Source organism: Erinaceus europaeus, chromosome X, assembly GCF_950295315.1.
Source record: "Erinaceus europaeus chromosome X, mEriEur2.1, whole genome shotgun sequence".
Lineage (NCBI taxonomy): Eukaryota > Metazoa > Chordata > Mammalia > Eulipotyphla > Erinaceidae > Erinaceus > Erinaceus europaeus.
The window spans coordinates 37,490,613-38,067,328 of NC_080185.1; the positions used below are offsets into that span (position 1 = coordinate 37,490,613).

The 576,716-nt window shown below is 38.7% G+C and overlaps 1 protein-coding gene, 1 non-coding gene and 1 pseudogene across 4 annotated transcripts; all 3 read right to left on the bottom strand.

Annotated features, from left to right (window-relative positions):
* Nucleotides 1-10,293: 10,293 nt before the first annotated feature.
* On the bottom strand, nt 10,294-471,167 carry GRIA3 (glutamate ionotropic receptor AMPA type subunit 3). Of its 3 annotated transcripts, none has more exons than XM_007524278.2 (16): nt 470,845-471,167; nt 469,547-469,705; nt 348,908-349,147; nt 232,195-232,382; nt 174,150-174,203; nt 126,924-127,085; nt 111,894-112,061; nt 103,064-103,168; nt 102,160-102,267; nt 100,209-100,415; nt 88,079-88,455; nt 75,997-76,195; nt 35,144-35,391; nt 19,669-19,783; nt 16,882-17,129; nt 10,294-12,494 (listed from the first exon to the last, which is right to left on the bottom strand). In XM_007524278.2, the coding sequence occupies exons 1-15, from the start codon at nt 470,951-470,953 to the stop codon at nt 16,884-16,886; spliced, it is 2,685 nt and encodes an 894-aa protein (XP_007524340.1). In that variant the 5' UTR covers nt 470,954-471,167; the 3' UTR covers nt 10,294-12,494; nt 16,882-16,883. The 3 variants fall into 3 exon arrangements, with proteins under 3 accessions (XP_007524340.1, XP_060038776.1, XP_007524341.1); XM_060182793.1 differs by having other exon boundaries at nt 16,871-17,129; XM_007524279.2 differs by lacking the exon at nt 19,669-19,783 and adding an exon at nt 34,455-34,569.
* Nucleotides 206,151-206,233, bottom strand: LOC132535969 (small nucleolar RNA U3; annotated as a pseudogene).
* LOC132536079 (small nucleolar RNA SNORA26) lies at nt 422,713-422,832 on the bottom strand. The gene has a single exon (XR_009547760.1). It is a non-coding gene; the product is annotated as a small nucleolar RNA SNORA26 (small nucleolar RNA).
* Nucleotides 471,168-576,716: the final 105,549 nt, after the last annotated feature.

Below are 576,716 nucleotides of genomic sequence, written 5' to 3' on the forward strand. Positions count from 1 at the left end.
AATGCCTACAATAGTTGATGATCTGGCTCAGGTTTTGAAAGTAATTCTCCAATTGATAATAGGTTTTGGTGATTGAAATGGTTTCTGACCCTTATGACTCTTTCTAGTCCCATAGTTAATGCATCCTTCTGCTTTACTGAATCTGGATTCTGAGAAAAAAATGATTTTACTTTTTGTTCTCAATTGCTTTTGCTCTGCCTCTATGCCCATCTCACAAGTCACAGCCAACCTTTTTCCTCCACCCAATGTGAAGAAGGTGATTTACAGCACCATTTTTGCATGATCTACCAATATTTCCTTAAATACATTTACCTTCCTATATGAAGACTATAGTACTAACAGAGCGAAATAAGATGTGAGTCTTAATTGGCAAATAAAAAACAGAATATAAGAGACAGTCTCCTTTTTCTGCATAGAGGAAGTGACATTTGAAAACTTAAGATATTTTGTAGAACTGGCTAGCAGGGCTGACCCTACACATAAGCAAGATATATATATATATATATATATATATATATATATATATATATATATATATATATATATATATATAATTTGAGGAAGACTTTCAAAAGGACCTTTTATGCCTCCCTTCTTTGAAAAAGAATAACACTAAACCCCACCTGAACCCTATACTCCACTGTCATTTGTCATAATAGATGAGACTTGTTCCTTCTTTAGGGTAAGGAATCAGAGTCTGTTAAAATAGAAATCTATTACCTAAAAAATACACAATAAAGTACTTAATCAAATAGTTTCTACTTAGACCTAGATACCCTCCTTACCTACTTCCTATTTCAGTTCCCTCAATCACTCTAAGTCTAATCCTATCAGATAAAATAAGGACTACAAAAGCTGGATAAGAGCAAGAGACCACATACTTTAATGATGCCCTTTTGGTCATTACCAGACCACCACATAATCTGGGGCTATAGTCAGGGAATCATAGATTCACACATATATAAGATGAGCCTAGACCTCTAACAGATCCCTATCTCCAACATAACTGGTCATCTGCACCAGGAATAACATCATAGACCCTCTTGTAGGCCCTCAGTGTAGAACAATAGTGGTAGAAATTACTCTGCCACATGGGGAAGACAGGTCCTGAAATAAGTAAAGCCTAGAATGTTCCTAGCTATGACTATGGAATGTGAGTTCAGACTGGTGGAGATTCAGAGGTTGCACAGGCTCCTGTGCTAAATATGAAAAGTCATGGGCCCTAGGTCAGATAGATGAGGTTTACAGTTAAGGGTATTTATATACTTTACCCATATTTGGGAACTTCTTTCTGCCCTGATCCACTTTTATAGGCCTATCGTCAACTCTGACACCATCTTCCCAGACAATACTCTTAGCCCTTTACCTATCAGTCTCAGGCAAAAGTTAGTAAAGCCACGGGGCCCTTGGAATATACCTAAAATAGACTTCCTAGCTCCTTCCAACATGAAGACCCCAAATCTCATCTGCTATACTCTTTCCTTTAGGTTTCTTATTATTAAACGAATTGTTCTGCTTTATATTGTAATGCTTTTCAGCCTCCAAGTAGCAGATGCTACCATGATGCCAACCTGACTTTCCTGGGCAGACAACCTCACCAATATGTTCTAGAACTCCACCTCCCCAGAGCCCTACCCCACTAGGGAAATATAGGAACAGGATGGGGGGGTGTGGATCAACCTGTAAATGCCCATGTGCATTGGAGAAGCAATTACAGAAGCCATCTTCTGCACCCCATAAAGAAATTTGGTCCATATTCCCAGAAGGGTAAAGAATAGGGAAGTTTCCAATGGAGGAAATGGGATATGGAACTCTGGTGATGGGAACTGTACCCTTATTATACCACAGTCTTGTCAATAATTATTAAATCACTAATAAAAAAGTAAAAATCTATTATTTGAAAGACCAGCTCCAGGGACACAAATTAACATTTGAATTGATTTCATTAACCACCAAGGGGACTTTTGCTCTAATATTGTCACTGAATCTATCCCCTAGTGAAACAATAGTCTTCTGGTGGGGCTGCTACAGGTGTCATAATCTAAAAGAAAATAAAAATAATCAAAGAGTTATAAAGGGCAGTTTGGCATTACAGAGTACATTTGTAATATACTGAAATCTACAGGTCAAATTACCCACAGTATGTTTATCTCATCCTATGCTTCAGAATCTTTTGAGAATTTTTCTTTCTTACTCCTCTTCCTTTCCTCTCTAAGGTTTTGTATTCCTTGATCCCAAACTCCCTAGCCTGAAATCTTTCCTTAATAATCTAACCTCGGGGATTCCGGAAGATGGTGGACTGAGAAGCTGCTAGTGGCTTGAGCTCCAACAACATCTACTGGAAATGGTAGGATTTTTTTGCCTTTAGCAGGACAGTCAATAAGAGGTCCTAGCGGTAACACCAAAGAGGTGACTATAACTCAGTTTGGGTTAGAAAATAGAGTAAAAAAAAAGGAAAAAAAAATTTTAGTTATTATTCTTGAAGTGCACCCCTGACCCCATCCCTCCCTATAACCAGTCCCTGGGGGCCAGAGATATGCTCCTAGCAGGCTCCCCTGCTGAGATTCTTTCTTTACCAAGATTCCTGTACCACCAGAGGGTGTCATTCCTAATTATAATTCTATTCCTTTCTGAAACCCTTGGCCTTCTTTCCTTCTAAGTGGCCAATTCAACTACAAATATTCCACCAAGCAGAGCCTTACTCAGACGGGGAAAGACTGCCAGAGGTTTTTTTTTCTTCTTCTTCTGTTTGCTTTATTTTCTCAACAATTAGCTGCCTCTGCCTAGGGGGTCTGGAGCCATCCAAGCTGAAGACAGGACAGGGTTATTTACTCTGTTCTATTTTATTATCAATACTAGATAAACACGTATCCCTTTCCCCCTCTCCTTCAGGTTGACCAGAATTAACTCTTAGTGTATTTTCTATTGCTAGGGGATCGATTGTCTTATCCACTGCTAAAGTAACTTGTTTCACTCTTCCTACCTCCCATACCGACCCTCCCCCTCACCACGCCCCGCCTAGCTAATTAAAAAACAATAAATAAATAAACTATTTCCTTTCATTGCTCTTTTATTACTGTTATTTTTCTTATCTTTTTTCTTCTCTCTCTCTCTTTTTTCTTTTCTTCTTTCTCTCATTCTTGTCAAACTTTCTTCCTTCCTCCTTTGGCTTTCTGAATTCACTGATATGATTACTTCATAACTGTCTATTCTTGCTATTCTTGTCTATTCCTGAGGTGTTTTTTTTCCTGTTTTTTTTTTTGGTTTGTTTTACTTTCTTAACAATAAGCTGCCTCTGCTCAGGAGGCTTGAGGTAATCTGGAACAGGTTTTTTACCCTGCTATATTTTATTATTAATATTATATAAAGGTGTATCTCTTTTCCCCCCTCCTTTAGGTTGACCGGAATTAACTCTTAGGGTATCTTCCATTGCTAGGGGACTGGGCGTCTTATCCATTGAGAGAGGAACTTGTTTCACTACTCCTACCTCCTCTACCCACTCTCCCATTCTCCCTTCTCCTAGCTAATTAAAAAAATAAAATAAAATAAAAAATATATTAATCAATTAAAAACTTTCCTTTTATTACAGCTCTTTTTTTAATCTTTTTTCTTTTCTCTCTCTTGTTTCTCTTTTTTATCTTGTCTTCCTTTCTTCCTTCCTTCTTCTTTGGCTTTCTGAATTCACTGATATTCATTTGTGAATTATTTTGGGGAAGAAATATGACTCAGAGTGGTCTTTCTATGTGTGTATCTCTGCTCTACTTCCCTTTCTCCTCTTGCTACCCCTAGAATATACAGTGGATAGTATTTGCATAATTGTCTATTCTTGCTATGCCTTCTTTCCTTTCTCTTTCTTATTCACTTGGACTTGGTGGCTATTTTGTCATGGACTGGAGACATTGTTTTGCTAACTGGTAGTGGTTAAACTGCTTCAATCCTTGCTTCAGGTGCTATTGTAATTTCTGAGGTTGGTGATTGCATTTGTCATAAAGGTATTTAATACAGTGTTGCTTGTACTCAAAACACAACAACTGAGGAACAACAGAACATAACAATAAGAAACACATTAATAAAAAAAGGGTAGATCAAGAGCAAATAAAACTTCTACTACAATGAATGAAGACAAGAGCCCAGAAGAAACTACAAATCAGCCAGAAGTAACCATAGATAAGAAAAGTATGCAAGCAATAATAAACTTATTAATCACAGAAATGAAAACAACATTGGAGGAAAGGAATAGCAGTATTAGGGAAACAACAGTTGAGACCCCCAAGGAAAATACTTATTATCTTGAGATAATTAGAGAACTGAAAGCTGAAATAGCTGAACTGAAGAAAGAAGCTGAGGGAAGGGAAAGCAGACTAACAGAAGCAGAAAACAGAATTAGTCAGACAGAGGATGAGTTAGAGAAAACTAAGAAAGAGGTGAAAGAGCTCAAAAAGAGATTGAGAGAAACTGAAAACAACCACAGAGACATATAGGATGATCTCAAAGAAGTAACATTCGTATAATTGGCCTGCCAGAGGAAGAAAGAGAGGAAGGGGAAGGAAACATTCTAGAGGAAATTATAGGAGAAAACTTCCCATACCTGAGTAACAGAAAGGACATCAAGATTCAAGAGGCCCAGAGAGTTCCAAACAGAATCAACCCAGACCTGAAGACACCAAGACACATCATAGTCACAGTGAGAAGAAGTAAGGATAAAGAAAGAATACTAAAGGCTGCAAGAGAAAAACAAAAAGTCCCATTCAGGGGAAAACCCATAGACTGTCATCAGACTTCTCCACTCAAACTCTAAAAGCCAGAAGAGAATGGGAAGATATCTATCAAGCCCTGAATGAAAAAGGGTTTCAACCAAGGATAATATATCCTGCTAGACTTTCGTTCAAACTAGATGGAGGGATCAAGACTTTCTCAGACAAACAACAGTTAAAGGAAGCAACCATCACCAAACCGGCCCTGAAAGAGGTTCTAAAAGACCTCTTATAAACAAGAACTTCACTATAATTCTTGCCATATATCAGAGCAAATAAAAATTCATTGAACAATGGCACTACATTAAATCCATAATATCAATAAATGTCAATGGCTTAAACTTGGGTGACATCAAAAGGCACAGAGTGGGAGGATGGATCAGAAAACATAACCCAACCGTATGCTGCTTGCAAGAATCCCATCTGACACAACAAGATAAACACAGACTTAAAGTGAAAGGATGGAAAACTATCATACAGGCTAATGGAGCACAAAAAAAGGCAGGAACAGGCATTCTCATCTCTGACACGATAGACTTTAAATTAAATAATGTAATAATAGATAGGCAAGGCAATTACATAATGATTATAGGATCAATCAACCAAGAAGATTTAACAATTATTAACATGGATGCACCCAATGAGGGCCCATAAAAATACATCAAACAACTACTGAAAGAACTACAAAAATATATCAATAGTAATACAATAATAGTGCGAGATTTTAACAACCCCACTCTCACACTTAGACAGATCAACAAAGCAGAGAATTAACAAAGAAACAAGAGAATTAAATGAAGAGATGGTCAGACTAGACCCCCTGGACATCTTCAGAGCCCTTAACCCCAAAAAACTGGAATACACGTTCTTCTCAAATCCGCACAACACATACTAAAGGATAGACCACATGTTAGGCCACAAAGACAGCATCAATAAATTCAAGAACATTGAAATTATCCCAAGTATCTTCTCTGACCACAGTTGAGTAAAACTAACACTTAATAACAAACAGAAAATTACTAAAAGACACAGAATTTGGAAACTAAACAACATACTCCTTAAAAACCACTAGGACAGAGAGTCACTCAAGCAAGAAAGAAATTCAAATGTTCCTGGAAACAAATGAAAATGAAGACACAATCTATCAAAATATTTGGGACACAGCTAAATATTAGACAAGAACTTGGCCAACCAGATACAGTACCATATCAAAAAAATGTTCATCACGACCAAGTGGGATTCATCCCAGCAATGCAAGGCTGGTTCAACATCTATAAGTCAATCAATGTCATTCACCATATCAATAAAAGGAAAGCCAAAAACCACATGATTATCTCAATAGATACAGAGAAAGCCTTTGACAAAATTCAACACCTATTCATGCTCAAAACACTACAAAAATGGGAATATATGGGAAATTCCTCAAGATAGTGGAATCCATATATAGCAAACCTACAGCCAACATAATACTCAATGAGCAGAAGCTGAAAGCATTCCCCCTCAGATCGGGGACTAGACAGGGCTGTCCAATGTCACCATTACTCTTCAACATAGTAATGGAGGTTCTTGCCATAGCAATCAGACAAGAGGAAGAAATCAAAGGAATACAGACTGGAAGGGAAGAAGTCAAACTCTCACTATTTGCAGATGATATGATAGGATACATAGAAAAACCTAAAGAATACAGCAGAAAACTACTAGAAATTATTAGGCAATATAGCAAGGTGTCAGGATACAAAATCAATGTACAAAAATCAGTGGCATTTCTTTATACTAACACTAAATCTGAAGAAGAAGACATCCAGAAATCACTGCCATTTCCTGTTTCAGCAAAATCAATCAAATGCCTAGGAATAAAGTTGAGCAAAGAAGTGAAAGATTTGTATACTGAAAACTATAAGTTGCTATTCAAGGAAATAGAAACTGATACCAAGAAATGGAAAGACATCCCATGCTCATGGATTGGAATAATAAATATCGTCAAAATGAATATTCTCCCCAGAGCCATATACAAATTTAATGCAATACCCATCAAAGTTCCACCAAGCTTCTTTAAGAGACTAGAACAAACACTACAATCATTTATCTGGAACCAGAAAACACCTAGAATTGCCAAAACCATCTTGAGGAAAAGAAACAGAAATGGAGGCATCACACTCCCAGACCTTAAACTATATTATAAAGCCATCATCATCCAAAACAGCATGGTACTGGTAAATAAATAGGCACACAGACCAGTGGAACAGAATTGAAATCCCAGAAATAAATCCCCACACCTATGACATCTAATCTTTGATAAGGGGGGTCATAGTATTAAATGGAAGAAGTAAACTCTTCAATAAATGGTGCTGGGAAAACTGCGTTGAAACATGCAGAAGAATGAAATTGATCCACTTTATCTAACCAGAAACAAAAATCAACTCCAAATGGATCAAGGCAATGGATGCTAGACTGGAAACTATCAAATACCTAGAGGAAAACATTGGTTAAACACTTTCCCACCTATACCTCAAGGACATCTTTGACGAAACAAACCCAATTGCAAGGAAGACTAAAGAAGAAACAAACCAATGGGACTCCATCAAATTGAAAAGCTTCTGCACAGCCAAAGAAACTATTAAACAAAGAGACCTCTCACAGAATGGGAGAAGATCTTCACATGCCATACATCAGACAAGAATCTAATATCCAAAATATACAAAGAGCTCAGCAAACTTAGCACCAAAAAAGTAAATGACCCCATCCAAAAATGGGCAGAGGATATGAACAAAACATTCACCTCAGAGGATATCCAAAAGGCTAACAAACATATGAAAAACTGCTCCAGGTCACTGATTGTCAGAAAAATGCAAACTAAGACAACATTGAGATACCACCTCACTCCTGTAATAATGGCATACATCAAAAAGGATAGCCAAAAAAAATGCTGGAGAAGCTGTGGGGACAGAAGAACCCTTTTGCATTGCTGGTGGGAATGTAAATTGGTCCAGCCTCTGTGTAGAACAGTCTGGAGAACTCTCACAAGGCTAGACATGGACCTTCCATATGATCTAGTAATTCCTCTCCTGGGGTTATACCCCAAGAACTCCATAACACCCAACCAAAAAGAGGTGTGTAGTCCTATGTTCATAGCAGCACAATTCATAATAGCTAAAACCTGGAAGCAACCCAGGTTCCCAACAACATATGAGTAGCTGAGGAAGCTGTGGTACATATACACAATGGAATACTATACAGCTATGAAGAACAATGAACCCACCTTCTCTGACCCATCTTGGACAGAGCTAGAAGGAATTATTTTAATTGAGCTAAGTCATAAAGATAAAGATGAGTATGGGATGATCCCACTCATCAACAGAAGTTGAGAAAGAAGATCAGAAAGGGAAACTAAAAGCAGGATCTGACTAAATTGAAAGTAGGGTACCAAAGTAAAAACCTTGTGGTGAGGGGGAAGGTAGACATGCAGCTTCCTAGGCTGACGGGGGTGGGTGGGATGGGATACAGTCTTTTGGTGGTGGGAATGGTGTTTATGTACACCCATAGCAAAGTGTAGTCATATAAATCACTAGTTTAGTAATATGAGAGGGGAAAATTAATTGTATGTCTCGAATTTTTTAAAACACAGACTGAGTCTGTTTAATATATAGGCTGAGTCTTTGATATGCGGACTGTCTCAAAAGCCTAGACCAAGTACATCAGAAGCAACAGGTGGCACAGCTATATACAAGATACTGGGTACTATACAGCAAACCCTTTTCAAAGTTAACCCAATTAACAAATAATGGGATGATAACAATAACAATAAAAATGTCTTTTGAACCCTAAGACAGCAGGAACCTCACATTTACACTATAGAGCCTATATTTCCCCCAGTCCTGGAACCTTAGGATAGGGCCCACTTTCCCGTATGCCTTTCCCAATCCATATCAAATAATATTGCATTTGCCGATCGCAACCTAATCAACGCAATGATTGCCACCTCAACATGCTTTAGCTCAGACTGTGTCCAGAGACTTCAGGTGTGGAATGACCACCCTTCAGCTTCATTACTTGGATGATACCTTTCCTTTCATAGCATTCTCTAATTCCATCCCAGGTGGTTCACTTTCTAACAAAGTCCCAAAACCTAGATATAGACCAGTTTCTGTGAGAGAGAGCATATGGTCACACCTATCCATAAACTAGTGCCAAATATACACCTGAAAGCAGAAGTACAGTAGAGTTTGCAGTGATCCCCCCCCCCCCAACACTTCTTCTCCACTATTCCAACCTTTGGGTCCATGATTGCTCAACAATTTGTTTGGCTTTGTCTGTTAACTCTTTTTTCAGCCACCAGGTTCCAGATGCTATCAGGATGCCGGCCAGGCTTCCCTGGACTAAAGACCCCACCAATAAGTCCTGGAGCTCCACTTCTCCAGAGCCCCACCCTACTAGGGAAAGAGAGAGGCAGACTGGGAGTATGGACCGACCAGTCAACATCCATGTTTAGCGGGGAATCAATTACAGAAGCCAGACCTTCCACCTTCTGCAATCCACAAGGACCATGGATCCATGCTCCCAGAGGGATAGAGAATGGGAAAGCTGTTAGGGGAGGGGATGGGATATGGAGATTTGGTGGTGGGAATTCTGTGGAGTTGTACCACTCCTACAGTATGGTTTTGTTAATTTATACTTTCTTAAATAAAAAATAAATTAAAAAATAATTATCTAACCTCTCAATTGTACTTTTTTTTTCTTTCCTGGCCTTTATAGATGATCTCCCTTTTAACTCTTATCATTAACCCCTGTTTTCATTGTTGATCATAATTTAAAGATTATTCCAAATTAATGAACACTTGTTTTATTAGATAAAATTGTATTCCATGTTCAGAGTCTTCAAATCTGACTAGATCATCAGCCTTTTGTTTCTCTCAAAATCATACGAAATCAATATAGTCTAAATCAATGACGGTTGGTGGAATAAAGATTTTTCAAGGAAATATTAACTTACTATCAGTAACTAAAGCACAAATATTATGCAATTAACTATGAATACTAGGACATATACCTTGTAGTGACATTGAAAACTAACTGAAAATGTTTTTGAAGTTCATCAGTTCTAAGTATGGGAACTTCTTTGGGAAGTAGGATATGGAGATGGGAGAACTGGGAATCAAATTCAGGGTAAAAACAGGTTTCTGAAGAGAGAGTCTCAAAATATGGGAGAAAGAATGGGAATATAAGGTTCTCAAACCAAACTCTTCCTCCTTTGTTTGTGAACCGAAGTCTAGTTTCATAATATTTGAAGATACCATTTCAATATTGGTGATCATACCAAACATAATCTGAGGTGTGATAGAATTCCATTTAGATTGAGGGGATCTGAGCTGGATTGTGGTTGCAGTTGGGGAGAGGAGAGGCATAATCTATAGTGAAAATCACTAGTAAGGTGACTGTTAGTGGTTAGACATAGCTTCTGTCAGGAAGTAAATCAGTGACTAACAATGTCTTGGCATTTGCATCTAGACAAATTTAAAGTAGTCAAAGCACAGAAACAGAATTCTTTCTTTACAATTTTATTTACAAAATGTATTAAAACTTTGTACAATACCTCATAGCAATGAGGCTCTGTAATTTATACCCACACATGCAATTTACACTTTTACAGCCATTAGTTTGCTTGGCAATTTTTCTGTTCACTGAAGTACAGATTTAACAACAAAAAGATAAAAGAATTGGAAAAAATCCTCAAGTGATTACCGCCAAACTCCCATAGCCTGAAGTTAGTAGCAGAAATTTGAAGCAATCAATGTTTTTTTAAACATGCAAGTTTTTAAAAAATAACACACTAATTTAACTGCCACTTCATCCCCAGTGAAGATTCCTCTTCAAAAAACTGATTTGAGTCAATAAACATACATTTATTTTTATACAGTGCCTATGAAAACATTTGTGTGTAGGTTGGTTGGCTTGCTTTATACAACTTCATATTCGTACAGAGTTTACTTCCCGCGCTGGGACGTTATAGCAATCAAGAATTGGAAATCACAGTTTCATGAAACAAAACAAAAACACAACAGTTTTCATTTTTTGTTGTTGTTCAATGCCATTTAAGATTTGACAGGTGAGTTAGTCGCTTATGACACAATTTTTGGAATGAAAGTTTATATTACACTTTTCTGGAAACATTTCATTGGAATGAGACTTCTTTCCCCCTCCCCCCTTTTTTTTTCTTTTCTGAAGTTGAGAGCAAATATGCAGCAAGTTCAACTAAGCATCTAAGGATCACACTTGGGAAATGAATTCGAGTGCCTAGGTGTCAGTCTGGAAACTTTCCGATCCACATCACTGATGAGAGCAAACTACTGAACTACAGAAAGCATATATCGTTATATAGGAGGTAATTAGTGAGTGGAGACTATTTCCTCTGACTATTCTGATGGTGCCAATGGCAGGTACGCAGTTAAGTTACTTGATAGCCCATGGAGCTGTGGCGTGATCTTCTAAAAGTCAGTAGAGAGACTGCTCCAAGCAAGGACCTGGGAATGATGCTGAGGCCCTCTGTTTAGCAGTAGGTTTGGGAATGCATTTTAGTCTTTGCGAACTAGAGAAGGACACATGCAGTCTGACGGAGAGCGACGGGCAGTAACAGGCAACAGCTGGTAAGACAGACCTAGCAAGAGTCAAGTCCAATTGAGAACTGTGGTCTGCATCTACTGGCCCGCCTGGCCTCCTGGTCCTGTCTCTGTGGTGTATACTTGAAAGGCATACTTAGCAGAGAAAGCAGAGCTAAACACAGTGTTGTTTCTGAGAAAGATATTCTAAACACATTTGGGAGTATAGACAGCATTCCCCTCACCTCAATGCTAAATACACAACTACATTGACTTAAAATACACACTAATGCAAGAAAAACAGATCTGTGAGCAAAATTCCAGGCTTCTTGGAAAGCCCTGGGATCCATTTTTAGGAAAGCACCGAGAGGTATGCCTGATAGTGCCTGTCCCTTGCTACACAGAGAAGTCAATTTCGAAAGCTCTGTTAATCCCTTCACCACGTGGGAAGTTATCAAAACATTTTCACAAAATCATTTCGAGAACACAGAGAAGTCACCATTTAGTCCCTCTTCCAAAGTGTTTGAATTTCCTTAAGTGTTGCACTTACATCCTAAAGATATACACATTTCAGCAACATTGAAAAGAAATAGGGTGCACAGAATATCACCACCAACAGGAAATACCAAAAACATCTGATCAGTAGATCCTAGAAGAAATGCCAGTCTGTCTTCCCTAATACAAAGAATCAGAGAATTTAAATTGGGAAGAATTATTTTATCTAAGATGGGCCTACTAACTGAATTAGAAATTTAAATTTGTGTGTGTGTGTGTGTTAAACATGGTGTTTGTATGCTGTGCAGTGGTATCAAAGAATGGCTTTTGTTTAATTGACTTTTTAAATAAGATTTTATTTTCACATACTGGAATCTTGCATGTCCATTTTTAGTTGTTGGTTTTATTTTGATTTTTTTCCAAGCAAAGCAAAAAGATTTTGATGATGGTTTGCATTGTCGCGAGTCTCAGAGTGTTCCATAAGGCACTGAAGGAAAAAAAAAAATCAGTTTTTCCTATTTAAAGGTCATTGCACCATCAGCAATAATCGTGTCATGCCCGACACCAAGGAGAGTGAAATCTGGCTCAGGATCCTTGAAGCAGCCACGTTTTCGGTGATTCCTCTTGTCACATGTCTCCAGTGGGAAGGGATCTGCAAAGGCAAGGGGGGAGGTTTACATTTGAATAGGCTTTGCATAGGGAATTTAGACACTTATGATGGCTCAGCTTATCTTGAACAAGAACAGTAACTGTTTTCTCAAACTGACATCTCTGGGGCTGCCTCCCAGTTTGACTGGCTTAAGATAACAGGTTTCTTTCACCTGATGCAAACAGTTTGCAGTGGGAAACATTTGGCTCATTCTCTCCTTATATTTATTATAAAGGCATAGACAGCCTAAGTAGGAAGCCTAATTCCAAACATTAATTATTTAGGGTGTAGGTATACTAGAAAGTCTTAGTAGCACAGAAATTTAGATGCTTGGCACAACTCTTCTGCACTGGGTATTCTGATTGCAGAACAAAGGAGTGTTTACCTAGGATCAAGGGTAAACAGTGCGCTATAGCTTATTGGGTTGAAATTCATATTAACTGAAAAGAAAATTTGCTGCTCATTGTCAGAATGGTGGTTCTTTGTTTCTCTCAATACCTACAACTGTAGTTATTAAAGTCTGTGAATAGCATGTGTACTTTAAAAAGATAGCATATTCCAGGAAGAGGCTAAAACAGAGATACACCAAAGGGGTTTAGGAACCACGAAGCTTTGGCCTGCTAGTATGGGCCTGGTTGAGAAGCCGAAGCTTTTCTCTTTTCAGAGGCATGAACTAGTGCTGTGGGCTCATTTGCCCTTGACTCTGAAAATTTAAAACCAATTTCTTGCCTCTTCCTCAACCCCACATTCCTGTTCTCCGTCATTTATTTATTTTTCTACAGAAATGGAATGATCATTATCTTCTACTGACCCTGAAATAAAAAAAAATGTTAGTAATAAAAATGTCAAAGATGCATCTGAAGGCTAGAAGTTTAAAAAATGACAAAATGGAGCTATCATGGAAGCAGGCAAATATCTTCCATGGTGTCATTGGAGCTCTGGGTCACATGTATCACAGAAGCTGGAGGGAATTTTATATGTGCTGCAGAAAGGTTAAAGTCTCTCTCTACCAGTTGGCCATAGGCTGTAACTATCTAGCTGCATAAATTTTGGAAAGCCACCTAATGTCTCAGGACCCTTGTTGCTGACTTTTAAAATGTGGATGTTGGTAAATTAGCACCAAGGTAAAATTCCTCTGGGGACAAAAAATAATACTATCATTTCAGTTATCTATAATGCATTTTATATTTAACATTAGGTGGGCTCTTTAAGGAGAAAAAAATTCCCAGCCAAACTGTTCATGTATAGACTGTAGAGGGGGAAGTCAATCATGTTTCAAATGGGATGCATGAGCAAGATCTCAGACACAGGAACTATGTGGAAACATCTGTAACAGAATACAAAGGAATTAAAAGTATTTCAAGAAAACCAGAGGAACCTTGGCTTCCCCTAAAATTATTTTCAAATAAAATGCAAAAGAAGTGCCTTAGAGAAGAATAGAAAGAACATAAGTAGCTATTGGAAGCTCAAGATCCATCCAGATATCCAAATACAAAAGGCTTCTCAAATATCATAATTTATAAAGGGAGAAAGAATAAAAATAGAGAAGGAGGGAAGTATTGGTGGGTACCATTGACAGAACTCTTCAAAGAGATATTATGACACTGTTTGAAAACAATCTTGATTAAAAGTCAAAATTTAAATTATCCAAAGCTTAAAATGAATGTGTTGAAAAATAAAATGCATATGACAAAGTGAACATTTTCAGAGAGTAAGATACCAATACTATATTGTATTTTGACTGCTCTAAAATGATTAAACAATGCTCTCTTGCAAAAAGGAAAAGAAAATGGACTGAATGAACAAAAGTGTTTCCTAGAAAGCTAAGACAGAATGATCTTAGAGGGAAAAAAGTAAACCTTTGTCATTAACTTCAGGTACACTGTGTTAATGAAGTAATGAGTATTTAAGAAATAATGTGGAGAAGGGAGTCGGGAAGTAGCGCAATGGGTTAAGCGCAGGTGGTGCAAAGAAATAATGTGGAAGAAACAAACCACACCACAACAAACCAAACAAAAAACAGTCAAAAGTAGTTCTGAACAGCAAAAAGTAAATTAGGGGTTGGGTAGTGGCTCACCTGATTAAGTGCATGTATTACCATGCACAAGGACATAGGTTTAAGCCCCTCTCCCCCACCTGTAGGGGGAGGGCTTCACAGGTGATGAAACAGTGCTGCATGTGTCTTTCTCTCCCTTCCTATCTCTCCTCCCTCTCAATTTCTCTCTGTTCTGTCAAAATAAAACAAAATAAATAAAGTTTAAAAAAGTAAATTGGGGGGCTGGGTGGTGGCATACCTGATTAAGCGCATGTATTACAATGCACAAGGACCTGGGTTCGAGCCCCTGTTCCCCACCTGCAGGGGGAAAGCTTTACAAATGGTGAAACAGGGCTGCAGGTGTTTCTCTCCCTCTCTATCACCCCCTTCCCTCTTGATTTCTGGCTGTCTATATCCAATAAATAAAGATAATAAAAAATAAAAAAAAAAGTAAATTGGAAGGTGACTTAAAACAATTACTGGAACTAACTTTTGGGATTACGGGGATCTGGAACTCTCAGTAGTTGGAAACCTGCCAAGGAATGCATGTTGGCTACACCTCCAGAAACACATCTTGTAAACAAGAGACTATTTGCTCTGTAGTGGGTGCTGAATATGGCACACGTTTTCCCACCATTAGCCTAAGAATTCTGACTTCACTCTCACCCACAGAAAACGAGATGACTGCTTGCTCTTTTAAGAATGTCCTTTCACAAACCAAGTTTTACCTTGACCATGTTTTTGCAAAAGATTTTCCCTTGAATCACTCTCTCTGAAGAATTACTGGTGCCATAAATTCCCTGGACTGACTCTGATAATTAGCATTAGAAGTAAAATCACAGGGTTCCTCTTGATCTCTCTGCCCATGAAGAGATCTTGACAGATCTGGGTCAACTCAGAGAATTGGAGACCTAACCACTAACAAATTAGAAGTTACTAGGAGACATTGTAGAACTTCTTGGGAAGTAAAAGATGAACAGAAGATTACTCTTCACATCACCAAACTGACTTAGGACTGCAGAGGAGTTTCTATTTTTGTCTCAGTCCGTTTTGTACCTCTTTCTGGAACCCTATAAGGTTTTTCCTTCTTGTTTGGAGATTTCATACATATTTAGAGGACAGATTTGTTTACAGAAGCTTTCTCCAGGTTTTATTTTCATTCCTGGGAAAGTCATTAAGATCCTAGCTAACTGTTCTAGAATCACACTGGCATCAGTGTTTATTAAGTTGGATATTGGTCTCAGTTACCTTGAGTTTTATTTCACAAAGTGCACCAACCAAGATGACAAAAGGGAAGTCATACACTTTGAGATAATTTTCTGTAGAGCTTCAGTATTCCTTGGACCAGCTGCATCAAGTTGACCTGAGAGCTTGTGAGAAATGTAGAATCTCACATACTACCCCAGACATGCTAAGTCAGAATATCCACTCTCAGAATTTTCTCAGGCTATTCACATGCATATCGACATTTGAGAAGTACTGTTCTGGGACTTTAACAGAGATTGAAGCTATGGTAGTTGGGAATTTGGGACACAGATGCTCAGATGTAATAGCTGAACCCTAATAATCTGGTTTCTAGAAGATTCTTTGTTTCTGGGAAATTTAAGAGTGATTTAATATACAAAGTAATATCAAGTGCAGAAGAACTGGGGCATTCTCCTCTTGATCCTTTATACTGTTATGCTGCTTCTGCTGACCTCAACTAACTCGACGCAAATGAGTGCCACTATGCCACATTATACTGCCACTGCCTTTTTTCTTTGGATTGTGTCCAGAAATGCCAAGCCTGAGATGTCACCTTCCAACTCCAATAATCTGCCACCAAGTTTAAGATTCTACTCTGATTCTATCCTGAACTCCCTGGGCAGACAACCTCACCAATGTGTCCTGGAACATCACCTCTCTAGAGCCCTACTCCACTAGGGAAAGATAGAAACAGGCTGAGGGTATGGCCAGCATAAAATACATAGAATTTCTATGATTTATAATGACATCTTGAAATAATATTTTGGATATATTTCATTAAATTTCATTTGTATTACCTCCTATAATGTGGCCACAAAACACTTAAAATTACATGTATGGTTCATGTATGTAGATTACAAGCATTTCTATCAAACAGTGTTGCTCTAGAGTATTTCTTTTCTTTTTGGGCCTGAGATCACAATTTAATTGCAACTATGCTATTAGAGAAACGCCACTACTCGACAAAAAAGCACAACCATTGTTTTCAGAGAATCAAATGGTTGCAAAAATAGACAAGACTTTAAACTATAAATCAAACTAAAACACAGAAAGGAAGATATTAACACAGAGAAATGTAAGGCTGATTAGTTTACTGGACCTTAACCGTACCCCTAGATCTTAACACTCTCTGTTCCATACACGTTGTAGCCTTCTCGGTATGTAGCATAATTTTGAGTGTTGGTGGCAGGAGCAGGCTTAAAATTTTGGCTGTTCTTTGTGAGTTTCATGCGTTTGGACTCTGCCCGTGACTTGTAACAGAATTCTATCAAAGCCACCATCATGGCCAGCCCCAGACCTCCGACAAGTATATAGAAAACACCTGCCACATTGCTCAGGCTCAAAGCGCTGGTCTTGTCCTAAGAGAAATGAATAATATGATTAGTTCTTGAGGGCAAGCAAAGGCAGTGGAATATTATAATACATTACAACAACACAGGATAGTTCTAAGTTATAAAATCACTAAACATTGAGGTAAGTGTTATGATTCAACTCTGGCAACTGGCTGTTATTTCACTATGGCCAGTAAGAGGATAGATTGTGCTTCTGTTGACAATTGTGTTCCTCACCTAAACATTCTTTTATTTAGATTCATCTAGTATCTTGATATGATATCCACAGCTAATAACATTTGGCTATGGGAGAAAAAGTGCAAACACAAGCACAATTTATTCCTCCACTAGCCTTGATAAACATCATTTGCCAGAGCTGAGCTGTGGCATAGCTCTGTAAGTGTATCATTCTTTTCATTGGGAACTTGAAGCACTCTTTCCCCCTCTCTACCCCGCAACACCTCTTTCTCCCTTGTTGTCCCTGCAACTAATTAGTTAACAACTAGTCTGTAAGATACTAAGTGTGTATGTTATAGGTTCCTACTATTCTTATCTGGGGACTTATTTCACAAAGATTTTTTTAAATGATTAATCTCCCCTTTCCCCCAATGGTTGAGAAATTGCTCCTTTGGGGACTGGTTGCTAAGTTCTCCTTCTCAGGGCATCAAGTCTTTGTGTTGTTGGAACAAGGACACAACAGAAAGAATTGACTTCTTTTCATCTTCCTTAGAGTTAAGGAAACTGTCAGGAGGACCCATTGGGTCCTGAATTAGCTCCATACAAATCAAGTGTTTCCAGGAGTCTGATGATTGAAAAAAGAAAAGTCCAGCTCGTTTTTTGGCATTTACTCTAGGAAATTCAGAGAATGATCATATACATATATATCCTCTTTTAATTTAAAATGAGGGAAAATTGAGGAAGCTGGTCAGTGACTTTCAGGTCAAACTTGAAAATCTAACTAAACTATCTGGTTATATGAAAAGGCTATATTCAGTGCTGAATAATGGAAAGAAAAATACTGGTGCCTTGAGCCCTACCTTGAGGTAGGACACACCAAGAGCCAGGAGCCTTTCTTGGTAATAAAATAAAATAAAATAGCATTTTGTAGTATTTTTAGAGGGAATGTAACCATTTTGCTGCGGAATATAGTTGAATGGAATACCCAAATTGTTATGTTGGTGAGTTGAATATATCGATTCAAATGCTTCTACAATGAGCAGATGATGGCTATTACCAACAATGCTTCATAGTTATGATATCATTTAAATAATTAAATGTGAAGGTGATATGGCCATGTCCTGATTCTATTTCCTTAAGAGCCAGTACTGTACTTATTTTAATAAAAGGCCAATTGTAATTGAATCTTATGGTTGTGGAGAGAAGGATGGGCTTGTTTCATGTGTACAGCAACCTTGAAAGTACTCATTTTTCTAGGATAAATGATAATTGTCTAGAAAAGTTATAAGAATTTCTGTGACCTAAACAGTAGACCATTTTCATAAGGAAGCCAGTGAAGTTATCTGTGATGTTCCATAGTCCATTAGGAAATGGACCAAATTCTGGTAACCCTCCCATAACCATTAGATTTTTCTATGTATGTGGTATTTGATTAGGGGAAAATGTCTTTTGACAAACCCACATAAACTAGAGCAACAATGGCTGTTGCAAATTCCATGTATTCAAACTTCATAGAATTCCCTGTTGGGGAATATAGAAAACCAGTAGCAAAATGGTTCACTGCACAGGGAAAATGAGTGGCATTTCATGAAATGAATTAACTGATACCACAATATTAGTTCAAAAAAAGGAAAGGCAAAAAATTGAAACTAAAAAGAACTTTCTCAGGGGAGCAAAGGGGGCCAGGAAGGAGGCGGGAAGAGTGTTTCATGCTTATCAATGTGGTGTTTTCCTGACAATGTATACCTTCAAGGAACATGCGACTAAGCTTTTTAAAGTATTACGTACAGAGATTCAAATGACACCTTTGGATGAGAAGTGTGACAGACTTAATGAGATTTCAGATCAAATAGAAGCTGAACTCAATCGACAGTAGCTGGGAAGATGCTAATTATGCTTACAGAAACCAGTCTTTGTTATTCAGTTCTTTGACTGTTTTCAGATGGGATAGACATAACATATTAATAGCCAAAGGTATTGATAACTATAAAGTCTCTGACACCGTGAAAGGTTAAGAAAAGTACTGTCACAACTGGATCTTTTTTCTTTCTCTCTCTCTCCCTCTCTCTTTTTGTTATTATATTTTCTCTTTGAGCTTTCGAAATGTGAAATACAGTAAAACCCCCTTATAACACAGCTCATTCTTTTACAGCTTTGGCAATGCAGTAAATCAGATTGAGTTCTCTAATCTTAGCTACAGCTCTGTAGAGTCAATGATTGAGGCCTCTAAAGCTGGTGTTTGCCTTGCTCCTTTAATGCTGGTGTTATAAAGGGGTCCCACTGTGTTAGGGAGTGTGTTTTGGGAAGGAAAGCCGTTTCAGGGTAGAAAATAAAACAGTGGTTCAAAATGTGATTGCTAATCAGTACAAAAAGACCTTCAGCGACTGACCTTACTCCCGGAGTCCTTGGCTCCACATTCCCCCTTATCGTACCACCATTTGTTTTTCAGCTTGTCTAAGATGCCTTGTTCACTGAGTTTCAATACTGCAAGGTTTACAGGCGTTCTTCACGTGGGAAATAACATAAATAACATTATATTATGTTATTTTATGTTATTCAAGCTTCAAACTACTTTAAAACTATAGAAAGCGATAAAGCAGGGGGCCCTGGCCACAGAGTAATTTTAGACACTGCAGGCAACCTGAGCATTACCTTATAAAAAGTTAACACTACAGCAACACTATATTTACCAGGGCCTGCCCATATCGCTTTGAGTAATCGGCACACACTGTTAAATAATGAGGATAGAAAAAAGGCACTCCTCAGATAGGTGGTGTGTGGTGAGGAGGGTCTCCCCCTCAAATGATAATCATTAGCGGCAGCTTGTTGTATGCTTTATAGCGGAGATGTGTTAGGTTTGATCTAACTGGGTGTCTTGTTGCACTTCCAGACAGAAAGCAAGTTTTGTGGAGGAGTGGGGATGGGGAAAGGGCCAAAAGGGCAAGTGTTTCCATACTGTGAAATGAGACATAAAGGATGAATCCAAATGGAGGAGAAAATAGGAGTATGTGAATTAAATTCCTTTGATTTTCTGTCCTTTATTACACAGATCTATTGCCAAGCTGAAAATGATCTCTTAGATCCATACTACTACATACACGTCTTCATCTCACACACACTGAATTCTTATGAATACACTGGTCTTAGTATTAAAACAGTAACATGAACCTCTGGGCTATAAGAGGAATACTTTCAACCATTGGAGAACTGCCCAATAGATTTTTTTTTCAAACTACCAACTAGTTGTTTTTCTTATGTGGATATATAGTCATCTCAGAGCACCAGAGGATAAACCATAGTATTTTAAAAAAGGGATTACTAGTTGACTCCAGTACTGTGTGGGTAGAACTGAAGAGAGATACTTTAGACAGACTGTTTTTGTAAAATAAGGCTTCTTCAATTGAGGGGATAATATATCCTCAGGAGGACAGGCTACAACTAGTCGTCTGCTTCTTAAAGCATGAGTGCAAAAACATGGGAAATCCTATTTACTCTAGGTTAAAGATTTTTACTCTCAGAAATTCCTTCAAATGTAGCATGGGAATAATGACCCTTACTTTGTTTTAGCTTTAGAACTAATGAATCTTAAATGAAACATATCTAACAGCTTTGGGTGAGAAATCTTTCTATAGAGGGTGTGGCGTAATTCCGTTATGAAGCAATCAACTACTTTGCTCATATTTATGTGAACAATATCACCAACACCTGTGCATATTACTTGGAATGCCACTGATTTACAAGGAAGAAAGCAGACATGTATATTTAAATAGGAACATGCCATACAACTTCTTAGATTTTGAATAGGTCGGACCTGTCCAAATATCCAGTTATTTGACAAGTCTTTTTATAGGCACAAAGATCTGACCTCGATCAGACCAAATTACTATTTAGGTATTCTGAGAAATAAGTCATCATTAAAAACTAATAATTGCAATTTCCAAACACTTGAGATCTGAAAAACCATAAACTTTTAGTGTCAGGGAGGTGACATTTTCATGGTAAGTGCCAGGTTTGGATGTCAGAATGTGTCTCACCAGGAAACTGAGGTCATTTTGTATTTTATTTTTTAAACTAAGTTCTTTTATTATTATTCTTTATTGTAAGAGCACTGAAAAGTTCTAGTTTATGGTGGTGCAGGGGACTGAACCTGAGACTTCATGGCCTGAGGCATATTCTCTCCCATGCCCTATTTTGTGTTTTATACAGGTTCCCTTGAACAATGTTCCCGGATCTTATGATTCTCAAATACTACCCAGAGCTGGTTGGAATGCAGTTTCAAAATACTGCTGTGAAGCTTTGAACCTCTTTAAGGTAGCCCTCATTGTGAAAGTTAAGTCTTAGATTTTTAAAGGACAAACAGATCACATAGGACCTTGAGACTATTATTGGAACTGCATGTTATCTATTCCCCAATATCTGGCCTACTTCTCTATAATGTTTTGCTTCTGCCCTGTCACCTCTCCCATGATGCTATGTATGCACTAAGCAAAGCACTGTCAGTTAACTCAGATTTCAGGGAAGATATATCCAATGGCATATGGGGAACTGGCTCTATCAGAACTACAGGAAAATATACAAAGCATTTCTTCCTTCTTTTCTGTATTTCCTCTTTTCTTACTGCAAAGGGTCCAGTGTCCTCACCTGCACTTTGGCTAAGCAGTTAACCAAGCCCTGTCCTGTCATTGGATTTCTTTAGGACAGCTACTCTTACTAGACAACAGGAACAGAGCAGTCTGATTAAAGGCAGTCACACTAATGTCCAACTAGAGAATGCTAGAGAATGTTCCCTTAGAGTCTGGCTTTTAAAGAAATAATATCAACCCTTAAGTGGGCTGGGTTGAGAAAAGTGTGACATATTAGTTTAGCGCAGTAGTTCCCATCTCTAAACCCTTTCTGTCAGAATCTTTGAGGGCATAACTCTTTTTACAATAAGATCAAGATGTTCCTTAACCTTCTTACTCTTCTTTTAAATTTTTTAATTATCTTTATTTATTGGATAGAGACAGCCAGAAATCGAGAGGGTAGTGGAGATAGAGAGGGAAAGAGGAAGAGAGATACCTGCAGCCCTGCTTCACCACTTGCAGAGCTTTCCTTCTGCAGGTGGGGACCGGAGGCTCACACACAGGCCCTTGAGCAGTGTAACATGTGCACTCAACCAGGTGCGCCACCACCCAGTCCCTAACTTTCTTAATCTTTTAAAAATATTTTATTTACTTTGATTTAATGAGAGAGATACAGAGAGAAAGGCCCAGACACACCAGACCACTGCTTAGCTCTGGCTTATGGTGGTGCTGGAGATTGAACCTAAAACCTCAGAGCCTCAGGCATAAAAGGCTTTTTCATAACCATTATGCTATGTCCCCAGGACCAACCTTCTTACTCTTATTACCACATGACATATAGCGAAATTTCCTGGATAATGTGTGATGTAGTATTACAATAGATTAAATAAAGAAGCAGTAATAAGAATCCTATTATCCTCTATTTAAGACAGGTATTAAAGAGATTTATAGAAACAGAGCAAAGTCATTCTCTACTCATTTTTTCTTTTCTTGCTTTGGGAAAGTTATTTTTCATAAAATTATGCTAATTATATTAACATATTTAGTTTATATTTTTAAAAATATATTTAATTTTTTAAATTATCTTTATTTACTTGATAGAGACAGCCAAAAATTGAGAAGAGGACAGATATAGAGAGACAGAGAGACACCTACAGCTCTGTTTCATGACAGTAAAGCTTTCCACTTACAGGTGGGGATCATGGGTTTGAACTTGAGTCTTTGCACATTGTAACATGTTCACTTAACCAGGTGTGCCACCACTTGGCCCTGGGTTTATGATTTTTAAAATGAATGTATTCTTTAAAAATTTCCATCTTAACTTCTGATATAGTAAATAGACACAACATGAACAAACACATTAATTTAGTGGCCCCATATAAATTTGAATTGTATTTGTAAATGGTTCCTGGAATAAGAAAGTTTGACAAGTGCCAATTTTTCCTGTTCCTGGGCTTATTATTGTCTGCCATCAGCCACACTTGCCAGAATCAGCAGTTTAGAATAACACTTCTGAATACATAGTATATTTCTGGCTTAGGCCTCCCAGTGACTTCTACAGAATGCTTAGTGCTGCTCTCTATTTGCATGGTTCCCATATTTACCAGGCTTTTTTACTTGGGAGTCATTTTGTCCTCCAAGGGACATTAGTCAGTGGCTACACTGATTTTTCATAGTCACAACTGAGTTGGAAGGGAATGCTACAGGCATCTAGTGAGTTAAGGCCAGGGATATTTCTGTATACCCTGCCATGCACAGGACAGACCCTATTCTCTCTGAATCCCAATATCAGTAGTGTGAAAGATGTTAAATTCTCTCTTAGAGCATCCAGACTTTATCTGAGATGCCTCAGGACTTCAGGGAAATGATATGCTCCTAGAAGTATAGTATTAGATTGGGAAAAAATATCACAAGGCCTATGAAATACGGCAGTGAACCAATGTGCATTTGAGTACTTCTAAATATAAAAAAAGAAGGAAAAAAGACAACATTTCAGGCAGCAACATAGCCAAGGAGCATAAAAGGTGTAATCAGAAGTCAAGGATAATACCACTTAACAAAGCTAGGATAGCTGCCAAGAAAAGAAAGTACTTTAAAGGTCAAGTCTCTGAGAATTGCGTGTTGCTGCAGGTTGGAATAAATTCCCAAGATGCATAAAAACTTTTATCCACATATTTTTCTGTCTGACTACTTTACTGGTTGTATTGCATAATCCAACTCAAATCAATCAAATTCATTGCTCTTTCCCTGAACTCAGAATGCGCGCACACACACAGAGACACACACACAGAGATACACACACACAGATACACACACACACACACACACACACACAAACACACACACACACAAACACACACACACACACACACACATACACACACACACACACACACACACACACACACACACTGGTATTTTAAAGGAAGTGAGATTAGGTGAGCCTTTGGTCATTTGAAGTGTTACTTTACCCATAATGCCTCTTTTGCTCCCCACTCTAATATTTTTCCCTCTTTTCCATCTTCTGTCTTGCCTTATTATTTATGTCCATATCTAGGCATTTCTTTTTTTTAGATTTTTTTGGTATTATCTTTATTTACTTATTTATTGAATAGAGACAGCCAGAAATCAAGAGGGGAGGGGGTGATGGAGAGGGAGAGAGACAGACACCTGCAACACTGCTTCACCACTTGCAAAACGTCCCCCCTGAAGGTGGAGACTGCAGGCTTGAACGTGGATCCTGGCACATTGTATGTAACATGTGCGCTCAATCAAGTGCACCACCACCCAGTCCCCATGTCTAGACATTTTCTTCTAGACAGTGTGCTTCGTGATGGTATGGACAAGCACTCAATGTATTTTTAGTCCAGTTTATGATAGTGGTCCCCATATACACTTGTTGGATAGAACTCTTTTAGTGTTTTGTTTTTCACTATAACACTTCACATAATTATTACTATTGGCCAAGTTTAACAATCATGCCAAGAAGATATATTAATGGGCTCTACTTAATAAGTAAAGAAATTAAAAATCAGAGAGATAGATTATATAATCTGCTTAGGCCCAAAGCAAAATTATGGGCCAAGCTAGAAGGCAAATTATGAACACTATATATACAACACTGTGTTATCCACACACAAAAGTGTAGTAGCCCTTCCTATTTGATTTTTCCAGTTTGGATGTTCATAATGACTTTTTTCTTTAGGGACCACTGTAGCCCAAGTAGCTATCAAGCTAGCAAAGGGCATGTCTTGCAGCTGGGGCCTTTTACTATGGTGGAGCAACACATCTCCAGGGGAACTTTTCAGACCAATTACTGCAGGCCCTTAACTGGTACCTGAGAGAGTTATAAGTCAGAAATATTTATTGTACTCACCTCAGTAGAGAACAGAAAGAATTAAACAAAGTAGGTCAAGCTTCTATTGTGGAAACTAGGCATCCTTCCCTCTGAAGTTCTGGCTATCAACTTTGAGAGTAGAGCCCTCTTACAAAAATAACTGGAGTAAGAAGTTGTGAGGGAGACTGGGAGAACTCTGTGATGATAATCTCTGGGGGTTCTGGGAAGGTCTCTTTTCTCCAAAATATTTCCCTCATGGTGCCTGTAATTCTTTCATGAAAATGTCATACTTAAGTCATATGGAGAGGGTATGAGCAAATGTGAACTTGAGAGTTATTTAATACTATGTGAAGGCTGTGCTGACATGTGGGAGGATGAAGGTTTTTATGTATGAGGAACAGTCATGGAGTGGCATCTTCTAAAAAAAAAAACTGCAGTAATGTAACTCATAATGCCTTGACAATGAATTCTATTTTTGAAGAAAACATTTCTGCTTATCTCTGCCATCTACACCTGGCAATAGTTCAGTTATAAAAGACTGCTCATCATGCCCAGGCATCTGGCCCCTGGTGGTGATTGCCTAGGTTCCCAGGTCATTCCTGGAAGGCACTAGACAGCCATTTCGGAGTTCAGTGTTATTTTAGCAGTGGTCAAAGTTACATATAGCAACAATTTTAGGTTAACAAAGTCATATTTTTCATATCAGAACTTTTAAATAGCAATGTGACTAAAATTTTTAATGCATTTCAATAGAACTCTCCAATATAATTTTTGAATTCAGAATATACCAAAAATTAGTGACTAGGGTCAATGTGGACTCTTTGTTATGAAGAGAGAATGATATAAAAATATTCAGTCTCCTCATAGTGGATAAGAAGAAAAAACGAGCTTTGTGAATTAATGACCAAGTTGATACCTTCAAGTAGTGATCTTGGAAGGTCTAAGAGAATTTGTACTATGGAAATGGCTCTGGGCCTGAAAATATAGGAACCCAGGGTATAATACGATTTATCTACCTAAGAGACTGTAGGATATATTCCACTCTACATAGCTTCACTGCTTCTTTCTGAGCAGGGACACCTAAAGAGCAAATGTCTGGTTAATTAATGATGCCAGAAAATCTCCAGTAGTGCCCTTAGGAAAGTTAGATGTATGTGTAAATACCTAGGTTATGGAGAAGGACAAGGAAATCACAGAGAAGTAAAAGAAATATATGAGCAAAGGTGGTATATTTGCATACTTCATTAGAAACCTGCTCTTACAACACAATATGTGGATGATGAAAATAGAAGCTTATCACAACCATTCCAGAAGCTCCCCTCTACCCCTTTTACTCCCAGTCCCTATTCAAACCTCAGTCCAAGTTATACTCTAAGTTACTAACATTTGACTCTTAGTACCTAGTGGATTTTTGAAACACCTTTTCTGAATTATCTTTGGTCTACTAGAGGGAAGACAGCCATCCTCTTGCTCAATTTTAAATATCATATTTTTTCCCATTGAAGGATTGTTGTTTTAGAAGACTGGTGTTGTCACAAAGCTAGAGTGTTACACCTTCACCAGATTTCTGGCTTCTTAACTGAAGACATTTCAGGTTTTCATGGTGACAAGTCATCTTTTAACATTCATCATTTACTTTCCTAGCCTTTCCTGTAAAACTTCTAGCATCACTTGAGAAGTGATGCCCAGGTGAATCTGGTTTTATTCTATTGAAGCTATTTGATGACCACACAAAATAAGTTTTTTTTCTGAATGAAAGGGCTTACTGTAAGGTCTTGTGTATATATATATTTCTGTATGTTACTTTGGAATATGTGTAGTGAAAGGAATTATTATCTATACAGTAGCCACTGGAGGCTGGGACATTCCAAAATATGCCTTGGCAACATTAGCATCTGAAGTCCTTAAAAATCTTTATCTATTTCTTATGAGAGGTTTCTAGAAGCAGAGATTTAGAAAAATGAGGGCTTAAGTTATTCTAATCCTTCTACGCTTATCAGTCTGAGATTTCTCCATAACCTGGGAGCATGCACATAGTACAGCTGGCATTACTGGACTCTGGCCATGTAAGCAGCCCTCATTGCACAGGGGTGGGTGTTCAGAGTTATGATTTGCAGAGTTATGTAGTGCTTAGCTGCTGGAAGCACCCTCTGAGAGAATATTTATATCTATATAGTTCACAAATGTAGCTCAAACCTATTTAACTCCTTGCTAATGAGATCATAATTTAATATAAGTGCAAAGAGCAAATTCAACAATGCATGCATATAACATTAGGAATTGCAACTCTGAGTCATTTTGTTAAGGGCCTAACAAAGCTAGTGACTGAAGTCTGCTGAGGAGTATCTGTGCTAAAGAAGCAAGCTTAGAAATCACCTATAGATATGTGGGGAAAGCCAATACTATTCCAAATGATAACCACTCAAGTTCATAGTGACAGACCCCTCTGTTCCATGGGTTGTGAATTTCATGGATGGGTTTCTGCCAAACTGGGCTTTTGCCCAACCTTCCTCTCTGGAGCGAGAATCCAAAACCATTATTGGTTGTGGATGGTCTCACATGATCCAATTTGTCTGGAAAAACTTGTCATTCAATTTGTCCTTGATAGAGAAAAGGGGCTAAGGGAAAATACTAAGTTCCCAAAGAAGTGCATTTTGGTTGGAATTTTGACCAAAAACTCTTTTCCAAATAAAAATTGAAACAATTAAATTTTAAGGTCTACTAAAAACTTATACTATCAAATTTGATTGGGCTACATTATGTGAAGTGTGTTTCCTTTAGCTTATCCCAATGGCACCAGAAAAGAGAGACAGACTGAGAAAACATACAGAAATGAAATGGATTTTTAGCAGAAATGCATATAACAAGCATTTATGAAAACATCTATTTCATTCCTCTGGTTCTAGACAACATATTAACTAAGAATTTAATCATATGGGTGATATAGTTCTCTATCCCCACCCCAATATATCTCCCTTGATCATTCCTATAGAAAAATAATTAGTATTAGCCTAAATCTCAACAGGTTGCAACAAATGGGGTCTATATATCAGATATGAGACCTGACTGCTAATTCTCATTCTGGAACACTTACTACTTTCTTCTAGCATACATTCTATCATTCGCCATATCCACATTTTCAGCACTGAAAACACAGCACACCAACAGAATCTCTCTTACACATATGAAGTATAATACTGTCCTAGGTCTATATTGTGAAGATATTTGCTTCAAGGCTAGGTGAAATTGTTTTCAGGTGAATCTAGCACTTGGACCACACTTTTGCTACCTGTGGCCAATGGAAATTTACCTCATGTGCCAAGGGCCAAATGCTATACCGCTCTCTTGAAAGTCAAAAGAGAATATATTTCAGTTTCTTTCTATGAAATGAATCTGCCTCCACCCTGCTCCACCAACCTCAACTCCCACCCTCAAAGAGTATTTTTCAGTTATTTCAAGTCTTTCATGGTCCTCTTCCATAGCTTTTCAGAGAGTTTGGTTTTATAGCCTTCTCTCCAAATGAAAGGAAACCAAATGATTTGGACTTAGAAGAGCAGAAAAAAACATACATCATTTCACTCTGTTACTGTAACGTTGTCTTTCCTCTTGCCAATTGTATAAATAGCATTCTTACCTTCAGGCTTTCACTCCTGTTGCTTTCAGTAGCTCTGGTGTTGGATATTTGGTCATTATTTGTCAATAAGGAACATATTCAAGTTATCAGGATAACACCAAAGGCAAATAATCATGTCCTAATCATAGAAAGCATGTTAAGGCCATGTAGTCAATTAAACATTTTTTAGGGTTAATTTAAAAAATGTTTTCTTTCTTTATCACATTTTTTTCGGTGGTAGATTTTACACTTCAATACCATTTGGCAAAATCAATGGTTTTGACAGTCACTGGACTGATTCGGTTGTTAAGGCAAATGTCCCTTGCTTGAAGCAGCCACTTGAGAGAAACTGAGGATTTGCTCTTGGGAGAAGACCTGAATAAGCTCAAGGAGCAAATTTAGTCACTACCAGGAAAGAAATCTTTCTGGTTCTTCATACTTCCAGGAGGCAGCACCAGCATAGAGACATGCAAATCAACGAAGAGCATAAAATACTCACCCTACTCTTGGATCCCAAACCAGTGTCCATGATTCACAGGAACTTCTTCTAAGACCCGGGAAGTGCCATCGATCTGTAATGATTCTTGCCTACACACATAACAGTGTCAATAAAGAGTCATTGGGATCCACTTTTAACCTTGGGTATCCAAAATGTCTACCTTTAGAGAGCTCCTGCAAATAAAAGGTCCGTCTTGTTGTAGGTAAAAGGCAGATGCAGATTCGTATCCATTACTCAAGGCCCAAGAAAGTCAAAGAGTTCTGGGTGTGGAAGAGAAGTGGTTAAGAGATGATGGCATAGAAGAGGAGAATTGTAGACATACATGGAAGAAGAAGAAATACACACAAAGCTGAGGATCTCATTTATGCATGTGGGAAACACAGTACCACCTCATTTATATATGTACCACCAAATAGGAAGCTGAGGACATTTGGAAATGAATTGTCCTAAAGTAACCTTCCATTATCTTTGTTTACTTGTTAAGCAAGTGTGTTGAATTAAAAAATAATTTCTAGTGGCAGGGAGGAAAAACATGTTTAAATTTCTTAAGAGAACAAATTCTTTTTATGTACTTTTAAAGCACTCTAATGAAAGGACCCATAGCTAGCTGCAAGCAATTTTTTGAATTTATTAAAATAAGTTCTCCAGTGCTAGCTATTTCCTAGCATCATATTGGCTAGTTTATTCTAGTTTATCTATATATTTGAAGATAATAAAATTGAAGTTTTCCCTCTTCCTACTCTACAAATTATAATGATAATATAGCCATGCACTTAATTGAACTAAATACAAGTTCTATAGTAATTTCTTCCCTGTTTGTCTTACAAGACAAGTTTCTACTGCATTCAGTGGGGTCAGGATAGTTTCACTTACATCTTCTTTTCCAATGTTACCCAAAGCACACAAGGTGTGCCAATTTTCAACTTGGAAAATAGGGACATTGGAACTCTAAATTCCTGGATAGAACTAAGCTGTGGCAACTCCAGGGTGAAGCAGGTAGGGTTTATAATATGTTTCCACATCTCAGTTACAAATAGTTTCACTGGTCAGATTTCTCTAGTAAGGTAAAGGGCACTCAATGAAGATATACTGATGCCTTTCACCCAAAATTAAGGGAATGAAGGGTGCCAGGGATGGCAGAAGGGATCAGAAACATTTTGAAAGTTGAGGTGGCAAGCAGCTGTGGAGGGAGACTGATGAGCATATGTGATAATTCAGCAGCTAAGTCCCCACCCTGCTGTAATTTATAACAATAGATTCTCACTGGCTTTGTCAAAACCTCTAGTCATCTGGGTTTACCTTTGAAACAACCTACTAGCTCTTAATTACGCCATTTGCACATACATTGTACTAAAAAAATCACTAATACATAAAGATGGGTTGCAGGTTAAAAACTCCCAAACTGCAGCTCTAATTTCCATGATTCTTGCCTGTATAATTGTAGCCCATCAAGGAAAGATATGTTTAGGTTCTATTAGTTCGTGTTTAGGAAATTAGTAAAATACAAGCAATCTTTTATTAAAAAGCTAGCCTGTAGGTCTGGTTCATTCAGGGGCCGACTCAGTGACTGACCTTGCCTTAATTCTTTGTATTCAGAACTTAAGAATAAATCTATATTTCATTAGTTTAAGCATGTGCACATTTTAAACAGCCTGAAAAGTTCCTGGTTCCTTCCATAGAAGAGAAGAACAGGTTTAGAATGTGTACGGTATTATTCCCAAGGGGGAAAAGTCAACAATTTAACACAATTGCTCATTTATCATTATTTAAAGGTCACAGAAAAGAGATAGATAAGTACTAGAGGTTTTTCTCCCTTTCCTGGTTTCAGAGATAATAGGTGTAGAAGTGTTTTTGAAAAAGTAAAAGCACTCCTAAATGTCAGGCTTTCTGATTATTGTCATTTTTGGTAATCAGTACTGAGGACTGGAATGACTTGAATATGCCACTTGGCTTGTAACTAAGGTAGTTGAGAATGAACCTGATTTTTATGGAAATATAGCACATGCAATCAGATTCACATTGCTCATTGGACGGGGAGATGCTCTAAATTGCTGTCTGCAATATTATCACAAGAGGTGACCCTGAAAGTCAGCAGAGATTTGTGACAGCATTAGCTGTATGACCTTCTCAAAGTCACCATCATCTCTGGGTTTCACTTTCTTTATGAAATGATTATATATGCAATAGTCAATTGTTATGCTGACTGGGAACAGGATACAGTAAGGAAGTATAATTCTCAGGCCATTTTACTAATACAGTTAAACCTCACTGATTTGGACTAACACAGGGGGAGGACTGTCTGAATTAGAGTCCTGAATTATAAAATAGGTTTGGAGAATGACAGTTTTATTACTTTAAGTCTATTTTGTAATTCAAACTCACTATAAAACATTGCCTTAGTGGAGGTCCTCATGAGAACTACTTTAGCAGATAGATTTGCAATGAATATGATCATATTTAATAAATGCTTCCAGGATTTGAAAAAGGTTTGTTCTCTTAAGGAAAATTTCAATTGACAATGTAATATAAACTCTTCATTTGCTTAACTAACCTCTCTTGGCTCTATCCCTGATAAAGTTAGACTATAGACTGCTTCCTGTCCAGTTTATCATAAATCATAAATTATAGGGCTTCAGATTAATGAGGTCTCACTGCCTTTTCTATTTTCTTCTTCATTGATTTGTTTTTGTCATTACCACTAAGTAGCGGTAAAACAGATTCAAGTTCATCTCTTGCCCCTTCTCTTGCTCACTCTCAGAAAACAGGAGATAGCAAGAAGGAAGAAAAATAAAGGCAAGCTTCTTGGTAGTCCAGAAACTGAATAAACTGTTGTTGGTTATACAGCACTGATCATACTACTATCCGTAGTTGAGAAAAGGTTTCAAAAGGTTGACTGTAAAAATGATTTTGATGCCTGGCAGGTTAGCATTCTAATCAAAGAAGCTGGGGAAACATGTAGGATCTACTGAAATATTTTTCTATTCCACATAAAAAATCAGATTATCTGGAAATCATGGTCTGTTAATAAAGTTACTTGGTAAATTTTCAGCAGTGTCAGCTGAGGGTTAAAAAGTTTGAGTAATGATTGTATGAACAAATAATGGGTCTAAAATTGTAAGGGGGTTATTTTTGATACCAAAATATCTGGGTGAAAGTAAAAAATGCAATTTAACATGTGCAAGCTTTTTTTTTTTTGCTTATATAAGATCAAATGTTGGATTATTTGAAAACTTCTGGGCACTTGACATCATGTGGGTGTTTTAAAGCCATCTTGATACAGTCCATGGCTTCTTTTTTAACCATGCTGAGTATAAAGGATGAATTTGTGAGAGTAATGTATCCAGTCCAGCTCAGTTTTTATTCTGCAACTGACTTGAGTGATATAATTAGGTTCTCTGTGGCCTGCTAATAGCATGAAAAAAAAAAAGACCAGGAAGAAGGTGCTAAATACTCTAGGCATAAGGTGAGTAATTGTAAAAGTCAAATGAGTCAAAAGCTTGACTAAACTGTCAATGTCTTAGTTTCACTGGTGGGAAAGGAAGTTATGCTTTTTGACACACGGTAAAATCTTGATTAATTGGAATCCATAAGGGATGAATGGTATTTTCAGTAAGAATGCTCATTTTGTTTCATTCTTCACTAACTTTTTTTTTTTTCCAAAATACTTGTATCCGCTTTCTTGCCTCGGGGAAGCAGCCGCTAATGTCTGAGGGTCAATCCAGGTGGAGAGAAGATATAGGAGACAGAGTTGAATGTCACCTAACCTCAGGTCATCTCTTGGCAAGTGATTAAAAAAAATCCTTGAAGTCTTCTTTTTTGAAACTATTGGTGCTTTCTCACCAATGTGGGAAACTGAGAGGGGGAAATTCAGTTAGTTGGGGGTACTTGTTAGGTGAGTTCTGGTTAATAAAGGTTTTTACAATAAAACATTTTCATGTGTCTGGTAAGATTATGTGCTGAAGAAAGTTGCTTTTAAATTTATTTCTTTGAAAAATTCTCTGTATCAGTGTTTCCAAACACATTGTTATACTGCAGACTGGCAAACTAAGTTTTCCATCAGGATCCTGAGAAATGGAGTGGGAAAGAGAGGAGCAGAAGTATAACCATTGTCTCTGAAGGAGAAAAGTTTTGACTTGCCTGTCTGTTTCATCTGTGAGTGGGTAATACTGTTCTTCACTTTATGATGCCAGTGGTCTCTTGGTTGTATAATAGCTGATCTTATATGCTTCAATATAATTTTGGGTCATGGATGGTTCTGTTTTCAGGCTTTGTCCTGTACTTACCCAGTATGTCTTTCCATTATTTGGTATTGTGTCTTCTGAGCTTGTCTTTATTTTTTGTCGCTTGGATGAAGGCTATTCATTCTTTGCCTCAAAAAGTATTAAAGAGGCAAAGAATTGCCAAGTTAAGATGGAATTTCTCATGGTGGTGGCCTGGATAACAATTAGACCTACCTGAACCAAGCACGCAGCTAAAAAGAAACCAAGTCAGGGATTCATATACATAGAATATCACAGGCGACGCAGTTGTTCAAATATACAAAATGTCTTTTACAAAGTCTGTATATGTGGTGGCCTATTTAAGAAAGACCCCATTTAACTTGAAACAGCTTGTTCTTTGGCTTTCAAGTTAAGTGGGGTCAGCTCAAATAGGCAATCACATATAGAGAACAACAGCTCATCACTCCTACACATAATTAAAGAAACCAACTCAAATCAACCAGTCATCTTCTGTGAGAAACCATCATGCCTAAGGAAATAAGAAAGTTTGCAACCTGACTTTTCATTAGATGGATTTGTGTTCTCATGCCACTCAACCAAGGCAGGCAGGAATTGTCTTAAAGAAAGTCTTGGACTCTTGTAAGCCTAAGGCTTTACAACCCACACCATGACCTTCATAAGGCAACCAGTCTGGTGTGTGAGAGGACAGGGAGGGGAGTATGAAGGGGAGCCTCTGTCTGGGAGTTTGAGAAGGGACCCAAGTTAGATCAAAAGTGCGGGCGGTGCCCTGAAGTATTTCTGGTTCCCAAAGCTGCCAGGCAAGAGAATAACCTGGTCATGCCACAAAGTGTGTGAGTCTTGTGCCCTCTCCTCAATAATAAGATAACAGTCTTGCCGATTACTCGTCACTAAGGGTACCCGGTTGTGGTGACATTGAGGCTGACCTTGGAGTCACCGCCCCCGCTGCCGCACTCTCCTTTGTCGTACCACCATTTGTTTTTCAATTTGTCCAAGAGGCCTTGCTCATTCAGTTTTAATACTGCCAGGTTAACAGCATTTCTTGAAACGATAAAACATAACTTGTAAGAAAATGCACAAATGCTTAGGAAATCGTTAACGTATAAAAAGGAGCACAAGAGGACAAATTGGCTAAATTTCACAGAACGTGGAGCTATAAAAAATGTCTGTACAGCAAATACAGGGTTAAATATTGGAAGGTGGCATGAAGGATAACATTTGCTCAAAACTGAAGTGTGCGGGATGGGGAAATTGTCTTTGAGAAAAAAAAGTAACAAGAACACCACATCCATGCAATTAACATTCGTTACATATGGCACCATAACTTGGCTTTTACCATTTAAATTGAAAAAGCCGTTGAACTGTAAAATTAAAACAGCAACAGTCAGAGAGGACAACAGAGAGAGAGAGAGAGAGAGAGAGAAAACATTAAAAAAATGGATGCATTAAATAGATGAAACCGTAATTTACCGTCTTATTTAACTCCATGGAATAGTGTAGATTTTAAACTTTTAAAAGTTACCTCAAAATCCACAAGAAAGAAAATGACAACAAAATGCATCAGGGTAGGTGGAATACTATAACAACACGGATATTGTTATATTATTCCACCCACCTTAATGCTGAGCCTTTAGGGGTTGCCACACCATAGCCTTTGGAATCCAGATTTCCACCAACTTTCATCGTATCGCACGGCTTTCTCTGCTCAATGTATTCATTCATGGTTGACTCCAGCAGGAAGGCAAACTTTCCCTTGGACTTCCGCACCCGGGCCACTCCGTCTGCTGTTGTTTTGGTAAACACAGATGGCTCTGCTGATTTCATGTAAGACCACATTTTCTCATAGACAGCAATTTTGGATCTCTGTTACAGAGAGAAGAATTCTAAGCACCACCAGATATTAAAACTGGTAGAAGCTTTATTTCAATGGCTTTCAAACATTTTTTTTATTGCAATTCACAGCATATTCTACCACAACCCAGCAGATGTGTTCATATGTGTGTAAAAATGGTTTGGAAATAGAATGCTTAGAATCATAGTTGCTGTTGCTTTGTATGATATTCTCTGATAGCTTTTATTCTGTTCTGATTCACTTTTTCAAAGACACTGTACAGGACCCACTAAATTGCAGTATTGTTTAAAATACATTTTTTTGGTTCAGTGTTCCTTTCAGTGTAGAACTCTCCCCTATAATATTCTACTGCAAGATATTTTTCAGCTGCCTGGAAAAGAAAAAGGGTGGTCACTGGAAGTGTATAGACATTTTAGTTAACCCACACTAGCACGGAGCATTGATTATTATTATAAGAAAGTACTTTTTACTTGGAGCTGAAAGTTCTTGATCACTCTCATTCTTTAGAACTGTCTGTAAGAGCTATATAAAGAAATTGTTTTGGGAGTCGGGCGGTAGGACAGCGAGTTAAGTGCACGTGGCACAAAGCGCAAGGACCCGCACAAGGATCCCGGTTTGAGCCCCGGCTCCCCACCTGCAGGGAAGTCGCTTCACAGGTGGTGAAGCAGGTCTGCAGGTGTCTGTCTTTCTCTCCCCCCTCTCTGTCTTCCCCTCCTCTCTCTATTTCTCTCTGTCCTATCCAACAATGACGACATCAATAACAACAACAATAATAACTACAACAATAAAACAAGCGCAACAAAATGGAATAAATAAATATAAAAAAATTTAAAAAATTGTTTCGCCTTCTACATGATGGTTCTTCAGATATTGCCTTCTGTCATTATGCCTTCTCTTCATCTCATCAGATGAATCTCTACCAATGCCTAATTGCCCAACCCTCACAACTTTGGTCTTTCTCACATAAGATTCTGGTTAACAGTGCTTATCTTAATTGGGAAGTTCTTTGTCAATGCCCATGTCCAGTGGAGAAGCAATTATAGAAACCAGACCTCCCATTTTCTGCGCCCCACAAAGATCTTTGGTCCATACTCCCAGAGAGATAAAGAATAGGGAAGCTTCCTGTGGAGGGGATGGGATACAGAACTCTGGTGGTGGGAATTGTATGGAATTGTACCCCTTAACCCACAATCTTGTCAATCATTATTAAATCACTAATAATAAAAAGAAAGTAAAAAAAGGGAAGGTCTAGAAATAACCATTGTTCATTAGATATATGACAAAGACAGAATGAAAACATAACTAGTTTGTTTCTTGTTACTGGAGTGATGCCTATAATTTATTAGTCCCTCTTCTAATCTTTCAACAAGTATCTGTTGAGCATATGCTATATAAAGACACTTTCCTGGGAGTTGGATGGAGATAATATAATAGAATGAATAGAGTCCTGCCCTCAAGTCAAGTTGAGGCCAAACGAACACTGTTGCTTAGTTCTACTAATCAAGCTTCCCTCACTTTTTAACTTTTTAAAAATTAGTGGTTTAATAGTAATTAACAAGATTATCAGATAACAGGGGTACAAGTCCCACCATCAGAACTCCGTGTCCCATCTCCTCCATTGGAAGTTTCCCTATTCTTTATCCCAATGGGAGTATGGACCAAAGTTCTTTTTAGGGTACAACTATTTAGCTTTTTTAAAATTTAATTCCATTACATTTCATCTAAATACAGGTGGTCCTTAGAACATGTACAAAATTCTCACAGCTTTATGTTAGATATTTGAAGAATATAAAGGAAGGATGTTCTCAGTGAACCAGAAATTTCCAGCTGAGATGGGAACTAGGTCATTAGGATTAAAGACTATGAAAACATAATCTGAAGCAATTTTTGATCAGAGTTTAGACAGCTGCTAGAAATTAAAAACACATGCCATGTTTCCAAGTGTGTTTTTACAGGTTTTCCTGCTTCTTTTCTCATTTTTCTGATTATTTATTTATTTAATTATTCTCTCGATTTTGACTAGCAACATTGCACCTGACATGTTTGGACCTGCTCAATAATCCCAGAGGGCTGAGACAGCTGCAGCTATCACCATAGGAAATAAATGCTGTGTTTATGGTACTCTGATTCTCACTGAGGGCCTCTTTGAGTTACTGAAACAGTTCATGGAAATAGGAAAATACTATTTTACATAAAAAGCAGCAAACATAAAAAAAAATCCAATATGGCTGAAGCCAGAACTGCACAGTTATCTGGAAAAAAAAAAAAAAAACAAACCACCCCCCCCAAAAAAAAAACCAGAAACAAACAAAAAAGCTCTCATGCCATATTTATTTCAACATAGAAAAGCCTGTAGACTCTGTCCTTCTGCCTTCTTTTGCCTTCTTACAATTCTCATTACCATAGATCAGACTCCCATCCTTCTTTTGGTCTGGGCTACATTACTGCCTACTTGGTTTCTCAGGTTAATTTCTCTCTACAACCTATGCTCCACTGATCCTTCAAAAAATATAAATCTTATCAAGTTATTTTACTCTTTGAAATCTTCTGGGCAGGGGTTGTGGCTCAGTGGTAGAGTGCCCACCTCATATGTGTGAGGCTTTGGGTTTGATCCTTGTTGGAATACAGCTCGGGATTTTGGAATGTAATTAGCATACCACTGACTTCAGCCTGACCATGAAGAATACCACAGATTTACACCAACTCACAAGGGATTTTGTTACGAGAGACTATATAAGCAAGGCCTGAAAGCAGCCCGCATCCTTTTTGGATCTTTTCCAACTCTGTGTTTTCCTGCTAGGAGCTGCTCTTGCTCTCAGTTCCTGTGGGTTCCTATAGGACCTGTCATGCTGCTCCCCTTTGGGACCTGAACATGTGAAGCCAAGCTCTGGTAAAATTAGCTTAAAAGATTCCTGGCTCTTCTGCCATCATGACTAGCTGATCTTTGCCCAATTGCTTATTTTGCTGTACCTAAAATAACTGTGATATAATGAACTTCCTATTTGTTAAATCACAGCCAAAGATGTGTGGAAGTGTTTTATTTTTAATTACTGTAGATCCCCAATACCACATGGGAACTATAGGAAAAACTCCACAGATGATGCAGTAGTGCTTTGCTTTTGTCTATTTTTCTCATTCTAAAAAAAAAGTAAGTCTTGGGAGGTAGTATCATTGACTCACTCTCTAACATATAATTAAGAAAAAAATTTCTTTTTTTAATTTAAAGATAAAATAATTTTCTGATAGCACTCTGTCACAGGACAAAACCCAAGCTCTGTGTATGATGTTCAAGAGCCTTTATGATTCTGACTACACTCTTCTATGAACCAGTCCCACAGGACTACTATCATTGTTAACCAAAATAGGCTACACACTTTAATCTTACGTCTCTGTGATTTTGCTTCTGCCTGAATTATCCCTTTTTCATCCTACAAGATCTAGAGCAAATACTATGGTCTCTGTGAAATTGTTCTGACTTTCTCCACTGCTCCTACAGGTTTTGTAAGAAAAAATTGTTTTGGAAATCCTTAATCTGAAAGTGTCTATAGAACCATCAAGGGGAGCTATCCATCAAGACTTGTTTGTTGTTTTCCCAAAGACAACTTCTCACACATTTTCTTTTTCTTTCTTTTTTAAAAATTATATTTATTTATTGGATAGAGACAGTCAGAAATCAACAGGGAAGAGGGAGAGAGATACCTGCAGCACTGCTTCACCACTTGCAAAGTTTTCCCCCTACAAGTGGGGGATGGGAGCTTGAACTTGGGTCCTTGCACACTGTAACACTGTAACATATGCGCTCAACCAGGTGCGCCACCATCCAGCCCCCCACATTTTCTATAATTTCCCGTTTTACTATGATGAGTTGTCTATGTGTCTATATTCTCCATGTTACTATGTCTTGAGGACAATGTTTCTGTTATGCTCATTTTAGTAGGCTTCTTGAGAGCCAGCAAGCTGTGTGGTACAAGGTAAGTACTCAAGATATATTTGGTTAATAACTGAAATTTAGTCCTCAATAAGAGTTACAACGAGCTTGTTGGTCAAAGATCTCAGAAGGTTGATGAAAAATGGCTACAAAAAAGAAAAAGAGAAATGGCTACAAGCTCCAGTTTTATAGTACTGTAGAATTTTAGAGCTGAAGTAATTCTAAAAAAAACCACTGGGTCTAGTTCCCAGCCAAACCATTCAGTATAAATATTTTGTTACATACTTTTCCCCCTACCAATCTTGCCTTCGATGTCCACAGCAATAGCTTCTTCCCTCTTATAATCAGGGTTTCTACAATTGAAATTTCTACCACAGAGGGGCCAGGAAGTAGCACACCTGATTGAGTGCACATGTTACTATGCACAAGGACTTGGGTTCAAGCCCTTAGTTGCTACCGGCATCAGAAAGTTTCAGAAACAGTGAAACAGGGGTGGTGGTGTGTCTTTATCTCTCCCTCTCTATCTCCCCCTCCTCTCTCAATTTTTCTCTGTTTTATTCAATAAATAAGTAAAACAAAATATGTATTAAAAATAAAATTCTCTCACAGACATTTATACCCATTCCATATTATATTATTCACATATGGTGCTTCATACAATTTCTAAGCATCATAATGCAATTCACTGCCAATGACTTTTATTTCAGTAGGAATATACTAGTCAGCTGCCTAAAGAATTAAAAAAATAGCAACCCACATGATTTATTTTATTTATCCCACAGAGCATCATTTTGTATCAAAAGGGAATAAATAATGGTTATTCAGAGAGGCCATATGATTTCTTGTGGCATTGCTAGATAATTAGAAAATGCAATTTAGAAGGAGAAATACATGAATGGAGGAGAATCAGGTTAATTCCAAACAGCACATTTAGCAGAGTTCAAGAATTCAGAGTCGGGGGTTGCTGGAAGATGGCGGACTGAGAAGCTGCTAGTGGCTTGAGCTCTGATCACATCTTCTGGAAACAGTAGGATTTTCTGCCTTTAGTAGGCCAGTCAATAAGGGGTCCTAGCGGTAACACCAAGGAGGTGACTATAACTTAAATTGGGTTAAGAATTAGAGTAGAAAAAAGGGAACATATTTTTTTTCCTTTTAATTATTAAGCACACTGCAGTCCCCCCTCCCCCACCGCTAAACAGCCCCTGGGGACCAGCTCCTAGCAGAATCCCCTGCTGAGCTTCTGTCTTTACCAAATTCCTGCCCCACAAGGGAGTATCATTCATTCTAAGTCTATACCCTTCTGAAACCTCTGGCTCTTTTTTTCTTTCTAAGTAGCCAGCCCCCCCACCTCACCCTGCATAGCTAATCAAATAATTAAAAATAAATAAATTAATTAAAAAACTCTTTCTTTTCACCGCTCTTTTATGACTGTTCTTTTTCTTTTTTCTCTCCCTCTTTCTTTTTTTATTCTTTTTCTCATTCTTGTCATCCGTTCTTCCTTAATCCTACAGCTCCCAAAGCCACAGGCCCCAGCCCCCACACCACCAAACAGTGTGCTTTTTTGAATTCACTGATACACATTTGGGAATTATTTTGGGGAAGAATTCTGACTCAGAGTGGACTCTCTATGTGTGTATCTCTGCTCTAGTTCCCTTTCCCCTCTTGTTACCCCTAGAATATACAGTGGATAGCAGACTTTCATAACTGTCTATTCTTGCTATCCCTTCTTCTTTTTCTCTTTCTTCTTCACTGGGATTTGGTTATTATTCTTTCACGGACTGGAGAAATTGTTTGGCTAACTGGTAGTGATTAAACTGCTTCAATACTTGCTTTAGTTGCTACTGAAATTCCTGAGGTTGGTGAGTGTAATTGTCATAAAGGTATTTAGTACAGTGTTGCTTGTACTCAAGACACAACAACTGAGGAACAACAGAGCATAAAAAACCCCACATAAATGAAAAAATGGGTAGATCAAAAACAAATAAAACAGCTACTCCAATGAATGAAGACAAGAGCCCAGAAGAAACTACAAATCAGCCAGAAGTAACCAGAGATAAGAAAAGTAGGCAAGCAATAATAAACTTATTAATCACAGAAATGAAAACAACATTGGAGGAAAGGAATGGCAGTATTAGGGAAACAACAGTTGAGACCTGCAAGGAAAATACTGATTATCTTGAGGCAATTAGAGAACTGAAAGCTGAAATAGCTGTAATGAAGAAAGAAGCTGAGGCAAGGAAAAGCAGACTAACAGAAGCAGAAAACAGAATTAGTCAGACAGAGGATGAGTTAGATAAAACTAAGAAAGAGGTGAAAGAGCTCAAAAAGAGATTGAGAGACACTGAAAACAACAACAGAGACATATGGGATGATCTCAAAAGAAGTAACATTCGTATAATTGGCCTGCCAGAGGAAGAAAGAGAGGAAGGGGAAGCAAACAATCTAGAGGAAATAATAGAAGAAAACTTCCAGACCTGAATAACAAAAAGTACATCAAGATTCAAGAGGCCCAGAGAGTACCAAACAGAATCAACCCAGACCTGAAGACACCAAGACACATCATAGTCACAATGAGAAGAAGTAAGGATAAGGAAAGGATCCTAAAGGCTGTAAGAGAGAAACAAAAAGGCACATACAGGGGAAAACCCATAAGATTATCTGCAGACTTCTCCACTCAAACTCTAAAAGCCAGAAGAGAATGGCAAGATACCTATTGAGCCGTGAATGAAAAAGGGTTTCAACCAAGGATAATATATCCTGCTAGACTTTCATTCAAACTAGATGTAGGGATCAAAACCTTCTTAGACAAACAACAGTTAAAGGAGGCAACCATAACCAAACCGTCCCTGAAAGAGGTTCTAAAAGACCTCTTATAAACAAGAACTTCACTACAATACTGGCAATATATCAGAGCAAACAAAAAAAAATTTTTTTGAACAATGGCACTACAATACATTAAATCCATAATATCAATAAATGTCAATGGCTTAAACTCACCAATCAAAAGGCACAGAGTAGGGGTATGGATCAGAAAACATAATCCAACCATATGCTGCTTGCAAGAATCCCATCTGTCACAACAAGATAAACACAGACTTAAAGTGAAAGGATGGAAAACTATCATACAGGCTAACAGACCGAAAAAGGGGCAGGAACAGCCATTCTCATCTCAGACACAATAGATTTTAAATTAAATAAAGTAATAAAAGATAGGCAAGGACAAAACATAATTATTAGAGGATCAATCAGCCAAGAAATAATCTAGAGGAAATAATAGAATCATTAACATCTATGCACCCAATGTGGGACCATCTAAATACGTCAAGCACTTACTGAAAGAATTTCAAAAATACATCAATAGTAATACAATAATAGTGGGAGACTTCAATACCCCACTCTCACACTTAGATCAACAATGCAGAGGACCAACAAAGATACAAGAGAATTGAATGAAGAGATTGACAGACTAGACCTCTTGGACATTTTCAGAGTCCTTCACCCCAAAAAACTGGAATACACCTTCTTTTCAAATCCACATAACACATACTCAAGGATAGGCCACATGTTAGGCCACAAAGACAGCATCAATAAATTCAAGAACATTGAAATCATCCCTAGTATCTTCTAAGACCACAGTGGAGTAAAACTAACATTTAACAACAGACAGACAATTATTAAAAGTGACAGAATTTGGAAACTAAACAACATACTCCTTAAGAACCACTGGGTTAGAGATTCACTCAAGCAGGAAATTCAAATGTTCCTGGAAACAAATGAAAATGAAGACACAACCTATCAAAATATTTGGGACACAGCTAAAGCAGTACTCAGAGGGAAACTTATAGCCCTACAATCACATATTAAACACCAAGAAGAAGCTCAAATGAACAACCTTACTGCACACATCAAGGACTTAGAGAAAGAGGAACTAAGGAACCCTAAAGCATCCAGAAGGACAGAAATCACTAAAGTTAGAGCAGAAATAAACAACATCGAAAATAAAAGAACCATACAAAAGATCAATGAAGCCAAATGTTGGTTCTTTGAAAGATTAAACAACATTGACAAAACCCTAGCCAGACTCACCAAACAAAAAAGAGAGAAGACTCAAATTAATAGAATTGTAAAAGGTGGAGAAGATATCACAACTGACACCACAGAAATCCAGAGAATCCTGCAAAACTTCTATAAAGAACTATAGGCCACCAAGCTAGACAATCTGGAAGAAATGGAAAAATTCCTAGAAGCATATGCCCTTCCAAAACTGAACCAAGAAGAACTACAAAATCTAAATGCACCAATCACAGACAAAGAAAGTGAAACCATTATTAAGAACCTCCCCAACAACAAAAATCCTGGACCAGATGGCTTCACAAACAAATTCTACAAAACTTTCAGGAAACAGTTAGTACCCATACATCTTAAGCTTTTCCATAAGATTGAAGAAACAGGAATACTCCCTTCCACCTTCTATGAAGCCAACATCACCCTGATACCAAAAGCTGATAGGGACAGACCAAAAAAGGAAAACTACAGACCAATATCTCTGATGAACATAGATGCCAAAATATTAAACAAGATCTTGGCCAACCGGATACAGCAACACATCAAAAAGATTGTTCATCACGACAAAGTGGTATTCATCCCAGGAATGCAAGGCTGGTTCAACATCCATAAGTCAGTCAATGTCATTCACCACATCAATAAAAGCAAAGCCAAAAACCACATGATTATTTCAATAGATGCAGAGAAAGCCTTTGACAAAATCCAACACCCATTCATGCTCAAAACTCTACAAAAAATGGGAATAGAAGGGAAATTCCTCAAGATAGTAGAGTCTATATATAGTAAACCTACAGCCAACATCATACTCAATGGACAGAAGCTGAAAGCATTCCCCCTCAGATCGGGGACTAGACAGGACTGTCCACTGTCACCATTACTCTTCAACATAGTATTGGAAGTTCTTGCCATAGCAATCAGGCAAGTGAAAGAAATCAAAGGAATACAGATTGGAATGGAAGAAGTCAAGCTCTCACTATTTGCAGATGATATGATAGTATACATAGAAAAACTTAAGGAATCCAGCAGAAAACTACTGGAAGTTATTAGGCAATATAGCAAGGTGTCAGGCTACAAAATCAATGTACAAAAATCAGTGGCATTTCTTTATGCAAACACTAAATCTAAAGAAGAAGACATCCAAAAATCACTCCCATTTCCTGTTTCAGAAAAGTCAATCAAATACCTAGTAATAAAGTTGACCAAAGAAGTGAAAGACTTGTATGCTGAAAACTATGAGTTGCTACTCACGGAAATAGAAACTGATACCAAGAAATGGAAAGATATCCCATGCTCATGGATTGGAAGAATAAATATCATCAAAAGGAATATTCTCCCCAGAGCCATATACAAATTTAATGCAATACCCATCAAAGTTCCACCAAGCTTCTTTAAGAGAATAGAACAAACACTACAACAATTTATCTGGAACATGAAAACACCTAGAATTGCCAAAACCATCTTAAGGAAAAGAAACAGAAATGGAGGCATCACACTCCCAGACCTTAAACTATATTATAAAGCCATCATCATCAAAACGGCATGGTAATGGAACAAAAATAGGCACACAGACCAGTGGAACAGAATTGAAAGCCCAGAAATAAATCCCCACACCTTCGGACATCTAATCTTTTATAAGGGGGCCCAAAGATTTAAATGGAAGAAGTAAACTCTCTTCAATAAATGGTGCTGGGCAAACTGGGTTGTAACATGCATAAGAATGAAACTGAACCACTTTATCTCACCAGAAACAAAAATCAACTCCAAATGGATCAAAGACCTAGATGTCCGACCAGAAACAATCAAATACTTAAGGAAAACATTGGTAAAACACTTTCCCACCTACACCTCAAGGACATCTTTGATGAATAAAACCCAATTTCAAGGAATACTAAAGAAGAAACAAACCAATGGGACTACATCAAATTGAAAAGCTTCTGCACATCCAAAGACTATTAAACAAACAAAGAGACCCCTCACAGAATGGGAGAAGATCTTCACATGCCAGACATCAGACAAGAAACTAATCACCAAAATATATAAAGAGCTCAGCAAACTTAGCAACAAAAAAGCAAGTGACCCCATCCAAAAATGGGCAGAGGATATGAACAAAACATTCACCTCAGAGGATATCCAAAAGGCTAACAAACATATGAAAAACTGCTCTAGGTCATTGATTGTCAGAGAAATGCAAATTAAGACAACACTAAGATACCACCTCACTCCTGTAAGAGTGGCATACATCAAAAAGGACAGCAGCAACAAATGCTGGAGAGGTTGTGGGGACAGAGGAACACTTTTACATTGCTGGTGGGAATGTAAATTGGTCCAGCCTCTGTGGAGAGCAGTCTGGAAACCTCTCAGAAGGCTAGACATGGACCTTTCATATGATCCAGTAATTCCTCTCCTGGGGTAATACCCCTAAGGACTCCATAACACCCAACCAAAAAGAGGTGTGTACTCATATGTTCATAGCAGTACAATTCATAATAGCTAAAACTTGGAAGCAACCCAGGTGCCCAACAACAGATAAGTGGCTGAGAAAGCTGTGGTATATATACACAATGGAATACTATGCAGCTATCAATTACAATGAACCCACCTTCTCTGACCCATCTTGGACGGAGCTAGAAGGTATTATGTTAAGTTAGCTAAGTCAGAAAGATAAAGATGAGTATGGGATGATTCCACTCATCAACAGAAGTTGAGGAAGAAGATCTAAAGGGAAACTAAAAGCAGGACCTGACCAAGTAAGTAGGGCACCAAAGTAATAACCCTGAGGTGAGGGGTAGACATGCAGCTTCCTGGGACAGTGGGGGGTGGGAGTGGGTGGGAGGGATGGGTCACAGTCTTTTGGTGGTGGGAATGGTCTTTATGTACACTCTTTGTAAAATGTAGTCATATACATCACTAGCTAATTAATACAAGAGGGGGAAAATTAATTGTATGTCTCGAAGTTTTTCAAAACACAAACTGAATCTTTTCTCAATATATGCAGTGTGATTGATATGCAGACTCTCTCAAAAGACTAGACCAAGTAGAATAGAAGCAACCAATAGCACAGCAAACCCTAACAAAAGGACTTTTCAAAGTTAACCCAATTACCAAATAATGTGATGATAACAATAACTATCCATTGTCTTTTTGAACCCTAAGACAGTAGGAACCTCACATCTCCACTATAGAGCCTCTACTTCCCCCAGTCCTGGAACCATTGGATAGGGCCCACTTTCCCGTATGCCTCTCCCAATCCATATCAAATAATATTGCATCTGCAGATCACAACCTAACCAACACAACGATTGCCACCTCAACGTGCTTCACTTCAGACTGTGTCCAGAGACTACATGTGTGGAATGACAACCCTTCAGCTTCATTACTCGGGCGAGACCTTTCCTTTCATAATATACTCTAATTCCATCTCAGGTGGTTCACTTTCTAACAAAGTCCCCAAATCTAGATATACACCAGTTTCTGTGAGAGAGAGAGAGCATATGTTCACACGTATCCATAAACTACTGCAAAATATATACCTGAAAGCAGAAGTACAGAGTTTGCAGTGAGTATCCCCCTAACACTTCCTCTCTACTATTCCAACCTTTGGGTCCATGATTGGTCAACAACTTGTTTGGCTTCGTATGTTAACTCTCTTTTCAGTCACCAGGTTCCAGATGTCATCAGGATGCTGGCCAGGCTTCCCTAGACTGAAGACCCCACCAATGTGTCCTGGAGCTCTGCTTCCCCAGAGACCCACCCTACTAGGGAAAGAGAGAGGCAGACTGGGAATATGGACCGACCAGTCAACGCCCATGTTCAGTGGGGAAGCAATTACAGAAGGCAGACCTTCTACCTTCTGCAACCCACAATGACCCTGGGTCCATGCTCCCAGAGGGACAGAGAATGGGAAAGCTATCAGGGAAGTGGGTGGGATATGGAGAATGGGTGTTGGGAATAGTGTGGAATTGTACCCCTCCTACCCTATGGTTTTGTTAATTAAAACTTTCTTAAATAAAAAAAAAAAGAATTCAAAGTCAACTGTCACTGTTCTAACTGCTAGAAACAGTCATGAGGACCATTGATAAGGAGAAAATATGCTTTTTTGTTGATGTGAAAATTGTAAGTTGAGGCCTGAATAAGGAAGCAAGTGACTAGACTGTGTCTACCATTCAGACCTTGTATCTCTGCGAAATGGCGTTGGTCACCTCTCACCTGCATCTAATGATACAGGTATTCCTTTGTAGATGCAGGTAAGTAAAAGGCAACTGTCCAGTGCATCATTGTGGAATCATACTGTTCATACATAAATTATCTAGCCCCTACATGTGTCAATTTTCTTATGTGCAAAATATTATTTTTAACGTGTTTGTTTTGAGGGTTTACTGGGAGCAACTAGATGAGTTAATACATGCATCTTAATTAGAATAGTGCCTGACACACAATCAGTGCTGAAAAATTACATATATTTATAGCACAGAAAACATAATTTGTTTCAGTGTCAGGATTTAATAGCATTATAAACTACTTCAGTTCCATATTTATAGAATTATTACTGCATTTGATGAAGGAAATCATATGCTTAAGCATTTGTCACATATTTAGTGTGATGTGGACATATCTGTGGCAAATGCTCACGATTTTCCATCAATAAAAATCATTACGATTTGATTTGGATTTAAATTTTTTTGGAGGAAAACAAGTGGGATTTAAACTGTTCCTTTTTAAATTTGTGTTTTGTAGTTTAGGTTAATATATTAAGATTCTTATTAATGAGAACAATGCTGTTTAGGAGACCCAGTGAAGGACATTTTCTGCTTTTCTCAGAGTTTAAATTAGGATATTCACTTGGTTAACAGAACATCCAGTTGTAACCAGTAGGACAGCTGGCTTTCAGAGATAGAGATGACCTTAAAATTCATCTGGTTCATTCCTCTTTTTTCTTATAGGTGAAACTTAAGAAACAAGGACAGAAAAGGAAAATACAAAGTAAAACTTGGACTGGTTTTGGTGTATTGCACCACAGCAACAGATTCTCAGGAAGGACAGAGGGGTGATTTGGGGTGGCTTTGGGGTTCTGGTGCATGATAGTGGAGAAGAACCCAGGTTGGGTGTGAGACTTTTCTGCACAAACTTGTTACAGTAAGATGAGAGATTGTATGTATGTGTCAACAACCGCACTATAAACCATTACCCCCAAAAAATGAAAATGAAAAATGATAAAAGGGAAAAAAATCCACCTAGATCAACTTCTCATCTCATGCAGCAATAGTTTCATTACTCAGATGCCTGAGGAAGCCTTTCTGCTCAGAAAAGGGTCAAGGAGGTAGGCTCCATCATGGAATAATTCAAGTTGATGAAACAGACCAATAAATTGGAAGTGCGGTTGTCAACAGAGGCATAACCTGGTAATTTGTTTATAGTACTAATTTACAATCGGTGTGCAGACAACATATTAGATAATTTGCGAAGAGAGTATTAGTGCTTGTGGTAGGGTAGCTCTGTGCCCCAAACATGTGCAATGTGTTCTGAATTGACAGTGTGAAAGGTTAGAATAAAAGACATTGGTTTTAGGTACTTTTAAAAAAATATTTATTTATTTACTTTTCCTTTTGTTGCCCTTTTTTTGTTGTTGTTGTAGTAGTTATTATTATTGTTGTTGTTGATGTCGTCATTGTTGGATAAGACAGAGAGAAATGGAGAGAGGAGGGGAAGACAGAGAGGGGAGAGAAAGGCACCTGCAGACCTGCTTCACGGCTTGTGAAGTGACTCCCCTGCAGGTGGGGAGCCAGGGCTCAAACCTGGATCCTTAACGCTGGTCCTTGCTTTGTGTCACGTGCCCTTAACCGCTCCGCTATCATCCAGCCCCTGGTTTTAGGTACAGCGACTTAACCTCTAGAACACAGCCATCAGCCATGCCAGGGGAAGGTTTCTAGTAATCTTAGCTTCTATCCATAATCATGAAAACCTGCAAGGACCCACTTCCTGCTTCCACTCACTTTGTACTTCAACTTTTCTCAAAAGGTAGAGGGACAGCTTTATATATCTATGTATTATTGGTCACTGTTGCCATTATGACTATATTGTTCGTTTCTATCACTGTATCTATAAAACTAGCCTCATGTAAATGTGCTAAAAATCTAGATTTCACTTAAGGTCTTTCCAGCCGCCCCCCACCCCCCCCATCCCATTTCATGGTTTTAGTCCTCTTTAGACTCATTTTCTACCCATCTGTCTTTGGTAGTTTTGGTCCTCATGGGGGGTGCTTTCTGATACCATAAGGGCTTATTTTATGCTTGAGCTAGGGATCATCTTTATTTATTTATTTTTGATCACCTTTATTTGAATAGGAGAATTATATCTCCCAAATGGAGAGTGGGCTTCTTTGGCATTGTAAAAGTCACCATCTAGGCCTGGAGAGAAAGCCATTCCTGTGAACATGACACTAAGAAAGGGGAAAATGACAAGTTCCAAACAAAAATGTCTTCTGTTTATTCACTTTATTTGGTGGAGTCGGAGTCTTATACATGTACAGGGAGAGATTTCACAGCACCAGTACATCTTCTGGTTATCTGATACCCCCTGTATGGTGTTGGTGCTAAAACCTTGACCTAACTCATGTGTCCCTGTTGAAGGGAAGGGGGGGTGGTTGTAGCAAAGGAGTTATCTTTCAATTGTCTCCATTCCCATTTTTTGTTTTTTGTTATTGTTGCTAGGAGTTTCGTTACTTTGGGCCAATTGATTCAGACACACACACACACACACACACACCACTGAAGTTTCCTCCAGTGCAGTAGGGGCAAGTATTTATTCACATAGGTCATGCATATGGCAAAGCAGGCACATTACCCAAGTGAGCGATTTCTTGGTCATTTATTTATATTTTCTGTGTATGTACTTGGAGTGTGGAAGAAACCTAAATATCCACTGATAGATGCCTGAATAAAGAATTTATGGGACATATACTCAGTGACGTACTACTCAGCAATTAAGAGATGATACTATGTCTTTTGGGTCAAAATAGATGGAAATAGAACTAATTATGATTAGTGAAGTAAGAATGGAAATAAAAGACAACTACCAGATGGTTTCACTCTTCTGTGGTATGTAGAGAATTGGAACACATGAACTTTTAAAAAAGTGTAGTCTTCTCTCTTTATTACTCAGAGACTTGGATTTATCATCATCAGAAGCAAAAGAAAGTTGGGTTTCTTTAAACCTTGTATTTGTAGAAGGCCTTCTGGTGCCATGATACATACACCTCTCTATTTTATTTTATTTTATTTTATTTTATTTTATTTTATTTTATTTTATTTTATTTCCTCCTCATTTAAACTCCATAGCATCACATGGGGTTGGAATAGCAGTTTTTTCTTTTCTTTTCTTTTCTTTTCTTTTCTTTTCTTTTCTTTTCTTTTCTTTTCTTTTCTTTTCTTTTCTTTTCTTTTCTTTTCAGTCAATGCTTAATCCCCAGCACCTGTAATACTGTCTGGCATACAGAGTGGTTCCATAAATACTTGTTAAATGAAGGAATTGATCTCCATTTTTAAAACAACCCCACCATTTTATTTGATAGGACAGAGAGATATTGAGAGTGGAAGAAGAGATAAGGGGGGGCGGTAGCATAGTGGGTTAAGCACACATGGTGTGAAGCGCAAGGATGGGCATAATGACCCCAGTTTGAGACCCCGGCTCTCCACTTGCTTCATGGGCTGTGAAGCAGGTCTGCAGGTGTCTTTCTCTTCCTCTCCTCTCTCAATTTCTCTCTGTCCTATCCAACAACAACATTAATAACAATAATAATAACCAACAACAATAGAAAAACAACAAGGGCAACAAAATGGGGAAAAAGCCTCTAGGAACAGTGGATTCATGGTGCAGGCACTCAGTACCAGAAATAACCCTGGAGGCCAAAAAAAAAAAAAAGAGATAAAGGGGGGAGAGAAAGAAAGACACCTGTGGACCTGCTTCATGGCATACCTTCTGTAGGTGGGGAGTGGGGACTCGAATGCAGGCATGTGTGCAGGTAACTTGTGCACTCAACTGGTAATACCACCACTTGACCCTGGATTTCCACTTTGTAGATGAAAAATAGAGGCTGAGTGTGGTTAGCTTCAGTGGCCATGCCTTAGTGGGTTTTAGCCTCCCTGCTAATTTCCTTCAACCCAACCCAGAGTCTCCATGAACAGTTTTGGGAAAAACTGTGTGCTTGTTAAGCAAATATAGCTTCCAGAACATTGTACTTGGGACCTCCTGTTTACGAGTTTGCAGATTGCTGCTGTGTCAACTTGCACGAAGCCCCATGATTAATGAGGAATAGGACCAATGCCCAAGGACAGGGTTTTTTCTCTGCTAGCACAGCCTTTTTAGCTTGGATTATCCTTTCTGATGAGAGTAATGCACCTTCAAAAACCTTTCTTTTCTTCTTAAATTTTTTTTTTTTTTTGCCACTAGGGTTATAAGTAGGACTCAGTGCACTGTTCCTGGTGGACAATGTTTTCCTTTTTTCTTTTATCTTTTTTCACTTTACTCCTTTTTTAATCTGATGGGACAGAGAGAAATTAAGAGGGGAGGGGGATATAGAGAGGCAGAGAAACAGACAGACAGCTGCATCATAGTTTCAACACTTAGGAAGCTTCTCCGGTCCTTGTGCATGGTAATGTATACACTCGATTTAGTGTGCCATGGCCTGCCCCCCAAAAATATTTCTTCAAGTTTTTTAAAAGAATTACAACTGGGGAAGGATGAGATGGACACAGTTTTTTGGTGGTGGGAATGGTGTCTATATATACTCCTATTAACTTGTAGTCGTATAAATCACCATTTAATTAAAAATTAAAATTGGAGAGAATTTTAATTAGTTCGGATACCTTCTCACAAGGTGCTGGAATAAGGGAATATTTTTGTCATCTGCTGGAACCCTGCCACAGGCCCCTAGTGGCCGCATGTCACTGTGAAGGGGTGAGAGCAATTTGGAGCAGAAAAGGAAGGGCACATCTGGTTTACCAAGTACTTCCCATATCAGTAGCTCTAATGAGGTACATTTGGACAAAAGGGGTTATTGAAGTTTACACATATTTTTCCTAACACAAAAGAACTGGTTTCTCTTTTGACTTGGCCAAGAAACACAGGAAATGATTTCATTTCTAAGGTATGACCAAAATGCCAGTTTCATTATGTTTCTTTCCTTCACTTGGATTCAAACATTGCTAAATGTTCAAACAAGTACAGCTTGTTAGTTTCCCTTTACTTCAGACAATCAGCCACTGCCATGTTGAGTGTGTACTGGTGAAAATGGAGTGGATGGGGGTATGGGAGAGAAATACTGGTTTCTATTCCTAGTTTTCCTGTTGGTGTGTGATGACCCTGCCTGAGTTATTATAGAGGCTAGGCTTTTGGAGAACTTCAGTGGAGTTGAAGGTCACCTTTTGCCTAGACATTGAATTTTGCTCTCAAATATCAAGCACTTACTAAAAATGCCTTTGCCTAACATTTTCATAATATGCTCTAAAATCCTGGGGCAGGTTTCCATACACCTCAAAGACTATTATTTCAGATATCTTCTTTCCAGAGTTTCAGATGACACCCCAGATATGTTTCTAGTGACCTTTGTAGACTCTCTCCCTGGCATGCAAAGCTAGATTATTATTCTGATTTGCCTTCTTCTCTTGCCAAGTCAGACTAAGGATCATCCTACAAATTAGAGTTGCACTAGGGTCGATATGTCTTTGCAAGTCAGAGTCAACAAGCTCTTTAAGAAAATTATTGTTGAGCTGGGGAGACAATGTGGTGGAAGTACAGTGAACTTGTATGCCTGAAGTCACAGGTTCAATCACCAACATTATCATAAGCCAGAGCTGAGCAGTGTTCTGGTCTTTTTCTTATGAAAAATAAATAAATACACTACCTGAAGAAGATGGGTCCCAAAATTAGTACAGCCTGAAATGTTCCTAGCTGTGACCACAGAATGTGAGCTCAGACCTACAGGGATGCAGAGGTTGCATAGGCTCTTGTGCTGAATACGGGCCCCAGATCAAACCAGTGGGGTTTACAGTTAATAATATTTATATACTTTCACCATATTTGGGAGCTACTCTCTTCTCTGATCCCACTTTCTAGTCCTTTTTCCAACTTTGATACCATCTCCCCAGACAATAACCTGGGTCCACTTGCATATTAAATGTCAGGCCCAGGCAAAAACTACTAAAGTCACGGGCCCTCTGGAATATACCTAAAACAGACTTAGTCGCTATTTTCAAAATGGAGACCCCAAATCTTCATCTGCAATATTCTTGCCTTTAGGTTCATGATTAGATAACAATTTTTTCTGCATTGTATCTTAACTCTTTTTCAGCCATCAGGTTCCAGATGATACCTTGATGCCAACCCGACTTCCTTGGGCAGAGGACCCCATCATGTGTCTTGGAGCCCCACTTCCCCAGTTCACTAGGGAAAGAGAAAGACAGGCTGGGAGTAAGGATCAACCTGCCAATGCCCATGTTCACTGGAGAAGTAATTACAGAAGCCAGACCTTTCACCTTCTGCACCCCACAGTTATCCTGGGTCCATACTTCCAGAGGGATAAAGAATAGGAAAGCTACCAAGGGAGGGGAGGGATAAAGGATAGGGTATCTATCAAGGAAGGGGACTGGATATGAAGCTCTGGGGGTGGGCAATGTGTGGAAATGTACCTCTCTTATTCTATAGTCTTGTCAATATTGCCATTTTATAAATAAAAAACTACAAAAAGAAAATATGTAAATCATATAAATTAAAAGTTAAAAAATATTGTTAAGTTCCTATTACTACAGTCTATGGAAGCAGAGGGATATAGTATCTTCTCTGGTGACTGTAAATCAGCAAAAATCCTACCTTCAAAGAGACGTTTGGTGTCATATGGAGGCATTGCTTTCATTGTTACAGCTTGGGGAGAGCAGCGTTCTGGTCTCTAGTAGATGGAAGGCAGAAATGCTGCTAAGTATCCTGTATAAAACACTCTCTCCACCACGGATTATATAGCTCCAAATGTCAGTAGTTCCCAGGTTGAAAAATCTTTTTCTATGAGCTTTGGTGAAGCCATAGTAAGCTGACAAAACAATAATAACTGACATTTAACTGTCTTGTATGCCCCCCTGACATTGTCCTAGGTATTTTACATGTGTTTACTCATGGGATACTTACAATAACTCTATTCAATAGGTTATATCATTGTTCTGTTTTTTAAAATGCAGAGATAGAGGTATGGAGAAGATACCTCCTCAAGGCCATAGAGGCAGTAAGTAGTGAAGCAAGGAACTCCCCCAGGCAAGCTACACAGAATCTGGACTCAAAAGCAGCACACTATTTATTCCCAGGTAGGCTAAGGGATGGCTATAAATCATATATTGTGGCTGGAATGAGTCTTCATATGTTCTGCCCAAAATGGTACCTATATTTTAGCACAACCTCAAGAGGCATGATACAGTGTGAGATCAAGATGCTATGCCCTTAATCTAGTTTTTAAACCAGAAGTAAAATGTTTAAATATTTTTTAGATTTATTGAATTAGTAACATGAGAAAAAGGAGAGAAAAAGGGAGAGAGAGAGAGAGAGGGAGAGAGATGATGATGATGATGATGATGATGCCAGGGGTTGAATTTGGGATTTTATACTTTGAGTCTAACACTTTATCTACTGTATTACCTCCTGGGCCATGTAATAGATTTTATTCTTTCTTTTGAGAACAAGAGTAGAGAAGTACAATCCACTGGAACAGTCAAGATTGGTTCTGATAGTGCTATCAGTCTCCCACCTTTGAGTACCATCTCTTCCCCAATTGCTTCACCAGATACAGGGACCTCTCCCACCCCCATACTGCTCACAGTAAAGATTGGAAACATTCCCACTGAAGCATAAATTATGGGAAACAGACTAAAGTGTGATCCATTGGCAGAAGAACTTGTATTTCAGCAGATATCAAACAATGGTTAAAACAATGATACCCTAATTGTTTCACACATCAAGGGAGAAGTGTTTGCATGCACTGAAAAATGGACTTTGCCAAGTACATCCTCTCACCTTTAGATAGTAGAGTCTAATTTCAGGAGAGGGAATTGCCTTCAAGAGAAGGTTGTATTGGGTATATCCTTTTACTACTTAGAAAAAAGCATTAAACCCATCCACCCCCCATTCCCCAGTCACAGGTCTTAGATTGTCCTTGGACCTGTCATAGCAATTGAACAGGGTCATTTCCTTAAGCTTGTAGGAGTTCTATTGTTCAATGAAATTTCATCTTCAGCAATCTATAGTCTATCCGCCTCGATCAACTGATTTTCATTTTCTATAACAAAGATATTTAAAGGAGTCTTTTGATATTCTTGAATTGATTAGTTGCAATGAAGAGAACAAACCTGACAATGGAGAACCTAGGAAATGAGAGAATGATCTATTCTTGGATTGCAATATTTTGAGTTTCCACAGTAACTGTATCTTCCAGGTTTTTAGAGCAAGAATTACCTTCATACCAAGAGGGGGAAATCAGAAAAAAAGGATCAATTTGCTCAAGGATATCAAGAGGTGTCTAAAATTTCCACTTAGTGTTTTTTGTTTCTTATGTTTTTAGAGTTTCCCAAAAGGAGGACTAGACCTACTCTGAAGGTAAGTTTTTTTGAAGTCGTCTCATCTGTTCTCTATCTGTAGGTGATATATATATATATATCTGGGCAGCTACTGAGTACTGCTCCTGTGATTCTGATATAATCAGTCTGAAGTGGGGCTAGTGTCTTTGAAAAAGATTCCCAGGTGATTGTAATGTTCAATCTGGATTTACAACAATAAGCAAAGTTTCTGCAACAACAACAAATTAGCTGCCAGTTGTTGCAATAAATATTGACAATGAGGGAAGTCATAATTTATTAAGTACTATGTGTGCCAGGAATATCTGAGACTAAAATCTCTTCTATAAACTTAATTAATTAATTAGTGAGAGAGATGAGAGAGAGAGAAAGAGAGAGAGATAGAACTGAACCCAGGGACTCATGCATGTAAGTCCTGAACCATACCTGCTGAGCCACCTCCTAGGCTTCCAAAGTCTAGTGAGGTAAAATTATAACTCAAATATTGTGTAAAAAAGCAAAGTGGCAGAGTTAGTTCTCAATTCTAGGTCTGAAGGTTTCCCAAGTTTATGTTTTTCTCCTACTCCACACTGCCTCCCAGTGGAGAAATTGCTAGTAACTACATTGACCAAAATGCCAGAGAAAAGATTGAGATTTACTTCTTTGACCTGTCATTCTGAAGTGATTTTATATAGCCTTAATATTCCTTGGTACAGCTTTGAAACATGTGCAATATGTTAGGAGGTAGGAGGCATCAATATAGTACTATACTTGCCCTCCACAAGGCTCTAAATTCTACCATTAGAGAGGGTTTGACTTGAATAAATTACTTAAATCCCCCTAAAACTATAACAATTATCTCTGAAAATTGTATAAAATTATAATCAAGGTAATTTCTATAAAACACCCAACACAGTGCTTGAGGCACAAGCTAGAAGCAAAATTAATTTTTGAGATGCTTAATAAATGACATGTAAAGTCACATAGGGCCATTAATACTTTCAATTTTAATATATTCACACTTTATCTTCTCCAGTGGCTCTCAATTTCGATCAGTTGGGTTTAGATGTAAATATTCCCTTCCTGTTGTGTTAAGAATGTTATTTCTAAAGGCAAACACCCAGCTGTGAAAGCTGCAGGAAAATTGATTTTCTGGTGTTAGCGTATCTTTGCATCATGGAAGCTCAAGTTACAGGACCTACTAGTAAGTGTAGGATATGGGTGTGATATTATAAAATGTTTGAGTTTTACTAGTCTTCACCATCAGGGGACCAAGACAATGATAAGCAAACTCAAAATGGCAATAAATCTAATTTTATGGGGCCAATAGATGGCTCACCCGCTAGAGTTCATATTTTCCCATACTCAAAGGCCTGGATTTGAACCCCCAGCTCACCACATGAGAGTGTCTGCAAGGGTAGGAGTACTTCATAAGCTGTAGATCAGTGCTGAGGTATCTCTCATTTTTTCTGAAAGAAAAAAATGGCTGCCAGGAATGGTAGAAACAAAAGGAACTAATAGTTGGAAGCATCGTCTAAGAGAACTTTCTGAAATGTTCTGTATTTGTATTTGTGCTGTCCTCCGGTACAATAACTTGCAGCCACACTTGTGCCTGTGCTGTCCATGGGACTAGTACCACAAAGCAATTGAATTTTACAGTTAATTTTAATTGAAATAGACAGATGGGCTAATGGGTAGCATACTGTAGAATGTAGAAGGAATTATGTTAAGTGAGCTAAGTCAGAAAGACAAAGATGAGTATGGGATGATCCCACTCATCAACAGAAGTTGAGAAAGAAGATCAGAAAGGGAAACTAAAAGCAGGATTTGACTAAATTGAAAGTAGGGCACCAAAGTAAAAACCCTGTGGTGAGGGGGAGGGTAGACATGCGGCTTCCTGGGCAGGTGGGGGTTAGGGGTTGGGGTGGGTGGGTGGGATGGGACACAGTCTTTTGGTGGTGGGAATGGTGTTTATGTACACTCCTATTAAACTGTAGTCATATAAATCACTAGTTAATTAATATGAAGGGGGAAAATTGATTGTATGTCTCGAAGTTTTCAAAACACAGACTGAGTCTTTTTAATATATAGGCTGAGTCTTTGATATGCGGACTCTCTCAAAAGCCTAGACCAAGTAGATCAGAAGCAAGCAGTGGCACAGCTATATACAAGATACTGGGTATTATACAGCAAACCCTAACAAAGGGACTTGTCAAAGTTAACCCAATTACCAAATAATGTGATGATAACAATAACTATCCATTGTCTTCTTGAACCCTAAGACAGAAGAAACCTCACATTTCCACTATAGAGCCTATATTTCCCCCAGTCCTGTAACCTTAGGGTAGGGCCCACTTTCCCGCATGCTTCTCCCAATTAAAATAAAATAATATTGCATCTGCCGATTGCAACCTATTCAATGCAACGATTGCCACCTCAACATGCTTCAGCTCAGACTGTGTTCAGAGACTTCAGGTGTGGAATGACAACCCTTCAGCTTCATTACTCGGGTGAGACCGTTCCTTTCATAGTATTCTGTAATTCCATCCCAGGTGGATCACTTTCTAAAAAAGTCCCAAAACCTTGATATAGACCAGGTTCTGTGAGAGAGAGCATATGTTCACACCTATCCATAAACTAGTGCAAAATATATACCTGAAAGCAGAAGTACACTAGAGTTTGCAGTGATTCCCCCCCCCCAACACTTCCTCTCCACTATTCCAACCTTTGGGTCCATGATTGCTCAACAATTTGTTTGGCTTTGTATGTTAACTCTCTTTTCAGCCACCAGGTTCCAGATGCTATCAGGATGCCGGCCAGGCTACCCTGGACTGAAGACCTCACCAATGTGTCCTGGAGCTCCACTTCCCCAGAGATCCACCCTACTAGGGAAAGAGAGAGGCAGACTGGGAGTATGGACTGACCAGTCAACGTCCATGTTCAGCGGGTGGAAGCAAGACCTTACACCTTCTGCAACCCACAAAGATCATGCTCCCAGAAGGATAGAGAATGTGAAAGCTATTGGGGAGGGGATGAGATATGGAGATTGGGTGGAGGGAATTATGTGGAGTTGTACCCCTCCTATCCTATGGTTTTGTTAATGTCTCCTTTCTTAAATATTAAATAAATAAATAAATAAATAAAAATAATGTAGTTCTATAGTTTAAATAAAAGAAAGGTCAGAGAGAATTGCTGGTAGGATGCAAAATGTCAAAAAGATCACTTTATCTGCTTCACAATATTTCTTCTTGTCTGGCCTGATGACAGAAGAAATAGTGACATAAAAGAAAAGCGGTTGAGTGTAGCCTAGGTTGAGGGGCAGGGTAGGAAGGGACTCTTGTTCTATTGAGGGCTAACCTGTAGCTCTGGAATATCATACCTTGACATGTCTATAGAGAGCTAGAGAAAGGTAAGGTACATTATTTGCATGGGAAAATATGGATATATGCACAAGCTATTTCCTTTTAATTTATCTTATTTGCTTAATATTGAAAACAAAGGAACTACTGAGTCTAGGTTTGCCATGTAAGGACATTTCTGTTATTTCTGATTGAGAGCTATACTTTCCTCTTCCCAACAGGAAACTGTTGTGCTGAAAAAAAATAAAGTATGAACTTTAATTTTGATCTAATTTCACTATATGACTGTGAGTTGCTACACTGTTATTTAGACCACCTCTGATTCTACTTTTCAAAGAATGAATTCCAACAGAGTTGAAGTACCAATTTCCCCCAAATTTAAAGAAAAAGTTATGCCCATTATGAGTGCTGATGGATGGGTTGAAGAACTGAGTTTAATCAACATTGAAAATGGTATTGTCTCTAGAGATGTTTCCCCTCTAAACATTCCAAATAACTTTGTCAAATACTCATTCTGAATGTTTTTGCCTGGCCTTTTCAAACTGTGTTAGTTACACTAAGGCCACAACTGCAAACTGGACTTTTCTTAGTCACCAAAGGGAGGACAAATTGACCACTTTATATGGGGATAAGATGGGGAATTAGACAGGTTGAATATTACTGTCATTCAGCTAGTGACTAGGGGCTTGAACCTCACTAAATCATAAACCCTACAACAAAACAAATGTTGTAAAATTGGAGATTTGCAGGTCAAATCCTATTAAACATTTTTTCAAATCAGAAAACACATCATGAACTGGACTAAAGCAATGTTTTTCTGGTAGAATTTTATAGAAAAATAGGTTCTTTTATATTCAGGTGAGTATTTACTATTACAATTAGAACATAAGCAAAACCAAAGTATTAAAACTCTCCAGAATAAACCTAGAGATTATTTCATTTGACTTAGTTCAACTTCGATAGAGATATGGTTATAACGCTTATTTAGTAAGGAAGTAATAGTAAAACTGCAGAAGGAGGTCATACTGAATCCTAAAGGATTTATAAGAGTAAAGGGGAACTGAAAGTCGAGATTGCATTTCTAAATTTTATGTATTTCTGGTACCTGTAAAAATTGTGGGAAATTTTTGAGTAGTCATGATCTGAAATGCATCTCCTCTTCATTTATGTCCCAACATCTTATTTAATAACATACAATAACTTAAAAAAAGACCTTTTGTATTTCAAAGAAAGACCATTATTATCTGTTGTTATCCTAAAAAAGTGGAGTAGGTCAATAATGCTTAAAACAAGTTATACATCTTTTCTATTACTCATCTTGTCCTTTTGTATGTCTTTCTTTTCTTTTTACTGCATACTTTCTATTCAAACTCTAATCAAACAATGGCACACTTTTGTCGGCTAGAATGTTTACTATCCACTATCTTCCAACTTCCACCCCCACCTGTGTGTCACAAACAATAATTAACTCAGCAAATTAAAAATGATATGCAGACCTATGTCCTCCAAAGCTCATTAGAATCAGCTATGGCTGAGTTATCTCTACCTTTTTTTCTTCTTCATAATTAAATGACTTAACCCAATTTTTAAAGGTCATTTGAAAAGCTTAGTTTCCGTTAGGATGACTCTCTTAATAGTCCTACATGTGAAGACAACAGAATATTTAGTTAACGGTCCTCCTAGGTAGACATCTTTCTTTGAAATTTGCTTTCTATACCTTCTGCCTTGAAATTGCTTGTTAGTGTGTTGGAGAAAGTGAATTTCCTCCCCCTTTCTCCACTTAATGACAATCTGCATCTCTACTGATTTCTATCCAGGTCATTCATTATCAGCTCACTAAAAAGTATGTTATTAATGAGAAGTAGGTAGGAGTCATGCTGTCCTCTCCAGGTTTAAACGAATCTTTAAGGTGGTACAATCAAACAGAAATGCAAAATAGGCCATTAGTGCAACATTAAGGTTACAAATTTAAATACAAAAATCAAGGAATGCAGAAATTTTAAAATTTCTTACTGTTTCAGTCCTGACAACATGGGGCATGCTGAATATATAGTATATTGCTGGAAAGATATGTGTGTCAAAGTATTGAATAAATGAAACTCCAAGATGAGCTACCAGGCATGAAGAATGACATGACCACACCTGCATAGATTATCTGAACCTCAGTACAAGAGTTTTCTAATACTTCTGAATTTCCCCCCTTGGTTTGCATTGTTTTTCCTGGAGAGAAATATGCCTTCCCAAACTGATTTTAAGGCTTTCAGAATGCTGGTGGTTATCTTTGGAAGGTGGCAATATGGAGACACAGAACTTTGGTGGTGGGTGTGCTGTGGAACTATATCCTGTAATTTTACAACCTTGTGATCACAGATAAAAAATGAAAAAAAAAACTTAAAAAAGGGAAAATATGCCTTTCATCATATAACAGATGAATTCCTTAAAAAAAAAAAACAAACAAACAGGGAGTCGGGCTGTAGCACAGCGGGTTAAGCGCAGGTGGCGCAAAGCACAAGGACTGGCATAAGGATCCCGGTTCGAACCCCGGCTTCCCACCTGCAGGGGAGTCGCTTCACAGGCGGTGAAGCAGGTCTGCAGGTGTCTATCTTTCTCTCCTCCCCTCTGTCTTCCCCTCCTCTCTCCATTTCTCTCTGTCCTATCCAACAACGACAACAACAATAATAACTACAACAATAAAACAACAAGGGCAACAAAAGGGAATAAAATAAATATTAAAAAAAACACAAAAACAAAAACAAAAAGAAACTGTGCTATGAATTTGATTCATTCTTGAAAAAAATCAAAATTTATTTCTCTACTAATGCATGAGCTCTTTTATGTTTATTTCTGGAAGCCGTCATCTGAGGTTTCTCTGACAAGCTGTTAATGATTTATAAACACTGAAATTCACTAGGAGGTTTCTGTTTTCTAAGAAGTTGTTTCTAATGAGAATAGTGATTATTTACTGTTTCCATCACTTGTGACTGCTCTATATGTGAATTGCTTAAGCAAGAGACCAGATGTTGTGGAGCCAGAAGTTTTAGAGGAAAAGAGAAGATTTAAAGAGAAACTGCTTTAACTAGTTCTTATTAACTACTGAACTTCCAGAAGGACAAGGCCAGTAATTACTGGGAAAGACACAAAAGCTAGTACAAGTTAGTCAATGTGGGATGCTCAGATACTAAGTGCCACTAACTACCAAAAGAGGTATCCATGGTAACTTCAAGGGTCCCAGTGAAACAGTAGAAAAAGATGGGTCCCTTATTCTTAAAAAAAAAAAAATTGTTGATTGCTCAACAATTTGTTTGGCTTTGTATGTTAACTCTCTTTACAATCACCAGGTCCCAGATGTCGTCAGGATGCCGGCCAGGCTTCCCTGGACTGAAGACCCCTCCAATGTGTCCTGGAGCTCCGCTTCCCCAGAGACCCACTCTACTAGGGAAAGAGAGAGGCAGACTGGGAGTATGGACCAACCAGTCAACGCCCATGTTCAGTGGGGAAGCAATTACAGAAGCCAGACCTTCCACCTTCTGCAACCCACAAGGACCCTGGGTCCTTGCTCCCAGAGGGATAGAGAATGGGAAAGCTATCAGGGGAGGAGGGGGTGGGATATGGAGATTGGGTGGTGGGAATTGTGTGGAGTTGTACCCCTCCTACCCTATGGTTTTGTTAATTTATCCTTTCTAAAATTAAAAAAAAAACACCAATTTGGTACCCATAAAAGAGAAATTACTTCTTTTTTTTCTTCTTTCAGTAAGAGGTATCTTCACTTCCAACTGTTGGGGGTAGTTGGTCAGTTTTCTAATCAATGTTATAGTTGAAGGCTGGGTAATCTGGTCTCTGAGTTAGAAAGCATGTATCTCCTATTTTGGAATCAGAACCCTCCTACTATCACTATAATAGCGCCTTTGTCTATCAGACCCACATAGTATGTTAAAATAGTGGTTTCAAATGTCCACTATAACAGTCTTTTCCAGAAGCATGAGCTCCCACTAACCTCCTTGGTACAGATATCAAATGGTAGGGGTGCAACTCAAATCGCCTTCAATAATCACATCCACCTTCTTCCAGTTGATATCACCCTGTCAAACTGGTATTTAGAGCTGTCTACACACCAAGATTCCTCTGTGGGGAAATTGAAATCCCTTAGTCTCTTTAATGGACTTGTAAGAAATGAATGTAATTGGGCTGATTTCCTAGTGAAAAGATTCTGGAGATTAGGAAAAGGGGTGGGGTAGAGTAGAGAGGGTAAGGAATAGGATAGAATACATTAGAGAAGTTCTTCCATGTCTATGGCCGTACCACCCTGAACATTCCTGATCTCATCTGAAAAGTGTTTCCATTGAAAGATAGGCATTTCTAGGCAACTGGTCTGACCTTTCCTTTTGTTCCAGCCTTAATCTGCATTCTTCTTCCTGATAGTACTTATGTCTTCTTAAATATGAGCTTTTGTTGTTGTTGTTGTTGACTGGGTTCTTATCCATCCAACTATGGTCCTCTACACTGGCAACTTTGAATCATGAAGTGTTTGGTAATCTCTGAAAAGTGATAACATAATAGAGCTACCTCATGATATAAGGACAGGAGATGAGGGGTCATGTGATAGTAGACTACAGCTTTGTACAATGGCCAAAAGTTCAAAGCAATTTCCTTTTTTGTTCCTTTTCACTTTTATTTATTTATTTACTTGTGATTTGTTAGTGCTTTAAAAAGGGTAATGGGGTATAATTCCACACTGTTCCCACCACCAGGGTTTTGTGTCCCTATTCCCCTTCCAGTGGTAACTTCAGTAGTTCTCCCAAGGTAACAGTTATTGCCCCCTTTTCATTTTTAAATTTTTTTATTATCTTTATTTATTTATTGGATAGAGACAGCCAGAAATTGAGAGGGAAGGGGAAGATAGAAAGGGAGAGAAGGAAAGATACCTGCAGCCCTGCTTCACCACTTGTGAAGCTTTCCCCCTGCAGGCGGGGACTGGGGCCTTTAACCCGGGTCCTGGCACATTGAAACACGTGCACTCAACCAGGTACATCACCATCCGGCCCTGCCCCTTTTCATTTTTAAGGATATTTCTTTTGCCCTAAATTTTCATTCATATTAAAAAAAATAATTTTGTTTTAATGAGGGGGAGAGACTGGAGCACTGTTTAAATTTGGCTTACATAGGTGTTGAGGACTAAACCTGGGAATTCTAACTGTTAAGCATGAAAGTCTGGTGTACAGCTTTTGTGTTATTTTCCTTGCCCCAGTCATATTTTAATATTTGAATGTGCTCATGTGAAAGCCAGCTATTACACTTATTTTTGCATTGTCCTTTTAGATTGTATATTTCTGAATCTTGTGTTTCCCTGAACCCTCTGTGAAAATTCCAATAGAAGAGTCCTGTAGATAATGGAAAAAGGGCAGGGGGGAGGTTTATAAGGCAGTTTTGGTTATGTTTGCAAGGAATTTCAAGTTCAACCTTTTCTTTTTTTCCCATTTTCCCTTCCCTTTATTAATTTTTTTGTACCCCTACTTCTTTCCACTTCTGCTTTTGATTTTTCATGCTGCCTAGCATATGGATGTTGAGATTAGGAATACTTGAGAGAGTTGAAATCCCTGGAATTCTCTGGGAGAGCACTGATATAGCAACCCTGTCCATCTATGACCAAACAGGTAAGGTAAAGCAAGAGAAAAGAAGAAAAGGGGCAGTTAAAGCAAAGAAGAGGGTTGGGGGAGATAGCATGTAGTTATACAAATAGACTTTCATGCTTGTCTGAGGCAAAAGGGCTCAAAGGTTCAATCCCCTGCCCAATCATAAATTGAAGATTAGTGGTACTCTTACAAAAAATTTAAATAAATAAATAACAAATTAATACAATCAAGGAAAGGAGAGAGATTTTCTCTAAAGGATAGGACTTTCCATCTACTGTTTATTTTTTACATCTGTTCATTTGTCCCTAGGAAATTCGTCTACCTAGGTCATACTCACTGAATATCTCCACTGTTGACCAGCTCTTGGATCTGGCCAACTGTAGCCCTCTGAAATAGTAAGTTTAAATCGTGGGACTGGCTGATTATTTCATAAAGATGTTAGTGCAAGTGTCTTGGTTATCCAAGAGCCACATAGTGAATGAACAATGAAATGGTAATGGTGTCACATGGATCATAAGAGGACAAACATATGTCAACATTCTAAACGGTTTAGAATTCTGGTTATTATTTCCCTCATAGTCTCATCCCCCCCTTGTTATAAGTTTTCAATACTGTTTGTTAGCTAGTCTCTGGCCAGATACCAATACCTGTGCTTGTCTCTGAAGAGTTGCACGTGGGTACTCTAAGGACTAAGCTCTAGCACAGCCTCAACTTGCAGCCTTGAAATGATGATCTCTATTTGGACCCTGCTGATCAGAAGTAAGTTTTCCTCTTCTCTCTCCCTGACAGAAACTGTCAGAGGAGGAGGATGTCACATGCCAGCCAGTCAGCAGTGCTTACTCTCAAGATAGTTATTCCTGTTCAATAAACCCTAGCAACTTCTACTCAGGTTTCTCTGTATAGTCCCAGTCTCCTATATCCTCTCTGCATCTTTCACAGGGCAATAATGGAAAATAAAGCAGGTCCAAGTCATCAGAGAAAAAAAAAAGTCTCATATTGTAAAGTCAAACATTCCTGAAAGTGTGGCTGTATGTCACTGTAGTTGGAATCACTTGAGGTGCTACTTTAAGAATGCAGAGGGATTCGGGTGGTAGTACAGCGGGTTAAGCGCAGGTGGCACTAAGCACAAGGACCAGTGTAAGGATCCCGGTTTGAGCCCCCGGCTCCCCACCTGCAGGGGAATTGCTTCACAAGCGGTGAAACTGGACTGCAGGTGTCTATCTTTCTCTCCCCTTCTTTGTCTTCCCCTCCTCTCTCCATTTCTCTCTGTCCTATCCAACAACAACGAGATCAACAACAACTACAACAATAAAACAACAAGGGCAACAAAAGGGAATAAATAAATATAAAAAAATAAATAAAAATAAAAATTTATTAAAAAAAGAATGCAGATTATTGTAATCGACACCTAAGATGTTGGGATCAACATCTCAAGGTGAGGGAGGCAAGAGAAACAATAAACTCTGTTTTAAAATAGTTCCCTGAATGATCTTATATGCTATCGGTATTAGAAAAGAGTGGTGGGGCCAGGCAGTGGCACACCTGGTTGAAGGCACACATTACAGTGTTCAAGGACCCGGGTTCAAGCTCCTGGTCCCTACTTGCAAGGGGAAAGCTTCATGAGTGGTGAAACAAGGCTGCAGGTGTCTCTCTGTTTCTTTCTATTTCTATTTACCTTCTCTCAATTTCTGTTTCTATTCAATAATAAATAAATAAAGATATTTTTAAAAAGAATAGAATAGAATATTTCATAAGGAACCAAACATACCCATCCAAAAAGATTTGTGTTTACCTATGTCCATAGCAGCACAATTTGTAGTAGCCAAAACCTGGAAGCAACCCAGGTGTCCAACAACAGAGGAGTGGCTGAGCAAGTAGTGGTCTCTATACATATTGGAATAGCACTCAGCTATTAAAAATAGTGATTTCACCTTTTTCAGCCCATCTTGGATGGAGCTTGAAGGAATCATGTGAGGTGAGATAAGTCAGAAACAGAAGGATGAATATGGGATGAGCTCACTCATAGGAAGGAGTTGAAAAGCAAAATCAGAAAATACTAAGCAGAATTTGGATTGGAGTTGGTGTATTGCACCAAAGTAAAAGACTCTGGGGTGGACGGTGGTGGGGGAAAGTTAGGGTCCTGGAACATGATGGCAGAGGAGGACCTAGGTGGGGTCGTATGTTATGCATATTCAAACTATTGTATTTACTGTCGAATGTACAAAATTAATCCCCTAATAAATAATAAAAAAGCAAGTACACTATGCAAGTGAGCTATCTTTCTGGTCCTAGTCAATCTTTCTGTGAGAAGATGGGGTCTCACACATGTGCAGTTTCACCACTCTAGCTAAAATTGTCACTTGATAGAGAAATACACAAACACATAGTGAGAGAGAGTGAGTGAGAGATTCAGAGAGAGAGATACCACAGCAGTGGAGGTTCCTCCAGTACCATAATATCTCCTATGTAGTGCTGGAGCTTGAACCTGGGTGGTGCCTATGATAAGGCATGTGCTCTATCTCCCCAGTGGGCTATCTCTCAATCTCTATAAAAAAAGAAAAGAAGAGAAAAGAAAAATGTGGCCTAGTGAAGTTATTCAGCAGACTACTGAGTCTCCCATGCAACATTCCTGACAAGTGACCATTAGTATATTCTTGAATCTCCTCAAAAAGAAACAGCTCACAATCGATAGAGACAGCCCATTATATTTTTGCATAACTCTATTAGTGTTTTTTTTTTGCAATGTGCTAAAATCTCTGTTTCTGTAATATCCACTCTTTGATTTTTGTTCTGTCCCTTAGAGCCCCCTAGGCCAAGTATACTTCATCTTTAAAATCTCTGTCCTTGAAATACTTGAAGACAATCTTAATGTATTTTACTGCTGTATATTTTCTCCAGGCTAAACAGCCTGAATTCTTGTGATATGAGAGACAAATTTGTAAAAAAGAAAAGAAAAAAAAGTATCCCAGTCCCGTTAGGCCGTATCTTTGGGAATTTCATATTCAAGTGTTTTAAGACAAGATCAACAATTGACTATGAGAAGCTACAGTTGTCCTCTTGTTTTGAGTCTCAAAATCTGAAGATGTCTTTCAAGCAACTTTCCCTTACTTTAAACAATGCTACCTGAATCTGATCTGAATTTCACAAATTTATTCAAGTCTACTTGAATTGATTTATATTTCTCTTCAGCTACTAACCATTCTGCTTATTTATACAATTGGTTGAAACAAAAATTGAACAAAAGTGTTAGGATAGGGCTGATGGTGCATTTGTTCCCTGCTTCTTTCATATAAAATCAATCCGAATTATTTTCAAATCATAATTACCCTAACTGTGCTTTTGGGTGAGAAACAGGAGAGAGACAGAGAGAGAGAGAGAGAGAGAGAGAGAGAGAGAGAGAGAATACTACGTACAGGAAAGGGGTTGTTTCCCACCCACCTTCTCACCTGCAAAATGGGGAGGAATGATGGACTCCACTAGGTTTGAGGATTCTAGAGCAGAAGTGATAAAGCCTTATTTGCTAGAGCATAATGTAAAATGATGATTCTAGGAGAATAGTCCACACGGGTAGCCTGGTGCTTGTGGGATAGACTAGTAGTGGTTATATGAGGTCTCTAGGAGAAAAGAGCTAAGAGAAATCTGAGTGTGTCCCCAGACTGATAAAAGGAGAGAAGCAGACATTTGCAACACTACATTGCAGAGAGATAGAGATAAAGATAGATAGAGATAAAGATAAATACAGATGATAGATAAAGAGATAGATAGAGAAGGAATGAGCCAACAAGTGAAAGGTTATGCCTACAGAGGTCCTGTGTAGAGATGTTTGCAGCAAATTTCATGGGAGATAGTTCCTTTGGATAGTTAATGACATAGGTGTGCATTGTAACAAATGTCATGGGAGATAGTCATTTGGATAGTTCATGATACTGGTGTGCAGAAGGACTATGTGTTACTTAGATAAGATAGTACTACTCTGTGGATATTTGAAATTGACCATGATGCTCTGGGGTTAGATGGCTGCTCTGGATATCTTCAAATCTCTGGAACTTGGATGCCATCCCAGAGTGGATGAAGTGAAAGATCCTGAAATGACTGGGAAATCACTGACTTTGCCTTTTCTGCCATGTTTTTGCAAAATGTAGACTAGTAGTACCTGTGAAAATATACTACTGCCATAAGCTATCTTCTAAGAAGATGGTGAAAAGACACAATAAAGGTGTGAATCACTAGGGGCTTCTGGATTTTTAAATTATTTTGAATTGAGCGTAGGAGATAACTTAGCCAGTTAGAATACCAAATTGTACGGCAGAGACCTAAGAAGAACTAGGTGTAGTCTTTGGCACCAGCACAAGTCAGAGATGAGAAGTGTTTTTATTTGTCTTTTCCCCCTTGTTACTACAGTTTTCAGGGGTCATATGTAAGATGTAGACACTGTAAATTTCCTTAGTGATCACTGAAAAGAAATGTTGGTCTGAAATTTGAGAGCAGTCCTTGGCTCTTTGCTTTTGCTCTTGAATGCTTTCCAGTCTATCGGAAAATTCTGTGACTCCACTTCCAAAACATTTTAAATCTGACCACTAATATGGGATTCTATTATTCAGCCACACTGATTTCCCTATATGCCATACTAAGGTTGCTCTTGTCTCTGGATGTTTGTACTTATCCTTCCTTCTTGGAATACCCTTTTATCAGATTTTCACATGGAGTTCTCCTGTTATCATTTAGTTCTCTAAAGAAACATCACTTCCTTCAAAGGTTTACTCTGAACTCACTCTTTCCTAAACTTCCTGTTAAAAGTTTTTACCAACCTTAAGTCATTCTAGTCCTTCACTATCATAATAATCCTACAGTGCTTATTGACACCAAAGTGTCCCTCCATGCCCTTCTTCCCATCATCATTATTTCTGAGGCTCAGTGCTTGCATGATTAATCCACCATCCCCAGTGGTCATTTTCTTTTTTATTTCTTCTTCTTTTTTGGATAGATATAGAGAAAAATTGATTGTGGAGAGGGAGGACAGAGATGCAGAGATAAAAAGAGACACCTGCAGCACTGCTTTACTGCTTGCACGTGAGATTTTTCTCCAGTATGCTGGAACTGGGAGCTTGAACCTGGGTAACTTGTGCACTCAACCACGTACACCACCTGGCCCCCATCTAAGTTATTTCACTATAACTCTTTCTTCACATATTTATTGTTTCTTTCCTTTATTGGAAGGTAGACTTCTTGAAAGTAGGGGTTTGTTATGTTTCTCCTACTGTATCTATGATATTAAACTTGGTATGGCAGACAGTCAATAATCATCTAATCACAGGTTAAAGATCTAGAAGATGGTGAAGAGTGAATCTGACCACAGGAATACCACCTAGCAGCCTTTTTGAAAAGAGAAAAATGTCAGGTCAAGATTTTGCTATATTAAATTTGTACTCCCTTCAAAATGGAATGCAATAAAAACTTCCAGTTAATTAAATATTGTAAGTAGTTGAGTTTCAATAAATTTAAATTTCACCTGATCTTTGTGGTTGGGATTTTAGACTTCAGCATAGTGGTGAAAGGGATTGTAAATGTCAATACCATGGCAGTATTGCCAGGTGAGTTCAGGAAAGTCTAATTGAGCATAAGTACTCAACTGCTCTAACTAGAAGGTTATTAGGTGATTTGATTTTTTTCAGATTGGTGGTGGTGGTGGGTAGGATGTATTGGGGGGATTCCTAAAATGAGGTCTTCTAAAAAAGCTAGAGTTCTCACAAAGATTTGTGAATTCTTCATGATGATAATTACCTTGGGGTTATCTGAGAGAGTTGGCAGACTCAAAAAGAAAGGCGACTTCACTCTCTTAGGCTTTCTGTGCTGTGCAATACTCTCATAAGCAAGTAGGTTACTCCAGAGGACTAATACAGGTAGGATAACGAAATTCATATGGCTGGTTACTTAGGGAAGATGGCCTCCAGGCCACCTTAGAAGCACATGAAGTGTCTAGGTGGTCTTCAAGAGCAGCTCTAAAGTGTGTGTGTTGCAGCTGTTGAACCTGCGGGCCACAAAGGAATGATTAAAGATGGACTCACTAAGAGAGTAGGTCAGTAGTAATATTTTTATAATAGGGATAGTAATAGTATTAGGAGGATGGGGGGGAGGAAGGATATAAGCTTTCTTTCCTCCTCAAGTCAGAAAAAAAAAGACACTCTTTGATTTTTGAAAATTACCTTTCATGCTTGTAACTACAGAATTTTATCTGGATAGTCCTGTGCTTTAAATGCTTGATTATTAGAAGTTTTCCCTAATGTCACTTGGGATTTATAGAACCTGTTGTACTTATACAGAGATTTTTTGCGCTATTACCCTTTAACTAAGTCCATAGTAGATTAGGGAATATGCCTCTCGACAGATAAAGAAACTGAATCCAAAGAAAAATTTACCCAAAGAAAAACAAGAAAGTCAGTGGATATAAAGCAAGAAATAATTTTCATCTTCTTTCTTGTTTTTCCACTTTTATCAACACCATAACACAAACCTTGGCCTATGAGAAGCTATAACAAGCTACCTTTTTTAATTGACCCATCAAGGGGAATACAAACAGAGACTAACTAGGAGATAATACTGATGTCTTAATATGTGCTGCACTAAAGTCTTGATAAAAACATAACATCCCGTGCTTCCGAGAATACACACATCAGAAAGGCAAAGAGGTGGCATGGAAAGGACTCAGTCTGGGCCCAGAATATCTTCATACTGATTTTAGTTCTTCTCCATTGTGATGAGTGATGTTTAGCAAGTCACAATGTCGTCTTGCCTCAGTTATATCCTCTATGATATAGGTGTACTTCTTTTCTGGTTGTATGGTGGGATTATTGCTTGAATTGAATAAGGTAATGTGTAAGAAAAAAATGTGTTGAAAATGGCCAGGCAGTGGACTGTGAGTTCTCAGAGGGTTGAGTTCATTTCTGCTATGTTAATTACCTAGCTGGCCTTCCAGCTGTGTTTATGGTGACTCATTAACTCTACTATTATTCAATATGAAGAATAATCATACATTGGCATATGCTGTGAAGCAGATCCACAGAAATAAACATTGTTAGTTGCCCTTGAGGGATGATCATCTAGTTCTCTGATATGCTTGTGTTTGATTTATTTTTCTATTTTTATTTGTGATTAATAGTAGGTTACAAAATTTTAAGATTACAGTGTATAGTTCTACACCATACCCTTTCTATATTTTAAATCAATTTATCCTCCACAAATAACTCCCTGGCTTGGAAAAAAAGCTTTCTAGGTATTTTCATGTGATTTAGTAAAAGATATATATATATATATTCCTTATTAATCCTAGATTAACCTGAAACTGGACACATCGAATGTTCTCCAACAAAGGATTATTCAAAGAGTGATGAGTAAATAATGGAATTTAGGGCATTATTATTAGCCTTGTTTGTAGTAACATTTTCTCCTTTCTTTTAGAGATAGATTAGGAGTGCTGTCAGTTGTGTGCATGGTTGTCAGCTACTACTTACTCCCTGGGAGAGTCCTTTCCACTGGGATTAAGTCTTGCCTGCAAGGAAGATTTGTGGAACCACAAACACCTGTCTGATGAGGGATGGGAAATCTTAACAGCTGTACAAATTTCCCTTTTCCAGAGGTCAATCTGGGTAGGTCTCAACATCCTCATCTTGTGTCCGTCTTTCCACCTCTAGTGCTGGCCTAAAATATAAGTAGGGAGCTATACATATGACACAGAAAATCAGGACTGTTGCCACAAGGGCATGATTCCTCAAGTTAGGTTTAATACATTTCACTCTCAACCAAACCAACTTCGGAATTGACTTTAATGAAGATATGGCCCAGTATCTGGGAAAGATACTACCATTATGACTGTCTTCCAATGTTTTGGGGGAGTCTGGTGGTAAAAATAATTTTGGAATTGCTTTTTCTTCTAGTGTTACTTTTTAACATGAATCTACATCAGGTTAAACTTGTAAAACCTAGAGGAGAAGGATAGTTTCAATGCAGTCTTCCAAATAATAGTGGCATTTCTTTGGGTTGTGACAATAAAGCTGCTGGTTTGTGTTTTAGCCTGGGTACCTCCACCTTAGCTTGGGACATTAGTTTTGGTGCTGCTGTCTAAGAAAATCAGTTTTCAAGTCAAGTGAATTTATGGTAATGTTTCATATGTCTCTTCCAGCCATATGCAGTTTGCTCAGTTCCTCCACGCTTTTACAGATGGAACAGGTCCCTCTGTGTTAGTGACTTTATGTGATTTTAAGATAACAGCTAAAGAGAGACTGGAAAATGAAACCAACAAAGGAATCATTTTAAAATACTGTCATTTTAATGGCATCTTTACCCAGGATGAGTAAAAATGTCTGCAGGGCAATTAGGAAGGATTTTATTTTATTTTTCACCCTCTTAGTGGAAGCACTGGAGGGCTAGCCCCAGGCAGTTTTATGATATTACTATTTGGTCTCTGTGGTTTTAATATTGAGTGAGAATGGCAATACATGAATTTATGTTCTGTTTGTAAATGTTGTATGTGATTATATTTCATCCTCTGAAGTTCAGAAGGCATGCCATCAGATGGTCCCAATGTTATCATGCACGGAGGAGTTACTGCTCTAAAATCATGTTGAATTCATTGAGGGTTGAAGAGCAAATGAGATGCTGTGTATTCAAGTCCTTGCATGAGAGGTGATGTGTTCTTGCTGCATTCCTTTTCTGATATGTGGGGTTCAAGAAGGATAAAATGTAGGCCTAAGTGTAGAAAAAGTCCCAGGTGATCAATTGGCTGGGCTCTTTTGTATTGTATGAATACCAAGCAAAGGGTATGCTTGGTATATTTACATAACATTTCAATGCAACCATGCTAAATGAGCTGACTTTTCTGTATTCCTCAATCCCTTTCATATATCATCCACCTTTGTGGGCTGCCTCCAAGAACTCCCCCACAGAGTTCTAATGCAATCAGTTGGGGAAAAAGAAAAAGTGGCAGGCAGAAATTAGAAAATGATTTGTACTTCCTTATATCTAGAAATAGCCAGCTCCTTCTCTAATCAGATTTTCAAAACAGCTCCATTTCCATACGAATTACTCATTGGCTATAAAGGTCACAAGGAATTGGTGAGCATTAGAATTGTAAACCAATTAGAATGTGGCAATATCTTTGTTCAGAATTGAACGTTGATTCAAATTGGCTCTAGTAATATGATGTTCTTTAATGAAGCCATCATTAAGTGGATTAGTAGATGCTTTCCTCGGTTATGAGAAAGATGCAAAATGACTGGGGGATGAGGTCTGGGTTTGGGGACAATAACCATTTGGTCACACATTTAAGTTTTTGTGCTGATCAGCCTTCCCAGAGACTCTCTTTTGCCTGCAATGTGGATAAATAACATTTGAAGGCTTAATGGGAATCAGTACCATCTCTATTGATTACCATTTAAAGCACTCCTTCTAATTTCTAATCCTTGTGGAAGAAATGCTTCCAGTGGAATAAATATTTCATGCTAGAGGGTCCAAGCCTGGTATTTTGATAGCCGATACAATCAGTGACTTCATATAGTAATTTAATGCTTATTGGGATTGTGAACAAAACCACTGAAGGTTGGTACCAGACCAGATTTCCAGGTAGCTGTTTATGTGTCTAAAAGTCAATAGATGGAAATTCTTGCACTATGTGTGAGTGATTTAATGTGGAGAGGAGATTATTCAGAAGCAAGCTTCTGGGATTACCACAGCAGTGAAAGTCTATACCCTGTTAGTTCTAGGAGGTTTTCGTATCATTTTGACACTTTCTATATCAGGTTCCTCTCCCTGGCTGGGGACTATGATCTGTTGCATAAGTAGTGGTACAGGTGACATAGGGATATCTTGAGCCTATATGAATTCGAAAGTATCCCAGAACTCTTTCTATTTTAGAGAATAAAAGCAATTTTAGCTAATTTCTATAATTTCAAGAAACACACTCTTCTTGATTTCTCATAAAAATCGCTAAACAAATGTAATGATGATACATGTAGAAACAGCTTTCTTACTATTTCCCAAGACAAACTGGCTCAGAATCAACATTTGTTTACTGGAGGTCTTTGAGCAAAAGCTGTTATATAATAGCTTGATTATTGATTGGAGAGAATTACTAAACCTTTCCTCTCTAACCACTGAAGAAGTGACTTCTGAGTAATTACCCTGGCCACTTATTGTGGTAAAAGAAGTAATATGTAGATTAAGTACATTTTCTTATTAAAGACACTATTTTTGCCAGCTTGGGCAACCCAAGGAATACTGAAAGTGCTTAAGTACTCCATTGCTAGCATTTCTTATTTCAAGTTCAGTTGCTGCAGAGCAATGATATTGATAATTTTTGTAAAAGTGGTTTGTCTATCATATTACCCTTTCATAATTTTCTGCTTCCCTCTCCTTTCATCTTTCTTCTTGACAGTGTTTATGTAGCTATACTAACTTTTGCTCATGAACAATTTGCTGTTTCCCCACTAAGATTTGGCTTACAGGAGATGGAAGGGGGAAGGAAGGAAGTCTATGCAAGAAATTAAAGCAATTATCAGTCTCTCTGAAAATTGAATTATCAGCGTGTACATGAATACTTGAAACAACTTTAATATATTTCAATAAGAAACCAAAGTTTAAAATAGAATATGTAATTTTCATCACTCATCATAATCTTAGAGTCAATTACCTAACTTCTGTGAACTGCTGAGACATAAAATCACTCCATTTATAAAAGCTAGAAAAAAAATGTTATTCACCGTAATCTAAGTAAAGGCTGGCAGAAATTAAATGACTTGTCCAAAGACAAACAATCACTCTGTGGTAGGGTTGGGATGTAAATCTAGGAGTTCAAATTTAGTGTTCTCAACATGGCACTTGTTATGTTTCTCACAAGTCCTAGTTCTAAAGGACAATGTATTAGGTCACCAATCAAATAGTGCTATATTAAGATGCTCTGCACATTCTTTCCCACCCCTCCTTTAACGGCACTGTGAATGTACCTTTATAAGATGAGAAAATAAAACCCAGCAGGTCCAATCAACTGCAAAGCACTTACTCTGAAAAATTCTTTTGTTGAGCCAGAGTCCAGGGTCCCATATGCAATTTCAGTCTGCTTAGCTAAGTCTTCAGCACTCTCTATGGGAGAAACCATCCTCTCCACAGTCAGGAAAGCAGCAAGATTGGCAGTATAGGAAGAAATTATAATCAGGGTGAAGAACCACCAAACCCCTCCAACGATGCGCCCGGAGAGTGATCTATGGAATAAAACAAAGACCAGTGCAGAACCAGAGGAGTCAGACTTCAGTTTAAGAAAGTCTTATCTTTATTTCTAGAGAGAGCAGTGGCCTCAGTATAACTGATGAAGGTGGTAAATAAATGATGGCAAGGAACTGAAATATCAAGTGAGTAACACATTAACAGCAAAATCCTTGTTATGATGGCATGTGAAGCTGGTGCATGAATAATGCTCCTCAGTCCTTGTGGGTTTCAAAGAAGTTTTTTTTTTTAACCACAGGAAGAATAGTTCTTTATTTTTACTTGTTCCTGCTTACATACAATAACTGTTATTATTTGATTCTTTTCTGGTGAGCTTTGCTGGGCACATCTGTGGAGAAGTGTTTTATTTTCTTTAAGGCCAGTGATTCTCAGTCTTGTCTGCCTATTAGAATCACCAGAAATTTTTGAAAACATTGTTGTCAGATCTACTTAAAATCAATAAAATTGGAACACAGAGGTGGGATATATATATATATATTTTCCCCAAATGATTACAATGTACAGCCCAGACTGAGAACCAATAAGGTAGAGTGGTATCATGGGATAAATATCGAGTGAAAAACCTTTGCACATTTAAAGAGAAATGGGTAGCTGCTGGGAAATGAGTGCTGTTTACTACAATACATCAAAGACTGCTGTTTTATAAAACTGACTCCCCATGAGGCAAAGGAGCCACATAATAACGTTTGTTATCCTCTCCACATAGATAGCCATTAGGGTTCAGGAGCCTAGCCACAAGTGTAGGGACTCTATCCTTTTACAGTCTATGACTTAACTACATGGGACAGGCTTCCAGTGAAGTAGGCAACTATCTGTATAACAGGATTTGAGAGACACTAAACACTGTCTTTCACTTTCTCCTCAATAATAACCCAAACAAACAAAACTGTCCTCACTGGTCCACCACAGACATTCTTCCTATTGGAGTGATCCTCTGTTTTCTTTTTTAAATATTTTATTTATTTTATTTTTGAGATTCAGAGAGAGAGAGAGAGAGATACAGAGAGAAAACACTATAGCACTGCTCAGCTCTGGCATATGGTGGTGGTGCAGGGGATTGAACCTGGGATTTAGGAGTCTCAGGTATCTCATCCACCCGATCCTCTGTCTTCTATACAGGAGGTTTTACCATAATGTAACACTTTGCTTCATCAGCACCCATGGTCACATTTTGCTGGATTAGTCTATTCCATTAGTGGAGAATAGGGATGAGGAGATTTTAATAAAGGGCCAAGTTTGGTCTTTAATGCAACTACACAGACATGACTTGGGGTAGTTGTTAAAATGCAGATTCAGAATATCTGAGTACTCAGGAATCTGTGCTTCTCAAATATCATAGGTGATCACAGTGGTCTTGGGACTACACTAAGAAGCATTGTTCTGCAATCCTTAATTGTTAAGCGATCTTTAACTCTGCTTGCATGTCATTATCATCTGGAGAGCTTGAGACAAGACAAAATGACAAAAAAAAAAGAGAAAATATGTATAGGCTTCACCACACTTTGGCATTTCAGCCTAATAACGGTATTTTATAAAGCTAAGATGGGCAGTCATGGTCCTACATCATGAGTGCTATTCAGGGAGAGGATCTGTGGGAAGATAGGGGGCAGTGTGAGGACACTGTGTGACAGTGATGGGTAATTGCTTGTACTGAGGAAACTTCCATCTCTTTCACAATGCTGCTGAAGGCTGGCTCTGTCTGCAGAAATGAAAATCTGCTTCCTAGGTTTAAGAAAACATTGCCACATTATCCCTAGGATAGTTCTGCTCTGTGGCAGAGCTTCATCCTGGTTAGGCTGTGTTCTCCCATGCCCAGAAAAACCCACAGGAAAATAACCCACTCTGTCAAGATTAGGCGTAGGAGCCTGGCATGACTCCAGGCTCTGTGGGAAGAGGGCAGTTCTCGGCTGAATGCTGGCAAATCAAGTTATTCTCTGTCTGTACTTGCATTTTAGCACTTTGAAGCAAATTTAAATCCTTATGTCCTAAGATAACCTTTCATTACCCTCTGGACAATTCAGTTATTTCGGTTTACAATCTGATCAAACAATTTTGTTCAACATTTCAATAGTGCTCTTTACTGATTAATTATATACAATAATTGATTTAAACATCTTATAGTTCCTTTAGTTCCTGGATGCTTATTTATGAACATCATTTTTAAAAATTTTTTTCTGAGATGAAATTTGTGTTACAACAGGTTTTTCTAAGAAAGGGTTAAATTCTGTCAGGATTCCCTTGGGAGCATTTCCTCTTTAGTTACTAGAGTTAAAAAACATCTGGAGGAGTCAGAAAGAATGTGTCACAGTTCTGAATGCTCAAAGTGTATAGTATATTTCTATTATAAATTTGAATTTTCATAGTTTTACTTCACTGTGCCTTTCAGATTTAATTTATTCCGGACTAACTCTGGAAGTACTTCTATTGCATAAAAGATTAATGCTCCAAAAAGCATTTGTAGTAAGAGGGTAATAAAATGATAACAATAGTTAACACTTATTGAGCACTTCCTGTGTCAGACTCTGTTCTAATTGCTTCACATGTATAGACTTTTTTTTATCTTCCATCTCTATAGTTAGCTCCTATATTAAAGCTAAGAAAACAGAGGTATTTTGTGGAAAGAGAAGCTGAGGCATAAAGTGGGGAAAGAGGAAACAAAACAACTATATATTTACACAATAGAAAAGAAATGGTCATATTTAGTTTCATAATTTTTTTCTTATTTTCTATAAGATCCAGAACAGTGTGAATATTATAGAAAGTGTAGTTGTTCTACCAACACTGAGAAATACAGTTGCAGCAAAACCACACATGCTGGTTAATTAGTGTTTATTATTTGCAGTTCTTTTGGAATGGAACAGTGAATGCCATTCTTATTGGGAATGATGGGCATTTGCTGAGTCTAAGGGTAATACTTATTTTATAGTACTTCTAGAGACATAGTTTGGTATGGACAGGGGTGTATATTCTGCTGCTTCAAATACTAATGGTGATTTATACACCGCCTATTTGAAATGTGGGGAAAACTATAGTAATTTATGGAAATTACTCTTGTGTCATTCTGTTGAGGCTAATGGACTATGGCTGTGTCTATATGATTTAAAATCAAGCTTGCACCTCACAATCTGGTTATTCTGGCCACTTTAATGGCTGACTCAGACAATCAAGTGGTTTATCTGAACAACTCAGCTGAAATTGCCTGTTGACATAACTAAAAATAAGCTTAAATGCAAAGTGGTTATTTTTGTGGCCTCTTGTCTACATGGTCATTGACTGTGGCAATTAGGGGTTAATTTTGTGATTAAGTTATGAGCATGGAGAATTTTGGTGAATACTCACATGGTAATTATGTGACAGTATTTATGAGCCTTAGCATAGATGGAAATAGGAATTTTCTTGAAATCAATGTTGAATACACAAGCTTACCTTTACTATTCTCCCAAGTAAACTGTAGCTTTGATGTGAGTCTTAATGGAATGTCTACCACTTTCTCCCTTTGAATGGTATGAGTGCCTAAGTTCTTTTTTATTTTATTCATAAAATGGTAACACTGACAAAACCATAGGATAAGAGAGAGGGGTACAACTACACACAATTCCCACCACCAGAACTCTGCATCTCATCCCCTTCCTTGATAGCTTTCCTATTCTTTAACCCTCTGGGAGTATGGACCCGAGGTCATTGTGAGATGCAGAAGGTGGAAGGTCTGGCTTCTGTAATCGCTTCCCCACTGAACATGGGCGTTGACAGGTTGATCCATCCTCCCAGTCTGCCTCTCTCTTTCCCTAGCTTAGATCAACAATGGTAGAGAATGTTCCATCCTCCGAAGGGAGGCTGGACAACATACTTTATGCTAAACCTGAGGAAGATGGGTCCTGAAATTGGGGCAGCTTGGAAAGTTTCTACTCATGACCACAGAATGTGAGCTCAGACCTGCAGGGATGCGGAGGTCACATAGGCTCCTAAGCTGAATATGGGCCCCAGAACAGATCAAATTGTTGGGGTTTACAGTTAACAATATTTATACACCTTTCCGATATTTGGGAGCTACTCTCTTCCCTGATCCAGTGTTCTGGTCCTTTTTCCAGCCATGACATCATCTGCCCAGATAATAACTTGGATCTGCCTGCATATCAGATGTGAGGGTCATGGAAAAACAAACAAAAACAAATAAACAACAACAACAAACAAAAATGAGTGCCTAAATTCTTTCACTGAGAGAAGGCACAGTGGAAAAAAAGCTTACTACAATTTTTAGATTTCCCTTTCCTCATTAGTGAAACTATAGCCATGTAAACTCATGTTTCACATGGATGCTATGCAAAAGTGACAGATGGGTCAGCCCTATCCCATTAAAAAATCTATTAAAACAAGATAAGACATTATAGTTGAGTTGAAACGACCTGTTATTTCCCAGTCTGTCCCTTCATTAAGGCAGTTTCAAAATGTTTAACATCCATTTCAAACAGTTTTGCTGCACAAGACAGGTTTTAAGGTGAACATAGTCAAATCTCTATAACACGCTGCACATTTTAGTATTTATAAGGATTTACAAGGACTGTATATGTGTTTTGAAGAAATGCAAGTGGGGGTGTAAAGTTAATGAAAGTGAATTGTCAATGAGAAAAATGGTTATTCAAATATTGCAAAAATAATATACAATGATATCATTATCTGTAATCATAAGAAACTAGAGTTTCTGAGTTAATGGGAAAATGTACTTTTATGACCTCTGAAATGACAATAAAAATGAGATATATGCTATAACCTTCATCCTGTAAGTAAATGTTGAAATCTGCACTTTACTAGCTTCATAAGATGATGAGCTGCAACTGAGAATCACTCTCCTCTACACAAACCCTTTATCAACCCATTTTCCCCCTCTTCTTTCTTCCAAAGTATTCATTACTTCTACATTCCATTCAATTCTGTGTCTATGATAGATTTTTTAAAAATGTGCAGAATCAATCTTTGGCTTGTATAGTCTTCTTTGATAGGAATAAAAAACCACCTCCCAAAGACTGAGAAGTATGACTCCCCGCCAGAAAAGACATGAAATAGTTATAGTAAAAACTTGTAACTATATCATTAATTTATTACCATATCACTACTGCTTTGAAATGAATTTGGAGAAGGATGAAGATACTGACCATATATCAGCAATAAAATTTTTTTTTGCTTAGAATGGAGCCAAAATTCTATTGTCTTTGTTTCCACTCATTTTATACCCTTCACGTTATTTTATTATTCTGCACATATTTTTCATTTTAAAAGAGGATTCATGTGTCAACTAACCTGGACAGATTGCTCATCCTTTCTTCCAAGTATTTGATGTCTTGAAAATTTTACAAGAGAATTATGCCCTTGGAATAATTTGTATATAGTAATCAAGTTCAAGTTGGTATAGTCTTCCATTTTCTCTGTTAAAATTCTTTCAACCCTCACATCTTCAACTTAGCTAGCCCTCAGATGTCCTTGCAACTTCAAAGAAAGTCAGCAGGGGGAGTGGTAGTCCAGAAGGATTTGTACTCTGGACTATTAAGTTGTTTATTGGAATTTTACAAAGGAAGTAAATTTCAGACAAAAAAATTGCAAGCTCTTGTTACTATCAGGAGACATTGTGGAGTAGTACCACAAAAATATTTGGAGGGCTGCATCATGGTTCTGCAAAAGACTTTTATGCCCGAGGCTCTGAGGTCCCAGGTTGAATCTATAGAACCACCGTAAGTCAGAACTCAACAGTTCTCTGGTCCCTTTCTCTGCACCTTTCATTCTTTCTGTGTATGTCTCTCTCATTAGAATAAAATAAAATAAAAAATGATCTGCATGCAGTATTCTTAAGGAAAACACTATGTAGTTTCAATAAAAATGTTGTTGGTAATTTTTCCTCAGCAATAAGGTATTTGACACCTACTAATATTTGTTTCCTGAAGAGTTAAAGGTACTAAAATGCAAATATAATATTAGTATTTGTGAAGTTATGGTGGTTGAGAGAAACTGACATAATCATTGTAATAATAACTGACATTTATTGAGAACTTATTATGTATTATACAGAATTGAGGCTTAGCAAGGTTTGATAGGTTATTCACTGTTAAGCATATTGTGACTGTAATGAGGCTATCTTTAGCACTCATCTACTCCCTTTGTTTTACTAAACCCTTTGCCTATCTGCCCATCCCTCTTCCAGGGAAAAGGAGGTTGAACGGAATCCTCTCATGCCATCTCTTGATTCCCCCCTACAAATCAGTTTGTACATGGTTATAATATCATCTCATTTCATAGATAACAATCTCCAAAGTTATCTGAGCCAACACTTAAATTGTTAACTTGGAATAATTGGGGTAGTTGGAAATATCAAACCTAATATTGACATAGACTCTCTAAGCTTTTGGAACACTGTTAGTTGCTTGATTCATAAAGATGGAAAATAAACGATTCTCTGTTTACCTCATAATGTCTCGTTGCTGATTCCCCAGTATTTTAATTTAAGTATACAGAGGCTCAGGAGACTTTTTAACGCTCACAGTCTATTTTCTTTAGCAACCAGGGCAAAAGAGTTTCATCAGAGGTTAGAGAACTGGAAACCAGTTCTTGTGCATGAACATGAGGGTCAGCAGTAGGAAGGAATGTGGTGGTGGAAATAGTTACACTTCTATGTCTAAAAACTCCTGTGTCCTTGGATCCCATCACATTATGGATCTCCTATAGTATGAGAAAAGCACCACAAACTGAAAAGAGCACCAGTTTGGATTTGGCATTAGATTTGAACACTGGTTCTGTCATTAGTTCTGTTGTTAGGAATATTACTTAACCTGCACATTACCCTTTTCAACTTAAAAAGAAATGTAATGTTCACTTTGTGGCAGTGTTTTGAGGATTAAAATCCATATTCAGGTAAAGTGCTCACACACAGCGAGATCTCAGTGATGGTTGTTGTCCTTCTGCCCTCACTAAATGGAAGCAGTTGGGGCAATCTGTCTCTGATATACTCTCCTGCTATATTATTTTATAATTCGACTTTAAATTGTAGCCTCTTATAATTCTTTGAATTGCTTCAATTCTGTAAGAAGTCAGAGAGCACAGTGCATGTTCTTTCTGGAGCTTTTGCATTCCAAGTATGACTATTAAACATAAATAAAATAAAATGTATGCTTGCATTTGCAGTCAAGTCAACCAGGAATCTTAGAGTGCAACTATGTTATTATCAGGAAGTTCTAAATCTGTTAATAGAGAAACACATTACATTGGGGCTTGCTGTTACACAATTGAATACAAATGTATAATCAACAAGCAGCACTCTCAAGACAAGGAGCAACATGTTTTCTCCTTATTTGTATATAATAAATATGCTAAAAGTCTAACATTTTATCAAGAGGCTTAAAGATGTAATTTCTCTTGAAGAACATGATGGGAAGTATTGGAGGAGGTAGTAGCCATATGATAGACAATGTAGTGCTCATAAAGGTAGTAATTTATCACTAACAAGCACAATAAGGGTAGTATTTGTTACTCTAGACCAGAGTTATTCCATTATCTTTGTATCCCATTCTGGATTGAGTTGAACAAGTAGTTAAAAATGAAAAATTATAGAAAATATCAGACTACATGGTGCACTGTAAGGGTTATGTCTGCTGAAGCTTTTGATGAAAAAAAAATGTAAGTCTTACATAGGGTCATGGTCCAAAAATTTGAAAACCATTGCTCTATATAACAGTATCTAGTTTGGTATAACACAATCTCTATTAAAACAAACAAACAAACACATATTTGATATATTTTAGTGCCTCAGAAGAGCCACAACCTTATATCTGTTACCAAAAAGAAAAAAAAGTCCATCTGATTAGTTATTTCTCATGTCACCATCTTTAAGTTGTTCCTCAATGAAGCAATACATATAAATGCTTCTAAAACAACTGGTACTTTTTTGAGCATGCCTTGTTTGAGTATGCAAAGTAGTATGCAGCACTCAGATGGAAATATCACAACTTTACTTTGAAGTCTGGGGTAGGTAATAGTTATGCAAAGAGACTCATGCCTGAGGCTCTCAAGCCCCAGGTTAATCCCCAGAACTACCATAAACCAGAGCTGATCAGTACTCTGGTGAAAAAAAAAAAAACTTTTGAAAATTCACTTACAGAAACCAATTAAATCTCTAACCTTAATGACTCTTCAACATTATCTCAACACAGATTGCCATCCATACTAAAAATTATTTAATTACATGATCATTCAGAAACCCTAGTGTCATGAATTGAAGTGTATAGTTAAAAAATAAAAGAAATTAGCAAAAAAAAAAAAAGGATTCTCAGATGCTATTACAAAATTTCACACACATTCAAAGTGCAAAAGAAATAGGGAGTGAGGGCCTGGGTGATGGCACACCTGGTTGAGTGCACATATTACAATGCACAAAGACCTAGGTTCGAGCCCCTGCTACCCATCTGTAGGGGCAAAGCTTTGCAAGCGGTGAAGCAGTGCTTCAGGTGTCTCTCTGTCTCTCTCCCTTTCTATCTTCCTCTTCTCTGTCAATTTCTGGCTATTTCTATCCAATAAATACATAAAGATAATAAAAATTTAAAAAAAGAAGTAGGGAGTGAAATAATTTGGAGAATCTGATCACATAGACAGTGCGTGGCAAAGAAAGATATAACTTGAGTAAGTGGGGCTTGCCTCTCACACATTATACTAAAAAGCTACTGAAAATGCTATCAATGAGTTACTCTGTAATGCTTTATTTTAAACATCTGTGCTTCAAATACATAATCTCAAAATCAAGAATGCAGTAAGAACATGCCAGGTAACCTGCAAGTCCTTATATTCTAAATGAAAATCCTTATTTATTTGTATAATTACACTAGTTAGTATTTGGGTTAATGTTCAACTTTCCCAATGGTACATATTTTTTATTGAAGAACAAGCAGCACTTTATTATGTAGATGATGGATTGATTTCAAACAGCTGATGGGTATAAATGTATCATCACTTTTCTTTGCAAGAGTTAGCATTTAAACTAGAAGGCTAGGCCCATGACATTCACATGTAATATTTTCAAAAGCTTTACTGAGATAACATTTGCATATCATAAATTCACTAATATAAGTGTAAAATTGATGAATTATGTAAATTTAGAGATGTGTAATCATCGCCACTATATAGGTTTGGAACATTTTCATCACCTCTAAAAATTCCTTCCTGTTCTTTTGCAGTTAATCCTGACAGGGCTGGGACTAGAATGAGGTAGGCAGTGCATGTGCAAAATTTAAGGTGATTCCAAATCTCATCAATTAAGATAAGTTGCATTTTAGTGAAAGCTGTTTTTCTCTTAACCTCTCAATAAAAAAATATTGATATGGCGTTGCTTTTATAAAATGTTTAGTGCAATATTTTAAAATAATAAATGCAAAATATCTATGATGACTAGAATACCAAAATTTTCAATAAAGTCCAAATATAAACCCTGTACTCACTCTAGGCAGTGAAGTTTTACTTGCTTCACTTGGTCCTTATTAGCACTTGTCTTCTCTCTTCAAGTCCTTGGATACTACTAATGTACTTACTGTCATTTTAGATTTGCGTGTTATGGACAAATATAATAATGCATTATGGAATATTCAGTAAATGGAACTATGTGCTCATTTGTATCTGGCTTCTTTCACTTAGCATGGTATTCTCATGCTCATTCATATTGTAGCATGGGCCAGTAGTTCTTTTTAAATCACTGAATAGCATTCCAATCTATGATTATGCCTCAGTTTGTTCATTCATTTATTGATGGACATTTCCATTACCTATGGATAAGTTCTTACTTTTACAAATGAAGATGGTATGTGGATATGATTTCTTCTTTTTAAAAAAATAACTAAGAGTGAAATTTCTGTGACACTTTTTAAAATACATAATTTTCTTTTTAAAACATTTATGTACGGATGGACTTTGAAGACATTATGCTAAATGTGATAAACCAAAACAAGAACAAATACAGGAGTATGGATTGACCTGTCAACACCCATGTTCAGGAGAAAAGCAATTACAGAAGCCAGACCTTCCACCTTCTGCATCCCATAATGACCCTAGGTCTATACTCCCAGAGGGATAAAGAATAGGAAAGCTATCAGGGAAGGGACGGGATACGGAGTTCTGTTGGTGGGAATTGTGTGGAATTGTACACCTCATCCTATGATCTTGTCAGTGTTTCCCTTTTATAAATACAAATAAAAAAACCAGGATGATATTGCTTATAGTTAGGACTCAATAAATAGGGACGGGGGTGAGAACACAAAGTGACACATGGACTGGGTATGGTGTACTGCATCAAAGCAAAAAACTCGGGAAGGAAAGGGAGGAAGGGGCTGAAAAGAACCTTGAGATCCCAGTGCATGATATAAAAGGACCCGGGTTGTGGGTTAGAGTATTCTGCAGAAAATTTCGTAGGGATATGAGAGATTGTACCCATGAGACTCTACTGTAAACCATCACCCTCCATAAAATGATTAAAATTTTATTTATTTTGCTAGGATAGAGAAAAATTGAGGCGGGGAGGGAGATAGAGATGGATAAAGAGAGACACCTGCAGCACTGCTTTATGACTCATGAAACTTCCACCCTGCAGGTAGGGTCTGGCGGCTTGAACATGGGTCCTTGTACATGTTAACTTGTATGCTCAACTAGGTACACCATGACACAACCCCTTGCTGTGACATATTTTAAGTGCATGTTTAACTCTTATAAAACCATTTTCCACATTGGTTGTAGCATTTTAAATTTACACTACCAATAAATGAGAGTTATTCCACATCTTATCACTACTTGATTATAGTCATTCTAGAGGCTAGAGATATTGTGTAATTTTCATTTACATATTCCTAATAACTAATGATTTTGAACATTTTATTATGTGCTTAGAAGCCATTTATCTTCTTTGGGGACATATTTTTGGGAACATATTTTGCCCCTTAAAATTGTATTGTCCTGTTTTTATTGACTTACAAGATATATTTATATAATTGGAATACCAGTTCTTTATCAGATTTTATGATTTTCTAACACACTCTCTCAGTCTATTTGTCTTTTAAATTTCTTTTTAAAAATTTATTTATTGGGGGATTAATTTTTATAGTCGACTGTAAATACAGTAGTTTGTATATGTATTTCCCAGTTTTCCACATAACAGTACGACCCCCAACTAGGTCCTCTGCCATCCTTTTCATTTTCTTAATTTTGTCTTTTGAATGTAAATCTTTCTAATCTTGATAAATTACAGTTTATATATTTTTTAAGTGGGCTGTGCCTTTTATGTTCTGAAAACTCTGTCCAGATCAAGGTCACATAGATTTCCTCTTATGCTTTCTCTTATAAATTTACTTATGAAATTTTGACAAAATAATACAGTGAACAGCTAATAGCAGTCTGACAGCAAATTTACAAAGGAAGGACACTGAAAAGGAAGGTAAGAAGGATTTAAAAGAGAGGTCTACTTTCACTCATTTTTTTTAGATCCAATATCTATACAAATTGGAAATATTTTAGCTCAATTAATGCCCCTTTGATCTGCTTAAGTCTTGGTATCATCTTTATCTGAATAAAAGAAATACTAACTGGCAATGTTGCCTTCACCAGGAGTTCAAATGCTTGCTGTAAAGTGTACAAACAACGATATTGTAGAAATGCATAAAGATATTCAAAGTGACACCAATAACACACTCACTTTATGGACACAAACACAATGGCTTGATAGTTTGTCATTGGATGGAATGTTAAATGAATAAAATCTGGAATTGAGATGGATGCATACCAAATGTACATGAATGGATCATGGTTATAAAATTCAAGGAGGCATTGGGTATGACATGGAAACAAACCTTGGAGAAATATCACATCCTTGCTGCATAAAGGCACCCAAGGAAAACCAAAGACTGTTAAATATTCCGAATTCATTTGGAGGATCAGGAGGGCTTTGAGGGTCACGAGGTTCTTCATTATTGTCTTCCAAGTGCCATTCATAAGGGCTGAATCTGCTGACTAGGAAAAGAACTACACTGACTCCAATGTAAGCGAAGACAATGCACATCCAGATTTCATAAGCCAAGGGATCCAGAAATGAGAAGACGCCTGGTTTTGATTTCTGTGGCTTCTTGATCATGATGGAGATGCCCAGGCTCATAAATGGCTTTGAGAAATCTATGACTTCTTCACGGACCAGTGTTATAGTTAGTGGAGCAACAGCTATATCAGCTCTCTGAAAAAAAAATTTTTTTTCTGTTAAATTTTAGAAACAGTATTTCCAACACTCATATGATACTTTATATATGTATCATTGATGAAAATATAAATTCTTAGTCACTACCATCGATCTATGTGTCAATACTTTAGTTAGAAAAGTAGTAGCATTCAAGGGGACAGGAGGTGGTGCACTTGGTTAAGCACATACATTACAGTGCACAAGGATCTGGGTTCAAGCCCCTGGTCCCCACCTGCAGGGGGAAAGCTTCATGAGTGGTAAAGCAGGACTGCAGGTGTCTCTCTGTCTCTTCCTCTCTATCTCCTCCCCCCCTTTCAATTTATGTCTGTATCTAATAAATAATTAAAATAATAATAAATAAATAATAACTTTAAATTGATAAATTAAGAAAAGAAGTCAGTGAGATATGTAGCAGTGGAGTATAAGTCTTGCATTTTCGAGATCCCTGGTTCAATCTCAGGTATTGCATATGCCGGAACTGAGTGGTAATAGATAAATGGTCTTGTCTTTTCTTGTCTTGTCTTTTTTCTTTTCTATCTATCTATCTGTTTGTCTGTCTATCTATCTATCTTCTTCTCCTTTTTAAAAATATTTTTAAATTATTATTTTTTATATTTATTTTCCCTTTTGTTGCCCTTGCTGTTTTTTATTATTATTTGTTGTAGTTATTGTTGTTGTAGTTATTACTGTCCTCATTGTTGGATAAGACAGAGAGAAATGGAGAGAGGAGGGGAAGACAGAGGTGGGAGAGAAAGATAGACATCTGCAGAACTGCTTCACTGCCTGTGAAGCAACTCCTCTGCAGGTGGGGGGCCTGAGGCTAGAATCGGGATCCTTACACTAGTCCTTGTGCTTTGCTCCATGTGTGCTTAACCCACTGAGCTACTGCCTGACTCTCTCTCTCTCTCTCTCTCTCTCAGAAATAAATAAGGGGCATTTGTTGGAGAAAATCTCTTTAGAATGAGTTTTGGGGACTTGGGCTTTTTGTGGGGATCATCTCTGGGGATTCACTGATCTGGGCTGACTTTTTCCAAATAGAAAGAGTGAGTGGAGGTGGGGGTAAATGCAACTGAGTGCATAAGTTACCATGCACAAGAACCCAGGTTCCCTCAATGAAGAACTGCATTAAATATGTGCTCAATTAAGTTCCTCCTTGATGTAGCCCTGACTCTGAATGAGAACTCCTTTGATGAACAGTGCTCTGGTGAAAAAAATATAAAAAGTCCATTTCCCATATTTGGGAGCTAGTCTCTGCTGTGATCTAGCTTTCTAGTCCTAATCCCAACTTTGACACCATCTTCCTAGACAATACTTTCAGCCTACCTGTATGTTAGCTATTGGGCTCAGGCATAAATTTGCAAAGTCCTGGGTCCCTTGGAGTATACCTAAAATAAACTTCCTAGCTTCTTTCAACATGAAGACCCCAAATCTCATCTGCTATATTCTTATCTTTAAATTCCTAATTATTAAACAAATTGACAATTTGTTCTGCTTTATATCTTAATGTTTTTCAACTATCAAATAGCAGATGCTACCATGACGCCAACCTGACTTCCCTGTGCAGACAACCTCACCAGTGTGTACAGGGACCCCACCTCCCCAGAACCCTACCCCACTAGGGAAAGATAGAAACAGGCTGGGTGTATGGATCAACCTGTCAATGTCCATGTGCATTGGAGAAGCAATTACATCCTGATTCAGGAATGAAGTGTCTTATGTATGCTGACCTGTACCAATCTGGTAGCCTTTTGTTCCCAGGCTTGTGATTGTATTAGTAGCAGTCATAGGCAGGCCATTTTCCAAAGACAGTGTTGGTAAGTAGTAGGTGTGAGGGTTCCCTTACTGATGGACAAAAATCAGCAAGTGGAAAGAGCCCAGGGTAAGAGTTTGATAGCACCTTTGGTTGCATCTTGACTACTTAAGGGATTTTAATCTAATGATTTAAGAGTGGCTGTGTGGGCTCAGTAAACACAAAAAATTATGTTTAATTTTTTGACTCATAGGTATCAAACTAGGAGCAACTGTATTATTGAGAGGATTTAGTTTCAGGGAATGTATAGCATTTTCCATAGATGTGTTGCCAAAGTTGTAAATGTCACAAAAACTTACAAACTGTCAAACTCATGAGTGTAGAGATGATGTGTTGCAAAACCTGGCAGGTTTAAGAGAGAAAGCACACTGAATTTAAGTGCCTTTAACTTTTTAAAAATTTTAGTCATTTATTTTTTATTTTTATCTATTTACTTATTTATTTTTGCCTCCAGGGTTATTACTGGGGCTTGGTGCCTGCACTATGAATTTACTGCTCCTGGAGGCCATTTTTCCTATTTTGTTGTCCTTGCTGTTGTTGGTGTTATTGTTGCCATTGCCGTTGTTGTACAGGACAGAGAGATATCGAGAGAGGAGGGGAAGACAGAGAGAAAGATAGACGCCCGCAGACCTGCTTCACCACCCGTGAAATGACACCTTGCAGGAGGGGAGCCTGGGGCTCCAACCAGGATCTTTTATGCCTGTTTGGTCCTGGTGCTTGGTGCCATGTGCGCTTAACTCACTGTACTACCACCTGGCCCCCTCCTTTGACTGTTTTTAAACTGAAAGACTGATGATAGATTTTTAAGTATTTTAACCTGATTACCTGCTATAAGACATGTGGCCCACATGGAGAATATAAACTAATAGGGGCTTGTCAGCCAGCATTTTAAGTGCTTTCTGAAAGTAAAGGGGAAGATCATGGGGGGGGGGAGTGATAAGACAGTGCACTGACATGTATGCATAATGTATTGTACATTACCTGAGAGAAGACATAGACATGATCTGACTCCCATCCCTGTATCAACCATCAGGCTCTAGTAGCCTGAGGCAGTCCTTTCCTTTGTAAATCTCTTTATGTGTTGGAGAAAGGAATGGGGGCAGAATCAAACTAGACAATGAGAATGTAATTGTTGCATGCCAGAGGACAGGACTTAAACTGCTTTATTGGCTATACTCTATAGCATATTTAGTGCCTGCAATTGTTAAGATCTGGAGGCAGGGATGAAGTCTATTTAAATCTATGCAACATCAAGCAGTGTCACAATGGGGATTTCCTCGTTCCTTTATACAGAACAGATGTCCCAGTCTGGATCTATTTTTTTACTAGGTCTCCTTGTCCCCCAAGATCTGAGAGAGTTAAAAATAAAATGAAGGCCCCTGGGACTGGGTAAAGACCTTGTGAGACTCAGTTTGGTTGGTAATATTTCTTTACTCTGTTCAGAATGGCAGGTTTCCATGCATCATTAAAGTTCCTTCCTGGAGTTCATATGCAACACTTGAAAAAGAGGGACTATTTTATCAAGCCATTAGTCCTTCTGCCAAAGCTCAGTGTATTCACCTGAGGAGTAGAAGAGAATATTTGGCATCTCTTACTATCAATAGAACCTTACTTCTCTGCCTTTTAGCTGGAAGGACAGATTGACTTTCTGTCGTTCTTAACGGAAAATGAGTTAGGATGTGACAACCTAAGAGATAATTTCTTCTACGTAGAGAATTGCCAGTGTGAATAGCATTTATAAAATTGCCACTTGTCCTGAGAGTGTGAAGGAGTCAGAGGATACCCAGAGGATGTGACCTGGAATCAACCATCCTCCAACTCCATCTCTGTCTCCATGCTCTCTGCTCTCCTCTGAGCCAGAGGTGATAACCTGGGCAATAGTTTTCCTAGCCTTCCCCAGAACAATCCCCCTCCTCCACTTTATCTTTAGCTCTAAGTACTCTCTACACTTCACATGAAATGTAGCAGCTGCCAAATGGAGTACCTTTTTCCAATTAGAACCTCAATTTACTTATAGTCCTTCTGATACTCTTTCCCCCCCAATTTTCCCATCAAATCATATTTCGTCTTAAAGGGCAGAGCTTCTCAGATTTCTATATTGAACTTTTAAATATTTCAAATCATATCAATAATTGTGTTGTCCCAGATGTCACAGATACACAGGATAGACATCTTGGATGGAAAACATTTATTATCCAGCAAGGTTGCAAGTTTCTGAAAGGCAGGTTTGGATGTTATATCTAATATAAAACCAATTTACCTATAATCCCACAAATTTAATAAACTGAGATGGTATAAACAAATGCTGGAAAGGTTGTGGGGACAAAGGAACTCTCATGCACTGCTGGTGGGAATGTAAGTTGGTTTAACCCCTATGGAGAGCAGTCTGGAGAACCCTCACAAGGCTAGTAATGGACCTTCCTTATGACCCTGCAATTCCGCTCCTAAGCATATATCCTGAGGAGTCAGACACAACCATCCAAAAAGATATGTGTATAAATGTTCATAACAGCACAATTCATAACCCAGGTGTCCAACAACAGATGACTGTCTGAGAAAGTTGTGGTATATATACACAATGGAATACTATTCAGCTATTAAGAATAAGGAATTAACCTTCTTTGACCTATTTTTATTTTAGATGGAGTTAGAAGAAAGTATGCTAAGTGAGATAAGCCAGAAAGAGAAAGAGGAGTATGGGATGATCCCACTCATAAACAGAAATTGAGAAAGAAGAACAGAAAGGGAAATGCAAAGCAGAATTTGACTGAGTTTGGAGTACTGCACCAAAGTAAAAAGCTCTGGAGGTGGGATTGGGGGTGAAGAAGGGTAGATTTTCAGCTCCACTCTAGGGGATGGGTATAGGGAAACAGACATTTGTTGTCAGGAAAGGTGTTAATATATACTGCTATTAATTTATAGTCTTATAAATCACTATTTGATCAATATGAGAAGAAAAATAGATTTAATGTCTCGAGCTTTTTAATGCATAGACTCCAGTTTGGAGTATATATTCGTTCAATCTAAGCACTGAAGGTTTCAAATTAGCAAGCTGATTGAATTTTAACATTGGGGTTAAAGTATTAATGCATTTCTAATTATAACTTTTATTTTGAAACATTAAATCACCTATAATCTTAGACTAGGGAAACCAGAAGCAACCAGTCTTGTCAGTATCTAAGATATAGTTACTTGTAAATAGCATTAAATGTCATAAATCAAGGTGAGGTATTGTATAGTACAGTAAAGCCTAACCATGGGATTTTCAAAGTAAACTAAGTTTCCAAATAACTTGGTTATAATAATAATCTATTGCCTTCTTAAAGTTTAAGAAAGTAAGGAACCTTCCTCATTGTATATAAACCTTTATTTTTCCCAGTCCTGGAGCCTCTAGGGTTTTGTTCATTTTCTTTCATGCTTCTCTTGATCCATACCATTTGATACTGCATCTGCCAATCTCAACCAAGTCAATGCTACCAGTTCCACCTCGACATGTTTCAATTTGGACTGTGTCCAGAAACCCAGGGCTGGGATGTCAACCCTCCAGCTCCAATACTCTGGTGAGACCTTTACTAGCTCATAGGAATCCTTAGTTCCATTTTGGGTGGCACACCTCCTAACAAAGCTACAGAACCTAGATATAGACCAGGGCCAATGAAACAGGGCACATGTGCATATGTACCCACAAGTTAGGGGGAAAATCTATACCTTAAAGTAAATGTGTGCAATAGTCTACAGTGACTCTATAAGTGCAACAAGCAAATAGAAAGACCAAAAAAGACACCATAAAGTACTTAATCAATAGTTTCTACTTAGACCTAGATACCCTCCATGTCTACTTCCTATTTCACTTCTCCCAATCACTCTAAGTCTAACCCTGTCAGTTAAAGTGAGGACTACAAAAGCTGGATAAGGGCAAGAGACTGGCACACAATTTTCTGAGACTGGCACAGTTTAATGATGGCCCTTTTGGTCACTACCAGGCCACCCCATTGTCTGGGGCCCTAGTCAGGGAATCATGGATTCCCACAAAGATATGATGGGCCTAGACCTCTAACAGATCCCTATCTCCACCATCATTGGTCATTTCCACTAGGAAAAATGTCACAAACCCTCTGTGGGCTTCTTCAGGGCATTGCCCTCAACGTAGAACAACAGTGTTAGAAATTGCCCCACTTTCTGAAGGTAGGCTGGGTCAACATACTCTGCCACATGAGTAAGATTGGTCCCTAAAAGAGTGCAGCCTAAAATGCTCTTAGATATGACCATGAAATGCGAGCTCAGACTGACAGGGATGCATAGGTTACACAGGCACCTGTGCTAAATATGAATAAACATGGACTCTAGGTCAGTTTGATAGGGTTTACAGTTAATAACGTTTATATACTTTTCCCATATTTGAGAGCTTCTCTCTACCCTGACCCACTTTTATAGTCCTATCCTCAACTCTGACATCATCTTCCCAGACAGTACTCTTAGCCCACCTGCATGTTAGCTGTTGTGCTCAGGCAAAAATTAGGAAAGTCGTGGGCCCCTTGGAATATACCTAAAATAGACTTCTTAGTTCTTCTAACATGAAGACCCCACATTTCATCAGCTATACTTTTACCTTTAGGTTACTGATTATTAAACACGTTATTCTGCTTTATATCTTAATGCTTTTCAGTCACCAAGGTTCAGATACTACCATGATGCCAACCTGACTTCCCTGGTCGGATGACCTCACTAATGTGTTCTGGAACCCCACTGCCCCAGAGCCTTACCACATTAAGGAAAGACAGAAACAGGTTGGGGGTATGGATCCACCTATCAACACCCATGTCCAGCAGAGAAGCAATTATAGAAGCCAAAATTTCCACCTTCTGCACCCCATAAATGTCTTTGGTTTGTACTCCCATAGGGTTAAAGAATAGGGAAACTTGCAATGGAGAGAAGGGGATAACAAACTCTGGTAGTGGGAATCCTATGTAATTTTACCCCTCCTATCCCACAATCTTGTCAATCATTATTAAATCACTAATAAAAAATTAAAAAGAAAACCGAGGTGGTGGTATAACTTAGTGAACAGAGTGCTGGCCCAGAAGTTATAAAACCCAAGTTATTGTTTAAACTCCATGAAACTGTTTGATTGTGTGACCCTGTTACAATTTCTGCTACACTTGCTGTCATTTCTGTTTTATACCAGGCCATGGTTTCCTGGGTTACCCTATGGGAAGTTCCACTGTTCAGTACTGGCTAGACTCCATTTCTTTCTGTAAAATGAATGAAAAAGTAGGGTAGAGGCTATCTAAGAGTCCTTCTAGCAGTAAAATATCACGTTTAGAAGTTCTCTTTAACACACTATTTGCGATTCATAAAACTTTTGGTCTGTAAGCCATTTGAGCTGGAGACAATGACCTCACAGTGATGCTATACACACCCAGCTAAAAGTCACAATTGCTAAAGGCAGGTGGATGGTTTCAAGTTCATAATGTTCTGAAGAGCTTATATAATGGGGCACATTGTATCCTACTGATGTTTGTTTCAAAAATAGCCTCCTTAGTGACACAACATGACCCAAACAGCAACCTCGATTTGATTTTCTTTAGAGGAAAAAAATTTAGGAATCATCTGGGGAAAAGGCTGATTGATTTTTTTATTTTTTAACAAATTTAATTCATTTTGATTCTTCCTTGAGACTATGTAGCAAGCAGATACTGAAATCTCCTTTGCAAAGCTTAATAATAATAATAATAATAATAATAATGATAATGATAATAATATTTTATTTCATGCCTCCAGGGTTATTGCCTAGACTTGGCGACAGCACTATGAATCCATTGCTCCGGGAGGCCATTTCACCCCCACTTTATTGGATAGGATAGAGAAAAATTGAGAGGGGAGGAGGAGTTAGAGAGGGAGAGAGAGAAAGATAGACACCTGTAGACATGCTTCACCACTTGTGAAGTGTCTCCCCTGCCAGTGGGGAGGCAGGGGCTCAAGTATGGATCCTTGTGCAGATCCTTGTGCTTAGTATTATGTGTGCTTAACTGCCTGCACCACCCCTGGCCCCCATCTTTCTTCAGTTTTCCTACTGTGATCTGTTTTATACATACTAAAAGCATAAGAGAAAATATATTTAAATATAAAACAGTGCCTGTGTAGTTTTCATGTTTATTAAAAAACACGTTCTCCATACTTTTACTTACTAAACACCTAGAGAAACCACCAGGGTATTTCTGTCCTTCATTTTTAGGAGCAATTTGCAAATCATAAGAGACCAGGCTGCCAGAAATGAGTGCCTGTATTTTCACTTCTCTCTATTTCTATCAATGACAGAGAAATTGAAAACTTCCCAATATTGTAGGATGAAAACTTCTAGATGAAGGTGAAAATACATTTAGCATATGAGATCATTCTCCCTAGTAGGGAGTCCTCATTCCAAGCATAGCAACATCCATTTTTGTTAGATACAGGTTTCCGAGAAAAGTGGAATCTGACAGTCCAATCAAATGTCTTGGTCTGCTGTCAGTTTCCCTGGAGTCATTTTGCATTCAAATTCCAGAAAGTGTTAGAAACTTGTTTTAGGCCAGGGGAGTGAGGGGGTCATTTCTGTAAAGCTTTTGCTGCTCATTTCTTCTGTCTTTAGCTGAAAGAAGTGGAAAGAAAAGGGGAGACTCCTCTAGGAGAATCTTTACCTCTTCAGCAATAGAGAGATGACTTCTAGATAATTAAAATAAGGGCTACTGTAATTCTCAAGCTTCCTCACTAATGCAAACTGGAAAGAGGAAAGAAATGTAGGAATTAAGCAAATGGAGTATAGAGGGTATGGCAGAGGAAAATTCAAAATCTTTCCCCTCCCCCAAAAAAACCTAAAAAAAAAAAAACATGCTCTGTGTGTCAACAGTATCAGAAATTTGCCCTGCTCTATATATCTGTGTCTAATGTCCTGCTCAATGCCAGGAGGGAAGTGAACTATTAATAGAGCTCCACAGGTTTTCTTCTGAGACATTAGAGCTCTGCCTATTGAGTCACGATGCTCAGTAGAGATCAAATCAGTTACTCTGACCCAGTAGAAATTGACACCCTAAATTCTTTGCCTTACTTCTGTGACCAAGCACCCTCCCCAACCACCCTTGAATGGCTATGGTACCAAGGCCCTTTATAGTACATCCAAGCTATCTTTTAGGATGAGATGGATCTGAAATAATACTTGCTGTTGGGCAGTGTATTGTAATAGTTAAAGACAGGGGACTTCACAAAGACTTGAGTTCAAATCATGGTGTCACTATAAATACTTTAGTATCAGCTTGGGGCTTCATTCTCTAATCCTCAAATTGTCATTTGGAAACTCTCTTGCTTGTATGTTATAAGGATTAAGTTACATGATGCCTGCAAAAGCTTTAGCATAGTATCTTCTAACCAGTAAGTACTCAACAAATAGGAACTAATTATAATGTTGCAAAAAATAGCTTCCCATCATGAAAAAATATAATGAATTTTAGTTATCAGTGTATTCTAATGCATCCTTTAAAGCAAAATATGATGATCTATTATGTCCCAGTTATTGTTAAGTGCAGTTATTGTGAGGGAGACCGGGCTGGTGAGAGTATAATGTTGAGGGGCAGCCAGGAAAATGACAACTTGGTTGCCAAATGGTAAAGAAGGCAGAGTGGGGTTAAGCTGGTTGTCATGGTCCTCAGAAAGTATGACAAGTGTTCTGCTCCATTTTCAGGCCTCTCTCCAAGATTAGAAATTCTCATTTTTCTCATGATTGGGCCCACTTGAATATCCATTACAACCCATCTCTGCCCTAGTTCTCAGTGGTAACCTTGACCAATCTTGACATGCACTACTTAATTCCAGTCCTAGAACTTAGGGCTAAGGTTCAAATTGCCATAATGTTTGTCTGACTGGAGTATGATATCCTAGTTTTGATACTTGAGACCCAGTCTCATTTTAAATCCAAGTTCCCTTTCTGAATCCTTATTTTTAGAGATGAGTTTCTGTCTTTGTACTTGTTCCTGAGGACTTGTTCCAGAAACTTGTTTAGTGACCCTAGTACCACCTACAACTGGATAGTTATACCTTATTCTTGTAGATTCTCATTTCAAGCACTAGTCTTTATCCTGAACCTGAAGTCCAGTTGGTAACTTCAATACTTGCCTCTTTCCAGTTTCTAGTATCTCTACCCCTTATATTCTTCTGTTTTCCCCTACTCAGCTATGTAGACATGTACCAGCCATTGCCAGTAATCATTGTTGCTAAATCAAACTATTGTATTTACTGTTGAATGTAAAACATTAATTCCCCAATAAAGAAATAAAAAAAAATTGTGCCACTACCACCACCTTCACTAGGATGAGTGTTCACCCATTGGAAAGGTATTATGCTAAGTTCTTATTTTCTCAAACCTCACTGGGCAACCCAAGGCCTGATATTCCCAAATATAGTCACACCAGTTAAATGTTTGGCAAATAAATGGTGAGAATCTGAATGAAGACAATCAGTAAGGTAGTGTATCTGAAATTTAGAGACAGATAAGTAGGATTAATAGGAAATGCTGACTGACTAGATATTAGGGGAGTAATGTAGAAAGGTGACCATGCTGCTTAGGCAGTTACTTAGGCAACTAGGTAGGTGGTGATTCTGCTGCCAACGCCAGGAAACAGAATTTCAGAGTTGCCAAAATAAAGTCACCCAAGTTTACTTTCCTTTTAGTGAAAAGCTCCTGTTTCCCAAAGGATACTTTGGACATTCTACCTTACACAATTCAGCTGTGGAAGAAAATGTTTTTTCTTACCATGTGAAAACTATATAATTGTGCATGTTTTACACTCAAAAATTAAATCTAATCTTTGTTAATTAGAAAGAATGAAAGTTTAACAGATCCTCTGTCAACATGATTTCATTCAACACTGTTTTATTATAACACTGCTGAGGTTGAAATGTTCATTTCTGGTTGGGCCAATATCTGTGTAAAGTTTGCTTGTCCTCCCCATGTCTGAGAGAGTTTTTAGTTGGGTGGCTCAAGTTTTCTCCCACAGATTAAAGAAGTGTAGGGGAAATTCACTGATGTGCTGCCACAATTATCCTAACCTGAGTGTGTGTGTGTGTGTGTGCATGCGTGTGTGTGTGCGTGTGTGTGTGTGTGCATGCGTGTGTGTGTGCGTGTGTGTATGTGAATATGTGCATGCTGCTATGGAAGGATTTCCAGTCCAGGTTTGGTTCCTTCCTTGTGCTTTGATCCAGGAGCATCTCAGGCACACCAACACCCTGAACTAGAATAAGAGAACTAGAAATACAAATGACTGTTTCATGTTGAAAAGTATTTTGGTGGTTTGGATCATATTTATTTAGTTATATTTTTATGAGAGGATCAAGATCAGAGCATCTTGATAAGCTTTTTAATTTATTTATTCCCTTTTGTTGCCCTTGTTGTTTTATTGTTGTAGTTATTATTGTTGTTGTCGTTATTGGATAGGACAGAGAGAAATGGGGAGAGGAGGGGAAGACAGAGAGGAGGAGAGAAAGATAGACACCTGCAGACCTGCTTCACTGCCTGTGAAGCGACTCCCCTGCAGGTGGGGAGCCGGGGTTCGAACCGGGATCCTTATGCCGGTCCTTGTGCTTTGCGCCACCTGCGCTTATCCCACTGCGCTACAGCCCGACTCCCCATCTTGATAAGTTTTAGCATATGCAGGGCCAGGGATTAAATCTGAGGTCTCTTACATACACATACTTTACCACTGACCTATCCCCCCAACCCTGTTTTGAGTCTTTATTTAGAATTTCATTGATGATTTTGTGACCAGAAATATGTAACAGGAACTTAATTCTTGTTTATATCAATTATTCTATAGTAAAATATATTGTTTTGCATAGAGTTGTATTTTGTAAGAGTCTACTGATGACATTAAGTACAGACTTATTGTGAATGTAAATAGAGTTGAAAACTTACCCCATAGACAAGTTCTCCAACCATGCCATTCCATATTTTAGTCTCTGGATCCCTTGCACCATATTTACCATCACCAACAATGGATAATTTGTATTTGATCCTTACATGTTTGGCAATTTCATAGGCTAAATCTACACAATAGCCTTCATATCGCTCATTTCCTTCTAGTTGCTCATGGTTCTTTTTATACATTACGTATGGTGATTCCTTTGGGACCAGAAAGATCAAAAGATTAGTCCTATACATTTTTAAGAGGTGGTAAATGTAATAGTGAACTTTGCCTTCTTTGTTTCTATTGAAATTTGCTGTGTGAGAAAAGCCTTCAAATTTTCTTTTCTCAATAAGTAAAAAAACCTCAATTGACTATTCACTAAGTTACCTGTTCCTTAGAGTCCTTAACTGATGATTTAAAGAAGAAGGATTTAAGTTCTTTTTGAGAGTTTAGCAAAAAGATCCATTTTCATCTGTACAGTCTTTGATATAGTCAAATTGAGCAGAAGTATTTCCCTTAGTTACATGATAAGCCTTTGATTTCTCTTGATTTTCAAAGTAGAAACCACAGTAAGTCAGACAAGCCCTGGGGAAACACTGTGATTTTTGTGAGAAGAGGGTCTGTGGCTTATTTGTCTTTACATCCTCAAGGTCTGGTAAAACATTCAAGACAAAATAAGTGTGTGTATTTAAATTCACAGTAATCTTCAGTTGAATCTCCATTTAATTAATTACAATTTCAGACCTAAAAGTTGTATTCAATTTTTTTAATTGAGGTAACACTGGTTTCTAAGACAATACATTTTAGTAGTACAATTTCATATCTTTTCAAAGTATTTGCTAACACATTACCCATGAGGGGCCATTACTCCTTCCCTGTAGTTCACTGGACACCCCCTTCCAACCCCTTCTCCTATCAACACCTCACTTTCGAACATTCCCCTTTGGTAACTTCAGTGCTATGTCATAATCTAGGTTTGAACTTCATTCACTAAAAACAAAACAATTACTTAAACAAGTTAAAACTAAATGAGAATACTATCATATATATATCTACATATTCTTTACTTCTCTCCCCCTCTCCCCTATTTGTTACCACCAGGGCTTCATTTCTCTGGGCCAACTTAAAAATTTTTAATATAGAGAGACAGTAAGAGAACATTGAAATGCCCTCAAATGCAGTGAGGACAGGGTTTGAACCTGTGTTATGCGCATGACAATGCAAGTGCACTATCCAAGCGAACTATTTTGTTGGATCACTATGTTACATTTCAATAATGCTTTTTAATTTTTCAGTAAAGCTTAACATAATGAATATTTCCTTGAAATAATATTATGACACAAGGAGGAGGTTATTAGTATATTCATTCCAGAAATTAAAAACACAGCACAACCTGATACTCAGGTTGTAACTTTTCATGGCTAAACACAAGTTAGTGGTAGACTTAATATTAGAACCCTAATATACTCTTCTTACATGCTATTTTATTGCCCTGGCAATGAAGAATTAGCTTTAAGGGCCAGGTGGTGGCACAACTAGTAAAGTGCACATGTTATCACACAAAAGGACCCAGATTTAAGTCCCTGGTCCCCACTTGCAGGGGAAAGATTCATGAGTAGTGGAACAGGTTGCAAGTGTCTCTCTTTCTCTTTCCCTCATCTCTCTATAGTTCTGTCTATATCATAATATAATAAATACATTTTAAAAATTAAAACATTATATTTAAAGTCCAGATGAAGCACCATTTAGTTCTGTTGGAAGTGAGGTTAAAGAGACTAAGTATACCTGAAACTGCTTAAATTTCTGTATTTTCCTATTTAAAATGACATTATGTTCATCATCATGACAAGATACTTTGATAGGGAACCAAGCTTATCTTTTGGAAACTTTTGCTGCTAGAACTTGAGGCTGAATGTTTTTTCAGAAAATGGAAATCTTTTACAGAAAGTCCAAGCTTACCAGAATGGTAGTCACCACTATGGTCCGGTTCTCTGCAGATGCACTGTCATTGCTGATTTGCTGATCTGAGTAAGGCACAAACCTTTCATACTCATTCCAGTAGCCAGCCTAGAAAGAGTAGACATGTGACCTAATTGTCCATAATCTACTCAAAAAGTAGAGGTAAAACTCAGGTATGGTTGTAGAAGAATACTTTGTATTAGTCATTTGACCTCTTGTCTCCTGTTTTGCCATCCTTAAATAGGACCTCAACACTAACAGACAGAGAAATACTTTTCCTTTGTCCTGGAATTTTCCTTCCCATTTCATTTTCACACACACACACACACACACACACACACACACACACACACACACACACACACACACACACACACTCATGTCTATTAATTTTATTAGTGACTTCGTACTGATTTACAAAATTATAAGAGAACAGGAGTGTAATTCTGCTCCTTTTCCACGACCAGAGTTCTGTATCCCCATTTCCTACATTGGAAACTATAGTAGTTCTCCCAAGGTTGCAGATATAGGTTGACTATTATTTCTATAACTGTCTATATTTATATATATATTTGCCGATTTTTTCTATGGTCCTGCCTTTTCTTCTTTTCAAAGTCACACCTACCCCTATTACTACTTCTGAAGGTCCTTCCTTTTTTCCTCTTCTCTCTCCAGGTCCTAATGGAATTAGAATTCAGAACCCCCTTGTCATCTTCCCCTATCATTTCTCCCCCTCTGGGAGTATGGAACAAAATTCCTTATAGGGTGCAGAATGTGGGAGTTCTATCTTCTATAATTGTTTCTCCAATGGACATGGGCATTAACAGGTTGATCTATACCCCCAACCTTAACTGATATTTTTTAAAATAAAGTTTTACTTTAGTTATCTGTTTGACCTACTTACTTTTCGAGAGCCACTGACTTTCATTTCATACACATCAATGGTATAATTTGTTCTTCGTCCATAAGTGTCAAATTGGATGTTTCCAGTCATTCCTTGCACTTGCACCTGGTAGAAGGGGAAAATGTAAAATTTAAAATGGAACAACAATATTGCCTTTCAGGTCTTTGATATGAGGTTTGCTGATAGGTCTTAAAATCCAGAAGAATTTTTATTTTGAGCCATAGACTACATAGATCTTCCTTTCTTCTCCAGGATTTTCCAGGAATGCATTTTACTTATGAAGCTTCAAGTGGGTTTTATAAGTAGTTATCTCCTATACATTATAGTGAAGACATTATAATTATTTTGGGAGGGTTTGAAATCTCTACTATTTCTGAAATTGCAAACAACAACAACTCCATATAACAAATATGTAAGTAAACACACAAAAGTAGCTAAACTGCCTTTAAGACTTTGAAAACTATGGGTTATTGATGGGAAAGTGAGGCACAGAACTTTGGTGATGGATGTTGTGTGGAGCTATGTACTGTAATACTATAATCTTGTAAACAACTATTAAATCACTAATAAAATGCAACAAAGAGAAATTATGAGAAACTAAAGCAATACTCATTTCTTGTATTGAACCTGGAACTGAATATGAGACCGTGTGCATTCAGACCTTGGATATACCACTGAGTATCTCCCTTCTATTAGTATCTCTTTAAAAATGTATATATTAACTTTTTTAGGAAGAGAGAGAAAGTGAGACAACCAGAACATCAATCTGGCAATTTGATGTTGGGAATCACATCAGGACCTAAACTTGAAAGTCCAATAATTTACCACTGGGTCACTATTAGTATTTGTTTTAGGGGAATAGCATGAGAAATAATCTCAACTAGAGTACCATATTCTTCTAAAATGTGAGTTCTTTAGATATAGAGTACACACACAATGCAATATTGACCAGCTGTGAAAAATATGAGATTCTTCCATTTGCAACATTGTATGTAACTATCATTTTAAGTGAAAAGCCAGATCAATGACAATACCATATGATTTCACCCATATGTAAAAACTGAAGAAAAAATGAATAAGCCAAAAAAAAAGTTTAGACTACAAAAAACAAATGTAGTAGGCACTCTAGACCTCAAATAGATTCCTCTCTCCATTGTTACTGGTCATCTCTATCAGGAACAACACAACAGACCCCTTTGTGGGCCCCCATAGGACCTTGCCCTCAATGTAGATCAACAATGGTAGAGAATGTTCCATCCTCTGAAGGGAGGCTGGACAACATACTCTATCTACTACTTGAGGAAGATGGGTCCTGAAATTGGGGCAGCTTGGGATGTTCCTACTCACAACCACAGAATGTGAGATCAGATCTTCTAGGGGTATGCAGAGGTCACATAGGCTCCTAAGCTGAATATGGGCCCCAGATCAGATCAAATCCATGGGGTCGACAGTCAACACTATTTATACACCTTTCCCATATTTGGTAGCTACTCTCTTCCCTGATCCAGCTTTCTGGCACTTTTTCCAGTCATAACATCTCCCCAGACAATAACTTGCATCCACCTGCATATCAGATGTCAGGCTCAGGGGAAAAAAAACAAAACAGTATAGTCATGGGCTCTTTGGAATATAACTAAAATAGGACTACTAACTATGTACAAAATGGCGACTCCCCCAACCCTTCATCTGAACTATTCCAGCCTTTAGGCTCATGATTAGTTAACAATTTGTTTGGCTTTATATGTTAACTCTTCTTTCAGCCACCAGGTTCCAGACGCTACCATGATGCCAACTGGACTTCCCTGGGTAGACAACCCCACCAATGTGTCCTGCTTTCCCAGAGCCCCGCCTCATTAGGGAAAGAGAGAGACAGACTGGGAGGATGGATCAACCTGCCAACGCTCATGTTCAGCAGGGAAGCAATTACAGAAACCAGACCTTCCACCTTCTGCAACCCAGGGAAGCAATTACAGAAGCCAGACCTTCCACCTTCTGCACCCCATAATGACCCTGAATCCATACTCCCAGAGGGATAAAGAATAGGAAAGCTATCAGGGAGGTGATGGGATACGGAGTTCTTGTGGTGGGGATTGTGTGGAGTTATACCCCTCTTATCCTATGATTTTTTCCCAGTGTTTCCTTTTTATAAATAAAAAAATAAAAATTAGTAGGCACTATAAGTGGTAAGGTGAAGGAGTGGATAAAGGAGACTAATTGGCGATGGATGGAACCTAGGTTTTTGGTGATGAACGTACTGTAGTATACACATAGATGTTGATTTATAAATCAGTATATCTAAAATATATACAATGATATAAGCCAAAGTTCCTTCAATAAAATAAATTAATGCTCAAATGCAAAAATCTGGATTTATTATATCTGACAATTATATCCAATATTTTGAGTGTAAAACACTGTTACATCATAGGAAATTGTATTATGGTCATAAGATATTTGTTATAAAATGTGATGATCTTAATATGTTTAAGTTCTCCATATTGCAGGATAGGGCTGACTTTTATTTAATCTAAGGGAAACTATCTGTTCTTTAGGCAAATAACTATTCTGTAATACATGCTCTGTAAAGTTTAAATATAAAGTAATAAAATAATTTTAAGTGGAAAAAAAACCCTGTGTGTTCCTTAGAGGCTATGAAACTCTCTTTTTATTGTCAATATCAGCAAAAAAAGCTGGTTTCAATAACATGAACTATTGACCTCTTGGATTCATATGCCAGCTTTATAATTTAGTAACTGTATGACCTTGGGCATGTTCATAATAGTTTTGTATCTTAGTGTCCTACTTTATAAGATGGAAAATCTTAGTAGCACTTACCCCTCAGATTTTCTGGGAAGATTATGCTATTCTACATAATGCTTAAAACAGTATCTGGCACACTACATGAATTGCAATACATGCTAGCTATCAATACGGAGGTCTGATGGTGGGAACTGAGCAAAGCTGTACCCCTCTTATCCTATGGTTTTTGTCAATGTTTCCTTTTTATAAATAAAAAATATAAAAGATGACATTATTGTTAGCCACTGAAATTAGTTGTTTCCTGACTAATATTTGTTATATTTACTTCTGATTTGAGGAAAATCTATATCATTGTCCTAAAATGAAAGGATGAAATACTTTTTCTTCATTTATACAAAGTGACAGGCTGATAAGTGAATTGGAAATTGTAACAGGCTTGTACTTCCAAAGGTGAAATTGATGGCAAATAGAGACATCAGAGTTGTTACTGTGGCTTGGCATCTTTATGGTAAATATTCTTCTCCTAGTGGCCATTTTTCCATTTGTTTATTTAATAGGACAGAGAATATTTGAAGGGTAGAGAGAGATAGAGAAGGAGAGAGACGTAGAGATACCTGCAGTACTTGATTCATCAATTGTGAAGCTTTCCCCACTGCAGATAGGGAATGGGGATTCAAACCTGGGTCTTTGCGCTTGGTAAAGTGTGTGCTCAACCAGATGTGCCATCAGAAGACTCCTTTTTTTTATTTATTTAAGTAACTGAATTATAGCATTATGTTTCAGGTGGACATGATTCACACTCCAAATGTGTATCTACTACCTTAAATTTAGTACCTTTTTATATTCTATTTTGAGGATTAAATTCAGGGAGAGAAGAGGAGAAAGGCAGGGTAGAGATATGGGATAGGAAATTATCAAGGGAATTTTTCATTACTAAAATTATCAAAGGCTTATTGCGCCAAAGTAAAGGACTCTGAGGTGGGGAAAGAAGGGCTTTTGTTTGCTCAACAAATTGTTTGGGTTCGTATGTTAACTCTCTTTTCAATCACCAGGTTCCAGATGCCACCAGGATGCTGGTCAGGCTTCCTTGGATTGAAGACCCCACCAATGTGTCCTGGAGCTCAGCTTCCCCAGAGACACACCTTACTAGGGAAAGAGAGAGGCAGACTGGGAGTATGGACCGATCAGTCAACACCCATATTCAGCGGGGAAGCAATTACAGAAGCCAGACCTTCTACCTTCTGCAACCCTCAACGACCCTGGGTCCATGCTCCCAGAGGGCTAGAGAATGGGAAAGCTATCATGGGAGGGGGTGGGTTATGGAGATTGGGTGGTGGGAATTGTGTGGAGTTTTACCCCTCCTACCTTATGTTTTTGTTCATTAATCCTTTCTTAAATAAAAAATTTTAAAAAAAGAAGGGCTTTTGTACCAACTGTATCTACTGTAAACTATTAATTCCCCAATAAAACTGTGAAAAAATAACTTTACATTTCTGATGATCTATTATATCTGGACACGAGGCAGAAAATTGGACAACAATCTAGGTACACCCAGCAGTATCCAAACCCCCAGTAAGAAATTTTGGTGAGGAGAAATAGAATTAAAAAGCTTCCATATATTTAAAGAAAACTCCATAAAGATAAACAGGAAACCCAGCAAATGGAAGAACATATTCACACATCATACTTCAAACAAGCGCTTGATATCAAACATCTATAAAGAACTCATTCAGCTCAAAAAAAGGAAAAAGAACAACCCAATAAAAAAGTGGGCAGAGAATATACATAGACAGTTCTCTGAAGAAGAGATACACACGGCCCACAGACATATATAGAAATGCTCTAGGTCACTCATCACTAGAAAATTCAAATTAAAACCACATTGAGATACCACCTACAAAATTATCATCTATAGACTGAGGAGAACGTTTACCCAGTCTGTGAATGACTTTGAAATTATTAGTTTGCATATTGACAACATAAACAGGAGGCTGGCAAGATAGCTCAACTAGGAAGGCACTGGCTTTGGCATATATGGGATCCATGTTTGAGCTTGCCACCTGCCACACTAAAGGAAGCTTGATGCTGAGGTATCTTTCCTCCCTCCCTCTTTTCCTCTGTCTCTCTTTCTATTTGCAAAGCTCAATCCAGGTGATGGCAAAGACTACTTTAATGGGCGTCTCCTTTACCTGGTTTAACCTTTGTACACTAACTTGGGGACTGATTAATTTTTTTATTTATAAAAGGGAAACACTGACAAAACCATAGGATAAGAGGGGTACAAATCTACACAGTTCTCACCACCAGAACTTAGTATCCCCTCCCCTCCCCTGATAGCTTTCCTATTCTTTAACCCTCTGGGAGTATGGACCCAAGGTCATTGTGGGGTGCAGAAGGTGGAATTGCTTCCCCACTGAACATGAGAATTGACAGGTCGGTCCATACTCCCAGCCTGCCTTTCTCTTTCCCTAGGGGGGCGGGGTTCTGGGGAATCAGAGATCTGGGACACATTGGTGGGGTTGTCTGTCCAGGGAAGTCTGGTTGGCATCATGCTAGCATCTGGAACCTGGTGGCTGAAAGAAGAGTTAACATATAAAGCCAAAAATTTGTTGACTAATCATGAACATAAAATTTGGAATAGTCATTTTAATTTTTTTTAGTTGCCACAAGGTTTATCACTGGGGCTCCATGCTTGTACAATGTATCCACTGCTGCAGGCAGCCATTTTTTCCTTTTATTTAAATTTGCTAGGACAGAGAGAAATTGAGCTGGGGGAGGGGGAAAGAAAGACACCTGCAGACCTGCTTCACCACTCACGAAGCTTTCTCCCTGCAGGTGGGGATTAGCGGCTTGAACCAAGGTACTTGTACATGTTAACATGTGTGTTCAACAGGGTGTACCATAGCCCAGCCCTTGGGCTGAGTTTATACTTATTTGTGCATAACAATTATTTATAGAATGAACACTGTGATTATTATTCATTAAAATGGATACCTTAAGAGACTGTACTAGGCAGTGATTTTGTTTGCCAGATTTCTTAGAAGGAAGAAAATGGTTTATTGAGCATCAGCTCTGTGCTAGTGACAATGAGGGTTATTTTTACATCTTATGTTCTTGCTTTTAATTAACTCAAATAAAGTAGGATTGTTTTCTAGAATAGTAAAACCTTTAGTGCTTCAGATCATCCTCCCTCTAAGTCTCTGTAAATAGTAGAGTCTTACTGATTATTTACCACACGGTAACATTTACTTTTAGAAAAGGTTAATATCCTTCAGTCTCACTGAAGCAATAGGAAGGACTGGTCTGTAGAAAGAGGTAAGACATTCTTTTGACTGTGTGCTTGATCATTAGGACCTGTGGGAGAAGGTTATTTACCTGACTTATAACTTGAACTTTCTCAGTGAGCTAGACATGAAGGAATTATTTGTAACTAGTATGATAAATCTAACTTTTTCTAGTCAAATTAATTTCTTGTCCTTCTCTCTGTTAGCCAGCTTTCTGTTTGGAGAAGATAGTTGTTTGTGCCATGAATGTGGAGTCAATTGGAGATGATAGCTCTTGTCCCTTGAGGTTTTATTGATGGATATGCCTTCTGAATCACTCTGAGGGAGTTTTATATTTCACTCATCATTATATTTCACCTGACAATACAAATCTTGTAACTGCGATGAAGGTCGAATTTAATTAACTGCTCTTCAAAATTGTGCAGTGCTACCTCCATAAAACTACACTTAGGGCATTTGTTAGGGAACTGACATAATGACATAAAAATCCGTATGATGGGAGAATGAGTCATATCTCTTTCTTGGAGAGAGACACAGGGTCTGCTAACCTGTTCTGATTGAATGCTGCCAACTTGGCAAATTTAAGGCAGCAGTAAGAGAGCCAACTATACAAAATGATGTATGTTATCAGGCTATTCCAAATTCTTTGTTGCTGGTTTGTACACAGAATTATCTACCATCTCTTTGCTTATTTGGATGTCTCAAACATCATGATAATTAAACATAAATAAATGAGTCTTGTACTCTGGAAGACTCATTTTAATGCATGCAAGCACATATAGCATAAAGCAAAATATCCAGAAAAGAGCTCTTGCTTGGAAAGCTGTAATTAACAGATGATGTTACTCCTAGTTTTAGTAATGGAATATGTTCAAAGGACACTGCTTGAAGTCTTAAACAAACTCCTACCCACAAATACTAAAACCAAGTGATCTATTTGGCTGTATGTCCTTTGATTCCTTGTAGTTTTCTCCAGACTTTTTCTTTGGGGGTATTAAGCAAAAGCCTCTTACGTAGGCTTAGAATATATCATGTTCCTGCATGGCATCCTGTAAGACAGCCCTTTTTGACAACAGAAATACTATACTGGCTTGGCACAACAGTACTTAAAAGCTAGTATTTTGTCTGAGTCAGATGATATGATTGTCTTTTATAATGTTTGCCTTGAACTTAGAAATGTCCTCTAGAGCATCTCAGTCAGAAGTATCATATTTCTGGAAAACTAAAAATTTTGAAAGAATGTGCTCTATCACTAAACTCCATTCTTTGTCCCTAGATCTATCACTATCTTTAAAAACATTTCATTGGGCCAAGTTGTGATGCACGTGGTTAAGTGCACACATTGCAGTGCACAAGGACCTAGGTTCAAGCCCCTGGTTCCCGCCTGCAGGGGGAAAACTTCACAAGAGGTGAATCAGAGCACAGGTGTCTCTCTGCCTCTTTCCTTCACTCTATCTTTACCACTCCTCTCAATTTCTCTCTGTATCTATCCAATAATAAATAAATAAAAATATTTTATTTATTATTTATTGGGTAGAGGCAGAGAAACAGAGAGCAGGAGGGAGGGGTAAGATAGGTAGATAGATAAGGAGAGAGAGAGACAGAGATAGAGATAGATAGAGATAGATAGATAGATAGATAGAGAGAGAGAGAGAGAGAGAGAGAGAGACTGGGAAAGGGAAGAGAGAACCCTGTGTGGACAGGAAGTTTGAACCTGAGTCCTCTTGCATTGTAGCATGTGTGCTCAACCAGGTATGCAACCATCTGGCCTCTGATTTATCACTTTACTTGTTTTAAAATATGTAGTTATATATTTATTTTTATGTGTAGAGACAGGGAAATTAAGAAGGAAGGGAAATAAAGAGAGAGGGAGAGAGATACACCTGCAGTACAGTTTCACTGTGAGTGAAGCTCCCCCTCAGCAGGTAAGTACCAGGGACTCGAGCTAGGGTTCTTGCACACTGTTATGTGTTTACTCAACCAAGTACACTACCACAAAACCTTAGCTTTATCACTTTCTAAGTTTCAAGGAAGAACCATCTAGTTTTAGATTTTAGATCTCGAGGAATAAAAATTCATGGTTATTCTTTCTATACCCTCTGAATTCTATAGATTCTGATACCACTTTTTAATACATGCTACTCCCCCTTCAAGACTGAGGTCTCATCTTTTTTTATTGGTGGAGAGTTAATAGTTTACATGTGTAAATATATCAGTTTTCTGCAAAACGCCTATACCCCCAGCTTATGGTCTTCTTCCACCAGGACCTGCAAGCCTCCCCGACACCCAAGTCCTTTCCTTTACTTTGATGCAATACATCTAACCCAATCCAAGTTCTGCTTTGTGTTTTGCCTTTCTGTTTTTTTTTTTTTTTTTTAGTCAAAGATTTTATTTATTTTTTATTGGGGGGATTAATGGTAAATACAGTTGTTGGTACACATGTAAAATTTCTCAGTTTTTTTTTTTTTAATTTCTCAGTTTTCTGCAAGAAACTCTCACCTCTAGCCTGGGTCCTTCTTTACCATCATGTACCAGGACTTGAAAATCCCCTCTTCCCCACCAGAGCTCATTACTTTGGTGTAATATACTAAACCCAGTCCTAGTTGTGCTTTGTGTTTCTCTTTCTGTTCTTATTTCTCAAGTTCTGTCTATGAGTGAAGTTATCATACATTCATACTTTTCTTTCTGGATTATCTCACTTAACATGATTTCTTCAAGCTCTGTCTGAGATGAGGTGATATCTTTTCATGCTTTTGCAGTTACTTATCCCCAATAGTTCACATTACCATTTTCAGAGCTCGTTCAATATCAATTCCTTGACTCCAGGGCACAGCAGGGTTTGCTAAGCAGTCTCCAGCACTTCCTCTCCGGGACACATCCACTCGTTGTCTCCTCAGATAGCGGAAAGCTTCTGCTATGACTAGTATTGCATCGTGCGTCAGTGCAGATGTGTACTGCAATAAATGCATGGGAAACAAGATATCACGACAAATGATGCCCTTAATGCATGCATTGCTTATTATGATTTTCATTCATCTCCATTTTTTGCCCTATAGAGTCATCTTATTAACTACTTGAATCAAGAGATCTCTTTGGGCAAGCCTGATTTTGATTCATTTCAAAATGATGCCACTTACCTCATGTATTCATATGTTAAGATTACTAACATCAAATAGCTCAAGGAAATGAATGTTATTTTTGCTCTCAAAACTGTGTTTCATACTGAGTGAATGACTATTCAATAGCCAGACCCTTTATAAAGATAAAAACATGGGTGGAGTTAAAGGGTGACATAGGTGGATTGGGAAGGAAGCAGCATATCCTAAAGCAAGAATCAGTTTCTGCTGATTATAGTAGAAAATTCAGATCTGGTGTTTACATAGGGAAAAATGGAAATAGATAACTTAGACAGTTTGAAATTAATTTGGAGGGAGACATTAATCATTTCTGTCTGGACCACATTTCTGGTGAACTAGGACCTCTAGCCAGTAATAAATCAGGTTTTGTTTCCTGAGGGGAGCAAAAACTAAAGCTGGTCCCGACTGTAGAAAATTACAACTGTTATTCAGTTTTAAATTGGGTAATGTTAACAGTTCACATACAACACTTCATGATGCTACCTCTTTCAGGCAAGAACATTTACTTTCTGCTCCTTGGATATATTCCTATGCTCTACTGAGATGAGGCTAGTCACTTACTATAAGGAATTGAATTATCTGCAATTTGACATGGTGGATACCTTTTCATTAATTAATTAATGAACAAAGTTTGATTAAAATAAGCTGTACCATGTTTTTCATGGGTGGCCAATACTGGTAGAATATAGAATTCTGATGATTTTTTAATGAAACAAAATGTTCTAAGAGGAGGGATTTCCTTTCTTGATGGGATGTCCAAATGCAACTGGAAATGACTACATTGCCATCTTCACTATTGACAGTGCACTTTTCTCATTTTAATTTCTTTTAGGAGTAAGCCACCAAGTACAATTATAACAGGAAGGCACATGTTCTATCATGAAAAAAAAGTCTTTGTATCCACCCATCACAGCACTACAGAAGATTGCATAAATTTTCAGCAATATTAACTGAGTTCTTTGCAAGCCATGCCAAAAGAGCTATTTAATTTTCTACTTTTCCAGCTCTTACCAAGTGTTAGCACATAAAAAAGCCTCAAAAGGAAATATATTCATAAAATATAGAATAAATTAAGCAATAGGGTTTTAATCTCTAGACAATTTTATTCCCTAATCAAAAATATTGTATATAATTTCCTAAGTAGGCTTTGTGTCTGATTGATGCAGAGGAAAGATCTCTAATCACAATTACTAAGCAAAAGTAATCTGGAAGTTGTAGCCATCTATTTAAATAGTCCACTTTCTTCAGCTATTGGAAGGATTTTGCTTATAAATTTGAAGAGTTCTTGAAGTTTTGAGAACTTGATATTATACATATCATGAATTATCAGTGGCACAGTTGAGTTAGTTTTTTCTCTTTTCTTTTTTATTTCCTTCTCTTTTGTACAACCTACAATTATCTGAGTAGATATAATCCACCCCATAGTGGTAACCTTTGCAGACATTCATTCTTATACCTATTTTTGTGGCTAACACAGTATGTAGAATATTGTAGTTATCCTCTACTACTGACAAACCTAAGGATTTCAAACCAGTGGAAAGACAATTTTATGAATATCAAATGTTTATAAAGTCAACTAAATGAAGTGAATAGATTTACTACATAAAAAAATGAAGCACTAGGGAATGAAAGTCAAAATCCAAAATCACAGTAAGATATCCTTTTACATTTGTTAGAATTTCTGACTGTCATCAAAAGATAAAAGATGACAAATTTTGGGCAAGACGTGAGAAGAAACTCCTTGAACACTGTTGGTGGGAATGTAAATTGGTGGAACCATGTGGAAAAAAAATTGTAAGTATTCCTCCAAAAATTAAAAAAAAAAATAACTACTTGGTAGTGACAAAAAGAGCCACCATTAAAGTATTCCAGTTTTTTGCCCTTATCCAGCTTTTGTAGTCCTTACTTTGTCTGAGAAGGTTATCCTTGTAGTGACTGAGGGAAGTGAAATAGGAAGTAGGTGTGGAGGTCTAAGTAGTTCGATTAAATACTTTATTGTACTTAATAAGAAGTGTCTTTTTTAGGTCTTTGTATTTGCTTTCTGTACTTACTGAGTCACTACAAACTCACTACCAGGTCACCCCATCATCCAGGGCCCTAATCAGGAAATCCTGGGATTCCCACATTGACAAGATGAGCCTAGATCTCTAACAGATCCCTCTCTCCAGTATCACTGGTCATCTCCATTAGGAACAATATAGTAGTCTCTCTTGTAGGCCTCTATAGGACCTTGACTTCAAAGGCTCTGGTGCTGAATATGGGCCCCAGATCAAAATGATGGGATTTAAAGTCAACAATATTTATATACTTTACACATATTTGGGAGCTATTCTTTCCTTGATCCAGCTTTCTAGTCCTATTTACAACTCTGACATCATCTTCCCAGACAACACCTTTAGCCCAAATGCATGTTAGCTGTCAGGCTCAGGCAAATATTAGTAGACATGGATCCCTTGGAATGTACGTTAAATAGACCTACTGGCTTTTTCCAAAATGGAGACCTCAAATTTCATCTGCTCTATTCTTGCTTTTAGGTTTATGATTAGTTAATTTGTTCTGCTTTATATTTTAATTTTTTTCAGCCACCAGGTTACAGTTGCTGCCATAATGCCAGCCTGGCCTCTCTGAACAGACGACCTCACCGATGTACCCTGGACCCCCAACTCTCCAGAGCCCTGACCCACTAGGGAAAGATAGAAACAGAATGGAAGTGTGGATCAACCTGCCAACACCCAAGTCCAGCAGAGAAGCAATTACAGAAGCCAGATTTTCCACCTTTTGCACCCCATAATGATCCCGGCTACATGCTCCCAGAGGGATAAAGAATAGGAAAGCTTCCTATAGAGAGGATGGAATATGGAATTCTGGTGATGGGAATTGTGTGGAATTGTACCCCTCTTATCCTACAATCTTTTTGATAGTTATTACATCAATAAAAAAGAAATACCTTATGATCCAGCAATTTTACTTCTATTTATCCTAAGGAAACAGAAAAACTACCTTGAAACTATATCTTCACCCTCATGCTTTATTGCAGCATTGTTTATAATAGCCCAAATGTAGAAATTGTCTAGATACCCATTGACAGATAAAGAAAATCATATATTTAAGACATAGAAAAGAAGAAAAGAGAAAAGGCTGGCATTTGTAATTTCATGGATGGATATTAGGGCATTATGCAAAGTGAATTAAGTCAGACAGAGAAAGAAAAATATTATATTATCTCATTTGTATGTGCAACTTAAATGATTCTCATATAAATCTATTGTCAATGTGTGGTGTGAAAATATCTTCATCAAAGTATTAGGTTGCCCTTTTAATTGAGAGTATTTATGGTTTATAGTAAATACAATTCTTGGTATATGTTTAAAATTTTTCAGTTTTCTGCAAAACACTCTCAACCCCCAGCCTGGGTTTTTGTCCACCATCATGCACCAGGACCTGAAAGTAGTCCCTTGCCCCCACCCTGAGTCTTTTACTTGGGAGCAATACACCAAACCCAGTCCAAGTTCTGCTTTGTGTTTCCCATTTTTTTCCATATTTCTCAACTTCTGTCTATGAGTGAGATCACCTCATATTCATCCTTCTCTTTCTGGCTTATCTCACTTAACATGATCCCTTCCTTTTTAGTCTTGTGGATGCCTCTTTTTTATGTGCAGAAGCTTTTAAAAAATGACATAGTTCTATTTGTTTATTTTCTCTTTAGTTTCCTTTGTCAGTGGGGTTGAGCCTCCAAACACATCTTTAATAATAAGGCGCTGAAGTGTTTCACCTATGTTTTCTTCTATGTGTTTTATAGCTTCAGGTCTAATATCCAAGTCTTTAACTCATTTAAATACCCTGAATTCATAAATACAGAGAACTGAGTGTTAATGCTAGTGGGGGAAACCAGTGGAAGGGTTTAAAGGAAAGAATGTCTAGTTAAAAGATAAAAATTCGGTGTTGATTATGCTAAGTGAAATACATAAAGAGGTATTGTGGAACATAGATGACTAAATCAAAAGAACTTGCTGAAAGAGGGAAGCCAAACTATTTCTTGGACTTGTCAGAATATAGTGGTTATCGGGGACTTACACCATATAAGGCTGCACATATACTCATGAAGTTTTAAATTATCTTTATTTATTGGACAGAGACAGCCATAAATTGAAAGGGGGAAGGTAGAGAACAAGAGAAACAGAGACACATGCAACCCTGCTCCATCACTTTTGAAGCTTTTTTCCCCTGCAGGTGGGGACCAGGGGCTTGAATCTGGGTCCTTCTGCACTGTAGTGTGTGCATTCAACCAAATGCCAATCTAAGACCCAAGTCTAAGATTCTGGAAAATAACTAAATCACAAAAAAGGAAAAAAAAAGTTCTGGGGATATAATGTGCAGTTTGGTGAATATAGTTAACAAGACTGTATTATATGTTTGAAAGTACTAAAATATATAAATCTTAAAAGTTGTTATCAGGCAGCGGAGCCAAGATGGCAACTTGGAAGCAGTGGCTGGCATGAGCTCCAACAAGCAGCAGCTTGTGACCTTGGATTATCTGGATAGGGCAGGAGACTGGGCCATCAGCAGGAGGGTGAATAAGGGGTCCTAAGGGTGACATTACACTTGGGTTAGAAAGCCGAGGCCAGGGAGAAAAAGAAAGGAAATCTTTTGATTATTTCTTAATCTCACCCTTCCCCCCACCCCAGAACCAGCTCCCAGGGGCTAGACAGCTGCTCCTAGCAGGCTCCCCGCTGAGCTATTTTCTTAATCAAGATTCCTGGCTCACTAGGGGTATCATTCCAAGCCTTATTCTTTTTGTTTTCCTTCTCTCTCTCTCTCTCTTTTTTTTTTAAGTGGCTGGAACTCTATTTGAGTGACAGAATACCTGACTACTCAGAGCCTCACCCCTACCTGGGAAAAACTATTTGGAGGTTGTTTTTTTTTTGATACTTCTTACAATTGGCTGTCTTTTTTCAGGCTGTCTACAGCCAATCCAGAGTGATCCAAGCTGCAGGCTGACTGTTAGGGTTTTTTTATTCTATTCTATTTTATTATCACTATTATTTTATGCATGTATCCCTTTTACTCCCTACTTTTTCAGGTTGACCAAAATTAATTGTTGTTTTTTCCATTGCTAGGTGACTGGGTATCCTATCCAGTGTGAGAGAAACTTGTTTCTCTCTACCTCTTCCCACCACTCTCCTTTTCCCCTCCTCCTAGCTAATTAAAAAAAAGAACTCTTTCATTGCTCTTTTTTTATTCTTATCCTTGTCTTCTTTTCTTCCTTCTTCCTTCTTTTGATTTCTGAATTCACTGATACTCATTTGTGAATTATTTTGTGGAGGAAATCTGACTCAGAGTGGACTTTGTGTGTGTCTCTCTCTTCTCTACTTCCCTTTCTCCTCTTGTTATCCCTAAAATTTACAGTGAACAGTAGATTTGCATAATTGTCTATTCTTGCTTTTCCTTTTATCCTTTCTCTTTCTTTTCCATTTGTATTTGGTTGCTATTTTTTCTTGGACTGGAGGTATTGTATGGCTAACAGGTATTGGTTGATCTGAATCAAACTATGCTTCAGTTGCTATTGTTGTAATTTCTGAGGTTGGTGACTGAATTTGTCATAAAGGTCTTTAGTATAACGTGGCTTTTACTCAAAACACAACTGAAGAATACAAAACAGAAAAATAAAAACCACATCAATAAAAAATGGTTAAATAAAAAGCAAATAAAACTGCTACTACAATGAATCAGAACAGGAGCCCAGAAAAAAAACTCCAAATCAGTCAGAAGTAACCATAGATAAGAAAATCATACAAGCAATAATAAATCTAATAATCACAGAAATGAAGACAACTATGGAGGAAAGGGCTATCAGAATTAGGGAAACAACAGATGAGACCCTAAAGGAAAACACAAGCTAACTCGAAGTAATTAGGAACTGAAAGCTGAAATAGCTGAACTAAAAAGTCAATTATCAGAACAAGCTAATACTACAACTGAACTGAAGAAAGAAGCTGAGGGAAGGGAAAGCAGGCTAACAGAAGCAGAAAACAGAATTAGCTAGACAGAGGATTAGCTAGAGAAAATGAAGAAAGGTAAAAGAGCTCAAGAAGAGATTGAGAAACACTGAAAACAACAACAGACACATATGGGATGATCTCAAAAGAAGTAACATCCGTATAATTGGCCTACCAGAGGAAGAAAGAGAGGAAGGGGAAGTAAACACTCTAGAGGAAATTATAGAAGAGAACTTCCAAGACATAAACAACAGAAAGGACATTAAAATTCAAGAGGCTCAGAGAGTCCCAAACAGAATCAACGCAGACCTGAGTACAACAAAACATATCATGGTTACAGTGAAAAGAAGTAAGGATAAAGAAAGGATCCAAAAATCTGCAAGAGAAAAACAAAAAGTCACAAACAGGGGAAAACCCATAAGACTATCAGCAGATGTCACCACTCAAACTCTAAAAGCCAGACAAGAATGGCAAGATGTTTATCAAGCCCTGAATGAAAAAGGGTTTCAACCAAGGATAATATATCCTGCTAGACTTTCATCCAAATTAGATGGAGGGATCAAACCTTCTTATACAGGCAACAGTTAAAGGAGGCGACCATCACGAAGCCTGCCCTGAAAGAGGTTCTAAAAGATCTCCTATAAACAAGAATATCACCATAATACTTGCCATATATCAGAGCAAATAAAAAACTTTTGAATAATGGCACTACAATACATTCAATCCATAATATCAATAAATGTCAGTGGCTTAAATTCACCCATTAAAAGGCATAGTGTGGGAGGATGGATCAGAAAACACAAGCCAACCATATTCTGATTGTAAGAATTCCATCTGACCCAACAAGACAAACACAGGCTTCAAGTGTAAGGATGGAAAACTATCCTACAGGCTAATGGACCACAAAAAAGGGCAAGAAGAGCCATTCTCATCTCTGACACCATAGAATTTAAATTAAAGAATGTAATAAAAGATAGGCAAGGCCATTACATAATGATTAGAGGATAAATCAAACAAGAAGATTTAACAATTATTAACATCTATGCACCCAATGAGGACCCATCTAAATACATCAAACACCGACTTAAAGAACTACAAAAATATGTCGATAGTAATACACTAATAGTGGGAGACTTTACACCCCACTGTCTCACTTAGATGAATAAAGCAGAGAATCAACAAAGAAATAAGAGAATTAAATGAAGGAAGGACAGACTAGACCTACTGGTCATTTTCAGAGTTTTTCACCCCCCAAAACTGGAATACACATTATTTTCAAATCCACACAGCACATCCTCAAGTATAGACCACATGTTAGTCCACAAAGACAGCATCAAAAAATTTAAGAGCATTGAAATCATCCCAAGTATCTTTTCAGACCACAGTGGAGTAAAGCTAACATTTAACAACAAACTGAAAATTACTAAAAGTCACAGAAATTGAAAAATCAACAACATGCTGCTTAAGAACCCCTGGGTGAGTCAAGCAAGAAATGCAAGTTCTCTGGAAACAAATGAAAATTAAGACACAAGCTATCAAAATATTTGGGACACAGCTAAAGCAGTACTGAGAGGGAAACTCATAGCCATACAATCACATACTAGAGAACAAGAGAAAGCTCAAATAAACGACCTTTCTCCAAACCTTAAGGACTTAGAGGAAGAGGAAGATAGGAACCTTAAAGCAACCAGAAGGACATAAATCAATAAAATTAGAGCATAAATAAACAACATAAAAAATAAGAGAACTGTACAAAGGTCAGTGAAGCCAAATGTTGGTCCTTTGAAAAATTAAACAAGATTGAGAAACCCCTTCCCAGACTCACTAAAAAAAGGGAGAAGACTCAGATAAATACAATTTTAAATGATAGAGGAAATATCACAACAGACACCACAGAAATCCAGAAAATCATGTGAAACTTCTATGAAGAACTATACGCTACCAAGCTAGAGAATCTGGAATAAATGGAAGAATTCCTAGAAATAGATGCCCTTCCAAAACTGAACCAAGAACTACAAACCCTAAATGCACCATTCAGAGACGAAGAAATCAAAACAGTTATTAAGAATCTTCCCAACAACAAAAGTCCTGGACCAGATGGTTTCACAAATGAATTCTACAAAAACTTCAGGAAACAGTTAATACCTATACTTCTAAAAGCTCTTCCACAACATCGAAGAAACAGGAACACTCCCTTCCACTTTCTATGAAAGCAACATCACCCTGACACCAAAAGCAGATAGGGACACAACAAAAAAGGAAAACTACAGGCCAATATCTCTGATGAACATAGAATATTAAACATGATCTTGGCCAAATGGATACAGCAGTATATCAAAAAGATTGTTAATCACGACAAAGTGGGATTTATCCCGGGAATGCAAGGCTGGTTCTACAAACGTAAGTCAATCAATGTCATTAACCACATCAATAAAAGCAAAATAAAAAACCACATGATTATCTGAATAGATGCAGAGAAAGCCTTTGACAAAATCCAACACCCATTAATGCTCAAAACACTACAAAAAATGGGAATAGAAGGGAAATGCCTCAAGATAGTAGATTTCATATATAGCAAACCTACAGCCAACATAATACTCTATGGGCAGAAGCTGAAAATATTCCCCCTCAGATTGGGGATGAGACAGGGCTGTCCATTATCACCATTACTCTTCAACATCATATTGGAAGTTCTTGCCATAGCAATCAGTCAAGAGAAAGAAATCAAAGTAATAAAGATTGGAATGGAAGAAGTCAAGCTCTCACTATTTGCACATGATATGATAGTGAACATAGAAAAACCTAAGGAATCCATCAGAAAACTACTGGAAATTATTAGGCAATATAGCAAGGTGTCAGGCTACATAATCAATGTACAAAAATCAGTGCCATTTCTCTTTTTTTTTGTTTCCTTTTGTTGTTGCTTTTTTTAAAAAAATTATTTATAAAAAGGAAACATTGACTAAACCATAGGATCAGAGGGGTACAACTTCACACACTTCCCACCACCAGAAGTATGTATCCCGTATGCAGTGAGTCAGTATAAAGTTCATAATGCAATAGTGTCTACTCTGGAGCTCTGCTACCACAGAGGCCTTTCCCACCAGGGAAAGAGGGCCACAGAATGGGAGTATAGATTGACCTGTTCATTGGAGAAGCAATTACAGAAGCCAGACCTTCAACCTTCTGCATCCCACAAGGACCTTGGGTCCATACTCCCAGAGTGTTAAAGAATAGGAAAGCTATCAGGGGAGAGTATGGGATACAGTGTTCTGGTGGTGGGAATTGTGCGAAGCTGTATCCCTCTTATCCTATGGTTTTGTCAATGTTTCCTTTTTATAAATAAAAAATTAAAAAAATGAAATAGTGTCTACTTAGACTTAGATACCCTCCTCACCTATTTCCTATTATACTTCCCTCACTCACTCCCAAGCTATCCTTATCAAAACAAGGACCACAAAAGCTGAATAAGAGCAAGAGACTCGCACACTTTAACAATGATTCTTTAGTCACTATCAGGCCACCCCATCAGCTGGGGCCCTAGTCGGGGAGTCCTGAGATTCCCAAACAGATATGATAAGCTTAGATCTCAAATAAATCCATCTCTTCATTGTTACAAGTCATTTCTATCAGGAACAATACAATAGACCTCTTTGTGGGCCCCCATAGGACCTTGCCCTCAACTTGGATCAACAATGGTAGAGAATGTTCCATCTTCAAACGGAGGCTAGTCAATATACTCTGTGCTATACCTGAGTAAGATGGGTCCTGATATTGGGACAGCATGGAACGTTCCTACTTATGACCACAGAATGTTAGCTCAGATGTATAGGGATGTAGATGTCACATAGGCTCCTAAGCTGAATATGGGCCCCAGATCACATCAAATCGATGGGGTTTATAGTCAACAATATTTATATACCTCTCCCATATTTGGGAGATACTCTCTTCCCTGATCCAGCTTTATAGTCCTTTCTCCAGCCATGACATCATCTCCCCAGACAATAATTAGCTTCCATTTGCATATCAGATTTCAGGCTCAGGCAAAAAAAAAACACAAAAAAACAGCAAACACAAGTATAGCTACAAGTGTTGGGAAATTGTGCAGATGTGGTTGAGTTAGGCAAGGCCCACGAACCACCCTATGTTAGAATGTCCAGTCCCTTTATCTACATACAATCTGCTTTATCTTATAAATGACTAAAGGTCTCCTACCCACCTTGTTATCCCCTCAGGGTATTGCTAATTCTGGCCAGCTAAAACCATAGGAATGGTAGCTAAGGAAATTCCCAGTGTGCCTTTTTCTTTTCTCCACCCTCTTTCCTAGCCACCTCCCCTGAATTGCTACTTCCGGTTTTATCCCGTAAAACCTACTTCTGTTCCTCGTTTTGCTCTCTTCCTTCCTTTTTTCTCCCACGTGCCGACGTGGAGAAGGGCTGGAATGCAAAGTGGGAGGTGGCCATTGTGGCTTGGTGTCACGTGGCTTAACCCACTGTGCTCACACTGGACTCTGGGGCACTCCCATGTGAATAAAGAATTGTATTACCACACCACAATGAGTTCCTGGATCCTCTCTTCCTCCAGCAACGCTAGCCAGACACACAGGCCCTTTGGAATAAAGCTAACATATGCCTACTAGCTATCTACAAAATAGAGACCCCCCCATTCTTCATCTGCACTATTCCAGCCTTTAGGTCCATGATTGCTCAACAATTTGTCTGGCTTTGTATGTTAACTCTCTTTTCAACCACCAGGTTCCAGATGCTAGCAGGATGCTAACCAGACTTCCCTGGACAGACAACCCCACCAATGTATCCTGGAGCTCCACTTCCCCAAAGCCCTTCCCCACTTGGGAAAAAGAAAGACAGGCTGGGAGGATGGATCGAGCTGCCAATGCCCATGTTCAGTGGGGAAGCAATTACAGAAGCCAGACCTTCCACCTTCTGCATCCCACAGTGACCTTGGGTCCATACTCCCAGAGGGTTAAAGAATAGGAAAGCTATCAGGGGAGGGGATGGGATACAGAGCTCTGGTGGTGGGAATTATGGGAAGTTGTACCCCTCTAATCCTATGGTTTAGTCAGTGTTTCCTTTTTATAAATAAAAAATAATAAAATAAAACAAAGCAATCAAAAAAGTTGTTCACAATAAAATACTTATATCTATGCATGTAGATAGGTGGTAACTGAATTTATTGTATTAATCATTTTTGTAACATCTATATCTCAAATTATTATTTTACATACCTAAAAGTAATATGACAGTTACATTTGTATAAAATAAACCAACGTATTTCCTAGCTTGCAGGACTCCTTAATTCTATTTTGGGTGTCATACTTCCTAACAAAGTTACAGAACCTAGATATAGATAAGGGCCCAAGAAATAAGGCACAGGTGTACATGTATTCATAAATTAGGGAGAATTTATACCTTAAAGTAAAAGTGTGCAATAGAATGCAGTGACTCACTAAATGCATCAAGAAAGTAGAAAGACCCAAAATAGACACCATAAAGTGCTTAATCAAATATTTTCTACTTAGACCTAGATATCCTCCTCACCCACTCCATCAATCACTCTAAGGCTAACCTTGTCAGATAAAGTAAGGACTACAAAAGCTGGATAAAGGCAAGAATCTGACACACTTTAATGATGGTCCTTTTGATCACTACCAGGCCACCTCATCATATGGTATTCTAGTCAGGAGATACTTGGATTCCTACATAGCTGTGATGGGTCTAAACCTCTAACAGATGCCTATTTGCACCATCATTGGTCATCTCCACCATGAACAACATTAGAAACCCTCTGTGGGTATCTATAGGACATTGCCATCAAAGTAGAACAACAATGGTCAAAACTGCCCCACACTTCAAAGGGAGGCTGGGTCAACATACTCTGCCACTCAAGGAAGACTGGTCCTAAAATGAGTGCAGCTTAGAATGTTCCTATTCATGACCATGGAATATGAACTCATATTGACAGGGTTGCAGGGGCTCCACAAGCTCCTTTGAAAAATATAAATAGACGTGGGCTTTAGGCCAGATTGATGGGGTTTACAGTTAATGGCATTTATATATTTTTCCCATATTTGGGAGCTAATCTCTGCCTGATGCAGCTTTATAGTCCTATCCTCAACTCTGACACCATCTTCCAAGACAATACTGTTAGCCCACCTGCATCTTAGCTGTTGGGCTTAGGCAAATATTAGTAAAGTCATGGACTCCGTGGACGATACCTAAAATATACTTCTTAGCTCCTTCCAACATTAAGATTCCAAATTTCATCTGCTATACTTTTACCTTTAGGTTCCTGATTATTAAACATTTTTTTTTTTTTTGCTTTTTATCTTAATTCTTTTCAGCCACCAAGTTGGAGATGCTACCGTAATGTCAACCTGACTTCCCTGGGCAGAGGACTTCAGTGATGTATCCTGGAACCCCACCTCCCTAGAGACCTACCCTACTAGAGAAAGATAGAAACAGGCTTGGGGTATCAACCGATCAACACCCATTTCCAGCAGAGAAGCAATTACAGAAGCCAGACTTTCCACCTTCTGTTCCCCATAGAGATCTCTGGTCCATATTCCCAGAGGGATAAAGAATAGGGAAGCTTCCAATGGACGGGATGGGGTAAGGAACTCTGGTGGTGGGAACTGTATGAAATTGTACTCCTTTCATCCCACAATCTTGTTGATCATTATTAAATCACCAATAAAAAAACAGAAAAGCCCCAAATTATTTTTTACTACAAGGATTTCATCATAGGGACTGTGAACTTATTTACTTAAACATATGAGGACACCTAATCTAAAGGTTTGACAGAAAGGTTTCAATTAGGACTGTCCTGGAAAATTTTCTCACACATAATATAATCACCAAGACTATATAGTCGTACCACTTAACTAGTCATTAGCTTAAATTAATGTAAAATTATGCTTAACTGATGACTTTTCTAGAAAATTCCCATTGAATTCCAAAAGTAAGGTCCTATTGGGATTATGTTTTTATGTGATCCATTTAGGGTGGATTTTCACAGATGATATAAAATATATTTCTTCTCTGGTATGTGTTTCTATTGTTCTTCCCTATTTTATTCTTGTCAGGGGGAAGAGTATAGGAATAGACATCTTGAAACCTTAAGAAAGGAACACTTCCTCCCACTTTAAAAAAAAAATTTCTTTACTGGGGGATTAATGGTTTACATTTGACAGTAAAATACAATAGTTTGTACATGCATAACATTTCCCAGTTTTCCACATAACAGTTCAACCCCCATTAGGTTCTCCTCTGCTATCATGTTCCAGGACCTATACCCTCACTCCCACCCCTGAGTTTTGTACTTTGGTGCAATACACCAACTTCAGTCCAAGCTCCCACTCCTTTTAAGGGAGGGCATTGACTCTACTTTGGTGCTTTATTTTGGTCACAGAGCTCTTTACTGCCATGGTATATAGTCATAATATCAATATATTAGAAAAGAAGAAAGTAAAGTAAATTTCATATGAGTCAAAGTACTAAAAGAATGGGTAACAAACAAATGTGAAGGTTCATTTGTATAATACAAATACTTTTCCTTAATACGTTTTTTAAAATTTTTTTTATATATTTATTTTATTTATTTATTCACTTTTGTTGCCCTTGTTGTTTTATTGTTTTATTGTATTGTTTTATTGTATTATTGTTGTTGTCGTTGTTGGATAGGACAGAGAGAAATGGAGAGAGGAGGGGAAGACAGAGAGGAGGAGAGAAAGATAGACACCTGCAGACCTGCTTCACCGCCTGTGAAGCGACTCCCCTGCAGGTGGGGAGCCGGGGTTCAAACCGCGATCCTTATGCCGGTCCTTGTGCTTTGCGCCACCTGCGCTTAGCCCGCTGACTACAGCCCGACTCCCTCCTTAATATGTTTTAACCCATAACTTTTAAATAGTAGAATTTCTATCAGAGAACCTAGGGGGGATTGAATTACTATGTGGAAAACTGAGCAATGTAATACATGTACTAACTACTATATTTTGTTACTCTATTTTATTGTTTACTATGAAATATTAATATCCTGATAAATAAATAAATATACACATATAATTTCTATATTTGGAGGAGCACATATGAAAAATGTGAACTTTAAACATTATGCTTTTGATACCTTAGCCTAAATTCATGAGAATGGAGCAATATAAATAATCTAATTATTTTTAAAGATACCTTTACAGAGAAGAAAACAGTTCCATTCAATATATATATATATATAGGCAACACATTCTGTAATAAAGCCCAATTCTCTAGAGTGTGCTGAGATTCATGAACATTATTAACACAAAGTAATCATATAAATAATGTAAAATCTAACTTTCCATTTCAGAGCATCAGTCTTCCTTACTTATTTCACTACCCCAATCCTTGCCTAACTCAAGTTCTTGTAATGTTGTAAATTGTTATAAGCATATTATAAACTAAATTCATTTGAAAATTAAATTAACATTTTTAAGTAACAGTTTTAAAAGACCTCAGCATCATTTTTTTTTTTAATTTGAAAGTTTGGTTTTCAAATGCAGCTACATCTTTAGCATCCTTGAAACACTTCTGAGGGAAGACCACTTGGTCACATGGTAATTGTAAAAATATAAAACTTTACTGAGATCCTTTGAAAAACTGATCAAAAGTTTCTGCATGCCATGGAACATTACCTTTAGTGGTGCATTCTTGGCTTCAGGGAATTCCCTTTCATCCAGCCTCACCCAGCGTTGTATGAACTGCTGGACCATAGGGTTTTCATTGTTGACAATTTGGAATCCTGTAATGTTGGCTCCCCCATGCATGACTCTTTCGAGCAAAATATCAGTGAAACCCTGTGAAGATATTGGAAGAGAATCATTGTGTGTGACTATGTGTTCTTATTCGTCATACTGGTTGGTTAGAATACTAAGGAGGAAATAAGAGTTCCTTCCTTCAGTATCACTCTAACAGTGAAGAGACATATGGATACAAAATGCCAGTTAAATCTCTATTAAAAATAATAACAACAAGCAATTTCCTCACCCCTCAGTTTAGGCTAATTCTTAGGGTACTGTGTGTCTGGAACTAAAGACGTGGTGGGAAAATGCATTCTTCTATCACAGTGCTTGTGTCTTTGGTGTATCTCCAAAACAGAAGATTCCGGGTACATCTGGGTGATAAGTCTAGCAGATGGAGACTTGTCTCAAGTGGCCTCCCCCAGGGCTCTGTTCTGGCTCCTGCGCTATTTAATATTTACATCAATGACCTCCCAGAAACTTCTTCAAGGAAGTTCATCTACGCCGATGACATCTGCTGTGCAACTCAGGCATCAAAGTTTGACATCCTCGAGGAAACACTCACGAAAGACATGTCTCTGATATCTGATTACTGTAAAAAATGGTGACTAATTCCTAGCACTAGTAAAACAGTATCATCTGTTTTCCATCTACACCATGCCTCGGCCTCACGTGAGCTTAATGTGCAGCTTGGCGATACGAGAATCCGGCATGAAGCCCAGCCAGTCTATCTTTCCGTTACTCTCGATCGCACTCTGTCATTTCACGAACATCTCATAAAAACTGCAGCAAAGGTGGGCGCGAGGAATAACATCATTGCAAGACTGGCCAGCTCCTCATGGGGCGCGAGCGCTTCCACACTACGATCATCATCTCTGGCATTATGCTATTCCACTGCAGAATACTGTGCCCCAGTATGGTTCCGTAGCCCCCATGTCCACTTGGTCGATTCCAAATTATATTCCTCCATGAGGATAATTTCTGGAACCATCCGTTCCACCCCGGTTCCATGGCTGCCAGTTCTTAGCAACATCGCCCCGCCAGATATTCGTCGGGATGTGGCATCATCTAAGTTCATTTCCCACGTCTACGCTCGACCGGACCTGCCAATATATGCTGATATCTTCACCCACCCTGTCCAACGCTTGACGTCTCATCACCCAATCTGGTCCCCTACGCCTACACTGAACTTTTCTGTTCCAGTCTCTTGGAAACAGAGTTGGCAGTCAGCTGAGGTAAAGAACAAACACCTCATCACAGACCCCTACAAGCGTCAACCCGGCTTTGACCTAGCACGTTATGATTGGGCCCTCCTCAATCGCTATCGAACAGGCCATGGCCGGTGCACCGCTATGTTCCATCGCTGGGGAGCCAGAGACGACCCGAACTGCCCCTGCGGCTCCAGACAGACTATGACCCACATAGTCAACGACTGCCACCTCTCCAGATTCAAAGGAGGTCTCAAAACTTTACATCAGGCTCAACCTGATGCTGTTGACTGGCTACGGAAGAAGGGCAAATGCTAGAAGAAGAAGAACTCTAACAGAGACATATGGATACAAAATGCCAGTTAAATCTCTATTAAAAATAATAACAACAAGCAATTTCCCCACCCCTCAGTATAGGCTAATTCTTAGGGTACTGTGTGTCTGGAACTAAAGACGTGGTGGGAAAATGCATTCTTCTATCACAGTGCTTGTGTCTTTGGTGTATCTGCTACAAGGATAAACAGATGTGCCAACTTTAAACAAATATATAAATACATTACTTTTTTGTATCATATTTATTTATTAGATAGAGAAATCAAGAAATTGAGAAGGTAGAGGTAATAGAGAGGGAGATAGAGAGACACCTGCAACACTCTTTCAAAGCATTGAAACACTTGCAAAGCATTCCCCTGCAAGTGGGAACTAGGGTCTTGAACTTGGGTCTTTGTACATTATAACATGTGTGTTCAACCAGGTGCCCCACCACACGATCCCCTAAACAAATATTTTTACTCATTTCCCTTATTCTTCTTTTTCTTCAGTTCTGTTCATTTTCTTCCCCTTTCTGTATTCCTTCCTTTTCTCCTCTGTTTCTTTTTTCCTCTTTTATTTTTTTTCTCTATTTCAGACCAATGTTGAGCTCTAGCTTATGTTGGTGCTGGGTATTGAACCTGTGACACTGAAGTCTCAGGTACAAATATATGTTGTTAAAATTTTCAGAAGGCTCTTGCCGGGCTGGCCTGCTTCACGGGCGGTTAACAGAGACGACCAGAGACATACGGCTGGGCAGGGAAGCTGTATTTCTTTATTCAGGAACAACGATTCACAAACTAAGACAAACTAATCACCAAACAGAACTCTGCTGTCTCTTTGCGGCGGCGCAAGCACTCTTTCTTTTACTCTGGAACTCAGGAACCCAGGAACTCTGTCTCTCTGGCACTCTCTCTTACTCTGTCACCCTGAAACTCTCGAACTTAGGAACTCTGGAACTCTGGCACTCTCCAACTCAGGAACCCTCTCCCGGGGTTCCTTGGGGCGGGGCCAAGCAGGCCCGAGAAATTAATAGGACTGATCCAATTCTCTTGGCCGGGGAGGGCTAGAACCAACCAATGTAAAGCATACGACAAATATAATTTTATGTAATCTTTATACTATCTCTCCAGTCCTCTGATTGATTTAATTTACCTGTTTTTTTTTTTTTACAAGTCTTTCTTCAGTGACTAAAAATGCAATGCTTCATTTATCTGGAAAGTGTTGAGGATGTTCAACCATAATCAGAAGTACAAAAAAAAATCTTTTCTTAATATGAGAAACACAGCAGGTTCTAATGATGAGTACTTTCAACAGTTTTGTCAGAAATTTCAAAGAGAAAAACTGACAACTTTGTTGTAGTAAGATAGTACTAACCCCAGGGTATGTCTCATGCATATCTAAGAACAAGTGTTGACATCTACTTCATAGTACCCACTATTTTCTTCTTCTCTTGTTCTGGTTATTGCCTGATGTTTCATTACCCAAGTCTTGTGAATAAATTTCTTCAGATTTTTATCAAAGCATTTCCATGCAGGCAGCATTACTGAGTACTGTTATCTGCAGGGACACTTATCTCAGTAATTGCAAAATTTCACTTGCTAATGAGCTGATGTCAACATTTATATTGATTGAGAAATGAGAATTTTCCACTCTTCCTTAGATTCTATTCGCCAACATTTAAATATAAACATTTTGAATATACAAAAATGTGGAAGACGTTGTATAGCATATAGTCACTACTCAGATATTATAATGAATATTTTTTGTCCATCAATCCATTTCATTTTGTGTGTATTTTAAAGTAAGTTGCACACTGTAGTAAATTTCAGATCAAAAGACTTGGAGTGGGAGTCGGGCTGTAGCGCAGCGGGTTAAGCGCAGGTGGCGCAAAGCACAAGGACCGGCATAAGGAACCCGGTTCGAACCCCGGCTCCCCACCTGCAGGGGAGTCACTTCACAGGTGGTGAAGCAGGTCTGCAGGTGTCTATCTTTCTCTCCTCCTCTCTGTCTTCCCCTCCTCTCTCCATTTCTCTCTGTCCTATCCAACAACGATGACAACAACAATAATAACTACAACAATAAAAAAAAAAAAGACTTGGAGTTATACAGGACCTTGCCCTCAATGTAGAACAACAGTGGTAGAAATTGCCCTACTTTATTAAGGGAAGCTGGGTTAACACACTCTGCTATTTGAGAAAGACTGGTCCTGAAATGAGTGCAGCCTAGAATGTTCCTAGTTATGCTCTTGGAATGCGAGCTCAGACTGACATGGCTGCAGAGATTACACACACTCGTGTGCCAATATAAATAGACATGGGCCTCAGGTCAGATCTATGGGGTTTACAGTTAAGGGGATTTATACGCTTTTCCCTTATTTGGGAGCATATCTCTGCCCTGATCCATCTTTCTAGTTCTATTCTCAATTCTGACATCATCTTCCCAGACAATACTCCTAGCCCACCTGCATGTTACTTGTGGAGCTCATGCAAAAATTAGTAGTCATGGGGCCCTTGGAATATACCTAAAATAGACTTCCTAGCTCCTTCCAACAAGAAGGTCCCAGATTTCATCTGCTATACTATTACTTTCAGGATCCTGATTATTAAGCAATTTGTTCTGCTTTATAGCTCAGTCTTTTTCAGCCAACAAGTTGCAGATGCTACCATGATGCCAACCTGACTTCCCTGGAGAAACGACCTCACCAGTGTGTCCTGGAACCCCATCTCCCTAGAGCCTCACTCCACTTGGGAAAAAATTTAAAAAATGGGGGTATGGACTGAACTGTCAACACCCATGTCCAGCAGATAAGCAATTATAGAAGCTATACTTTCCACCTTCTGCTCCCCATAAAGATTTTTGTTCCATACTCCCAGAGGGATAATGAATAGGGAACATTCCAAAGGAGGGGATGGGATATGGCACCCTGGTGATGGAATTGTATGGAATTTCGCTTCTTTTATACCACAATCTTGTCAATCATTATTATATCACTAATAAAAATAAATTAAAATAAATAAGAAATCAACAAAAAGACTTGGAATGCAGGTGATGATTAACTAGAGTCCAATGTTTATAGTTATTTTCCCTCCTTCTTGTTTGAGATAAAATTCACTCCTAATGAAATGCACGAAGAATACATTTACCATTTGACTTCTGATAAATACATAAACTTGTATTCCTGAAATTCCTCTTGTCCTTTTTTTCACTTTTTCTTTGTTTTTACTGAGTACAATAATTACACAGAGAAGTGCATATATCTTAATATAGCCTTTACAAGCTGAACACATAAATATAAACAATATCCTGAAGCCCCCCCCCCTCTTGTGTACGTCTCTAATCACCATTGATACCCAGGATATATTTAATTTTACATTTATTTAACATGGGCAATGAGGCAGCTTTTGAAAAATGTTTTAGTGAAGCAATTTTTTTCTGTTATTACTTACAAACTCCTTCCTTTCATAAGTGGGATATGAGTCAATGGAGACTGGACAAAGAGCCTAATAGTTTATATTACAGAAAGTCATTTCTACTTTCTGATATTCACAAAATGTTTTTCAAATTAATGTTAACATATTGGGGTAGTTTTTCTCCCAAAGGTCTCCATGAAAGAAACAAAGACTTGGTGCTTTCTCCATTTGCTCCTTGCTATAATCAACCGATACTTGTTTTTTTTTAATTTTTAATTTTTTTATTATCTTTATTTATTGGATACAGACAGACAGAAATGAAGAGGGAAGGGTGTGATAGAGAGATAAACACCTGCAGCACTGATTTTCCATTCGCAAAGCTTCCCCCCTGCAGTTTTCACTGGGGGGCTCAAACCCGGGTCCTTGCTCATTGCAATATATACACTCAACCAGATGTGCTACCACCTGGCCCCCCCCATACTTGTTTTTATACTAAGTTTAGCAGAGGGTGCTGAAGCCTAATTATTATCCACCCCTCCCCCAACATATATGCAAATAAAGGCATATAGACAAAACTTTAACAAATGGCTTCAATTCATGTACTGTGTTGAAGCATATTTGTCACTGAAAAGTATTAAGTAAAAGCATTGACCAACTGCCATTCTGCCTGCGGATGAGGGTGATAAAAGGGCTGTCTGATGCTTTCCTGGGTTTTAAACACTTTTATTGAATCAGTTGAGTTCATTTCCTTGAATGAAAGGAGAGAGATAATGTTTCTGTCACTATTCAAGGTCCCCAATAATCACAGTATTCACAGAAAGCCACTTGATAAACATTATGTTCTTGTTCTGTTAATATCCACAGAATTTTGAAATGGAAAAACAGAATTAGGAAAAGTGAGGGAAAGAAAAAATACTCCAGAAATTTGTCTTCTCAAGGCATAAGAGTCAACAATTTGGTCTGGTTATTCACCATACACCTATTTTTCCAGAAAAAAAGTTTCCTAGCCTTTCCTTCTTTCCTTCCTCTGTCCCTCCCTCCCTCCCTCCCTCCCTCCCTCCCTTCCTTCTTTCCTTCCTTCCTTTGCTAGGGTCTGGCACATGAACAACTTCATTATTCCTGGGATCACTTTTTCATTCCTTCTATTTAACTTAGAGAGAAAGAGAAACAGAGAGAGGAGAAACACTGTGGCATCAAGTTAACTCAGGTGTTGTGATATTGCCATGTGCTATGTGCTGGGACTCAAATCTGGGCCACATACATACCAAGGAATGCACCTTGCCAGATGGGCTATGTTCTGACTCTCAACCCAGGTTTTTTATTTTTTATTAGTGATTTAATAATGATCAACAAGATTGTGGGATAAGAGGGTTATACTTCCATACAATTCCCACCATCAGAGTGCCATATTCCATTCCCTCCCTTGAAAATTTTCCTATTCTTTATCCCTCTGAGAGTGTGGACCAAAGATCTTTATGGGGCACAGGAGTTGGGAGTTTTGGCTTCTGTCATTGCTTCTCCACTGAACATGGGTATTGACAGGTCGGTCCATACTCCAAGCCTGTTTCTATCTTTCCCTAGTGTGGTATAACTCTGGGGAGGTGGGATTCCAGGACACATTGATGAAGTCATCTGCTCAGGGAAGTCACTCAACCTAGGGTTTATGACAGCCATACCCGGGAATGAGTTCTGGTACACCTTATAATGGAAGTAGCCTGATTATTTTGTGAAATGAAATGAGTCCACAGAAACAGAGATCAAGTAAGGAGATGGTCACCTCAAACTGTTCTCCTGACTAGTAAAACCACCACAGCATTAGGTCCCACTGACTGTCCTGAAGGCTTACTAACCATAAGGCAGAAAGCACTAATATAATCCTCTGGAAAAAATTACAAGGGTAGAATTGTGGTAGAGAAGGAAAGGAGGAAACTAATACTTAGAATAATCAAAAGAGAAATCTTGAGTTAATTGGTTGCTGCTCATACTTTCCCCACTTTTCCACTTATGTATGTTTTGCTTGTTTGTAATTTATCATGTAATCTCTCAGCATATTGCCTTTATGCCAAGCAATTAGATGCAGCAACCCACAGTCCTCAAGGTTAAGAAAACCAAGGCTGAATTATCCTTAATTTCATTGATTTATACAGGACTGATGTAGAACACCTGACCAGTAAATGCCAAGGGAGTATCAAATACATGGGGAACCGAGAAACAAGTGAATAGTAGAAAGGGAGATGTAAGGAATTTGAGAAAATACCTTATTTACTCTTTATCATTCTACCTTTGATTAAAAAATTTCTTTTTGTGTGTACTATTAGTAAATTTCATTATTTAAGTGGCAATGAGAGTTTAAATGATCAAAAAAACTGAAGTCTGGTTCTCTATATACTCATCAGAGAGACTACTGCAACAGACTTAACAGCCAAGCAATAAGGGGGAAATGGCTACGTTGTTACAGAAAAGAGGGTAGAGGGAAGGCAGTGGAAATTTGGATAGTTTTTCTGCTTAAAGATAGGATTTGTTCAGTCTGGTCTACCTTTTCTCTCAGTCTCAACATTTTATTTCAATATGTATTTCCATAGTAATTGCTGGTAATTTTTAATGGCTACAACACCTATTACCCTAAGACAGGCTGAAAATCCTCCTCCTCCTCAAGCCATGTAAAACACTTACATAGATAAGTGACTAACTAGATAATATAATATTCAGAAGAAAAATGAAATAAATAAAGGATAGAGGTAAGTTTTAGGGAGATGGAAGTTAGGAGAGAATCACTGGCTGAGTTGCAGGAGCTGACTGACTCCTGCCCTCCTCCTACTATTTCATCATTTTAAAATATGTGACCTACTTATATCTCTGGTTATATTTCCTCCATAGGCTGATGAGCCAGTCTTCAAGGTGGTAAAACCAAAGCCCAACTTCTTATAACCTCTCAAAAACATTAACACAGTAAAGATGATCACCAAGCACATGAGTTATAGAAGGAAAAATAAAATAACTGATCAATAGTAGAAAGATGAAAATTACAAGATAATAGAATACTAAGAAGTGTGATTTTCACTCAACATGATGCCTGCAAGATCCATGATGTAACCAAGGCAATAAAACTGGCTGGTAAATCTACTGTAGGTAGATAGGAAATAAGGAGGGGAAGAGGAACAGAGAGTGTGAGAGATTTTGACTTTTGGTCCTCTTTCTCTACCTATATTTTATGGCCCTACTCTTTCTCATTATATGTTGCTAGATTTTAGTTATAAGATTGGACAGAGAAAACCCTTAGGATGTTGATGTCATGATCGTGTATCCTCTAGTGCAAAGACACTAAGATATAACAGAAAACACACAGTGTATGAAAGGGGGAATAAAGTGATGGTGGGAGGGAAGATCTGATAGAATAACATAAAGCTAGAAGTGTCCTTATTTAAGGGAGCAGTTAGCTGATTTCTGTTTAAGTTTCTACACCTGCCTGATTATTTTAAGACATCTCACTTGCTGTAGAAATGAAATCAGTAATCAAGAGTCTCCCCAAGAATAAGTTCAGGTCCAGATGGTTTCACTAATGAATTCTACGAGACCTTTAAAGAAGAACACTCATCCTATTCAAGCTCCTTCAAAAAAAAATTAAGTTGGGGGAACACTCCCAAATACATTCTATGAAGCAAATATCATTCTTACCCTTAAAGCAGGAAAGGAACAAAACAAAACAAAACAAAACAACAAAAAAAAAAAAAAGAAAAGAAAAAAATAGGCCAATATTTCTGATGAAAGCAGAAATATTGTAAAAATTGTAAAAAGATTATGTAAAAATATTTTTTAAAAAATTGGTAAATTGAACTCAACAAACACATTAAGAGAACAATCCACAAGTAGGATTCATATCAGAGATATAAGGATGGTTCAAGGTACATAAATCTATCAATATATGGGGGTCGGGTAGTGGCACACCTAGTTGAGTGCACATGTCACAATGCACAAGGACCCAGGTTCGAGTCTCCGAACCCCACTTGCAGGGGAAATAAATATTTCTCAACATAATAAAGCAGTATGTGTGAAACTCATGGCGAGCAACACACACAACGTTAAAAATCTGAATGCGTTTCCCCTAAGATTTGGAATAAGACAAGGATGTCTACACTCATCATTACTGTTCAACATAGTTTTTCAAGTTTAAACTACCAATCAGACATAAAAATGTAAAAAAAATCCAAGTTAGTAACAGTAAATCTGTTGAGACTTGCATATGACAGAATTAATATACAGAGAAAGCTCTAACAACTCTATCAAAAGCACTACAAATAATAAATTCAGTAAAGTGACAGTATACAAGATCCATAGACATAAATCAGTTGCATTTCTTATTTATTTGTTTATTTGATAAAGACAAAGAAATTGGTAGGGAAGGAGGAGGCAGAGAGGGTGACATAAAGGAAGATTTATCCATTACTGCTTCAGCACTCATGAAGCTCTCCTTCCCTGCAGGTGGGGACCAGGTACTGAACCTGGGTCCTTGTGCATGTAACATGTGCACTCTAGCAGGTGTACCATCACCTTGCCCCCAGTCAGTTGCATTTAAACAGTCAGAAGAAAGAAAACTCAAGGAAGCAATTCCATTTGTAGTCACAACCCAAAAGATCTGGAGTGAATTTAATTAAGGTAAAAATCCCATTGCAATGAAAACTACAGTACATTGTCAAAATAAACAAGTGAATATATAAAGGGAAGGATCACCCTTTACTCATAGATCACTGGAGTAAATATTGTTAAAAAAAACCATTGTGAACAAAGTAATTCATAGATACAGTGTACCCTATGAAAATCCTAATAGCATTATTTAAGGAAATAGATAAGTTTTTAGTCATCTCTAGGGATTAACCACTCTGGGAATCTTCAGATGGAAGCAGAGAAACAGAGACAGAGAAACATAAAGAGAAAGGGAAAGATACCATAATATCAACACTTCCTCCAGTGCAGTGGTGGTGATGAGGGGGCTGGAACCTGGGTTGCATACATGACAAAGCAGGTGTACTAGCTAATTGAGTTATTTTGCTGGCCATAGGACAAGCAATTTAAAATTGATATGGAACCACAAAAAAAGCAGTAATGGCCAAAGCAATTTTGAGAGGAAAGAGAGGGAGAAAGAGAGAGAGAGAGAGAGAAGAAGAAGAAGAAGAAGAAGAAGAAGAAGAAGAAGAAGAAGAAGAAGAAGAAAAGTATCATACTATGTGATTTCAAACTATATTATAAAGCAAGTACATAAAAATACATGATATTGGGACAAAACAGGTGTTCAGATCACAAACTGATATAACCTAAGGTCTTTGTGAGAAACCATAGTTTATGAGGATTGGAAACAAAGGTCTGATTTTTCATATGGACTCATCAAAGTCACTGTTTGGGGAAAGATTATCATGACACCTTTAACAAGTATGAGAAGATATGTCATAGAGGTGAAAACAAGAGAAAAAAGTGTCACATTTATCTATGTTCCAAATCTTTCTTTGTCATTTCTATTGTGTTGCTTATATAGGGTGATCAGTGGGTTTGGTTATTGTCACCTATTAGTTAGCAGGTGCCCAATTTTTGGAATAAAACCTACAAAGAGACTTTAAACAAATTTTGTCAGAAGGGGGAAGCATAATCATATGCCAAATAACTCTAACTCCACTTCATTTTTTTTACTTTTCATATTCCTAGTGTTGTTCTTATCATTTCCAGTTCATTCTTTTATGGATATGTGTTGGCTAATTCTGTTACATTACTTTATTTGCAAAGGCTCTCCAAAACTGAGATCTCTTTTATAACTTCAAGTTTATATTAACATACTGATAACTGAATAAAGTAATACTTATTTTAAAAGGTTTTAAACCACATGAGAATAGAAACAGGTGAATGCAAGCCAGTAAATTCCTACCCCATTAGTTGGTGAAATCCCAATTATTATTTTTCTTTCTTTCTTTCTTTCTTTCTTTCTTTCTTTCTTTCTTTCTTTCTTTCTTTCTTTCTCTCTCTCTCTCTCTCTCCCTTCCTTTCTTCCTTCCTTCCTTTCTTTCTTTCTTTCTTTCTTTCTTTCTTTCTCTGTATTTCTCTCTTTCTTTCTTTTTTTCTTTCTTTCTTTATTTTGCCCCATGGGTGGTTGTTACTCATCTCTATAGTATTATTAACACTTCAGATATTTAAGAGCATTTCTATATCAATATACTCACCTGAAAGTCTGAAGCTATAACATCATGCATAGAAGTTTAACAAGTGTGATAGACAAGTGAAAGTTCTTAAAATAATGACATAAGACAATATTAGTCCTGGGTCATTCAACTCCTATCCTTTATTCAAACCATGTTTTTCTCTCTTTTTTTTCCTTTGCCACCACCAAGGTTATTATTGAAATTCAGTGTCTGCAAGACAACTCCACCATTCCCAGTTACCATTTTTTCCCTTTTTCTTTAATAGAGTATGAGAGACATGGAGGGATAAGAGGGATAGATAGGGAGAGAGATAAACAGAAACACACCACAGCAACACTTCACCACTTGTTAAGCTTTTTTGCAGGTAGATATTGGGGGCTTGAATTGGAGCCCTCAAGCATTTAAAGTGTCTGCTCTATCACGTGCATTACTATCTGGCCACCGGGTTAAACAATTTCTCCTGACTTCCATCAGTTTACCACTCTGTTCCCCCTATCTTCACAATTATATTGTCTTCTTAGACTTTGGTTATAGGCTACTGTATGCATTATTGTTTTTAAATATCCAGGATATAAGAGAGTTAAACACAACAGAGCTGGGTTGGGGTTAGGAGTATTATTAGGAGTCCACTTTTTAAAAATAATTGTAGGTGTTATCTGTCTTCCAGTTTTTCTGCTTTCTTCTAATATTAAAATACTATTTTTTACTGTCACATAGTTCTAGTATGAAAAATACAGAATACTTTTCCCCACATTTCATTTCACTTTGTACTGGTAGGAAAGAAGAATGTTGGGAGAATAAATGCTCACTAAGGTGAGGTGACTGACTGCTAGTTCATCAGTTTCTCTTCTCACAAGCAAGCTACTATGGTCAGAATATGGCTACTTTCTGTGGGCAATATGCATGCATGAATACAGACCAAAGGTATACAAAAATCACTCAACTGTTTATTTAACTTAAGCAAAGTACCAATACTACAGAGTTTATTGACTAATACCCAGGTGTGGGACTATGTGAAAGCTTGGTAGAGCTTAGGGGAGCTCTCCCATCCTTGGATGGAGGTCTGGAAAGACACCCTGCTTGTTAGTCTCTCTTGTCATAGAGGTGAGCCAAGAGGGAAAAAGTCTTCCAGACTAAGCTTGCCTTGTTAGCCTTTCAAGCCCACAGAGATCTCACAGTGTCTCCTTGCTAGCGGCAGGCCACATGGCTGCCTGCTTTAAGGTTCATTTACTAAAAGTTCACCTCACCTTCTGATTACATAGGAGAACAGACCTTATCACACACTCCTAGCAATGCCTTTTGATGTCCTTAATTTGTATCAAACCTTGCTTATCTTCTCTCTATCTTGCCTTAACTGGTTCAACCCCTATTCTCCTCCCAAACACCTCTGGGTAATTAAATGCTTGCATCAGGAGACTAATTATCTTGACCTTTATGTATCTGCATCAATTCTTGTCATACTAGCCCCCTACCATAGGGGCAAACTGACCTTTAAGAAACCTGTAATTTCTGATGTATTTGAAAAATGTTCTTTGTTTAACTTTCTCTCTATATATCCAAGCCCACCCCTGAATAAACTGAGAGTTGAGAATGTTCCAATTCTCCCCGGTGTCTTTTGTCTCTATTTCATGTCGTCTCTTGAACGAGCGAGGGAGAACCGGTAAGCTTACCTTCCTTGCTGAGAGTCACCCCGCGTGAGCCCCGGCACCCAGGATTTAAGAGGCCATACAAAAGCCAGTAATGTGGTAGGAAATGGAATACTAAGAGACCTTTTTAAAATAAAAGGCTGGAGCTGGCTGGCTCTAGTCCTGCTTCTCTCTCTCTCTCTCTCTCTCTCTCTCTCTTTCCCTCCAGGGTTATTGCTGGGGCTCAGTGCCTACACTGTGAATCCACTGCTCTTGGAGTTTTTTTTCTCCTTTTGTTACCTTTATTGTGGTTATTGTTGTTGTTGTTATTAATGTTGTTGTTGGATAGGACAGAGAGAAATCGAGGAGAGGAAGACAAAGAAGGGGAGAGAAAGATAGACACATGCAGACCTGCTTCACTGCTTGTGAAGTGACCATCCCCCTGCAGTGGGGAGCCAGGGGCTGGAACCAGGATCCTTAAGCCGTTCTTTGTGTTTGCGCCATGTGAACTTAACCCGCTGCACTACTGCCCTACCCCTCTGCTTTTCTCCTATCATAATTTCAAGGTATTTTACTTGCTCATAAACTCTTCCTAGATTTTTCTTGATTGACTGCACAGATACAGATGAAAGTATTTTCTTGAGTCCCATTCAAATACATAAAATAATGCAACAGGAATGATTACCTCCAACCTGCAGGATAAACAGGAAAAATGAATGTGGGAAGATTACTTGTAGAAGAAAAATAGGAGAGAAGTGCTGACTAGCAGTTAGGAGTACTCACTTAACCTGTTTACATTCCAACAGGATTCAACTATTATCTTTTCCATAGTATATTCTAAGTTCTATAGTTGGTAGGAGTAAACACAATCTACTGTATATAGAAAACAGGTCAAGGTCTCCCAAGATGTTCAGCAAGGATACTAACATAGTAGCAGTGATCACTTTTCTCTTGAAACTAAGAGGGTGAGCAAAAAGGACCTCAGATATTTGTTCAAGGAAAATATTAGTAGACCACTTCTCCAGGAAGGGTGACAATTTTCTGGCTCCTTATTGTGCTTGCCTTTTATCACAACATTTTAAGACTTTTTATTTGTTTATAAACTTTCTTGATTTAACTTCTTGATTTGACTGCTTGTAAACTGTGGGTGAGAATATTAAGTCCAAGTCTCACTTAATACTTTATAAAGCTAGCAGTGCAGAAGAACTTCCACTGAACATCTCTGGTGGGTAGAAAACAAAGCTAAGGGAGTCAAAACAAAGAAGGGGCAGAAAGGGAATTAGAAGGAAAATCCTGACTAAGAGCAGCAGTTCACTGGATTGCAGTTGTTCTTCATTTATTATATCATTTCAAGGGCTTTTCCTTTGTTCATAACTTTTGTTTGACTTTCTTTCTGAACAGGTAACAACACATTGTCCTCAGTCCAAGTCCAAAACACATTGTCCTCAGTCCAAGTCCAAAAAACAAAACCCAAATCCTTTCCCAAACACAACACAACACAACACAACACAACAAACACCACATGGTCAGGAAATGAACTCTTGTACGAAAGCACAACTGTGCCAGCCATGGAGATCCCCTGGTGTCTTCCATGGTATTTATTCCCTTGCTGTACTTTGGTTCAAATCTAGACTTTCAAACATGGCAAAGAAAATGCTGTACTGGATAAGCTGTTTCTCACCCACCCCTTCAGGTCATTCTTACAATAGTATGTTCTGGAAAAACTGTTTCCTTCAAATATAAGTAATACAGAAGTTGAATACATAAAAGTCAGGCAAGATACTGTGCATTGAGCTGACTCCATGTAAAAAATATAGCAAGAATATCCACTATGTGAAGAAAATTAACTAGAAAAAAGTTGCCATAAAGTGGATAAAATATAATACATAATATCACAAAATGAATGTTAATATACAAGAAATGTGGCCAATAAAATAACCTTGGTAAAGGAATAGATAGGCAGATGTAAATTCAGAGTGAACCATTAGTAAACTGTCATCTATTTTAGCAGACTAAAGGACTCAAAAGGGCAAGGAGGGCAGGGGTAGAACAGGGACTGGGGGCCCAGTGCCCTGTGGTGGAGGAAGATGACAATTTGAAGGAGAGTGAGATGTTGATACCTATCTAGGGGAGAAATAAAACTGTATCCCCATAAGAAGAGTTCTATACTCCTTAGTTCTATTTCAGGTGGCACACTTCCTAACAAAGATACAGAACCTAGATATAGACCAGGGCTCATGAGATAGAGCACATGTGAACATGCATCTGTAAGTTGGGAGAAAACATATACCTTAAAATAAAAGTGCGTAATAGTCTACAGTGACTCAATGGGTGCAGCAAGCAGGTAGAAAGACCCAAAAAAGACACTATAAAGTACTTAACCAAATATTTTCTACTTACACCTAGATACCATCCTCACCTACTTCCTACTTCACTTCCCTCAATCACTTTAAGGCTAACCTAGTCAGATGAAGGACTACAAAAGCTGGATAAGGGCAAGAGACCGGCACATTTTAATGATAGACCTTTCTGCCACTACCAGGCCACCCAAACATGTGGGACCCTAGTCAGGGGATCCTAGGACTCCCACATAGATATGATGAGCCTAGACTTATAACATATCTCTCTCTCTACCATCACTGGTCATCTCCATCAGGAAAAACAACATAAACCATCTTGTGGGTCTCTAGGACATTGCCTTCAGTGTAGAACAAGAATGGTTGAAACTGCCTCACTCTCCAAAGAGAGGCTTGGTCAACATACTCTGCCACTCAAGGAAGACTGGCCCTGAAATGAATGCAACCTAGAATGTTTTTAGCTATGACCATGGACTATGAGCTTAGTCTGACAGGGATGAAGAGATTGCACAGGCTCCTGTGCAAAATATAAGTAGACATGGACCTTAGGTCAGATTAATGGAGTTTAAAGTTAGTGGTATTTATATACTTTTTCCATATTTGGGAGTGACTCTCTGCCTGATCCAGCTTTCTAGTCCTATCCTTAACTCTTGACACCATCTTCTCAGACAATATTGTTAACCCACCTGCATTTTAGCTGTTGGGTTTAGACAAATATTAGTAAAGTCATGGGCCCCTTGGAATATACCTAAAATAGACTTCCTAGCTTCCTTCAACATGAAGACACCAAATTTCATCTGCTATATTCTTATCTTTAGATTCTTAGTTATTAAACAATTTTTTCTGCTTTATATTTCAGTGCTTTTTAGACACCAAGTTGCAGATGCTACTATGATGCCAACCTGACCTCCTTGGGCAGAGGACTTCACCAATGTATAGTGAAAATTGTAAAGAATAAAAAAAGATGAGATGTGAGAGGGAGAGACAGAGTAAGAGGAGAGATACCATAGAACTGCCCCACCATCCATGGAGCTCCCCCAGTACTATCTATGATTCTCCCATTTGGTGCCAAGGCTGGAAGCCAGTGTTTCATTCACCGCAAGGTGCATATACTCTACTGGGTGGTCTATCTTCTGGTCCCTAAAACCACATTCTTCAAGAACCATTTAACTTAGTATTAAGAAACATGTATATCAGGGAGTTGGGCGGTAGCGCAGCGGGTTAAGCGCACGTGGCACAAAGCGCAAAGACTGGCGTAAGGATCCGGGTCTAGCCCCTGGCTCCCCACCTGCAGGGGGGTCGCTTCACAGGCGGTGAAGCAGGTCTGTAGGTGTCTCTTTCTCTCCCCCTCTCTGTCTTCCCCTCCTTTCTCCATTTCTCTCTGTCCTATCTAACAACTACGACATCAATAACAACAATAATAACTGCAGCAATGAAAAACAACAAGGACAACAGAAGGGAAAATTTAAAAAAAACTTAAAAAAAAGAAATATGTATATCAAAATTTCCACCATGTTCTCTACCAGGTAGTAGTAGGGCCAATTGCATAAACTCTTAAGGTTATCCTAGGACTTTTTGTCCTTCTTTAATTGCGTGCCTTTCCATTTTCTTCTGTGCAATAAGTATATGCGTATATTCCACAATATCATTACCGAGTGACTTTAGTATTATTCTATCTCTCTTGATTTAGACATACTGCAATTTAGTTTCCTTCCAATAGTGTGCACAATAAAGACTTGGAAATAAATATAGCCAAGGATTCCTTCTAGAGCATTTATTTTTAAGATGTTATGGGGAGATTTCCTTCATATAATAAATACTCTTCTCAGGGCACATTTTGTAAGGAAATGAAAACAGAGACAATATAAGTTGGGTCACTTTCATTGAGTTTATGATAGATTATGAGTGAGAAATGGGAAAGGTGGCTTGTCTATATGGAAGATAAAAGCAATTGACTGAGGGTTGGAAGGCTGCCAAGGACAAGAATCTATCTCACAATTTGGATGAAAGCTGCCTTCCCAGTTAGAGCTATTTGAATTGCTCATCTGGGTAATACTTTGATACAGAAATGCAGAGTGATTTTGGGCACTAAAATTATTAGATTGCTAATGAGACACAAGTCTTTCTAGAAGCAAGTCTACATTCCTAGGAGGGTTTAATGTATGAGCTGAAGATTACACCATTACAAGCACTAATTTAAAAATATGCAATTGATTATAGGTTTCTTGTATTGTTCACTCACTATTTTACTCTCTAATCCAACTGACAAATGTACTTTAATATATTTTAAGTGAATGTGTTGGTACAATGATAAGCTATATCAAAGTTGATTCCTGACTTCATGACATTTTAGTACAGTGGGATTTGTATGAAAATACAAATCATTACAAGTTACATGAACACTATTAGTGGGAAAATAACCATTGATCTCTTTTTTTTTTATTAACAATTATGTTGAGGTTTAATCTAAATGCCAAAAAGATAATCCATTTGATACTGATTTTCTAAAGCACAATTCAGGTTATGCCTTCCCCTGCTTGGAGTTCTTCCATGGCTTTCTGTTGCTGTTGAAAAAATATTGAGCCTCTTTAACCATGCCAACTAAAACCTTCACAATCTGAAATTTATCACTTTCTCTGCTCTAGCTAAAATGGTCTCTGACAGCTCAGAGAAGATATCAAGCTCTTTTCTGACTCAGGGTCTGGATCTTGGCTTATGCTATTCCCTGTGCAGTACCTTGACTTTCCACGATTCTTCATATATCTACATCCTTCTCACCAGTCACAATATTGCTTGAAATATGTTTTTTTCTGAAAAGCCTTCTCTATCATGCTATGCAATTTTGACATCCTACCTTCTCTTTACTCCCTGCCAGGAAGGTGTTCTGTCTCTATGTTAATTAGCATAAACTGTATAAGGTTGGCCAATCAATATAATTATGGTTCTTAAGGATATATTATGTTCTTTGTGCAGTGGAGATAAAAAAGAATTGGTTAAACAAATACTATATTAAAAAAAAAAAAGACCTCTTAAGACCTTTAGAGCAGTATTATACCAAGTGTGTGCAGACTGTGAGAAGTCTTCTATTTGTCACCAGTCTGGGATGGCAAAAGGAAAGAAATTGGTCTTCTGGGAGACATGGCTATAGACTAACAATGAACAGCAAAGACCCCCCCCAAAAAAAAAAAAAACAAAAAATATTGATGACTTTTGAATCCACATACCTCACTAAACTGCAGCTGGGACATACAAGACACTGAGGCCTCAGGCGGGTACTGGTATGTGTGGATGTTGTGAGAGGTAGTACAGGATTGAAGCCAAGCACCCAGAGATTGGGAGCTCTGGCAACAAATTTTTGCCTCTGAGTAACAGTAGTCTAGGCTGCACAAGGTGCTGACTGTGATAGGGAGTAATATCTGAGCTTTCACTTATGGTCTCAGGGTAAGAATCTGCTGAACTGGTGGCATGGTCATACCAGAGTAGTAGGGGATTTTCCTTACCCATCTGGTCTGCCCCCCACCCTCACCCCACAACTAAGGCAGACACACAGAGGACAGTTTGCAGCAATGGCAGCTAAAAGGCAATAGGTGGAAGTTTACAGCCAAATGGTAAACTGAACTCTACTTCTTCAAACATAACTGCCACCTAGTAGCAAACCCCCATGGCTTGAATTCAGACTGAAATTCTACAAGTAAGCCATATATACATACTTTATAGAGTACAAAACAGTTCAAGGGAATAACAAGTAACATAGCCCCAATACCCACCCCCAAAACCTAATATATAAGCAAAGGAAATCTAGTTATAATAATAATAATAACAACAACAACATCAACACCTATTGGCTCATCGGTAACCAACACAATAAATAGACAAACAACAGAGAAATATCACAAACTTCAGAACATGACAACTCAAAAAGACAGAAATGAAACTAAAGGACTCCAGGAAACTTTAGATATAGAGGGACTATCAGAGAAAGACTACAGAAAACTCATTATGAAGTCTCTCCAAGAGTCTAAGTACAGTATTTAAAAGTATAACCAAAAATTGAAAGAATATTTTATTAAGTACTTAGAGAACACAAAGGAAGAGCTGCAAAGTTCCTCAAGAAATTAGAAAACGTGAAAGAAGAACTTCAAACAGAATTCACTAAGCAGTAAGGAAGCATGAAAGAAAAACTTTTGCAGGGTGTGAAAGACACTTTTGAGTTCAATACAAACTCAACTATCAGGCTTTGGAAGTAGATTCACACAGCAGAGGAAAGAATATCTAAACAAGAAGATACAATCAGCCCACTAATTGAATTTAAAGATGATGGAGAGGAAAGGTTTAGAAAGAATGAAGCAACCTTCTGTGAAATAGCAGACTCATCAAAAGACCAAATGTAAGAATGACAGGAATTCCTGAGCAAGAGGAAAAGGTGAAGGTAACAGAGGCTATCTGCAGGGAACTTATACCTGAGAATTTTCCTCACTAGGCAATCCTCAGAAGATAAACTCCCTAAAAGTAGAGTGTACACCCAGGTACCTAAATACAAAATGACCAACATTAACACATATCATAGTGAATATTATAGGCTGCTAGGGAAAGGAAAGAAATTACATAGATAGGTTACCAGGTTCTTATCAGATTTCTCTTAATAAACTCTAGAGGCAGGGAGAGAGAGGAATGATATATATATATATATATATATATTAATATATATTATTTATAAAAAGGAAACACTGACAAGATCATAGGGTAAGCGGGGTACAACACACAATTCCCACCGCCATAACTCCATATCCCCTCCCCTCCCTTGATAGCTTCCCAATTATTTATCCCTCTGGGAGTATGGACCCAATATTATTGTGGGGTGCAGAAGGTGGAAGGTTTGGCTTCTGTAATTGCTTCCCTGCTGAACATGGGCATTGACAGGTTAATCCATACTCTCAGCCTGCCTCGCCCTTTCTCTAGTGGGGTGGGGTTCTGGGGAATCGGAGCTCCAGGACACATTGGTGGAGTTGTCTGTCCAGGTAATTCTGGCTGGCAACATGCTAGCATCTGGAACCTGGTGGCTGAAAAGAGAGTTAACATATAAAGCCAAACAAATTGTTGACTAATCATGAACCTACAGACTGGAATAGTGCAGATGAAGAGTTGGGGTTGAGTCTCTGTTCTATAGATAGCTAGTAGGCATATTTTAGTTATATTCCAAAGGGCCTGTGGCTATACTAGGTTTTTTTTTTCCCTGAGCCTGAAATCTGATATGCAGGTGGATCCAAGTTATTGTCTTGGGACATGATGTCATGGCTGGCAGAAGGACCAGAAAGCTGGATCAGGAAAGAGATTAGCTCCCAAATATGGGAAAGGTATAGCGAATACTGTTGATTGTAATCCTCATCGATTGGATGTTATCTGGGGCCCATACTTGGCTTAGGAGCCTATGTAACCTCTGCATCCCTATAGACCTGAGCTCACATTCCCTGGTCATCAGTAGGAAAATTCCAAGCTTCCCCAATATCAGGACCCATCTTCCTCAAGTGTAACATAGAGTATGTTGTCCATCCTCCCTTTGGAGGATGGAACATTCTCTACCATTGTTGATCCAGGTTGAGGGTAGGGTCTTATGGGGGCCCACAAAGGGGTCTGTTTTTTTATTCCTGAAATAGATGACTGGTAACAATGGAGAGAGGGATTTATTCGAAGTCTAGGCCCATCATATCTGTTTGGGAATCTCAGGACTCCCCGACTAAGGCCCCAGATGATGGGGTGGCTTGATAGTGACTAAAGAGTCATCATTAAGGTATGAGAGTCTCTTGCCCTTATTCAGCTTTTGCAGCCCTTGCTTTGATAAGGATAGCTTAGGAGTGAGTGAGGGAAGTATAATAGGAAATAGGTATGGAGGGTATCTAAGTCTAAGTAGACACCATTTCATTATGAACTTCAAACTGTAGACTATTGTGTACTTTCGTTTTCAGGTATATATTTTGCTCTAATTTATGGATGTGAACATATGCATTATCTCATGGGACCTGGTTTATATCTAGGTTTTGGGACTTTGTCAGGAAGTGAATAACCTGTAATGGAATTATAGAATACTATGAAAGGAAATGTCTCACTTGAGTAATGAGGCTGAAGGATTGGCATTCCATGCCTGATGTCTCTGGACACAGTCTGAAGTGAAGCAGGAATGACATATTTAAAATACTAAAAGATAAGAACAGATAGCCACACATACTCTATCCTGCAAGTTGCCCTTAAAATATGAGGGAAAAATAAAGGTCTTTTCAAATATTCAATAGCTAAAGGAATTTTCAATCATCAACCCAATTTTGCAGAAATTGATGACAGGAGTCCCATGGGAAAAGAAGAAACAAAGGAATATACATTCTAAGTGAGGTGAATAGCAATAGACTAGAACTAAGAGCACCACAGAAATATTTACAACAAAATAGGATAGGAGAGGAAATTAATGGTTAGAACAGTACTATCAAATACTAGTTAGTCCAAGACTTAAAAAATTCTTTTTAAGGTACAATATGTTAGTTATTACAGTTATGGTAACCACAATACAGATCAAGGAGCAGAGGGCAAGAGAAAGTATAAGCAAAATTAGTAAGGAAATCACCATAGAAACTCATCCACATAAAATTACAGAAGCCAGACCTTCCATCTTCTGCATCTCACAATGGCCTTGGGTCCATACTCCCAGAAGGATAAAGAATAGGAAAGCTATCAGGGGAGGGGATGGGATATGGAGAGCTGGTGGTGGGAATTGTGCGGAGTTGTACCCCTCTTCTCCTATGGTTTTGTTAATGTCTCCTTTTTATAAATAAATAATAATAATAAAGAATGACAAAAATGAAAGATAGAAACAAATGGGAAAATAATCAATTTCTTAAAACAATCTTGAAACATGAAACTAGAATGGATATGTCAACCACATATATTAATAATCACCCTAAATGTGAATGACCTAAATTGGCCTGTCAAAAGACTCAGAGTAGCTAAATGGATTAAAGAACACAATCCATTTGTGAGTCTCCAGGAAGCATACATACAAAGAAGAGATAAATAGAAACTTAATCTAAGAGGATGGAGCAAGATGTTCTAAGATAATAATGCAGAAAAAAGGACAGGAACAGCAATTATGTTCTCAGATAAAATATAATTTCAGGAAAAGAAAGTAAGTAGAGATATAGAGAGACAATATATGAAAAGATCAATCCAGCAAGAAGACATAACCATTATAAAAACATATGCTCCAAATTTAAGTGCACCCAAATATATAAAATAAGTACTCACTGAACTTAAGGGAAATATTAACAGTGATACAATAATAGTAGATCTTAACACACCACTCACAGCAAAAGACTGATTATACAGACAAAAATCAACAGAGAAATAGTGGTTCTAAATGAACCTAACAGATATATACAGAACTGTCCATCCAGAAAGAAATGAATATACGTTCTTTTTATATCCACACAGTTCATTCACATATTTTCATATATTCAAGAGTTCACCAGATGTTGGGTCACAAAGACAGCCTAAATAAATATACAAATATTAAAATAATAAAATTCATCTTCTCAGACCATGATGGTATGAAGTTAGAAATCAATCACAAAAATAAAAAGAAAGAAAAAAAAGAAAAGAAACTCCCCTAAACATTGAAGAGTAAACACCATACTTTTGAATAACATATAGGTTATTGAAGACATAAAAAAAAGAAATTAAGAATTTCCTGATATCAATGAAAATGAAGAAACCAGTTATCAGAACTTATAGGACATAGCAAAAGCAGTCTTAAGAGGGAATTTTATAGCAATAGAGGCCCACATTAATAGAGAAGTCACTAATAAACCATCTAACAACCCAAGTGAACCAACTAGAAACAGAGCAAGAAAGAGACTGAAAGGTCAGCAGGAGACAGGAAATAGTTAAAATCAGAGCAGAAATCAATGAAATAGAAAACAAGAAGACCATCAAGAAGATTAATGAAACCAAGATCTGGCTATTTGGAGGGATAAATAAAATAGATAAACTACTAGATACATTCATTAAGAAACGAGAGATCAATGATAAAGTCACCCAGAAACAAGAGAGGAAATATTCCAACAGATTGAGGCAGAGATTAAAAACATCATGCAACACTACTATGGAAATTTATGCAAAAATAAATTCAACAACTCAGAAGAAATGGACACATTCTTATGATAATCCCAACTGCCAACCTTGATACAAATAGAAGTAAATAAACTTAACAGATCAACCACTAGTGCAAAAATTGAAACAGTAATCAAAAGCCTCCCCATGAACAAAAGCCCTGGTCCAGATGGCTATACTAATGAATTTTATAAAACATTCAAAGAAGAATTAACTCCCATTCTTCTTAAACTCTTCCAGAAAATAAGAGGAAACACTCCCAAACACATTTTGTGAGGCTAATATTACATTTATTCCCAAAGCAGGAAAGCACTCCACCAAAAAAGAAAACTATAGACCTATATCACTGATGAACATTGATGCAAAGATCCTCAACAAAATGTTAGCTAATAGAATCCAATAATATATTAAGAGAATCAAGTGGCATGCATCCCTGAGAAACAGGGATAGGTCAACATTCACAAGTCAATATATGTAATTCACCTTATCAACAAAAAGAAAGATAGAAACAACATGATCCCCCACACCTATGGACATCTAATCTTTGATAAGGGGCCCATAGGATTAAATGGAAAAGGAGGCTCTCTTCAATAAATGGTGCTGGGAAAACTGGGTTGTAACATGCAGAAGAATGAAATTGAACCACTTTATCTCACCAGAAACAAAAATCAACTCCAAATGGATCAAAGACCTAGATGTCAGACCAGAAACAATCAAATACTTAGAGGAAAACATTGGTAAAACACTTTCCCACCTACACCTCAAGGAAATCTTTGATGAATCAAACCCAATTGCAAGGAAGACTAAAGCAGAAAAAAACCAATGGGACCACATCAAATTGAAAAGCTTCTGCACATCCAAGAAAACTATTAAAGAAAGAGACCCCTCACAGAATGGGAGATCTTCAAATGCCATACATCAGACAAGAAACTAATCACCAAAATATATAAAGAGCTCAGCAAACTTAGCACCAAAAAAGCAAATGACCCCATCCAAAAATGGACAGAGGATATGAACAAAACATTCACTACAGAGGAGATCCAAAAGGCTAACAAACATATGAAAAACTGCTCTAGGTCACTGATTGTCAAAGAAATGCAAATTAAGACAACACTAAGATACCACCTCACTCCTGTAAGAATGGCATACATCAAAAAGGACAGCAGCAAAAAATGCTGGAGAGGTTGTGAGGACAGAGGAACCCTTTTACAATGCTGGTGGGAATGTAAATTGGTACAGCCTCTGTGGAGAGCAGTCTGGAAAACTCTCACAAGGCTAGACATGGACCTTCCATATGACCCAGTAATTCCTCTCCTGGGGTTATACCCCAAGGACTCCACAACACCCAACCAAAAAGAGGTGTGTACTCCTATGTTCACAGCAGCACAATTCATAATAGCTAAAACCTGGAAGCAACCCAGGTGCCCAACAATAGATGAGTGGCTGAGAAAGCTGTGGTATATATACACAATGGAATACTATGCAGCTATCAAGAACAATGAACCCACCTTCTCTGACCCATCTTGGACAGAGCTAGAAGGAATTATGTTAAGTGAGCTAAGTCAGAAAGATAAAGATGAGTATGGGATGATCCCACTCATCAACAGAAGTTGACTTAGAAGATCTGAAAAGGAAACTAAAAGCAGGACCTGGCCAAACTGTAAGTAGGGCACCAGAGTAAAAACCCTGTGGTGAGGGGTAGACATGCAGCTTCCTGGGCCAGTGGGGAATGGGAGTGGGTGGGAGGGATGGGTCACAGTCTTTTGGTGGTGGGAATGGTGTTTATGTACACTCCTAGTAAAATGTAGACATATAAATCACTAGTTAATTAATATGAGAGGGGGAAAATTAATTGTATGTCTCGAAGTTTTTTAAAACCCAGACTGAGTCTTTTTAATATATAGGCTGTGTATTTGATATGTGGACTCTCTCAAAAGCCTAAACCAAGTAGATCAGAAGCAACCCATAGCACAGCTATATACAAGATACTGGGTACTGTACAGCAAACCCTAACAAAAGGACTTTTCAAAGTTAACCCAATTACCAAATAATGTGATGATAACATTAACTATCGATTGTTGTTTTCTCCGGGTTATGTTGTTTTCGCCGGGCTGGCTTCACGGGCGGGTAACAGACGACCAGGGACTCATGGTTGAGCTGTAGGCAGTATCTCTTTATTCATGCAGGACGCAGCACAATCTAAGACAAGCTAAGCTAAACTCAAGTACTGTAAAATTCACAATGCTGTCTTTATATATACTTGCCAAGTAGGGTGGAAACAGGATGTGACATAGAGAGGGTGGAGAGAAAAGTGACTGGTGACAATCAGAGTGTGACAAGGAGAGGATCAGGGTGTGACAAGGAGAGGGGGTGGAGCAAAAAACATCATGAAACAGTGGGGATTGAACCAATGCCCTGGAGGGAGGGTAGTGCTTGTTAACAGCGGTTATGTAAATAGAATGAAATAGAATAGTGTTAAGCAGGGGGGATTTAAACCAAATGAAACAGAAGGAGTCTCATGCATACCAACAATCGATTGTCTTTTTGAACCCTAAGAGAGCAGGAACCTCACATCTCCACTATAGAGCCTCTACTTCCCCTAGTCCTGGAACCCTTGGATAGGGCCCACTTTCCCGTATGCCTCTCCCAATCCATATCAAATAATACTGCATCCGCTGATCACAACCTAACCAACACAACGATTGCCACCTCAACATGCTTCACTTCAGACTGTGTCCAGAGACTTCAAGTGTGAAATGACAACCCTTCAGCTTCATTACTCGGGTGAAACCTTTCCTTTCATAGTATACTCTAATTTCATCTCAGGTGGTTCACTTTCTAACAAAGTCCCAAAATCTAGATATAGACCTGTTTCTGTGAGAGAGAGCATATGTTCACACGTATCCATAAACTACTGCAAAATATATACCTGAAAGCAGAAGTACACTAGAGTTTGCAGTGAGTATCCCCCTAACACCTCCTCTCCACTATTCCAAGCTTTGGGTCCATGGTTGCTCAACAGTTTGTTTGGCTTTGTATGTTAACTCCCTTTTCAGTCACCAGGTTCCAGATGTCATCTGGATGCTGGCCAGGCTTCCCTAGACTGAAGACCCCACCAATGTGTCCTGGAGCTCTGCTTCCCCAGAGACCCACCCTACTAGGGAAAGAGAGAGGCAGACTGGGAGTATGGACTGACCAGTCAATGCCCATGTTCAGCGGGGAAGCAATTACAGAAGCCAGACCTTCCACCTTCTATAACCCACAATGACCCTGGGTCCATGCTTCCAGAGGGATAGAGAGTGGGGAAGCTATCAGGGGAAGGGGTGGGATATGGAGATTGGGTGGTGGGAATTGTGTGGAGCTGTACCCCTCCTACCCTATGGTTTTGTTAATTTATCCTTTCTTAAATAAAAACAAACAAACAAACAAAAAACAAACAAGAAAAACATGATCTTATCAATTGATGCAGAAAAAGTATTTTATAAGGTCCAACATCCATTTATGATAAAGGCCTTCAAAAATTGGAAGTGAAAGGAAAAATCCTCAACATAATAAAGGTTATATATGACAAACCCATGGCTAAGATCATACTCAATGTGGAAAGTTGAATGCTTTTCCCCTAAAATCAGAAACTCTCTGCCTACTCTCATCACTTCTATTCAACGTTGTGCTAGAAGTTCTTGCCATCGTAATCAGATAATAAAGAGATATTAAAGGAATTCAGATTGGAAATAATGAATTTAATAATAATGAAGTTAAATTATCATAATTTTCAGATTATATGCAGTTATACTTAGAGGACCTTGGACACGCTTCCAAAAAAAAAACCGTATTGGAAATCATCAATAAATTTAGTAAAGTAGCAGGTTACAAAATTAATGTGCATTTCTTTATACAAAAGATGGGCCGCAGGAAAGGGAGCTCAGGGAAACAATCCCATTTACAATTGAATCAAAAAAGATAAAAATACATAGGAATAAGTCTAACAAAGGAGTTGAAGGACCTTTTCAATGAAAACTATAAGATGTTTTAAAAAGAAATAAAGTATGACACAAAGAATGGAAGAATATACCATGCTCATGGGTTGGGGGAGTAAATATAATTAAAATGGCAATCCTGCCAAATGCAGTCTATAGATACAATGCAAACCCTATTAAAATCCCAGTGGGATGTTTCAGGGAAATTGGACAACTTATCCAAAAATTTGTGTGGAACTGTAAAAAAAACATGAATAGTAAAGCTCTCTTGAGGAAAAAGAAGAAAAATAGAGGCACCACAAATCCTGGTTTCAATTTATATTACAAAGCAACAGTCATTAAAACTGTGGTACTGAAACAAAGATGGATATATGGACCAATAGAACAGGATGGAGAGCCTAGAATTAAACTCACACATGTATAAGCACCTTATATATGACAAAGGGGGCCAAAAAATGCCCAATGGGGTAAAAGAAAGTCTCTTTAACAAATGGTATTGGGTGAATTGGACTACAAAATGCAGAAAAATGACACTAGACTACCACCTAACACCAAGCATCGAAATTAACTCAAAATGGATCGAAGATATGGATATTAGACCTGGAACTATAAAATACATAGAAGAATACATTGGTAAAATATTTCAGGACATTAAATATGTATTTGGATACTTTACCCTATGGACAAGGAAACAAAACCAAAAATGAACAAATATGGACTATATCAAATTATAAAGCTTCTACACATCAAAAGAATATTCCATAGGACAAAACAGGAAATCCAGTAAATGGGAAAAGATATTGCACCCTAGACTTCAGCCAAGTAGTTGATATCACACATTGATCAAAAACACATACAACTCAACAAATAGAAAAAGAACATCCAAATAAAAATGAGCAGAAGATATGAATAGATGGTTCTCTAAAGAAGAGATACACATGGCTGACAGATATATGTAGAGATGCTCCAGTTCACTCATCATTAGAGAAATACAAATTAAAAACACAATGAGATTCCACCTCACACCTGTGAGGGTGGGCTCAATCAATAAAACAAGAGAAGATAAGTGTTGGAGAGGATGTGAAAGGAGAGAAACTCTACTACACTGGTGGGTGGTGGTAATGCAAATTAGTGCAGCCATTATAGAGAAAAGTATGGAGAGAATTTAAGCAAATACAAATGGAAATGCCTTATGATTCAGAAATTTCACCACTAGGCATACACCCAAAAGGTATAATAACACTAATACTAAGGTGTATATGTACTCCCATGTTCATAGTGGCTTTATTCACAATAGCAAAAACTTGAAAACAACCAAATGCCCTTCAACAGATGACTGGATAAAAATATTATGGGATACTAGGATTCCATCCTGACTCGCTGGGCAGATTACCTCACCAATGTTTCTCAAAGTCTCACATCTCCAGAGCCCTACCTGACTAGGGAAAGATAGAAACAGACTAGGGGTATGGATCGACCTGCCAATTACAGAAGCCAGACCTTCCACCTTATGTACCCCATAAAAATTATTGGTCCATACTTGTCTTTGTCTTTCTTACTTAGCTCACTTAATGTAATTCCTTTTAGCTCCATCCAAGATGGGTCAGAGAAGGTGGGTTCATTGTTCTTCATAGCTGTGTAGTATTCCATTGTGTATGTATACCACAGCTTTCTCAGCCACTCATCTGTTGTTGGGCAACTGGGTTGCTTCCAGGTTTTAGCTATTATGAATTGTGCTGCTATGAACATAGGTGCACACATATATTTTTGGTTGGGTGTTATGGAGTCAGTGGGGTATATCCCGAGGAGAGGAATTACTGGATCATATGGAAGGTCCATGTCTAGCCTTGTGAGAGTTCTCCAGACTGCTCTCCACAGAGGCTGGACCAATTTACATTGCCACCAGCAGTGCAGAAGGGTTTCTTTGTCCCCACAGCCTCTTCAGCATTTGTTGCTGCTGTACTTTTTGATGTATGTCATTCTCACAGGGGTGAGGTATTATCTCAATGTTGTCTTTATTTGCATTTCTCTGACAGTTAGTGACCTAGAGCAATCTTTCATGTGTTTGTTAGCCTTTTGGAGCTCTTCTGTAGTGAATGTTCTGTTCATATCCTCTGCCCATTTTTGGATGGGGTCATTTGCTTTTTTGTTGCTAAGTTTTCTGAGCTCTTTGTATATTTTGGTGATTAGTCTCTTATCTGATGTATGGCATGTGAAGATCTTCTCCCATTCTGTGAGGGGTCTCTTGGCTTGTGTGATGGTCTCTTTGGCTGTGCAGAAGCTTTTCAATTTGATGTATCTGATGTAGTCCCATTGATAGAATAGGAAAGCTATCAGGGGAGAGGATGGGATATGGAGTTCTGATGGTGGTAATTGTGTGGAGCTGTACCCTCTTATTCTATGGTTCTGTCAATGTTTCCTTTTTATAAATAAAAAAAATACTGGTCTATATTCCCAGAGGGATAAAGGATAGGGAAGTTCCCAATGGAGAGGATGGGACATGGAACTCTGGTGGTGGGAACTGTATGGATTTATGCCACTGTTATTTTATAATCTTGTTAATAATTATTAAATAAATATGTATATATGTGGATATACTTAATAGAATATTATTCAGCAATAAAAATGATAATAATGTGTTCTTTCAGATAAAATGCATGGAATTGGAGAAAATTATGGTTAGTGGAGCAAGTGAGGAGATAAAGGACAACTACAGAACAGTTTCACTCCTATGCCAAATATAGAGAATTAAACATACAAATGTGAAAAAGAAATGTTACCCCATACCTAAGACTGTGGGAGAACTATAGAGGTTATCTATGGGGTTGGGATGGGAGTGCTAGGAAAAAGAGACTGTACTGTAAATCATTATTCAGTAAAACTCTAAAGTTAAAAAAAGAGAAGATAATAAGATGGTTTACTACAATTAAGTGTAGAAGCACATGGACATATACATACATTCTAATCTAAATCAGAAAAGAATGTCAGATTTACTAAATTAGAGACAGTCATTTCTATTTCTGTTTTATTCAGCACTTGACATATTTTTTAGGCCTCACAAAAATGATCCTACTAGGAAGATGTTAGCATTAACTTTATTTTTATTTATTTATTTATTTATTTATTTATTTATTGCCACCAAGGTTATTGCTGGGGTATGGTACCTGACTGAGGATTCTACCACTCTTGAGGGCCACTTATTTTTTCTTTTTAACATAGGAAAAGAGAAGGTGGAGGGAAATAGAAAGATGTTGGCAGCACTGCTCCAGCACACTTAAAGCTTGCCCCCTGCTTATGGAGACTAAGGGTTAGAACTCAGGTCTTAAATGGTAATTTGTATGATCACTCCTCAGTCCCAGCATTAACTTTTAATAGCTAAGAAAGCTACATCTGGGAGTCCGGTGGTAGCGCAGTGGGTTAAGTGCAAGGGGCAAGAAGCCAAGGACCCGCATAAGGCTCCCGGTTCCAGCCCCCTGCTCTCTACCTGCAGGGGAGTCGCTTCACAGGCGGTGAAGCAGGTCTGCAGGTGTCTATCTTTCTCTCCTCCTCTTTGTCTTCCCGTCCTCTCTTCATTTCTAACAAAAATGACATCAATAACAACAACAGTAACTATAAAAACAATAGAAAACAAGGTCAACAAAAGTGAAAATAAATAAATATAAAAAAACAAAGAAAGCTACATCTTGAATGGGTTAAATAACTCACTTATATAGTGTGTTGCTTTGACATGTGCACAATCGAGGCTTGAGCACAGCTCCTACCACAAAAATAAGTAAACAAATAAATAAACAAACAAATAAATAAATGAAGGAGAAAGAAAAAACTGGTCTTAGAGTTGTCATTAACTTATTGAACTAGGCACTGACTTGATACCTAGATAATAAGTAGCACAATCAAGATTTCAAGCCATTTCACTCTGACTCTAAAATAATCACCTCTTTGTATAAATATTCACTTTGTATTCTGAAAGTATATTTTCTGGCTGCTAAACTATATAATACCTAATATAATTAATACTTTGTTATATGAATAAAAAGAAAGGAAATTGAAAGTAAACTATCCTATAGCTTTATAGTAATTTGACAACAATTATTTATTTATTTTTAAATTATTGGATAGAGATTGAGAAGGGAGGGAGAGATAAAGAGGGAGTTCTCCCTTAAATTTTCACAGATCAATTAAAGTGCAATAAAAATAGATTTCTAGGCAGCATGAAACAAAACATGATATATAAAGTGGAAACCCAATTAAGTTTCTGTTAGATTAAAAGTTGTCATATGGAGTCAGGCAGTGATACACTTGACTGGTTAAGCATTCACATTACAGTGTGCAAGGACCCAGGTTCAAGCACCTGGTCCCCACCTGCAGGGGGAAGCTTCATAAGTGGTAAAGCAGGGCTACAGGCGTCTCTCTGGCTTTCCCCCTGAAGCCCTGCTTCACCACTTAATCAGGTATGCCACTGCCTGACCCAGCATAACAACTTTTAATCTAACAGACATTTAATTGGGCTTCCACTTTATATATTATGTTTTGTTTCATGCTGCCTAGAAATCTATTTTTATTGCACTTCAATTGATCTGTGAAAATTTAAGGGGAAAAAAACTGGCCTTGCTTCACAGTTCGTTTGAGAAGCTCTGTTTTAGAGGACATGGTCAGGGGCCAGGGGAAGAAGACATTTCTTTAAATTCATTTTGCTAGAATACTGGGTAAGAACCGATAGTTCCTTGTTAAGTTCAGACAGCAGGGGAGGAAGATGTGAGAGGGGGATGGAAGGAGAGAAGAAGAGAGAGTGGACTGTAATGGAAACATTTTTGGACAGGCAGAACAAAGTCTTAAAGTTGGCTACTTTAAGCTGACAAGTGCCCATGGGTTTCTTAATGCACGATTGGAAGCTGGATTCAAGCCCAGTCACCACTCCTCATTTTCTTAGTGCTCTGCTCTATTCCTTCTCCATTTGGATGAATCCTGAGCTACCAGAGAAAGTATGTATCCCCAGGGGAATTGACTGAACTCCTGGCATTTTTGGACCAGTGGGAGTTTCTCCCTCTAAGCTTGCCTCTTTTGCTTGTGAGGCCAAGCTCTGGCCCACTGAGTTCTGTGTTTACATGCCATCTGCTGAGATGTCAGTGATCATAATGCATGGCTGTGAACACCTGAATTTTGTAGTTAGAACACTGAAAATGGAAGAGCAAAAGAAGGGAAAAGTAGAGAACAGAACATGAAGACCTGCAAGGAGAAGGGAGCAGAAGGAAACATTTGTCATTGGCAAGCAAGAAAGCATGACTCAATCTCATTCAAACTTGTTTTCTCAATAAACAAAGTAAGCCCTTTATTTCAGGTACAGCCCAAATCTAGGAAGCTGTAGAGTTCACTTCTCCAAGATTAGGTTTTACTTATGTCCTGGGTCAAGTGAATGAAGATAAATAGTTAATTTTGTCCACAGTTTTTTTTTTTTCAAGAATGGGAGCTACTCACTGTCCTAATCCAACTTAAAATTTTTTTATTTATAAAAAGGAAACACTGACAAAACCATAGGACAAGAGAGGTACAACTCTGCACAATTCCCACCACCAGAACTCTGCATCCCATCCCCTCCCCTGATAACTCTCCTATACCTTAACCCTCTGGGAGTATGGACCCAAGGTCATTGTGGGATGCAGCAGGTGGCAGGTCTGGCTTCTCTAATTGCTTCCCTGCTGAACATGGGGGCTGACAGGCCAACTTTCTATCCCTTTTCTCTACTCTGACACCATTTTCTCAGACAATATTATTATCCAACTTCAGGTTAGCTATCAAACTCAAGCCAAACTACCATAACTGTGTGCCCCCAGAACATGCCTAAAATGAACTTTCAAGTTTTCTTCTACCCTAAAATCCCTAATTTTATCTGCTCTATTCCTACTTTTTTGGTTCCTGTTTATTAACCATTTGTCTCAATTTATGTCTTGTCAACTTCCAGACACCAAGTTGCAGATGCTACCATGATTCTATCTACTTCTCTGGGCAGATGACCTCACCACTGTGTTTTAAAACCTTTCCTCTACAGAGCCCTACCCCAATATGAAAAGATAGAAAAAAAGCCAATGCCATGTCCAGTGAAGAAACAATTGCTGAAGCCAGAACTCCTAACTTCCAGACCCCAAACAACTTTGAGCCATACTCCCAGGGGGAGAGAATTTATAGGGGGAAATAGAATAATGAGGGCTCTGAACTCCAGCTCCATGAGCACCTGGAGAAAGAGGAGGGAAAGGAAGAGACATAAGGAGGCAGTAATGGTATCATGAGAGGCTTGGAGGGGAAGAGAAAATTGGATCAGGAAGAAAAAGGGGGCAATTATATATGTAGACATATAGCTGTAGAGGTGATCATTGGCTCATTTCTTTCTTTTTTGCCATTTTTTCCCATTTTATTTGAAAGTAAAGAGAGAAATTGAAGGAGGAGGAGCTAGAGAGGGAGAAATATAGACAACTGCAGACCTGCTTCACTGCTTGCAAAGCTCCCCCCACCCCACAGGTGGGGATTATTGGCTCATTTGTACAACTTTAGGGGAACTGCATTGGCTTGCAGTGGGGTGATTGAAGATTCACCTGGTGGTGGGAATGGAATGTATTTATACCCCTGTTGACATGTAATTTTGTAAATCAATATTAAATTACTAATAAAATAAAAAAGAATAAAAGCCCAGGCTCAGAAGGCTTTACTACCAAATTCTATAAGACTTTTAGGGAAGAACTAACACCAATTCTCCTCAAACACTTCCAGAAAATTGTAAACAGGAGAGCATTCCCAAACACTTTCTATGAGGCTAACAACATTTTGATCCCCCAAGCAGAAAAAGACTGTACAAAAATAAATTATAGATGGATCTCCCTGATGAATATTGAAACAAAGATCCTCAACAAAATTTTGGAAAATCAAATACAACATATAAAGAGAATAATTCATCAGGACCAGGTGGAATTCCTCCCTGGGAAGTGGGGATACTTCAGTATTCACAAGTCTGTCAATGTAATCCACCATATTAACAAAACAGAGGGATGCATTGGATCGACCTTCTCGTGGTGCATCCCGTGAGTACCCATTCATTGGGGAAACTGATGATCCTTCCTAGCTGACTGAATCCACATGGATCCTAGTCACTTTCAAAGCCAGCAACAAGCAGCTCCTGACAACTTTCAACCTGACCTGTTGACTGGCTACGGAAGAAGGGCAAACGCCAGAAGAAGAACAAAACGGAAAGATAAAAATCACATGGTCAATCAGTTGATGCTGAGAAAAGCATTTGACAAGGTCTAATATCCATTTATAATGAAAACCCTATAGAAATTGGTAACAGAAGAACAATTTTTCAACATAATAAAGTACATTTTGACATAGGTAATATCATTCTCAATAGAGAAAAGCTTATATTTTCTCCTTAAAATGGAACTAAGGAAAGATAGTTCAACTATTATTCAACATAATTCTAGTGTTCTTCCCCATTGCAACCAGACAAGAAAGATATATAGAAGGTGTACATATTGGAAAGGAAGAAATCAAAATATAATTCTTTGCTGATGACATGATAATAAGCCCAGAGAACCCCAATGACTCATCCAAACATTTTCAGGAAATAACCAATAAATTCAGCCAAGTAGCAGGATAAAAAATCAACACACATAAATCTGTAGCATTGCTGTATACAAATGAGGAACTAGAAGAAGGAGAAATAAAAGATTCAGCTCTATTTACAATTGAACCCAAAAAGGTAAAATATTTTGGGATGAATCTGATGAAGGAAGAAATGTAGCTTTACAATAAAAACTATAGAACACTGGTAAAAGAGAGGGCACAGGTAGGTGGAAGAACATTCCTTGTTCCTGGATTGGAAGAGTAAACATTATTTAAATTACCATTCTACCAAAAGAAATCTATAATTTTAATGCATCCCCTATGAAGATCCCAGTGGCATTTTCCATTTGAAAAATTTAACAACTGGTTCAAAAATTTGTATGGCACCCCCTCAAAACAAACAAACAAACAAACAACAACAAAACACGAATAGCCAAGACACCTCTGAGGAAAAAGGAGGTCTCATGTTCCCCAACTTCAGTTTATATTATAAAGCAATAGTAATCAAGAGAGCATGTTAGGGAATAAAAATGGACACATAGGTCAATGGAGCAGAATCAAAAACCCAGAAATAAGCCCACGCATATACAACCAACCACCTAATATATGACAATGGGGGCAAAACCAAGTCAGTGGGGTAAAGAAGGTCTTTTGAACAAATGGTGCTGAGAAAATTAGACACATGTAGAAAAGTGAAATTAGACCATCATCTAATAACATACACCAAAGTCAAATCAAAATGGATAAAATAAATCTGGATACTAGACCAGAAACTCTGAAGTTTACAGAAGAAAATGTCAGTGAAACTTTTCAGGACCTTCATATCAAAGATACATTTGGAGAATCAAATGCATGAGAAAAGAAAACAAGAGTAAACAAATGGAATTATATGACTCTAAAAGTTTGCATATCAAAAGCAAACTACAGAAGGATAACCAGGAAACCCATCAAATGGGAGAATATATTTGCACATCACATATCTGACAAGCAACTGGTGTCAAACATCTATATAAAATTAGTACAGATCTACAAAAGAAATAAAAAAATAACCATAAAAAGTAGACCAAATAACCACATACATATGGAGAAATAATTTATTTTATCATTGGAGAAATAAAAATTAAAACTACATGAGACTCTCTCACACCTGTGAGGATAGTTTACATCAACAGAATGAAGTTGGCACAGTGATACAGAAAAAGGAACTCATGCATTGTTGAAGAGAATCCACAGTGGTTCAGCCCCTTTTGAAGACTGTATGGGGAGTTCTTCAACAAATAAAAATGTAATTTTATTATTATTGATCAATACCACTCTTGGGAATTTATATAAAAGGCATGCAATGATGTATCGCACTAAATTAAAAAGACTGTGGTGGGAGGGAGGGTTCAGGTCCTAGATCATGAAGGCAGAGGAGGACCTAGTGAGGGTTGAACTGTTATGTGGAAAACTGGGAACTATTACACATGTACAAACTATTGTATTTTACTGTTGACTATAAACAATTAATCCCCAATAAAGAAATAAAAATATAAGTATAAGACATGCAAACATTAATTAGAAGAAACAGATGTACCCCGATGTTCATAGGTGCATTTTCATGATAGCCAGAGTTGAAGCAAACCAAATGTCACCAACAGATGACTGGCTAAGGAAATTATGGAATACTAAACTCATCTGCTCTATTCCTACTTTTTGGTTCCTATTTATTAATAATTTTGTCTCAATTTATGTCTTGCCACCTTCTAGATACCAAGTTGCAGATGCTACCATGATTCACCCTGACTTCTCTGGGAAGACAAACTCACCGGTATGTCCTGGAACCTTACCTCTACAGAGCCCTAGCCTACTAGAGGAAGATGGAAACAGGCTGGGGGTACGGATCAAACTGCCAGTGCCCATGTCCAGTGGAGAAGCAACTACAGAAGCCAGAACTCCTACCTTCGGTACTCTAAAAAACAACCTTGATCCATATTCCCAGTGGGGGAGAAGTGATAAGAGGAAGAAGATAAAAGAAGCCTCTGAACTCTAGCTCCATCAGAACCTGGAGAGAAAGGAGGAAAAGGAGAGGGACATATCTAGGTAGTAATGGTGTCATGAGTGGTTTGGAGGGAGAGGAAGGACCTGGTAAAGAAAGGGGGCAATCGTATACAAATGTACTGATAGTTGTAGAGGTGATCATTGGCCCATTTCTACAAACTTAGGGGAGCTGTAGTGGCTTGCAGTGGGGAGACTGATTTAGAACTCTGGTGATGGGGATGAAGTAGAATTATACCCCCATTTACATGTAATTTTTTAAATTAATATTAAATCACTTATACAATTAAAAGAAGAAATTATGGAATATATATTCCACGGAATACTAGTAAGCAATCAAAAAAGATAATATTGTTCCTTTGGGACAAAATGAGTAAAACTGGAGATTAGTTTTAACTAATATAATAGAAGAAAGACAGTTACAGGATGTTTTCGCTCATATATACAATCTAGAAAACTGACACACGTGAACTTGCAAAAAAAAACAAACATGTAAACTCTTTCAAAGACTTGTGAAAACAGTAGTGGTTAATTTTGTGAGGTGAGAGGATATGGACACAGAACTTTGGTGGTTGTTGTGGCGTGGAACTACAGACTGTAATCTAACAATCTCGTGCTCCATTATTAAAGAAATAAAAATGGAAAAGAAAAATTAAAACCACACTAAAATTCTATATCACATCTATGAGGATGGCCTACATCAACAAAACAGGAAATTACATATGTTAGAGAGGTTGTGTAGAAAAAAGAAACTTTCTGCAGTGATGGTGGGAATGCATACTGGTATAGTCCTTTTGGAAGACTGTATGGAGAGTCCTTCAACAAATTAAAATGGAATTATCTTATGATCCAGCAATACTACTCTTGGGACTTTATGTAAAGAACACTCAAACACTAATTTAAAGGGACATATGCACCCCTATGTTCATAGCTGTATTATTAATAATAATCAAAGACTAGAAGGAGCCTAAGTGCCCATCAAAGATGACTGGCTAAAGAAATTATGGGATATATACCTCATGAAATACTACTCAGAGGTAAAAAAATTGATATTGTGTTGTCTGGAACAAACTAGATGGTACTGGAGGAGATTATGCTTAGTGAAACAAGAGATGAAAGACAGATATAGTTGATTTAACTCATATGTGGAATCTAGAGAACTGTTACACATAAACTTGCAAAAACAAACAAACAACAACATCTTGGGCATTTTCAGAGTTCTTCACCCCCCAAAACTGGAATACACATTCTTTTTAGATCCACACAGCAAATACTCAAGGACAGACCACATGTTAGGCCACAAAAACTGTATAAACAAATTCAAGAGCATTGGAATCATCCTAAGTATCTTCTCAGACCACAGTAAAGCTAACATTTAACAACAAACAGAAAATTACTAAAAGTCTCAGAATTTGGAAAGTCAACAACATGATGCTTAAGAACCGCTGGATCAGAGAGACACTCAAGCAAGATATTCAAATGTTCCAGGAAACAAATAAAAATTAAGACACAAGCTATCAAAATTTTTGGGACACATCTAAAGCAGTATTAAGAGGGAAACTCATAGCCGTACAATCACATATTAGAGAACAAGAAAAAGCTCAAATAAATGACCATACTACAAGCCCTAAGGACTTAAAGAGGAAGAAAGGAACACTAAAACAACCAGAAGTACAGAAATCACTAAAATTAAAGCATAAATAAACAACATCAAAATAAGAGAACCATACAAAATCAATGAAGCCAAATGTTAGTTCTTTGAAAAATTAAACAAGATTGACTAACCCCTATCCAGACACACTAAAAAAAAGGGAAGAATCAAATAAATACAATTGTAAACAATAGATATAACACCACAGAAATCCAGAAAATTATGTGAAACTTCTATGAAGAACTATACTCTACCAAGCTAGAGAATCTGGAAGAAATGAAAGAATTCCTAGAAACATATGCCCTTTCAAAATTGAATCCAGAAGAACTACAAAACCTAAATGCACCCACAGACAAAAAAAAATCGAAACAGTTATTAAGAATCTTCCCAACAACAAAAGTCCTAGACCAGATGGCTTCACAAACAAATTCCACAAAGCCTTCAGGAAACAGGTAGTACCTATACTTCTAAAGCTTTTCCACAAGATCAAAGAAACAGGAACACTCCCTTCCACCTTAGATGAAGCTAACATCACGCAGATACCAAAAGCAGATAGGGACACAACAAAAAAGGAAAACTACAGGCCAATATCTCTGAGAAACATACATGCCAAAATATTAAACAACGTCCTGGCCAACCAGATACAGTAGTATATCAAAAAGATTGTTAAACATGACCAAGTGGGGTTTATCCCAGGAATGCAATGCTGGTTCAACATTTGTAAGTCAATCAATATCATTCACCACATCAATAAAAGCAAAACCAAAAACCACACGATTATCTCAATAGATGCAGAGAAAGCCTTTGACAAAATCCAATACCCATTCATGCTAAAAAAAAAAAACCCACATAAAGTAGGAACAGATGGTAAATTTCTCAAGATAGTGAAGTCCATATATAGCAACCTACAGCCAACATCGTACTCAGTGGACAGAAGCTGAAAGCATTCTCCCTCAGATCGAGGACTAGACAGGGCTGTCCATTATCACCATTACAATTCAACATAGTATTGGAGGTTCTTGCTATAGCAATCACTCAAGAGATAAAAATCAAAGAAATACAGAATGGAAAGAAAGAAGTCAAGCTATCATTATTTGCTGATTATATGATAGTATACATAGAAAAACCGAAAGAATCCAGCAGAAAACTACTGGAAGTTATTAGGCAATATAGCAATGTGTCTGGCTACAAAATCAGTGTAAAAAAATCAGTGGCATTTTTTTATGCAAACATTAAATCTGAAGAAGACATCCAGAAATCACTCCCGTTCACTGTTGCAGCAAAATCAATAAAATACCAAGAAATAAAGCTGACCAAAGAAGTGAAAGACTTGTATACTGAAAACTATGAGTCACTACTCAAGGAAATAGAAACTGATACCAAGAAATGGAAAGACATCCCATGCTCCTAAATTAGAAGAATAAATATCATCAAAATGAATATTCTCCCCAGAGCCATATACAAATTTAACGCAATACCCATCAAAGGTCCGCCAAGGTTCTTTTTAAAATTTTTTAAAAATGATTTTTCAGTTCAGTTCTGGCTTATGGTGGTGCGGCGATTGAACCTGGGACTTTGGAGCCTCAGGCATGAGAGTCACAGTCCTTTGGTGGTGGGAATGTTGTTTATGTACACTCCTAGCAAAATGTAGACATATAAATCAGTAGTTAATTAATATGAGAGGGGGAAATAAATTGTATGTCTCAAAGTTTCTCAAAAGACAAACTGAATCTTTTTAATATATAGGCTACGTATTTGATATGCGGACTCTCTCAAAAGCCTAGACCAAGTAGATTAGAAGCTTCCAATAGCACAGCTATATACAAGATACTGGGTACTGCACAGCAAACCATAACAAAGGGACTTTTCAAAGTTAACCCAATTAACAAATAATGTGACAATAATATTAACTATTGATTGTCTTTTTGAACCCTAAGACAGCAGGAACCTCACATCTTCACTGTAGAGCCCCTACTTCCCCCAGTCCTGGCACCCTTGGATAGGGCCCACTTTCCCATATGCATCTCCCAATCCAAATCAAATAATATTGCATCCGCCGATCACAACCTAACCAAAGCAACGATTGCCATCTCAACATGCTTCACCTCAGACTGTATCCAGAGACTTCACGTGTGGAATGACAACCCTTCAGCTTCATTATTCGGGTTCCAGATGCCACCAGGATGCTGGCTAGGCTTCCCTGGATTGAAGACCCCACCAATGTGTCCTGGAGCTCAGCTTCCCCAGAGACACACCCTACTAGGGAAAGAGAGAGGCAGAGTGGGGGTATGGACCGACCAGTCAACGCCCATGTTCAGCGGGGAAGCAATTACAGAAGCCAGACCTTCTACCTTCTGCAACCCTCAACGACCCTGGGTCCATGCTCCCAGAGGGATAGAGAATGGGAAAGCTACCATGGGAGGGGGTGGGTTATGGGGATTGGGTGGTGGGAATTGTGTGGAGTTGTACCCCTCCTACCTTATGCTTTTGTTCACTAATCCTTTCTTAAATAAAAAAATTAAAAATAAAAAAAAATATGAAAAAAAAATTTTTCAGTTCAGTTCTGGCTTATGGTGGTGTGGCGATTGAACCTGGGACTTTGGAGCCTCAGGCATGAGAGTCTGTTTGCATAACCATTATGCTATCTACCCTCTGCTCTAAGCTTCTTTAAAAGAATGGAACTGTACAGCAAACCCTAACAAAAGGAGTTTTCAAAGTTAACCCAATTACCAAATAATGTGATGATAACATTAACTATCGATTGTCTTTTTGAACCCTAAGACAGCAGGAACATCACATCTCCACTATAGAGCCCCTACTTCCCCCAGTCCTGGAACCCTTGGATAGGGCCCACTTTCCGTATGCCTCTCCCAATACATATCAAATAATATTGCATCTGCCGATCACAACCTAACCAACACAATGATTGCCATCTCAACATGCTTCGCTTCAGACTGTGTCCAGAGACTTCACGTGTGGAATGATAACCCTTCAGCTTCATTACTTGGGTGAGACCTTTCCTTTCATAGTATACTCTAATTCTATCTCAGATGGTTCACTTTCTAACAAAGTCCCAAAACCTAGATATACACCAGTTTCTGTGAGAGAGAGCATATGTTCACACATATCCGTAAACTACTGCAAAATATATACTTGAAAGCAGAAGTACACTAGAGTTTGCAGTGAGTACCCCCCTAACACTTCCTCTCCACTATTCCAAGCTTTGGGACCATGATTGCTCAACAATTTGTTTGGCTTCGTATGTTAACTCTCTTTTCAGTCACCAGGTTCCAGATGCCATCAGGATGCCGGCCAGGCTTCCCTAGACTGAGGGGAGGGGGTGGGGGGTGGGATATGGAGATTGGGTGTTGGGAATTGTGTGGAATTGTACCCCTCTTACCCTATGGTTTTGTTAATTAATCTTTTCTTAAATAAAAAAAAGAATAGAACAAAAACTACAATCATTTATCTAGAACCAGAAAACATCTAGAATTGCCAAAACAATCTTGAGGAAAAGAAACACAAATGGAGGCATCACATTCCCAGATCTCAAACTATATTATATTGCCATCATCATCAAAGCAGCCTGGTAGTGGAACAAAAATAGGCACACAGACCAGTGGAACAGAATTGAAAGCCCAGAATCAAACCCCACAGCTCCAATCATCTAATCTTTAATAAGGGGCCCCAAAATATTAATTGGAAGAATGAGGCTCTCTTCAATAAATGGTGCTGGGAAAACTGGGTTGAAACATTCAGAATTAAACTGAACCACCTTCTCTCACCAGAAACAAAAGTCAACTCCAAATGGATCAAATACATGGATGTTAGACCAGAAACTATCAAATACTTAAAAGAAAACATTGGTGGAACACTTTTCCTCCTAAACCTCAAGGACATCTTTGATGATACAAAACCAATTGCAAGGAAGACTAAAGCAGAAACAAATCAATGGGACTACATCAAATTTAAAATCTTCTGCACAGCCAAAGAAGCCATTACACAAACAAAGAGACCCCTCACAGAATGGGAGAAGATCTTCACATACCATACATCAGATAAAAGACTAATCACCAAAATATACAAAGAGCTCAGTAAAGTTAGCAACAAAAAAGCAAATGACCCTGTCCAAAAATGGGCAGAGGATATGAACAGAACATTCACTACAGAAGAGATTCAAAAGGCTAACAAACACATGAAAGATTGCTCCAGGTTGCTGATTGTCAGAGAGATGCAAATAAAGACAACATTGAGATACCACCTCACCCCTGTTAGAACGGCATACATCAAAAAGTACAGCAGCAACAAATGCTGGAGGGGCTGTGGGGACAAAGGAACCCTTCTGCACTGCTGGTGGGAGTGTAAACTGGTCCAGCCTTTGGAGAGCAGTCTGGAGAACTCTCACAAGGTTGGACATGGACCTTCCATATGATCCAGTAATCCCTCTCCTAGGCATATACCCCAAGGACTCCATAAAACCCAACCAAAAAGAAATGTGTGCACCTATGTTCATAGCAGCACAATTTGTAATAGCTAAAACATGGAAGCAATCCAGGTGCCCAACAACAGATGAGTGGCTGAGAAAGTTGTGGTATATATACACAGCAATTAAGAACAATTAGCCTACCTTCTCTGATTGATCTTGGATTGAGCTAGAAGGAATTATATTAAGTGTGCTAAGTCAGAAAGACAAAGATGACTATGGAATGATCCCACTTGTAAACAGAGGTTGAGAAAGAATAACAGAAAGGGAAACTCAAAGCATGATTTGACTGAATTTGGAGTAGGGCACCAAAGTAGAAACCCAGGGTTGAAGGTGAGGGTGGGTATTCAGCTTCATGCGTTGGTGAGGGGGTAATGAGGGATGGGATGGGACACAGTCTTTTCATGATGGGAATGGTGTTGATGTATACTCCTATCAATTTGTAGTCAGATAAATCACTATTTAATTAACATGAGGGGGGAGAATTGATTGAATGTCTCAAACTTTTAAAATCACTGACTGAGTCTTTTTAATACATAGGCTGAGTCTTTGATATGTTGACTCTCTTAAAAGCTTAGACCAGGGAGAAGAGAAGCAACTGGTGGCACAGCTCTATACAAATATTGTCAAAGGACATAAATTATGGTGATGTTGTATATGATACAGCAAATCCTAACAAAGGGATTTTTCAAAGTTAACCCAACTGCCCAATAATGTGATTATATCAATAACTGTGTATTGTCGTAAATCCTAAGACAGCAGGAACCTCCCATTTCCTCTATAGAGCCTATATTTTCCCCAGTCCTGGAACCTCTAGGGTGGGGCTAACTTCCTGCATGCTTCTTTTAATTCCTATCAAATGATATTGAATCCCCCTATCCCACCCTAATCAATGCAATGAGTATCACATCAGTATGCTTCATTTCAGACTGTGTCCAGAGATGTCAGGCATGGAATGTCAACCCTTCACCCTCATTACTCTGGTGATACCTTTCCTTTAATAGTATTCTCTAGTTCCATTCCAGAAGGTTCACTTCCTAACAAAGTCCCAAAACCTAGATATAGACCAGGTCCCATAAGATAGAGCATATGTTCACATGTATCCATAAATTAGGGCAAAATATATACCTGAAAGCAAAAATACACAATAGTCTAGTGAGTATCAGGTTCATAGTGAAATAGTGTCTACTTAGACTTAGATACCCTCCTTACCTACTTCTTATTACAGTTCTCTCACTTACTCCAAAGCTAATCTCATCAAAGCAAAGAATGCAAAAGCTGAATAAGGGCAAGAGACTTTCATACTTTAATGATGACTCTTTAGTCACTATCAGGCCATACCATCAGCTGGGACCCTAGTCGGGGAGTCCTGAGATTTCCAAACAGATGGTGTGTGTAGACCTTGAATAAATCCCTCTCTCCATTGTTACCAGTCATCTCTATCAGGGATACAATACAATAGACCCCTTTGTGGACCTCCAATAGGACGTGTTCTCAACTTGGATCAACAATGGTAGAGAATGTTCCATCCTCCAAAGGGAGGCTGACAATATACTCTATGCTATACCTGAGGAAGATGAGTCCTGATACTGGAGCAGCTTGGAACGTTCCTACTTATGAACACACCATGTGAGCTCAGATCTACAGGGATGCAGAGGTCACATAGGCTCCTAAGCTGAATACGGGCCCCAGATCACATCAAATAAATGAGGTTCACAATCAACAGTATTTATACACCTTTCCCATATTTGGGAGCTACTCTCTGTTTCCTGATCCAACTTTCTGGTCCTTCTGCCAGTCATGACATCATGTCCCCAGACAATAATTAGGATTCACCTGCATATCAGATTGCAAGCTCAGGCAAAAAAAAAAATAAATAAGAAAACAAAACAAAACAAAACAAAAAAACACTAGTATAGCCATAGGCCCTTTGGAATATAACTAAAATATGCCTACTAGCTATCTACCAAACAGAGAACCCCCCCCCCCCAACCCTTCACCTGCACTATTCCAGCCTTTAGGTCCATGATTGGTCAATAATTTGTTTGGCTTTGTATGTTAACTCTCTTTTCAGCCACCAGGTTCCAGATGCTAGCATGATGCCGACCAGACTTCTCTGGACAGACAACCCCACCAATGTGTCCTGGAGCTCTGCTTCCCCAGAGCCCTTCCCCAGTAGGGAAAGAGAAAGACAGGCTGGGAGTATGGATCGAGCTGCCAACACCCATGTTCAGCAGGTAAGCAATTACAGAAGCCAGACCTTCAACCTTCTGCATCCCACAATGACCTTGGGTCCATACTTCCAGAGGGTTAAAGAATAGGAAAGCTATCAGGGGAGGGGAGGGGATACAGAGATCTGGTGGTGGGAATTGTGTGAAGTTGTACCATTATTTTATCTTTTACTCAATGTTTTCTTTTTATTATTAAAAAAAAAAACCAACAAAGAACAAGAACAAAACCCCAGAATCAAACAAACTGTTTTTAATAATTGTGAGAACTATGGTGGTTATCCTTGGTTGGTGGGAGGGTGGGGATACTAAAGTTTGATGGTGGGTCTGGTGTTGATCTTGTAATTCACTGTTAATCACAAATAAAAAATGAAAAGGAAATTAAATCAAACACAATAATAACAGTAAGAAAGCACATCAGTAGGTCTCTCTCAGATACCTTGTTCTGACACCATTAGTTCCTGTTAAATCCTTGGGTCTAACCATCCCCAAACTCAACAAACATCCTCTACTTGTCAATTTGTCTGAAAAAGCAAATTGACTTTGTTTAGCTGTGAATTATGAATCAACTTATTTTCTCCAAAGAGAATGAATTCATTCATTTATTTGCAATGTAGATTGAGATGCTCCACTTTAATGGAGACTGTGCACACTACATGCAAGAGCAGTAGCTCCATTCTTCATCACAAAAAAGTATTTGAATAGATATACTCTCTATGAAAGTTTCAGTAACATTTCCCTTTCATTTAAATTATTCATTATTAAAACAAAATAATATTTTTCTTTGATTTAGGAAATCTGGTAAGAATATAATTACTGTAATCTTTCATCTTTGTTACTATTCTTTTGGTTTAAGATCTCTATAATAACTATGATTCTCTTGTGTGAATGGAACAAATTTGGAGTTAGAACTGTTATGTAATAATTTAATAGATTCTTAGTATTATAGCATTAATTTCACACTCCTGTTTTCTTCCATGGAGAAAGTATAATTCAGAAACTCTGATATGCAAATTGACTGATTTAGGAATAATTTTGTTAATTCCTAAAACCATTGTTTTTCAGAGAAAACAGTTATAAACTAACCTTAAAGAAACACTAACTTCTAGAATGTCACACATTTAAAGGCGTGAAATTGAAGGTAAAGATTCAAGTTGATTTTTATTATATGAAGGATGTTGGCTATAAACTTCTATTGCTACTTTATAATCATGTTCAAACCTACTTCCTGGCATCTGGTTCGAAAGAACGATCAGTGATCTGCTTCTGGAAATATAATTCCAGTACTGATGAGTTCTCACACACTTGGAATAACTGGTGAAAGATTTGTTCCTGTGTATCCTGTTTCTTGTTTTACATTTCTTCTTCAGTTATCTTTATTTATTTATTGGATAAAGACCATCAGAAATCAAGAGGGAGGTGGAGATAGGGAGAAAGACAGAGAGACACTTACAACATTGCTTCACCACTCCCCCTGCAGGTAGGGACTGAGGGCTCGAACCCAAGTCCTTGTGCATTGTAACATGTGCACTCAACCAGGTGCACCACAACCTCACCCCTCTTGTTTTACATTTCTAGCCTGGATAAAATGGTTTATATTCCAACCAAATCTAGATTTAGTATGAGAATAATCAGTGAAAAATCAATATCAAAATTTTATTTTTTCAATATGGAAAGAATATAAGTTTCACAACTAAACCAGAGACAGTATAATTAAAACCAAAGCTACTGCATTCAGGTTTGGACATTTACTAAACTCACTTCTCTAAGAAACTGGAAAACACATTAGGTATTTTGTATTTTTTTTCCTCCTTTTTTGGTGATCAAAGATGACACAAACTAAATAGAGTACAATGCGTTAGGAAATGTATGCTACTTGTTCTTACCAGGTTAGCAAGCATGTAGTGATAACCTCTTGAATGTTTCCCCAGAATCACAACCTGTAGAAAGAGAAGGACATTTTCAATTTCACAGTCAATGGAATGGGAAGGGTAAATTACTTTCAGAGAATCAACATTGTTATCTTTAATGTACAGTAAAATCACAGTTAGTTGGACCAGATTTCTTTTTGTTACAGTGTACTTTTGGGCAGAGGATACAGGAAAATTTTTCTCACATTAAAAAAACAAACAAAAATTACATAAAACAAGGCAAAAAAGCCTCTGAATTTTCAGGTCAGTAGCACAATTGCCACTTAAAATAGATGGTAAAAGCAATGAAGCTGATATACTTTTCCCCTGCACTGGATTTATGTCCATTGAGATAGAAAATTGGCTGAACTTTGCATACAAGTTAGAAAACCGAATGTAAGGTACATTTTTTTTTTTTTTTTGGTTATCTGCATTGCTTAGGGAATAGAACACTTAAGGAATGGGGTTAATGGGATTTTCAGGTTAATTGAGGTTGCTTTTGCTTATTGAAAACTATTCTAAAAAGCTTGCTTTCCTTTTCCTTTCTTATCAGGAAGGACTTGTTACCATCTGTATGTCTTTTCATGCTGAAAGTGAGACCTTAGGGCAGCAAAGCAGGGGATTTTCCCCTAGGGGGCATTTGGCAATGCCTGGAGACTTTTTTGGTTATGCCATCTGGGAAGGGTGCTATTAGCACTTAAATAGGTAGAGGCAAGGGATGCTTCTCCTTTTTCTTCTTCTTCTTCTCCTTCTTTCTCTTCCCCTTCCCCTTCCCCTTCCCCTTCCCCTTCCCCTTCCCTTTCCCCTTCCCCTTCTCCTTCTCCTCCTCCTTCTCCCTCCTTCTCCTTCTCCTCCTCCTTCTCCCTCCTCCTCCTCCTCCTCCTCCTCCTTACTCTTCTTTTTTAAGGGATGCTTCTATACATCCTACAGTGCACATGATTAGTCCAAGCACAAGGCATATCTGGCCAGAATATCCTATTACAGAAGTTGCAAACCATCTTCTCCGTTTCTACCAGTAATGCAGTAATCCTAATACTTACAGTTTCCAAAGCACATTTAAAATTTTTTTTAAAAAAATTTATTTATAAAGAGGAAACATTGACAAAACTATAGGATGAGAGGGGTACAGCTTCACATAGTTCCCACCACCAAAACTCTGTATCCCATCCCCTTCCCTGATAGCTTTCCTATTCTTTAACCCTCTGGGAGTATGGACTCAAGGTCATTGTGGGATGCAGAAAGTTGAAGGTCTGGCTTCTGTAATTGCATCCCCACTGAAAATGGGCATTGACAGTTCGATCCATACTCCCAGCTAGTCTTTGTCTTTCCCCAGTGGGGAAGTCTCTGGGGAAGCATTGCTCCAGGACACATTGGTGGGGTTGTCTGTCCAGAGAAGTCTGGTTGGCTTCATGCTAACATCTGGAACCTGGTGGTTAACAAGAGAGTTAACATACAAAGCCAAACAAATTGTTGACCAGGGGGATCGGGCGGTGGCGTAGTGGGTTAAGCGCATGTGGCGCAAAACGCAAGGACCGGCATAGGGATCTGGGTTAGAGGCCCCAGCTCCCCACCTGTAGGGGAGTCACTTCACAGGCGGTGAAGCAGGTCTGCAGGTGTCTATCTTTCTCTCCCCCTCTGTCTTCCCCTCCTCTCTCCATTTCTCTGTCCTATCCAACAACGAACAACATCAACAATGGCAATAATAATAACCACAATGAAGCTTCAACAAGGGCAACAGAAGGGGGGAAAATGGCCTCCAGGAGCGGTGGATTCATGGTGCAGGCACCGAGCCCAGCAATAACCCTGGAGGAAAAAATATATTTAAAAAATTGTTGACCAATCATGGATTTAAGGACTGTGATAGTGCAGATGAAGCATTGGGGGGGGGGGGGATCTTCCATTTTGTAGATAGCTAGTAGGCATATTTTAGTTAAATTCCAAAGGACCTGTGGCTATACTAATTTTTTTCCTTTTTATTTTTGCCCCTCAGCCTGAAATCTGATATGCCAGTGGATCTAAGTTATTGTCTGGGGGAGATGATGTCATGGCTGGCAGAAGGACCAGAAAGCTGGATCAAGGAAAAGAGTAGCTCCCTAATATGGGAAAGAAGTATAAATATTGATGATTGTAAACCCCATTGATTTGATGTGATCTGGGGCCCATATTCAGCTTAGGAGCCCATGTGACTTCTGCATTCCTTTAGATGTGAACTCACATTACAAAGCACATTTTTAAGATTTTTTTTTTTTATTGATGAGGAGGAGAGGAAGAAGAGGGAAAGAGAACAAGAGTATCAGTTTGGCATAAGTGTTGCCAGGAGTGAAACCTCATGCATGCATGTTCTGTGCTTTTTTTTTTTTTTTTTGCACCACCTCCTCAGACCACATAAGTTACATTTATCATCTTGAAATATGTATAAGGATTACATATTCCCCAACCAAATACATTGGTTGACCAGTGAAAGTTTTTGTTTAAATAACTGACATAAGTTTATTTCTTAATAACTAAGTGCAACATAAATTCTGTTTAAGTGAACTTATGAAATACTGAATGTTTTATGTAATACTAACAAAAGATTATAATTTCAGAGATCATTTCTATAGTTTGTTACTGAGTGCTGACTGAATGCAGTATTATTCTGGTTGCAGGTAACGGAAGATGAAGAGGGCTAATACAGAAGTTGAAGACACCGCCAGAGGTAGAATCAAATAGTGTGTAGACCTGAAGCTGATGCCACTTTAGGAAAATCAGCACACAATAATGAATGCAATGTTTGGAAGAAGGTGTTGGAAAGAACACATGCAGGAAAGAAGCTATTTTATTTTAATTTTGCCATTGTTGGGGCTTCACTGCTCTGAGCCAACTTTTTCAGATAGAGAGGCAGAGACACAGAGGGAAAGGGCACCACAGCACTGATGCTTCCCCCAGTGCAGTGAGGGCCAGACTCAACCGTGGGTGATGCATAGGACAAAACAGGAGTACTACCCAGGTAAGTTATCTTACTGGCACAAGAAAGGGGCTATATAGCTCAGGATTCATGGTAACTTTCTCTCTGCATATTGATTTCAAAGGGTTTGAACTACTGGGGAGATAACAATGATGCATACTATAAAGCTAGAACTATATGAGGGATAATCATGACAATAAAACAATTACTCTTAAATAAACTAGTGTATGTCAGGCACTATTTGAAGTGCCTCTTATATTAATCCCCAGAACAGTTCAACAATTTATTCTTAGTTTTATTTACAGATGTGGAATCTCTCTCAAATAGAATTTGAAAAATTCAGCCAAGATCACACCTAGGATTAGGGAAAATTGAAATTATAGCCTAGGTCTGTCTGCTTCTAGAATCTATACTTTTGGCATTGCATATACTAAATGTCAAATACAAATAATTGCTATAGGTTCATGAAGAAGAAAAGAGATGTTTAAGGACTTCTGGGATAAATAAGGACTATTTTCTAGAGGAGAGGAGGTTTAATCTGGCCTAAACGAGTGGAACCATGTATTTAACTTTCACCATTATCTAATATCTTGTGACACAGACTGTGAATAGGATTGTGGGACTTGTTTGGCATACTGCTGAGGCTGAACTGTGAGAATGTAATCAACATAGGACTGACATCAGGCTGATAGACTTATGCAAACCAAGTTATTTAAATTCCAGGTGGCCAGAAGTTCGCCCCCCCTCCCAGTTCTCCTGCTGGAACTCAGGCTGGCTCAGCTTCCTAGGACCCCCATGCTGCCTATCCCATGAGACAACACCAGGGGCTGAACTCTGGTAACTTATGGATTCATGGGCTTAGCTTATTCTTAACTCTGCCGATAATTGCCTATTTTGCTATACGTAAAATATACCATTCCATACTGCTGTACCACATGTAATAAACCTTGTTTTAAATTAGTGCCCAGCCATACCTCTGCTAAGTCCTTTTTATTTTTAATTACAATAATATCTAAATATTTAATGCTAACATTAGAACTTCTTGTGTCATTTTAAGTGGACAGAGAGTGAGGAGAAGGGAGTGTGAGCTGTTCTTGATTAATTAAAAATATGAGCCTCATTTCTGAATGATTATTTATGGGGGAAGTGAAAGGTTAATGAATATCTTGAGGAGGTGATTTCTCATGCTGCCATGACACAAAATGAGCTGTTAAGGTATCTGCTGGGATGTGCTCTTCAGTGTCTGCTTGTGAGAAACATCCTAACTGGTGACATTTGTTAACTTTTGATGGCAAGGTGGGATCATACATTTGCTGACTTTTTAATTCACTGACAAACTTCAAAATAAAAAAAAATCAGAGGGGTTTGATTTCTGCCAGAAAAATCAGCTAGATCCTTAAGGACAACAGGCAGAGTATAGAGAAAAATAAAGCAGCAAGTCCAAAGGAAACTAAGTCTTGGTCATCAGGGGCATAGCTTATTGTCCCTTTGAGCACAGGGGAGGTGAGAAGAAACGATAACAAGGCTTACTGCTATGATAGGAGTCCCAGAATGGACTTCAGGAGCCCATCACTGTCAGGTAACCTGTGGCTATGGGCAAATAAGGCATCTTTATCAAGCTACTATTTCCTTTTCTGTAACTGGGACAACTTTGGCCCACCATCTTAGAAGTGTCAGCAGGCTTAGCACTTGGGATGTGCATTCTGTAACTAAATGAGGTTATAGAACTGTGGGAAGGGCTCATTCACTAAGACATTGTTTTTTAGCATCAGAAAAACTGAGAGTATTGACATGATCTGATTTTTAATTTTGTAATTTTTAAACTGATAAATTATTTTTAGAGACAGAGATGAATTGAGAAGAAAGGGGAGATAATGATGGAAAGAAAGAAATACAACTGAAGCACTGCTTCAATGCTCATGAAGCATCCCTTCTGCAGGTGGGGACAGGGGCTTGAACTGGGACCCTTAAGGATGGTAACATGTGTGTTCTACTGGATGCATCATTGTCCAGACTGCAACATAATCTGTTTTAATCCATGCCCAGATAGTCTGTTCAGAACAAAGTCACTTACTTGAAGGTAACTTACTGACAACATCCCCCTTTCAAAACTTAAATGGGAAGACATGGGGAAAGTTATCTAAAGATAGGGGCTTTTAGGTGTCACAAAGTGGCAGCCTCAGGGCCACAGTTATTTCCTCATCCTTACTTACAGTGCTTTATTAACTCTTATTTAACATACAGTTCTTACTCATCTTGGTTGTCTCATTTGCAGTAAGTGAAAAGTTGGAAATTAGAAGGGGTGTGTATGGAAAGAGGGAGTGCAATTAGAAGGAGGTACATTAGCAGAAGGGGAAGTGACTGACTTAAAAGAGAGGTGGAGAGGGGAGGATGGGGGGAAGCAGACATTGTACTGCCTCAGAATAAAATCATGGATGCTTGTTGTGAATGCCTGAGTCATCAGGGCATAGCTTACCGTGTTCAGTAATATCTACTGAAAGCCTATATATATATATATATATATATATATATATATATATATATATATACACATATACATATATAATGCAGTTTAGGTAGTGTTTCCATTAGAAGCATTTAAAATTCCCATACTGATAAGAGTACATTTGATTATCTTGAAATCTTGCTTATGTGGTGGTAGCCATGATGTGAGCTATGTGAGGCCTAACTGCACAAAGTGTCATGCTTTACTCTTGATCCACTCCTTTTTGAATTTTTGTTGCATGGTTTGTGGGAGTAGGGTAGAATGGGAGGGTTATGCATAATATGGTGCATAAAAGAGCTAGCTAATGGGAGTGGTTCTTGTTCAGTGAGTCCTAAATCTTTATTCTTGCCATCCACCTGTTATAGATGAAGAAGGCATAAATTGTACTTTCAGTTATTTAATGACTTTGTTAACCAAGAGAATATTCAACTTTGCTTTTACAGTAATTATAATAGCTCTTTCTGAACTAGTTTCAGAATTTCAAGTATAAAAGCTGTTTTATAATCTACTGTGAAATTTAAGAAAGAAATAACAAGTTCTCAGGTCCATGTTCTGTATTCACTGTGCCTTTGTGAGATTTGTTGGAAATGATGGATGTCTTTGGTATGACGGCAAATATGATAAGTGTAATAAAGGGAAATGTGAGATGTAGATAAAAATTCATAGTTTCAAGGAAATTTATTTTTATCTTCGCAAAGGTTTTGAAAGAAAGAAAAAATGTCACAAGCTTTATTCACTGAAACTTAAACAACAGTATTATATTTGTAGGAGAGATGGTCCTTACATGCTAATTCACTGAGCAGAGCATATAGCAAAACATTTAATTATTTGTTTAAAAATTCAGTCTAAGTGACCCTGGGTCCATGCTCCCAGAGGGATAGAGAACAGGAAAGCTATCAGGGGAGGGGGTGGGAAATGGAGATTGGGTGGTGGGAACTGTATGGAATTGTACCCCTCCTACCCTATGGTTTTGTTAATTAATCCTTTCTTAAAAAAATAAAAAAAATCAGTCTATGAGTTCAGGAGAAAGACTTCCCTTTATTGACTCCTCTGATTTATCTGTGAAATTGAGGGCTGGGTATTGCTAAGTAGTTAAAAATAATTCTGAAAATGACCTCTTGTTTTTCTATATAAGCAGCCTTTTTCTGTTTTTCAATTTCAATGCTTAATCTAGACATTTTCATAATTTTAGAAATTTGAAGTTAAATTACCCTACAAAACTACTTAAGAGAGGCCCACAGACCCTTCGGGAGCAAAAAGCATCTGTTTTTCTATGCACACATTTACAAAAAATATGTGTGTGGAAAAGTGTCTATGCTTTTTTTCCCTTTAGATCCATCTGGTATGCAGATTAGGTTATTTGCAGACCTAAGTATCTCCATGTTTGGATTTTCTATATCAGTGCCAAAAATGGATCTATGTATAAAGACTGATCTTACTTTGAGTACAGAACATGCCTTGCCATTCACCTTAATCCATTTCTCTCTGGTTTACAGACCTTTGAGAATATTTGAAGTGTTAGGGAGAGCAATGGAAGCAGAGGTTTCTAGTTTCAAGTCTCCAGATTTTCCTCATATATTCTATAGATGTTTTCTCTTTAAAAAAATACTATCAGGCCACATTCCTTGTGTTTTAAGAGAAGTCATTTTTTTTTTTTTTAGCCTCTCCCTGACTGCTTCCTCAGCTAAAAAAGATTTAGTGACCTAGCTAATTTCAGCTGTACTGGGAGTTAAATGAGTGATATACTATTGAAATCAGCCTTAGAATCTGCCATACCTCCCAGAAGAAACCTTCCATCAGATATGATAAAAGACATTCATTTTCTTGAATGAAAAACCCCACACTACCAAATTGCCTTAGCCTTAGTAAACATATATCAGAAGTCAATTCTATTAGAATTATTTTCTAATAATCTCAATCAGCACACACATTCCCTGCCGTAACTGAATGACAGTGCTTCATATTGCAGTCATCTGAGTTGAATAAATGTACTGGATTAGTGAGGCAGAGAAGAGCCAATCATCTGTACTAAAGTCGCTCCAATGGCAGTGCAGGGTGGGGGGGTGGATGGGTGAGTGGTGCAGATGGAGAGAGAAAGGTTGACGCCTTTCATAAAGATGGAAAATGGGAGTATAGCTGAGAAATCTCATCAGTGCTTATGCTGTCTGGAGGGGAAGCTTATGCAGAAAGAAAGCAATTGAATAAGGCATCAAATAAAATGCTAGGATGTGAGGATTAGAGGATAAAGATTTCACTAAAGAACGCTTCTTTGGGAAGTTTCACTTCTTAGACTTTAATATCACATTCATCATGACTAAATGGAATACGTGGAAGATTTAATGCTAAACAGGAGGAGAGGCAAAGAGAGTTTACAAAAATGAGGCAGTGAGTGGTCACAAATCAGTTAAAGAGTAAGCAGATTATTTTTGCTCCTAGAGATCTGGGGCAATTTAAATATATGTTGACTCTAGTAGGAGCATTTCATTGTATTAATCCTACAACAGATTATCTCAAATTTCTTTTTTTTTTTTTTTACCAGAGCGCTGCTCAACTCTGGTTTATGGTGGTACGAGGGATTGAACCTGGGACTTCAGAGCCTCAGGCCTCAAATTTCATTCTTTAATAAGCTTCTTTAATGATTAATATATTGTTCACATACCACAGCATAATTATTTATTTAATGTTTATCTTTATAGCTACCCCTTTTAAGTTAACTGTATCCAAAGTAATGATACACATGAAACTCCATGCAAAAAAAATAATGCAATTGTATGAAAAGAAAATATATTCATGTAGAGGTCATTGAAAATTCTGGCATTTCTAGGAACAGTAGGAAAGTTTGTATTGAAGCAGCTGTACCTTTAGGGGGAGAAAAAGCATACCATTTCCCCTTGTCTTAATAAAACAAGCTAAATTTGGTTTATGGTTCAAATGTTAAAGTATGTTCCCACCTACTTCCAAAGGTTCTTGATTCTTGTATGGGAGTGAAATGATGAGCAGTCTGAAGCATAGCTAGTAATGCCTGGGAGTAGGTACAAATGACAAATGTGGAAAACTACAGAGACAAGTTTTAAGATAATAGACATCCACTGCTCCATCTAGGAATCACAGCATCTTTCAGCAGGAGTCTGGTGGTGGTGGTGGGGGGGGGTTCAGTAAGAAATATTTAAAACAGGGCAAGGGGTAGATAACAATGGTTTACGCAAAAAGACTCTCATGCACGAGGCTTCAAAGTCCCAGGTTCAATCTCCCTCACCACCATAAACCAAAGCTGAAGAGTGCTCTGGTTAAAAAAATAATAATAATAAATACGTAGAACACTGTTCTACTAGCTGATCTCCTATAAAATGATCCACTTACAAATGCTGTTTCTGTTCTTGGAGTGCCTCATTTAGAAGACCTTTTATGGCACCCTATTCACATATGGAAATAGTGTAGATGTATCTGTGGGGGGAGGGTATAAGATGGATGATTTTAAGTAGTATTCGATCTAAGCAGAAAAGACACTTGTTTCTCTTCAACACAGTCATGTGTATGGCTTTTGTAGACCCTCTGCATTTGTATTATGTAGTGTCCCAAATCAATGACAATTTCTGAAAGTACATTGCATTTAAGAGAAAGAGAGAGGGAGAGGGAGAGGCAGAGAGAGAGAGAGAGAGAGAGAGAGAAGCAGAGGATATGATTTGCTAGGAATTGAACACAGGATCTCATGTACGCAAGACCTGCACTCTACAAGTAAGCCACTTGCACATCTAAACAATACATTTTAAACAGCAAATCACTATATGCTTTCTTTATGATATTTACTATCAACTAAAATTTTGTTTTAATATTTGCAATTTTAGTCTAGAGATCAAATTGTATTTTTTCTATAAAATTCACATAATTGTTTGAACCCAATATATTATAATCTTGTATTATTGACAGTGGCATGATGAACTGTATGAGTCCAACAAATAAGGCTTGGGGATGCCACTTGGACTAAAAAAAAAAACACCACATGGTTGAGTAGTTATTCAAATATATGTTGCTTCTAGTCATAACCACATGGGCACAGATGGGATAATTAAAGATTTCCTTTCACTGGCCCAGTAGACATATCTTCTCTTTTTTAGGTATTTGTTTGGATCAACAGCTCTAGCAAAATAACTAGACAAATACCATCCAGAGGTCAAACATGAAAAATCTAAAACTATTTCATGGATGTGATTGATATTACTCTTAAAACTTAGGTATTTATTAAAAGTGATGTGTTAAAAAGACCCACAAATCTTGATGTAGGATCATTCTGGATTCAAATCTTGTCATTTATTTATGCACATAGTTCACACATGAATGATTGGGTAGAGCGTTAGAAATCCAGGTCACCAAGTGCGATTTATTCTAGGAATGCAAGGCTGCTTCAACATACATAAGTCAATCAATGTCATTAACCACATCAATAAAAACAAAGCCACATGATTATCTCAATAGATGCAAAGAAAGCCTTTGACAAAATTCAACACCCATTCATGCTCAAAACTCTACAAAAAATGGGAATAGAAGGGAAATTCCTCAAGATATTGGAATCCATATATAGCAAGCCACAGCCAACATCATACTCAGTGGACAGAAGCTGAAAGCATGCCCCCTCAGATTGGGGACTAGACAGGGCTGTCCACTGTCACCATTACTCTTCGACATAGTATTGGAAGTTCTTGCCATACCAATCAGAGAAGAGAAAGAACTCAAAGGAATACAGACTGGAAGGGAAGAAGTCAAGCTCTCACTATTTGTAGATGATATGAAAGTATACATAGGAAAACCTAAAGAATCCAGCAGAAAAATACTGGAAATTATTAGGCAATATAGCAAGGTGTCAGGCTACAAAATCAAAGTACCAAAATCAGTGGCACTTCTCTATGCAAACACTAAAACTGAAGAAAAAGACATCCAGAAATCACTCCCATTCACTGTTGCAACAAAATCAATAAAAAACCTAGGAGTAAAGCTGACCAAAGAAGTGAAAGACTTGTATGCTGAAAACTATGAGTCCCTATTCAAGGAAATAGAAACTGATACCAAGAAATGGAAAGACATCCCATGTTCATAGATCGGAAGAATAAATATCAAAATGAATATTCTCCTCAGAGCCATATACAAATTTAATGTGATACCCATCAAGGTTCCACAAAGCTTCTTTAAGACAATAGAACAAAAACTACAATCATTTATCTGGAACCAGAAAACACCTAGAATTGCCAAAACCATCTTGAGGAAAAGAAACAGAAATGGAGGCATCACACTCCTAGATCTCAAACTATATTATATTGCCATCATCATCAAAACAGCCTGGTACTGGAACAAAAATAGGCACACATACCAGTGGAACAGAATTGAAAGCCCAGATCTAAACCCCCACACCTATGGACATCTAGTCTTTGAATAAGGGGGCCCAAAGTATTAAATGGAAGAAGGAGGCTCTCTTCAATAAATGGTGCTGGGAAAACTGGGTTGTAACATGCAGAAGAATGAAATTGAACCACCGTATCTCACCAGAAACAAAAATAAAATCCAAGTGGATCAAGTAAATGGATGTTAAACTGGAAACTATCAAATACCTAGAGGAAAACATTGGCGGAACACTTTCCCACCTAAACCTCAAGGGCATCATTGATGAAACAAACTCAACTGCAAGGAAGACTAAAGCAGAAACAAACCAACGGGACTACATCAAACTGAAAAGCTTCTGCACATCCAAAGAAACTATCACACAAAGAGACCCCTCACAGAATGGGAGAAGATCTTCACATGCCATACATCAGACAAGAGACTAATCACCAAAATATACAAAGAGCTCAGCAAACTTAGCACCAAAAAGCTGTTGACTGGCTACGGAAGAAGGGCAAATGCTAGAAGAAGAAGAAGAAGCACCAAAAAAGCAAATGACCCCATCCAAAAATGGGCAGAGGATATGAACAAGACATTCACTTCAGAGGAGATCCAAAAGGCTAACAAACATATGAAAAACTGCTCCAGGTCGCTGATTGTCAGAGAGATGCAAATAAAGACAACATTGAGATACCACCTCACCCCTGTGAGAATGGCATACATCAAAAAGTACAGCAGCAACAAATGCTGGAGAGGCTGTGGGGACAAAGGAACCCTTCTGCACTGCTGGTGGGAGTGTAAACTGGTCCAACCTCTGTGGAGAGCAGTCTGGAGAACTCTCACAATGCTAGACATGTACCTTCCATATGACCCAGTAATTCCTCTCCTGGGGATATACCCTAAGGATTCCATAATACCCAATCAAAAAGATATGTGTACACCTATGTTCATAGCAGCACAATTCATAATAGCTAAAATCTGGAAGGAACCCAGGTGCCCAACAACAGATGAAAGGCGGATAAAGCTGTGCTATATATACACAATGGAATACTATGCAGCTGTTAAGAACAATGAACCCACCTTCTCTGACCCTTCTTGGACAGAGCTAGAAGGAATTATGTTAAGTGAGCTATGTCAGAAAGACAAAGATGAGTATGGGATGATCCCACTCATCAACAAGTTGAGAAAGAACAGAAAGGGAAACTAAAACAGTATCTGATTAAATCAAGAGTAGGGCACCAATGTAAAAATCCTGTGGTGAGGAGGAGGGTAGACATTCAGTTTCCTGGGGTGGTGGGGGGTGAGGGGTGGGGGTGGATTGGTGGGATAGGACACAGTCTTTTGGTGGTGGGAATAGTGTTTATGTACACTCCTATTAAAGTGTAGTCATATAAACCACTTTTTAATTAATATGAGAGAGGAAAAATTGGTCGTATGTCTAGAACTTCTTAAAACACAGACTGAGTCTTTTAAATACATAGGCTGAGTCTTTGATATGTTGACTCTCAAAAGCCTAGATGAGGGAGAACAGAAGCAACCGGTGGCACCTCTATATAGAAGATGCTGGGTATCATACAGCAAACCCTAACAAAGGGACTTTTCAAAGTTAACCCAATTACCAAATAATGTGATGATAACAATGACTATCCATTGCCTTCTTGAACCCTAAGACAGCAGGAACTTAACATTTCCACCATTGAGCCTATATTTCCCCTAGTCCTGTAACCTTAGGATGGGGCCCCCTGTCCTGCATACTTCTCTCAATTCATATCAAATAGTATTGCATCCTCTGATCGAAACCTAATCAACGCAACGAGTGCCACCCCAGCATGCTTCACTTCAGACTGTGTCCAGAGACTTCAGGAGTGGAATGATAACCCTTCAGCTTCATCACTCGGGTGAGACCTTTCCTTTCATAGTATTCTCTAATTCCATTCCAGGTGATCCATTCCCCAATAAAGTCCCCAAACCTAGATATAGACCAGGTCCCCTGAGATAGAGCATATGTTCACATGTGTCCATAAACCAGGGAAAAATATATACCTGAAAGCAGAAGAAGACAATAGTCTGCAGAGAGTAACCCCCCCCCCCAACACTTCATCTGCACTATTCCAGCCTTTAGGTCCATGACTGTTCAACATTTTCTTTGGCTTTGTATGCTAACTCTCTTTTCAGACACCAGGTCCCGGATGCCAGTATGATGCCAACCAGAGTTCCCTGGACTGACGACCCCACCAATGTGTCCTGGAGCTCCACTTCCCCAGAGACCCACCCTACTAGGGAAAGAGAGAGGCAGACTGTGAGTATGGATTGACCAGTCAATGCCCATGTTCAGCGGGGAAGCAGTTACAGAAGCCAAACCTTCCACCTTCTGCACCCACAACGATCCTGGGTCCATACTACCAGAGGGATAGAGAATGGGAAAGCTATCAGGGGAGGAGGTGGGATATGGAGATCGGGTGGTGGGAATGGTGTGGAATTGTACCCCTCTTATCCTATGGTTTTGTTAATGTCCCCCTCCTTAAATAAATTAAAAAATAAGTAAACAAAAAAAAGAGATCCAGGTCACACTACATTTTCCAAAATAGAGTCCCCCAATCTCATCGGCTATAATCTTACTTTCAGATTCCTGATTATTTAATTATTTATTCTGCTTTATATCCTAATGCTTTTTCAGCCACCAAGTTGCAAATTCTACTTTGACACTAACCTGACTTCACTGGATGGATAGCCTCACCGATGTGCCCTGGAACCCTACCTCCCCAGACCTCTGCCTCACTAGGGAAAGATAGAAGCAGGCTGGGAGCATTGATGAACCTGCTAATGCCTATGTTCAGTGGTGAAGCAATTACAGAAGTCAAACATAATTATCCTGGGTCTATGCTCCAAGAGGGATAAAGAACAGGAAAGCTTCCAATTGAGGGGATGGGATATGGAACACTGGTGATGGGAATTGTGTCGACTTGTACCCCTTTTATCCTATGGTCTTGTTGATCATTATCAAATCAATAAAAAAGACAGACAGAAAGGAAGGAAGGAAGGAAGAAAGAAGGAATGAAAGAAATCCAATTCAATCCAGAATGATGAAGTCTCCAAATCAGGAGGGGAGAGAATGTGGTATGGAATGTAAAGAATGAGATATTCTTCTCACAATGTCCAGTTAAACCCTCTGAGAATGGATTTTATATTTATATGATTCCAAGCATTGGTAGCATAATCTGTGAGGTTTTTCTGATTGCTGATGGAAGTTAGAAAATATAATGTAGCTATATTATGCTTTCAAATAAAATATAGTAATTCCAAGAAACTCAGCATTGTTTGGGTCTTTGATTTGTCGGATAGTTGTTTGGAAGATTTTTCCCTCTTCTGGAAACCATGTAGGTAAGGTGTATCTCTATTTTCAAATAGATGATAAGTAGCAGAGACTTAGTTTACAGGAGACAAAACACACAAATTCTTCTGATTCACAATCTTAGATGTTTCAGTACTGCTATCTGGATTTAGCAGTATCTATCTCACTCTAACAGCTCACCCACTATTCTGACCACACTAGTACAAAAACAATATAAGTTTTCTAAGCAGAATTAGTCTTTTAGCTGAAAACATAGATTTCTGAAAGCCATTTAGTAAATATTCAGAAAATTTGCATTAGTTTAAATCATCCATGATGAGGCTATTTATACTACAGAAATCTGACTACTTTGTAAGTCAGGGCTTTTTTTTTTTTTCTTTTCTCAAAAGTCTATTTACCATCATATTACTAGAATCTGAAGGAGTACAGATTGAAGTCCCTGGTAAAATGGAGGGTTGCATCTCTAAACCATATTTCATTTACCTCTTTATTCAGTGAGCATCTTTTGATTGGCTTTGTGCCAATCCTGAAACTCTAGTGTCATTGGGAGGCAGAGGTCACTGAAAGCTGGTAAGTTGCTTAGAGGAGCTTAACACAGGAGTGCGAAAGACTGCCAGCTTTTCAGGTAATTATCACCCACTGAGAGAACAGAAATATAAACAAGGTACAACTGATGAGATAATGATTAGCTCATAACCTGTTATAGCAAGAAAGTACTTCATATCCAAATGAAGGCCTAAATATTTTTTGATTTTTTTTTTAGTAAGTGGGAGACTGACTAACAGGTAACCTAAAGATAATATTATTTTGAATAAATATATATGTATTACTTTTTAGAGGGCTATTTATTGACTTCAGAAAATCCTTCCTGTTTTACAAAGCCAGAACTCCTATTTCTGTACCCCAAAACCAGTTTAATTCCATACTCCCAGTAGGGGGGAAGTGACAGGAGAAAGAAATAAGAGGGCCCTGAACTGCAGATCCATCAGGACCCACTGAGAGAGGAGGAAAATGGGAGCTACATTTGGATGTAGTAATAGGGTCATGAGTGTCTTGGAGGGGAAGAGAGAACTGGATCTGTAAGGAAAAGGGCGCAATTATGTACAAATATAGACAGATAGTCGTAGAGATGATAGCTAAGCCATGTCTGCAACTTTGGGAGAACTGCTGTGGTTTGCAATGGAGGGACTGGGGATTCAGAACTCTGGTGGCAGGAATGGTGTGGAATTATACCCCTGTTAACATATACCTTTATAAATCAATTTTAAATCGCTAACAAAAAATTGAAAATAAAAAAGACAGTGGGATATATACTCAGAGGTATACTTCTATCGCTAAAAAGATGACATTATTTTTTTATATAAACAAATGGAACGTAAGCTGATTCTGCTAACCGAAATAAGGGAGTAAAGACCATATGGATTTACTCATATATGAAATATAGATAACTAAAACAAGACAACTTGCAAAAATGATAATAACAAAACTAAATCTTAGACTCTGAAAACTACAGTGGTTATTGGAGGGAATGTGGAGAGAAAACGGGATATTTGGAGGGGACTTTTGTGTAGTGGCATTTGGAATTATGGTGGTAGGTGTGGCAAATTATATATATGTAAATAGGTGAGACTATATCCCAACATTTTGTAGTATTGTTAGTCAATGTTAAGTCAAACAATAAATTAAAAACATTAAGAAAGTACCAAAATGTCTGCATGGACAAGGAGTCTGCATTTTAAGACTCTGGTATAATTCTGACACACTGAAGAAGTGAATCTCAGAAGAACTGCTACCAAGGGACTATGGATAAGGCATCAACAGTTTTTGCTGTAACTGTAGTAACTCTTTTGTCCTTATGCACCTTACAGTTTACAAATTGCTTTGATAAACATTGCTGTAATCGATTAAAAGATAGCATGATATGGGCAATAGGGCTTAATGGTGCTGAGAGTGGACTGTAGAGACTGAATGAACTAGTATACCAGTTCTTCCTCTCAGTTGCTGAGTGCTATTGGACAAGTCATTTTACTGCTTCAAACTCCAGATTCTATGTCTGTAAAACAGCGATCACAATGGATTCTTCTGCTAAGGGTTAATGTGAAGAAATGCACTTAAACTTCCTAGTAAAGGTCAGGGAAATATCATAGGATTTGCACAGCAGACTTACATGACTGAGGCTCTAAGGATACAAGGTTTGACTCCTGGTGCCACCATATGCCAGAGATGAACAGTGCTGTCGTGTTTATCTCTCTATCTCTATGAAAATAGATAAATCGTTTTAAAAGTCACTGGCAGTAGACTCTAGAGAACTGAAATGCATGAACTTGCAAATAAACAAGCAGAAAGAAAAGCAAAGGAATTGTCTCTAAGCTTTTGTAAGCACTGTGGTGGTTACCACTGGGATATGGACACACAAAATGTTGGAGATGGGTGCAGTGTGAAATATACCCTGTAACCCTAAAAATTAAATAATAAAAGTAGTCTTACATTTAAAAAGTGATTAAAAAACAGTCACTGGCAGTACAGTCAGGGAAATCACTCAGCTGGTAGGACTGGCAAGCCTGAAGTTCACAGTTTGATCCCTGTTGCCACATGTGTTGGGGTGGTGCTCTCCCTCTCCTTCTCCTTTTCCTTTCCCTTTCCCTGTCTTCCTAGGACTTGAAAGGACATGAAGTAGGGTATGGCAGTGGCACACCTGGTTGAGAGCACAAGTGCAAGGACCCAGGTTCTGCAAGGAGAAAGTTTTGTAAGCATTGAAGCAGTGCTGCAGATCTCTCTATATTTCCCCCCCTTCGTCTCCTTCTTCCCTCTCAATTTGCCTGTCTGTATTCAGTAAAAATAAATAAGAACTTTAGAAAATATATGAAATTTTAAAAAAGGTGCACATAGGGGAAAGATATCAAATGAGTTTGCAAGCTGGAAACAGAACTATTGCAGACTTTCCCCTGGGCCAGAAGATGTCCTTCTAACTATATTTTTAAAAATAATTATTTAATCTATTTATTTAGAGAGGGTGAGAGAGTACAAAAGCAAGAATACTGACATTACCATTGGTATATGCCATGCAGTGCTTGAATTGAACTTAGAACCTTATACTTGAAAGTCAAAGTCTTACCACTGTGTCATCTCCCAGGCCACTTTCAAACTAGATTATAAATTCTGATGCAGTCTGTTGATGACTGAGAGAAGGGAAGAAAGGACCCCAGGTGGGAATATTCCCAAGACAAAGGTCTAGTGTAGGGACATGAATGAAGAATACACATAAGTTAACTCCACTTTTATTGAGTATATACTGTGGACAAGGCACCGTGCAAAAAGATTTTTAGAATTTTTTATTATCTTTAATTATTTGGTAGAGACAGCCAGAAATTGATAAAAAGTGAGATATAGAGAGGGAAAGAGACAGAGAGATATCTGCAATACTGCTTCACCACTTGTGAAGCTTTTCCCCTGCATGTGAGGACCTGGGACTTGAACCTGGGTCCTTGCACATGGTAACATGTGCACTCAACCAGGTGAGCCATCACTCAGACCCACAACATGATTTTTAAAAAAATATTTTATTTATTCATTCTCTTTTGTTGCCCTTGATTTTTATTGTTGTTGTTATCGATGTTGAATAGGACAGAGAGAAATGGAGGGAGGAGGGGAAGACAGAGAGGGTGAGAGAAAGATAGACAATTGCAGACCTGTTTCAACACCTGTGAAGCGACTCCCCTGCAGGTGGGGAGCAGGAGGCTCAAACTGGGGTCCTTATGCAGGTCCTTCCTTGCATTTGCCCTACCTGCACTTAACTCTCTGCGCTACCTCCCAACTCCCCACAAAATGATTTTTTTCTTTTTTTCTTCTTTCTTTCTTTCTTTCTTTCTTTCTTTCTTTCTTTCTTTCTTTCTTTCTTTCTTTCTTTCTTTCTTTCTTTCTTTCCTTCTTTCTTTCTTTCTTCCCTTTTGTTGTTTTATTGTTGTAGTTATTATTATTGTTGTTGTCGTTGTTGGATAGGACAGAGAGAAATGGAGAGAGGAGGGGAAGACAGAGAGGAGGAGAGAAAGATAGACACCTGCAGACCTGCTTCACCGCCTGTGAAGCGACTCCCTTGCAGGTGGGGAGCCGGGGTTCGAACCGGGATCCTTATGCCGGTCCTTGTGCTTTGCGCCACCTGCGCTTAACCCGCTGCGCTACAGCCCAACTCCCACAAAATGATTTTTTATGTGCTTTATCTTATTGAATCTTCACAACATCCCTGTAAGTAGGTGCTATTATTTATTTATTTATTTATTTATTTATTTATTTATTTTATATTTGGAAATGGAAGCTCAGAGAAGTTGCCTAACTTAACTGAGGTCTCACAGGCAGAAAAATTATGGGCCCTGGAGTCACGATCAGATTTCTTTTACTCTAAAACCCAGCCAGTAAATTATAGTAGCTATAATAAAAAGTACTGATCATAAGGACTATGATAATTATTTTGGGATTATCAGACTCCTCCATGAACTCAATGCAACACAGACTGAATACCTACCATTATTATTTATTATTACTCATGTGGGGAACATTTATCTCCTGAATCTTTGGAAATTCTCTTTTGTTGCTGAGCACCTTGAGACTTTTCTTTTGGTTTCCCCTAACTATTTCTTGAAACTTTGGGCTTGGTTCATATGATCATGACTCCAAGTTTCAGTTTTCTATCAGCATGTGACACGAGTTGTCATTGTTTAATCACAAGCTGCACTTGTCATGAATGTTGAATAGTAAGAACAAAAGAACAAAAAAAAATAGAGGGAAGAGACTCACAGACTTGAATAAGAGACTGTGTGCAGGTTTCTAGCATTCAGTCCCTGAAGCTCTGACAATGTATTTTGATCTTTGTCTTGAATGCAAATGAATGATTCAATTAAATCATAGGCAGCTTGTCACTGTACTGGTTATTTAGTTAGTTAATTAAAAGTCTTAGAAAGCTGCTGCCTCTCTGCACTAGGCTCTGAATATAACCAAACCTGTATTCTGACCAGGCAAGTTAATTTAAAATAAGTGACCTCAGTTGGGTAATGGCTATAAGTTCAAATCCAAGAATTGCTGTAATTAGTCCCAGATGGATCTTAATTGTCATTTCAGGAAACAGAATGGGGAAGGGGGGGGCAGAGAAGCATCTAAGTCCAAAGTAATGTTTGTTAGCCATGTTTTTCTTTCAAAAGCAGGGGGATTGACTGGGTCAAAAGTTAATGTTGTTATTTTTCCAAATGAATCCATCTAGGTGTAATAGTGTAAAATGGATTCAGTTTGCTTGGAAACAAGGGCTAGATAGAGTTCAGCACTCTTAACTCTGTCATTATTTAACTTTCTTATATCCCTCATCTGTGAAATGAAGGAAACACTTGCAAACCAGAGACTGGTCTTAGAGGATCAAAGAAAGATGCTTTGAAAAAAAAAAGGAGGCTTTGGGAAACAAAATAAAAGCCCTACCAGGCAGTATTGATTCTTCTTTTAATCTAAGAGTGTTTCTTAATTAAAACTTTCATTTTAGGATATAACACTGATATAGTTGGTACCTTTTTACCTTTCCCTTAGACTCTGTCATAAACCAGGAGCTTTCTGAACTTAATCTCTCAAAAGGTAAAAGGAGCACAGTGGGCAGTGTGTTCAGAACCATATCTGTATGCTGGCACCTGGTCTAATTTCTGAGGCGGTGCTCCTACAGAGCTGAAAATAGTTTCAGTCTTATGGGATTTTAGGAAAAGTCAGAGAGCACACACATTTAGCATTTTTAATCACACAATCGAATCCTTGTCCATTCAAGTTAATATGAATCCCTGACTTGAATGACTTGCCTTCACAGCACTGTGATATCACAAGGCCAGTGTAAGTCACAGTGACAGTGGGATGGCTTTATACTAACTCATTCCGTTCTATGGATTTGTGGGTTTCCCTATAGTAATCTGACATATTTTCCAAAAAGTAATATTAACTTATATAATGGTGAAAGTAGAAGTGAAAAAAATCACAATCCTGTACAGAGTCTTGTAAGATCAAGAATTTTATGATTTTGAGATACACACATGACTGCTTTTAAGAGGCTTTCTTCCCAGGGTTTGCTTTTTAAGGAATGATGTTGTGTAGTCCATCTCAGTACTCCTTAGTGGAATGTAAGTATCTAAGACAGAGATTTGTAACCTGTGCCAACTGACAGAAATCACAACTGCTGAATCTTCAAGCCTAACTAAAACTGATTAAAGGAGCTTGGCTTATAATCAGAATTTGCATTATACCTTGTTCGATAAGCCAAGAAAATAATGGAGTTGTATCCCCCAGAACTGTACTGCCACTGAAGGGTTGTGCTGTGTCTTTTGCTGGAAAGAGCTTGAGGTCATAATAAACAAATACACAAAAATACATGGCTCTGCATTACCCTTCACCACTGGGATACACAGGATCATGGAAGAGAGAAGTAGAAAACACAGCTATTGCTGGAGTTCAGTGCCTGTATGAAGAATCCACAGCTCTTGACTACTATTTGTATTCTCTCTCTCCCTCCCTCCCTCCCTTTCCTTCTTTTCTTTCTTTCTTTTTTTTTTTTGACAGGACAGAGAAACTGAGAGGGGCGGGGAGATAGAGGAGAGAGAGACACCGGCAGACCTCCTTCAGTGTTCATGAAGTGCACCCCCTGCAGGTGGGGAACAGGGTTCTTACACATGGTGTTATGTGTGCTTAAACGGGTGTGCTACCACTGGGCCCCTATTTTGCAAAAGCTTAAGTCAGAGTCTTAGCAGCTATTGTCATAAGTCTCTCAGGGGAGTTTCTGTGGTGCAGCATGAGTAAAAGTCACATTATGTAGTGCCAGAGGACTGGGAACTATTCTGCAGGTGGTAAACTTTAGGACATTTTTTAAAAATCTGATAACTAAGTATAGTAGCTATTTGTTTAATTTGACTAATGTTTATTGAATATAATATTTACCAAGTTCCAAACTAGTTTAGATTCTGGATATACAGCAGTGAACAACAACAACAACACACACACCCCTCATAATGCTATGTTCTCTTCCAATTGTCTAGAGATAACTCCCTCATATATGGCTTCTCTTCCTCATCTTTCATTCACCTAACTCAGTTCAGGCATGTGTCTTGATATCTCAATGAGACAGGAGTCCTTGAGGGCAGGACTCCAGATTAAATGTGTTAGTGTGTTCATTATTCAACACAGTGCCCTGTAGGCGGGTATCCAGTCAAAATTTATGACTTATGTAGACGATGAGATAAAAGAAAACTCCAAATACAAGGAAGGGTGAGAAGTGAAATTAACTTCAAAGGTAATATTTGTGGTGTTTATGAACAGATTATCTTAATCTAAACAACCGCTTCAGGCAATTGGGTGGAAAGACAGAGGGGAGAGTGAGAAAGAAGCAGCCTAGAAGGAGAGCCTACTTGTAGATTCTCATGTGGTCCATATACTGGCATAACTTTGTGTAGTGTGGCACAAAGAATGTAGACATTGGAGTTAAATATGAGTTTAATTTCTTGCTCTTTCCATGCACATCTTATGTGGCCATTTTGCACATTATCCCTTCTCTCAGCACCTCAGTTTTCTCATTATTGAATGAATGAATGAATGAATGAATGAATGAATGAATGAATACAGAATTATGGGGTGGCTTCATTCTTCTTTCTACTTTTCATTTTATTTGATAGGGCAGAGAGAAATTGAGAGAGGAGGGGTAAGAAAATGAAAGACACCTGCAAACTTTCTTCACCACCCATAAAGCACCCCCCCACTACAGGTGGGGAGCAGGAGCTGGAACCTGGGTCCTTGCATGTGCTCTTAACCAGGTGCACCGCTATTGGGCCTAGGTGGTTTAATTGTTAAGCAGACATTTCTTATTTCAAATAAAACTGCCCGGAGGTTCAGAAAACCATGATAAAAGGTAGAGTTTGTTCTGATGAATGGACTTTGTGTTCCTATTGACATCAACTCTACCATTCTTCTCTATGACATCTGAGCTATTTTCAGTTTCCTAATCCACACTGCTTCTTAGCATTCACTCCTGTAAGTGGGGCTTGTTCTACCTATGTGACTATACATTTCAACTTCCTTCCATCAAAGCTGTTTAACTATTGGCCCTTGAAGACTCAGTTTAACAAGTCATCAAGAGACAGACCTTTTTGGTCTCTCAATCTGGTGCAGGCAAGCATGTTTCTTCTGTATTCCAAATGCATCTGTGTCCCTCTCTGTCAGGGCACATCTCCCACTAGACCATGCTCATCTGTTCAATTACCTGCTTTTCTACTAAATCACGAGTCCTTGAAGACTGTAGTCACGTGCTAGTTGTTTTCTCCTCTTATTTAAACTTATTACTATCTCTTTTTGAAGATAACAATACAGACACTATGGATAAAAATGTCATCTTGCCTTCAAAGAGAGCTTGAAACCATTTCCTCACATTTCTGCAGATCTACTGAAAAGACTTGTGCCTAAAAGCCTTCTGTTTCTTTTTTTCATGTAGTCAGGAAGATAAAGCCATTCACTATTTTTCTCACTTCCAATATCATCCCTGCTTATGTAGATTCCATGAAGAGGATACTTGAATAATAGTTATTTTTTTCATTTTTCACTAAGAATTGAGTGTGAGATAGTCATTTTTATGAAAAAAAAGGGGGGGCTTTGTTGGATATATATATATATATTTTTTTTACCAGAGCACTGATCAACTCTGGTTTATGGTTGTGCAGGGGGTTGAACCTGGGACTTTGAAGCCTCAGGCATGATAGTCTGTTTGCATAACCATTACACTATCTACCCCTGCCCTGTTGAGTTCTTTTGTAATGAGATTGCAAAGTAAACTAACCCCATATTCTTTTGGAGCGCAGAAAACGGGAATTGATCTTTGCCTGACAAATTTTCTGTTAAACTCTGAACTAAGTAAATAGACCGTCATAAAAACAGTTTTCAGATTGAGTAGATTTCTTTATTTGGAGAAACCACATTTTTTAAAAAATAATAATTTTTATCATTACTGATTCATTAGTGTCCTACAAATTATCAGCTTCAAAGGTATAGTTTCACACCTCTGTGTGTGTGTGTATGTGTGTGTGTGCGTGTGTGGCATGCATGTATGTATTGTGGGTTTGTAACTCACTGCACCCACCTCCATCTTTTCAATCTTTCTCTCTGATAACCACCATAGGAAATATAATTTTCTACAGACATTTGAGTGCTTGAGCATTTGGAATATTATTAAGATTATTCTTTTTCGGAGCCGGGTGGTGGTGCACCTGGTTGAGTACACATGTTACAGTGCACAAGGTCCTGGGTTTGAGCCCCTGGTCCCCACCTGCAGGGGGAAAGTGTCACAAGTGGTGAAGCAGAGTGAAGCAGAGCTGCAGGTCTCTCTCTCCCTCTCTATAACCTCTTCCCTCTCAATTTCTGCCTGTCTCTATCCAAATAAATATATAAAGATAATTTTAAAAAAAAAATTAAAAAAAGATTGTTCTTTAAATATATAGTTTTGACTGCAAGATTTGCAGGCATTCTTAACATGAATTAAGAAATTTAACACAGTGAGTTGTAGTTCACTGGACCATCAAAGAAAGGCTAGAATTTTACCTGTTTTCTTTTGGTATGGGACTTGAGACCACTGGCAATAGTTTAGCAAGCAGGGTATTACGGTAGTGTCAGAGCTGGAGAAGTAGGTCATTGGGAAGCTTCCTCAATCAAAAACTGTCCTAATATTTAGTTCAGTACTTTAAAGTTAGCACTTCAGCTCAACAGGTAGGTTGTAAGAAGTCACCCATCCCTCTTTGGGGGGGGGGGGGCATGAGCAATGTTTTCCCTCCCTAAGGAAAGCCAATGCCAGAGGACTCAGAGAGGGTCCTGCTGCCACCTGTCATGGCTATAGCTAATGCAGAAGAGCTAACAGCTCTGCTGGAAGATGCCCTTTCCTGTCAATCTTTGCCACTCTCTGAACAGTATGGTGGTGGTTGTCATGACACCAAGCAGCAAAGGGGTTTGGGTCAGAGTTTTAAGGATTGCACTGTGCTTGAGTGGGTGAGACTAAAATTAAGTTAATGTGTGTACAGATAAGGTATGTTTCTTTCCTCTGAGCCTTTGAGAAAACTACAACAAAGCAGTATGCCAGGCAAAAAATATGATTTTATATTGTCCATAGAAGAGGAAGGAGGAACAATTTATTGAGTAGGAGGTTCTCAAGTGTAGGGAATAGTCATAAACAGGTTTAGAGAAATGAAAAAAAAGAACCTTATTGTTATGCGAGAAATAACAGTGATGCCAAGACACTTAAGAATGTCCATTTAAGGAGCCTTCTATAATACCTTCTTTGACTGTCTAGTCCATTGCTCCAATGTCCTTGGATCCTTATCCTTCAATCGAAGACAATATTACTGGGGTTCCACTCTATTTCGGTTATCCTTTTCTTAAACGTCAACAGGCGTGTGTGTGTGTGTGTGTGTGTGTGTGTGTGTGTGTGTGTGTGTGTGTGTGTATGTGTGTGTGTGTGTGTGAGAGAGAGAGAGAGAGATCTTTCAGACAGCTTTGCTTTCAGATCCTGATTTGAAGACTGGTTCACCTACTTGTCCCTTTTCTCCATCCCCATTCTTAAGACTGTCACATTGACTGGAAATCTTGAACTCTGAAAGTGGCTATATTCTTTCTATCCTTGTCCTCAGTAATAATTCCATAATAAATTCCACTGTTGGAAAAATAGAAGGCAAAAAAGTTAAATCAGGTCGTATAAGTTTAAATATAATACCCTGTTAGCTTTCCTATGACAGATCTGCTTGACTCATAAAACCATAATTAAGGCATTGACTGCTTTCTTGGTAGCACTCACAAATCCAAACATTTAAGATGACCATAGCAAAATTGTACCACATGGTCACAGACAAACATGAATGTTCTACATGTTGAGGATGCATGTCCTAACCTAACCCCTGAGTGTTGCACTAACTCTGTCCCATCAGCCACTCTTTTGAAGACCAGGCTCAGATTTATTTTACTTTACTTTTTCTTGGTGATGTAATAATGATTAACAAAATTGTAGGACAAGAGGGGTACAATTCCATACAATTCCCACTGCTAGAATTCTATATCCCATCCCCTCCATTAGAAGTTTCTCTTGGACTACCTTAGAGAAGCTGTCTGATTCATCTTAACATCATTACAGTCAGATAGTGAAGGATTGTCATGTATTGCTGATGCTGCTAAACTGATGAAAAGGTGAGCTGGTTTTCCAAGGTCATTGAGTGATGTTGAGATAGAACTCAGTCAGCTTTCTGGTCTTTGACTTAGTGTTGAATTACTTTAGAAGAGATTCATCAATTGCTATTCTTTTTCAGAGTAGGATTCTAGTGACACATACATATTTGAAGAATATATATATGTGGTAATTATATTTTATTTCATCTGTTTATTTTAGTGTGGGTTTTCACCATATACATGGTATTCTACTTCTTCCAGGCTAACTTTTTTTTATACTTTTTCATTCTTCTTTATTTCAAAGAGAAAGGGGGAAGAAGAGGAGAGAGAGAGAGAGAGAGAGAGAGAGAGAGAGAGAGAATAGTGACCAAACTGTCCTTGGAGCTTCCACAATGCCATATTACTCTTGTGGCATCAAGACGCAAACCCAGAACCTTTTGCTTGTGATAAGGTACATGTCCTACTGGATAAGCAACCTCCTTGTCCTGATATATATTTATAAAAGTTGTAGAGAGCATATTGGTATCTGGATATTATGTTTCACTTTAGTTTTACTTCTAGTGATGTGATATGAGATTTTCCCAATTTCCCTGACTCCTGATTGTGGATTACTGATCACTGTCTCTTACATGTCAATTTGTTAGCACATTTGAGTAGAGATAGTTTCTTTTTATTTATTTTTAAACTATTTTATTTATTTTAATTTTATTGGATATATATAGAGAGAGAGTACCTGAGAGTCAAAGGGGAAATAGGGAGAGAAAAAGAGACACCTGCAACACTACTTTACCAATTATGAAGCTTTTCCTGGTGAACCATTGCTTAGTCCCAAGTGGAGACAGTTTCATCCAGTCAAACTGGGACTGAAAGAAAGGTGCCTCAACATGGACGGTATTAATTTGAGTGGTAGGATCAGGTAGGTTTTGATAATACTGGTACCAAAGTGATAGAGGGCTCTTTTCCACACTCAATCTCATTAATTCCAGACCTTTCCATGGAAATCAAATGGCCCCTGTGCTTCAGTGTTAGTACAGTAAAGAATTTAGTTTGGGCATTTTTTTTGTTACTGTACTTAATGTTGCATTTGCTTAGTGCCTCTCTGTAAGGGAGTCCAGAGTTCTAAATTATTTTAAACGTCAAGATCCTGTGGCAATGTGACTTTGAACAATAGCTAGCTTTTGTGTTGCTGTTGGGAATTGTGATTCTTGCCATCATCACAAAACTCTTTGTTACAGCAGCTATTAGAATCCAGGACGAGGAACATGTAATCAGTGCAGCTGCATGATGAATCTTCTAATCGCTACATTTTGTTGCTCTTTTCTTTTCCTCTTTTTCTTAATTTTTATATTTATTTATTTATTTGTTAACTTTCCCTTTTGTTGCCTTTTCTTTTTTTTTTCATTGTTGTTGTAGTTCTTGTTGTTATTGATGTCGTCATTGTTAGACAGGACAGAGAGAAATGGAGAGAGGAGGGGAAGACAGAGAGGGGAGAGAGAGACACCTGCAGACCTGCCTCACCATTTGTGAAGCGACTCCCCTGCAGGTGGGGAACCGGGGGCTCGAACCAGGATCCTTATTCTGGTCCTTGCGCTCTGTGCCACATGCGCTTAACTTACTGTGCTACCACCCAACTACCTTCGTTGCTCTTAATATGGGGAAATTTCTAATAATGCTGGATGATGGTTCTAAAACATATTAACATTTACAAGCCAGTAATTCTAACCCATGAGACTGTTCAGCCTCCCAGTGCTTACACAGACATAACTGACGTATTCATTGTGGAAGCCATACAGAGGAACAGGTATCAGGGTGCTTTCCCACTGTGCCAATATATTCACTGCAGGTGGAATGAGAAAATATAATTATATATGGTTAACATTTTTTTCCATTTTGTAAAGAATGAACTTGAGGTCTCATGTGATTTAGTTATGGGATTCACTAAACCCCAAGGAGAATGTTTGTATTAGTTTTATTTTCCCATTTGAATTGTTACATATTTTTAAATTTTGAAATAAGGTGCCAGATTTAATTCTAAAATACTGGTATTACTGGGTGTGAGAGACAATCTTTTTGATTTGATAGTCATGTACAAACTATTATATTTTACTGTTGACTGTAAACCACTAGTCCCCCAATTAAACATATTTTTAAAATACAACTACCAGAGTTTCTTAATTAAAAGAAATTTTCTTCAGGCACTTTTCAGATATGAAGAAGGTTGCTGATATATTGCTAATATATTGTGTTGGAGAAATTGTTTAATTAATTCAAAATAGATTAAAACTTTAATGAGAACTGAAGCCATGAAATACATGGCAGTATATGCAGCAAGTTATTAGATATTAGCCTTAGCTATATTATATACTTTGCAGATTCAACCACAATATCAAAGGAAACAAAAATAAGTAAATGGGACTAATTAAAGCTAGAAAACATCTGTATTATAGTATTTCTATTACACATGCAACACTAATTTGTTCAGCCAGAAACTTCTATACCTGGGAGCACTTTCTTTTCAACACTCTAAGTGTAGAGGTAAATGATAAACTTCCAGACTGTACCCTGGCCTTGGAGCATGTCATTTAATTCTCTCATTTTATCTGTGTTTTTATGTCTAAACTAAGCTCACTGACATTGATACTTATTCTTGATCAACATTCAATGATTATCTCACTAGCCTACCAAACTGAGGAGCAGGAAAGTTGCTGCATACATTTCTAGATACTTATCATTATTGCATTCCAGAAGTACTGATTAGTTTTACTGTGCCTACTTTTGTGGAAACATGTTCTTCCCTCCTTCACAAGTCTAGAGCATAGCAAAGTGCATTAGGACTCAGTATTTCTTGAATTAGTCCTGGTAATCATAGAAATTGAAACTGAAAGGGCCTTAACATTCAACATGTTCATTTTACAGTTAAGAAAATTGAGAGAGATTAAGTTATTTGCTTAGAGCTAGAACCCAGGCCTTGTAATTCAAGGCTTCCATACTCTGCTTTATAAAACCCCAGGATATCTCTAGTTATCTCAAGGACTCTCAAAAGGTTCTCTAATGAAAATTAATTTGAATTTGTTTTTATTAAAAAAAAACACCCCAAACTTTATGGGAGACTATCAAGCAAAAAAGAGGGATCACAGATTGGTGATGGTAGAGGGGGACCTAGGTTGAGAATGCAAGTGTTTTGCAGACACCCATCGTGATGAGAAATTTTACCGTTGTGTCAACAACTGCACTTACTGTGAGCCATTATTATTCTCAATAAAAAAAAATGGAGCGAGGGATTTGTTGGTTAAACAGGTAATTTATTTCTTCCTTCCTTCCTTCTTTTATTTCATTATTTTCTTTCTTTCTTTCTTTTCTTTTCTTTTTTTAGACCATAACATCAATCATCTGAAATAACCAGAAGTCTTGCTGTTTCAAAGTAATAATCTTGAATGAGTGTTTTTCTCTTTATTTTCCTAGAGGGGATTTGCTTTTAAGTAGTCACTAAGCCAATTTAACCAGTGTAGTGTGAAGTATGACAAGAGAATCAGACCATCTTTTCTAATAAGCCAAAGATAAAACCTCTAAATATAGAATACTGATATCTGCTATTAAATCCCAGGATAAGTAACATTGCATTTTAAGGAATAAGTTTATTTAAGGCTACCAGTAAGTGTTGAAATAATCACCTAAACTGATGAAGTTTCTGCTGTAAATCAGAGCCCCATTCACTTAGGGCTTGTGTAAACATTGGACTGGACTTACAAAAAATGATGTATGTAATGAGTACCTTCAAGAAATTCAAAGATGAAGTATGCCTAGACCTGGCCTGTATATCTGCCCAAGACCCTATAGCTCACTGCCTTGAAACTAACTAAGAAGCTAAAGGACTCAGACTCTCTCCCAAACTCTATTCCTCCTGAGATTCAGATACCCTTCTGGGTCAAGACTGGTTAGGATGGGGTGAAAGTAGGGCCAATTCCTGAGTGGCAACTGGATTCAACTGGAATCCAAGAATACAGGACCCTAATTTTCTTTTTTTTTTTAAATATTTTATTTTTATTTATTTATTCCCTTTTGTTGCCCTTGTTGTTTTATTGTTGTAGTTATTATTGTTGTTGTCATCGTTGTTGGATAGGACAGAGAGAAATGGAGAGAGGAGGGGAAGACAGAGAGGAGGAGAGAAAGACAGACACCTGCAGACCTGCTTCACCGCCTGTGAAGCGACTCCCCTGCAGGTGGGGAGCCGGGGTTCAAACCGGGATCCTTATGCCGGTCCTTGTGCTTTGCGCCACCTGTGCTTAACCCGCTGTGCTACAGCCCGACTCCCAGGACCCTAATTTTCTACCCCATATGGCTCATGTTTTAGACTTGAGGTTGCTAAGCAATTCTGCATGCCTTCCAAAGGACAATATTCAAGTAGGACAGAGAGAAAGAGTGCTGTTATCTGTTATGTTAAGTCACCTTCCTTCAAATGATCTGTGGATGCCAATTTTAAATAATAGTCTTTTTTGGGGGTGTGGTTTCCTATGGCTTAAGTTGATTATTTTCTCCTACACTGCCCCTTGCCTTTGCTTAAATCCCAGTTTCTTAACTCCTGTGTTCATTTTTTCTTATTGATTTACTAATGATTGGCAAGACCATACAACAAGAGGAATATAATTCCACACAATTCCCACCACCAGAATTCTGCATTCCATTCCCTCCACTGGAAGCTTTCCTATTCTTTAACTTTTTGGGACCCAGGATCCGTAGGGTTCAGAAGGTGGGAGCGTGCAGAAGGTGGGAGGTCTGGCTTCTGTAATTGCTTCTTTGCTGGACATGGACATTGACAGGTTGATTCATACTCCTAGCCTGTTTCTGTCTTTCCCTTGGGTGGCAGGGCTCTGGAAAGGCGGGGTTCTAGGGTACATTGGGGCTGTCTTGTTCTGCTCTGTTAACTTTTGTTGTTGTCTGAGGAGCCCGGTTTGACTTATGTGTCCCTTCCCATTATACCCCTGATGTTCAATCAACAACTAATCTTTCATAAAACTCTCAAAACCAAAAAGCACAAACAGTCTTTATTTTTCAGTGTTTATGGTATGAACAACACTCTGAACCAGAGAACTCAAAACAGTGTGCTCTCTCACCTGAGTTTAAGAGTGACAGTGGGTGGGAGGGAGGAATATATCTCTTAGAGCTCTACTACTCAAGTCCATTGACCCAGAAAAACTAAGCACCCACTCCAAACACTTATCCTAAGGGCTTTTGTGCTTTCCCAGAACCAATCCTGTCTTTAGACTTGCTTTTATGGGGCTAGTGGAAAAAAGGAAGCCGTACTTATCAGGCTTTGTTGGATACATTCAGGTTATACCTAAGACAGGTGAGAAAATAGATGAGATCTAGAGCAAGTTTTTCTTTGGTAAAATAGTGGAGCTTATGGCTCCTTACCCAAGAAGAAACACCCACACTTAAGAACAATAGTTATACTAAATATCTCTCTGAGAAAATACCCTTACAATTAATTCTTGTGGGATCCATTACATAGTTAGACTGTTTTGGTAGTGTAAGTAAATGAACCTGATGATCATAAGTGAGCTCTTCATCAAAGGGTAGATATGAAGGGCATATTTTAAATTCAGTCTGTTAATAGAATATGGATTTTTGTCAAGTGGAGAAAATATCTGTGATATGCTTGTTGTTATAACAATGCTTGTTTTAAACAAATCTACCTTTGGCCTTGTCAGGATGTGTATCTCTTACAAAGTGTGTTTGAATCCACTCTTATTGAAAAACTCAGTCAGATGCAAGCTTGATTAGAACAGTGATTAAGAATATTTGGAACCAGGTTTCCTGGATCCAAATTATGGCTTCACCAATTATTACTGCATAATGTTGAAGTTTCAGTATCCACATCTGTACAACAGAAATATTGTTCCCACATATCTTCTAGAGCTCATATTAAGATTACTTCATATGAGATATATAAATAAATGTACATATATACACATTTATTAAATTGGTATCTGGAACACTATAAACACTTAATACATTTGTTATTAAAATGAATTGTCGTCATAGCTCAAGATATTAGTGACTTTATTTCAAGTGATTCTGCAAATTTTAGTTAATTGCCGATTTTTCATTGAGCTTATCAACCACTATGTATTATTCACTGCTACACTGGAGAAAACAATGAAGGTCATCGAACATGTTACGTTCATAACTCAAGACTCTATTATTATGATATGACCTTAAATTGAACAGATATCCCAGAGAAATCCAGGAGAACACTGTTGCTGAACAATAGTCCTTACATAGTTTTCATAAGCACAAGACCTTATGTCTTGGGAGCAAATAGTTATGGTTCCCAGTTACTGAGTGTGTGCAAAGAACTATGCAAGGTACTATACACATATTACCATATTTATTTACTTGCTTTTTTTAGCACACCAGAGGTCTGAGTGGTAGCACACCTGGTACACTGCACACAATAGCATGCACAAGGACCCAGGATCAAGCCATCCAACCTCACCTGCAAGGATGGAAGCTTCAGAAGTGCTTAAGCAGTACTGCAGCTCTCCCTCTCTCTTTCTTTCTCCCTCTCCCCTCTTAATCTCTTCCTTCCTTCTCAATTTATCCCCATCTATATCCAGGAATAAGTAAATAAAATTGATTTTTTAGTAACATACTATAGAAATGATCCCTGAAAGTATAGTCTTAAAATTGATTTTTTAAAGAGAAGAGAAAGTTGACCTTCAAAGAATGATGTCATTTTACTCAGTGTCATATAACAGGGAAAAGATAGAGCCAGGATTAAAAATCGCATCCTCTTGGTTTCCAGGCTTGTTTATTCACCTATACTACAAACAAAATATACCAATAAGAAGTCTATCTTTCCCCACACCTATGGACATCTAATCTTTGATAAGGGGGCCCAAAGGATTAAATGGAAAAAGGAGGCTCTCTTCAATAAATAGTGTTGGGAAAACTGGGTTGTAACATGCAGAAGAATGAAATTGAACCACTTTATCTCACCAGAAACAAAAATGAACTCCAAATGGATCAAAGACCTAGATGTCAGACCAGAAACAATCAAATACTTAGAGGAAAACATTGGTAAAACAGTTTCCCACCTACACCTCAAGGACATCTTTGATGAATCAAACCCAATTGCAAGGAAGACTAAAGCAGAACCAAACCAATGGGACTACATCAATTTGAAAAGCTTCTACACATCCAAGAAAACTATTAAACAAAGAAAGAGACCCTTCACAGAATGGGAGAAGATCTTCACATGCCATACATCAGACAAGAAACTAATCACCAAAATATATAAAGAGCTCAGCAAAATTAGCACCAAAAAAACAAATGACCCCATCCAAAAATGGGCAGAGGATATGAACAAAACATTCACTACAGAGGAGATCCAAAAGGCTAACAAACATATGAAAAACTTCTCTAGGTTACTGCTTGTCAGAGAAATGCAAATTAAGACAACACTAAGATACCACCTCACTCCTGTAAGAATGGCATACATCAAAAAGGACAGCAGCAACAAATGCTGGAGAGGTTGTGGGGACAGAGGAACCCTTTTACATTGCTGGTGGGAATGTAAATTGGTACAGCCTTGTGGAGAGCAGTCTGGAAAACTCTCACAAGGCTAGACATGGACCTTCCATATGACCCAGTAATTCCTCTCCTGGGATTATACCCCAAGGACTCCATAACACCCAACCAAAAAGAAGTGTGTACTCCTATGTTCATAGCAGCACAATTCATAATAGCTAAAACCTGGAAGCAACCCAGGTGCCCAACACCAGATGAGTGGCTGAGAAAGCTGTGGTATACATACACAATGGAATACTATGCAGCTATCAAGAACAATGAACTCACCTTCTCTGACCCATCTTGGACAGAGCTAGAAGGAATTATGTTAAGTGAACTAAGTCAGAAAGATAAAGATGAGTATATGATGATCCCACTCATCAACAGAAGTTGACTAAGAAGATCTGAAAAGGAAACTAAAAGCAGGACCTGGCCAAACTGTAAGTAGGGCACCAAAGTAAAAACCCTGTGGTGAGGGGTAGACATGCAGCTTCCTGGGCCAGTGGGGGCTGGGAGTGGGTGGGAGGGATGGGTCTTTTGGTGGTGGGAATGGTGTTTATGTACACTCCTAGTAAAATGTAGACATATAAATCACTAGTTAATTAATATGAGAGGGGGAAAATCAATTGTATGTCTCAAAGTTTTTCAAAACACAAACTGAATCTTTTTAATATATAGGCTGTGTATTTGATATGCGGACTCTCTCAAAAGCCTAGACCAAGTAGATTAGAAGCATCCAATAGCACAGCTATATACAAGATACTGGGAACTGTATAGCAAACCCTAACAAAAGGACTTTTCAAAGTTAACCCAATTACCAGACAACGTGATGATAACATTAACTATTGATTGTCTTTTTGAACCCTAAGACAGCAGGAACCTCACATCTCCACTATAGATCCCCTACTTCCTCCAGTCCTGGAACCCTTGGATAGGGCCCACTTTCCTGTATGCCTCTCCCAATCCATATCAAATAATATTGCATCCGCCGATCACAACCTAACCAACGCAGTGATTGCCACCTCAACATGCTTCACTTCAGACTGTGTCCAGAGACTTCACATGTGGAATGACAACCCTTCAGCTTCATTACTCGGGTGAGACCTTTCCTTTCATAGTATACTCTAATTTCATCTCAGGTGGTTCACTTTCTAACAAAGTCCCAAAACCTAGATATACACCAGTTTCTGTGAGAGAGAGCATATCTTCACACGTATCTATAAACTACTGAAAAATATATACCTGAAAGCAGAAGTACACTAGAGCTTGCAGTGAGTACCTCCCTAACACTTCCTCTCCACTATTCCAACCTTTGGGTCCATGATTGCTTGACAATTTGTTTGGCTTCGTATGTTAACTCTCTTTTCAGTCACCAGGTTCCAGATGCCATCAGGATGCTGGCCAGGCTTCCATGGATTGAAGACCCCACCAATGTGTCCTGGAGCTCAGCTTCCCCAGACACCCACCCTACTAGGGAAAGAGAGAGGCAGACTGGGAGTATGGACCGACCAGTTAACGTCCATGTTCAGCGGGGAAGCAATTACAGAAGCCAGACCTTCTACCTTTTGCAACCCACAATGACCCTGGGTCCATGCTCCCAGAGGGATGGAGAATGGGAAAGCTATCAGGGGAGGGGGTGGGATATGGATATTGGGTGGTGGGAATTGTGTGGAGTTGTACCCCTCCTACCCTATGGTTTTGTTAATTAATCCTTTCTTAAATAAAAAAAAAAGAAATCTATCTTATGAATCAGTATATTAGATAAATGCTTTGGGCCGGGTGGTGGTGCACCTGGTCAAGTGCACATGTTACAGTGCAGAAGGACCTGGGTTCAAGCCCCTGGTCCCCATCTGCAGAGGGAAAGCTTTGCAAGTGGTGAAGCTGCATGTGTCTCTTTTCCTCTTTCACTTTCCCTTCACTCTCAACGTCTGGCTATCTCTATGCAATAAACAAACAAACAAATAAATAATAAAATATATAAATGCTCTTCAAGGAGTATTGAAAGTAAGGGTTGTGTGATGGGAGAGGCAAAAAGGCCAGAGGAAATGGACAGTACTGCTCTGTTGAGTGGAAACTAAGGCACAGAGTGATTATATAGCTATCATATTACTTCACTTGATCTAGGCCTAGTCATTGATTGACAACAGTACCATAGTGAGTCCAGTTGCTAGACATATTTTGGAGTGAGAACAGCCTTATACTTTATAAGGGTCCCTAACATTTCTTATACTGTCTGTGCTATTATATTTAGTAACCTTAGTTATTAACTTATTCATTAACTTAGATATTTTACTTCTTAAAACTACTGACTTTGTCCTGAAACCAGTGGACATCTAACTTTTGACAAGGGGGGATAAACTATTAGATGGAGAAAAGAAAGTCTCTTCAAAAAATGGTTTTGGCAAAACTGGGTTGAAATGAGCAGAAGAATGAAAATAAGTCAATCTTTTTTAGCACACATAAAAAAAAAACAACTTCAGATGAATCAAATACTTGAATATTAGACCAGAAACTATCAAATACATAGAGGAAAATATTGGCAGAACTCTTTTCCATTTAAGTTTTTTCCCTTTTGTTGCCCATAGTTGTTTTTGTTATTATTACTGTTGTTATTGCTGCCATTTTTGTTGGATAGGACAGAGAGAAATAGAGGAAGGGAAGACAGAGAAGGGGAGAGAAAGATAGACACCTACAGACCTGCATCACCGCTTGTGAAGTGACTCCCCCCTGCCGGTGGGGAACTGGGGGCTCGAACAGTGGTCCTTATACAGGTGCTATCGCCAGCCCCCCTCATTTAAGTTTTATATGTATCTTCAATGATACAAGTCCAATTGCAAGAAAACAAAACCAAAAAGAAACCAATGGGACTACATCAAATTGAAGCACTTTTGCAAAGCAAATCATCACCCAAAGAGATTCCTTACAGAACAGGAGATCTTTACATACCATATACTAGACAAAAGGCTAATAAGAGGTCACCAAACTCAGCAATGGCAACAACAACAAAAATTTGACCCCATCAAAAATGGGGGCAAGATATGAACAGAATATCCACCAAAGAAGAGACCCAAAAGACCAACAGATATATGAAAAACACTCAGAGTCATTTATTGTTAAAGAGATGCAAAAAAGACAACAATAATATACCACTTCACTCCTGTGAGATGTAGACAATAAATTAGAAATGATAGTAACAACAAATACTGTAGAGGTTGCAGGGTTAAAGGAACCCTCTTGTCTTTCTGGTAGGAATATAAATTGGTCCAGCCACTGTACAGAGTAGTATGGAAGGCCAGAAATGGACTTATCCTATGACCTGGCAATTCCTTTCCTGGGGGTACATCCTAAGGAACCAAACATACCTGTCCAAAAAAATTTGTATATACCTATGTTCATAGCAGCACAGTTTTTAATAGCCAAAACCTGGAAGCAACCCAGGTGCCCAATAACAGGTGAGTGGATGAAAAAAAATTTTAATTTCTTTATTGGGGGGATTAATGGTTTACAGTCAACAGTACAATACAATAGTTTGTATGTGTGTATCATTTCTGTTTTACACATAACAATTCAACCCCCACTAGGTCTTCCTCTGCCGTCACCCTTTCCATACCATCCCAGAATCTTTTACTTTACTACAATACGACAACTCCAGTCTAATTTTTGCTTTCTGTTGCCCTTTTGTTCTTATTTTTCATCTTCTACTGTGAGTGAGATCATCCCATATTCATCTTTCTGTTTCTGACTTATCTCCCTTAACATGATTCCTTCAAGCTCTATGCAAGATGAGGTAAAGAAGATTAATTCATCACTTTTAATAGCTGAGTAGTATTCCATTATGTATATATACAACTTATGTGGCTGAGAAACTTGTAGTATATATACACAATGGAATACCACTCAGCTACTAAAAATGATGAAGTTGCCTTCTTCACCAAATCTTGGATGGAGCTTGAAGAGGTTGTGGTAAGTGAGATAAGTCAGAAAGTGAAGGATGAGCCTTCTTCACCAAATATTGGATGGAGCTTGAAGAAGTTGTGGTAAGTGAGATAAGTCAGAAAGTGAAGGATGAATATGAGATGATCTCACTCATGAACAGGAATTTTGAAATAAGAACAGAAAGGGGAAACAAAAGTAGAACATTGTCTGGGTTTTGCATATTGCACCAAAATAAAGGACACTGTTGGTGGGGTGGCTTTCAGGTACAGGTGCATAATGGTATAGGAGGAGCTAGATTGGGGGTGAAAGTATCTTATAGAATACTAAGAAATTTAACACATGCACTAATAACTATTTACTGTTAATGATTAATCACCACAAATATAAATATGTATGTATAACCATGCATACACACATTCAAACTACTGACTTTTTTTCTTTTTAACAATGTATCCTTTTAAAAAAAATCTTTATTTACTGGATAGAGACAGCCAGAAATCGAGAGAGAAGGGTGTGGTAGGGAGGGAGAGAGACAGAGAGACACCTGCAGCCCTGCTTCACCACTCGCAAAGCTTTCCCCCTGCAGGTGGGGACTGTGGACTCGAAGCTGGGTTCTTGCACATTGTAACGTGTGCTCAACCAGGTGTGCCACCACCTGGCCCCAAAACTACTCACTTTATAATGGAAGTCTAAGCTCTATTTAAAAAGGACCTAAGGGATTGACCCGTTTCAAGAAGGTGTGTTTAAAAAGTGCTGTGTCCTATGGACTCCATAACACCCAACCAAAAAGATATGTGTACACCTATGTTCATAGCAGCACAATTTATAATAGCTAAAACCTGGAAGCAACCCAGATGCCCAACAACAGATGAGTGGCTGAAAAAGTTGTGGTATATATACATCATGGAATAGTACGTAGCTATTAAGAATGATGAACCCACTTTCTTTGACTCATCTTGGAAGGAGCTAGAAGGAATTATGCTAAGTGAGATTAGCCAGAAAGACAAAGACTAGTAATAATAAGTATGTGATGATTCCACTCATAAACAGAAGTTGAGAAAGAACAAAAGAGAGGGAAATTCAAAGCAGAATCTGACTGAGTTTGGAGTACAACACCAAAGTAAAAGTATCTGGGTGGGAGATGAGGGTAGATGTTCAGTTTCACTGTGCGGTGAAGAGGAGAGGGACACAGACCTTTGGTGGTGGAAATGGTGTTAATATACATTCCTATTAACTAATAGTCTCACAAATCACTATTAAATTAATATTAGAGGGGAAAATGGATTGAATGTCTCAAACTTTTTGATACATAGACCATAGCTCTGAGTATATGTGCCTTCAATTTAAACACTTAAGACTTCAAATTGGTAATCAGATTGAATTTTTTAGAAAATATTTATTTATTTATTTATTTATTTATTATTCTTCCCTTTTGTTGCCCTTGTTGATTTTTATTGTTGTTGTTAGATAGGACAGAGAGAGATGGAGAGAGAGGAGAAGATAGAGAGGGGGAAAGAAAGAGAGACACCTGCAGACCTGCTTCACTGCCTGTGAAGCGACTCCCCTGCAGGTGGGGAGCTGGGGGCTCTAACTGGGATCCTTACCCTGGTCCTTGCACTTTGCGCCACCTGCACTTAAACCTCTGTGCTACTACTTGACTCCCATCAGATTGAATTTTAACAGCTCAAAAAAAAAAAAAAGTGCTGTGTTCACATCATTTGTGATGAGGTGATTTTCACCTTGAATATTCCCAAGGAAGTTATACATTTTCTATTTTCCCTGGGTGTAACAATGGAACATATTGACTCTAGGAAGTTTTTGTATTCAAGCATGGGGATTGCTGAGATTTACTTTTGGATGGTCTGGAGTAGGGGGAGCAGGTGGTCATGATAAAGCACAAAGAGCGGGGAGAGAATGTTCAAATATTTTTACAGTGACAACTTTTTAGAAATCAAATATCCTTATCCATTCATTGAAATAAGCTTTCTATGAGGATACTTATTTGTAACCACATCGGGACTAATTTAGAATATTTAAAATTATTGAAAAGATCTTAAAACTATTCTAGATTTGACTTTTCCCTAATTCAGAATGGTCTCCCTTTCACATAGACTTATCTCGTCAGATTTTATTTTGTTCTATTTCCCACTCTCCTTGTAATGTGTTCTTTCTAATGCTCAGCCACCCCTTTCCCCCGTTAAGCTCATTTGCTCTGGTATTGTCCTTAGGCATGCTGAACAGTTGGTCAGTGCCCTCTTTATTATATCTCTTTATACTTGAGGATGGTGATTAAACTTCCTCTTGGCTCTCTTTCACCAAGCTAAAAAACTGCAACTCATTTAGCCTTTCCTCATAGGTCCTATTTTCTAATGCCATAATCATTTTTTTCTCTGCTCTTCTCGGGATCTTCTCCAATTGAGTTGCAGTTGTTTTAAGATGTAATCTGATGAGTAAACCTATTATGGTATTTTATGTAGTTCAAAAAATGTGTAACTGATTTGGAAATTAAGGGAGATATGTCAGTGTAGGTACAGTAGGAGCACTGGGTTGGGAGTCTAAAGACTTGAATTTTGTCCTTGCAATGTCACATGCTAGAACTGAACAGAGAGCCACATTTGGACTAATAATCTACATGTCTTTAAGCATTAATTTAGCCTTTGTAAATTTGGGATACACACTTGCTTGTCTACAATAGTGAGGATCAAGTGAGATAATATAAGTGAAAATACTTTGTTAAGCATCAAAGCACTATACAAACACTATGTGTCAGAAATACTTCTAAATGTTTTTTATATATTGGCCCACTGTTATATTTATTGACCCTATTTTATAGTTAGGAAATGGAGACACAGGTCACAGAGTTGGTAAATGATACACTCCATGCAGAATGACTTCAGAATCTATTCTTTGAAACCCCATGCTATGCTGTCCCATCCAAATAAACATTAAAAATCTAATAAAAAGAAGTTTTTTCATGGAGCTTGACCTTCAAAAGTGGCCCACAGATAATAGGCTACTGGGATAGACATCCATTCAGTCATGGGTAGATAACTGTATGACAATCACTCTTTTCAAAAGTTAATGGTTGTCTTGGTCACCGAATAAAGGTAGCTATAAACCAGTAGGAAGATCCTCATGAACAGAATACAATAATAAGAATGCTATTACAAGATTAGTCAGTTCAGCAGTTAATTCATCTTAGTATATCTATATTTTCCAATATAAAGTCCTCTTAATTTTTAGATTCAAGATCTATAATTTTTAAATATTCTCTACAAGCCATAACAACCATTCATGGTTTTATTTGTCTCTAGTTCTACCTTTTTCTATGATACTTTTGTAACTTATAGATCAAATGTTAGGGAGGGATATTACTGACAAATTATAGTACAAGAGTATTTATTCTGCTATAGTCTGAAGCACTGAAGTAGTTCCCAAAGAGTGCTGGAAATAATTCTAATATACTTCCTGAATGTATAAGTATTCACAGAGAAAACTGAACCCATGCCCTGAAACGGGATGTTATTATTCTCATTTCAGTTTGACTATATAGAACACTATGGAGTTGGGTGGTAGCACAATGGGTTAAGCACAGGTGGCACAAAGTGAAAGGACCAGCATAAGGATCCCAGATCAAGCCCTCGGCACCCCACATGCAGGGGAGTCGCTTCACAAGCAGTGAAGCAGGTCTCCAGGTGTCTTTCTTTCCCCCTCTTTGTCTTCCCCTCCTCTCTCCAATTCTCTCTGTCCTATCCAACAACGACAAAATAGTAATAACTACAACAATAAAACAAGGGAAACAAAAGATAATAAATAAAGAAATATTTTAAAAATCTTTTTTAAAAAAGAACACTATGTTTGATAAAGGATATAATAAGAGAAAGCTGTGGTATATATACACAATGGAATACTATGCAGCTATCAAGAACAATGAACCCACCTTCTCTGTCCCATCTTGGACAGAGCTAGAAGGAATTATGTTAAGTGAACTAAGTCAGAAAGATAAAGATGAGTATGGGATGATCCCACTCATCAACAGAAGCTGACTAAGAAGATCTGAAAGGGAAACTAAAAGCAGGACCTGATCAAATTGAAAGTAGGGCACCAAAGTAAAAACCCAGTGGTGAGGGGTAGGCATGTAGCTTCCTGGGCCAGTGGGGGGTGGGAGTGGGCGGGAGGGATGGGTCACAGTCCTTTGGTGGTGGGAATGGTGTTTATGTACACTCCTAGCAAAATGTAGACATATAAATCAGTAGCTAATTAATATGAGAGGGGTAAATCAATTGTATGTCTTAAAGTTTCTCAAAAGACAAACTGAATCTTTTTAATATATAGGTTATGTATTTGATATGCGGACTCTCTCAAAAGCCTAGACCAAGTAGATTAGAAGCTTCCAATAGCACAGCTATATACAAGATACTGGGTACTGTCCAGCAAACCATAACAAAAGGACTTTTCAAAGTTAACCCAATTAACAAATAATGTGATGATAATATTAACTATTGATTGTCTTTTTGAACCCTAAGACAGCAGGAACCTCACATCTTCACTATAGAGCCCCTACTTCCCCCAGTCCTGGAACCCTTGGATAGGGCCCACTTTCCCATATGCATCTCCCAATCCAAACCAAATAACATTGCATCTGCCTATCACAACCTAACCAAAGCAACGATTGCTACCTCAACATGCTTCACCTCAGAATGTATCCAGAGACTTCACGTGTGGAATGACAACCCTTCAGCTTCATTACTCGGGTGAGACCTTTCCTTTAATAGTACACTCTAATTTCATCTCAGGTAGTTCACTTTCTAACAAAGTCCCATAACCTAGATATACACCAGTTTCTGTGAGAGAGAGCTTATGTGCACACGTATCCATAAACTACTGCAAAATATATACCTGAAAGCAGGACTACACTAGAGTTTACAGTGAGTATCCCCCTAACACTTCCTCTCCACTATTCCAAGCTTGGGATCCATGATTGCTCAACGAATTGTTTGGCTTCATATGTTAACTCTCTTTTCAATCACCAGGTTCCAGATGCCACCAGGATGCTGGCTAGGCTTCCCTGGATTGAAGACCCCACCAAGGTGTCCTGGAGCTCAGCTTCCCCAGAGTCACACCCTACTAGGGAAAGAGAGAGGCAGACTGGGGGTATGGACCGACCAGTCAACGCCCATGTTCAGCGGGGAAGCAATTACAGAAGCCAGACCTTCTACCTTCTGCAACCCTCAACGACCCTGGGTCCATGCTCCCAGAGGGATAGAGAATGGGAAAGCTATCAGGAGAGGGGGTGGGTTATGGGGATTGGGTGTTGGGAATTGTGTGGAGTTGTACCCCTCCTACCTTATGCTTTTGTTCACTAATCCTTTCTTAAATAAAAAATTTAAAAAAAAAAGAACACTATGTTTGATAAAGGATATCATAAGAGTTTATTTTTGCTAAAATGCAGCATATGAGAAATAATGTTAAAGTAGTATAACAGGTATTTTTTGTCAAATAGTGACATAAATTGTCATTAAAAATTTATTTATAGTGGGATTGTGGAAGATGGCTGAATGAGAAGCTGCTAGTGGCTTGAGCTCCAACAACATCTACTGGAAACGGTAGGATTTTTGCCTTTAGCAGGACGGTCAATAAGAGGTTCTAGTGGTGACACCAAGGAGGTGACTATAACTCAATTTAGGTTAGAAAATAGAGTAAAAATAAAGGAAAAACATTTTTTTAAAATTATTATTCCCGAAGCGCACCCCTGACCCGCTCCCCCGCCCCCATAACCAGTCCTGGGGGCCAGAGATCTGCTCCTAGCAGGCTCCCCTACTGAGCTCCTTTCTTACCAAAATTCCTGTCCCACCAGGAGGTGTCATGCATTCTAATTCTATTTCTATCTGAAACCCGTGGCCTTTTTTCTTTCTAAGTGGCCAATTCCAGCTACAAATATTCCACCAAGCAGAGCCTTATTCAGACAGGGAAAGACTACCAGAGGTTTTTCTTTCTTTTTTTTTTTTTTGCTTTATTTTCTCAACAATCAGCTCTTTGCTCAGGGGGCCTGAAGCAATCTGGAGCCATCCAAGCTGAAGACAGGACAGATTTTTTAATCTGTTCTATTTTGTTATCAATACTAGATAAACGTGTATCTCTTTCCCCATCTCCTTCAGGTTGACCAGAATTAATTCTTAGTGTATTTTCAATTGCTAGGGGACACAACCTATCAAAATATCTGGGACATAGCTAAAGCAGTATTGAGAGGGAAACTTTTAGCCATACAATCACATATTAAACACCAAGAAGAAGCTCAAATGAATGACCTTACTGCACACCTCAAAGACTTAGAGGAAGAGGAACAAAGGAACCCTAAAGCAACCAGAAGGACAGAAATCACTAAAGTTCGAGCAGAAATAAACAACATCGAAAATAAGAACCATACAAAAGATCAATGAAGCCAAATGTTGGTTCTTTGAAAGATTAAACAAAATTGACAAACCCCTAGCCAGACTCACCAAACAAAAAGACAGAAGACTCAAAGTAATAGAATTGTAAACGATGTAGGAGATATCACAACTGACACCACAGAAATCCAGAGAATCCTGCAAAACTTCTATAAAGAACTAAACACCACCAAGCTAGATAATCTGGAAGAAATGAAAGCATTCCTAGAAACATATGCCATTTCAAAACTGAACCAAGAAGAACTACAAAACATAAATGCACCAATCAAAGACAAAGAAATTGAAACCGTTATTAAGAATCTCCCCAACAACAAAAGTCCTGGACCAGATGGCTTCACAAATGAATTATACAAAACTTTCAGGAAACAGTTAGTACCCATACTTCTTAAGCTTTTCCATAAGATTGAAGAAATAGGAATACTCCCTTCCACGTTCTATGAAGCCAACATCACCCTGATATCAAAAGCTGATAGGGAAACAACAAAAAAGAAAAACTACAGACCAATATCTCTGATGAACATAGATGCCAAAATATTAAACAATATCTTGGCCAAACAGATACAGTAGCATATCAAAAAAATTGTTCATCATAACCAAGTGGGATTCATCCCAGGAATGCAAGGCTGGTTCAACATCCATAAATCAATCAATGTCATTCACCACATCAATAAAAGCAAAGCCAGAAAACCACATGATCATCTCAATAGATGCAGAGAAAGCCTTTGACAAAATACAACACCCATTCATGCTCAAAACCCTACAAAAAATGGGAAATTCCTCAAGATAGTGGAGTCCATATATAGCAAACCTACAGCCAACATCATACTCAACGGACAGAAGCTGAAAGCATTCCCCCTCAGATTAGGGACTAGACAGGGCTGTCCACTGACACCATTACTCTTCGACATAGTATTGGAAGTTCTTGCCATAGCAATCAGGCAAGAGAAAGAAATCAGAGGAATACAGATTGGAAGGGAAGAAGTCAAGCTTTCACTATTTGCAGATGATATGATAGTACACATAGAAAAACCTAAAGAGTCCAGCAAAAAACTAATGAAAGTTATTAAGCAATATAGCAAGGTGTCAGGCTACAAAATCAGTGTACAAAAATCAGTGGCATTTCTTTATGCAAACACTAAGTCTGAAGTAGAAGACATCTAGAAATCACTCCCATTTACTATTTCAGCAAAATCAATAAAATACCTAGGAATGCAGCTGACCAAAGAAGTGAAAGACTTGTATACTGAAAACTATGAGTTGCTATTCAAGGAAATAGAAACTGATACCAAGAAATGGAAAGACATCCCATGCTCATGGATTGGAAGAATAAATATCATGAAAATGAATATTCTCCCCAGAGCCATATACAAATTTAATGCAATACCCATCAAAGTTCCACCAACCTTCTTTTAGAGAATAGAATAAAGACTACAGTCATTTATCTGGAACCTGAAAACACTTAGAATTGCCAAAACCATCTTGGAGAAAAGAAACAGAAATGGAGGCATCACACTCCCAGATCTCAAACTATATTATAAAGCCATCATCATCAAAACAGCATGGTACTGGAACAAAAATAGGCACACAGACAAGTGGAACAGAATTGAAAGCCCAGAAATAAATCCCCACACCTATGGACATCTAATCCTTGATGACGGAGCCCAGAGTATTAAATGGAAGAAGGAGGCTCTCTTCAATAAATGGTGCTGTGAAAACTGGGTTGGAACATGCAAAAGAATGAAATTGAACTACTTTACCTCGCCAGAAACAAACAAACAAAAAAGTCAACTCCAAATGGATCAAAGACCTGGATGTTTGACCAGAAACAATCAAATACTTAGAGGAAAAAATTGGTAAAACACTTTCCCACCTATACCTCAAGGACATCTTTGATGAAATAAATCCAATTGCTAGAAAGACTAAAACAGAAAAAAAAAAAAAAACCAACAGGACTACACCAAATTGAAAAGCTTCTGCACATCCAAGAAAACCATTAAAGAAAGAGACCCCTCACAGAATGGGAGAAGATCTTCACATGCCATACATCAGACAAGAAACTAATCACCAAAATATATAAAGAGCTCAGCAAAATTAGCATCAAAAAAGCAAATGACCCTATCCAAAAATAGGCAGAGTATATGAATAAAACATTCACCTCAGAGGAGATCCAAAAGGCTAACAAACATATGAAAAACTTGCTCCAGGTCACTGATTGTCAGAGAAATGCAAATTAAGACAACACTGAGATACCACCTCACTCCTGTGAGAATGGTATACATCAAAAAGGACAGCAGCAACAAATGCTGGAGAGGTTGTGGGGACAGAGGAACCTGGTGGGAATGTAAATTGGTACAGCCTCTGTGGAGAGCAGTCTGGAAAACTCTCACAAGGCTAGACATGGACCTTCCATATGACCCAGTAATTCCTCTCCTGGGGATATACCCCAAGGATTCCATAATGCCAATCAAAAAGATATGTGTACACCTATGTTCATAGCAGCACAATTCATAATAGCTAAAACCTGGAAGCAACCCAGGTGCCCAACACCAGATGAGTGGCTGAGAAAGCTGTGGTATATACACAGAATGGAATACTATACAGCTATCAAGAACAATGAACCCACCTTCTCTGACCCTTCTTGGACAGAGCTAAAAGGAATTATGTTAAGTGAGCTAAGTCAGAAAGATAAAGATGAGTATGGGATGATCCCACTCATCAACAGAAGTTGAGAAAGAATATCTGAATGGGAAACTAAAAGCAGGATCTGACTAAATTGAAAGTAAGGCACCAAAGTGAAAACCCTGTAGTGAGGGGGAGGGTGGACATGTGGGTTCCTGGGCCGGTAGAGGGTGGGGGTGAGTGGGTGGGATGGGACACAGTCTTTTGGTAGTGGGAATGGTGTTTATGTACACTCCTAGTAAAATGTAGTCATATAAATCACTAGTTAATTAATATGAGGGGGAAATTAATTGTCTCAAAGTTTTTAAAACACAGTCTTTTTAATATATAGGCTGTGTATCTGATATGTGGACTCTCTCAAAAGCCTAGACCAAGTAGATCAGAAGCAACCAGTGGCACAGCTATATAAGATACTGGGTACTGTACAGCAAACCCTAACAAAGGGACTTTTCAAAGTTAACCCAATTACCAAATAATGTGATGATAACATTAACTATCCATTGTCTTTTTGAACACTAAGACAGCAGGAACCTCACATCTCCACTATAGAGCCTGTATTTCCCCCAGTCCTGGAACCTTAGGATAGGGCCCACTTTCCCGTATGCCTCTCCCAATCCATATCAAATAATATTGCATCTGCCGATCACAACCTAATCAACGCAACGATTTCCACCTCAACATTCTTCAGCTCAGACTGTATCCAGAGACTTCAGGTGTGGAATGACAACCCTTCAGCTTCATCACTCAGGTGAGACCTTTCCTTTCATAGTATTCTCTAATTCCATCCCAGGTGGATCACTTTCTAACAAAGTCTCAAACCTAGATATAGACCAGTTTCTGTGAGAGAGAGCATATGTTCACACGTATCCATAAACTAGTGCAAAATATATACCTGAAAGCAGAAGTACACTAGAGTTTGCAGTGAGTACCCCCCTAACACTTCCTCTCCACTATTCCAACCTTTGGGTCCATGATTGCTCAACAATTTGTTTGGCTTTGTATGTCAACTCTTTTTTCAGCCCCCAGGTTCCAGATGCCATCAGGATGCCGGCCAGGCTTCCCTGGACTGAAGAACCCACCAATGTGTCCTGGAGCTCTGCTTCCCCAGAGACCCACCCTACTAGGGAAAGAGAGAGGCAGACTGGGAGTATGGAATGACCAGTCAACGCCCATGTTCAGCGGGGAAGCAATTACAGAAGCCAAACCTTCCACCTTCTGCAACCCAGAAGGACCCTGGGTCCATGCTCCCTGAGGGATAAAGAATGTGAAAGTTATCAGGGGAGGGGAAGGGATATGGAGATTGGGTGGTGGGAATTGTGTGGAATTGTACCCCTCCTACCCTACGGTTTTGTTAATTTATCCTTTCTTAAATAAAAAAATAAATTAAAAAATTATTTATAAAAAAGAAACACTGACAAAAACCATAGGATTAGGGGAGGTACAACTCCACACAATTCCCACCACCAGAACTCCATATCCCGTCCCCTCCCCTGATAGCTTTCCTATTCTTTATCTCTCTGGGAGTATGGACCCAGGGTCATTATGGGGTATAGAAGGTGGAAGGTCTGGCTTTTGTAATTGTTTCCCCACTTAACATGGGCATTGACAGGTTGATCGATACTTCCAGCTTGTCTCTGTCTTTCCCTAGTGGGGAGGGGCTAATGAGAAGTGGGGCTAAACTAGTCACGGGCTCTTTGGAATATAACTAAAATAGGCCTACTAACTATCTATAAAGTGTCATTTTTTTATGGGAAACTATATGAATTTCCTTCCATGAAAATAAATTCAAATAAAGTTGAAAATGCTTTTGGAGTATGCGATGATCTTTTGGAAGAAACTGATACTAAATGATTTATGAATGTTATCCTTCTAACAAGGATTTATACAGTTATTTGTGTTAGTTTGTCCAAAGGATAGTAAGGAACCAATAAAAAGGTAATTTTATTGTTTCTTAGTATCTAGTGTATTTTAAAATATTTTTTCTAAAGATACACTATGTTGGTTTTGCTTGATTTAAGTAATTTCCTTAATGACAAGTGTACTTTGATGTAAATTAATGAATTATAGAAAATATATATCACCTTTCTGACATAAAGAGAGAAGCAATATTTTAAGCCACTGAAAAAATGTTTTATAGTCATACTATAAGGCTGCAGGCACTACTTTGTCTCTTCATGGAATCATAACAAAATTGCAGTACAAAATACTGAAGTGTGTTTTTTTAATATACATACATACATCACTGCATACCAGACACTAAAGATATGTACCAGACACTAGAGATACAATAATGAATACAAAATGCTTGGTACCTATCTCATAGTACTTATGGCCCTAAAAAATTCCTTAAATAATCATAAGTTGATAGTTTTATGACGATTTTTGAAAGAGGGGAATAAAAGTGATATGAGCTCTGTGGAATTAGCTGAGTGTTACTAAAGCCTTTATTTGAACAATGCTCCTTGAAACATTGCTTAGAAAGTATTTTTGCGGAGATCGCTTTCTCTCCTCTCCTCTCCCGGATCAACTAGGAATACCAAAGGAGACCACCTGGACGGAAACAAGACAGGACTAGAATGACCACAGGAACCCAGTAAATCACCCGTGAGTACAAACACGCGTGGCTGGTGACAGACAGGAGAGAGGGGCCTAAGGAGAGATTAAGTGACTGCTAACAGTTCAACAGTTTATCAGTGGAGACACCACCTCCAGTCTGCTCCACCAACAAGGGGACAGCTGAAGGGAGGAAAGGACTCCCCAGAGACTCACCAAGTGCAACTCTGAGTCTCCATTGCTACTACCCTCAGAATCTGGAGCAGCAACAGGGAGGGACACCAGGGGACAGAGATCTAACCAGGAAACTCAGGAGAAGACCTATACCTCGGTGGCACTGCTGAGGGGCTGTGAAAGTCTCTTTGCAAAACCACTGGATTATCTCTGCCACACCCTGCTTTATCTCTTGGTCAGGAGTCAGTGATTAAGCTAAGAATCCTATTGATAGTTTAAAAGCCTTCAGGCTCCCATAGCCTACAGGGAAGAAAAAAAAGAGGCTTTTACACCACTGAGCTCCAACTCAGGGATTGAAAAAACTGTTAACTTCCACCACGGTAAAACCTTTAATTAAATTACTTAGACACAAGTCAATCCAGGCAATAGTGATCAATAATTTGAAAAGTACTGATAAAGGGAACTCATAACATAATATATAAAATGGTTAAAACAACAAGAAAAAATATTGGAGACTCGAACCAGGACAAGAGTCCAGCTAAAAGTCCTCCAGAGGGTGAAGCACAAAACAACGAGTTCAACATCCAAACATTAGCTAAGGAAATAATAACAGGAGTGAGTAAAGAATTTGAAAAAAATTGTAATCAGAAATGCAGGAACAACAAATGAGAATATGGAAGAAAATTCTAATAATCTCATGGTTATTAGAGAGCTGAAAGCTGAAATCGCTGAGCTAAGAAGGCAACTAGCTGAACAAGCTAAAACAGTATCAGAGCAGGGCAACAAAATAGATGAACTCCAGAAAGCAGTAGAGGGCAGAGAGAATAGACTCTATGAGGCTGAAGACAGAATTAGCAAGATTGAGGATGAATTAGAGACAACTAAAAAAGAAGTAAGAGATCTCAAAAAGAGATTAAGAGATGCTGAAAACAACAACAGAGTCCTATGGGATGACTTCAAAAGAAACAATATACGCATTATTGGCTTACCAGAGGAAGAAAGAGAAGGAGAGGAAGAAACCATTCTCCAGGCCAGAATAGCTGAAAATTTCTCTAGTCTAGACAACACCAAAGACATAAAGATTCAAGAAGCCCAGAGGGTCCCAAACAGAATTAACCCAGACCTAAAGACACCAAGACATGTCATACTTAGAATGGAAAGGAATAAGGATAAAGAAAGGATCCTCAAGGCTGCAAGAGAAAAACAAAGAGTCACCTACAAAGGAAAACCCATAAGATTAGCAGCAGACTTCTCCATACAAACACTACAGGCCAGAAGAGAATGGCAAGATATCTATCGAGTGCTCAATGAGAAAGGCTTTCAGCCAAGAATACTATATCCTGCTAGATTGTCATTCAGACTAGATGGAAGCATCAAAACCTTCTCAGACAAGCAACAGTTGAAGGAAGCAACCATCACCAAGCCTACCCTCAAAGAAGTTCTGAAAGGTCTCCTATAAACAACCAGACCACCACAAATAGGACATATATCAAAACACTCTAAAACTCTACAAGAATGGCATTAAAATATCTTCAATCTTTGATATCAATAAATGTCAATGGCCTGAATTCACCTATTAAAAGACACAGAGTAGGAAGATGGATCAGAAAACACAGCCCAACAATATGTTGTCTACAGGAAACTCACCTAACGCAACAAGACAAACACAGACTTAAGGTGAAAGGATGGAAAACTATCATTCAAGCCAATGGCCCACAAAAAAGGGCAGGAACAGTTATTCTCATATCTGACATGATAGACTTTAAAATAGATAAGATTAAAAAAGATAGGAATGGACACTACTTAATGCTCAGAGGATCAGTCAATCAAGAGGACTTAACAATTATTAATATCTATGCACCCAATGAGAAGCCATCTAAATACATCAAACTTCTACTGAAAGCGCTACAGCAATATATTAACAGTAACACAATCATAGTAGGGGACTTCAACACCCCGCTATCTCAACTTGACAGATCATCCAGGAAGAAAATCAGTAAAGACATAAGGGAGCTAAATGAAGAGATAGATAAACTAGAACTATAGGACATTTTCAGAGTCATTCATCCCAAGAGACTGGAATACACATTTTACTCAAATCCACATGGATCATTCTCAAGGATAGACCATATGTTAGGCCACAAAGACAGCATCAGCAAATTCAAGAGCACTGAAATCATCCCAAGCATCTTCTCAGACCACAGTGGAATTAAACTAACACTTAACAATCAACAAAAGATTAGTAACAGTCCCAAAATGTGGAAGCTCAACAGTACACTTCTTAACAACTTCTGGGTCAAAGAGGAAATCAAGGAAGAAATCAAAATGTTTCGAGAGTTCAATGAAAATGAAGACACAAGCTATCAAAATATTTGGGACACAGCTAAAGCAGTCCTAAGAGGGAAGTTCATAGCTATACAAGCACACATTAGGAAACAAGAAAAGGCACAAATAAACAGCCTGATTGCACATCTTAAAGACCTAGAAGAAGAACAACAAAGGAATCCTAAAGCAACCAGAAGGACAGAAATCACTAAAGTTAGGGCAGAAATAAATAACATTGAGAATAGGAAAACCATACAAAAGATCAATGAAAGTAAATGTTGGTTCTTCGAAAGAGTAAACAAAATTGACAAGCCTTTAGCCAGACTCACAAAAAAGGGAGAAGACCCAAATAAATCAGATAGTAAATGAAAGAGGAGATATCACAACAGACACTGCAGAAATTCAACATATCATGCGAAGCTTCTATGAACAACAATATGCCACCAAGCTAGAGAACCTGGAAGAAATGAATGATTTCCTAGATACCTACCAACTTCCAAAACTAAGTAAAGAGGAAGTGGATAACATGAACAGGCCCATCACAGCTAATGAAATTGAAACAGTTATCAAAAATCTTCCCAAAAATAAAAGCCCTGGACCAGATGGTTTTACAAATGAATTCTACAAAACTTTCAAAGAAGAACTAATACCTCTACTTTTAAGTCTTCCAGAAGATTGAAGACACTGGAATACTCCCTGCCAGCTTCTATGAAGCCAACATCACCCTGATACCAAAAGCAGACAGGGACACAACCAAAAAAGAAAACTACAGACCAATATCTCTGATGAACATAGATGCGAAAATATTGAACAAAATTCTAGTCAACCAGATACAGCAGTATATCAAAAAGATTGTTCATCATGACCAAGTGGGGTTTATCCCAGGCATGCAAGGTTGGTTTAATATATGTAAATCATCAATGTGATCCACCACATCAACAAAATCAAGACCAAAAACCTCATGGTCATATCAATAGATGCAGAGAAAGCCTTTGACAAAATACAACATCCCTTTATGATCAAAACACTACAAAAAATGGGAATAGATGGAAAATTCCTGAAGATAGTGGAGTCTATATATAGCAAACCTACAGCCAACATCATACTCAATGGTGTAAAACTGGAAGCATTTCTCCTCAGATCAGGTACTAGACAGGGCTGCCCACTATCACCATTACTATTCAACATAGTGTTGGAAGTTCTTGCCATAGCAATCAGGCAGGAGCAAGGAATTAAAGCCATACAGATTGGAAGAGAAGAAGTCAAACTCTCCTTATTTGCAGATGACATGATAGTATACATGGAAAAACCTAAGGAATGCAGCAAAAAGCTTTTGGAAATCATCAGGCAATACAGTAATGTGTCAGGCTATAAAATTAACATTCAAAAGTCAGTGGCATTCCTCTATGCAAACACTAAGTTAGAAGAAATTGAAATCCAGAAATCAGTTCCTTTTCTACAGCAACAAAAACAATAAAATATCTAGGAGTAAACCTAACCAAAGAAGTGAAAGACTTGTATACTGAAAATTATGAGTCACTACTCAAAGAAATTGAAAAAGACACAAAGAAGTGGAAAGATATTCCATGTTCATGGGTTGGAAGAATTAACATCATCAAAATAAATATATTACCCAGAGCCATCTACAAATTTAATGCTATCCCCATCAAGATCCCAAGCACATTTTTTTAGGAGAATAGAAAAAATGCTACAAATGTTTATCTGGAACCAGAAAAGACCTAGAATTGCCAAAACAATCTTGAGAAAAAAGAACAGAACCGGAGGCATCACACTCCCAGATTTCAAACTGTATTATAGGGCCATTGTCATCAAAACTGCTTGGTACTTACTGGAACATGAACAGACACACTGACCAGTGGAATAGAATTGAGAGCCCAGAAATGAGGCCCCACACGTATGGACATCTAATCTTTGACAAAGGGGCCCAGACTATTACATGGGGAAAGCAGAGTCTCTTCAACAAATGGTGTTGGAAACAATGGGTTGAAACATGAAGAAGAATGAAACTGAACCACTATATTTCACCAAACACAAAAGTAAATTCCAAGTGGATGAAGGACTTGGATGTTAGACCAGAAACTATCAGATACTTAGAGGAAAATATTGGAAGAACTTTTTTCTGCATAAATTTTAAAGACATTTTCAATGAAACGAATCCAATTACAAGGAAGACTAAGGCAAGTATAAACCTATGGGACTACATCAAATTAAAAACCTTCTTCACAGCAAAAGAAACCACTACCCAAACTAAGAGACCCCTCACAGAATGGGAGAAGATCTTTACATGCCATACATCAGATAAGAGTTTAATAACCAACATATATAAAGAGCTTGCCAGACTCAACAACAAGACAACAAATAACCCCATCCAAAAATGGGGGGAGGACTTGGACAGAATATTCACCATAGAAGAGATCCAAAAGGCCGAGAAACACATGAAAAAATGCTCCAAGTCTCTGATTGTCAGAGAAATGCAAATAAAGACAACAATGAGATATCACTTCACTCCTGTGAGAATGTCATACATCAGAAAAGGTAGCAGCAGCAAATGCTGGAGAGGGCTTGGGGTCAAAGGAACCCTCCTGCACTGCTGGTGGGAATGTCAACTGGTCCAACCTCTGTGGAGAACAGTCTGGAGAACTCTCAGAAGGCTAGAAATGGACCTACCCTATGACCCTGCAATTCCCCTCCTGGGGATATATCCTAAGGAACCCAACACATCCATCCAAAAAGATCTGTGTACACATATGTTCTTGGCAGCACAATTTGTAATAGCCAAAACCTGGAAGCAACCCAGGTGTCCAACAACAGATGAGTGGCTGAGCAAGTTGTGGTATATATACACAATGGAATACTACTCAGCTGTAAAAAATGGTGACTTCACCGTTTTCAGCCGATCTTGGATGGACCTTGAAAAAATCATGTTGAGTGAAATAAGTCAGAAACTGAAGGATGAATATGGGATGATCTCACTCTCAGGCCGAAGTTGAAAAACAAGATTAGAAAAGAAAACACAAGTCGAACCTGAAATGGAATTGGAGTATTACAGCAAAGTAAAAGACTCTGGGGTGGGTGGGTGGGTGGGGAGAATACAGGTCCATGAAAGATGATGAATGACATAGTGGGGGTTGTATTGTTAAATGGAAATCTGGGGAATGTTATGCATGTACAAACTATTGTATTTACTGTTGAATGTAAAGCATTAATTCCCCAATAAAGAAATAAATTATTAAAAAAAAAAGAAAGTATTTTTGCGGGATACTGTGAGTGCACATGTAGAAGAAAGAAAGATAGCGAGTGAGACATTTAAAGAGAGAACCAGATTTTAAATAATGTTCTTTCATTTTTCTGAAAGTGTTGACTAATAATGATTATCTTATAGTACTTAATTCCTTTCAATGGAAACATGCCAACTATCTGAGGTATAGTAGATTTTATTTTTCTTGTTATGTAAATGAGAAAATTATTTAAATGCCTAACTACCCAAAAGCCTGATGCACTGCTTTTTTATTACATCATGCTAAAAAGTCCCAGACTACAGTAGAAGACTCCTAATCCCTGGCTCCAAAGACTCCTATAAAATCCAAAAGCCTGTGCCAATTTTAGGACCCATCATCCTCGGCTAATAGGCAGAGTATACTATTCAGCCTCCTTTGGAGACTGGAGTACTCCCTACCCTTGTTGATCCACATTGAGAGTCAGGTCCTGTAGGGGCCCATAGAGAGGTCCATTATGTTGTTTGTTGGAGATGACCAGTGACAGTAGTGAAATCACGTAATGTGAGCTCAGACCTACAGGGATGCAGAGGTTACATAGGCTCCTGTGCTGACTATGGCCCCAGATCAGATCGATGGGGCTTACAGTCAACAATATTTATATACTTTTCCCATATTTAGGTGCTACTTCTTTCCCTGATCCAGCTTTCTGGTCCTTTTTCCAACTATGACACCATCCCCCCAGAAAATAACTTAGGTCACCTGCATATTAGATGCCAGGCGCAGACAAAAACTAATAGGGTTATTTGTCCCATAGAATATACTTAAAATAGACCTGACCTCCTGGGGCTTTTTCCTAAATGGAGAACCCAAATCTCCATCCACAATATTCTAGCCTTTAGTTTCATTTGTAGTCAACAATTTGTTCTGCTCTATATCTTAACTCTTTTTCGGCCACAAGGTTCCAGATGCTACCATGATGCCAACTGGACTTCCCAAGGCAGACAACCCCACTAATGTGTCCTGGAGCCCCCCCCTCCAAGAGTTCTGCCCCACTAGGGAAAGAGAGAGAGACAGGCCGGGATTATGGATCAACCTGCCAATGCCCATGTTTAGTGGGGAAGAAATTACAGAAGCCAGACCTTCCACCTTCTACACCCCATATTGACCCTGGGTCCAAGTTCCCAGAGGTATAAAGAATAGGAAAGCTATCAGGGAAGGGAATGAGTTACGGAGTTCTGGTGGTAGGAATTGTGTGGAATTGTACCCCTCTTATCCTATGGTCTTGCCAGTGTTTCCATTTTGTAAATTACAGAAAATAAATAAATAAAAAGAGGGAGTCAGGCAGTAGCGCAGCAGGTTAAGCGCACGTGGCACAAAGCGCAAGGACCAGCGTAGGGATCCCGGTTCAAGCCCCCAGCTACCCACCTGCAGGGGAGTCACTTCACAGGCAGTGAAACAGGTCTGCAGGTGTCTATCTTTCTCTCCCCCTCTCTGTCTTCCCCTCCTCTCTCCATTTCTCTCTGTCCTATCTAGCAATAACAATGACATTAATAACTACAACAACAATGAAAAGCAACAAAGGCAACAAATAAAATATAAAAAAATAAAAAATGATTTAAATACAATAGTACTCTGCCACCAAGTTGCAGATGCTCCTATGATGCCAACCTGACTTCCTGGGAAAGACAATCTCACCAATGTGTCCTGGAGTCCCACCTCCCCAGATCCCTGTCCTACTAGGGAAAGATAGGGACAGGCTGGTAGTATGGATCAACCTGCCAATGCCCATGTTCAGTGGGGAAGCAATTACAGAAGCCAGGCCTTCTACCTTCTGCACTCCATAATGACCCTGGGTCCATGCTCCCAGAAGGATAAGGAATAGGAAAGCTATCAAGGGAAAGGATGGGATACAGAGTTCTGGTGGAGGAAACTGTGTGGAGTTGTACCCTTCTTATCCTATGGTCTTGTAGATACTTTTTATTTTATGAATAAATTTTAAAAAATTAAAAAAATATAAATACCTTAAAATCACATACAATATTCAAGAAACCAAAGACACTAATACAAAGGAAGGAAAACAAAATATGGCAAGGAGAATGTTCCTTTGCTTTTGGCTATTAAGTAGGTCACCCACTAAAAAGCTATTTTGGTATAAAATTTTAGAGGGCATGTAGTACATCTACCAACATGACTGACCTGATTCTTCATTTTCAAGATCTAAGAAAATCAAAGGCAGTTATTTATTTATTTATTTATTTATTTATTTATTATGGAAGGGAGGTTTGGGTCATTTAGGTAGCTCAAGAAATTGTTAGTTGGGACATTTGATTTTGCCAGGCTAGTGTTCTAGATTTCCTATGAGGTTATGAGTCACTTAGAAGAGATGCTGTTCTTAAGAAGGGACAGTTTGTAAACCTCTGCATTGTGTAGTCAGCAATAAATTTCCTCCCCTTCCCTTCCTTTCCCTTCCCTTCCCTTCCCTTCCCTTCCCTTCCCTTCCCTTCCCTTCCCTTCCCTTCCCTTCCCTTCCCTTCCCTTCCCTTCCCTTCCCTTCCCTTCCCTCCCCTCCCCTCCCCTCCCCTCCCCTCCCCCCTCCCCTCCCCTCCCTCCTCCCCTCTCCTCCCCTCCCCTCCCTCCTCCCCTCCCCTCCCCTCCCTCCTCCCCTCCCCTCCCTCCTCCCCTCCCCTCCCTCCTCCCCTCTCCTCCCCTCCCCTCCCCTTTCCTTCCCTTTTTTTCCCATTTATTACTTATTTTTGTATGCATTTTCTTGTGGGGTGCATCAGACAAACTCTTAACATTTAGCTTTCTAGAAAACAGTTTTTCCCAGGCAATGGATGATAACTATAATTTAAATCTCTGAAGCTGTTTTGGCTCTCAGGTATATGGGAATTGAGTTAGAATGAAAATGTTTCCTTTACAGTTTTATTTATGACAGCATGAACACTTTGTTATTAACTGGAAAATCGAAACTTCTAAGAAAAATAATAATCTTTTACTAAATTTCAGTTTGACTCTAAACTGAGTGTCCATTTGAATTAGGGTGAAGCATTTCTTTTTCTAATTTTTAGTTTTAAATTTAAATAGCCAGGCATAAGAATGACTACATTTTGGGTTCATTGAATTGTATTTCTCCCCAGTCTATTGACAGATTTTTTCCTCATATGCTATTTTACATTAAAAATGATTTTATGTTACATACATACATTCCCCAATCCTTTGGAACCAGAGGGATGTTCTGCAAAAATATCTACTAATTCAAGAAGAATGAATAGTGCCTTGGCACTCTAAGCTCCAGAAACAAAAAACAAAACAAAAAACTACTTCTGCCTTATCTCTTACCTTTGTTCTATTCTGGGAGGAAAGTATGGTGGGATAGAGGGTATGGAAAGGGATTTCTTTGAAATAGTTAGCTATCTATAAGACAGAGACTTGGAAGGCTGTGTTTATATGGTAAGAAATATTAAATTACAGAGACTTTCATACTAATCAGAGCATTCAATTTTCAACAGCTAGATTGTCTTTTCTTTCTGTATTTTTCCCTCCCTGAAGACACTGGGGAGGAAAAAGGGATTAGAAAGACTAAAAAAATAAAATCAAATTAAAAAAACCCTTGTTGGCACATTTAGTCTATTGACTACTTAATTTATTAGTAGATATGGAAACTACCTCAGGTTGATGATTTAACATATTGGTTGGAGGTAAAATAAATCTGAAACATACCTGTTCCAAAATTGTGTTAATCCTTTCAACTTCACAGTCAATCAAATATCGTTTTTCCTGCCTCCTGTCCATTTCTTCAATGATGCGCCTGAATTCTTGGACATCCTTTATGTTGCCCACAGACCTAGCTGTCACTTGCCAGTTGTTTTGCACTGCTGCTTCCATAATTGCTTGGAGGATAGAAAACCCTGAAAGAAGGAAAAACAGCTATAATGTTTTTTTTTCTGTAAAAATACCTTTCTTCAGGTATTAAATATACTGCTGTGTATTTATTCACATTCTAGTAGGTCTTGTTGAACCTTGTCCATTTTGAAGAGCAGGCTTACTCAAAGCATCAGCATTACATTTCCGAAGAGCTGGCATCTCTATCTTAGCCAAAAGGAAAAAATATTCTACTACTGTGGACACCAGGCTATGTGTCAACTCTGTACTTAAGCAAATGAAGCTGAATTACAGTACCTAAGTGGTTATATTGACATGTATTACAAAAATAACTATGGATAGAATACTAAGAGCTTATTCCTTGCTCTTGGCCACAATATTTCCTGTTGCAGCTGAAGATCATTTATTTCATTTTCCATATAAACATTGTTAAGAATCAGACATACCTATAGTAGAGATAGAACTTTGTTATATGTAGTATGGCTAATTATTACACAGGTATGATTATCCAACTCGGTACATAATGTCTTTCAAGTAAAAACTTTTAAGAAAACCCAACAGTCTATAAAATATTATTATTGGTTCTTTGATCATTGTATTATGAAATCATTCAATTACTTTAAGTCTTCCTGAGTTGTCTTTTCTCAGTTAAATTTTGATTGATTTCTTCTTCTTTTTTATTTTTTCATGTTTTTATTTTTATTTATTTATTTTTTATTTAAGAAAGGATAAATTAACAAAACCATAGGGTAGGAGGGTTATAACTCCACACAGTTCCCACCACCCAATCTCCATATCCCATCCCCTCCCCTGATAGCTTTCCCATTCTCTATCTCTCTGGGAGCATGGACCCAGGGTCGTTGTGGGTTGCAGAAGGTGGAAGGTCTGGCTTCTGTAATTGCTTCCCCTCTGAACGTGGACATTGACTGGTCGTTCCATACTCCCAGTCTGCCTCTCTCTTTCCCTAGTAGGGTGGGTCTCTGGGGAAGTGGAGCTCAAGGACACATTGGTGGGGTCTTCAGTCCAGGGAAGCCTGGCTGGATTGATTTCTTCTGAGTTAATTACTCAAACAAATATTAACTACCAACTCCCTGGAACTATGTCAAATTGCAGAGAGAGAGAGAGAAAGAGAGAGAGAGAGAGAGAGAGAGAGAGAGAGAGACACACAGAGAACGAGAGAGAGAGAGGAGATTTGATGCTTGGATTTGGGTAATCTGTTAGAACTCAGGGTTTGGAAAGTTGGAAAAGGAAGTATACCTTAAAGTATGAGCTATAGAATAGCACATGGGTATACTTTTGCTTCTGGTCCAGAATCTAAGTGTAATTTCATCAAATATAGACATTATTTTATTGGGATATGGTGAAAAGCAGATAATTTTTCTATATATTTAAATTGTTTTACATTAATATTTAAATAATGACTAATTGGAGTGGATGAAAGAGGTCATTTAGTAAGCCGAAATGAAAGGTGGCATAACAATTTGGCCACTGGAAAAGCAGAGATTGGAAGGAAGATTATGTTGCCCTTTAAACACATTCCAGATTTTGTTTTGTCCTGTGCTCACAATGTACTTCAAGGCTATGGCTGGGAATCTTTTCCAGAACACCATAGAAAATGGTACTGACGTTTGGAGATCATGCTTCAGGGAAACGGCAGCAGTGACTCAGCTGGCCATTAGGACTCCTTTGTGTGCTGGGTATATGCAAGAAGATCACAAATGAGACCCAAGCACTTGGCAATTTCCAAATGAGCAATTGCAGCACAGGAGCACAAAATTATAGATCAGAGTAAATTACCATTGCTTTTAATATTAATTCTTACTCTGTTTAAACCAACCATGCATATTTATTTCTCATATTTACATTTCTCTGTGGGTTTCCTATATGTTCTTCGTTTGAGTGGGAGTTGCGGGTGCATAGTGGGCCAAGGTTTGGGATTAAGAAATAAACATAGGAAGAAAGAGATTAAAGCATTTGGAAATCTTTCTTAAACTGTGCATAATAAAGCCTCATTATTTCGAATCCCACTAATTAAGAATTTATGAAAATTTAGCAATGAGTAGGTTGAATTTTACTACTGTACAATTTATGAAAGACATATTGACTGAATAATAATAGTAATGGAATTACATAGTAAATCTTCAGTATATTTAAATTATGCTTTTTAAAAATATTTTTTAAGCAGAAAATTTTGGTTCTTTGAGTCAAAAATCCACATTCTTCTAATCTTTGCCAGTTATCAATAGATCTGTTCTACCACTTGGGAACCAATGTGTCAAATTAAATCATTTTTCCATGTGATAACTCACCATTTTTTTAAAATAGGCAACATATCTCTCCTTACCTTTCTTTTCCTTTTGTGAAGATGTTCCAATCCTTCAACCATTACTTTTTATGGCATTATGTTATGCCCCCCCCCTTTAGTGGATACTTGTTAATACGTTATTGATTCTGAAAATTCACATATGATGGGACTACTGTGGGTGACATGGAATGATTGTTAGCTTTTATATGAGTTCTTATTTTAGCAGCCTAAATTTACTAATATTCTAAAATTGTCACTTCAGATTCTTAATTTATGTTAAGCTTAGGTTCAACCAAGTATGCCAGATTTACCTGGAAACCTTTCCTCTGACAACTCACTATCCCTAAATCAGGACCTGCTTGTATCTCCTTTCTTTGATGATTCATTTTTAAATTTAATTTTTCTTCTTCCCAACTTCTCCTCTGTTGTTACATTGACTCAGATCTGGAAGAAGATTTCACCTATTTAGTACTGTCATGACTACTTATTCAAGGTAATTGCACCTGTATTTCCTTTCTGTCCAGACCTGCTGCTATTTGTACACTTGTGGATGCCTCTCTTCCCTCACAAAACTGCCCTTAAAGACTGCTAAATCGCTTCTCCATAGAAGAGTAAGTTGAGATTTAAGGTAAACCAGTTATAAGCAAAGGAAAAACAAATTAGGGGAATTATGTAACAGACATTTAAAAACTCAAAATTTAATAAATAGATTATAAAGGGTAGGACAGTGGTGCACCTAGATAAAACCACATAGTATTATGCACAAGGACCCTCAAAAAGATACTGTTTTTTCATTTTCCCTTTTGTTGCCCTTGTTTTATTGTTGTAGTTATTATTGATGTCGTTGTTGGATAGGACAGAGAAAAATGGAGAGATATGGGGAAGACAGAGAGGGCGAGAGAAAGATAGACACCTGCAGACCTGCTTCACCGCCTGTGAAGCGATTCCCTTGCAGATGGGGAGCCAGGGGCTCGAAAGGGGATCCTTACGACCATCCTTGCACTTTGTGCCACCTGCCTTTAACCCGCTGCATTACGCCCGACTCCCAAAGATCCTGGTTGTAGCCCCTGCTCCCCATCTGTGAGGAAGAGGATGCTTCACAAGCAGTGAAGAAGGTCTGCAGGTGTCTATCTTCCTTATTCCCTCTCTATATCCCCCATCTCTCAATTTTTCTCTGCTTTATCGAATAAAATGGGTGGGGTGGTGGTGGTGGTGGGAAATGGCTACCAGGAGTCGTAGAGCCATAGTGCTGCCATTCAGCCCCAAGCGATAACCCTGGATGCAAAAATAAATAAATTAAATAAATAAATCGTAGCATGCAGGATGCTATGGCTCTGTAAAAAGAGAGTTCAGTATTTTTATACTAAAAGGAAAGATTTATACAATATATTACTACATAAGAAAAGGTTACCAAAACCCAGCATTGGTGTAATTTCATATTCTGAAGAAACACAAAACACAAAATCATATGTATTTTTACATGCATATAAAAACATTGAAGAACTTGCCAGTAGTTTTATTCCTGAGGTGTAGAATTAACAAGAATGTTGACTTGCATTGTCATTTATAGACGTAATGTTTGACTATTTTATACAAAGCAAGTATTATTCCTCCCTTCCTTCCTTCTTCTTTTCTTTCCTCCAGGGTTATTGTTGGGGCTCAGTGCCAGCACCACAAATTCACTGCACCTGGCGGCCATTTTTCCTCCCTCCACCCCCACCATCTTATTTGATAGGACAGAGAGGAATTGAGAGAGGAAGGGAAAATAGAGTGGGAGAGAGGAAGATATACACCTCCAGACCTGCTTCACCACTTGTGAAGCATTGCCCACCCCTCTCACAGATGGGGACCCAGGGGCTCAAACCCAGACCCTTTCTCGGTTCCTTGCATTTAGAACTCTATGCTGAACAAGGTGCGCCACATCCAGCCTCCGAGGCAAGTGCAGAAACAAATAACAAATTGAACAACAAATAAATTAAAAAACAATAAATTATTGTGCAGAAACAAATAAATTAAAAAAATTCATGCTTGTCTCTCAGAGCATAAGTTTGTAGAAGGCAAGGATGACAGAGGAATGCTGGTTTGTATATTACCTGTTGCAAAAAAAGAGAGAGATCTCCTAATAAATTCTGAGCTTATAGATCTTTTTACATTTTGTTCCTTGGACTATATGAGTGCATTATATTAAAAAAATAAAGAGGAAAGCACAATCATTTTTTTTAATGAGTTTGAGTCTGGGACCTCCTGGGCTATAAGCCTTGATCACATTTTTGAGCATCTCTGAACTGTTACTTACTGCTGCAGTATTTATTACCATGCAGAGTTTCTCTGTATCTACTAGAGATTATGGAGATGTGTTCTGAGAACCCTGGGTGGAATGGTCACCTCAATTCACTTCATGTCATTAAGCAGTTTAAAAAAATATCTTTCCTTTGCTGTTGTACTAAATATATTATAGTTTGATTGTCCCATGTTGCAGCTTACCATATAAGTACCGTGAGCTAACCGATTGTGCCACTGGAGCTCCTGCAGCTTACCAAAGAGAGTAAATATGATTTGGACTTTGGAGGCAGAGCAAAAGCAAGCATTGATGCTTATAGGAGGTGAGATGCATAACAAAGCCTTGTCTTTATAAAAAATAATCCTGCTGTGCTAGTAGCTTTAGTATTATCCTCTACTCTATGTGAGCTTCAGCATGCACAGCTTTGTGACACTGTAAGCTGCTTTTCAGACCAATGTTGTTCTTACCCCCTTTTGTTTTCTTCCTTGCTTTAAAGAATAGGAATTACCACACACGTAACTGGGCAATGCTAGATCATTATCAGTGTTCAACCAAGATAACATGAGTGCATGACAGCGGAGGAGTAGCAAGGCCAAGACTCTAACTAGTCCAATTCAACTGTACTTGTAGCTGGACTACATTTTCCAAACAAAGAGGACTTTTTGGCAAAGTTTAGTGCAGGGACGAATTTTGTGCTGTATTGCCACATCACTCTAAGCAACAAATGACTTGCTCCTTCAGCTTCTGGGAAAGATGTTAACTGGAGAGGGCTGCCTAGTTTAAGATTATGCTCCCTTCCCAAGGTAATTTGGATCCAAAGACTGCTAGTTATAGGGTATAAGGGTACAACCATTTCACCTAAAATGAGAAAGCTCTAAAGGGCCACTACAACTTCAGAGTTCTCTCAAGGGTAGACTAAAGTCTTATGGTTGTACCACAAACTATCTTCTTCAGTCCATGATGCTGAGAAGGAAAGCCTTCTTCAATCAAAATTTGCATGCAATGCTCTGTTGCAGAGTCAGCTCCCAGGGGATTTAATCTGTGACTATTAGCTTGACTTCATGACAGGGATGGCAGTTGATACAAAATGATATCAAATGTACAACTGTCACAGTAATTTTTTATAGGAGATGGAAGGAAGGCCAATATTTTGTTCAATATATAAATAAAATGGAAATGTGCCCCATGCTGAGTAAATTGGGTATTTGATCTGAAAGCACACAAGAATAAAAAACAGAATATTGACCTGCAGAAACTGGTGATGAATTCATTCAGGAAACATAGCTGAGGATAATTTTTATCTTTTTGTTTATTTTCTTTCTGATGCCCCCCCCCACTGTTCATGGGTCTAAACAGACAACTTAGAGCCATATCATCTCTACATATGATATGGTCTCTAGCAGTCCCCCAGATGGTGGAGATCTCTGATGTTAACAAATAGACTTCTCGTAAGTCTTGATTCTGAGAATGTTTTATGGCCTTATGTAATTCTCAGAGAATTTCCCATCAAGGCCTCAGAGGGACTTCTGACCCTCTACAAATATTCGAGAGAGAGAGAGAGAAGTTGGTCTTTCCCAGAGGGTAGTTCAGTATTAGTGCCATTGGTCTATGCTATAAATTGCTTTTTCAGTAGTTTCAGGTTGAATTGAGAGACTCAAACTGACCCATGAAAATTCTTGTAGTCTGTACTTTTCAATCATAGAATCACCACATTATAGGCTAGAAGAACACTTGCAGATGGCTTAGAGAAGTAGGTTACAATTTTTAAAGCACTGAAACACTTCTTTCAAATGAAATTATCATAGAAGTCCATGATATGAGATAGGGCAGTCTGGAGAACTCTCAGGAGGCTACAAGTGGTCCTACCCTATGACCCTGCAATTCCTCAGAAGGGAAAACTCTAAGCACAACTTGAACTGGAGTTGGTTTATATTGCACCAAAGTAAAAGACTCAGGGGTGGTGTGGAGAGGGTTCAGGCTGGAACATGATGGCAGAGGAAGACATAGTGGGGGTTCTATTGTTATGTGGAAAACTGGGGAATATTATGCATGTACAAACTATTGTATTTTACTGTTGATTGTAAATCATTAATTCCCACAATAAAGAAATTTTAAAAAAGGAAATGATGAGGTCATCTCTGTTGCAATAGCATGGTCAGAACTCAAAGGTATCATGTTGAATGAGACAAGCCAGAAAGAGAAAGACCAGTACTGAATGATATCATTTGTAGGTGGAATAAAGAACATGGAGTGGGGTCAGGCAGTAGCTCCAAGGGTTAAGCGCACATGGTGCAAAAGCACATGGACAGGAGTAAGAATCCTGGTTCGAGCCCCCGGCTCCCCACCTGCAGCGGGGTCACTTCACAAGCAGTGAAGCAGGTCTGCAGGTGTCTATCTTTCTCTCCCCCTCTTTGTCTTCCCCTCCTTTCTCCATTTCTCTCTGTCCTAACCAACAACAGAGACATCAATAACATCAATTATAATAACTATAACAACGATAAAATAGCCAGGGCAACAAAAGAGAAAAAAAAAGGCCTCTAGTTCTGCAACCCTCAATGACCCTGGGTCCATGCTCCCAGAGGGATAGAGAATGGGAAAGCTATCAGGGGAGGGGTTGGGTTATGAAGATTGGGTGGTAGGAATTGTGTGGAGTTGTACCCCTCCTACCTTATGGTTTTGTTAATTAATCCTTTCTTAAATAAAAAAAGGCCTCTAGGAGAAGTGGATTTGTGATGCAGGCGCCAAGCCCAGCAATAAGCCTGGAGGCAAAAAAAAAAATACATGGTGCAATTTTTCATAAGTTTTTTTGCCTTTTGTATCCTTTCTGTAGTGAATATTCTGTTCATCTCTTTTCCCCACTTTGGAACTGGGTCATTTGCTTTCTTGTTGCTAAGTTTGGTGAGCTCTTTATATATTTTTGTTATTGCTTTCTGATCTGATGCATGACATGTAAATATCTCCCATTCTGTGAGGAGTCTCTTTGTTTGGGTGATTTCTTTTGTTGTGCAGAAGCTTTTCAATTTGATATAGTCCCATTGATGTTGTTAAAATTTCGGAAAGCTCTTGCTGGGTGGGCCAGCTTCACGGGCGGGTAACAGAGACGCGGAGACAACGGCTGGGCAGGGCAGCTGTATTTCTTTATTCAGGAACAACGATTCATAAACTAAGACAAACTAATCACCAAGCAGAGCTCTGCTGTCTCTTTGCGGTGGCGCAAGCACTCTCTCTTACTCTCGAACTCAGGAACTCAGGAACTCTCTTTTACTCTCGAACTCTGAAACTCTTCAACTCTGGAACTCTGACACTCTCCAACTCTCTCGGGGTTCCTTCGGGGCGGGGCCAAGCAGGCCCGCGAAACTAACTGGACTGATCTAATTCTCTTTGCGGGGAAGAACTAGAACCCAATGTAAAGCATACAATTCCCCCTTTTCTTTTTAACTAAATGACTGTAGTATCAAGGGTGTGGGGTGAACAGAAACCTATATCGTACAGGCATTTTTAAAAAAAGAAACTGGCACAAACTAAACTTTATCAGCTTAACAAAAAAAAACATTTCTTGCCTCTGGGGGGCTACTTGCCTCGACGGGCATTTGCATGGGGGCGGGGAACAGTCTAGAGTCCCAAAGGCAGCTGGCTGCAATTTACTTACTATGAAACAAAACTTGTTATTAGCATATTTCTAATAGAGAAGGGATTTGAGACTTTTACATAGCAACAACGTCTTTTAACCTTTTGTTACACCCATTCAAGATGGAGACAGGAAAGGAAACCTCAGGCATGAGAATAATTAGCATAGCCATTGTGCGATCTACCATTTCTAATAGAGAAGGTAATGGAGAGTTTTACACATCAACAAGTCTATTTAACCTTTTGTTTAGACCAACTTAGTTAAAATATATTGCTTGTTAACTAATTTTTACCTCAGACTTTAAATGTAAGTTAATTTTATCTTTATGAGAATTACGTTGAAAACCTTTTTCATTTAACTTTGACTAGTAAGAATTTAGCCTTAAAGTTAATGTTTACCAAACTTTAAACATACACATAAACATGGTCATTAATACACAAGGAGAGAAACCTTTGTTATGAAGACATGTCATTTTAAACACGAATTTAAATCTGTACTGTCTTAGTTGTTGGGGGGGATTCACCATCTGGAGGTGGCTTCCCGTGCAGCTTCACTTCTAGGAATTGCAGGTTGCGATCTCTGCACAAATCTCTGCGTACTCCAGCTTGTATGCCTTCAGATTGGACCGGCGGCTGGAGATCTTGTGTGCCCAGTTTCGGCAGGGAGCCCGGGGGTCCAGGAGGCCCGGGATCATTCCAGAATTCATAGCAAGAGGGCAGGCAGGCCAGTTTTGTAGAAGGCGTGGGCCTAGGTGCCCAGGGGTGGCGGCCATGATAGGCCGCCGCGGCCCTGCCCCATGGCCCTGCCATGTCTGCTGCCCTGCTCGCAGTGGCCGAGCAGCATGGAGGGAACACGCGTCCAGTGCCCTGCGCCACGCGGTGGAGGGCCGGCTCCTGTGGGCTGGCCTGCGTGCTGGCATTGGGCTCTTGCGTGGTGGAATCGGGCTCCAGTGTGTTGGCATCGGGCTCCAGCGTGTTGGCATCGGGCTCTAGCGTGCTGGCGTCAGCCTCTTGTGTGCTGGCGTCGGGCTCTTGGGGCTCTTGTGTGCTGGCATCGGCCTCCTGTGGGCTACGGGGCTGCGGGGCTGCGGGCACGTGCGCGGGGTTGTCTGGGCACAGCCGGCTGGCTGGCTGTTCAACCAGGTGGAAACAGCAGCTCCGCACCTCGCCTCTCGCCCGCTGGCTATTCCCGCTGGCTGTTCTGAGTTCGCCCGAGTGAGTTGAAACCACAGAGTGGTCCAGAGATAAATGTTCCAGAAACAGCAAAACAGTCTCATGAAGAAAGAGCAGAGGCCTTTGGAGATCTCTTCACAAGCAGAAGAGAAGGCCATAGTGCATAGGTAGCCAAATTGTCTTCACTTATCTGAGAGATGCGCAGGTCAGGTCCACGTGGGCGCCATTTGTTGTTAAAATTCGGCGGCTCTTGCTGGCTGGGCTAGCTTCACAGGCGGGTAACAGAGACGCGGAGACAACGGCTGGGCAGGGAAGCTGTATTTCTTTATTCAGGAACAACGATTCATAAACTAAGACAAACTAATCACCAAGCAGAGCTCTGCTGTCTCTTTGTGGCGGCGCAAGCACTCTCTCTTACTCTCGAACTCAGGAGCTCAGGAACTCTCTTTTACTCTCGAACTCTGAAACTCTTCAACTCTGGAACTCTGACACTCTCCAACTCTCTCGGGGTTCCTTCAGGGCGGGGCCAAGCAGGCCCGCAAAACCAACTGGACTAATCTAATTCTCTTTGCGGGGAAGAACTAGAACCCAATGTAAAGCATACACATTGGTTTATTTTTTATATAATTTTTATTTATAAAGAGGAAACACTGACAAAAACAATAGGATAAGAGGGGTACAACTCCACACAGTTCTCACCACCAGAACTCCCTATCCCATCCCCTCCAGCTTTAGTCTTCCTTACAATGCAAATGGATTTTTATCATTGAAGATGACCTTGAGATTTAGATGGCAAAGTGTCCCACCAATATTTTCCTCTAAGTATTTGATAGTTTCTGGCCTAACATCCAGGCCCTTCATCCATTTGGAGTTTACTTTTGTTTCTGGTGAGACAAAGTAGTTCAGTTTCATTCTTCGATTCATTTCAATCCAGTTGCCCCCAGCACCATTTACTGAAGAGAACCTCCTTCCTCCATTTAATAGTTTGGGCCTCATTATCAAAAATTATATATCCATAGGTGTGGGGGTTTAGTTTGGGCTTTCAATTCTGTTCCAGTGGTCTTGTGTATCTATTTTTGTTCCAGTACGTTTTTTTTTTATGATGGCCTTATAATGTAATTTGGGATCTGGGAGTGTGATAGGATCAACCTGCCAATGTCCATGTCCAGTGGAGAAGCAATTACAGAAACCAGACCTTCCACCTTTTGCACCCCATAATGATCTTGGGTCCATACTCTCGGAGGGATAAAGAATAGGAAAGTTTCCAATGGAGAGGAGGGGATTCAAAACTCTGGTGGTGGGAATTGTGTGGAATTGTAATATGTGCACTTATCCAGGAGTGCTACCACCCGGCCCCAAGTGTGTGGAATTGTACCCCTTTTATCTAATCAACTTTTTTATCATTATTAAATCAATAATTTTAAAAAAAGGACAGTAAAGGGGGACATAAGATAAAACTTGGACTGTGTGTGGTATTTTGCACCAAAACAAAGGGCTCTGGGGAAGGAGAGAAAGGGACAGGGTGAAGAGACATTGGGGTCCTGGTGTGTCTCCTAGACACCAATCAAGGGGAGAAGAAAGGTTGTGACTATGTATTAAAAGACTATAGTGTAAACTATTAACTCGCCAATTAAGAAAAAACAATCCATGGAAAGATTTTCATAGCATGTTTAAATTCACATTTGGCTGCTTTGTTATTTTGACTTGATTTGAACAAATCTGAGTCCACCAAAATAAACATAGTAATTCTTTAAATTTGAAATGTTAGTACAAAATTCTTCTGTGTATGAGGAACTTGAGATTGGAAGATCAACAACCTTTTTGTTTCCATGTGGATATCAGGCTATTAATTTTATGGAATAGGATTAAGACAAATATTCACTCATGCCCAGTTCAATTTACCCTTGGAAAAATTAAGATTTCCCTAAGGTTTTCATTCCTTACAACTGTGTTCTTTAGGTTTCCTTTTCATTAAGATCTGACCCTCTGCAAATCTGATCTTTCTTGTAACTGCATTACTAGTATGAGACTTGAGCTAATTTGTGAAGTCAGTGAACAAAAGGTATACCCAGTTTTCCAATCCTGTGTTCCTTTCTTCTCCAATATCCTTTCTTATTTCAAATAATTCTTTACTCATGTCTTCAGTTATGAACCCCTCCAGGAAGGATTTATATTTTAAATTAGAATCAAAGACTTGAAATAAAGAGACAAACTCTCACAAAGAAACTCCAAACAACTGAAAGTTGAATAATATTGTTGACAACTTGAAATATTCTTCATACCCAGATATTTCACCTGAGGATACAGCAACCAACTACTTAACTAGCTTAAAGTTGGTCATGAGGCTGATAGTGCATGTAATCTTGCCTTTTTCACTTTTCTCTGTCATCCTGTTCTTCATCAGGAATGCCATCTCCCTGCTGGTCAGTTACGTAGCTCCACTTTCTCACTTTCTGATAAGATCAGAAAGTATTACCAAATAGATATCTCACTTTCATTGAGTGAATGTAAACTTATTCTGCAGTGTCAGCTGAAATGAAATTTAGTACATCATCTGGAGTAGATTTCCTTAATGTCTTGAAAAAGCAGACTAGGCAAGCCTTTTGATCCTCAAGTAAACAAGGTATGACACAAAAACCAAAAACAGTTTAAAGCAACTGTAGTTAGGATTATAGGAGATTGAATTCTCTCTGTTCTAGCCAACAGCAGTAACAACGATAACAACAACAATAATACGCTACAAGGGCAACAAAAAGGAAAAAAATAGCCTCCAGGAGCAGTGGATTCCTAGTGCAGGCACTGAGACCCAGTGATAACCCTGGAGGGGAAAAAAGAAAGAAAAAGACTAGTCATATCTTCTGCCCACTTTTTAATTGGGTTTTTCTTTTTAATTTTTTCTGAGCTGTAGGAGTTCTTTATAAGTGGAACATTTCTTCATATGTCTGTGGGCCATGTATATCTTTAGAAAACTGTCTATATAGTTCTTTTACCCACTTTTAAAATATTGTATTTATTTTAATAAAAGGTATAGAAACACTCACACGAGAGAGAGAGAGAGAATGAGAGAGGCCAAAGCACTGCTTAGCTCTGGCTTATGGTGATGCTAGAAATTGAACCTGGGACCTGAGCTCTTCAGGCATGAAAAAGTCTTGCATGACCATTATGCTATCACCTCTACCCTTGCCCACTTTCTTACTGAGCTGTTCATTTCCTCTACGCTGAGCTGTTTGACATCTTTATAGATTTGTGATACCAACTACTTGTCAAATGTATGCTATACAAATATCTTCTGTTAGTTGATGAGTTGCCTGTTTATCCTTGTGGAATTCTTTTGATGTGTAGAAGCTTTTGAATTTGATATAATTCCATTCATTCAGTTTATTTAATTTTGTTTTACTTTCACTTGCCCATGGTGTTGAATCTCTGGATACATCTTTGATGTTAAGGTCCTGAAGTGTTTCACCAATATATTCTTGTATGTATTTTATAGTTTCAGATCTAATATACAGGCTTTTGACCCATGTTGAGCTAATTTTAGTTTATGGTGTTAAATGGTGGTCTGCTTTCATTTTTCTACATGTGGCTATCTGGTATTGCCAGTACAATTTGTTGAAGAGGACTTCTTTGTCCCCATTGAAGAAGGTTGTCCCTTTTTCTGTATTTTAGGTATTAGGGTTTATTTCTGGGTTCTTTGTTTTGCTTTACTGGTACAAGTACCCATTTTTGTTCCAGTACCACACTTTTTAAAAAAAGACTTGAAAATATATATATATATATCTATGTATGTATATTTATTTATTTATTTATTTATTCCCTTTTGTTGCTCTTTTTGCTTTATTGTTGTAGTTGTTGTTGGATAGGACAGAGAGAAATGGAGAGAGGAGGGGAAGACAGAGAGGGGGAGAGGAAGATAGACACCTGCAGACCTGCTTGACCGCTTGTGAAGCGACTCCCCTGCAGGTGAGGATCTGGGGGCTCGAACTAGAATCCTTACACCAGTCCTTTTGATTTATGCCACCTGCACTTAACTCACTACACTACAGCCCGACTCCCATACTTTTTTTTTTTTTAATAACTGTTACTTTGTCATATAAACTGAAGTTAGAGAATGTGATGTCTTCATTTTTTCAATTTTTTAGGAGTACTTTGGCTATTCTTTTTTTTATGGTTCCGCATAAATTTATTAGATAAGTTGTTCAATTTACTTGAAATATGCCATTGGGATTTTGACAAGGATTGCATCAAATCTACAGATTGATTTTTATTAAACAGCCAATTTAATAACATTTATTCTTCCAATCCAGGAACAACGAATCTACTTTTTTGTGTGTGTTGCCCTTTATTTGTCTTCACAATGTCCTATAGTTTTCATTGTAATGGTCCTTCACCTCTGTTACTTTATTTGGATTTTAATCCTCTCAGAATAAGTAATCTCTAGCACAGATCATGTGAATGGTTCTCCTAACCTAACAAGCAGTGAGTGGTTTTAGGTATTATCAGGCATTTGAGGAGTACTTATGGGGAGAGAAAATGGCTAGATTTCAACCAAATAATGTGCTTCTCAGCTCTGGTTGTGCAATGATGGGGGAATGGAGATGAGTTTACACATGATTAAAGGGGTTTCACTTACTAGTCAGAGGAAGAGGTGCTACTATCAGTCACATTATATCTTTTAAATAATTTTTAATCATTTTATTTGGAGGGGGTAATGGTTTATAACGAAGTTGTTGACACATGGGTTCAGTGTCTCACCACTCCGTGAAAGTTCTTTGAGATAAACTCTAACCCATAATTTAGGTCCTTTAAATTTTTAAAAATCTATTTAATTATTATTTTAAATTGATAGAATGGAGAGAAATTGAAAGGGAAGGAGAAATTCAGAGAAAGAGAAAAAGAGATATCTGTAGCACTGCTTCACCTATCATGAATCTTTCCCCCTGCAGGTGGGAACTGGGGCTTGAACCAGGTCATTTGGCATGGTAACATGTGTTCTCAAACAAGTGTGCCACTACCTGATGGTCCCGCATTATATTTTACTCCCACGTTCAATTTATCTCTAATGCTACCTAGTATCCATAGATAACCATGTCACCCTCTCCCTTCAGTGGGTAATGAAATTTAATGGGTTCCCAGAAGTAAACATCATTTGCACCTCACAACTGGGGCTTCCTTTGGTTCACAGTGACCAAAGTGTGACTATATAGTGTGACTTGTTCCTATGGAGTAGTATAGCAAAGTGATCCAGAAGATAGGTGATATTAGAAAACACATGTATGTTGAGGTGGCCATCATTGCGTTGATTAGGTTGTGATTGGCAGATGCAATATCATTTGATACGGATTGAGAGAGGCATACGGGAAAGTGGGCCCTATCCAAGGGTTCCAGGACTGGGGGAAGTAGAGGCTCTATAGCGGAGATGTGAGGTTCCTGCTGTCTTAGGGTTCAAAAAGACAATGGATAGTTAATATTATCATCACATTATTTGGTAATTGGGTTAACTTTGAAAAGTCCTTTTGTTAGGGTTTGCTGTACAGTACCCAGTATCTTGTATACAGCTGTGCTATTGGTTGCTTCCGCTCTACTTGGTCTAGGCTTTTGAGAGAGTCTGCATATCAGTTACACAGCCTATATATTGAAAAGATTCAGTCTGTGTTTTAAAAAACTTCGAGACATACAATTAATTTCCCCCTCTCATATTAATTAACTAGTTATTTATATGACTACATTTTACTAGGAGTGTACATAAACACCATTCCCACCACCGAAAGACTGTGACCCATCTCTCCCACCCACTCCCACCACCACCAACCCCGACCCAGGAAGCTGCATGTCTACCCCTCACCATAGGACTTTTACTTTGGTGCCCTACTTACAATTTGGTCAGGTCCTGCTTTTAGTTTCCCTTTCAGATCTTCTTCCTCAACTTCTGTTAATGAGTGGAATCAACCCATACTCATCTTTATCTTTCTGACTTAGCTCACTTAACATAATTCCTTCTAGCTCTGTCCAAGATGGGTCAGAGAAGGTGGGTTCATTGTTCTTGATAGCTGCATGGTATTCCCTTGTGTATATATACCACAGCTTTCTCAGCCACTCATCTGTTGTTGGGCACCTGGGTTGCTTCCAGGTTTTAGCTATTATGAATTGTGCTGCTATGAACATAGGAGTACACACCTCTTTTTGGTTGGGTGTTATGGAGTCCTTGGGGTACAACCCCAGGAGAGGAATTACTGGATCATATGGAAGGTCCATGTCTAGTCTTCTCTTCACCCAGAGACTTCACGTGTGGAATGACAACCCTTCAGCTTAATTACTCAGGTGAGACCTTTCCTTTCATAGTATACTCTAATTTCATCTCAGGTGGTTCACTTTCTAACAAAGTCCCTAAATCTAGATATACACCAGTTGTTGTAAGAGAAAGCATATGTTCACACGTATCCATAAACTACTGCAAAATATATACCTGAAAGCAGAAGTACACTAGAGTTTGCAGTGAGTATCCCCCTAACACTTCCTCTCCACTATTCCAAGCTTTGGGTCCATGATTGCTCAACAATTTGTTTGGCTTTGTATGTTAACTCTCTTTTCAGTCACCAGGTTCCAGATGTCATCAGGATGCCGGCCAGGCTTCCCTAGACTGAAGACCCCACCAATGTGTCCTGGAGCTCTGCTTCCCCAGAGACCCATCCTACTAGGGAAAGAGAGAGGCAGACTGGGAGTATGGACCGACCAGTCAACACCCATGTTCAGCGGGGAAGCAATTACAGAAGCCAGACCTTCCACCGTCTACAACCCACAATGACCCTGGGTCCATGCTTCCAGAGGGATAGAGAGTGGGAAAGCTATCAGGGGAGGGGGTGGGATATGGATATTGGGGGGTGGGAATTGTGTGGAGTTGTACCCCTCCTACCCTATGGTTTTGTTAATTTATCCTTTCTTAAATAAATAAAAAATAAAACACATGTATGTATTATATTAAATAAAATATTTCTGTTCAAGAAAACTATTTTGCTGGAAACATTCTTCAGCATGCACAATTTTGAAAAAGCAATGCCAAATCCTTCCTTCCACCTTAACTGTGCTTTTGGGGATGAGGGATGGATGATGACCACCAGCAAAAAGGAGAAGAGGTAGAAAGCGAGGGGTGAATTTCTGTCAAAGATAAAAGGTGGCTGGATCTACCTGTAAAGGACTGTGGCTTATTCTGCCTTATGGAGTGCTGAGGCTTCTTGATCCTGATACAATTGGAAGGCTGTCAAAGGTAATATTAAGGGCAAGATTTTGCCTAGAGCATATAGAGGGACTACAGATACAGTCTTGATGACAGCAGATAGCACACTTTTCCCTTGAATAAAAAATTCCCTTTTACTAATGCTGTGGTCTAAAAAATGCATGAGAAACATATTAAGGCGGAATATGCAAAACTCACAAGAAAGTGAGAATGTTCATGTGTGTTTCCTCATTAAATAATAAAAACTACTCTCAGAGGGATAAAAAATAGGAAAGCTATGAGGGGAGGGGATGGGATACAGAGTCCTGATGGTGGGAATTGTGTGGAGTTGTGCCCCTCTTATCCTATGGTTTTGTCAATGTTTCCTTTTTATAAATAAAAAATAAAAAATTACTGCTAGTATCAACTCAACTTTATTTATTTATTTTTTTTGCAGTGTGGCTATGAAAGTGAATTTGGAAATATAGAGGAAATTCAACCTAACATTTCATCTTCTGAAAAATGTTGTATTCTAGGAAGGCTCATTGAGTCTTGTCTGAAATTCAGAGAAGTTAGGTTGTTTGATGTGGCCACAATTCTCCTGTTTCTTAGAATTTATGAATTTGAGAGCCATGATTCAGGCATGGATCCAATCTCTTCCTTGAACAAATGAGAAATGAATTTCATCCACATTTAGTTTATACTGGGACTCAATCTGATCTACATAGGCTTCAAAGTCTATTTTTTTTGGTTCATTTTACCTAATCACATAGTTTTATGTCTACCTTCTGCACCAAGGAGAAAAAAATTCACTTCCATTCCATAAATATCTTATTCTTTAATTCATACACACTTTAAACATATTTCATGAAACATATCTCTTGACTGAGACTATAGTAAGTGACAATTCTAAGCTCTCATACACATCCTAAATTAGCATGAGAATCTTGGATGCCCTGTCCAGAGGCATTATTATTACTGTGAGCCACCCTTGAATGATAGATGGAATAAGAAACTTTTTAAAACATTTCATTTTATTCATTAATTTTTGGATAGAGACAGAAACTGAGAAGGGAGTGCTATATAGAGGGGTAGAGAGAGGGAGAGAGACGCCTATAGTACCGCTTCACCACTCTTGAAGCTTCCCTCCTTGCAGGTAGGGAATGCGAGCTTGAACTGAGATCCTTGCACATAGTAATATATGTGCTAAGCCAGGTGTGCCACCACCCAGTCTCTAGAATAAGAGATCTTATATGTGTTATCACTTATATATGTTTGCTCTCATCCCTCAGATTTTGTATTATTAAATTGTCAGTCATTGTCATCATTATCATTGCCATTGTCATCTTCATAATCCATGGTTAATTCTGGGACTCAGTGCCTGCATAATTGACTCCACCACACCTGGATTCTTAGTGGACACTCTTTTTTTTTCTTTTTCTTTGCTAGAGGATGAGATACAGAGAGAGAGAGAGAGAGAGAGAGAGAGAGAGAGAATTGCTCCATCACTCTTAAAGCTTCATTCCCCTGCAACTGGAACTGAGGGCTTGAACTTGAATCTCTGTCTATGGTAACATGTGTGCCCTATCAGGTGTGCTACAACCCAACCTTCCTCACATTCTAAATTAAACTGCTTTTTCTCTTCATTGTAAAGTTTAGAACTAGGGCTATAAGCTAGAACTTATTGAATATCTGTTAGGGGCTGGACATAGTGATAAGCATTTACATAAATTATGATTTCAATCTTCCTAACACCCCTAAGTATTGGTAAATATCTTTAATTATGAGCCTCATAGAGGTACATATTTATTAAAACAAGCATGTAACTAGTGAATTTTGTGTCTAGGATCTATACCCTGATCTGGCTTACAAGCTCACATTTTTCCTTTTCCACACTAGCAGCAGAACTTATTATAAGTGTAGCTGCCCAGAAAAGAGTGAATCATACATTTTCCTATTTCCTATGTGTTTAAACATGTCAAGGAAGGTTTTAGAATATATTGCTGTGTAACTAACTACCCAATGACACCTCAAGATTCTCATGTCCACCAGGATGCATGCCATGTAGTCAACTATAAATGAATACTTAACAGAAGCATGGCTAGGGTTCTCTGCATAACTACATATCTCTCATCACTTAATAACCGCTTTTCTGGGAGCTGGGAGGTGACAATGCGGGTTAAGTGCACATGGCGCAAAGCGCAAGGACTGGCATAAGGAGAACAGTTCCAGTCCCTGGCTTCCCATATGCAGGTGGTTCACTTCACAGGCGGTGAAGCAGGTCTAGAGGTGTCTATCTTTCTCTCCACCTGTCTTCCCCTCCTCTCTCCATTTCTCTCTGTCCTATCCAACAATGACGACATCAATAACAACAACAATAATCAACAAGGGCAACAAAAGGGGGAAAAATAACCACCTTTGGAGTTGAACTAGACTGTGCATTGTTTAATTTATTTTAAAATTTTTTTATTTATAAAAAGGAAACATTGACTAAACCATAGGATAAGAGGGGTACAACTCCACACAATTCCTACCACCATAACTCTGTATCCCATCCCCTCCCCTGATTACTTTCCTATTCTTTATCCCTCTGGGAGTATGGATCCAAGGTTATTGTGGGATGCAGAAGGCTGAAGGTCTGGCTTCTGTAATTGCTTACCCGCTGTCTTGGGTGTTGAAAGGTCTATCCATACTTCTATCCTGTCTCTCTTTTTCCCTAGTGGGGAAGTGCTCTGGAGAAGCACAGCTCCAGGAGACATTGGTGGGGTTGTCTGTCTGGGGAAGTCTGGTCAGCATCATGCTAGCATCTGGAACCTGAATAATGAGAGTGAAGGGTTGACATTCCATGACTGATGTCTCTGGACACAGTCTGAAGTGAAGCATGCTGAAGTGGTACTCTGATGGTATGCTTCTAGATTCTGCTTGTGAGACCTTCTGTTTTTATCATCACATTGGGTTCGCTTGTGTTGTGTTGTATGCTTTACATTGGGTTCTAGTTCTCCCCTGCCAAGAGAATTGGATCAGTCCTGTTAGTTTCGCAGGCCCGCTTGGCCCCGCCCCAAGGAACCCCCGACAGAGTTCCTGAGTTAGAGAGTTAGAAAGAGTGCTTGCGAGAGGGGTTCCTGAGTTCCGGAGTAAGAGAGACTGCTTGCGCCGCCGCAACGAGACAGCAGAGTTCTGTTTGGTGATTAGTTTGGTTTAGTTTATGAATCGTTGTTCCTGAATAAAGAAATACAGCTGCCCTGCCCAGCCGTATGTCTCTGGTCGTCTCTGTTACCCGCCCAGCTAGAGCCGCCGAAATTTAAACAACAAGTAGCGCCCACGTGGACCTGACCTGCGCATCTCTCAGATAAGTAAAGACAATTTGGCTACCTATGTACTATGGCCTTCTCTTCTGCTTGTGAAGAGATCTCCAAAGGCCTCTGCACTTTCTTCACGAGACTGTTTTGCTGTTTCTGGAACATTTATCTCTGGACCACTCTGTGGTTTCCACTCACTCGGGCAAACTCAGAACAGCCAGCGGGAATAGCCAGCGGGCGGGAGGCGAGGTGCGGAGCTGCTGTTTCCACCTGGTTGAACAGCCAGCCAGCCGGCTGCGCCCAGACAACCCCGCGCACTGCGCCTGCAGCCCCGCAGCCCGCAGGAGGCTGACGCCAGCACACAGGAGCCCGATGCCAGCACGCAGGAGCCCGATGCCAACACGCAGGAGCCCGATGCCACCACACAAGAGCCCGATGCCAACATGCTAGAGCCCGATGCCACCACACAGGAGCCCGATGCCACCACGCAGGAGCCCGATGCCAACACGCAGGAGCCCGATGCCACCACTCAAGAGCCCAATGCCAGCACACAGGCCAGCCCACAGGAGCCAGCTCTCCACTGCGTAGTGCAGGGCACTGGACGCATGATCCCTCCACGCTGCTCGGCCACTGCGAGCAGGGCAGCAGACATGGCAGGGCCATGGGGCAGGGCCGCGGCGGCCTATCATGGCCGCCACCCCTGGGCACCTAGGCTCACGCCTTCTACAAAGCTGGCCTGCCTGCCCTCTTGCTATGAATTCCGGAACGATCCCGGACCTCCCGGACCCCCAGGCCCTTGCCGAAACTGGGCACACGAGATCTCCAGCTGCCGATCCGGTCTGAAGGCAGACAAGCTGGAGTACGCAGAGATTTGTACAGAGATTGCAACCTACAATTCTTAGAAGTGAAGCTGCGCAGGAAGCCACCTCCGGATGGTGAACCCCCCCACCCCCAACAACTAAGACAGTACAGATTTAAATTCGTGTTTAAAATGACATGTCTTCGTAACAAAGGTTTCTCTCCTTGTGTATTAATGACCATGTTTATGTGTATGTTTAAAGTTTGGTAAACAATAACTTTAAGGCTAAATTCTTACTAGACAAAGTTAAATGAAAAAGGTTTTCAACATAATTCTCATAAAGATAAAATTAACTTACATTTAAAGTCTGAGGTAAAAATTAGTTAACAAGCAATATATTTTAACTAAGTTGGTCTAAACAAAAGGTTAAATAGACTTGTTGATATGTAAAACTCTCCATTACCTTCTCTACTAGAAATGGTAGATCGCACAATGGCTATGCTAATTATTCTCATGCCTGAGGTTTCCTTTCCTGCGCACACCTAGGGTGTGTCTCCATCTTGAATGGGTGTAACAAAAGGTTAAAAAGACGTTGTTGATATGTAAAAGTCTCAAATCCCTTCTCTATTAGAAATATGCTAATAACAAATTTTGTTTCATAGTAAGTAAATTGCAGCCAGCTGCCTTTGGGACTCTAGGCCATTCCCCGCCCCCATGCAAATGCCCGTCAACGCAAGTACGCTCCCCAGAGGCAAGAAAGTACGCCCCCCAGAGGTAAGAAATGTTTTTTTTAAGCTGATAAAGTTTTGCCCACAGAGGCGAAAAAGGCCCCCTCAGGCCTTCCCTTGGCAGCACACTGGTTCTTGATACTTGCTTACATGTTTCTCCATGTTTGTGCCAGTTTCTTTTTTTAAAAATGCCTGTACGATATAGGTTTCTGTTAACCCCACACCCTTGATACTATAGTCATTTAGTTAAAAAGAAAAGGGGGAATTGTTGTATGCTTTACATTGGGTTCTAGTTCTCCCCCGCCAAGAGAATTGGATCAGTCCTGTTAGTTTCGCGGGCCTGCTTGGCCCCGCCCCAAGGAACCCCGACAGAGTTCCTGAGTTAGAGAGTTAGAGAGAGTGCTTGCGAGAGGGGTTCCTGAGTTCCGGAGTAAGAGAGAGTGCTTGCGCCACCGCAAAGAGAAAGCAGAGTTCTGTTTCGTGATTAGTTTGTCTTAGTTTATGAATCGTTGTTCCTGAATAAAGAAATACAGCTGCCCTGCCCAGCCGTATGTCTCCGCGTCTCTGTTACCCGCCCATGAAGCAAGCCCAGCCAGCTGGAGCCCCCGAATTTTAACAACAGTGTTGCTTGCGATGTGTTCTGTTTGCATGTCCACTGTTGGCTGGGCACCCCCCTGCCTCTGGGACATTGGTTTGGTCTCTCCCCCCTGCCTCCGGGACATTGGTTTGGTCTTTCCCCCCCCCCCCAGGACATTTGGTTTAGTCCCCGCTGGTTCACACTTTTTCCTTCTTCCTGCCCCCTATTGTATGTATTTCCTTTGTTCCTGACTCTTCTGCTGGAGGGGAGAGAGGCAGGACAGATTTTTGTTGTGATTAGGTTGTTGCACTGCATCCCCCTTGTGAATAAAGATTGAACTGCGTTCTCAGCGCAGCCATGAGTCCCTGGTCATCTCTGTCTCCCGCCCGCGAGCTTGTATGGCAGTACTCCTTGTGTTGATTAGGTTGGGATCAGTGGATGCAATATCATTTGGTATGAATTGAGAGAAGCATGTAGGAAAGTGAGCCCCACCCCAGAGGTTCCAGGACTGGGGAAAATATAGGCTCTATAGAGAAAATGGGAGGTTCCTGTTGTCTGAGGGTTAAGAAAACAGTAGATAGTTATTGCTATAATCACATTATTTGTCAATTGAGCTAACTTTAAAATATCCCTTTGTTAAGATTTGCTGTATCATACACAACATCACCATAATGTATGTCCTTTGACATTACTTGTATATAGCTGTGCCACCGGTTGCTTCTGTTCTTTCTGGTCTAAGCTTTTAAGAGAGTCAACATATCAAAGACTCAGCCTATCTATTAAAAAGACTTAATCTGTGATTTAAAATTTTTGAGACATTCAATCAATTTTCCCCACTCATATTAATTAGTGATTTATCTGACTACAAATTAATAGGAATGTACATAAACACTATTCCCACCACCTAAAGACTGTGTCCCATCCCATCCCCCCCCCCCCACCTATCCCATAAAGCTGAACATCCACCCTCACCTTCAACCCGGGGTTTTTACTTTGGTGCCCTACTCCAAATTTAGTCATATCCTGCTTTGAGTTTCCTTTCTGTTCCTCTTTCTCAACTTCTCTTTATGGATGGGATCATCCCATACTCATCTTTATCTTTCTGACTTAGCTCACTTAACATAATTCCTTCTAGCTCCATTCAAGATGAGTCAGAGAAGGTGGGTTCATTGTTCTTAATAGCTGCATACTAATGGGGGTTGTATTGTTATATGGAAACCTGGCAAATGTTATGCATGTAGCAACTATAGTATTTACTGTCAAATGTAAAACATTAATCCTCCAATAAAAAAATAAAAAGAATATAACTCCTTTCCTTTCCCTCAGCTTCTTTCTTCAGTTCAGTTATAGTATTAGCTTGTTCTGCTAATTGACTTTTTAGTTCAGCCATTTCAGCTTTCAGTTCTCTAATTACCTCAAGGTAGCTTGTGTTTTCCTTGAGGGTCTCATCTGTTGTTCCCCTAATTCTGATAGCCCTTTCCTCCATAATTGTCTTCATTTCTGTGATTATTAGGTTTATTATTGCTTGCATGCTTTTTTATTATCTATGGCTACTTCTGACTGATTTGAAGTTTCTTCTGGGCTCCTGTCTTGGTAGCAGTTTTATTGGCTCTTGATTAACCTTTTTTTTTTTACTGAAGTGTTTTTTTATTTTTCTGTTTTGTAATCTTCAGTTGTGTTTTGTGTACAAGCCATGCTATACTAAAAACCTTTATGACAAATTCAGTCACTAACCTCAGAAATGACAACAATAGTAACTGAAGGAAGGATTGATGCAGTTCAACCAATCCCAGTTAGCCAAACAACATCTCCATCCAAGAAAAAATAGCAACCCAATACAAAAGAAAAAGAGAAAGTTAAAAATGGAAAGCAAGAATAGGCAGTTGTGCATATCTACTCTCCACTGTAAATTCTAAGGATAGCAAGAGGAGAAAGGGAAGAAGAGAAGAGAGACATACACACACACAGTCTTCTCTGAGTCAGATTTATTTCCCAAAATAATTCACAAATGAGTAAAAAGAAGACAAGGACTTGAAAAAAAAGAGCAGTGAAAGGAATTTTTTAGCTAGTAGGAGGGGAAAAAGGAGAGTGAAGGGAAGAGGTAGAGAGAAACAAATTCCTCTCACAATGGATAGGACACCCAGTTACCTAGCAATGGATAAAACAACAGTTAACTTTGGTCAACCTGAAGAAGGAGTAGAAAGAGGGACACACGTATGTAATAATAGTAATAATAAAATAGAATAGAGTAAAAAACATTAACAGTCAGTCTGCAGCTTGGACTGCTCTGGATTGGCTGCAGGCAGCTTGAGCAAATACAGACAATAGTAAGAAGTATCCAAAATAAATAAATAAAACTCCAGGTAGTCTTTCCCAGGCAGGAATGAGTCTCTGATTAGTCAGGTATTTTGTCACTCAAATAGAGCTCCAGCCACTTAACAAAAAGTGAAGGGAAACAAAAAGGAAAAGGCTTGGGGTGACAGCCCCTAGTGAGCCAGGAATCTTGGTAAGGAAATTAGCTCAATGTGAAGCCTGCTAGGAGCGGCTGTTCAGCCCCTGGGGGTTGGTTCTGGGGTGAGGGGGAGGGGTGAGCTTCAGAAATAATTAAAAGATATTCCTTTCCTTGTTCGCCAGGTCTCTGTTTCTAAGCCAAGAGTGAGCTATAGAACTTTTCCTTGGTGTCACCCTTAAGGACTGCTTATTCACCCTCCTGCTGACGGCCCAGTATCCTACCCTATCCAGAGAATTTCGGGGGTCATAAGCTGCTGCTTTTTGGAGCTCACACCAGCTGCTGCTTCCAAGGTTCTTCCCCCTAATTTAATTTTTTTATTGCTGTGTCCTTACTTATTTCTCACACTGTCTCAAATACCCACTACCTCCAAAGCAGCTATTTTTCCTGACTTCCATATTTTGTCAAATTTCCTAGTTGTCAAATCTGAGCATTATATTTGATTTTTTCCCATTACCTTAAACACATATGAAATCAGATTAACTCATTCATTATGTTTCTTCCATTTTTTTTATTCTTACTGTTGTCAGTGATTTTGAAGTTGTTGGTATTTGTTTGGGCTACCGAAACAATCTTACTTATCCTTTCCTTCCAAACTGCCCAGCAAGGCAAGCTTAAACTTCTTCAAGCTTCTTTTGATTATGTAATAGCTTTGCTCATTCTCAAAATCTTCAAAACTTTTTTTGTTAATCACAGGATAAAGTTCTAAGGATGCAATATAAATGTTCCATCCTACATGGAATCTAGGATTTTCCTTCTGAGGTCGTTTTGAGGGATCTATTTATTTACTTTGACTCCAGGGTTATCACTGGGGATCTGTGCCAGGAAAACAAATCCACTGCTCCTGGTGGAAATTTTTTTTTCCATTTTATTGGCTAGGACAGAGAGAAACTGAGAGTGAAGTGGAGATAGAGAGTGAGAGAGAAAGATAAACACTTGCAGACTTGCTTTGCCATTTGTGAAGTGTCCCCCCCATAGGTGGGGAGCCGGGGGGCTTAAACCTGGATTCCGAGTCGGTCCTCGTGCTTAGTACTATATGTGTTGAGCGGGGTGCACCACCATCCAGCCCCCTCTTGAGAGACTTATTAAACTGGATGAGGCTCTGGTTGTTCCTTTCCCATTGTGAAATTTGTCCCTTTAATATTCTATTTTGATGGGCCCCTTAAGGATTGTATAAATAGGTGTTGTCAGATAGAATTTAGAGGATGGTTTAAGATCATTCCGTTACAATAATAGAAGAACGGAGGTTATATTTTGGAGACATATATTCTAGAAGAAGAACAAAGGAAACACCTTTCTAAAATTTTTCTTCTTCCTCATTCTTCTCATTGTTCCCTTCTTCTCATTGTCTTCCCTTGGAGATGAACTCTTTGGTTAAAGTATTAAGCATAAAGCAAAAAGATGTAAACAAAGTCAGCCCTGCCATTAGACCTAGACTTCTTTACTAACAATGGCACAAATGATGGAAAAAAAAAGTTGTCAGAGGGGTAGCCCTGAGCCATTTAGAGTTAAGGTATTGGTTCTAGTGATAGACTGCTGGAAAACTGTACTGGCCAGGAATTTCTTTAAAGGAAATGAATATAATTAGGAACTATATAACTAGTCATCATAATGATTGGGTTAGTAGAGAGACTGGCCAACCATAACCAGAAAATTTTTGTGCTTGTTTAGTCAAAGTACTCAGTGACAGAATATAACAAATCGCTAAGTGAATTCTTCTTGGCTGGAAATTTGAACCCACTAGCCAGTATGCTAGGTCGTATGCATCATTTTGAATTAGAGGCAAAGTTGTAGACTCCTGCACATGTAATAATATTTATTAAACTCTCCAGGAAATTAAATTTAGGAATGTAGAGACAGCAGATAAGAGGGTAGCAGTTAATGATGAATGAATAATTTTTTTATCTTTGGAAATTCCACCAGAGTCAGCAATGGGCTAATTCAGCAAGATTTGCTTCTATTCTACTGTTGGGAAGTGTAGGTGTGGGACCATTCTGAATCCTCAACTTGGCCTACTTTTACAAACCATATTAAATTTGCCAGTATGTTTTAAAACATTGTCTGACAAGCCCCTAAGGCCATAAAACATGTTTATATTTTGGATCAAAACCACATAATCATAATGCTCTGGAATCTTCTTAGGGGAAATCTTCCCATCTGCAGTGTTTAACTCTGCAAATATCAATGTAACAGAGCATCCTCTACACCAAACATGAATGTTCGTTAAGATTATTTTGAGAGAAGAACACAGCATCAATGCTAAAAAGAAAAAGATTTAGGAATTGCTTTAGGTGGGAAACAAGGCAGTGAATTTCTCCAGCAAATTTATATTTTAACAACCTTCACTATTATATGCTTTGCACCACAGAGGAGAAATGGACTTGCTCAGTTCAGCATGGCACTGATGCACTACCAACATCTGGGGTCTCCCCAGGGGTACAGTGATCTCCACTGAGGAGCTAAATAGTGAAAAAGGTACATTTCCTATAATCTTAAAGCTGTGGCAACTGTCCAGCTTAACTGGCCCCACTTAGATGGAAGATTATTTTTTTTCCGGCATGAAATAAATGGATTTTGCCTTGGATGATGTAGCTACTTTGGTTGTCTTAGCCACTGATGCATATCACAGCATGAGTTATGTGGCAGTAGCAGTCATACAGAGCCACTGTAAAAGTGGATGCAATGAATGGAATGGCTGGACCTAAAATGAGTTTGCCGTGCATGACTGAATTCAGGAAGCAAGGCAAGTACCCAAGAAAACTTATTCAAGTAACCTATGTCCTAAGATTAGTCTATGCCAAGATCAACACTTGCCACACCCACTGTACACCTCTAATTACACTAATGTATTGTTTTGGCCTTGATAGAAAAGGATGCTATTGCTAACTGCTAAGAAGTGAGGGTGCAATCTCTTACTTCAAGCAGCAGGCACAGTTGGGTTTAACTAATCAGAAAGGTGGTATATATTCTCCATAAAGTGTGACTTCTGGATTAGTATATCAATGATAGAAGATCACCCTAAAGATGCTGTAATGGAAATATTTGTTATTTAAAGTTTGATCCATGGGTCAGGAACATTGGCATTGTTAAGGCTTCTTGTTAGAAATGCAGACTGAGGTCCCATCTCAGACTTAAATGAATTGTTTTGATGAAATGAAGCATTTTGACATGCTTCCCAGGTGATCCATGGGTACATTGGAAATTAAGGGATCATTATTATATATCTGAGAAACCCAAAATTACATTTAGGCTGATTAACACAGATAAACAATTTAGGAAGAAAAACACAAATATTTGGAGAGATTGTGGATAAGAAGTGAAGGCTGTAGGAGTAAGAGTGTATTGAGACACGAGCTTGCAAAGATTAAAGAGGAACTCACTTGATTAATGTTGATCCAGGACATGTTGAGGACTAAGTGACGGTCTTTATCTGGTGGGGTTATTACAAGGCCCCATCATTAAGACAGACCCAAGGAAAATTCTAGCATCAAGAAGTGGAAGGAATTCTTTGATAGTCCAAAATAGGAAAACTCTCATCTATCATTCTCTTGCTTTTCTGATCAGTCATGCAGATTCACCGGGCTCTGTGGTCAAAGAGTTATTGGTGGGGAGACCATCTAGAATAGTGGCTTCCCATACTGGCATAAAGGGCTGTATGCAGGGAAGACCTTGGACCAAATTCTGTAGTAATGAGGGGGTAAAAATCTAGAGGACTGTGCTCAGAACTATCTGCCTGGGCAGCATGGTGGTTGCAGATACCTGCTGGGAAATACTCAGATTTATTCGAGATGGGGAATAGGGAACTAAATCCACTAGAGGAAGTTTCATAGTACTGTTGTTAATGCCTAGTTTTGTCTCTGTACTAAATGAAGTTTTAGTATTTATTTCTAGTTTTTGAAAGGCTCCTGAAGTTTTACCTCCAGAGGTTATTGCCAAAGATCAAATATCATAAGTCCCATTTAAATACTACTAGTCCAAAGCTATACAGACATACTCTTCTTAACCCAACTATAACACCAATATGACAATATAAAGATAATACTTTTGGGGTTGGGTAGTGGTGCACTTGGTTGAGCACTGATGTTACAGTGCATGAGGACCCAAGTTCAAACCCCTGGTTCCCATCTTTAGGGAGAAAATGTCTATCTCTCCCTTTCTTCTCAATCTCACTCAGTCTCTATCCAAAAATAAATAAATAGGGGAGCCAGGTAGTGGAACATCTGGTTGAGGTTCACATATTATGATGTGTAAGAACCTCCCAATCCCCACCTGCAGGAGGAAAGTTTCACAAGTGGTGAAACAGTGCTGAAGGTGTCTTTTTGTCTCTCTCACTCTCTGCATTAACTTGTCTTCTGGCTGTCTCTATCAAATAAATAAAAGATAATTTAAAAAATAAAACAAACAAAAATAAATAAATAAAGGAAAGAATACTATCTCCTATTATCATCCTTAAAAACACCTTAGCCCCAATTTAAAACACCATGGAACTGTGCCAAATTTTATGGCTGATAGGATATTTACATCGATGAAAATTCTGAAAGTTCCCCTTAATGCATTCCAAGGTTGTTTCAATGGTGAAAGTGTTGTGAGGACACTGTCCTGACTTCCTTGCTGGTAGCTGCATGGAGATGAAAGGCTTATAATCTGTCTCTTGTCCCTAGAGTATGACAGTCCCTTGTGCAGTTTTAATTTGAGCTGCTTGGAATGGAACAGAATGAATGAGCAGGAGAGGATAATTATCCTAATTAGAAAAAAAAATAAAGTCATGCCCCTTCTAGGTCAGGCAGCTGGACAAACCTCCTCTGACTCAGAGCTTTAGGCATTGGCTCATTACTTGAATGCCAGAGGATACAGAAAGCATTCTTCCCATCTTGCCAGAGTAAAACAGAGGAGAGTTCTTTTCAGGAAATGGTGTTTGATTGGTCTGTGCCCTATGGCCATGGAGAAGGTTATCTGAAGGTAGCAGATATTTAAGCACAACTGGATGAGTATAAGTACACTAGTCCAACTTCAAGGCTTCACAAATCAGTCTGTATTGCCAAGCAAACTCCATATAGCTTAGAGAAACACTGTTCTTTAAAAAAATATATTTATAAAAAGGAAACATTGACTAAACCATAGGATAAGAGGGGTACAACTCCACAAATTCCCACAACCAGAATTCTGTATCTCCCCACCCCCATAGCTTTCCTATTCTTTAACCCTCTGGGAGTATGGACCCAAGGTCATTGTGGGATGCAGAAGGTGGAATATCTGGCTTCTGTAATTGCTTACCCACTGAACATGGGTGTTGACAGGTTGATCCATACTCCTAGCCTGTCTCTCTCTCTCTTTCCCTAGTGGGGAAGGGCTCTGGGGAAGCAGAGCTCCAGGACACAATGAGAAACATTGTTCTTATGATCATCTCAAAATATATGCACCCTTACTTAAGCATCTTCCTACCCTATCTTCAACTAACTGAAGTTGTTTTGATATTTTTCTGGAAGATCAAACCCCTCTGAAACTCTACAGGTAACTTCTTGAATCAATATTTTCATGTTGGGATTATTGATTTCCTAATACCAGACTCTTCTCTTCTTCCACTCTCACTTACATTGCTTATTATCTCAATAGATCAACCTTTTCCCAAATGTAAAATATCTTTATTCCTTCTGTGAGAGAGAGCTTATGTGCACACGTATCCATAAACTACTGCAAAATATATACCTGAAAGCAGGACTACACTAGAGTTTGCAGTGAGTACCTCCCTAACACTTCCTCTCCACTATTCCAAGCTTGGGATCCATGATTGCTCAACAAATTGTTTGGCTTCATATGTTAACTCTCTTTTCAATCACCAGGTTCCAGATGCCACCAGGATGCTGGCTAGGCTTCCCTGGATTGAAGACCCCACCAATGTGTCCTGGAGCTCAGCTTCCCCAGAGACACACCCTACTAGGGAAAGAGAGAGGCAGACTGGGGGTATGGACCGACCAGTCAACGCCCATGTTCAGCGGGGAAGCAATTACAGAAGCCAGACCTTCTACCTTCTGCAACCCTCAACGACCCTGGGTCCATGCTCCCAGAGGGATAGAGAATGGGAAAGCTACCATGGGAGGGGGTGGGTTATGGGGATTGGGTGTTGGGAATTGTGTGGAGTTGTACCCCTCCTACCTTATGCTTTTGTTCACTAATCCTTTCTTAAATAAAAAATTTAAAAAAAATAAAGAAATAACCCTGGAGGAAATAAATAAATAAATAAATAAATAAATATATTTATTCTTTAGAAGATATATATAGAATTTATTAACATAGTGCCTGGAACATAGTATGTGATCACTACTTACTTCTCACTAAAGAAATGTGTGTCTGGCAACTTCAGCAATGTGTCCTGGACCCTTGCATCTCCAAAGCTCTGCTCCACTAGGGAAAGATAGAAACAAGCTGGTGGTATGGATCGACCTGTCAACACCCATGCTCATTGGAGAAGCTACAGAAGCCAGAACTCCTACTATCTGCTCCCCATAAACAACCTTCATCCAAACTCACAGCGGGGGAGAAGGGATAGGATGAAGAAAAGAGGTCTCTGTACTCCAGCTCCATCAGCACCAAGAGAGAGAGAAGGAAAAGGAAAGGGACACATGGATGTAGTTATGATGTCATGAATGGCTTAGATGGAAAGAGAGAGTTGAATTAGAAAAAGAAGGGACAACTATGTATAAATGTGGACAGATAGCTGTAGAGAAGATGGTTGGCCCATTTCTAAAACTTTAGGGGTACTGTGGTGGATTGCAGTGGCAAGAGTGAAGATTCATAACTCTGGTGGTGGGAATGGTGTGAATCCAAACCCCTGTTGACATGTAATTCTGTAATATAAAAATATAAAAAAAAAGAAAAAAAAGAAAAAATAAATAAATGTGTGTCTGGACACAGCCACAGCAGCCATGTGTTCTCTCTGCATCTTGAATTTGATGCATGCTATCTGAACATAAAAGTATGATAATGAGGGGGCTGAGCCAAGATGGCGACTTTGGAGCTGCAGTTGCTGTGAGCTCCAAGAGGCAGCAGCTTGCAACCCGGGATTCTCTGGATAGTGTATGATACTGGGCTGTCTGTAGGAGGGTGGTCAGAGTGACACCAAAATACAGTCCCAAAACTCTCTCTTGGGCTGACAAAAGGAGGCCAGGGGACAAAGGAAAATCTATTGATTATTCCTGAGCCCACCCCCCCACACCCCAGAACCAACCCCAGGGGCTGGACAGGCACTTCTAGCAGGATTCCCACTGACTAATTTTTTAAGTGGCTGGAGCTCTATTTGAGTGACAAAGTACCTGACCAATCAGAACCTCATCCCTGCCAGGGAAAGACTACCTGGAGGGTTTTCTTTTTTATATATATACTTCTTACAGTTGGCTATCTTTGCTCAGGCTGATGGAGTGGTCCAAGCTGCAGGCTGACTGTTAGGGCTTTTTTTACTCTATTTTATTTTATTATTACCATTATTATATACATGTGTCCCTTTTCCATCCATCTTCTTCAGGTTGACCAAAATTAACTACTGTTGTTCTTCCCATTGCTAGGTTACTGGGTGTCCTATCCATTATGAGAGGAACTTGTTTCTCTCTAGCTCTTCCCTCCACTCTCCTCCCAGCTCCCAGTTAATTTAAAAAACTATTTTCATTCACTTATCTTCCTTCCCTTTCTTTATTTCTTTCTTCCTTCCTTTATTTCTACTCTTTTCTTCCTTCCTCCTTCTTTTGTTTTCTGAATTCACTACACTCACTTGTGAATTATTTTGGGGAGGAAATCTGACTCAGAGTGGACTCTATGTGTGTGTTTCTTCTCTACTATCCTTTCTCCCCTTTCTATCCCTAGAATTTATAGTAGACAGTAGATTTGCATAATTGTCTATTATTGCTTTCCCTCTTTTCCTGTCTCTTTTTCTTTTGTTTGGTTGCTATTTTGTCTTGGCCTGGAGGTGTTGTTTGGCTAACTGGGATTGCTTGAACTGCATCAATCCATGCTTCAGTTACTGTTGTAATTTCTGAGGTTGGTAACTGCATTTGTCATAAAGGTCTTTAGTATAGTGTGGCTTGTACTCAAAACACAACAACTGAAGAATACAGAACAGAAAAATAAAAACCACATCAATAAAAAATGGTTAAATCAAAAGCAAATAAAACTGCTACCACAATGAATCAGGACAGGAGCCCAGAAAAAACTCCAAATCAGTCATAAGTAACCATAGATAAAAAAGCATGCAAGCAATAATAAACCTGATAATCACAGAAATGAAGACAACTATGGAGGAAAGGGTTATCAGAAATAGGGAAACAACAGATGAGACCTTCAAAGAAAATACAAGCTCGATTACCTCGAGGTAATTAGAGAAATGAAAGCTGAAATATCAGAGTTAAAAGGCCAAGTAGCAGAACAAGCTAAAACTATAGTAGAACTGAAGGAAGAAGCTGAGGGAAAGGAAATCAGATTAACAGAAGCAGAAAACAGAATTAGGCAGAGAGAAGATGAGGTAGAGAAAACAAAGAAAGATGTAAAAGAGCTCAAAAAGATATTGAGAGACAATGAAAACAACCAGAGACATATGGGATGATCTCAAAAGAGGAAACACTTGTGTGATTGGCTTGCCAGAGGAAGAAAGAGAGGAAGGGGAAGTAAACATTCTAGAGGAAATAATAGAAGAAAACTTTCAGACCTAAACAACAGAAAGGACAGTAAGATTCAAGAGGTCCAGAGAGTCCCAAACAGAATCAACCTAGATCTGAAGATATCAAGACACATCATAGTTACAATGAAAAGTAGTAAGGATAAAGAAAGGATCCTAAAGGCTGCAAGAGAAAAACAAAAAGTCACATACAGGGGAGAACCCATAAGACTAAATGAAAAAGGGTTTCAACCAAGGACAATATATCCTGCTAGACATTCATTCAAAATAGATGTAAGGATCAAACCTTCTCAGACAGACAACAGTTAAAGGAGGCAACCATCTCCAAACTGGCCCTAAAAGAAAATCTAAAAGACCTCATATAAACAAGAACATGACTATAATACTTTCTATATATTAAAGCAAGTAATTAATTCACCCAGTAATTAATTTAATTCACCCATTAAAAGGCACAGAGTGGGAGGATGGATCAGAAAACACAACCCAACCATATGCTTCTTGCAAGAATCTGATCTGACCCAACAAGACAAACACAGACTTAAAGTGAATGGATGTAAAACTATCCTATGGACCAGAAAAAAAAGGCAGGGACAGCCATTATCATTTCTGACACCACAGACTTTAAATTAAATAGAGTAATAAAAAATAGGCAAGGCCATTACCTAATGATTAGAAGATCAATCAACCAAGAAGATTTAACAATTCAATCTGAGAGTCATGCGGTGGCTCAGCTGGTTAAGCACACATGGCACAAAGCACAAGGACCAATGTAAGGATCCTGGTTCGAGCCCCCAGCTCCCCACCTGCAGGGGTGTTGCTTCACAGAGGGTGAACCAGGTCTTCAGGTGTCTATCTTTCTCTCCCTCTCTTTGTCTTCTCCAACTCTCTCCATTTCTCTCTGTCCTATCTAACAATGAAGATATCAATAATAACAATAATAACTACTAAAACAACAATAAAAAACAATAAGGCTAAGAAAAGGGGAAATAAATAAATATTAATTTAAAAAAAGCAATTAGTAACATCTACGCACACAATGAGGGACCATCTAAATATATCAAACAACTACTGAAAGAACTACAAAAATACATCAATAGTGATACAACAAAAGTGGGAGACTTCAACACTCCACTGTCACACTTAGATCAACAAAGCAGAGAATCAACAAAGAAACAAGATAATTGAATAAAGAGATGAACATACTAGACCTCCTAGACATTTTCAGAGTTCTTCACTCCCCAAAAAACTGGAATACACATTATTTTCAAATCCACACAGCACATCCTCAAGGATAGACCACATGTTAGGCCACAAAGATAGTGTCAAAAAATTCAAGAGCATGAAATCATCCTAAGTATCTTCTCAGACCACAGTGGAGTGAAGCTAACATTCAACCACAATAAATAATTACTAAAAGTCACAGAATTTGGAAACTCAGCAACATGCTGCTTACGAACTGCTGGGTCAGAGAGACACTCAAGCTAGAAATGCAAATGCTCCTGGAAACAAATGAAAATTAAGACACAAGCTATCAAAATATTTGGGACATGGCTAAAGCAGTACTGAGAGGGCAACTCATAGCCATACAATCACATATTAGAGAACAAGAAAAAGCTCAACTAAACAACCTTACTACATGCCTCAAGGACCTAGAGGAAGAGCAACAAAGGGACACTAAAGCAACCAGAAGTATGGAAATCACTAAAATTAGAGCAGAAATAAACAACATAAAAAATAAGGGAAACATGCAAAAGATAGATAAAGCCAAATGTTGGTTCTATGAAAAATTAAAGACTGACAAAACCCCTATCCAGACTCACACACACACACAAAAGTGAGAAAACCCAAATAAATAGAATTGTAAATGATAGAGGCGATATCACAACTGACACCACAGAAATCGAGAACATGATGTGAGAGTTCTACTAAGAACTATATGCCACCAAGATAGAGAATCTGGAAGAAGTTGAAGAAATCCTGGAAACATATACCCTTCCAAAACTGAACCAAGAAGAACTACAAAACCTAAGTGCATCAATCACAGACAAAGAAATCAAAACAGTTATTAAGAATCTTTCCAACAATAAAAGTCCTGGACAAAATGGCTTCACAAATGAATTCTACAAAACACTCAGGAAACAGTTAATACCTATACTTCTAAAGCTCTTCCACAAGACTGAAGAAACAGGAACACTTCCTTCCACCTTAGATGAAGCCAACATCACCCTGACACCAAAACCAGATAGGGACACAACAAAAATGAAAACTACAGACCAATATCTCTGATGAACATACATGTAAAATTATTAAACAAGATCCTGGCCAACTGTATACAGCGGTATATCAAAAAGATTGTTCATCAACCAAGTGGGATTTATCCCAGGAATGCAAGGCTGGTTCAACATACATAAGTCAATCAATGCCATTCACCACATCAATAAAAGCAAAAGCAAACACCACATGATTATCTCAATAGATGCAGAGAAAGCCTTTGTCAAAGTCCAACACCCATTCATGCTCAAAACACTACAAAAAAGGGGAATAGATGGGAAATTCCTCAATATAATAAAGTCCATATATAGCAAACCTGTAGTCAACATAATATTCAGTAATGAAAGCATTCCTCCTCATATCGGGGACTAGACAGAGATGTCCATTATCACCATTACTCTTCATGTAGTATTGGAAGCTCTTTCCATCACAATCAGGCATGAGAAAGATATCAAAGTAATACAGATCGGAAGGGAAGAAGGCAAGCTCTCACTATTTGCAGATGATATGATAGTATACATAGAAAAACCTAAAGAATCCAGCAGAAAACTACTGGAAGTTATTAGGCAATATAGCAAGGTATCAGGCTACTATATATATATATATATATATATATATATATATATATATATATATATATATATATATACATACACTAAATCAGTGGTATTTCTTTATGTAAACAGTAAATCTGCATAAGAACACATCCAGAAATCTCTCCTTTTCAGCAAAATCAATAAAATACCTAGGAATAAACCTGGCCAAAGCACTAAAAGACTTGTATACAGAAAACTATGTGTCACTATTCACGGAAATAGAAAATGATACCAAGATATGGAAGACATCCCATGCTCGTAGACTGGAAGAATTAATATCATCAAAATTAATATACACCCCAGATCCATAGACAAATTTAATGCAATACGCATCTAAGTTCCACCAAGCTTCTTTAAGAGAATAGAACAAACACTACAATCATTTATCTGGAACCTGAAAACACCTAGAATTGCCAAAACCATCTTAAGGAAAAGAAACAGTAATGGAGGCATCACACTTCCAGATCTCAAAATGTATTATAAAGCCATCATCATCAAAACAGTCTCGTTCTGGAACAAAAACTGACACACAGACCAGTGGAACAGAATTTAAAGCCCAGAATTAAACCCCCACAACTATGGACATCTAATCTTTGATAAGGAGGCCCAAAGTAATAAATGGAGGAAGGAGACTCTCTTTAATAAATGGTGCTGGGAAATCTGGCTTGAAACATGCAGAAGAATGAAACTGAACCACCTTATCTCTCCAGAAACAAAAATCAACTCCAAATGGACCAAGGACCTGGATGTTACACCAAAAACTATCAAATACTTAGGGGAAAACATTGGTGGAACCTCAAGGATATCTTTGATGATACAAACCCAATTCTAAGGAAGACTAAAGTAGAAACAAACCAATGGGACTGCATCAAATTGAAAAGCTTCTGCACAGCCAAAGAAACTATCACAGAAACAAGGAGACCCTTCACAGAATGAAAGAAGATCTTCACATGTCATATATCAGATAAGAGACTAATAACCAAGATATACAAAGAGCTAAGTAAATTTAGCAACAAAAAAGCAAATGACACCATTCAAAAATGGGCAGAGGATATGAACAGAACATTCACTACAGAAGAGATTCAAAAGGCTATCAGACACATGAAAAACTGTTCCAGGTCACTGATTGTCAGAGAAATGCAAATAAAGACAACATTGAGATAACACCACACCCCTGTGAAAATGGCATATATCAAAAAAGACAGCAGCAAAAAACACTGGAGAGGCTGTGGGGACAGAGGAACCCTTCTGAACCCTTCTGGGAATGTAAATTGGTCTAGCCTCTGTGGAGTTCAATCTGGAGAACTCACAAGGCTAGATATGGACCTTCCATATGACCCAGTAATTTCTCTCCTAGAGATATACCCCCAAGGTATATCTCCATAACACTGAAGCAAAAAGATTTGTGTATACATATGTTCATAACAACACAATTCATACTAGCTAAAACCTTGAAGCAACCCAGGTGCCCAACAACAGATAAATTGCTGAGAAAGCTGTGGTATATATACACAATGCAATACTACACAGCTATTAAGAACAATGAACACACCTTTTCTGACCCATCTTGGATGGAGCTAGAAGGAATTATGTTAAGTGAGCTAAGTCAGAAAGATAAAGATAAGTATGGAATGATCCCACTCATCAACAGAAGTTGAGAAAGAAGAGCAGAAAGGGAAACTCAAAGCAGGATTTGACTAAATTTGGAGTAGGGCACCACGTAAAAACCTTGGGGTGAGGGTGAGGGTGAGGGTGAGGGTGGATATTCAGCTTCCCAGGGAGGCAGGGGGTTAGGTGGGTGGGATGGGGCATGATATTTTGGTGTTGGGAATGCTGTTTATATACACTCTAAATAATTATTAGTCATATAAATCACTGTTTAATTAATATGAGAGGTTAAAAATTGATTGTACTTCTCAAACTTTTAAAATCACAGACTGAGTCTTTTTAATACAAAGGCTGAGTCTTTGATATGTTGACTATCTCAAAATCTTATACCAGGGAGAATACAAGCAACTGGTTTCACAGCTATATACAAATAATGTCAAACGACATAAATTATGGTGATGTTGTGTATGATACAGTAAATCCTAACAATGGGATTTTTCAAAGTTAATCCAATTACTAAATAATGTGATTATAATAACTACCTATTGTCTTCTTAACCCTAAGACACAGGAACCTCCCATTTCATCTATAGAGACTGTATTTCCCCTAGTCCTGGAGCCTCTAGGGTGGCAGTTACTTTCCTGCATGCTTCTCTCAAGTCATACCAAATAATATTGCATCCGCTGATCCCAACCTAATCAATACAAGGAGTACCACTGCAGCATGCTTCACTTCAGTCTGTGTCCAGAGACTTCAGGAGTGGAATGTCAACCATTCAGCTTCATTACTCAGGTGAGACCTTTCCTTTAATAGTATTCTCTAATTCCATTACAGGTGGTTCACTTCCTAACAAAGTCCCAAGTCCTAGATATAGACCAGGTCCTATGAGATAGAGCATATGTATCACATGCATCCATAAACTAAGGCAAAATATATACCTGAAAGCAAAAGTACACAGTAGTCTGCAGTGAGTCAGTATAAAGTTCCTAATGAAATAGTATCTAATTAGACTTAGATATCCTCCTCACCTACTTCCTATTACAATTCTCTCACTCACACCAAAGCTAACCCCATCAAAGCAAGGACAGCAAAAGCTGAATAAGGGCATGAGACTGGCGTACTTTAATGATAACTCTTTAGTCCCTGTCAGGCCACCCCATCAGCTGGGGTCCTATTTGGGGAATCCTGAGATTCCCAAACAGACATTATGGGCCTAGACCTCAAATAAATCACTCCCTCCATTGTTACTGGTCATCTCTACCAGAAACAACAAAATAGACTCCTTTGCGGGCCCCCATTGGACCTCACCGTCAACTTGGATCAACAACTGTAGAGAATGTTCCATCCTCCAAAGGGAGGATGGACAACATAGTCTATGCTACACCTAAGGAAGATGAGTCTTAATATTGGAGCAGCTTAGAATGTTCCTACTCATGACTACAGAATGTGAGCTCAGATCTACAGGGATGCAGAGGTCACATAGGCTCTTAAGCTGAATATGGGCACCAGAACGAATCAAATTTGTGGGGTTTAGAGCCAACAATATTTATACCTCTTTCCCATATTAGTGAGCTACTCTCTTCCCTTGTCCAGCTTTCTGTTCCTTTTTCAGCCATGACATCATCTCCCCAGACAATAACTTGGATTCACCTGCATATCAGATTTCAGGCTCAGGGAAAAAAAAAACCAAAAACCAAAACACTATTACAGCCACAGGCCCTTTGAAATATAACTAAATATGCCTACAAGCTATCTACAAAATGGAGGACCCCTCCCCCAATTCTTCATCTGAACTATTCCAGCCTTTAGGTCCCTGACTGTTCAACAATTTGTTTGGCTTTGTATGTTAACTCTCTTTTCAACCACCAGGTTCCAGATGCTAGCATGATGCCAACCAGAATTCCCTGGACAGACAACCCCACAAATCTGTCCTGGAGCTCCACTTCCCCAGAGCCCCACCCTACTAGGGAAAGAGAGAGGCAGGCTGGTAGTATGGATGACCAGTCAAAGCCCATATTCAGTGGGGAAGCAATTACAGAACTCATACCTTTCACCTTCTGCATCCCACAATGTCCATGGGGCCATACTCCCAGAGGGATAAAGAATAAGAAAGCTATCAGTAAGGAGTCAGGCTGTAGCGCAGCGGGTTAAGCGTAGGTGGCGCAAAGCAGAAGGACCGTCATAAGGATCCCGGTTTGAACCCCGGCTCCCCACCTGCAGGGGAGTCGCTTCACAGGCAGTGAAGCAGGTCTGCAGGTGTCTATCTTTCTCTCCTCCTCTCTGTCTTCCCCTCCTCTCTCCATTTCTCTCTGTCCTATCCAACAATGACAAAAACAATAATAACTACAACAATAAAAAACAAAAAGGGCAACAAAAGGGAATAAATAAATAAAATAAATGTTTAAAAAAAGAAAGCTATCAGTTGAGGGGATGAGATATGGAGATCTGGTGGTAAGAATTGTGTGGAGTTGTATCCCTTCTTATCCTAGGTTTTGCCAATGTTTCCTTTTATATAAATAAACAACTAAATAAAAATGTATGATAGTACTAGAATAGTAACTGTATAATATCAAAGATCAAATTGTCCAAGTAGCCAGACAAACCCAAAAGATATGTTTGGTACTTGCTTTTGACTTACCCATGTACCCAGTGGTCGAATAAGAAAAGAACTTCAGGGGGTATTCTGGAAGATGGCGGAATGAGAAGCTGCTAGTGGCTTGAGTTCCGAACACATCTACTTGAAACGGTAGGATTTTTTGCCTCTAGTAGGCCAGTCAATTAGGGGTCCTAGCGGTGACACCAAGGAGGTGACTATAACTCAATTTGGGTTAGAAAATAGAGTAAAAAGAAAGGGAAAATTTTTTCTTTTAAATTATTATTCCCAAAGCACACTCCCCACCCCAAATAACAGTTCCTGGGGACCAAGATCTGCTCCTAGCAGGCTCCCCTGCTGAGCTTCTTTCTATACCAAGATTCCTGTCCCACCAGGGGGTGTCATTCATTCTAATTCTATTCCCTTCTGAAACCTTTGGCCTTTTTTCTTTCTAAGTAGCCAATCAGCTGCCTCTGCTCAGGGGGGCTGAGGCAATCTGGAGCCATCCAAGCTGAAGACAGGACAGGTTTTTTAGTCTGTTCTATTTCATTATCAATACAAGATAAACGTGTACCCCTTTCCCCCTCTTCTTCAGGTTGACCAGAATTAACTCTTAGTGTATTTTCCATTGCTAGGGGACTGGGTCTCTCTTTTTTATTTATTTATTTATTCCCTTTTGTTGCCCTTGTTGTTTTATTGTTGTTGTTGTTGGATAGGACAGAGAGAAATGGAGAGAGGAGGGGAATACAGAGAGGAAGAGAGAAAGATAGACACCTGCAGACCTGCTTCACCGCCTGTGAAGCGACTCCCCTGCAGGTGAGGAGCCAGGGTTCAAACCGGGATCCTTATGCCGGTCCTTGTGCTTTGCGCCATCTGCGCTTAACCCGCTGCGCTACAGCCCAAATCCCATGGGACTGGGTCTCTTATTCACTGCTAAAATAACTTGTTTCACTTTTCCTACCACCCCTACCCATTCTCTCCCTCCCTGCATAGCTAATTAAATAATAATAAATGAATAAATAAATAACTCTTTCCTTTCACTGCTCTTTTATTACTGTTCTTTTTCTTATCTTTTTCTTTTTTCTCTCTTTCTTTTTTTCTTCTTTTTCTCATTCTTGTCATCCTTCCTTCCTCCTTCAGCTTTCTGAATTCACTGATACACTTTCGGTAATTATTTTGGGGAAGAAATCTGACTCAGAGTGGACTCTCTCCGCATGTATCTCTGCTCTACTTCTCTTTCTCCTTTAGCTATCCTTAGAATATACAGTGGATAGTAGATTTGCATAATTCTGTATTCCTGCTAATCTTGTCTAGTCCTCAGGTTTGTTTTTTTTTTCCTTAACAGTCAGCTGCGTCTGCTCAGGAGACTTGAGGCAATCTGGGACAGGTTTTTTACCCTGATGTATTTTATTATTAATATTATATAAAGGTGTATCTCTTCCCCCCTCCTTTAGGTAGACCAGAATTAACTCTTAGGGTATCTTTCATTGCTAGGGTACTGGGCATATTATCCATTGTGAGAAGAACTTTTCTCATTACTCCTAACTCCTGTACAGACTCTCCCCTTCTCCCTCCTCCTAGCTAATTAAAAAAGTAAAATAAAATAAAAAATAAAATGATCAGTTAAAAAAACTTTCCTTTCACTACTCTTTTATTACAGCTCTTTTTCTTATCTTTTTTCTTTTCTCTCTATTGTTTCTCTTTTTTATCTTGTGTTTCATTTCTTCCTTACTTCTTCTTTGTCTTTCTGAATTCACTGATATTCATTTGTGAATTATTTTGGGGAATAAATCTGACTCAGAGTGGACTCTCTATGTGTGTATCTCTGCACTACTTCCCTTTCTCCTCCTAGCTGAACTGAGGAAAGAAGCTGAGGGAATGGAAAGCAGACTAACAGAAGCAGAAAACAGAATTAGTCAGACAGAGGATGAGCTAGAGAAAACTAAGAAAGAGGTGAAAGAGCTCAAAAAGAGATTGAGAGACACTGAAAACAACAACAGAGACATATGGGATGATCTCAAAGAAGTAACATTCGTATAATTGGCCTGCCAGAGGAAGAAAGAGAGGAAGGGGAAGGAAACATTCTAGAGGAAATAATAGAAGAAAACTTCCCAGACCTGAATAACAGAAAGGACATCAAGATTCAAGAGGCCCAGAGAGTTCCAAACAGTATCAACGCAGACCTGAAGACACCAAGACACATCATAGTCACAATGAGAAGAAGTAAGGTAAAGAAAGGATCCTAAAGGCTGCAAGAGAGAAACAAAAAGTCACATACAGGGGAAAACCCATAAGATTATATAATATATCCTGCTAGACTTTCATTCAAACTAGATGGCGGGATCAAAACCTTCTTAGACAAACAACAGTTAAAGGAGGAAACCATCACCAAACCGGCCCTGAAAGAGGTTCTAAAAGACCTTTTATAAACAAGAACATCACTGTTACTGGTGGGAATGTATATTGGTCCAGCCTCTGTGGAGAGCAGTCTGGAGAACTCTAACAAGGCTATACATAGACCTTCCATATGATCCAGTAATTTCTCTCCTGGGGTTATACCCCAAGGACTCCATAACACCCAACCAAAAAGAGGTTTGTACTCCTATGTTCATAGCAGCACAATTCATAATAGCTAAAACCTGGAAGCAACCCAGGTGCCCACCAACAGATCAGTGGCTGAGAAAGCTGTGGTATATATGCACAATGGAACACTATACAGCTATCAAGAACAATGAACCCACCTTCTCTGACCCATCTTGGACAGAGCTAGAAGGAATTATGTTAAGTGAACTAAGTCAGAAAGATAAAGATGAGTATGGGATGATGCCACTCATCAGCAGAAGTTGAGAAAGAAGATCTGAATGGGAAACTAAAGCAGGATCTGACTGAACTGAATGTAGGGCGCCAAAGTAAAAACCCTGTGGTGATGGTTAGACATGTAGCTTTCTGGGCTGGTGGGGGGTGTAGGTGCGTGTGTGGGATGGAACACAGTCCTTTAGTAGTGGGAATGGTGTTTATATACACTCCTAGTAAAGTGTAGTCATAGAAATCACTAGTTAATTAATATGAGAGGGGGAAAATTGATTGTATGTCTGTAAGTTTTTAAAACACAGACTGAGTCTTTTTAATATATAGGCTGTGTATTTGATATGTGGACGCTCTCAAAAGCCTAGACCAAGTAGATCAGAAGCAACCAGTGGAACAGCTATATAAGATACTGGGTTTTATACAGCAAACCCTAACAAAAGGACTTTTCAAAGTTAACCCAATAATGTGATGATAAAATTAGCTATCCATTGTTTTTTTGAACACTAAGACAGCAGGAACCTCACATCTCCACTATCGAGCCTATATTTCCCCCAGTCCTGGAACCTTAGGATAGGGCACACTTTCCCTCATGCCTCTCCTAATCCATATCAAATAATATTGTATCTGCCAATTGCAACTTAATCAACGCAACGATTGCCACCTCAACATTCTTCAGCTCAGACTGTGTCCAGAGACTTCACGTGTGGAATGACTACCCTTCAGCTTCATTACTCGGGTGAGACCTTTCCTTTCATGGTATTCTCTAATTCCATCCCAAGTGGATCACTTTCTAACAAAGTCCCAAAACTTAGATATAGACCAGGTTTTGTGAGAGAGAGCAAATGTTTACATGTATCCATAAACTAGTGCAAAATATATTCCTGAAAGCAGAAGTACACTAGAGTTTGCAGTGAGTACCCCCCTAACACTTCCTCTCCACTATTCCAACCTTTGGGTCCATGATTGCTCAACAATTTTTTGGCTTTGTATGTTAACTCTCTTTTCAGTCACCAGGTTCCAGATGCCATCAGGATGCCGGCCAGGCTTCCCTGGACTGAAGACCCTACCAATGTGTCCTGGTGCTCCACTTCCCCAGAGACCCACCCTACTAGGGAAAGAGAGAGGCATACTGGGAGTATGGACTGACCAGTCAACATCCATGTTCAGCGGGGAAGCAATTACAGAAGCCAGACCTTCCACCTTCTGCAACCCACCAGGACCCTGGGTCCATGCTCCCAGAGGGATAGAGAATGGGAAAATTATCAGGGGATGGGATGGGATATGGAGATTGGGTGGTGGGAATTGTGTGGAGTTGTACCCCTCCTACCTTATGGTTTTGTTAATTTATCCTTTCTTAAATAAAAATCAAATTAAAAAAAAAAGAAAAGAACTTCAGTTGCATTCTTAAAATAGGTTGCAAATTGTTGAATTATCGTCTGTGGATGTATCACATTTAACTTATTCATACAGTATAGCCCATTACATTAACATCAGTGGCTTCTAACAAAATGATGGGACAAATGGAAGCCACTGTAGGACCATTTAGTTAACTCAACACTCTTTCCCAAGGCCTCCCATCTCAAGCAATCCTGTCTACCAGCCCTTTAAAGTGCATTCTTATTTAATATGTGCAATTGAGACAGGAAATACAAGATGGGAATAGTACCAAATAATGAATAGACTTAGATTCATTCATATCTAATTTTGGAAACCTTCTTATACTGTATGATTGAATATATATCTGCAGGTGTTGAGAATACTAGAGAAAATGGAAAACCACCTGTAACTAGTCTTTTCTGGTACAGAAGTGTAGTTTGTCAATTTTAAAGATTAATGGAAAATAGTGTTTGGGAGATAAAGGAAAAAAGTAAGGAAGACGGATGCTATTGATCTAATTTCAAACCATTATTACTGTTGTGAATAACTAATCTCTACAAATAGGCAGGACTAATATAGGGATAAATCTTCAAACTTCTCAGTGTTTGCTTTTGGTATCAAAAGTGTCTCATATCTGTGTAGAAAAATCTATATTTTGGACAATGTAAATTATACCAATGCCTGTGAAGTCACTGTTATAATTTCTTATTTTTATTTTCCTTAGTGTTTGCTTTAGTAGTTCCTAATTTTCACCATCACATTATTTGATACGTGGAATAAGGCACTCTCTAATAATCAAAGATGGCAGCAGAACTTTAATTTGTGTTTAAGTGGGTGTAGGTTCAAAACCAGGTGGAAGCAAGTTTTTCTTTGATTCAAGTTGAAGCAAGTTTTTCTTTGACTCCTAGAAGTTTAAGTCCCAAGATTTATAGCTGTGGCTAAGACAAATGTCTAAAGAAAATTTTCCTTTTGGGAAGGAGTCCCTAGCTCCTGGATTTATTTGCGGAAGGGTGAATGGGAAATGACCTCAGAAATACGTAACATTATAGAACTTTCAAGGTTTTCTTCTTTGATGTTGAAACTTTATACTCTTCTTGTTTTGGGGAGGGAGAGCCAGAAACGCATTTTGATCCTGCTGAGAGCTGGCAGAAAATATCTTAAGAAGATAAGATATTTTTCTTAACACTGCAAACAAATCCCAAGTCTGCCTGTGGCATTATTGACAATATGTAAAATCATCTATTTATTTTATCTGATTCATTCCAAGATTCTCTTCTTGCCTTTTCAATTAATATTAGTAACCTAATTTAAAACTAGCTGCAGGCCAGTATGTCTTCTTGGAAGCAATTGCCAAACTTTCCATTATTTAACTCCTTACTAATTCTAAGCTTGTCATATGGTCTTCTGTTCATATATATGAGATTCGGCCTCATTAACCCTCTTAAAGACAGCTACCAAAAGGATTCTGATAAGTTTCTATAGATGGGATTAAATTGGATAATAGTCTTAAAAATAACTCCTGGAGAGTCGGGTGGCAGTGCAGCAGGTTAAGTGCATGTGGCGCAAAGTGCAAGGACTGGCATAAGGATCCTGGTTCAAGCCCCCACTCTCCACCTGCAGGGGGGTTGCTTCACAAGTGGTGAAGCAGGTCTGCAGGTGTCTATCTTTCTCTCTCCCTCTCTGTCTTCCCCTCCTCATTCCATTTCTCTCTGTCCTATGCAACAACGACGCCATCAACAGTAATAACTACAACAACAATAAATACAACAAGGGCAAAAAAGGAAATAAATATTTTTTAAAATATTTACAGAAAATAACTCCTGTGCCTATAATACTTGAAAGCAATTAAAGAATAGAGGAAACAGCAGATGAACTGCTTTTCTCTGAGATAGGTAGGGTCTGTTAGAATTGCTCATAACATCAAGAATAGAGACCATACAATAGATTATAAAGGTAATATAATCATAAAACCTCAAAGTAGAAAGGGACCACAGTTTTTTTTTTGGTTTTCATCTGTTTTACAAATGCATAAAATTATAGATGCTCAGGGGATGGGTGGTGGCACACCTGGTTGAGCACACACAGTACAGTGTACAAGGACCTGGGTTCAAGCCCCTGGCCCCCACCTGCAGAGGGAAAGTTTCACAAGTGGTGGAGCAGGGCTGTAGGTGTCTCTCTGTCTCTCTCCCTCTCTGTCTCCGCCCTCCTCTCACTTTCTGGCTGTCTCTATCCAGTAAAGAAGATAATAAAAATTACAGATGCTCATAAATTCTAGGGCAAAGGAGAGGAGGAGCATTTTATATTAGCAACATTTGGAATCTCTGGGAACCTGAGTATTTAACAGAAAATTCTCTGTTGCTGTTGTTGAAAATGTTGCAAATTATTTCAATACATACAAATTCACTTTTTTCAGATTTATTTTTTGTTATTGGTGGATTAGTGTTTCAGAATCTATAGTAAATACAATACTTTGTACATGCATAACATTTCTTATTTTTCCACACAATGATACAACCCCCACTACGTCCTCTGCCATCCTGTTCCAGGACCTGAACCCCACCCTCCTACCTACCTACCCGAGAGTCTTTTACTTTGTTGCAGTACATCAAATCCAGTCCAAGCTCTGCTTAGTGTTTTCTCTTCTAATCTTGTTTTTCAACTTTTGCCTGTGAATGAGATCATCCCATATTCATCCTTCTGTTTTGGACTTATTTCACTTAACATGATTTCTTCAAGCTCCATCCAAGATGGACTGAAAATGGCGAAATCACAATTTTTACTCTGAAAATGTCCAATATTTCTAGTTTATCTATCTCTTCATTTAGCTCTCTTGTTTCTTTATTCATTTTCTGACTGGATGATCTGTCAAGTTGACAGAGTGGGATGTTTAAGTCCCCTACTAGTACTATGTTGCTGTTAATATGTTGCTTCAGCTCTTTCAGTAGATGTTTGATGTATTTAGATGGCCTCTCCTTGGGTGCATAGATACTGATAATCATTAAGTCCTCTTGACTGATTGATCTTCTGAGCACTAAGTAATGTCCATCCCTATCTTTTAAAATTTTATTTATTTTAAGGTCTATCATGTCAGATATGAGCATTGCTTTTCCTGCACTTTTTTGTGGTCCATTGGCTTGTATGGTAGTTTTCTACTCTTTCACTTTGAGTCTGTGTTTGTCTTGTTGAGTTAGGTGGGATTTCTGCAGACAACATATGGTTGGGTTGTGTTTTCTGATCTATCTTCCTACTCTGTGACTTTTAATAGGTGAATTCAGGCAATTAACATTTATTGATATCATAGATTGAAGATATTTTAATTCCATTATTATAGATTTTTAGAGTGTTCTGATATATGGCATATTTGTGTAGATCTGATTGTTTATTGGAGACCTTTCAGAACTTCTTTCAGGGCAGGCTTGGTGATAGTTGATTCTTTTAACTGCTGCTTGTCTGAGAAGGTTTTTATGCCTTCATCTAGTCTGAATGACAGTCTAGCAGGATACAGTAGTCTTGGTTGAAAATCTTTCTCATTGAGCACTTGATAGATATTTTGCCATTCGATTCTGGCCTGCAGTGTTTGTGTGGAGAAATCTGCTGCTAATCTTTTGGGTTTTCCTCTGTAAATGACTCTTTGTTTTACTCTTGCAGTTTTCAGGATCCTTTCTTTATCTTTATTCCTTTTCATTCTAAATATGTTTCTTGGTGTCTTTAAGTCTGGGTTAATTCTGTTTGGGACACTTTGGGCTTCTTGAACCTTTATGTCTTTTATGCTGTCTAGACTAGGGAAGTTCTCATCTATTATGTCCTATAGAATGCTTTCTTTCCCTCCCTCTCTTTTTTCCTCTGGTTGACCTACAATGTGTATATTATTTCTTTTGAAGCCACTCCATATGCCTCTGTTATTTTCAGTAATTTTAATCTCTTTTTGAGATCTTAATCTCTTAATCTTAATCACTTTTTGAGATCTCTTACTTCTTTCTTAGTTTTCTCTAATTCCTCCTCAATCTTGCTAATTCTGTTTTCAGCCTGATTTATTCTATTTTCTCTCTCTCTCCCCTCTATTGTTTTCTGTATCTCATCCATTTTGTCACCCTATTCTGATACTATATTAGCTTGTTCAACTAGTTGTACTCTTAACTCAGCTATTTCAGCTTTCAGCTCTTTAATTACCTTGAGATAGTTAGTGCTTTCTTTCAGAGTCTCATTTGTTGTCTGCATCTGATGACAATTCTATCAAATTCTTTCCTCAGTCTTGTGACTAATTCCTCTGCTAGCGTTTGGATGTTGACCTCATTATTGTGTGCTTCAACCTTTGGGGGGATTTTAGCTGGACTTTTGTCCTGGTTAATTTCTCCAATTTTTCTCCTTGGTTTAACCATTATTATAGTGTGTCACTAGGTCCTTCTCTCAGTACTTTTCAGTCCACTGGTCACTCTTACTTGGATTGACTTGTGTCTAAGTAAGGTACGTAAAGAGCTCACAGTTGTGGAAATCAACAGTTGTTTCAATGTTAGCTCTGTCCCTGAGTTGAAGCACAGCAGCTATTAAAACCTCTTTTGTTCTTTTTCTCCTATGTAGGCTATGGTAGCCTGAGGGTTTTTTACCTATTAGTAAGTTGTTTAGCTTAATCACTCACTCCTGACTGAGAGATAAAGCAGGGTGGGTGAGAGATATGGCCGTGGTTATGCAAAGAGATCCAAAACTCTGGACTCACTTTAGCTGCTCTGCCAAGCTGGGCAGCACTGCTGGGCCCTGTGAGTTTCTAAATAAGTCCTGTTTACTGCCTGTAGGTTCTGAGGCAATTATTCACCATGTTCTCATCAGGAGAACAATGTGGAACAACTCCCACTATACAGCCCCACTGCTAGCCCACTGGGGTATAGGTCTTCTCCAGAATTTCCTGGTCAGTTCTCTGCTCCCCTGTCAGCACAGGGTCGCCCCCCTGTTGCACCAGTCTGAGGGAAGTAGCAAATGGAGACTCACAGTTGCATTTGGTGAGTCTTAGGGGAGTTATCTCCTCCCTTCAGTGGTCTTTGTTGGTAAGACAAACGGAGGTGGCTCCTCAAATGCCATCTGCCAGACTGCTCATGAGTAGATATGGCCTTTAGCCCCAGGAATCTCTCCTTAGGTTCCTCTCTGTCCATGAGCCACGTATGTTTTCACTTCGTGGGTTCCCAAAATAGTCCCAGTATCATCTAGTTGCAGTCTCAGGTGATCTTTGATATTCTTTGTTCTTTAGAGAAATTCCTCAAGTGGGTAGTGCTGGAGGTCTGGGCAGAGCTGTGGTCTCTGGATGCTCTGGTGATTTGGTCAGTTCCCAAAGTATTTCTAGTTCGGTTGCGGTCCCAGGTGGGCTCCTTTGATATTCCTAGTTGACTGAGGAGAGGAGAGAAACGCAGCTGCTGCTATTCTGTAGTCCTGCCTCCAGAAGTCCATAAATTCACTTTCAAAAATATTAGTTGTTATTGGATAGACTCAAGCAGAAAGAAATTGGCAGGGAAGATACAGGGAGAGAGAGAGAGAGGGAGAGAGAGAGAAACAGAGGCACTTGCAACACTGCTTCACCACTTGTGATGCTTCCCCCCAAATGTGGGGACTGGGGGCTTGAATTTGGGCCTTTGTACATTGTAACATGTGAACTTTACCAGGTGTGCCACCACCTGTCCCTAAATTCTGTTTCAATCCTTAAAAAATACAATCAAGAAAGCTCTGATCAATCTTTCTTGGTGTCCAGTGGTCTTACATTTTATTAGTGTAATCATTCAGCACAGGATGGATCATTATCCATGGATGATGAAAAATAAAGTAGAAGTGCTTGGTCAAGTACAGACTGACCCTGGAGCAATCCAAAGACATGGTCACCTGATCTGCTCAGAAATCACTTATTAGCTAATAACTCTGGGCAGAAATTCTGGCTGTTTGAAGATTTTGAGCCACCAGACACCAATGGATTGAGATTTTACTATAAAAAGGAAACTGGATGTTATTTGGAACCAGGAATTAGGACAGACACATAATATACTTAAGCATTAAAGTTGGTTCCCTTTCAGTTGGGGGAAATCCTCCCCACAGAGTAAATGCCGAAAGCAATCCAGGGTGCTCCTGGGTTCATAGAAGTAGGACACCAGGATAGAGAGGTCAAAACTGTAGGGCCAAAGTAAAAGATACTGTTGTAAAGAATAGTGATAGACCAGTACTGACCCTGCCTTAAATAAGTAACGATATAAAGTATAAATCATAAAGAGTACTCTGAGAGAAGGATGGCACTTTTTGTCACAGTGCCTTCCCAAACATACATTACTTGAAAATGTGAAGACAGTAGAGCTCATAACTCTTGTGAATGGATGGCTGAACATTCCAAGCAGATGTACCAGAGGATGAATTATACATTTTAATTCACCTTAAAATCCTTTCCTGTGCACACTACATCACTATTCAAACTATGGTGACAAATATTACTTGGGAAAGCTATTTTTTTCCTCTTATGTATTTGACTATTATGTGTGTCTATTTTTTTAAGTTGAACTTACTTTTTTGGGGGGATTAATGGTTTACAGTCAATAGTAAAATACTGTAGTTTGTAGATGTGTAACATTTCTCAGTTTTCTATATAATGATTCTACCCTCTCTAGGTCCTTCTCTGCCATTATGGTCCAGGACTTGAACCCTCCACACCACCCAAGAGTATTTTACTCTGGTGCAATACATCAAACCCAGCCTAAATTCTGTTTTGTGTTTTCTTATTTAATAATGCTAGACAAGAATTTGAGATAATAGGGATACAATTCATATAGTTCCCGTCACCAGAGTGCCATGTTCTTTGATCTATCTGTGTGGTCCTTGACAAAGGAGAACTAAGCCTTTCCCCGAACTGAAGAACTACTTTGAAAACAGTTGAGTAATTGTATGGCTTGATTGGTTGGTCAAAGGACCAACCTAGACTCTCCCCATTACTGAGTAGTCATGATTTCCAGTGTGACTACTCAGGAGCCTGGACACACCCATTCTAATTTCATAATCTACCTTTCTGGTAAAGTTCCACATGACATATCTGAATAAAATTTCTTCCCTTAATCACTCTATCTACTCAACGAACTAGACAAAAGAAAATGAGATATGCTCCAAATCTCTTCTAACAACATCAACATTATTGGCACCCCTTGCTATTCTTCAGAAGAAACACTGTATACAATTGGTCAAGAGATATACTGGCAAATATATATCAACTAAAGGACAATTATTGTCTCTATGAAATCTTTTATTAGATTCATCAAACAAGTAGATGCAATAAAACTTAATGCTAACTAAGAACCTGCTAAAATTCTAGGTGTATTTCCTCCCTAACTTGAGGCCAGACCCCAAAAGCCTAATACTGATTTTGATACATGACAGTCAACACTTTAACAACAGGGAGAAAGTCTAAACTTGTTGGATAAAGGAAAAACTACAAAATCTGGTAAAAGGAAGAGACTGGGTCATTTAATGATGACCTGTTTTGTCACTACCAGGTCACTCACTTTCTGGGGCCTTAGTTAGGGAATCTTTGGAGTATATAGATATGAAATAGAGTATATAGATATGAAATAGCTCTAGATCTCTCTCCACAATCACTGCTCCCTTTGATCAGGAATCTCATCGTAAGTCCTCTTGTAGACTTCTCCAGGACCTTGCCATCACTATAAAGTAGCAATGGTAAGGATTGTCCCACTCTCCGAAGACAGGCTGTCTAATCCTACTCTGCCACTTGAGAAAGGTTTGTCCTGAAATGATTGCAGCCTAGACTATTTCCAGCTGTGACCATGGACTGTGAACTCAGACTTGACAGTGACTCAGAGGTTACACAGGCTCCTGTGCTAAATGTGAATATATATGAGCCCATGGTCAAACCAATGGTGTAAATAGTTAATTGCATTTATATACTTTCTCCAAGGTTGGGAGCTACTTTCTGCCTTAACCCAGCTTTCTATCCCTATTCTCAACTCTGATACCATCTTCCCAGACAATATTTTTAGTCCACCTGCATGTTAGCTATCAAGCTCAAACAAAATTGTGTGAAGTTGTACCCCTCATATCCTATGGTTTAGTCAATGTTTCCTTTTTATAAATAAAAAAATTGAAAAATTACTAAAACCATGGGCCCTTATAGACATACCTAAAATAGACTTCCTCACTTATTTTCTCCCTGAGTTCCCTATACTCCCATCCAAGTACTAAACAGGCCTGACCCTGCTTAGCTTCTTTGATCAGACGATATTGAGCATGTTTAGGATGATATAGTAATAGACAAGATCCCTATTCTCATCTTCTTTATTCTTATTGTTTGGTTCCTATTTATTGAACATTTTATCTTCAGCCACTAAGTTCCAGAAGGTATTATGATTCCATCCTGAACTTCCTGGGCAAACAACCTCACCAAGGTGTTCTGGAACCTCCAGAGCCCTACCCCACTAGGGAAAGACAGAAACAGGCTTGGGCTATGGACTGATTTGCCAGTGCCCATGACCAGTGGAGAGGCCATTGCAGAAGCAGAATTACTACCTTCTGCACCCCATAAAGAATTTTTCTCTATAGCCTCAAAAGGGGAGAAAAGTTATGGGTAGATGATCAGAGGGCTCTGAACTCTAATTCCATCAAGACTAGAAGAGAGAAGAGGAAGAATGGAAGGACATTCAGAAGTAGCAATAGGTGTAGGTGTGACTTAGAACAGATAAGAAGGCAGGACCATAGGAAAAAAAGGATATGATTATATATATATATATATAATCATATTTGTAATCTTAGAACTATTGTTGTTTCCAATGGAGGGAATGGGGATACAGACTTCTGGTGGTGGGAACCACCAGAATTATATCTTTGTGGAATTATATCTTTGTTATCTCAAAATTTTTAAATCAATACAATATTTGTTTTAAAGTAAATTTTCTGTAATATACAAAAGTAATAATAAATCTTTCATAGGCCAGGACTTGGTGCACGTGGTTAATCACACACACTACAGTGCACTAGGACCTGGGTTCAAGTCCTGTGTCCCTACCTGCAGGGGGGAAGCTCCAGGAGTGGTGACATAGGGCTGCAGGTGTCTTTCTTCCTCTTTATCTCTATGTCTCCCCCTCTCTTCTCAAATTCTCTCTGTGTTTATCCAATGATAAATAAATAAATAAATGAATAAATATCTTTCAGGAATGAGAGTATAGAGAAGGGATTGGCTGTAGAAATTTGTGTCCCAAAACATAGGTTTAAAACCGTCTCTGGGCACTTGAGTAATAGGAAAGGAATCCTGCTGTGTGTATGTAATATTGGACACTTGCCTTCCTAGGCTTAAACAGAGAACAGAATTGGCAAGGGAAAAGCCATGACCTTTGAAAGAGTTACTTCCCCAGCCACTCTTGTGACCTTTTCAAGAGATTAAATTCCCTTCTCAGTGTAACCTTATAGCTTATAGGGAAAGATTTTAGTATTAAGAGACTACAAGAGTCTGTGTTACCTTTAACTTTTCTTAGCACAAAAAAATTTGTTCAGTGCAGAGCAATGGGCCTATATAAAGATCCTCAGACATCAAGGAGAGATGTGCATCAGTACTGAATGTCTTTTTACTACATAAACCACTATTAACTGTGTGAACTGGGAATAATCTCTTTTTAAATATAAATATTTCTCTGAATAACCCATCCCACCTGATGCTCTCTATGACTTTATGATTGTGATACAAAGCACATAGTTTAGGACTAGATTAGATATAGTTCTGGGGAAAAGTCACCTATTTTCTTTCTAATATATTCTCAATAGTGTCTAATAAACTCAATTGGCTCATGAAGAGTTTGTTGACTGGACTATATAGTGTGACTGTTGATGTCAGCTGGCATGATAGACAGGAAGCTTATTCCTATAGTGTAGTGACTCTCAAGATTTTGTGTGAACATGAATAACACTGGGATATTGTAAATATAGATTCCAATTCCATGCAACTTGACAGGGTCTGAGAGCCTACATTTCTGGAAATCCCTCGGGTAATTCTGATGCTTCTGCTATGAACCATGCTCTAAAGGAGAAAGCTATAGAGTACAGCATCTTTAGAATATTCTCCATACTTGGTATGTTTTGGTAGAGATATGTTCAAGTCTATATTTAATTAATGAAGGCATGTGCGGGCTTATATAACATAAGGTAAAAAAATCAGTCTTATTGAAGCATGCTGAGGTGGTACTCATATTGATTAGGTTGGAATTGGCAGATGCAATATCATTTGGTATGAATTGAGAGAAGCATGCAGAAAGTGAGCCTCACCCTACAGTTTCCAGGACTGGGGGAAATATAGGCTCTATAGAGGAAGCGGGAGGTTCCTGCTGTTTTAAGGTTTAAGAAGGAAATAGATAGTAATTGCTACAATCACATTATTTGGTAATTGGGTTAACTTTGCAATATCCCTTTGTTCGAATTTGCTGTATCATACACAACATCACCATAATTTATGTCCTTTGACATTATTTGTATATAGCTATGTCACCAGTTGCTTCTGTTCTCCCTGGTCTAAGCTTTTAAGAGAGTCAACATATCAAAGACTCAGCCTATGTATTAAAAAGACTTAGTCTGGGAGTCAGGCGGTAGTGCAGCGGGTTAAGTGCACGTGGCGCAAAGCGCAAGGACCGGCTAAGGATCCCGGTTCAAGCCCCTGGCTCCCCACCTACAGGGGCATAGCTTCACAGGCGGTGAAGCAGGTCTGTAGGTGTCATATGCTTTACATTGGTTTGTTCTAACCCTCCCCCGCCAAGAGAATTAGATCAGTCCAGTTAATTTCGCGGGCCCGCTTGGCCCTGCCCCTAGGGACCCCGCCAGAGTACTAGAGTTCCAGAGTTCCAGAGTTGGAGAGTTCCTGAGTTCAAGAGTAAGAGAGAGTGCTTGCGCCACCTCAAAGAGACAGCAGAGTTCTGTTTGGTGATTAGTTCGTCTTAGTTTATGAATCGTTGTTCGTGAATAAAGAAATACAGCTTCCCTGCCCAGCCGTTGTCTCCGCGTCTCTGTTACCCGCCCGTGAAGCTAGACCCGCCCGGCAAGAGCCTCCGAAAATTTTAACAACATGTAGGTGTCTATCTTTCTCTCCCTCTCTCTGTCTTCTCCTCCTCTCTCCATTTCTCTCTGTCCTATCCAACAACGACGACAACAATAATAACTACAACAATAAAACAACTAGAGCAACAAAAGGGAATAAATAAATATTAAATAAATAAATATTTTTTAAAAGACAGTCTGTGATATAAAAAGTTTGAGAGATTCAATTTTTCCTTCTCATATTAATTAAATAGTGATTTTATATGACTACAAATTAATAGGACTGTACATAAACACCGTTCCTACCACCAAAAGACTATGTCCAATCCCATCCTCCCCCTTACACCCCCACCCCATTTTGAGTTTCTCTTTCTGTTTTTCTTTCTCAACATCTGTTGATGAGTGGGATCATCCCATACTCGTTTTTATCTTTCTGACTTAGTTCACGTAACATAATTCCTTCTAGCTCTCTCCTAGATGGGTCAGAGAAAGTGGGTTCATTGTTCTTGATAGCTGCATAGTATTACATTGTGTATATATACCACAGCTTTCTCAGCCACTCATCTGTTGTTGGGAACCTGAGTTGCTTCCAGGTTTTAGCTATTATGAATTGTGCTGCTATGAACATAGGTGCACACATATCTTTTTATCTGGGTGTTATGGAGCTACTCTCTTCCCTGATCCAGCCTTCTGATACTTTTTCCAGCCATGACACCGTCTCCCCAGACAATAACTTGGGTCTTTTCCAGCCATGACACCATCTCCCCAGACAATAACTTGGGTCCACTTGCATATAAGATTTCAGGCTTAGGGGAAAAAAAAAAGAAAAAGAAAAACTAGTATAGCCACAGGCCCTTTGGAATATAACTAAAATATGCCTACTAGCTATCTACAAAATGGAGACCCCCCAACTCTTTATCTGCAGTATTCTAGCCTTTAGGTGCATGATTAGGTAACAATTTGCTTGGCTTTATATGTTAACTCTCTTTTCAGCCACCAGGTTCCAGATGGTAGCATGACGTCAATTAGACTTCCCTGGACAGACAACCCCTCTAATGTGTCCTGTAGCTCTGATTCCCCAGAACCCCACCCCACTAGGGAAAGACAGAGGCATGTTGGGAGTATGGATAGACCTGTAAACACCCATGTTCAGCAGGGAAGGGGAAGTAATTACAGAAGCCAGACCTCTGGTGTTGGGAAATGTGTGGAGTTGTACCCCTCTTATCCTATGGTTTTGTCAGTATTTCCTTTTTATAAATAAAAAATAAAATAAAAATCAGTCTTATTATTCTCATAGGATAAACAATAATATGGAATTTTAAAAGCAGTCATGAACAGTCATTCATTGAGCAATACCATAGTAAAAAGCTCTACCACACACAGATATCATAGCCAATATCTACATGAGTTTAAATATAGACACATTGCCATGTACATTGCTAACCTTGGTAAAGGCTTTTGCATTCTGCTTCAGTGAACTAAGTGGATTTTGCATATTTAAATTGAAATTTGGAAGGAAGGTAGTATAATTGTTTATTTGTGTGCAAGAATTAGTAATGCCAATTAAGTCCATTTAGATTTGCTGATTATACTTAACACTGTATTTTCCACTGCTTATTATTGGAGTAATTGCTTGTGTCAAAGTAATTTCTGAGGGAACATAGAATGATTTATCTCAAGTCCCAGTTAGATGATCAGGGATGAATCTCTTGAACAGTAGCAGTAGCCAAAGACTATTAAATGGCATTAGAGATAGGATAAGGAATAGAGAGGGTGCTGATACGGGGAAAAGGAAAGATACACCAGTTTGACTCATGAGATTAGGGTAAGAAACAAAATAGTAGACATTTACTTACATACTTGTTTCAAAGTTAATTGACCAGGGGCAGCTACAGATAAAATAGTTCAGAAACAAAAACTTTGAATTAAATTGGGAAAGCCAGTTTCTCTGTTCTTTGTAATTATCTAGTTTTGGAATCTTGGAAAAATTGCTTCATTTATCCAAGCCTGTGGAACTAGAGTGAATTTTGTCAATCCAAATGGTCAGACCAAAAAAACATTACCTGAGTGTGATGAGTTTACAAATAAAAGTGTTATAAAAATAAAGGTAGCTTTAGCAACTACTTTGCACATATTTAAGTAAAAAATTATTCTTCAAAATCCCTACATTTATGATAGAGAACCAACAAATAGTCTCCATTCTAAAGTAGGAATGGGAGAAATACTGTTCCATTTGCAGAATACTTTTTATGCCAGCAAAAGAAAGGATCTCTGCCCACATATAATTTATCTTGGTGACACATTCTAACGTTTTTAAGGATGGAAGCAGCAAAAAGGTTTAGGATATTGGACTCTCTCCCATGATTGCACAAAATATGTCCTTGATTGAAAAAAAAAGTAACTGAGTTGTGTGTGATTTGCTTATTATATCTGAAAATTAGAATGTGCCAAAGATCCAATCAGGATTAATAGATGTTTATGATCAATATACTCCTAATAAACATAGATTTTATTTGTTTCTTATAGATCCTAATTCTAACTCAGTAAGTGTCTCACTTCAGTTATGGACCATATCACTTAAATCACTATGTACTTTGGATAGCTCCTCCTTTGCAGGGTGAACATCACTCAGAACACTTCCTGGGCATGCTATTTAAATATCCAGCTCAGCATCCTGCGACATAAAGAACCCCTTCATGCCATTTGTTATGAGAGGTGCTGTGAGGCACAACTCTGATTCAGGGGACTCAATTGTACAATAAATCCAACTGCACACTGCTGGCAGTACAAATAATTATAAAAAATGCAGAATGCTTGTTATTAACTAGTCTCATGGAGAAGATCTACAGTGCTATGCAGGGTATATTTTGCAATAGAGTTACAATAGTGGCTGATTTTTTTTTAAAAAATTCACATCTCTCCTATCCTTTAAATCATCTAACCTCTAAGAACTAGTAAACATTCACAGGCATTTAATGAATGGGCAACAAGGCCTACTTGCAAAAGTTGATGTTGTATGCTTTACATTGGGTAGCCCTCCCCCGCCAAGAGAATTAGATCAGTCCAGTTAATTTCACGGGCCTGCTTGGCCCCGCCCCTAGGAAACCCGCCAGAGTTCCAGAGTGACAGAGTTAGAGAGTCCGAGAGTTCCTGAGTTCCTGAGTTCGAGAGTTTCAGAGTTACAGAGTAAGAGAGAGTTCCACAGTGGAAGAGTTTCAGAGGGTTCCCCAGTACGAGAGTTCCAGAGTTCCAGAGTTGGAGAGTTCCTGAGTTCAAGAGTAAGAGAGAGTGCTTGCACAGCAGCAAAGAGACAGCAGAGTTCTGTTTGGTGATTAGTTTGTCTTAGTTTATGAGTCGTTGTTCCTGAATAAAGAAATACAGCTTCCCTGCCCAGCTGTGTGTCTGGTTGTCTCTGTTACCCGCCCGTGAAGCAAGACTGGCCAGCAAGAGCCTTATGAATATTAACAACAAATGGTGCCCACAAATGGCGCCCACATGGACCTGACCTGCACATCTCTCAGATAAGTAAAGACAATTTGGCTACCTATGCACTATGGCCTTCTCTTCTGCTTGTGAAGAGATCTCCAAAGGCCTCTGCTCTTTCTTAACGAGACTGTTTTGCTGTTTCTGGAACATTTATCTCTGGACCACTCTGTGGTTTCCACTCGCTCGGGCGAACTCAGAACAGCCAGCGGGAAGAGCCAGCAGGCGGGAGGCGAGGCGCGGAGCTGCTGTTTCCACCTGGTTAAACAGCCAGCCAGCCAGCTGTGCCTAGACAACCCCGCGCACTGCGCCCGCAGCCCCGCAGCCCCGCAGCCCCGCAGCCCGCAGGATACCGACGCCAGCACACAAGAGCCCCAGGAGCCCGAGGCCAACACGCAAGAGCCCGAGGCCAGCCCACAGGAGCCGGCTCTCCACCGCGTGGCGCAGGGCGCTGGACGAGTGATCCCTCCACGCTGCTCGGCCACTGCAAACAGGGCAGCAGACATGGCAGGGCCATGGGGCAGGGCCGCGGAGGCCTATCATGGCCGCCACCACTGGACACCTAGGCCCATGCCTTCTTCAAAACTGGCCTGCCTGCCCACTTGCTATAAATTCTGGAACCATCCCAGGCCTCCCGGAACCCCGGGCTCCCTGTCAAAACTGGGCACACGAGATCTCCAGCCGCCAGTCCAGTCTGAAGGCAGACAAGCTGGAGTACGCAGAGATTTGTGCAGAGATCGCAACCTGCAATTCCTAGAAGTAAAGCTGCGCGGGAAGCCACCTCCGGATGGTGAACCCCCCCCCAACAACTAAGACAGTACAGATTTAAATTCGTGTTTAAAATGACATGTCTTCATAACAAAGGTTTCTCTCCTTGTGTATTAATGACCATGTTTATGTGTATGTTTAAAGTTCGGTAAACAGTAACTTTAAGGCTAAATTCTTACTAGTCAAAGTTAAATGAAAAAGGTTTTCAACGTAATTCTCATAAAGATAAAATTAACTTACATTTAAAGTCTGAGGTAAAAATTAGTTAACAATCAATATATTTTAACTAAGTTGGTCTAAACAAAAGGTTAAATAGACTTGTTGATATGTAAAACTCTCCACTACCTTCTCTATTAGAAATGGTAGATCGCACAATGGCTATGCTAATTATTCTCATGCCTGAGGTTTCCTCTCCGGCCCACCCCTAGGGTGTGTCTCCATCTTGAATTGGTGTAACAAAAGGTTAAAAGACGTTGTTGCTATGTAAAAGTCTAAAATCCCTTCTCTTTTAGAAATGTTAGATCGTGCAGTAGATATGCTAATAACAAGTTTTGTTTCATAGTAAGTAAATTACAGCCAGCTGCCTTTGGGACTCTAGGCCGTTCCCCACCCCCATACAAATGTCCGTCGAGACAGGTACGCCCCCCAGAGGCAAGAAATGTTTTTTTTAAGCTGATAAAGTTTAGCCCACAGAGGCAGATATGGCCCCCTCAGGCCTTCCCTTAGCAGTACACTGGTTCTTGTTACTTACATGTTTCTCCATGTTTGTGCCAGTTTCTTTTTTTAAAAAAAAATGCCTGTATGATATATGTTTCTGTTCACCCCACACTCTTGATACTATAGTCATTTAGTTAAAAAGAAAAGGGGGAATTGTTGTATGCTTTACATTGCGTAGCCCTCCCCCGCCAAGAGAATTAGATCAGTCCAGTTAATTTCGCGGGCCCGCTTGGCCCCGCCCCTAGGAAACCCGCCAGAGTTCCAGAGTGACAGAGTTAGAGAGTCCGAGAGTTCCTGAGTTCCTGAGTTCGAGAGTTTCAGAGTTACAGAGTAAGAGAGAGTTCCACAGTGGAAGAGTTTCAGAGGGTTCCCCAGTACGAGAGTTCCAGAGTTCCAGAGTTGGAGAGTTCCTGAGTTCAAGAGTAAGAGAGAGTGCTTGCACAGCAGCAAAGAGACAGCAGAGTTCTGTTTGGTGATTAGTTTGTCTTAGTTTATGAGTCGTTGTTCCTGAATAAAGAAATACAGCTTCCTTGCCCAGCCGTTATCTCCGCGTCTCTGTTACCCGCCTGTGAAGCTAGCCGGCCCGGCAAGAGCCTCCGAATTTTAACAACAAGTTGATAAAAATTAGTTTGCCTCTTAAGATTAAATTGTGTCTTTTAAAAGCTGAAATTATTTAACATACCACTTTTATGATGCCCATGCAGAAATAGTGACCAAGCTATAAGTCAGCAGAAGTATCAAAGGAACCTCTCAATAGTTACAAAAAGAACAAACTTTAACTGTCTGAGTTCCTTTGACATAGACTATTATTCTTTCATCAATATTCCTAGAACAGGATTTCATAGACATTAAAAGTAAACCAGCAAAAATACTTCAAACATACACGCAATTACTTCTTATGCAGTGAAGCTACATTAATTAATTGGTTGTTGGACATTTGTGGAAGGACTGCACACAGGGACTGCCATCAAGAACTAGGGATGAGGGAGTCGGGTGGTAGCGCAGCGGGTTAAGTGCAGGTGGCGCAAAAGCGCAAGGACTGGCTAAGGATCCGGGTTCGAGCCCCCGGCTCCCCACCTGCAGGGGAGTCCCTTCACAGGCGGTGATGTAGGTCTGCAGGTGTCTCTCCTTTATCTACTTCTCTCTGTCTTCCCCTCCTCTCTCCATTTCTCTCTGTCCTATCCAACAACAGTGACATCAATAATAACTACAACAATAAAACAACAAGGGCAATAAAAGGGAATAAATAAATAAATAAATATTAAAAAAAAGAACTAGGGATGAACCATTACCCATTTTGAACCATTACAAGTTGCAGTGTTCAAAATTATGTCCAGCCTAGGAGCTGGCATAATATGTAAAGTATATTGTACTTGTACATGTGAAGTCCTATGTTCAGTACTTCAGTAAGATATGCTTTTCCATCAGAAAACAAACAACAACAACAAAATCCTAGGGATGATACCAGACTCTGCTACAACAAAATTGCAACTTTATGAGTTGATTCTGGCTTTATGAATCTTAGTATAGTGCTTCTTTGGACATGAAGCTGCTGGCCTATTCCAGGAAATATCCCTAGCCCTAGCCACAGAGATAAATGGCTTCATCATGGCTTCTTCCTTTAATTGGTTATGAGGTAATCTCTTTCTGGGAAGGAAATAATATAAATAATTATTTGTTTATTTATTTACAGACAGTGAAATAGAGAAAGAAGGGAGAGAGAGAGAGAGAGAGAGAGAGAGAGAGACTACAGAACCAAAACTTTTTTCAGTGTGATAAGAGCCAGAACTGAACCTGGATCTCTAATATGGCAAAGCAGCATACTATTCAAACTAGCTATTTCACCAAACCAAGTTAGGTTTCTATTAGTGCCAAGTGACACCTCACCAGAGAGTTAAGACGGCAAGACATCAAAAATTGTAGTTCCCCAATTTAGTAACTTTCAGACAGATACTCACACATGCAATAGTTGACTTTATAGAAATATGGATAGGTAAAAAAGTGAACAATTGGTTATAACTTCATGAGGCTACTCATTAAAAGGAACAGTAAGAATTCAGATATATATATATATATATATATATATATATATATAGAGAGAGAGAGAGAGAGAGAGATAGTTATAGAAATAATAGTCAACCTGTGCCTATGATCTTGGGAAAATGATTGTAATTTCCAGTGGAGGAAATGGAAACACAGAACTCTGGTAGTGGTAAAGGTGTGTAATTATACCCCTGTTATCTTATAATCTTATAGATAAATATTAAATCACTAATAAAAAAATAGAAAGAAAGAGAATTCAGTTGCCTTCAGTGTATGCTATTCATTGCAGGTGATAAAATTCTTCTTTTTTGTTTATGCATAAAAGATTAATATAGCTGTAATCAGCATAAAGGCTGTAGTCAAACTGCAGAAGATTAATGTCCTATTCAGCTCGTAATTAGTGACATGAGTTTGAGTAAGCTATTTAACCTCTCTGTGTTGTATTTTTTTAAATTTTATAATAGAGATGATAACAATACATAACTCACTGGTCTGTCAAGATCAAATGAAATAAGGATCTGACTAAACTGAAGTAGGGCACCAAAGTAAAAATCCTGTGGTGAGGGGGAGGGTAGACATGCGGCTTCCTGTGCAGGCAGGGGTGGGGGGGTGCGGGGGTGGGATGGGGCACAGTCTTTTGGTGGTGGGAATGGTGTTTATATACACTCCTATTAAAGTGTAGTCATATAAAACACTATTTAATTAATATGAGAGGGGGGAAATTGTGTGTCTCAAAGTTTTTAAAACACAGACTAAGTCTTTTTAATATATAGGCTGTGTCTTTGATATGCGGACTCTCTCAAAAGCCTAGACCAAGTACATCGGAAGCAACTGGTGGCACAGCTATATACAAGATACTAGGTATTATGCAACAAACCCTAACAAAGGTACTTTTCAAAGTTAACCCAATTACCAAATAATGTGATGATAACAATAACTATCCATTGTCTTTTTGAACACTAAGACAGCAGGAACATCACATTTCCACTATAGAACCTATATTTCCCCCAGTCCTGGAACCTTAGGATAGGGCCCACTTTCCCGCATGCCTCTCCCAATCCATATCAAATTATATTGCATCTGCCGATCACAACCTAATCAATGCAACGATTTCCACCTCAACATGCTTCAGCTCAGACTGTGTCCAGAGACTTCAGGTGTAGAATGACAACCCTTCAGCTTCATTACTCAGGTGAGACCTTTCTTTTCATAGTATTCTCTAATTTCATCCCAAGTGGTTCAATTTCTAACAAAGTCCCAATATAGACCAGGTTCTGTGAGATAGTTCACACGTATCCATAAACTAGTGCAAAATATATACCTGAAAGCAGAAGTACACTAGAGTTTGCAGTGAGTACCTCCCTAACACTTCCTCTCCACTATTCCAAGCTTGGGATCCATGATTGCTCAACAATTTGTTTGGCTTTGTATGTTAATTCTCTTTTCAGTCACCAGGTTCCAGATGCCATCAGGATGCCGGCCAGGCTTTCCTGGACTGAAGACCCCATCAATGTGTCCTGGAGCTCTGCTTCCCCAGAGACCCACCCTACTAGGGAAAGAAAGAGGCTGACTGGGAGTATGGAATGAACAGTCAACGCCCATGTTCAGTGGGGAATCAATTACAGAAGCCAGACCTTCTGCCTTCTGCAACTCACAATGACTCTGGGTCCATGCTCCCAGAGGGATAGAGAATGGGAAAGCTATCAGGGGAGGGGATAGGATATGGAGATTGTATGGCGGGAATTGTGTGGAGTGGTACCCCTTCTATCCTATGGTTTTGTTAATTTATCCTTTCTTAAATAAAAAAAAATTATAATAGAGATGATAACAATACACAACTCACTGGTCTGTCAAGATCAGACGAAATAATGACTATAAAATGCTTAACTCAGCACCTTATTTGTGAGAGACAGCCAATGCATGTTTTATTTTTATTTATTAATATTTTTATTTAGAAAAGGAAACATTGACAAAACCATAGGATAAGAGGGGTATAACTCCACACAATTCCCACCACCAGATTTCAGGCTCCGGGGAAAAAAGAACAAAAAAAAACTAGTATAGCCACAGGCCCTCTGGAATATAACTAAAATATGCCTACTAGCTATCTACAAAATCGAGGACCCCCCCAACTCTTCACCTGCACTATTACAGCCTTTAGGTCAATGATTGTTCAATAGTTTGTTTGGCTTTGTATGTTAACACTCTTTTCAGCCACTGGGTTCCAGATGTTTAGATTTTTAATTAGTAAGAACTTTTTTTTTGTTACAAGAGATAGAAATATTTACTAGTCAAAAGGAAGCTTGCACATTTTCAATTATGGACACCTGAAATTTATGTATTATCATCCAATGATACTTCATAAAATGTGTTTTTGCATTTTAAGAGAAAAAAATTATTAGAAAATATTAAGAGGAATTTTGTTAGAAGAATTTATAGTAAAGGGCTTGAGTAGTGGCACATCTGGCAGAATACACACATTATCATACATGAGGACCCAGGTTCAAGCCCTCAGTCCTCATCTGCAGGGGGGAAGCTTCATAAGTAATGGAGTAGTGTTGCAGCTCTCTCTCTCTCTCTCTCTCTCTCTCTCTCTCACACACACACACACAGACACACACACACACACATACAGTCTGTATTTATCAGAGCAAAGAAAAGAAATGGTTACAGGTAATAATAGTGCCATCTTGCAGGCATGAACACTAGTGATAACCCTAATGGCCAAAATAAAATAAAATAATATGTATCTGCTATCTCAGGAGTAGGGGAACTTTATTCTGCCAAGGGCTATTTGAATATTATAACATCATTTGTAGTCCAAACAAAATTACTAGTGTACAAATTAGCTATTTTTATTGTTTTGTAATATTGTTATGAAAACAAAACAAAACAAACTCTGGCTGCCTTGGTAGGGTCAGACCAAATGATTTTGTGGGCTGTATATAGCCAATGGGCTGGATGTTCCCCATCCTTGCCTAGACACTGAGGGCAGCCAATTTCTAAAGAGGAGAAGTGACCCCCAATAGGGAAGAAAATGCAATAAAAAGTTAAATGAAAAGGTATTGTTGACTTAAGTAATTGAAAAGTTCTAGAGATTAGATAATATTGTTACCCAGCCTTTTAATTGCTTGTCTCTGTTTTATATATACCAAATTTTGACATAAATTCTCTGAGTTGCTGTTTCTTAAGTTTATGAAATGGGATTATAATAATCCTGCTTCATAGGACTGTGACAATTATATATGAGGAAATGAATGTGAAGTGTTTCCAACAAGGCTTAGCACATAGTGGGCCTTATTGAACTGTAAACTACTGCTCTTGTTCTTGCTGTTTCAATATCTAATCTGCCTCTTGACATCTCTTCTTCCTGTTTTTTTATTATCTATTTATTGGATAGAGACAGCCAGAAATTTAGAGGGAATGGGGAGATAGATAGAGAAACAGAGAGACAACTGCAGCACGGCTTCACCACTTGCAAAGTTTTCCCCCTGCAGGTGGGGACCAGGGGCTAGAACCAGGGTCCTTGTGCACTGTAACATGTCTCTCAACCAGGTGCACCACCACCTGGCCCCTCTTCTTCCTGTTTTTTCTGTCTTCAGACACTTCTTTTATTTTCCTTCCTGTGTCATTTTCCTACCTATCCCACGCCATAAATTATTATCTCCACTCACCAATGCCAATGGCTCCCATCCATAGAGATCTTGTGTTGGGTAAGGTTTAATAGTAGGTATGAGCCAGAAAAAGCACAGTGGATGCATTGTATGTAGGAATGAACATATTCGTTTACTTCACTGAGGTTCTACCCTTACAAAAGCCCTATCTGCCCCAAATTTCTTTTTGTATATAATTTTTATTTATAAAAAGGAAACACTGACAAAAACCATAGGATAAGAAGGTTACAACTCCATACAATTCCCACCACCAGAACTCTGTATCCCATCCCCTTCCCTGATAGCTTTCCTATTCTTTAACTCTCTGGGAGTATGGACCCAAGGTTATTGTGGGATGCAGAAGGTGGAAGGTCTGGTTTCTATAATTGCTTCCCCGCTGAACTTGGGCATTGGCAAGGTTGATCCATACTCCCAGCCTGTCTCTCTCTTTCCCTGGTGGCTGCCCCCAAATTTCTTTGTACTATTGTTCATGTTTAGAATTTATCAAGTACCACATTTACCAAATATAAGACACTATACAAGAGTTATTTACTATCAATATATAAGCTCTTTCTAATTTAAGATATGGTCTACATATGTCAGTCTTGATATATTTTCAGGATTCAGAAGGAATTTTTTGTGTGTTTATCTGTTTCACTCTAAGGCCATTCTCCTACTTCCTCCTGAGCACCTTGTTTCCTAGAACCTGATGATTACTTGCTCTTCCTTGCCTACCCTAAAGTCCCTCCTGAGACATCATACTGATTTCTATGTGGGACTAAACTGTATAACACCCCTTTTCCATCTATCAAAAAGAGATACCCATTTTATGCACCAGGCTCTATGGTCTGACCTGACCTGGGTGGCAATGCGTCAACCAGATGAACTAATCGATTTTCTGTTCTTCCCTGAGGAGGGAATAAATGTACCCATAACTCCCCGCCCCTCCATTTTTACTTTTTAAGACAGAGAGAAATCAGGAGTGGAGGGATCAGACAGAGGGGGAGAGAAAGAGATACATCTGCAGCACTGCTCCACTACTCATATCACCTCCCCTCTACCCCTGGCAGGTGAAGACCAGAGACTAGCACACAGTAACACATGCTTTCAACCTGCTGTACCCTATCAATGGGAATTTTACACTTCTAGATCAAGGAAAAAGAAAGTCATGGGCAAGAATTTCTTTGTATAATCACAACTTGTAGGTGATTTAACCAACCTGCAGAAAGGTTGATTTTGAAGCCTATGCAATGGGACTGTAGACTTTCCCCAAATCCTTTTTCATTTCACCTTTACTTAAAACAAAATATTATTGAGCTTAGTTTTTAAGCTTCAGGCATTATCGAGTTGGCCCATGAAGCAGCATCAAAGCAGTATAGATCCATTTCCTCCCCACAATGCCACTTATTTATCTTTCCTTGGAGAGCAAATCCCCAGGAACAAATGCTTAATAGAAAACATTCTGTAGCTCTTAATCATTTTGCCTTTTTTTTTTTTTGAGAGAGAAGAGGCTTTCAGATTATAAAAAGTTCTTTGTACTGACCAGTCAGCAAGTAGGATGAGATTGGAGGCTGCATGGGAATGAAAGTAGGGAGGTAAACTGGTCCCTAAGGCATCTGTGCCATTGTACTGCAGGTCATAGCTGGAACTTGTTCTACAGTCCATCTTCAAAAGCAATTTGCAGTACATACAGGCACAAATCCAATTAAAAAGCAGAAAGGGATTTGCATGCATAAAATAACTCTGATGCATGGTTTATAAAAATGACCATGATAGCTAAAATTTAATGGGCTTTCGTTGTGATGGTTCATATCTAGAACTAGTTAGCTGAGGTCTGAGTCTGTACCAAAGTGTCTGAAAGATTAGATGAAATTACATTCTCAAAGCTCAATGTAGCTTGGCTGCTGGGAACACAGTCAAACTTGACACACAGATAGAAGTGAATTTTGCTAAGTTACCCCATGATGAAACTATTTTTTAATTGTATTTAGAAAAGGGAAATATTGACAAGACTATAGGATAAGAGGGATACATTTCCACACAATTCCCACCCCCAGAACTCCATATCTAATCTCCTCCCTTGATAGCTTCCCAATTCTTTATCCCTCTGGGAGTATGGACCCAGGATAATTATGGGGTGTAGAAGGTGGAAGGTCTGGCTTCTATAATTGCTTCCCCACTGAACATGGGCAGATGAAACCTTATTCTATGAATTCTGGATAACCTGAGGTAAAAACTAGATGTCAATGCAAACTGCACAGTGTTCGGCATTTAATAGGTGCCTAGTGAGTATTGGTTGAGTTGAATGAGAAGGCAAAGCTCTCTTTTGGTTTTGGCAGGCACTGTTTGTTGCCTGCCCGAGATCAATTTCTCTGTTCTTTGCCAACATAATCCCTGTTTTGTTTAATGTGGCAATATGCCCAGCTAAATACTTTCTTTCCCACTCTTCTTTGAAACTGATGTTGGGTAGATGGTGTATGTAATATAGTTCCAGCTGAGGAGATTTAAATGGAAGCCTACTGGGGTTTCTGGCAAAGATTTTTTTCCCTAATAAAAGATGTAGTTGGTACTACTCTTTCCTCATCCCTCTGCCTCCAAAGAGCACTGATGTCATAGCCATCTTGTGACCATGAAGTAAGAACCACGAAGGTGGAAGTTAGTGTGCTAATGCCATTGGAGTAGAAAGGAAGCTCTCAGATCTAACTACATTCTTGAGCAGCAGAACTAATGCCTATAATTATTTGGGGGACTTTTGTTAAGATTATATATTGAAAGAATCCATTTTTTAAATTTATTTCTTATTGGATAGAGACAGAGAGAAATTAAGAAAGAAGTGGGAGATAGAGAGGAAGAGAGACAAAGAGATGCCTGCAGACCTGCTTCACTGCCTGTGAAGCAACTCCCCTGCAGGTGGGGAGCCAGGGGCTTGAACCGGGATCCTAACCGGTCCTCGAGAATACAATTTTTTTTAAACCACTGAAAAGATTCAACTGAATGTTATCCAAATTGACACATATTTATCTATTATTCCAGAACCTTAAATTTAGCTATTCAGCGCATCTCATAGGGCACTATATCAGGTCATCCTGCTATGTCAGTGTACCCAACTTCAAGTCTTTTCTGACCTTCATCTGCTACCAGCAATAAAACCTGTTCTGTGTCTTATTTCCTCAGGACCTAGAAAAGCGATGGAAACTAATTGAAAAATGCATATTTAAACAAGCTGGCATTCTTATCCATTACACTAGACTTAACACATTGAGTTAATGTGAAGTTTGAACAGGATAATACATTAAAATTGTTGTGGCCAGGGAATGACTTAGAGGGTATACAATGCAGAACTTTCATACCTAAGGTCTCAGACTTGATTTCTGATACTATTTGTGCTATTATGGTGCTCTTGGCTCCTTCTCTCAATAAATATAACAAATTTTTAAAAACTGTAATGTATGGATGATGATTAATATTAATGAAATCAGGAAGAAAGTGAAAGACAAGTACTGGGTGGTGTCACTAATTTGTGAAATATAGAGAATTGAAATATATGAGCTTGCAGATAAAAAAGAAGTAACCAATTTTTCTCTAAGACATTGCAAAAATAATGATGGTTATCACTGGGGTGGAGATAGGGAGGCACACAGAAATTTGGTGGTGAGTGTAGTGTAGTATACACCTGTAGTCTTAGAATCTTGTAAGCCATTATTAAGTTGTTAATAAAGATTTTAAGTGTAATGTAGAATATTATCAAATAGAAATATTTGATAGACATTAGTTATTGTTTTTAGTCTCTCTCTGTTCACCTAGATATGGATTGGTGACCTGTAAATTCCTCCATTTCCATAAAGCCTTCCCTGAATAACCCAACCCACTTGATCATTGCTATGATGGTATTATTGCAGCATAAAGCACAAAATGTAAGACTAGATTAGCTGGAGTCTGACGACAACTTAGCATTTTCCAATGTGTTAGCATCAAAAGATAGCTTCTATTATTCTAGCAATGGAGTTTGATGGCTTTGGCAGAGACATCAAAGGATACATTTCATTGCAGAGAAAGATTTTGGTTATACATCATTCCTGCCTTGGACATGGTTACCTTTAAAAAGTTCCCTTGAGAGCCAGGCTGGGAATATGGTTTGACCTGTCAACACCCATGTTCAGCGTGGAAGCAATTACAGAAGCCAGACCTTCCACCTTCTGCATCCCATAAAGACTCTGTGTCCATACTCCAGAGGGTTAAAAAATAAGAAAGCTATCAAGGGAGGGTATGGGATACAGAGTTCTGGTGGTGGGAATTGTGTAGAGTTGTATCCCTCTTATCCTATGGTTTTGTCAGTGTTTCTTTTTTATAAATAAAATATAAAAAAAAAGAGAAGAAGAAGAAAAAGATAATCATTTTCACTTTCACAACTGCTATATCCAAATATTTAACAGCTGACTTTGGTAAAAAATTATGGGTAAAATACATTTTAAACACAGATGGTAGGAGACTAGGAGACTAAGTGATACAACTTCCAGTCAAAGGTCATTTGAGCTGTCAAGAATGTATTCTACTTCAAAGTTAACCCAATTACCAAATAATGTGATGATAACATTAACTATCAATTGTCTTTTTGAACCCTAAGACAGCAGGAACCTCACATCTCCACTATAGAGCCTCTCCTTCCCCAGTCCTGGAACCCTTGGATAGGGCCCACTTTCCCATATGCCTCTCCCAATCCATATCAAATAATATTGCATCTGCCGATCACAACCTAACCAACATGACGGCCACCTCAACATGCTTCACTTCAGACTGTGTCCAGAGACTTCACTTGTGGAATGACAACCCTTCAGCTTCATTACTCCAGTGAGACCTTTCCTTTCATAGTATACTCTAATTCCATCTCAGGTGGTTCACTTTCTAACAAAGTCCCAAAACCTAGATATACACCAGTTTCTGTGAGAGAGAGCATATGTTCACACGTATCCGTAAACTACTGCAAAATATATACCTGAAAGCAGAAGTACACTAGAGTTTGCAGTGAGTACCCCCCCTAACACTTCCTCTCCACTATTCCAAGCTTTGGGTCCATGATTACTCAACAATTTGTTTGGCTTTGTATGTTAACTCTCTTTTCAGTCACCAGGTTCCAGGTGTCATCAGGATGCCGGCCAGATTTCCCTGGATTGAAGACCCCACCAATATGTCCTGGAGCTCAGCTTCCCCAGAGACCCATCCTACTAGGGAAAGAGATAGGCAGACTGGGAGTATGGACCGACCAGTCAACGCCCATGTTCAGCGGGGAAGCAATTACAGAAGCCAGAACTTCTACCTTCTGCAACCCACAATGACCCTGGGTCCATGCTCCCAGAGGGATAGAGAATGGGAAAGCTATCAGGGGAGGGGGTGGGATATGGAGATTGGGTGGTGGGAATTGTGTGGAATTGAACCCCTCCTCCCCTATGGTTTTATTAATTAATCCTTTCTTAAATAAAAAAGGGAAAAAAAGACAAAAAAAGAATGTATTCTATATAAGAATCAAATTCCTACATACTGTCTACAGATACATTTGCATTGATTCAAAATTATGCTTGTAGAAATTTAGTTATATAGACTATTATGTAAGAGTAACAGGTAAGGGAGTTGGGCAGTAGCGCAGCAGGTTAAGTGCACGTGGCGCAAAGTGCAAGGACCGGAGGAAGGATCTCGGTTCGAGCCCCGGCCTCCCCACTTGCAGAGGAGTCGCTTCACAAGCGGTGAAGCAGGTCTGCAGGTGTCTATCTTTCTCTCGCCCTCTCTGTCTTCCCCTCCTCTCTCCATTTCTCTGTCCTATCCAAAAACAACGACATCAAGAACTACAACAATAAAACAACAAGGGTAACAAAAGGGAATAAACAAATAAATCTAAAAAAAAAAAGGGTAACAGGTAAGAAAACCTATATTTTGACCAACATAATTAAATCGCTAATAAAACTTAAGAAGATTTTCCTTATAAATATCAAAGGACAATTTTTCTTCCAGAGATTATTCTGTTCTTTCTTTAAAATAACCAGAATTGCTTAGTCCTTATGCCAAAGAGGAATAATTTGGAGTGACGTATTCTATTCTCCATCTTCATAGAGAAAACTTTAATTGGATAGTAGAAAACTTCTTAATACACATTTCTAAGTATGGAAGTGCGATATAAAAAGGTATGAACATTTCAAGTAAAAAAAAAGGCTCCCTTGGAACTCTTATGGGAATTACTTTTTATTTCTTTCACATATTTTATTTAGTTGTCAGTTGCATTTGCATGATACTGAAAAGTATTGCCAAAACGTGTACTGGATGAGATGGTCAGCAGAACTGTGAAAGTTACTTTACTGTATAAAATGAGAATGTGAATAGGATGTATAATGAAAAAACATTTCTTTTTCAGACATGCATTGTCTTACACACACACACACACACACACACACACACACACACACACACTATTTGATGAGAAGGGGCAAGAGAATTTAGAAATTTATTGAAGCTCAACTGGATGAACTGCATGTGGTTGGTGCACTTCCCATATAGAACTCACTTGTTTGCACCTATGTTTGTGTCCTAGCAACCTATGCCCCCCACAGTATTTTCTGACTTTTATTAGCTAATCTAGTATGTGTAGAATTGTATTGAGAAGTCAGTAATGAAAATACACACAAACATTATAAAGTGAATAGTCAAAGTGATACAAAATATAACTCACTATGTTCTAAGTCAACAATGAACCAAAAAGCAAAAACACTAGCTTGTAATTGTCAAAACAAATGAAATGCTTTACTTTCATTCCCAAACTTTCCAAAGCCTTCCCCATCCTGGAAAGAGAGAAGAACATGTTGAGCTAATTAAAACTATTTTGATACTGTGGCGGGAGAGCTCCCATTCTTGGAAAAATTAGATTTAATCTCAGAAAAAGTAGACTATCTCTCTAATCAATGCTGTTCTCAGTTTCTTCACTGTTTTCTCCCTTCTTATCTCTGTTTTCCCTTTGATGTCTTTGTGCATCATTTCACTATATATGCTATGGCATTTTTCAAAATATTAGAGACTAAAGTCAGTATAGAATATAAATGGCTTTGAAACATCTCTACAATATGTCATGAAGGAGTAGGAGAGATAAAAATTTAAAGAATGAAAAGGTTTAAAATAAATTAAGATAAAAGCATCTTTAAGAAAATTTTTTTCTTGACTAGATGCAATTTGTCAGGGACTTGGCTGTGTGTGCTTTAACAACCTGATAAATGTATCAGGCAAATGATTCCTGTAGAGTTTGGGGTGGGAGTATCAGGTGTATTGGTGAAGGAAGAAGTCTGGTGTCTTTATTAGTCTTGTGCTGTTATCCTGTGGGATGTTTAGATTCAGAAACGGAGGATTTACTCAGTTAATAGAAATTGAACTTTTTTTTTTTTTTGCTTCCAGAGTTATATTGCTGTGGTTTGGTGTCTGCACTATGAATCCAATGATCCTGTGGCCATTTTTTTCAATTTTTTAATAAGATAGGGAGAAATTAAGATGGAGACGGGAAGATAGGCAGAAAGATAGACACCTAGAGACCTGCTTCAACACTTCTGAAGCTATCACCTGCAGGTGGGGAGCTGGAGGCTCAAACCTGGATCCTTCCGTGGGGCCTTGAGTTTTGTACTATGTGTGCTTAAGCCAGTGTGCCACTATCTGGCCCTCGGAATGGAATTTTTTTATAGAGTCCAGTCCATACCCAGTATTGGGCAAATCTGTTTTCTAAGGATTCTTCAACTTTAGTATACATCAAAAACATCAATAACCCATGACACTTATGATTGCACATTCACAAATCTCAGTTCTTGAATCTGATGCAGTGGATCTGCAGTTGATTCTGTAATTTTCATTTTTAATAAAGCCCCCATCGATTCTTCTGTTTTACATTTAAGGATCTATTAAGTATTTAACTTTGTAAAGCACAGTCTAATGGACCAGGAAGAGAGGGGTCTCTCTGATGCCTCCTTCAGGAAGCCAAAAGCAGTTCTATTTTTTTTTTTTTTTCCATTTCTGGAGAATCCAGGCCCTCAAGGAAGGACATATTTTCATTTGTAATATGTTTGTCATTGCGTTGATGAAGAAAATGGATTATTTTTCAGAGGTCATAAAGATTTCTCTGTCACAAAAGCAGAGATATGATTCTATGTATGTAGGAGAAGGGGAAGATAAGAAAGGGGGGCACCAAAGGTGGTTTTGCTTTCTTTTATTTTAATTTCCTTTCACACAACCATTATTAAATAGCTCTTTTAAACCTTAAGACAACCATAATACATAAAATGATGCCAGATTTCTGAAGTGTAAGTCTTGAACTAAGAGTACTTCCTAGGAGCCTGTTTAAAATATAGATTCTCTTTTTTTTTATACTTTATTTATTTTATTTTTGAGAGAGATGCAGAGGGAGAGAGAGAGAAACACCAGAGCACTGCTCAGCTCTGGCTTATGGTGGTGTGGGGGATTGAACCTGGGACTTTGGAGCCTCAGGCATGAGAATCTGTTTGCATAACCATTATGCTATTTCCCCCGCCCAAAAATATAGATTCTTGATCTCCATCTCTAGACATACTGAAGTAGAAACTTTGGGATTGGGTCCAAGAATTGGTGTTTCAGCAAGAGCTCTAGGGGATCTGAAGATACATGCTAGTGTTTGAGACCCACTGACCTAATAACAAACTACTGTATAATATAAATTCTCCAAGATCATAGTCTGAATCTTCCACATCTATGTGCTGCCTTCCCACTTTCCCTCCAACAAGGGATATAGTGCTGATCATAGAGTATTATCATGACATTGTTGCTCTAGGCAACTGCCATATATTATTATCTTTACAGTTTTGTCTCTAGAAATAAAATTAAAACTTCTATCAGTTGACCTTCATAATCTTAGGAGGTTGGTAGGATAAGGATATCCAATTTTAAACATATAGATCCATTTCAAGTCTTTTCCTGAAATGGATTCTGTATGTCTCAGATGGGACTAGAAATTTTGTATTTGTAACAAATATCTAGATTATTGTAATGATAAGCCATCTTCAGTAAGTGCCATGGGGGGAAAAGTATGTGCAGTCAAGTTTAGGGTACCATCACTGGGTGGAATTCCAGGAGCTACTTTTGTAAACCAGTACTATGAGCCTTGCTCTATCAACTTCAAAAGATTATTATAAGTATCAGTGGAGATGATTTATTTATTTTAAATTCTTATTATTGGTTATTTAAACTTTATTTACAAAACTATGAGACGTTACTTATTTCACAGCTATATATGTATGTATAACTCTTCACACCCACTACCAAAGTCCTGTGCCACTCTCCTGTTACGCAGTATAATTTCATATGTGGTAGTTATCTATATTCTGTGATTGAAACCATTCACTAATTGGCTTTCACTTCTCTTATTTTAGTTAGTATAATCACTACAAATGATTTATTTGTATGAAATAATGCGCATGCAAGGAGTATCAGATCACACATTAGCTCTCCTTTTTAAATATTAACATTCTCTGGTCAGTCAGAAGTCCAGCTATATAGTCTCTGAAGACTCCAAAACTGTTCTGAAGAATATTCTCTTCCACAGACAATAACTCCACAGACAAAAAAATGGTCTCCATACAGGGATACACATTAGCATTTAGTATGCAAAGACCATATTGTATATATTAAATGGCTCTCAACTGGGGTGTTTAAGGACACTATTATCATAGTAACTGTTGTTATTTTAGCCGTGATTTTCATCTAAGTTCTTCTGAGTACTGGAAAACATGAGCACACATTCAGATATTTCTCCTACTATAGTGAGATTAGTGGAGCCCTGGGTGGATTGATCAAGAAGGAAGTCAACTCCAACAGAATAAAGCAATATTGACATGGATGTCGCATTTTGAAGCCCTGAAATTAAACCTAGAGGGAGAGTTCAAATACCTGATAAACTAAGTTTGGCCAAACTTCTTAACATCAAAGTATTATAAAATTAAATTTTGTTTGACTTGAACTTTCAGTTAACAGGACTGTCTTCTTCCTATGCCCTTGACCTTTTTTTTTATTGCCATTAGGGTTATTGCTGGGACTTAGTGTCTACACTATGAATCCACTACTCCTACTGGCCATTTTCCCCCTTATTTTCTTTGATTAGGTAGAGAGAAATCCATAGGAAAGGGAGATATAGAAAGGGGAGAGGACTCTTTAGTCACTATCAGGACACACCATCATCTGGGGCCCTAGTTGGAGAGTCCTGAGATTCCCAGACAGACATTATGGACGTAGAACTTGAATAAATCCCTCTGTTACTGGTCATCTCTACCAGGGAAAACACAACAGGCCCCTTTGTGGACCCCATAGGACCTTGCCCTTAACATGGATCAACAACTAAAGAGAATGTTCCATCCTCCGAAGGGAGGCTGGACAACATACTCTTATGTTCCTCCTGAGGAAGTTGGGTCCTGAAATTGGGGCAGCTGGGAACTTTCCTATTCATCACTGCAGAATGTGAGCTCAGATCTACAGGGATGCAGAGGTTACATAGGCTCCTGAGTTGAATATAGGTCCCAGATCATATCAAATCAGTGGGGGTTACAGTCAACAATATTTATATATCTTTCCCATATTTGGGAGCTACTCACTTCCCTGATCCAGATTTCTGGTCCTTTTCCAGCCATGACATCTTCCCAGACAATAAATTGGGTCCACCTGCATATCAGATGTCAGGCTCAGGGGGAAAAAAAAACTAGTATAGTCATGGGTTCTTTGGAATATAACTAAAGTAGGCCTACTATCTACAAAATGGAGACCCCCAAATCTTCATTTGAACTATTCTAGCCTTTAGGTTTATGATTACTCAACAATTTGTTTGGCTTTATATGTTAACTCTTTTTTCAATCACTGAGTTTCAGATGCTACCATGATGCCCACTGGACTTTCCTGGGCAGGTGACCCCACCAATGTGTCCTGGATCCCCACTTCACTAGGGCAAGAGAGACAGGCTGGGAGTATGGATTGACCTGTCAATGCTCATGGTCAGCAGGGAAGCAATTACATAAACCAGACCTTCCACCTTCTGCACCCCATAATGACCCTAGATCCATACTCCCAGAGAGATAAAGAACACGAAATCTGTCAGGGGAGGAGGGGATGGGATATGGAGTTCTAGTGGTGGGAATTGTGTGGAGTTGTACCCCTCTTATCCTATGGTTTTTGTCAGTGTTTCTATTTTACAAACACATAAATTTTTTAAAAAGGTAGAGGAATACAGACACTTGCAGCCTTGCTTCACTGTTCCTGAACCTTCCCTTTTACTGGTGGGGGCTCAAGTGCACTTAGCCAGGGATGCATTGGATCGACCTTCCCGTGGTGCATCTTGTGAGTACCCATTCATTGGGGAAACTGACGATCCTTCCTAGCCGACTGAATCCACATGGATCCCAGTCACTTTCAAAGCCAGCAACAAGCAGCTCCTGCCAGCTTTCAAGCTGTTGGTCCTGCTCTTCGAGTCCTCCAACTTAATGTTGAGGGGCTGTCCTTTGCCAAACGCATTCTTATTGGTCAATTGGCGATTCAGCATCAGGCAGATGTTATCTGCCTACAAGAAACACATATAGCAGTCGATGAAGCTGCTCGATTCACCATCAGTGGATTCTATTTAATATGCTATAATCTCCATCTTAAACATGGCCGAGCCATCTACAACAAATCGTGTCTTGCGGACGTTTACCATACGGCCTCTGCGACCTTCTACGACTCCATTACTATTGGAACTATTCAGCTCATCAATGTATATAAGCCTCCCAGTTCCTCATGGGATAACGAGGTCCTGCCTAGCCCGAATCACCCAGCCGTTTACGTTGGAGACTTTAATAGTCATCACCAAGACTGGGGATATTCCTCCACTCGTGCTGACGGCTCTATCTTAGCTGACTGGGCTTCAGTGAATGACCTCTCCCTATTATACGATCCCAAACAGCCAGGCTCTTTTCACAGTGCTAGATGGAATAAAGACTCGTCACCCGACCTGTGCTGGATTAGCACAGTCAACGGCCAAGCCTTTCCCGCTACGAGACAAGTTCTCAAGATCTTCATGCACAGTCATCACCGCCCAACTATCATCCACATTGGTCTCCAGCTCCCACTGATTCTGTGCTCGGAGAAACTAAGATGGAACTTTCGGAAAGCAAACTAGCATCTATTCAGTGATCTTACCAACAAATCTATTCATGCAATTCCAATTAACTCTATCCCCTCTGAAGATTCCTACAGGTGCTTCCGCCAAGCCATCTTCAAAGCAGCTTCCCAAGCCATTCCTCTTGGGAGACGTGTTAACTATACTCCTTGTCTTGATGCTGAATGCGAGCAACTACTAAAGCAGTATGATGAGTCGGGCGACCCTGATGTGGCTGACCATCTCATTGCCTCCCTGGATGCAGCACGCCAAGCCCGCTGGCAACAACTCAAGGAAAGTCTGAACTTCAGCCACTCAAGTAGGAAGGCCTGGAAGCTTCTTCACAGACTGGGTGCCGGTAGCCAACCCCCTCTCATCTCCCATCCTCCCGTATCACCAAACTCAGTGGCCAGTCACCTAACTCAAGTTGGACGTTCTAAGATCGACCCAGTCTGGAAAAGAGAAATTTCCCATGAGTGGTCATCCCATTTCCAGTTATCTTGTCCATCTCCAAAACTCTCTCCCTTCACTGTCTGAACTGGAAGATGCTTTGAAGAGGGTTAAACCAGGAACAGCTGCTGGCTATGATAACATCACCCCAGAACTCATTCTTAACCTGGGTCCCGCGGCAAAGAAGTGGCTCGCTTCATTCCTGTCCCACATCTTGGAATCTGAATCTATGCCCAAAGTTTGGTGTCGTGCGAAGATTATAGCAGTTTTGAAACCAAAGAAAGACCCAACACTGGCCGCCAGCTATAGACCAATTTCTCTCCTCTCCGTGTGTTACAAACTCCTTGAGAGGCTGTTTCTGTCACGTATTTCTCCTCTTACAGAGAAATTCCTATCACCCGCCCAAGCTGGTTTCCACCCAGGAAGATCTACCTGCGAACAAGCCCTGGCCCTCTCAACTTACATTGAAAATGGATTCCATAAGAATTTAAAGATGGGTGCTGTCTTTGTTGATCTCACAGCAGCCTATGACACTGTCTGGCACTGTGGTGTCCTAGTCAAGATCTCAAGCTGCCTGCCTCCATGGGTGGCCAACACTATATCGTTTCTTCTCCAAAACAGAAGATTCTGGGTGCATCTGGATGACAAGTCTAGCAGATGGAGACTTGTCTCAAGTGGCCTCCCCCAGGGCTCTGTTCTGGCTCCTACGCTATTTAATATTTACATCAATGACCTCCCAGAAACTTCTTCAAGGAAGTTCATCTACGCCGATGACATCTGCTGTGCAACTCAGGCATCCAAGTTCGACATCCTCGAGGAAACACTCACGAAAGACATGTCTCTGATATCTGATTACTGTAAAAAATGGCGACTAATCCCTAGCACTGCAAAAACGGTATCATCTATTTTCCATCTACACCATGCCTCGGCCTCCGGTGAGCTTAATGTGCAGCTTGGCAATACGAGAATCCGGCATGAAGCCCAGCCAGTCTATCTTGGCGTTACTCTCGATCGCACTCTGTCATTTCACAAACATCTCATAAAAACTGCAGCAAAGGTGGGCGCGAGGAATAACATCATTGCAAGACTGGCCAGCTCCTCATGGGGCGCGAGCGCTTCCACACTACGATCATCATCTCTGGCATTATGCTATTCCACTGCAGAATACTGTGCCCCAGTATGGTTCCGTAGCCCCCATGTCCACTTGGTCGATTCCAAATTATATTCCTCCATGAGGATAATTTCTGGAACCATCCGTTCCACCCCAGTTCCATGGCTGCCAGTTCTTAGCAACATCGCCCCGCCAGATATTCGTCGGGATGCGGCATCATCTAAGTTCATTTCCCACGTCTACGCTTGACCGGACCTGCCAATATACGCGGATATCTTTGCCCACCCTGTCCAACGCTTGACGTCTCGTCACCCAATCTGGTCCCCTATGCCTACACTGAACTTCTCTGTTCCAGACTCTTGGAAACAGAGCTGGCAGTCAGCTGAGGTAAAGAACAAACACCTCATCACAGACTCCTGCAAGCGTCAACCCGGCTTTGACCTAGCACGTTATGATTGGGCTCTCCTCAATCGCTATCGAACAGGCCATGGCCAGTGCGCCGCTATGTTCCATCGCTGGGGAGCCAGAGACGACCCGAACTGCCCCTGCGGCTACAGACAGACTATGACCCACATAGTCAATGACTGACACCTCTCCAGATTCAAAGGAGGTCTCGAAACTTTACATCAGGCTCAACCTGATGCTGTTGACTGGCTACGGAAGAAGGGCAAACGCTAGAAGACGAAGAACTAGTACCTACCTTCCTGTCCTTGACTGTAAGCAGACAATAGATGATAAGCTTCTCAAACTGGAGATTTCACCACAGCTATTTAGTGAGCTTAGTATATGTTGTAGTTGTTTTTTTTCTGTTGTTGTTGTTATGTTTTTTCATTTATTGTCATTGCAGGGTCTTCACCTCTCCTCTCTAGTCCAACTTTTTCAGGTAGAAAGAGAAAGACAGAGGGACAAAACCACAGTACCAAAGCTTCTCCCCTTTAGTTAGGGGCTGAACTCAGATCTGGGTAGTTATGGCAAAGCAGGTACTCTTGCAGATAATATTTTTGGCCCCATATTGTAGTTTTATCTAACTTCATTTCTTCTCTCTGAACATTGAGAATGGATATACAAAATGATAAGCTCTATAATCGTTTCAAATCAAAGATTCGTGTCTTTGTAGATATTTTTCAGGCAGGATCATGAAACCAGGGATTTTCAAAAAAATCACCAAAAGTAGTCTAAGCTAAATGGATTGTTTCAACATTCTTTTAATTTCAGCTAAACAGTTTATCAGAGGATTCAGCTAATTAGAACAGTCTATTCTCTGAGAATTTTGATTAACTTATCCTCAGCAGTCTTATTTTTAAAAATAAAAAGGGGAGTGTATTTAATTTGGCTTTCTGTCACATAAAACTGGTTCAATCAAAACCCTAAAACACCTGTATAGTTTAGGGACAACAGTTCAATAAGAAATAATGTGAGGGGGAGTCGGGCGGTAGTGCAGTGGGTTAAGAGCAGGTGGCGCAAAGCGCAAGGACCAGCGTAAGGATCCGGGTTCCAGCCTCCGGCTCCCCACCTGCAGGGGAGTCTCGCTTCACAGGCGGTGAAGCAGGTCTGCAGGTGTCTACCTTTCTCTCCCCCCTCTGTCTTCCCCTCCTCTCTCCATTTCTCTCTGTCCTATCTAATAACAACAACAATAACTACAACAACAATAAAAAAAAGACAACAAGGGCAACAAAAGGGAAAAAAAAAGAAATAATGTAAGGGTGACCGGGTGGTGGCACACCTGGTGAAGCTCTCACATTACAATATGCAAGGACTCAAATTCAAGACCCTGGTTCCCCCCTGCAGGAGGAAAGTTTTACAAGTGGTAAAGTAGAGTTGCAGATGTCTCTCTGTCTCTCTCCTTCTCTCTCCTTCTCTCTATCTCTGTCTGTCTCTCTCTCTCTCCCTTCCTCTCAATTTCTGGCTGTCTCTATCCAATAAATCAATAAAGATAGTTAAGAGAGAGAGAGAATTTCTCCCTTCCCAGAAAGAAAGAAAGAAAGAAAGAAAGAAAGAAAGAAAGAAAGAAAGAAAGAAAGAAAGAAAGAAAGAAAGAAAAAACAGTATTTTGGGGCCAGGCTGTGGTGCAACTGGTTAAGCACACACATTACAGTGTTCAAAGATCCAGGTTCAAGCCCCTGGTCCCCACCTGCAGAGGGAAAGCTTCACAGGCGGTAAAGTAGGGTTGCAGGTGTCTCTCTGTCTCTCTCCCTCTCTCTCTCCTCCTTCCTCTCAATTTTTGTCTGTTTTATCCAATAAATAAATAAAGATAGTTTTAAAAAGTGAGAGAGAGAGAGAGAGAGAATTTCCCCCTCCCCTTGAGAAAAAAGAAAGAAAAGAAAAAAACAATATTTTTGAGCCAGACAGTGGTGCAACTGGACTGGTTAAGCACATACATTACAGTGTGCAAAGATCCATGTTCAAGCCCCTGGTCCCCACCTGCAAAGGGAAAGCTTCACAAGTGAAGCAGGGCTGCAGGTGATTCTCTCTCTCTCTCTCTCTCTCCCTCCCCCTCCCCTCTCAATTTCTCTCTGTCTCTATCCAACAATAAGTAAATAAAACAGAAAAATTTTAAAGAATTTTTAAAAAGAAATAATGTGAGGGCACAGGAGAAAAAGGAAACATGAATATTTATTTGGGAATTAGTATCTTTTTTAGATGAACTCTTGAGTCTATCTATGCTTGAAAATTAAGACAGTGATGACTGATTTGCTCTAGGAGGTCCTCGCATCTTTTTTTTTTTTTTTTAGCTATGGCATTTATTTGCATAATGAGAGCTACTGCTCTCTATTTGATTCTTTTTGTTGTTGCAAGGTGGAATTACAAATGTTACAATCCTGCAAATTTGTTTTTATTCAAGTGTAAATGGGGAACCTTAATTCAGTAAATATTCTACATTAATAGAATACTCCCTTTTTACCTTTTAGGGATTTCTGATTTCCAAAGAAGAATAAAATGCAAAATATAATTAATGTTATTTTATCAGGTTGATTTCATCTTTCTTTAGTAGTAATTTAAGGAAGTACTTTAAGGTCTTAAAACCATGAGATAGAACATCAGATCTTCATATGTTGATGATGTCCATGGGGACTGGCTAACAAAAAGGGATCTCTGGATAATGGTACTGTTGGGAAATCATTTTTGCTGGGCAGGTCTACTGGGGGAAATAGTGTGCTACATAAATTCCTCAGCATACCCCCTCCCATTTTTTCTCCTTCTGTCAGCTTTCTTTATTTTGCCTTCCCCTGTAATTCCATATCCCTATTCTTCTGAACCTTCTATTTCCATTAAATTTTTTAGTTATAGGAGAAATCTTTGAGTCACATTCCAACTCTAAATCTACTGGAACCTGCTTAGTGATTTATTTTGAAGGCAATAAAATGTTTTGTTATACAGTCTTGGGCAGGCAGTTCTTGGTGTGTGTGTCACTAATGAGTAAGGACTCTGCCAAGAAGTCAGCATTGACCCTGAACTCCCATCAAAGAGGCTGCTTTCATAGGTTATCTGGGATATCCATCATGGCCTCTGTATCAGCTTCTTTTAAAGTCTGAAGCATCTAGAAGTATTTTTTTTTCAAATTGATGCCTGATCTTTCTGTATGTCAAAGGCTGAAGGGCAAAAATGGAAGGGACTTCTATGATAATGTTCAATAATGCCCAACTATGACTACTCACTAGAATCCTATAGGGGAATTTCAAATTCAGGTCCCATCTCAGATCACTATTACACTTTCCTCATAGTCTTACCTGATTTTCACAAATCTGGAGAGTAGGTATTATTGGCTCTATTTTATAGAGGAAATTTATAGTGGAAATTCAATAATGTTAAGTGACAGTGCCCAATATGGGAGAACTAATAAATAGCAGAGCTTTGATTTAAATATTTTTTGCTTTTTAAGTTATAAAATAATCTTCGTTTAATTGAAGAAATGCTGCTTTGGAAGACTGCTGTTGTTATAGGGATACAGTTTCACATGTCCCCAGAATAGATGTCAGCACACTAAATTGTCATCTCTACCACCAGAGGGCACTGGGTCTTCAATCCCAATTCAACACAATTGTGTAGTAGCAGACAAGTGGATAAGGAAGTCACAGTGTATTTACACAGTGGAATACTACTCAGTTATAACTACAGCATGAATGGAAGTGAAGGGGATCATGTAATCTGAATAAGCCAAAAAGTCTAGGAAGAATACCAGATGATCTCATTCACAGATAAGATTTAAGAAACAAAACCAGAGAAAATACAATGTGCATCTTTAATATAGTCTATTTCAGAAAAGCTGAGGACACTAAACTCAGTAGGTGGGAAGGGTTAAAGGGAGATGGTTGTAACATGTGCACTCAACCAGGTGCACCACCACTCAGCCCCTGGGAGTTGGTTGTAAGCATCGAGACTCTTTCACTCCTGGGGAGACTCGGTCAGTGTGGTAAGCAGATTTTCAGACTTCTCTGGTTATTTAGTCAGACTTCCTAAAAGAGATGACTTTGAGTCAGGTCTAAACATGGATTGACTATCTGTTGTTAGGTAGGCAATCCATCATGCCCTACTGAATTGAATGTCATCTCAATCTCACTTCCTTGGTGTGACCCAGCAGGCACTTTATCCTTGGGCTTTTGCTTCTGTCTCCAGCCTCAATTTTTACACCCCTTTGTCTGCCTTTCTGCCAAAAAGTTGATAGGAACCATACTGCAGAACATATCAGAGGAGTTCAGATTTAAGTCTCTAGAAATGTGCTTTCCAATAGAACCTTCTGCAGTGATGAAAATCTTCTCTGTACTCTTTAATATGACAGCCACTATCTGCATGTGTCCTCCCCATATTGGAAATATGGTTAGTGAAACTAGGCAACTGCATTTTAATCTTTACTTCACTTTAAGTTAAATTAATGTAGAGTTATATTTAAGTAGTCATCTGAGTCTAGTAGCTTCTATCTGAGACAGCAAGTACTTAGAGGCAGCAGGAAGTATATAATAATGATACAGTTTAGAAAATGTACTCTGGACTCATGATATCCAAAAAGGATCATATAAAGAGTAAGAGCAAGGATGGTAAAATTATACTGTTGAAATTGCGCAATTTAGGAGTAAAAGATACTACTCAGCTATAGGAAATAATGGAATTTTCTCTCTTGCAGCCTTCAGAGTCCTTTCTTTATCCTTATTCTTCTTAGTCCTCTCTTCCTCTGGTAAGCCAATAATGTATATATTAATTCTTTTGAAGTCATCCCATATGTCTCTGTTTTTGCTTTCAGTATTTCTTAATGTCTTTTTTAATTCTCTTTCTTCTTTCTTAGTTTTCTCTAATTCATCCTCAGTTTTGCTGATTCTGTTTTCTACCTCAGTTATTCTGTTCTCTCTTCCCTCTTTTTTTTCTGTAGCTCAACTATTTTGTTACCCTGTTCTGATACGTATTAGCTTGTTCAGCTAGCTGTGCTCTTAGCTCAGATATTTCAGCTTTCAGTTTTCTAATTACTTTGAGATAATTAGTGCTTTCTTTCAGAGTCTCATTTGTTGTTTCCCCATTTCTGATGATACTACTTTCAAAAGGTTTCCCCACTCCTGTAACTACTGCACTAATATCAACAGACTTAAATGTTCTTTAGAATTTTTTCACATTGTAAATTACCAGCAAGTATGTATTATTTTTCTAGTGCTCAGCATATGGACATATGCCAGAGCTATATTCTTTTTTTAAAGATCTGTTTGTTTAGTTTCTATCAGTCATGTTGAAAAGAGAGAGAGGGAGAGAGGATAATACTGCTCTATTAAAGTATTTAAATTAGAACTTGAGGAATGCAATTTGTAATTAAATTTAAATTTAATTTATTTATGCTTGGATAGAAACAGAGAGAAATTGAGTTGGGAGGGAGATAGATAGAAAGAAAGAGACAGAGATATCTGCAGCTCCACTTCATCAATAATGAAGCTTTCACACTTCAGGTGGGGACTAGGGGCTTGAACCTGTGTCCTTGTTCACTGTAGTATGTGTGCGCTTAACCAGGTCCACCACCACCGGGCCCCAGGAATGCAATTTCTTTTTTTTTTAATTTTCTTTCTTTCTGATTTGTTTTGGTTTTTTTTTTCCTTAGATATTATAGGACAGAGAGAAATTGAGAGCTGAAGGGGAGATAGAAAGGGAGAGAGAAGGAGAGAAACTTGGAATACTACTTCAATACTCATGAAGCTTCCCCCTGAAGTTGGAGATGTGGGAGGATGGAACTTAAACCTGGGTCCTTGCACATGGTGACATGTGTATTCAACCAAGTTCACTATTGCCCAGCTCCTCTAGAATACAAGTCTATACTCTATGAGCTAAACTATTTCTTAAGACAACAACCAGCATTCTTAATTCAAGAATACAGTTAATTTAATTATAACCTGATAAAGTTGAGAAGGTCATGAGCATAATTTTTATGTACTCAACTTTCTGAACTATTCGACAGATTGGTGCCCTTTGTACCAGTGAAACCTAGGAGAGGTATTGGAAAGGGATTAGTAAATACATCCCACTTTTATAAGCCTTCAAGAACAGCTTAGAAAAACGGTAGATCCCAGTTGTGGAGCCTGTGGGCTTTGGCTATTGGATGCCTATGTTTGAGTTTCTATAGTTCAATAGTTATGTGAATCTGGACAAGTTAGGCAATCTCACTATGCCTCATAAAATGCGCTTGAATACCCATTGAGAGTTGGAGCTAGGACTAAATGAACACATTCTTGTAAAGTACATATAGCAATACCTGGTGTGTAATATGTACTCAGAATGGCTTGATATTTTATTGTCATCAAAATCTCATCTACTACTAGCACAACATAGAACATAATTTCTGGAGCTTTCATTCCTTGATGAGTTGATGCTCTACTTTGTTCATTTTCTTAGTTAAAATGTATTAGTAGGTGCCTTAACCACTAGACTTGGGCAACTATACGACACTATCTATGTTCACCCCTCCCTTTGGCCCAGTTCAACTTCTCTGTTGTCAATCCACGAAGCTGTCTTGACACTAGAAAACTTTTTAACTATGGAGTTGTGCAAATTACTGATTAGGCCTGTAAACATTTGTTTTCCACATTCATTTCCTTTTTTTTTTTTTTTTTTTTTTGTCATGATGGAACTCTTCTCACTATTACTCCCAGGGTCTTCACCTGGCATTTAATTACATTTGGGCAGCCCTGCTGTGTGAGCAGAGGCTCAGCCACACCCCTCGAGCCCGCCTTTCTGTTTGCTAGCAGTGTGTCTTCTGAAGCCCAGAGCACTCATGAAGTACAAAAGGCTTTTGCCAAAATGTGCTCCTTTTTCATTTATCAAAGAGCAGAATAAACTAGAACAGAATAGCATAGCAGATGGATGTGGGGTGGAGGTGGTGGTTATGAGAGACAAATAGGACTGCTTATATTTTCTAAAAAGGTCTATTGACAATTCTTTTGTCATGTACAAGTTACTAAGACCAGTATCATGATGGGCTCGGTGGTACTGAGTTTCTCTCTTCTACAGATGCCTTTCCTATCTCCCTCTCCACTCCCTACCTGGCCAGCACAGTGTTACATGCTATCAGTCACAGCAACCACGTGCCAAAAGTGAGCAGGTGCCCACTGAACAATTTTTACTGGTGATTCTCAGAGAGTTGGTCTTACAGTTAAGCTAGGGTTGTTACATTTGAAAAATAAAAATCCAGGAAGCCCAGTAGATTTGAATTTTAAATAAATAACAAAGCGCTGGCAGCTACAGGTGTGTCCCATGCAATGTTTGTGACATTCTTGTAGTTTAAGAATGTCTTATCTCAAAAATAAGTGTTATCTCAGAAGTAATAATAGGTGTAGATGTGACTTTGAAAGGAAAAGAATGCAAGACTGTAGAAAAATGGTCTATATCTATGTAGATATATAGCTATGTAGATATATTTAATTATAGAAATACTAGTCAACCCATATCTATGATCTTAGGAAAACTACTGCAGTTTCCAATGGAGGGAATTGGAGACATAGAACTCTGGTAGTGGGACAGTGTGAAATTATACCCCTGTTATTTTATAATTTTGTAAATAAATTTTAAATCACCATGTATATATGTATATATGCATATATATTTCATATTCTAAAAAATGTGTTATGAGGCCAAGGGTGTGGCATGGTGAATAAAGTAATGACTTGCTGGGAAATTATGCCGATGCAGTCACATCTGCCATGTTGTCTCCTCAGGCTACTACTAGTTCCCACGGAGAGTTGGGACATTCTCGGAGTGCCTGTTCCGCCATGTTATGCCCTCAGGGCATTGTCTATATCCCTGCGATATCCGGAATGCTTTGGTTACTCCTCCCCCCTCCCATTCTCGCAAAAGCTGCTCCTATAAAAGCCTTTCTTCTTCTGCACCTCTCTCTCTTGCCAGCGCTTCACTCCGGTGTTCAGACGCAGGAAAGGTTACTGCGTGAGGCAGCCATTTTCGCTACCTCCACGTGACCCAACCTGCTTCTCTAGCACTCAACTCTGAGGTGCCAGTGCAAATAAAGATTTGTGTTTCCTCTTTGCTCCGGACCCCCTCTCTCTTCTCCGCGGCCTGCGCACAACATCTGGCTCAACAACAATGACTTTCAAGAATGAGATCCTAAATTCAATCCCCAACATCAAATTTTGCAAAATGATGCTTTCGTTCTTCCCCACCTCAGCTAATAAAGCTTTTAAAATGATCTATTTTGGGAGTCGCAGCAGCACAGCGGGTTAAGCACACATGGTGCAAAGCGCAAGGGCCCAGCTTGAGGATCCAGGTTCTAGCCCCAGACTCCCCACCTGCAGGGGAGTCGCTTCACAGGTGGTAAAGCAGGTCTGCAGGTTTCTATCTTTCTCTCCTCTTCTCTGTCTCCCCTCCTCTCTCCATTTCTCTCTGTCCTATCCAGCAACAACAGCAACAGTAATAACTACAACAATAAAACAACAAGGGCAACAAAAGGGAATAAATAAATATTATTTAAAAATTTTTAAAAATTTGAAAAATGATCTGTTTTAAAGAAATTATGTTTTTATCATGATAATAAAATTTCACTGGACATCCTGTATTCTATTTGGCAACCTCAAAATTAATAAAGTAGATGGTCACTTAGGTAATATAAGTCAGAGGTACAAGAATTTCATTTGCCTAGTGGCATACATTGGTGCAAGTCATTTTTTGCAGTTTTTGCTATGCATAGTGTCTTTGAGGCAAGGCACTTGAAGTTTCTGTTAAAATATGTATATAATCCAAGAGAATTCCCACAATCGTTATTAGTACCCTTTCCCAGATGAATGTACAGGTGAATTCACTAATTATCTCATAGAAGTTTAGCTAGAAGGAGATGCAAAGCATATGAACTGAATTTAGGAGAGGGCCAAACAGGCTAGCCCAGAGCCAGTGTGGTGCCCAGAAATAGAGAACTCAGAGTTTATAATACAAAGAAAGTTGTCTATATGATAAGACGTGGGTATGTTCCCAACATTCCCAAATACTTTACCCACTTCCAGTCACAATGCTTGCTAGGCCACCATTAGTCTTTCCTTTCTGTTACATTGTTTTATCTATGGCCTTCTCCCAGAAGAGAAGCAGTCTTGTGTACTGGAAAGATCCTAGATTTAAGAGTCAGATCTGAGGAGCTGGGGATTAACATACTGGTTATGCAAAAACTTACATGCTTGAGGCTATTAAGTCTTAGGTTCAATCCCCAGCAACAACATAAGCCAAGGCTTATGGATTCTTTGTATCTTTCTCTCTGTTTCTATCTTATCAAAATAAATAAAATAAAAATGGAATTAGATATGAGTTCCAACTCTAAAACTTATCAGTGGTGTGACTCAGTTTAGGCAAGCAGGGCTTCTTTATATCTTTCATCTCATCTAAAACAAATACAAATTATTTGATACAATACAAATTATTCTTGCCTTGTAAGTCTTGTAGGATCATTTTGAAAAGCAAATGAAGTGCCGGGTGGTGGTGTAACTGGTTGACAGCATATGTGACCATGCACAAAGTTCTGGGTTCAAGCCCCAGTACCCACCTGCAGGGAGGAAGCTTCACAAGTGGTGAAGTAGTGCTGCAGGTGTCTCTCTGTCTCTCTCCCTTTCTATCTCCCTCCCCCTCTTGATGGCCCTATGTCTCTATCCAATAAAATAAACATTAAAAAAAGAAGTGAAACGATATGTGTGTGTTTTGAAAATCAGAACTGACAAAATCCTTTTAGCAGTACTATAATGTGTAATATCCTGTGGGGGTAGTACAGCCCTGGGGTCCTCATCTACCATTGAAGTACCCTTCTTGAGAGAAGAAATAGATCTATAGGAAGACTGGGATATTAGTGGTGATAGCTGCTTTAGGGCCAGTGTGGTGTAGATGAAGGGCCTGGGGAAAGAAAGCTGTGACTGTCTCTCATGCCCCCAAATAAACTATCAGCTCTATTGTTTTGCTAACGACTGATCCTAATGCATGAACTCAGAGCAGGAAGACAGGACTGGAAAGAGGAGGTACGGTATGGAAGGCTCCTTTGAAATACTGCGGGTGGCATTCACCAGCTCTCAAGGAAGAGCTCCAAGTTTAGGGGGCAGGTGGCCAGTGGAGGTTTTGAATGTATCAGAGGAAATTATCCTCCCTCTGTGTGCCCAGGATAAGATCTCAGAGCCAGGGAATGTTTGTAAATGGACTCTCTCATTTAAATAAATCCCACTTAAATATTTATCAGATCATGAATATGCATGTTTCTCTTGGTGCTGGAAAGAGAATGGGCACGTAATTTTTAGATGGCACATAAATAATGTAAGGGGGGAAAAAGGGATCTTTGTTCTATGTGGACTGTGTATTTACAGCATCTCAAGAGGTCTTGAAATAACAAACTGATTTTTCCTTTTCCCAGCTTAAGTGTAAACTCAAAGCTTCGCCTTTCCTGTTTTTAGCATGATTTACAGTAATTTATATCTTTGTAGAAGGCTTTCTGGAGGTAAGAAGATGAAGATGGGCAATTTTCAATTCCTATAGTTAGCCATGGTAGCCCACACTGCAGCCTCTTCTTAGTTATCGCCTCAGCTGTGATGGCAATGAGCCAACCTGGCCTTGCATCTGCCAATTCAGATATTCAAAGGTGAAAAAGGCCTAGAAGGAATTCCTTGTAAAAAAATTAATTATTTACATTGTGCAGTGGTACACCTACTATAATGTGCTACCGTGTACAAGGACCTGGGTTCAAGCTCCTGCAGGAGGAAGCTTTGAGCAGCAAAGCAGTGTCTCTTTCCCTACCACCACCTCCTCTCTCAATTCCTCTTTGTCTCTGTCAAAATAAAGGAAAAAATGATCACTACAAGAGGTATATTCTTTGTGCAGGCACTAAGCCCCAGTAATAAACCTGGTGGTAATAATAATAATATATTATTATTATTTACTTATCTAATGAAAGAGAGAGAAAGAGCAGAATATTCAGTGATGGGGCCTCCCATATGCAAGTCCTATATTCTACCTGTTGAACCAACTCCTTGGCTACTAGAAGGTACTTCTTCTAGAAATATTTTCTTACATTATTTTTAAATCATTTTATTGAAGGTCAATGGTTTACAATACAGTTCTTAACATTTGGGTACAATGATAGGTGTTTGTGAACTACTCTCATCCCCATTTTAGGTATTTTTCCACCATCATCCACCAGGGCCACAATTCCTTCACCAGTCCTCTTTCCCTCCTTCTCTAGAGTCCTTTGCTTTGGTGCAATACATCACACCCAGCCCAAGTATCATTTTGTGTTTTCCCTTTCTGCCCTTGTTTCTTAAGTCCTATGTATGAATGGGATCCTTCAGCAACTGTCCTTCTCTTTTTGGTTTATCTCATTCAACATGACTCCTTTAAGTTAGAAAAAAACAAATATTGGGGCCTGGGGGGATAGCACAGTAGTTTACACACAATCTTTTTCATGCCTCAGGCATCAGAAGGTCCAGGTTTAATCTCCACCCAGCACCACTATAAACTAGAACTGAGTAGTGCTCTGGTTAAAAAATAAAAATGAAAAGCCAAATGTTGTAGGTCAGTGGTACAGCACACGTATTGTATGCATGAAGGCATGAGTTTGATACCTAGCACCACAAAAATAGAAAAGTTGTACTCTGGTCTGTCTCAATTTTCACAAAACAAAATGTAACTCATATTCACAAGCAGTGAAGCAGGTCTGCAGGTGCCTCTTTTCCTCTCTCCCCTCTCTCTCTCCTTTCCCTTTCAATCTCTTTCTGTCTCTAATATAAAAAATTAAAAGCTATTAAAAGAAAGAAATATCACCAATGTTGTGGTTGTTGTCCTCCTTTGCTATAAGAACTTGGTCTTGGCTCTGGGAATTTAACAGGCTGCTGGGGATAAAGGGTAAAGGGATTTTGGTAATGTTGGAACGTGATGATGATCCTAAACTCTTCATTGCAGGAAGGGTACAACAGACTGTGTGCTCCTACTTCACTTGTTTATTTGGCTGGGAACCAGCTATAACTGGAGTTATATGAGCATGTGAGAGAAGATGGACCCATAACACCAAGTCCTTTCTGCTGAACTCTATGTCCTTAAATATCCTTCCATACAGTCATGAATTGCATGCTTTCTTCACTTCTATCACTGTGGGGAATTCAAAAAAGCTGACTTACCTGCTTCTTTCTTTAGAAATAATGGATCTTTAAAGATAAAATTTCTTCCTTGTTAATTATAAAGCTGAAAGTGCTTGTCAGTGTGGAAGAAGAGAGAACACTTTAATGTGAGTTAGGAAACAGGGTTGCATTGGATCGACCTTCCCGTGGTGCATCCCGTGAGTACCCATTCATTGGGGAAACTGAGGATCCTTCCTAGCCGACTGAATCCACATGGATCCCAGTCACTTTCAAAGCCAGCAACAAGCAGCTCCTGCCAGGTTTCAAGCTGTTGGTCCTGCTCTTCGAGTCCTCCAACTTAATGTTGAGGGGCTGTCCTTTGCCAAACGCGTTCTTCGGCTACAGACAGACTATAACCCACATAGTCAATGACTGCCACCTCTCCAGATTCAAAGGAGGTCTCGAAACTTTACATCAGGCTCAACCTGACGCTGTTGACTGGCTACGGAAGAAGGGCAAATGCTAGAAGAAGAAGAAGGAAACTGGGCATCTAGTACTAATTCCCCTATGTAGTAGGAGTATGACACTAAGCAAATCACTTAACCTTTCCATGCCTTTACTTCCTCGTCTGCAAAATGAGGATCATGACAGCACCTTGATCTAAAATTGTGAAAATTAAAGGTGAATATGCATTTAAAAGGCTTAGTACAGAGCCTGGCATTTAGCAAGTGTTTCTTCGAGGGAGGATAGTATTCTGAGGAACTGATGATTCATTAGCCCACAAAGTTTCCTACAAAGCCTGATTTTTCATTGTCAGTAAGGAAACAATTTTGACTTACAATTGTGCATCAGTCTGGTGGAGTGGGAAGATTGTTACACTGTGTATTATGTAACTTGGGTTTTAGTCTCTGCTTTTACTTATCATTGGTTATGTGAACTTGGACAAGCCATTTCCCCTTCTTGGAAATATATATCATTTGTCATCTGTTAATCAACCTGCTCTATCATCTTCTATTGATGTGAAAGATGGAAAAGTTCATGGATATGTAGGGGTTTTTTTAAATAATATTGTTTTGAAAAACTGTACTACTTCTGTGGGTTTCAATAAAGCCATAATTTTGAACTTTCTGTGACATAGTTTGTGAGATCATGACAGAAAATTTTTGATGAAAATATTTCTATTATTTTGAGTTTATATTTCAGAGATAAAAAGAGGATTGGACAAGGAGCGGAAATCAGAGCTTCGGAACTCTAAATAGGAATAAGTAGCTATGAGGAATTATGGGGTTATTGAGAAGGTCACCTTTACTTCCTATTTTTGTCTTCTTTCTATCCCTTCTAAGATTTTTTTTTTCTAAACTGAAGTGGAAAATGTATCTATTGATACAGTTATAAGATATCCAGAATTTTCTGGGGCAGTTTAAATTTCATAGTTCTCCATATTTTCTAAAAAGGCGATTCCTGAAGTTAGTAATTAAATATGGTTTCACTTTTATGCTTTTGTAAAAATTTAATCATCATAACGAATAATAGTTACCACATATTGAGTACACTTGAATTTATCAGATACTAGGCTAAGCATATTTACTGTTTTCAGATAGCGGAAGATGGAAGGAGGGATAGAAGGAGGGAGGGCTGGGGGAAGAGAGAATGGGAGGAGCAGGAGAGGGACCACAGCACTGAAGCTTCCTCAGTACAGTGGGGACTGAGTTTGAGCCTGGGTCACAGGTATGGCAAAGCAGTACACTATCCAAGTGAACCATGCGCTTGTCAGTAGGGTTTAGTCAGTAGGGTTCATTGCTCAGTCAACTTTTTCAGATATAGAGAAGGAGCATGCAAGAGCAAGAGATAGAGGGAGAGAAAGAAATACACTACAGCACTTAAACTTCCTTATGTGTCATGGGGAGAGTTCAAACCTGGGCTGTACTCATGGCAAAGCCAGTACCTTCCTAGGTGAGCTGTATTTCTGGTAGCAATTCTAAGTATTTTTATCACACTTGTTTAGTTCCATAATAGTTCATTTTTGTAGATAATACAATTTCTGTGATTTTACAGATGCTCAGAGAGGTTTCTTTCCAAGATCACACAGCTGATTGATGTCAGAGGCAGCTTTGGAAAAAAACAGAATGAAAAGAAAGCATGGCTTTTTCAGAATATATGACCGTTCTACCACTGATTGTTGTATTGCTGGTTCACGGGGACAGTTTTCTGGAAAAGTGATGACCCAGCAGGGGATGTACACTCTAGATTTTTGAAGACTGTCAGTGAGGTTAGTGGATACCATATCTATTTATCTTTAAGATGAATCCCTTCTATGATCACCCACAAAATGATGGTCCTTTTTTGCTATCTTTTCATAGTACTCCCAGTGGGTAGTGCACACATCTGACAGATCCATCTAGACCTAAGCAGGGAATGGACCTGCAGGTGAAGGATGAGAAAGAACTTGGAACTTACTCCTTCTATTGTTTTTCCAATGGTCATAACAAACAAATATGTGGCCATAAACTGAACATTGCTCCACAATTTCAGGATTTAGTATACATAGCATAGAACCGAAAAGGCTTAAAATATGCTAGAAAACACACACCTTCCACTTTTTTTTTCCTCCAGGGTTGTCGCTGAGGCTTGGTGCCTACACTATGAATACACTGCTCCTGGAGGCCATTTTTTAAATTTTGTAGTTGTTATTGTTATTGTTGCTCTTATATAGGACAGAGAGAAATTGAGAGAGAAGGGGAAGACAGAGAGAGGGAGAGAAAGATAGACACCTGCAGACCTGCTTCACTACTTGTGAAGTAACCTCCCCACCCCCTGCAGGTGGGGATCCTGGGTTGGAACTAGGATCCTTAAGCCAGTCCTTTTGTTTCTTGCCATATACTCTTAACCTGGTGAACTACCGCCCTGCTCCACACCCTCCACTTTCTGTTAAGTTAATATAATATGAAAACATAAGTATATTCTCTAGAGAACCACTGGCTTTAAGATTTTCAAAAAAAGCTAGTATATTTAACTTAAATGACCTTCAGACGTTTCTACAAGCTTGTGAATGGAATAAATACCAATTTCTGTTTTATTATTCTCTGGAACATATGCATAGTTAAATCACAACAAATCCACTAGTCCATCTTTTCTAGTTGTTTCTTTCTCTTCAGCAATGTAACTAGTCTTAGAGATGGGCTAGACAGAAAGTTGACTGTGAAGTAAACAATGCAGGAAGCAAAGGAGGCCCACACTCCTATCCTTACCACCACTACTGTAATTCCAAAAGCAAAACCTCTTTGCTTTGACCTAAGCCTTTTTTGCACTTAGCTAAAATGTATGACTGTCTGAGTGAAACTGTGCATCAGCCTTTTATATCTTTTTCTGGAAACAGATTCTGATTCTGATAGAGAAGAACCAATATTAGCACACTGGAGAGAGGAGCAGGGTGGTCACAAAACAGAAGAAACTAGGTATGGAAACAAAGATCTTTATTCTAAGTGTCAGTAGTCACTTCCTTCCTGTGACGCTAGTTAATTAGTTCACTTAATGATGGCTGACACAGAATGCAAACTAGGCTCCAAGGATAGCTCTAAGTACCTTCTACAGCAGGTATCTGCACAACAATCTTCTGAGATAGGTTGAGGAATCCCACAGTATAGTGCCTGTGTCATTCCTCTTAGCCACAATATGACCCAGGATATACATTAGAGGAACCATAGCCCTCATTAGCATTTGAGGACTATTCCCATGTCATGTGATGACTTGCTGACTTGCTAATGATGCAAGGAATGAATGGAACTGGCTGGATCTTTTGCTGAGTGAATATATGAGGAACTGTGGAATAGTACATAAAATTCTCTGTGCTGGGCAAAGAATTACAAAAAGCGCTGTGAAGCTGTGGGCACAAATGGATGAGCCTGTCTTCTTGCATCTTACTCACTTTAAAATTTTTTTGTATTTATTTATTTATTCCCTTTTGTTGCCCTTGTTGTTTTATTATTGTAGTTATTATTGTTGTTTTTTTATGTCATCGTTGTTGGATAGGACAGAGAGAAATGGAGAGAGTAGGGGAAGACAGAGAGGAGGAGAGAAAGATAGACACCTGCAGACCTGCTTCACTGTCTGTGAAGCAACCCCTCTGTAAGTGGGGAGCCGGGGGCTTGAACCGGGTTCCTTAAGTTGGGCCCTTCTGCTCTGCGCCATGTGTGCTTAACCCACTGTGCCACTGGCGGACTCCCCGCATCTTACTCACTATCTACAGAGAAGTTCCTTTAGCTTTAGGCAATTGCCCAGTCATACTGCACATCTGATTTTAGCTGATGTCATTATGCCATTTCTCTTTATTCCTGCAAGATAAGGTGCTAAGTATATTACTGCCATTATATCGATAAAATGATTGAGACAGAGTAGAAAAGGCTTAATGAGATAAATCTGGTTTTCCTGTAGATTCTCAGAATCCCACATTTTAAGTGGAATTACCAATTATAAGACTCATCAACTCAGTTAAATATGAGAGCCTGAAACCTCAGCCTTAAGAAATTTAAAGACTTTATGAAATTGACATGCCTAAAATAAAAAATAAATAAAACACAACAAAAAAAGAACCCAAAACTTAAGCTGTGTAAAGATTCATGTAATTTTTTTTAATTATCAGCATTATTAGGCTTGCAGTGTGTATTGTCTTTCTTCCTGGTTTGTATGTGTCATTCGTTATGGATTCAGACAAAAAGTTTGATTTGGGGTTGGATTCAAGATCATATATATCCTTCACCAAATTCCTATTTCTCAACATGTCTGTGTTATATCCTACTACAATTAATCCTCCAGAAGTGTGGTTCTTCTTTTTGGAAGAGTTTATAATTAAATATACCATTAAAGATATCTTTTACTGGTGCCACCTCTCCATTATTCTCATACTTAGCCAAACCAAAGTAGGATAGATGGAGGAAGATCTATTATAAAAAGGTACTATTTTGTGCCCAGAAAAGTGCCTTTGGTTTATCTGCAACTGACTTGCTTCATTTAGTACAGATAACTGAGACCTGACTGCATCAATTCTCATGTCACTTTTCATCCTTGTCACATTGCCAATACAGACATTTTGAATTAATTTGCTTTGTTTATGTTTTCATGGGGATCTGTGGAAATTAATAGCTTGCTTCTCTTCTCTTTAAAGAATTCATGTGGATCTTTAAAAACCAGTGATGGATATGAAACAGTGTAGTATCTACACCTTTGTTTTTTAGAGTCCTCAAATGCTAAAGACCACATTGGCTGAGACTCAGGGAGCATCTAGTGCACTGTGGGTTTGTCTTTTGGCCAAAAAACCCAATGTAATATTTGTTCTGATTTCGTGCTAGTGCTATCAGGAAGGTAATATCTTTGCTAAGGAGACTGGGCAACAGAATAACTAAAAAAAAAAAACCAGATTTAGTCTATTATATAGGGGGCAGGTGAACACCTAATGTATACCTGTAGGGCACAATATATCTAAATTCCATCTACTTTCCCAGCTCCTCAAGGTCCCCAGAATGTTCCCATCTTATTTTTTTGTTAAGTTTCTGACATTCACCTATTTAATTATTCATATGACAAATACAAATAATCCAAGCACTATTATCCTCAGCTCTTAGCAGATTTCAGGCAGAGGTGAGTAAAAGGACAATACTGTCTTCAAAAAAAATTGACATAATAATGACATACACAGATCACAGGACCATAGTATGATCAGCACTATTTTAGAGGCATGTGCAAAGTACTATGAGAAAGTAGGAGCTACTAGACACGTAGGTTTAGGGAAGCAAATATTTGAATAGAATTTAAAGGGTATATCTTTTACCAGATAGACAGTACAGTGTGGGATGGAAGACAGTGAAGGGACTGAATGTTAGAAATTTGTAACAGTATGTTACAAATTTGCAACAGCATGGAAACAAATAAAGGTACAGTGCATGTGACATTCTGAATGTACCTTGTTCTATATGTTGAGAGTGTATAGCATTATGAGTAGGAGACAGAAAAAGTCAAAGCTAGGAAAATGATCAGAGTTAACTGAAATTATGAAGAACTTTCTGAGTCAAGCTAAGAAATTAGAATGTTCCTAAGAGTAATGGAGCACCACACTTATATGGTGTAGAAGGGGAATGAAATGAAGGAAGGATCACTGGAGGCAATGGTAGAGGAGGTGAAATCAAGGACATCAGTTAGGAGGATTGGGTAGAAGGTGATTATAGCCTGAACTGGTGTCAGTGATGGTGGGAATGTATTAGTGTGTCTTTGGTGATGAGATGTGAGGGATGGTAAAGGGGAAAGATTTAAGGATGAGGTTTCTGCTTTGATCAACTGGGAAGTGCCGTTCACTGATACTGGCAGTGGAAAAGAGGGTTTTCGTAGAAGATTATAAGTTCAGTATAATGACTTTGACATCCCAGTAGGATATCACAGCTTAGTTTTAGGTGGATATTACACATGTAGATTTAGGCTTATGGAGAGTCTTTTAAAAATATGTGAAACTGTAACTGTCTTGGCTAGTGAGACATTTTCAGTCTTCATAGCCATTGACTATATTAAAACAACAAACTTAATTTGTCTGTTGTACTAGAAATTCATACCATTTTTAATAGTAAACAGGCTGTCTTTATATCAATAAAAGTCTTGAGCTTGCAAAAAAGCAATGCTTTAAGAATTTGGAGGATTTTGAAAGAATCATGAGTGGAGTGGTGGACACTAGAAGCAAACTTGTTAAAAGTGTGTGGAAGTAGTCACTCATGTTGAGGCCTACTAGGAAGGGTTTTAGAATCTACTGGTACAGCCTAATAAAACAACTGGAAGGGAGTCAGGCGGTAGTGCAGTGGGTTAAGCGTGCATGGACTGGCATAAGGATCCCGGTTTGAGTCCCCAGTTCCCCCACCTGCAGGGGAGTTACATCACAGGTGGTGAAGCAGGTCTCTAGGTGTCTATCTTTCTCTCCCTCCCTGTCTTCCCCTCCTCTCTCCATTTCTCTCTGTCCTATCCAACAACAATGACAACAATAATAACTACAACAATAAAACAATTAGGGTAAAAAAAGGGAATAAATAAACAAACAACTGGACATTGTTTCCTTTCATCTTCTATAAGGAAGGATCCTGGAAAGATTAAAGGATAAGTGCTAAGGGGTGAACAGGAAGGAGCTGGGCCATAAAACAAAACTATTCTCTATCAACATTTGCCTATGAGAAGGCAAATATGGCCCCTTAAATCTATTGTGCAATTTGTGTCAATATCAATTTAGAGAAATATCCAAACATCTCCCTCCTTTAATAACTCACTATGGGTCTGCCACTCATGAATTCATCTAAGCCTTTATTTTTGGGGGGTTGAAGCTATTTATATTTTTAGTCTAATTTGCCACTTGGTGTAATGAGTTCCATATGTTGCCTTAATTTTCTACCTGCTGTGAGAAGTAGGACTTCCTTTATTTGTCCTAAATTCACCTCTGTGGGTTATTTGCTGGTAACTCATGGGCTCATGCATGAGTACATGTGTGCATGAGCATACACACTCACATGCATGCATACATGACATAACCACTGTTTAGGGAGAAGAAATAGTATCTTTGTATACTATTTTGTTTAGTATCAAACATGTTAAAATTCAAATGAAAGGAGGCTAAAGTAATGCAATTGAAAGTGAACACAGTGACAACTAATTACCTTCAAAGAGAAGAATGTAAATCCTTGACAAAACAGAAGTCTGTTACTACAAAAATTGGGTGGAAATAAATGAGAGGCTTGCTGTGGAATGTGTGCCTGGCCAGGCATTGCCTGCCTGTGGTGAAGTTGAAATACCCTCTAAAAGTTCACTGTGGTCCAGGAACATAACCTGTCAGCCTTCGTGCCTGACATGATCTTAATTAGGCTGTGTTCTACTGCCTAGAAAGCCTGCTGAGGCAGTTAGCGCCAGAGAATTAATCAGATTGTTTGTGGAGTCGACAAAGCAGGACAGCAGCCGACACTAGCAACTTATTGATTGGAAAGAATCCAAGGAAATGGGGAGTGATGTTGACTCTATTTGTGCTCTCTTTACCTCTAAAAGAAGACACTGTAGAGACTGTTTTGTGAGGTGGAGGGCTTGGTGGAGTGTGTTATGCTTCGTTGTACCCTCCACCCCCTTTGTGCCAATCACATTCTATATTCCTTGCTTCCATAAACTTTTCTGTGATGGTATCATGCCAAGCTATGTGTGTGACTGCAAGGAAGAGGTAGAGAGCACTGTTTATCTTGTTGCAAATTACACTTTTGCTACTGGATTAGTTGGAAAAATGGAATTTTGCCAGGATTTCCCTCCCTCCCTTTGTTTATTGCCTATTTCCAACAGCTCTGTAATTGCTTTTCATTTAGTAAAAGGAACATTGTTCCTTTTTTTGGTTTTTATTTTAATTGTGTTTCTTGCCTGAGCTCTGACATTGAGGAGTGTTGATGGGAATGCCATGTTCTTGCGGTTCTAGTTACCAGCCAGCTTGGCCTTAGCAATAAAGGCAAGGTCATTCCTAGGGGAAGCAGTTGGGTGGTGGCCACAGAAAAATGTATAGCTTCAGTCAGGCTGTTGGTACACCTGGTAGAGTGCACATGCTACTGTGAACAAGGACCTGGGTTCAAGCCCTTGTTCCTCACCTGCAGGGGAGGAGCTTCACAAGTGATGAAGTTATATCTGTCTCTCTCTCTCTCTCTCTATCACCTCCTTCCCTCTCAATTTCTCTCTGTCTCTACCAAAAATAAAAAAAAGACAGGAAAGGGGGCCAGGCGGTAATGCAGCAGGTTAAGCGCACGGACTGGTGTAAGGGTCTAGGTTCAAACTCCTGCTCCCCACTTGCAGAGTTGCTTCACAGACGGTGAAGCAGGTTTGCAGGTGTCTTTCTTTCCCCCCTCTGTCTTCCCCTCCTCTCTCCATTTCTCTCTGCCCTATCCAACAACGATGACATCAAAAACAACAATAACTACAACAATAAAACAAGGACAACAAAAGGGAATAAATACATATTTTTTAAAAAAGAAAAAAGGAGGAAATGTACAACTTATTTTTAAAAATTTTTTATAATTATTTATTTATTTTCCTTTTTGCTGCCTTTGTTGTTGTAGTTATTGTATTAAGCCAGTCCTTGCGCTTTGCGCCATGTGCGCTTAACCAGCTGCATTACAGCCCAACTCCCGAAATGTACAACTTCTTCAATGAAAACTTTCTTCCCTGTTGAGTCAAATTTTCCTATTGTGAACTCTTTATTATTTGTACTTCTACAGTAATTGAGATCTATACCATCTGTACCTTGTGTCTTATGTTTTTTTTTTTTTTTTAGTTTATGTGCATTAAACATATCTACTCTTTCTGATCTTAATGTAAGTTCTTTAAAACGAGAATGTCTACCTCTTGTTGACTATAGAGCATGCAACACCAATCTAAGCAGAGTGAGGAGTGGTGCTTTGACACCACTTGAGGAGTTTCTGCAACCACTGATACTGATCCTATTGTTATTTTCATTCAGATAATTTTTTTTGGGGGGGAGATGGAGGACTATAGATAACTATCAATAGGAGGACTATTGATAAACTATAGAATGTTTTGCAGCATTCCAGGATTATACCCATAGCTAAAAATATTTCCAGACATTGCCAAATATGTTCCCTGGGGTGGATCATCATTGAGGACCACTGTTGTATAGGGTTAATGAAGTAATAACAGGTAAACTTTATCTAGAATGTTACTGTACTTGGCTTGGTGCTAAAGACATTACTCGCATTCTTTTATCTAGCTTCTATAACAACACTCTTTTTCTATTCACTATTGTCTAAAGGGGTTCAAAGTGCCGAGTCTCAATCTCAGATGAAGGCCCTTCGTTAAGCAATATTTAGAAGAACCTTGTTAAGGACTTCTTTGACTCAGCCCTGAGTTGATAGAACACTCAAGCTAAATCTTGATGTAAGGGCCACATAGGCAATGAAAACTCTCATGGTCAGCTTAGTGAGAGTTAATTTCTAAAGGAGCTCTAGGAAAAGCAATGGAAGGTCAGATAAAAAGCAACCCTGCCAGCTGTCACCTCCTTTTTTTCAGACATGTGAATACCATTCCAAACATCTAATGCATGGTAGAGGTGTTAGAGGTCCATTTCTTTTGCTCACAGGATGTCATTCTAGCTCAGAAAGCAGGATTTCTATTGAGTCCTCTGAAGTGTCATTGCGATCCTAACTCTAGAGCAGCTGTCATGCAAGCAATGCAATTGGTCACAAGAAGGACAGGGCAAGAAAAGGTAGGTAAACCAGTGCAAATATGTTCTTTTATGGGGGGAGGGAAACTCCTCATAGCATATCTCCTGACAATATCACAGTCTCTGAATATGAAGGACAGCTCAAGAGAGGACATTTGACATTTTCACTTAATATGGCACTGGAGAGGAACATATCTATGGCTGTGAAATCACACACAAAGGAGTTAATGATACATTAAAATTAATTTTGTCATTTGATAAAGAAGTATTTTACTTATGGAAAATACCTTTAGAGGAATACTGCCTTTCTGAGCCTGATCTGGAAATATTACAATAAACAGGATCTAATCACAGTGAAGCCTTTTTTCAGCTTTGCATGACAGCTGTAAAATATGACAGTATTTATTAATAGTTGCTGCAGTCTAATCTGCAGCGTTGGGTGGCGAGCTATAGCAAAATATGTTAAACTACCAAAAGAACAATATCCACAGTTGTAATATTCAGCTTTTGAAAGGAAAGTTTAATGTCTTGAATTTTTTCCCCTTACTGATGGTGCAACCCCAGGAACATACTACTAAGCTAATAGCTTTTGTAGAGAGGAATGGTTTAAATGTTAATCTATTTCAAGAGATGACAACAAATTACTCGACCTTTCTCTTTTTATGCCCCAAAGCAGTCAAGGATGTGAAAATCAGCATATTAAAAATATGATAGGTTCGGTATTTTCATTTTCAATGTAATTCTCATTACAGACATATATACAGTCTTTTATTCACAATCCAGTCCAAACAGTCATTCACTATTACTATTGTGCAGGCTCTCAAGATACTCTCATAGTTGAAGACTCATCACAATAGATTAGGCAGGCTGCAGAAACTACCAAAAGTCTTAGGTACTGTCAACTCTGATTATTGCTGCTCAAACAGGGGAATTTAGTATCTGCCTCTCACAGGATAATGTGCTCTCTGGACATTCCTAATTTATTCGGATTTAAAAAGTAGCTTGAATTTCAATAAGAACTCTCTTGGCTTTGCTTTTCTCAGAAGGCAAGTGGACATGACTAGAATTGCAGCCATCTGTTACCTTCCTTCATCTTCTTAATGAGCTCTTAAGTTAGAAGAGAAAAAAGAAAAAAAAAAAAAGAAATCTATGTGAGTTGGTCCTTTTGTTTTTAAATCAAACTATACACTACTTTCTATAAAGTTCCGACCAAATAACTATTGTAGAAAATATCATTGGGTGGGGAGGTGGGCGGCCGGTAGCATAGCGAGTTAAGCGCACATGGCGCAAAGAGCAAAGACTGGCGCAAAATGCAAGGACCTGTGTAAGGATCCCGGTTTGAACCCCCAGCTCCCCACCTGCAGGGGGTCGCTTCACAAGCAGTGTAGCAAGTCTGCAGGTGCCTTTTTCTCCTCCTCTCTGTCTTCCCCATCTCTCTAGATTTCTCTCTGTCCTGGCTAACAAAACAACATCTATAACAACAATAACAATAACAACCACAACAAGGGCAACAGAAATGGGAAAAATAGCCTCCAGGAGCAGTGGATTCATAGTGATGGCACCAAGTCTCAGTGATAACCCTGGAGGAAAAAAAAAAAAAAGAAAGAAAAAGAAAATATCACTGGTGTCTCTTGCTTTTGTCCAATCATTGGAATGTAACCCCAAAGTTATGAGGATCCACAGGCCCAGACCTTTCTGTAGTTGAAAACACTATAGACCCTAGAGAGTAATCTAAGCATCCCCTGAATCTCTAAATTGGGTTCTCCCTATAGCATTTCATGAATGTTTATCATGGACATACTGACTTGTCTGACTGTGCTTAATGCATCTTCTGATCATCTGTCCCTTAACCTGAGTTTCTTACCAACTATTTACTTGCAAATCTGGAATGCTGTGACCATAAGATCTTGTGTTCATGAGTAGATGCCAGGCTACAAGATGGAACTTGAGCAGCTGGTGAGGTGACTGTGGTGAAGTGCAGGACATGTGCAGAGGTGAGAGTTCACAAGTACCACATATGTCACAGCAATACTCCAATTCTCTATTTCTTTCTCAAGAAATAAATCTGTTTTGAAAAGTCTCTTTATTTTACCAGAACACTGCTCAGCTCTGGTTTCTGGTGTTATAAGGTATTGATTCTGGGGCTTTGGAGCCTCAGGCATGAAACTCTTTTTGCAGAACCATTTTTCTATGGAACATATATTCATTGGAGTATTACTCTACAATTTAAAAAAAATGATGATGTTGTGTCCTTTGGGACAAAACAGATGGGACTGGAAGTGATTATGCTCAGTGAATTAAGTAAGGAAGTGAAGGACAACTATTGTATGATTTCACTCATATGTGGAATATAGAGAATTGCAACACATGAATGTACAAAATAAATAAATGAATAAAGTGACCAAATTGTCTCTAGGACTCTGAGAACTATAGTGATTACCATTGAGAGAGTTGGGGGGGGGGTGCTCACAGAACTTTAATAGTGGGTACAGTGTGGGACTATGCCTTTGTAAACTTATAATATTATAAAACACTACTAAATAACTAATAAAATATAAAATAATGAAAAGAAGGAGGTTGGTCACTAAAGTGAAGTCACATCAACATAACAAGGATAGGGAGGATCTAGATGTTAATTCCCTAGAAAATGGCTGAAGTAGAAGAGGAGAGGTAATCACAGTTTCTAACTGTTAAAAGAGTGGATGACAGAGACTAGCAAATGTAGACTGTGGAATGTGGCAGACCTGGGTTGAAATTACCATTTCATTACTTTAGCACACTAAACTGTGTGAGCCTAGAAACCATTATTTAACTTTTTAATTTAAATTTTATTTTATCTGGATTTATTCTTTTCCTATTTTTTCTTCATGATTTAATAGTGACTTACCAGATTAGTTTCACAATATTCCCACCACCAAAGATATGTGCCTCCACCCCCAACAATGATAACCACCATAGATCTCCCCAGGTCTTAGAAATTGACATTTTTTTTAGTTCATGTGTTTGACTCTATATTCCACAGATGAGTTAACCCTTCCAGTAGCTGTGCTTCACTTCCCTACTTACTTCACGAAACATAAGCATCTCCAGTTCCATCTATTTTGTCTTGAAGGACACAATACTGTCTTTTTAAAATGACGAGTAGTATTTCACTATCTGTTTTATAACTTCTTTATTCAGTCAACTGTTGATAAACATTTAGGTTGTATACATATTTTGTTTATTATGAATAATGCAGCTATCAACATAGGAGTGCATATGTCTCTTCAAATGAGTGTTTTCATGTCTTCTGGATAAATGTTCCAAGAGTAGTATTTCATTTAATACTTTTATACTTTCTTATTTATCAGTTGTAAAGATGTGGTGATGCCATGAAGACAAAGTGTGATTGTCCATAAATTTTGTGCCTAGTGTACAATAATGCTTAATAAATTAAAGTATTGGGATTTTTGTTGGTTTGTATGACTGACATCTTGAAATGTGGTATGTGCATGTGTTTGTGTAGAGAGAGAAAGAGAATAGAAGAAGGGAGAGATACATAAGCAAAAATAGAGACGCAGAGAGAATGGGCAGAAAGGTTCTGTGATTTATCTGGGTAATTAGAGCTCACTAGAAGGGAAGAAGGTTGTATAAGAAGGCAATTGACAGCATGTGAGTTATTGAAGTTCTGCTTGTCACTTAGTGGAATTCAAATCCAGTCAGACTAAAAACATTCACAGTCCTATGAGGAAGGACTTTTTTCCTTGTCTTCGTGTAATGTCTTGACTTCTTGATCCCTTTAGGGATCAACAGTTCCCCCATTTTCCTAGCAATGTGGTAGTATTTTAGTATTTACACAAGATGCCTCCTCTACTAAATGCAAACATCATCACTAGATGTTGGAACAGTTGGGTTATAATTTATTTTTCCAGGGAGCTGGGCTGTAGCACAGTGGGTTAAGAGCATGTGGCATGAAGCGCATGGACCGCATAATGATCCCAGTTCAAGCCCCTGGCTCCCCACCTTCAGGGGAATCGCTTCACAGGCAATGAAGCAGGTCTGCAGGTATTTATCTTTCTCTTGCCCTCTTTGTCTTCCCCTCCTCTCTCCATTTCTTTCTGTCCTGTCTAACAACGACGACATCAATAACAACAACAGTGAAAACTACAACAACAGTAAAAAACAAGGGCAAGAAAAGGGAAAATAAATAAATAAATAAATTTATTTTTCCAGATTCCTGAGAGAAATGTTGTTTCAGCCACAGGACTGTCAACTCTTTCAAGGCAGAATGCAATTTTCCTTCTCTTAAATACTGTCAAATGCCTAGTACCAGTTAGCTCCTGAAATACACAACAATTGCCTGTTGACTAATGGACTATTTGTTGCTGTTACCGATGTTTCAACTACAACCATCAATAGAAAGGTCTGTTATAAGGTGGTTGACTTCCAGCGAGTTACTTGGGAACTGAGTAGGGAGTTTGAAGTTGAGAATGGGAAACAGCAGGATTTTATTGAACACCAGCAAGAAGGTAGGGACTAGTTGCCTCAAAGGGCACTTAGAACTATTATCTCATTATCTAAGCTGAGAGCCACAGTCTGGGCCAGATTCTTTAATCTCTGTGGGCTGTGCCCATTAAAGACAAGGAGAGTTGTCAGGTGCATGACAGCCTGACTGCAGTTTTCAAGTATGTCATTGTACTTGGGGAAATGTTAGCATACCAGACAACTAGGTCACTTGCACCCACAAGATAGATCCAACAGAAAACTAAAAGAGGTGGCTATTTTCCTGACTTGTTTGGGGGGCTTCCTCTATGGGAAAAATCTGTGGACAAGGGACCTCATAAACTGAATTTGTAACATCAGGTTTCCCAGAATTAGAACAACACTTTGTATTATAGTTGTGTTCCTCAGAACCTCCTTCTCACCTGCATAATTTCTTCTCTAGGTGCACTAATATATCAAGCTGTTAATAGCCACAGATAAATTAGTATGAATAAATTGGTGTGTTGAGAGGTGTAGCACCCAAAATAAGGCATATGTACATGTATCCATAAGTTAGGGGAAAATATATACCTTAAAGCAAAAGTGCACAATAGCTTGCAATGAGTCAATAATTGCAGCAAGCAAACAGAAAGACCTTAAAAGACACCATAAAGTACCTAATGAAATAGTCTCTCCTTAGACCTAGATGTCCTCCTCACCTCCTATTGCACGTCCTTCAATCACTACAAAGCTAAGCTTGTCAGACAAAGTAAGGACTACTAAAGTTGAATAGGGGCAAGAAACTGGCATATTTTAATGATGACTATTTAGTCACCACCAGGCCACCCCATCACCTGGGACCCTAGTGAGGGAGTCCTGGGATTCCCACACAGACATGATGGTCCTAGACCTCTAACAGATCCCTCTTACCATTGACACTGGTCATCTCCATCAGGAACAACATAATGTACCCCCTTTCTGGGCCCCTATAGGAACTTGCCCTCTATGTGGATCAACAAGGGTGGAAAATGTTCCATTCTCCTAAGGTAAGTTGCATAATATACTCTACCATCACCCGATGATGATGAGTCCTGAAATTAGTGCAGTCTGGAATGTTCCTAGCCTTAACCACAGAATGCCAGCTCAGACCTACAGAGATGCAGAGGTTACATAGGCTCCTGTACTGACTATGGGCCCCAGATCAAATTGATGGTGCTTACAGTTAATAATATTTATATATTTCTCCTATATTTGGGAGCTACTCTCTTCCCTGATTCAGATTTCTAGTCCTTTTTCCAACTATGTTACCATCTTTCCAGACAATAACTTAGGTCACCTGCATGTTAGATGTCAAGCTCAGGCAAAAGCTTGTTAAGTCATAGGCCCCTTGGCATATACCTAAAATAGACCTACTATTTTTTTTTCCAAAATGGAGACCCCAAATCTTTATCTGCACTATTCTTGCCTTTAGGTTCATGATTAGCCAACAATTTTTTCTCCTTTATATATCTTAACTCTTTTTCAGCCACATGCTACCATGATGCCAATCTGACTTCTCTGAGCAGTCGACCCCAACAATGTGTCCTGAAGTCCCACCTCTCCAAATTCCTTGCCTCACTAGGGAAAAAGAGAGACAGGCTGGGGGTATGGATTGACCTGTCAACACACATGTTCAGTATGGGAAGAAATTACAGAAGCCATACCTTCTATTTTCTGTACCCCATAATGATCCTGGGTCCATACTCCCAGAGGGTTAAAGAATAGGAAAGCTATCAATAGAGGGATTGGATATGGAGTTCTGGTGGTGGGAATTGTGTGGAATTGTACCCTCTTATTCTATGGTCTTGTCAATACTTCCATTTTATAAATAAAAATAAGTAAATAAAATTATAGTGGTGCAAAAAAAAATAAGCTGGTGTGTTGAACTGTTGTCACTGACAGAGAAAGACTATTTTTTTGTATTTATTTATTTTTCCTTTTGTTGCCCTTGTTGTTTCATTGTTGTAGTTATTGATATTATTGTAGTTGGATAGGACAGAGAGAAATGGAGAGAGGAGAGGAAGACAGAGAGGGGCAGAGAATGATAGATACCTGCAGACCTGCTTCAACACTTATGAAGCAACTCCCCTGCAGGTGGGGAGCCGGAGGGCACAAACCAAGATCCTTAGCACCAATCCTTGCACTTCATGCTACATGTGCTTAACCCACTGCGCTACAGCCTGACTCCCCAGAGAAAGACTATTAAACAGTAAAAATGAGATATAGGACAGTGAAGTTTGAGGAGAGATTAGGCACAAAAGGTTTTGATCTTAATCTGTATTTTTATCTTAATCTATAAAGGGCAGTTAGAAATAAGTGACAGGAGGAGTCCTGGATAAATAAAAAATATATAGGTGTCAATCATTGGTAACTTCCATTTGTAATTTCATCATACGCCATCTTGTGGACCTTCCCAGGACCTATCCTTCACCATAAAGTAGCAATAGTAGGGAATGCCCCAATCTCTGAAGGGTGGCTGGGTCATTCTGCCCTGCCACTCAAGGAATACTGGTCCTGAAATGAGTGCAGCCTGGAATTTTCCCAGCTGTGACCATGAACAGTGAGCTCAGAGGAATAGGAATTTAGAGGTTACACAAGCTCCTTTGCTAAATATAAATATGTATGGGCTCTGGGTTAGGTGGATGGGGTGAACAGCAAATTTTATTCATAGATTATTTTTTCAAACTGGCAGCTACTTTCTGCCCTAATCCAACTTTCTAGTCCTTTTTTCTACTTTGACACCATCTTCTCAGATAATAAGTTTGTCCAACTCCATGTTAGCTATCAAACTCAAGCAAAAAACTATGATAGTTGTGGGAATCTAGGAACATGCCTAAAATGGACTTCCTAGCTTCTTTCCACCCTAAGACTTCTATTTTCATGTGTTATGTTCCTATTTTTTGTTCCTGTTTATTAATCATTTTGTCCCACTTTATATCTTGCCACCTTTCACCCACCAAGTTGCAGACACTACCATAATTCCATCCTGACTTCCCTGGGCAGATGGCCTCACCAATATATTCTGGAACCTCACCTCTCCAGATCCCTACCCTATAATAAAGATAGAAACAGACTGGGGGGTGGGGTGGTAATTGATCAACCTACCAACACCCATGTTCAGCAGAAAAGCAATTACAGAAGCAAAACCTCACACCTTCTGCACCCCCAAAATAATTTTGATCCATATTCCCAGTAGGGAAGAAATGATAGGGGAAAGATGAACATAGAGCTCTGAATTCCAACTATATCAGACCTGGAGAAAGAAGAGGAAAAAGTGAGGGACACTTGGATGTGTGACTTAGAAAGAAAGAGAGTATGGGAGTATAAAAATGGGCAAATATATACAAATATAAACAGATATAAACAGATACAAATATAAACAGATAGTTGTGGATATAACAGTTAACCCATATCTATACCATAAGAGAATTGCTGTAGCTTGCAGTGGAGGGATTGGGAGTCTAGAACTTTAGTGGTGGAAACACTACTCTTGTACTGTTATTTTCTAATTTTTAAATCAATAGTAAATCACTAATAAAGAAAGAGGTATCAATAAGGAGGAAATGGAATAGAAGGTGCAGATATCACACTTAGTATCTTTGTTTTTCTTTTAAAAAACTTATGTATATGACACCATGAATATACTTTTCAACTGAGTATTTTTGAACCAATGTGGTATTTTAACAATTCAGCAAATAGATAATCTTCAAGTAAATCAAACTGTTTTCTGCAGACAGAAAACAATGTGAAGCCAACAAAGGCCTTGTAGTCCACTCAGTACTTCATAATATCAGAAATATTATTGCTTTGTTAATGTTAATCTTTAAATGACTTTGAATATTTAACTCATTTCTCAACACCTCACTGAGCCCCATCCTTAGTCAGTGGATTCACATCATGTATATATTTATCCTATTTGAGTATAATTATAGGTGCTCCCTTATGTCTTTGTTTTATGTACTTTATAAGTATTCTAAAATTATATTTTACAGTGTAATTTCTCTTCATAATTTTATTATGAAAGCTATGAAAATATAGAATAGATACTTTATTCATTATTTGCCATGTTTTGATTTTATTTATAAATTTAGTTTTCTTTTTCTTTTCATACATTCTCTCTCCTTTCTTCCCTTCCTTTCCTTGATTGCCTGCCCTTTGCCCTCTCCCTTTCTTTTTCTCTTTACTTTCATCCCCTTGACCTTTTGTGTCCTTCCTGTCTCTCTTTTTCCATTTGTTCTTCCTCCTCATTCCTTCCTCCCCCCTTACCCTTCTTTCTGTCCAACATTTTAAAAATAAATTATAAGTGATGAATGAATAATAGAGTTTGAAAAGCACTAAATATATACCTAGAACTATGCTATTTACTAGGGCATGTATAAAATATAGATATAAGGGGTAACCGGATGTTTATTATCATTCTGGAGACAAAGGGTGAAGGAAGTATACAGCAGACTCAGTGCAATAGAAAATCAATTATGTTGGGTGCCAAATGAATAATTTGAACAAACAGGTTCTGTGGACATCCACAAGTGGCCAAAATTTCTGTTAACCAAAATTGATTATCCTCCTGCCCAGTCAGCACAATCTCCCAAGCAAAAAGCTAAGGTCTCATCCAGGAATTCTTCCTTTACTTAACACCCCACAACCTATCCCCATGTTTTGTGGACTCTATGTCCAAAATGTATTTTAGCTCCCTCTAGTAGTATCCATTTCCAGCCTAGTGGAAGATGCCATCATTTCCAACCTAGATTATAATGATGACCTTTCAACTGGTTTCCTTTCTCTTACACCATGCTACAGTATCCAATACTCTAGGGAAACTTAGGTCATATGACTTCCATGCTCAGAATCCACCAATGATAACCTACTAAAATTTTCAGAAGAAAATTTATACTCCTATCTACTCATATTCCCTGGCTATGATCTGTGCAGGGGTGAAGCATTTTTTTCTTGTAAACAGACATTTGGATATTCATAACATAATTCATAAGCCATATTAAATTATCAACTTAAAAATGAGCACTTAAGGGGCTGGGTGGTGGCAAACCTGGTTGAGCACACATGTTATAATGCACAGGGACCCAGGTTAGAGCCTCCAGACTCCACCTGTAGAGAGAAAGCTTTGCAAGTGGTGAAGCAGTGCTGCAAGTGTCTCTTTTCCTCTCTGTCTTCTCTTTATCTCTTGATTTCTGTCTCTATCCAATATGTAAATAAAGATAATAAAAAAATAAAAGTAAATTAGCACTTAATCTTGCTATGTAAAAGACTCCTAGACTTATGGAATGTCAAGTCCTTCCTGTGGTTCCCTTGGCATGGCTAGATCATATTAATTCTTGGACCCCTGCCATATGGAGTTACTCTAAATATCCTCACTACGCTTTATCCACATTTATCTTCTTTCAGTTCCTTAAGCACACTATACTCTTTCCAGCCACTGAATCCTTGCACTTGCTATTTCCACTGCTTAAAATTCTTTTCCTCAGTTCTTAACATTGGTTATTTCCAAATGTTCATTTAACTCTATGATTACATACCCATTCTTAATGAGGTTGTTACTGGGAATCTTTTGTAATTTAGACCTTACTTATTAGTATCTAGCTCTTTGGTTTCTTTTTAGTACCGCATTTGAATGTTTAGTTTGGTGGTCCGGGAGGTGGCACAGTGGCTAAGGCACTAGACTCTCAAGCATGAGGTCCTGAGTTCAATTCCCGGCAGTACATGTACCACAGTGATGTCTAGTTCTTTCTTTCACTCTCCTATCTTTCTCATTAATAAATAAATAAATTTAAAAAATATTTAGTTCATTGGTTCTTCCATTTCTCTTATAAGAACATAAGCTTTATAAAATAGGGCCATTTTTTTTGTTTCTATTGAGTAAATAAATAAATGCATTCATTATGAGTCAGAGTAGTCAGAGAAAGCTACCTTAGCGAGGCACAATTTGAGGTGGATTTTGATAAATTTGGAAAGATAGGAAGGTTTTATAATCAAGATGGAGATAATTCTAGGTAAAAGTAGACATGAAGTAAGTCATAAAGGCAAACAATGCTGACACATTTGGGAACAATGGAGTATGGGAGCTGCATGCTGTTGAAGGTTCTTCTTAAGGACAACAGGTTTGTTGGTTGAAGTATAATTATGCTAAGTCTTGAAGAATAAATTCCTTTTTTTTTCTCATTGTGAGCAATAGAAAGCCAGTGAAAACTTGGAATAGGGTCATGATGACGTATGCTCAGCAGACTTTCCAAGGAAGAAATTTGTGCAAAAGTTTATGCAAGTATCAATATTTCTTAGGCAGAACAGATTAGTCTAGCCTGCTAAATGGCTACAGAGGAAAAATATGAATACACATATGTCAGAAAGATTTCTCTCTGCTCCAAAACCACAGAATTGTCCAAACTATTTAGTGTGATGATTTGAGATAAGCTTCAAGGATGAGAAACAGATATAGATAGATTTTGCTTCCTTTCATCTAAGGCGGAGTTAATGAGCAAAGAAGGGTCATGGGAGATGAGAGGATACATTAACTGTATTCCATGCTCTAGATTAAATGAGAGGTTGTTATATGAGTAGAATTCATATCTAGTATTTTAAAGTTCTAAGAGATAATATGCTTGATACACAACCCTCAGTTCTGAAAATTGAGTTCCTAAGCACTAGATTACACTGTAATATAGTTCTTGGAAACAGATTAATTCATTCTCAGTGTTTAAAAGAAAGAAAATGTACTGAAAGTTAACAAATTGGAAATTAGAATGTTCAAACTACTTCAGTGCCCTAGTCAGGCTCTCTAATTCCCAGCCTCCCCATTTTTAATTCTCCTTTTCATGCTTCCCCTCTTTTCTCCAAAGTCCATCTTCCTCTCCTTTTGCAATTCATAATTTAGATGTCATTCAAAGCCTAGGTCTTAGGTTGACAAAATAGCTCATTTGGATAGTGTGCTGCTTTGCTAAGTGTACAACTCAGGGTTGAGCCTTGCCTTCCCTGCATTGAAGGAAGCTTCAGTGCTGTGGTCTCTCTCTCTCTCTCCTCTCTCTCTTCTCTCTCTCTCTCTCCTCTCTTTCTCCTCTCTCTCCCTCTCCTCTCTCTCTCTCTTTCTCTCCAGAACAAAGGCTATTTCCCCTAGCCAGTCTTCTTTGCAATCTCTACTTCTCTAGAGGCACCCTATCTAAAGATTTAGCTTATTTGTTGGTTCTTCTAGCCTTCTTATAAGAATTAAAGTTGTATAACAGTTGAGCCATGTTTATTTTGTTTTTACTGAATTAATCAATTAACTCTTTGTGAGTCACTGTAGTCAGACAAGGTTACCTTGGATCGGTACAGTTTGAGGTGGATTTTGATAAGTGTAGAAAGATAGGCAGGCTTCTGGAGTCGGACAGTAGTGCAACACGTTAAGCGCACATGATGCCAAGCGCAAGGATTGGCTTAAGGATCCTGGTTTGAAACCCTGGCTCTCCACCTGCAGGGGAGTCCCTTCACAGGCGGTGAAGCAGGTCTACAGGTGTCTATCTATCTCTCCTCCTCTCTGTCTTTCCCTCCTCTCTCCATTTCTCTCTGTCCTATCCAAGGACGACATCTGCAACAACAACAATAACTATAACAACAATAAAAAACAGCAAGGACAACAAAAGGGGAAGTAAATATAAAATATTTAGAAAAAAAGAAAGAAAGATAGGCAGACTTCATTCATGAATTTTTTAATTCTGGCAATAGAATCTGCACTCAATTTGATGATATTCCATGCTATTCATGAATTGTTTTATGACTGTCTTCATCTGTCCTCCCCCAGTGGAATTGTAATCAATAAGTATTACAAGATTTGAACACACCATTGGGGATTGATAACAGCTTGTCACATTAGATTGAGTACTTCATTAATTAACTGATAATATTAAAATTAGGGTCAGTAGCAAGATACAAAGTGTCCTATGTCTGATATAATGTCTAGGAAAATAATAAAATATTAAGGAAGAACACACATTAAATGAGATCAAGGCTAAGAGAGTTTCAGTGAGTGGGCTAAGCATAGAGAACTAGTTAGTTGGTGGAAAAGCTTGAATTAGGACATTAGAACTATGATCTCCTGTTTCAGGTTCATGAACTTTGATATTTGGAAGATAAATTTTTAGGCAAATATAAGCCTCTGAATGGACTCCATAATACATAACTATGAGAAAGAAGTGAAGAGTACTCTGGATTGCTAAGAATAAAGTGACCCTTCAGGTTAACTTACCTAGAAGAACCTCCTCTCTACATACCCCTTAGGTATATATGTCCTACTTTTGTTCCTTCCTTCTTTGAAAAAAATTCAAGTCAGAGAAAATATTTCCAATTGATAGCCAGGGTTATGGGTAAACAAATGATAAAATAACGCTGCCTTTGGATTCTCATGGCTACAGGATCTTTTGGTTTTATTGAGGAATCTGCTTAACTAAACAATGGTACTATGTGTTAGTTAAAGTTGTGTATGCCTGACTGTAACTACTAAAGATAATATTCTTCATTTCTGAATCTGTCTCAGTAAAATGTGTCCTTCATAGATTATCTTGCTGTTCAAAAAGCAAGCAAACAAACAAACAAATACCCATCCTCCAGTCCAGTATACCCAGTTTGTCGAACATTATTTCTGTCAGCTAGACATTCAGGCCTAAGCCCTAAAGGTCTAATATGACCTGGTGGAACAAGCCCTGGAAACAAGAGATACTGACATCAGACCCAGCTCTATGATTAAACTTAAGTATGAAACAGCAAATTTCCACACTGAGCTTCAGTTTTCTCATCTATGAAATGGCAATTACTATAGCCTCTGAGAAGGTCAGACTTCCTAGGGGCCAGGTATTGGTGCACCTGGGTGAGTGTAAGGACCCAGTTCAAGCCCTCCCTGTTCTCACCCGAAGGAGGGAAGCTTCAGGATAGGTTAAAGTAATTCTTCAGATCTCTCTCGCTCTCTCTCTCTCTCTTCCACCTTCTACATTTCCCTTTTCTTTTGGTTTTGCTGTGCTTCTATCCAATAAATAAATAAGCTTTTTTCTTTAAAAAGATTAGACTTCTCAAACTTGCCAGCACAGGCTGCTATTTCATACTAAGGTCCTTTAACTTTGTGCATTTTAAACCACATTAATTATATTTAGGGGAAAGGTTTTAGTTCAGTAGCAGTGACTCAAGCAGGAGGGTTTTATTAAACCTCTTTTCAGGGTCAGGGGTGAGAGGACAAATGTAGTTTGAAACATTACAATATAATATTGCCATTGTTTCAATATTTCATCTTTAATCTTCAATTCTTTTTGAATATAAAATACAGGGTTTTTGAAACCATTCTATTTTCTATTTATCAGAAAGGGGAACATAAATTGAAATGGGTTAAATAGCACTGTTACATGGATATTCAAAGAGGAGAACAGATGCCTCTTCTTACCTCTTTCTGTGTCGTAGAGGTACACAAACTTCTCCCACTTGTAGTGACCCAGAAGACTCAGAATAGCCCCCTTCAAGGCTGGGCGCATCTGGATGACAAACTGCACATCTGCATCAGTGGGGAAGCTGGGAGTGACAAAGGATGTGTGCAGGGCCCCGCAGAAGGAAGTCAAAGTGTTCATTGACATCTGATCATAGAATCCAAAGATAGCATATACTCCTCTTGAGAACTGGGAGCAGACTGCAAGGAGAAAATGAGAGAAAGATTCAATAGCTTCAGTGGACTCTTACTGCAGCTCATAGGGTTAGAGAGAAATACAGTATAGAAAATGTACAAAGAGGCTGCCAAAGTCAGCAAAAACAAACAAACACACACACAAACAAAAAAACCAGCCAAAGGTGGGCAGAGCATAAAAAAAGAATATTCAACAAGGAAGAGATCCAAAAAGCCAATGGATATATTTAAAAAATGCTCAATGTCTCTGGTTATCAGAGAAATGCAAATAAAGACAACAGTGAGACACCACTTCACTTCTGTGAGAATGTCATATATCAGAAAGAACAGTAACAACAAATGCTGGCAAGATTGCAGAGGTAAAGGAAGCCCTTTACACTGCTGGTGAGAATGTAAATTGGTTCAACCCCTGTGGAAAGCAGTCTGGAGAACACTCAGAAGGCTAGAAGTGGGCCTACCCTATGACCCTGCAATTCTTCTTCTAGGTATATATCCTAAGTAATCAAACACACCCATCCAAAGAGATCTGCACATACTTATGTTCATAACAGCACACTTTGTAATAGCCCAAATTTGGAAGCAAATTTGGTGTCAAACAACATATGAGTGGCTAAGAAAGCTGTGTTGTATAACCTTAATAGAATACTACTCAGCTATTAAGAATGATGAAGTCACCTTCTTTACCTCATCTTGGATGGAGTTTGAAGAAATTATGCTAAGTGAGATAGGCCAGAAAGGGGATGAATATGGAATGATCTCACACATAGGCAAAACTTATGAAACAAGAACATAAAGGAGAAATAAAGTAAAACTTGAACTGGATTTGCTGTATTCCACCAAAGCAAAGAACTTGGGGGGAAAGAGGCCAAGGAGAGGGGTGGTGTGGGTGTCTTTCAGATCCTGGTACACAATGATGAAACTAAATTGGGGGGCAAGAGTGGTTTGCAAACATATATCTTGGTGAGATGGGAATTGCATCCATGTGCCAACTACTATACTATAAAAAATTAACCCCCTCCCACCAAAGAAATAGAACGAGAGAGACAGGGGAGGGAGGAGAGAGGGGGGGGGGGAAAGGAGAAAGGAGAAAAAGAAATGCTATGTATAATTAGTCTTTGGCTGTAAATTATACATCTCAAAATAAAAGCAAGCTCTCTGAAATGTCTAAAAATCTAGTTCTTTACTACAACAAAGAAGGGGAATTCAAGAGGGGAAGAACTGAATGTTGCCCTACCTGGGTGCTCTTGTATTTCCACCATAGTTACCCAGGGCCCTCTTATTTTACCCATGCCTCCCATCAAGAAACAACTGTTTTGTGTTTCACTCTCTTGTACTTTTTCTACTATGCAACAAACTGCTAATGTGTCTACTAGGAAATGTATTATTCCTCTTATGTTACAAAACGCTTTAATCATAGCTCTGCTATGATCAATTTTTTTTTGCTTCCAGGGTTATTGCTGGGGCTCAGTGCCTGCACCATGAATCCAGTGCTCCTGGTGGCCATTTTTCCCTCTTTTCTTGCCTTTGTTGTTGCAGCCTTGTTGTGATTATTATTGTTATTGTTTATGTCATTTGATGTTAGATAAGACAGAGAGAAATGGAGAGAGGAGGGGAAGACAAAGAGGGGGAGAGAAAGATAGATACCTGCAGACCTGCTTCACTGCCTGTGAAGTGACTCCCCTGCAGGTGGAGAGCCAGGGGCTCGAACCCGGATCCTTATGCTGGTCCTTGTGCTTTGCGCCACTTGAGCTTAACCCACTGCACTACCACACGACCCCCATGATTAATACTTTTAATGTGGACCACAGATGAAGAGAATTTCAAATTCTGGGTCATTCTTTGTGAAGACTAGCTTTTTAGTGCCCAGAGAGTCACATAGGGTAGGCTGACCAACTCTGCTGACGTGTACTTGGCAAAGCTCTACCTGAGTCTTTTGCATTGATTGCCTAAATCTATTAGCCTACATAAAGTACTTTCATGCCCCACTCATGATCATTGTTAGTTTTCCTTCATTTCAAAGTGGGTCACACCTCTTCTCCCTTCTGGCCCAGATTAGTTTTAAAAATGTGAACCAATTTCAATATTAGCTTAAGTAGAACATAATTAGCAAAGCAAATCAGCTACAACAACACTGTGTGGTGCATTTCCACACCAAGTGGAAATGATCTTTAGATTATCTGCACTACTGCTCCCTTCCATTCATGCGAAGAAGACAGAGCATGCAGCTGATAATGTGGTTTGATTTAAGGGGTCCTCCATGGTCTCCCTTAGCTGCTCATAAGTCATTGTCAGGCTTGCATCTTCATATTTAAGGAGTTGAAAAAAGTCTATGGTTTGGGAAGGGGGTTTAATAGAATTTTTTTTAGCCATTAGTATGTAAGAATGTATCTATATGTCTGATTAGATGCCTGGATGAGTGGGGAAACAGGTAAATATTTTCATGAGAATGTGTGAGCTAAAGAAGAGTGTATATAAGTTATAGAGTTCTCCCTGAGAGGTGAAACAGTGAAGGCATTGGTACTAAAAAGAAGCCATTGAAAATAGAAAGAAGACATATTGGAAATCCAGCTTAGTCATTTTAACCCTATTGTGAGAATTAAAAAATTCTCAATACCTGCAGTATCCTGTTTTCCATGGACTCAATATAAATCTTTGATTAAGGACATTTCTTTTCTTCAGGCAAACTCATTAGTTACTGGCCTTGGAGTACAATTTATAGATTGATTATTTATTTATGAGAGAGAGAGAGAGAGACAGAGAGAGAGAAAGAGACAGAGAATCACTCTGGAATTTTTGGTGTTGGGGGACAAATTTGGTATCTTAAACATGCAAGTTATGAATTCTAACATTGTGAAACACCTTCCAGATACAGAGGGTAGTATTTTAAAGGTGATTATCAAATTATCAGTTACTCCATAAGAGAATACTGTTGTTTCCCAACTCAGGGATTCTAAGTCATCCTCAAATAACATGCATAAAATGTGTGTGCTGTATTAAAAGGAGAAAGCCAACTAAAGAATGACTCTAGGGCACTTCACGCCAAGGGCCTAAGAGGTGAATCAGAAAGAGAAAGAAAGTGACTGTAGATACATTGTCTTGGCCATTAGCAAGGTAAACACTAAAGAAATTGATTCTGAAATTAATGCTGTAAATGGAGAATTTTGTAATACCAAGAGACATCTTGAATGGTGTACACAATGTTCTGTACTAACTTGACAGCAGTGATAACAACCATTCAGCACTTAGTATGTTTCAGATACTGTGCTAAATAATTATACCAATCTCCCATTTAATATCCAACACATACACGTGAGGTATTGCTGTTACTTCTGTTCAATATGTGGTTTGAATTGGTGTGGAGAAATCCAGTGAATATTTAAAAAATATATAGATCAATTTTACAGCTTTGGTCACAGGTCAGGATTTGTGAGGACTATAGATTAGCAGCAGTCTTCAGGACATATTAAACTACTATAATCCAACAGCTGGAGGAGTTTTAGGGAAAATTCAGTAAATATTCTATTGCCTTTATGTATAATAGAGGTGTAGCTGTCCTGAATATACAACTGTGCACAGTTCCCTTTGCTCAACCTCAAAATATAAAAGTAACCTAAGTAGGAGGCTGAATGGGGGAAGACAACTGCTACATGTAGCGAGGATTATTAGCCTCTCAGGGAAGCTAGGGCATGGGTGACCTCTGCATGGACTCTCACAGAGGATCCTTGGGACACCTCTTGAATGCACAAAACAAGGCAGAATGAAACACTGAGATGACCCAAAGGACACTCTCTATGCTTTTAGATTCCTAGAATGTTTAAGCCAGAAACTACAAGTTTATTTTATTCAGCAGTTTTTCAAAGTTTTTAGTGATGGAAATATTTTGTTAAATGAAATTTTGTATGATAAATTCCAATACTAAAAGTATATAAAGTAAATCTTTTTGAATTGGATACAAGGTTTCACTGGCTTCATACCTTCCTAAATTCCTAAATTGTGACACAGTGAGAGGGATTGTTATGGACAAGATAATATAATGAATGACGAACAAGTGTCTTAGAAATGCTTTATCAGCTCAACTCCATCTTCGCCCCAGTGCTATCTAGGGCAGTGTGGGTCAGGGTTTATCTGGCATGAAAGTGACTTATGCTTAATGCCTAGCTTTGTCATAAATGTATCCACTAGGGATCTTCCATGACTCATCTGTCAGCTGTTTCTCTCAATTCCCTCCACGCCAAATACCAACAATGAGAGAAGATGTCAGATTAGTGATCTTTCGGGACTTTGTTTTGGTCTGTTACCTTTATATGACCCTTAATGAATCTTCTTTATCTCAGAAGACAAGTCTTTGACAAGATAGTGGTAGTGTAGGAAAGAGAATAGTTATTTTGATGATTTTATGAGGCTAAGTACAGAGGAGAGGGTAATAGCATCCAAGGCAGAGGCAGACCTGGGATTCTACTCATGACCCTGCCAATCTCCAGCTGCATGACTTTGTGCAAGTTAGTCTCTTAGCTTTTGTACAAAATACAGAAGAAACTGTGGGACATATGTTCAATGAAGTACTATTCTGAAGTTTAAAAAGATGATATTGTGTTCTTTGGGAGATAATGGATGAAACTGAGGTTACTATGCTTTGTGAAGTAAGAAGGAGAGGGACTATGGAGGTTATTGAGGAGCAGGGATGGGGGTGGGGTAAAGAACTTTGGTGGTGGGTGTAGTGTGGAACTGTCATCTTCTAATCTTGTAAATCACTGTTAAGGGACTAATAAAAATTTGAAAAATTACAGTAGAAGACTACTCAGGCAGGTTTTGAAGTGAGACCATAGAAGTTAAAATCACAAATCCTTCACTTATTAGGCAAACCATTTAATATTTCTGTGCCTCTACTTCTTCATCTGTAAAATCAGGACAATAAGGCCCATCTCAACAATTGTCAAAGTTAAAATGAGTCCATTTATGGGAAATACCTATAAAAGTCCTTGGAATGTAATAGGCACACACTTAATTCTGGCTATTTATTCATGCAACAGATATTAATTGATCATTGACCATGAGGTAGACACTGTTATATGTACTGAAAGATACAGGAGAGAAAAAAAAAGTTCCATCCTTACATAAGTTTATAGCAATAAATGGAAAAGATGATGATAAGTAAAAATAGTACATTTTAATTAGGAGTGATTTTTTAAAAATAGTTGTTATTGCCATAGGTGAGGTGTAAATGAAATGGTCTGAAGAAAACAGTACAGTGCCTAACACTTAATTTGGGAGCTAAATAATTTTTCCTCTCTTACTGTCCTCTGGCTAGGTACTTTCCCCATACTCTGTCTGCCCTCTTTAAACACACCAGAGTACACTCTTACACTCACACTAAGTACCAAGGTAGCACAGCTTTTGTTCTATTTCACTTTCCTTTTGCATGTCTTAAGTGTCCTTTCTTACTCACATTCCTGAGCAGTAATGGGTTAAGAAAGAAACCCTGCCAATTTGATTGATGATGTGCTATTGCTCTTCTGACTCTTGCCCTCCTATCTAATGTCTAAGTGCTGATTTCTACTTGGAACCTTTGAGCCATCCCAGTATGAGATACTTAGTTGCTGTTTGCTCCCTAAGAGTGCTTGTCTTCTCCTCTTCTCACTAGAAAATGCCATATTCTTCTCATTGAATGAATATGCCATTTCTGACTACATCCTGAATTCCTGGGGACTATAGTGTAGCTCCCCAACTGTGCTCCCTTTATTGGTGAGTGACAAGCAAGGCTGGAGCCAGCTGTCATGCTTTTATTTATAGTCCAAGTCTGTAGGGTCAGGGTAGGTATTGCTAATGTACAGTGTAGAAGCTAATTACACCACCCATATTCCAAAAGACATCATTGCAAAAATGTCAAACAACTTGATTACACCAAAGATCAGAATTACAATGTTGCATACCACTTAGAGAACACTTTTAAGAGCCTTTTGAGTCAGGGGTAAAAAGGAAACTGAAGTCTCTTGCTGACTTAATGATCATGTTTGAAGCAAATGGGAAGTAAAAAATATAACTATGAAAGAACCAATAGAGATATATAACAAGGTTTCTTAGGTATTACTGTAGTGCATTGAGTTCCAGGATATCAAAGAAACCTAGACCTTGGAGGGACCTAAAGTAATCATGTATTCCCGTGCTTTCTAAATCTGTGGAGTTGGTTCCTGTTGAAGTTTCCATGCTGATGAAAAATATGTCTGTGTATGCATTTTGAGATAAGGTTAACAAGTGACTTTTTTTTTTTTTGGAAGGATGGTCTTTTTCTCTATAATTTTTATTTTCTTGTGTTGTATGTTGTTGATAAAATGTGTGTGCATCTCTGTGTATCTTTGATGTTATAGACTGAGTAGAACGGATGATAACCTCCTCAAAAATGTCTATATCTTAATCTCCATGGTCTGCAAATTATCTTTCATGATAAATGAGCTTTAAGTCTTTGTATTGAATTAAGATAGCTAAGGAGCTGATTTTAAAATATGAGATTATTCCTGATTATATGAGTGGCCCACTATAATCACAGGGATTCTAAATTGTTAAAGTTTAACATGATAAAGTAATATGATATGAAAAAAAATTGGGAAACTATTGTTCATTTTGAAGGTGAAAGTTATAACTTGTGGGCTGGGCGGTAGCACACCTGGTTAAGCACACATAATGCCAAGAGCAAGGCTTGGTGCAAGGATCACTATTCAAGCCCCTGGATTCCCCCATCTGCCTTGGAGGTAGCTTCACAAGCAGTGAAGCATGTCTGCAGATGTCTATCTTTCTCTCCCCCTCTATCTTCTCCCTCTCTCTCAGTTTCTCTCTTTCATGTACAGCGGCAACAACAACAGTAGGAAAAAATATGGCTGCCAAAAGCAGTGGATTTGTAGTGCAGGCACTGGGCATGAAGCCCTAGAGATAACCCTGGAGGCAAAATAAATAAATAAATATTTTTTAAAAACCAGTTAAAATATAAGAAAGATAAAATGGTGTTTAGAAATTGAAAAGACAAGAAAAAAGATTATTTCTTAAAGATTCCAGACAGAAAATATGTCTTGCTGATGTCTTCATTTTAGTTTGGAAAGGCTCCTACCAGATTTCTGACCTATAAAACCGGAAGACAAATAAACCTGGATTATTTTTTAATCTTTGTTTTTGGGTAGAGACAGTCAGAAATTTAGAGGGTAGGGAAGATAGAGAGGGAGAGAGACTGAGAGATACTTTCAACACTATTTCACCACTCACAAAGCTTTTCCCCTGCAGGTGGGGGCTGGGGGCTCGAACCTTTGTCCTTGAGCATTGTAACATGTGCGCTTAACCAGGTGTGCTGCTGCCAGACCCCTTAAACCTGAACTATTTTAAAGAACTATATGTGTGCTAATTTGTTGTAGTGCCAAGTAGAAAACTAATAGACTTAACAAAAATCATTTAAATGCTTGTAACTCTAGATAAAGCTATAATCCAATCTTCTTTCCTCCTTCTTTGAAAGGGGGTCAGAACACTAGCTTATGGCCCAGAAATCCCTCTCCTAGAGAAAACAAAAACACCGATACCTGTGCTCACCGATATTCATAGCAGCACAATTTGTAACAGCCCAGATTTGGAAGCAAACTAGAAGTCCAATGGATGAATGGCTAAGAAAGTTGTGGTACACATATACAATGGAGCTTTCAAGATGATGAGATCATCTCCTTTGCAATATCTTGGTCAGAACTTGAAGGGATCATGTTGAGTTAGACTAATAAAGGTAAAGACCAATACTGAATGATCTCACTTATAGTGGAACTTAAGAATAAAGGACAATAAAGGAGGACATACAGTGAAACTTGGACTAGGTGTGGTATATTGCACCAAAGCAAAGGACTCTGGAGAAGGAGTGAAAGAGACAGGATGAAGGGACACCTAGGTTCTGATTGGTCTCCTAGACACTAATCAAGGGGAGATATGAAGCTGTACCTATGTATTAAGACTATGAGGTAAACCATTAACCTCCCAACACATAATATTTTTTAAAGGGCATTTAGTCAGGCCTATGTATTACTTATACTCCCTGTGACTGATAAACACAATATGCTAAACTGGTCTGAACTAAAAGTTATCAATAATAAACTTAAGTCCAATATATAAAAAGGGGGTCATGGATACAGTATCCTATTGTGGAGGAAGATGACAAGTTGGTGGAGGATATACAATGTTTTCACCAATCATGAAGAAATACAAAAACAAAAACAAAAAAAACTGTACACATATGACAATAACTTATGGTTTCCCTCAATTAAGTTAATTTAAAATGAAAATAATAATTACTTATCCAAGAAGTCCAAAAGTTTGGCTATTAATGACATAGTTCAACTTCCCAGTCAGTACAGAAACTCCCTCCTTTGAAGTTGTACTACATCTCCTTGAATACCTTTACAAAGAAGGAGTTCACTACTCACAAACAGGCATTTTCCTTAAGAGCATTTCTGATGGTTAGGGAACTACTACTTAAATGGAACCTCATCTACTTATTGGGCTTTTTGAGTGCTACATGATTAATCAGATTTCAATCCACAGTACCTCAACTTACTTTTACAGGAAGTCCAACAATACAATTTATGTACTTGGACAATACATAATGAGTATTAGGCATTCAAATGCATACCTTTAGACACTCTCTCTATTGCTTTATTTGTTGTTAGACTAAAAAAAAACTGGCTAAAAGATTCTGGCCTCTGCATAAATCCCTATGACTTTCATAAACTCTTTCACTGTTCTTTTTTTTTATTAAAGTTTACTTCTTTTTTATATTTTATTTATTTTATTTTTGAGAGAGATGCAGAGAGAGAAAGACACAGAAACACCAGAGCACTGCACAGCTCTGGCTTATTGTGGTGTGGGGGATTGAACCTGGGACTTTGGAGCCTCAGGTGTGAGAGTCTGTTTGCATAACCATTATGCTATCTACCCCCGCCTCCTTACACTGTTCTAACTCCTTTCCCTTGATCATTAAGCTCAAGGTGATAAGAACCCTGTAGTCCATTACATCTGCATCCTAGTCTCTGATTCCATGGCTCAGCTGCATTTGATATTGTTGACCAGGTTTCCCTCCTCTGAAACTCTTCTTCTGTGATTCAAGAGTGCTAAACTCTGTTGATTCCTTTACCTCTCTTACTATTCTTTTCAGTTCCCACTATGTTCTCCCACCCCTTGATAAATATATATCCAAAAATTTCTCTCTTGATCCTGTTTCATCTTACTCCAAGTGGCTCTATTTTTAATTCAATAAATATGTGTAAAGTTCCTGGTATGTATCAAGGGGGTCTCATCTCTCTATCTTCTTTTGTTGATGATTTCTAAGTACAGTTATGCATTGCTTACCAATAGGGATATGTTCTGAGAAATGTAGTTAGACTACTTTGTTGTTGTGCAAATACCATAGAGATAATTACAAATACCCAGATGGAATAAACCACTATACACCTATAAACTTTTGGGACTGCCCTAGTATATGCAGTTGTCATTGCCTGAAATGTCTAGTGTAGACAACTTTGAATACTTGTAGCTTTAGATACATCCCTGATCTCCAAGTTCCTGATTCTAACTGCTTATAGAATAGCCTCATCTTATAGAATAGCCTCATTCAACTGCTTATAGAATAGCCTCATCTCATGCCTTTATGCTATCACACACACACACACACACACACACACACACACACACACACACACACACACACACACACACACACACACATTGTTTTTTTTTTCTCCTATTCTGTAACTGTGTGTCTTATCTTGCCACTGTTTCTCCTAGTGAATCATTCTTCTTCCATTCACCTAAGCTAGAGTCTTAATAAGGGTTATCTTTGCTTTCTTTCTTTTCCTCATTCCTCTATATCTTTTGCTTCATTGATCCTATCTCTGCAACTTGTGCAGTACTCATATACTTTCTGTTCATTTTCAGCTTTAGTTTTAAACCCTTCTCAGACTATGAGAGTAGAGTTATAAATGACTACTCACTTCCTGTATTTTCCCCAGTCTATTTCCCTTCTTTCTTTTTTCTTTTAACTTCTGAATACAACTATCTGCTCAGAATGTATCCCTACTCTCAGTTCTGCAATAATCTGCCCTGTGTACGCACTTTAATGAATTAACAAATAAACCTTTGCAAGTGAGGCAACTAAGCTTCTCAATATGGGTTATATAGACACTTGGGGCTGGATAGTTCTTTGTTATGGGGAAATATCCTGTGCATTGTAGAATGTTTAGCATGATTTCTAAATACTACCCAGTAGATGCCAGTAGCACCTCCAACCCCACTACTCAATTGTGACAACCACAAATGCCTCAAAACATCATTAAATATTCTCTGGAAATCAGCATCATTATCTATTTTCTTATTCCTCCTTATCCAACATGTAATAACTGTAGAGTTTTATTATTACTTCCTCTATACACATAACCTAACAAAAATGCACACTTACCTAGATCTCAAAGGAGTTGCTTTAGTGGCAGAAATTAGTAGGGTTGATATTTTGGACATTTCAAAAACCCATTATATATGCAGATATCTCCCTAGTCTTGCCTTTAAACTGGTTATTTGTGCTTTAACTGGGAATGCAGAAGAGAAAAATTTAGATAAAGGGTAGATGTGGTAGGTAGGGTGGGTGAAGGGTATTTGCCATCTCAACCTTTCTCCGTGTTTATGCAGATTAACCTTCCCATTCCCAGACTACTCTTTGGTCTTGGGTTATAGTAATCCCAGTGAGTACATATACATAACAGAGTCAGAGCAATTTGTTAGTTCCCTTCTCCAACTGATAAGTCTATGGGTTAATTATCTCTGTGTTAATTCTCTTAAGTTTTTTGCTCTCCTCTTAGAAATACATTGCTGGGGTGGAGCCAAGACAGCGAATCAGAGGCAATGCATGACCTGAGCTCTACAAGGAGGCTGCTTCAAAACTGGGAGTTCAGTTGATGGTAGGAATTCTGGGTCAGTAGTGGGATAGGAGTGCACTGGGTTGGCAGACAAGAACTAAAGAAGAGTCCTATAATTTATATTTGAGCTGGCAAACAGAGGCCAAAAAGGGAAAAAGGAATCAGGGAGATTGGCTAGGAGTTTTCTGTTTTTCTAGTTCCCAATCCCCCACACCAGCTACTCCTGATGGGACTCCTGTGGAGGGAATTTCTTTAGCAAGATTCCTGGATCATCAGGGGTGTCTTTTTTTCTTTTTCTTTATTTTTATTGTTGTAGTTGTTATTGATGTCATTGTTGTTGGATAGGACAGAGAGAAACAGAGAAATATGGGGAAGACAGAAAGGGGGATAGAAAGATAGACACCTGCAGACCTGCTTCACTGCTTGTGAAGTGACTCCCCTGCAGGTGAGAGCCGGGGGCTTGAACCAGCATCCTGACACCAGTCATTGCACAGGTCCTTGCGCTGGTCCTTATGGTTTGTGCCACCTGCTGAGGGGTGTCTTTCAAATGTGTGTCATTCAAAAGACATTAAAGGTAGCAGGAACTCTTTCTGAGTGACAGAAAACCTGGCCAATCAGAGTCTCGGTCTTGCCTGGGGTAAGGTACCTGTGTTTTTCTGCTGACGCTTAAGTTTGCCTGATAATTATCTCTTACAATTGCCTATTTTTAGCTTGGTTTAGGAAAGAGAAGAAGCTGTGTGGAGCCAATCTGTATTGGTTCAATCTTCTGACTGTTAGGGAATGTTATCTAATTTTATTATATTATAATGATTAGTTGTACTTGTCCATTATCTCCCTCTCCAACTTGAGCAAAAGTAGCCATCACTGCTTCTTCCATTGATAGGTGATTGGGTGTACTACACATTCTGGGAGGGACTTACCCTTCCCCCTTTTCTCTACTTCTCTTTTTGTTTCCTTAAAACTGATATGGAAAATCTGTTTCCTTTCACTGTCTTTTCTTTCTTTCTTTTTTATTCACTGTCACACATTCATGAATTATCTTGTAGAAGTTTGACTGAGAGTAGATTATTTCTTCATCTTCTTCTCTCTCTTTCTGCCCTGTGTCTCTCTCTTCTTCCCTTCTCTCTCTCTTCCCACTATCTCTAGAACTTATAATTGACAGTTTATTTCTTACTTGTCTATTCTTACTTTTCCTTGTTTCTTTTCTTTCATTTGTTTTCTTTTACTTATTCTTCTCCTTTGTTTATTTATTTATTTATTTATTTTTAGAGTGGAAATGTTGTTTGACTATTTGGTTTTGGTTGAACTGCATTAATCTTTGCTTTGGCCACGATTGTACTTTCTGAGGTTTGTGACTTCATCTGAGAAAAGACTGTAGTGTGGCCTACAATCACACAGCACAACTGAAGAGTGACAAGACAAAAAAAAAAAAAAAAACCTGACCAACTAAAAAGTAAGGGTCAAATCGAGAGCAAATGAAATTGTTAACACATTGAATGAGGACAGGACCACAGAAGAAACTCCAAATAAGTCAGAAGCAGCTATAGATAAGAGAACTATCCAAACAGTAATGGAACTACTAGTTATAGAAATGAGAACAACTGTTGAGGAAAGGACTATCAGAAATAGGGAAACAGCAGATGAGATCCTCAAGGAAAATACTAGCTACCTTGAGGTAATTAGAGAACTGAAAGCTGAAATAGTTGAGCTAAGAGTACACCTAGAAGAACAAGCTAATACTGTAAATGAACTGAAGAAGGAAGCTGAGGAAGGGAAAGCAGGTTAATAGAAGCAGAAAAAAGAATTAACCAGGCAGAGGATGAGCTAGAGAAAACTAAGAAGGAGGTGAAAGAGCTAAAAAAGAGATTGAGAGACACTGAAAACAACAGAAACGTATGAGATGAGCTCAAAAGAAGTAACATTCGTATAATTGGCCTACCAGAGGAAGAAATAGAAGAGGGGGAAGTAAACATTCTAGAGGAAATAGTAGAAGAAAATTTCCCAGACCTAAACAATAGAAAGGGCTTTAAGATTCAAGAGACCCAGCGAGTTCCAAACAGAATCAACCCAGACCTGAAGACACAAAGACACATCATAGTTACAATGAAAAGAATCAAGGATAAAGAAAGGGTCCTAAAGGCTTCAAGAGAAAAAGAAAAAGTCACATACAGGGGAAAACCCATAAGACTATCAGCGGACTTCTCCACTCAAACTCTAAAAGAAGTAGACTGCCTCTTATAGTCTATTGATAGTATTTTTGTAATTACATGGAGTATCTCTAAATGTTGGCAAATAAAATATTCATTATCATTATTTAAGCTGTAGCATGGGTGTTTCAGTGGTAGAATTCTCACCTGTCATTATCAACATTTGATCTTACTGGCATATGATGGCCAAAGAATGTATGAAGTGACATATGAACACATGTATTTTGAAAATTTCATTTTGTCATGTAAGTGAAAACCATCTTTTCATTAGTGTCAGAAATGGCAGATGTGCTGAGATGGGCTATGCTAAAGTGATGTGTTTTATGTTGATATGGTATTTGCACAACAACAAAGTAGTCTAACTACATTTCTCAGAACATATCCCTATTGGTAATCACTGCATGATTGTACTTAGAAATCATCAACAAAAAGAGGTAGAGAGATGAGACCCCCTTGATACATACCAGGAACTTTACAAATATTTATTGAATTAAAAATAGAACCACTTGGAGTAAGATGAAAGAGGATCAAGAGGAAAATTTTTGATAAGAACTTTAGATTTTATGTTAAGGATTATGGAAGAAAATCTTAGAAGGATTTTTATCATTGGTATTCTATAAATTGATCTATATTGTTTTCGTTTTTAACCAAGATTTAGTTCATCTAATATACAGTATTGATACTGAGATTATTAAAACTATTTCTTGGTACTTTTGTACTGTGATGGGCATCTCTATGGTTCATTCCCTAATTTTCTGTGTGACCTTGGGCCACTTACCTCACTGGGCTTCAGATTTGTTATTTGTAAGCCAGTAGAACTAACACTTGACCTTACCACTTCACAAGGATGTGCTCACAATTAATGTAAATAAGAGAAACTCTCATTTGAAAAATTACAAAAACTGCTACCTCTGTATGTATTATTGGTTCTTCACTCCCAGTAATCACCAATCCCAAAAGAAAAAATTCAACATAATTGTCATTCTTTCCAGCTTTAGCTTGTCATTCACCCAGGTATCACCATCAATCATTTTAAAAGTCAGAGAAATTTCTTGACTTACAACTCATTTTACATGGAATTTAGCACAACTCCTAATTTAAAAGTTAACTGATCTACTGATTCAGTCATAGTCAATGAAATAATTTCTAATGCTGGGCAAGAAAGTGATGAACTACTATGATGCCTCTGAATCATTCCAAAGATTTTCACAGACAGATAAGAGTTTCAAGTTTGATATCATGTCCTAAAGCATTTTTAATCCATTAAACTATTTTGTGACCCATGTTGGGGGGAGTCATAAAAATCAATTCATAAAAGCTAAATAGTAGTTATCTATTACCTTATCTATACATTACAAAATATTTCATATATGAAAAACATTTAAAAGCTAATAAGATATTTACATCCATTGTCAGCCAATAAGACACACTTTAGGGGGCCAGGTGGCATGCACCTGATTAAGACCACACATTACAGTGCACAAGGACTCAGGTTCAAAACCCTATCTCTTACCTGCAGGGGGAAAGCTTCACAAGTTGAGAAGCAGGTTTGCAGGCCTCTATCTGTCTCTTTCCTGCTCTACCGCCCCCTCCTCTCTCGATTAATCTCTATATCTACCTAATGATAAATAAATAAAATATTTTTTAAATTTTTTAAAAAAGAAAACACAATTTTATTTCTCACTTTGAATTCCTTAGTGTTCATATGGTCTATGACACAACAACCTACTAAATAGTGCATAAATCCCTTCCATAGTTTCAACAACAGGTGGGTATTTTATCTCCATTGTGAAAATTTCAGGTGAAGGTTACCTCACTGTTTTCCAAAACAGTGCATTTCATTTTTAGATGAATCAAATTATTATAAATGTCTTGACTATACTGAGTACAATTCAACCTCTCTGTATCCTTTATCACTTTTGTACTCTTTTCCATATCTGAAGTTCATTGAAAATATCTTACCCTTATGTTAATGTCAACTGTTAAACATCTGAAGATATATGCCCCACATATCTATGCCTTACTTTTTCAAACTAATCATCCCTAGCACTTCTAATGTATGGCATAACACCCAGGCTTTCAAGACTATGGTCCACATATACTTGATGTGTTTTAGTTAAATGTAACTCTAATAGTTTGGTGTCCAGGACAAAGCACTCCACTATAACCAAAACTGACTAAATCAGAATATATGGAACTGCTATTCCTCCAACACCCATTTGGATTAGACATCATATATCAATTCTGATAGCACTGATTTTCTTTTTGCTTTCCTACTACAGAATTCACTTTGGAGTCTGTTCCTACTTCATGGTCTGGAATTTATATTCCAAATACTTGATTAAGGAATTTCTACTAAATCAAGCTACCTTAACCTTGGATATGTGTTGCTGGCTTCTTTTACTAAAGTACCTGTTTAAATACCTTTTAACAACTTACAAGACCTCATGGCCTTGATATAGCCCTTTTTAGTCTTGTTTTGTCTAATAGTTTGTTATCCATCACTCTCAGTTATGTATTATCTACACATTAGATCAGCCTGCTTTGGACAGTGTTAAGTTATAGAGAAATATACTGATGACAGAAGGGTTAAAGACAGAATCATTTGACAGGATATTTCATTATTCAACCTTGTACTTTTCAGAATGACAACAGTTGACTAGAGTTCTTTGGTCTTTAATACATCTGCAGTGTGGTTAATATCAATGACAATACTAGCATTAGTTTATCAACATGTTTACAGGTCTCAATTTTAGGAAGAAATAACTGGAATGATTTTCTTCTCTCCCTGTGTTTACATATAGTTTTACTATTTATGGGAAGAAGTTAAAATAGAAGAAAATTCTAGAATTCTTAGAGAGTAGTCTCCTAGTAAAATAATAAGGCACCAGAGGAGTTGGGGAGTTTTGGAAAACTACTTCTTTCTACCTTCTAACTCAGTCAGTGAGTGTATCATTACCTAAAGTAAGTAAAAAAGTTGACTCATTTTCCTTTGTTGCCAAAAAAAAAAAAAATAAATAAAGCCTGGTCTATAGCCAGACCTCCTACCTTCTGCATCACATAAAGATCTTAGGTACATACTCCCAGAGGGATGGAAAATAGGGAACCTTCCAATGGAGGGGATGAGATATAGAACTCTGGTGGTGGAAAGGGTATGAGATTGTACCCACTTTATACCACAATCTTGTTGATCATTATTAAATCACTAATAAAAAAATAAATAAACACAGCAAAAAGGGCTTGTCTGCTTTACAAGCAGAATAATTTATGTCTGGTTAGTTCCTGGGATCTATGGTCCTCAACATACCTGTATGCTAGGAAGCTTTAAAGAAATAATAAATAGTCTTGTAAAAATTTCCCAAATGCAATCCTAATGGGAAGTGACTCTCAAAAAGTTATTTTTACAATAATCAGGAATGACGGTTATACCAAAATAGCTCATCAATGGTTTGCTTGAGGGTGAAATGTTTTTAATAACTATCTTGGAGAAATATACCCTTGAGATATCAATAATCCTTTAAATCAATATTTCTTCAATGAAGTGATACTGATGATGGGAAAAACAAAATAGTTCATCAAAATAACTGCAATAGAGATTTATATAATCTCAGGGCCAGGCAATGGCTCCACTGTGGCTCCTGGTTAAGCAAACATAGTACTACACAAAAAGATATGCGCATGGACCCAAGTTCAAGACTAGCTCCCCACCTGCAGGGGAACACATCACCAGTGATGAGGAGAGTCTGCAGGTGCCTATTTTTCCTCTCCCTCTATTTGTCTCCCTATCCACTCTGAATTTCTATCTGTCCTGTCTAATTAAAAAAAGAAAGAAAGAATGGTCACCAGAGTTGAGGGGTGGAGCCAAGATGATGACTTGGAGGCAGCTGCAAGCGTGAGCTCCAACAAGCAGCGGCTTATGACGTAGGATTTGCTGGATAGGGTAGCATACTGGGCCTTCAGCAAGAAGGTGAATAAGGGTTCTTAAGTGCGACACCAAGGAGGGGTCCTATAGCTCACTTTTAGGTTAGAAAATGGAGGAAAAAGAAAGGAAATCTTTTGATTATTTCTGAAGCTCACCCCTCCTCACCACCCCAGAACCAGACCCTAGGGGCTAGAGAGCTGCTCCTATTTTCTGAGATATTTTCTTTACCAAGATTCCTGGCTCACCAGGAGTGTCATTCCAAAACTTTTTCTTTTTGATTTCCTTCTCTCTCTCTCTCTCTCTCTCTCTCTCTCAATCTCTCTCCTCTAAGTGGCAAGAGCTCTATTTGAGAGACAAAATATCTGACCAGTCAGAGCCTCACCCTTGTCTGGGAAAGACTACCTGGAGGTTTTTGTTTGTTTTTTTGTTTTGTTTTGTTTTGTTTTAAACTTCTTACAATTGGCTGTCTGTGCGCAGGCTGCCTGAGCCAATCCGGAGCCGTCCAAGCTGCAGACTGACTCCTAGGGTTTTTTACTCTGTTCTATTTTATTATTATTATTATATATGTGTGTGTCCTATTTTCCCTCTCCTTCTTCAGGTTGTCCAAAATTAACTTATTATTTTATCCATTGCTAGGTGACTGGGTGTCCTATCCAATGTGAGAGGAACTTATTTCACTCTACCTCTTCCCTCCACTCTCCTCTCCTTTTCCCCTCCTCCTAGCTAATTAAAAAACAAAAAAAGACCTCTTTCCTTTCACTGCTCTTTTCTTTTCTTGTTCTTGTCTTCTTTTCTTCCTTCCTCCTTCTTTTGCTTTCTGAATTCACTGATAATCGTTTGCGAATTATTTTGAGGAAGAAATCTAACTCATAGTGGACTCCCTGTTTGTGTGTGTCTTCTTTACTTCCCTTTGCCTTTTGCTATCCCTAGAATTTTGAGTAGACAGTAGATTTGCATAATTGTCCATTCTTGCTTTCCCTTTTCTCCTTTCTCTTTCTTTTTCTTTTGGAATTGGTTGCTATTTTTTGTGGACTGGAGGTGTTGTTTGGTTAGCTGGTATTGGTTGAACTGCATCAATCCTTGCTTCAGTTACTATTGTTCTAATTTCCGAGGTTGGTGACTGCATTTGTCATAAAGGTATTTAGTATAGCATGGCTTGCACTCAAAAGACAACAACTGAAGAATGACAGAACAGAAAAATAACAACACATCATTAAAAATGGTTAAATCAAGAGCAAATAAAACTGCTACAACAATGAAAAAAGACAGGAGCCCAGAAGAAACTCCAGTCAGAAATAATCATAGATAAGAAAAGCGTGCAAGCAATAGTACACCTAACAATCACAGAAATGGAGACAACTATGGAGGAAAGGCCTATCAGAATTAGGGAAACAGCAGATGAGACCCCCAAGGAAAACACAAGATACTTAGAGGTAATTAGAGAACTGAAAGGTGAAATAGCTGAACTAAAAGGTCAATTAGCAGAAAAAGCTAATACTATAACAAACTGAAGAAAGAAGATGAGGGAAGGGAAAGTAGGCTAAAAGAAACAGAAAACAGAATTATCCAGATAGAGGATGAGCTAGAGAAAACTAAGAAAGAGGTAAAAGAGCTCAAAAAGATATTGAAAGACACTGAAAACAACAGCAGAGTCATATGGGATGATCTCAAAAGAAGTAGCATTCTTATAATTGGCCTGCCAGAGGAAGAAAGAGAGGAGGGGGAAGTAAACATTCTAGAGGAAATGATAAAAGAAAAATTCCTGAGGGGTTCCCGGAAGATGGCGGACTGAGAAGCTGCTAGCGGCTTTAGCTCTAACCACATCTCCTGGAAACAGTAGAATTTTCTGCCTTTAATAGGCCAATCAATAAGGGGTCCTAGCAGTAACACCAAGGAGATGACTATAACTTAATTTGGGTTAAGAATTAGAGTAGAATAAAAGGGAAAATAATTTTTTTCCTTTTAATTATTAATCACACCTCCTCCCCCTTACCCCCCCCCCTATAACCAGTCCCTGGGGACCATCTCCTAGCAGGCTCCCCTACTGAGCTTCTGTCTTTACCAAATTCCTATCCCACCAGGAAGTATCATTCATTCTAAGTCTATACCCTTCTGAAACCTCTGGCCTTTTTTCTTTCTAAGTAGCCAACCCCCCATCCTCACCCCACATAGCTAATTAAATAATTAAAAATAAATAAATTTTTTAAAAAACCTTTCCTTTCACTGCTCTTTTATGACTGTTCTTTTTCTTATCTTTTTCTTTTTTCTCTCTCTCTTTCTTTTTTTTCTTTTTCTCATTCTTGCCATCCTTTCTTCCTTAATCCTACAGCTTCCAAAGCCACAGCCCCCAGCCCCCACACCACCAAACAGTGTGCTTTATTGAATTCACTGATACACATTTGGGAATTATTTTGGGGAATAATTCTGACTCAGTGTGGACTCTCACTGCGAGTGTCTCTGCTCAACTTCCCTTCCTCCTTTAGCCACCCCTAGAATATACGGTGGATAGTAGATTTGCATAACTGTCTATTTCAACTATCCTTGTCTAGTCCTGAGGTTTTTTTTTTTTCTCATTCTTAACAATCAGCTGCCTCTGATCACAAGGTTTGAGGTAATATGGGACAGGGTTTTTATTTTATTTTTTTTACCCTGCTCTATTTTACTATTAATATTATATAAAGGCATATATCTTCTCCCCCTTTAGGTTGATCAGAATTAACTCTTAGCATATATTTCAGTGCTAGGGTAGTGGGCATCTTATCTATTGTGGGAGGAACTTGTCTCCTTAATCCTAACTCCTCTACAGACTCTCCCCTCCCGCCCCCTCCTAGCTAATCAAAAAAATTAAATTAAAAATAAAGTAATAAAAAAACCTTTCCTTTCACTGCTCTTTAATTACAGCTCTTTTTCTTATCTTTTCCCTTTTCTCTCTCTTGTCCCTTCTTTCTTTTTCTTTTTCTTTTTCTTTATCTTGTCATACACTTCTTCCTTCCTTCTTTTTTGCCTTTCTGAATTTGTGAATTATTTTGGGGAAGAAATCTGACTCAGAGTGGACTCTCTATGTGTGTATCTCTGCTCTAGTTCCCTTTCCCCTCTTGTTACCGCTAGAATATACAGTGGATAGTAGATTTGCATAACTGTCTATTCTTGTTATCCCTTCTTTCTTTTCTCTTTCTTATTCACTGGGATTTGGTTTCTGTTTTTTCACGGACTGGAGAAATTGTTTGGCTAACTGGTAGTGATTCAACTGCTTCAATACTTGCTTCAGTTGCTACTGTAATTCCTGAGGTTGGTGAGTGCAACTGTCATAAAGGTATTTAGTACAGTGTTGCTTGTACTCAAGACACAACAACTGAGGAACAACAGAGCATAAAAAAAGAAACACATAAATCAAAAAAAGGGTAGATAAAAAACAAATAAAACTGCTACTCCAATGAATGAAGACAAGAGCCCAGAAGAAACTACAAATCAGCCAGAAGTAACCATAGATAAGAAAAGTATGCAAGCAATAATAAACTTATTAATCACAGAAATGAAAACAACATTGGAGGAAAGGAATGGCAGTATTAGGGAAACAACAATTGAGACCCCCAAGGAAAAATTCCCAGACCTAAACAACAGAAAGGACATTAAAACTCAAGAGGCCCAGCAAGTTACAAATAGAACCAACCCAGACCTGAAGACATCAAGACACATCATAGTTACAATGAAAAGAAGTAAGGATAAAGAAAGGATCCTAAAGGCTGCAAGAGAAAAACAAAAAGTCACATACAGGGGAAAACCCATAAGATTATCAGCAGACTTCTCCACTCAAACTAAAACCCAGAAGAGAATGGCAAGATATCTATCGAGCCCTGAATGAAATAGGGTTTCAGCCAAGGATAATATATCCTGCTAGACTTTCATTAAAAATAGATGGAGGGATCAAAACCTTCTCAGACAGACAACAGTTAAAGGAGGCAACCATCACCAAGCCTGCCATGAAGGAGGTTCTAAAAAACCTCATATAAACAAGAACATCACCATAATACTTGTCATATATGAGAGCAAATAAAAAAAAAGTTCATTAATGGCACTACAACACATTAAATCCATAATATCAATAACTGTCAATGGCTTAAACTCACCCATTAAAAGGCACAGAGTGGGAGGATGGACCAGAAGACACAACAAAACCATATACTGCTTGCAAGAATCCCATCTGACCCAACAAGACAAACACAGACTTAAATTGAAAGGATGGAAAACTATCATACAGGCTAATGGTCAACAAAAAAAGGCAGGAAGAGTCAGTCTCATCTCTGACACAAGGGACTTTAAATTAAACAGAGTAATAAAAGATAGGCAAGCTCATTACATAATTATTAGAGAATCAATCGACCAAGAAAATTTAACAATTATTAACATCTATGGACTCAATGAGGGATCATCTAAATACATCAAACACCTACTGAAAGAACTACAAAAATACAAAAATGTAATACAATAATAGTGGGAGATTTTAACACCCCACTCTCACACTTAGAAAGATCAGTGAAGCAGAGAATCAACAAATTAAGAAGAGAATTAAATGAAGAGATGAACAGACTAGACTTCCTGGACATTTTCAGAGTTCTTTAACCCAAAAAACTGGAATACACATTATTTTTAAATCCACACAGCACATAATCTAGGTAGACCACAAGTTAGGCCACAAAGACAGCATCAACAAATTCAAGAGCATTGAAATCATCCCAAGTATCTTCTCAAACCACAGAGGAGTAAAGCTAACATTTAACAACAGAAAATTACTAAAAGTCACAGAATTTGGAAATTCAACAACACACTGCTTAAGAACCGCTGGATCAGAGAGACACTCAAGCAAGATATTCAAATGTTCCTAAAATCAAATGACAATGAAGACACAAGCTATCAAAATATTTGGGACACAGCTAAAGCAGTACTGAGAGGGAAACTCATAGCCACACAATGACATATTAAAGAACAAGAAAAAAATTAAATAAACGACCTTACCGCATGCCATAAGAACTTAGAGGAAGAGGAACAAAGGAACCCTAAAACAAACAGAAGGACAGAAATCACTAAAATTAGAGCAGAAATAAACAACATCGAAAATAAAAGAATCATACAAAAGATCAGTGAAGCCAAATGTAGGTTTTTTTGAAATATTAAACAAGATTGACAAATCCCTAGCCAGACTCAATAAAAAAGAGAAGACTCAAATAAATAGAATTATAAATGATAGAAGAGATATCACAACTGACACCACAGAAGTTCAGAAAATCATGTGAAACATCTATGAAGAATTATATGCCACCAAACTAGAAAATCTGGAAGAAATGGAAGAATTCCTACAAAGAGATGCCCTTCCAAAACTGAATGAACAACAACTATAAAACCTAAATGCACCAATCACAGATAAAGAAATTGAAACAGTTATTAAGATTCTTCCCAACAACAAAAGTCCTGGACCAGATGGTTTCACAAACTAATTCTACAAAACCTTCAGGAAACAGCTAATACCTATACTTCTAAACGCTCTTCCACAAGATCAAAGAAACCGGAACACTCCCTTCCACCCTATCTGAAGCCAACATTACCCTGATACTGAAAGCAGATAGGGAAACAACAAAAAAAGGAAAACTACAGACCAATATCTCTGATGACCATAGATGCCAAAATATTAAACAAGATCCTGGCCAACTAGATACAGCAGTATATTAAAAAGATTGTTCACCATGACCAAGTGGGATTTATCCCAGGAATGCAAGGCTGGTTCAACATATGCAAGTCAATCAATGTCATTCACCACATCAATAAAAGCAAAACCAAAAACGACATTATTATCTCAATACATGCAGAGAAAGCCTTTGACAAAATCACACACCCAATCATGCTCGAAACACTACAAAAAATGGTAATAGATGGGAGATTCCTCAAAATAGTGGATTCCATATATAGCAAAACTATAGGCAACATCATACTCAATGGACAGAAGCTGAAAGCATTCTCCCTCAGATCAATTAAGAGACATGGCTGTCCATTATCACCATTACAATTCAAAATAGTATTGGAAGTTCTTGATATAGCAATCATGCAAGAGAAAAAAATCAAAGGAATACAGAATGGAAAAAAAGAAGTCAAGCTCTCACTATTTGCTGATTATATGATAGTATACATAGAAAAACTGAAAGAATCCAGCAGTAACCTACTGGAAGTTATTAGGCAATATAGCAAGGTGTCAGGATACAAAATCAATGTACAAAAATCAGTGGCATTTCTTTATGCAAACACTAAATCTGAAGAAGAAGACATCCAGAAATCACTCCCATTTACTGTTGCAGCAAAATTAATAAAATACTTAGGAATAAAGCTGAAGAAAGAAGTAAAAGTTTGTATACTGAAAACTATGAGGTTAAAGGAAATAGAAAATGATACCAAGAAATGGAAAGACATCCCATGCTCATGGATTGGAAGAATAAATATCATCAAAATGAATATTTTCCATAGGACCATATACAAATTTAACAGGATACTCATCAAAGTGCCACCAAGCTTCTTTAAGAGAATAGAACAAAAACTGCAATCATTTATCTGGAACCAGAAAACACCTAGAAATGCCAAAACAATCTTGAGGGGAAAAAACAGAAATGGAGAAATCACACTCCCAGATCTCAAACTATAAGGCCATCATCATCAAAACAGCCTGGTACTGGAACAAAAACTGGCACACAGACCAGTGGAACAGAATTTAAAGCCCAGAACTAAACCCCCACAACTATGGACATCTAATCTTTGATAAGGGGGCCCAAAATAATAAATGGAGAAAGGAAGCTCTCTTCAATAAATAGTGCTGGGAAAACTGGGTTGAGATATGCAGAAGAATGAAACTGAACCACCTTATCTCACCAGAAATAAATGTCAACTCCAAATAGATCAAGGACATGGATGTTAGACCAGAAACTATCAAATACTTAGTGGAAACACTGGTGGAACACTTTCCCACATAAACCTCAAGGACATCTTTGATGAAACAAACCTAGTTGCAAGGAAGCCTAAAGCAGACACAAACCAATGGGACGATATCACATTCACAAGCTTCTGCACAGCCAAAGAAACTATCACACAAACAAAGGGAACCCTCACTGAATGGGAGAAGATCTTCACATGCCATACATCAAAGAAGAGACTAATCACCAAAATATACAAAGAGCTCAGCAAACTTAGCACCAAAAAAGCAAATGACCCCATAAAAAATGGGCAGAGGATATGAACAGAACATTCACTACAGAAGAGATCCAAAAGGCCAACAAGCACATGCAAAATTGCTCCAGGTCACTGTTTGTCAGAGAAATGCAAATAAAGACAACATTGAGATACCATCTCACTTTTGAGAGAATGGCATACATCAAAAAGGACAGCAGCAACAACAAATGCTGGAGAGGCTGTGAGGACAGAGGAACCCTTCTGTGCTGCTGGTGGGAATGTAAACTGGTCCAGCCTCTGTGGAGAGCAGTCTGGAGAATTCTCCCAAGGCTAGACATGGGCCTTCCATATGACCCAGTAAGTCCTTTCCTAGGGATATACACCTAGGACTCTGAAACAACCCAACCAAAAAGATAATGTGCACACATATGTTCATAGCAGTACAATATATAATACCTAAAACCTGGAAGCAATCCAGGTGCCCAACAATAGATAAGTGGCTGAGAAAGATGTGGTATATATACACAATGGAATATTACACAGCTATTAAGAATAATGAACGTACCTTTTCTGACCCATCTTGGATGGAGCTAGAAGGACTTATGTTAAGTGAGCTTAGTCATAAAGATAAAGATAAGTATGGAATGATCCCACTCATAAACAGATGTTGAGACAGATTAACAGACAGGGAAACTAAAAGCAGGATTTGACTGTATTTGTAGGAGGGCACCAAAGTAAAATCCCTGGGTTGAGGGTGAGGGTGGATGTTCAGCTTCGGGGGTGGGGTGGGGAGGGGGGATGGAAGGGAACACAGTCTTTTGGTGTTGGGAATTGTGTTTATGTACACTTCTATCAATCTGTAGTCATATAAAGCACTATTTAAATAATATGAGCGGGAAAAACTGATTGAATGTCTCAAACATTTCAAGCACAGTCTGAGTCTTTTTAATACATAGGCTTAGTCTTAGATATGTTGCCTCTCTTAAAAGCTTAGTCCAGGGAGTACAGAAGCAACCAGTGGTATAGCTATATACAAATAATATCAAAGGACATAAAATATGGTGATGGTGTGTATGATACAGCAAATCCTAACAAAGGGATTTTTCAAAGTTAAGACAATTGCCAAATAATGTGATTACAACAATAACTATCTATTGCCTTCTTAAACCCTGAGATAGCAGGAACCTCCCGCTTCCACTATAAAGCTTATATTTCTTCCAGTCCTGGGACCTCTAGCGTGTGTCTCACTTTCCTTCAAGCTTCTCTTAAGTCATACCATATGATATTGCAACCCCAATCCCAACCTAATCAATGCAAGGAGTATCAACTCAGCATGCTTCACATCAGATTCTGTCCAGAGAAGTCAGGCATGGAATGCCAAAACTTCACCCTCATTAACTGGGTAATACCTTTCCTTTCATGGTATTCTCTAATTCTATTCCAGGAGGTTCACTTTCTAACAATGTCCCCAAACCTAGATATAGACCAGGTCCAGCAAGATAGAGCATATGTTTACATGTATCCATAAATTAGGGTAAAATATATAGCTGAAAGCAAAAATACACAGTAGTCTTTAGTGAGTCAGTATAAAATCTCTAATGAAATAGTGTCTACTTAGACTTAGATACCCTCCTCACCTACTTCCTATTACAGTTCTCTCACTCACTCCAAAGCTAACCTTATCAAAGCAAGGACTGCAAAAACTGAATAAGGGCAAGAGACTGGCGTACTTTATCAATGACTCTTTAGTCACTATCAGACCATTGCATAAGCTGGGGCCTGAATCAAGGAGTCCTGAGATTCCCAAACAGACATGATGGGCTTAGACCTCAAATAAATCCCTGCCTCCATTGTAACCAGTTATTTCTATCAGGAACAACAAAATAGACCCCTTTGTGTGCCCCATAGGACCTTGCCCTCAACTTGGGTCAACAATGGTAGAGAATGTTCCATCCTTGAAGGTAGGATGGACAACATACTCTATGCTACACCTAGGGAAGATGGGTAGATATTGGGGCAGCATGGAATGTTCCTACTCATGACCACAGAATGTGAGCTCAGATCTACAGGGATGCAGAGGTCACATAGGCTCCTAAGCTAATTATGGATCCCAGATCAGATCAAATTGATAGGGTTTATGATCAGTCATATTTATACCCCTTTCCCATATTTGGGAGCTACTCTCTTCCCTGATCCAGCTTTCTGGTCTTTTTTCCAGCCATGACATCATCTCCCCAGACAATATCTTGGATCCATTGGCATATCAGATTTCAGGCTCAGGGGCAAAAGGAAAATGAAAAAAAAATAAAACTAGTATAGACACAGGCCCTTTGGAATTTAACTAAAATAACCTACTATCTATCTACAAAATGGAGGACCCCCCAACTCTTCATCTGCCCTCTTCCAGCCCTTAGGTCCATGGTTGGTAAACAATTTGTTTGGCTTTGTATTTTAACTCTCTTGTCAACCACCAGGTTCCAGATGCTAGCATGATGCCAACCAGACTTCCCTGGATAGACAACGCCACCAATGTGTACTGTAGCTCTGCTTCCCCAGAGCCCTTCCCCACTAGGGAAAGAAAGAGATAGGCTGGGAGTATGGATTGACCTGTCAACGCCCATGTTCAGCAGGGAAGCAATTACAGAAGCCAGACCTTCAATGTTCTGCCATCCCACAATGACCTTGGGTCCATACTCCAGAGGGATAAAGAATAGGAAAGCTATCAAGAGAGGGGATTGGATACAGAGTTCTGATAGTGCGAATTGTGTGAAGCTGTACCCCTCTTATCCTATGGTTCTGTCAATGTTTCCTTTTTATAAATAAATAAAAAAGAATGGTCACCAGAAGTGGTGGATTAGTAGTGTTAGCAAACCCCAGTTAGTGGAGGGGGAAATAAAAGGAAATCTATACAGTTTCAACTTCGCAACTGTGCTTTACCAGCATGAGGAGCAAAAGATTCACTTTGTTCTAACAAAAAAGGCCAGTTTTAATTAAAGACACATTTCTAACTTTAATTCAACTGGCTAGATTTTCTAAAAATATTTCCCCTCTCTTGGTCTGGGAGGACACTGTAGATTAATTTGTCAAGGAAGTTAAGAGGTGTCTATTCAATCAAGTTTGTGGCTTACATCCAGGCAAATCTCAGTGGCCCTTGCAGAACATTTCTGAGTCCAGATACTCTTCATTTTAAAGGTGCTTTTAGACTAGGAGTTAGCTCACTCAGTACAGTGTATACTTTAATGCACAATAATTCAGGTCAAGCCCCCAATCCTGCATGGGAGTAACTGTGTAGGTGAAGCTTCATGAATAGTACTGTGGTGTCTATCCTTCTCTCTCAGTCTCTGTCCACTTTCTCTATTTTAAATTAAAAAGAGGAGAACAAAGAGTCTGTCTTGGGTCAGGTGGTAGCGCAGCTGGTGAAGTGCATATGGTGCGAAGTGCAAGACCCAGTGTAAGGATCCTGTTTTGAGCCCAGGGTTCCCCACCTGCAGGAGGGTCGCCTTACAAGCGGTGAAACAGGTCTGCAGGTGTCTATATGTCTTTCCCCATCTCTGTCTTCCCCTCCTCTCTCCACTTCTCTTTCTCCTATCCAACAACAACAATATCAACAACAACAACAATAATAATAACCACAACAATGATAAAACAACAAAGGCAACAAAAAGGGGGAAAATCTGTTTAGGAGTGGTGAAATCAAATAGTCAGAATCCCCAGGCATAAAAATTAGGGGGTAATTTGTTAGCTGACAAAAATATCATAACTCAATTCTAAAAACAAGATCTTCGGAAACCAGTTTCTGCAAGTCTCTTTATAGTTCTTTGTCATAGGAAAACAAGGGCAACAATCAGAAAAGATCGATTTCAGGTTTCAGGGCCAACCTACATAAAGTACCCCTGGGACTCTACCCTGGGTGGTGGCACACCTGGTAGAACACACAAGCTCTTGGTTCCCACCTGTAATTGGGGAAGCATTACAAATGGTGGAACAGTGGTGTAGGTGCCTCTCTTTTTCTCTCCCCTCTCTCTCTCTATTTTGCTCTCTACAGGAAAAAATTATGAGATGGCTACCAGGAGTGGTGGAGTTGTCATGCAGGCACCAAGCACCAGCAACAATCCTGGCTAAAAAAGTACTAGAGAGAGGCAGTCTGGGAGTATGGATAGACCTGTGAATGCCCATGTTCATCAGGGAAGCAACCACTTTCTGCATCCCACAATGGCCTTGGGTCCATACTCCCAGAGGGTTAAAGAATAGGAAAGCTATCAAGGGAGGAGATGGGATACAGAGTTCTGGTGGTGGGAATTGTGTGGAGTTGTACCCCTTTTATCCTATGGTTTTGTCAGTGTTTCCTTTTTATAAATAAATTAAAAAATATAAAAAGTACTATTGTCTTTAAAATGAGAGAGAGAGAAAGAGAGAGAGAGGGAAAGAGAGAGAGAGAAGAAAGACTTCTTCAAAATGATCTCCCTATGTCTAGTAACTGTTTTGTTCAATATGGTAGCTATGAGCCACTTTTTTATAGTTAAACTAATTTGAAGTTAAATAAATTTAAGTATCCTGTTTCTCTCTTACACCATCCATACTTCACCTGCTTCATAGGCACATGTATTGAACAGCACAACATGGTACATTTCCATCCTCATAGACCACGGTGATTCAGAAAGTCCAATTAAAGTTGCCTCCTATGGACACCCAACAAAATATTTCAGATTCTAATCAACCAGCATTTATTTATTTTTTATTTTATTAGTGATTTAATATTAATTTACAAAGTTACATATCAATAGGGGTGTAATTCCATACTGTCCTATCACCAGAGTTCTCAATGCTCACTTCTTCCATTGCAAGCCACTACAGTTCTCCCAAGGTTGCAGACATGGGTTAATCATCATCTCTACAACTATCTGTCTAGATTTGACCCTAGTTGCCCCCCTTTTCTCTCAGGTCCATTCCTCTCTTAGCCTCCAGGTCACATATAACCCTATTACTACATCCAAATGCCGCTCCCCTTTTCCACCTCTCTCTCTGGGTTCTGATGGAGAAACAGCATTTTATTCAGTGCCCACTGTGTTACATGCATTTTACTAGCAACTTTCAAACTTTATTTATTTATTTATATATTTATTTTTTGTAGCAATGCAGCTTGTTTTTCAGTGGTCAGTGGAAAAGTGTCAGTGTGTAAGCACTGTAGTTGCTTTGTATTGTGATTTAAGTGTTCCTGAAAAGCCTCCCTGTCTTCAATTATCTTCCCCGTTGAATAAATTAGATTTGAAACATACATCCTTACTGGTGAAATTCCCTGTTAGCTGACAAATGTGCCTTGGAAGAGGAAAATGATGTTGGTATTACTCAATTCTGTGACCCAGGCACTAAGGAACAGAATACAGGTCAGATAAATTTTGATGGCTGGTATATGAGTCAGGACCACTAAGGGTCTTATTTTTTTCCCAGAGCACTGATGATTGAAAAGGAAGGAATGTAAGGATAAAGGAAAACAAATCCTTCCACTTATCCTTATGGTAGTGAAGGGGATTGAATTTAGTACTTCAAAGCCTCAGGCATGACAGTGTCTTTGCATAACCATAATGCTATCTACCCCCACCCATTCAAAGTCTCTTAATTAACCTCTATGAGAGTGTCTGTATGTTTGTGAGTAACCACAGGATGGGGACCTTTCGCCATATGAAGACATTGTCAAAAGTAGTTGCAGATTTTCACTGTATACTGATTAGATATACATGCTAAAATATCCTCTAATATGTATACAAACTCAGCAGATACTTTTCATTAAACCTTCAAATTAACCCTTTTTTTAATTAGGAGAACTAATGCTTTACATAGTAAATACAATTGTTGATAGGTAAAATTTATTAATTTTCTGCAAAACACTCTCACCCCCAGCGTAGGTCATCTTTCATTATCATGCTCCAGGACATGGAAGTCCCCATCTCCAATCCCCAGAGTCCTCTACTTTGGTGCATTATACAAAATCCAGTCTAACTTCTACTCTGTATTTCCCCTTTGTTATTATTTCTTAATTTCTGTCCATGAGTGAGATCATCCCATATTCATCCTTCTCTTTCTGGCTTATCTCACTTAACATTATTCCTTCAAACTCGATCCAAGATGAGGTGAAAAAGGTGAAATTCTTCTTCTTTTTTTATATTTATTTTATTTATTCCCTTTTGTTGCCCTTGTTGTTTTATTGTTGTAGTTATTATTGTTGTTGTCGTTGTTGGATAGGACAGAGAGAAATGGAGAGAGGAGGGGAAGACAGAGAGGAGGAGAGAAAGATAGACACCTGCAGACCTGTTTCACCGCCTGTGAAGCGACTCCCCTGCAGGTGGGGAGCCGGGGTTCGAACCGGGATCCTTATGCCGGCCCTTGTGCTTTGCGCCACCTGCGCTTAACCCGCTGCGCTACAGCCTGACTCCCGAAATTATTATTCTTAATAGCTGAGTAGAATTCCGTAGTGTATATATACACAACTTTATCAGCCAGTCATCTGTTGTTGGACACCAAGGTTACTGCCAAGTTCCGGCTACTACAAATTCTCCTTGGATCAATGAATTTGATTCCTTAGAATATATTAAATCTTCACTGAACCATTAAACCAAGGTCTGTACCATATGCTGTAGCTTTAGAGTTCTATTCTGAAGTTAGCTTTCATCTAATTTTATACAAAGGCATGCATAGGTGCCTGTGACAAGAAGACATAAAATACACACACACACACACACACACACACACACACACACAAACACACACACATTTCTTCTCCCTCTGTATTTCCAAGAACCCACTTTTATTATACTTATACCAGTCTCCATAATTTCAACCTCACTTCCAACTTCCTCCAAAATAGAACTGATGATTGAAAAGGGAGAAAATAAGGATAAAGGAAAACAAATCCTTTTCCACTCCTGTTTTCTTCTAATGTTTGACAATTAAAGGGAATAACCCACTAATGGTTATGAAATCAATATAGTGATTCATGACCTACCATTTAACTAAAGTAATAAAACAGAACAGGGAAACGTTAAGGCATACCCATGTAGTAAGGGTAAATACTGCTTCATTTATATTTTGTTTGCTCATAATATGCACTTATCTGTTTTGTGGGCCATGAGATAATGTACATTTCTTTACCACCCTATACCATTGTAACTCCAAGCACTATCTCAAGTCTATCAGTGCTGTAGTTTTTATTTTTGTCCTCAATGTTTTTTATTGTCTCCACAAGCCCTGTTTTATCCTGTCTCCTATTTCTCCTGTCTACTCTTCTCTAGATCTTGAGTCTTCATTTGAACTCACTTTCTTCCCATCCAGCTGGAGTTCCATTGAATTGCCACCTGGGATGGGAACTGTGGAAATCTCTGTTCCCACTCTCTTAGATGGGAGTGATTAGGGAACATATGTTACTGAACTTTCAATTTGTGACTGTGAAAACATCTTCCCACAGAAACAGGAACATGCCATGTGGGTAGGTTCAGTGCTGTTCAATCCTTCAGTTCCAGCCTGGGGCCAATATGCTTTAATGAGTAATGCTGGTAGCCAGACCACCTGCATGCTGCCCAGACTACACATCTGCTTTTAAAAATCAATCCATTTGTGAGCTGGGAAGAGAAACCAGTGATTCAGAGAATCATTTAAATGAATTCCTACTTTAACTTCTTGCAGCAACACAGAACAGCTGAGTCTTCTTCCAGGGTCCCTGACAATGCTCCTTCAGAGGCTTGAAAATAATACTGTGCCTCCCAAAGTGCTTAACTTGCTCTGTCAGTGGGGGAGAGAAGAATAAAACTAAAAATAGGTAGAAATTGCTAGAATTAAGTCAACACATATAACTTGTAGAATACAGTTTCAACTGCAAAGTAACACTTTTTGAGGTTTAGCCATGTATTAAATTTGTAACTTTTATGTGCTATCAATGAATATAGCTGACCACATCAGGGTCGTCCATTTTCTATAGAGAAAGAGGAATTAGGCCTTTAATTCCTTTATGTAATGCCATGCAAAATTAAAAGTCTCATGTTTTTAGATAACAATGGCACTGCCTGAGAGAATCTGTGTATTTAGTCATAATACCAATCACTTGAATCCTTAGAGGTTGACCAAGGAAGGAAAGGAGTGAGGTAATTTGCTATATTATTTGTCTTATTTCTGGTACTGGGACTCTGACTGCGTTGTCAGCATCTCATTTCCTGTCAAATGTAGTGCAAACCCTTTAGCCTGGAATTTACATTAGAAAAAACCTGATGCACAGAGGTGTGTACGTAGTAAGTATTCAGCAGAGAGTGCTTGTTTATTTTCTACCTCCAATGACCTCCATCATTAGGGCTTACATCTAGCTAAAGTTGGTTCCCATGATTCTCTAGTAGGAGACAGAGGCTTATTGGTAGATACTTGACATTATTCTTACTCATCCCTGTTTCTGAAACTTTATTTATTCACCCTATGTCCTCTTCCTGAGATGCTACTTTCCCAAATCTATCATTACAGTTCTTGCACTCATCATTCACGACCTGATTGAAACTTCCTACTCCATGGATATTCTCTGATACCAATTTCATCTCCCAAAGGATATGTTCACTCTATGAATTTCACTGACACATACCCATATTGTCACTTGATCATAACATGCTTCAACCATGTTGTGTTCAGCTTGCCTCATGTATGAATAACTATCTAAGCTTGGGAAGCTTTGGGGAAGTCAGGAAACATATAACATATGCTGCATTAATTTTGTGTCAGATGTAGTATAATATGGTTCACACCATAATGAACTGATGACATAAACTGGTCCTAAAAAGCAGAATTCTCCATTTCTGTTTTCTAAGTTATTGCTGACTCAATCTGTGACCTTCATCTCAACTTTTTCTGAGCTCTAAACTCCTCTCTAGTATATTGGCAAGGACATTATTTTTATAAGAGTTGTTTTGTGGATTAGCTATAATGAGAATAAATATGTAAAATATGAAGATCTGTAGAAACCCTATTATTATAGGAGTAATAATTATTACAGCTGCATTTAGTTACACACTACAGAAATTATATAAAAGATGCCTTCTCCCCTCAACGACCCTGGGTCCATGCTCCCAGAGGGCTAGAGAATGGGAAAGCTATCATGGGAGGGGGTGGGTTATGGAGATTGGGTGGTGGGAATTGTGTGGAGTTGTACCCCTCCTACCTTATGTTTTTGTTCATTAATCCTTTCTTAAATAAAAAATTTAAAAAAAAAGATGCCTTCTCTGGGAGGGAAAGAAGCCAACTGTAGCAATTAATTAGTCAATTATAAGTATTTAATTTTATTATATTGCTTATGATTTTTCTTTCCATGAGCAATTTGGGGCTACTGCCTCTTTTGTTCTATAAATAGGATCTCTGATAAAGTTGGTTAGAGATCAATCTTTATTGATTTTCAGCTCCCCAAAGAAATTTTAAAGATCCACTGACTGTGTTTTGCTTTGTTTTCGCATTGAGGCTTCCACTTTTGACCAATGTTTCTTCTTACAGTGGCTTTCATCTGTCCTTAAGAGGGAGTCTCAGCACTAGGGCGGTGTGGGTGGTACTGAACATAAGTGTTGGCCAGGCAGCAATGGCATTTTGAGGATATACCAACTGCAGATTCCTTTGACAGGTGCCTGGGAGAGGCACAGAGGAAGCAAAGCCTGCATTTCCTTAGCTGAGAAAGGACCTTCTGGTCTGTAAGAAGCTTGCAAAAATTAGGAAGTGCTTCTAAAAAACCTGAAGACTCTGGGAGCATAGGCACTTAATTTATTCAAGGCAGCTTTGGTTGGAGGTAAAGAAATTACCTCTAGATGGTTCACCTTCACTGAGAACCTCTAATTTCTTGGGGCCTTATTCTGGGTCCACATTTTTTTTTCTTATTTATCTCACTATCTGAAGCACCCTATACAAAGAGTTTCTATGAAGTGTTCTGAGTTGTCTAAGCAAAAACTCTTTTGTGAATAATAGTTTTTGAGCAGTACAAGTGGATAAATTTGATGGACAAATAATTGAATGATAACACAATTTCCCTTCTCTTTCATCTATTCAGCTAATATAGAAAAATATTATCAACATAATGTCACTCAATAAGCAAATATTTACGTGTATAGCCATCAAAATTAGAAATCAGGGAGAAGACAGGTGTTTTGTTTGTTTATTGTGTTTAATCTGCATCAGTCAGCAGGTACTTCCTTGTCTAGAAGTTGGATTGCTATATGCTTATATGTATTATGAAGTAATTGTACTTTTACTCTGAAGATATCAACATGAGCAACTTTGGAAGGATTAGAGAATACACTTTAAAAGACATTCTGAGCACCATGACACATTCTTTTATAAGACTATTGCTTTTGCTTTCAAAGTTTTGTGACTTTTTCTTTAGTGAAGTCACCTATTTTCGGGCACTGTCCTGCTCCATGCATTCCTCCCCTAGCAGCCTCTGCTTTTGAGGAACTGAGAAATCAGTTGGTGACTCCCAATTATCATAGGTGACTGCTCTGGATTCTTTACACAACGAGGAGTCATTATTTAGAACTGCATCACTTTCCGACATTGTTTTTATACACTGTTCAGGATTTTTAGACTTTTCTACTTTGTTCTTTTCCCTCCTATTTTTTTAAATTCTTTAGTTTTCTTATTATGCATTCAGCTCACACTATGGGGGTGCCAATTTAATTTTATTGGCCCATTTAAAGGGCAAATAGGCCTTTTTTTTTAATAAGGAGAAGATAAAGGACCAATTATCCTGGCCCTTAATGAATATTTTCTGTTTAGTTTTGCAATCCAGTTATGTGTCTTTAAAAGAGATTTTCCCATTTGCACTCTCGCCTTATTTTTATGTATATTGCTAATATAGTGTAACAAATATATTAGTGAATACCTTAGTTTTAAATAAACAGAGCTATTGTTTTATCAGTTGCCATGACCTTATTTATGTTCTAAGCTCCCATCAGGGATAGGCCAAACATTGAGTGGAATAATCCACTCCCCTGAATTGAAGAGCCTCTTGATCCAAGTGCTTTGCCACGATGTATGAAATGATCAGCATCCAATAGCACAGCTATATACAAGATACTGGGTACTGTACAGCAAACCATAACAAAAGGACTTTTCAAAGTTAACCCAATTACCAAATAATGTGATGATAACATTAACTATCGATTGTCTTTTTGAACCCTAAGGCAGCAGGAACCTCACATCTCCACTATAGAGCCCCTACTTCCCCCAGTCCTGGAACCCTTGGATAGGGCCCACTTTCCCGTGTGCGTCTCCCAATCCATATCAAATAATATTGCATCCGCCGATCACAACCTAACCAATGCAACGATTGCCACCTCAACATGCTTCACCTCAGACTGTGTCCAGAGACTTCACGTGTGGAATGACAACCCTTCAGCTTCATTACTCGGGTGAGACCTTTCCTTTTATAGTACACTCTAATTTCATCTCAGGTGGTTCACTTTCTAACAAAGTCCCAAAACCTAGATATACACCAGTTTCTGTGAGAGAGAGCTTATGTTCACACGTATCCATAAACTAGTGCAAAATATATACCTGGAAGCAGAAGTACACTAGAGTTTGCAGTGAGTACCAACCTATTGCAGTGAGTACCTCCCTACTTCCTCTCCACTATTCCAAGCTTTGGGTCCATGATTGCTCAACAATTTGTTTGGCTTCGTATGTTAACTCTCTTTTCAGTCACCAGGTTCCAGATGTCATCAGGATGCTGGCCAGGCTTCCCTGGACTGAAGACCCCACCAATGTGTCCTGGAGCTCAGCTTCCCCAAAGACACACCTTACTTGGGAAAGAGAGAGGCAGACTGGGAGTATGGACCGACGAGTCAAAGCCCATGTTCAGCGGGGAAGCAATTACAGAAGCCAGACCTTCTACCTTCTGCAACCCTCAATGACCCTGGGTCCATGCTCCCAGAGGGATAGAGAATGGGAAAGCTATCAGGGGAGGGGGTTGGATATGGAGATTGGGTGGTGGGAATTGTGTGGAGTTGTACCCCTCCTACTCTATGGTTTTGTTAATTAATCCTTTCTTAAATAAAAAAATTTAAAAAATTATAATAAAAAAAAGAAATGATCAGACACATGTTGTAATTGAATTGTCACCCAATCAGTTTCAGGGAGCTAGTTTCAGGCACTGTTTGCTGCCTGCTTGGAATACAATTTCCTTTAAGATGCTCACCCTGAATTGGCCTATTCCACAGACAGTTATTACCTCTACATATCACTTTGCCATTCCAGTTATAAGAATACCCTCAGTATTCCAGAGTCAGAAATATTTGTGAATTAGATTCCAGGAAAAAAAGCACCAATCCTATCATTGTAGAAGTCTTAGGGAGGAACAAAAGGACCAGGAAGGTGTTTGTCCTGGCGAAATTTATTCTCTTGCTCTTTGTGGAAATGATAAACTCAGTGATAAGGAAAGAAGTAGCTGGATATTCCCTGCTCTGCTGAGGGTAAAGACACAAACTAGTTTATAAAGGGACCAATTAAACTTCTTCCACTGGGTGTAACCCTGACACCCAGAAGTATCACTATGAGGGTGATTGCTCATATGAAATAGAGCCTGAAACAATAGTTTTCACCTTCAACTATAAGGATAGCATTATTCCTATGGTCCCATGCTGTTTGTCATGGAAATGGAAAGAAGAAAAAGGAAAATGAGTGGACTATTTTTCCTCCTAATTTTTAGTGTAGTCTTATCAAGAAAGGAAACCATGAAAAGGTAAATATGTATGAATTATTCATAGGGATGCATCTAGTTCCTATCAACAAGCTAACACGATTATATAGCTAATATTTTTCAAACATTTACTATTCATGGCTTCAAATGCTGTTCATCAAATTTCCTGACAGAAGACATCCTGCTTATTCTTTCATTTCTAGATTTTAAGCATAAAATAATAGAAGTAGGGATAAAGGAAATAATAGGAATAGCTCTTTTAAAAACATAAGAAATCAGTGAATTCTTCATATGTGTTAACTGCAGGCAGATTCCTTAGTAATTGAAGATAAAAAAAATCCTCAATGAATCAGACCTATTTTTAGGATTTGGGCAAAGGGAAGTGAGCCATTAGAGGTGGAACAACTAGAAATTGGGGGTATTGCTCTGTTAGTCATAAAGGTACGGAAGCTAAAAGAAACCTGTGGTATAATTAAGAATTTATAGCTCAGAGAAAGAAACAGATTTTCCAAGTAATTCCTCATTTCACAGATAAAGACATTGAAGCTCATAGAAGTAACAATAACTTCCACCAAGCTTCTTTAAGAGAATAGAACAAACACTACAATCATTTATCTGGAAACCTGAAAACACCTAGAATTGCCAAAACCATCTTGAGGAAAAGAAACAGAAATGGAGGCATCACACGCCCAGACCTTAAACTATATTATAAAGCCATCATCATCAAAACAGCATGGTACTGGAACAAAAATAGGCACACAGACCAGTGGAACAGAATTGAAAGCCCAGAAATAAATCCCAACACCTATGAGCATCTAATATTTGATAAGGTGGCCCAAAGGATTAAATGGGAAAAGGAGGCTCTCTTCAATAAATGGTGCTGGGAAAATTGGGTTGTAACATGCAGAAGAATGAAATTGAACCACTTTATCTCACCAGAAACAAAAATCAACTCCAAATGGATCAAAGACCTAGATGTCAGACCAGAAACAATCAAATACTTAGAGGAAAACATTGGTAAAACACTTTCCCACATACACCTCAAGGACATCTTTGATGAATCAAACCCAATTGCAAGGAAGACTAAAGCAGAAACAAACCAATGGGACTACATCAAATTGAAAAGCTTCTGCACATCCAAAGAAACTATTAAACAAATAAAGAGACCCCTCACAGAATGGGAGAAGATCTTCACATACTATACATCAGACAAGAAACTAATCACCAAAATATATAAAGAGCTCAGCAAACTTAACACCAAAAAAGCAAATGACCCCATAAAAAATGGGCAGAGGATATGAACAAAACATTCACTACAGAGGAGATCCAAAAGGCTAACAAACATGAAAAACTGCTCTAGGTCTCTGATTGTCAGAGAAATGCAAATTAAGACAACACTAAGATACCACCTCACTCCTGTAAGAATGGCATACATCTAAAAGGACAGCAGCAACAAATGCTGGAGAGGTTGTGGGGACAGAGGAACCCTTTTACATTGCTGGTGGGAAAGTAAATTGGTACAGCATCTGTGGAGAGCAGACTGGAAAACTCTCAGAAGGCTAGACATGGACCTTCCATATGATCCAGTAATTCTTCTCCTGGGGTTATACCCCAAGGACTCCATAACACCCAACCAAAAAGAGGTGTGTACTCCTATGTTCATAGCAGCACAATTCATAATAGCTAAAACCTGGAAGCAACCCAGGTGCCCAACACCAGATGAGTGGCTGAGAAAGCTGTGGTATGTATACACAATGGAATACTATGCAGCTATCAAGAATAATGAACCCACCTTCTCTGACCCATCTTGGACAGAGCTAGAAGGAATTATGTTAAGTGAACTAAGTCAGAAAGATAAAGATGAGTATGGGATGATCCCACTCATCAACAGAAGTTGAGTAAGAAGATATGAAAGGGAAACTAAAAGCAGGACCTGATCAAATTGTAAGTAGGGCACCAAAGTAAAAACCCTGTGGTGAGGGGTAGACATGCAGCTTCCTGGGCCAGTGGGGGGTGGGAGTGGGTGGGAGGGATTGGTCACAGTCTTTTGGTGGTGGGAATGGTGTTTATGTACACTCCTAGCAAAATGTAGACATATAAATCAGTAGTTGATTAATATGAGAGAGGGAAAATCAATTGTATCTCTCAAAGTTTTTCAAAACACAAACTGAATCTTTTTAATATATAGGCTGTGTATTTGATATGCGGACTCTCTCAAAAGCCTAGACCAAGTAGATTAGAAGCATCCAATAGCACCGCTATATACAAGATACTGGATACTGTACAGCAAACCCTAACAAAAGGACTTTTCAAAGTTAACCCAATTACCAAATAATGTGATGATAACATTAACTATCGATTGTCTTTTTGAACCCTAAGGCAGCAGGAACCTCACATCTCCACTATAGAGCCCCTACTTCCCCCAGTCCTGGAACCCTTGGATAGGGCCCACTTTCCCGTATGCCTCTCCCAATCCATACCAAATAATATTGCATCCGCCGATCACAACCTAACCAACGCAATGATTGCCACCTCAACATGCTTCACCTCAGACTGTGTCCAGAGACTTCACGTGTGGAATGACAACCCTTCAGCTTCATTACTCGGGTGAGACCTTTCCTTTTATAGTACACGCTAATTTCATCTCAGGTGGTTCACTTTCTAACAAAGTCCCATAACCTAGATATACACCAGTTTCTGTGAGAGAGAGCTTATGTTCACACGTATCCATAAACTAGTGCAAAATATATACCTGGAAGCAGAAGTACACTAGAGTTTGCAGTGAGTACCCCCCTAACACTTCCTCTCCACTATTCCAAGCTTTGGGTCCATGATTGCTCAACAATTTGTTTGGCTTCGTATGTTAACTCTCTTTTCAGTCACCAGGTTCCAGATGCCACCAGGATGCTGGCCAGGCTTCCCTGGATTGAAGACCCCACCAATGTGTCCTGGAGCTCAGCTTCCCCAGAGACCCACCCTACTAGGGAAAGAGAGAGGCAAGCTGGGAGTATGGACTGACCAGTCAATGCCCATGTTCAGCGGGGAAGCAATTACAAAAGCCAGACCTTCTACCTTCTGCAACCCTCAATGACCCTGGTTCCATGCTCCCAGAGGGATAGAGAATGGGAAAGCTATCAAGGGAGGGGGTTGGATATGGAGATTGGGTGGTGGGAATTGTGTGGAGTTGTACCCCTCCTACCTTATGGTTTTGTTAATTAATCCTTTCTTAAATAAAATAAATAAATAAATAAATAAAAAAGAAGTAACAATAACTTGACCAGAATCACACAGTAGCAAACACACAGCTAGGATGTTACCCTGGAACTATCTAAAATGCCTTTATGGTGCCTAAGCAAAGCCTATAATCCCTATAAGCCTGTTCAGTGAGGAAGTTGTAAAAACAGAAAGTCCAGGAATAACAGCGAAGACGAAGAATTATGGATACATTCTGATTTCCATGTAGGAGATTCTGAAGGCTGAAATAAATGAGGAATAAAGGATAGTGAGACCTTGCAGGCAGTATAGTCAATGGCTAAGTACTCTATATGAAGACTACTCTGGTTGAATTCCAACTCCACTAGACATCCACTGTATCAGTCACTGTTCTCATTGCTGGAAAACATGACAGTGAGAAAGTCAGACACAGACTCCTGACCTTGTGGAATTTATATTCTTGTAGGGGGAGATTTAGTATCTGTATGATATTGGCCAAATTGTTGACCTTCTTAAAGGCCCAGCTTTCTCACATTCAAAATGGCAAGAACAGAGTCCCAGTCAAAGAGCTGCTCTGAGGATAGAATAATTTGATACATATAAAACAGCTAGTGCCCTATGTAACATCATTTGACATTAGCATACTGTGTGTGACTGATCACAATTTACTAACAACAGTTCATTTTAACCACAGGTGAAAGGGGGGAAAGGCTAGATTGTAGGCACATTCAAGGTTATATGGCAATAACATAGACTTTAGAGAACCTCAAATTTGTCCTTTCAAAACTCAGATGTTGGATTCTAAACCTCTTGTGGGGTTAGTATCTGTTGCATTATTTATTTAATTTTATTAATTTTTATTCTATGAGGGTTATTACTGAGGTTTGGTGCCACCATAACTTCACTGTTCCCATTTTTTTCTTTTGTATAGAAAGAGAGATAGAGAGGGGGAGAGAATGGATATAGAGAGAAAGAGAAAAGGAGATACAACTGTAGTACTGCTTCACTAGGTGTGAAGCTTCCTCCTTGCAGGAGAGGACTGGGAGTTTGAACCCTGGTCCTCATTCATGATAATGTGTGCAATCTGCCCTATGTGCCATCATCTGACCTCCTGTTGCATAGTTTTCATTTCTTTGTGGACAGGGCACTTCTAGAGAAGGCTGGAGGAGATTAAGACCTGGTATCTGCTGACATACTACTAAGAATACCCTTTTCTGTATAAAGATGTGAAAACTTTAAACTGTGGATTTGCTTCATTCCAGGGAATCTACCTTAAAATATATTATTTTGAATATAGGATTATTTTACTTTCAGGTGACATGTGAAAGGATGACAATGTGACCTTTTCAGAAGTTTGAGCCACTGATTATCTGCTTTGCTGCGTGGCATCTGGTAAGTAGAAAATACTTAATAAACCAGTAAATAAGCTGTTTATTCTGAGACATGATTTAGTATCTATTTCAATAGGTTTCAGTGGCCACAATGTTCTTCTTTTCACTACATCCATCCCTCTAAGGGCAACACATGCACTGGATTCCCTGGCTGCTTTATAAGAAGGGACAGAGACCTTGAATGCAGTGTTGTCAATGGGCAGGCAGTCTCTAGAAAAAGGCTCTTCTGGATTAATTATAACTCTACTAAATACTAGTTCAGACATGTTTTTCAGTGTTGGGCTTATGACATGATGTCTGGACTCTTGAGAAGGACAGCATGTGATGAATTGATATATCTTTGGGTCAGCTTTCTCCAGAGCTGAAAGGACAGGGACAAGGACCACTTGTGCATCTCCAGCCCACAGAACTTAGTACAATTTTTGGTATACAGTAGGTGTTTAAGAAATTTAATTGACTTACTATTGAGTTTTTGGAAAAGCCATGATGGATTTTTGCATATAAAAACAGAAAAATATGTCATGAATTTTCTGACCACCCAATAGCTGACTAAAATAAATAAACAGTATTCAAGAAGTCTGATTTCTGACCCCAGCCCCACCATTTTATGTATATGTGGCCATAAGTATGGTATTTATCCACTTTCAACCTTAGTCCCCTCACTTAAAAAATGAGAAATTGATGATTTCTAAGGTTCTGTTAGTTTATATATTTTACTACTCCACTGGAGTCTGGCTTTATTGTTCTTTTGTTATTATTGTTTGGACTTCATTGATCTGATTTCACTTTTTCAGATAGAGATACAAAGGAAGAGAGGGAAAATATACCATAACACTGAAGCTTCCTTTAATGCATTGAGGGGCCTAGGTTTGTGTGAGCCTAGGTTGTGTGCATGGCAAAGCAGGCTCAGTATCCAGCTCAAAATCTTGCCAGCTCAAAAGTTTATTATTCTTGTGCGTGTGTGTGTGTGTGTGTATAGAGAGAGAGGATAAATATATATATATATATATATATATATATATATATATATATATATATATATATATATATGAGAGAGAGAGAGAGAAAGAGAAAGATTTTCCAGCTAAACTACCTGGGATTTGCTGCCTCATAATTCTAGGGGTCTCTAGTATTCTGTGTTTTGAATCAACCTGGGAAAAGCAGATTTGGTTAATGAATTCTACTCCAAAGGTCTTATAGCTGGGGCAGTGTTGGTTTGTTTGAGAAAAGACTAGCAATTTACCCACTACAGACTTAAGAGATCTGATTACTCTCTCTTTGTTTAGCCTTTATCTCTAAGACGAGGTGCTTTCACATGGAGATCTTCATCTTTTTGCATTTGAAACAAAAAGTATTTAAACTAAGGAGGGAAGTTTCTGATGGTTAGTTGTTATAAGCAAACAGCTGCTAGCATTTTCTGCCTTTTTAGTTCCTCTGTCAGTCAAATAAGCAGTTCTAAGTTTTGTTAGGAGCCCCAGCTGCACCACCGAACTGGGAGCTTCAAGATGTGTCATAGACAATTTTGTATCCAGAGCAGTCAGCACTGTGCCAGGTTCGAGTAGGTGTTCGAAATGCCTGCAGAATTAAATAAGGTGACAGCTGGGAGGCCCTTACACATAGGCTGAGTAGGCAATTTCCCTGTGCTTTTGTTATTTTTATAATTTGTACCCAGTTGACTTTCCAGAAAGATCTGAAACAAAGCTTCCTATATGCTGTGGTTTGAAGACTACCAAAATGCTCATATGTTTCCAAATAGCTTGCCTACCAGCTCACCCAGGTGCTAGAAATTTCTGCAAAGTTGCTTTAAATTGCCCCAGAGAGTTCATCAAAGTGAAAATATTACAGCTGTATCAACTGGGATAAATGAAGTATTAGTGATCACTAACAATTTGGAATAAACTGTTTTTTTTGTTTTTGGATTTTTATTTATAAAATGGAAATATTGACAAGACTATAGGGTAAGAGGGATACATTGCCACACAATGCTCACCACCAGAGCTTTATATTCTATCTCCTTCCTTGATAGCTTCCATATTCTTTATCCCTCTGGGAGTATAGACCCAGGATCATTATGGGCTACAGAAGGTGAAATGTCTGGCTTCTGTAATTGCTTCTCCACTGAACATGGGTTTTGGCTGGGTCCACCTGCATGAATTAGTTTTTTTTTTTTTAAATAATTATTTATTTATTCCCTTTTGTTGCCCTTGCTGTTTTATTGTTGTAGTCATTATTGATGTTTTTGTTGTTGGATAGGACAGAGAGAAATGGAGATAGACACCTGCAGACCTGCTTCATGGCCTGTGAAGCGACTCCCCTGCAGGTGGGGAGCCAGGGGCTCGAACCAGGATACATCTGCCGGTTCTTGCGCTTTGCGCCACCTGCGCTTAACCCGCTGCCCAACTCCCATAAATTAGTTTTTGTACTAGCTAACTCCAGGTTGGGGTGGGTAGAGGCATAGGTCACAGTATTGTTTGTTTGTCTGTCACCAAAGTTATCACTGGGGCTCGATGATAGCACTATGAATCTACCATTCTGGTGGCCATTTTTCCCCTTATTTCTCTTTTATTCGATAGGACTGAGAGGAATTAAGAGTGGATTAGGAGATAGAGAGGAAAAGAGAAGAAACCTGCTTCACTACTTGTGAAGCATCCACCCTACAGGTAGGGTGTGGAACTCAAACCTAGGTCCTTCTGCATGGTAACATGTGTGCTCAGCCAGGCCCCCAGGATGAGTTTGTTTTGACTGAGATCTAAAGGTTAATTGGTAAATTGGAACAGGGGTAATATACAGTTCTGGAGATGATTAGGAGATCCTCACAATAAGCATCTTTCATATAGCTAATGTCTAGCTTTGAGGAAAGTGACCTCCCCTAATTGCAAGTGACATCAAAAGTCCAGTTGGGGGAGGACACTGAAAACTGTCTAGGACTCTTACTTTTCTTCCAGTAAAGTATCATAGATTGGGAACCTCTGTGATCAACCCTTTAGCAATCAGGGAAATTGTTGTATACCCCATTCTGTGCTAAGCGCTATGGAAAAAAAACTGAAAGAAAATATATGGTCCCAGACAATCAGTTAATTTGTTCTGAAATCTCACCTCAGTTTGACTCCCAGTTTTCTTTCTTTAGTCATTGGACAGAGATGCGGATCTCCTAAACAAGCCAGGAGGTAAATGTTGATGGAATGAGACATTCCATTTCATAGCACATTACAGGTTTAGCAGGGTTAGAGAATAGGCAATGAAGATGATTTTAAAGTTGTGTTTAATGGAGACTTCTTACAGACACAAATGTGAAGAAAAATAAATGCAATGAAGCTCAGGGTACACCAATAGAATGAATGTGTGTGTGTGTGTGTGTGTGTGTGTGTGTGTGTGTATTTATTCACAAGTTACTTCAAGAGTTTTTTTTATACACTTTATAGAATCATCATGATGTATTCATTGTAGACAGTAAGAGGTAGGGCTGTATAGTGGAATGGGAACCAACACACTGGGGAATAATAGAACCTGAATTGTATTCCTAAGATTATAACCTTGGATATGACTCTGTGCCTCAATTTCTCTCTTTTTCAGTTTTTATTGTCTTTATTTACTGGATAGAGAAAGCCAGAAATTGAGAGGAATGGGGAAACAGAGAGAGAGAGAGAGAGAGAGAGAGAGAGAATCCTGCAGTACTGCTTCACCACTTGTGAAGTTTTCCTCCTGCAGGTGGGTACTGAGGGCTTGAACCCCGGTCCTTGCACATTGTAACATGTGTGCTCGACCAGGTGCATCACCACCCGGCCCCTGCACCTCATTTTCTCCATCTGCAACTGATAACAGTTTAATTTCTAATCTCGAAGGAATTTTATAGCTTGCACAGTTTTCCACTAATAATTTTCACTACACAGTATGGGGATAGGCAAGGTCTAAGAGAGCTGATGAATATAATTTCCAGCATTTCCCCCTCAGGGAGATATCTCTCTTTTAAGCATTTTCCAGTGGTGATCAGGCTTCAATAAAGTGTGTGTACTATGTCACAACATGTGTTATATAATCAAAGCAACTGTATTGCTCACCTCTGAGTTGAACTGCCCTCTTTCTCTGACAACACTAATGTTTCTCCATCTGTAACATCCTGGCTTCTATAGGACTCTGGCAATCTAAGGGAACCTTCCTTATCTTCTCTAACCCTGCTAGCACAACTACTTGTTTTATACTTTTGGACTGGATATATTTTACATGTGCTTGGCCTTAGGACTGAGGGGAAGGGAATGAAAGTAAATGCTGTTGGACATGGTGAGGCACTGCCATAAAAATTCAGATTCAGACATCTGCTTTTCAATAAATCCTTAATACTAGAAGGCATCACTGAGACCAAGCCATGAACTAAATGATGTTATTAAATCTCTCCATAAAATATTCAGTTTTGACTAACATGCCAAATGCTTCTACTCTAAAAATTGTTTCCTGTTAGCCCCAAACCAAATTCCCAACCACCAAAGTTATGGTTTTATGCCACTGAACCCATTAAGTAGTGTTGGGCTTACCCCCAGGATGGTGGTATTTCAAGAACTTGGAAATGCTCCTTTGGCCCTTTGACACCCTCCCAAATACCCTGGAACTCAGTAAATGTTCAAACATATAATTTACCATAATGTTATTTCCCCTTTCAAGTAACCCAGCTGTCTGTGATCTCCAACTCCCAGATCACTACATTTGATGAAGGGTGTATTTAAAATGAACAACTGAAATGGCCCCATAAACTCTTTCTCTCCCTCTCTCTCCCTCCCTCTCTCTCTCTCTCTCCATATTCTTTTTTTAATTCCTTCATTGACAAGCAAAGGACAACTCAATGGTTGGTCTGCTGAAATTGACAACCAGCCTATGCTATTATGATAATTTTTGTTCTTCCTTTTTGTGCTGTTATTGTTATCAAAACAATTGTTTTCCTATGCAGTGCCAGAGACTGCAGGAGAAGCTGAACATTTTCAGTCCCTAAAAAGTGAAGGTTTAACAAGGAGGTATAGATTCTTTTTTTTCTCTTTTTTAAATATTTATTTATTTTCCCTTTTGTTGCCCTTGTTGTTTTTTACTATTGTTGTAGTTACTATTACTTTAATTGATGCTGTAATTGTTGGATAGGACAGAGAGAAATGGAGAGAGTAGGGGAAGACAGAGAGAAGTAGAGAAAGAAAGACACCTGTAGACCTGCTTCACCGCTTGTGAAGTGACTCTCCTGTAGGTGGGGAGCCAGGGACTCAAACCAGGATCCTTACACCGGTCCTTGTGCTTGGCACCACATGTGCTTAACCTGTTGTTATACTTCTGGTATAACGTCTTTGTAAGCAATGAATTCCTCATTTCCTATATCTTAATCTTTTAGTCATTGTCGAGTTGATTTCAGTGACTTCACTGAATCCTAAAATATCTCTCTCACTTATATTTCCACTGTCTGAAAGGAAAGAACAAAGATCAAGGAAGACATCCTCAAAGCAACTGCATATCCCAATACCTGAACCATTCATCTCAAAAGATAATAAAACAGATAAGAAGTATTCTGCCTCCCAAATATTACCTCATGTGGTAAACAAGTAAACTCACTGTGCAATATATAGGCAACAGTGACCATAAAGCAGACAATTAGGCAATTGTGTCTCACTTTGTGACTTATAAAAGTTGATATCTAATTCTAGGCCTACTGTCTCTATACAATACCTGTGTCTGGTAGACAGGTACTCAACTGACTTACCAACACTTGCAGTCCATCTTTCTTGCTGTCAGGTACTCTGCAATCCATTATTGAGATAGGTGATATTTCACAACTATTGTTTTTTCCTTTATCCACTTCTTCATCTGTTTATTTTATCACTCAAGGTTTACCTTTTTTTCCTGTATGTCTACTATTCAGTACTGCATTAAGGTTCAGGAAGTCAAAATGAACTAACCATACCCCCGCCTCAAGCAGATTAAGCAGTCAGAGCAGAGAGAAATGAAGCATATGGCATGAACTGTCATGATATAATTGAGCAGACAAATCTTAAACACATTAAATGACCAATGAACAACAAAGTTGTTATGAGACTAAGCATTAGAAGAATGAAATGTGGGGAAGCAGCAGCTGGTGTGAGCTCCAAAAAGAAGCATTTGCGACCTGGGATTCTCTGGATAGGGTAGGATACTGAGCCATCAGTGGGAGGGTAAACAAGGAATGGTCAGGGTGACACCAAGGAGAAGTCCTATGACCCACTATTGAGCTAACAAACAGAGGCCAGGGGGACAAAGGAAGGAAAAGCTTTGTCTTGATTATATCTGAACTCACCCCTCTCCCTCACCCCAGAACCAGAACCCAGGAGCTGGACAGCCTCCCTTAGTAGGTGTCACGCTGAGCTATTTTCTTTACCAAGATTCCTGGCTAACCAGGGGGTGTCATTCTAACCATTTTCCCTTTTTCCCTTTTTGTTTTCCTTCTCTCTCTCTCTCTCTCTCTCTCTCTCTCTCTCTCTATCTCTCTTTTAGTTTTAGGTGGCTGGAGCTCTAGCTGAGAGACAAAATACCTAACCAATCAGAGGCTCAGCTTTGACTGGGAAAGACTACTTGGAGGTTTTTTTCTTTTTTGGATACTTTTTATAATTGACTGTCTTATCTCAGGCTGCCTACAGCCAGTCCAGAGTGCAGACTGACTGTTAGGGTTTTTTACTCTGTTTTATTTTATTATTACTATAATGATAAATGCATGTCCCTTTTCCCTCCTCCTTCTTCAAGCTGACCAAAATTAACTGTTGTTGTTTTTTCCATTGATAGGTGACTGGGTGTCTTATACATTATGAGAGGAACTTGTTTCTCTCTCCCTCTTCCCTCCATTCCCCTTTTATCCTCCACCTAGCTAATTAAAAAAAAAAAACAGCTCTTTCCTTTCACAGCTCTTTTTTTCTCTTCCTTCTTTTGTTTTCTGAATTCACTAATACTCATTTGTGAAATATTTTGGGGAAGAAATATGACTCAGAGTGGACTGTATGTGTGTGTGTCTCTTTTTTCTACATCCATTTCTCCACTTGCTATCCCTAGAATTTATAGTGGACAGTAGATTTGCATTATTGTCTATTCTTGCTTTCCCTTTTTACCTTTCTCTTTCTTTTTCTTTTGGTTTTGGTTGCTATTTTTTTCTTGGACTGGAGGTGTTGTTTAGCTAACTGGTATTGGTGGAACTGAATCAATCCTTGCTTTAGTTGCTATTGTTGTACTTTCTGAGGTTGGTGACTACATTTGTGAAAGGTCTTTAGTATAGCGTGGATTGTACTCAAAACACAACAGTTGAAGAATGACAGAACAGAAAAATAAAAACAGCACCAATAAAAAAGTTAAATCAAGAGCAAATAAAACTGCTACCACAATGAATCGACAGGAGCCCAAAAGAAACTCCAAATCAGTCAGAAGTAACCATAGATAAGAAAAGTATGAAAGCAAACTAACACTAATAATCACAGAAATGAAGACAACTATGGAGGAAAGGGCTATCAGAATTAGGGAAACAACAGATGAGACCCTCAAGGAAAATAGTAGCTACCTTGAGGTAATTAGAGAAATGAAAGCTGAAATAGCTGAGCTAAAGGCCAATTAGCAGGACAAGGTAATTCTGTAACAGAACTGAAGAAGGAAGCTGTGGGAAGGGAAAACAGACTAACAGAATCAGGAAACAGTATTAGCAAGACAGAGGATGAGGTAGAGAAAACTAATAGAGAAGTAAAAAAAAAAAACTAAAAAAGAGATTGAGAGACACTGAAAACAACAACAGAGACATATGGGGTGATCTCAAAAGAAGTAACATTCATATAATTGGCCTACCAGAGGAAGAAAGAGAAGGGGAAGTAAACATTCTAGAGGAAATAATAGAAGAAAACTTCCCAGACCTAAACAACAGAAAGGACATTAGGATTCAAGATTCCCAGAGAGTTTCAAACAGACTCAAGGCAGATTGGAGGACACCAAAACACATCATAGATACACTGAAAAAAAGTAAGGATAAAGAAAGAATCTAAAGGCTGCAAAAGAAAAAAAAAAAGTCATATACAGGGGAAAACCCATAAGACTATCAGCAGACTTCTCCACTCAAACTCTAAAAGATAGAAGAGAATGACAAGATATTTATCAAACCTTGAATGAAAAAGGTTTTCAACCAAGGATAATATATCCTGCTAAGCTTTCATTCACACTAGATGGAGGGATCAAAAGAATATCAGGCAAGCAATAGTTAAAGGAGATAACCATCGTCAAACCTACTGTGAAAGAGCTCTAAAAGACCTCTTATAAACAAGAACATCACCATAATACTTTCCATATATCAGAGCAAATAAATAAATTGTTAAATAATGGTACTACAATACATTAAATCCATAATATCAGTAAATGTCAAGGACTTAAACTCACCCATTAAAAGGCACAGAGTGGGAGGATGGGTCAGAAAACACAACCCAACCACATGCTGCTTGCAAGAATCCCATGTGATTCAACAAGACAAACACAGGCTTAAGGTGAAGGGATGGAAAATTATCATACAGGCTAATGGACCACAAAAAAGGGCAGGAACAGCCATTCTCATCTCTAATACAATAGATTTTAAACTAAATAAAGTAATAAAAGATAGTCATTATCAGTACATAGTGATCAGAGGATCAATCAAGAAAGACAATTTAACAATTATTAACTTCTACGCACCCAGTGAGGGGCCATCTAAATACATCAGACACCTACTGAAAGAACTACAAAAATACATCAATAGTAATACAATAATAGTGGGAACCTTCAACACCCTACTCTCACACTTAGATGGATCAACAAAGCAGAGAGTCAACAAAGACACAAGAGAATTAAATGAAGATGGATAGTCTAGACCTCCTGGACATTTTCAGAGTCCTTTACCCCCCAAAAGTGAAATACACATTCTTTTCAAATCCACATAGCACATCCTCAAGGATAGACCACAGGTTAGGCCACAAAGACAGTATCAACAAATTCAAGAGTATTGAAATCATCCCAAGTATCTTCTCAGACCACAGTGGAGTAAAGCTAACATTCAACAACAAACAGAAAATTATTAAAAGTCACAAAAATTAGAAACTCAGCTACATGCTGCTTAAGAACCATTAGATCAGAGATGCACTCAAGCAAGCAATTGAAATGTTTCTGGAAACAAATGAAAATTAAGACACAAGCTATCAAAATATTTGGGACACCAGAGAAATCCAGAAAATCATGCAAAACTTCTACAAAGAATCGTAGCCACCAAGCTAGAGAATCTGAAAGAAATGGAGAATTCCTAGAAAGATATGCCTTCCAAAACTGAACTAAAAAGAACTACAGAACCTAAGTACACTAATAACAGACAAAGACATTGAAAAACTTATTAAGAAACTTCCCACCAACAGATGTCCTGGAACACATGGCTTTATAAATGAATTCTACAAAACTCTCAGGAAACAGTTAATACCTATACTTCTAAAGCTTTTCCACAAGATGGAAGAAACAGGAACACTCCCTTCCACCTTCTATGAAGCCAACATCACCCTGATACCAAAAGCAGATAGGGACACACAAAAAAAGGAAAACTACATACCAATAATGCTGATGAACATAAATGTCAAAATATCGAACAAGATTCTAGACAACCAGATACAGCAGTATATAAAAAAGATTATTCATCATGACCAAGTGGGATTTATCCCAGGAATGCAAGGCTGGTTCAATATACGTAATTCAATCAATATAATTCATGACATCAATAAAAGCAAAACCAAAAACCACATTATTATCTCAATAGATGCAGAGAAAGCGTTTGACAAAATCCCATACCCAATCATGGTTGAAACAAATGGTGCTGGGAAAAAGGGGTTGAAACATGCAGAAGAATGAAACTGAACCACCTTATCTCACCAGAAACAAAAATCAACTCCAAATGGATCAAGGACCTGGATGTTATGCCAGAGACTATGAAATACTTAGAGGAAAACATTGGTGGAACACTTTCCTACCTAAACCTTGAGGACATGTTTGATGATATAAACCCAACTGCAAAGACTAAAGCAGAAACAAATCAATGGGACTACATCAAATTGAAAAGCTTCTGCCTATCCAAAGGAACTATCACACAAAGAGATCTCTCAGAGAATGGGAGAAGTTTTTTCATATGCCATACATCAGACAAGAGACTAATCAGGAAAACGTAAAAAGAGCTCAGCAAACTTAGCAACAGAAAAGCAAATGACCTCAACCAAAAATGGGCAGAGGATATGAACAGAACATTCACTACAGAAGACATCCAAAAGGCTAAAAAACATGAAAAATCGCTGCAGGTCACTTATTGTCAGAGAAATGCAAATAAAGACAACATTTATATACTGCTTCACCCCTGTGAGAATGGCATACATCAAGAAGGACAGCAGTAACAAATGTTGGAGAGGCTTTGGGGACAGAGGAATGCTTCTGCACTGCTGGTGGGAATGTAAACTGGTCCAGCCTCTGTTGAGAGCACTCTGGAGAATTCTCACAATGCTAGACATGGGCCTTCCATGTGACCCAGAAATTCCTCTCCTAGGGATATACCCCAATGACTCCCTAACACCCAACCAAAAAGAGGTGTGTACATCTATGTTCATAGCAGCACAATTCGTAAAAGCTAATACCTAGAAGCAACCCAGGTGTCCAACAACAGATGAGTGGCTGAGAATGTTGTGGTATGTATACACAATGAAATACTATGCAGCTATTAAGAACAACAAACCCAACTTCTCTGACCTATCTTAGATTGAGGTAGAAGGAATTGTGTTAAGTGAGCTAAGTCAGAAAGATAAAGATGTATGAGAATATGGGATGATCCCATTCATAAATAGAAGTTGAGAATAACAGAAAGGGAAACTCAAAGTAGAATTTACTGAATTTGGAGTAGGGTTCCAACTTAAAAACCCTGGGTTGAGGGTGAGGTTCAATGTTTGGCTTCATGGGGTGGGTGGGTGGGGGGATAGAATTGTGCACAGTCTTTTGGTTGTACAAATGGTGTTTGTGTACACTCCTATTAATTTGTTGTCATATAAATCACCCTTTAATTAATATGAGAGTGGAAAAATTGATTGAATGTCTCAAACTTTTTAATGCCCAGACCATACGCTGAGTCTTTGATATGTTGACTCTTAAATGCTTAGACCAGGGAGAACAGAGGTAACTGGTGGCACAGCTATATATATTTGACAAATAATGTCAAAGGACATAAATTATAGTGATGTTGCATATGATACAGAAAATCCTAACAAATGGATATTTCAAAGTTAACCCAATTGCGAAATAATGTGATTATAGCAATAACTATTTCCGTCTTAAACCCTAAGTCAGCAAGAACTTCCCACTTCCTCTATAGAGCCTGTGTTTCACCCAGTCCTGGAACCTCTAGGGTGGTGATCACTTTCCTACATTCTTCTCTCAATTCATACCATATGATATTGCATTTGCTGATCACAACCTAATCAATGGAACGAGTTCCACCTCAGCATGCTTCATTTCAGACTGTGTCCAGAGAAGTCAGTCATTGAATGTCAGTCCTTCAGCCTCATTACTAGGGTGAGACCTTTCCTTTCATAGGATTCTATAATTCCATTCCAGGTGGTTCACTTTCTAACAAAGTCCCAAAACCTAGATATAGACCAGGTCCCAAGAGATAGAGCATAAGTTCACATGTATTCATAAATTAGGGCAAAATATATTCCTGAAAGCAAAAGTAGACAATCACCTGCAGTGAGTCAGTACAAGGTTCCTAATGAAATAGTGTCTACTTAGACTTAGATATCGTCCTCAACTACTTCCTATTACAGTTCTCTCAGTCCAAAGCTAACTTTAGCAAAGCAAGGACTGCAAAAGCTGAATAAAGGCAAGAGACTGGCATACTTTAACGATGACTTTAGTCACTATCATACCATTCCATCATCTGGGGCCCTAATCAAGGAGTCCTGAGATTCCCAAACAGACATGATGGGCCTAGACCTCAAATAAACCCCTCTCTTTATTGTTACCGGTTATCTCTATCAGGAACAACAAAATACACTCCTTTGTGTGCCCCCATAGGACCTTGCCCTCAACATGGATCAACAATGGTAGAGAATGTTCCATCCTCCAAAGGGAGACTGGGCAATATACTCTATGCTACACCTGAGGATGATGGGTCCTGATACTGGGGCAGATTGGAACCTTCCTACTCATGACTACAGAATGTGAGCTCAGATGTACAGGGATGCAGAGGTCACATAGTCTCCTAAACTGAATATGGGCCTGAGATCACATCAAATCGATGGGGTTTACAATCAACAATCTTTATACCCCTTTTCCATATTTGGGAGCTACTCCTGATCCAGCTTTCTTGTCCTTTATCCAGCCATGACATAATCTTACCAGAAAATAACTTGATTCAATGTACATATCAATTTTCAGGCTCAGGGAAAAAACACAAAAAACTAGTATAGCCACAGGCCCTTTGGACTGTAACTAAAATATGCCTACTAGATATCTACAAAACAGAGTCCCCCCAACTCTTCATCTGCACTATTCCAGCCTTTAGGTTCATGATTGGTCACTATTTTGCTTGGCTTTCTATGTTTAGTCTCTTTTCAGCCACCAGGTTCCAGATGCTAGCATGATGCCAACTAGACTTCCCTGGACAGACAACACCACCAATGTGTCCTGGAGCTCCAATTCCCCAGAACCCCACCCCACTAGGGAAAGAGAGAGGCAGGCTGGGAGTATGGATTGATCTGTTAATGCCCATGTTCAGCAGGCAAGCAATTATAGAAGCCTGACCTCCCACCTTCTACATCCCACAATGACCTTGGGCCCATGCTCCCAGAGGGTTAAAGAATAGGAAAGCTATCAGAGGAGGAAATGGGATATGGAGTTCTTGTGGTGGGAATTGTGTGAAGTTCTACCCCTCTTATCCTATGGTTTTGTCAATGTTTCCTTTTTATAAATAAAAAAAAATAATAAAGAGAACAATGAAATGTGGACAAGATGTATGGTAGGGCAATTGTGATATTTTTTTTCAGTTAATATAGAAGATTCAATGAAGAAAAATCAATTTGATAAACAAAGCAAGAAAGTCCTAGAACTAGACTTTCATTAATTCCAACTTAGAATTTTCATGTCTATAGAAAACATAATCTAGATGCACATACACCGAAGACATGAAGATAAAATTAAGGTAAATAACTACAAGAATAAAAACAACAAGGGAAACAAAAAGGAAATAAATATGAAAATAATTAAAATGCCCCCCGAAAAAGTTATAGGTAAATATCACTTGACATATTCTATACTGTCAGATCTCCTCTAATAGGTAAGCAGTGATTAGCTGCATACAAGGCTGCATAATGCGTCATTCTTTTTTGGATAAAATTTGAATGTTTGAAAACATTTCTGCCTTTTAGTTTTTATTTTTCAGTATCGCAAGTATGCAAATCCCTGTTATTACGGAATAATCTTTGCTCTCATCCTATTTCTCCTTCAAAGTTCAAATTGAAGTAAAAAGTATTAGTTCCAGCCTTTGTCTATGTCAGTAGTGGGCATAATTTGTCATCAGAAAGTTACCAAACATTAGCTGGTCTCACAAACTGTCTTAAAATGAGTGAGTTTTGTGTATAATGGTATGTTTTTGTATATTTAATATATTATACTATCTGTATGCTCAGTGTTATCTGAAAAACTAAAACCATGGTAATGTCTAGAACGTTATGTAATTAGAATAACTTTTCTAACTTTCTTTTTAAATTTTTTGTTATCTTTATTTATTGGATAGAGACAGAAATTGAGAGGGTAGGGGGAGATAGAAAGGAAGAGAGAAAGAGAGACACCTGCATCCCTGCTTCACCACTTGCAAGGCTTTCTCCCTACAGGTGGGAACCAGGGGCTCGAGCCTGGGTCTTTGCGCATTGTAACATGTGAACTCAATTGGGTGCAACACCACCTGGCCCCTAATTTTTCTAATATTCTTAAAGCCCCCTTGTTGGCATATAAATTTTGAAAAATAAACAGATAAGTAAATAAAATAGGGCATGTACAAAATTAATTCTATTTATATATGAATTTTGGGGTTTTGTATAAAATGTTACCCTCATTTCCCCAAACTTTCTGTACTTTACAAATAATAAAAAATTAATAATGGATCTTCAAATGATTAATTTCCAGACTCAATTTTAACAGATTTAATGCAAGTGTTTTCTTTCCTCTGTAAAAGGAAAGACTACAGTGCTTATCTCTTTCCAAAGAATAGAAGTCTATTGAAAGTATGGCAGGATTTAGAATTTTAAAAGGATATTAAACAGATTATTCTGGGTTGATATGAAAGGCAATCTTTCAGAACTTCATGATTAAAATGGAGGTTAAGAGATTAAGATGGATTAAAGGTGAAAGGGTACAAGAATCAGAACTACTGTTACTTTAAAATTTTATTGGTAGAGGAATTTGGAATACATTAAACCTCTATGGTTCCCACTTTAAGACAAAGAGAATGATATATATATTAAGAGAATGATATTTTTAAGCACCCTGTGCTCAATTACCATTACATCTTAAAAGTTATTGCTTGTTATATTAAATAATTATCCCTTTAATTAAATCATGCTACCTGTCAAAATGTTAAAATAGAAAAAAAAATCCTTGGATTTATCTGGGAAAAGAAATTTGAAAGGCACATTTCAAAAGTTGCATTTGCTGGGGATAAAGATATAATAGAATCAATCTCAAAAGATAAAATGCACATATACAGCATTTGGTTTTCTCAAATTGCTACTGTAATGATTTAGTACAGTAAAAAAAATAATAAATGCCTCTTTCAGAAATCAAAAGATCTCACAGGGGGCCAGTTGGTATAGCGCACTGGGTTAAACACACACAGTACAAAGCCCGTTCAAGGATCCTAGTTTGAGGTCCCATCTCCCCACCTGCAGGGTGGTCATTTCAGGTGTGTCTATCTTTTTCTCCCTCTCTTTGTCTTCCCCTCCCCTCTCAGTTTTTCTCTGTCCTATCCAATAAAATGGACAAAAATGACCACCAAGAGTAGTGGATTTGTAGTGTTGAAATGGAGCCCCAGCAATAACCCTGGAGGGAAAAAATAAATAAAAAATAAACTGTCCATTTAGCAAGTGATCTTAGGTTTCCTATGCTATGATTACTTTATTCAGTAACAGCTTACTAAGTACCTTCTCTCTGTAGGACATTTTCCAGGTAAAGAAAATATATAGTACTAGTTAATATCTATTAAGTGTCAGGTAGTATGTATTTTATATGTTTTTATCTTGCTTATTTTTCTTGAAATGTTATTGCTGCCTCAGTTTTGCACGTGAGAACACTGAGACTCAGAGACATTAGTTAACTTTTCCAAGATCATATAGTAAGTACTAGATTTGGAACTCAAATCTATGTGATTCCAGCATTTGAGATGTTAAACCTGAAGGTTGAGGCAAAACCCCAGCTTTTAAAAGAACTTACAACAAATAGACATCCTACCTTCTTTCCAGACAAAGAAACTTAGTTCCATCTGTTCTGCTTTTACGGTTAAGTTTCTGATTATTAAATAATTTGTCCTGCTTTATACCTTACCACTTTTCAGCCACTAAGTTGCAGATGCTACCATGATGCCGTCCTAACTTCCCTGGGCAGACAGCATCATCAGTGTGTCCTGGAACCTCATCTCCCCAGAGCCCTGCCTGACTATGGAAAGATAGAAATAGGCTGGAGTATGGATCAACCTGCCAACATCCATGCTCAATGGAGAAGCAATTACAGAAGCCACTTTCTGTACCCCATAAAGAATTTTGGTCCATGTTCCCAGGGGGATAAAAAAATAGGAAACATTACAGTGTGTGTGTGGGAAGATGGGATACAAAACTCTGGTGATGGGAATTATATAGATTGTACCCCTCTTATCCTACAATATTGTTAATCATTATTAAATCATTAATAAATAAAAATGGGCATGAGTGTTACTGTTAATAATTATTAAATCATTAATAAATAAAAAATGTATGTGAGTGTTACTGTTATGGCTTGTAGACAGGTCAAAGTTCAGAAAAGATCGCAATTAATTCTTCCTGGAAATTTTACATAGGTAGTGACATTTTAGTTGGACAAAGTGGCATTTTAAAAATGTGAGTTGAAAATGGGAAAGAGAAAAGATTATCTCAACTAGAGTAAATAGTAGGAAAAAAGACATTAAGATATAAGCTTGTGTAAGATTTTAAGTAATTATAATGAATGAGTGAGGTAAGTCTGATGTGTTGGGAAGTAGTGGAAATCACAGAAATAAAACTTAAAAGGTAAATCAGGTCCGACTTGTTAGGGAGCTTGAATGTACTCGGGATAAGGATTAAGTTTATTCTACAGGTAGAAGAATGTTCCCCTAAAACTTCATGAACAAACAGCATTAAATGCTTGCATTTTAAGAAAAAATATTCTGGATACATCAGAGGTGAAAAAGAGACTGGAGATGATCCAAAGGAGACAGATATTATAGCAACTGAAACAATACAATAGGAAGACCGGATTAGGAGTCAGAATGAGTGTTAGTTACATTTCTTGGTGAAATTCTCCAAAGGATAGTTTACTGGATGGGTTTAGGATTTAAGGACTGGGTGAGACAAGAGATAAAAAACTTGAGTCATGTAAATTGTGTCATGGGAGCATTTGTAAATTGAGAAAATTAAAGGGCCAAGAAATTCTTCATCTTTAAGGTACGGAAACAGGAAGAATAGTCTAAGAAAGTTGCTATAATCAGAGAAATCAGAGGAAAGTCTGGACAAAGCCTGAATCACAAATGTCAAGGAAAGAAGAAAAACTGACTAATAGTGTCCAATAAGGTAGAGTTGTTAACCAGAATTAAGAAGGGCAAACGCTAGAAGAAGGATCTTAAACTCATCACAAGCTTTGGATACTTGTAAATTAATAAATCTTAACGAGACCAGTTTCAACATGGTGGTAAATACAGAAGACACATTTGAAGAATGAATGGAAGATGAATATACAGACTGAACAGGTGACAACTCTTCCAAGATATTCGGCAGTGAGGGAAAGAATGATTTCACGTAGTTTTAGCAATTAAACCATGTCTATAATAAAATACCTTTGCACTTCCCCATGTTTGAAGGACACTTAAAGTAACTATTACTAAAATGCAATATCAGATCTGAGTTTTTCAAACCTGTATCTTATGTTCCTGGTAGTTTGGGAATTTTTTAGTCAGATTGCTACTCTATGCTTCTGCACACCCATGTCTTGCTACACAGCAGGCAAATGTTTCTAGTGGAGTGCTTATAGAATAAAACTATATTATGACCTTGAGAAACCCTCTGTTCCCTGTAATAGTGGTGGCATTGTTCTTCTGAGTAACTTCCTTTAGAATTCTTATGTGCTGAAAAAGCATTGTTGATAGTATACTCGTGGTTAAAATGCTTGCATCTTTAAAAAAAAAAAAAACAGCTCAGGGCATTTTAATTTGACATTTCTAAATCCTTGCCATGTCTGCTCTTCAGCATGCCTCGAACTCAGGGATATTTTGACAGGTTAAGAAAATACTAGAATGTCATTATATTGGTCTTCCTGGCTGATTAAACAGTGGTTCTTTCTGTAACATTCAAGGTCCATTACGTAGTTTGTATGTTAAATCGATACATTATAAAACTCTTGCACAACTGTTGGCTTATTATTTAAAGCAGTGGAAGAACAAATCAATTCCTTAAGTGTCAAGGACATTCTTGACAAAGGGCCGAATGGAATGGGCAGGCTCAGTGCCATAAAAAAGTGCAATGAAATGGAAAGTTGTGCACTGTGATTATGGATTTCTTCCAGATCAGCAGCAGCATGCCAGACTGCTCATATTTGTTCATTGGACTTCCCCAGCCTGGAAGCAGAGCCAGCCAACTAGTGCTTAGGGATATACCCATTGACTGGGGGAACTCTTTTCATGACAAAAAGACACATATCATATTAAAAAGCAGATCTCAGTAGCAGTTCTGAAAACTCCCATGAATACACAAGAAATTCTGAGTCATAAGTAAATGGAGGGAAGCAAGATTTCAGGCTGTTGAACAACTCATTGGTAGATTTTGTGGTGTGGTATTAGGAAAGAATTTGAAGAATGGACAGAGAGACCCAGATACAGTCAGCATTTTGATGTGTAGCCTAAGAAGGGATGTATAGGTTATCTAGCACTGTGGTTTTCAACCCTGGAAGCATATCATACTCACTGGGGAGCTTTTAAAAATATCAATTCTCAGACCTCACCCCACATCATTTAAATCAGAAACCCTGGGGAGAGGATTAGCTTTAGTAGATTTAGAAGCTCCCTAGCTGATTCTAATGTGAAGGCAGGAGTAAGAATCACTGATCTAGGCCAACATAGTTAATTTTGAAATAAAGTCTAAAGAGTTGTGATGTCTTTTATTTTCTCAGGCTGGTGATGGTAGGTTAAGTGTTACTAGGTTAGTAATTGGAGAAAGCGGTGAATCTTAGTTGAAGCTAGTCATTAGTTCCATCTTGATTTGTTGTTTTCATGTGTATATGCTCTGATAAAATTTCCCAGAGTATAAAGTAATAAAAATAAAATTTCTGTGGTCTGGGAGATGGTGCAGCAGATAAAGCAGTGGACTCTCAAGCATGAGGACTTGAGTTCAATCCCTGGAAGCACATATGCCAGAGTGATATTTCGTTCTTTCTCTCTCCTCTTATCTTTCTCTTTATAAATAAATAAAATAAAATAAATTTTCTTTGGGATTTTTAATAAAGTCAAGGCATTTAAGACATCCTCTTATCATCTATATGGGTTTCATTCATCAAATACTTTGAGTGTTTTCTATGTGTCAAGTCATGTGCTCAATTCTGTGAGAACTGTTGGACTAGATGTCTTAGCCTTCCTTCAATGATCTCTGTTCCTGGGAGACTGAACAAAGAAAAGGGTGACACAATTTTATGAGGGAATCTGATCCCCTGGGAGAATAAATTAGGTTTGTGAATGAAAAATAGCTCGGCTTCTTGGTCACTCTACTCTTGAACAATGAAATGACATATGGCCCCTGAGGAGTGAGTGCTTAGGTAAGAAAGGACTAAGAGGAGCAGAGTCTCTCTGATACCCGCAGGTTTGGCAACAACTCTAAGAGAAAAAGATGTGATGAACATTACACTTTACTGGAAAATACACCGTATCAGGAGATCATATGTACTTCGGTTGGAATCCTTGTTTCCCATTATTAGCTTTGTGCCAGAGAAAACAGCTTTCAAAGCCCTATTTTCTTAGTCTAAGAGAAAGTAACTAATGTTGAAAATCTCCATCTCTCTGTACCCTCAGGGATTTCATTCTTCCTTTGTTCACTGAAAGAAACAAGGTTTAGCTATATGTCAGGGAACAAATGACAAGAATACTGTTCCCTAAATACACTCAAGCATGAGAGTTTGCATTTTCATAATGATTGAATATTTCAATATAATTCATCCTACCTTTGTTTGCTCTTCCCTTTTATCTCCACCTGAATTTTCTACACAGTACCTCCACGGAAGTGGTATATGTCCCTTTGAAAGGTCACAGTGGTGCTACCTTAGGCCCGATAAAATTTTGTGTTTCTTATTTCCTGCACTATACCACTTTAACATGGGTAGTAGTTTGAACCTGTTGGCTACTTTTTGCAAATGTATGCATTCCTTCTGGGTGATAATTCCTAGCCTAAGTGTGTTACGTCTTTCTATAAACAATACTAATACACCTATGGTGTGAATCATGGAAAGTATTACAAATTTGCTTTCAGCATTATCTTGGAGATGTAAACTGATGCTAAACTGACCTGTTATGTCATTATCATTTGTATTTTTTATTCTACTGTGTATGAGTGTGCAAGCTTGTTTTTCTTTAAAATCAAATTTTATTTCTCAAATAAGAGTTTGATCACACTGGTACATTATCATTGTCTTTTTAATCCCCAATCATTTTACTTGAAATCACTGGTATCTACTTCATAATGTTCTTGTCAGGGAAAATGAAACTGATGGATCTGAAAGCACTGAGCCCATAGTGGGTATATGTTAGTTGGTGCTTACCCATGCCCCCTGCACATTTTTAAAGTCAGAACTACTTCTTTACATGTCTGGAGGACAATGGAATGTTGAAATTATTGTATATTCTATAATATTTTCTTCCTCTGTCAACTCATGAGATGGGTAGCAATATCACCTCTATCATGTAAATAAGGAAATGGAAACAAGAGAACGACTTTCCTTAGTGTTACAAGTAAGTTAGCAGAGTCAAGACTAGAACTCATACTTAAAAAAAAAAAAATCAGACACGAGGCTCTTTCTGCTCCTCTTTATTCACAAACCAGCTTCCTGAAGTTGTGATGACAACACTGATTTCACTAATTAATACACATAAATGAGAATTAATTGGAAACTGACCATTTATTTATTAGTGTAAGGTTAACAGTAATTTAGGTGCATTGGAATATAGAATGAGCTTTTATCTATAGCAGAATTAATGAGATTTTTAAGTTACAAGATAACGACAGCAAGGTGAAGCTCTTGAGTATATTCACCTATTATCACAAGGCTACTGAAAATACAGGTCTCCAGAATAGCTGATTCAAGAAGGATCTACAATTGTCATTCTTCTTCCTTACCTCTGTGCATTAATATCCTTCCAAGGAGATTACTTAAGTTATCTAAGTATAAAGACTAAGAACAATTAGGCCAGGTCTTTTTCACTGGTTGAAGCTATTCAAATTAACCCTGTTAGGGTTTGTTCGTTCTCCTTCCTTTATACTCCCCACTCAATAGCTCAGTAGCTGACTCACCACATGCCCTTGAACAGAGACTTTTTTTCTAAACTCAGCACTTGAAGCATGAGGCTAAGAATACAGACCCGCTCTCATGTTGCTCAGGTAGACTAGATAATTTCTGCTTTTTAAACGTAAAGGATTTTCTAGTGAGTCCCATGGGGCTGAGGTTCCCCTGAGGTGATGTGACAGTGTGCTGGCCCATCATGCCCACAGTCTGTGTCTGCTGTCCTCACCCAAGTCTAGGCTGCCTGCCAAGTGCTATTTTGGAAACGGCTCAAGTCTTCTGTCTTTTGAAGGTCATGGACATTCAGTTCCATGAGAATGCATGTAGCAGAATAGATTGGGACAAACCTCAGAATCACTATTAGAGCTTTAAGCAGTCAGAACCAAATCCAGTGCCTAGCATACAGTAGCTTCATATTGTATATGATACATGTAATGAGATACAATTAACAGAAAATGGGAACAGACTCCAGCTATAGTCCTAGAAATAGACCTAGAGGCCCCCTGTAAAAACACCAAACAGTACTAATTAGTTGATGAATTTGTGAAGTTCTGAAGATCTTAGTAGGCTCTGATGTAATCAAAGCAAGGAGTAGTGCCTACTTAGCCACTGGTATGGAGGTATGTGGTATTTCAAAAATAGGTTTCTCTTGCTGATCAAACTGACCAACGGTCAGCTTTTGTATTGGATGAATGAATGATATCATTTGAAAATCTTCACATCGGAGATTGATTCGCTGAGGTGTGACTGTTAGTTATATCTTTCTGAATATATATCTTGCAGTGTTTGGGTAAAGTGAGGTCTACTTCTAGAGTTTTAAAAAATGGATGAGGGCTAGGGGCAGGTTCATTTCAAAACATTAGTAAGGAGCACAGGTTTTCATATAACTCAGGAATAATAATGTCATTCCACTTTGGTTACTTCATTTTGCATCAGGCATGTGTGGTTTAAGAAAAAAAGCCAAATTTCTAAAGACAAAGCAAAAGAAAACGATGTCTTAAGGATGAACAACTGCCTATGAATCTATTCTCAGGAACATAAATTTTGTTTTTTATTGATTAAGCTGATAGCTCGAATGTTCTAAAACAGCCAAGACAGATCTTCTGTTGCATAGTCAGCCATTTTAATGTGTGATATAGTAGGTGTTTCAAATGGTGTTCCATCCCCACATAACATGTTATCAGTCTATAACATGCTTGAAATGCTGTTGTGTAAAATCAATTCCTTTTCAACTAGCTTAGTCTTATTAAATGGGTAAAAATCTTAACTCAATATCAACATTGACCATTTTAATTTTGTTAGTAATTTAATATTTTTAAAATTTTTATTTATTGGATAAGGACAGCCAGAAATCAAGAGGTAAGGGGATGACAGGGAGAGAGACAGAGAGACACCTGCAGCACTGCTTCACCACTCGCAAAGCTTTCCCCCTGCAGGTGGGGACCGGGGGCTCGAACCTGTGTCCTTGCATATTGTAATACATGCGCTCAACCAGGTGCACCACCACCCAGCCTCTTCAGTGATTTAATACTGATTTACAAAATTATAAGACAACAGGGGTATAATTCTACACCATTCCCACCACCAGAATTCTGTTTTCCCATTCCCCCCATTAGAAACTATAGTAGTTCTCCCAAGGTCACAGATATAGATGGAGTATTATTTCTATATGTATCTATTTATATGTATATATTGCCCATTTTACCCCTATTGTCCTACCTTTTCTTCCACTTTTCTTTCTTTCTTTCCCTGGAGTTATCACTGGGGGTGGTGCCAGCGCTATGAATCCACTGCTCCTGGTGGCCATTTTTGCTTTTTTTTTTTTTTAATTTTATTTGATGAAACACAGAGAAATTGAGAGACAAGGGGGGAGATGAGAGAGGGAGAGAGAAAGATAGACACGTACAGACCTGCTTCATTGCTCATGAAACATCCCCACTCGAACCCTAGTCCTTGCATGAGTCCTTGTGCATAGTGCTATGTGAGCTTAATCAGGTGCATCACTGCCTGGTTCCTTTCTCTTCCTTTTAAAAGCCATACCTACTAATTCTGGGTGTCCACTCCACCCTCCCCCAAGTTCCTGATAGAATTAGAGTTCACAGCCCTCTGCATGACCACTTTAATACATAATAGTTCATGAACCCTCAGATGATTCTTTGGAACATAGGCAGCAGGGTCTACAGAAGGAGACATCAGGCTAGAATTTTGGGATAGAAAGGAGAGCATAAAGAAAACACTGGAGACTATAGAACTGTTGAGTAATTGTGCAGATGTGGTTGAACATTGGCAGGGCCCACAAACCACTATATTTCCATGCAAGTATTATTTACAGATCCCCACTATATTATTCCCTCAGGGTATTGCTAATTCAGTTAAAACCATTGCAACAGTTGCTAAGGACACTTCTACCTTCCCAGCATGCCTTTTGCTTCTCTCCACCCCCTTTCCTAGCCAATTCCGTCCCAACTTGCCACTTCTGGTTTTTGCCCTATAAAGCCCACTGCTGTCCCAGTTTTACCCTCTTTTCCCTTCCACATCCTGACCTGAAGAAGGGCTGGTGGGCATAGCGGGAGGCAGCCATTTTGCTAGCTCCACATGACCTAAACCCGCTGTGCCCGGACCCAACTCTGTGGCTCCCGCGTGAATAAAGATTTGCGTTCCCACTCCGTTGCGAGTTCCTTGTCTCTCCTCTCTCCCTCACACAACCCGACATCTGGCGCCTGAACAGGGACAGTTTTTGGAGATGTACGAAAGTGTCCCAGATAAGTATACAGCCACTTGGCTTTCTGCAGCCTCGTGTTTAACAAAGGCACTACGGTTCCTTTTCTCCCTCTTCTTAATTCTCTGAGACCCCTCTGCCATGGACCTTCCTCCTTATGAAGAGGTTTCTCAAAACCCTCTACTCATTTTTCATGAGACAGGTTTTCTATCTCTGGGACATTTTGCTCTGGACCACATCTTGGTTCCTCATGACCGTGATCGTAGAGCTTGGGAGATGCACAGAGATTTCTCCTGAGACTTCCTGGACTCCCCCTCCCATATCTCCTGAGGAGAAGGGTGTCTCTAACTTGCAGAGCCCTCTGCATTTCACGCAGCAGCTCCCGTTTTGGCAGACACATCTCTGGTTGCTGCTTCTGCGGCCCCTCCCCCTGCCACTATTGCTGGAAGTAGTGCGCCCTCCAGTAATCATAATACCACATGGCAGATTCTGAATAATTAGTTCACAGAGTCCCCAAACAAAACCTCCCTACCATTTCTCTCTTCCCCCCTCATTCTCTCTGAATATCTTGAGCTTATTGTCTGCCCTCTCTGCTTTCAGTTGTGTTTTGTGAGTGAGTTGAATGACTAAAAAAAAATAATAATAATTTTGAGTGAGTTAAATGACCAAAACTTTTTGTATGACCCATTTTTCTCAGAGTACTCTAAAACTTAATTGACTTTATATAAAAATGCTGGGCACAACCGTGGTTTCTGGAGACGTCCAGAAACAGTCCAACACTTTGTTTTTTCCTCTTGATTTTTTTAAGTCTTGGTATATAAATGTGAAACGTTTAGTCTTAAACTGTGTGAGTAAAGATGGCTCAACAAGACAGTACAGATCTAAATTTGTGTTTGAAATGACATGTCTTCATAACAAGTTTTTCTCCTCCTGTGTGTAATAAACTACATGTTTATGTGTGTGTTTCAAGTTTGGTAAACATTAACTTAGTGGTTAAAAGTGTAACTTTGAAGCTACATTCTTACCAGGCAAGGTAAAATTAATTTGCTAAAGTAACTGAGTATTTAAGGTAAAAGTCTAAATATTCAACGTGAGAATTCATCATCTCCAAAATCAAAATACAAATTCTCTATACAGGACATTTTTGGAGGGCCCCCCAAAATGCCCTGTAAACTAATCTTGTGAAAATTAATCCACAACAAATCTGGCATTAATCTGACATTGTAAATGTTCAAAAAAAAAAACATTGTCACTAACAACATTGTCACTAACATGTGTTAACTCTTTAAGTAACCTGAGTTTGTTTAAAGTCCAAAGTAAAAAACAGTTAAAAATCAATATATATTTTAACTAAATTTGGTCTGAAGATCCTGCTGTACAGAGACTGCTATATGAGGTCACATAAGATGACCTTTAAACAAAATTATAAAGATACTTAAACCAATTATAATAATCGAGTTATCAATTATAGTAAACTTCTAACTTGTTAAAATTTTTTTTCTTCACAAGTAATTGACCACAACTATGTCAAAGCCTTCACATGAAGTAGCATCTGCTCATATGGTAAGATATTAAACTATATAAGAAGTTCCCCCATATACAACTTATGTAAATTAACAACAACATTCACATATTTTTCTACACTCAATTGGTGTATCTCATTTTGATACTATATGCCTCCCTTTATCAGCCAACAATTTAAAGACGTTTTCCCTTTATAACATCACCCATACCACAGACATCCCTTACAACCCCCAAAGACAAACAGTTGTTGAGAAGGCCCGCGAAACATCTAGGCCCAATTAAGTAAAGAAAAAAGGGGGATACATCCTCCCAATATTCAGTTGGCTAAGGCACCAACTACATTAAACCCCTTTTAATATCTATGAAAATTCGAACTAGATGCCCTGCTAACCATGGGAAGCAGATTTGTTTGTGTTTCCTTCACAGGAATCCCCGGAAATCCATTTGGACCCCTGTCCTCTGACATCATCCACAAGATGACATGACTACAGTGCAATCCCTGAAACCCATGATGTGACCTGACATGATCTGAAGAACCTGATTCTCAGACTCCAAGGACAGAACTTTCTTACTACCTTTCTCTCGCCCATCGCTATCTGCCCTTCCTGCTTCTGCTTCGCCTGTCACATTTTGGCGGTTCCAGCTCACACTCTACAGAAAAGCGGAATTCTGGTGGCTGACATTCCCCATTGAGATAGATGTGCAGCGTTTCATCCCCTGGCATTTCTTCCCCTAGTTGTAGGCATTGGACTGACACTTCTATTGGACTTGCTGGTACACCTCTTGGACACTTTACACCACTTTACTACAGCTTCCCTTTACACTGCAGGGTTTCTCAAAGACTGACCGCAGCAGTCCATGGACTTTACAGGTTGCTGCCTAAGAACTCTATAGGCCATGCCCCTTCTCCTGCAGGCCCTGCCCCCAGAGTCAGGAAATCCCCTCTCCTTACTAAGCCCTGCCCCCAGAGGCAGGAAATCCCCTCTCCTTACTAAGCCCTGCCCCCAGAGGCAGGAGATGACCCTTTAGCCTGATAGGCCCTGCCCTTTGAGGCAGGAAACACCCCTTCGCCCACCAGGTCTCCCCTTGACATCACACTGGCTCTTACTGCTCTCCTACTTGTCCCTTAATGTCTTGTTCCAGTTCTTTTGAAAATGCCTACAGGATATCATTCAGGTATATGCCCAAAAGGTTTCTGTTCACCCCTACACTACTATTCCTCTGTCAGAGACGAAGTCTTTTACAGACATTGGCTCATTTAAATGTGATGATTAGATAGAAAGATAAGGGAAAGATTTATAAATATTGTGAAGAGATGGTGAAGCCTGGCAGAGCTTAACCCATGAGATGAGTCCCTCAGGTAAGTCTCTCTCTCTACAGAAGGGTTGAGCAAAAGGGGGAACACATAATTCTCACAAGGTTGGCGGCTATGTAAGCTTTCCCTCCCCCACAAGAACATCCTACATTTTACCACCAGAGTCTGGCATTCCTTAAAAAACATTAAGCCTGCTCCACTCTAAAATTCCTATGCTATGGCTATTATGTAAAAGGAAAGGGGGAGGTGTTGGAAAATTGTGTGGATGTGGTTGAACATTGGCAGGGCCCACAAATTACTATATTTCCATGCAAGTATTATTTATAGATCCCCACCACGTTATCCCCTCAGGGTATTGCTAATTCAGTTAAAACCATTGCAACAGTTGCTAAGGACGCTTCCACTTTCCCAGCATGCCTTTTGCCTCTCTCCACCCCCTTTCCTAGCCAATTCCGTCCCAACTTGCCACTTCTGGTTTTTGCCCTATAAAGCCCACTGCTGTCCCAGTTTTACCCTCTTTTCTCTTCCACATCCTGACCTGAAGAAAGGCTGGTGGGCATAGCAGGAGGCAGCCATTTTGCTAGCTCTACATGACCTAAACCCGCTGTGCCCATACCCAACTCTGGGGCACCCACATGAATAAAGATTTGCGTTCCCACTCTGCCGCGAGTTCCTGGTTTCTTCTTTCTCCCACGCGCAACCTGGCATAGAACCATCATGAGAATCATGAACTGGGTAGACTCATAGGGAGCTCTAAACTGCCATGGAAAAAGAGTGACAATGGTATGAGTATGGGGAGACTGAACGGTGGACAAGGAAGGAGAAACAACCCAAGTACAAGCTTGGCCCATTTTCCACGTGTGCTCAGGTACATCCAATTGCAACCACCAATCTATTGTTACAGCAGTCTTTGTTCAAAGTTGTCTCATAATCACACAGTAATGCTCATGTGGAATCAGCCTTACTAGATGCTTTCTTATAAATTCTGGAACTATGAATTACCAGATGTTTTTATTCTAAAGAAGTTGGCCATAACTTAGACCATTGTGCTAGTATGTCAGACCTACATGTCACAAGTTAAATGGTATCCTCAAGAGTGTACAGCTTCTAATAAACAGGGTAACTGAAATGTCAGCTGTTTATCTCATCTTCAATTGTCTCACAAAAAGCCTCTACAGCCAATCATTACCTGTCCTTTCAGCAAAACCCCGACTTTTTAATTTTTTTATTTATAAAAAGGAAACATTGATAAAACCATAGGATAAGAGGGGTACAACTTTGCACAAATGCCACCACCAGACCTCCGTATACCAACCCCTCCCCTGATAGTTTTCCTACTCTTTAAACCTCTGGGAGTATGGACCCAAGATCATTGTGGGATGCAGAAGGTTGAAGGTCTGACTTCTGTAATTGCTTCCCCGCTGAACAAGGGTGTTGACAGTTCGATCCATACTCCCATCCTGTTTCGCTCTTTCCCTAGTGGGGAAGGGCTCTGGGGAAGTGGATCTCCAAGACACATTGGTAGAAAAACCCCAACTTTAACCTGGGAAAACCTTCCAGGTTCTATACTTTCTTACTTAAAAAACTTGGAATAATGTAAGATTCCAAAGACCTCTAAGTATAGCAATTTTGGTCATACCATGGGTTGCTTTAGATTTTTTTCGTGTAATTTGATAAAATGGTCTGTTCTTTTAACCCTTGCATTTACTTCATTCCCCTAAGCAATGTTGCCACAAATTAGCAGTTTGCAATTGGTTGGAAATAGTTCAGAAGGAGTTCTTATGTCTTGGGACCTTCATATAGGGAGATATTTTGGTGTTGTGGGTCCTGATGTGTCTCAGGCTTTTTACCAGATGGGTTTGTTAGACTACCTTAAATTTAACCCAGGAGGTCAATGAGTATTTATTCATAAGGAATTGGATATGAGGCCATGATCTCTTCACTAGAGTCCCTCTACCTTCATGGGAAGTCTTTTACTACACAAACTTTTTGAAGTGAAGGTGCAGTAGTCTCCCTTGACCCTCAGTATTCCTTTCTGCAGCATCAGGTACCTATAGTCAATTGCAGTCAGAAATATTAAGTACAGTAAGATAATTTGAGAGAGCTCACATCCACATTGCTGTTGTTACAGCATATTGTTATAATTTTTCTAATTGATTATCAGTTATGGCTGTGAAGCACTTACCATGTTGAATGTACAAATTAAACTTTGGAGATAGTTCACTACAAAGGACATATGCTTTGAAATGTGGGAAGCCCAGGTTTGAGCCCTGTGGTCATGTAGAAGTGTTACAACACCTAGGGAGGCTCTGGTACTGTGGTTTCTCTCCATATTGGAATGTAAAGACTGGCCATATATATCTGCAACTTTAGGAGAACTGCTGTAGCTTACAATGGAGGGACTGGGGATTCGGAACTCTGGTGGTAGGAGCAATGTGGAGTTGTACCTCTGTTTTCTTGTAATTTTGTAAATCAATATTAAATCACTAATAAAAAATTAATTAAAAATGTGAGGGTTCATCTGAGAGTGCTGAAACTGCAAAAATACAAGGTCCTGCCTCCACACATTAATTAAGCAAAAGTTATCATAGGCATGTATGTATAGGAGAACACATATTGTACATATTATTTGATATTATACATGATTTCAGGCATCCACCAGGGTCTCAGGACACATTACCCACCCCCATTACCACCTTCATAAAGGGAATTACTGTACTCTGTTCAGCTTAGTTGAGACCTTGGTGAGAACCATACTAACTCATGAATACCCATCAGAGCAGTTGTCATAAAATGGCAAGTCAGTGAAATATTGGGGAGGGCCTGAAGAAAGTGGATCTGCTAGGGAAGAGTTAGACTTTGTGAGGGTGGCAGGAAATTCCTGGTCAGCTGGAATCAGTATGTGAGGGCTGGGTGGGGCATGCCAAGAATAAGTCAGACTCCTTTTTTTTTTTTTTTGCCATTTCTGAGCAGAGGTAGCTTTGTATTTCTGTTGTTTCTTTCCTCCACCCCATCCTCCATTATTAGGGTATTGCAGGTTCTTACAGAGTTTTTTTTTTTTTTTTTTTTTTTTCCCTTCGCTTCCATATGAGAGGCCTGGCTCCAGGGGCAGGCTGGGCTTTCTCAATTCTCCTGACTCATCCTGCAGTCTGTTTGCCCTCTTTAATGACCTTCTAAGTGCTCTGAGCTCATAGACATGACTTTTCTGGCTCAGGAGGTCTCCCTAATTGGGGGGGGGGGTGCAGTTTAACTATGCTCTGGCTTTGTAAGAACTGGACATTACTTGTTTTGCTGGGGGTTGGTGAGAAATATCCACGGACCTTGTTAACACTCTTTGCCCTTCAGTAGCAGCAAAGCATCAGTAATGAAAGGATTTTTGTAGAATCAAATATTAGAGATGAAACATACCTAGCCAGTGAATTCTTGGCTGAACTAGAGCACAGCCATAAACTTCACTTAGCACTTTCATTTGAGGTAGCTTACTTAAGTTAGTCTAAGTATTTCCCTAGTTATGGCTTTCAGTAAGTCTCTTCCTACACTCATTTCCAGAAGAAAATCAGGGTATAAATACTTGCTTAAAAGAATCCCTCCCATGTCACTCAATTTCCTATTTAGAGAAAAAAAAAAGGAAGCCGGGTGGTGGCATACCCAATTAAGTGCCCATAAATACTGTGTGCAAGGATCCGGGATCAAGCCCCCACTCCCAACCTTTGGGGGGGAAGTTCCACAAGTGGTGAAGCAGGTCTGCAGGTGTCTATCTTTCTCTCTCCTTCTCTGTCTTTCCCCTTGTGTCTCAATTTCTTACTGTCCTATTGAATAAAATGAAACAAATAAATAAATAACAGCAAAAAACTGTGTTATTTGTGGAGTCTTCTTTAAACATAGTGTCCTGGGGTCTTGGTGGGGGTGGGGATGAAGAGCCTTGACCTTGATTAAATGGAAGGTGCAAAATATTAAAAACCAAATCTGTACTCCATCTTCTAGTCTTGCCTCTCAACTACTGTTCCCACCACTATCTCTGAGAGGTGCCAAACTTCTCTACCCCGTATAGGGAGTGGTAGAATAAGGAAGGGCTGCTTGGCAGTAGCTGTCTTTAAAATTTTCCTACTGAGAGAAGAAACTCAAGGCCTAAATAGGAGCATTCCTAGAAAGGAAATATTAAGTGTAAATATAACTTCCTCCATCTTCCCTACTCCTTCTTATCTCTCTCTCTCTAGAAACTATGGAATCAGGTTTACAAAAGGAAGAAATGTTAGGGCAGTTATATTCCAATTAGTTGAACCACTGATGATCATGCAACTTTGGTGGAATCTATATTTTCAAAAATAATTATGTAAAATAGCATAATGGTTATGCAAAGAGACTCTCATGCCTGAACCTCCAAAGTCCCAGGTTCAATCCTCTGCACCACCATAATCCAGAACTGATCAGTTCTCTGGAAATAAATAAATAAATAAATAAATAAATAAAGTTAAGAATCTCCAACTCTAAGACAGGTGGAAGAGAGAGCTAGCTGGGACCCGAATCTCATTTATTTTGGTCTCATCAAAGCTTTTCCTTCACAGAAAAATAGATAGGAATCCAAGAAGAGAAAGATGTGAGTGGATGTGGTACTTATTTGTTTGCTCGGTACTAACTTCTTGATTATTTTTCTATGCTCTATAGATTTGTCTTTATCAGTGTTTTTCCTCCTAGAGGGCAGTGCTCACCTCTGCTTTGTCCTGTATGTAGTGCAGGTCAGCCTGTGACTGGGTCTGTGCTGGCTGCTGGAATGGAGCCCTGGAACTGCAGTCCTGGATTAGGTCAGTAATTGACTTTTCTGGATAGATAAAGATGACACTGAGTGCACTTGGGCTCCCAGATTTCACTCAGTCACCATGTGTTCTACATTAGTTTCATTTGCCTCTCTCTGGCCCCGGGTAATAGTTCCCATTTTATGCCACACTGAGCACACTAGGTATCTTCACCACTCTGTCATGAGCAAGTTGAGGACAAGACTTGTCTTTTCATCTTGGTATACCCCAGTGTATGTTGGGTCTTAGTTAGCTGAACTGAAATTTCAGTGCCTTGCTCTTGACCTTGTATCACTGACATGAGAGCTCCTTAAATAAAACTAGCTCTGGAGGAGAATGACTACTGCAAAATCAACAGCAAAATTCCTGTCCTTCCTACACCAATTAAGCTGAAAACTGTGCTACACTGGAGGAAAAAGTAAGAGAAAGATGTGGAGAAAGGAACTAATATGTATATATATATATCCTTCCTGTTTATAACAGAAAAATTATCTGTGCATCCTCTTTTAATCTTCACAGTGACTTTTTATTTTTAAAATTAAAAAAAATTATTTTCCCTTTGGTTGCCCTTGTTTTTCATTGTTGTAGCTATTATTGTTGTTATTATTGATGTCATTGTTGTTGTACAGAGAGAAATGTAGAGAGGAGGGGGAGAGAAAGATAGACACCTACAGACCTGCTTCACCATCTGTGAAGTGACTCCCTTACAGGTGGGGAGCCGGGGGCTCGAACTGGGATCCTTACACCGGTCCTTGCACTTTGTGTCACTTGCGCTTAAACTGCTGCACTGCCGCCAAACTCCCTCAGTGACTTTTTTTATTTTAAACTGTAACTCCAGACAGGATCCAAAGAAGAGTTCTGTAATCTCTCCCCTGGGTTTTATGGAGACTTACTTTACCCTTCTGTGTTAGCTTCTTAAACAGTGAGTCTTTAGGTAAGGATAATTTTCATTTTACAGATGAGGAAACAGTCAGAGAAGTAAAGTGACTTTCCTAAAGTCCTACGGCTTAGCAAGTGGCGGAATAAATCTGACCACCCATGTCATTGCATTATACCCTGAAGTGGAAGCAGAAATTGGAGAAGTTTTTAGTTTGGCTTCTTCTGTGCACCATTTACAGAGTCTAGTTATTTAAGAACTCTTTTTTTTTTTTTAAGTTGTCTTGTGTTTTAGAGTGGTCAATCTTCAAAATATAGTCACTTTATAGTTTCCACCTTTAGAAGCTTATTAAATTTTCGGTAAACCTTGGCAATGTGTAGAGATTTCCCTCAATTGTCACCTTCAGGGAAATGACTGAGTCTTCAGACATAGCCAAAAACCACAGATCCTTTTACTGCTCCTTCTCCCATAGATTATGAAATTCTAAGGGACTGCCCGTGACTTTGCATTTTGATACCACTGACAACACATTAGAAACAGAGGTACATAGCAACATACCTCAAGTTGCACATGACGAAAGATACCTCATAAAAAGGTCTTAGTCACTTCACATAAGTTATTTTCTGTGAGGCCCTTTCAGAGACATTAACAGGTTTGTGTACATTGTGAGTTTCAAGAGGATGCTACAGTAGGTAAAAATTATCTCATTGTGGACCTTTTACTCCAATAGTACTTTATGTCAGCAATAGTTCATGGTATATAGCAAATGCTCAGGTAATTGGTATTTATTATACATACTCCTAATCTTGGTTTAAGTTTGATCTCAATTGTGAGCAGTTCAACAATTAGTCACCATCAAGTTGAAGTTAAGATCTGTTATAAAGTCTACGTTAGAGAATACTATTAGGAGAACACTTAATTTTATGCATGCACTTTCAAAGGATAAAGGGGAGCTGCTGGGCAATTTTGTATAAACATGGTCTAGGTCCCATGCCCTGCTATAATAAATGAAAGGATGTGAACTTTCCATAGCCATCTATTTGCCAATAAGTGCTTTTAAAGTAGCTTCAAATGTGTGTTCAGTAACTTGTTACATTAATTAGCTCAAAGGAACCTTTTCCTTCTTGTATAGGGAGAAAATGAATCCAGTTCAACTGAGTCTGAGTAGTCCAAATTCTGAACAAGTAAAGCCTGAGAGGAGAGTTTTATTGCTTTGTTCAGTGATTCTCAAACATAGTCTATATGCAAATTATTTGAGACACTTGTTAGAAAAGCACATTTATAGGCCCTGCTCCTAGGAGTGTGTTTGGGAATCTACATAGCTCACAATAGCTCCAAGGGTCCTGTGAAAAATGCTGATGGAGTATGTATTTGCGGGGGTTGTCAAAACTTTCAGACCACTGAGAAAAGAAAGCCTGTTTTTTTTGTGCTGAGGAGTAGACCCAATGGTATATAAGAGATCATTCATCTCAGTAGAAAGAATCTGTCTTGCTGCATATGGTTTAAGGTTAAGTTTTAGATTGTTTTACTTTTAGTGTTTTTTTTTTTAATGTGGCTTGAAATAATTCTCGAGAATGGCTTCAACCTGTTACCATTTGCTGCTCTGAAAGCTAAAATTGGTCAGAAAGCTGTAACCCTGTGCGACATAGGCTAAAAAGCTCTGTGCACAGAAGAAACAGAATTTAGTGTTAGTATTGACTTGGGATTGATTTTCATGACTAAGCTTTTAGACCTAAGGAAACAGAATGTGAAATCCACTATTAAAATGAATTTGTTTTTTCTTTTTTACTGGCTTGACTTCTGCTTTATAGTGGAAGGAGCATGGCCTTTAGGATCCAATGTGTCTACATTAATATCCTAGGACCACCCTTACTAGTAGCATGACCTTGGGGAAATTTCTCACCTTCAAATTTCTGGTCCCTTCATCTGTGAAGTATGTACAAATACAACAATCTTTTAAGGCTGATGGGATCACTAGATGAGGCAACTTACGTAAAGTAGTTGGTTCAGTTCCTGGCACATGGTAGTTTCTCACTAAGTATTAATTTTCTTTCATGAGAAACAACTAACGCAATTCCGAATAGTTTTTTGCACGCAAGTCAATTTATCTGAGTAAAAGAATCCTGTAGTTTCTCTCACTTCTTTTTCTCATCTGGGGTTGATAAAATTATCGTGACATAGGTTTGTTGTATGAATTTAAATAACATAAAACATGCAAAAAGCATTTAACAAATACTTGGTACAATATAAAAGTGAATGTTAATAGCAGTTGTTACTGACATTATTATTATTGTTGTTCACATTCTCTTTTTTGAGCACAAAGTCCCCCAAACCAACAGGACAAATGGTGCTGCTTTGGCTAAAAGATGACTGGGATGATTTCTTGTTTTCGTAAAATGCTATATATAATTATTAATTTGCACCAGGAAATCTAAATATAACTATTGGCACATAACACAGAGATTTTTTCACTGGGACCACACCAACTGGAGTTCTTGATAGATACAAGGGAATTTTGTCAAAACTATTTTAACCTGAAGGTACATTAAGCATAGTAAAGCTTAACTTTAAAGGTAATATCTTAGAGCCCCAAAGATGAAAATATTTTACATAAATGTCCTGAGTTTCAAAAAGAGATGCCATGTTATTCTTAAGATCAGAACACTGGGAATTCTATTTTGATAGTTTTTTTTTAAAAAGAGTTTTTTTTTTTCAATAGCCAGGTAGTTTTTTTTAGCATTTTATATAACAATTCTGGCAATATTAACTCACTTTAAAAATAATCTCGGTTGTTTATATTCACAGACATCTTTTTTATTTAGACCAGATATTCATACTCTTGCCATTCTGAAGATGGTAGTTTTTACTTAGCTCAGTGAAGTCCTTCCAAAGCAGTGCCGAATTAATGAAAAACAACTAAAAGTGCAGTATATTTTTAGTCATGAATAAATCCTATTTTATCCCGATTCTTAAAAATTGGTGAAAATACATGATACATATGGTGGTTCTCTAGTAACATGAATACCCAAGTCTAATAATTTGAGTGTTCCAGATCCTGATGTTTGGGAAATAAATAACACAGTAAAAATCAGCCCACCAAGCAGATTTTTTTGAGAAGTATTAAGCTGTTATGTGTCATATGTGTGTGTGAAAGAACAAGGAAGCAGCAGGAGAGAAAGAGAATGAAAGTAAGGTTTAAAAAGGGACACTGTGTATAAATCAACAGTGTTTTGAATTTTTGACAGATATTTGAGTCCTGTTGACTCAGTCACTGACTCTGACTTGGGGGAAGTCACTGGATTTCTCCTGCTAGGGAAGAGATGATAGTATATCATGTCTTGTTGAGACACTGACACATTTATGTTCTATAGATCTAGAGAACTCCTTCATGTGCAAGATCTTTCACATTAAGATTTTTTCAGCAATAAACAAAAACCAGAATCTCAGCTGCTTTTTTTTATGTGATGTGTTTGATTTCTTTAACAAGAAACATATTTTCTATTCAGTGTGATCAACGTTTGTATATTTTAACTTTCTCAAAAATTATCTGTATGTACTTATTATTTATCACTTGAATTCTGGCATTATATATATTCTTGCCTCCCCCCTTTTTGATAAAGACAGAGAAACTGAGAGGGAATGGGGATGAGTGGAGGGAGACAGGGAGAGAGAGAGAGAGAGAAAGAGAGAGGGAAAGCACACTTGCAGCACTGCAGCATTGCTTCACCTCTCATAAGGCTCCTCCTCTGCAGGTGGGGACCAAGGACTTGAACCTAGTTTCTTGTGCACTGTAATGTGTGTCCTACTGTGGTGTGCCACCACCCCACATTACAGTCTTTTTTTTTTTCCTCCATGGTTATTGCTGGGGACCAGTGCCTGCACTAGGAATCCACTGCTCCTGGAGACTATTTTTCCCTTTTGTTGTCCTTGTTATTTATCATTGTTGTTAAAGCTGTTGTTGTTGTTAGACAGGACAGAGAGAAATCTAGAGAGGATGGGAAAACAGAGAGGGGGAGAGATAGACACTCGCAGACCTGCTTCACCACTTGTGAAGCGATGCTCCTGCAGGTGGGGAGCCTGGGGTTCGAACCTGGATGTGCTTTGCGCCATGTGTGCTTAACCTGCTGTACTACTGCCTGACCCCCAAATTACAGCCTTTTAAGTGGGACGGGGGAATTTCATATTCAGAAGATTTGTGGAGACAGATTGTAAGGTATGGATTTTCAATCTTTTGCCTTGGGATCTCAGGCAAATGTCTTGAAGGTGTTTTGTAGTTTCTTGTGTGTGAAGGAAAAAGTATCAATAGAAATTGTTTTTTTAATATGTTTTGTGAATATTTCCAAGTGGCATTACATGAAGACTCACAGGGTTCATTACACATCTCCAGTCTATTTCTGTATACTATATGAATTTACTATTAGACTGTCATATATTATTTGTGGCTCTTTTTGATGATGCTAGTAAATTTTGACTATTTTTTAATTTTTATTTATAAAAAGGAAACACTGACAAAACCATAGGATAAGAGGGGTACAACTCCACACAGTTCCCACCACCAGAACTCCGTATCCCAACCCTTCCCCTGATAACTTTCCTATTCTTTTCTTAAAATTTTATTTATTTTCCCTTTTGTTGCCCTTGTTGTTGTTTTTATTGTTGTTGTATTATTGTTGTTGTTGTTGATGTCATCATTGCTGGATAGAACAGAGAGAAATGGAGAGAGGAGGGGAAGACGGAGAGGGGGAGAGAAAGATAGACACCTGCAGACCTGCTTCACTGCCTATGAAGCGACCCCCCTGCAGGTCGGGAGCCAGGGGCTCGAACCGGGATCCTTACCCAGTCCCTGCACTTTGTGCAGCTTTCCTATTCTTTAACACTCTGGAGTATGGGCCCAGGGTCATTATAGGGTGCAGAAGGTGGAAGGTCTGGCTTCTGTAATTGCTTCCCCACTCTTACAGTTGGTCATGATACCTTCAGTGGCTGAGAAAATAGTCTTATTATCTAAATATCCAAATTAAATGAAAAAAGTTAATGACTTCTGACCTGTGTACATTTTTATAGGCTAATATTAGGTGTAAGCATCAGGATATTTTCATCTAGAATGTCTTATATATATTTTCAACAAAGATACAGAATAGTACCTATATATTTCAAATATATGTATTTGAAAATAAAGAAAACAGATTAAAAATGTATAAATCAGCAAAAGCCCAGCATTATGAAGTGTGTGTAATTATATCAATTAATAGAACACTAACAACAAAATCTACATAAGTAACTACAAATCCTTCAAGATTAAAAGTCATTATTACATGTTGGGGTCAAATATAGGATCTTAGGGCCACAGAGTAATAGAAATAGAAAGAACTATAGCTGTTATTATGTTCAATCTCTATTTTACTTGTAAAAAAAAGCCTCTCAGTCTCACAAAGAATGGTGTTTAGGAAGGGTATGGTATGCTGACACCTGCCATGGGAAGATATAAAAATGTACACCTGTGAAAATAGTTTTATAAATCAGCATTTATTCTTTCACTTAGTAGTGTGCAGATACCTATCACAGGGAGATAAGGAACTGTATTCATGTGACAACAATTGTCTTGTAAATCATTATTTTCCCCAACAAAGTGGTTTAAATATTAAAAAAGTTAATTTCCTGATGCTACAAAGGGAATAGATATTTAATAAGAGAAAAATAAAAACTGTATATAATGTTAACCATTAATCTGCTCCATTAAAAAAAAAGCTAAATGAGAACACAGGAATAGACAAAAATAGAGGAGAATCTATAGTGTCAGAACAACTAAGAAAGAACTTCTAGAATGAATCAAAACATGTATCAAACAGCCTCCAAAAAGTTTGAGGAGAATGAACAATAGCCCTGCCATATGGTATGAAGGAGGTCACCTATGAATTCAGAGGAGAAATTTTAGTAGAGTAGTGGTGATAGAGGTAGGTAGTTGGATATGAAATAGAGGGAATTGAGTAGATGAACTGAGGAAGGAAGAGAAGGAAGATGGTTAAAAATAAAATGTTAAATTGAAAATGCTTTTTAAAAAACATGGACCTTTGAGCATATTTTGAAAAGGAAAAAAAGGAAACAAATAATAATAAGTAAAATAAGTTATTACCACCTTAATAAAGTGATAAAGAAATTGAAAAAATAATGGGATGCTGTCAAATTTTATTATGTTTATGTGATAGAAAACAATAAATTGTGGTATTGATTACCTCTTCCAAACCAACACTACTTCCAAAATTCAAAAGCATAGTGAAATCGAGTTCCAAATGTGACAACATTCAAGCAAATCATTCCATAGAATGGAAGTGCACAGGAAGTGCACAGACAAAAGTCAGGTGATGGATTCAAAACTGCTTAGCAGTAGGACTAGAGGCCAAGCCACAACTTTCCTGGAATTATCTGTGTCCAGCATATGGACTTAGTACCTTCCCCATAACCTATAATTATACTTACAACAATAGTTCATATGTTTTGGGATTTACATATGAATGAGAGAGCCAGGGAGAACCAGAACATCACCCTGCCATATGCCTTATAGGAAATTGAACTCCAGATGTCATGCTTGAAGTTCTAGCACTTCAACTACTTTACCACCTCCCTGGGTAAGTATAATACGTAATTTACTACCTTTCTTCTGTCATAGGAAGGTTGAAACATATATTGGGGACACTTTTTTCCAGAAAGTCACTGAATGTGTTTCTCTTGATTGGAGTTAATTAATTAGTGAAGTCACCTTGATTTCCTATTAATTGAGCTAAAGTGGGATAGGCCTGCAAAAACGGGATAGGCTTGCAAAAGTGGAATAGGCTTGCAAACATGGCTCTCCTCAAACTGACCTCTGTGATTACAGTTCTTGACCAAGATAAAGATAGGAATGTTAGTTGCTTAACAATTTGTATTGTGGCTGATGGCTGAAACATATGGTCAGTCCATTCCAAGAATTGGATTGACACCACTTATACCCTGTGAGAACTGCAGACATGGAATCAAGGATAGACACATCAAAGACCATATATCTAATAACACTGCAAATTTAGGTTTGAAAGCCCATTTAAATCAAGTATCCTGCAACCATGCCTTTACAAAGCTCTTTCAACAATAGTCATGTGTAGTAGGTATTATTATTCCTGAATTAAAGTTAAACTAAGTAAGATAGTGAAATGGCAGAGCAGAGATGCAGACTGAAATCTCAATTTACTATACATTCTATTATGTAGAATTAAGACCACTTTAGCTTTTTCATCCTTCCCTACATTCCTGGGTTACATCAATTTTCTTTAGTAGTGAAGTCTCTGTTTAATTCTGCTTCAAGAAATTCCTGTCTTTGGGCTCTCTCTCACCCATTGAAATCTGTGGTCATGACTGACTCTGTTGTATGAGTCACATGCATCAAGATATGAATTTAGACAGTGCCACCTTTTCTGAGAGGATTTGTAACTTCTTTACTTTTTGTTGTGGAATGAAACTCTAGGCACTCTCTTGAAGGAGCTTCTGAAATTGGTGAGCTATTTAAGTGTGAGGTCAAAAGGTTCATCCTGGGGGGCAGAGCCAATATGGCGACTTGCAAGCAGCACTAATTAAAAAACATTTCCTTCCACTGCTCTTTTTATTTTCTTTTTCTTTTTTCTTGTTCTTGTCTTCTTTTCTTCCTTCCTCCTTCTTTTGATTTCTGACTTCACTGATACTCCCTTGTGAATTATTATGGGGAAGAAATCTGACTCAGAGTGGACTCTCTCTGTGTGTGTCTCTCTATTCGCTATTTCCCTTTCTTCTCTTGCTATCCCTAGAATTTAAAGAGGACAGTAGATTTGCATAATTGTCTATTCTTGCTTTCCCTTTTCCCTATTCAATTTTTTTTTCCTGAAAGAGGTTCTAAAAGATCTCTGACAAACAAGAACATCATCATAATGCTAGCCATATATCAGAGAAAATAAAAAATTGTAGAATAATGTCACTACAATACATTAAGTCCGTAATATCAATGCCTTAAATTCACCCATTAAAAGACACAGAATGGGAGGATAGATCAGAAAACACAACCCAACCATAAGCTGCTTGCAAGAATCCCATCTGACTCAACAAGACAAACACAGGCTTAAAGTGAAGGGATGGAAAATTATCATACAGGCTAATGGACAACAAAAAAGGGCAGGAACAGCCATGCTCATCTCTGACACAATAGACTTTAAATTATATAAAGTAATAAAAGATAAGCAAGGCCATTACATAATGATTAGAGGATCAATCAACCAAGAAGATTTAACAATTATTAACATGGATGCACCCAATGAGGGCCCATCTAAATACATCAAACATCTACTGAAAGAACTACAAAAATACATCAATAGCAATAAAAAAAATAGTGGGAGATTTTAACACCCCACTGTAACACTTAGACAGATCAGTGAAGCAGAAAAACAACAAAGAAACAAGAGAGTTAAATGAAGAGATGGACAGACTAGACCTCCTGGACATTTTTAGAGTCCTTCACCCCCAACAACAGGAATACACATTTTTTTCAAATCCACGCAGCACATCCTCAAAGACAGACCACACAGTAGGGCACAAAAACAGTATAAAAAATTCAAGAGCATTGAAATCATCCTAAGTATCTTCTCAGACCACAGTGGAGTAAATCTAACATTTAACAACAAACAGAAAAGTCACAGAATTTGGAAACTCAACAACATACTGCTTAAGAATCATTAGGTCAGAGAGACACTCAAGCAAGAAATTCAAATGTTCCAGGAAACAAATGAAAATGAAGACAGAAGCTATCAAATTATGTGGGACAGAGGTAATGCAGTACTGAGAAGGAAACTCATAGCCATACAATCACATATTAGAGAACAAGAAAAAGCTCCAATAAATGACCTTACTGCGTGGCTTAAGGACTTAGAGGAAGAAGAACAAAGGAACAGTAAAGCAACCAGAAGGATGGAAATCACTAAAATTAGAGCAGAAATAAACATCAAAAATAAGAGAACCATATGAAAGATCAATGAAGCCAAATGTTGGTTCTTTGAAAAATTAAAGAAGATTGACAACCCACTAGCCAGATTCATTTAAAAAAATGGGAGAAGACTCAAATAAATAGAATTGTAAACGATAGAGGAATGATCGTAGCTGACACTGCAGAAATCCAGAAAATCATGTGAAACTTCTATGAAGAACTATACGCCACAAAGCTAGAGAATCTGGAAGAAATGGAAGAATGTCTAGAAACATGCCCTTCCAAAACTGAGCCAAGAAGAACTGCAAAACCTAAATGCACCAATCACAGATAAAGAAATTGAAACAGCTATTAAGAATCTTCCCAACAACAAAAGTATGGATGAGATGGCTTCAGAAATGAATTCTACAAAACCTTCAGGAAACACTTAATGTCTATACTTCTGAAGTTCTTCCACAAGATAGAAGAAACTGTAACACTCCCTTCCACCTTCTATGAAGCCAATATTATCCTTATACCAAAACCAGATAGGGACACAACAAAAAAGGAAAACTACAGGCCAATATCTCTGATGAACACAGATGCCAAAATATTAAACAAGATCTTGGCCAATTGGATGCAGCAGTACATCAAAAGATTGTTCATCATGACCAAGTGGGATTTATCCCAGGAATGTAGGGCTGGTTCAACATATGCAAGTCAATCAGTGTCATTCACCACATTAATAAAAGTAAAACCAAAATCAACATGATTATCTCAATAGAAGCTGAGAAAGCCTTTCACAAAATCCCACACCCATTCACGCTCAAAACACTATAAAAAATGGGAATAGATGGCAAATTCCTCAAGATAGTGGAAGCAATATATAGCAAACCTACAACCAACATCATACTCAATGGACAGAAGTTGAAAGCATTCCTCCTCAGATCGGGGACTAGACAGGGCTGTCCATTATCACCATTACTCTTCAACATAGTATTGGAAGTTCTTGCTATAGCAATCAGGCAAGAGAAAGAAATTAAAGGAATACAGAATGGAAAGAAAGAAGTCAAGCTCTTACTATTTGCAAATGATATGATAGTATACATAGAAAAACCTAAAGAATCCAGCAGAAAACTACTGGAATTCATTAGACAATATAGCAAGTTGTGAGGCTATAAACTCAATGTAAAAAAATCAGTAACATTTCTTTATGCAAACACCAAATCTGAAGAAGACATCCAGAAATCACTCCCATTCACCGTTGCAGCAAAAATCAGTAAAACACCTAGGAATAAAGCTGACCAAAAAAGCAAAAGACTTGTGCAAAAGCTGAATAAGGGCAAGAGACTGGCATACTTTAATGATGACTCTTTAGTCACTAACAGGTCATTTCCCCAGCTGGGGCCCTACTCGGGGACTCTTAAGATTCCCAAACAGACTTGATGGGCCTAGAACTTGAATAAATCCCTTTCTCCATTGTTACCGGTCATTTCTATCAGGAACAACAAAATAGACCCCTTTATGGGCCCCTATAGGACCTTGCCCTCAACTTGGATTGACAATGGTAGAGAATGTTCCATCCTCCTTTTGGAGAATGGACAACATAATCTATGCTACGCTTGAGGAAGATGGGTTGATACTGGGGCAGCATGTAATGTTCCTACTCATGACCACAGAATGTGAGCTCAGATCTAGAGGGATGCAGAGGTCACACAGGCTCCTAAGCTAATTATGGGCCCCAGATCACATCAAATCAGTGCAGTTTACAGTCAACAATAATTATTCTGCTTTCCCATATTAGGGAGCTACTCTCTTCCCTGATCCAGCTTTCTGGTCCTTTTCTCATTCATGACATCGTCTCCCAGACAATAACTTGGATCCACCTGCATATCAGATTTCAGGCTCAGGAAAAAAAAAAAAAAAAAACTAGTATAGCTATAGGACCTTTGAAATATAACTAAAACATCCCTACTAGTTAGCTACAAAATGGAGGACTCCCCAACAATTCATCTGCAGTATTCCAGCCTTTAGGTACATGATTGGTCAACAATTTGTTTGGCTTTGTATGTTAACTCTCTTTTAAACCACCAGGTTCCAGATACTAGAAGGATGCGACCAGACTTCCCTGGACAGTCAACCCCAAAACATGCCTTGGAGCTCCGCTTCGAAAGAGCCCTTCCCTACTAGGGAAAGAGAAAGACAGGCTGGGAGTATGGATTGACCTGTCAATGACCATGTTCAGCAGAGAAGCAATTACAGAAGCCAGACTTTCAACCTTCTGCATCCCACAATGATCTTGGGTCCATAATGACAGAGTGTTAATGAATAGGAAAGCTATCAGGGGAGGGGATAGGATATGGAGGTCTGGTAGTGGGAACTGTGCAAAGTTGTACCCCTCTTATTCTATGGTTTTGTCAATGTTTCCTTTTTATAAATAATTTTTTTTTAAAAAAAAAAAGGCACAAAAGACTTGTCTACTGAAAAAGATGAGTCACTCTTCAAGGAAATAGAAATTGATACCAGGAAATGGAAAGACATCCCATGCTCATGGATTGGAAGAATAAATATCATCAAAATGAATATTTTCCATAGGGCCATATACAAATTTAACAGGATACTCATCAAAGTGCCACCAAGCTTCTTTAAGAGAATAGAACAAAAACTGCAGTCATTTATCTGGAACCAGAAAACACCTAGAATGGTCAAATATATATATCAAGCAAAAGAAACAGAAATGGAGACATCACACTCCCAAATCTCAAAGTATATTATAAGGCCATCATCATCAAAACAGCCTGATACTGGAGCAAAAACTGACACACAGACTAGTGGAACAGAATTTAAAGCCCAGAACTAAACCCCCACAACTATGGACATCTAATATTTGATAAGGGGGCCTAAGTGTTAAGTGAAGGAAGGAGGCTTTCTTCAATAAATGGTGCTGGAAAATCTGGGTTGAAACATGCAGAAAAATGAAACTGAACCACCTCATCTGACCAGGAACAAAAATCAACTCCAAGTGGATCAAGGACATGGATGTTAGACCAGAAACTATCAAATACTTAGAGGAAAACATTGGTGGAACACTTTCCCACATAAACCACAAGGACATCTTTGATGAAAAATACCCAACTGCAAGGAAGACTAAAGGAGACACAAACCAATGGGACTACATCAAATTGAAAATCTTCTGCATAGCCAAAGAAACTATCACACAAACAAACAGACCCCTCACAGAATGGGAGAAGATCTTCACATGACATACATCAAACAAGAGACTAATAAAACCAAAATATACAAAGAACTCAGCAAACTTAGTAACAAAAAAGAAAATGACACTATCCCAATATGGGCAAAGGATATGAACATAACATTCACTATAGAAGAAATCCAAAACACTAACAAACACATGCAAAATTGCTCCAGGTCACTTATTGTTAGAGAAATGCAAATAAAGACAACATTGAGATACCATCTCACTTCTGTGAGAATGGCATACATCAAAAAGGACAGCAGTAACAACAAATGCTGGAAAGGCTTTGGGGACAGAGGAGCCCTTCTGCACTGCTGGTGGGAATGTAAACTGGTCCAGCCTCTCTGGAGAGCAGTCTGGCAAACTCTCACAAGGCTAGACATGAACTTTCCATATGACCTGGTAATTCCTCTCCTAGGGATATACCCCAAGGACTCCATGATACACAACCAAAAAGAAATGTGTACACCTATGCTCATAGCAGCACAAGTCGTAATAGCTAAAACCTGGAAGTAATCCAGGTACCCAACAGCAGATGAGTGGCTAAGAAAGTTGTGGTATATAGACACAATGTAATACTACACAACTATTGAGAATGGTGAATCCACCTTCTCTGACCCATCTTGGATTGAGCTAGAAGGAATTATGTTAAGTGAGCTAAGTCAGAAAGTTCAAGATAAGTATGGATGATCCCACTCATCAACAGAAGTTGAGAAAGAATAACAGGAAGGGAAACTCAAAGCAGGATTTGACTGAATTTGGAGCAGGGTACCAAAGTAAAAACCCCGGGTTGAGGGCGAGGGTGGATGTTCAGCTTCACAGGCTGGGGAAGGGAAGAGGAAGGGAGGGGACGGGGGTGGGATGAGACACAGTCTTTTGTCAGTGGGAATGGTGTTTATGTACACTTCTATTAATTTGTAGTTATATAAATCACTATTTAATTAATATGGTAGTGAAAAATTGATTGACTGTCTCAAACCTTTTATATCACAGATTCTTTTTATTTCTATTTATTTATTTTAATTTTTTAAAAAATATTTATTTATTTACTCCCTTTTGTTGCTCTTGTTTTATTGTTGTAGTTATTATTATTGTTGTTGTTGAGGTCATCGTTGTTGGATAAGACAGAGAGAAATGGAGAGAGGAGGGAAGACAGAGAGGGGGAGAGAAAGATAGACACTTACAGACCTGCTTCACTACCTGTGAAGTGACTCCCCTGCAGGCGGGGAGCTGGGGGCTCGAACCGGGGCCCTTAGGCCGGTCCTTGTGCTTTCTGACACCTGCGCTTAACCCGCTGAGCTACAGTCCGACTCCCCACAGAGTCTTTTTAATATGTAGGCTGAGTCTTTGATATGTTGACTCCCTTAAAAGCTTAGACCAGGGAAAACAGAAGCAACCAGTGTCACAGCTATATAGAAATATTATCAGAGGGCATAAATCATGGTGATGTTGTGTATGATACAGCAAATCCCAATAAAGGAATATTTCCAAATTAACCCAATTGCCAAATAATGTGATTATAGCAATAATTATCTATTGTCTTCTTAAACCCTGAGACAGCAGGAACCTCACACTTCCTCTATAGAGCCTATATTCCCCCCAGTCCTGGAAACTCTAGGGTGCAGATCATTTTCCTGCAAGCTTCTCTCAAGTCATACCAAATTATATTGTATCCTCGGATCCCAACCTAATCAATGCAAGAAGTACCACCTCAGCATGCTTCACTTCAGATTATGTCCATTGAAGTCAGGCATGGAATGTCAACCCTTCACTCTCATTACATGTATGAGACCTTTCCTTTCATAATATTCTCAAATTCCATTCCAGGCGGTTCACTTCCTAACAAAAGCCCAAAACCTAGATATAGAACAAGACCTGTAACATAGAGCATATGTTCACATGTATCCATAAATGAGGACAAAATGTATACCTGAAAGTAAAAATACACAATATTCTGTAGTAAGTCAGTATAAAGTTCCTAATGAAATAGTGTCTACTTAAACTTAGATACCCTCCTCACCTACTTCCTATTACAGTTCTCTCACTCACTCCAAAGCTAACCTTATCAAAGCAAGGACTGCAAACGTGTATAAGAACAAGAGACTGGCATACTTTATCGATAACTCTTTAATCACTATCGGGCCACCCCATCCACTGGGACCCTACTCAGGGAATCCTGAGGTTCCCAAACAGACTTGATGGGCCTACACCTCGAATAAATCCCTCTCTCCATTGTTACTGGTCATTCCTAGCAGGAACAACACAATAGACCCCTTTGTGGGCCCCCATAGAACCTTGCCTTCAACTTGGATCAACAATGGTAGAGAATGTTCCATCCTTGAAGGCAGGATGGACAACATACTCTATGCTACACCTGAGGATGATGGGTCCTCATATTGGGGCAGCTTGGAACATTCCTACTCATGACCACAGAATGTGAGCTCAGATCTACAGTGATGCAGAGGTCACATAGGCTCCCAATATGAATATGGGCCCCAGATTACATCAAATCAATGGGGTTTACAGTCAAGTATATTCATACACCTTTCCCACACTTAGGAGCTATTCTCTTCCCTGATCCAACTTTCTGGTCCTTCTGCCAGCCATGACACCACCTCCCCAGACAATATAGGATCTACCTGCATATTAGATTTCAAGCTCAGGAAAAAAAAACAGCCCAAACAACCAAATAAACAAATAAGCAACACTAGTATAGTCACAGGCCCTTTGGAATATAACTAAAATATGCCTACTAGCTATCTACAAAGTGGAGCCCCCCACCCCCAACTCGTTATCTGCACCATTCCAGGCTTTAGGTCCATGATTGGTCAACAATTTATTTGGCTTTGTATGTTAACTCTCTTTTCAACCACCAGGTTCCAGATGCTAGCATGATGCCGACTAGACTTCCCTGGACAGACAATGCCACCAATGTGTCCTGGAGCTCCACTTCCCCAGAACCCTTCTCCACTAGGGAAAGAGAAAGACCGGCTGGTATTATGGATTAACCTGCCAACACCCATGTTCAGCGGGTAAGCAATTACAGAAGCTAGACCTACCACCTTCTGCATCCCACAATGACCTTGGGTCCATACTCCTAGAGGGTTAAAGAATAGGAAAGTTATCAGGGGAGGGAATGGGATACAGAGTTCTGGTTGTGGGAGTTGTGTGAATTGGTACCCCTCTTATCCTATGGTTTAGTCAATGTTTCCTTTTTATAAATAAAAGAAAAAAGTTCATCCCAGCCCATGTGACATGTGATATCTAACTAGGTAAGCAGTACCTGCCTTTTCTGCTTATGTATAAAACTGGCACTGGTCCCACTGCTTGAACTATTTGGACAAAGGGAAGCCTAGGCCTGAGGGGAGATGGGAAAAAAATGACCTTTAAGGTCCTTTCTACTCCAGAGATTCAATGAGCCTATGATTTGATGACTCAGAGGGGTGAGCAATTATCTAGCTGTATCAACTGGGAGATATCAGGCCAAAAACAAATCTACTTTCTGACTCCCGTGGCCTGGGTTGGCTGCTCAGAAATACTCTCAAAATAGCTCAAATCTCTGCTTCATTTGGTGAAAACATCCTCTGAGTTTCATTGTTTCTGTAGGCAAAATAATTTTTCATTGAATATGTTGTGTGTGTCAGACGGAGTAAGATCAAGCAGTTGCAAATGCCCTCATGGCTTATCCACTACAACCGTTTCATTTTATATATGGTGAGAATTGAGGATTGATAGAGAAGGAGCTAGAGCTGGAACCCAAAATACTTGGCTCCCAACCTTGAGTTCTGTTTCATATGCCCTGATGACTGGTCACATCCTAATCCAGACTCTTCCTTTGATTTTGTTCCTGATAAGTGTCTCCCACCCCCTTTCCCCCAAAATACAACTAGCAATGTGAAGTTTAGCAAAGGCAATAATTGCTTCTTCACTCAATACATTCCTTGTAGGAAAATTTTCACTTGAGAAACTTGAGACTCTGGTCAATCTCTAGGTCTGAAATGCATACATTCAATTAGAAGAGAACCAATGATTGTTGCTTGCTTTTCTAATTGAACTGACCTCTTAGCATCATGGAAATACTGGACTTCACCGATGACTGATTTGTGGGGTGGCTCTGCCTATAGGTAGAAGAAGAGTTAAGCCTGGAATGGTTATGTAACTGGAAGATGTGTTCCAACAGAAATTTTCTATCTGGTCAGGTCAGCTGGTATAGATGCAGTTTTTGTGGATCTTAAATCTTTTTTTTTTTTGGTCAGGGCTGTTGGTTTCACCAGTGCACAAGTATTAAGATGAATGATCTAGTGACCAGCCCATACCCTCACCCACCTCTCACTTAAAAACACAGGCTTTTCTCCTGCCTGTCTGCCTGCTGCCTCAGCTTGATTTGCCCAACTCACCTCTGTCTTCATGGTTGTGACACATGCAAATAGCACATACATTTAGTAAGGAGTGAGCCCCCACTGAAGCAGAAGCTTAATTCTAACTTGCACAACAATTTTAGCTAAGAAAACCTCCTACAGATCTAAAAGAAAACAAAAGCTTGCTTCTGAGGGGATAAGAATGTGTGGCTCTTCCTGTACAGTGTAGAATATGGAAGTCTCTGTTACAGGCTAGCTCCAGTTCTGTTACTTATTAGTTGTGTAGTTTCTAACAGGTTATTTAACATCTCTTTTTATTTTTTATCTTTAATTTTTTAAAAATTTATTGTTTGATAGAGACAACAGGGGAGAGGAGGTGGAAAGAGAGAGAAACAGAGAGACACCTGCAACCCTGCTTTACCTCTGTTGAAGCATTCCCCCTGCATGTGGGGAGCTGGGGCTTGAACTTGGCTCCTTGCTTACTGTAATGTGAGTACTTAACTAGGTTTTCCACCACCTGATTCCTGTTATTTAACTTTTCCAGGCCTCAGTTTCCACTTAGGTGAAAGAGATTAGTCATATCATTGTCTTGGTGACTGAAACAATAAAGAAATGGTAGTCACTCAGAAGAATGCCTGGTATGTAGGAAGAACTGTGTTTGTTCTTATTATCTCCATCACAATTTAAGCCCTATTAAAAAGGAATCATAGGAAAAACAAATGGATGGTAGCCTTCTTCAGTTGTTTGGAAACTGTTATTCTTTTAGACCCCAGAAGTTAAATGATTGAACTGACTTCCCCTCAACCAGGTGTGCCAATATCATTGTAATGTCTTCCTCTATAAATTAAAGCTGGAATTTTGTCTTGCAAAGAGAAGCTTGAAATACATTTTTTTCCTCAAAGATTAAAGAGGGGAGTGGTCTCATCACTGTAGCAGAAATAAATACTGTGCTGAGTACATGAAAAGTGAAGGGCTCTTGTAAATAACGTAGCAAATTAGCCATGATTTTTCCAGCAGTTTTAAAACAAATGGTTTAAAAGAAATTTCAATAACTACTGCCTAACTTAGAGCTGCACTTGAAGCATTTAGTAAACATGTCATTCCAGTACTGAAAATGACCTCTAATCAGAGCATGTTTATAACTAGACATCACATATAATATCTCTCAAAATTATGTTCTGCCAGGTGATATGAAATTCCCTAGAACACTGAAATCACATGTTTGTTAAGACTTTGTTATTATTAAAAAGAACAGGTGGGGGGGGTACCAAGAGAGACTCAGATAAATGAAACTGCTTAATTTTAATTAGTGAGAGAGAAAAGAAAACAATATGGACAGCCTATACAGAAAAACTTGTGCCAATAAAACCTGCCTCAAAAGGTACGACTCTATATTAATTTAAATCAGACAGACATTGGCACTGCATTCTTTTATTTTTCATTAACATTTTGATTTAGAACAACAGATTGCTGCAGTGAGGGGACAAGAACAGCCGCCAGTGAGCCATCTGCCGAGCATCTCACTGATGACTCCACCACCAAAAGAAGCCAGTGACTCTGGAATGTATTCAAGAGGGACACACACCATTAACTAAATGACAGGATGAAAAATGGGAAACTTTGCTGGGTCAGAGGAGACAGAGATGGAGAAGGCAAAGCAGAGTCCATTCTGATTGGAACTAAAAAGATCCAAGTATTTTCAGCAGGCCAATGGGCTGGCATGCTGGAGGGTTTGCTTAGAAGTATTTTTTTCTTTTCCTTATAAAATTCAGGTGGGGCAAGAAAAGGCAAGCTGCAGGCTAACTACCCAAGACTTTCTCATCCTTCTCACGGGGAAAATGCTTTCCAGATTGGTGAAAATGTGCCCCTTGAGACACACCAAATCTTAAGCCTTTTGAAATGGAAATCCTTCTAAAATGGAAGCATACTCCGCCCCCCCCCCCCACACACACATACACCCTTTGCTTTTTTAAACACAGTGGAGCAATGGCAGAACCAGGCAGGACTGGTTGGTGTAATCTGCCCATGGTGCAAACGATAAGAGTACACACTGTGTATAAAGAATTTAAAGAGCACAACAAATTGTCTAAAAGTCTGCCTTTTGTTGTCACTGTGAACCTGCAAACAGGCAATTCTAAACATCAGTGAAAAACAGACTTTTCCCAGATGGGATAGACCTCTCCCATTACCACTTCTCCACAGTATGTCAGTGCAGTAGAATCCACCTTAGTAGAGTCTTTGTCAGGAACTCCAATTTCAGGGATAGTTGTGTCATCCAGGAGGCTACTTGGCTTCTCAGACCTACTGCCCCCCTACACTAAATGGTTCTACACTGCTTTACCTTTAGTGTTGGTGATTTTCTATGTTCTCCTGCTGTCAATCGACACATTTCAGTCTGCTTCTAGAGCACGCCATTTTCTAATAGGTTATCTCCAGTAACCTAGGAAGTACTGAACATTGTCAGCCTCAGAGTGAGATAAGAGATAGAAAGCTATGAAAACAGAATATTAAAAGCACAGTAATCTGTATCCTCTGCATAATTAGGCATGGAAGTGTAGGATGAATTGTAGAAAGTTTTTCTTCAAAGGTGGTTAAAATAAAAATAGCACTTTCACTGCTGAAAGATATATGCTTCAATTATCTGGAAAATTAGCTTAGACAGAACACTCATTCTTTTGCATTGCAAGTTAAATGGAGACAGCATTGTGAGTCTAGAGAATTCAAGGCTAGGAGACCAGGCTGGGTCTTATTCCTTCTACTTGCTAGGAAGAATATGTTAATTTCTCTGAATCTCAGTTATTAACTTTAGAATGAGTATAGTAATATTTGTCTTTCCTGCCTTACTGTCAGTTGACTATTCCAGCATCCTTTATCTGTTTCCGTAGAGTGGCATCAAGTCAGAAGGGGTCACCATCTCTTTTACCCTCCTTCACACTAGACATATTTTTAGGGCTATATACACATCTCCTTTAGTACTCAATATGGAGTCTTTTATCCATTTATTGGGGATACCCAAGAAGAAAAACAACTTTTGGATAGACTTTATAAGACGTGCTACACAGGGTTTCAAGGTCAAAGCTAACATCCATGACCAAAGTCAACTGGAATTATATTAAGAGATGTTGATTTTTCATGCTATATGTTCCTACTTCCTGAATGCTGAAATATACACCCACACAACAAAATAGGGGTCTTAAGAAACAGTCATAATCCTTGATTCTCCTTTCTTACAATTTCCCCAATTTCGATGCTTTCCTATCTCAGCTTAATCTTGTTATTTTATCCCCCAAGGGCAGTTCCTATTGTCTCTAAAAGACATGTGGCTTCAATCTTCCATTTTTCATCTGTGCACACCCAGGATGAGCCTCTTTCTTGATTCTCCCTCCATGGTACTCACTAAATGAAAATTCAAGAAGGGGAAAGATAGTAGCAACTTCAGAGGCCTTATTTTCACCTCACAGTTTAATTTTACACCCTGAACAGGGAATGTGATATGCACTTCAGCACTGTAAATGAATGAACCACATTAGGGACCTCTTATAGTGTGCCTCTCCACCACCTTCTCTGCCGGATGCCCTCAGGCTGGTAAGAGTAGCATCCACCTAAGGAGTGTCATTTGGAGGGTAACCCAAGTGCTGTCAGACATTGCCTCCTTATTGGTTTGTACAATTTCCAGAATGCCCCTGTTCATTTGTGGAGTGTGCTGTTATATGGACCAAACCTGTTTAAAAGTCATGACATTGATTGTAGGCTTAATACTGACTGATTCTTTGACTTTGATTTTTCAATTCAGTATTTATTTCTTAGAGAGTAAAGTGTGGTCACTAGTAATAGCACTTACTACATGCCAGACAATGTGTTTAACACTTGGTTTGGATTTTCCCTTTTAATCCTGGACTTTTCTGTAATGCTTAGAAAAGAGACAACATTGTGATTATCATTTCTGCAGATGAGGAACCTGAAGCATGGGCTGTCTGTTCACAGCACTGCAAGTGGCAAAATCAGAATTCTAACCTGAGTTAGCTCTAGATCAGAATCAACATAATGCTGCCTCTACTAAGCTTGCCACTGCAGTGAATCAAACCCCACATACATGACCAGCTCTACCTCTTTAATAATCAGTTGGGGGCTTGGGATTGGGGGGAACTAGGCCATGGTATATCAATTGCAGAGTGTGAGTCTCTGTTATGGAAGTGTGTTGAGTGAGACAAATTGGTGAAATCTGGGCATCTACTGAATATCCTGAAAGCTCCAAGATCCTAGGTAAGGGAAGGCAAATTAAGGTATGTAGGGCTTCCCAAAACTCTTTTGAGGGACCCTGTAATTGCACGTTTGTAAATGTATTTGATGCTAGAAAGGACCTTTGAGGTCGCCTAGTCTTAGGCCATTAGGTTTATTGGGAAAGACTAGAGTAGATACATAGATAGATAGTGGTAACAGGATGAGAACTATGCTTCCCCCCAACACATCACTTCCCTTATGTGTATGTAAAAATTTAACCCCAGAGATTTAAGCCCAGAGATTCTAGCAACTTTGAGCCAACCAACCCTAGAATCACCTCTCCTTTTTTTGTCTGGCTTCTTTGAACAACATGACCACAATTTTGAGGCTAAGTACTCAGGATTCACTGACTGAAACTGTCAGATATTATGGTGATTCTCATTAGTTATAAGTTCGGAGATGGAAGCTGTCCCTAGCCAGGGTAGATCTATTGAAACTTCATGACCATGTTTACATTTTTGCTTGGCTCCAGCTTTGGGCTAAGGACTGTCCATATGTTTACTCCTTATTGCATTCAGTAGGACTATGTTTGACCTGCCTGAAATTTATTCCTTTCCAGCTTTTAGAGGGGGAGACCCCCCCTAGTTATAGTATAATAGGATTTAGTGAACAAGGTCATTTCAATTTTCCATCCTTCTTGCTGATTTCACACTGTGACCACTTACTCCAGACACAAGAGACCCTGTTTTAGCTGGCCTCCATCTGGTGAAAATTTTAGGCACATCAGCCAGTGAGCACTTCAGTAAGATAATGAACTTTCTTACTTACTTTTGAAAATTTTTTATTATCTTTATTTATTCATTGGATAAAGACAGTCAGAAATTGAGAGGGAAGGAGGAGACAGAGTAGAGGAGAGACAGAAAGACACCTACAGCACTGCTTCACCACTTAAAAGCTTTTCCCCTGCCAGTGGGCACTGGGATTTCAAACCTGGATCCTTGCGCATTATAACATGTGCACTCAACCAGGTGTGCCAGGTGCTAAACTTTTTGTGTTCTTCCTTTTGTCTCCATGCTTCTGGGCCATGGCAGGCAGTTCCTCTCCAAAGGAGTTTTGTAGGCATCAGTATGAAGGTGCTATATGGTCTCTTTCAGCTGAAGGGAGGAATGGACCCCTTCTGGGTTAGGGTGGAGGTAAACCTTCATTGACTCTGTCTAGGTTATGTTGGCTGCTGGGAAAGGCAGCCAACTTTCTGGAACTAAGAATAACGAGACCTCATTTGGGTTTATCGTATTAACACATTTCACACTACATTTCTTAACAGGCTGCCTTGTTGGATGGCATTTTTAGTCACCTTTGGAGCTTGCTATTGAAAAACTCCTTTCTTGTTTCTTTCTTTCTTTCCTTTTTTTTTTAAATAACCTTCTGTGGTGTTGAACTTGAAAATGTTGTCAGATGGAAGTGTTTATGTGCTCTCAGCTAAAATAGCATAAAGATGAAAGTATCCAACATATATATTTACCAAGTACCTGGAGATGTATAATTCAAGGGATGCAGTGCTATCTGGGCTGCCAATAGCAATGCTGTTCTGGCTTGATGTAGGCTGTATGCATGCCAGGGTGAAATGAATAGATCTCTGGCAGTAATCAATTTACTTTGTTCAGACAATTGGCAATTGTATTGCAACAATTGTATTGCAATCAAGCAACTGGCAATTTCATCTGCTTTATCAGTTTCTCCAAAAACACACAACTAAGAACTGACTGAAAAAATAAATATTAACAATCAAAGACCACCTGCTGCACTGGTCATTGTCAGGGACATTAGACTTCCCTTGACACTCACCCCACCTGACAGAGAAGGCCCCTACTTGGAATGAAACTGGCATTAAAAACATAGTTTAGGTATGATTTATATGGCTTGCACATATAATGAAATCCTAGTTAATTAGTTACTGTCTGCATGGATTCTACAAATACTTGACTGTTTTCCTTGCTCCCATTCTTATTAAAGAAAGGCCAATAAATAGTCTGATGATTGCTTTCATATTATACTCAGGAAATCTAGAACCTGAGTTCTAGTTCCAGTTCTGGGACTGATTCTCTAATCTCTCTCTATCCTCTCTGAATTTCCTTCCTTCCTTCCTTCCTTCCTTCCTTCCTTCCTTCCTTCCTCCCTCCCTCCCTCCCTCCCTCCCTCCCTTCCTTCCTTCCTTCCTTCCTTCCTTCCTTCCTTCCTCTCTCTCCCTCTCCCTATCTCTCATATTCATTCATTCATTTTATTTGATTACTGTTTCATTTTTTCTTCTCTTCTTAGTAGTGATTTAATGGGATTCTACAAAAAATACTGTTTCAAGGGTATAACTTCACACCCATACATGTTAAGAAGACATCACCAGACATTTCCCACCAAAGTCCTGTGACCTTTTCTAATATGTAAAATTATAGTAATGGGCTAGTTGAATTCTAAGATCTTTTCTGTCCTTAGAAGTTTATATAGTTTCAATACCAGGGGCTTAATTTCAGAAACACCTTTCTAGGTTCAAGGCATTAAGTCTCATCTCTTAAGCCCTCTTGCATTTTCAATTCGATCTACGACAATCATACAGTATATACCATGTTACATACTTAATATACTTTATTTTAAATATTTATTTATTTTATTTTGATAGAGAGAAATTGAGAGGGAAGGAGAAGACAGAGAGGGAGAAAGAGAAGCAACTGCAGCACAGCTCCATCACTCATGAAGCTTCCCGCCTGCAGGTGGGGACTGGAAGCTTGCTTATGATGATGTGTGCACTCAGTTGGCTGCATCATGGCCTGGGCCCTCACATTTAATATAATTTACTTCACAGTTTTCAAAGAACCCTATAATTCATTTTCTCATTTAAATTTTATAAAAATCTGTAAGACATATAGTTAATGATTTATTATTTCCATGTTTAGATTTAAAAAACCTGACTCCCAAACAATAAAAATTATCCATGCAATGTCACAGGACTAGATAACAGAAGAAATGGAATAAAAACCTAAGTCTTCTAACTACAAGCATGGTGCTTTTCTTCCACTGGCAAAAATGTTAGTGAAAGTAATATTTGTGAAATGCTCACTGTATATTGAAAACGTTCTACATATTTATTATTTAGTTTTTACTACAACCTTATAAGGAGGGCATTACTATTATTATTTTAATTATTACTATTTGTTAAGTATTTATTGTCTGTTCAGATCTGTGCTAAGATACAGATATTACATGAGGCTAAAGTATAATTATAAACTTCAGTAAATTGAGAATCTATCTAAATGCTTAAAATTTGGTTATAAATACTGACATAAATTTTGTAAAATTTCATAAAAATTTACATTTTGTAACATTATATATGACATAGTAATTTATTGATATAAAACATCACTTAATCATAGGACATGTAAGGGACTTGGAAAAATATTCCCAATGTAAGACAAAATGAAAAAACAGAACATTAATCTGTATCACAATTGTGTGTGTGTGTATGGGGGGGTTATTTTACATTACTTGGGTGATTTTTATTACCGGTGTTGTTAGAATTTTTTTCAGTAAACTTGAATCAATTTTGCATTTTAAGCTCTATAATCACAAAACGTATCCTGCAGGTATATAGTCAAGTTGAGGTATTGTGAGTTACATATGCAAAACAGAGAAAAATATTCTAACACAGTAATATAACAAATCCTTCAGTGTTGTTTTAGTAATTTTAGACAGGTTACCAACTATAGTAGGAAAAACCCCACTGAAAATCTGGTGGTCTATATTTTTATCTTGTTTCTGCCAGTAAAGAGCTGTGTCACCTTTGGTACATCACTTAGTCTTTCTTGTCCTAACTTTCTTCATCCACAAAATAAGGTATTTGGACTATAACTACTTGATCTGTCTCCAACAGTATGTGCTCTGTAATAAAGCATCAGGACTTTGTTTTGTTCATTCCTTGCTATAAATCAGAGGGTAGTAAACTGACAGGTTAATGGTAGACTTACTAAATGGGAGATACTACTGACCATAGTCCCCAAAATGCATGATTTACTGCATTTCTAATTCACTCACTGTGGATTTATTCTTCCTCTCTGCCACCTATTAAAAAAATACAAGACTGTCACTATTTCCATATGAAACATTATTATGTAGTAGTGAAGTTAAGAGAAGAAGGTTTTGTTGGGCAGACATGTTAGAGAAGTGAACCACTTTAGGACCTCAACATTAAAGATATATTTGGAGATGCAACCCCATGGGCAAAGGAGACAGATACAAAAATGAATGGGACTATATCATATTAAAAAGCTTTTACACGTCAAAAAAAATTTTCATAAGAATAGTCAGGAAACCCAGCAGATGTGAAAAGATATTTGTACACTGCTGGAGGGAGGTTGTGTGGATGTGGTGGAGCCTGGCAGGGTTTGACCTGAGAGGTGAGTCCTTCCTGTGAGTCTCTCTCTCTATGGAGGGTTGAACAAAAGGGGGGACACAGGGACCTCAAAAGGTCGCCCACCATATAAGCCGTCCCTGCCTCACAAAACATCCTGCATCTTCCCACCTCCGGGAGCCGGCATTCTTTAAAACATTAAGCCTGTTCCTCCCGGCATTTCTTTTATTATCTACATATCAATTGTCTGCTTTGTCTTACAAATGGCTAAAGGTCTCCTTCCTAATTCCTCACTGGGTATTGCTAATCCTACCACTTGAACCCCTAGCAACAGTTGCCAGGGAGGTCCATACTATTCCCTGCCCCTTTTGTTCTTCTCCACCCCTTTCCTAGCCATGTATGGTATTGTCAAGCCACTTCTGTTTAGGTCTTGTCTCTTCTGTGTCTGAGCTGGGGAGGGGGGAAAGACTGAGAGGCCACTGAGGTTGGCACCATGTGGCTTAACCAGAGACTCTGGGGTGCTCGCATGAATAAAGATTTGTATTGCCTTACCACCATGAGCTTGGTTCCTGGGTCATCTCTCCTTTGCATCCCTAGCCCAACACACTACACTTGAAATAATCAGTTAATAGCAAACATCGATAAAGAACTCCTACAACTCAACAAAAAGAGAGAGAACAACCCAATTAGGAAGTGGGCAGAAGACATAAATAGATGTTTCTCTAAAGAAGAGATACAAATGGCCCACAGGCATATGCAGAAAGGTTCTAATTAACTTATTACTGGAGAAATTCAGATTACAACAACATTGAGATTCTATCTCACACCTATGAGAATGGGTTCCATCAATAAAACAAGAGAAAATAAGTTCTGGAGAGGATGTGGAGAGAGAACTCTACTACATTGCTGGTGGGAATGTGAACTGGTACAGTCACTATGGAGAACAGTATGGAGAATCTTTAAACACATACAAATGGAAATGTCATATGACCCAGCAACTCCATTGCAAGGCATGGACTCAAAATATATAATAAGACCTATTTGAAGGAATATATGCACTTCCATGTTAATAGTGGCTTTATTCACAAAAGAAGTAACCTGGAAACAACCAAATGCCCTTTAACAGATTATTGGATAAAAAAATTATGGCACACATACTCAACAGAGTATTACACAGCAATTATGATATTGTGTCTTTTGGGATAAAATGGATGGAACTGGAGAATATTATGCTCAGTAAAGCAAGGAAGGAGCTGAAAGACAACCACAGAATGGTTTCACTCATATGTGGAGTATAGATAATTGAATATACAAATAAAAAACAAAATATCAACCTATTTTCAAGACTATGGAAGAACTATAGTGGTTGTCTATGAGGGTGGGGATGGGGACACTGACTTTTGGTGATGGGGTGGTTAAGAAAAAGAAAAAAATTGAATTGGATTGTTAATTTAAACTAAACTTTAATTTTGTAAGAGGATTATATCAATACTTTTATTTATTTGTTTTTATTGGCTAGAGACAAAGACAGATAGAGAGGGATGGGGAAGTGTTGGTATGCTTCTAATTCTGCTTCTAAAACCCCTTCTGTTTCATTGGTTTAATCCCCCCTGCTTAACACTGTATTCTATTTACATAACCACTGTTAACTAAGCACCGCCCTGCCTGCAGGGCATTGGTTTAATCCCCATTGGTTCAGGATGTCTTTTTGCTCTGCCCCCTCTCCTTGCCACACCCTGATTTTCACCAATTTCTTTTTGCTCCACCCTCTCTAATTACAATCCTGTCCTTATATATACTTGCCAAGTAGGGTGGAAACAGGATGTGACATAGAGAGGGTGGAGCGAAAAGACAGTGGTGGAAATCAGGGTGACTACGAGAGGGGGCAGAGCAAAAAGACATAGTGAACAAGTGGGGATTAAACCAATGCCCTGGAGGGAGGGTGGTGCTTAGTTAACAGTGGTTATGTAAATAGAATACAATGTTAAGCAGGGGGGATTAAACCAATGAAACAGAAGGGGTTTTAGAAGCAGAATTAGAAGCATACCAACAGGGAAGATAGCAAGGAAGAGAGACAGAGAGACACCTGAAGGCCTACTTCACTTGTGAAGATTTCCCCCTGCAGGTGGGGACCAGAGACTTGAACCTGGGTCCTTGCTGCATTGTGCTCAGCCAGGTGTGTCACCACCTGCCCCCTTATACCAATACTTTATAAACAATGTATTATTATGTATACATTTAATAATTTTATGTAATATGTACAATATAATATCAAATATAATAAAATTAGTTAGACTTGGAAAAAAAGAGAAGTGTCAGGAATTAAAATATCTATGTTATAAGTTTAACTCAGCTTTCTACTAGCTATGTAACTTTGGGCAAGTCACCTGACCTCTCTGCCTCTCGGTTTCCTCATCTTACAAAGATGATAGATAGATAGATAGATAGATAGATAGATAGACAGACAGACAGACAGACAGATAGATAGATGGATGATGGATAGAGAGGAAAGATGAAGACCAGAATCCATGAAACAGCATAACAGTGGACTTAGGACTGAAGTAAGAAGAGATGGTGATGCAGATGGAACAGCGATACCATGGGATATGAAAGGGAACGCTGTCTTTGCTCATGACCCAAGTTTAGACATATTTGAGACTACAGTCCAGTACATCAGCAGCAGATCACAATGGAAGAAAGGGTAGGGAAAAGGCTATATTATCTATTAGTCCACAGTGGGAGCCTCTCTACTAAATCTGTGCTTGTGGAATTGGCTAGTTAACCTTTGCTCTGGAGAGAATGGAGAATGAAGTGCTGGAAAATCATATTAGCAAAATTTCTCTCATAACCTTTTCTGTATTTCTGCCCTCTGCTATTTTTGGCCCGATTTAGGCAAGTAACATCAAAAGAAGAAAATCCATTCTCTCAAAGTGATATATTCTAAACTTCTATCTACACATCACCCTTAATTAGCAGGTCTCAGAAAAAATCATGACTGGGAGAACTCAAGTGACACCAAATTTTTTTCTTTTCTAAGCAGAGATTCCAAGATCCACTTTTCCACTCTCTCACTTTCAACCACATTAAAATAGACTTTACATTTCAAGAAAAGTTGTTCTTTCCTTCAAGCCAGCAAATGTCAAGAAGATCATATTACTACCATGACTGCTTTGTCTAAAGCATATCTAGCTCAGAGAAAAATTCAGAAGGGATCATGTCCTCCCAGACAATTCCAAACAAAGATGACATGATTGAATATAGTGGGGTCTATACTATAAATAGTTATCATCCATAGAACAGTTGCTCTATGTTATAGACATCGTGGTAGGTGAATGTTTGGCATAGGTGAACTCATACAACCTTCACAATAACTTTAAAAGAAGCTGCTGTTAAATGAATCCTTATGTCACAGATGAGGAGATTGAGAGGTTATATAAATTGCCCGAAGACATACATTGGGTTGTTGGAAAAGCCACTGCATATAATTCTCCTTTTCTATGTAATATATATTGTGATGTTTTCAACAGTCTGGTAAATAGGAAGAGATAGCACCAACATCAAATCAGAGGAGAAGAAATGAGGATAGGAAGAGTTGGAACTGATAAAAATTAGGATGTCAGAGACCACCTTTAGTAGTCCTTGCACAAAGTAGAAATGTAAAAAGTTGTGATATTTAGTCAGTTGACTAGGTTAAGACATATGCCAGAAGTATGTCTCTTCATTTGTTCTCAAATATAACATGATAAGATGACATGATTAGAGTCACCAGAAAGTGACTAGAACCAGAGAAATATATGTGTCAGGGCAATATGTTCTCTTAAAAAAGGATGGGAAATACTGAATGACTCTCTTTTCAGTTCCCTAGACTCTTGATTCATTAATGTCTGTGTGGTACTCCAGGAAATCAAGGTGCTTCCTCCATGAGGATAATTTCTGGAACCATCTGTTCCACCCCGGTTCCATGGCTGCCAGTTCTTAGCAACATCACCCCGCCAGATATTCGTCGGGATGTGGCATCATCTAAGTTCATTTCCCATGTCTACGCTTGACCGGACCTGCCAATATACGCAGATATCTTCGCCCACCCTGTCCAACGCTTGACGTCTCGTCACCCAATCTGGTCCCCTATGCCTACACTGAACTTCTCTGTCCCAGACTCTTGGAAACAGAGTTGGCAGTCAGCTGAGGTAAAGAACAAACACCTCATCACAGACCCCTGCAAACGTCAACCCGGCTTTGACCTAGCATGTTATGATTGGGTCCTCCTCAATCGCTATCCAGGCCATGGCCGGTGCGCCGCTATGTTCCATCGCTGGGGAGCCAGAGACGACCCAAACTGCCCCTGCAGCTACAGACAGACTATGACCCACATAGTCAATGACTGCCACCTCTCCAGATTCAAAGGAGGTCTCGAAACTTTACATCAGGCTCAAACTAACGCTGTTGACTGGCTACGGAAGAAGGGCAAACGCTAGAAGAAGGTGCTTCCTTCAGGGGGACTTGGTGAGTTGCTTACAGTTTCTGGCATTTCTCAGTAGTCAACCCCATTTCTATGTCTAGGACTTCTGTAGAGTCTGATCCTGGGTACTGGACCTGCGTATTTTCTCAAGGTTGTTTTGTTTTCTCAAGACCATGTATAACAAGACTATATATAATAATATTAAGTGTTACATGGTCTCAGGCACACAAGTTGGTTGCAGAAAGACATATATTCCAAATCATCTGTCAGACGACGTGTGTGTGTGTGTGTGTGTGTGTGTGTGTGTGTGTGTGTGTTGGGGGAAGGTGTTCCTTGGCCTTTTGGAGGTAAAGAAATCATCCCATAATGTTTAGATAACAGATTGTCATAAAAGAACAGAACTGATGACTTGTGATAAGAATAAGAAGATAGATTTAAAGATGAAGAGAGCTGAGCTCAGGAAAGAAGACATTAGATCTTCTTTTGAAATTTTAATCCTTATATTATGTAGAAAAGCACTTCTCTGAGTCCTTTTTGAAAATATTTTTATTTATTTATGATTGGATAAAGACAGAGAAAAATTAAGAGGGGAGGGGAGACAGTGAAGGAGAGAGACAGACACCTGCAACCCTGCTTCACTACTCCTGAAGTTTTCCCACAGCAGGTGGGGACCAGGGGCTTGAACGTGTGTCCTTGTGCACTGTAGTGTGTGCACTTAACCAGGTGTGCCACCATCTGGCACCTCTGAGTCCTTTAACTGGTGAGTCTCTTCAGTTTCTGAGTATCTGTTGCTCAGAAGAAACAAACAGGCTGAATGAATTTAGATAAGTGGGCAAGAGTTGTAGGAAGCCTGGGATGTGAGCTGATGATATTCAGGTGTCTGGCAATGGCTTCACTGGCAGAAAAAAAAATCACTTAGAAATGGGGAAGAATTAAGACCCGATTTCACTCCCTAAAGTGACAGTAGATTTTAATTTTCCAATTATACTAAGTTTTGGCTTTTAGGACAAGGAATTCAAAGGTTTTTCAATAAGTTATAATGATAATAGTAATATCCAGTATGTGCTAGGTACTATTTCTGGTACTTTATGTGGATTTGTGATTTTTTTTTAATCTAAACATTGCAACAGACCTGTTTGGTGGGCACTATAATTATCCCCACATTATAACCAGGAACTCGAAAGCACAAGGAAGTTAAGGAATTTACTTAGGATGGCATAGCTAGAAAGTGGAAGAGTTAAGATGCAAGCAAGGATAGATCACAGGTAGTTGTCTGGGAATATGTCCATCGGTTTTAAGGGTCTGACATTTTCATCATATCATTATAAAAACAAAGAGTAGATGTATATGAAGAGGAATTTATAGATGTACAAAAATTTGAAGGGCTTTATTTTGGATGACCTTTCAGTAAGAAAAGGTGATAATAGCAGTCAGGCAAGAGAAAGAAACCAAAGGAATACAGATTGGAAGGGAAGAAGTCAAGCTCTCACTATTTGCAGATGATATGATAGTATACATAGAAAAACCTAAAGAATCCAGCAGAAAACTACTGGAAGTTATTAGGCAATATAGCAAGGTATCAGGCTACAAAATCAATATACAAAAATCAGTGGCATTTCTTTATGCAAACACTAAATATGAAGAAGAAGAAATCCAGAAATCACTCCCATTTACTGTTTCAGCAAAATCAATCAAATGCCTAGGAATAAAGTTGACCAAAGAAGTGAAAGACTTGTATACTGAAAAATATGAGTCACTACTGAAGGAAATAGAAACTGATACCAAGAAATGGAAAGATATCCCATGGTCATGGACTGGAAGAATAAATATCATCAAAATGAATATTCTCCCCAGAGCCATATACAGATTTAATGCAATACCCATCAAAGTTCCACCAAGCTTCTTTAAGAGAATAGAACAAACACCACAATCATTTATCTGGAACCTGAAAACACCTAGAATTGCCAAAACCATCTTGAGGAAAAGAAACAGAAATGGAGGCATCACACTCTCAGACCTTAAACTATATTATAAAGCCATCATCATCAAAACAGCATGGTACTGGAACAAAAATAGGCACACAGACCAGTGGAACAGGATTGAAAGCCCAGAAATAAATCCCCACACCTATGGACATCTATTCTTTGATAAGGGAGCCCAAAGGATTAAATGGAAAAAGGAGGCTCTCTTCAATAAATGGTGCTGGGAAAACTGGGTTGTAACATGCAGAATAATGAAATTGAACCACTTAATCTCACCAGAAACTAAAATCAACTCCAAATGGATCAAAGACCTAGATGTCAGACCAGAAACAATCAAATACTTAGAGGAAAACATTGGTAAAACACTTTCCCACATACACCTCAAGGACATCTTTGATGAATCAAACCCAATTGCAAGGAAGACTAAAGCAGAAAAAAAAAACAATGGGACTACATCAAATTGAAAAGCTTCTGCATATCCAAAGAAATTATTAAACAAATAAAGAGACCCCTCACAGAATGGGAGAAGATCTTCACATGCCAGACATCAGACAAGAAACTAATCACCAAAATATATAAAGAGCTCAGCAAACTAAGCACCAAAAAGCAAAATGACCCCATCCAAAAATGGGCAGAGGATATGAACAAAACATTCACTACAGAGGAGATCCAAAAGGCTAACAAACATGAAAAACTGCTCTAGGTCACTGATTGTCAGATAAATGCAATTTAGGACAACACTAAGATACCACTTCACTCCTGTAAGAATGGCATACATCAAAAAGGACAGCAGCAACAAATGCTGGAGAGGTTGTGGGGACAGAGGAAGCCTTTTACATTGCTGGTGGGAATGTAAATTGGTCCAGCCTCTGTGGAGAGCAGTCTGAAAAACTCTCAGAAGGCTAGACATGGACCTTCCATATGATCCAGTAATTCCTCTCCTGGGGTTATACCCCAAGGACTCCATAACACCCAACCAAAAAGATGTGTGTACTCCTATGTTCATAGCAGCACAATTCATAATAGCTAAAACCTGGAAGCAAACCAGGTGCCCCAAAACAGATGAGTGGCTGAGAAAGCTGTGGTATATATACACAATGGAATACTATGCAGCTATCAAGAACAATGAACCCACCATCCCTGACCCATCTTGGACAGAGATAGAAGGAATTATGTTAAGTTAGCTAAGTCAGAAAGATAAAGATGTGTGTGGGATGATCCCACTCATCAACGGAAGTTGAGGAAGAAGATCTGAAAGGGAAACTAAAAGCAGGACCTGACCAAATTGTAAGTAGGGCACCAAAGTAAAAACCCTGTGGTGACGGGTAGACATGCAGCTTCCTGGGCCGGGGGGGTGGTGGTGGGGGTGGGTGGTAGGAATGGGTCACAGTCTTTTGGTGGTGGGAATGGTGTTTATGTACACTCCTAGTAAACTGTAGTCATATAAATAACTAGTTAATTAATATGAGAGGGGGAAATTAATTGTATGTCTCAAAGTTTTTCAAAACACAAACTGAACTTTTCAATATATAGGCTGTGTAATTGATATGCAGACTCTCTCAAAGGCCTAGACCAAGTAGATCAGTAGCAACCAATAGCACAGCTATACACAAGATACTGGGTACTGTACAGCAAACCCTAATAAAAGGACTTTTCAAAGTTAACCCAATTACCAAATAATGTGATGATAACATTAACTATTGATTGTCTTTTTGAACCCTAAGACAGCAGGAACCTCACATCTCCACTATAGAGCCTCTATTTCCCCTATCCTGGAACCCTTGGATAGGGCACACTTTCCCGTATGCCTCTCCCAATCCATATCAAATAATATTGCATCTGCCTATCACAACCTAACTAACACAACGATTGCCACCTCAAGATGCTTCACTTTGGACTGTGTCCAGAGACTTCACGTGTGGAATGACAACCTTTCAGCTTCATTACTCGGGTGAGACCTTTCCTTTCATAGTATACTCTAATTCCATCTCACGTGGTTCACTTTCTAACAAAGACTCAAAACCTAGATATACACCAGTTTCTGTGAGAGAGAGCATATTTTCACACGTATCCATAAACTACTGCAAAATATATACCTGAAAGCATAAGTACACTAGAGTTTGCAGTGAGTACTGCCCCCCAACACTTCCTCTCCACTATTCCAAGCTCTGGGTCCATGATTGCTCAACAATTTGGCTTTGTATGTTAACTCTCTTTTCAGTCACCAGGTTCCAGATGTCATCAGGATGCCGGCCAGGCTTCCCTAGACTGAAGACCCCACCAATGTGTCCTGGAGCTCCGCTTCCCCAGAGACCCACCCTACTAGGGAAAGAGAGAGGCAGACTGGGAGTATGGACTGACCAGTCAACGCCCATGTTCAGCGGGGAAGCAATTACAGAAGCCAGACCTTCTACCTTCTGCAACCCACAATGACCCTGGGTCCATGCTCCCAGAGGGATAGAGAATGGGAAAGCTATCAGGGGAGGGGGTGGGATACGGAGATCGGGTGGTGGGAATTGTGTGGAATTGCACCCCTCCTACCCTATGGTTTTGTTAATTAATCCTTTCTTAAACAAAAAAAAAAAGGTGATAGTGGATATTGAACAAAAGTTAAGGACAAGATGTCAAAATGGAAAGCTCTTCAAAGATCATCCAAGATAATTTCTCCCCTTTACAAATAATAAAATCTATAACCAGGAGGTCAGGTCACTGATGGTAGAGCATACACTACTGTTTATGAGTGGGGTCATCCCATACTCATCTTTGTCTTTCTGACTTAGTTCACTTAACGTAATTCCTTCTAGCTCCAACCAAGATGGGTTAGAGAAGGTGGGTTCGTTGTTCTTCATAGCTGCATAGTATTCCATTGTGTATATATACCACAGCTTTTACAGCAACTCATCTTTTGTTGGGCACCTGGGGAAGCAATTATAGAAGCCAGACCTTCCACCTTCTGCACCTCATAATAACCTTGAGTCCATACTCCCAGAGGGATAAAGAATAGGGAATCTATCAAAGAAGGGGATGGGATAATAGAGTTCTGATGGTGGGAATTGTGTGGAGTTGTACCCCTTTTATCCTATGATTTTGTCAATGTTTCCTTTTTATAAATAAAAAATAATATATACATACACAGTACTATGTGAGATGACTCTGGTTCAAGCCCCTGGCCTCTATTTGCAGGAAGGAAGCTTCATGAACAGTGAAAAATGTTATAGGAATCTCTCCTTTCTCTCTCTCTCTCTCTTTCTGTGTGTGTGTGTGTGCGTGTGCATGTGCGTGCGTGTGTGTGTGTGTTTACCACCCTCTACCAAAACATAAAGAAAAATAAAAATAACTTCCAGGAGTAGTAGAGTTGTGCAGGCCCCAGTAATAACCCTGGTAGCAAAATAAAATAAAATAAAATAAAATATGTAGAAAAACATAAGGCTGCAATGGTATAAGACACAGTTTCTTAATGTCTGATAATACAATGAGAAAATATCATTTTGACAGAGCACATACACACACACACACACACACACACACACACACACACACACACACCACCACCACCACCACCACCACCACACCACACACACTCCAGGAGTATTCTAACTAATCTGAACTACACTCTGTCCTTGTTGCAGGTTTCAGCCTTGCCTGGGGGAAGTTTAGTCAAGAGTTGAGTTGTGTGTAACCATGAAATGTCACTGGAAATACAATGTGTGCATATAGGATGATAATAGTATATGGACAAAAGAAAGACGCTTCTGCCATATTGAGGTACCTTGTTGGCACATTAAAAAAAGAAAGTAAAATAAAATAAAATAATAAAAATAAAGAAGAAAGGAAAGGAAGAGAAGGCAGGACTATAGAAAAACTGGGCAAAAATATAGGTAGATGGATAGACAGACGGTTATAGAAATAATAGTCAACCGATATTTGTGACTTTGGGGAACCACTGCAGTTTCCAATGAGGGAATGGGCACACAGAATTCTGGTGGTGGGAATGCTGTGGAATTGTACCCTGGTATTTTGTAATTTTGTAAATCAGTAATAACAAAGGAAAAAAATAAAAAAAAGAGAGAAAGTCAAAATAGGGTTTTAACTAAGAACTTCCCTTTGTTCTTCTCAGTAATTATGCCTGTCACTTAACAGAGTTTCCCTTTACCAGTAAAGTCACTTAATTAGGAGGAGGAGGAGAAGAAGAAGATATAATGTAGAGGTCCAAAACTCTCACCTACCACTTTCTACTACCCCAGGTTCAGTTACAGATGTTTTTGTGAGAGATGGTTAGGAATTCTTTTCAAAGGTACATGACCAGGACAACTGGTTAGTACAAAAAAATCTTTTTGTAAATTGTTATGTATAACTACCTGTGGCCAGAAGTTTTGTATTATTTAGGTCAGATCATAGTTCCTTGCAGTGCTTGCTGATGTTTCAGCAGAGACCATCAGACTGTCTTACTCCCTTCCTTATTTAGACAATAGGGAGACTGTGAACTCTGAAGCCCAGCCCAGGGTTGGAGGAGACAGTTCTGCGTCAGTTATAAGAGATGGGAGAAGGGTGAGGGTGGCACGCAGCTGCCTGACTGCCACTGTTGGTGGCACACCCTTTTACAAAAGAATAAATGCATTGCTTCAACTCCTTATTGTTTTTGTCTTGACAAATACTTTTAATTGGATGTCATGTATAACATTTTGTTTGAGCCACACTGGTTTTTAAAAATGGATCTAAATGTCTTCTGGTAGGGGTATGGACTCATCAGATGGTCACAGGCCCCATCATCCCATGTGTGTCTCAACTTCAACATATATGTAATTCATCTGACATCACCTAAAACAACCCAGGATATAGAACCAGGAAAATAAGGACAGAATTCTGATATCACAAATTAGTCATCTGTGTGTCCTTGAGATAGTTACTTACATGTTCAGAACCACCTCTGATTCCTTTTGTATCAAATGCAGGTGGAAGTATCTTCTAGCAGTACTGTGATGATTTTAGAGATAAAACATGCAAAATGTTTAGTACAGTGTCTTCCACGAGATAGGGGTTCAGGTAGTTATTAATACTATTTTAGCCCTGCTTTTAAATTTGTTCACAGCAAGGATGGCAGAATAGATACTGTATAATTTCATTACTATACTTCCACTTTTAATAAATGGTTGGCATTTGCTGTAACACCTACCTTTGTAGCATTGCTAAGGACCAATCATTTTCTGAGGAGCAAAAATGGAAAGCATACCATTTTGTTGTTTCTACTTATCCTAAAGAATATTTTTGCCTTGTCTCAGAGACTGGACTTTTAAGTTTTGGATTTTCAAACTTCAGTTAAATTTTAATGCTTATATGGGCCAGCACACCTCATTTAGCTAAGAAGTAGCATGAAAAAGTGCCTAGTGCTTAGTAGGTGTTCAAAAAATATTCAGTCTGAAGCCACACATCTCTGTGTAAAGTATCGGGGTTTCTGATTCAGCAATAGAGTTTTCATTAAAGTCACTGAGTTTATTTAAAAGCTCCACTCTTATAGTTTTGGCTTAATGCAAAAATCTTGAGTATGACTTAAGAACTCATATGTCCCAGGACTGGGGGAAGGTTAGGCTCTATAGTGGAAATGTGAGGTTCCTGCTGTCTTAGGGTTCAAGAAGACAATGGATAGTTATTGTTAACAACACATTATTTGGTAATTGGTTTAACTTTGAGAAGTCCCTTTGTTAGACATACAATCAAATTTCCCCCTCTCATATTAATTAAATAGTGATTTATATGACTACAATTTAATAGGAGTGTACATAAACACCATCCCCACCACCAAAAGATTGTATCCCATCCCACCCACCTGCAGGCCCAGGAAGCTGCATGTCCACCCTCCCCCTCACCACAGAGGTTTTTACTTTGGTGCCCTACTTTCAATTTAGTCAGATCCATGACGGCCAGGCTTCCCTGGACTGAAGACCCCACCAATGTGTCCTGGAGCTCTACTTCCCCAGAGACCCACCATACTAGGGAAAGAGAGAGGCAGACTGGGAGTATGGATTGACCAGTCAACGCCCATGTTCAGCGGGGAAGCAATTATAGAAGCCAGACCTTCCACCTCTGCAACCTACAACGACCCTGGGTCCATGCTCCCAGAGAGATAGAGAATGGGAAAGCTATTGGGGAGGGGATGGGATTTGGAGATTGGGTGTCAGGAATTGTGTGGAATTGTACCTCCCATCCTATGATTTTGTTAATGTCTCCTTTCTTAAATAATAATAATAATAATAAAACAAAAAAGAATTCATATGTATACCAAGCATCTCTGGTGTTTCTGATGCAAGTGAACCGATCCAAGAAACAGTTAGGGTTTTGTTTTGCTAAATGCTTTCATTGTTTTTTTAATTAGTAATTTAATGTTGATTTTAAAATAATGAGATAACAGGGGTATAATTCCATACTGTTTCCACCACCAGAATTCTGTGTCCCCATTCATTCCACTGGAAACTGCAGTAGTTCTCCCAAGGTCACAGGTATGGGTTGACTCTTATCCTGGAACCTAAGTCTCTCCAGAGTCCTACCCCACTAAGAAAAGACAGAAACAAGGCTGGGGGTATGAATGCAAGTGCAAATGCCCATGTCCATTGAAGAAGCAATTACAGAAGCCAGAACTCCCACCTTCTACACCCTCAAAAGAATTCTGGTCCATATCCCCCAGAGTGAGAAAAAATGATAGGGGAAGATGACCAGAGGATTCTGAACTTCAATTCCATCAAGATTCAGAGAGAGAAAAGGAAAAAATAAATACTGTTTTAAACAAACCAACAATTTAAGAAATAGTCATGGAATGTGAGGTTATTTGAGAATCTACAACATGTTTTGGTTGATTATAAATGTTAGACTTTTCTACTTTAAATTTGCAAAGGTTTTCACTCACACCATGACCCACATCATGTTCACAAATTTTCTTCTCTATAGGCTAAATACTGCCCCCTTCCAAAAAACTCATCTCTGCATTTCTGATAGTTTGATTATTTGCTGGGCAGCTATATGTATGGGAGTCCTGAATGCAATGGGTAATTTGCAAAGGAGAAACTATTTTTACTGCAACATTTTTGAAATTTTTAGAAAAAAATCTCCACTGCCACCACTATTACAAACTGATTTCAATTCTGAAATTATCTCAAAGTAATTATGGGGATCCCAGAGGCTGAGAGCATCAACTATAGCAAACTGCCATTCTCAGAAGAGGCAATATACCCAGTACCACCAAAAGGGTATGACTTGAAGGGTCAAAGACAACAAAAATCTCAATGACTAAACAAGATATCAGAATGTCCCGTTTGAGGTCAAATACTGGAAAAAAAAATAGGTGAGTCTGTTTGAGGGACTATCCCTTATCTTCAGGAAACTCCAGTGCCCCCTCAATACCCATCATCTATTTGGTGCCCTAATTTTTACTGAAGGTTTTTAAAAAATTATTGTGCATTATTTAATGTTTTGGAAAGCCTCTTCAGAGGATCCTAAAAGGTATTATGTGACAATCTGATAAAAATTGTAGTAAAATTTCTGGTAGGGAATATGATGTGGACAGTCTTGGGTCAAAAATGAAAAAGCAAAAAGTTACAGATGCGAGTATTAACTTCTCCTTGTAGTCAACATAGTCTCCCATCCTCTGGGCTCTTCTTGCTCAAACTGAGGTTTGAGTATCAGCAATATTGACATTGCCTGGGTGTTTGCTAGGAATATAAATTCTTGGACCCATTGCTGATCTACTGAATGAGAATCTTCATTTAACCATGATCTTCGGGTGGCTGGTGTGTATATGAAAGGCTGAGAAATGCTGTTCTAGAGTAAACTGTACTTTGTAGGACTAAAATATCATTAACTGTGGGGTTTCCTCTCCTCATTCCTATCCTTTACCACTCTACTCCCAATAAGGACAAATTGCATTACGGAATACTACTCAGCTATTAAAAATTGTGAATTCACCTTCTTTACCCCATCTTGGGTGGAGCTTGAAGATATCATGTTAGGTGAGATAAGTCAGAAACAAAAAGATGGGTATTGGGAGGATCTCACTCACTGGCAAAAATTGAAAAACAATGTATGAGGGGAAAACTCTAAGCAGAATTTGGACTGGAGTTGGTGTATTGTACCAAAGTAAAAGACTCTGGGTTGCAGGGGAGGGTCCAGGTCCTGGAACATGATGGGGGAAGAGGACCTAGTGGGGGATGTATTGTTATGTGGAAATGTTATACATGTACAAACTATTGTATTTCACTGTCGACTGTAAACCATTAATCCCCCAATAAAGAAATAATAATAACAATAATAAAGAACAAACTGTGTTAAGATCAGCTGTTAAAGGGGCCTGTGGTGAGTTAAGAACTAAAGAAATGGGGCTAGGTTGTGACACACTCAGATGAGTGTACATGTTACCATGTACAAGAATTCAGGTTCGTGTGGGGTGTGTGTGTATGTGGAATCTTCTTGAGTGCTGAAGCAGTGTTGCTGGTGTCTCTATTTCTCCCTCTCTAACTCCTCTTTCCAGCTCTGTTTCTGTCTGTATTCAATAAATGAGTGAAATTAAATATATATTTTTTAAACAAAGGAACTGAGGAAATAGAGACAGGAGGGCCAGGAGGGTGGGGTATGGTGGAGGTGGAGATAAGCACTTAATACACTGACCAATGAAGAAATGAACATTTGAAAGAGAATATTGTAGTTATTTGCATTGGTACAGAGGCCAGAGAGTACACTGTAGACAAAGCTAAGGAAGGGTGAAGAGAGTTGGGGAGGAGATACTGGTGGGCAAGGATTCCAAATCTCTCCAGAGCTTCCATTTAGCACTCAGCAGGGGGATACTACCTGAAAATTTTGGCATTCTACCTGCCATTCCAGGAAAAGGAAATTTTTAGTCTGAATCCTAGCTTCCTTACCATCTTCCTCCACCTCTTTGACTCTGAAATACACCACTCTGGTAGGCACAGGAATTCCTTATCAACCCCTTTCAACTATATTAGATAGAAAGCAATAACTTCCAGTGCAGTATCTGAGTCCTCAGGAGAATGGAATAAGGGCTGAAAAATTCTGATAAAGGAGGAAAAATAGTCCTGAAAAAGTCCAGAGCTGGGGGGCCAGCCGGTGGCAGATCTGGTTAAGCACATACATTACAGTGTGCAAGGACCTGGGTTCAAGCCCCTGGTCCCCACCTGCAGGGGAAAGCTTCACAAATCAGTAAAGCAGGGCTGCAGGTCTAGGTCTCTCTCTCTCTCTCCCCTTTCTGTCTCAATTTCTGGCTGTCTATATCCAATAAATAAATAAAGATAATTTAAAAAAAAGTCCAGACCAGGAATAAGACCCTTAGGTAAGTTTTTTGTAGACCAGACATTGGAATCAGGGATCAATTAGAGACCATAAAACGGCATGTAGTCAGGCAGACAGAGCAATAGAACTGGCAAGAAAGGGAGAGGTGGGTGTAAAGTGTGAAGAGGAGAAATTCTATTCATATTAACTTTTTGCCAAGCATTGACCCTTTTCAGGGGCTACTACAACTTACTCAAGTCTTAACCTACAGGTAAGGCTTTTTGTAGTTCTTCCTCTGGAGCCCAGATACTTCACGAGGAGAGAGAGAGAGAGAGAGAGAGAGAGAGAGAGAGAGAGAGAGAGTATTTCCTATCTTCACAGCTCTGCTACTCCTGCTGGAGAATACTCACTACCCCCACTTAGGGTTTTAATTGCACCCTCCTGTGGACATTCCATCTAATTAAACTCAGAATATCAAGGCCAAAGAAACACAGTCAACGTTTAATTTAGTTTTTTTTTTAATCGACCAAGCAAAGTGTACAGATAATATTCTTGACCTTCAGAGTAGATAAAAAAGTAACATGAAAGATTTACAGTCTCCATCTAGGATGTTTGAAGTTAAATAATCTGAATAAGTATGTCTAACTTTCCCATCCCCAGCGTCAGAAATTCTGTCTCCTAAAATGCAGGCCTTTTTTTTTAAGCCACTGTTGTCTTTTAATCCTTTCAGCAATTGCATGAAAATGACAAGTCTCTCATCCAACAAAGACTAATGACAATATCTCAACACATCTGCAGCTTCATTTATTTTTCAATCTGTTAAAATGAAGCCAGCCAATCACCTCTGACTACCCACAGCAAATAAATTTACAAATATATTAGAAATTAAAAAATACAATAAAAAACCCAACCAGTGCTCCCACTCAGTCTTCCAAAGTAGGGAGAGAAATGAAAAATTAAGGAAACAACCTTTGCTAGACACAAAGTGGGGAATGTGGAAAACTAGGTTCATTTAAGAAAAAAAAGTTAAGATTTTTTGGAGGGAGAAAAATAGTGACCTGTTTTGCAGTAAGCATAGACAGAGAACAAAATAGTCTTCTTTGTCCCTTTCCTTAAAAAGCTTCCTGTCCTGCTGCCCCCAACCTCCTTGCCCCACAATTTAGCAGATTAACAGGAAACTGTCTTCTAGGGGAAGGTAATGCACTTTGTTGGAAGCTCACATTTACAGTCTTCTGATTGCCATCTACTTTTATGGCCCAAATGAATAGCATCACCTTCCTCTCTCCCTTCCACATAAAAAATAGATTTTTTAAAAATCCATAATAAACCCTGTAAGAAGGTGATTTAAGAAGAGATTTACTCTGACTGGCACCATGGAGGAGGCCTCTTCTTGCTTCAGTGGGCTAACAAACTGCAGAGAGGGTCTAAATGTTGAACTGAGCCAGTGAGTCTATTGAAGACTGGTGAGCAGATAGAGAGAGAGAGGAAAAGAGGAGAAAAGGAGGTGGGGAGATGAGGTAGTGAGGCTGAGAGGTGGCACTGGAGCAGGTGGTGTTGGTTACTATGTAAAGATCTGTTAGAGGGTAGGATGCTTCAGGTCTTCACCCTAGTTCTAAAGACTTATATGAAAACAACAAACATGAAGGCAAGCAAAACAAAACCCACCGAAGTGAAGAAATTAAGATCAGGAGGGAACATTTCCTTCCCAATTGGATCTAAACAGTTAAATGGATCTTGGCAATTAGAATAATTAAATAATTAGATGGTGAATCTATGGGCAAGAGATAGAAACCTGTCTCAGCTAAGTACACTTAGCAGTGAAATGCACTCAGTTATGAAAGGACCTTTCTCTCAGTTAGCAGGTACATTTGAAATGGTTTGAAAGAAAAAAAATGGATTAAAAATGTGAATCTGATGAGTTGTTAGATTTAGTCTGGAAAAAGGATTTAGCCTGGGCCCCATTACAGCCTTCATTCCCAAGTCCTACTCTCAGGCTCACTATCACTACTGAGCCTCCACCAACAGATTTTTATTAAAGCCTATGCATTTAGAGCACAACTCCATGGTGAATAACCTTTAAGGTTACATTTGCCTTTTCCTTGCTTCTTGCAAACAGTGTGTAACCCATGAACACATTTGTTGGCTGTAAAGGTGTACAACAGCAATTTTTGCAATGACAGTGCGGAGAGGGAATATGAGATCTGTGTGCTAATGAGCTGATACTGCAGAGGCTGGGGCTATGTAGTATGGAGTGCACTACAAGTGCACAGCAGCAAGACACAGGAGGGAACTTCAATGGAATCAGACCTGTTTCCTGAGGAAACAGGGCAGCAGAACCATACCAACGGGACTCAACAGCTCCTTAGTGTTCCCACACACCTCAAAGCTTAAGATGATCATATCTGTTTTTAAATGTATATTTATCTTAAACCATGTAACATATATATGTGTGTGTGTATATATATATATATATATATATATATATATATATATAGAGAGAGAGAGAGAGAGAGAGAGAGAGAGTGTGTTCCATATATAATGCTTGAGTGATTGTGTGTGTGTGGTTGCATGCTTACACCCTGACATAATATTCTTCTTTCTGGAGGTAATCTAGCCAAATTGAAAAGGAAAGCAGCAGACTCAATTAATCCCCATGAAATAGGAACATGAGACCCAAATCAGATGAATCTCTCTGATGAACTTCAGCTCACCTTTGAGCTGAGATTCCAAATGAACCATCTTTCAAAGCCTGAGAAAAATTTTATTGGTCTCTTAAGACAGGGAATGAAGTTGGAGTCTCTCTTAAGCAAACCTCTTGGGAGCTGTGGGGAAAAAACTGCTGCTGGTGAAGAAGAGTATTTAAAATAACTGATTTTGGGGAATTGTTACAAGAAAAACATCTGGATACTCAGGGAACTCAGGAGAGCAGAGAGCAGGGATACACACAGAAAACATTATCTATTATATATTCTTTGGGTGTTTGGTTACCTGCATACCTTTGCCATCCAAAGTGTGTGACTGCTTCAGAATTCAGGGTGCAGGAAAGATCACAAGCAGAACAGAAATAAACTCTAGTATGGAGGAAATATGAGGGTTTTTTTGTCTATTGTACTTAGAACAAGATAGGAGATACAAGTGATTAGATTTGGAATTTTCTTGAATTCTCCCTAGATCTGTAGGGAGGAGCAGGTCAGATGATCCAGGGTTGTATTTTTTCTGCACAATAATGTAATGCAAACAATTGCAAGAATGGAACTAGGGAGTCACTTGCCAGACTCCAGTACTGAACTGGTATTGCATGGCTGCATCTGAGATATATGACTTCTGGTGAGTAAAAGAACAATCAAAGCCAGAGAAAGAAATGAGATACACTTTCATAAACAGATACACTTTCATAAAGTGTATACACTTTCATAAAGAGATGAGAGATACACTTTCATAAAGAGATGAGAAATGAGATACACCAGAGGAAAAAATGAGATATACTTCCAAAGATCTTGAGAAGATTGTTTTCTGCATTCAGAGCCTATAGGATAATAGTTAGATCATAATCATCTTTCTCATAGGAAGTTTCTAAGTAGCAGCTGTCTGGAGACTGCTTTGAGATCTGACCTCCTATTCAATGACTGTGACTTTTGGAGGGTCCAGAGAAGGTAATAATCTTTCTTCCTCTGTCTTCTGAGCTGTAAAATCCAAGAGTGCAACAGGCAGCTCGGTATAGTCACTGGTTTCTGGATATTTCTGTGTGTCTTTAAGTATGAATTTAGCATAAGTGAGGTCACCTTCTGCTCCCCCTATGCTGTCTAGTTTACACTTTAGCCTTTATTTTCAAGCCCCCAGTCATAAACCAATCTTGTAAGTTTGTAAGTGACAGTGCTATGCAGGATTGTGGTGGGGAGGGGGTTGATCAATTTATTTCCCTTCACCATTTTCTTTTGTATCTTTATTGCCCTGAAAGGTCAGTCATTAAGGATTCTCAACAACAGTATGGACGATTTAGTGCCTTTTCTCAAACCTGAGTTTCTCACACAACAAGTATTATTATCTTTGTGCTGCTTGACTAGGGTTCCCACAGCCTTGGGATGACAGGTATCAATCTCATCTGACCATTGAAAAAGAGGACCAAAACCCCATGTACATTATTCTTACATCACAAACTAGCACTCCTATTGTAGTCTTCATCAGTGATTAAAAAAAGACACTAGAGTGAGTTGAAATAAATGTCATTCATTAATAATATTAATTCACCCTGGGAGTCTCATATATTTGGTTTTAAATCTATTCTAGTGAATACTTAGGAAGCTGCATTTAAAATTTGGCCACTTGAAATTATAACTGTGCTGCAGGATTAAGAGTCAAATGTATGTTGTAAATACTATGGAGACAGGCTGGGATTACTGAAATAAGATGCAAAGTATAGACAGACATTTTGTAACTTTCGCACTTAGCTGGAATTAATAAGTTCCTATTTTTGTCAGTGCCGGAAAGCCAACAAATGTCAAATAGAGAGTATTTCAGAACATGTTCAAATAAGGATCTGTACCTTCAGCTATGATTTTTTTAAAGCTGATAACTGTCACATTTCTTGCAAAGTACTTCATTCCTATCCACTTGACCCATGCCTTTAGACTCAAAGAACCTCTGCCCCTGGAAGACCCTTTCAACAATTTCTCAAAATCACATCCTTTTGAATCAAAAGAATTTGAAGGAAGTATTATACAAAAGTTTCACCCAGCCAATGGTAAAATCAGTTTCTCTCTTGAAAGAAAATTAAGAAAAAAAACAAAAAACAGAAAATCCGAATTACACCATAAAACAAAACATATCCATGCCTTCATCAGTCATGAAAACTTTTAATGAAATAACATCAGATGGAAAATTATCATCTTTATAAAGATTCCATTCCGTAAAAAACTTGTTCCCAACAGGCTATGTATTTGTCACTTAGATTCCTGTTGTTTTATTTCTCCAAATGAGCCCTCTATAGAGGAACAATCTAGGGGCACAATTATGGATTTCAGAAATGGCTTTAAGGCTGATGAAATTCCTCTTCTGACATCCAGTTTTCCTTTCTCCTGTTTTTGCTCTGAGTTATGAACTGCACTTAATAACAAGGATGAGCAACATTAGGGGAGGCAGAACTCAGGCAGCTTTCCAAATAGTTACCGGTGCCCTATCTTCACTCTTCCCTCAGTTTTCCAGTCATTCATCACTTGTAATCCCTTTGTAGTGTTATCAGCTCCTATAAGAACACTTTAGGTTTGCAGGACAGAAAAAAGGCCAGTGAACCCAGGCCAATTTGTCCTTCAAGGTCATTTATTTGCAGAACCTCTCAGAATTTGATTCCTATAGATTAAGCGTTTGTCAAATTTGCTTCATTTCCACAGCCAGGCACTAGGTTCAACAGTCAAGTGATGCCCATCCTGAACTGACCCAATCAAGAGGCTTCCTTATTAAGTCCTGTCTGAAGAAATAATTTCCCTGAACAACCATGATATTTCTTTCTCATTTTTTTGTTCAGCTTCCTCCCCCCCACCCCGTGCCAAATGTATTGTGATTATTGTGGTGGTGATGGTGGAGGTGGTGTGTATGGGGGGGAGACGTGGGGGCGGTGGAATGCCAGTTTAGCAGAGAGGAAATGAAACTTTTGCATCAAACATTATTCACGACCGAGTTTTGCACAGTAACTCCTTAAATCCCCCAGAAGGATCCTCCGGAGTTTATTTATTCCCCTGGAAATCTGGATTGACTCAAGCCCCCCAGAATGTTTACTGAGACAATCATCTAACCCGCCACCCCCAGCACAGATAGCAGACCCCAGACCCCAGGAGCAAAATGCAAAATAGGTCCCGTGGTCCCAAAGGGGAGGACAGCAGGTGTACTTACAAGCATTAGTGACAGAAAAACTATTGGAGGAATCCAAATGATCTACGTGGTAATTCAAATGGAAGGGCTTCTCGGTGGTGTTCTGGTTGGTGTTGTATAACTGCACGGCAAAGCGGAAAGCGCTGTGCTCCTGCACCGTGTTTCTCATGAAAAGTCCACCTATAAGCAAAGGGAGCAGAGGTTTGGCTGGTGTCAACTCGCCCCCCCCCCTCAAGCCCCAGGACCTATCGAAATTTCGGAGCACTACAGATATGAGACATCTCTCAAAGGTGCTGTACTGCTGTACTCAAAGGTGACTGATTTTCAACCTGTGTGTATTGCAAGACTTATGAACTCAGTTTTTGTCCAAAAGAAACCCTATTTTGCTCTAAACTGAATAATAGGGGGCTGAAAAGAACAGGGGAAAGGAACAGCCGGAGGAGGGGGCTGCTTTGGGGGTTAGGACTATAGAACCGAGCTTGGAACTTGGTTCTCTCTGGGCGGCAGCCTCCTCTGCACTCTTTTTCCCCACTCGACGCCCATCTCCACACTCTAGTTCCTCTTGCTGAGGCAAGGAAACGGCTGGGGAGAGAAATAAATTCATTGCCCCTGCTGCCCTGGGTCCCCAGGACAATGCAGGAGTGAGGAACAGGACTAGAGACAATTCTAACTTCTTGACTTGTAAATACACACAGAAGCCAAGAGAAGTCCCCGCCGGCGCCCGGGAGCCAGGCTCCAGACAGATACCGCGGTGATTCCTGAATTCCTGGTCTGCGTGACTTCGCTCCTCGCTCAGCGCCCAGTGTCACCCCCACCTCCCACCCCAGGCGCCGCCGAGCCTGGCTGCTGCCCGATCTGGGTATCCAGAGTGAGCTTCCACCCGCCCCAGCCCCCCTAAACTAGCCCTTCTCTGAGGATCCCCAGACAAGGACGGGGCGCCCCAGGTCATATTGCGATCACAAGAGAGGCCAGACCGGTGGCATCACCCTGGGACAACTTCCAGCAGCGGCACGCACGCCACCGCAAAGTCCCGAGCTGCGGGGCAGAAAGCCGCCGCGACTCCTAGCTGCTTTGCAGGCTCTTAGCCTCCCACAGAGCTCCCGAGACACAAGAGCCCTCACACGCAGACCCAGACTCAAAAGACCCCTTCTTTGCCCGCAGGTTTGCTGGCTAACAGAGCTCCCCAAATGCAGCTCATTACCAGGCGTGCGGTCACCTCCCCAGGCCAGGCAGGGCAGAGCCCCGCGGCGGCCAAGGCAGCCTTGCCAGGTAGTGGTCTCCCTGGTGCGGGAGATTCTGACCCAACTGCAGGCGCTTACCTATGCTGATGGTGTTGGGGAATCCTCCGTGAGAATGACCTAAAAGCCCCAGGACTAAAAAGAAGACAGCCCGGAGCACGATTTGCCCCATTTTCTTCTGTCTGGCCATGCTCTGCCTAAAACGGAGCTGACAAGAGCATGGGCTCAACTCGAGAGTCGTCAAAATAATATCAGCAAAAGAAAAAGAATCCGCCGGCTTTTACACCCCCTCCCCTCAACTTGCTCTAGCTCACTCTTCCTTTCCAACCCACAAAAGTCCTCCTCCTCCTCCACCACCTTCTCTTCTGTCCCTCTCTCTCCCTCTCTCTCCTGTGAGCGCTCGCTCGCTCTCTTTCTCTCTGTCTCCCTCTCGCTCCCTCTAGCTCCCAGGCTCTCTCACACCCCCAGCCCCCCCCTCACTTCTGCCTTCACACCAATCTGGAAGGCTGGTTCATTGGCTGCAAGCTTGGTTCGCCAAAGCAATCTCTCTTCCTGTCACTACGAGAGAGGAGAGAGAGAGAGAGAGAGAGAGAGAGAGAGAGAGAGAGAGAGAGAGAGAATAAAAATTAAACAACACAACACAAAACAAGACAAAGCACCGAAAAACAAACAAACGGAAACCCCTAAAGAAACAAAAGAGGGAAAGAAAATCTGCCACTTTACTCCCCCTAAAAAGATGGTGGGTCTAAAGAGACGGATAGAAGGAAAGAGCGAAAGAGCAGGAAAAGCTCAGCGCCGGTGAATCGGGTTCTTCCAATCGGGCCGGTAGGGGGATATTGATCTAAGTTGATCTGACGTGGAATTAAAGCCGCACACAGCTCAGCGCCACTGCAAACTGCAGCCCCGGACTGCAAAGCTTTGGCGCGGCGTTTGTCAACACGGGAGATGGTATCAGTAAGAATCCACTAGTCCTCACGTGGACTCCCCTTTTGGGCTGCAAGCGGCCCTTTAGGAAGCAAAAAGCTGCATCTCCTCTGCATTTGTGTTTCTGTCTTAAAGGTGGGAGGGGGTGTTGGGAGGTTTCACTCTAGAGTCTTTGTAGAGACTCAGAGGAGCGGTTCCCATCACAATGAGCCCAAAGATGATGCGCATGCCCGGTCCCTGCCGCTCAGTTTTTACAGCAGAGATCCGTGGGTTAGCTAGCACCTTCCACCACCGCACACACCTGCCTACGCGCGCGCGCGCGCGAACACACACACACACACGCACACGCACACGCACACACACCACACGCACACCACACACACACACACACACACACACACACACACACACACACACACACACACACACACACACCTTTACCTCCTCTTACCCCAGAGCATAGCCGGGGTGGGGCTGGGTGGTGATATGGAGTTCACTGCATTAGAGGCATTGAAAATCATGTGCACAGAGATGGAAACTAAAAGGTTAAGGGAAAGAAGCTCAGATTCATCACTGTGAAGGAAAAAGGTGTGGGAATGAGTTGGGTCTGAAAGTTAGAATTGGAGGAAGCTGTCCCCTAGTAGGTTGTGGTAGGTTTGTGGTAGGTTGTAGCAGCTTGTGGGCCTGACAGATGACCCCAGTGACTAGCTTCTTGTGGAGACTTCTTTTCTTCTCCACCCCAAGAGAAGAAAGACTTTCCAAGTCTGGGGTAGGGGTCAGCCTAGATCTCAGTTGGAGGCTTGTGGATAAAACTCTTATCTGGCCCCTTTTTCTAGTGGTTAGATAAAAGAAGCCTTTACTTCTCTCTCTCTTCTCTCTCTCTTCTCTCTCTCTTCTCTCTTCTCTCTCTCTTCTCTCTTCTCTTCTCTCTCTCTCTCTCTTCCCTAGCTTACAGCCACTCTAATAGATGGTTTATACTCTGCCTGCCCTACAGTGGTGATTTTCCTTTCTGTACACTTTCCTTCTGTTCTACAAGGAAAATGAACCTTCTTTTTTTTTTTTTTTTTTTTTTGAAAATGAACCTTCTTGACAGTGCATAGTGAACTTGTATACATGGGGAAAGGACTCAGGGACCCAAAGAATACATCAGTTTCTGCAGAACTTTAGGTTTGGCATGACTTGGATTGGAAGCTGGAACAGAAACTCTCTAGACCTTGGGCAACCAGAAAAAAATTGTTATAATCTCTTTTAAATTTTTTATTAATTCTAAAAATGTGCCATCTCTGTCTACCTCACCACCCATAGATATCTCTTATCTCAATATGGAAAGTCAGTGTCTGGGAGTGAGGGAGAAACCTGGGAGTCATAGGAAACATATGGCCAGATTATTAGGGAAAGAAAAAAAGAGAGGGGGAGGAGAAGGAAGAGGAGGAAGGAGACACAAGTTTGGTTAACTCTTGATAAATGTAGGAAATGAGATAACTTGGCAATGTTCAAGTCTGTTTTCCATAGCATATGAATAGTGTGTGATCTTGAGAAATTCGCTTAATCTGGATCTTGGTTTTTTTTATCTGCAAAATGGAAATAACAATATTTATTTTCTTAAGTATATACACAATAATGATTACATAAGATAATGAATGTGAAAATATCTATTTCAGTACCTGACTTATGGAAGAGTCAATACATTTATTTTCCAAACTCTCTTCTCTCTTTCTCAACCTATAAAAATAATTATGGAGAGAGAGAGAGAGAGAGAGAGAGAGAGAGGGGTTGGAGCTCTGGTCTGGGGTCTCAAGCATGCAAGTTTGCTTTTAACAGACATATCTATCTCCCTGGCTCTCTCTCTCTTTTTTTTTTCTTTACTAGTGTTCTTTTGTTCCCCAGTGGTCCTCATACTGTTAACCTTCTTTTCTGTCCATCCTCGCCCAAACTTGACTCTGCTATCAAGTGTTCAACCAATTTTTCACATCAAAGTCTTAACATTGTAGACCCCCAAAAGTACCAGGGAGCAGGAGAGAATCTGGTAGACAGATCTTCACTAAGATTGAACTGGCAGGAAGTGACAATTTAACATTAAAAGTGATACATTTAGAGAACCCTCTGTTCTGTGCCAGGTACTATATGTTCTTCCTTTTAGAGAAGACACAGTTACACTTTAATAGGAGTCTTCAGTCCTAATCAAGAGGAATCTCTTTAAGGAGAAGTCTCAGTTTTGATTTCAGGAGGGATAATGATATATTTTGGGTGGACTGGTTGAGTTTCAGCACACCTTACTTTATCCTAAAAGCAGCCAAGTCCCCATCCATGCTTGGCCAGACATGAGAAGAAGAAGACAAAAGAGATTTGTATACATATTCACTGTGATTTGGCTTGAAAAGTGATGAGGGTGGATCAGTAACAAACGAAGAAAGACATTTCAGTGCTTCTGTACTTGAAAATCATCACTGTAAATGGCACCCATCCTTTCCATTTCCAGTCTCCTGTGCCCACTATCTTTTTGCCTTTCTTTCATCTGCTGCCACTCTTTCAACTTTCAACTGTCAGTAGCAGCTATTGGCAGAACTGAACCAATACCATCTGAGCTAGCAGGGTCTCAGTGGTGGACAAGGCATACTGCTGTTGTTGGGAAAGCCTGTATAAATACATGCAAATGACTTTTTTCTTCTTCACTTAATTCTTCACCTAAGAAAGCAGCCAGGCACTTTCTGAGTTCCATCTTTGGGTTTCCAATGAGGAGTGAACCACATTGTAGGAACCAGAAATTGCCAACAAAGCCTTACTTGTAGTTCTTCCAATCATTAAGAGTCATGCCTACTGGACTTAGTATTTATACACTATTCTGAGAGTTCATGGTTTATACACTTAGTGAGCCTCTTGATGAAGTTTAGGTAACAAAAGGTCATTGCATTATTTTTACCAAATAGTTGGCTCTGTTTTTGTTTTTGTCATCACTGAGGCTTCACCACTCTAGGCTGACTTCTTTTTCAGGAGGAAGGAGAGAGAGAGAGGGAGAGTGAGAGGGAAAGAAGAAGGTGGAGGGGGAGGAGGAAGAAGGAACAGGAGGAGGAGGGAGGGAGGAATGGAGGGAAGGAGAAAAAGGTGCCATTGTCCCTAATCTTCTTTCCAACAGTGGGGATGGGACCAGGCTTGAATCTGGGTCATGCACCTGGTAAATCAGGTGCACTGTCCAGGTGAGCTATCTTATCAGCCCCAATTACTTTTTGTTCTTTTATGAGGTGGCTAGACAGCTGTGGCCACAAGAGATGTAAGGGATGAACAAAAAGACTAAATTTATTATATTCATAGCCCCTTGAGAAATAGTTACTCTATCTGTATGCCACAAAGAGAGAGGCAGGCTCATAGGGTTGGGGAGGAAAAGCAAAAGAGCAGGCTCAACCAAACTAGTGTTGTGGATTAAAGGAAGCAAACACACACACACACACACACACACACACACACACACACACACATATGTATATGTACATATGGAGGGAGAGAGATAGATAAAAATAAAGAGAGGGAGACAAGGGGGAGAGAAGGAGGACCAGTAAGAAGAGGAAGAGCAAGAAGAGAAGGAAAGATTGTAACCCTATAGGAAAGTACATTTATGGGAGGAGGTCAGGATGGAGGAAACAAGCAAAAGATGTCAGAGAACTTCATTGGTGCTTTGAATTCTTCAGGGTACAGTGGTAGAGGGCAAGAAGGGAGTCTTATGGCAGAGGCCAGACTTGTTATGTAATATAACTGATCACCTGTGCGGAGTACTTACATACTGCTCTTGGGAAATATCAACACAGCAAGAAACTGTAGTTTCAAAGCTTACAACATCAAAGTGACCACTGTACTTCTCTTCATGAAAGTTCTGCCTGTTTCAGGCTTGAGATAGGGACCCTTGGTCAAACAGAAAGAAATGCTGACAGTGAAAATTGGACAGGTGATCTGCACTGAGTTTCATACTTGCTGACTTGATGTATTTCCAATGTGGACAATAATGGCAAAAACTATCCTGCTTCCCTGGAAGGAAGCTACTTTATTCTTTAAATGCACCTAATAAGAACTTAATTTATTTCCTGTTTGACTTGAAACTTGGATTAAAAAAAAGTTTGAACAATGCTATATAACAGACTTTGCTCAGCACCAGAGATATAACAAAACAAGATATCATTTCTGCATTCAATGATTTTCAACTGCATACACTGCTTATGACATTGTGCTGTGAAGACAGTAAGCCCCAGATATCATGGCAGTAAAAATGAGGTATACTCTATTTTCTCCCTCCCAGTTTCAGTCTTAAATCATTAAAATAGAAGATAGAATAAGGAAGTTATTCTAAAGTCTAAAGACCTTTCCTACTCTTGTGTTTTATGGCCTTATAATTCCATGAATTGAGACTATATTAGGGTCAGGAAAATTCTTTAGACTTCATCATACAGTCTAAGCAAAGAGTCAATCTAGTCACTATTGTTTCACTATGGTTATTTCTTATACTTTCCTTTCTGAATTCTTTGGGAAGAATACAGTCCAGTCATATCTGTACATGTGGTTTTGGGTGAGACATCTAAGAAAGTCCTCCATATTACATCTGTACCACCCTACCTTCTTTGGTATGGGAGTCAGTCTTTGTGTTGCTGACTAGTGTTGAAATTCCAAGTATAGACCTAGGGTGGAATTACTTCATGTGGGAATATATGTGTGGGAGAAGAGGGAAGCCCAATGAATTTGATTTTACTATTTCCAGAAATGGACTCATGGCAGATTCCTGGAATCACACTAAAGAAGTAGGGCGGGAGAAGCATTTCTGTCCCTCCTTCCTCCCCTCCCTCCCTTCCTCTTTCAAAAAATGTTTTAAATTTATTATTGATTTTATTTATTCAACAGACACAGAGACAATTGAGAAGGGAAGGGGAGATAGAGAGGGAATGAGACAAAGAGACACCTGTAGCTGTGCTCCACCACTTGTGAAGCTTCCTCCAGCAGCTGTGGACCAGATGCTTGAACCAGAGTCCTTGCACACTGTAATGTGTGTGCTTAATGAGGTATGCCACCACCTTTCCCCCTTATCCCCCATCCCTTTCTTTCTTCCTCACCACCCGGATTATCACTGGGGATTGGTGCTTGCAATAACAAATTCAACCATTCCCATCAGCCCTTTCTTTTTCTTTCTTTCTCTTTTAATTATTTTATATTAAGGCAGGAATCAATAGGGGAAAAGGGGAAATAGAGAAGGAGAGACAGAAAGACACCTGTAGTGTTGCTTCACTGCTCATGAAGCTTTTCCCCTGAAGGTAGGGAGCAGGGGCTCAAACTCAGGTCCTTGCACATAGTAATGTGTGCACTCAGCCAAGTGCTCCACCACCTGAGCCCCCAAAACATTGCTTTCTTATAGATGATAAAAATATTGAAATCTCCTTCATTCTTCTTTTCTCTCTTTTTTGCACTGAGGATATCTCCAGGAGCTCTTTGGGCACATAATTACTCAGGGATGGTATTTTACTTTTTGTATACCTCTTCCAAGTCATTCTCTCTGGACTAAATCCTTTTACACTGTCTCCTTTAGACACTTTCAATGTTTTTGATCAGGATGCTTCAGGTAAGACAAAATACACAAAACCTTATACAAACAACAAGGGAGATGTCTTGGCTCACACTACTGGAAAGTACAAAAGAGTTCAAACATCTAATTTCCTCTATCAACTCTGCTCCCCACATGGTGGCATAATGTCAATATCATCTTATCTTTTAAAAATATTTATTTTATTTATTTTATTCCCTTCTGTTGCCCTTGTTGTTTTACTGTTGTATTTATTATTGTTGTCATCGTTGCTGGATAGGACAGAGAGAAATGGAGAGAGGAGGGGAAGACAGACAGGAGGAGAGAAAGATAGACACCTGCAGACCTGCTTCACCACTTGTGAAGTGACTCCCCTGCAGGTGGGGAGCCAGGGTTCGAACCAGGCTCCTTACTCTGGTCCTTGCACCAAACATTTTATCTTTATATATGCCTCGTATTTTCTTGTATCATTGGTTCAAACTGAATCACATGAAAATTCATAATTCAGTCCTATAGCCAAATAATGGCATGCTTACACCTGAATTACCTGAAGTAATCTCTATGCCATTGAGGAAAGGATTATATACCACTGAACTGAGTGTAGGATCAGTCTTCCATATCTTTTATCAAGGTATCAATCTTCCCTATCTTACATTAAGGCACACACTGTGTGAGAGAGCTATGGAGGTTGGGAAAGAATCAGTGGAATCTCCATCATACTGAAGACCTTGAGAATTGTTCACAATAATAATTTTTCTTTCAAAATGTTTGCAGTCTCCTGGAGACTTGCTGAAATAGTCTTTTTTTGGCAGGGGGCTGAGTTTCTAAAATAATGGAAGTATCTCACCACTGAGCAGTGTACTTTTGGCATCTAGGGTGTTAATTCATGGATTATAAGACTGAGCAATAGGAGAGGTTTAGTGAACAGCTCAAAGTCACACAGCCAATTAATTGATGGGTAATGGAGTTTTTGTTGTTGTTTTTTATTTTTTTTGTTTGTTTTAATCTCTCCAGGGCTTTATCCACCAGACCAGAGTCTCCTTCATGCTGTGAGAGAATTGAATCATAACAAATATCTTCTGCTGGGATGGGTATATCTTAGCAAGTAGTTATCCCCTGGTGGGCTGTGAATGGGCATAGAAACTGCAGATGGAAATCACAGGACTTCAGGACTCCAGCTTCTAACAAAATGACATTCTTATAAGCTATAATGGTTCTCAGATGAGAAGTGTTAATTTATTGTGAATGGTTCCAGAATACCTCACAAAGATGATACTGTTGACATTTTTTTTTTATTAATACACACTTAAAAAAAACCCACTCACTGAGAAGGTTAGAAATTGTCATTATGAGGCAGCATAAGCAAGTCAAGGGATGGGGGGATTAACCTAGTCCTGGTTAGAGAGTGGTTGCATGTTTGAGTAGATCTGATAATTTTATTGATGTATTCTGGATGCCAGCTGATTGAGGAGTTATTTTCAAGTGGAAATAGTTAGAAACTAACTCTGAATTCTGAAGCCCATATCTCTATATGTCAAGAACTAAGTCTTGAAAAATCATATAAAGACAGACTTCTTTGTTCCTATTTTGGGGTGTGTGTGTATGTATGTGAGGATGATGATGAGATTAAGAATGGGTGGCATACATGTGTGTTTTAGTCACTCCTTTCTACATTCATAGCTTTATCACAAACTTCTTGTGGGGAATTTCTCCATTCTTTTCTTTTTTTATTGGGAGGTTGATAGTATTCAGTACAGTTGCTGGCACTTAGTTACACATTCTCATCTCACCAAGATAGATATATACAACACTCACACTCCCATCTTAGGTCCCTAGTCAGGTACCAGGACCTAAAAGCTTCCCTCCTTCTCTCTCCTTGCCCTCCTTCCTCAGGGTCCATTGCTTTGGTGTAATACACCAAAACCAGTCAACATTTTACTTTATGTTTTCCCTTTCTGTTTTTGTTTCTGAAGTTCTTCTCATGAGTAAGATCATCCCATATCCATCATTCTCTTTCTAGCTTATCTAATGTAATATAATTCCTTTAAGCCCCATCCAAGATGGGATGAAGAAGATGACTTCATCATTCTTAATAGCTGAGTAGTATTCCATTGTGTATATACACCACAACTTTCTCAGCCACTCATCTGTTGTTGGACAGCTGGGTTGCTTCCAGGTTTTGACTATTACAAAGTGTGCTGCTATGAACATAGGTATGCGTAGATCTCTTTGGATGGGTGTGTTTGTTTCCTTAGGATATATCTCTTGGAGAGGAGTTGCTAGGTCATATGGTAGAACCATTTCTAGCTTCCTGAAAGTTCTTCAAACTGCTTTCAACAGGGGATAGACTATTTTTTTTTTAAATTTTTTATTTATAAAAAAAGAAACATTGACAAAACCATAGGACAAGAGGGGTACAACTCCACACAATTCCCTCCACCAGAACTCCATATCCCATCCCCTCCCTTGATAGCTGTATTGTTCTTTAACCCTCTGGGAGTATGGACCCAAGGTCATTGTGGGATGCAGAAGGTAGATGGTCTGGCTTCTGTAATTGCTTCCCCCCTGAACATGGGCATTGACAGGTAGATCCATATTCCCAGCCTGCATCCCTCTTTCCTTAGTGGGGCGGGGTTCTGGAGAATCAGAGCTCCAGGACACATTGGTGGGGTTGTCTGTCCAGGGAAGTCTGGTTGGCATCATGCTAGCATCTGGAACCTGGTGGCTGAAAATAGAATTAATGTATAAAGTCAAATAAATTGTTGACTAATCATGAACCTAAAGGCTGGAATAGTGCAGATGAAGAGTTGGAAAGGTGTCTCCGTTCTGTAGATAGCTAGTAGGCCTATTTTAGTTATATTCCAAAGGGCCCATGACTATAGTAGTTTTTTTTCCCCCTGAGTCTGAAATCAGGTATGCAGGTGGATCCTAGTTATTGTCTGGGAAGATGATGTCATGGCTGGAAAAAGGACCAGGCAGCAGGATCTGGGAAGAGAGTAGGTCCCAAATATGGGAAAGGTGTATAAATGTTGTTGACTGTAAACACCATCAATTTGATCTGATCTGGGGCCCATATTCAGCTTAGAAGCCTATGTGATCTCTGCATCCCTGTAGGTCCGACCTCACTTTCTGTGGTCATCAGTAGGAACATTCCAAGCTGTCCCAATATCAGGACCCATCTTCCTCAGGCATAGCATAGAGTATCTTGTCCAGCCTCCCTTCAGACGATGGAACATTCTCTATCATTGTTGATACAAGTTGAGGACAAGGTCCTATGGGGGAGCAGTAGACCAATTTACATTCACACCAGCAGTATAAAAAGATTCCTTTACCACTGAAACCTCCCCAACATTTGTTGTTACTATCCTTTCTGATGCATGATCTTCTGGGTTGAAACATGCAGAAGAATGAAACTGAATCACTTTGTCTCACCATGCACAAAGGTAAACTCCAAAATGGATGAAGGATTTGGGTTTTAAACCAGAAACCATCAAATACTTAGAGGAAAGCATTGGAAAAACTTTATTAGATCTAAGTTTTATAATCATCTTTAAGGATTCAAATCTAAAAGGAATACAACAACAAAAATAAACCAGTGAGACTACATCAAGTTGAATAGCTTCTGTAGAGCAAAAGAAACCACTACCCAAAAAGAAAGGCTCCTTATAATATAGGATATCATTTTATTCTATATATATGAAAAACAGGTTTAAAACTAAAATATACAAATAGTTCACCAATTAAGCAGCAAAACCCAAACAACCATCAAAACTGGGGATAAGATATGGAAAGAATATTCTCCAAAGAAGAGATGGAAAGGGCCAACAGACATATGAAAAAATGCAAATAAAGGCAGCCATGAGATACTACTTACTTCTATGAGAATATCATACATCTAATGGACAGTTTATTTCTATACTTTTTAATTTTGTTATTGATAATGTAACTTTCTTTAGCTAATGACATTAGGTAGAAATAACAGTGTGAAATTCCAATCCATGTCTTGTAAAAACCTTGTCTATTTTTGCCTGCCTTCTGTACCTCTGTAGTGACATGAGAAGTACATGTACGAGCTAGTTTTCTGTTCAAGAAGGAATAGGGCAGAACTACCCCAGTTGGAACACACAGACCTGAATTGAGAAACAGAGCCACTTTAGATATTACAACCTGTAGCTAAGAGCTGCTCAAATCTAGACCAGCTGGACATCAGCCCGTTTACAGATGGGCTGGTAAAAAGTGATAAATGATTGTAATTTTAAGCCACCAAAAATCTTGTACTAGGGAATCCAGGAGACACCTGGCAGTACTGTGTTTCTGTGAATAATCTGAGGCCCAGGAAAAATCAGTTTATTGCCATTGTCCTTAAATAATTACTACTGTTGTTCCCTTTCATTCTCAGACATATCCAAGTTTGGACATGAAACAGTATATATGGTCTATCTCAATAAGACAATGGGGCTTAGCAGGTTGCTTCAAGGGACATATGAAAGACTTGTTCTCTACTTGCCTGCTACTTCCAGTTTCTCGTTTCATTTTCCCAATCTGTCAACTGAGAATTTGGCTTTAGCCATCTTGAGGAATAGAGTGCTTCAATGGAAATTATGGATTTTCTGCTAAAAGTTAATTCTGATTATTTAAAGAAATGAAAAGATAACTGGAAATAATTGAATTTTGGAGTGCTTGACTGGGACTGACTTTTTAATTGATTTAATAATGATTGACAAGATTGCAGGATAAGAGGGATACAATTCCACACAATTCCCACCACCAGATTTGCGCATCTCTTCCCCTCCATTGGAAAGTTCCCTATTCTTTATCCCTCTGGGAGTATAGACTAGAATTATTTATGGTGTGCAGAAAGTTGAAGGTCTGTAAATGCTTCTCCCTTGACCATGGTTGTTGGCAGTTTGATTCCTCCTCCAGTTTGTTTATTTCTTTCCCTAGTGAGATAGGGCTTTGGGGAGCTGGGGTTCCAGGACACATTGGTGAGGTTGTCTACCCAGAGAGGTCAGGATGGTGTCATGGTAGCATTTACAACTTGGTAGCTGGAAAGCAATTAGATATGAAGCTGGACAAATTGTTCAATAATCAGGGACCTAAAGGTAAGAGTAGATCAGATGGAACTAAAGGTCTTTGTGTGGGAAGAAGCTAGGAAGTTTATTTTGGTTATATTCCAAGTGGCCCATGACTTTAGTAGTTTTTGTCTGAGCCTGATAGCTAATATGTAGGTGGACTAAAAGTATTGTCTGGGAAGATGATATCAGAGTTGGGTCTATGCACTGCTGCCTGATGGCCAGAGTTGGGACTAGAACTAGAAAACTGGATCAGGGTAAAGAGTAGCTCCCAAATATGAGGAAAGTATATAAATACTGTTAACTATAAACCCAGTCTATCTGACCTAGGGCTCACATCTATTCATATGTAACACAGAAACCTATGTAACCTCTGCATTCCTGTCATTCTGAGCTTACAGTCCATGGTCACAGAAGGAATATTCTAGGCTGCACTCATTTTAGGACCAGTTTTCCTTGAGTAGCATATTAGGTTGACCTAGCCTCAATATGTCACCAACGTAGAAACTGAGGCAGAACTTTGTCACTTTCCCAAATATGACACAAAGTCAAGGTTTCCTGAATTTTTATGCTGCCTCTATAGCTTTACTTCATTTCAAGGTACTAATACTGCTAGTAAATAGTCATGCATTGTCATTATTATTATTATTATTGATTATTATTATATAGTCTTTTTCTAGTTAAAATATTAAAAGAGAAGATAGCAGCAGCTATGACAATATCTCTATAATGGTTCTTAGAGCTCAGGGTTAGACAGAAATCTCTTTTCTACTGAACCAATATCATGAGTACAGAGTAAGATGAACTCTTACACAACAGAAGGAAGGAGAGAGACAACACACACACACACACACACACACACACACACACTGGTCAGTGTTTAGAAACACTTACAAAGAGGGTTTACTGCATAAATTGTGAGGCCCAATGCCAAGAGAAAATGCTGGATCCCTTGTTTAAACATTAAAATTTCAAGACAGAGAGAGCAAAGTTTTCCACCAAGAAAAAGGACCTTCTAGCAAGGGAATCTGAGGACAATGTGTTTTCTAGATGAGAATGGGCAGTAGTGAGCACCTCCCTCTTTAGTTCCCTGGACTGTTGACTCCAAGACCCCAGGGAGAAAGCTCATTCACTAAAGGCCCAGCAGGAATGAAAAAAAAAAAAAATAAGTGAATGAGTTTCCTCTAGGGAGGCCACAGACAGCTCCTCTGGCTAGTCCTGGTCTCCCTCAGTGGCTTGCCTCACTCCCAAGAGAAATTCCAGGTAAGAAAAGAAGAGAAAAACCACTGTGTCTTGGCAGGAGACCAGTGAAAAGTTATTTCACAGTCTTCTCTACCCTGCTATATAAACTCAAATTGAGTTCTCTAGGGGGAAGGACACTCTATGTCCAGAGGCAACACACTGGGAAAGTTAAACACAGAACAAAAGCAAGCATCCCTTCTCCCTTAAAATTCTGTTTAAGGGTATAGAATGTTGAGATACTTTGTAAATAAAGAAAAACTATGCTTCCTTCCCATTTCTGAATTGCCTTCCTGGTATATATTAATTGATTATCTTGACGTTTTTGATGATGATGATGATAATGAAGACCATGATCATTATGGTGATAATAATAATAATAGTTCACATTAATTTTCCACCACATGCCAGTTACTCTATTAAATGATCTACATGCATTATTTTATTGAACCTTTACAACTCTTTGATGTAAGTACTATGCTTACTTCCATATGTAATGCAAACCAAAATGAGAAATATCTGATACAAAAACTTTTGGCCGTTCCTCTCCTAGGGATATATCCTAAAGAATCAAAGACTCTTATCCAAAAAGATCTGTGTATATTGGGAGTTCGGCGGTAGCACAGAGGGGTTAAGTGCACATGGTGCAAAGCACAAGGACCAGCACAAGGACCCAGGTTTGAGCTTCCGGCTCCCCACCTGCAGGGGAGTCACTTCACAGGCAGTGAAGCAGGTCTACAGGTGTCTATCTTTCTCTCCCCCTTTCTGTCTTACCCTCCTGTCTCCATTTCTCTCTGTCCTAACCAACAACGATGACACCAATAACAACAATAATAACTACAAGAACAATAAAAAGATCTGTGCATATTTCTGTTCATAGCAACACAATTTTTAATAATCAAAAATTAAAAGCAACCTAGTTGTCCAACAACAGATGTGATTAAGAAAGTTGTGGTATATATATATATATATATATATATATATATATATATATATTTATATATATATATATATTTATATATATATATATAATGGAATACTACTCAGCTATTAAGAATGAGTAAGTCACCTTCTTTACCTCATCTTGATTGGAGCTTGAAGGAATCATGTTAAGCAAGATAAGCCAGAAAAAGAAGGATACATATGGGATGATGTCACTCAGACAGAAGTTGAGAAATAAGAACAGAAAGGGAAACACAAAGCAGATCTTGGACAAGGTGTAGTGTATTACATCAAAGGAAAGAACTCTGGGGGTAAGGAGGGACTTTCAGGTCCTGGTGCATGATGACTAAGCTAGGAACATCTAAGCTAGGGGTGAGAATGATTGTAGAAAACTGAGAAATTTTACACATGTACTAACAACTGTATTTACTGTAAACCATTAATCCTCCTAATTAAAAAAATCTTAAGGAAAGAAACCTGAGGAGTATTTACTAAACAAGATTTAATTAGTGGAAAATGATTATACAATTGCTATTATTAACAAGTTAGAATGTTAGATGCATCATTGCTTTTTCCTTTTATTTAGGATGGTTTATTTATTCTGTAAAAACCAGATTTTTTTTCATAAAACTACATGTATAATATATTAAACAATTTACATGTAGTTTTATAGGTGATAAGTATCCTTATAAAAATGGTTTCAGGTTTAATTTTTTGAGGACAGTTAGGAATTAGATCTCTTAATGTATTGTGTAAGGTTTTACAATAAGTTCTGTGGAAGATGGAATCCTAGAATAATTTAGGTCTCAGATTCTGTGAAGGTTCTTAATACTATGAGTGCACAGCTTTCTTTTTTATTGATTAGATAATGGTTTACAATTACAAATTAATTTAAAATGTTTTAATATGCAGATGTTTCTCAACAAAAATTAGCTGTATGAGTAAATAAAGAGTTTGATGGGCCCAATGAAGTTCTCAAATTTCTTGAAAAGTTTTCTGAAAGCACCATAAGCTTTTTAATCGTGAATTTTGTCACAAGGATCTTGAGAAATAGAATTTTATGTTTGGAGAAGTACATTGTATTTCATTTCAGAAAAAAAAATCATACTTATGAGCCTGCTTAGCCATAATGACTACAAACCAAGGACTCATCACTACCACCTTGTGAGAGTTTCCAATAATTGCAGAAAAATTGTCTAAGCAGAAAGTCATGACATCTTGCCTATTGAAACTTACATTTCTACCACAATCTATAAGTTTTGTTTTAGCTAGGTTTTTGGATATTAATATAATGCAATAAATCTCTATTTATTTCAGGTAACCTTAAATTCTTTTTGGAATTAAAAAATAATGTAATTATTTACTATTTGCATGAATAGAATTGATTTATTTATAAATTATTTGATATTTAAAAAATTATAAGGACTTCATTGTCCTTTTGAAAAGATTGAAACTTGATGGAGCCAACTTATTTTGTATTGAAATTTATTATAATTCTATAATTTAATGTTTACTCATCTTATTTGCTGAAAATTTGAGTTCTGTGAAAATAGGATATTTTTGGTATATTTGTTGCTTTAATACCAGCACCTAAAATATAATTGATGGTGTATTGCAAGAAATCAGGAATATATGGTAGGAGGGGGAGCGAAGGGGTGAAGAGAACCTTGAGGTCCCATTGCATTAAGGTAGTAAAGGACCTAAGTTGTGGCTGAGAGTGTTCTGCTGAGGAATTTCATTGGAGAGATGAAAAATTATACCCATATATCAATAACTACACTGTAAACCATTAACTCATCCAATAAAAATGGTAAAAAAAGAACAAAATTGATGCTAAATCATTTTTGTAAAATGAATTAATAAAAATAAGAGAAATATAATACAATGAAATACAATACAGTTTTGTTTAACTCTATGGTTCATGAAGCAGAAGAAATACAAAGGGGGAATTTTTTGACTTCACAGATTAACTGAAAAAATCAAGAAACCACATGCTCTTCTGTCTGGGAGGTTAAATTTTTGCAATTTCTTAGAGGTAAATGGCCATTTGTTATGCTTAGAGCAAGATCTTTTGAGGTGCAGAGCAGGGTGGAGTAGAGTGGAGGATTACTTGGTAAAGAGAAAAGAGAATATCTTGCCTGCTCACTCTCAAAATCTTACTCATCTTCTCTCATTTCTTTTCAACATTCTGTTTGATAAAAAGTTATTGGTATATTCCATAAGGCACTTTGCAGCAAGAGTCCTTGTGCTACCATTAAAGAACCGGTGGTAGTTGAGAAGAACTGAAAGTCTAAGTTAGAACAACATTTCTTTTTTTTTTTTTTTTTTTTAAGAATGTGGAAATTGGTTGACTGTGTCTATAGCTAGCCACATTATGAGAAGAGGCTGGGTGGCAAATGCCAGCAAAGTGGACATTAGCAATTTGCTGCTCTACATTATAATATGGACACATATTTTTGTATACAATGTACATGCATCTAAAATATTCTGTGAAAAATGGATTTAGATAAACTAAATGCTATTTTAAAACCAGGACAGGTACTTGCCACTTAAAGGAAACCTGACACAAATTTTTTTCAAGTGAAAAAAAAAGTACTTTGTCGGTTTTGTGGTTTCTAACATGCACTAAAATACACAATTTACTATAATTTAGAGTAGGCTCCTTTAGATACAAAGATGCAGTTTGAGATTATTCTTCAAACTATCTCTGGTATCAAAGTTTAAATTGGTATATGTCTGGCTTTCTCAAAACCCCACTATTCCAATATGATTTTTAAATTTTTTTTTTTATTTAAGAAAGGATTAATTAACAAAACCATAGGGTAGGAGGGGTACAACCCCACACAATTCCCACCACCCAATCTCCATATCCCATCCCCTCCCCTGATAGTTTTCCCACTCTCTATCCCTCTGGGAGCATGGAACCAGGGTCATTGTGGGTTGTAGAAGGTGGAAGGTCTGGCTTCTGTAATTGCTTCCCCGCTGAACATGGGCTTTGACTGGTCGGTCCATACTCCCAGTCTGCCTCTCTCTTTCCCTAGTAGGGTGGGTCTCTTGGGAAGCAGAGCTCCAGGACACATTGGTGGGGTCTTCAATCCAGGGAAGCCTGGCCAGCATCCTGATGGCATCTGGAACCTGGTGACTAAAAAGAGAGTTAACATACAAAGCCAAACAAATTGTTGAGCAATCATGGACCCAAAGCTTGGAATAGTGGAGAGGAAGTGTTAGGGAGGTACTCACTGCAAACTCTAGTGTACTTCTGCTTTCAGGTATATATTTTGCAGTAGTTTATAGATACGTGTGAACATATGCTCTCTCTCACAGAAAGTGGTGTATATCTAGGTTTTGGGACTTTGTTAGAAAGTGCACCACCTGAGATGGAATTAGAGTATACTATGAAAGGAAAGGTCTCACCCGAGTAATGAAGCTGAAGGGTTGTCATTCTGATATTTTTATGCAATGGTTCTGAAATAGGGTTAGAAATTTGCTATGTTTAAGCCCCCAGCCCCACTTGCAGGGGGAAAGCTTTGCAAGTGGTGAAGCAGTGCTGCAGGTTTCTCTCTGTCTCTCTCCCATCTCTACCACCCCCTTCCCTCTCAATTTCTAGCTGTCTCTATCTAATAAATAAAGATATTTAAAAAAGTAAAAAAGGAAATTTGTTAGATTAAATGGGACATAGTTGAAATGCTAATGAAATTATATATATATATATATATATATATATATATATATATATATAATTATTTTCCCCTGTTTCAAATTATCACCACTCAGTTATTCACAGAAGCCTTGACTTAAGCTTCATGTCAATGAGAAAATGATAGGAGCCATTTATTATTTTTTATTAAGCATGTATGTGCCAGACATATGCTAATTAACTTAAAACATTAAGTCCTCAAACCTCTAAAGCTTCTTACAAGGTGAGTACTATTATTTCTACTTTATAGCTAAGGAAACTGAAACACAGGGAGAGATCAAGTGATTTGCCTAAGGTCACACAGCTCCAAGCTGTCAGAATGAAATCAAATCCTTGTAGCCTCTATATCACCCTGCCTCCCACACTGTAGGTATGTGTGCATGTGTGTGTATACTTACATTCTGACATCATTGCTGATTCGTGTTCTCAGAGTTTTCTGGGCAGCTGCTTCTAGACTTTACAAATTCAGCAGCTCTTCAACCAGTGCCACAGACTAATTGGGCTAAATGAAGAATTGGGCGAGAGTATTGTGTTTAGAGTTTTCCCTCTTCATTTTATCTAAGGCAGATTTATTTTTCCCCCCAGAGGATAGAGTGCCGTTTGTGTCCTAGTAAACTCTTATTAATTGTGTGGTAGTAACATGCTCTGGATGGTCAAAATTACTGTCCAAGAGTTGAGGCAACATGCATAGTAGTGTATTTCTGCCACCAGCACCATGAAGGGGACTTAGAGTAAGGAACACTCTACTCTGCCTAAGTTCAAAATCCTCCATCCTTGTCTCACATTAGAGCAATTTGACTTCCTTGGGTCTCGGTGTCCTCATCAGTACAATGGGGATGATAATGCTGGCATGTAAGCCACAAGGTTATTGTGAGAAATGAAAGGGGTCTTTGAGTTAAATAGAATGATGGCTGGCACATAATAAATGGCCAGCAATGCTAGCTATTATTGCTATTAACTCCATGCCCATCTGCATCTTTTACTGCGCCTCCTTCTGAGCTTCTTTTGACTATGGGGACTCTGAGAGAGTCCATTTTGCTAAGTTGGAGAAAACAGAAAAAACACGTTCACTTGCAGAATCTGTTGGCATTTGAGTTTGTTTAGCTCTGGCAAGAAATGCCTTGCTGCTTTGAAAACAAAGAAAAAATGTATCTTTTAAAGTGAAGAAACACCTTCTTAAAAATACTCGGAAGGGGAGTCGGGCTGTAGCGCAGCGGGTTAAGCGCAGGTGGCGCAAAGCACAAGGACCGGCATAAGGATCCTGGTTCGAACCCCGGCTCCCCACCTGCAGGGGAGTCGCTTCACAGGCAGTGAAGCAGGTCTGCAGGTGTCTGTCTTTCTCTCCTCCTCTCTGTCTTCCCCTCCTCTCTCCATTTCTCTCTGTCCTATCCAACAACAACAACAATAATAACTACAACAATAAAGGGCAACAAAAGGGAATAAATAAATAAAATAAATATTAAAAAAAAATACTCGGAAGACTTATTAGACAGAAAACAGCTTTTACAGAGCAACGTTGTGGTGATTCAGGGGGAAATATTGTCAAGTATATGAATTAGATTTCTTTTAATGGAGTAGTAGAGTTGAGCATGACAGAGACAGCTGGGAAAGTAGGGGAGAGGGGGAGGGCAGGGGGATGCAAGAGATTTGCCAAAGAACCACAGAGATTGGATTGTGCAAGTCCAGAAACCACTTGCCAAATGAAAGCTGCAGTTGCTCTCTCACCCACTGCCGCTCTGCGGTAATGAATGCATTTTTGATTAGCTTTGCTGATTACCTGCTCTCTATGCACACAGCAGAAGATAAAATAGCAGAGTCTGTGGCTCTTGGTTAAGACTTTGGAGACAAGGGAACTGGTGGAAGTGTTTTGATTATCTTTTTTATTTTCCTCTCCTCACCTGCTTTGTAGTGTACATTGAGATAACACCTTTTTTTTTCTTGAAGCAGCCAAGAAGCTGGAACCTTATTATTTTTTTCCCCATAGATGAGTACTATTGCAGGGTAACAAAACTAGTGTCAGAGGGGCAAGGAGCTACACTGAAGGGCCCATCCACTTTCCTCTGATTTCTCTGTAGCGTTTAACTCATTCTCTCAATCACAGGAGAGGAATGCCTTTGCATATATTGAAAAAAAGAAATTATGTCTTTGATTTTCTAGCTACATTGCAAGTATTTACTAAGAGATGAGAATTAGATGAGAAAATAGGTTTTAGGCTCAGAAGGCAATGTCTCTAAAGATTTAGTGCAACTTGAATGGGAACACAAACTTTTGGATGGAAAGCCCAAGTTATCAATTTTGGAACAATTTCCTCTCTGGTGCTGTAAGATGAGAACTGAAATCCACTGTTTATAATCAAATAATTCTTTTTTCCATATCTGATTCTGATGTAGCTGAAACTTCTATATTGTAACTTATTTGTGGACGGTAATATATATATATAGTGGTAATTGCTGTTCTGGTCTTGGCTTCACACATGGATTGATTGTTTCTAAGGAGTAGAGAGAGCTAAGTACATGGTCAGACCTATTTACAAATATCACCCCAGCCCAGGGCTGAAAGATCTGGTCTACAGCAAAGTCTATTTTCTTTATGGGTAGAAAAAGAGAGCAAGGGTGTTGTATGCTTTACATTGGGTAGTTCTCCCCCGCCAAGAGAATTGGATCAGTCCAGTTAGTTTCGCGGGCCCGCTTGGCCCCGCCCCTAGGAACCCCGCCTGAATTAGAGAGTTCCACAGTTGGAGAGTTGGAAAGGGTTCCAGAGTTACAGAGTTTGGGAGAGTGCTTGCGCCGCCGAAAAGAGACAGCAGAGTTCTGTTTGGTGATTAGTTTGGTTTAGTTTATGAATCGTTGTTCCTGAATAAAGAAATACAGCTTCCCTGCCCAGCCGTTGTCTCTGGTCGTCTCTGTTACCCGCCCGTGAAGCTAGCCCGGCCAGCTGGAGCCTCCGAATATTTAACAACACAAGGGAACTCTTTGGAGACATAGATCAGGTCAAGCCACATGTTTAGACAGAGTGAGTGAGTACTATCTATGAATGTGATTTGAGGAGCTTCTAGTGCTTATGTTTCACCCCTTTTTAATAGCCTCACAACTGGTCTTGTACCTGCTTAAATTCTTTTTTTAAATTGTATTTTTATTTTTTTATTTATAAAAGGAAACATTGAAAAAACCATAGGATAAAAGAGGAACAACTCCACACAATTCTCTCCATTAGAACTTCTTATCCCATTCCCTCTCCTGATAGTTTTCCTATTCTTTATCCCTCTGGGAACTTTCTGAGACAGGAGGCCCTTTGTTAAAATGGTGGCATTTGGGAAATACTTCCTGACATTTCTAAGTCACAAGGCTCCAACTGCTCCTTAGGACTTGAACCAGCAAGCTGGGATATTCTGGACACTCCAGGCCTTGAAACAACAAGATGATCAGTAATTCAGAAACCTCTAATCTCTCCATAGGATGCCACCGCCAGTCTTCCATAAAGATAAGCATATCATTCATTGCCAAATGTAAGACACTTTTGAAAGTGGAAATGGACATGTTTAATAATTAAACTAGGAAATCAGGCAAACTGTCTCATCTATGAAATTTGCTCTCCCTATTCAATAACAACTTGATCCAGGTTACTTTTCCAGTTCTGCTCTCCCAACACCAGACTGCTGAAATGTATACTTTTCTAGTTTGTTTCAACCATTAGTCCTTTTAGTCCTTTTCTTTATCTGATTTTTATATTTATACAGCTGTTATTACTTACTAAATTTGTTTTTCCTTCAGCTTCCATTTTACAGATGAAGACACAGATAAGAGAGCAAATGGTGTCTTTATTCCCCCCTGAAGTTTCCATCAGAAAATGAACAATCAGGTAGTACTAGGGCTATTTGGTTCCCAAGGCTAAATTGGTTGTATTTGGGTCTTCACTGCTTTTATTTTTTATTTTCTTTCTTGTCTCTTTTTCCATATTTCTTTCTCTGGCTTCAAAATACCCATGTTCTTTCCTACATTTGAAATTTTCTTTCCTTTCTCATATCTATTAAATTTTAACTGCTCTCTACAATATCCCACCCCCTTAAGATTTTGCTTTCTGTTCAAAATTGAATTCTGAAAAGTTAACACATCAGTCTCTCTAGGTAGTACAGTCATATTAAGTAGGGATCTTTCTCAGATATTGCTGTGTTAGAAGCAATGATGATGTTGAGAATTCAGTAATATTGCTAAATGCAATGTGTGTGTGTGAGCATGAGCATGTGCGTGTGCGTGTGTGTGTGTGTGTGTGTTAGAAGATACAATTTCTCAATATGGCCTGACTCATACCATCTAAAGCCTGTGTTGGTCTGGAATTCCATGGCCAGATAAGCTATAATGCCTTTGGACAAGACTATTATCACCAGTTAGATGCATGCAGCTGTGCCGTTATCTTAGATTTACTTCAATTTGTGAAAAGAAAATAAAAGATGATTTTAATTATAGTCAAAGGTGATGGAAGCATAAAGAATATATTCAATCCAAATTATGTACTTATTCTGCTTCAAGAAGGAGCATGAACTCACTTTATTTTTTAAATTTCTTTATTAGGGGATTAATGGTTTATAGTCAACAGTAAAACAAAATAGTTTGCACATGTGTAAGGTTTCTCAGTTTTCCATACTACCATTCAACCCCAACTAGGTCCTCCTCTGCCATCATGTTACAGGACCTGAGCCCTCCGCCAAACCCCAGGATCTTTTACTTTGGTGCAATACACCAACTCCAGTCCAAGTTCTGCTTTGTTTTCCCTTCTATGAACTCACTTTCAATGTGATGAATATTTGGAAATGATTACAATCTTGTGTGTATTGTCTTCTTGATATAATGAGGCATAGATTGCCTGGACAATAGACAAGAACTATCACACTTTAAATTCCCAGACCTCTATTTTCTTATATCCCCCATGTGTACCTACTCAAACTAAAATGAAAAATATTAGGCATTAGAATTTTTTGGTAAATGGTTTCCTTTCTTTCTTTCTTTCTTTCTCTTTCTTTCTTTCTTTTCCTTTCTTTCTTCATTTCTTCCTTCCTTCCTTCTTTTCTTTCTTTCTTTCTTTCTTTCTTTCTTTCTTTCTTTCTTCATTTCTCTCTTTATTTATTTCTTTTTTTTCCCCTCTGGAGTTATCACTGGGGCTCGATGCCTGCATTTGGAATCCACTGTTCCTGCCGCCATTAAAAAAATTTTTTTTTTTTGGATAGGGCAGTAAAAATTGAGAGGGGAGGAGGAAGATAGAGAGGGGGAGATATAGACACCCGCAGACCTGCTTCACTGTTTGTGAAGTGACACCTTTCAGGTGGGGAGCTGGGGGCTCAAACTGGTATCCTTATTTTTCTTACCATATTCTCTTGACACAGTGAGCCACCACCTAGCCCAGCCCAGCCCCAGGAAATGATTTTCAAAAGTCACATTTTCTTTTTAAGTCAACTAAACAAAATTAGCCATTTGATACAATTAACTAGTGACACAAGTTGATTCCAATAAATAACTTTAGGCCTTCAGGTCAATATTAGTGTTCTTAATTTCTCTTATTGAGAGTATAAAACAAATTTGATGTGAAAAGCCAATTGTAATTTATTTCTCAGTGTTTATATATTTGTCTTCTTTCCCACAAATCACAAATTAAAACAACTAGTTAATTCTCCTTGTGGGTGTAACATTTGACAGTTCACATAGTAAATATTGCTCCAGTACCTGTAACATGCCAGATACTGTGGTTGGCACTGGTGAGCATGATAGACATAGATTTTACCATCATGAAAGCTAAGCAAATGAGTAACAATTATTATAAGAATCTACTTTGATTTGTTTAAAAAAGAAAGTCAATACTATACTGCAGTAGATAACAGAAAACGAGGGCCAGTTTTTGTCTGGAAAATAAAGTAAAAGAGACTATGAAAAATAAGGTAAAATATTGAGGTTTTTTTATCTCTATGAGTAAAAAGTCTGGAGAGATCACCCCATCATCTGGGGCCCCTGTTAAGGAATTCTTGGATTCCCACACAGATATAATGGGCTAGACCTTTAACAGATCCCTCTCTCCACCATCACTGGCCACTTCCATCATGAATGTCACCATAAACCCTTTTATCGGTCACTCTAAGAACTTGTCTTCCCTATAAAGTAACAATGGTAGGGTCTACCTCACTTTACACAGGGAGGCTAGGTCATCCTATTCTGCACTCAAGGAAAACTAGTCCAGAAATGAGTGCAGTCTAGAATGTTCCCAGCTGTGACCATTAACTGTGAGCTCAGACTGACAGGGATTCAAAGGTTATATAGACTCTTGTGCTGAATATAAATATATATGGGCCCTGGGTCAGGTGAATGGGAAAAACAGCTAATTTTATTCACAGATTTTCTTCAAGAGCTACTCTCTACCCTAATCTGACTTTTGAGCCCTATTTTCAATGCTGACACCATCTTCCCAGACAATATTTTTGTCCATACCCATGTTAGTTATCAAACTCAAGCAAAAACTATGTAAGTTATGGGCCCCTAGAAACATACACAAAATAGATTTCCTAGCTTCTTTCCACCCTAAGATTCCTATTCTCATCTGATTTATTCTTACTTTTTGGTTCCTGTTCATTAATCATTTTGTCACATTTTGTATTTTACTGCTTTTCAGCCACCAAGTTGCAGATGCTATCATGATTCCATTCTGAAATCCCTGGGCATACAACCTCACCAATATATCCTGGAACTTAACCTCTCTAGAACCTTACCCTACTAAGGAAAGATAGAAACAGGCTGGGGGTATGGATAGACAGGCCAATGACCAGCAGAGAAGCAATTACAGAAGCCAGAACTCCTACCTTCTGCACTCCCAAAAGAATTTTGGTCCATATATCCAAAGTGGAAGAAATGAGAGGGGAAGATGATCAGTGGGCTCTGAACTCCAGTTCCATCAGGACTCAGGCAGAGAAGAAGAAAAAAGGAAGGACATTTGGAAGTAGTAATAGGTGTAGGTGTGACTTAAACAGTAAGAGAAGGAAGGATCATAGGGAAAAAAGGAGAATATATACAAATGTATACTGATAGTTATAGAAATCATAGTCAATCCATATCTGCAAACTTGGGAGAACTACTGTAGCTTCCAATGGAGGAAATGGGGATAATTTTTAAAAACAATATTAAGTCACAAAAAATGTTTTAGAAGTGTGGAGACAGAAAAATGCACAATATGTTCAAATATAAAATATAATTATGAGGGACTCAGACATAATCCGTCTTTCTATTCTACCATACTTACTGTATGGGTAATGCTTCACTCATGGTTGCAAGATGTCTCCTACAATTATAGCATTACATGTGTAACGATAATAGTAACTTAAGGGAGATTAGGTCACTTCCGTTTTTCTTTTTTTTTTGCTTGGTTCTTTCCAGGGTAGACTTCTCTTTGTACCATATTAGTTAGATCTGGGTCTTGTACTCATCCATAAATTAGTCACAGATAGAAGTATAAAGTAAGTTTATGACAATCTATATTGAATTATTGTTCATCATTTGAGATTGGGTCAGTACCACTCTCCTCTGAACATGATTCTAGCATACCCAGACAAAGCCAGCCATCTCTGTATTATAAAAAAGAATTTTGGTAAGTTTGTTGTTGTTGTGGGGGAAATACATATTTTTTTATTTAGAGAAGGTGGTCAGAAAGAATTATTATTGAGCTATGTATTAATCATGACAGAAATAAGGTAAACTTGGCTAAATGAAATTGGAGATGTAGATAAAACTTTTTAAGTAGACGAAAAAGTCTCTGCATATCATCAGATTGAAAAGATTTTGACAGCTTTGAGGACCTGAAAGAGAACCAATGTTATAAAAATATAAGTGGGGTAACATTTCATGGTGGGGTTGTCTATACAGGGAAGTCTGGTTGGCATCATCTTAGCATCTGGAACCTAGTGGCTGAAAAAAGAGTTAATATATAAAACCGAACAAATTGTTGACTAATCATGAACCTAAAGGCTGAAATAGTTTGGATGATGAGTTGGGGGGTCTCCACTTTGTAGATAACTAGTAGGCATATTTTAGTTATATTCCAAAGGGCCTATGGCTATACTAGTTTTCTCATAATATATTAAATGCCTATGGTGTTTGTTGTGATTTTTCCCTTTTCATTGACTAGACTCAATATAATTTTATCTATTTCCCCCTATGGTCCACAAATGTTCACATTAATGTCTACTGATTCCAAGACAAATTTTAAATTTTTATTTCAGATAGAGAAAGTAGAAGAGAGATAGAGAAACATAAAGAGAAGGACGGATGCCATAGCACTGATCCACCTTCTGTTAAGCTTCCCCTGGTGCTCCTATGGGCATTCAAACCTGAGCCTTTCAAACATGGTGAAGAATGTACTCTACTGCCTGAACTATTATCAAGCCTCCTAGATGCAATATTTTTTAATAGTAAATTTGAAAATTTTCAAGAAATTAAATCTCTGATAATGTATATTATAATAGGTGCATATATAAACTATGGTAATTTATTTAGCCCACCTATTACTAGTTATTTATGTATTTTACTATGGCAAATCATTCTGCAGTGATTTCCAAGTGTTATATGTCTTTGTTCTCAGTTAAGTATTTCTACAGGATAATTTTCTAGATATGGTATTACAGTATGAAAAATCATGTGAAGAACCAGAAAGATAGCTCTGCATACTAGAGTGTGGCACTAGCTTGTCTGAGGGCCAAGGTTTGGCCTGGGTACCACTGTATTCCACAGTTGAGCAGTGTTCTGGCATCTCTATCTCTTACTTTAATAAAAGACAAATGAATCATTTAAAAAGATTATAAAATGTTAAAATTTTTGCTTCTTATTTCTAAATTTCCTTCCAGAGAAGTTTTATTAATTTACGAGGAATATGTGAGACTATATAATTCCCTGTATCTCACCAATTCTGGCTGTTATCTATTTTCTAGCATTTGCTAATTTTCTCAATTAAAAACTCTCACTGATTTTACTGTGTTCCCCATAAATTTATGTGAAGCATTATGCATATTATATGCATATTGGAACTTTTATTTTGTGACACCCATTTGTGCCTTCTGCTCTTCTTTTTGGAGGGATACTTACTTCAATAAAAACAATGCTCTCCTTTCTCCATTTAATAGTTTGTATTTCCGTGGAAGTGCCGGGCTAGCGTGAGAGTGTTTCTTCCCTGGGCATATGCTTTCTGGGTTGGAGAGAATTCAACCTGGGCTCCTGTTTACTCAGCGATGTGGGAGAGAGACCAGGAACTCGTGGTGGAGTGGGAGTCTATTGATGCATCTTTATTGATCAGAGACAACACCTTTATATATATATCTTTAACCAGAAGTGGCAAGTCGGTAAAGGAAATGGCTAGGAAAGGGGGTGGAGAAGAGAAAAGAGCTCGAAGGTAGAAAGCTTCCATAGTAGCTGTTGTGAAGGTTTTAACCAGTAGCAGGCAGGTCAGGTCTCAGGCAAAACAATGATTATGTAAATAGACCATAGTATCAATGATGGAGCAGAGCAGGGGGCTGCTCGACTTGAAAGAATTAGATATATATAGATATAAGGTTTATTACTGGGCTCTCAATTCTATTCCACTAGTCAGTGTGTCTATTTTCATTCTAGCACCAAGCAGTTTTGATTACAATGACCTTATAATAGTTTGTGATCTGGGAGTATGATGCCTCCAGTTCTGCTCTTTTTTCTCAAGATTGTTTTCAGCAGTTCTAGGTATTTTCTGATTCCAGATAATTTTTTGTAGCTTTTTTTTATTCTTATAAAAAATGGTTGGATCTGGATGGGGAATGCATTAAATTTGTATATGGCCATTGGTAGAATAGTCATTTTGATGATGTTAATTCTTCCAATCCATGAACATGGTATATTTTTCCACTTAATTGCATATTTTTCTATTTCCTTGAATAGTGACTCATAATTTTCAATATCAAGTTTTTCACTTCTTTTGTTAAGTTTATTCCTAGATATACATATTTTTTCATTTTCTGGTGCATGATGGTGGAGGAGGACTTGTGATGGGTTTGAGAATTTCTGCAGAAAATTGAGAATTTTTAACACATATATTAAAAAGTGTTCTTATTGTAAACCATTAATCCCCCATAAAATTGAATAATTAAAAATTAAAAATACTGTTTTTTAGTAAGATAAAACATGATAATACAATCACTGATAAAGTAAAATCTTACACAAACCCTCTCTATATAAGAAGAATGGATGTGAAGATACTCTAGTTAGATTAGTTATATGTTCCCCACTTGGCTTCCCTCTTACATTCTCTCCATAACTTTATAGTATTAGGATATACATGGACACAATTTGGAATATATTTGTTTAATTGAATGAGTATTGAACAAGAGTAAGGAGTGTAGGTAACTGACTTTGGGGATTAAGATATGTTGTTTAACATCTTGGAACTTTACTTTCTGAATCTATAAGGTGGAGAAATACAGATCTGATAGCTACATTTACATAGTTACCCTTTATAAAATCAGTTTATTTGTTCTAAAGGAAAATTAAAGCAGTGTGAGAATCTGTTCTTGCCCATAAGATGTTTATAATTCATTTAACACCTATGCTATTGATCTTCTAAAATGCCATGGAGATCCAGTAAAATGATAAGTGCAAATACAAATGATATGCAAAAATATTTGGAGGAAGTAGAAATCATATAAATGAAAAACAGAATTGGGCATACTGAACTAACACTTATGCTTTACTAAGTGCATCCAAGCATTAGAGTTTCCTTGAAGGTAAAACTAGGCTTTTTATAGAGGTTGAACAAGTCAACTGAAAAGAAGTAGTTGCCATACTGTCTACTGCCCCTTCCAACAGAAATCATTATTTTAGAGTCATAAACAGAGAATCACACTTGGAAACCAGTTTCAAGCCCTGAGACCTAGAATGAAAATCACCCCTTGAGAAAGAACAGTCTCTGAAGGAAATTTGCAGAATTTAGAGTTTGAATTTAGCCTATAGGTACAACTATATCAATTCAAGCATTGCCCCGGCCAGCAGGGCGGTGAGCAGGGGCTAGCAACCCAATGAGACCTGAAATGATAGGGACAAGAGACGCGAAGAACGAGAGCAAGTCAAGTTTCTGATCAAGCTCTAAATTTTATTGTGAACACAGGCATTATAAGGCTTTGGGGAAGGAGGGGGAAGTGCTGGAGGAGGGGAAGGGGGAGCAAACTTCAAAGAGGAATGTTCCTTGCAACAAATGGCAGGAACCAAACTGTGTGTTGACTCACTTATGTTGACACACTTGATTACTGATAAATGGTTTACCTAAGGGGAAATGGCCTGCCCAGGGGGTAATTAACATTTGTCTTGAGGGGTTCTGTTGTCTCAAAGCTTATCATCTATAAAGCAGAGAAATGGCTCCTGGCATATCCTCCCTTTGTTATAATTTTAAAATTGAGGCAGGCAATGTGGGTGAGGAGCAGAGACCCTGACAGCAGGTTTGGTGGGCTTAACCAGAGGAGGGAAGTATTGACCTGAATCCTCCCACGGGATGGCTGCAAAACCAACCTTCCCGCATCTTATAAGGCTCTTGGTGTCTTTTTGGGGAGGGGAGGCAGAGCCACAGTTTCTAGGGAAACGATTTTTGTTGCTGACACCAACCTCCATGCAAATCAGGTTTGCCTCACGGGGGACTCAGAGGCGGACAATAGGGTCCTCCCCCTGCAGTGCTTTGCCTTGCACCCCTTACTGGTGTCCTTTACCTGCCAACGTTGGATGTTTCCGTGCATAATTCTGAGTTTTATGCCATCCGAAAGGGAGGTCAGTCATCCTCAGGTTCAGCCAGGCCTCTATCAGCCAAATCAAGTCTGTGATAATGGATTTGCAAAGGTTTTGATGCCAAAGAGTCAATCTGCCGTTTTATAAAATCAGTAATCTTATTAAAAATAAAGGGTCCTAAGGTAATTATTAACAAAAGACTAATAAGGGTCTCATAAGGGGCTCTGTAGTGACTCAAGACTATTTGTGGTGGAGTCTATAACCTGTTGTAATTTGTCAGAAAATTCATGGGAGGAATATATAGAGTGTCCTAGCATGCCACCAGCAAGTCTAAGGGAAGCAGTCAGTGGATGTGATGTCCAGGGGAAGAAACACAGCACGTCTGGTCTTCTGGTCAGCGCCAACTGATGAAATTTTCTTCTTCTGGTCAGCTGTGGAACAAGCAAGACTAGGAGGCAAGGACCAGGTAGAGAAGAATTGACATGAAAATATAGGATGGTGTTTATCAAAACACAGAGGAGGTGCATACACATTAGGAGTTAAGGTGAGGTTCCTTGAACATCGAGGAGTGAGCAGTCAATAAACATGCAAAGATAAAGTCAGCAGTGGTAGGTCAGCAGAAAGAGAAGACTTGGATAAGCTGGTGAGGTTAGTTGGAGTATATACTGCCATGGCGTCCTTTGTGGTAAGGACTTGCCAACAGGGACTCTGTGGATTTTGCAAGAGCAATGTCATCCACCATAATAAAAGGAAAACAAACATGGACATCCAGTGTTGAAAAAGAGAAAAAGGAAATATGTCTCTGTGACTGGAAAAGTGGATGGCTTTGTCAATGAGATATAATAAATGGACAATTCGAATTTTTGTAAATATTAAAAAGATTTAGTATGTTACTTCATTGACACTTTAGCCAACTGAATACTGGAGGGTGCATTACCCTTCTTTTTTTTATTATTAATTAAGCTTAAGGGTTTTAGTTTTTCTTGTTTGAGCTGTAGCCCACATAAATTTAGAAAAAATATCAACTGAGAAAAAAAAGTTTTTTTTGTTTTTTGTTTTTTTTTTTTTTTACTAAACATGGGCAGGTGAATTACATCAATCTGTCAGAGAGCATTGGCTTTTATCAATGGAGATTAATCTTAAAAGTCTGAATAGCAAGATCTTAATTAAATAATGCAGGAGCCAGTAAAGTGCTCTCACTATGGCAGGTCAAGCATTAAAATTTTAAGAGGCTTGTAAAAAAAAATGATAAAAAATTTTAGGATATGAGTGACTTTAGGAGTCATCACACACCCATAAATAAAAATTAAAAATGTTTAGTTTTAAATCTTACCATATGAGCAGTCAGTTCTTCATGTGCAGATGTACCTATAATTATTTACTTAGGGAGAGAACTTGTACCAAGTTAATTGATGATCTAATGGTTAGAATTGACTTTTTTTTTTTTTTTATATGATTTTAGAAGGCTCTTTATTAGAATATACCAATATGTTATAGAAAGTCAATACCTAATGTGTTGACATGATAAAATATTTACCATTTTTTAGCATTATTTTAAACTGATTAGACAGTTTAAGCACACTATTATGCCTTTAGTTTACTAAGATCTTTACTCATCACAAGGCTATCATGAGTAAGCATAGATATAAAACTCTTAATAGATTTTGTTCCTTAGAACTCTAATATGGCAACTTAAAAGGCTAAAATAAAACCTCATAGTTTAAATATTCAAAATATTAATTTTGTTAAATCAGGATTTGCCAAAACAAATCTTCTATCAGACCAAAAACACAATGTATTACCTTAATTTATCAAGAATAAACCTCTGGCAGTGTCTTAAAACAAACCAGATAATTTTTAAAAGCAGAAAGATAAAAGAGGAAAACCAGCGCAAGAGCCTCTGGCATGCAAATAATTAACATAACCATTGTGTTATCTTTTACTAACCCAACCCAGTTTTGCCTGTTTAGTTGAGAAAGTATTTTAAAAGTTTTTTTTTTTTTTTTTTTTTTTTTGAAATCACTTAAACGATTCTAAGTAAAATGTTAAACTTTGTTTGTTAGGATCTTTGTTTATCACAAAGCTATCACACCCTTAGGGCAGCTATGAACAAAGGTGGGTACACAACTTAATTGATCTTTCACCTTGATTTGGATAGGTAACTTAAAAAGCTAAGATAAACCTCATAGCTGAAATGTTAAAATAAATTTTTACTGTTAACATTTCTTTTAGATGACCATTTTACACTAAATAATTTTGTTGAATCACATCTGTTGAAAAAAAAAATTTTTTTTTATCAGGCCAGGAATAGCACGTTTAACCCTTTTTTTCCTGGCAAGGCCACTGCTCTACACTGACTGGGTTATTAGAAAGTCAGTTCAAGCATGGAATTAAATTAACAAACAGTGGCAGTTGATATTGAGGTGCTGGCAATATCTACAATTTTCACAAGAGTGAGACAGACTGCAGAGGCATTTTACCATGCCTAGATATCTCAGAAAATCTTTTTAACTAATGAATTGATGCTGATATTAGCTATCAGAAGGACGAAACTGTCCTATATTTTACTCTGGTAAAGGTGTGCCAACTCTATGAGTCTGGATCTTTAAAACCACATTTAGCTTAACTAAATCTTATTTAAAACTTAAAACAAACTTTAGTTACTTAGGGGTTAACACACATTAATGAAAACAAGGTTAGCACAGACTTAAAACATACATTCTTGGTGAAAGGAAAATTTTCCCTTTGAAAAACCGCTTTGGTTTTTGGATTCCTAACTCACAGCCTATCTATCCAGAAGGGGCGTTTGTGGCTAAGGTACATTTTACAGTTTTAAAGAAATAAATAATTAAATTTCTATCAAAAGTGTGTACTGATTTTCTGGTTAATAGCTTTTAAGTTAAAGAGAACATCTTGTTTGATTGATTTCATTCTTTCTCTAAGGAATAGCTTGTTAGCCAGATAAGATCTCACTCAGAACTGGTTTTAAGCTTTCTGAGAGTAGAGGGAAAAAAGCTGGATCTTTTTTGGCTGACTAGTTTTAAGATAATGCCAAATCAAGAGCCCACAGTTCTTTAACTAATTGTAAATGTTCTCTTTTTTTTTTTTCTCTACTAATTTTCTAAGGGAAGCTGTTTTTCATGCTAGTTGAGTTTTAGCCTTGGTGGTCTAATCAGTATTATTGGCCAAGTCAAGGACCAGAGCACAAAACGGAGGGACGGTGATGTAGGGAGGCAGTCTGGACAAGGAAGAGCCTAGGGGTTATGGTTAACCAGTTTGAGCCTGGCTCCAAGTAACAGGGAAAGCCAAAACCGGTTTTGATTTGGATGGTTTAGTCTTAGTTTTAGTTTTAGGGATTGGGTTTTTTGGTGAGGCTAAAAATGTAAGCTCTTCTGTAACTGCAGCTATTTCTTTCATTAATTCAAGCTGCTCTCTCCGGTCAGCAAGGACCTTGCGGAGGGTGGAAATTCCTAGAAGGGCTCCTGAGAGTGCCCACCTGACAGAGGGATTGTCAAGGAGAGGGTCAGGCTGGAGAGCAGGGGCACGGATATAGGGAGGGGAATTAAAGGGAGAAGGATACCAATCAGGATTGTGATATTTGGCAGCCTCTTTTTCTAGCAAAGCCTCATCCTCCGCGGGGAGTGCTTCAGGAGAGGGGGGGTTTTGTGGGAGGTTTTGTAAAACTGGATAGAGGCGGGGAAAGAATGCTGGGTTTCACTCTCATGTGAATTAGCAATAGGAGAGTCAATGGAGGGAACTTTAGTAAGTGAGGTGGAACCTGTAGGGAGGGGAACAGGGCTTTTACTTTCATCAGGTGCTGGGAGGCTTTTATTTTGACTGGGTACCGGGGGATCAAGATCAATAACCACAGAAGGGCATGGAGATGGGGTCTTTGTCCTGGACGGCGGACGAGAAAGTTGCCGGAGGACCTTTTCACCCTCTGTAATAAGGTTTTTAATATCAGGGTGATTATTATAGATTTTTAAGATATCATTAATTAAATTCCAGTAACAAAAGGCAGAAACAGGTACACGTTCAGGACCAAAAGACTGATAGTGATCATTAAGACAGTCACCAATTCTCCTCCAACGTTTCTCATCTATAGTGCCTTCCTGGGGGAACCAGGGGCAAATATTTCCAATATAATCTAAAAACTTCTTTAATTCTTTCTTTTTAACCCTAGTTCCTCGCGTCTTGAGTGACTCCTTGAGTCCTTTAATGAATAAATCTTGTTTGCTAAATTCATGTCCCATGGTTTTGCTTACCTCAGCCGCTGTGACACTCTTCCCCAGATGCGACTCACGGGCGGGTATTTCCGTGGCGATCTCTGCGAGTCTTTGCGTTACCCCCCTCGGGCCGCGGTGACTCTGTGAATTCGGGTAGGCCTACCCCCTCTATCAGCGGAGTTTCTAGGTTCAGAAGGCTTCTTTGCCCCACGCTCGGGCGCCAGAATGCCCCGGCCAGCAGGGCGGTGAGCAGGGGCTAGCAACCCAATGAGACCTGAAATGATAGGGACAAGAGACGCGAAGAACGAGAGCAAGTCAAGTTTCTGATCAAGCTCTAAATTTTATTGTGAACACAGGCATTATAAGGCTTTGGGGAAGGAGGGGGAAGTGCTGGAGGAGGGGAAGGGGGAGCAAACTTCAAAGAGGAATGTTCCTTGCAACAAATGGCAGGAACCAAACTGTGTGTTGACTCACTTATGTTGACACACTTGATTACTGATAAATGGTTTACCTAAGGGGAAATGGCCTGCCCAGGGGGTAATTAACATTTGTCTTGAGGGGTTCTGTTGTCTCAAAGCTTATCATCTATAAAGCAGAGAAATGGCTCCTGGCAAAGCATATTCAAGAAATAGTCAACACTGGAGTGCATGTTGTCATGCCAGTGTATGTTTGTCAGTTAGAACGCAATATCTACAGCCAATTCCTAGAGCTTAGCATGTAAGTTGGTGTGTTTAGAAGATCTGTATATTACTGGCAGAGTCGCCACTGCTGTGAGTTCCAAGAGGCAGCAGCTTGCAACCCAGAATCCAGTGGATAGGATAGGATACTGGGCTGTCTGTAGGAGGCTGAACACAGGCTGGTCAGAGTGACACCAAAATACAGTCCCATAACTCTCTCTTGGGCTGACAAATGGAGGTCAGGGGGACAAAGGAAACTCCTTTGATTATGTCTGAGCCCATCCCCTGCCCCAGTACCAGGACCAGGGGCAGCTTAGCCACTCCTAACAGGCTCCACACTGCGCTATTTTCTTTACCAAGATTCCTAGCTCACCAAGAGTGTCATTCCAAGCCTCTTCCTTTAACTTCTCTCTATTTTCAAGTGGCTGGAGCTCTATTTGAGTGACAAAATACCTGACTAATCAGAGCCTTGTTGTTAAAATTTTCGGAGGCTCTTGCCGGCCGGTCTTGCTTCACGGTGGGTAACAGAGACACGGAGACAACGGCTGGGCAGGGAAGCTGTATTTCTTTATTCAGGAACAACGATTCACAAACTAAGACAAACTAATCACCAAACAGAACTCGGCTGTCTCTTTGCGGTGGCGGTGCAAGCACTCTCTTACTCTCGAACTCAGAAACTCTCCAACTCTGGAACTCTGGAACTCTCGTACTGGGGAACCCTCTGAAACTCTTCCACTGTGGAACTCTCTCTTACTCTGTAACTCTGAAACTCTCAAACTCAGGAACTCAGGAACTCTGGCACTCTCCAACTCAGGAACCCTCTCCCTTACTCTGGAACTCTCGTACTCGGGCACCCTCTGAAAACTCTGGCACACTGGAACTCTCTCTTACTCTGTAACCCTGAAACTCTCAAACTCAGGAACTCCGGAACTCTCGGACTCAGGAACTCAGGAACTCTCGGACTCAAGAACCCTCTCTCGGGGTTCCTTGGGGCGGGGCCAAGCAGGCCCGCGAAATTAACAGGACTCATCCAATTCTCTTGGCGGGGGAGGGCTAGAACAAACCAATGTAAAGCATACGACAATTCCCCCTTTTCTTTTTAACTAAATGACTATAGTATTAAGGGTGTGGGGTGAACAGAAACATATATAACAAAAACCAGCATGTTGCCAAGGGAAGGCCTGAGGGGGCCATATCTGAAAAAAACATTTTTTGCCTCTGGGGGGCTACTTGCCTCGACAGGCATTTGCATGGGGGCGGGGAACGGCCTAGAGTCCCACAGGCAGCTGGCTGCAACTTACTTACTATGAAACAAAACTTGTTATTAGCATATCTACTGCACGATCTAACATTTCTAATAGAGAAGGAATTTGAGACTTTTACATATCAACAACGTCTTTTAACCTTTTGTTACACCCATTCAAGATGGAGACACACCCTAGGTGTGGGCCGGAGAGGAAACCTCAGGCATGAGAATAATTAGCATAGCCATTGTGCGATCTACCATTTCTAATAGAGAAGGTAGTGTTTTACATATCAACAAGTCTATTTAACCTTTTGTTTAGACCAACTTAGTTAAAATATATTGATTGTTAACTAATTTTTACCTCAGACTTTAAATGTAAGTTAATTTTATTTTTATGAGAATTACATTGAAAACCTTTTTCATTTAACTTTGACTAGTAAGAATTTAGCCTTAAAGCTACTGTTTACCAAACTTTAAACATACACATAAACATGGTCATTAATACACAAGGAGAGAAACCTTTGTTACAAAGACATGTCATTTTAGACACAAATTTAAATCTATACTGTCTTAGTTGTTGGGGGGGGGTTCACCATCTGGAGGTGGCTTCACGCGCAGCTTCACTTTTAGGAATTGCAGGTTGCAATCTCTGCACAAATCTCTGCGTACTCCAGCTTGTCTGTCTTCAGACCGGACCAGCTGCTGGAGATCTCGTGTGCCCAGTTTCGGCAGGGAGCCCAGGGGTCCGGGAGGCCCAGGATGGTTCCAGAATTTATAGAAAGAGGGCAGGCAGGCCATCTTTGTAGAAGGCGTGAGCCTAGGTGCCCAGGGGTGGCGGCCATGATAGGCCGCTGCGGCCCTGCCCCATGGCCCTGACATGTCTGTTGCCCTGCTCGCAGTGGCCGAGCAGCGTGGAGGGATCACGCATCCAGTGCCCTGCGCCAAGCGGTGGAGAGCCGGCTCCTGTGGGCTGGCCTCGGGCTCTTGCGTGGCGGCCTTGGGCTCTAGCGTGTTGGCATCGGGTTCTAGCATGTTGGCATCGGGCTCTAGCGTGCTGGCATCGGGCTCTTGCATGGTGGCATCGGGCTCCTGCGGGCTGGCATCAGCCTCCTGCGGGCTGCGGGGCTGCGGGCGCGGTGCGCGGGGTTGTCTGGGCGCAGCCGGCTGGTTGGCTGTTTGACCAGGTGGAAACAGCAGCTCCGCGCCTCGCCTCCCGCCCGCTGGCTCTTCCCGCTGGCTGTTCTGAGTTCGCCCGAACGAGTGGAAACCACAGAGTGGTCCAGACATAAATGTTCCAGAAACAGCAAAACAGTCTCGTGAAGAAAGAGCAGAGGCCTTTGGAGATCTCTTCACAAGCAGAAGAGAAGGCCATAGTGTGTAGGTAGCCAATTCTCTTTACTTATCTGAGAGATGCGCAGGTCAGGTCCATGTGGGCGCCATTTGTTGTTAAAATTTCGGAGGCTCTGGCCGGGCTGGCTTGCTTCACGGGCGGGTAACAGAGACGCGGAGACAACGGCTGGGCAGGGAAGCTGTATTTCTTTATTCAGGAACAATGATTCATAAACTAAGACAAACTAATCACCAAACAGAACTCTGCTGTCTCTTTGCGGCGGCACAAGCACTCTTTCTTACTCTGTAACTCGGGAACTCTCCAACTCTGGAACTCTTGAACTCTCGTACTCGGGAACCCTCTGAAACTCTTCCACTGTGGAACTCTCTCTTACTCTGTAACCCTCAAACTCTCGAACTCAGGAACTCAGGAACCCTCTCCCTTACTCTCGAACTCAGGAACTCAGGAACTCTCCGACTCAGGAACCCTCTCTCCGGGTTCCTTGGGGCGGGGCCAAGCAGGCCCGCGAAATTAACAGGACTCATCCAATTCTCTTGGCGGGGGAGGGCTAGAACAAACCAATGTAAAGCATACGACAATTCCCCCTTTTCTTTTTAACTAAATGACTATAGAAAAGGGGGAATTGTTGTATGCTTTACATTGGGTAGTTCTTCCCCGCCAAGAGAATTGCATCAGTCCTGTTAATTTCGCGGGCCTGCTTGGCCCCGCCCCAAGGAACCCCGAGAGAGGGTTCCTGAGTCCGAGAGTTCCTGAGTTCCAGAGGAAGGGAGAGGGTTCCTGAGTTCGAGTTTCAGGGTTACAGAGTAAGAGAGAGTTCCACAGTGGAAGAGTTTCAGAGGGTTCCCCAGTACGAGAGTTCCAGAGTGCCAGAGTTAGAGAGTTCCTGAGTTCGAGAGTAAGAGAGAGTGTGCTTGTGCCGCCGCAAAGAGACAGCGGAGTTCTGTTTGGTGATTAGTTTGTCTTAGTTTATGAATCTTTGTTCCTGAATAAAGAAATACAGCTTCCCTGCCCAGCCGTTGTCTCCGCGTCTCTGTTACCCGCCGTGAAGCAAGCCAGGCCAGCAAGAGCCTCCGAAAATTTTAACAACAGAGCCTCATCCTTGCCTGCAAAAGACTACCTGGAGGATTGAGGGGTTTTTTTTTTTTTTTGGATACTTCTTACAATTGGTTGTCTTTCATCAGGCTGCCTGCAGCCAATCGAGCGGTCCAAGGTGCAGACTGACTTTTAGGAGTTTTCTATACTATTTTATTTTATTTTACTACTATTATTATATACACATGTCCTTTTTCCATCCTCCTTCAGGTTGACCAAAATTAACTGTTGTTGTTTTTTCCATTGCTAGGTGACTAGGTGTCCTATCCATTATGAGAAGAACTTGTTTCTCTCTACCTCTTCTCTCCACTCTCCTTTTTCCCTCCTCCTATCTAATTAAAAAAAATAAAGGAAAACAACTCTTTCCTTTCACTGCTCTTCCTTTTTTATTCTTTCTTTCTTTATTCCTTTTTTTTACTTTTAATTCTTTTCATCCTTCCTCCTTTTGTTTTCTGAATTCACTGATACGTGCTTGTGAATTATTTTGGGAAGGAAATCTACTCGGAGTGGACTCTACGTGTGTGTGTCTTCTCTACATTCCTTTCTCCTATTCTATCCCTAGAATTTATAGTGCACAGTCGATTTGCATAATTATTTTTTCTTGCTTTCCCATTTTTCCTGTCTCTTTCCTTTCCTTTAGTTTGGTTGCTATTTTTTCTTGGACTAGAGGTGTTTTTTTGGCTAAATGGTATTGCTTGAACTGCGTCAATTCTTGCTTCAGTTACTATTGTTGTAATTTCTGAGGTTGGTGACTGCTCTTGTCATAAAGGTCTTTAGGAGAGTGGGGCTAATATTCAAAACACAACAAATGAAGAAAGAAAGAACAGAAAAATAAAACCACATGAATAAAAAATAGTTAAATAAAGAGCAAATAAAACTACTACCACGATGAATCAGGACACGAGACCAGAAGAAACACCAAATTAGTCAAAAGTAACAAGAGATAAGAAAAGTATGCACACCACACCTATGGACATCTAATCTTTGATAAGGGGGCCAAAAGGATTAAATGGAAGAAGGAGGCTCTCTTCTGGGAATATGTCCATCAGTTTTAAGGGTCTGACATTTTCATCATATCATTATAAAAACAAAGAGTAGATGTATATGAAGAGGAATTTATAGATGTACAAAAATTTGAAGGGCTTTATTTTGGATGACCTTTCAGTAAGAAAAGGTGATAATAGCAATCAGACAAGAGAAAGGAATCAAAGGAATACAGATTGGAAGGGAAGAAGTCAAGCTCTCACTATTTGCAGATGATATGATAGTCTACATAGAAAAACCTAAAGAATCCAGCAGAAAACTACTGGAAGTTATTAGGCGATATAGCAAGGTATCAGGCTACAAAATTAATGTACAAAAATCAGTGGCATTTCTTTATGCAAACACTAAATCTGAAGAAGAAGACATCCAAAAATCACTCCCATTTACTGTTTCAGCAAAATCAATCAAATACCTAGGAATAAAGTTGACCAAAGAAGTGAAAGACTTGTATGCTGAAAACTATGAGTCATTCCTGAAGGAAATAGAAACTGATACCAAGAAATGGAAAGGTATCCCATGCTCATGGATTGGAAGAATAAATATCATCAAAATGAATATTCTCCCCAGAGCCATATACAGATTTAATGCAATACCCATCAAAGTTCCACCAAGCTTCTTTAAGAGAATAGAACAAACACCACAGTCATTTATCTGGAACATGAAAACACCTAGAATTGCCAAAAACATCTTAAGGAAAAGAAACAGAAATGGAGGCATCACACGCCCAGACCTTAAACTATATTATAAAGCCATCATCATCAAAAGAGCATGGTACTGGAACAAAAAAAGGCACACAGACCAGTAGAATAGGATTGAAAGCCCAGAAATAAATCCCCATAACTATGGACATCTAATATTTCATAAGGGGGCCCAAAGGATTAAATGGAAAAAGGAGGCTCTCTTCAATAAATGGTGCTGGGAAAACTGGGTTGTAACATGCAGAAGAATGAAATTGAACCACTTTATCTCACCAGAAACAAAAATCAACTCCAAATGGACCAAAGACCTAGATGTCAGACCAGAAACAATCAAATACTTAGAGGAAAACATTGGTAAAACACTTTCCCACATACACCTCAAGGACATCTTTGATGAATCAAACCCAATTGCAAGGAAGACTAAAGCAGAAACAAACCAATGGGACTACATCAAATTGAAAAGCTTCTGCACAGCCAAAGAAATTATTAAACAAACAAAGAGACCCCTCACAGAATGGGAGAAGATCTTCACATGCCTTACATCAGACAAGAAACTAATCACCAAAATATATAAAGAGCTCAGCAAACTAAGCACCAAAAAAGCAAATGACCCCATCCAAAAATGGGCAGAGGATATGAACAAAACATTCACCTCAGAGGAGATCCAAAAGGCTAACAAACATACGAAAAACTGCTCTAGGTCACTGATTGTCAGAGAAATGCAAATTATGACAATACTGAGATACCACCTCACTCCTGTAAGAATGACATACATCAAAAAGGACAGCAGCAACAAATGCTGGAGAGGATGTGGGGACAGAGGAACCCTTTTACATTGCTGGTGGGAATTTAAATTGGTACGACCTCTGTGGAGAGCAGACTGGAAACTCTCAGAAGGCTAGACATGGACCTTCCATATGATCCAGTAATTCCTCTCCTGGGGTTATACCCCAAGAAGTCCATAATACCCAACCAAAAAGAGGTGTGTACTACTATGTTCATAGCAGCACAATTCATAATAGCTAAAACCTGGAAGCAACCCAGGTGCCCAACAACAGATGAGTGGCTGAGAAAGCTGTGGTCTATATACACAATGGAATACTATGCAGCTATCAAGAACAATGAACCCACCTTCTCTGAACCATCTTGGACAGAGCTAGAAGGAATTATGTTAAGTGAGCTAAGTCAGAAAGATAAAGATGAGTATGGAATGATACCACTTATCAACAGAAGTTGAGGAAGAAGATCTGAAAGGGAAACTAAAAGCAGGACCTGACCAAATTGTAAGTAGGGCACCAAAGTAAAAACCCTGTGGAGAGTGGTAAACATGCAGCTTCCTGGGCCAGGGAGGGGGTTGGGCATGGGTGGGAAGGATGGGTCACAGTCTTTTGGTGGTGGGAATGGTGTTTTTGTACACTCCTAGTAAAATGTAGTCATATATATATATCACTAGTTAATTAATATGAGAGAGGGAAAAATAATTGTATGTCTCAAAGTTTTTTAAAACACAGACTGAATCTTTTTAATTTATAGGCTATGTATTTGATATGTGGACTCTCTCAAAAGCCTAGACCAAGTAGATCAGATGCAACCAATAGCACAGCTATACACAAGATACTGGGCACTGTACAGCAAACCCTAACAAAAGAACTTTTCAAAGTTAACCCAATTACCAAATAATGTGATGATAACATTAACTATCGATTGTCTTTTTGAACCCTAAGACAGCAGGAACCTCACATCTACACTATAGAGCCTCTACTTCCCCCAGTCCTGGAACCCTTGGATAGGGCTCACTTTCCCGTATGCCTCTCCCAATCCATATCAAATAATATTGCATCTGCCGATCACAACCTAACTAACACAACGATTGCCACCTCAACATGCTTCACTTCAGACTGTGTCCAGAGACTTCACGTGTGGAATGACAACCCTTCAGCTTCATTACTCGGGTGAGACCTTTCCTTTCATAGTATACTCAAATTCCATCTCAGGTGGTTCACTTTCTAACAAAGTCGCAAAACCTAGATATACACCAGTTTTTTGTGAGAGAGAGAATATGTTCACACGTATGCATAAACTACTGCAAAATATATACCTGAAAGCAGAAGTACACTAGAGTTTGCAGTGAGAACCCCCCTAGCACTTCCTCTCCACTATTCCAAGCTTTGGGTCCATGATTGCTCAACAATTTGTTTGGCTTTGTATGTTAACTCTCTTTTCAGTCACCAGGTTCCAGATGTCATCAGGATGCTGGCCAGGCTTCCCTGGACTGAAGACCCCACCAATGTGTCCTGGAGCTCTGCTTCCCCAGAGACCCACCCTACTAGGGAAAGAGAGAGGCAGACTGGGAGTATGGACCGACCAGTCAAAGCCCATGTTCAGCGGGGAAGCAATTACAGAAGCCAGACCTTCCACCTTCTACAACCCACAATGACCCTGGTTCCATGCTCCCAGAGGGATAGAGAGTGGGAAAGCTATCAGGGGAGGGGATGGGATATGGAGACTTGTTAAAATTCAGCAGGCTCTTGCTGGGCCGGCTAGCTTCACCACGGGTAACAGAGACGTGGAGACAACGGCTGGGCAGAGAAGCTGTATTTCTTTATTCAGGAACAACGATTCACAAACTAAGACAAACTAATCTCCAAACAGAACTCGGCTGTCTCTTTGCGGCGGCACAAGCACTCCCTCTTACTCTGTAACTCAGGAACTCTCCAACTCTGGAACTCTGGAACTCTCTTACTGTGGAACCCTCTGAAAACTCTGGCACTCTCGAACTCAGGAACCCTCCAACTCTGGAACTCTGGAACTCTCTTACTGGGGAACCCTCTGAAAACTCTGGCACTCTCGAACTCAGGATCCCCCCCTGGGGTTCCTTGGGGCGAGGCCAAGCGGGCCTGCGAAATTAACTGGACTGATCCAATTCTCTTGGCGGGGGAGGGCTAGAACAAACCAATGTAAAGCATACGACAATCCCCCCTTTTCTTTTTAACTAAATGACTATAGTATCAAGGGTGCCCACATCCTCCACCATTTAGTTAAAAAGAAAAGGGGGAATTGTTGTATGCTTTACATTGGGTAGTTCTTCCCCGCCAAGAGAATTGCATCAGTCCTGTTAATTTCGTGGGCCTGCTTTGCCCTGCCCCAAGGAACCCCGAGAGAGGGTTCCTGAGTCCGAGAGTTCCTGAGTTCCTGAGTTCGAGAGTTTCAGAGTTACAGAGTAAGAGAGAGTTCCACAGTTGAAGAATTTCAGAGTGCCAGAGTTGGAGGGTTCCTGAGTTCCTGAGTTCCAGAGTAAGGGAGAGGGTTCCTGAGTTCGAGAGTAAAAGAAAGAGTGCTTGCGCCGCCGCAAAGAGACAGCAGAGTTCTGTTTGGTGATTAGTTTGTCTTAGTTTGTGAATCGTTGTTCCTGAATAAAGAAATACAGCTTCCCTGCTCAGCCGTTGTCTCCGCGTCTCTGTTACCCGCTATGAAGCTACTCAGCCGGCAAGAGCCTCCGAAATTTTAACAACAAATGGTGCCCACGTGGACCTGACCTGCGCATCCCCCCAGATAAGTGAAGACTTTGCCTACCTATCTACAATGGCCTTCTTTTCTGCTTGTGAAGAGGTTTCCAAAGGCCTCTGCCCTATTTTCACGAGACTGTTTCTCTGTTTCTGGAACATTTCATTCTGTGCCACAATGTGGTTTCCACCCAGTGCCCACCTGCAAGAGCCAGCTAGCTGCCACATGGCGCAGGGCATTGGGCACGGGCTCCCTCCATGCTGCTCAGCCACTGGGAGCAGGGCAGCAGAAATGGCAGGGCCATGGGGCAGGGCCGCGGCAGCCTATCATGGCCGCCACCCTGGGCACCTCGGCCCACGCCTTCTGCACAGCTGGCCCACCCGCCCTCCTGCTATGAAGTCTGGGCAGATCCCGGACCACCCAGAGACCGCGGGCTCCCTGCCGAAACTGGGTCCCCTGGCTGAGATCCCAAACTTGGGTCTGAAGACAGACGAGCTAGAACACGCAGAGATTCGTCCAGAGATCGCAACCTACAATTCCTAGAAGTGGAGCTGCGTGGGAGGCCACCTCCGGATGGTGACCCCCCTCCAACAACTAAGAACAGATCTAAATTCGTGTTTAAAATGATATGTCTTCGTATCAAAGGTTTCTCTCCTTGTGTATTAATGACCATGTTTACGTGTGTGTTTAAAGTTTGGTAAACATTAACTTTAAGGTTAAAAATATAACTTTAAGGCTATATTCTTACCAGAGTTAAATGAAAAAGTTTTTCAACATAATTCTCATAAAGATAAAATTAACTTACATTTAAAGTCTGAGGTAAAAATTAGTTAAAAATCAATATATTTTAACTGAGTTGGTCTAAAAAAAACCTGCGCACACCTAGGTTGTGTCTCCGTCTTGAATGGGTGTAACAAAAGGTTAAAAAGACGTTGTTGATATGTAAAACTCTCAAAATCCTTCTCAATTAGAAACGTTAGATTGCGCTATGGTTATGCTAATGATTCTCATGCATGAGGCTTTTTTCTTCCATGGTTCTTATGTTTACCTTTCCACATTCTATTGTTTAAACTTTAAACAACCTTAAAATCATACTAAAAAAGACTTCCAATTGTAATAGAGTTATCAATTGTGATACACTTCTAACCTGCTACAAGTTTTGTTTCATAGTAAGTAAATTGCAGCTGTCAAGTTCTCTACAGAAAAGTGGAATTCCAGCAGCTGACCTTCCTCATACAACGTTCCACCCCCTGGCATTCTTCCGTGGACATCTGCTTTGGACTGGCACTTCTATCTGACTCACTGGTACACCTCTGGGACACTCTGCACAAAACTAGCAGCTTCCCTTTATGCTGCTGGGTTTCTCAAAGACTGACTGCAACCAGCTGCCTCGGGACTCTAGGCCATACCCCCACCCCCATGCTAGGTAATGCCCACAGAGAAAAAAAAATGCCCGTTGAGGCAAAAGCCCCCAGAGGCAGCAAAGGTTCTTTAGCTGATAAAGTTTTGCCCACAGAGGCAAAAAATGGCCCCCTCAGGCCCTCCCTTGGCAGCACACTGGTTCTTGTTGTCCGCTTACATGTTCCTCCATGTTTGTGCCAGTTTCTTTTTTGAAAATGCCTGTATGATACAGGTTTCTGTTCACCCCACACCCCTGATACTGTGGTCATTTAGTTAAAAAGAAAAGGGGGAATTGTTGGTATTGGTTTGGTCTCCTTCCCCCCACCTCTGGGAGATTGTGGTTTAGCCCTGCTAGTTTCGCACCTCTCTTTGTCCCCACCCCCAGAACCCCTAGGGATTTCCAGAGTCGCTGCGGCAGCGGCCAGAGGAGAAAGATGGGGAAGCACATGGTGTGGTGATTTGCCCGCTCGTGAATAAAGATTAAACTGCAGCTTCTCAGCTCAGCCGTGTGTCCTCGAGTCTCTGTTTACCACCGCGAAGCTAGCCCGGCCTGCTGGAGCCCCCGAACGTTAACAACAGAGACTGGGTGGTGGGAATTGTGGGAGTTGTACCCCTCCTACCCTATCGTTTTGTTAATTTATCCTTTCTTAAATAAAAAAAGAAAAGCATGCAAGCACTAATAAACCTAATAATCACAGAAATGAAGACAATTATGGAGGAAAGGTTTATCTGAATTAGGGAAACAACAGAGGAGAACCTCAAAGAAAATACAAGCTACCCCAAAGTAATTAGAGAAATGAAAGCTGAAATAGCTGAGCTAAAAGGCTAACAAGCAGAACAAGCTAATACTATAACTGAACTTAAGGAAGAAGCTCAGGGAAGGGAAAGCAGATTAACAGAAGCAGAAAACAGAATTAGCCAGACAGAAGATGAGCTAAGGAAAATTAAGAAAGAGGTAAAAGAGCTCAAAAAGAGATTGAGAGATACTGAAAACAACCACAGAGACATATGGGATGATCTCAAAAGAAGTAACATTTGTATAATTGTCCTACCAGAGGAAGAAAGAGAGGAAAGGGAAGTAAATATTCTAGAGGAAAAATTGAAGAAAATTTCCCAGACCTAGAGAATAGAAAGGACATAAGATTCACGAGGTCCAGAGAGTCCCGAACAGAATCAACCAAGACCTGAAGATACCAAGAGACGTATAGTTACAATGAAAAGAAGTAATGATAAAGAAAAGATACTAAAGGTTGTAGGAAAAAAATAAAACATCATATACAGGGGAAAACCCATAAGACTATCAGCATACTTCTCTAATCAAATTCTAAAAGCCAGAAGAGAATGGCAAGATATCTATCTAGCCATGAATGAAAAAGGGTTTCAATCAAGGATAATATATACTGATAGACTTTCATTTCAACTAGATGGAGGTATCAAAACCTTCTCAAACAGGCAACAGTTAAAGGAGGCAACCATCACCAATCCAGGCCTAAAAGAGGTACTAAAAGACCTCTTATAAACAAGAACATCACTATAATACTTGCCATATATCAGAGCAAATAGATAATTGTTGACTAATGGCATTACAATACATTAAATTCATAATATCAGTAAATGTTAATGGAGTAAATTCAATCATTAAAAGGCAGAGAGTGGGAGGATGGATCAGAAAACACAACCCAACTATATGCTGCCTGCAAGAATCCCATCTGACCCGAGAAGACAAATACAGACTTACAGTGAAAGGCTGGAAAACATTCATACGGACTAATGCAGCACAAAAAAGGTAGGAATAGCCGTTCTCATCTCTGAAACCATAGACATAAATTAAATAAAATAATAAAATATAGGCAAGGCCATTACATAATGATAAGAGAGTCAATCAACCAAGAAGATTTAACAATTATTAACATCTATGCACCCAATGAGGGACCATCTAAATACATCAAACACCTACTGAAAGAACTACAAAAATACATCAGTAGTAATACAGTAATAGTGGAGACTTCAACACGCCACTGTCACACTTAGCTATCAACGAAGTAGAGAAACAACAAAGAAGCAAGAGAATTAAATGAATAGATGGACAGACTAGACCTCCTTGACATTTTCATAGTTCTTCACCCCCCAAAACTGGAATACACATTCTTTTCAAATCCACACAGCACATCCTCAAGGATAGACCACATGTTAGGCCATAAAGACAGTATAGATATCCTCTTCATTTAATTCTTATTTCACCTACCTCAGTCACTCTAACTCCAACCCTATCAGATAAAGTAAAGACCACAAAAGGTAGATAAAGCCAAAGTATGGCACTCTTTAATGATGTCCCATTTGGTCAGTACTAGGCCACCCCTTCATCTGGGCCACTAACCAGGGAGTCCTGGGATTCTCATATAGATATGAGGTGCCTGGACCTCTAATAGATGTCTCTTTTCACCATCTCTGATCTTCTCCATAAAGAACAACATCATAAACCCTCTTGTGGGCCTCTACAGTACCTTGCCTTCAGTGTAGAATGACAATGGTTGGGACTGCCCCACTCTCTTAAGGCAGGATGTGTCAACATACTGTACCACTCAAGGAAGATGGTATTGAAATGAATGCAGCCTAGAATGTTCCTAGCTATGAATATGGAATGCAAGCTCAGACCTACAGATGCAGAAGTTACACAGGTTCCTATGCTGAATAAGAATATACAGGGGTCCCTGATCGGATTAGAGGTGTCTACAACAGTATTTTATACTTTTCCCATATTTGGGAGCTACTTTCTTCCCTGACCCAGGTTTCTAGTCCATTTTCCATCTCTGGCACCATCTTCCCAGAAAATACCTTTAGCTCATCTGCATGTTAGCTGTTGGGCAGAGACAAAAATTAGTAAGCCATGGGCCCCTTGGAACATACCTAAACTAGACCTACAAGCTTTTTCCAAAATGGAAACCCCAAACCTCACCTACTCTATTTTTACCTTTAGGTTCCTGATTATTAAATAATTTCTTCTGCTTTATATCTTTTAAGAAAATTTTATTTATAAAAAGAAAACATTGACAAAACTACAGGATAAGAGGGGTACAACTCCACAGAATACCCACCATCAGATCTCCATATCCCATCCCCTCCCCTGATAGATTTCCTTCCCATTATCCCTCTGGGAGTATGGTCATTATGGGGTGCAGAAGGTGGAAGGTCTGGCTTTTACAATTGCTTTCCCACTGAACATGGATGTTGACAGATCGACCCATACTCCCAGACTCTCTCTCTCTTTCCCTAGCGGGGAAGGTCTCCAGAGAAGCAAGGTCTGGGACACACTGGTGGGGTCGTCTGCCCAGGGAGGCCTGGTTGGCATCATGGTAGCATCTGATACATGGTGGCTGAAAAAAGAGTTAACATATAAAGGCAAACAAATTGTTGACTAATCAGGAACCTAAAGGCTAGAATACTGAAGATGAAGATTTGGGGTCTCCATTTTGAAGATAGCTAGTTAGTTATATTCTGTCTCGTGGGATCCGGTCTATATTTAGGTTTTGGGGCTTTATTAGGAAGTGAACCACCTGGAATGGAATTAGAAAATCCTATGAGAAACGAAAGGACTCAGCTGAGTAATGAGGCTAAGGGGTTGACATTCGATGCCTGACTTCTCTGTATACAGTCCAAAGTGAAGCATGCTGAGGTGTTATGCATTGCATTGATTAGGCTGGGATCAGCAGATGCAGTATCATTTGGTATGAATTGAGAGAATCATGCAAGAAACTGAGCCCTACCCTAAAGGTTCCAGGACTGGGGAAAATATGGGCTTTATATAGGAAGTGGGAGTTTCTGTTGTCTTAGAGTTTAAGAAGGCAATAGATAATTATTGCTATAATCAAATTGTCAGTTGGGTTAACTTTGAAAATCCCTTTGTTAGGATTTGCTGTATCATACAGGACATCACCATAATTTATGTTCTTTGACCTTATTTATTTATAGCTATGTCTTATAGAGTAAGGCCACCAGTTGCTTCCTTTCTCCCTGGTCTAAGCTTCTAGAAAAGTCAACATTTCAAAGAAAAACTCAGTATTAGGAATGTAAAAGTAATTTTAGACCACTGTTAAAGTTCAGTCTTGTTACATGTATGAAGTCTTAAGTGCTTAGACTGAAGGAACATATTCAGCCTGTGCATTAAAAAGTTTGAGACATACAATCACTTTTCCCCCTTCTCATATTAGTTAAATAGTGATTTATGAGACTACAAGCTAATAGGAGTGTACATCCAACACCCTTTCCCCTATCAAAGGATTATGTCCTGATACCCACCCCTGCCCCAGTGAAGCTGAACATCTACTCTCACCCGCCACCCAGAAATTTTTACTTTGGTGCTCTACTCCAAACTGAGATACAGATTTGAGTTTCCCTTTCTGATCTTTCTCAATGTGTGTTTATGAGTGGTATCATCACATACTCATCTTTGTATTTCTAACTTAGCTTACTTCACATAATTCCTTCTAGCTCTGTCCAAGATGCGTCAGAGAAGATGGGTCTCATTACTCTTAGTAGCTGCATACTATTCCATTGTGTAAATATACCACAGGATTCTCAGCCATTCATCCATTGTTGGGCACCTGGTTTGCTTCCAGGTTTCAGCTATAAGGAATTGTGCTGCTATGAAAATCAGTGTATACGTATCTTCTTGGTTGGATGTTATGATTTCCTTGGGATATATACCTAGGAGAAGAATTACTGGGTCATATGGAAGGTCCATGTCTAGCCTTATGAGGATCTTCCAGACAGCTCTCCACAGGGGCTGGACCAATTTACACTCCCACTAGCAGTGCAGAAGGGTTCCCTTGTCCACACTGCCTCTCTAGCATTTGTTACTGCTGTTCTTTTTGATGAATGTCATTCTCACAGGGGTGAGGACCTATCTCAGTGCTGTCTTTATTTGCATTTCGCAGATAATTAGTGACCTCTAACAATTTTTCATGTGCTTGTTAGTCTTTTGGATCTCTTCTGTAGTGAATGTTCTATTTATATCCTTTTCCCATTTTTGGATGGGGTCATTTGCTTTTTTGTTGCTAAGTTTGTTGAGCTCTTTATGTACTTTGGTTATTAGTCTGTGAAGATCTTATTAGTATAGTGAAGATCTCCTATACTGTGAAAGGTCTATTCATTTGTGTGACGGTTTCTTTGGCTGTGCAGAAACGTTTCAATTTGATTCAATAGCCGTGTTGATTTGTTTTTGTTTTAGTCTTCCTTGCTAGATAAGGTGGTTCAGTTTCATTCTTATGCATATTTCAACCCAGTTTTCCCAGCACCATTTATTGAAGAGAGCTTCCTTTCTTCATTTATTATTTTGGGTCCCCTTATCAAAGATTAGATGTCCATAGTTGTGGGGGTTTAGTTCTGGGCTTTTGTTCCACTGGTCTGTGTGACAGTTTTTGTTCCAGTACCAGGCTGTTTTGATGATGATGGCCTTATAGTTTGAGATCTGGGAGTGTGATGTCTCCATTTCTGTTTTTTTCCCTCAAGATTGTTTTGGCATTTCTAGGTGTTTTCTGGTTCCAGATAAATGATTGCAGTTTTTGTTCTATTCTCTTAAAGAAGCTTGGTGGCACTTTGATGAGTATCCTGTTAAATTTGTATATGGTCCTATGGAAAATATTCATTTTGATGATATTTATTCTTCCAATCCATGAGCATGGGATGTCTTTCCATTTCTTGGTATCAATTTCTATTTCCTTTAACCTCATAGTTTTCAGTATACAAACTTTTACTTCTTTTTTCAGCTTTATTCCTAAGTATTTTTATTCTCTAATGTGTGCTTGTATGGCTATGAGTTTCCCTCTCATTAGACTTTAGCTGTGTCCCAAATATTTTGATACCTGGTATCTTCATTAACATATAAATTTCTTGCTTGAGTGCCTCTTTGACCCAGTGGTTTTAAAGCAGTATGTTGTTGAGTTTCCAAGTTTTGTGACTTTTGGCAATTTTCTGTTTGTTGTTAACTGTTAGCTTTACTCCTCTGTGGTCTGAGAAGGTGCTTGGGATTACTGTAATCCTCTTGAAAGTGTTGGTACTGTCTTTTTGGAATAACATGTGTTCTATCCGTGAGGATGTGCTGTGTGGATTTGAAAAGAATGTGTATCCCAGTTTTTGGAGTGAAGAACTCTGAAAATGTCCAGGAGGTCTAGTCTGTCCATCTCTTAAATTATTTATTTAGTTTCTTTGTTGATTTTCTTCTTCAGTTATCTGTTTAAGTGTGAGAGTGGGGTGTTGTATTTTTGTAGTTATTTTAGTAGGTGTTCGATGTATTGAGATGGGCCCTCATTGGGTGAATAGATGTTAATAATTTTAAAACCTTCTTGGTAGATTGATCCTCTAATCATTATGTAATGGCCTCGCCTATCTTTTATTATTTTAATTAAAACCTATTTTGTCAGAAATAAGAATGGCTGTTCCTGCCTTTTTTGTGGTCCATTAGCCTGTATGATAGTTTTCCTTCCATTCATGATGCCCTGTAAACCATTAATTTCCTCAATATAGTGGTGTTTAAAGGAAAAGTAAATTGGCATAATTGACTTTTCTTGGTCTTAGAAGAAATACTTTAAGTTTTTACAACTGAGTATTAAGTTTTATAATTTTTTTATATGTGGCTTTTATTGAATTGAGATAATTTTCTATTTTATTTTGTATTTTCCTTATGACTTTTAAAACACAGTAAAAATACTTTTGTGATAAAATTTAGGTAGTTATTTTATATCTTAATTTCTTCTTTTATTCAAGCATTTATCAACTTACAAACAGTTAAGATATTTTTTATTTTTTAAATTTTTTATTTATAAAAAGGAAACATTGATTAAATCTTCAGATGAGAGGGATACAACTCCACACAATTATCATCACCAAAACTCTATAATCCATCCTCTTCCCTGATAGCTTTCCTATTCTTTATCCCTCTGGGAGTATGGACTCAAGGTCATTGTGGGATGCAGAAGGTGAAAGGTTTGGTTTCTGTAATTGTTTTACCCCCTGAATATGGGAGTCAGCAGGTCGATCCATAATCCCAGCCTCTCTCTCTCTTTCCCTAGAGGGGAAGGGCTCTGGGGAAGCTGAGCTCCAGGACACATTGGTGGGATCATCTTTCCTGGTAAGTATGGTCGGAATCATGCTAGCATTTGGCACCTGGTGGTTGAAAAGAGAGTTAACATACAAAGCCAAACAAATTGTTGACCAATCATGAACCTAAAGGCTGGAATAGTGCAGATGAAGAGTTGGGAGGTCTTCCATTTTGTAGATAGCTAGTAGGCATATTTTAGTTATATTCCAAAGGGCCTGTCACTATACTAGATTTTTTTTTCTTTTTCTTTTTCCCCTGAGCCTGAAATCTGATATGCATGTGGATCCAAGTTATTGTCTGGGGAGATGATGTCATCGCTGGAAAAAGGACCAGAAATCTGGATCAGGGAAGAGAGTAACTCCCTAATGTGACTTAGTTTCACCTTGTATTCTCTCTTTCTGTCCGTTTCAATAGTCCCACGTACAAGTGAGATCATTTGGTATGTGTCATTTTTGGGCTTGTCGCACTTAACATTATGCCTCCAAGTCCTATCTAAGATAATGCAGAGGATATGAATGCATCATTTTAACAGCTGAATAATATTCCAGCGTATATACCACCATTTTCTTAGCCACTCAATTGTTATTGGGCATCTGGGTTGCTTCCATGTATGAAAGTTACACATCATTCTGCTATGATCATGAGTATGCATAGATCTCTTCAGATGAGTATCTTTCCTTCCTTTAGATATATACCCAGAAGAATTGCTGGGCCATGGTGTGTATCCATTTTTAGCATTTTGAGAGTCTCCAGACTACTTTTCACAGGTTTTGGACTAACTGACATTTCTACCAGCAATGTAGAAGGTATTCCTTTTTCTCCATACCTCTTAAACACTGGTTGTTTCTGTGTTTTCTAATGTATTACATTCTCATAGGCATAAAATGACATTTCTTTGTTTTCTTTGTTTGCACTTCTCTGACACTCAGTTAGTTACTTTGAGCTCTTTCTCATATGTCTGTTGATTCTTTGGATCTGTTCTTGTTGAAGATTCTGTCCATGTCTTCTCCCTATTATTAACACGATTGTTTGTTTTCAATTCCTGAGTTTAATGAGTTCTTTATGTATGTTGGCTATTAGGCCTTTGTCTTATATATGACATTTAATTTGACTCCATTTGTTTGTTTATTATGAATAATGTGCCCAACAAAATATGGGTATACATATCTTTTCAAATTAGTATTTTATATCATTCAGATAAATTCTTAAGAATAATATCACCATATCAGAACATATTTATTTTTCTATTACTAATGGAAAACATATACCATATTTTATTTGACTGGAGAATTTTAAATATGTTACTTAACTATGATTTTATAGAACAACTGTAGCCTTGCTTGCTTTATGGCCATGGAATGAAAATGTGACAGATATCCTGGTGCACATATTATGAAAAAAATCCATTAAAACTGGTCATTATTGACACTAAAATTTTTGAACCAATACTGGAGCTGAAAGTTAAATGAATAGGTGAGTTTCATTTCCATCCTATGTGAGAAGACTTTCATTTTAGTCATCCTATCTACTCTTTATTCTGCCTCTGAACTTTCAATTTTCCTTGAGGCTATAGAAATTTCCATCAAATCCCCCTGCGATAATTTTTCCCCAATCCTTATCAAAGTCACAGTGACCAAATGCACAGATGTTTATAGCATAAATGACTTGCCCTTAATTATTCTTTTTTAATATTTTATTTTATTTTAATTAGAGAGTGACACAGGGAAAAAGGTGCAGAGAAAAGACCAGAGCACTGCTCAGCGCTGGCTGATGGTGGTGCTAGGGATGGATCCTGGGACCCTGGAGCCTCAGGCATGACCGTCTTCTTACAAAACAATTATGCTGTCTCCCCAGCCCCATCAACAACTATTAACACTTCTCTAGCCTATATTTTGCTCCATACATAGGGTTACAGATACACAGGAATGAATCTCAGTCCACAAATAGATGCATACAAGAAAGGGAGTATTATTCTGAAAATTCAGTCTAAAATATTTCTATTCCAACATGTTTTAAATGCTTAAGTATAGTATTTTTAGAGGTTTTATACTTCTTTCCTTTGAATTATTAGTAAGTTATTAATAGGAAGAGAACACATATATCACCATCTTTTGGGGAGGTGATCTATTTGATATCACATGCTCATGTAAGTATTTGCTGATATGCCCAAGGCTTCACATGGGTCTGCATCAGTACTTCACAGACATTGACAGGGAAAATGCTCTTTTCTCTTATCTTCATGACTTCTTTATTCAAAAGTTTTTCTGCTACTTCCAAGTCACTCTTGTGCTCAGAGAAATCATTCAGTTCTTCCTTTATGCACTGTTAGAAGTTGTGCATAAAATTTTGTGAGGCTAAGGTCTTGTTTACCTAGATATAAATGAGAACTTCTTGCCTCTTGTATAACTTGTTGTCTTCCAAAAGCCTTATCAGAAACTGGGGGCGATATTTTTGATGATTTTAAAAACCAGAAACCTCTATGTCTTTTTACATCTTTTATTATCTTTTGAAATATATATATAGTATATATTTATTTATTTATTATTGGATAGAGAGAAATTGAGAGGGGAGTGGGAGATAGAGAAGGAAACAGACAGAAAGACACTGGTAACCCTGCTTCACCACTTATGATGCTTTTCTCCAGTAGGTGGGGACTAGGGGCTTGAACCCTGGTCCTTGCACCCTATTGTATGCACTTACCAGATGTGCAACCAACTGGACCCCTCTTGAAATATTTTGACAGCTGTAGTCTTATTATTTCCTGTCCAATTTTTCTTGGTTTTCTTATTCTGTAACATATTTTCCTGATCTGGTAGATGATGGTTGGAATAATATTTATTATCTCACCAATATTGTTTGTCTAAGCTGTGAGTGCTTTACTACAATTTTGAAACTCAAATACTAAGATGAGATGTCTTTTGCTCCCTACTGCTTTATGTTCTGCAGTCTGCCGAGGCGATTGAGCACAGAATTGTTTAGCTGTTCAGTGAGAGGAAGAGAGAAAAGAGAATAGAATTCACAGAAAGAGTGGGTCAATATTTAAACAATATCGTGGCAAAAAGTTGTCTCACGATCATTTAAGGACCACTAATTAGCATAAGTATCCCTTGTAGTTTTTCTTCTTTTTAGTATGTTCCTTTGTCCTGCCTAGTTAGGTCCAAAAATAATCTAATTTTTTTTTATTTATAAAAAGGAAATATTGACAAAACCACAGGATAAGAGGGGTACAAGTCCACACAATGCCCACCATCAGAACTCTGCATCTCACCCCCTCCCTTGATAGCTTTCCTTTTCTTTATCCCTCTGGAAATATGGACTCAGGGTCAATATGGGACGCAGAAGGTGCAAAGTCTGGCTTCTTTAATTGCTTATTCAATGAACATGGGCATTGGCAGGTCGATCCATACTCCCAACCTGTCTCTCAATTTCCCTAGTGAGGTGGGGCTCTGGGGAAGCAGAGCTCCAGGAGACATTGTAGGAGTTGTCTGTCCATGGAAGTCTGGTTGGCATCTTGGTAGCGTCTGGAACCTGGTGGCAGAAAAGAGAGTTAACCTATAAAGCCATACAAGTTGTTAACCAATCATGAACCTAAAAGCTGGAATAGAGCAGATGAAGAGTTGGGGAGGGTTTCCATTTTGTAGATAGCTAGTAGACATATTTCCATCAAGATAATTTTGGCGATTCTAGGTTTTTTATGACTCCAGACAAATGATTGTAATTTTTTGTTCTATTCCATTAAAGAAACTTGGTGGAACACTGATGGGTATCACATTAAATTTGTATATGGCTCTGGGAAGAATATTCATTTTGATAATATTTATTCTTCCAATCCATGATACTGGGATGTCTTTCCATTGCTTGGTATCATTTTCTATTTCCTTGAATAGTGACTCATAGTTTTCAGTATACAAATCTTTTACTTCTTTGGTCAGGTTTATTCCTATGTTTTATTTATTTATTTATTTAAGAAAGGAGAAATTAACAAAACCATAGGATAAGAGGGGTACAGTTCCACCACCCGATCTCCATATCCTATCCCCTCCCCTGATAGCTTTCCCACTCTCTATCCCTCTGGGAGCATGTACCCAGGGTCATTGTGTTGTCCAAGGTCTGGCTTCTGTAATCGCTTCCCTGCTGAACATGGGTGTTGACTGGTCAATCCATACTCCCAGTCTGTCTCTCTCTTTCTCTAGTAGGGTGGGTCTCTGGGGAAGTGGAGCTCCAGTACACATTGGTGGGGTCGTCTGTACAGGGAAGTCTGGTTGGCATCACGCTGGCATCTGGAACCTGGTGACTGAAAAGAGAGTTAACATACAAAGCCAAACAAACTGTTGAACAGTCATGGACCTAAAGACTGGAATAGTGCAGATGAAGTGTTCGGGGGTATTCCCTGCAGGCTCTTGTGTATTTCTGCTTTCAGGTATATATTTTTCTCTAGATTATGGGCACGTGTGAACATATGCTCTATCTCAGGGGACCTGGACTATATCTAGGTTTGGGGGCTTTATTGGGGAGTGGTATTTTATTGATTTTGCTGCAACAGTGAATGGGAGTGATTTATGGATATCCTCTTCTTCAGATTTAGTGTTTGCATAAAGAAATGCCACTGATTTTTGTACATTGATTATGTAGCCTGACACTTATTGCTACATTGCCTAATAACACCCAGTAGACTTCTACTGAATTCTTTAGGTTTTTCTATGTCTACTATCATATCATCTGCAAAGAGAGAGAACTTGATTTCTTCCCTTCCAACTTATCCACTGCTATTTATGAGACTTCTAGTTTAAGATTAGTCATGCTTACTTGAAGTCATTCAGGTAGTGAATAAATGTGAAATCCCGTTTATTTGATTCTGTAACTTCTTCAGATACTCATTTTTCTTAGAATTGTCAATGATCATGAAAGGTTGAGTCTCTTGTGAGTAAAATGTAAATTTAGATAAGAAATAGAAGACAAATCAACAATTCAAAATAAATAAAAATGTTAAGGAAATTCACAGCTTGTTTCCCAGGTTAAGTATCCCTCAGAGGCAGATGGTGAAGTTTCATTTCATATTCACAATATCATATGCTGCATTTTCATATTGTATTAGTCCTTTATGTTTATATGCAAGACATAGTGAGTTAAGTACTGGATAGAAAGTCTTGCCTCTAGAATTCATGTTTGTTTTTCCTCTTTTTTGAGCCAGAGCTTTTTGCATTGGTTTGATGTACTGTAGTTACTTGGGGTTTAATCTTCTATAATAATTAACTTCAATTGATCCACTGCAGTGTGTTAGCAAAGTGCCCCAGCCTATTAAATCTGACTAAGAATCCTCCATTGCTTCCCTAATTTCCACCATCATTATGCTGCTGGGAAAGCTGATTAATGGAAAGGCATTCCAAGCTGGAGTTTTTGCCTGGTGAAAATTTGGAAAAGTTTCCCACTATTCCATTTCAGAATATCATATCTAACAAATACCAACGTAAAACATCTCCTTTTTAAGGAAAGTTTTAGGCCTATGAGTGTCATTTCTATTCTCTGTAACAGAACTCTTTCATTAAAAGTGGAAGTCAGAATCATCAGAGCTTCACTTCTTAATAGAAGGCACATATGTTTGATTTAAAACAAGTAGAAAATGGAATATTACTGAAAGTCTGCCAAATTAAATAGACCTTTGGAAAAGAAAACACAATGCTGCCGAGGAGTGAAAGAAAAGAAAGACAATACAAAAAAAGGAAGAGAGAGAGAGAGAGAGAGAGAGAGAGAGAGGGAGGAAGAAGAAGGAGGAGGAGAAGGAGGAGAAGAGCAGGAAGAGGAGGAGGAGGAGAGTTTAAGATGTAGATGTAAATGCAGCTGTTAAGTCAGAAATTCACAACCCTGTCAAATAAAACATGCAGACTGATGTCCACTTTAAAAATTTCTGAACAGGGAGTTTATAGTGAAACAATACTACTTATCAAGGGAAACAAAGACAGTTAAGACTTGGCTTTTGTGTTTGAAGACTTTACAATACCTTTTAATCTGTCACCATTCATTTGATGAAGTGAAATATAATCCCCTCTACTATTCTTGAAAACATTTTAATCTTTCTACTTTCCTGCCTTAGTAACTAAAATCTAATAAGCATCTTCATTTTTTTAGCTTCACATATCCATCATCTCTGGAATTGGTGATCATGGACCAATAATGGGTGGAACAAATGTAGAGCATGAAGCTGATTACTAAGACCAATAACAACAACAAGGGCAACAAAAGGGGAAAAAATAGCCTCCAGGAGAAGTAGCTTCGTAGTGCAGGCACCAAGTCACAGCAATAACCTTGGAGTAAAAAAAAAAAAAAAAGAAGAAGAAGAAAAAAAGAAAGAAAGCAGTATTAAGTAATTGGTAATTAGGTAACTGGAACATGTTCCAAGTTTAAGTTTGGGTCATGATTTTACCACTAGTTGGATCTAAGGCAGTAGGCAAATCATTTGCTTTTTTTGTTTGTTTTGAATTTCAGTTTCCATATTTCTAAAATAAGACTAATGGTACTTACAGTTCCATGTCAGGTATAAAAGATCAGAAAATGCTGAGGGGGGTACGCTGCTGCCTGATGGCTACTGTTGGCGGCACACTCTTTTGCAAAAGAATAAATGTCTTTCTTCAACTCCTTAAAAAAAAAGAAATGCATCAATGTTTCTTATGTACTTGAATGTGCTACTCAAGAATAAAAGATACTGTTATTGAATCTCTACCAGGTAATTATAGGTAATTATAACCTGAATAATTAAGTCCTCTAAAATCTGTCTTAATTATATTGGTTTGGACACAAAACACCCGAGGATGGTCTTCATGAAAGGTTGTCAGTGTGGGGAGATAGTAGTTAGTTAGGACTGGGAAACAGAACTGGGTCTAGTAGTAATTGAAACCTACTGGACCTAGTTCCAGAAAAGGGTAGCCAATAGTAGAAGTGAAATATTCCAGGTGTGATGATAAGACATTGTTTAGTCTCAGTAGTTACCCATACCAAGGGAATGATATGAAAAGAAGAGATTGACACCATTATAAATTTACTGTAGAAATTTTACAGCTGCTTTACAAAAAAACAGTTTGGCAAAATGATTATTCAGTTTAGTCAAAAAGATTAAAAATGAGTTTCCATATAACCCAGCACTTCTAGTCCTATGTATATCCTAAAGAAAAGTGAAAACATAAGTCTACTAAAAAATGTATATCAAGTATACATAACAGCATTATTCATGGTAGATCCCAAAGTGGAAACAACCCAGGTTATGTTAAGTGATGAATGAATGAAACATGATATATTTGTACAATTGGATATTATCTGGCAACAAAAATTAATACAACTCTGATACATGCTACAACATATAGGAGCCTTGAAATAGTATGCTAAATGAAAGAGGTCAGGCACAAAAATCTGTATTTTGTTTGATTCAACTTGCATATTGTTTTATTCCATTTATATAAAATGTTCATAATAGGTAAATAGATACAAAAGGTAGGCTGAAGGAAGGTAGGGTGCAGTGGAGATGATTTAATGGAAATGGGATTATTTTTCATATGAAGAAGTTTTTCTGGAGCTTGATGATGGTGATGGTTGTGAACACAGCATACACCTCTGATTATATACTTTAAAATGTTGAATATTACAGGGTCGGGCGGTAACGCACCGGGCTAAGTGCACATAGTGCTAAGCACAAGGACTGGCTCAAGGATCACAGTTCGATCCTCTGGCTTCCTACTTGTAGGGACTCGCCTCGCAATCTGTTAAACATGTCTGCAGTTGTCTTTCTTTCCCCTTCCTCTCTCAATTTCGCTCTGTCCAATCAAAAAATAGGGGAGAAAATGGCCGCCAGAAGCAGTGGATTCGTAGTGCAGGCAATAACCCTGGAGGTATATGAATTATAAATCAACTTAAAATATAAACAATAGTAAAATATCTAATAAAATTTAAACAAAGCTAAATATTACTAAAAGAGAATAAACATATAATGGGCACAGTGTATATAATTTTTTCTCCCCAAATACATTCTATAATTCTGTTTTATGCATTTAACAAAGAAAATAACATTGTAGTACATGGATTAATAATTTATTAAAATTGTCTGATGCTAGGCTATTTCTGTTTTATTTTGCAGCTTTGTAGTCTTAAAGAGATGACCATTTAAAACTGAGGTTAATTAACATTACTTCATTCTTTATTTTATCATGGAAGTTTTGTCTATGATTTTGGAGTTGTTTTCATATTAAAATTTTGAGATACCTTGACAGTCGGGCAGTAGCACAGCGGGTTAAGTGCAGGTGGCACAAAGCACAAAAGACTGGAGTAAGGATCCCAGTACAAGCGCTGCCTCCCCACCTGCAGGGGAATCGCTTCACAAGGAGTGAAGCAGGTCTGCAGGTGTCTTATCTTTCTCTCCCCCCTCTGTCTTCCCCTCCTCTCTCCATTTTTCTCTGTCCTATCCAACAACAACATTACTAACAACAACAATAATAACTACAACAATAAAACAAGGGCAACAAAAGGAAATAAATATTTTTTAAAATTTGAGATGCCAAGATTGACATTTTTCTTTTAATTTTTTCTCACAAGGTATGCATAATTTCTAAATTATATTTTTCTTGAGATAAATGAAATTAGATAACTGTAGATCAGTAAAGGCTTTAAATATTTTATCTAAAGTGGCTGTGTTGGATTCTCAGGCAGAGACAGACACCCCAAGGCTTTATTGCAGGAAGCGGTGTTTACTGCAGGTGGCAGACCCAACCCAGCCGGACTCGTGTCCACAAAAGTTGTAAAAATGTCAGTATTATAAAATATTAGAAAATGATGAAACTATTTACTATAAAGGAGATTATAGTGGTTGAAAAGGAGTCTCAGTGGGTATCTCAGCTATTTGTATGATAGGGACTGGTTCTCTGTATAAGTGGGACAATATCCTTTTGCTTCCATTTTATCATTCCCTTTCAACCTTTCCAGGACCCCCTTGAGTGTGAGAGATCTTAGGTTTGATCCCTAGCACTGCAAATGATGGGTCAGTATTCTAGTCTCTAGTTCTCATAAAATAAATACATCTTCTCTTTTTTTGCTTCCAGGGTTATTGCTGGGGTTCAGTGCCTGCAGCTACAGACAGACTATGACCCACATAGTTAACGACTGCCACCTCTCCAGATTCAAAGGGGTCTTGAAACTTTACATCAGGCTTAACCTGACGCTGTTGACTGGCTACGGAAGAAGGGCAAACACTAGAAGAAGAAGAAGTGCCTGTACCACGAATCCACTGCTCCTGGAGGCCAGTTTTTCCTATTTTTTGCCCTGTAATATTAAAAAAAAAGAAAAAATATTTATTTATTCCCTTTTGTTGCCCTTTTTTATTATTTATTTTCTTTTTTGTTGCCCTTGTGGTTATTGCTGTTGTTGGATAGGACAGAGAGAAATGGAGAGAGGAGGGGAAGACAGAGAGGGGGAGTGAAAGACAGACACCTGCAGACCTGCTTCACCACTGCTGGTGGGGAGCTCCAACTGGGATCCTTACACCAGTCCTTGTGCTTTGCTCCACGTGAGCTTAACCACGTTGTGCCACCGCCTGACTCCCACCCTTGTTTTTTTTATTGTTGTAGTTATTATTGTTATTGATGTCATCATTGTTGGATAGAATAGAGAGAAATGGAGAAAGGAGGGGAAGACAGAGAGGGGAAGAGAAAGAGAGACACCCGCAGACCTGCTTCACTGCTTGTGAAGCGACACCCCTGCAGGTGGGGAGCTGGGGGTTCGAACCGGGTTCCCTACTTTGGTCCTTGAACTTTGTGCCACATGTGCTTAAACCACTGTGCTACCACCCGACTCCCGAAAAAGAAAATTTCCGCACTCATGGTGGGAATGTAAATTGGTTTAACTCCTCTGGAAAACATCTTGGAGATGCCTCAAAACACTAGACATGGGGTTACCTTCGACTTGGCACTCCCTCTTCCAGGGAGCTATACAAAGAAAATAGGAAAAAAATTAATTATCAAAGTGGTATGCTACATAATTTTTAAACAGATTTAAATTATGACATAATCTAGTTTTAATATTATATAATTATTTAATAATTGTTATGAAACACTTTTATAATTACATATAAAACTTGGTGACTCAAAGTGTATAATATTCTTACTGAATTCTCTGGTTAAGGCATCCATTTAATATTTGTAATAACTGTCAATCTATTTCTCATTTTACTTAACTATTTGGAAGTCTTCAATAATTGCTTTTCTATGTAAGAATATTTTTCATAATTGTCATTATTTTTCATAATTGCAATAATGAGTACAGATTTATACTTCAATTTGTTCATGAGAATTTCAAAATACAAAGTGCAGAAGATTTTTTATTTGGGGTTTTAACAAGAACGCTAAAAATTTTGCAAGTAAATATTTGTTTTGTTTTTTTTTTAATTTTTTATTTAAGAAAGGATTAGTGAACAAAGGCATAAGGTAGGAGGGGTACAACTCCACACAATTCCCACCACCCAATCCCCATAACCCACCCTCTCCCATGATAGCCTTCCCATTCTCTAGCCCTCTGGGAGCATGGACCCAGGGTCGTTGAGGGTTGCAGAAGGTAGAGGGTCTGGCTTCTGTAATTGCTTCCCCGCTGAACATGGGCGTTGACTGGTCGGTCCATACTCCCAGTCTGCCTCTCTCTTTCCCTAGTAAGGTGTGTCTCTGGGGAATCTGAGCTCCAGGACACATTGGTGGGGTCTTCAATCCAGGGAAGCCTAGTCAGCATCCTGGTGGCATCTGGAACCTGGTGTTTGAAAAGAGAGTTAACATACAAAGCCAAACAATTTGTTGAGCAATCATGGATCCCAAGTTTGGAATAGTGGAGAGGAAGTGTTAGGGAGGTACTCACTGCAAACTCTAGTGTAATCCTGCTTTCAGGTATATATTTTGCAGTAGTTTATGGATACATGTGAACATAAGCTCTCTCTCACAGAAACTGTTGTATGTCTAGGTTATGGGACTTTGTTAGAAAGTGAACTACCTGAGATGAAATTAGAGTGTACTATTAAAGGAAAGGTCTCACCCGAGTAATGAAGCTGAAGGGTTGTCATTCCACACGTGAAGTCTCTGGATACAGTCTGAGGTGAAGCATGTTAAGATGGCAATCGTTGCTTTGGTTAGGTTGTGATCGGCGGATGCAATATTATTTGGTTTGGATTGGGAGATGCATACGGGAAAGTGGGTCCTATCCAAGGGTGCCAGGACTGAGGGAAGTAGGGGCTCTATAGTGAAGATGTGAGGTTCCTGCTGTCTTAGGGTTCAAAAAGACAATCAATAGTTAATATTATCATCACATTATTTGTTAATAGGGTTAACTTTGAAAAGTCCCTTTGTTATGGTTTGCTGTACAGTACCCAGTATCTTGTATATAGCTGTGCTATTGGAAGCTTCTAATCTACTTGGTCTAGGCTTTTGAGAGAGTCCGCATATCAAATATGTAGCCTATCTATTAAAAAGATTCAGTTTGTCTTTTGAGAACCTTTGAGACATACAATTGATTTCCCCCTCTCATATTAATTAACTACTGATTTATATGTCTACATTTTGCTAGGAGTGTACATAAACACCATTCCCATCACCAAAGGACCGTGACCCATCCCTCCCGCCCACTCCCACCCCCCACTGGCCCAGGAAGCTACATGTCTACCCCTCACCACTGGGTTTTTACTTTGGTGCCCTACTTACAATTTGATCAGGTCCTGCTTTTAGTTTCCCTTTCAGATCTTCTAAGTCAGCTTCTGTTGATGAGTGGGATCATCCCATACTCATCTTTAACTTTCTGACTTAGTTCACTTAACATAATTCCTTCTAGCTCTGTCCAAGATGGGTCAGAGAAGGTGGGTTCATTGTTCTTGATAGCTGCATAGTATTCCATTGTGTATATATAGCACAGCTTTCTCAGCCATTCATCTGTTGTTGGGCACCTGGGTTGCTTCCAGGTTTTAGCTATTATGAATTGTGCTGCTATGAACATAGGAGTACATACCTCTTTTTGGTTGGGTGTTATGGAGTCCTTGGGGTATAACCCCAGGAGAGGAATTATTGGGTCATATGGAAGGTCCATGTCTAGCCTTCTGAGAGTTTTCCAGACTGCTCTCCACAGAGGCTGTACCAATTTACATTCCCACCAGCAATGTAAAAGGGTTCCTCTGTCCCCACATCCTCTCCAGCATTTGTTGCTGCTGTCCTTTTTGATGTATGCCATTCTTGCAGGAGTGAGGTGGTATCTTAGTGTTGTCTTAATTTGCATTTCTCTGACAATCAGTGACCTAGAGCAGTTTTTCATATGTTTGTTAGCCTTTTGGATCTCCTCTGTGGTGAATGTTTTGTTCATTTCCTCTGCCCATTTTTGGATGGGGTCATTTGCTTTTTTGCGGCTAAGTTTGCTGAGCTCTTTATATATTTTGGTGATTAGTTTCTTGTCTGATGTCTGGCATGTGAAGATCTTCTCCCATTCTGTGAGGGGTCTCTCTGTTTGTTTAATAGTTTCTTTGGATGTGCAGAAGCTTTTCAATTTGATGTAGTCCCATTGGTTTGTTTCTGCTTTGGTCTTCCTTGCAATTGGGTTTGATTCATCAAAGATGTCCTTGAGGTGTAGATGGGAAAGTGTTTTACCAATGTTTTCCTCTAAGTATTTGATTGTTTCTGGTCTGACATCTAGGTCTTTGATCCATTTGGAGTTGATTTTTGTTTCTGGTGAGATAAAGTGGTTCAATTTCATTCTTCTGCATGTTTCAACCCAGTTTTCCCAGCACCATTTATTGAAGAGAGCCTCCTTCTTCCATTTAATCCTTTGGGCCCCCTTATCAAAGATAAGATGTCCATAGGTGTTGGGATTTACTTCTGGGTTTTCAATTCTGTTCCACTGGTCTGTGTGCCTATTTTTGTTCCAGTACCATGCTGTTTTGATGATGATGGCTTTATAATATAGTTTAAGGTCTGGGAGTGTGATGCCTCCATTTCTGTTTCTTTTCCTTAGGATGTTTTTGGCAATTCTAGGTGTTTTCAGGTTCCAGATAAATGATTGTAGTGTTTGTTCTATTCTCTTAAAGAAGCTTGGTGGAACTTTGATGGGTATTGCATTAAATTTGTATATGGCTCTGGGGAGAATGTTCATTTTGATGATATTTATTCTTCCAATCCATGAGCATGGGATATCTTTCCATTTCTTGGTATCTGTTTCTATCTCCTTGAGTAGCGACTCATAGTTTTCAGCATACAAGTCTTTCACTTCTTTGGTCAACTTTATTCCTAGGTATTTGATTGATTTTGCTGAAACAGTAAATGGGAGTGATTTCTGGATGTCTTCTTCTTCAGATTTAGTGTTTGCATAAAGAAATGCCACTGATTTTTGTACATTGATTTTGTAGCCTGATACCTTGCTATATTGCCTAACAACTTCCAGTAATTTTCTACTGGATTCTTTAGGTCTTTCTATGAATACTATCATATCATCTGCAAATAGTGAGAGCTTGACTTCTTCCCTTCCAATCTGTATTCCTTTGATTTCTTTCTCTTGCCTGATTGCTATGGCAAGAACTTCCAATACTATGTTGAAGAGTAACGGTGACAGTGGGCAGCCCTGTCTAGTCCCTGATCTGAGGGGGAATGCTTTCAGCTTCTCTCCATTGAGTATGATGTTGGCTGTAGGTTTGCTATATATACACTCCACTATCTTGAGGAATTTCCCATCTATTCCCATTTTTTGTAGAGTTTTGAGCATGAATGGGTGTTGGATTTTGTCAAAGGCTTTCTCTGCATCTATTGAGATAATCATGTGGTTTTTGGCTTTGCTTTTATTGATGTGATGAATGACATTGATTGATTTACGAATATTGAACCAGCCTTGCATTCCTGGGATGAATCCCACTTGGTCATGATGAACAATCTTTTTGATGTGTTGCTGTATCCGGTTGGCCAAGATCTTGTTTAATATTTTGGCATCTATGTTCATCAGAGATATTGGTCTGTAGTTTTCCTTTTTTGTTCTGTCCCTATCAGCTTTTGGTATCAGGGTGATGTTGGCTTCATAAAAGGTGGAAGGGAGTATTCCTGTTTCTTCAATCTTATGGAATAGCTTAAGAAGTATGGGTATTAACTGTTTCCTGAAAGTTTTGTAGAATTCGTTTGTGAAGCCATCTGGTCCAGGACTTTTGTTGTTGGGGAGATTCTTAATAACGGTTTCAATTTCTTTGTCTGTGATTGGTGCATTTAGATTTTGTAGTTCTTCTTGGTTCAGTTTTGGAAGTGCATAGGTTTCTAGGAATTGTTCCATTTCTTCCAGATTCTCTAGCTTGGTGGCATATAGTTCTTTATAGAAGTTTCGCAGAATTCTCTGGATTTCTGTGGTGTCAGTTGTGATATCTCCTGTATCGTTTACAATTCTATTAATTTGAGTCTTCTCTCTTTTTTGTTTGGTGAGTCTGGCTAGGGGTTTGTCAATTTTGTTTAATCTTTCAAAAAACCAACATTTGGCTTCATTGATCTTTTGTATGGTTCTTTTATTTTCGATGTTGTTTATTTCTGCTCGAACTTTAGTGATTTCTGTCCTTCTGGTTGCTTTAGGGTTCCTTTGTTCCTCTTCCTCTAAGTCCTTGAGGTGTGTAGTAAGTTCGTTCATTTGGGCTTCTTCTTGGTGTTTAATATGTGATTGTATAGCTATAAGTTTCCCTCTCAGTACTGCTTTAGCTGTGTCCCAAATATTTTGATAGGTTGTGTCTTCATTTTCATTAGTTTCCAGGAACATTTGAATTTCCTGTTTGAGTGAGTGTCTGACCCAGTGGTTCTTAAGGAGCATGTTGTTTAGTTTCCAAATTCTATGTCTTTTAATAATTTTCCGTTTGTTGTTAAAAGTTAGTTTTACTCCACTGTGGTCTGAGAAGTTACTTGGGATGATTTCAATGCTCTTGAATTTATTGATGCTGTCTTTGTGGCCTAACATGTGGTCTATCCTTGAGTATGTGTTGTGTGGATTTGAAAAGAAGGTGTATTCCAGTTTTTTGGGGTGGAGGAGTCTGAAAATGTCCAAGAGGTCTAGTCTGTCAATCTCTTCATTCAATTCTCTTGTATCTTTATTGGTTCTCTGCTTTGTTGATCTGTCTAAGTGTGAGAGTGGGGTATTGAAGTCTCCCACTATTATTGTATTACTATTGATGTATTTTTGAAATTCTTTCAATAGGTGTTTAATGTATTTAGATGGTCCCTCGTTGGGTGCATAGATGTTAATAATTGTTAAGTCTTCTTGGCTGATTGATCCTCTAATCATTATGTAATGTCCTTGCCTATCTTTTATTACTTTATTTAATTTAAAATCTATCGTGTCTGAGATGAGAATGGCTGTTCCTGCCCTTTTTTGTGGACCGTTAGCCTGTATGATAGTTTTCCATCCTTTCACTTTAAGTCTGTGTTTATCTTGTTGTGACAGATGTGATTCTTGCAAGCAGCATATGGTTGGGTTATGTTTTCTGATCCATCCCCCCACCCTGTGCCTTTTGATGGGTGAGTTTAAGCCATTGACATTTATTGATATTATGGACTTAATGTATTGTAGTGCCATTGTTCTAAAAAACAATTTGTTTACTCTGATATATTACAAGTATTATAGTGATGTTCTTGTTTATAAGAGGTCTTTTAGTACCTCTTTCAGGGCCGGCTTGGTGATAGTTGCCTCCTTTAACTGTTGTTTGTCTAAGAAGGTTTTGATCCCTCCATCTAGCTTGAATGAAAGTCTAGCAGGATATATAATCCTTGGTTGAAACCCTTTTTCATTCAGGGCTCGATAGATATCTTGCCACTCCCTTCTGGCTTTTAGAGTTTGAGTTGAGAAATCTGCAGAAAGTCTTATGGGTTTTCCCCTGTATGTGACTTTTTGTTTCTCTCTTGCAGCCTTTAGGATCCTTTCTTTATCCTTACTTCTTCTCATTGTGACTATGATGTGTCTTGGTGTGCAAGTAAATATTTGTATACTGATGATACTAATTTTTTTCTATTTGTGTGCCAGTTATTTGATAGTAACTTCATGGTCTCACAGTTAATGATAAGCTCAAGAATGCTTACTATGTTAATAATACTAACTCTATGGTTGGCCATTTGTTTTTGTGAAAGCTGGAGGGAAATATTAGTAATATGCATTTTACTTGAATATTGACTAGTTGAACTTCATAATAATATCTAGTTTCTTGAGACTCTTCAACATATACTAAATGCTAACTTTTTAGTGGTAGAATCATTTTATATCTCAGCTATTTGTATGATAGGGACTGGTTCTCTATATAAGTGGGACAATATCCTTTTGCTTCCATTTTATCTTTCTCCTTCAACCTTTCCAGGACCCTTACATATCATGCTATCCGAATCTACCACTTGTTGTTCCACATTATAATCCCAAAGAACAGTTACTTCCTTTCACTTTAACAGTGTCATACTTTTCCTACTTTCTTACTCTCCCTCTCCAAATGCTGATGATAGTTTTGTTCACTTTAACCTTTACATTAAAGGTTCTTCAGTTACTTGGCCTTCTCATCTTCAATTTATTTTCTTTACTCTAGCTCATCAACCCAATCTCAAGGTCATATCCTTGAACTGTCCTTACCCGAAACAGAACCACCTCCTGAATATTGACTAATCATCACTGTAATTTCCTTGCATACCCTTTCAGCAATTACCAATATCTCTCTCATCTATTCTTGACTTCCAAAATACAAATCCTGCTGATATACTGTCCATTCAGATTTACATCTGAGCATCTGAATACTACTGAGGATATTTTATACTCATCCACTACTCAACAGAAAAAAGAATTTATTCAAGTACTAACATATTCTAGTACTAATCCAAATAACCTATGTTAATTTACATGTCAAAGAGAACTTCTCAGATATCATTTTACAGAACTTGAGATAGAAATGTAAACTGGATTGTACAGGTGGGACAAATTTAGTTTTGCTTTTTAAATATGTATTTATTCCCTCTTGTTGCCTTTGTTGTTTTTTATTGTTGTTGTTATTATTGATGTCGTTGTTGGATAGGACAGAGAGAAATGGAGAGAGGAGGGGAAGACAGAGAGGGGGAGAGAAAGACACCTGCAGACCTGCTTCACTGCTTGCTTCCCTGAAGGTGGGGTGAAAAGGGCTCGAACCACAATCCTTATGCTGGTCCTTGTGCTTTGTGCCATCTGCGCTTTAACCTGCTGTGCTACTGTCCAACTCCACAAATTTAGTTTTAGGAGTCCTTAAAAGTGTATCGATTTCTCAGTTGCAATAAAAGATGCAAAATGGAAGAAGGGTAGAGAGATGCAATGTAAGAACTCTTGCTGTTGCTGAATTTGGAAATGCAAGAAGGGAATTGAGAATCTCCCCAGAGCCCTACCCTATTAGGGAAAAATAGAAACAGGCAGGGGTTATGGATCGGCTTGTCAATGCCATGTCCACTGGAGAAGCAATTACAGAAACCAGATCTCCCACCTTCAGCACCCCAGAGGGATAAGGAATAGGGATACTTCCAATGGACAAGATGGGATGTGGAACTCTGGCGGATGGAATTGTGTTGAATTGTACCCCTCTTATCCCACAATCTTGTCAGTCATTATTAAATCACTAAAAAAAAAAAAAAAAAAGATGCTGGAAAAGGTAAGGCAAGGATTCTTCCCTAGAGTCTCTAGTAATATGATATTTTGACATTAACCCAAGGTGATCCACATTGCATTTTCAACTTGCAGATCTGTGAGATAAATTTCTGTTGTTTTAGTCCATTAAGCCTATGGTAATTTGTTGCACCATTCATAGAAAACATGCTAGCCGGTCTTGTTTAAATTTCTGTCTTTAAATTTCAAATGCAATATTACCTGGGAATTCTATTATCTTTTTACATTTGCTTTTCTATTCTTTGAAGCAATTTTATTAATTTTGCTCTCTACTTAAACATCTAAACCACTCCATTCCCACTGAAAAATATATTATTATAAGGGAGTTCCCTCAATTTTCTATAACAAAGTTTAATTCTGTGCATTATTTGTTTATTCAAAGGCAATCCCTCACTTATACTCTTTGTCTCATTTGCTTTTGTCATCTCAAGGACTTCCAACCTTCCTCATGTCTCCTTTTGTAAAATTCTGTCTATGTTTTTTTTAAAAGAATTTATTAATTTATTTTCCCTTTTGTTGCCCTTTTATTTGCTGTTGTTGTTGTTACTGATGTTGTCATTGTTAGATAGGATAGAGAGAAATGGAGAGAGGAGGGTAAGACAGAGAGGGGGAGAGAAAGATAGACACCTGCAGACCAGCTTCACCGCTTGTGAGATAACTCCCCTGCAGGTGGGGAGCCCGGGGGTTGGAACCGGGATCCTTAAGCCGGTCCTTTCGCTTTGACCCACCTGCACTTAACCACTGTGCTACCGCCTGACTGTCCCCAAATTAGCTTTAATACTACCGCCTACATGCCAATATAATTAACTCAAAAACTTTATTTGATTATATTATGGTCAAACAAATTTCACATATTCAAACCAATAGCACAAGACTCTAGACCTGCATAATCACACAGATCAAAGATTTAGTTTCCTCAATCATCCTTTCCCCCCTCCTTAATTGCTTTGATATTGTGGGTTAAGCCTGTTTTGTTTTCACATAGGTCCACACTGGCTAATTCAAATAAAGGGCAGATGATTTTAATGATAAAGGGAAATGCCACACAAATTCAAATGAAAGCAAAATGGGGCCAGCTGGTGACACACCTGGTTGAGTGCACATGTTACAATGCACAAGGACCCAGGTTCAAGCCCCCAGTCCCCACCTGCAGTGGGAAAGCTTCACAAGTGGTGTGGCAGTGCTGCAGGTGCCTCTCTCCCTTTTTATAACTCCCTTCCCTATTTATTTCTGTCTCTATCCAATAAATAAATAAATGAATAAAGATAATTACAAAATTTTTTAAAAAGAGAACAAAATATAGTCATGTCTCATGAGAGCTAGTAACCAGGGGTTGGGCAGTAGTGCAGTGGGTTAAGCACACATGGCAAAAAGAGCAAGGACCTGCATAAGGATCCTGGTTCGAACCCCTGGCTCCCTACCTGCAGGGGAGTCACTTTACAGGCTGTGAAGCAGGTTTGCAGGTGTCTTTCTCTCCTTCTCTGTGTCTTCCCATCTTCTCTCCATTTCTCTCTGTCTGATCCAACAACGATGACATTATTAACAATGACAATAACTACAACAACAATAAAAAAACTAAGGGCAACAAAAAGGGAAAATAAATAAATAAATAAATAATAAAGAACTAGTAACCAAACTAAAATTCTGCCCTGAACAGAGGATTATTTTCATTTTCACACTGAGCATTGGATCTTCTTATGGCGTCATATCACTTCCTACGTACTTCATCTTCTCTCTTCTGGCATCTTACTTCTTCATCATATACATGGTTCCTGATGACCAGAAGTAATCCCTTTATGCTTTGTATCCTGCTATCAATCTCACCTATTTAATTACAATAAAATCTATCTAATGGCGAGAAAGAGAGCACATATACATATACACACACACATATGCATGCAGTGATATACTGAATACTGTCTAATAAGATAGTTCTTCAGTCAGAAATTGTTGTTTTATCTGGGCTGGCTTCACGGGCGGGTAACAGAGACGACCAGAGACACACGGCTGGGCTGAGAATGCAGTTTAATCTTTATTCACGAAGGGGCAAATCACCACACCAAGTGCTTTTCTCCATCATCCTCTCTCCACCGCGGCTGCTGGGACTCTGCCCATCCTTAGCATAGGGGGCGGGGAGAAAGCGGGCACAAAACTAGCAAGGGGCAAACCAATTCTTCTCAGAGGTCGGGGGAAGGGAACATACCAACAAGAAATGAGAGGGAAATAACCTGTTTTGCCACAAATTTCTCTGGTTTGAAAAATATGGATGACTGAAGTCCACCAATATGATGTCATGTAGCTTGAAAAACTGATAATTTATCATTTGTGATCTACGAATGTGCATGTTTGCTTCACTACACCACTACTTAATGGGTGTAAGCCTCATCACTCCTTACTTGTGTGAGTTCTTTCTAAGATCTTTTGATTTGGTTTAATTATATGTCTTATTTTGAGCTGGAGGATTGTGCATGCATAATTTCACAGATCTTGCATTTAAACATTTTGTTTACATTGCAAAGATAGAAACTGGCTGGGTGGCTGACTTCTGGGAGGTGTGGTCATGGAGTAAGTACAATAGAACAATAGAACAGACTTTCCCCCCCAAACAACAAATATCTACAACTATCAGTCTCAACACAGCTCAGCAGCTAAAGCTGGCAAATTTCCAGAAACACTGCAGCCTCAGGTGGATGCTCACAAGCAAAATGCACAGAAGTTAATAGCTCCACAGGACATGCCACTATTTTCTCTCTACACATAGACAAAGAGTGCTAGCTGTGAGAGAGGTGAACCTATGAGATTTAAATCCAAAACTGAGAGTGTTAGCCAACTGAACAAGAACACAGTATACTTCTGATGAAAAACAGCCAGCTCTGTCACCAGACTAAGGTATACACAAAGGAAATTTGTGGCAGCTGGTGATTAAATTGTGAATTGAGCTCTGCTGTTCTGAACACAGCAGCTGTGAGCAGCAAACCCCTGAAGCTTGGTTTCAAACTGAAATCATACAGAACAACAATATATGGAGAAGTATATTCAAAAGTTGAAATAATATTTCAAAATGAGAGCTCTAAACAGAGTTCTCTAGGAAATTAGACAACATGAAAGAACTTTAATCAGAGTTTACTAAGCAGTTAGGAAGCATGAAAGAAAAACTTCAAATAATTACATGGGATAAAAGACACTCTGGGTTCAGTACAAGCTCTGGTAGAAGGCTTAAGAAGTAGATTCACTCTTGAAGAAGAAACAATATCAGGTCTAAAGATACAATTAAAAAATACACTTAACCTACTCTTTCAATTTATATATAAGAGAGAAGAAAAGTTTAGAAAGAATGAAGTGACTCTTTGTGTAATTGCAAACACCATCAAAAGACTGAATGTAAAAGTGATAGGATTTCCTGAGAACAAGGACAGGGCAAAAGCAATAGAAACCATATTCAGAAATATCAGAGCTGATTTCCCTTAATCAGGTAGTCCTTAAAAATGCATCTGAGAGGCAGAGCATACATCCAGGTACATGAATGCAAAACAACCAACACCAAAGCACATTATTGTTAAACTATCAAAACTCAATGACAAGGAAAAAAAATGCAAACTTCTAGGGAAAGCAAAGAAGTCACATGCAAAAGCAGAGTTATCAGGCTTTTATCAAACATCACTCACTTCACAAACCTAGAGGCAAGGAGATAATGGAATAACACAATTAACATAACAGAAGATAGGGAATTTGAGCCAGGGGCCTCCTATCCTGCCAAATTATCCATCACAGATGAGGAAGAAATAAAGGTCTTCTCAAATATCCAAAAGCTAAAAGAATTGGAAATCATCAAAACCACCTTACAAGAATTACTGAAAGATGTCCCAACAAAAAAAGAAGAAGCAAAGGAATACACATTCTAAGTGAGGGGAACAGAAGTAGACTAGAACTAAGAACATGATGAAAATGGGAAAAAAACAATAAAATGGGAAAGGAGAGTGAAGTAGTGGACAAAGTGCCTCCATCAAATGTTGATTAAGACCAACATAAAAAAAGACTTTTAAAGATATAATATTTTAATCACTACACTTTAGTAACCACAATACAAAACAAGGAACAGAGATTTACAAAAAGTGCAGAATTTATCTTAGAGTAACTCAGTGGATTAAAGAACAGGATCTATCTACCATATGTCTTCTGGATACACATATACAAAGAAAAGACAAAAGGAAACTTTATGTAAGGAGTTAGAGCAAGATGTTCCAAACTAGTAATTTAGAATAAATGGCAGGTACAACTATTATGTTCTCAGTTTATAAAATAGACTTTCATGTGAGAAAGTAAACAGATACAGAGGGAGACACTACATAATGGTCAAAGAATTAATTCAACAAGGACACAAAACCAATATAAATATATATAAAACCAATATAAATATATATGTCCCAAACTCAGGTGCACCCAACTATATAAAACAAACACTTAATGATCATACAGGAGACACTGACAGCAACACAATAATTTTAGGAGAACTAAACACACAACTCTTTTTTTTTTTAATATCTAAACACACAACTCTTAGCAAAAGACAGATCTTCTGGACCAAAATAAATAAATAAATAAATAAATAACAGCAAATTAGTGGTCTTAAATGAAACCATAGATGAAATTGACTTAACAGATATATACAGAACTTTCTATCCCAAAAGAAATGAATACACATTCTTCTCAAGTACACATGGAACATTCACAGGGATTGGCTACATGCTGAGTCACAAAGACAACCTAAAAAAAATGTGAATATTAAAATTATAAAATGTATCTTCTCAGACCATGATGGTATGAAGTTAGAAATCAACCACAAAAAGGAAAAAATCTTCCCCAAAGTCTGGAGACTGAACAACATGCCCCTGAATAAAACTTGGGTCACTGAAGAGATCAAAAAAGAAATTAAGAATTACCTAGATAGCAGTGAAAATGAATAAACCAGCTATCTTATGGGATACAGCAAAAGCAGTCTTGTGAGTTAATTTCATAGCAGTCCAGGCCAACATTAATAAAGAAGATAAATCACAAGTAAACCATCTAACTATCCAACTAAGCCAACTATAAATATTGTAACAAAAGATACAACAGTTAGCAGGAGACAGGAAATAGTTAAATAAGCATAAATCAATGAAGTAGAAATAAAAAAGATCATTAAGGAAATTAACGAAACTAAAAGCTGTTTCATATAAAGGATAAATAAAATTGATAAACCACTAGCTTCATGTATTAAGAGAAAAAGAGAGAAAGTTGTGGTAAAATCACACAGAAGCTAGAGAGGAGTTATTACAACAGACAGGGCAGATTCTATAAGACAATTATAAACATGTGCATGAAAATAAATTTGGCAACATAGAATAAGAAATGAACACATTCTCAGAGTTATACCAACTTCCAACATTGGCACAAAAATATAGCTAAAATTAATAGGCCAATCACTAGTACAGAAATTGCAATGGTAATCACAATCCTCAAGAACAAAAGTCCAATAGATTTCATTTCTCAGTATATATTCCTTCAGTCTAAGCACTTAAGGTTTCAAATTATTAGACTGATTGAATTTTAACATTGGTCTTCAATTACTAATGAACTTATTGGTCTTAAATTACTAATACACTTATAATCATAACATTTTGGGGAAATATTAAACATCCTAGAATTTTAGACCAGGGAGACCAGAAACAACTTGTCTTGTAAGTATATAAGATATGGTTATTTGTAAATAGCATTAAATGACATAAATCATGGTAAGGTCTTGTATAGCACAGCAAAGCCTAACCAGTTCCCAAAACCTTGGTTATAATAACTATTGCCTTCTTAAAATCTAAGACATCAAAGAACATCCCTCATTCTTTATAAAGCCAGTATTTTTCCCACTCCTGTAATTTCTGGGGATTTGCTCATTTTCCTTCATGCTTCTCTTGATCCATACCACTTGATACTGCATTTGATTATCTCAATCTAATCAATAAACCAGAGCCAACTTTGCCAGGCTAGCATTGAGGGCAAGAGACCAGGAACTCGCGGCGATGTGGTAATACAATTCTTTATTCATGCGGGAGCCCCAGAGTCAGGTGTGAGCACAGCAGGTTAAGCCACGTGATGCCAAACCTCAATGGCCAGTGTCCACCTCTCTGTCTGCACACCTGCCCTCCTCCAGGTCAGGACATGGAAAGAGAGAGAAACCAGAAACAGAAGTGACTTTTATAGGATAAAACCAAAAGTGGCAAGTCGGAAACTGAAATGGCTAGGAAAAGGGGGTGGAGAAAGGAAAAAGACACACTGGAAACTTCCTTAGCAACTGTTGTGATGTTTTTACCTGGTGGGATTAATGTTAGCCTGCAGGCATGGTGGGTCTAGAGATAGAAAGAAGATAGATCAATGTCAGGGGGGGTGCTGGCTTAATGCCCAACAAACTTGACATGTATCAAGGACTGTGTCCAGAGACACCAGTCCTGGGATGTCACCCATACAGCACCAAAACTTGGTTGAGACCTTTCTTAACTCATAGGGAATTTTAGTTTCATTTCAGGTGCCACATTTCCAAACAGAGTTACACAACCTGAGATAGGGCACATGTACACATGTATCCACGTGTTAGGGGAAAATATATACCTTAAAGTGCACAGTAGTCTACAATGACTCAATAGGTACAGCAAGCAAGTGGAAAAACCTTAAAAAAACAGCTTAAAGTATTTAATCATACATACTCTACTTACACCTAGATACCCTCCTCACATACTTCCTATTACACTTTCCTCAATCACTCTAAGTCTAACCCAGTCAGATAAAGTAAGGACTATAAAAGCTGGATAAGGGCAAGAAACCGGCACACTTTAATGATGACCCTTTTTGTCACTAACAGGCCACCCCAACATCCAGGGATCTAATCAGGGAATCCTGGGATTCCCACATAGATATGATGGACCTAGACATCTAAAAGATCCCTCTCTCTACCATCATTGGTCATATCCATCATGAACAACATCATAAACCCCCTTATGGGACTCTACAGCTCCTTGCCCTTATTGTGACCTCACTCACTGAAAGGGGTTCGGATCAACATACTCTGCCACTTAAGAAAGATTCATTCTGAAATGAGTGCAGCCTAGAATGGTTCTTTGTCAGAAAAACAAAGACAAGTATGGGATGATCCCACTCATAAACAGAAGTTGAGAAAAAAGAACAGAAAGGGAAACTCAAAAAGCAAGATTTGACTGAATTTGGAGTAGGGCATCAAAGTAAAAATCTCTGGGTTGAGGGTGAGGGCACAAGTTCGGCTTCTCTAGGGGGGTGGGGGTGGAGGATGGGATGGGACACAGTCTTTTGGTGGTGGGAATGGTGTTTATGTACACTCCTATTAATTTGTAGTCATGTAAATCACTATTTAATTAATATGAGGGGAAAATTGATTGAATGCCTCAAACTTTTAAAATTTATTTTTTAACGTTTATTTATTGGATAGAGACAGACAGAAATGAAGATGGAAGGGAGTGGTAGAGAGGGAGAGAGACAGAGGGACACCTGCAGCACTGTTTCACCACTTGCAAAGCTTTCCCCCTGCAGATGGGGATCAGGGGCTCGAACCTGAGTCCTTGGGCATTGTAGTACATGCGCTCAACCAGTTGTGTCACCACTCAGTCCTTATGTTTCAAACTTTTTAATCCACAGACCAAAGGCTGAATCTTCGATATGCTGACTCTCTTAAAAGATTAGACCAGGAAAAACAGAAGCATCTGGTGTCACAACTATATACAAATAATGTCAAAGGACATAAATTATTGTGATATGTATGATACAGCAAGAACTATCAAAGGGATTTTCAAGTTAACCCAACTGCCAAATAATATGATTATAACAATAACTATCTATTGCCTTCTTAACCCTAAGACAGCAGGAACCCTCCGCTTTCTATAGAGCCTATATTTTCCACAGTCCTGGAATCTCTAGGGTGGGGCTCACTTTCCTGCATGTTTTTCCAATTCATACCAAATGATATTGCATCTGCCGATCCTAACCTACTCAACACAATGAGTACCACCTCAGCATGCTTCACTTCAGACTGTGTCCAGAGATTTCAGGCATGGAATGTCAAACCTTCAGCCTCATTGCTTGGGTGAGACCTTTCATTTCATAGGATTCTCTAGTTCCATTCCAAGAGGTTATTTCCTAACAAAGTCCCGAAACCAAGATATAGACCAGGTCCTAAGAGATAGAGCATATGTTCACATGTATCCATAAATTAGGGCAAAATATATACCTGAAAGCAAAAGTGCACAATATTCTTCAGTTAGTCAGTATACAGTTCATTGTGTCTACTTAGACTTAGATACACTTGTCACCTACTTCCTATTACACTTACCTCACTCACTCCAAAGCTGATCTTATCAAAGTAAGGACTGCAAAAGTTGGCTAAGGGCAAGAGACTGGCAGCTGTCTACAAAATGGAGACCTCCCGATTTTTCATCGGCACTATTCCAGCCTTTAGGTTCATGTTTAGCCAACAACTTGTTTGGCTTTATCTGTTAACCCTCTTTTCACCCACCAGGTTCCATGATGCCAACCAGACTTCCCTGGACAGACAACCCTAACAATGTGTCCTGGAGCCCCAAGTCCCCAGATCCTCCCCCATTTAGGGAAAGAGAGAGACAGGCTGGGAGTATGGGTCAACCTGTCAAGGCCCATGTTCAGTGGGGAAGCAATTACAGAAGCCAGACCTTCCATCTTCTGCATCCCATAATGACCGTGGGTCCATATTCCCAGAGGGTTAAAGAATAGGAAAGCTATCAGGGGAGAGGATGGCATACAGAGTTCTGATGGTGGGAACTGGGTGGAGTTGTTCCTCTCTGATCTTATGGTTTTGTCAATGTTTCCTTTTTATAAAAATTAATAAATAAAAACTTAAAAAATAAAAATAATATGATTTTATCAATCGGTATAGAAAAAGCACTTAACAAAGAACAGCACCCATTTATGATAAAGGCCCTCAAGAAATTAGGAGTGGAAGGCAAATTTCTCATCAAAATAAAAACTATATGATAAACCCATGTCTGACATCACACTAAATGTGGAAAAATATGAAAGCTTTCCCCTTAAAATCATGAAACAGGCATGGATGTTCACTCTTACCACTACTGTTCAACATATTCCTAGAAGTCCTTTTCATTGTAGTTAAGCAAGAAAGAGATATCAAATAAATTCAGATAGGAAAGGATCATGTTATATAATCATTATTTGCAGATTATTTGTTCTTATACCTAGGTTACCCCAAAAACTCTACCAAAAATTATCAATAAATTCAATAAAGTCGCAGACTATAAAATTAATATTCACAAATCTGTGGCAGTTTTTTATAAAAAGATGGTCCAGATTAAAAGAAACTTCAGGAAACAATCCTATTTGCAATTGAACCCTAAAAGATGAAATACTTAGGCATAAATCTAATAGAGGGGTGAAAAACCTTTTCAATAAAAAGTATAAGGCATTGTTAAAGTAAATAGATGATGACACAGGAAATGGAAGAATATCCCCTATTCATAGATTGGATGAATAAATATCATTAAAATGGCAATCCTACCGAAAAGAATTTATAGATTCAATGCAATCCCTATTACAATCCTAATGACATATTTTCAAGAAATTAAACAACTTATCAAAAAATTCATGTGGAACTTAAAAAAAACTTTAAAAAGCAAAAGCTTTCCTCATGAAAAAGACGAAAAACAGAAGCATCACAATCCCTGACTTCAGTTTATGGTACAAAGCAATAATGATTAAAACAGTGTGGTATTGGAACAAAAAATGGACATATGGATTAGTGGAATAGGACAAAGAACCCAGAACGAAATTCATATATATATATATATGACAAAGGGGCTAAAATTACCCAACAGGGGAAAGAAAATATCTCTTCCCCTAATAGATCCCCTCTCCATCATAAATGGTCACTTCTATTAGAAATGTCACCATAAACCCTCCCTTGGGTCAGTCCAGAAACTTGTCCTCCCTATGAAGAAGGAATGGTAATGAATGCCCCACTCTCTGAAGAGAGGCTAGGTGATCCTACTCTACTACTTGAGGAAGACTGGTTCAGAAATGAGTGCAGCTTGAAATGTTCCCAGATGTGACTGCTCAGACCAACAGGGACTCAGAGGTTACATAGGCTCTTGTGATATATATATATATATACATATATATATACATATATATGTTATGGATCAGGTGAGTGGGGTAAACAATTAATTTTATTTATTGATTTTCTTCAACATTGAGAGATACTCTCTGCCCGAATCTGACTTTCTAACTTTATTTTCAACTCTGACATCATCTTTTCAGACTGTATTTTTTCCAACTTCATGTTAGCTGTCAAACTCAAGCAAAAACTAAAAAAGTCATAGTACCCTAGGAGTGTAACTAAAATAGACTTCCTCACCTCATTACACCCTAAGATCCCTATTATCATCTGCTCTATTCCAACCCTTTGGTTCTTGTTCATTAATAATTTGGTCAGCTTTGTGTCTTACTGCCTTTCAGTCATCAAGTTACAGATGCTATAATGATTCCATTCTGACTTCCCCGAGAAGATGGCCTCACCAATGTATCCTGGAATCTTGCCTCTCCAGAGCTCTACTCATCTAGGAAAAAGTAGAAACTAGATGGGGGAATCTGTGGACCTGCCAAATACCATGTCCAGTGAAGAAGCAATTACAGATTCCAGAAATCCAACCTTCTGCACCCCAAAAATAATTTTGGTCTATACTCCCCAACAGCAGAGAAATCACAGGTGAAACATGAACAAATATGTAATACTTAACCTATATCTGTAACCTCAGGAGAAATACACTGGAGGGAATGGGGATACAGAACTCTGGTAGTAAGAATGGTGCAGAATTATACCCCTATTATCTTATAATTTTTTTAAGTTAATAAATGTATTTTATTCATTAATAAAATTAAAATAAAGTAAATCAAATAATAAAATGTCTCTTTTTAACAAATATTGCTGGGAGAACTGGACAGCCACATGTAGCGAAATGAAATTAGACCACCAATTAACACCATACGCCAGAATTAGCTCAAAATGGATCAAAGATTTGGATAGTAGACCTGAAACTATAAAATATCTAGAACAATAAATCTGTGAAACATTTCATGACATTACATTAAAGATATAGTTAGAGACTTCACCCCATAAGCAAGGGAAATGTTGTAAAGCTTCTGTACACCAAAAGAAAATTCTATAAGGATAAAGAGGAAAACTGGAAGATATGTGCACACCACACTTCAGACAAGCAGTTTATATCAAATATCTATAAATAACTTATACATCTCAACAAAAAGAAAAAGAACAATCCAATATAAAAGTGGGAAGAAATTATGAATAAAGGAGATTTACAAGTGGCCTGTAGACATATGCATAAAAGCTCCAATTAACTCACTATCAGAGAAATGCAAATTAAAACCACACTGAGATTCCACCTCACACCTGTGAAAATGTCTTTCATCAACAAAACAGGAGAGGATAAGTGCTGGAAAGGGTGTAGAGAGAGAGGAACTCCATTACCTTGCTGGGGTGGAAATCAAACTGCTCTCAACCTATATGGAGAACCCTTAAACAAATACAAATGGAAATGACTTCTGATCCAGCAATCCCACTCCTAGGCATTTATTTAAATTACATAATACACCAATTTAAAGGGATTTATTTACCTTCACATTCATAGCTGCATTATTAACAATAGCCAATATATGAAAAGCAACCAGAATGCCCATGAAGAGATGACTATATAAAAGTGTTATAGGACATATAAACAATGGAGTACTTATTAGCAATAAAAAAGATGGTATTGTATCCTTTGGGTTAAAATAAATGAAACTGTCACAATGGAAAGATGAGCTGATAAGCCTAAAGCTGAGTTGAAGATTCTGCTCCTTTAGCGCCCTCTTAATACAAATATCTTTCTTGGTGATGTCAACTCATATTAGTTTACATGACTTCATTTCAAGTTTCTCCTGTGAGCAGAAAATAAATAAATAAATAAATAAATAAATAAATAAATGGAATAGGAGAAGATTATGCTTAGTGAAATAAGTAAGGAGTTAAAGAACAACTATAGAATGGTTTTACTCATATGTGGAATATAGAGACTTGAACACAGGAACATGAATACAAACAAACAATAATAAAAAAGTGTCAGCTCATCCAAAACTATGGGAAAACTACAGTAGTTACTTAGGAAGGGTGGGTGGGTGGTAGACCATTGGTGGCAAGAACAATGTGAAATTATGCTCCTATTAATTTATAATAAATATTGATTTGATGTGTCAGGGTGGAAAAATAGATTTAATACTTAAAATTCTGTAAGTGCCTAGATCATAGTTTTGAGTACATATATATTCTTTAGCCTAAGAATTTATCATCTCAGATTTTAAGATGATCAAATTCTTTTTTATTGATTTAATAATGATCAACAAGACCATAGGATAAGAGGGATAAAATTTCACACAACTCTCACCACCCGAGTTTCATATCCCTTCCCCTCCACTGGAAACTCTCCTATTCTTTATCTCCTGGGGAGCATGGACCCAGGATCAATATGGGGTACAGAATGCGGAATGTCTGGCTTCTGTAATTGCTTCTCCACTGAACATGGGCTTTGGCAAGTTGATCCATACTCCCAAACTGTTTCTACCTTTCTCTAGTGGGGCAAGGCTCTAGAGAGATGGGATTCCAGGGTAAATTGGTGAGGGCGTTTGCCCAGGGGAGTCAGATTGGCATCATGGTAGCATCTTCAACTTGATGGCTGAAAAAGCACTAAGACAAAAAAATTGTTTATTAATCAGCCTTTTTCTATATAAGATGATCAAATTTTGACAGTGGGTTTAGATTATTTAAGCAGATTATCTATATCTATATCATCTATATTTCTATCTGTCTATCTATCTATATCTAAAGTTACCTACAATCTTAGGCCAGATAGATCAACATGATTTGGTCATGACAATATCTAGGATACTCTTATTAACAGATATCCTTAAATGGCCTTCCATTGCATAAAGCATAGTGAGGTCAAGTATATCACAGTAAATTCTCTTTTTTTGTATTTTTTTTTAGTATTTATTTATTTATTCCCTTTTGTTGCCCTTGTTGTTTTATTGTTGTAGTTATTTTTATTTTTTTTATTTAAGAAAGGATAAATTAACAAAACCATAGGGTAGGAGGGGTACAGCTCCACACAATTCCCACCACCCAATCTTCATATCCCACCCCCTCCCCTGATAGCTTTCCCATTCTCTGTCCCTCTGGGAGCATGGACACAGGGTCATTGTAGTTGTAGTTATTATTGTTGTTTTCATTGTTGGATAGAACAGAGAGAAATGGAGAGAGGAGGGGAAGACAGAGAGGGGGAGAGAAAGATAGACACCTGGAGACCTGCTTTACTGCTTTTGAAGTGACTTCCCTGCAGGTGGGGAGCCTGATATGGATAGACTACAACCCATGGATATTTTTAGAATTCTTCACACCAAGAAACTGGAATACACATTCTTTTCAAATCCGCACAACACATTCTCAAGGATAGATAATATTTTGGGCCAACAGCATTAACAAATTCAAGAGCACTGAAATGATCCCAGGCAAATCAGACCACAGTGGACTAAAGATAACATTCAACAACAAACAGAAAATTACTAAAAGTCACAAGATTTGGAAACTCAATAACATGCTGCTTAACAACCGCTGGGTCAGAGAGGCACTCAAGCAAGAAATTCAAATGTGCCTGAAAACAAATAAAAATTAAGACACAAGCTATCAAATATTTGGGACATAGCTAAAGCAGTACTGACAGTGAAACTCATAGCCATACAAGCACACATTAGAGAACAAGAAAAATCTCAAATAACTGACCTTACTGCATGCATGTCTTAAAGACTTAGAGGAAGAGGAACAAAGGAACCATAAAGCAACCATAAGGATGGGAATAACTAAAATTAGAGCAGAAATAAACAATAGTGAAAATAGGAGAACCATACAAAAGATCAATTAAGTCATATGTTAGTTATTTGAAAAATTAAACAAGATTGACAAAGCCCTAGCCTAGCCAGACTCTCTCTTAAAAAAAGGAGAAGACTCAAATAAATAGAATTCTAAAAAATAGAGGAGATATCACAGCTGACAGCACAAAAATCCAGAAAATCATGATAAACTTCTATGAAGAACTATAAGCCACCAAACAAGAGAATCTGGAAAAGTAGAAGAATTCCTAGAAATATAAGCCCTTCCAAAACTGAACCAAGAAGAACTACAAAACATAAATGCACCAATCACTGAAAAATAAATCAAAACAGTTATTAAGAATCTTCCAAACAACAAAAGTCTTGGACCAGATGGCTTCACAAACAAATTCTACAAAACCTCCAGGAAACAGTTAATACCTATACTTCTAAAGTTCTTCCATAATATCGAAGAAACAGGAGCACTCCCTTCCTCCTTCTATGAAGCCAGCGTCACCTTGATACCAAAAGCAGAGAGGGACACACACAAAAGGAAAAACTACAGACCTATATGTCTGATAAGTTTAGATGCCAAAATATTAAACAAGATCCTAGACAACTAGACACAGCAGTATATCAAAAAGATTATTCATCACGATCAAGTGGGATTTATTCCAGGAATGCAAGGATGGTTCAACATACATAAGTCAATCAAGGTCATTCACCACATCAATAAAAGCAAAGGCAAAAAACACATGATTATCTCAATAGTTGCAGCGAAAGTCTTTGACAAAATCCAACACCCAATCTTGCTCAAAGCACTACAGAAAGTGGATATAGATGGGGAATTCCTCAAGATAGTGGAGTCAATATATAGCAAACCTACAGCCAACATTATACTCAACGGACAGAAGCTGAAAGCATTCCCCCTCAGATTGGGAACTAGACAGGGCTGTCCATTATCACCATTAATCTTCGACATATTATTGGAAGTTCTTGCCATAGCAATCAGGAAAGAGAAAGAAATCAAAGGAATACAGATTGGAAGGGAAGAAGTCAAGTTCTTACTCTTTGCAGATGATATGATAGTATACATAGAAAAACCTAAGGAATCCAGCAGAAAACTACTGGAAGTTATTAGGCAATATAGCAAGGTATCAGACTACAAAATCAATGTACAAAAATCAGTGGAATTTCTTTATGCAAACACTAAATCCAAAGAAGAGGACATTCATAAATCATTCCCATTCACTGTTGCAGCAAAATCAAAAAAAAAATCTAGGAATAAAGCTGACCAAAGGAATAACAGACTTGTATACTGAACACTATGAGTCACTATTCAAGAAAAAAGAAAATTATACCAAGAAATGGAAGGACATCCCATGCTCATGGATTGGAGAAATTAATGTCATCAAAGTGAATATTCTCCCCAGAGTGATATACAGATTTCATGTGATACCCATCAAAGTTCCATGAAGCTTCTTTAAGAGAATAGAACAAAAATTACAGTCATTTATCTGAAACCAGAAAACACCTAGAATAGCCAAGAAAATTCTGAGGAAAAGAAATATAAATGGAGACATCACACACCCAGATCTCAAACTATACTATAAGGCCATCATCATCAAAACAGCCTGGTACTGGAACAAAAATAGGCACACAGATGAGTGGAACAGAATTTAAAGCCCAGAACTAAACCCCCACAACTATGGAAATCTAATCTTTGATAAGGGGTCCAAAGTAATAAAGGAGAAAAAAGCTCTCTTCATCAAATGGTGCTGGGAAAACTGGGTTGAAACATCAGAAGAATGAAACTGAACCACCTTCTCTCTCCAGAAATGAAAATCAAATCCAAATGGATCAAGGATCTGGATGTTAGACCAGAAACTATCAAATACTTAGAGGAAAGCATTGGTGGAACATTTTCCCACCAAGTCCTCAAGGACATCTTTGGTGAAACAAACCCAACTGCAAGGAAGACTAAAGCAGAAATAAATCAATGGGACTACACCAAACTGAAAAACTTCTGCACAGCCAATGAAACTATCACACAAACAAGGAGACTGCTCACAGAATGGGGAAGACCTTCACATGACATTCATCTGACAAGAGACTAATAACCAAAATATATAAAGAGCTCAGCAAACTTAGCAACAAAAAAGAAATTGACCCCATCCAAAAAATGCGCAAAGGATATGAACATAACATGCACTACAGAAGAGATCCAAAAGGCTAACAAACACATGAAAAATTGCTCCAGTTCACTGATTGTCAGAAAAATGCAAATAAAGACAACTTTGAGATACCAACTCACCCTGGAATATGTCAAAGGGAAAGCAGCAATAAATGCTGGAGAGACTGTGAGGACAAAGGAACCCTTCTGCACTTCTGGTGGGAGTGTAAATTGGTCCAACCTCTGTTGAGAGCAGTTTGGAGAACTTTCACAAGGCTAGACCTTGACCTTCTATATGACCCAATAGTTCTTCTACTAGGGATTTAAAAATTCAATGTGCACCAGTATAATTTAATAAAATGAAGATTCTGGGACTATAGGAAGATTCCAGAACCCCCTTCCGGAGAGTTTTCCATAGGACTTGTAGCTAACTCAAAAGAATTTTCAATTATAAATTTTAGACAATTGGCAGTGGAAATATTCTTGTGAAAAGGACTCACAGAGAGATTACTTTATTGTTAATGATGTAAAAGAATCCTCCAGGCTAATAATTTTCAATCTGTCTTTATTTCTACTGACCCATTCTGTTAGTTGGGTCATGAAAATTACGATGAAATAGTATGTGTAGATGCTAACATTTCTACTTTATCCACAGTCATTCCCATGTGGTAACTCACTAAATTTGATCAACACCATAAATCTTTTAACATTTTCTGCTTATTCATTTCCATACCTCTTGTAGACAAGGGGGTTTGCTCAGCTGCTGAAATATTAGACTAGTATTGTGGGGCTGTGTGTAAGCTTGATAGAGCTTAGGGAGAACTCCCCCCATCCTTGGATGGAGGTCTGAGAATATACCCTCTTGTTAGTGACTCTCAATCGAGGTGAGCAAAGGGGAGAAACCACGTCTCTCAGATTTAGCTCTTTCCTTCTTGACTCTCAAGCCCACAGAAACTTCACTACTTCTCTCCATTTACCGCAGGCTACATGGCTGCCTACCTTAAGATTCATTTACTCAAAGTTCACCTCACCTTCTGATCACAGAGGAGAACACACCTTACCACACACGCCATCATACACCTCAGACCCCAGACAAAAGAAATTCCAAACTATATGGCCTTTTGATATCCATCATCTCTCTATCTCACCCTACTGGTTTAACCCCTATGCTTCTCTCAAATACCCTTGGATAATTAAGTTGCTTGCGTCATGGAGAATAACTGTCTTGTATCTCATCAATTCCTGTCATACCAGCCCCCTACCATAGGGGCAAGCTGACCTTTAAGAAACCTGTGATTTCTGACATATTTCAATAATGCCCTTTGTTTGGTTTTATACTTAAACTCAAGTCCACTTACCAATAAGCAAGATGTGAGATTTTTAGAACACATCATTTTCTCCCTGGTGTCTCTGCTTCGTTTTGTCCCTTGAGTGAGCGAGAGAGAGCCAGTGAGTTGCCTTCCTGCTGGTGATCACCCTGACAGAAAGCCAACAAGTATTTCTGAAGTTCTCAATTCCATCCCCAGCTCCCTATGTACCTGGTGCAAGATGTACCAGAGTAGTGCTAGGATGTCTCTTTTAGGAATGTTCCTAGGAGTATTTGTCTTAATATTCTCTTGAGTTTGATAATTAGCATGGAGGTAAATGGGCTAGAAACATTATCTGGGAAGATGTTGTCAGAGTTGGGAATGGTAATACGAAGCAGGATTATGACACAGAGTTGCTTGAAAATGCATGTCCCATATCTATTTATATTTAGCACAGGAGCCTGCACAACATCTGAGTCCCTGACAGTCTGAGCTCACAGGTCATAGTCACAGCTGGGAACATTCTAGGCTGTGCTCATTTCAGAACCAGTCTTCCTTGAGTGGCAGAATAAGATAACCCAGATTCACCTTGGAGAGTGGTGCAGTCCCTACCATTGCTAGCTCATAGTGAGGATATGGTCCTGAAGAAGCTCACAAAAGGTCTTATACTCATGTTCCCAAAAGCGCTGACAAGTGACGATAGAGAGAGGGATATATCAGAGGTATAGACCCTTATTGGTGGAATTCAAGGATTCCCTGTCTGTGATGCTGGGTGATGGAAGGTGGCTTGATAGTGACCAAAAGGGTAATTGTCAAGAGAGCCAGCCTCTTGCTCTTTTCCAGCTTTTGTATTCACTTCTTTATCTGATGAATTTAGACTTTGCTCCAGTTATTAAACTTCAGAGTGTCATTTGTTGTATCCAAACCAGTACTAGGTTTATAGTACCTGGCTTTAAATAGACCTAGGATTTCAGTGGAGTCTTAATTAGCCTTGTTTTCCTGCATTTACTTGCTAGATGATTCTAATAAAGGTTGTCATAGGGATAATAATTGTTCTTTACTTGATACAAAATTTTTATCAGTATAACTCTTGGCCAGTTATATTGTGTTTCTTTTGAAGCTTATCAAGGAGTAACAATAAAGCTGATGCTCTGTCAGAAAATATTTTAAAAGATTATATATATATATATATATATATATATATGATTTTCTTTTTTGTTCTTATCCTTTTTTTAAGATTTTTTATTTAAGAAAGGATTAATGAACAAAAACATAAGGTAGAAGGGGTACAACTCCACACAATTCCCACCACCCAATCTCCATAACCCACCCCCTCCCATGATAGCTTTCCCATTCTCTAGCCCTCTGGGAGCATGGACCCAGGGTCCTTGAGGGTTACAGAAGGTAGAAGGTCTGGCTTCTGTAATTGCTTCCCCGCTGAACATGGGCGTTGACTGGTCGGTCCATATTCCCAGTCTGCCTCTCTCTTTCCCTAGTAAGGTGTGTCTCTGGGGAAGCTGAGCTCCAGGACACATTGGTGGGGTCTTCAATCCAGGGAAGCCTGGCCGGCATCCTGGTGGCATCTGGAACCTGGTATTGAAAAGAGAGTTAACATACGAAGCCAAACAATTTGTTGAGCAATCATGGATCCCAAGCTTGGAATAGTGCAGAGGAAGTGTTAGGGAGGTACTCACTGCAAACTCTAGTGTTGTATGCTTTACATTGGGTTGTTCTAGAACTCCACTCTAGTGTACTTCTGCTTTCAGGTATATATTTTGCAGTAGTTTATGGATACGTGTGAACATAAGCTCTCTCTCACAGAAACTGGTGTATATCTAGGTTATGGGACTTTGTTACAAAGTGAACTACTTGAGATGAAATTAAAGGGTACTATAAAAGGAAAGGTCTCACCCGAGTAATGAAGCTGAAGGGTTGTCATTCCACACGTGAAGTCTCTGGACACAGTCTGAGGTGAAGCATGTTGAGGTGGCAATCGTTGCGTTGGTTAGGTTGTGATTGGCAGATGCAATATTATTTGGTTTGGATTGGGAGATGCATATGGGAAAGTGGGCCCTATCCAAGGGTTCTAGGACTGGGGGAAGTAGGGGCTCTATAGTGGAGATGTGAGGTTCCTGCTGTCTTAGGGTTCAAAAAGACATTCGATAGTTAATGTTATCATCACGTTATTTGTTAATTGGGTTAACTTTGAAAAGTCCTTTTGTTATGGTTTTCTGTACAGTATCCAGTATCTTGTATATAGCTGTGCTATTGACTGCTTCTAATCTTCTTGGTCTAGGCTTTTGAGAGAGTCCGCATATCAAATACACAGCCTATATATTAAAAAGATTCAGTTTGTGTTTTGAGAAACTTTGAGACATACAATTGATTTTCCCCCTCTCATATTAATTAACTTCTGATTTATATGTCTACATTTTGCTAGGAGTGTACATAAACACCATTCCCACCATCAAAAGACTGTGACCCATCCCTCCCGCCCACTCCCACCCCCCACTTGCCCAGGAAGCTGCATGTCTACACCTCACCATAGGCCTTTTAGTTTGGTGCCCTACTTACAATTTGATCAGGTCCTGCTTTTAGTTTCCCTTTGAGATCTTCGTAGTCAACTTCTGTTGATGAGTGGGATCATCCCATACTCATCTTTATCTTTCTTACTTAGTTCACTTAACATAATTCCTTCTAGCTCTGTCCAAGATGGGTCAGAGAAGGTGGGTTCATTGTTCTTGATAGCTGCATAGTATTCCATTTTGTATATATACCACAGCTTTCTCAGCCACTCATCTGTTGTTGGGCACCTGGGTTGCTTCCAGGTTTTAGCTATTATGAATTGTGCTGCTATGAACATAGGAGTACATACCTCTTTTTGGTTGGGTGTTATGGAGTCCTTGGGGTATAACCCCAGGAGAGGAATTACTGGATCATATAGAAGGTACATGTCTAGCCTTCTGAGAGTTTTCCAGACTGCTCTCCACAGAGGCTGTACCAATTTACATTCCCACCAGCAATGTAAAAGGGTTCCTCTGTCCCCACATCCTCTCCAGCATTTGTTGCTGCTGTCCTTTTTTATGTATGCCATTCTTACAGGAGTGAGGTGGTATCTTAGTGTTGTCTTAATTTGCATTTCTCTGACAATCAGTGACCTAGAGCAGTTTTTCATATGTTTGTTAGCCTTTTGGATCTCCTCTAGGTGAATGTTTTGTTCATATCCTCTGCCCATTTTTGGATGGGGTCATTTGCTTTTTTGGTGCTAAGTTTGCTGAGCTCTTTATATATTTTGGTGATTAGTTTCTTGTCTGATGTATGGCATGTGAAGATCTTCACCCATTCTGTGAGGGGTCTCTCTGTTTGTTTAATAGTTTCTTTGGCTGTGCAGAATCTTTTCAATTTGATGTAGTCCCATTGTTTTTTTTCTGCTTTAGTCTTCCTTGCAATTGGGTTTGATTCATCAAAGATGTCCTTGAGGTGTAGGTGGGAAAGTTTTTTTACCAATGTTTTCCTCTAAGTATTTGATTGTTTCTGGTCTGACATCTAGGTCTTTGATCCATTTGGAGTTGATTTTTGTTTCAGGTGAGATAAAGTGGTTCAATTTCATTCTTCAGCCTGTTTCAACCCAGTTTTCACAGCACCATTTATTGAAGAGAGCCTCCTTTTTCCATTTAATCTTTTGGGCCCCCTTATCAAAGAATAGATGTCCATAGGTGTTGGGATTTACTTCTGGGTTTTCAATTCTGTTCCACTGGTCTGTGTGCCTATTTTTGTTTCAGTACCATGCTGTTTTGATGATGATGGCTTTATAATATAGTTTAAGGTCTGGGAGTGTGATGCCTCCATTTCTGTTTCCTTTCCTTAAGATGATTTTGGCAATTCTAGGTATTTTCAGGTTCCAGATAAATGATTGTAGTGTTTGTTCTATTCTCTTAAAGAAGCTTGGTGGAACTTTGATGGTTATTGCATTAAATTTGTATATGTCTCTGGGGAGAATATTCATTTTGATGATATTTATTCTTCCAATCCATGAGCATGGGATATCTTTCCATTTCTTGGTATCAGTTTCTATTTCCTTGAGTAGTGACTCATAGTTTTCAGCATACAAGTCTTTCACTTCTTTGGTCAACTTTATTCCTAGGTATTTGATTGATTTTGCTGAAACAGTAAATGGGAGTGATTTCTGGATGTCTTCTTCTTCAGATTTAGTGTTTTCATAAAGAAATGCCACTGATTTTTGTACATTGATTTTGTAGCCTGATACCTTGCTATATTGCCTAATAACTTCCAGTAATTTTCTACTGGATTCTTTAGGTCTTTCTATGTATACTATCATATCATCTGCAAATAGTGAGAGCTTGACTTCTTTTCTTCCAGTCTGTATTCCTTTGATTCCTTTCTCTTGCCTGATTGCTATGGCAAGAACTTCCAATACTATGTTGAAGAGTAACGGTGCCAGTGGACAGCCCTGTCTAGTCCCCGATCTGAGGGGGAATGCTTTCAGCTTCTGTCCATTGAGTATGATGTTGGCTGTAGGTTTGCTATATATACACTCCACTATCTTGAGGAATTTCCCATCTATTCCCATTTTTGTAGATTTTTGAGCATGAACTGGTGTTGGATTTTGTCATAGGCTTTCTCTGCATCTATTGAGATAATCATGTGGTTTTTGGCTTTGCTTTTATTGATGTGGTGAATGACATTGATTGACTTACAGATGTTGAACCAGCCTTGCATTCCTGGGATGAATCCCACTTGGGCATGATGAACAATCTTTTTGATGTGTTGCTGTATCCGGTTGGCCAAGATCTTGTTTAATATTTTGGCATCTATGTTCATCAGAGATATTGGTCTGTAGTTTTCCTTTTTTGTTCTGTCCCTATCAGCTTTTGGTATCAGGGTGATGTTGGCTTCATAGAAGGTGGAAGGGAGTATTCCTGTTTCTTCAATCTTATGGAATAGCTTAAGAAGTATGGGTATTAACTGTTTCCTGAAAGTTTTGTAGAATTCGTTTGTGAAGCCATCTGGTCCAGGACTTTGTTGTTGGGGAGATTCTGAATAACGGTTTCAATTTCTTTGTCTGTGATTGGTGCATTTAGATTTTGTAGTTCTTCTTGGTTCAGTTTTGGAAGTGCATAGATTTCTAGGAATTGTTCCATTTCTTCCAGATTCTCTAGCTTGGTAGCATATAGTTCGTTATAGAAGTTTCGCAGGATTCTCTGGATTTCTGTGGTGTCACTTGTGATATCTCCTCCATCGTTTACAATTCTATTAATTTGAGTATTCTCTCTTTTTTGTTTGGTGAGTCTGGCTAGGGGTTTGTCAATTTTGTTTAATCTTTCAAAGAACCAACATTTGGCTGCATTGATCTTTTGTATGGTTCTTTTATTTTCGATGTTGTTTATTTCTGCTCTAGCTTTGGTGATTTCTGTCCTTCTGGTTGCTTTAGAGTTCCTTTGTTCCTCTTCCTCTAAGTCCTTGAGGTGTGCAGTAAGGTCATTCATTTGAGCTTCTTCTTGGTGTTTAATTTGTGATTGTATGGCTATAAGTTTCCCTCTCAGTACTGCTTTAGCTGTGTCCCAAGTATTTTGATAGGTTGTGTCTTCATTTTCATTAGTATCCAGGAACATTTGAATTTCATGTTTGAGTGAGTCTCTGACCCAGTGTTTCTTAAGGAGCATGTTGTTTAGTTTCCAAATTCTGTGTCTTTTAATAATTTTCCGTTTCTTGTTAAATGTTAGTTTTACTCCACTGTGGTCCGAGAAGATACTTGGGATGATTTCAATGCTCTTGAATTTATTGATGCTGTCTTTGTGGCCTAACGTGGTCTATCCTTGAGTATGTGTTATGTGGATTTGAAAAGAAGGTGTATTCCAGTTTTTTGGGGTGGAGGAGTCTGAAAATGTCCAAGAGGTCTAGTCTTTCGATCTCTTCATTCAATTCTCTTGTATCTTTATTGGTTCTCTGCTTTGTTGGTCTGTATATATGATTTTCTTTTCTATAGTTTGTTGAGTAGATAGAGTGACAGGAGTGAAGTAAGGGGTAGGAGAAGAAGTTGTTTATGTCTAAGTAATAAATTTATGATGCCTTATTTAGGCCATTATACCAGAATTCCATACTTATTATGTCTAAGTTTAATTATACAGGACCATTAAGCACTTTTACTTTGATTATGGATGCATATACACATGTAGTTACTATCTTGGGCTGTTTCCTGTATCTTGTATCTATAACTGTGTAAGAAAATGTGTCATTTGAAATATAAGTAAGTAGTCCCATGTGATGAGAAAGATATCATCAAATTAGAGGAGTTGTGAGGTTGAAATCTCAGGCTTTACATCTCTGGAGACAATCCAAAATAACAAGCCAATAGCAGCATAACATGGTACAGCAACACTGGTAGCATTGATTTAGTTGAGGTAAATAGAGGCAAACAGGGTAAAGGGTCAGAGAGAAGAAACATCAAGAAATATGAGCAGAGTCCAAGAGATTCTCAGACTAGGAGAAATACGGATCTTAAAGAAAATAGGATGGGTTCCTTGTAGTCTTAGAAAGAATTTAAAATAGCAATAGTTTATAATAATAACTACTACTATTATTGTTGTTATTATTACCAAGTTAGTTGGGAGCTTGTTTTTCTTTGAAAAGTCAATAGTTAGATTTTATTGTGGGAGTCAGGTGGTAGCTCAGCTTGTTGAGTGCAGGTGACTCAAAGCTCAAGGACCGGCATAAGGATCCTGGTAAGTTAATTCTCGTTTCTTTGTTGATTCTCTGCTTGGTTGATGTGTCTAAGTGTGAGAGTGGGGTGTTGAAGTGTCCCACTATTATTGTATTATTATTGATATATTTTTGTAGTTCTTTTAGTAGGTGTTTGGTATATTTAAATGGGCCCTTACTGGGTGCATAGATGTTAATAATTGCTAAATCTTCTTGGCTTATTGATCCTCTAATCATTATGTAATGGCCTTGCCTATCTTTTATTACTTTATTTAATTTAAAGTCTATTGTGTTAGAGATGAGAATGGTTGTTCTTGCTTTTTTGTGGTCTATTAGCCTGTATGATAGTTTTCCATGCTTTCACTTTAAATCTGTGTTTGTCTTGTTGGGTCAGATTGGATTCTTGCAAGCAGCATATGGTTGGATTGTGTTTTCTGATCCATCCTACCAATCAGTGCCTTTTAATGGGAAAGTTTAAGCCATTGACATTTATTGATATTATGGATTTAATGTATTATAGTGCTATTATTCAACAATTTTTATTTGCTCTGTTATATGCTGAGTAAGACTTTTAGAACTTCTTTCAGGATAGGCTTGGTGATAGTTGCTTCCTTTAACTTTTGTCTGTCTGAGATGGTTTTGGTCCCTGCATCTAGTTTGAATGAATGTCTAGCAGGATATATTATCCTTGGTTGAAACCCTTTATCATTCAGGGCTCAATAGATATCTTGACATTCTCTTCTGGCTTTTACAGTTTTAGTGGAAAAGTCTGCTAATAGTCTTATGGGTTTTTCCCTGTATGTGACTTTTTATTTTTCTCTTGTAGCCTTTAGGGTCCTTTCTTTATCCTTACTTCTTTTCATTGTAACTATGATGTGTCTTGGTGTCTTCAGGTCTGGGTTGATTATATTTGGGACTCTCTAATCTTGAATGTTAAAGTCCTTTCTGTTGTTTACGGCTGCGAAGTTTTCTTCTATAATTTCCTCTAGAATGTTTACTTCCTCTTCCTCTCTTTCTCTGGTAGGCCAATTATACGAATGTTACTTCTTTTGAGAACACCCCATATGTCTCTGTTGTTGTTTTCAGTGTCTCCCAATCTCTTTTTGAGCTCTTTTACCTCTTTCTTAGTTTTCTCTAGCTCATCATCTGGCTAATTCTGTTCTCTGCTTCTATTATCCTGAATTCCCTTCCCTCAGCTTCTTTCATCAGTTCAGTTATAGTGTTAGCTTGTTCTGCTAATTGGCCTTTTAGGCCAGCTATTTCAACTTTCATTTCTCTAATTACCTCGTGGTAGCTAGTATTTTCCTTGATGGTGTCATCTGTTGTTTCCCTAATTCTGATAGCCCTTTCCTCCATAATTGTCTTCATTTCTGTGATTACTAGGTTTATTATTGCTTGCATACTTTTCTTATCTATGGTTACTTCTGACTGATTTGGAGTTTCTTCTGGGCTCCTGTCTTGATTCATTGTGGTAGCAGTTTATTTGCTCTTGATTTAACTGTTTTTATTTTTCCGATCTGTTATTCTTCAGTTGTTGTGTTTTGAGTGCAAGCCACGCTGTACTAAAGACCTTTGACAAATGCAGTTACTAACCTTGGAAATTACAATAATAGCTACTGAAGAAAGGATTGTTACAGTAAAGCAATGGTTATTAGCTGAACAACACCTCCAGTCCAAGAAAAAATAGCAACCAAAACCAAAAAAGAGAGAGAGAGAAATGAAAAAAGGGAAAGCAAGAGTAGACAACTATGCAAATCTACTGTCTACTATATGTTCCAGGGATAGCAAGAGGAGAAATGGAATTAGAAAAGAGAGAGACACATACACACATAGAGAGAGTCCATTCTGAGTCAGATTTCTTCCCCCAAATAATTCACAAATGAGTATCAGTGAATTCAGAAAGCTAAAGAAGGAAGAAGCAAGAAAAGGGAAAAAAAAGAGCAGTGAAAGGAAGGATTTTTTTTTTTAATTAGCTAAGAGGAGGGAAAAAGAAGAGTGGAGGGAAGAGGGATAAATAAGTTCCTCTCACAATTAATAGGACACCCAGTCACCTATCAATGGAAAACAACAACAACAGTTAATTTTGGTCAACCTGTTGAAGGAGGAGGGAAAGGAGACACGGGTATATAATAATAGTAATAATAAAATAAAATAGATTAAATAGACCTAACAGTCAGTCTGCTGCTTAGATTGCTACGATTGGCTGCAGGTGTCTCAGCAAAGACAGTCAATTTTAAGAAATATATATATATCCCTTCAGGTAGTCTTTCCCAGGCAGGGCTGTGGCTCTGACTGGTCAGGAATTTTTTCACTCAAATAGAGCTCCAGCCACCTAAAAAACGGAGAAGGAAAACAAAAAGAAAAAGTCTTGGAATGACACCCTGGTTAGCCAGGAATATTGGTAAAGAAAATATCTCAGTGGGAAACCTGATAAGAGTGGCTGTCCAGCCCCTGGGGGCTGGTTCTGGGGTGGGGGGGTATGGGTGAGTTCAGAAATAATCAAGCCAAAGTTTTTCCTTTCTTTGTCCCCCTTGCCTCAGTTTACCAGCCCAAGAGTGGGTTATAGGACTCCTTCTTGGTGTATAAAATTTCTCACCAGCTCATCAGTGTATGAAAGCTGAATAAGATGTAAATATTCATAAAACAAACGCTTTCTATTAGTCACAGGCCATACATTCCTGCCGTGTGTGTGTGTGTGTGTGTGTGTGTGTGTGTGTGTAGCCAAGGCCTCACACATTAAAAAAAAGAGAGAGAAGGAAACACACCAGATGATCTCATTATACATTATATTATTATTACATTATATTGATGCACAAATATAGAAACCTAATTCAAAAATTAGTCCTAACTTACAAAAGTATAGGAAGAAGAATGCTTTGCTCTAAGTTAGAAAAAAATATGAGAAAATATGAAGACCTGTATTTCATTCTCATTATGTCTTTAGCTTTATTATAGTGGATGATACAACAGTAAAGGAAATAGATAAAAGCATTCCATAGGTCAAGTATTTTAATGTAATTTAAGCACCTCACATAAGATAGGCTACTTTCTCAAAACTATACTAAATTATTTATATGTATTTAGTACTTATAGTAACATGCTAGGCAGCATATTGTTTTCCACAATTTATAGGTAAAGACTGAGACTCAAAGACTAAATTACTTATATTTACTCAATTAATAAAATGGCCAAACCCAGAGTTGTCTGATTCTTAAGAATTTTATTTCATTTTGGCAAAATATTGATTCCTAAATTCATGGTAGCATTTTGAAATTTATTGCCAACAATGATTTTCTCTGCAAAAGAAAAAAATTTTGTAAAGGGCTGGAGAGTAAAATTAAGTGCTGATGGACCAATTATAATTTCATCGAGAGACTCAGAACATTGGGCAGAGCAAAGCTGAGAGAGGGGCCACTTTGTTACTTTTGGATGAATGATCTTGCTCAAGGGGTTTCACATAGACTAAAGATGATGCCAGTGATTCTTATTGCATTTGGCCTGAGGAAGGAAAAGCCAAGATTTTCTGTTTAAAGTAATAGTGCCTTGCAATGAATTGGTCTGATAATAGACATCTTGTAGAAAAAAGTAAATAAGTTATACTATCAGAAAAGGCAAAATTTCTCACAATTCAGGCCTCCTCAAGAATCAGATAAGCATTAATTATTAGCATTTGCAAAGTGATATATTTGATAAAATGTGTCCTATTGACTGTGATTTTTCTGTAAATGATTATTTTTTTTTAGAAATTAAGTGCTTGATGTTATGCAGAACACTCCTCTGAAATAACTTGCTATGTCTCAGAGTCATCAGATCTCTCAATAATAACTCCCATGTTCCAACAGAGTATTTTAAAGATACAAGGTTCTTTGCCTTCTAGTCATTCTATCTTAGAGTATCATCAGCTTGGCAACAAACTTTGGCAAAGCTGTTTGACTCAGTATTCTGATATCTTTCAAGTCTGTGGTGGAGATCAACGTCTAACTTTACCTTGCAGTACTAGAATCCCAACTACTCTAACTACAGTGAAACCTGCATTTATTCTTTAATGCTAATCAGTACACAGTCAACTAAAGGACTGATTGCACTTCACCCTCAGTTTACCTACCAAAGTGAAATGTGTTAATTAACTGGGGGCAGAAAACAAAATGATTGGGTTAAATGGATGCAAGCAATCTTTATTAAATCTGAATGCATTACAGACATGATGAAAATTAGGCTGGGAACTATCAAATCCATAGAATAAAAGATTGACAGAACACTTCATGATCCGTGTTTCAGAAATGTCTTCAAAGACTCCAGTCTAATAAGTAAGGAAAACAAAAACAAACCATTGGGACTACATCAAACTGAAAAGCTTCTTGGCAGCTATGAGAAACGTCACCAAAACAGGAAAAAAATTACTCTACAGAATGGGAAAATATTTTTATGCAGCATACATTAAATAAAGATCATAAAGAGGTCTTTAAACCCAGCAATGCAAAACAAACAATGCCATTACAATGGGGAGAGATCAGACGAGATCAGGCATGTTCAGGATGGTATAAACATTCCCCTTTCTCTATGGAGCCCATACATCTCTCAATCCTGGAACCTCTAGTGTGGGGCTCACTTTCCTGCATGCTTCTCTCACGGCATACCATATGATACTGTTATCTGCTGATGCCAACCTAATCAGTGCAACTGGCACCACCTCAGCATGCTTGACTTTGGACTGTGTCCAGAGATGTCAGACCTGGAATGTCAGCTCTTCAGCTTCACTACTCTGTTGAGAACTTTCCTAGCTTGTAGGACTTCTTAACTCCATTTCAAGTGGCTCACTTCTTAACAAAACCTCAAAACCTAGATATAGACCAGGGTCCATGATATAGGGCATATGTACATGTATCCATAACTTAGGGGAAAATATATACCTTAAAGCAAAAGTGTACAATAATTTGCAGTGAGACCAAAAAATGAAGCGAGCAAGTAGAAAGACCTAAAAAGACACCATATAGTACCTAATGAAATAGTTTCTACTTATGCCTAGATACCCTCCTTACCTACCTTCTATTTCATGTCCCCCAATCATTCCAAAGCTAACATTGTCAGACAAAGTTTAAGGACTACAAAAGCTGAATAGGGGCTAGAGACTGGCATAATTTAATGATGACTCTTTAGTCACAACCAGGCCACCCCATCACCTGGGGACCTTTTCAGAGAGCTCTGGGATTCCCACACAGACATGATGGACCTAGGCCTCTAACAGATCCCTCTCTCCACTGTCACTGGTCATCTCCATTAGGAACAACATAATGGACCACTTTGTGGGCCCCTATAGGACCTTGCCCTCAATGTGGATCAATAATGGTAGGGCATGTTCCATTCTCCAAAGGGAGGTTGGACAACATACTCTACCTACTACCCAAGGAAGATGGGTCCTGAAATTAGTGCAGTCTGGAATGTTCCTAGCCATGACCACAGAATGTGAGCTCAGACCTACAAGGATGCAGAGATTACATAGTTTCCTGTGCTGAACATGGGCCCCTGATACAACTGATGGGATTCACAGTTAACAATTTTTGTATACTTTTCCCATATTTGGGAGTTACTCTCTTCCCTGATCCAGCTTTCTAGTCCTTTTACTAGCCATGCCATCATCTCCTCAGACAATAACTTGGGTCCACCTGCATGTCAGAGGTCAGGCTCAGGAAAAATCTAGTATAGTCATGGGCCCTTTGGAATATAACTAAAATAGGCCTACTAGCTATCTACGTAAAGGAGACCCCCAAACCTTAGCCTGCAATATTCCAGCCTTTAGGTTCATGATTAGTCAACAATGTGTTTTGCTTTATATGTTAACTCTTTTTTCAGACACCAGGTTCCAGGTGCTACCATGATGCCAACTGTACTTCCCTGGGCAGATGACCCCACCAGTGTGTCCTGGAGCCCCGCTTCCCCAGAACCCTTCCCCACTAGGAAAATGAGCAAAGCTCCAAAGGTTCCATACAAGACATTATCATGATTTATGTAACTCAATGCTATTTATCCTTTGCCACTTTGTGTATGAGGTAACCTCTGTGATCTAAGTCTTTGTACTACGTCCTTAAACTTTGCAAAGTTAAGACCCCTTGCTCTCTCAAAAATCTTAAGTTTTGTAATTCAGAGCTTTACATAATGGGAGCTACTCTCTTCCCTGATCAAGCATTCTAGTCCTTTTTCCAGCTATGACACTATCTCCCCAGACAATAACCTGGGTCCACCTGCATATTAGATGTCAGATGCAGGCAAAAACTAGTAAAGTCATGGGTCCTCTGGAATATATCTAAAACAGACCTACTAACTATTTCAAAAATGGAGACTCCAATCAAATGATAAAAAAGGGGAGCCGGGCTGTAGTACAGCGGGCTAAGCGCAGGCGGCGCAAAGCACAAAGACCGGCATAAGGATCCCGGTTCGAACCCCGGCTCCCCACCTGCAGGGGAGTTGCTTCACAGGTGGTGAAGCAGGTCTGCAGGTGTCTATCTTTCTCTCCTCTCTGTCTTCCCCTCCCTCTCTCCATTTCTCTCTGTCCTATCCAACAAAAACAACAACAACAATAATAATTACAACAATAAAACAACAAGGGCAACAAAAGGGAAAAAATAAATAAAATAAATTAAAAAAATGATAAAAAAGAAAGCAATCTTTATATTAAGAAGAGAAAATTGTGTATCTAAGCACCTAGGTAGAAGGAAGAACTATTAGTAAGTGTTAAATTATTTGTTTCCCTCAGTTTTTCTTTCATTTTTAAATGAATATAATGTGAGAAAATATGGGTATGTTTTTTCTTGACACAACGAGCTGTTTCAAAGATTTTCAGTTAATAGTTAATATAGTTTCTAAACTTTTTCAATGTGAAATGTATGCCTTTTGGTTTAGAGGTTGTCAGCATTTATTTTTTAAAAGTAGCATCTTTTAAAGTACCTTTTATATTCTTCTGTAATGCTAGAAGAGAAAAAGCATGCTCTTTTACAAGATACTGCATACTTTTAAAATATAATTTCTAAAATGTTTAAAATTTTATTTTAAATCTAAACAGCTATGTTGTTAGCTTTTTGTTGCTAAGGAAATCATTGTAGGAACACAATAGACGGTAGTTAGACACTAGTTTGGTGGGGGCAAATTCCTCTCTCCTTTGAGATTAGAAAATTATTACCCTGGATTGAAGACCCCACCAAAGTGTCCTGGAGCTCAGCTTCCCCAGAGACACACCTTACTAGGGAAAGAGAGAGGCAGACTGGGAGTATGGACCGACCAGTCAACGCCCATGTTCAGCGGGGAAGCAATTACAGAAGCCAGACCCTCTACCTTCTGCAACCCTCAACGACCCTGGGTCCATGCTCCCAGAGGGCTAGAGAATGGGAAGGCTATCATGGGAGAGGGTGGGTTATGGGGATTGGGTGGTGGGAATTGTGTGGAGTTGTACCCCTCCTACCTTATGCTTTTGTTCACTAATCCTTTCTTAAATTAAAAATTTAAATAAAAAAAAAAAAAAAAAAAAGAAACAGGTTGGGGATATGGATCAACCTGTCAATTGCTTCTCCACTGTCATATCCAGTGGAGAAGCAATTACAGAAGCAAGACCTTCCACCTTCTGCACCCCATAATGATCCTGGTCCATACTCTCAGAGGGATAAAGAACAGGGAAACTTCCAAAGGTGGGGAGGGAATATGGAAATCTGGTGGTGGGAATTGTACCCCTCTTACACTACAATTTTGTCAATCATTATTAAATCACTAATAAAAAAAAAGAAAAGAAAAAAAAAAAAGAAAATTATTACCGTTTGGGAAGAACAAATCACATAACTTTAGGGTATTGTTTAGAGAAACATACCTGTAGAGATCTTATAATTTTTTCCATGTTTTAGTCATGGGTGAATAGACAGGGGACCTGAGGGCTTTTTAGATTAAATTGGAAAACATATGCCAGTTTTTTTTTTATTTCCATACAGATACCCTATATCTTATGATGAGAGACAGAGATACTTCACCACTCTCAGATTGATACATTACTTTTCTTTAAAAAATCATGTATTTACTTATTCATTTATTGAATAAAGACAGAATCAAATGGAGATGAAAGAGGGAGCTAGATAGTAAGAAGGAAATACATCTGCAGGACCATTTCACTCTTTCAATGCTTGTGAAACCTCTCTTCTTCAAGTAAGGACCAGGGGTTTCAACCTAGGTCCTTATGGTAACATATGTGCTCAACTTAGTGCACCATCACTAGCCCCTAACTCCTTTCTTACTATTTTAATTCCATCGCCAGGTACAACCTTCATCATCTTGAGCTAAGACCTTATAATAACCTCCAAATCTATCTCCCTATACTCAGATTTTTTTCTCATTTATCTTTCATACTAGGTGTCAGATGAATTTCTGATCCAGATTCCTTATATTTATAGCTCAGCCCTACCATTTACGTACGGTATGGTTAGCCATCCTGTTTTAATTTCTTCCTCTGTAAAATGCAAAGAATAATTTCTATTTCATACAATTATTTTGATGAATAAACAAGTGAATCCATGTAAGTCACTCATTATAATATCTGACACATAATAAGTGCTAAATGAAAATTAAATCAAAAAGTCCCCTAGAGCTTAAATTTCCATATCTCTATTCTCTCACTCCATTCCAAATATTTTAATGATTATCCGTCATAATCCTTGTTGTGATATTCAGAGCCATCTCTGAATGTCAATTTCTAGCAATATCCAATGAAATAATGGAGATGTGCAATCAAGTCTTACTAGAAGTGCATCAAATACATATGTCCAAACATATCTAATTAACCCTGGAGATAACAGTGTGTGGTAGTAATAGTAATGACTTTAAGAGATGGGTGTTGATGTATATGGTAGAGTAGTTATGCTATCATGTGCAAAGATCCAGGTTAATGTTCAAGAACCTGATCTCCACCTATAAAGAGATAATTCACAAGTGGTACAACAATACTGCAGGCTTTAATCCTTTTACTCTGTCCCTCCTTCTCACTTCCTCTCTGTTGTCTCTGTCTTTCACCCTGTATTAAAGACAAAAAAAATCTGGGACCAGTGAAGTCATTAAGAAACCACTGAGCCCCAGTGATAATCCTGGTAGCAAAATAAAAATAATAAATACTGACTTGAGAGTAGGTCATATCAGAAATCAAATCTCAGGGTGGAGCCATGATTGTGACCTGGAGACAACACAAGGCCTGAGCTCTGCAAGGAGGCTGCTTCAAAAATGGGAAGTTTGAGTGAGGATAGGAATTATGGGTCAGTAGTGGCATAGGGGAGCACTGTGTGGGCAGACAAGGACTAAAGAAAAGTCCTATAATTCATATTTGGGAGGGGAAAAAAGAGGCCAAAAAGGGATAAAGTGAACTGAGATTGGCTGGGAGGTTTCTGTTTTGCTAGTTCCCGACCCCCACACCAGCTATTCCTGGTGGGACTCCTGTGGAGGTAATTTCTTTAGCAAGATTCCTGGATAAGCAGGAATGTCTTTCAAATGTGTGCCACTCAAAAGACATTGAAAGTAGCAGGAACTTTATCTGAGTGACAAATTACCTGGCCACCCAGGGCCTCAGTCTTGCCTGGGGTAAGGTACCTGTGCTTTTCTAATAGCACTTGAGTTTGCCTGATAGTTACCTCTTATAATTGCTTATTTTTAACTTGGTTTAGGAAAGAGACAAAGCTGTGTGGAACCAATCTGTGGTGTTTAAATCTGCAGAGTGACAGGAAATTTTATTTTGACTTTATTCTATTATCATTATTGCTTGTGCTTGGCTGTTTATCCCCCTCTCCAATTTGAGCAAAAGTAGGCATTGTTGCTTCTTCTTTTTTTTTTTTTTAATTTTTTATTTAAGAAAGGATTAATGAACAAAAGCATAAGGTAGGAGGGGTACAACTCCACACAATTCCCACCACCCAATCTCCATAACCCACCCCCTCCCATGATAGCTTTCCCATTCTCTAGCCCTCTGGGAGCATGGACCCAGGGTCGTTGAGGGTTGCAGAAGGTAGAAGGTCTGGCTTCTGTAATTGCTTCCCCGCTGAACATGGGCGTTGACTGGTTGGTCCATACTCCCAGTCTGCCTCTCTCTTTCCCTAGTAAGGTGTGTCTCTGGGGAAGCTGAGCTCCAGGACACATTGGTGGGGTCTTCAATCCAGGGAAGCCTGGCTAGCATCCTGATGGCATCTGGAACCTGGTGATTGAAAAGAGAGTTAACATACGAAGCCAAACAATTTGTTGAGCAATCATGGATCCCAAGGTTGGAATAGTGGAGAGGAAGTGCTAGGGAGGTACTCACTGCAAACTCTAGTGTACTTCTGCTTTTAGGTATATATTTTGCAGTAGTTTATGGATACGTGTGCACACAAGCTCTCTCTCACAGAAACTGGTGTATATCTAGGTTATGGGACTTTGTTAGAAAGTGAACTACCTGAGATGAAATTAGAGTGTACTATAAAAGGAAAGGTCTCACCTGAGTAATGAAGCTGAAGGGTTGTCATTCCACACGTGAAGTCTCTGGACACAGTCTGAGGTGAAGCATGTTGAGGTGGCAATCGTTGCGTTGGTTAGGCTGTGATCAGCAGATGCAATATTATTTGGTTTGGATTGGGAGATGCATACGGGAAAGTGGGCCCTATCCAAGGGTTCCAGGACTGGGGGAAGTAGGGGCTCTATAGTGGAGATGTGAGGTTCCTGCTGTCTTAGGGTTCAAAAAGACAATCGATAGTTAATGTTATCATCACATTATTTGTTAATTGGGTTAACTTTGAAAAGTCCTTTTGTTATGGTTTGCTGTACAGTATCCAGTATCTTGTATATAGCTGTGCTATTGACTGCTTCTAATCTACTTGGTCTAGGCTTTTGAGAGAGTCCGCATATCAAATACACAGCCTATATATTAAAAAGATTCAGTTTGTGTTTTGAGAAACTTTGAGACATCCAATTGATTTTTCCCCCTCAAATTAATTAACTAGTGATTTATATGCTTCTTCTAATGATAGGTGATTGGTTGTGCTCCACATTCTGGGATGGATATGCCCCTCTCTCTCTATCTTTTTTCTACTTCTCTATTTCTTCCCTCAAAGCTGATCAGAAAAATCTCTTTCCTTTCACTGCTGTTTCTTTCTTTCTTTCTTTCTTTCTTTCTTTCTTTCTTTCTTTCTTTCTTTATTCCTTTCTTTCTTTTTTATTCACTGGCACTCATTCATGTATTATCTTGTAGAAGTCTGATTGATAGTAGATTCTTTCTTTCTTTCTTTCTTTCTTTCTTTCTTCTTCTTCTTCTTCTTCTTCTTCTTCTTCTTCTTCTTCTTCTTCTTCTTTTTCTCCTCCTCCTCCTTCTTCTTTTCTCTCTCCCCCTGTGTCTCTCTTCTCTTTCATTCTGTCTCTCATCCCACTATCTCTAGAATTTATAGCTGACAGCTTACTTTTGTACTTGTCTATTCTTACTTTTCTTTTTTCTTTTCTAGCTAGACTTTCATTCAGACTAGATGTAGGGATTAAAAACCTTCTCAGACAAGCCACGATTAAAGGAGGTAACTATCACTAAGCCGGTCCTGCAAGGGGATCTAAAAGACTAACTACAAACAAGAACATCATGAAAACACTTGCCATATATCAGAGAAGAAAAAAAAACTGTTGCATAATGGCACTCCAATGCCTTAAATCCATAAATGTCGATGGCTTAAACTATCCCATTAAAAGGCACAGACTAGAAGGATGGATCAGAAAACACAAACCAACCATATGCTACTTTCAAGAATCTCACCTGGCCCAACAAGACAAACACAGACTTAAAGTGAAAGCATGGAAAGCTATTATACAGGCTAATAGACCACAAAAAAGAAAGGAACAGCCATTCTTATCTCTGACACAATAGATTTTAAATTAAATAAAGGAATAAAGATGGGCAAGATCATTACATAATGATCAGAGGATCCATCCATAAAGAAGATTTAACAATTTTTACCATTGATGTTCCCAATGAGGGCCCATATAAATATACTAAACACTTATTGAAAGAGCTACAAAAATACAACAATAGTAATACAGAAATAGTAGGAGACTGCAACACCCCACTCTCACACTTAGACAGAGCAACAAATCAGAGAATCAACAAGAAACAAGAGAATTAACCAAAGATATGGATAGGCTACAACTCATGGATATTTTCAGAATTCTTCACACCAGGAAACTGGAATACACATTATTTTCAAATCCACAGGGCACATTCTCAAGGATAGACTACATGTTAGGCCACAAAGACAGTATAAGCAAATTCAAGAGCATTGAAATGATCCCAAGCATCTTCTCAGACCACAGTGGAATAAAGCTAACATTCAACAACAAACAGAGAAATACCAACATTCACAAAACTTGATAACTTAATAACATACTGCTGAATATCTGCTGGGTCAAATAGGCACTCAAGCAAGATATTCAAATGTTCCTAGAAACAAATGAAAGTGAAGACAGGAGCTATCAGAATATATGGGACAAAGCTAAAGTAGTAATGAGAGGGCAACTCA

What these genes read in the sequence shown, in the direction of transcription:
- GRIA3 (XM_007524278.2), bottom strand. Translation starts at nt 470,953, where the DNA reads ATGGCCAGACAGAAGAAAATGGGGCAAATCGTGCTCCGGGCTGTCTTC. An exon ending in CCAAGAATGCACCACTAAAG is followed by an intron (nt 112,062 to 126,923) that starts GTAATGTTCCAT and finishes CATTTATTGCAG; the next exon opens with TACACATCTGCACTGACGCA. An exon ending in TTGAACGAGCTCTGAAAATG is followed by an intron (nt 103,169 to 111,893) that starts GTAATGTGAACT and finishes CCCTTCTACCAG; the next exon opens with GTGCAAGTGCAAGGAATGAC.